This window comes from Hippichthys cyanospilos, chromosome 5 (assembly GCF_059441005.1).
Source record: "Hippichthys cyanospilos isolate Australia breed blue-spotted pipefish chromosome 5, RoL_Hcya_1.0, whole genome shotgun sequence".
Lineage (NCBI taxonomy): Eukaryota > Metazoa > Chordata > Actinopteri > Syngnathiformes > Syngnathidae > Hippichthys > Hippichthys cyanospilos.
The window spans coordinates 17,522,170-18,057,803 of NC_142373.1; the positions used below are offsets into that span (position 1 = coordinate 17,522,170).

Sequence of the window (535,634 nt, forward strand, 5' to 3'; positions counted from 1 at the left end):
AATGACAAGGGAAGTGCAGCGTTTAGTCACGACTGCGTTGGTCACTTTCCCGAGGAAGGACAGGGACGCCTGACATTCGTCAACTGCATTTTTGAAATTAGAGCTATTTCTTTGCTTATGCTTATTTCAGAAATGTAATAATTTGATCCACACTTATGAAATAAAAATACCAGGGGAGACACGGAGCAGCAGTTCAATAATTTTATTAATATATTATAAGGATTTATTATAAGGATATTCTTTGTCACAGTTATTGGCGTCATTTTCTTCCAGAGCTTCTTTTTTTTTTTTTTTTTTTGCAAGCTTGGAACTCATCTGCACGCTAATAAGAATAAATGGGCACATGCTCATTTTATATGTGTCATAAATATTTTGTCCAACAGAGGAAATCATTGTGTTTTGGTGATTAGCATTTATTCTGGCTTTATTTTTCATATCCTAAATGCACATTAGGTTTACTGAAAACCCTAAACTTTCCAAAAAGTAGGAGTACCATATAGTATAGACCATAGCCAAATGATTTAAATACAGTATTTGAATTATGGGGGCTTTACAAAATCTTTTTCTTTTTATTTTGTATGTACGTAAATATATATTTTTTGTCTTAAATCTTTGAGTTATCCTTAGTTGCCGCTAGATGGCGACAGCGACCTCTACATCAGTTCACTACTGCAATACAGCATTATACAGCACTTTGTGTATTATTATGGCATTGTTTTGTGGCATAACAAAAGTCAACTATAAAAAAAAGATTCTAGATTTCACTTAGTTATGATGTATATTGACTTTTCATATTTTCTTTGAGGACTTCAGCTTAATCAGAAATCGTTGTTTCGCATTTGAATGTTACGTAAATTATTCCTGGCAGTATTTTCTATACAAATATTTGTTCTTGACAATAGCTTTACTGCGTAAATGTAAATTAGTGACAGACAGCAAGGCGTCCCGAGAAGGATCGCCTGCGTGAGTTTTGCTCTGCGCATGCGCGGAAGGACCCACCTTCTTCCTTGCTGAGCCAGCTCAGCTGACGCCAGGCAGGCAGTCGCGGCGCATCAGCAACATCTCTCGGCGGAAGATGATGGCAGACTCTGGAAATCATGAAGAAAAAGTGGCGGTGATTTGCAATACCGACATCACGCCCACGGAATCCGAGAACAATATCATCAACACGGTAGTGCCGTTATTTGCTTCCATTACGTTCACGTTGAATTCTAAATAGTCGTTAGCATTTTTAGCTAACAGGCTGTTGTGGAGTTCATTCAAACGTCAATACTGACTTATTTTGGAGTAGATTCAACGCTTTCGGTGTGTTCCGAGACTTTTATTTCAATTACATGTCAACGCAATGGTAAAACTTCAACGAATATGTTGCTTTCGGAAAGTTGCGCTACTACAAACTTTCCTTCTGATGCTAGCTTGCTAACTTAGCTTGCACGCTTGCATTTGATGGTGTTGAATGGAATATGAAAAGCCCTTCTGTAAATTCAGTGTTTTGTTGTCTCGGTTTTGGTTCAATTGATACTTATACGAATTGGACAAAAAGAGGAAGTCGTCGGTCCCGTGACAAGCTAACCTCTGTCACGGTTACACCTTGGGGGGGTAGGGAGAAAGGTGAGCACGTCTGCCTCACAGTCTGAAGTTCTGGGTTCGAATACCGTCAGATGTTGGGTTTCTTCAGGTACCCCGACTCCTTCGCGCTTTCTATGAACGTTAGGTTGATTGAGGACTCAAAATTGAACGTTTTTTTTTCTGAATCCGCTCCATGCGATTGGCAAACGACTGTAATGAGGATAAGTGGTCATGATGGACTTGCACCTCTGTGCGTTTTATCTGTCCATCTTAACTGTTGCACCTTACGTTATTGTTTTATGGTTCAGCACATTTGATTCAGAATATATCCTCTTATGCAGATGGTTGAAAAAGGGACACCACTGTTGAAGAAGCTGGAGATCAATGTGGCAGAAGCTGAGAAGAGAACGGGCAAGAACACGGTCAACATGCAGGAAACCTACACCGTCTACCTCGTAGAAACAAGGTGGGGTTCTGCTAAATGGAAGTACATGCATACCATAACCCCGTGCAAAAATATCACAGGCAAAAATTCCCCATTCCTCAGATAATACATTCCACAAATCGTCTTTATTCTTCATTTCTAATTGTCTATGAATAAAGTTTGACTGACATATCTGATTGTTTTGTTGACGTTCTCTTTAGCGCAGCTCCATCAAGTGGATGCATAAGGCAACCCTGGCCACTATATGTAGTAGCTTCTATTGTTCCAGTCTTATAATGCGGTGCGCTCTATATATGAAAACCTTTTTTAAAATGGGCACTTCATTGAAGATACACCTTATAATTTGATTTGCTTTTTAGTGGGGAAAATACAGTAATAATAACCCTAATAATGATACAGAAAGCAAATTCGTTTGACTAGCATGAGCATAAATATGTGTTTTTGACAAAAAATGAGCACTTATGTTTACTTTTTTGAAGTTTCGTTGTTCTTGTAAGACCCAAAACAGACATGGAGGGCGTAAGCATCATAATTTGATTTTGATTGGTTAATGCCGTCTTTGTTAGATAAAGCAAAAAAAAGAAAAGCGCTCATTAATGGTTATAGACAGTATTAGCGGTTATTGATACCTTGACTTTTTAACGTCTTGGTAAATCGTCAACCCGGTTATCAATCCATGCCAAATTGTCACATTGTGTTCCCGTTGTCGTGTATGCAGACCCTCTGAATCAGTCCCGAGCGTTTCTCCAGCTGTCACGCCTGACACGCTGTGGAGACGCTACAGTGAGTTTGAGCTACTTCGAACGTACCTGTTGGTCACCTACCCTTACATCATCATCCCTCCACTGCCTGAGAAAAGGGTGAGTGGAAATAGACACATGTGTTCGTTCATTCGCAATCATTTATGTGTGGGTTGTTTCAACATCAGGCGGAGTTTGTGTGGCACAAGCTTTCTGCTGACAACCTGGACCCTGACTTTGTCGAGCGGAGAAGGGTAGGCCTGGAAAACTTCCTGCTTCGTGTGATGTCACATCCTGTCCTCTGCAAAGACAAGATCGTTTTCCTTTTCCTGACAGAGGTTTGGACCGGTTTTAAAAACCTGCTGACTTTTTATTTTTGAATACAGTAGAACCTTGCTGGCGAATCAACTTTTTTTTTTTTTTTTTTTTTTTAGAATAGAATGCAATATAGAATGCCTTTTGTCATTGTATAGCAGGTATACAATTTCAACTCCAATTGGTGCATTTTATACAAACATGATCAGTAGTTAAAATAAATATCATAAAATAAAAATCATGGTTTCACAGAGTGTAACCAGGCCTCCAATTATCTGGGTGTGGTCATGTGACGATCGCAAGCTGAGCTTTTATTGGTTGCTAACTGAACTCTGAAATCTGATGTCATTTTCAATCAATAGTCATTGTCAAAATGCATTTTCAAGTGTATTAATTGTACATTAACAATTATATAGCTATCAAGTCAATTACAGACAAAAAAATGGATTTCTAAAAATTGGTAAATGTAGTACAACAGTATTTCTTTAAATAAATGATTTATTGACTCTTTGTATTTGTTATTAAATTGGTCACTGCTACAATATTATGATTAATATTGCAGCATCCAAGCAAGAGCACCTGTAGAAATAACTGGTCTTAAAATGCATTGCATCTTGTTCATGCTGGGTAACCCCTTGGTTCTTTTGTCGTACTGTAAATGTCAACTGAAAGGCTTCTGTATTGACCTGTCAATCATTTTTCTTCAGGAGAAAGGGTGGAGGGATGCAGTTTTGGAGACCGGTTTCCAGGATAAGGTATTGAATTTTTCTTCAGTAGTTTTTGTATACAGAGCTGCATCCTGATAAATTAGAGAAACACTTAAAAGTTCTTTCTTATGCTTGCAATTGCCGTGTATTTGTTTTAAAATAAATATTTGTTCTGATTTTTTCAGTGCACGATACTATATAAGTTTAAGCTGTAGTAAGATTTCCACTATACTCTAATTCATTTTGATGCTCCCGTTTTACTAAATCATATCTTGAAAACAATATGATATCAAAAGCAGATTGACAATAATCTTTCTCATTAGGCAGATTCCAGACTAAAGTCCCTGAGTGCCATGTTCAGAGTTAAGAACCCTGATAAGTAAGTGTCCATTTCCTCAACCTTTTTTTTTTGTCTCACTCACAGATTGAGCTAATATTTTTACTTCAACACAAAAGATGCTGAGCTGTTCTTCTGCTACATTTCCCAGGCGCTTCACAGCAATGAAACAGTATAGCGATGAACTGAACACCGCCATTTCTCAACTTCTCAGGGTGAGAGCGGTGAGTATCAACACGTGTATGCAAAACGCAAATTGTTGTCATTATACTTTGAGGTGACTATGACTGTGCGATAAATACAATTATTTCAATTAACGTGGCATTTTAAGAAACAAAGATTGGAAAATTAGATAGATTGTAAAATCACAATGGGTGGTCCAAAAACATGTACACAAAAGGTACTTACAACTTAATTGTGGCATTTGAAGGTATACTACATTGATTTAACCATTTTATTATAATAATAATATTAATATACAATATTTGGACTCTTATAAAAATGGAAAATTGTGTATTTCGGATTAAATGAGTTAACATGACAACTAAATTATTTGCACGTGCAATTAATACTTTTAATAAACACATTTTTTCACTTGCTCTCGATCGAAAATGACATCACACGTATTGAAGGCTCAATTGCGGTTCTGCTTATGAATGTCACATGACCAACAGGTAAGCCGTGATTTGTCATTACTTGAGCCTTGAGCACAGACCTCTTTTTAGAGGTCACAAGTTTAAAAAAAAAAAAAAGAGTTTCTTTTCGGTATGTATTAATTATATATTATATATGAAATAATGTAGTTTTAAAATTTATTATAGACAAAATATTAATTCTTGTACAAATCGAAAAATAAATAGACTATCCTTTTCAGGGGTTATGCACTAGCTAAGTTTACATGATAACTTATTTTAAATCGGTTTTCATTTTTTTTGGTAAAATATTTTCCATAGGATTTTAAAAAATGAATCAAACCTTTAGATATAAGTTTGTAGGGTTTATTTTGTCCATTAAAATTGTAATCTTTCTGCGTGATTGAAGAAATCGAGGAGACATAATTTGTGCTTACCTCTCATCAAGCTACCGAAAGATATTTTATAGATTTTTAATTTCATCTCTTCATGAAAGTTGTCTGTGTTTATCGCAGAGAGTAGCAGACAGACTGTACGGCGTTTACAAAGTCCATGGTAATTATGGACGAGTCTTCAGGTGAGTGCTTCATGTTCTTGTCTTATTTTTACCACTAGGGGGTGTGTGTTTGACATCTTATAAATATACGGCAGTGATGATATGCTCCACAAGATGTCATCTAGCTGTCATTTGACTTGACACCTAACAGGATGCATATGACAGGCACTCTTGTCTCTCTTGTTTCTCCAGTGAATGGAGTGCTATAGAGAAAGAGATGGGAGATGGACTACAGAGTGCCGGGCACCACATGGACACGTAAGTTCAAATTGCCGTTTGGCCATCAATTCGCTGTAGCACTTTGCTTATGAGGTACGCTCGTGTAATTGCAAAACAAAGAGGCATACAACATCAGTAAAACATTATTTCATTACATGAATGTTTCAACGAAAGACAATTGAGTTTAATTACACCATTGAAAACAATGTTTCTGTGTGCCTTATATAATTTTGGTTGATAATATTTGACATGTGTGGCCAGGTATGCAGCATCGATAGATGATATTTTGGAGGAGGAAGAGCACTACGCTGACCAACTGAAAGAATATCTCTTTTACACCGAGGCTGTGCGGTATGTTTTTTACGATTTTGAAAAAATTGATTACCTTTTTCCAGAGTGACCATGCCTGCATGTTTACAAATCAGAGCTGTACCAACAAACCGTCAACACAGATGGAACGTTTAGAAATAAGTACAGCACCAACAAATTTAACATAACAGCAACACATTCAGATTGTTAGACTACTGTACCGACACAACAGTAAAATGCCTGGGTGTGTTACTAGCAAAGTGTGCCCCCTGGTGACACGCAAAACTGCTGTTCTATCCATCCATTTTCTGTAGCTGCTTTTCCTCACTAGGGTTGCAGGCTTGCTGGTGTCCATCTCAGCTGGCTGTGGGCAGTAGGCGTGAGACACTCTGGACTGGTTGCCAGTCAATGACTTTGCCTATCTAAGGACAATTTTGAGTGTCCAATGCATCTGCCATGTATGTTTTTGGAGTGTGGGAGGAAACTGGAGCGCCGGGATAAAGCCCACGCAGGCTTGGGGAGAAGATGCACAGTCCACATAGGAAGAGCTGGATTTGAACCTGGGTCTCTGAATTGGGAGGCAGACATGCTAACCACTCTTCCACTGAGCCGCCCCGAAATAGCAGTTCAAACTCAAAATCAATGCTTTTGTTAGCATCCTTTTCTGTCTCCCTTTGTTTACATGGAGTTTGCCCCCTGGTGGCTGGTGGAAAAAAAATGCAGATAAGCCACACTGGACCATAAGACACAGGGTTCAAAGCATGAGAAAGATAGTAGCGGTTTATTATCTAAAATTTAGTGTATATAACATGTTTGTTGTATTTTTTTTTCCTATGTCATTCAATGGTGGTCAAAGATTTATGTACACGTTTTGTCTGTGCTCAGATCTGTGTGTCGGAAACATGAGCTGATCCAGTACGAGTTGGAAGTGGCAGCTCAAGATTTGTCCTACAAGAAGCAGCAGCGAGAAGAACTCGCCACTGGGGTAACCCACTGGGGGACTTTAGAATGAGACCTCTTTAGCACTGTCTACTTATATTTTTTTCCTCCTCATGCTTCACTTACATCTTGCATGTGATTTTTGTGTAGCTGGTGCGCGTCTTCTCCCTGAAGGGGATGACCAGTAAACTATTTGGTCAGGAGAGCCAGGAGCAAAGGGAGAGCAGGCTGGCGGCCTTGGAACAGACCATCCAGGAAGGAGAGGAAACGCTCAAGGAGAAGAACGCAGAGTGCCAGTCAGCTCATTTCTTCAACCTTGTTTGCTTGTTTTTTATCTCTTTCTTTTTTTTTTGCCAGTGGATAAAGATAAGTTGGTCTTCTTCTTTTGAAAGTCGTCATCTGTTTTTCTTCACAGAGAGTTTGTGCAAACAGCCTGGGAGGACATTGAGCGTTTTAAGGAACAGAAGGATCGAGATCTACGCGAGGCACTCATCAGCTATGCCATTATGCAAATTAGCATGTGCAAGAAGGTAGGTTTGGTGATACAACATCTTGTACACCAGCGTAATCTAGAAGTAGTGAAGAAAAAACAGTTTTGTTTGAGTTTTTTTTTTTTTTTTTTTAATCTTTATTTTTTTTTTGGGTGTTCAAAATTTCAATTCAGTGAATAATTTTAAGATTCATCTTTTCAGTAAGCTATGTCTTGTACAGAGAGCACAAAGAGCAGATTTTGGGGATGGTATATGGGGCCTCATGAAGCACTTTTTATATTTATCCTCTAGATAAAGGGTGCCGAACTCATTTTTATATTGGCCACGTTGTAGTTTTTTTTTTTTTGGACGGCCATTGTAACTTTGAAGTCAAATATTAAGAATGAGCGTCACACATTTACACGTTTTGAAATCAGAGGCAGCTAAAAACTGTTCAAAAGGGGTATTGGTAAGAAAAAAATGTGTAAAGGTTGAACATAACTTGCAAATTTGGTATTTTAGCCAGAAACTTTTAAGTCATAATTAGCATTTTGCAGCCACATAAAATGATGCGGCGGGCCAGATCTGGAGTTGTTAGGAGTTGGCCATATGAAAAAAGATTTTCTGTTTTTATGAAAATGGAGATGACCACTACTGTCAGCCTGACCGGTTGCTTTTTTTTTTTTTTTTTTTTTCTCTTGAGGGTAAAACGAGAGTATGTTTGGGGAAGAAGCACCTGTCATATCTTGTTTATTATTTTTTATGTTTATTATTTAGACACAGCATCAATTGAAGCTAGGTCACTATTTGAGTAAATGTTGTGCTATTTAAAAAAAAATCTGCCTTTATGAAATGAATATGGATCAGATAGCTTATGAAAGAATGAGAAACACTACAGTTAACATTTTTTTGTTGATTCTTTTGCTTGGTTTTGTTTTTTTGCCTGAGGGGGGTTAAAAGGCGTATATTTGAAGTGGATGATTATTCGTCTCAAATTGTTGTCATTTTGATGTATTCTGTTGTTGCCTTAGGGAATCCAGGTGTGGTCCAATGCCAAGGAGTGTTTCAACAAGATGTGAGCCACCTTGCAGCCAGTCATCTGAAATATATTATTCCACTTCAAATACTCAACCCGGTACCACACTGTTCAGTTGGTATCTGGATAGTCTTTTGGAGATAAGCTCTCGTTTTGAACCATTTGGACCAGTCCTACATGTTCCAAATTCCAGGTTTGTTCACAGCTTCTCTCAGCATGTTGGGAGCTCATTTCATCCAGAGAGCAGGTACTAGTAAGGGATTCGTCGCAGATAATTAATTCTGGCATGATCTTATGCCTCGAATGTTTCGTTTGTTTTTCTCTTTTCCCCAGTTTAAATCAGGGGTGGGGAACCGACAACTCGTGGGCCATATATAACCTGCGGGATAGCATTTGATCTGCTGCCCCAGTATAAACGTCTTACATCAAATAAAACCTCGGCATAAATAACGTTTCCCACCCCGATCTAAATAAACTGCAATTCATTGTCAAATAAATAACCGTGATTTTAAAAAATGTCATGACTCAGCCAAAGCCTTTAACTTTTTTGACATGTGTTCTTGATAAGAGGCACTTAACCTCAGTAATTTATTACGACATGTTCTAATGTGCAAATAAACCGCAGTGTGTGAGAGCCACTCGAGGTCGCCATTTTGGTGTGTAATGTATTTTTTTTTCAATGACTGAAACGTGCCACTCCCACCGACTGTCCCATTAAACAGCTTACCAAAGCATGCATGTATATATCGTACATGTTGGCCCATAATCACTTTAACACAAGCACATTACAAAAAAGTGGTAATAGCCAAATAATATCTGATCAACTTGTGCATCAGAAGCAATGTTAAAGCTTTCAGATTTTGTCCAAATGATTTGTTTCATGGGAGATCATTTTGTATGTGATTGTAATCATTGTGCACTAATAATAAACATTTCTGTAAAAAAAAAAAAAAAAGGAAAAAAGACTGTTCTATTCAAGTAATGCACCAGAATGTTGTTTTCTGTAATAACAGATTGTTAAAATGACTTCCTGTCAAATTTCATCAATGTTCAAATCCACCATTGTGTGGCAACCGTTAGAACGCACACACACACACACACACACACACACACACACACACACACACACACACACACTGATTACACAATTTACACTCATGGCAGAATGGGTTCACCCATTAAGTGAGACAGACAGATGCTAAGAGTGCAGGACACTAGGGGGCGTCAGACCTCAAACATTTACGATATGATTTTACTCGAACGGATTCTAGAATGTGAATTGAATTTCAAGTCGAAAGAAAAATTCAAATTTAAAATGAATACAGTCGCACAGGAGAAAGGTGAATTTATTTGATAATCAGCCTTCCTGCCCATGCAGTCGCACAGGAGAAAGGTGAATTTATTTGATAATCAGCCTTCCTGCCCATGCAGAGCCGCAGTTGACACTAAATTCACGCTCAAGTGTCTGGGATAGTTGCAGTACGTTTTAATTGCGAATTCTCCTTAAAACTAATATTAATTATTTATGAGTAACACCTGAAATATTTTTTGTGTGTACAAAAAATCATTAGTAAAATGAGGATGGAACTCCGATTTATTGTTAAACTAAGAAGTTTAAATGACCAAGACAACCTACTTTCGTGAAAGAACAGTTAAACGAGGAAAATTGAGCATTTCCGGGAGTTAAAAATGTATGTTTCTCTCACTATGTTTACCTATCTCCATGAAAGCATAGCCTATGTGAAATATCGATGGAAGGGGGTACTGAATAAAATCTCTCATTGAGCGCCACAGGGGTAGACCGACCCTGGATAATAGCACTGAGCATGAAGTTGTGCAAATATTTCCATTTTCCAATCTGTCAATTGTACGTAAAGCCAAGGTACAAAACCGTAACATGGGAAAATACAATGAAAACAGGACCAATAATCTATTTGATGTTTAATAATTCTACATTATCGTAAATTACTGAAAGACTACAGCGAGTTCCGCTTTACTGTACATAGAACAAGTGTTACGCCTCTGTCGTACGTAAATCCGTCGTAAACCGAGGACCAATTTGTTCCATTGAGTCAGTTAAAAGGTGGATGACATTTTTTTGTCTCCGTGTACATTCTCCTGAAAGCGTAGTTTGTGAGAGACAAAAGAACCAGGGTTGTTGGGATTCAAGAAAATCAAAAAACGAGTGGAGGAAAAAAAAAAAGCCGGCTCGTGCCTTGTCTGCTCTGCCAGTGTGTCAGATTTTAGAAGTGAAAATCTAGCCCCGCCCACCTTAATAAAGCCCGGAACCGTCTCTCTTCCAATCCAGACAAAAGAAGGAGAAAGACGACGGAGAACCTCAACCCAGCACCTTAAACACGGCTAGAAGGGCGCACGCACACCCTTCCGAACCTTAGGCACCTTCCTTATTCATCAAAGCCCGGTCCATTCGAACCGCTGAACGTCGTACGTGTTTCAGTGATGTCATACCTGTGGATCCTGCTGCTCTTTGGAGCCTTGCTCTCTGGACGTGCTAACACACAAGGTATTTGGGATTTTTAAGGTCTTTGGGATTTGTCCTATCTGTCTGTCTGTCTGTCTGTCTGTCTGTCTGTCTGTCTGTCTGTCTCTGTCTGTCTGTCTCTCTGTGAATCTATCTGTCTATCTATCTATCTATCTATCTATCTATCTATCTATCTATCTATCTATCTATCTATCTATCTATCTATCTATCTATCTATCTATCTATCTATCTTTTCAATGTGTCCACTTAAATGTCCATTTATTGGTGTGTGTGTGTATCCAGACACAGACCAGACAAGATCAATTAAAATAATGATGAGGATGATGAGTAAATGGAAGAAGCATCAAGGCATGTGTTGGCCCCTCAGCCATTTATCCAATTTACTGCATCGCAATTATTTTTTGCAAAGCCACCCCGCTAAGAAAGCAAAAACATTCCCCCCCACACTCGTCGAAGTTACTATTAATAACATCGTTTAAAAAAATGTGTAAGTTTACCTAATATTGGATCGTTTTTAACATTGGCCAAAAAAAAAAGATGTTAACTTTACTTTTAAAGGGTCTACACCGGTTAGTCTGAATTTTAAAAATACAAACCTTAGAGCATCAACGTATCTGAAATTAAAAAAAAGTAAATCCTAAACTAATTTATGCTGAAAAAAAACATATCAATTAATAATCATGAATGTAAATTGAATCGGGACACAGGAGCACCACTATGTAAAAGATTTTAAACTGGAAAAAAAGGTATAAATCATTCAGATTTTTTTTAAATCACATTAATCATTAATGTGATTTAGAAAATAATGTTATTGTCAGCAATTTAAAATGTGACTCCCAGACTCGGACAATGAGAGTGCCACTGCACCACCTGGTGCCATGGATGAGCAATTACACTTAACACAAAAATCCGATTGTCATACACAATCCCCCAAGGCGCCCCCCCCCCCCCCCCCCCCCTCCACGATTTGAGGACTGACCGAATTGCAGTCTGTCCAAAAGTATTCGTACAATAGCACCATTTGTATTGCAATTTTTGCACATCAAGAAATGTAACATCTTTATGGGCCAATTTTCAGGGGCGCATGCATTAAGTTGACAAAGAAATATATTCGCAAATGTAAGCATAATTAATAAGTGTAGCTGCAAAGGCTAAAATCTGGAGCCTGCTGGCTTCAGCAAATTGCCAGACGTTCATCTATTCTTGCTGTATTTCATTTCTTTCCACTTTGTTAAGCACATCCAATGGGCTAGGTTACACCCTTACAATATAATCAGATCCAGTACTACTGTGGTAATCACTTCTGCCTTTATAAATATGACTAACATTAGTCTCTGCTGACAAATAAAGTTTCAAGATTGATGCTTAAAACAAAAAAAAATAAAATAAAACAAGCTTCCTTTAAAAGACAAATCCTTTTTTATTCGCTTCAAAATTTTAAAACAGTTATCAGCTGTTCCAATGACATCCCTGACAAAAGTACAAGTTTCAGATTTCAGTCAATTGAAAATGGCTCTGAATCTTCAACTTGCCAAGCTGTCCAGTCATGGAAGGAGAATGTTTATCTTGAGGGATTTAGTTGAACAGAAACAGGCATATATTAATAATATATGGATTGCTTGGGTGATTTATTTGACACTTCAAATGTGGCAAAAACTCCAGAGACCCTTTATATACAAGCCATTAAAAATGACTTTTAAAAACGTTAGTTTCCCACTAAAAAAAAATAATTAGTTGAACCGCTCATCAAGTTTCGCTGGCACCCTCTAGTGGAGCATATTCTCACGTTAAAGAAATCTGCATGAATACCGGTTCCTTTGGGCTTTTACGACAAACAGCCAGGCATCTCTCTCTCTCTCTCTCTCTCGCTCTCTCTCTCTCTCTCTCTCTCTCTCTCTCTCTCTCTCTCTCTCTCTCTCTCTCTCTCTCACGCACACACACACACACACACACACACAGTTTTCTCAACCGTCACTATGTGTTGTTGACACCGAAACAAGAGAAATGCTTGCTTGCCTTTTTGTGCGTATTAGTTTTTATGTTAAGTTTTACAAGTGGCGTATGTGCAGGGAGTGTCAATGTAATCAGAGTGGACCTCCAGCTGGAGAAAACACCCCATAACTTCACTTCCTCTCCCCTCGGGGTCCTCATTGTATGTCTGTGTGTTATATATGCAGGAGCACAGAACATAAAGTCTTAAAAGTGTCTCAAAAAGGAAAATGGAAGGTTCCCCACTACTAAATGAATGTTTGCATAATGTTTGCCAGGTGTGTGTGTGTTTACACATTCAACTGCCCTATGGTGCTCGTTTGCGTGATTGGGAAAAACTGCACTTTGTGTTCCATAAACACACAATAGAGAGATATACCTGAGATAACAATGCGCATGGTGGTTTCGCCTGACAAGACACCCAGATCAACACACGTTGAGGTGTGATATTACTAAGAGAAAAAAGGTTAAGTTTCTGGTTCAAGTACACATATCTCATAATAAGTCTACATAGCTTATACGTATAATGTCCGTGACTCACATATGGAATGTATATACATAAATAAATATGTTATGATGGTAGCAGTTTGATGCTGAGATTATATGTATATATATATATATATATATATATATATATATATATATATATATATATATATATATATATATATATATATATATATATATATATATATATATATATATATATATATATACATACATACATACATTTTTCTTTTAACAACGATTGATCACTTTGAAAGAGGTTGAGTTGACCTTGTGTGTGGGGCATGTGTGTGTGTAAGCCACATGAGAGGTTTTCTGTGTTGATTAAGAGATCCCAAACAATTTAAATGAAATGGTATGTTTAGTTATTATTAACTCATTTTGACTCACCTTTCAAGGCCAACATAATATTGTGTGCCATGTCTGTCGAGATATGGGCGCTGCCATATGAAAGATTGACTTCCATTCTTCAGTTAGAATTGATGTAGGTAATATCTGTGTTGTAAGTGTGGCAACAAAGCCATCCAATGCTCACAGTTAGCACTACAGTGCTCAATTGACATATTAGGTAAGCATTAGTCAAGGGTGTCAGCTCTTCTCCACAAGAAAAACACATTTGACCAGAATTTTATTATTTATTATTATTACAATTTTAGAAGATGAAAATTCTCATTCATGCCACTGTGCGAGTTGAAAAAAAAAACTTTCACTGCAATGAATATGTCTTGAAATGAAAATCTAGCGATAATCAGTATCAGCCCAGAAAAAATCAAATTGGTTCATCATTAACTCTTTTAGTGAGTTTCCTATTTTTACTATACATATGTATTAAAGGTGTCGTGGGTCAACACCTCAAGTCTTCACCTTAGTACTTTGAGTGGAGGGTTAACGTCCAGGTTTGTTAGCTTTGGTTTGCCGCTACTAGCATGTGGTTTGGACTCGGAGGATCGCGTGCGACCACTCCAAAACGCAGATGAGTCAGAAGCCTCCAGGGAAAGCTGTGGCCAGGAAACAACGAGCGCGAGAGACAAAAGGAAAGACGAGGAAGCGGTGAGAAACCTTCAGATGCAAAACAGGCTCAACCTTAAAGGGACGGCGAAAATGTTCTTCTTGAAACAACCTCCTCTTTAAGGCTCGTCTTGTACTTTGTATATGTTGGCAGCATTGACTGGGATGGAGGGCTGGTTTTTTTGTTGTTGTTTTTTTTTTACAGAGGGCGATGGTAGTTAGCAAAGGAAATGATAAATGGGAACACAATGTTCTATAAAGTGCTGCTACAAGCAGATGGCTTGTTTTTTCTTTCATGAGGGATTGTTACATCATCAATTCTCTCATCATTCTCTTAATTAGACCTCTTTATGTGTAATTGTATGGAAGTTTACCGCAGAACAGTAACCTTAAGTTGGATTTCTAAACCAATATTCTCATGGGACATCCTGAGAATTGAATTCACCATTGCCAGTTTAGGAAGATAATCCTTGTGTAGTATTTTAATCATTTTTGCATCATTTTCTTCCAAATCATTCTCGCAGTATTTTAGCCAAGGTATTGCACACTACTTGTAGTGTGATAACTACCGTAAGTCCCCAAATATAAAATGCACCTCTGTATTGGATGCACCCTCAATTTTAGGGCAAAATGCTGACTTTTTCCAAGTTACTGTGTATAGGATGCACCAGTCTTCATTTGGTCTTCATTTTGGGGAACTAAAAGTGTGTCTTATATTTGGGGAACTCAGTAAGTGGTCATTCCATGTTGAACTTTGAAATGTTGTCATCATATGGGTGTAATTTCATCTTTTCTTATCTCAACCTTTTGAGAAATTCCCAATATATCTTGCAAATGCTAAAAAGTAAGCATGTTAAGTGAATCATATTGGAATATATATATATATGAGCTTAAGCAGCCTTGTGATCTAAAGCATACTACTGTTTATTCAGTTCCTCTCAAAACAGAGCTGAGAATAACCCCTGGCATGAGCCGCATGCTGCTTCACCAAGTCTAAAGACACACAATTTGTCTCTGTAGCAACCTGTTCTGGTAAAGTTCCGTTACAAGCTCGCACACATCTGCCGCCTCATGACTCTTCAAATAAATGATTGAGCCCTTGTGTTTGCATTACACTCACCGCCATCAGGTTGGGAGGAAAAAAAATTAAACCTCGCTCTTATCACATTTATTCAGCGTGCATGCAGGGAGTGTGTGTGTGTGTGTGTTTATGACACATGATCACACAGTCGCAATGTGTTTGCGCACGTTAAGTAGGTTTGTTTATGCATAACTTTTTTTTTTTTTTTTGGTGATCCTTGAAGGTGTGTTTGTGCTTGAAGCGTGCCAGGCTGTCTCAATCGGAGAATTTATGAGGCGACGTGTCCGCCTTCGGCTCCAACTGATACACTTGGCAAACAGAGATGTTCTGTTACAAAGCTCGCATATTTAATAACAAGATGAAAAATCAGTCTTTTTTATTATGTCATTTTTAGGAGGTTATTCATCCTAATTTGATTAAAAAGTAGATTTCAATTACACATTTTGGGCGTTTCTGAACCATCCAGCGCTTGAGGCATTGCAGCTGTAGGTACTCTTTCCACCGCTAGGCATGATTCGGCCTGCACCTAAACCTTTTGTAATAAAAATTATGCCTTATAAAGAGGTGCTTGAGATCTCCCCCAAAAATTTCAGTCTTCTGCCCCTGACCTTTTGCAGTATTTTGCCCAATCCTTGGAGCTTTACATCAAAGGCATTTCACATTCAAGGGAAATGCATTGAAGGAAGACACAAGGGAGCTGAAATTTCACCCAGATGATGACGTGTCAAATTTCAACACGGTACAACAATTTAGTAATCGCACGACCAGGAATGTACGCAATCCCTTGGATAAAATCCTGCAAGAATGATGTGGAAAAAAATGACCCGCTCGCCATTAGTCCGCTCGCTTTGCTGTCTCAGCTCCTCACATGCATCAGGGGAATGTCACAGTGCCGTCTCAAAGACGCACAGGCGCACGCCAAACAAAAGCGGGCTCTTCTTATTTTCTCATTAGTGCACACTCGCAATGCCAGCATGGATGCAGGCTTTTTTTTTTCTTCTTTATTGTGTGTGGAGGCAGGTTGGATACTATGATTGATGTCATCCCATTGTGGCTGCAGCAGGAACACATTAGTGCAGGGTGGGGCTCCCTGTGTATGTGTGTGTGTCATTGAGGTTACGCGTGTTGTAATATGTGGTGAAACAGTTTTTACCTTTCAGGCAAAAGTTAGCGGTAACAGATGGACAACAAATGCAACGCTTATACAAATCCCAAGCACGGTCTTGTTTTCTTTCTTTGTGACGTATTCAAATGCGCAGTGGAAACATTAACGTTGAACATTAGGAAGTATTTTTCCTTTTGGAAATAATCTCTGTCAGCATCAAACTGCCACCATCATAAAATGTTTATTTAGTGTACCAAGAAATAAGAGTAAATTTTTTAAAACATTTCGAAATGTTGTGGTAATTTTAGAAACAGGTTAACCATCAGATAAATTCTTTTTTTTTTTTATATATAGGCACTCCTGAGTCCCTTTTATTTTTATAGATGCATGGAAAAAAAAAAGCTCTGATGGCAGCAGCGAGCCAAGTCTGTGGTTTGGTGTTTGCCAGGCGGCACTGTAATTTGTCTTATTTTCTTCTCCATTTCCTTTTATTAGATGAGGTGGCCCCCACAGAAGATGCTGCCTTCCATACGACCTTGGAGCCTGAAATTATAGAACTTGCAGACTTGGAGAATATTGCTGTAGCAGAGGTGAAAACATGTGGATTCATTGCAACCAGTCAACCAGACACATACTGTACTGAAGACAGCAACATTTTATTTTCAGCATTATTTTTACAATACATTATTTATTTTAATAATATATTATCATTCAACACAGGAAACTGACCCTGAGCCAACTGAAGAAGCCCATGAAGAAGTAACTCCAGCTGAAGGGGAAGCAGAAGCGACAGTTCCGTCAGACGCGCACCCAGAACCAGAGGATCCCGCAGAAGAGGAATCACAACCAGATGCTCCTGCGGATGAAGAACCAGAGGCTACTACTGAAGGAGAAGCAGAGGCGGCTCCAGATGGAGCAGAAGAAGCAGGTACAGAAGCCGAACAAGAAGCTACAGCTGAACCAGAACAAGAGGCCGCAGCAGAAGAAGAACCAGTGGATACAGTGGAACCAGAACCCGCAGCCGTGCCAGAGCCAGAGGCTGCAGTCGAACCAGCAGCCGAGCCAGAACCAGCAACCGGACCAGAATCAGCTGCAGAACCACAGCCAGATGCTACTGCGGAAGAAGAAGCAGAAACAGAGGCTCCTGAGTCAGAAGCCACTCCATCAAGTCAAGGTGATATGGAATGTTTTTTCTTAATGTGACAACTAGCGATGCAGCCATCAAAAATGTTCGTTTTCAGAAAACTACTGAACACTCGAGCATTCTGAGAAAAATATAAAATGTGTAGTTTTACTTGGTTTAAAGAACAATTATGAATACAGAAAGCGATAAAATATTTTCCACTGAACAACTTTAAAACGTTCATTTTTAGATCATCAGCTTTGTTTCAATTAAATTTAAACTAACATAGCAACAAACTATTTTAGTCTCTAAGAATTTTATGGAGAGTTGAGTTCAAATCTACCCTTTTGGCAGGGATGTCCTAACTTTTCCCTCTGAGGGCCTCAAACAAAAATATCGAAAGATGTAAGGCCCACTTTTTTTCTTAAATTTATTGATAAAAATCAATCAAGCAAGCAAATACAGACTGTCGATATAAAGTAGTAATTAAAAAAATAAACTTCGTCAAAGGTTTTGTTTAAACGTGGTAGTTTTTTTTTTTAACTCCTCATGCTATCATAAAACCATTTTATGAGTATTTTTTAAATAACATTGTGATCCATGTCAAAAGTATTTTGGATAAATGCTCGGGGCCACAAACATGTGCCCCCGGGCCATAGTTTGGACATCAGTTATTTAGTGCCTTTGAAAAATCAATTATGCTGCTAGCTGCTAACTGCGCTATCATCTAGCGCTTCTCAACTCTGCTAGCTGCTAACGTTGGACACGCCGCTGATCTGTGACAACAGGCACTGTATTTTACAATAAAGTTTGTTTTTAAGCACCCTTAATTAGCATATTTAGCAGCTCAACTGGATTTCAGGACACTGTATTGTTGGTGACATCACAGATGAGTTAATTTAGCCATCATGTGGCGACACACTGCCCAGATCTACCAGGTCTTCTCTCCCTCAGATGTCTTTGTAAATTCTTTTAAATCAAGACTATTTAAATGTATCCTTCCTGCCATTCTCTCTTTCAGGTCCTGCAGCTGGTGCGGAAGATCCAGAATCGGCAGGAGACATTCCCGATGTAGATGAGCAACCCAGCGCCGGCACCGATGCGTCTCATGCCCACGAAGAGGTCAGTCAGTGTCAAGTTTTCTGGAAAGAGACCAATACCTTCTCTTCTATGGAAATGTCCTTGATTCTGCTTCCATCACTTAATTTAAATGACGAGTGTTTAAGGGGGAACTTAACCCAACTGACTTAATAGTTTTTTTTTCAGTCAAATTTATGATGTGAATGATGCATTATGACCTGGAATGACCTTCAGTTGACAGTTGTGCATTTTCAGGAGTTAATAGCCTGACTTTATCGTCTTCTTAACTTATTCAATGCCAAGGATGTATTTTCAGGTTTTTATAGCGTCCAGTCATTCAATCCCAGATACTTAAGTCTTAAATTGATGCTTAAGTATATTAAGGACATTAATTTCCAGATACTTCAGTATTAAATTGAAACTTAAATATCTATGACTGAATGTCTGAACTCTTAAAAGAACGTGAAAATACGTCCCTGGCATGGAATGAGTTAAGAAGGCAATAAAGTCAAGCTATTCACTCCTGAAAATGCACAACTGTCTACTGATGGTCATTCCAGGTCACAATGCATCATACACATCATAAATTTGACTTTAAAAAAATACTCTCAAGTCATTTTGGCTAATGGTGGCTGCCTGCTTAGAAGAATCCAAATTGTATTTTGGTTTCAATGTTAACTACTGAATGGATCTGATTCTTTAACGACCATAGCCGTCAGTAGTAGTGAATGAGTTAATTATTCTTTGTTTTGTCCTCAAAGGCAATATGAGTCTACCACATTTTGAGTAGCGCTGATACAGACTATCCAATGTGTTCTTGCAAAAAAGAAATTGGGCGGATTTAGTTCCGCTCTAATGCCCCTGCAAGAGTCCTTATGTTAAATAAAAGATTTTCACAGCACGGCTCTGAAGATGAAGGCACAGCAGGAGCAGATGCAGTTGTGCCACATGACGAGTCAGCTCACGCCGGCGTGGAGGTGGACGTTAGCCCAGACACAAATGCCCAAGTCCCTTCAGGTGAGGAAATACACGTGTGTTCAAAATCAATACACATTTCGTTTTGCTACAAACATAAATTTGTGTAAAGTGGGATTCCTGACGTTATGGGAACCGCCTCCATTGGGCCGTTAAGTAAGAAACTGTAAGTCCGAGCCCCCCCGTGAATTTGATTCAGTTAGCTGCTCGGTGGAAAATGTAATCTTGAATGAATCTAACATGCATGTTTTTGGAATGCGGGAGGAAGCCGGAGTACTTGGGGAGAGAACACGCAAAGTCCGCACAGGAAGGCCGCAGCCCGAACTTGAAACCAGAACCTTAGAACTTTGAGGTAGCCGTGCTAAACACTTTATCAGGGATGTCCTCTGAGGGACGTATATGAATAAACAGAAAGATGTAGGGCTTCTTAAACATATCAAACATGGTTCAAATAAATTACATAAGCGATGACCCAATATTAATATAATTATTGAAAAAGTCATACATCAAAGACTTTCAGTTAAAGATGAGGCAAATTAGGACCTTTTTTTTCATACTTCCAATACTGTCCTCCATCAAACTGTTGTGGACTTTTCAATATTTAGGGAAGATGTCATTTTAGAATATGCCACGGGCCGCAAAAACATGGATGACAAGCCGCAAATGGCCGCCGTGCCGTAGTTTGGTCAACTTTGCACTATATCATAGCTTAAAACTAATGAATGTTGTGCTTATTGTCTGTGTGTCTTTCTTTTCAAAAAAGTATTGCTTTTTTTCCAGTGCATCATACCCTGAAGTGATCCTATGAACATCCATGGAATAAGTTAAAAATGTTGCATAATCGTTCATTTCAACACATGTCCAGTTCTCATGCGATCTCCTGTTTCAAATTGGACGGCAACTCCCTGTTTTCTCGGCACATTAATACGAAACATAATTCTGGGAGTTTCTCTTTGCAGCACGAATTACCTCGACAGGTTATGAGCCGGGTGGCTTGTGGTTAATTTACCTTGAATTCGGAGCAAGAAATCTCACAAATAACCTCAGCGTGACTTGATCACACTGGAGGTATCGGCCTTCATTTGTCTCTGCGTGTTTTTTTCCTGCCCATTTTTGATTTGCTGCTTGTTTTGTTGGTTTAATTCCACGCCTTGTTCTCTTCTCACCAATTATTCATCTGTTAAATATTAGAACTGTGCTTTGTCAATGTCTCCCTGAGTGGAAATCCACCTGCTTTTTTTCAGTCATGGTTAACAGTACAGAAGATTCTTGAAAGTCCAAAGCAGTGCTGAGATTATTTTTTTTAATCATCTCAATCACAGCAGAAGGAAGACATGAAAATGCAGTTGTCGCACCAATTAAATCTAATGTTATAATAAATAGCCTGCAAAAGTGGAGGGATATACATTCTTTTTGAGAAGGAGCTTGCTTTCCATATAAGCAGGTCAAGTTTAGCCTAGCACATAAATGCAACGCATTCAGCTGAAACTTCAGCCACAGCTAATGATAGTAAAAAGGCCGCGAATGTAGTGAGCCATAGCCAAGTTCTTTGCCTAAGCTAACCGGAGAACACCTCACATTTGAGTGAGTTTGCGATGGACAGGATGGACGATGCTTTAAGTTAATGTTGCTTTGTAATGATTTGGTGTTTGAAAAAAAAATAGCTTGTTCAAATGGCTCTCCATTTAAAGACATTTTTTTTATCAGAAATGTTTTGCCGACGCCCACACAAATTCTCTAAAATATCAATATGAGACCCAGCCAATTCATTTATGTCCACTGTAGCGGACATTCGATTTTGGTTGACATCTTTTGACTCTTTGGAGCTACCCTACTAAGTCCTAGTGTGTTGGATACAGGACATTCTAGTTTTTCCAATTGTGTCTCATATGTTAATGTGACTGTAATTAACATTGCTGTATTGCTAAGCCAGAAAAGGCCCAACAGTGGACACAAATGAGGTGAACGCGCATATAATTACGTGTCGTGGCAGACAGCTTGTCCGTCTATTGTGTCTTTAAAATGTCTCCAACCTCCCATTATCGTGTGATTATAGATATAATTTATGCTGTATTACCGGATGGACCTTAATTCATGAGATGGAGAGTGTCTGGTTTAGCACTCATCTAAAAAGCAAGATGTTTTTCTTTCAAGACCGATTCACTGTACCGAAAGTAAATCATCACAAAGTGTAAATAATAGAGCGATGCTACCTTGACCCATTCTGCGTTCCACTGAACATTCTTGTATAAATCTTCCATGGTTTTCCCCAAAGAGCACACGGCGAGGCTGTAATGTATTGTTGCTGTCAAATAATATCCTAAAATCCATGTCATCACCACTTCACACAATCACGGTCAACGCCCTTTGCCGCTATTGTTACCGTCACGGGCTTTTCATTATAGCCGTGGGGGGAATGACATGATGACGGACGGGCGAGGTTGCTATGGCGACGGTGGGAAGAGACGCCGTCGGGGTCGGGGGGAACATCTGGATAATATCCCACTTGGGTGGAGATGTATGAAAAGTGACCTACGGGGATTAAGTTTGACTTTTGCTCGTCGGTATTTGTGTTTTATCAGATGGAGGCTTTAACTTGGAAGATGCTCTGTCGCAAGACGACACGCATGACAAGCCGGCGCATTCGGGGAGGAGCAAGAGTGCCGGATCAGTTGGTTAGTGGCTTCAAATGTTGAGAATGTGGGTAGAGGGAGTTAACATCATGCTGATTTTCATGTTTTATATTCAGTTTGAGTATCACACATTATTTTTGCTGTACCTGATGGCTGAATTCTTGTCTGGGTTTTTTGTCGTTAAATTGTGTCACTCATGACAATGCGCTTCCACATGAAACCTAACAAAATAAAACAGCTTTTTGTAAAAAGCCAATGCAACAATACGTTGCCACATGTTCCAATTAATTTGCTCTTAATTTGAAAAGTAAAATTTACTGTTCCTTTCACGACTTTGCAAAGCATTCAATTAGATATTTTAATACCTGCAGAAACCCTCCTAAAATCTAGTACGTTTTTTATGTTTACCGTCGAAGCAACAAAATAAATCGTTGCATGTTGTTTGCTCTCATTATTTTACGCAACTAAATGTCAAATACAACACAAATATTCATAGATAGGTTACATTTTACAGCAGCTAATCATAATGATCACCGATTAGCTTAGTGCTAACGTTACTTGAAAACGCCATTAACAAGCTACTTCATTGGCATCATACAATCGCCATGGTTTTTCAACAAGATAAACAGTCGTCCTCCCTTAAAGGGGCAACACACCTTTTGGGGGGTTAGGGTCAACCGAAGGGAAGCGAATGCTGACATTTTTTTATTTTGTGTTTTTGTCAAAATGGGGTTCACAGTGCGAAGGACTTCGAAATTTAGTTTGTACAATTAGTACAATTAAATATGTAACAATTAAATGAACACCTCAAAATGTACCCAAAATGAATTTTGTTCATAAAGCATCATAAAACTGACAGTTGTGCTTCCACCCAAAATTTCACAATGGCCTTACGCGTGATTTACACATCTCTCCCCACGCAGTGCTTTTATGTTCCATTTCGACAGCAATGTGGGAACAAGATATTTTTCCCTTAAAGCCCTTTTATTCTGCACCTGAAAACTGAGTCATCCAGGTCAGTTTAATCATTATAATCGAGTGAAAGGCACTCCTCCCGTGTACTCTGTCATTAGTGGCTTTCTGGAACAAGTTGAAGCAGGACTAAGGCAGCCATGACAACACATGTACTGTACACACAAGGACAGAAAACGTTCTTGAATTTTTTTAGTCTGTATGCTTCCCTCACATGTTTTTTTTTTTTTCCCCTTCTCCATAGCACATGTTGCCGAAGCCACAGGTGAAGGTAAGCAGTCCCCCAAAGTTCTATAAACATTATTCTATAAATGTTTTATGCAACATATGACCTCTTGTGCAGTATTTTGATCAATTTTTGGTCATTTTCTTCCGCATTTTTCTCTGAGTATTTTAGCCAAGGGGTGGTACACTCTTGGTCGTGTGATAACTAAGTGGTTGTGCCGTGTTGAACTTTGACATGTTGTCACCATCTGGGTGAAATTTCAGCTCCCTGGTGTCTTCTTTCAAAGCTTTCCCTTTGATGTGAAAGGATCTGACAAAATACTGCATAAGGATTAAAAACATTAAGTGCCGTATCAGTGTAATAATTTGTTATCGCTTCTTTTTTTTTTCCATCAGATGCTGATGATGAAGGTGAGTTCTATTTTTTTTGCAATCATAAACCAGCTGTTGACTGTGTTGAACCTAGCGTCAATATATTCTTATTTTTTACTGCAGGATAACAGTGTTATGCAGTTTTCCAAGTGTGTCTCTCACAATAAGGGTCCAACAAAAACAGCATTCTTTTGATTGGTTTTAAAAGATAATTCCAATAATAAATCAGCAAGCTGCTTTTCACAGGTAGATCAGATTGCTGTGTGTGAATTGAGCAATCACAAATTTGGCTTATCACTTAAGTGCTTCAAGCCTACGCTTTTCCTTAAGCATGTTGCAGCAAGCGTGGACACCAGAGCTACCATAAACCGTTCTGCTTCGTTTGTCTCAGGAACTGGCTGAAAGACGAGAAGATGTGGTTTCATATATTTGTGTTCTACACTTTTGTCCCTTTTTTTTCAAATTTCTTTGAGCCCATTTAAAGGCATTCGTACATACAGTAAAGAGAATACATTAAATTCTTCTGTGAAAACGCGAGTGATTGACATCCACCTCAATTTATCTCATAATTACATCATAAATATACCTCAAACTAAATTAAGAAAGCAAAATATCTCGTCATGTGTCATTTTTTTTTTCAGGAAAAAAATGCTCGACGTTCATTTTTGCAATGAGCAACCAACTCAACAGATCAAAAACAGACACATTGACAAAACTAAAAGTCTCTTCTCTGACCTACAAAAAACATAAAGCAGCCAAGTTGTCAACATACTATCTTGTAATAATGTTTTAAAGTAATTATTTACTTCCGGCACAACTAGTCAATTAATAAAATAATTGATTAGTTGACTGATTAGTAGCAGCCATTTTAAGACATCCCGTTAGCCAAAATGGAAAAAAAAATTATGAATTGAAAAAAATGTAACTATACTGTAAAATGTGATTCACAAATCCTTCAGTTAGATTTGTTTTAAGTGTGTTGTACATACTAACAAACTTGAAGTTTCTAAAGCTAAATCTGCAAAAACATCACAAGTCCTTTTGCTGGTCTCTTGAAAAAAAAAATGACTGGCCAAGACTGGCCACAACATTAGGTACGCCTCCAACTTGAGAATCAAAGTATCACTCTGTATCAGAGATGTGTCATCATGATTCATTACTCGCCCACGTGCATTTTCAACTTCATTTCTTTTCTGACTCACCAAGTCAAGCTGTTTTGAATCCTTTGTTTCATTCCCTCACTCTCTCCCGCTCCAGCCCGACATCCTTCCTTGCCAGCCTTGTGTTACTATGGCGGCACGACATCCTGCCAATTCTATCGACATGGCAACTCAAATCACTTATAATAAACAATAAGGCAATTTGTGCAGATTTGATATTAACCCTTGTGCACACATTTTGCAAACGCTACACATTGCATTTTTTCCCCTAATTTACTTCATACTTAATTTACTAATGTCCCCTAAATACTTAATACTGAAGTCTGTGATTTGTCTTTGGGATTAAACGAATTGATTCACGGATGCGGTAAAATGATTCAGATCGGTGTTGCTATGGTAACCAGGTCACAGCTGTAGACTGAGCTGTGTCGCCGCCGTCAAGGTTTTAATGGGTGATAATTACAACATAAGCGAGGTAACAGGAATGTAACTGTGATAAGTATATGCATCTTTCTCTTTCACACTGACAAACACAGCAAGCATTTTCATTGAGAATTTACTTGCGGCGATACATCAAATTCCAACACATTAACGTGGCATTAAATCATTTTTGGATTTTTAAAAGCCATTACAAAATTACTGCAAACATACTGTACATGTCTGCAAACATGTTTCAATCCAGTTTATTACACATTACATTTAATAAATCAAACAAACATTGAATAAAAATATGTTAATGATTAATCAGTAATAAAAAAGTTGCTCATGCATCATCAAAGCATTTACAAACACATGTTAAATTCATGAAAGGAATAAAAATGCATGTAAAGGTCTATAAAAGTTCAAAATATCCTGTAGACAGCAGAAGATTGCACAAAAATATTCCATTCCATGCTGTATAATCATCTCTTTTAGTTTTGCATGAATGGGCGCACGGACACACCAGAGGCCGCACTGATTCGTTTTTGCATGTACTTATAACGATTGTGTTTGAATGAATTTGTTTGTGGCTTTTAGAATCCGGGTCGGGCTCCTTGGCGGCCATTTTGTGTGCAGTGGGCGTGGCCTTTGTGGGAGCAGGCGCTGCATATTTTAGCTACCAGAAGAAGAAACTCTGCTTCAAGAATTTACATGGTACGGACATCCTGTTCTCTTATATATATTATATATAAAGCTATATATATATAAAAAAAAATAAATATATATATATATATATATATATATATATATATATATATATATATATATATACATACACACACACTAATTAGTCTTCAAGAACTTATCTTCCAAAGAACTTCACTTGACTGTGAAACAAGACATTTTTCCGCCAAGTCAGGTGGAATAATTGTTATCACTGTCAATACAAACAAAGACATTGTCCAAAAACTGTCAATTCAGCGCCCCTTTTATTTACAGTACACCAAGAAAATCTACTGGTGAAACTGTGAAAGACAAGAAGATGCTTGTGATATTTGATTTGTTTGAATGGCGTGTAAAAATAACACACTAAATTGAGAAAAAGACCAATTGTGTGGATTTGCGATAACATAAGAAAACAACCATATTTGGACATACAGGATTGCAACATGCACGTTCGTGTGACTGATATGAATCATGGCAATTGTAAAAATGTTATCGGAGATATCAAAGATTCACAGCTGAGTGATGTGTCGCAATAATTGTTTTTCAAACTAACATGTGACTCTTTCAGAAGAAGACCCAGAAGCCGCACGCAAAGCCAATGCGGGCGAAGCTCAGTCGGACCCTCAAGGTACGCCAAGCCCCCCCACACACACACATCTGCATGCACACTTCCACCCGAATTTGCCACACAGCATTAAATTTTTTGACGGTGTCTTTTGGCAGTCCTTAGCAACCTGCTGAACTCCTCGTAGAGCGGAGATCACATGACTCGACTTGGACCAACCACAGTCAAGCAAAGTGGCAAGCTCATTGTGGAGCTGCATTACTGTGAGACCCTAACTGGGGGCTGTGCGTGTGTGTGTGTGTCGTTGTGTGCGTGTGTGTGCGCGCGCGTGTGTCAGAAAGATGCTCAAAAAGAGTATGTGTTTTCATTAGCACAGTACGTGTGTAAAGTAACAATGCGACTTGATTTGCAACGACAATTGGCCAGACATTTGTTTGTCCAAACTTGTTACGGCTTCATGACCTGAATACTTTTTAGAAATTTATCAAGTCATGCCCCTCCATTTATAGGAACAAAAAAAAACAAAAAAAAAACAATGTGACTGTTTTTAAATGACGATTTTATGATTGTATGTAGACAGGGTTAATCCTTTCAAACCAGCCACAATATATATATTGCCTCAATTGTATAAAAATTAATAATTATTGATATATAGTTAATGACAATAATTAATAATGATCTAATAATGCTGATAGCTTCTTTTGAGTAGTACAATCACAACAAAATTGGTCACAAAAAATACATGAAAACAGGGTACAACGATCATTGATTTATGATTAAATTCGCACAATTAGGGTGTAAAAAAATCACCGCTTTATAATAACTTATAATATTAAGTATATGTTTGCAGTTATTGTTGATAGGAGACATGAAATTTGAATTTTGGGAATTGGATTACATTAAGTCAATGAATATGTAATGTATTGCCTCAACGTTGAGATTCATTGTACATAAACTAATGATTAGAAAAAAAGACCTTTGTGTTTTATAACATGAATCCCTTTGCTGCCTCTATGAAATCAAAATTTTATCGGGGTTGCAATGAAAATGACTTTTTCGCTAAAACCTTGCCACAAAAAGCAAATTTATGAGTGTTTGAACCAAGATGGCTCTGATGTAAAACATTGTGGTTCCTTTTCTGATGATTGTAGACTGATGGACAATACTGTCTCCCCACCCTAAAAGGTAGCCGCCTGCAATACTTCCATTTTGTTGCCTTTCGTCCCAATACTTTCGCTCATTTAGGTGTTTTAAAAGAAGTAATAAAAAAAAAATCCATATAGCATTTTAGTGGCTTAAGCCAAGTGTCACTGTGAGGTTTGTACTTAGATGTCGTTAGTCTAGTTTTTCTAGAGTGCCTTTCACTGTCCCTGTCTGGCTTGTCCCATGTACAGATGCACCGAATGTCTCCTGAATGTCCACTTCTTAAAGAGACGCACGAGTTTGAAGCACGCTTAAGCCACATCTAAAGAGGTTCACCTCTTCAGTTAAATTGGACGTGTGCTGCTGCGAAGGAATCAAATATATGCACTCGAAAAACAGTTGGATTAAAAATAACCCAAATATGGGTCAGGACCGACCCAAAATTTGGTTCAGTTTGACACAACTATCTGGGTTTGTTTTACCCAAAAGAACTCCCAATTTTGGAGTTGTTTGGTGTAAAACAAGAGTGTCAATCATATGGCCCGCGGGATGGTTCTTACCCACAAACGTTTAATCCGGCCCGCAAGAAGATTTTGTCGCGTAAAGTATTAAAAACTAGCTGAATTCTTTTCAAAAAATGAAAAACTTGAAATGTTTTAAGATGGATAGAAAGGTTAATGTTTTATAATTGATAGTGATGTTGTGCTTGTACTATTTTGGACAGTGTTAAAAAAGAATAAGACATCCGAATTTATCGTTATAAAGTTATATATGCACCATGATTTTATCATCCGGCCCACTTGGAAATAGATTTTCCTCTATGCGGTCCGCAAGTTAAAACAAGTTTGACAGCCCTGGTGTAAAATAACCCAGAACATTGGCTAAAATTGACCAATTGGTTCTGTCCCTTCTTTTAATATATAATTGGATTATTTTTAACCCAACTGTTTTAGAGTGTGGTTTTATCAAGAAAAACTGCTGCATCTAAACACAGTTCTTTAAAATTAGCTTATAAAAGCTGACAAAACCTATTTGTCGGGACAACATGTGCACAGCCATACTTGCTAGCTAGGGGACCTGACACAGCATCGTAGACAGCTTGTCTTTCCTCACATTGTCTCCTATTCAATGCATGACATTTTTTTGGATCAGAGTCTGACCAATCAAGGTCCCTCAATCCATCAGTATTGACTGGAAATTTACAAGAATAAATCGAGTCATCAGAATCGGACTAAGAAAATGACACACATTGAATAAGAGACTATGGAAGGAAGGCCCGGCTGTCAACGGTGCTGCGTCGCATCTCTGCCCCCCTGCTGGCAAGTATGGTTGCGTGCATGTTGTTCGGACAAATAGCTTCCCTGAGCTATTATAAGTTAACCTTTAAGGAAGCTTAAGAACCGTCTTTTTAAGCAGGAATGACATTTTTCAAGTCAATTTCACCTGATACTTGAGTGCTTTGTATAATGTCTACTACCTATGACACATCAACCCTCATTAACGCGTGTCTTTATTCTGTTCAAGCCAGCTGTCTTTATCTGCCATAATCACTGTTTTTATGCTAACCATTGTCTATTGTAAGGTGCCTCAGACTGATTCTTTTTTTTAATAGCGTGTGGTTATTAGTGATTGTTATTGTAAAAAATTGCCTAGAAATGAGGGGCTGCATCGACAATGATTTTAGTATATACCTTAGCAACTGTAGCACAAATTACTAACAACTGAATGTTTTTTTTTTCTGTTGCCTTACGGTTGCTGTGTTCCCTTTAGACCTTGCTTGCTGCTTGACATGTAAAAAAAAAAAAAATGTCTGCAATACTGTACATGACAGAGGCTGTTACGAATAGTCTGGCCACAATTACTGTGATATTGAACATGAATTAATTACAATGCAATCGCAATAACGGGTTGGGCTAATTTGGTCACATTTTTCAAAAATAATCGATTTATAACAGGATGCTTAACCCATCTTATTTTGCACATTTATATTGTTTTCAAACTGGCCTGGTGCAAAGAAACATACCAATCAGACCTGAAGAAGGTATGAGCACTCAAAACAGTACTGTATGTCACCTTTTGTTTTGTTTAACTGCTTGTACCTTTAATATAATATATATCTTTAATTGGCGATCCTCAATCATCAACAAATCAGTTGTGCCCATCCCTAACTACCAAAAGTACAGTAAGTCTCATTTTTAGATTGTAGGCACGTCGAGCTTTACTTTTGTTACATCTTCAGCGTACCAGTCATGCCTTAGAAGCACATTTGAGAAGCAACAAGGCTATGAACACAAATCTCTTATTTCCTCTAATAATATGGAAACATATCATTTCTTTTCTATGACTATTCAGTGTGCTTTTTTTTAATGTAGGAACTGTAAACTTCATGTCTGTCATCAAAGCACTTGTGGTGTAAATAATGTTGAAGAGGTGAATTAAACAAGCAGTTTTGGTGGAAGTTGGCCTTTTGTTTTTATTCACGTGAGGACAAAATTGTTAGCATTCATGAGAGGTTATTGACGTCGTTAAATGCAGGAAGGAAGAGAATGACAAGCAGTAAGTAATGGTTGTGGTGTGAAATGTTTGACATGTCAGTTATTATAAACACTTGCATACCGATTGATTGATGATGCACAAAAGTCACATCCGCCGCCTTCTATTTTTTCACATAGTTTTCGTTGTATTCATCGACTTGGTTGCTTTTATATTTGTGTAGGGTTAGCGCACGAGGTGTTCCAAACACTCTTCGTTAGACGGGAAGGAAACACCGAAACTTGTACTTTTTCCGAACGCAACAGCCAACACCTATTTAATCCACAATTCACTTTTCGTCGCCCCTTTTACGTCATCATCCTGGGACGCCTCCGATTCAGTTTATTTAATGACAATTCTGTTATACAAGAAAATATGTTTAAAAATCTTAAACCCATAAATAGGAATATTCTTAAATAATTAAATATAAGCTAAACAGAATAATAGGTTAACGCACCGCCCGAAGGTAATCAATCAGCCTATCGGTAATGCTGCGCTTCATTTTCATGTTTTTGCGATGACACCCAACCAGACGAAAAAGTCGCTCGTCAGATTGTGTAGTCGTGACGACAGATGTTTGTGTTTTACGGCAATTAAAGGTTTAGGTAATTCTACCGCACAATACTTCTGCCGAACCTTTGCATCAATGTGGTAAGTCCATACTTAAAAAATAAAAATATAAGAGAACATGCATTGACTGTGTACAACACCCAAATTCGTATGCGCTCGTCTTTGAAATGAATGCATAAAAGTTGAGAAGAATCACACGCCGGAAGTGTAACCAGGTAAACGACTGAAGTCCACCTTTTCGTGTAGTTAGTGTTTAACGTTTCTTCACAGAATTTTGCTTCTGTATCGCTTCGTGGAGCATGAAATAATGCAGTCATAGCTCATATAAATACAGTGCTGCTTCCTAAAAGTAGTGAAATCTGTCTATATTAAATCATGTGTATAATATATATGCACAATACTACTACTAATAATAATAATCTGAAGTTCTAGTTAGTTACAGTGTTACTGTGAGAGAAAACACCAACGTCTTGTATCAAATAGAAGTCGTTAGGAGCCTCCACCTAACCAAACTTGGGTGTGAGCACTTGGCAACCACTTCTGCAAAAAGTATGCATATATTTCAGACGAGTTATTTGTCACACCCAGCTATTGTTTCATGTAAAACTGGCATGTAGGTTGATTAAACAATATATATAAATGCAATTGTACTGCCAAAAGCTGACATTTCCGTTTATTCAAAATTGTAAATGTATTTACTGTATGTATTTATCACTAGAATAAATATAAAATAATCTACTGCATTGTGTGGCACTGTTGTTTTTCTGTCAGTGTGGGCAAGGGAACTACACTTTAAACGTATAAAGTGTAGTTCAGCAGAAGTCAAGTGAATTAACTTTTCTTTTTATGCACCCCTACTAGTCTTTACGTAGCGTTAGCAGCTGACATTAGCAGTTATATTTATTATTACTGAAAATGTTTACGTACTCGTACTTACTATTATTATTAAATATTAATACATATTTTCAACGGCCCCAACATAGTTTCAAAATAACAGCAAATTGTTAGAATTACGTATACTGTACCAACGTGACAGTAACATACCTGATTGTGTTTACTAGTGTAGAGTGCCCTCTGGTGGCGAGTAAAATAGCCATTCAAACTCCAAATGAATACTTTGATTGTGTCTTCTGTCTCTTTTTGTTGTGCCTGAGATTGCTACTTGACGGCTAGAAAGAAGAAAAAGTGTTCAAAGTGTGAGGGGTAAAAAAACAGCTTTTTATTAGACATTCATGCTGCACGTTTGCGATTTCCAACGAAGGCCCTCGGTGCACGCACCCCTCCTCTTGTTCCTGGTGCTGGTGAGCAACGCCATGGGGGAGGAGAGCATCAGGAAGCCCAACATGGTTCTGGTAATGGTGGACGACTTGGGGATTGGGGATGTGGGTTGCTACGGTAACAACACCATCAGGTCAGTCCAAATTAGTGATGCACCTGTGGAAAAGCACACAGTACCAGCCTACCCGTTGTCATCACTTGCAGGACCCCCAATATCGACAGGCTGGCTTCGGAGGGGGTGAAGCTGACTCAGCACATCGCCGCCGCCCCGCTGTGCACCCCGAGCCGCGCAGCTTTCGTGACGGGGCGCTACGCTGTCCGCTCAGGTCTCTCCATGAAGATTTGGGACTTCACTTGTTTGTACTTTGTTTGTTTACATGCGGCTCTTTTCAGGGATGGCGGGGGAAGGCAGAGTGCGGGTTAACCTATTCCTTGGAGGTTCGGGCGGGCTGCTACCGAACGAGACCACCTTTGCCAAGAGACTGCAGCAGCAAGGATATACCACTGGCATAGTGGGTGAGGGCTTGGTCATTTCTTGTACCTTCTTCCTCCTCGCTCAAACTGTGGCACATGAGCAGCCCCTAGTGGTGGATGAGCATATTGTGGATGTGCATATTGCTCTAAATTACACATTTTTATTTGTTTATTTATTTTCTCCACTAGCATCAATTACGCCAATACAGTGATTCTCATTTTGTCCTGGGCCGTGGCACATGTTTTACATGTAAATATTTCACGGCACACGACTACATAAAAACTAAATACAGTACTTTTTTTAGATAACTCAAATTTTTGTTATATTAACACAAAACCTTTTCGTTGTATGACTGTTGGATACCCAGGTAAACTATGTACTTTTCGCCACATATATAAAAACAAATTAGATTTGTTGTTTTTGTTGTTGCTGTATGTCTTTTAGCTGGCAAAGTTAGCTGAAAAAAGATAGCACAGTGCTTGTTTAAGGCATTCTCCAAGTATATTCTCTCTCTCTCTCTCTCTCTCTCTCTCCCCACATATATATATATATATATATATATATATATATATATATATATATATATATATATATATATATATATATATTATATATGTATATGTATATGTATATTGCACTCAATCACTATTGCGCAATCTCGATGCAGGTAAATGGCACCTCGGCGTGAGCTGTGAGCAAAGAGGGGATCACTGTCACCACCCCAATCAACATGGCTTCGACTTCTTCTACGGACTGCCTTTCACGCTCCTCAACGCTTGCGAGTCCAAAATGAGGTCGCACATTTTGGCTGACCTTCAGCGCACTCTCCGAAAAATATCAGGGCTGCTCCTGGTTGCTGTTTTCACACTGGTAAGACCCATTTGGAACATTGTTTTTTGTTTGTTTGTTTGTTTGTTTTTTTCAATGCATGCTACCAATTTGATTTGTCTGTGCACTTCAAGTGATTCTACTGTATTAAGGGAGAGGTGTCCAAACTATGGCTGAGGACCATTTGCAGCCCTCCCCCATCCGCATTTATGTAGTCTATTATTTTTGAGTCCACCTTTTTTTAAAGTTGATGTTCCTGGCTTGGTCGACTTTTTTTTCCCAGCCCTAATTTGGGCTTCAGAAATTCTTCTAAAATGAATCATTTTACGGATTTACCCTCACATATCAATATTAAGTAATGAACTATCAAATACTTATTTAGTTTGTTTTACAGATCTATGGTGCAGTTTTTAATTACATATTAATACTTGGTGCAATCCTGGCCCTCTAATAACAGTAACAGGATCACAAATCTGGACTAATTTTAGCTGTCTCTAAGGATTTGAGGCTCCCTAGGACAAACTTACTTATTAAAATAAAAAGCAACTAAGTAAAGAAAAAAGGTCATTCTTTTGAAAAATTGAGGATGTCAAATCCAGCGTATCATGGTATATATGGTATTTCTCCCCTAACTGAATGATGAAGCACCCGAACCCGTGTCTGTATACAGGTGTTTGTTCGTGCTTTCGGCCTCATGGACATCAGCCGCCGACTCGTGATGGCGCTCCTCTTGCTGAGCTTCCTGGCGATCGCCTTGTGGTATCTTCCCTTTGGACTACTGGCCAGGTTGAACTGCATCATCATGAGGGACCAGGAGGTGGTGGAGCAGCCCATGAGGCGGGAAACGCTCCCACACAGGATGTTAACTGAAGCGCAACGTTTCCTCCAGAGGTTTTTTATTTATATATTTGTGTGTATTTGTGTGTCTAAGTGACATTGTATCTGCTCTTCTTCTCAGGAATGCTCATCAGCCGTTCCTTCTATTTTTCTCCTTTGCTCACGTCCACACGCCGCTCTTCAACACGTCAGCTTTTGCGGGCAAAAGTCGCCACGGTGACTACGGCGATAATGTGGAAGAGATGGACTGGATTGTGGGTAAGAAAGCCTCAATACACACACACACACACACACACACACACACACATATATATATATATATATATATATATATATATATATATATATATATATATATATATATATATATATATATATATATATATATATATATATATATATATATACATACACACACACACACACACTCACACACATGCACACAGTGATTGGCTTTAGTTGATTTAATGCTTGTATATTTTTAACTCAGGAATGGATTGTTTTCATTTCCATCATTTCCTGCAGGAGAAATTGTTGTGAAATCAAAACGAGAACCGTCAAAGTCATCCAGGTTTTCACAGTCCTGTATAGTCATGGTAAATAGTGACATCAGCCGTTTGTGGTTTTTAGGTGAGCTAACAAAGACTGTGGATTCATTAGGCTTAGCCGAAAACACTCTGATATACTTTACTTCGGACCACGGAGGACACCTCGAGAGTTCCGATCCTCTGATTGGCCCAACGGGTGGATGGAACGGCATTTATCGAGGTATGTGGCATCTTACCCCTTCATAGCTACTGTAATTGTAAGGTATCGGCCCTAGGACCAGATTTGATCATTTTTATATTTTTTACCATACAGTACATACGTGCGAAAAATTACCGCAAATTTCAGACTATTAGCTGCTACTTTTTTCCCACTTTTTGAACACTGTGGCTAATAATCCAGTGAGACCCAGCTGCAGTTTTTTTCACAAGCTTCCAGAGGGCAATCTCCCGGCAAACAAAGGGAGACAAAAGAAAATGCTCTAAAAGTGTTGATTTTAAGTCTGAACTACTATTTTTTGTGCCACTAGGGGGCACTCTCCACTAATAATTGCAACCAGGCACATTAGTGTTGTGTTGGTGCAGTGTTCTTACAGTGATGTTGCTCTTAACAGTTTAAAACAAAAAAATCCACCCTTTATAGTTGGGTGCGGTTTATACATGAGAGAAATCAATTTTCAGTTCGATTTTTGCTGCTGCGTCTTATTCTCTGGTGATAAAATACTCTTATGTATTTTACAGTTATGGTACAAACAAAGTAATCAGTTTAATCGATGAAAATCCAAGTGAAGCTTATTTTGTCCCGTTCAAGGTGGCAAAGGAATGGGGGGATGGGAAGGCGGCATCAGGGTCCCCGGTATCTTCCGCTGGCCTGGCAGACTGCCAGCTGGGCAGGTGGTGGACGAGCCCACCAGCCTCATGGATCTCTACCCCACATTGAAACACCTGGCTGGAGACAACAAGGCAGATAGGTCTCGCTGAATTTTGTAACCTCATATTTTACATGGTGCACGAAAAAACAAATTGTACTCATGCGAATTTCAATGAAAGACACTTGGATGGTCACAACCTCATGCCGCTTTTGGAGGGGAAGGTGGATCGATCGGAGCATGAGTTTATGTTCCATTATTGTGGCGCTCACCTCCACGCAGCACGCTGGCACCCACCAAACAGTAAGTTAACACCAGGTCTCCAAACTATGATTCTGTTTTTCTTCCCGTGCAGCTACTAAATCTCTTACACTTGTAGTCTACTTTTTTTTTTTTTTACTGTATTTCCTAATATAGTTTTTTTTTTTTTTTTTTGACTGTATTTCCTAATATAGTTTGTCGTATGGTAATTTTAACACTTTCAGTGCCATGGATGAGGATTTCCATCTCTTAAAATACTTACATTGTGTGCCAATGACGAGAAATCTCATCATTTTTTTTTTGAAAGGGTAGCTGACACCCTTGACTCATGCTTATTTTAATAGTTAGTCAAGTGAGCACTGTAGTGATGAACTGAGACCAGTGGATGGTGGTGTGGCTCACATTGTGGAAGAAGGACATTCATATTCCACATATTACATTACATACTTGTAATTCAAAGAAAGGAATGGAGATCAATCTTTCATATACTACCCTTTACAGAGACATAGCAAAAAAAATTCTGTTGGCCTTGAAACATAATTGAAAATGCTAAAAATCTGCAGGCACTCGAGGGGTTGCCTTTTCCGATAACGCTCGGCACTGAAAGAGTTAATACGTGATCATCTTGTGCGAGTGTGTTGTGTTTTGAAATCATAAGTCAAGCATAACAATTTGATTCATTCTTGATGTTACAAACCCCAAAATATCACAAAATCTCAACTTTATCATTTTTTTTCATACAAGTTGACAACTTTTGCAACTGGGTTTAGCAAGGGTCATGGAAATTAACATAATTTGCATTCGCGGGCCACATCCAATAACGCGGTGGGCCGGATTTGGCCCCCGGGCCTTGAGTTTGACACATGCGATCAACATTGTAATCCTACCATTAGTTGGGATCAGGATAATAAACGTTATGGAAATCCTACATTTAGACACAGCATCGATATCAGATGATAGTGTATTAATACAACAAAACGCTGGATTGTAATTTTACCCAGGTGACTCCATCTTCAAGGTGCACTTCACCACCCCCAATTTTTCGCCGCCGGGCGCCGTGGGATGCTACGACGACAAGATCTGCCCATGTCACGGAAATCACGTGACGCAGCACGACCCGCCGCTGCTCTACGACCTTTTCCGAGACCCGTCCGAGTCGAGCCCGCTGGGCCCCGACACGGAGCCGCGCTACCGGGAAGTCCTCCGTCGGGTAGACCAAGCCGCGCAGGAGCATCGGCGCTCGCTGGCGGACAGTCAACCCAATCAACTTACCTGGGAGAAGGTTCTGTGGAAACCCTGGCTTCAGCCCTGTTGCGGAACGTTCCCCTTCTGTGCCTGCAAAGAACAAACCAGGTAGTAGGAAAAAAAAAAAAGTTTTTTCAACTACACAAAACAAGTTCCGGAGACATTGCGGGTGAATGCTGAAAGCTAAGTGAGAAATCTTACAAAACGTGTGGAATGATGTGGAATGCTTTGGAATCATGGAACGCTCAGGAATTGAATGATTTTTGTGTATTTGAATGCTGAAAGCTAAGTGAGAAATCTTGCAAAGCGCGTAGAATGGTGTGGGATGCTTTGGAATCATGGATTGCACAGGAATTGAATGATTTTTTTAATTAGACGGGATGATATTGTTCTATATGGGATCATGTGGAAAAATATAGAATTGTTTTGCTTTCATTTTTAGGTTGAGGGAAACAATTGTTGTACGGATGAGCTGAACATTTTAAAGTTTACCTTTTTATTGCAAAGGAGGAGTAAAAATACAAAAATGTTTTTTTTACGTCGTTTGAATATTGGAAAACAATGCAGTGGTAAATCTGAGGTGAGCAGTTTAAATTTGGAATGGTCAAGAATATTGAAATTACAAGTGAAAGCTAGAATAATTGATTTTTTTTTTGCTTTAATTTATAGATTTGAGGGAAACAATTGTGGTGGCGATAAACTCAACATTTTAAAGTTTACCTCTTTGTTCAATCAGAAGAGAAAACGCTTTTCTTTGATTTTTTTTTTAATTTGAAAACAGAAGTAAATCTGAAATGAGCAGTTTAAATTTGGAAAGTGAGAATCGCTCGAGAATATTACATTTAGAGGTAAGAGCAAGAAAAATCTGTTTTGTTTTTACTTTTATAAATTTGATGGACAAAATTGTGGCAGGGATAAGCTCAACAGTTTAAAATTTACTTTTTTATTTAAACGGAAAAAAAATCTTTACTTTTTTGAAAATTTGAAAACGTAGTCGTAAATCTGAGATTAGCATTTAAATTTGGAACGTATAAAAGCAAGTAAAATCCGTGTTTTGTGTGCTTTATAAACAATTGTACTGGGTATCAACTGAACTGTTTGACGTTGAAACGGTTTGCGTCGGTGAAATAACGTGGAAATAGTGAGGGCAAAACAAAGATTACGACATTTTGACCTTAAAAAAAAAGAATGTCAAAATATGGCGAAATAAAAAGCCGTAATGATAATAAAAACAAAGGCAGGAATACTCGCACAATTCTAGCAATTTGAAGGCTGTAATTACCACTGTTTGCCTTTAGAGGGCAGCGTTAGACAATTAGTCCAGTTGTGTTCGCAGGAAGGGAGAGTTTATCACTACACTACATGCCACCACTGATTTCATTAAAATATGCATGGTTAGTTATTAAGTTTCCGCCTTATTCCGCCCAAGTGTCACCCCTCACTCCATTGAATTGATTGATTTTGAGTTTATATTTGGCACACCTATTGCAGAAGGTCATTTCAGGCTCTGTGAAATCTCTCTTAAGTTTGCCGGCAATCAACCCCAGCATGAAAGGTCACATATGTACATTTAAGGTTGTCTGCTGTCCTCGTCAGGGCTCTCCCAGGCACACAGTGCATGACTGGCATTATTCTCTCAAAGGCAAGAACGCCACTTATTTTTCAAGGGCAGTCCGCACAAGGTCGCCTTAGTAACTGACATCTGTTTATTGTCCTGCTTATCTACCACTTGCCCTTTTAAAGGTTTTTTTTTTTTGCTATGCAGTGGTTGCAAGAGCATAATGTTCTATTTCTCTGTTTCCAATTTATTTTGTGCACATTGATTGATTGAAATACAACTGAATTGTAGTTTTAAAACGTTACTGTATACTTGAAGTAAAAATGATACTGCACTGGATTAAAAATGGGCATAAACAAGTTATGTATGGCGCCAAACTTTGTCCTCATGTATTTCATTGTATTACCTGCTTTAAATGGTGTAAATGTTATTTTCTTTTACATACCACTAGCAGTACTCATGCCAGTAATCATACTACTGATCAATGGAACTCAAGTTAACTGCCCCCATGAATTCTGCCTAGCAACAAAGGAACAGTGTCCAGGAAAAGAATTATACTTATTTTCAATGTTTACAAAGTTGTGCTTTGATAATAAATAATAATAAAATTTCCCTCCTGGGGGAAATTTTGAGTCATCTCGAGCTTTTCAATGTTTTTTTTTTATGTGTGATATCCAAGGAAAAGCATACAAAAAAAAACATTAGGAGGCTAAAATATTGCATGGCTTGCCAAAACTTCTCGACTTTCAATATGCCACGCTGCCATCCCTTCTAAATGCTTGCAAACGGGAGGTCGAAAGGTACACCATATAGGTGTCAAATTTAGCCCATGTCAACCTCATTTGCTGCCAGTCCAAACTGCAAATATTGTCAATTTTGGTCAATTTTGCTGGTTTTGGCGTCATCACAATATCCGTTTTAAGATGTGTCATTTCGTTTTTAATTATCTTCTGGCTGAAAACCAAAAATGCATTTTTGGAGGACGAAGAATCGCCATGTAAATTCTTCAATTTTTACTTCCATATTCAGTTAAAATTGATTTTTTTTATAGTTACAATTTTTACTACACCCTGTTTGAAATTTTGAATTGCTTAATATGTTCTAATTTTGAAGCAATTCATATGAGGACAAGGCACAAAACCGTTTTTGTAAATGCCATTCTTCAGATATGACTTCTCACGTATCATATTCTTATTTCTGATTGCAAAGTTTGACCGACTTATTTGTTTTGTTGCCATTCCCTTTAGCGCAGCTCCATCTAGTGGATGCATAACGCAACCCCAGCCACCACTGTACCTTCTATTCTACGCGCCTTATAATACGGCGCGCCTTCTATATGAAAACAGTTTTAAAATAGGCCATTCAATGAAAGTGCGCCTGATAATCCGGCGCACCGGATAGTGCAGAAAATACGTTAACTCGCTCCCGCTGCTCTTTTGACCTTGTTTTCAGCTTATATCAGCACCGAAATTTGCTTTGGGTTCAGACTCTTTGACGAAGTCAAAAGCCGGTCTGGATATGGTCCCAGCGGGCCTGCGAGGATACCCGGCGGTTCTCCATCCTTACTGTATCTTCCCCAATAAAAGACTGTAAAGACTGTGTGAACCTCTCCAGCCTCGGTGTCATCATTCATCATCATCAGCACTTGGCCCGTCTCCCTCCAGCAGTGGCTGACTGTCAAAACATCAGAGCCGGCTGCGGCAGAAGCCAATAATTGCTCTCCTTCCCATCCCCTTCGTCTCTTTCTCCTCCGTCTCCTCAAACTGCTCTTCATCCCCTCCTCCTCTTCCTCCTCCGTCGCGCCCGCGGATGTTGGGCTCGCATCTGCAAGTGAGGGAGGAAGCATCACGTACATCATTACAGTAATCGTCGCGGTTCCAGCGCGGTATTTACTCCTGGGCCCCCACGGCGGAGAGACGTGCCTCCGATCCACTCGAAGTTCATTACGCCAGCTCCTCTGTTCTATCCGCGATAAGTAAATCAAGCAGCCGGGCGTACCTAATAACATTCGCCCGTGCATCAAAGTTAATGATGGCTGGTGGGATGGAATCCCGGCCGCGGACGTTCATCATGCCACCGTCACATGGAAGCCAAAACACGGACGCACGCGCCGTATATCACGTTAAGAGCGGGTGAGGCCGCTTTCTGCAAAGGTCAATGTTGCGGGAGAAGCCATAAAGCATTTCTGCGACACCCGCTTTGACGCACACAAACACAGATCTGGAGAGAAAAGCGGAATATTAAAGGGCGGCTTGAAATAGCTGCTCTGCATCGGAGATGTGGCCGGAGGGAAACAACGGCCCACGTAAGCCACACTTATTGTGCACCTATCCAGTCTTACCTTGTGTGCTTACTTCAAGTGCGGTACAATCAAAAAAATGTGATATGAATACTTAATCAGCCGTATCTGGCTTAGTGTATGATTAATGAGGTGCTTGCCAGAATCACACTATTGAATTTGCTTGGGTTATATTTATAATGCTTTAAATAATGTATTTCTTTTTTATCTTGAAGCGTATTTTGGATAGTCAGTTATTTCATAAAATCAATACAGCACTGTTCAAATGCCAGTTTTCTGTAATGTGTAAAAATAAAATGAACATAAATATTTTATCACTGATTTGAACTATAACTTGTATAACCCAACAGAATTAACCCCTTTTCTTCCCCCATTTTCTTCATTAGTCTCACAGTACTTTACCTAAGGGATGACATGTATGAACTTTGAGACGTTGTCACCACCTGGGTGAAATTTCAGCTTCCTGGTGTCTTCTTTCAATGCTTTGGCTTGGATGTGCAATGACTTTCAAGTAAATTTCAAAGGATTGGACACAAAATATCACGCAAGGGTTGAAAATATAACTGAGGAGATTTAGCTAACTCGTTAAATGCCAAAAACAACTTGCCGTTAATTGGAATGAAACTATTTTGCGTCAAGGACGCTTTATCTCATTTAATTTTTTTTTTCCCCATTGTCAACAATTGATACGGGCAAGCAAATACTGTAACGCGATTAAACAAATGAGCTTCCACTTTTTTTCCTGGCCAGCAAAAAAAAAATACCAAGGAAGACAATCAAAATCACATTTCACCTCTCGTTTATTTTGGAGTTAGCCTTCGTAACGCCTTTAGTGGAGTGGCTAGCTTGACTCCTTGTGACTTTTTTATTGCTGTTATATCACAGAGTGCGTCATCACCACTAAATTCATCATATTTAATCGCTGATTAAGGATCCTAAGAAAGTGATAGTCAATAACGCTGTCATATGATACAGCGCAAGTTCAGTATTAGTGCTAGCCGCTAATCAGGTGGTGCATTCAATGGCGTCAGACAATTCAAATTCAAATTGCCAATGTATGAAAAATGTGGGCTTCGTATCAATTTAGTAAAGCTGACATACAACTAAAAGAATGATAGTTTACTTAATTACAATAAATGGTTCGTCAAGTCACTTATGTTTATAATATGTAACTTTTTCTAACGCGCTCCGCCTATGTCTCCAGCACGCCTGCGACCCTCTGCGAAGTAAAGAGATATTTAGTTGTAAATGGATACACTGTAGATTTGGTAATTTGGCAATGTTAAATGGGATTCATCATACACCTGCCACCATTTAAAGTGCGTCTGATTAACCGCTAATAAACGTTTTCTGCTCTCGGATGCTTTTCCTGACATCTTTGTAGTCACATCTTACAACTCAAATCCACAGAGAGCTTCCACAGCATCAGACGGATCTCAGCGTTCAAAGCCATCAGTCAGAACAAATAACATTAACATGGAACAGAGTGAAGATAAGGTTGAGAAAATATGGCACAGTGGCAAGAACCCAACATCCCTCCAAAATTAATGCAAAATGAAAAAAAAAAAGTGGCGTTGGAAGGCTGCCAGGAGACTGAAAGCAACTGAAGAATTTTCTGGCAAATGAGGTTTACTACACGTGACACACAGTAAAACGTAATATTTATACAGTATTATAGGTCAGTTTGGTTATTTATATTATAATTGTTTACGTTTTTGTCCTAATCTAATTTTATTTGATGTACTTCATTTTAAATTTGATCACGTTTGTTCAACTTTGTATTTTTGTTTGAATTCTCTCTTTATCTTCTTTTAATATATTTTTGAAGTTTCATTTTGTTCGTTTCATGTTATTTTATTTGAATCGGTCTTGTCCCTCATTTGTGTGTGAAGAATACAAATCCCAGCATGCAATACGAAGCAACCTGTGGCTCCTCAGAACCATTTCCGGTTTGGTGGAAAATTCAAAAGGTAAGGTAATTATCTGAACGGACACTGTGCATCTTCCATGATGAAAACACAAGATCGTCATTGTGTTTTCGAGAATGATAGCTTTAATAATCTAAAGCTACACGTTACGATCTCAAGGTGGCGTTGCAAGCATGAGGACTAAAAACATGGTAAGTGTGCGCCAGCTGTGTTTAATTGCAACTTAAGCCTCAGTCGTCTTCAACTCAATACAGAGAAAAAGGTGTGCCTAAAATATTCAGATATTCCTAAAATATATTTTTTCAACACGTTTAGCAGTTTCTTTAACCTATCAGTCAATGCAAACGTCAAAAAAAAAAACTTTGCTCAGTTATTTGATTTATGCTGAATTCGCAGCTTTAGGCTTCACATGTAAAATGTCGACTGTAAATGTACTTTAAAAGTTTAATGCCTCCCACGATTACATTTTCATAGGGCCTTTTAAAAAAAATAAGCCACATGTTGCCTTTTAAAACATAAAATGAGCTTCTGACATTTAATGGCAACTGCATTAATAATCAAAAACAAATATGTAAATAATAAAACGTCATCTATAAAATAGTAATATGATTTTACATAAGCCTTGGAAGGGGTACAATCTTCATGTGTGTTTACCTAGTGTGCGTGCTCGTGTGCTTTAAGTGCTAACCCTATGACATGTTGACTGGTCTTCTTATTGATTCAAATATTGACTTTGCATTGCAGGCCCTGAATTATTTTTTTTCCATCTGTGTATGTAGATTTTAACCTGATTGAGTCTTCGTTCTTGCAATCCGCATGAAACACCCCTCCATGCAGCCAAATTGCTCGTAAGTAACTCCACAAGCAGTGACACGGAAGTAAACATTAATACATAAATAATACAAATATTATGTTCCATAACATTGAGTTGCCCCGGCATTCACATCACCCGCAATTTATTTTCCTTTTTAACCGTTGTGTTGACACATCTCTACTGAAGCATATTTATATCATCTCATGTGCTTTCACTTTAATTGAGCTTTATCGCAAGTCATTTTTGTGTTTTAAATTGATGTATTGGTGGGATATATATATATATATATATATATATATATATATATATATATATATATATATATATATTTGTATTTCAGTTTTGACCTCATTTGAAATTGGCCTAATTTCTGGTCCGATTGTTTTCCGTGCATTTTTTTCATACCTCATTTGTGCCACTTGAAATTTAAAAATAAAACAACACATACTACTGCATGTATCATTTATTGTTGCACACATGTACTGAACAGTATTTACTACAATCACATATGCACATTATTTTTTTATCATACTCACTTGCACACGCTATTTTAGTTGCTATGAACATGTTTTTTTTGTTGTTGATTACAGGAAATGTTTAGAGAGGTGGGGTTTGATGAGAAACGGATAGCTTAATAAGCAAGCTAATGGGACAATTACTTTTCAACCCCGACACACACACACACACACACACACACACACATCCTCACATGCGCTGGCTTAGCTTATCTCCCGGCCCTTTTTATCTGACAGAATTTGGCTGGGAGCGTGAGCTCATAAAGCTCTTCTGGGTGTACTACTTCTGCACGTTAGCAAAAAGAGTCCACTGCTGCAGAAATGATGAATGACTCCCGCTTATTGAGAAGGGGTCAGAGCAGCCATTTTAATTTGGGAAAATTGCGGGTTTTCATCAAAACAAACCACCTCCTATATTGGACACCTGATCCCAGGCATAAACACACACAAGCTGCCTCAGTCTGTATTACATCTCAGGTCGCAGATGTTCCGGTCATGTCAGTCTTTTTTTTTTTTACGATAGGCCGTTTAATGCGTGATGTACGAACCGCATCTGTTCCCCGCTATTGATGGAAAACTCATGAGTCAACGATTTCGACAGGTCCCATTTTATTGTCCCAGACTTCCTTTTGTTAAGGCAAAACACATCTTTTTGTCCCGAATAAAGTAGGTCAGCTTGTACTGCAGCACATGCTTGGTGGGACACTATGGAATTGAAGTGTCGTATTTAGCCCTTCAACTCAACACTTTTATACCGTAGTTCTTTGCTTGGGATAGACACTTGACTAAATTTCCTGGAACTACAATCGATCAAAAATTACAGTCAAGTTTGAATTCATGCATTTTTTTTTAACTGTTATTTTCACGCCTTTCTCGAAGCCACAATCATACAGTGTGCAAATCAAACTTCCCGTAATTGATGACTTATTTATTCTTCTTTAAGCAGCGACTCTATTTGAGACTGTAGCAACAGCATCCGAGTGCGGTAAAGTCCTGCTGCTATAGTGACAACATAACCAGAATGTTTACGTGAGTCGAAAAGTGCTGTTGTCTGTCGCAAATCAATTGAGTAGTTACCATAATTACAGTGGTTAAAGGTGACTGCAATTCCTTTTTTTTTTTTTAATTCATATTTCAGGTATCATTGTACAGAAGTGTGAAACTGTGTGGAGTCAACTTTTTTGAATGACAAATTCACAACAAACATATCTACAAATACGTCGGAAATTATTTGCAAATACGTCCAAAACTACTTGTAGGCGAAATGCTAAAAACATCGCATCTGTTCCTATAATACCGAAGGTTGTTGACGAGTACACTCTGTAGCTTTATGGGAACAAATGTTATATTTTTATCATTTAGTTCACTAGTACATTGCAAGTGCATTCGAACATATTCACAAGTACTACTGAACATATTTGCAAGTACCATTGAACATATTTGCATTTACATTTGCACATATTTCCAAGTATATTTGAAAATTACGTTTGAACATATTCACAATTACAATACAATTACAAAATAACATACACGCAAGGACGTATGAACATATTTACAAGTACGCTTGAACGTATTAGCAAGTATGTTCAAACATTTTGACATGTATGTTGGAACATACAGTATCTGCAAGTGTTATCACATATTTGTAAGCATGTTTGTATGTGCTTGCAAGTCACTTTGCTCCTGACTTGCCAATTGATGTGAGCACGGCTTTGAAAGAGATTTTTTCTCAATAAGGGGTATAGAAGATGGATTTATGGATAGATTTTCAGTAGTCAGACTCCTTCATAAATCCATTTACTTATCTTCACATTTGTCCTATTTTTAAAGGGGACTTACCCGACTTGGGTGACTTTTTCCCCCCCCTCAGCCCTATGTAGATCCATCCATCCATTTTTTTAAGCCGCTTGTCGTCACAAGGCTCGCTAGCTTGCTGGAGCCTAACGCAGCTGTCTTCGGGCTGTCCTTCGATAGGGTACACCCAACACTGGTTTTCAGCCAATCACAGGGCACACAACCAGACAAACAACCATTCACACTCACAACCACAGCGAATGTGCTATTTGGTGTCTCCAATCTACCTACTATGCATGTTTTCGGGGATGTGGGCGGAGACAACCCATGTGTTAACAGAGAATCCCCATGCGGGCACAGGGAGAACATGCAAACTCCACACAGGAGCCAGTTCAGTGAAAACGCGATTTGTTTTGCCAATTATCTTCTCGTAACATTTTGTACATTTATCCAAGGTTGTCCGCAATTGGCATATTAACACTAAGTGGTTGTCATTCCTCTTCAACGTGTTTTCACTTCTTTTTCAGCAAAGTATGGTCTGAAGTGGAGTATTTTTTTTTTTTTTTTAAGTTTAGTTCTGGTGGCAAATTGAGATTAAGAGGTATAAAGCATGTTTTCATTACCCCTCAAGTAGTTGTTGTAGAATCTCACCAAAAATCGGTGGAAATATGAGGATTTAGCAAACCTCATGATTATAAGGCACGTGTGGCGTAATGTGTTCTCTGTGGAAGTCTAAAGTAAAATTACTTTCAAAGAGTGATAGAAGCTGATTTAATTTACACGAGAGGTTGAACCAGTAAGCCAGGGAGAGCAAGTGGGCAAAGGAATCATCAGAGATAATAGTCAAGTACAGGGAGTTGCAATCGTTGCAAGACTAATCAAAACTTGAGGGCGACATTCATGCAACCAAGAACGGCACACAAAGCCTCATGACGGGCAAAGGGACGCCAGACATCGGAAATGTCCTTGACAAGGAGAAATTGAAGTGCTTTTATACCATAAAAGAAGAATGAAGTACGTGAGGAAGCATAGAAAAGGTCTCAATCCTTTAATTAAAACATTCATGATGAGGTACTTGGGGGTTTGGACTGTTATTTGCGCATGAATTTTCATTTTGGATGATGAGAACTGTAAAACCAAGCAACGCCTGTTTATCGTTAGAACCGCGACATAAACTCTTGAGTTTGGTTTTTGTGCCTTCAAAACTTGACAGACGGTAAATGCATTTCCCGAGAAAATTATAGCTGAACTACTACTAAAATAAAAGGTATATCACACTTATCTCTACTTGTGAGACTGCTGCTACTTTATCTTCCTTTGGATGACACAAATTGTCCATGAAACATTTTTAGTACGTTCCTTAAAAAAAATTGTTCAAGTTATTGTGATAATCTGCATTCAGATGCTGGAATGAACTACACTTTATCTTCACTTATCACACCGCCACTAGCAGAATCAATAATTCCTAATCTTTAATGCATTATCCATGGAGATGTTAACTAAATAAATTAAAAAAGGAACAGGTTCTTCATCAGGATTAACACTTTAGTATAAACACAAATGCACAAAAGTGTGCGTTATTCCTATTAATCCTATTAAAATTACAGGTGTTGAATCTGCATTTTGATGTGGTAGCTCTCAAATATTGATAACTAAACTTCTGGCAGATTTAATATAGCAGTTAGAAAGTGACAACACTGCAGTCATAAAAAGGCTTGAGGCCTTATGACTAATATTGTGGCATGAATCTTACTATTAACATCAGAACTGTTTTGTTTTTTCAAGGTAAGACATAGGCCTAAGGAAAAATGTCGACCAAGTAGGGTAAGTTACCTTTAAAAACAAGTTCACTAAAAATACCCACTTTGAAGCGCCCACAAAACTGTGTGTGCATCTGATATTTTTGTGCTTAGAAACACATATTGATTGTTTTCATATCTTACTAACTCATGTTCAACGCGATTAAAATATTTCAAAAATATTTAAAAAATGGGGGTGTTTGGCTTGTGCATTCAATTGTTCGATGGAATACGCCAGAGGATAATCAATTTGAAAAAGATCCAATAATGAGAAAGGAGACCAATGTTGAGTAAAGGGAAAAAGGACTAATTTTGTTTCTGTCATGTGATGTACCATATTCTTACAACCATAATCATAAATGCCCGGCCTAAAACGTTATGTCCTGTGCTTGACCAGAACTGACCTGCGAGAGGCAGCATGACGACAGGTTAACGACTCAGGATCATTTTTTTTTAGAGACGCCCAACAATTGGGTCTTTACTGACTTTAATTGGAAAAGGGTCAGAATGCTTAAGATGAGATAACATTTTTGTGCGCCTCTTTAGATTGGAATTTCCTGACGCGTTACAGAACGCATTTTGACAAAGGTCACAATGAGCTCCGCATTCCCGGCCGCCATTATTGAAACGTACTATGACAGTGAAGCGAGTGGCCACCGGCCAGTGTCCCGTTTGACGTAATTGCGGCGCAAAGCAGCGGCGCCAACATAACGCATAATTGCTCGTTACAACCCTTGTGTCATTAATGGCGCTGCGCCTTCCACGTCCGAGTATAAATAAGCCCACGGTGTCTGGGGGCGCATGAGCATCCAATCCGAAGGTCTGATTCGCTGAATGTCAAGCAAAATATTTATGCGGCGTTAAGTGAAATGAGAGATGTTTCTGGGCGGACATCTTATCTTGAAGCAGAAAGACCGATGACACTAAACAGCGAAGGGGCAGGAAGGAGGCATCCTGGTCCGCTCGACTGATGGAAGTGTTTGTCACGGCGGGATGGGATAGCGGGACGGAGGAGAGTTCAGGGAGGGCATAATAATGACAAAATGCCAGGAGGGTAATCGAAGCGCGGGTCATGTTTACCCACAGGTGTGGGAGTGAGTCGGCAGCGAAGAGTCTGAAGGCGGAGGGGGCTGACAGAGGACTGAAGGGTCACTCTGTTTGCTGGGGGAAAGGAAGAGATTGAGAGCTGGGTCTTGAGGCAGAGGTTTTGCCGATGAGTGATGTCGCTGGCGCACGGCCGGCTCTATCGATTCCTCGGCGGAGTCATCTCTAACTTCCCTCTCGGAGTGCGATCTCCCTTTGCAGAGAACGGATAAATCATTCGGCCTCTTCTGGCACTTGTCCCCGAAGAATAACTCTTCTCAATAAGGCCGGCCTTATTGAGAAGAGTTATTCTTCGGGGACAAGTGCCAGAAGAGGCCGAATGATTTATCCGTTCTCTGCAAAGGGAGATGCACTCCGAGAGGGAAGTTAGAGATGACTCCGCGAGGAATCGATAGAGCCGGAGTGCGCCAGAGACATATCATCGGCAAAACCTCTGTCAAGACCGAACCTGTCTATTGCTGACGTATGGACTTCAGCCGTAGTGACTCGCGCCCCTCTTCTAACGGCCTGCGACTTCAGCTGAGCAACACAAATAAGGGCCTTGGTATTCACTGTTGAAGTTTGGTTGTGGAAAGTGGATCCGCTTGATTTGTTTGTGCGTTTTAACGGGAGGGCGTTTTCCTATTCCCGTTTTCGCCTTGCGTGCGGTCAATAACTCGTTCAATTCCAGACGTTTTTCAAAAGAAGCCCTTTTCTGTAACAGCCTTTTAGAAGATTTTGACTACTTTGCTGGCACACGTAACATTGTCTTCTACGACTATGCAAACAAAACAGCCACCGACAGAAAGATTAGTCTTCAATCTTTTATCAGAAAAAGTTCAAATCCAATCAAGTCTCAAAGGGCTTCACAGGTGAAAAGAAGTCATATCGAGACTTATTTTGCAAAAAAGAAGTGGTACAGGGACTTCTTTTCATCATAAGTCCACAACAGCATCCCCTGTCAAAGCTCCCAGAAGGGGAAGCAAAAACTCATAAAATCCCAATTGGAGAAAATCAGAAACCTTCACAAGGGACCACAGGTGGGAGGATCCCCTTCCGGGCTCAACAGGTTGAAGTGGATGCTGCGTGTACCAAATACAGACCAATGCCGATACAGATAAAGTTCATTTCTACCTTTTTCCATTCTTGGGTAATAAGTACTAGAACCTAATAAGTCGTCACCATCTTCTCCACCGTAATTTTCAGACTATAAGCTGCAACTTTTTTCTCATGTATCGAGCCCTGCGGCTTATCTGCAGGTTTTTATGCTAGCCACCCGAAGACAATCCACCCGTGAAGCAAATGTGCGTATCTGTTCAATGTGTCAATACATGGAAAAACAATGAAATAGAACCGAAAAGATGTAAATCAATGGCTGTACGCCAAAAAAGTTATATGGTACAGCTTATCCATGATATCGTTTTCGATTTTACAGGTGCTCAGTGAGCTTACACTTTATGTATCTATTAACCTAGTGCATCATGTACCCTTATTAACGATTTGTTCGCTTCCTTTCAGGTTTCATGCTGATGGCCGTGTCCGAGGGGTGACATCCGGGTGAGAATGTGATGAGCTAACCGAGAAGCGGATGAGCTGGAAACAGTGGAGAAGAAATTGCTGAGTCACTTAAGTTGAAGGCAACGTGGAAGGTGAGAGGTGGGTGAATGCAACCATCAAAGGCTGGGGTGAAGGTTGGAGGAGAGTCATGGATTAAGCCTGAAGAAGGAGGAGGGACTTTTGTACAAAATGTACTGAATGTGCAACAGTGAGGCACAGCGGTGTTGACTTTCAAAAGATTCTATTCAACTAGATAAAGAAAGCGGTTGGCTTTTGCAAGATTGGCGATAATTGTTAGCAGGCCGCATTCATCGTCGGTGTTCCTCTTTTAAAGATTTGTTGACAATAGTCAAGGTATTTGCGCATTTATTTGCATTGTGCAACCATCCAAAGTTATAAAACAGAAGAACAAAAGCAGACGCTCAATAAACAGGAACGCCGGCTCACCGAAGAGAAATGATGAAGACATCAAAAAGCTTCACAAGGCAACGGAAAATTACGAAAAAAAACCAAACACTTTTTACAATGACTCATTTCATCAATTGACATGAGTTACTGTATTTTCCGCACTATAAGGCACGCCGGATTATAAGGCGCACCCTCAATTAATTACATATTTTAAAACGTTTTTAATCACAATATAGTAATACTCAAAGTAATAACAATAATAACTCTAAACTGTCAATAGCATAATAACTCACTGTCAATATGAGCAACCTTCTTCAACTGTAAACACACAAAAGAAACAGGTAAAGCTTACTTTATCACTTCATTCCCCATCTACGAATCTCAATATTGATCCATATATAAGGCGCACCTGATTATAAGGCGCACCATCAGCTTTTTAAAAAAAAATTAAGGCTAAGTGCAGAAAATACAGTAATTATTAAATAAACTCAACCAAGCAGAATAATATAAAGATATCCCAATATGGGTTGTCATAATGTTTTTACGTGACAAATTGAGACTCATATACTGTAAGACCCAGCTCTTATTATCATGCAAGAAGACAAACTTCTTTTTATATTAGTTCCTCTTATACATTTGCCTGTTTTTTGTTTTTTTTTTGCGCTCCAGAATACACTCCAAAGGATTTGCGCTTAGGTCCATTCACATGGGTCACTGAGCTTGTTTGCTGCAATTAATGGAAATTGAGCATCTGTCCACAGTCACAAAGTTGACATTGGTTTTCTCACTTTGGGTTTCATAAAATGACTGGACCACCAACAGATGATGGCAAACACCTGCTGCCTTGCTTCCCCAGTGTGCACTCAATTTGTTGGAGAGCACAGGAAACACAAATGGATGGTGATTTATCAAAAACACTTCACAGCTATAATGCTGGCTGTGAGAAATTAAAAAAACTGTAATTCATCAAAAAAATGACAGAGTAACTTACTTTCATTCATTTTCAATTGAGTTGCATCTGTGATTTCCATTATGTTGTATACCCTCTCAATTTGCAATTTAAAATGGTCAAATGTTTACTAGGCTACATATTTTTAAATCATTTCCCACAAAGAAAAAGCAAATTGCAAATCGAGCTTTACATCACAAATATTGGTAATCATATTGATGATTTTCAAAAAGCCATGTTGTCCCTATTTTAGGGACACCATGTACAACAGAAACGATTTAGACAGGTTTATTGTAGCTGCTCTGGAGCATAAAAAAAAAAAAAAAAAAAAAAAAAGCAGAAATCAGAGTTTTTACTGAACATGACCTAAATGTTTTTGGAATATTTCATGAGGATGCCTTTTATTTAATATCTTAAAATGCCAACAATATAAATACCGTGGGTGAGTCAGCTCAGGAAGGAGCCCTTTTTTTTTTTTTTAAATCTGCCCACCTAAATGGCACGTTTTGATTTAAAAACCTTTCATTTTGAGCCAAGAATAAAGTGGTGATTATGCGAGGTAACTTTTCAACGTCTGCCAACAGGCATTTTTGCCTTTCAACTCTCTCAGCCCCAAAGCGGCACTTAACAAAGTTAACAGAGCATTCATTCTTGTCACTTTATCTCGTAGATTTACACTCTCGATGAAGGAAATCGCCACTTGTAATTTGCCAGACTTTGGATAGTGACGATGGTCTTTGTCTACACAATATTTAAGCGGGTGAAATTTGAATTGGAACAGCTGATATATGAATCGGAGTATGGTTTTCAAATGTTTTGGTTGTTTTGTGTGAAGAGCCTGGACGTGACTTGTCTTTGTTTTCTCGTCTCATCATTTAGGACATTCCCACGTTGTGGGGGAAATGCCTAATGGCAAAACCAGGTTGTCTCTTTTTCAAGATGAAGTAAACACATGGCATAGCTATGCGCGTAGGCCATTTCAACACATCCATCCATCCATTATTCTTCCAAGTGTGAGGGTTAGCTAATTGATGGTCTAAAATGTTTACTTTTTGATGAGTTCAGACATTTAACCCCAGGTACTAAAGTTATTCATTACTTCCGTCCTTATTTCTCTAAAATATTGTATTACTTTAGTGGGTATTTATCGTTTAAAATGATTCATTTAAAACTACCTCAATCTTTCAATGATTTAGTACTTGATTGACTTAGTACCAGCCATTTTTTGACCCAGCTTTTGACCAAAATTAATCAAGCACCTGCCAGTGCAGGCCGGCGGATCTGTGCAAGAGGGGCTCCGTCGCTGTGGAAGTGGTCACTGTTTATGTCAATAATAGCTTATCTAAAGGGCTCCTTATGCATACATCAAATCATTTAAGTATTGGAATAGCCAACAGAAAATTGTAATCGAATGTTACAAATACAATATTTGATTTCAAGAAAATTATATATTTCAATTGCTAAAAAACAACCATAAACACAGAAAAACGAGTAACATGTTTCCAATTGTTAAATTGTGATGAGTAGGAACGGCGATTGTCAGTATTAAAGTGTGAAGCCGCTAATGTATGCGAGACGCAGATATAACGAAGCCCAAGCAACAGGTAAACACTGGCAACAGGTGTTGTATGCCAATGTCAGCATTTCAATCATTTTCAGCACTCTGAATTGTTGACTGAATGTAATTTCAAAACAATGTTGTGTAGTTCGATAGTCGGCAGCAACAGTTGGAGGAGAATGAGTCGTCAAGCAATTGTTTCTGAGATTTGTCTTTATCTATCTTCTGACATGTACACTAAAAAACAGGTCCCCGGGCCAATAAAAAATTCCTTAAACTTTTCTTTTCTAATCTGAGGTACTCGGATTACTCGACGTCTCATTTCAGCATCAGCTACACGGCGATCATGCTGAAAATGCGAGAATGACAGAGTCATATTAAAACCGACAGCAAGCAAAATCCCTTAACATGTTTTGAGACCCTGTATGTTCTGTGTGTAGCATATTGAAATAGGCTTCAGTCACTCGAGGCCGACAGAGTTTGGTCAGCGGAGTTGGCGGGCAAATGCCTCTGTTTGTCTGTCCAAATATGTACCAAGGGCTTCAGGGGATAATTCCTCTCCTTGCTCTTCTGACTCTGTTTACATTTAGGGGTCACGTTCCCTCCACCCCTCACTCTCAAACTAGCTAATCCACTTGGGCTATAGAGAGCGCGATAGACAGTCCATATCGATAAATGCCACTCTTCTTTTCATTCATTTCCCTTTTTTTTTTTTTGCTTTGCTTTCATCTTTCATGACTGCTAAAACTCACAAGCTGTATTTAACCCTTATAACCTACAACAACTGTATTTGCTAACAAAAGTTGATTGCCCAAATGAAGCCAATCTTAAAAGAGTAAGTATAGGGGACTGTTGATCATAAGTATCAGTAAAATAATAATAAGTATTTCAAGGTATCAGTATTCTTTACGGCACTCAATACGTGTGTTGGTTGCTCCTCTTGTAGTATGATACAATAAAATATTTAATTCTGACTTTAATTCTACAAAAATACTAATGTGATGTTTAATGTTTTACATATTAAGGCATTTTAATCAGTAAAAATTATATTTGCATCATATGTTTTATGATATTATACAATATTTTGGCCACTATCTATTCCACAACTTTATTTTTTATGTACAATTACAACTTTTAAAACACATCTTGCCGCTTGCGCTGGACCAAAAATGACATCACAGTGCCTCAGAGCTCGGGTAACGACCAATCGAGGCTCACATGTAGTCTGGGTTTGGTCATGTGACATTTGCAAGCTAAGCTGTGATTGGCAAGTGGCAAAATGTGATTTTAAAGGTATTGATTATACAGGAGTAATTATTTATGGAATCGATTGCTGTAAAGGCAAAATAATAACCATTTATCGTATATGAAAAAGGTCTCCCTTTAACATTGAGCCTGTAGCACACCCCCTAGCGGTGGGTCCTGATTCTGACACGAAATAAACTCAGGTGACCATTTAACACATCCTCTTGCACATCATCGTCATCCTCACCGTCACCCTTTGCCATTTCACATGTTCACATGTCCGACGCGGAACCCGCGGCCCCTCTCGCACACACGCCATCACTTGGCTCTCGCACAGCCGCACGGACAACGCACACAAGCGCACAAGCGACACCGAGCACCAGTCGCGAGTTGACTCAGATCCCCTCCGGTTTGCTGACTCACAACGCCATCTTGTTAAATTTCTGATGGTGTTGCCTGCGCCGCCGGCAGCCTGTCATCCACGTACAAGTACACACACTTGCGTTGATTTGCCCAGATGAATCTCCTTGTGCACCGCATCACGCTGACATGCGCACAGATCATTAAGGACGCATGACTACGTCCACACCGCCGTGTCTCTTTAGCGCTTGTAAATTCATGCAAGAGCGGAGGCAAATTCTAAACATACAAAGGCCCCACTTTTCAATCACTGTTGACTTCTCAGCAAAATGCTGGACAAAAGAAGCATGCGGTGGTTTGGATCCATGACTTGGTTACCATGGATACAGCACAGCCATCCTGTTGCAGAGTTTTACAAAATTGTAACTGCATGAAGGCTGCTGGAATGTTATTAACATCTTATTATGCCATTAGCTTCATTATGATTCCTCGCAATTGTTTTGTTCGTTTTTTCGTTCCTAACTCTTTATTTTATGTTATTTCAATGGCCTTCAGCATTACACGTTTCATCCTTCCAATTTTGAATTGAAAACAGTCAGCTCGTTCCATTCATCAAAGAACAATTTTACATGAGCCAACATTTTGCGCATCCAAAAATTCACTATTTTTCACCCCCCAAATTATTCACTCCTCCTTCAACATGACTTAACAATTAAAAAATGTTCTAAATTGATTATGTTCGGATTAATCAATCCTTTTCATTTGTTAATTAGAGCCCTCCCAAAATCGTTTTTTCTTTTCAAAATTCAAAACTTTTCACCCAATATGACCAAAAATCTAATTTAATTTTTTTAAACCATTCATTTTAATGACACGTGCAACATTCAACATGTATGCATTGTTCCAATTGGAAATTCAAAACATTCAATTCATTCCATTCAGCTTGGCAACAATTTTGAACAATTATATTTTGCGCATGAAAAATTCCCAATTTATCACCTCAAAAAATATTCACTCCTTTAACATTACATGATAGATTCAAACGTTTCCAACCTCACCATATCAGAATAATTAAATCCATTTTCTATCATTCAGATCCATAAAATTCGCGGGTTTCTCAAAAATGTCACCCAAAAACTCTCCATTCATCCTCAATGAAGTCCTCACTTTTCTCATTCAATTCTTGTCGAATCTTGATTGAATTTCCCAACTTTTCAGCACCAAAATTATTCACTCCTCCTTCAACATTGTTCGATGCAATCAAACTGTCAGGACTTGATTATGTCTAAATATCTTCTTTTACTATTAAAATCCACACATTTCAGAAATTTCCTAAAGCCTCAATAAAAAAAGTACACATTCAGCAAATTCAAGGTCATTCAATGTTATTCACTATCATTCCACATCATGCCATAGAATTCTATCCTTCTGAATTCTGCAAAATTACAAGCATGAGAGTAAAATGTCATATTTCTAAGCAGTGTCAAAATTGAGCTTTATCCTTGCAAAAACCGAATTGTTTATACATCTCAATTATTCAACCTCAAAAGCAAGTGTACCTAATATTGTGACCATTTGAACGAAACCTTTCTGTCTCTGCAACCAGATACATATTTAATGAAGTGCCGGAAATATTTCCACTCTTGAGGCCACTTTCAATACTTGTTTAATTTAATAACTCTCTGCAGAGTAAAGTTCTACCTAAACAGAAAATGGTAATCCCACTTATACATAAGCTTTCTCAGCAAAATGGAGCTCAGAGCTAAGCGTATAAATATGATGCAGTCAAAAGTGTTCGCAGGCCAGGGAACCACTGCAAAATGAAGTGATTCGTTTTGTTTTTACAGGATCAGACGGATGAGCTAAAATCGATATTTTAAAACAATACTGATGGCTAAACCACTAGCTGATGTCATTGATCAATATATTCAATATAGACACATTGTAAGGGAATCTTTTCATTTAGGATAAACAAACGGAACTGTATTGATGTTTTTTCCTCGGGCAATAAATAATCCAAATGGTTTTCTTTCCTCTCCGCCGTGCCGCTAAGAAGGGCGACAAAGGATTTAGGATTTGAAGCAAAGTCTTATGAGTCGGGGTCAGGACTTTGGAGTTAGGATTTAGGCTTGAAACTGGTGTTATGGTTTAGGATCCAGGGTTGGGATTAGGTTTTGGGGTTGGATTTAGGTCAAACCCGAAGCTCGATTCCCTCAATCTTGAGCACCACAGGTGTTCCAAATGGTTCGATTAACTCATAAAAACATCGGCCGCGTGAAAAGACCTACGACCGCGTAGTGGAAAACCTTTCTCCTCCTCCTCCTCCTCCTCCTTTGTTTCCCCCGCTCGGCACCTTTTGTGCTGTCTCAAACCTTTTAGCGATCGCACGAAACCTAATTTTCACCGCGATAAAGAATTAAGACGGCGCAGCTGTGCTGTCAGAGTCCTACAAATTTAATCTTCTGGAGAAATCATAGGGAAACAAGCGACTGACTTGTGTTTAATCAGGAAGGGGATTCAACGTTACTCGAGTCCTCACTTAAGCAGCTCATATTACACAACAAAATGGAATGTGCGCTGATTTGAGTGTTTGCCAGACCCCTAGGTGTGATAAATTAGCTTCCACACTTTTTTTCTGCCTGTTTCAGCATCGAGAGATAGAGTCACGTGCTTTTATGTAATATTCAAAGCAGAGATTCATTTAAAAGAATTGAGGAATGTTTATTGCAGGAAATGGGAGAAAATTATGAATATTGCTCTGAGATATTGCTCAACTGTTTTTTTTTTAGTTGTTTTTTTCATCCAACAATAGCAAAAAATAAAAATACAGGCAGTACTCAAGGATTTTATTTTTTGTAATGTGATCGAATGTAAAAAGTTTGTCTGGTTATTTGATTAAATTTTGGTATTTTCCATGTTACCGCTATGGTAAAAAAAAAAAAAATACGGCAGGTATAAAATGCATATCTGTGTGTCAAGACTCTGCTGAAGTGGCAGATTGATCAATCTTCCTCCAGTGGTGTAGGGGAAAAAAAAAAAAAAAATATATATATATATATATATATATATGTATATATATGTGTATATGTATATGTATATATGTATATGTATATGTATATATATGTGTGTGAGGTGTGTGTTACCGTTTAATGGTTGCACCCATACTTTTGGCCTTAATTTTTTTTTTTTTGTAAAAAGAAAGATGGTGTAATTTATTTAAGGAATCACTGTAACTGATAGAATAATATTTCCATCCATCCTGTAGGTAGCAGGTGTGCTGGTACCTATCCCAGCTGACTTTGAGCACTAGGCGAGAGACACCCTGAACTTGTTGCCAGCCAATTGAGGGGGATAGAATAATCAATTCTAAAAATATTTCATAGTGACAGCACATTTTCGACTTTCATACCGAATACCGTCTCAGTTATATCTTGCAAAGAGAGAAAACATTTCGCACCACCCCCCCCCCCACACACACACACACACACACACTTTCCACGCCAACCATAAATGAGTATACCTAAAACTGAAATCTTTTTTTTAACGTTTACACAAGGAAAAAGCAATATAAAAAAAACATTCAACCGTTAACTACTTTTTTACAGCCTTTATCCAGGTTAAAGGTTTGGCTAAGCAGAAAAAACGCAGCATCGCCTCATGCCTCCCCCACTATTCAGGCAGTCATTTTTTGGGATTCATTTTTAAAATCTTCCCCTTCTTTTTTAAATGCGAGTGCCATCGGCGTATCTACAAGCCACACAAATGACCCTGAGTGTAGGTTCAGCATTAATCGTGTCTAAGAGCAACTCCATGATATTTACTTCCAAAAGTTTGTGCTTGTAGACAAATGGAAGTTTGCTCGTAGTCGGACAGATTTGGGTCGGTAAAAGCGCAAGGACGTCTATATAAAAGAAAAGGCCGCGTCACAGCTTCATATGCTGAGTACTCCTGGTGGTTAATCGTTTTGGAGTCTTTAGCTTATCTGTGTGTGCGGCGTAGCCTCTGTCTGATCTGAGACGCAAACTTTACAAGACACCATTACCTTTTTGCAGCCCATAATGCCCGTCTCCTCTAATTAGGCGCTTCTATCTATGTAATGTTTTCCACACTGCCTCAGCTGCCTTCCTCTTTTGTGGGCTTCGTTTTCCCCCTTCAAAAGTCTCCAGGTCCTGCTATCAGCCTTTAACCTGTCTCTGACGTGAAACAGATGTGTGCGGATCCCTCACTTTAGCTTGTGCAGCTTCTGGTCTGCCGCCGTGCTCTTACTCTGTCATCGCCCCTGTTCAATTCGCAACACTGCTATGAACCTCCGGGATCGAATTCCTTTCGAAAAAAATACCGTCATAATGCGAGACTTTAGTTCAGGAAGAATCTGACATCAAATTCTCGGCGTTAGACGTTACTGTGACGTAAGCGGACTCTCGTTCAAAACTGTTAGACTCCATGGAACGTTTTCTATTGTTGCTCTGAGTAAGGCTTATCTTTTATCAGAGCAACTTTGATTACCGTGTTTTCCGCACTATAAGGCGCACCTAAAAGCCTTAATTTTTGTAAAAAGCTGATGGTGTGCCTTATAAACAGGCGCGCCTTATATATGGATCAAAAGTGAGATTGGGATTGGTAGATGGGGAATGAAGTGGTAAAGTAAGCTTTACCAGTTTCTTTAGTGTGTTTACAGTTGAGCAAGGTTGCTCATATTGACATTGAGTTATTATGTTATTGAGAGTTTAGAGTTATTTGAGTTATTATTGTTACTACTTTGAGTATTGCTACATTGTGATTGAAAAAGTTTTAAAATATGTCATTATTTGAGGGTGCGCCTCATAATCCGGTGCACCTTAAATATGGAAAAAGTTTTAAAATATGTCATTAATTGGGGGTGCGCCTTAATCCAGTGCGCCTTACGGTAAAATACGGAAAAATACGGTATTCTGGTTTTCTTTGTTCCCTTCTTGGTCTGCATCATGATTGTTTGGGCCGGGATCGATCAGCTTTTTGTGATTAAACAGCTTTAGTTTGGATCTTCTTGTGTGCAAGTGAGTCCCATTTGGTTCTGAGGTGGGACAATTAAGCGGCGATACAACAACTGATGCCATCTTTGTGGAATTTGCAAAACAAAAAAAAATTGGAACGAGCACTTCAAACAACCCTAAATCCCCCATGACAAATAAAATCAAGGAAAAAAATGGATCATTTTTGGAAAAAATGATGTTCAGATTGCTGGTATCAATCTATCTATCTAGCCATCTATCTATCCATCTATCTATCCATCTATCCATCTATCCATCCATCCATCTATCCATCTATCTATCCATCCATCCATCCATCTAAAGCTAATCTTCCCCATTTTTGTTATACTGTCTCAGTCCTGTCTTTTGTTTTCATCCTCATCCCAAAGGTTAACTTAATTGGCTGGAGAGCCTTGACAATTTTTAATATTATACTCCTCCTTTCTCTGCTCTGAGGTCATCGCACTATCCAGTTGTCTACATCCATCACCGTTCCATTCACATTGCTCCAACAAGATTTTTTTTATTCAACTCTCCAGAGGAGTCCCATAAATCAGCCGCCATTGTTTCACATATAGCACTCTTGCATCTGCCGATTTATTGCTTTTTTTCTTTTCCCTGCTATCCTCCTTCATACTTGTCTATCTCGTCATGCATTCCTTTATGCACTCCTCAAATCCTGTTATCCACTCCTAATCTTTCCCATCCTAATTCACTTCTGGCAAGCTCACCTGCTGCAGGATTGTTGTCATGAGTCATTATCTCCGCCACCTGTAGCGTGTGCATCTGTGTCAATACCTTGGGACGCGCTTTCGATGTATTTGAGGCGGAGCAAACGCGCAACACGCGCGTGCATATGTTTTTTTCGTCTTTTATTCCCATTAAGACTTGACATTATAAGATGGATTGATGTGTCATTCCCCTAATACGTTTCACTGGACTGTAGTTCCAGGAAACTAATCATTTTAAAAAGTCAATGTTTTTTTTCCAATCACATAAATTGACAAATCCACTTCAGCACCAGCAGCAGCTAAATAACTACCACTTTGGACTTTAAGATTATATAAACAGCAGAATTTTCTCATGAAAACATCTGTGCAAAGCGTCAATCCAAGATGCCGTCTACATATTTAATCCAGCACTCTGCCTCATAGTTGGCAAGATGTTAGTCATGGTCGCGGGTGCATCTTTCGTGCTTCTGTATTTTATAAGGGACGCAAAGCCCGGCCTTACACGTACGCATGGTCTCCATCATCAGAATGACCTTCAACTTTTTGCTCGCAGGCATTTCCTGATGATTTCTTTGAGTCAGATGTGGCAATCAACTATGATTAATTATTGCTGGACCTAGAGGTTGTGTTACTGTCTCTTAACAGAAGCTCGACTATATTTCACGATGGTAAACTAGAATTCTTGTTCATTATGGTTCGGGGCTGTCGTTGTTTCCACTATACTTATATCTTGAGTTACTCCGCAATTTCCACCCCCAGGAAACGGACAGCTACAAATTAGAAGGTTGCAGATTGGATTTCCCACAGCCCCAGAGGCAGATGGTGCTGTGGTGAAAAGGCATGTTAACTTTTTCGAAAAATGCACCGCTTTAACCCAAATGTGAAGTGCTCTCGTGAATACATTAATTATTTTAGTCAGAATTTTCCATGCAAACTTCACGACATCCATTTTGTATGGTGCTTGTCCTCAAGGTGAGGTGGAGACTATCTCGGCTGACTGGGGCTGAGAGGCAAGGTAGATTTTGCATTAGGCAATTGTTGGTCCCTTTGATCGTGGTCATCAGCGTGTGATGTTTGCCCTCGTTCCCAATTAGCAATAACTATGTTTATATGCTGTCAATAACCATTTTAAAACTTGAATATTGGCAATAAGGTGGAAGAGTGGTTAGCAGGTCCGCCTCACAGTTCAAAGTTCCCAAGTTCCCATGCAGTCCAGAGGTTCAATTCCAGCTCGGGCCTTCCTGTGCAGTGTTTGCATGTTCTCCCTGTGCCCGCGTGGGCAATCTGGCTTCCTCATACATTCCAAAAAACAAGCACGGAAGGTTTTGTGGACACTGTAAATTGTCCTTTGGTGTGATTTTGATTGGTTATTTGTCTTTGTGTGCCCTGCGACTGGCTGGCAACCATTTCAGGGAAGACAGCTGGCACGTTAGATGCCATGTAAGGCGTGATTACCAGAATAAGGTGGTATTCAGGTTTTTAAAAGCCAGAATAAGACAACGGAGTTACCCCTTTTCTAACCCAAATATGTGTCCATAGAAACATATTTGGGTTATCCCCTTTGAATGGGTCATTGGTTCATGTTCTGTGCATGCGCTAACTAACCCAAGATTGCGGCAAACCCGCAACTTGAAAGCCTATAACCCAGAATTTTGACATGACCCGACCGTAACCCGAATATTGACTGCATTAAACGTAGCCGTTGTGTGAAGAGATAATAATATCAGTGATTTCTTCTTCTTTCATGCTTTCTTTTAAAAGAGATAGCTCGCATTAGCCGTAGTGTCCTCAGCTCTCACGGGACATATCACATGGTGGTGAACTTAAGAGAGGAAGTCTCCGGGAATACAAATCCCATCATTGTGAATGGTCCCTCGTTTTGTGATAAAGGGGTTCATGCTTGGTGCTATCTTTGCAGCAGCTCCGCTCTTGCGGAAATCTTTGTCCTCCGTGAGCACCACTTGAATGGTTAATCCACGCTAGCTTTGTCGTCCGGAAAGGCTCTTTTGTTGCTCCCTATCTCAGCAGTCATAGTATATTTCAAATTTTAAAAGAATGTCAATTCTCACAGCTCAAGCTAGCCACTTCTAAATCTTCCCGTCAATTTCTCATCCCTCCGTGGAATGCTGTAAATTTGTATTTTTTTATGATTGCACATCTTTGGATCGCATGCCTGCGTGTTGTCTTCCGGCCTAGTGGTCCAGGTTCCACTTAATGTAGGCCATCCACTAATGTAGCCCATGAGTCATTTTTTTTTCCTCCTCCTGAGAGCGGTGACTGCCCTGACATTAGAGCATCACTCACCATCTGTCCGACACTCCCTGCACAGTAGACACTCAATAAATCTTAGCAATACCTAAAACCAGCGAAACACGGCAACAAATTGCGCTGACGTTTTCTGTGTAAAATATTCAACACGTCGAATTCGGGCAAACCAAATGTAACCCCATTCCATGTAAATGCATGCATGAAAGGATAGCTGCGCACGCTACCATTTATTTGTTATCTGTTTATGTGTTTGAATAGAAATTGTTTTTACATTGTCCAAATAATTAGACACACTGCATTAGTTAAGTTCCACCACATGGCACATTATTTGCAAGTTTTTGACATTTAGAATAATTTAATTTACTCCTTTTTAATGAAAAGCAGTCTAAATCGTACACAGTGTCCCTTTAAAGCCCATGTCTTCATATCTTCCACCTTTTTTCGCTTATAAAAAAAACCCACATTCATCTGCTCCTGGGCCAGCCCTATTGTCAAATTTTAGAACCCTTTGTGGCCATCGAGTCAAAAAGTGTGCCCATGCTTGATCTAGACCAGTGGTCCAAAGATTGTCAAAACAGGTAGATGTTCTAAACGGCATCATGTTTTCATTCGTAAATGCTTGCAAATAGAAGTTATTTGACGGATATAGATAGATGTATGGATAGATATCTTATTGGATCTTTGAGGAAGATATTTTTATTGAACCTATTTATACGTGGATTTACCTAACTTGGTTGACTTTTTTTCCAGTCCAGTTTTGAACAGAACCTCTGAAATCCTAGCTCCCTGATTTTTTTATAAGCTAGAGAAGATGTTCCAACATGCCGCCCCGTAGATGAAACGTTGCAAAAACGTCTAGGTTCGTTGCTCTAAGCCTCTTTATTATGTTAATTTGAAGGTCTGATGTCAGCGAGAGTAGTCATCGAATTGGCTTGACAGCAAAGAATGCAAGTTGTGCCTGAGGTTTGTTAATCAGACTGAGGCCCTTTGCCGTGACTGCTGTCACTTTTAACTTTGTCTCGGGGCAATCATTTTGCATGAATACCAGAGACATTAGCATCCAGACTGGGCTGATGCATTTATTTGCTCCCTTCCACATTGGCACTGACTGATAAGATTTATAATCTTTTAGTCTAATGACGTGATCTAGCGGCGAATCAACGGAGGAGCATCGTGATGTTGTGACTGATTGAACGCCTCGGTTGGAGCTTAAACTTCACAGGCAGGTACTTCTCGGTCTCCGTGGCAACGCCGTAACACACACACAGCTGACCCTCTCCATGCGCCATAACACACCCATCTGAGTGTGCTCTCAGCAGTGACCGGTTGTCTCCCCGGTGTAAAATATGATGCGCGGTGGTGAGGTCACTGACTCTCTGCTGAATTCATTTTAAGACAGTCGTGAACCATGTTGAACTCCTAAGTTTGTTTTTTTTTTTCCTTATTATTGGTCCTGCAGAAAAAAATTAGCCCCAAAATAAGTTATAAGGGGTTTTGAGATTTTTCAATTTAAATAATGCCTCATTGTCAATATTGGACAAATAACAATTTTTGTATCGCTATCCGGTGAGTCTCCAAACATTTAGCATTCTGGAAAAGTGTATGTGAGTATTTTGTATTTTACATGCATTGCACGCAAACTAGCTGTTGCATGAATGAAAAATTGAGTGCTGGATTGGGGCCTATTATGGGCTGCTAGATGAAATCATCTATTATAATTTTTAGGGGGTATTATCGTGTCACATTCAAGAATACCAACAAGGCATGCGTAACTGGTTTAAATATCAATTCAGTCGCTGAAAAGCAAGTTACTCTGTAAAACTGGGTCAAATAACCAAATGAGGCCAGAACAGACTTTTTTTTTTCTCTCTCCTTTTAATCTTCCTGTAGAGTACAGTCCTCTTCATTCTATGAGTTTGATGTAGCGAGACTGTGGACTGATGCATATCACACTAACAGGCATTGATGATGGGTTTAAGCGTGAGTGTAAACACAGCCGGTTTGAGAGGGGTGATATCACTGTGTGAAGTATGTGCGTTGAAAGGGCGAGCTGCTGACAGGGCAGCCTTGAATCCAAGCTTTCTTCTTTTGCACAGATGGGGAAACCATATCACTTGGAGCTGAATAAAAAAAAAAAAAAAAAGGATGAATGACAGAATTAATGGCTTTGTTTAATCGTGGCAAGCATGTTATCTTTTGAAATTATAAAACACTATGTTAATCAGTAGCATCCATGCAAAATCCTTTAAAATGTTATATGGTCGAAAAATAATTTTAATAATAATTTTATACTGAATTTTGTTCAAATTTGGTTCAACCCAAGCTGTCATTTGCCTCCTATCTGTCAATCTCTAGAATCCCTTATTATAAATGAAGGTAATGATTTGTTTTGATCAAATATTGGGTCGGTCCTTTTTTTTTATTTTAACCCATAATTGGGTTATTTCTAATCCAACCATTTTAAGGGGTGTATAATCCAAAGGACACATTCCAGTCTGAAAATCAGTTGGTCAAAAATAAGTACAGACCCGATATTTGGCTCACTTTGGCCCAATTTTCTTTCGTTTTTTAGTATAAAGCAAGCAGTTTTTAATATTGTCCAAACATTTAGTCAGTCCTTTTTCGACCCACCATTTGAGTACTTGTAACCCAACCTTTTTTAAAGTAAGTGATCCCAAAGGAGGACACTTTACATTCGAAAATCAGTCAAATATAACCCAATTCAGGGCCAAAAGAAGATTCCACCAATTATCGGGTCAATTTGACCTTCTTTTCTAGGTTGTTTTAGATATATATATTTATGCAAAACAACCCAGAAAGTCGAGCCAAACTGACCTAAATATTGTTGCAACTGCCTTTTGACCCTAAATTGGGTTATTTTCAATTCAGGTGTATTTCGAATGTTGATCAATTTGATGTATTTGAAAGAGACAGGATTGATTGATATTTTATAATTGTATAATATTGTCTTTTCCTTTTATCTACTGAGAGATTGCTGTCATTTTTTTCCCATCTGCTAAATAATTTGCTTGCGATAATTGGGATTTCTTTATGCGTTAACTACATTTGCATGCTCCTATATCTTTTTACAAGGCTTTCATCCAGTACAGCTTTTATCAAACCTTGTCCTTTTACATGGAGCATTAGGCCTTCAAAACAAGCTGACAAAATCTATAATTCTGGAACAGTTCTTTTATTATCAGTTTTTTTTTTTTTTTTTTTTTACCAGATAACTGGTGACATACATGAATGATACTCAAAGCACTTTGTTGCAGCTATCTTCATTCTTTGCATTTTACCGAACTCCTTGAACAAACCTTGCAAACTTAAATTGAATATAGTCGATACTGGAAGGAAGAATAGGGAAAGGCTGGCTGGTGTTGTCCTTTTTTGCCACTTTGAGGCATTTCTTTTTGTCTAATACTAAAGGTTCAAGTTCGAGCCAGTTGAAATTTAATGAATGCTCCTTGTATCATTAAAGCACAAGCAAATTGAATGTTTGATCGTTCTGATTCTGCTCCATTTCAGACGCCGCACGGCGAATGAATGGTTCCTTTCAAATGAGACTTTTTGAAGGGCAGGCAGAAATCGATTGGTTGAATATGGTAAGGGCCACCGTCGGTCAAGGATGGCCACGGAGTTCATCCTCCCATCTGCTCCGCTGGAATAGGCGACGACCTGTGGCTGAACAGGCCAACGCACGTTTGGCACTCTGTGTCACACAGGTCACATCTGTGGAATGTGTGTTGTGTGAACATTCTATTCAGCGGGCCCCGTGTCTTTTTTGCTACGTTGATTTGACATTAGCTGTTTAGCTAGGGTGCTTTACCCTTATTTGTCATTTGTAAAATTGTCACAGTAGTTTCTGTGTAGCTATTTAGAGGTCATCCATCTTGATGAATGCTTTTTTTAATCAATACTATACATGGTTGTTGATGGGCACGTGCATTTCTGTAAATTCAATAGTATTTTATTTATTTTTTTTCCCATTGGAAGATAGCCCTTTTTATTATGGTCAATTTCTTGTCGACACATGAGAAAATGAAGTGGAAAACCCCCGGCAAGCGCTCATTTCTGCTGGTGTGAGTTAATGAGACGTTAAGGAAAATGTATCGGTTTGCAAATGAACATTAAAAGAATCGGAGACATCTCAATGGGAAATGCGCTCATTATGACCACTGATAGCAATTATAGCAGGAGATCAGTAGTAAAATGTATTTGGAAACAATTCATCCACGGTTATGAGCTTGTTTCAATGCAATCGGAAATAACATTGCTTGTCGGAGCAGCAAAGCTCAGTTAAAAAAAAAAAAAAAAACACTAGCAGGATAGCCTGGTTTCCATTTAAATACACAAATGTTAGTTCTCCTAGAAACATGAGATGATCGGTCATTTGTGTTTCTTTGGAAACCGTCTTTGAAATAGTTGGAATGGTGAAGCTGTCATTAATGTACGGGGTAAAATGTGAACAGATGTGGCTGTAAAGTATGACAACATGCTTTACGTCGGTGTAAATGTTGCTCTTGAGTATAATCATTTTTGCAAGTGTGTTATTTTTATTATTATTAAAGAATAACATAAGCCAAGCGTTTGCATGTTATGGCCTATGGTCAATTTTGCTTGATGTGGCAGGTCCGTACATTTTCTGTAATACTGTGAGATCAAATTCATTCCTTAAGTCTAAGGTAAAATCTCAAGTCCGAGTATGTTTGAACACCAAAATAATAAACAGTTCCTCCACCCATCATTCCGGTAGAATTCTTGTTTGGGCTTACATACTGTAGTTGGTGTCTGCACTCGCAATTCGATCAACCGATAGGGGAATAGTTCACCACACTTAGAACCGCCCCGTATTTGACGAACATTTCTTGCTGACATCTTTGTCCTCAGAATAAAATAAGAATGAGATCATATTTTTTTTTTTTCTTTAAATCTTTTTTGTTATGGCAGTTTGGACCTCTGTAGCAGGACAACAAAAAAGTAGAGAATATTTATTAATGCGAATGTGGAATTCCAAGTATTGGGGGATTTTTTAAAATAAAAAAAAAAAATCTAAATAATGAATCAACTATCAATAAATATCAATTAATTTGATAATCGATTAGATTTGATTCATCATTGCTCTAAAATGTTTGAATATCAGTAGTCAACAGTTTGATTTTCTGATTTCGGTCTTAAATAATAATTAAATTGAATCGGCGTTGAGTATCCTGTATACAGTGGCTGAAACAAGAACTTAAATGAAAGAAAGTTATTTCCCAAGCTGTGAGGTCTCAAATAATACTCACACACACTTTAATGGATTGACACACTCGCTTGTCATGACTGTCAATAACAAGTTTGTACCAACTGTCATTGTGTTGTGATGTGTCCCTCTGAAGGCAATGATTTGTTCACCGACTTCGAGCATAGGCAGGAGCCATTACGTTGGTGGGCCACGGTGAAAGCGATTAGGAAACCATGAGGAATTCATTTAAAATATGAAAAAAAAGTGAAATATGCTTACAACTGGGTGGTAGATGCTAATGCTTTCAATTAACAGACTCGCTGTTGCGCCAACAGACATGTTGTTTACATGACTCATCTCAATAACATCGATGATGTTATTGTTAAAATGGTGTTTATGTGTGTTTAGTAATCTCGTTAAAATCGGTTGATCATTAATTGGGTCATCTTGGTGTAATTTGAATTGGAGATAGTTGGTGGGGATGTGAGGACAGACAAAGAGGCGTTGCGCGGCTTGCCGTTGGCACAGCAAGCTCATGAGAGTTTTATTGCAGTTTCCAGTCCAAAGGTATGATGTCATCATCATGTGTTGCGCTCCTGCTTCGACAGCTGACTTGGAAATGAACAAGATATCTTCCTAAGATTAACTCAAAGGAAACAACAAGACATATATTTGTTTTCTTTTTATTCATAAATTGACACTGTAAAACATATAAGACTTTTTTGTTTGACAGAATCAACATGTTTTCTTTTTCTCAGAAGCGAGGATGCTTTTGGCCTTCACACAAAAAAAACTTTATCCAACAGCCATACAAAATGTATTAAAGGATATGATACAATACTATTTTTTTCATTAGAAATGTAGCGTTTCATTTGATAATAGCATGGCGAGCAAGATGAAATCTTCCAGTGGGCCATAGCACATGTTTGTGTTTGTGTGTGTGTGCGTGCATGTGTGTGCATGTCTGTGTGCGTGCGTGCGTGTTGTACAGCATCGTCAAACTCAAAGCGTTCACAAGATCAATAACTTAAAACGAAAGCAATAAAAAGAAGATTGCTATGAGCTGCTATCCTTGCAATAACGTCATTTTTATCATCAATAATTACAAAGATACACTTTGTCTGGCACATCTTTTAAAAATGTCTTTAAACCTTATCACACTTCATCATTAATTCTAAGACGAAGGAAAGCATTATATTTTAAGATCAAATTGAGAAGATGAGCTATCCTTGACAAAAGAAAAGTTTTAGATCATCTACATGAAGTTTATTTGAATTACAAATGAAAAACTAATACAAAGTATGTGTCCAACGCGTTCAGAATTTTGGACCAGCAGAGCATCATGTTTGTGCTTTTTGCATTGTTAAATTTGGCAGTTACTGAGTTAGAAAGTGTGCAAAATGTAATTAATCCCGCGGTGGCTGGATTCCAAATGGAAGCCGATTGATTTATATGTAATCACCAAGAAGGATCCACAGTGTTGCACATCATAAAATCGGAAATATTGTAACTTGAGCACCATTTTGAAATGAGTTTCAGTCATATCATAAAGACAAGGCACATTTAGTACTTTGTAAAAGGTTCTGTGTGTATAAACAAACCTTGAAACCGACTGAAATGAAACACGCATAGACTGTATTGTACAGGAGTCTTCAACATCAACAATATCTCAACAAATCTTTGCAGTTCCTTTGGGCATGAGGGACACATTGAATAAAGTCAGTCAGAGAGGTCCCTCATTAAATAACATGCAGGTATGTGGTCTTGGTGTCCACCCCGATTACATTTTTGGCTGTGCACCTGTAAAATCCCGTGTCCCGACTCGAGGGCTTCTGTATGACCAGGGAACCTCGGGGACTGAGATAACGGTTACCATAGATACGAGCCTGGCCCAGCACCCTCAGCTGTGTCATGTCTGGTGTTTCCCAGGTAACCATCGCCCGGGGAGTTGCTATGGTGAGGCAGGGCAACTCCACTGCCACGCCGGGACGTGTGTAGGTCACGGGAGAGGGTCCCGTTGTTATCCGCGGGGGATAGGCGATGATGATGACGGGAACCGTGACAACCGAAACCGAGGAAGTGTCGGGGAGTGTAGATTTACAGGTGTAAGTGCCCCGGTCAAACACGGATGCCCGCTGGATCACCAGCGTACCATCCTCCTGGACCAAGTACCGGCCAGAGTCCCCGCTTTCCCCCCTGGAAATGACCTTGCCACTGGGAAAAGTCCAAGAAAGGGAACCCAGGGTGTGTTTTGGGGCTTCAGAAGCAGAGCAGGGAAGGCGAAGAGTCTCTCCATTTGTAATGCTCATCAAAGAAGCAGTTTGAGTGCTTACCGCCGGTGCTGAGATGGCAGCGGGTGACGGAGGACCGACCGGATCGGGGGCTGCGAGCGAGGATGGGCCACGTGGCAGCACTTTTTGAGAAACAGCAAACGGGGGATGAGGCGCCTCCGGCACTCTCCGGCCTAAATGCGAGGCTGGTTGCGCTGCTTCTGATCGAGGCGCCGCAGACGAAAGAGAACGGGATGCTTCTTGCGGATCGGAGACTTCCAGCTCTATCCGAATCCTCGTCTCTCCTTTGTCGGCGCTCGCCACGCACACCAGCGTTCCGCTGTCGCTCACCCGAGCGTCTCGCAGCTCCAGGGAGCCGTTTCGATGCACCGTGAGCCGGCTGCCATAGTAAGGGGCCGGTAGCACACCGTTACCAGGCAAATACCAGGTTAAGCGTGAAGATCCATGAGAAGGACACGGCAAAAGAATACTTTGTCCTTTCATTATGTGCTGCTTGCCTGATGTTGCCGCGCTTGCATGTTTGCTCGCGGTGCTACTAGCAGCACTGTTCCTGTTTTTGTCATTGCTCACTCCTGAGCTGCCTGTGACCCAACTTGCTCTACCGTCACCATTGTTTGTTGGACTGCTTGCAAACACACCATTCCTAGAAATGCCGCTCTTTGCCTTTTCCGTAACGACTTCATTGCTCCTTGCCCCGAGATTGTTTGTGTCACTTGCTTCTCGAACTGAAGTGGGACCGTTTCTCATCATGCTAGTCAAAGTTCCGTGTGCATTTCTATTAAAGATTCCACCGTTACGAGATTTTAAATCCATATTTCCACCCCTGTTTACACCGATGCTAACAACATGGCCGAGCTGGGTTGTAATTCCACTAGCAGGCATTTTGAATCCATTTTCAATATCGCTCCTGGTTAAAGGACTAAGACTAATTGTCGCTTTGTTCATTCCATTGATTGGTCTTATCCGACCATTGTTATCACTGTAGCCATTGTTTGCACGATTTGGAGCGTCCACCTCGAGGCCTACTACCATGCTCCGTTCCCCAGCTGAGTTGCTGGCTCGGCATGTATAGTTTCCCGCGTCAGTCTTCTGGGCTTGACGCACTTGCAGAGTTCCAGGAGAAGCCACTGCAACTCGGCCAGAGTAAAAACCAGAAATGGATGGAATGACACGATGTACCGGGGAGAACCAGGTCACTCTTGGTGGGGGATCCCCACTGGCCTGGCAGCGAATGACCGCTGTAGCCCCCTGACGTACTTTAATAACTTGGTAACTGTTGTCGTCACTGAAGATAGGTGGAGACATCATGACCTTGACATGAACCTGAAATATTTTAAACAAGAAAAGCTTCAAATGTAAAAATGTACTTCTGAAAATGTGAGTTTTTTTTTGTTTTTTTTTAAATTCAGCATTAACTTTACCTTCATGGTATCTTGACCTCCTTGATTCTCAGCATAACAAGTGTACTCGCCTTCCTCTCCTCTGCCCACAGCTGGAACCAGCAATGTTCCATTATTGAAAACGATAAGCCTGCGTCCCCGCCCAGCTCTTGCTTCCCCTTGTAACACACTGTTCACCATGCTTCCATCTGGTAGACTCCAACTGACTGCTGGGTTTGGTAATCCTGATGCCAAACAGTCCACCTGCATCGATCAAAATTATATTTGTAAAAGTTCTAAAATGTAATCAATTCCTTGGAAAAGGTAATCAGTTTCATAGGCATGTGGCACATCTTTTGTGAAACACTGCCACTTGACTCACAGGTCATACAAGTCAATGCATATATTCATATAAACAGAATTTTAAAAAAAGGATAGAAAAATTTGTTCCATTAATTTGGTGTCATTGATCTTACGTCACCTAATTTTTAGTAGGTCGCTAAATAGCTGTTAAATATTCATCGTCACTCATGAAGGCTGACTGATGAAGCAATGCGGCATACTGCCAGGCTGAGGAACTCAGCAGGAGCACAAAATGAAGTATGCTTCAAATCATAATGTACTAGAAAATAAACATTTCTCTGTACACTCACAGGACCGGGCTATCAGTCGGCCTCACACTTCTGACTTCAACCAAATATATTTTAAGCATCCTAAATCTGATAATCTGACTCTAATTGTATAAAGTTCTTGTTTCTCAATCCATGGAAGTTTGTAAATTGGTTTTAAGACTAGACTGATTGGATTACTGACCTCATTCACCTGGGACATTTTATGTCATTAATCGAATCACTGGATTTTTTTGCTTTGACACTAATATATCATCCCTTGCAATTTGTGGAAACTAATTTGGGTGTAGATTTCATCAACTTTGTACTGGTTAGGGGATACTTGTCTGAAAAAAATATTTCATTGGGGCTACATCATTGAAAAAGATTGAGAACCACGATGCTAAGGTACCTTCAGCGCCTTTCCAAATGACACCATCTGATTGAAAGGTTGCTTGGGCTCAATCTTTGCAGGCTTGATAACCACGGACACGCGCAGGAGGCGATAATCATCAGCGACTTTGTTGCGCGCAATGCAAAGGTAGTCTCCAACATCCCGCTCCGTCACAGACTGCACAGACAGCGTGCCATTTTGGTGCACCTTCAGACGTCGATCAAAACTTCAGTTTGAACAGACATGAAAAATATCGTGAGAAAGAATAACAATGCAATACTATTTCCATCATGTCATGCCCATCCTCTGCCTTCCTACCTGAAATGCATATCCACCAGTTTTCTGCTGGGTGTCCTCCAAATGATAATGGGGGTTGGGTTGCCCGTTACAGAGCAGTGGAGCTGCAGATTCTCCCCATAGGACGCAGATGTGACAGGGGGCGAGGTTGAGACGATTCGGGCTTTGCTGAATGGAGACACTGGCAAGGAGTGTAAAATAACAGAGGCTCTGTCTTTGTCAGATGTGTGTGAGGTGAGTGTGTTGTTCTGTGTGGACATGGACGTTTTTGTCAAGTTAGTAGGCTGTGAGGGAGAGGTGATGGCTGTTCTATTGATTTTAGAGGCTGAGTCAGCATAAGCGGACTGATGAGGGGAAGATGGGGGATCGGGACTGAGAGGGGTCAATCTGGCAGAGTCAAACGGCTTTGACCATAGGCCAGGATGGGGCGAAGATCTGTTTTTCAGAGGAGGGGATGAAAGTGGCCTGTTTTTTGTATCACTTGGCACTTCAGCTCTTCGGGCCTCCTCTTTAATTTGCACTCTCAAAATCCTCTTATCAGTTCCAACTGCATTAGAAGAGGTGCACTCGTAACTCCCGACATCCTTGGGCCCGATCTTTTGTATATGCAGGGTCCCGTTCGGCAGGACAAAAAGGTTCCCGTGGAGGAACTGGGACGGACGAATTAGAGCCCCGTCGGGGATACGCCATCTCATGGTTGGCAATGGGGCCCCTCTGGCAGTGCAGTCCGCATAAAGATGTCCTCCCGGAGCCAAAAGCATGTGTTCCTCTCTTGGTTGCTGAATCACCGGAGGCAACGACGACACATGCAAGCGCACAGAAGCGCTGGCCGCACCGGCTGAGTTGGAGGCCACACAGCGGTATGCCCCTCTTTCACTTGGCAAAATTGACGAAATATGGAGGGTTCCATTTGGATCCATGCTGATTCTATTGCTGGAGTTAGCCTCGGAGGTCAGGACAGAGCGGTCCGGAAGGACCCAAGAGAGCAGAGGAGTTGGAACCCCGCTGGCCTGACACGCCAGCTGGACCTCCCCACCTTGATTGATTGTGGTTTCTCGATAGCTTGCCATCTGCATTCGGGGCGGGCGCGTCCACACGTCCAGCGTGGTTAGCAGCCTTGTCAGGACGAAACATTTTCCTTTTAGAAAACAAACTCACTTTCTCTCGTGCGTTGATATTAAAAAATGTTCACCTGTCGCGACCCAAGAAGCTCTGGGCACTGCAAACGTATGTGCCCCTGTCTTGTAGCTGTACATTTTGGATAACAAGGGTACCGTTTGACAGAACCTCAAAGCGTTGAGCCCTGGAATTCACAGACATCACCGCTCCTGAGAAAACGAGACCCAAATAAACTATCAGAAAGGGCAACAGTTGGCAAAAATTGAGCAGAGTACATTTAGAAACATTTAGGATTTCTGGATATTTCTTTCTGTATTTTTGATACCTTAAGGTTGACGTGTTTCCGGGCAGTTTAATTGTTATTCTGTGGGGGAAAACCATTCCACTGATAATACACAGAGGAGCTGCACCCATTTTCAGTGACAATTCTGATCCTGATAAGACTGACCTATCATCGGTCTTCTGATAAACTCTCTTACATTTATCAACATGTGAGCCTAGACTAGATAATTAATTTGCACAGTACTGTTCATGTATGTCCTTTGCACAAGGTCAACAATAGTATGTTAGATACAGGCCCGGTCTGTGACATTTGGTTGTATTAAGTATATTCATTTAAAAGGGTGAGCACACTACAGAAAGTCTTCATTTTGTTCTGCTTCCATGACAAAATCTGCATTTGTGTACATGACATTTAAATTACTTGTTTGCTTCTGGAAATGGGAAATATACAAGCTTTTTTCTTCCAAGGAGGTCCACACTATTTGCCGAGGTTATAAATCAGCACACAAATCAGATTCAACCATTCTGCAGAGAGATGTTCGACATGAATGTAATGTGAAGATAAGATTTGCCTCATTTCCATTTAAATTCATTGTGTATTTTGTCTATACATGTATGCCGGGCCAAATGTGTGTGCATATCTGTTACACAATTCGCACCTGTGGCGACCTTGGTCCATGTGATGGAGGGCTTCGGCTCTCCCTGAGCCTCACAAGTCAACCTGGCCATGTTTCCTGCAGGGAATGACACCGTTCTGATATGCGGGTCTGCAATCCTTGGCCTGGATCTTAAAGATGGAACCTGCAGGGATTGTTTGGGCGGGAGGGGACAAAAAGATCGCAAAACTAAATTACATTTACAAACACACATATACATTGGTAAACTCCACAATAGAATATTATTTCAATCATTTCACTGAAATATTACAAAAACGTTTTCTCAGATTGGTAGTTCACATCACATTGGATTTCACAGATTTGTAAATGAATTAATGTCTGATTGCTATAAATCCAGTGGAATTAAACACCCAAACACATAATGCTGTTGTAATAGAGCATGTGTTTTTCATCTCTGCTTTCGAAATGACTCTGGCAGAGCTCAGAAAAATCCTTAAAATTGGAGAAATGCCATAAACATCCCTCAGGTTTAACAACAGGCCATGTGATCACAGATTAGACTATTTTCAGATATATTATGCATTTTTTTGCTAAGCTTTTTGCCCAAGGGTTTACACATTTGGGCGGGTGTGAATGCAAATAGCAGTTTGATGGCAATGCACCAACGCTGTAAATTACATTTTAAGAATACCCTTAAAGAAATATCTAACTTTCTAAATGGCTGAGAATGAAGACTAAAAAGGTTTGTGAATAAATTAGCATTTGAATAAGACAAAAGTGGTGAAGCGATTTAAGCTTTGTCCCCAGTCTTATTGTGGTGTGTGATGGCTTTAAAACACGTTTGGTTTTAAGCCTTTTTGTAATCTATTAAGACTCACCCGTGGGGCAGCAGGAAGAGGAGATGGAGACCACTGTGGCCTGCTGCTGTGTGAATCTGGAATGAAATTCGCTCCAGGGTTTCTCCAGTCAGTTGGGGGTCGACTGTGGGGTGGAGCACCAGACACAGGCCTCCCTTTGGGGCTGACCTGGCCCGTGTTTGGCCTTTCTGCGGGTGATGCAGCAGCACTTGATGCTGTTGTGGTTATGGCGGTAGAAATAGAAGATGCACTAGGTTCATTCTTAGGAATTTTAGCCGGGGTGAAACTTCTTTTGTAAGTAGGCGTGTCAGTTGCTAAAGTAGAAAGCTCAGGGATACTAGTTTTGGGAATTGCTTTGAATCGATCCGTCTTAATTGAAAGGGTGGTCGGTGAATACGTAACAGTTGTATAAGCGGTAGATGTAAGAGTCGAATCTGTCGTGGCACTTTCAGTGGTTTGATACGTGGGCGGGAAGGTCAGTGGGATCGACTTAACGGTCGTAGAAGCAAATGTCGTGGATGTTGGAAATGTGTCGTCAAAAGTCGCGACAGATACATCACTAGTAGAAGCGCTGACAGGATTAGTCGTAAGACTGATTGAAGGGGTTATTGTCAAGGAAACAGTGGAGGAGAGGGTGTCCAGGAGAGGGGTGGAGAATTGAGATACATTCAGGACGTCCGACAAATTATTTTCCAGCACTTCATCCTTATCGCCTGAGGGTCCATCATCATTGAAGCTCAAGGTTGTTTGTGTGCTTGTGTAGGCGTCATAGGAGTCTGTGGTGGCCGATGTTTGTGAGTTAAAGACGGCCGACTCGGCACTGTCTCCTATGTTGCCTGAATGAGTCATCACATCTGTATTTGTGTCCGTGTCGTAAGGGGATAATAAAGTGCGGGAGGAAGGAGTCGATGCAGGGAAGTTAGATGTTGAAGTTGTGAAACCAACACTGGCAGGAACAGAAGGAGGGGGAGAATTTTCTCTCTCGACATGTAGCGTTGAAAAAGTTTTTATATTATCAGTCTTTCCAGATATAGTTGGTGGAGATGTGGTTGTTGTCACTATCTGAATGGTGGCAGTGTAAGGCATCACCGTTTTTGGCACTGGGTTGAGAGGATCAGCTAAAGGTCGACGTGGTGTCATTGGTCGCCCCCTTGTCCTGCCGTTGACCCTTCTTCGCTGACCAATTCTTCTACGAGAGTTCCAAGGGCTTTGTGGCCTTGTATTTGGGACTAAATTTGGCACTTGTCCCTTCTGCGGTTTTGAAGGTCTGACTCTTGAGGAAGTGGGCTTTGCGTCCTGCTCATCTTTGCTTTCTAAATCTGGGTCAATTTCATTAGTTCCAAATGTTGGCTTTGAGATTACTAGTTCCGTCTCCGTTGTTGTTTGGAGTGGCGTCACATTCTCATTCATTAGTGTGTTTGAGGACTTTTCATTCTCAGTGTCTTTGTTTGACTCAGTTGTGACTGCTGCTGTGTGAGTGGGGTATATGGGCTGTAGATTTTCCTCACGCAGGAGAGCATCATCAACTGATGAGCCCTCCATTTCTGATCCATCCGCTTCTTCTATGTCTGCGTTATCACCACTGTCATGTCGTTCTCTGTCTTCATCGCTTCTCGATGATTTTGCTGTGGGATTTTCTGTGCTCATGTCCTCGGTGTTGTTTGTGGTTGTCGTCTTTTGGCGTATCTTTGCCAATAGGTCAGCCCATTTTAGTGGGTCAATTTTTTGTTTGTTTGTGTTATAACGATTCCTTCTCTGTTCAGGTGAGAGAGGTCTTCCTCCTCTCCGCAAGGGACCTTCTCGCAAAGGCCCTCGTCTTAGGGGCTTCTTGACTTTTCTGTTTGGAGATTGTTGAACACGACTTTGGTGTTTCTTGTGGACTACAATGGTTCTCTCTTCTTCTTCTTCTTCATCCCCTGATCCTTCCCCGATTTGACGTAGTAATGGAGCTCGAATTTTTGTAGATCTCCCAAAAACTGATTGTGGCCCCCCCGGAGCATCCCGGAGTGACAGAGTGTTCCTTGGGTTTATTTCTAGGCTCATAGACACTGAGGAACTACCATACTGGTTGACAGCGACACAACGATAATGACCAGCATCTCTCAGTGAGGGATTAGGAAAAAAGAGACTTCCGTTTGATTGCACAGTAAATCCGCCTAAAACCGCTAATCCCTTCTTAACTACATTTCCGTCTGGTAACACCCAAAATGTGTGCGGTTCTGGTGAACCAGAAGCCTTGCAGGACAGGCTGACAGGCTGTCCAACTCCCCCTGTGACGGGAGTCCCAACCTGCTCACCTGTTGATGGGGCAGAGGAGCCCTCTACTACCAGACGCAACGGTAGAACATCTGAGTCCTTGCCAGTCTGAGCTACACAGTAGTAAACCCCTGCATTTGAGAGTTCAACATTGTGTAACAGTAACCCAGAGTCAGAGACTCGAATATTACCATCTTGACTAGTAGATGGGGAGTTAAGTTTAGATCCATCTGGCAGAATCCATTGTACTTTGCGATGACTTGAACTTAAAATAGGGCAGGGGAGCTCCAGCCTCGTGCCTGAGGGTGCTGTTATTGCTGTGGTGGTATGATTAGTCAAAATGAGCACCCATGGGTGAGCAGTGGTAGATGTTACAGATTCTGTAGTAGGGTCAGGTTGAGCAGAAACCCGTGTTGAATATATGAGGTTGACTGTGTCTCGGCTCGAGTGTGCTCTGTTAAGTTGAATGCCGATAGCTGGCTGCATTAGCCAATGTGGTCTTGTTGAAATAGAGGCTTTGACGCCGGTATTATAATACTCCTCTGTCTCTCCCGCCTGCCTGTAACGGTAGGTCAACTTTGGAGGTTTCTTCATCATGATTTCCCTCTCGAGGTGCACTGCAGTCTCACTATAGTAAGCCAGGAGCCTCCAAAGACCGTCATAGCTTTCTCTGTCCACAGGGCACTCTAGAGAGAATGACAGAGCCATGGCAACAGGTGAAGTGGACGGAAGGGAGAGATCCGGAACAGGAGACGCATCCTGAGAGTTCGACGAATGAGTGATGTTGCAGCGCAGTTCAACACTGTTCCCCTGTTGATCCGACAGGCCGAGGGAAGCAGCGCCTAAAGGCTCTCTGAAGGATTCGCTCGGTTGGATTTCACCGAGTTCCGTCTCGGGATGTGTTTCGTCTCCCCGCAGAGTAATGACAGGGGAGCTGCAGGTCAGGTCTTTCTGATCAAGCAGGCTTTGACCTTGAAGGGCACTCGGCGACTCGCATATTGGACACTGAGGACCTCCGGAACATTTCATTAAATCTGTTTGGAAAGACAGACAAAGAAAGATGAGAGGAAGTGATTCCCTATCCCTTAACGCTGTCTGTGTGTGTTGCTAATGCCAAATTTAGCATGCACACTCTTCTGTACTATTAATTACACTTCATATCACTTACTAATTTGATACGGTTACTTAATCTGCTCATAAATCGTAAATATGCAAAACCTAATTATTCCATGGCAAGCATTAGCCTTTGTTTCAACTGCCTGCACACAATGCTGCCAATATGTATTAGTCATGGGAGGTTAAGTCTAGCATGTCAATGAGAGGCATTTGAAATTCCTGCATTCTTTAGTGTCTTTGTGAAAATATTTAAATAGTCTAGGAGATTCTTAGTATGAGAGGTTAAGGGGCGCATGTGATTAAAAATAGGCGGGATGGGAGATGTCAAAGGTACACAATACACAGCCAGATATATTTAAATGCAAATGTAACCCATATATCAACCATTAAGCGTTAGTTGACATTTAAAAAGAAAAAAAAGAGTTACAAGACACATTAAAGGCTCATCAATCAGTCCGAAATTGTGCCTTGGTTTTTGCTTCTACTGCTAACCCTTACATTCTTTCTTTGCCCTCTCTGGTCGATGTAATATTGAAGGCCAAAATCAGAGACAAACCTGTGTGAGCAAAACGCCAAGCAGGAAACCAACTCATCCGGCAGTCGCAGCTCCAGGGATTAGACTGAAGCGCTAGTGTTTCCAGCATCGGTGCAGTCTGCAAGGTGGCCCTGGGCAGGCTGCTTAAACTGTTGTTGGACACATCAAGGTGTCTACAGAGAGGGGAAGTTTTTAGAAGGCTGTCAGCGCAGAGGATGAAATACAGCAAAGCTACATCTGAGGCCAACACATGTTGCAGCCAATTTTCACTCGGTGAAATCTTTCCTTCCATCCTTCGATACTGACGAAAATTAGGTCTACTGAGGTGTGAGCTTTCCTGTGATATGTGGGTCACTTAAGATGGTGGTTCAAACTTTGAGGCATATTTTCTATCAATATTTGATGGCTTTTGGGGGATTCAAACATTTGCTTACTATATTTTGTTTGAATCGTGGTGTCAGGGATGATTTTGGCCATCAAAAATGTTTGTACAAAAATGACAAAAGAATGCATTTTTAGTTTAAAGTAAAGACAAAACTGAAACAATATGTCTGACAATGTGATTTGATGACGCAAAACTCGTCAATTTGCTTAGTGGCCAACAACAGTGTGTCAGTGCTTTGAGAAAAGAAATCACAACCCAGTGTCCATTTTCTTCCTGGTACTACGGGCAAACCAAAAAAAAAAAAAAAAAATACCTCCCAAGGCAAACAGCCCACGTCACATGCTAATGCCGTGTTGTCTAGGCCAAACTCAAAATAAACACTCGAAATGATACATGGAAGACACTGCAATAGTCGTAGTATGCTTTAATTTTGAAGTCGTCGTTGAAATCTTTGTGTGTTAGCAGAGTGGCTAGCTTGGGTCCTCATAACTCCGTTTTTATTGCCCTCACATCACATCAACACGCAGCCATTTAAAAAAAAAAAGAAGTCATATTCAGTGGCTGATTAAGGATGCTAAGAAAACGCCAATCAATTATGCTGTCGTTATATGATTTCTACAGTTACTACTAGCCGCTAACTCTGTATGCAGCGCACGTGGTGCACTGAAATGCAGTCAGACATTTCAACCACGGAAAAAAGTATGTCAATGCAAGAAATTTTAGTAATTGCAAATATCTAAATAATTTAGGCTTCCTTTCAATCTATAAAACCTTACATATTTGGTGCATCCCCTAATTTAAATGCTTGGTCTTAGACGCTCCACCTACCGCAGAGTTGAAAAGTAGTACGTGTTGAGTAGGGAAAGTGTGCAGAGAGCGTGGGGATGCAGCTGATGCAGCCGGTTTCCTTGTAAACGAAGCAGACGGAGGCTTGGTAACTGGAGCAAGGCCCTCGGGTGGATGTACTGGAGGTGGTTGTGATCCAAGTAAAGGCGCAATAGCGAGGTCAGACCCGAGAAAGTCCTGGATGAAGGGATCTCTGTCATCTTGTTGTAGCTCAGCTTCAATATCTGCGGCGGGGGGAAATTGAACAATAAATATTCACATTTAAAATGTAGATCGAAAATATGAATCCACACTATTGGTATGAACTTAAAAGTAGGTTCTTTCTTCCATCTTGTGTGATCTGAGGGCTCTTCCAGTCATGGAGAAAGAAGAGTCGACTGTAATTCAAGTTTGCGCATGATGAAAACCACGTTGTGGAATTTTTGTAAGGCTTATGATAAATCTTCTCTCCGGGGAGATCACTTCCACAAGTGGAAAAGATCCAGCTGCTGACAGTTCAGACACAGGGAAATATGGATCCTATTACCACAGTATGGCAAATAGAGTACTGTATATACCCTCAATTGGCTAATAGATGAAAGAGACATCGATTCGGGTTCCTGTTAAAATGTCCAAAAACAAAGCGGATGATGCAGTTATTATACAGGATGGAGTCATCCATTAAAACCTCACACATGACTCAAATAGTAAAAAATAAACGATTGCATGATCTGCACCTTTTATTTCCATCTTCATTCAAGTTTCACGAGTGCTTACAGTAACATGCGTGGTCAGCACCTGGAGTGAGTTTTACACTATAATTGTGTGCAGTTGTCTAACAATTCATGTTATGTCTTTTTCTTAAACACCTTTTACATTCACGCAATTAGAAAATGTCAGTCAGTTACGGAAAAACCAGACCGCAGCTGCCGCCGCGACAGACTGGGACTCTTGAACGGATTAGCAGTCAGGCAGATGATGCTATTGTGTAATGCTGACATTGACAGCAAGTGTTCGTAAGATGCCGTATTTTTCGGACTATAAGTCGCAGCAGGACTCAAATCATGAGAAAAAAGTTACGCTTCAGAGTCTTAAAAATACAGCATATAACAGGGGTCCCCCAAATTTTTCCATTCGAGGACCACATTACTATTTTCAGATAGGGGGCCGGGTCACTTTGTAGCAAAAGGTGTGATGATCGCAGAGATGTCTGAATATGAATGTTTATTATTTTCCATAATACCACATATAATCAAATACTGTATTAATACAGTAAATTCTTTCTGGGATCTTGACTGGGGAAAAAAAATAAATAAACAATCAAATATTGATACCCCAGAAAACACAACACAACAATCTTTGTCTAGCATTAATTCCGGGCGCTATGCAAAATGTGGAAACGGGCCGGATCCAGCCCTTGGGCCGTAGTTTGGGCACCGCTGGTTTATAACATGATTTTACCAGTCCGGCCTACAAGAGAATAGATTTGACTCAATATGGCCCCTGAGCTAAAATGAGTTTAATACCCCTGGATTAGACTAAAATTAAAACAGGCCATGGAAAACAACGCCAATTCAAAATGTTACAACTGGTACTATTTTTTATTTTGTCGCCTTTAAACTACAACAGTCACCCACAGCTAATGGCCATGCCCCCTTTTAAATGAAAATGCTTTTCTTTATTTTCACACCCATTCCAAAAATGGTCATTTGCTCAGCGAAAACCCCGTTTTCCCATTTGAGTTTACCTGCAGTGATTTCAGGTCTCGAAACAGTGCATCCGGCAGCTGCTGAATGTCATTGCTGTGCAGCATCAATAGCTCTAACCTCAGTAGCCCGGCGAGTGAACTGTCATGGATCCTGCTGATGCTGTTGAACCTGTAGTTGAAGTGAAAAAAAAAAAGTCATTATTAAACCCAACCAACCTTTTACTTTTCAGTAGAACCCCCAGAATCAAACGCAATGCATTTTGTGACATTGCCTGTCTTCTAAATTGGCTTACAAATAGGAAATAATCCAACATTTATTTATTTGTGCTGGTTTACTATCAACACCTCCCCAAAAAAAAAATAAAAAAGCAAGTTGTGTTTTTTACCAAATGGGTACTGAGGATTTTTGTGTAGTCTGCACTTTGCCACCGACTCTCAAACTCAGCATGTGTATTGGCGCAGTCAACAAAAGCACCATCCGACAATTAGCTTGTGTACATGTGAAGCGTGCGAACTTTGTTACCCCAAGTTGATGCGGCGCGTGTGCGCCGGCAATCCAGGAGGGACGGTGAGGAGGGAGCGGAAAGTGCAGTGGACTTCACTGGCTTGGTAGCAGTTACAGCTCCTGGGGCAAGCTTGGCCCCCGGGAACCAGCAGGGCCCACAGAGTTAGCAGCAAACCCACACTTAGATACATATTCATCTTCAAGTGCTGGCAGGGAGACAGATTCCAAAAAAAAAAGGAATACTTTTGTTATTTTTTATTTAAAAAATCAAGGTCATATTTTTTCATGTATTAAAAAATGGCGTCGTGAATTATAATCAGCGATATTTAACACAGACGCTCCTCTACATGCACGACTAGTGTTTCGTTTGAGGAATTTGTTCCTCAGTTGTTAGTAGTAAAAATCAGCCAAAAAAAGAATGTCACTCAGAAAAAAAAAAAAAAGAAAAAAAAACAGTGTTGTTCAGTACTTCGAAAGCTACTCTGGGAAGCAAAGATCAAGTTTGACCGTTACCATGCATCAAGGAGGAACTTCAAAATAAAATCTTACAATGGTGCAGTTTATTTTGAAACAAAGACTGGCATATCACAATATTTCCTGCTGGCCTCTGAGAACATTTCCTGCTTAAGTAAAATGGAGAGCATTGACAGGAAGTGCATTCTCCCCGTATACCTGTACTGTATTTCATAGCACTTCTGGCCCAACCCTTTTACTTACTACCCGGTAAATGTATCTAACCTGCCTGGGTCATTTGACTTTTTTTTTTTTTACATGATATAACAAAAGCACAGAGCATTATTTGTCTACTCGTTCACTACATTATCATTAGGGTAAAGGCATACCGGACGATAGTTTTGTTTATTATAGCAGCCCCGGCATTTGTATCACAGAAAAAACTCTAAATACAAAATCTGACTTACAGGCAACTCTGCTCTCTTGCAGCGTCTGTAATGGAGTAGAATTAGCAGCTCTGAATGAATATCATTATTAAAATAAACTGTTGCACATACTTCACTCTCAACCACATTTTATGATTGGCTAATAAATGTGTCCCTCCAGCCCAAAGGTTTTTACATCAATGTTTTAGACGCGGACGTTTACATAATTTTCCAGTCAATACCACCTCCAATCTGCACTCAAATATTCCTGCATCGTGCACCAAAAGTAATGAAAATCTTACCTTACGGTCCTTTAGTCTGATGGGAATGACCTACTCAGCACAAGATGGTTCATTTTCCAGTTGAAATGCGTATTTCCCACAAATCTGCTTGCCTCCTGATTCTTTTTTTTTTTCTTTCTTTTCAATGACTTTGGCGATCCATTCACACCGTGAATCAAAAGTCCAAGCAAAGTTGTGGCAGTAATAAAAGATATAGAAAAAACACAGTAAAAGTTTAAATTAGAAACATCCCCAACTGCTTTTAAGTAGCATCCAAGCGGCTTCCGTGTGCGTGCGCGTCCCGGGATCAACTGGAAGCCACTGCGTGTGTGCGTGCGCGCGTGTGTGTGTGCGTGCGTGCGTGGGCGAGTGTGAATGACAGTTGGGTGTGTGTGGATGTTTGAGTGCAAGAATGGAGAGTGGGCTAAAGTAAACTTGCAGAGAGGTTCTCACTGGCAGAGGAGGGGCTTCCTGCACTTCTTTACTGTATCACGTCAATGGGAGTCCCTCTCTGTTGGAAAAGGGATGGGAGGGATCGGTAGAGCAAGGAATGCCTTGTTGCTCTCTCGGTTTTTGCGCTTTGCATTCATTCTTTTTCCTGCTGCATTATAGCAATTCGATAGCGATTCATGCAGGACTTGAACAGTAAACTCGTATTAACCATCTGTCGTTAAAAAAAAACAACAACTATATTTTAATGGCAGATATTTTGCTTTAATACATGTAAAATACCGTGAATGTAGATACAAATGAATAAATAAAACAAATAATTTTCGAATATATTGGTAATAATCATTTATGCTGTTAGAATGTATTAAATAGATTATTAAAAAATTCTAAGTTTTATACTACTGTATATTATTTGTATTAAAATAATTTTGAAATATACACTAAATTAAAAATGATTGTCTTTTGAAAATAACTGTTAGTAAATTATTTACATATTTACATTACATTTAAACTAGTGCTATTAAAAGTAATACACTTCTAATAACTAATTCTAACTAATTCTAATAGAAACTTTTTAGTAAATTATTAAAATTAAAACGAAATGATAAAGATCTACACCAGTACACTCAAAAGTAATAAACTTTTGTAAATTAATATCTATCATATTTATTAATAGAAACAAGCAGATAATGTCCACGTGAGCTTTAAAAAGACAGTCATTCTAAAAGAAACTTTAGTGAATTCTTAAAATTAAATCAATATGAATCATTATAAGTTATAAACTGTCACGTTAATAAATACACATAATCTTTATTAATAGAAACAAGCAAATAATGTCCACGTGAGCTTAAAAAAACTGTCATTCTAAAAAACTTTTTTGTGAATTCTTAAAATTAAATCAATATGAATCATTATAAGTTCTAAACTGTTCTGTTAATAAATGCACATCTTTAGTCATAGAAACAAGTAAATAATGTACACATGAGCTTGAAAAATAAAAAGAACAAGTATTAATGGGACTAATGGCAAATACATTGCATGTAAATATGCAGAGGATATAACATGTCTATTTACCCATTTTTTGTCATATATATATATATATATATATATATATATATATATGTCATTTAAAGTATCTCTGATCCAATTCATATGATCTAGTAGGTTTTTCCTGACATTCCCTAAAATAGTTTGCGCATTCCTTTTTGCTGAATTTGGCAAATAAACTTTCTGGTGAGACACAAGTCATTAGTGGAATGCAGTGTCGCTCCACAAGTCGAATTTGAAGTAGAGTACAGTACAGTATAGCGGATGATCCATTTGTCTTCAATTCCCAAATAGTGAGTGAGCGCATAAAGATCCTTGTGAGACACTGCAGGGGAGAACCAAAATAGCCTGATGTGGCTCAGCTGTTGTCTCCTGTCCAGGCACCCCAAAAGCCCACTCTGCCGGTGGACACATTTTATACACAGGAGGGCTTTTTAGTCACGCTTGGTCAAACGTTATAGCAAAAGTGTAATTGAGATCTAAGCCGTGCTAGGAAGCAGATGTAAGCGGAAGGTCAGAGCTGCGCTGAACTTTTTTGATTGTGGTTATAAAAGTGGGAGGCTCCGTCACATCCGCAAACATCTTTAAACATGAGATAGAATGTTTTGCCTTTACCAGATGATTACTCCCAGATGAATCCGTTTTTATTTTCATGCTTCTCCCTGTTGCGCTCGTGTCTCAGCAGGCGAGCTTGTTGCATGATGACTTGACTGTTATCTTGCTGCACTGCAGCTGTGTGATATACGGTAGGCCACTGTATTGGTGCGTTGGTTGTTGTTTTTTTTTTTTTTCTTTGGAGGTGTAGCTGGCTTTCTTCTTATGTGACTGTGCCCCAGTGCAAACATTGTATATTACCGTAAATTTCTGACGACAACCTGCTACATTTTTCTGACACTTTGAACCCTGTGGCTTATGGTCCTTCGCGTCTTAGATGCGAGCAGCCGCCACCAGGGGGCAATCTTTCAGTGAACAAAGGGAGACAGAAGAAGATGCTGTCAAAGTATAGCTTTTGGGTTTGAATTGCTTTTTTACTCCACTAGGCAACAATCAGGTGTGTCACTGTTGTGTTGGTGCAGTATTCTAACAATCAGAGTGCATCGTTGTTAAGATAATGCTTGTGACCCTCTTATTTCTGAATGTGCTGTTGTATTTAGTCTGCATTGAAGCTTTGATGTTGCTATCACCAGGCAAATTAAAATTTTATTACGTGACAAAAATAGATTTTAATGGCGTGACTGATCGTATTCCAACTGAATTCCTGCAGCAATCACGAAATTTCATTTTTATGCTTTGCAGTGTTGTGAAAGGAACAGTGCTTGTTTTCTTTTCAAAATAAAAGCAAATCAATTGGAACCTGAAGCAACTTTACTTGAAATTGTGTAACAATGTGACTCCTTTGCAAAACGTTGGCCCTTATTTTGCTAACTAACTAGTACCTGAATAAAATACACATGGAGATACCATTACAAATAGAGTTTTGAAATATACTAAATAAGACACGGCTGAGCCCTTGCATCTTTCAGCATACTTGTCTGAAAAAAAATGATTCACAGGGCATACATAATTGAAAAAAGGTTAAGAACATCTGATGTAGGTCATTAGAAATAACTCCTGGCTCAGAACATACCAAACGGCTTCTTAGTATCCAAAAATCCTCTCTTCAAGCTTCATCAAAATCTGTTAAACTGTGGTGCGTAACACTCGTCATATTATTTAATGACCTTTTGGGGGCTCTTTTTTTGTAATAGCACGTTTTACATCTGCTCTCATTCTGTCACTTAAGCTGCGAGCAATAAAGAAGTTGGCGAGAGAGGTGCTGATGGCGCTATGTCATCCCTGGCTGTATGAAAATACGCGAGCGCCATAAAACATGACGATTGTGTCATCAATTATCACGCGTGTGTGTTGTTCCATGCGAAAGCGCCATTTGATAGCAGAATGCATGACGAAACACACGCATACACACACACGCTCTTTATGTCAAGGTCATTTCAAAAAAAAAAGTGAAAACAAGAATAGAAGGAGCACACAGCCGGATGCCAACAGCTATCCTTAGAAAAAGCCAGACCCGGAATTACTCATGACCTCCAGGGTGAAGCAGTTTGAGGATGTGTGCTCATAAATGCTTCTCAAAACATTTTTAACCGTTGAATATGATAATATCTGTCAGAAACCCAGAACATACTGCACTTAAATTACATGACTAAAATCTCCCATTTATAGTATTTATTTGGAGATAACTATGTAAGGTAGGCCGAGCTGAATAAGAGTCCTAACATTTCCGAGATTTACAGCCTTAATGACAGGCATCCCTCTTGAAGTCGAAAGGGCTTCCCGCTGAGCCTCAGGGCCGAATAATTGATTCGACGCGCCAGCCCTCTGCGGGTGTCAAAGGTCATGGCCTCAAATTTTGTCAGAGATCCTTTGGGAAGAGTTTGTGGACCACTTGAAAGACATTTACTTCATCTGTCCTTTAGAACCACCCATGTACTGCACTCGGGATGAATGAATAAATAAATAAAAAAGTAAACAGTACGTCTAGGGTTGAACACAATCTCCTTCCGTAGCCGCAAACTAAAGTGATCGTTACTTTAGACATTAATCAATACTTAAAGTGCCTAATTAAATCAATTATATTAATACTTTAAAGGGACAATGTGTCAGATTTAGACCGTTTTTCATTACGGACAGCAGGAGGTGGTGCATTTATCATTGTCCGTTGCTATAACAGACATGGCAGCGCTCAGAGGGGTGCCACCCCCCAAGTAATATTTCATGTTAACTAGACTTACAATTATATTTCAAACATAATGGTGGTCATTGAGAACACATTTATTTCCAAGTTTTTGATTTATTTAATAAATCAAAAACTTGTAAATAATCATTTAATGTATTTGTTTTTAAAGAAACACAAAATCTTAAACTGTGCCTTTAATACCTAATGTAGTTTGGATTACTTTAGTATACCGTGTATTACCTAAAGTCATGCTTTATTTTAGTACTTAATTATCTAAAGGAATGGCTTACTTTGCTACCTAAATTTGTCACTTTAGTAGTTTTAGTGCATCAAGTAATTGGTTACCTAAGCACCTTTGTACCTGAATTAATTAATTTTTGTTGTTTTTTTTTATGTATATACCGTATTTTCCGCACTATAAGGCACACCTAAAAGCCTTTTTAAAAAAAAAAAAAAAAACTGATGGTGCGTCTTATAAGCAGGTGCACTTTATTTGGATCAATATTGAGATTGGGATTCGTCGGTGGGGAATGAACTAATAAAGTAAGCTTCACCTGTTTCTTTTGAGTTATTATGCTATTGAGAGTTTAGAGTTACTATGTGAGTTATTTTTGTTATTACTTTGAGTATTACGATATTGTGATTGAAAAAGTTTTAAAATATGTCATTAATTGAGGGTGAGCCTAATAATTCGGTGTGCCTTATAGTGCGGAAAATACGGTATGTGTAAACAGTATATATATATATATATATATATATATATATATATATATATATATATATATATATATATATATATATATATTGAGCCACCCATGCGTGTTTTGATAATCTGGCAGTGTGGTGTGCCGTTCTCTTGCCTTACGTCAAGCATGCTGGAGAACTCTTGATGTTTTGTGCCACTTTTGAGACCTATTTTCCCTTAAAAAGGAGACATCATTTGAATTATGAATGAGAAAAGCCCAGGAGTGTTGTCTTGTACACCTGTTTTGTACCTTTTTGTACTTTTCCTTGGCTCTTCTCTAGGGTAATATCTTCAAAGATACACATTTTGTGTCCTTGCGTTTTACAGTTTGGAAAGAAGCCTTGTTCATATTAGGCCTTGGAAAAGGTACGAGAGAGACCTTGGAGTATAGTAAAAGCGCGCCGCCATTCCTGACGGTGTCGTGTGATTTACACATGATGACATTTCAAGCTTTAAAATTTCAAATACATACAGTATTCGAACACAACCTGGAAATGGGCCGATTCAATCCCCGCCATCTAGTTTTTTTGTCATCTGCCAAACACATCGGGGCAAACTGCAAATTTGGATGTTGCCGGGCGGTTGAAGCGGCGCCTTACGAGGACTTACAGTAGATCTGTGGTCACGCCTTGCCGGATCGACTCGCACTACACGCTCGGATGATTTGCACAAGATTCGAAGAGGATTTGTCGGGGTTTTGGAGACATCCCATCGTGGAGAGATCAAAACTACTTGTATTAAAACTCTCGGCCTGTCTGCATAATTGAATAAACATAACCTGACAGTGTTCCGCAGATGATGTAATCCACACAGACACCGCGAGGAAATAGTTGTCATCTTATTTGACAACTGGCCGACCAATAAACCCAACGTTATTTTCCAGCCACAAAACTTTTGGCTTACAGTTTCTGGACAGTTAGATGCCCCAAAGTGCTGTTTTCCTCCTCTATTAAGCAAACTGGCCTTTAGGTGTGAACACACCCTTAAGTAAAATTATGTTCTCTTTATGGCCATCTAATAGCAAAACAAATGTCTTTTTGGCCAACATGGAAGCCCAAGACACCTGAGATGTGATGACATTAGCATTTCACCTTATTTTTTTGACTGCCATTCAGTCATTAACTTTCCAGGAATGACCGTGATGTAGACCTCAGTTTTATGTTACATTGCTCTCTTTTTCTCTGTATACTGTACTGTAACATTTATATTATCTGGAGGTGTCAATCTGTGAGTGTCTTTAATGTTTGGCAAATGTTATTTTAGAGGTTAGTGTTGTGGAAAGAATTTGGGTAGCGAGAGTATTAAGTTAGAGATATTCAAAGTTAATGTTAGGGAATCGTTTTGGATTTTTTATTATGTGTTTGGGCTAAACATAAGTCCACATTGGAATGCAGTAGGATGCCATTTTTAAATCTTAAAAGCTACAGTTTGCAATATACATATATATATATATATATATATATATATATATATATGCACTTAAATTATTTTTCCTCATAACTAATTGTAATTAATTACATTTTCATTTTCTATGAAGCTTGTAACATACAATTACTCAACTAAAAATCTTGGAATGAATGTAAAATCTTGAAATAAATATACAGTTAGATGTCATAGTGAATGTTTCAAAGAATGCAAGTCAAAGTGTGTGTGATGTTAGCAGGTCTAATTGAGCAGAAGATATTTCATGCTTCATTTGCCTGATATTGTTTGTGGTAAGGCAGATTATTTTATTGCTTGTGTGTACTGACGTAAAAATTGTAATAGAAGTCAAATTATCCACTGATATATATATATATATTTTTAAACTCCTTCATCCCTACCGAGTGCGGCTTCATTGTTAGGTTATGTTTAAGGTTTAGCAGTAGAGTATGGCTAATATATTAGCGTATTGCAAGTGTATAGATATGGTGGTCATGATTGAATATGCTTCATATGTGGGTAGTGTTAGGAATAACCGTACTATTAATCCTAAGAGTATTGAGTTTAGGGTTAAACGGTATGCCTTAAAGCTGTGTCTGTTTCTTGAATTCTTGCACAGCCTGCACTCATTAGATTATGTCAATTATGATACCTTGAAACACAAACTAGTTGGGATTCCATTCAGTGTGTGTACAATAATTTCATGCAGCTCAGCTCCAGTAAACAAATGCATATTGTATCATTTTCAATAATAAAATAGTTACTGTTTGAGGCAATGAAAAACTACTTGACCCAGATTCTAGGCAAGGACCTTCTGTTTTTTGTGAGGCAGTTATGTGAAGCACTCAACCACCATGTCTGCTTTGCTAAATAACTTAGAAGGCACATCTTGAAATGCAGCGTCAAAGGTAAACATCAGCAGCTGATTAAAGCCAACAAGTCTTGTAAAATCAGAGGAAATGATTTGCAGGGTTGCTGGTCAATGACATCAAAGCTCAAGCTTGAATATTTTGGCGGTTTGCGAAGTTGAGAGATGTACCCACAACATAAAACCATACAAAACAAATTCCACACACGCCACTTCTGACCTCAATGAGACCCTTAATTCCCATTGGGATTTCTTTTCTTTTGGACCAAACAACTCCTCAGTAAAGAAATAAAATTGAGTAATAAATTATTATCGTCGTGTTTTCAACGTGGGAAATAGTCTATTTTTTTTTCTTCAAAGAGAAGGATTTTATATGTTACTCAAATGTTTTTAATCTTGTATAAAACTTGATATTCTGTAGAAAATTGGGAATTAAGAGGTGTGTCTTTCACTTTTGTTTTATTTATGACATATTACATTATTATAGACTATAACTTACCTAGTATTTATCTATTATGTAACAAATTAGTAAAAACAAAGGGTAGGACCCGACAAATTCTTGAATTTCTTCCTACTCCCTTTGAACATGTAAACTATTTTTTTTAACATACATTTTTCTTTTCAAATTGAGAACAAGTTAATTGGAAGATGAAGCAAAGCATTGCCACATAGTGTTTTAGTTGATCTTTTGCAAAATGCTGTATGCCTTTATTTTGTTCAATCTTATACAGTCGTTATTCGTGACCCAATTTTCTGGCAGATGAGCCAACATAAAAAAAAAAAAAAAATGACGCATCACAATCCTTTAGAGTTGCTGAATAAAATACTCCTATGGACACCAGTGCAAATCCATTTCTGAAGATATCTGAAGATTTAGACAATCTTAACATAATACTTTTAAATGACAGAAAAAGTAGTTTTCGTTTTAAATTAAGAACAAATTAATTGGAACATGAAGCAACTTACTGCCAAATAGTGCCATAGCTGCTCTTTTTCGAATTGTTGTATGCCTTTATTTTGTTACATTCTTATTGCAGGCACTCACTGTCATTAAGACATAAAAAAATGATGCTGCACAATCTTCTCGTGTTGCTGAATTAAATGCATTCCTTTTTTTTTGGTGGCAATTCGCATCCAACCAAACCCTCCCTTCCCCCACCCCCTCTGTGGTTCCTCTTGGTCCTCTCCTTCATGACTATTTCAGCAGCAACAACTCATTAGCAATGTTACGTATGATATCGTTCGGCGACAGACACAAACAACATCAATAATTGAAAACTGCGCCCGCTTGCTGCGTAGCTACAATAAATCCACTTTAATTCCACGCTATATTTTGCCAGTCCGCAGCGAAAATTGATATTCATGAACGTGTGTCGTTGACTCATTTGGTTCCACTCAGCACAAGCACATGTTCCAGTAGTCCGACTAAATACAGCGGAACCTCCAAAGGCAAAAACATTTCCTTCAGAGACTATTCAATTCCAAAACATTTTTTATGATGGGAAATAACGCCTCCTGTTTCTTTCCTCTTTTTCCTTATTCTGGCTGCTAATTTGAATGGGGTTTCTGCACTTTGAATGTGCAGTTTTTTTTCCACTTCTGTTATTAACTGTAATGCCCTCAGTACAAGATGTAAAGACTAAAGACGCTCATACAGAAGCTGCTGTCGACCACAGCTAACACCCAGGCACTCGCGCGGACTTCCTATCGTCATGTATATTAGAAGTAATAAACAGAACCTTAAAATCACATTCCGGATGTATCGGAGTAATGTGATCGAACTTTATACAGACCTTTGATGCTTGACATGGGAAAACCGGAGAATAATACTTACGATATTCGATAAGTTCCTTTTGCTGGCTCTTTTTTATTTCATTAGTGTGGAGGAGAGTTTGAACCCAGGAGAGGACACAGGACAAGGAAAAGTAGAAAGTAAAACATATGGTAAAAAATGCAAAAATCCAACGTAACTGTGATTCAGAAAACTAGACTCGGAAAGTGAACTCAGAAACTAGGAAGAAAGATTGAGATTTTGATAGTGTGGCACAGAATTCAGAGCTTTGATACAGTCCGATATCAATCCTACATGACATAATAAAGCACACTACTAAGACCAATAGCAAATGTATGGCAACAGGTCTATCGCGAAACAAAACAGTCACATCAGTAAATAAATGACTAAGGTGGTAAAAAAAAAAAAACATGCTGCAACTGATAACACCAATACTTTGTCTTGAGATGCTGACTTAAGATTTGACAATCAATAACTATTGAGCGTGAGTAAATTTTGGACTATAAGCCGTTATCTTTTTCTCATGCTTTGAACCCTGCAGTTTTTGTACATGCCACAAGGGGGCAGTCCCCCAGCAAACAGAAGACAGAAGAAGACGTGTTGATTTGGAGTTTCAACTGCTTTTACTCACCACCAAGGAGAATTCTCCACTAGTGAACACAATCAGGTGTGTTACTGTTGTGTCGGTGCAGTATTCTACCCATCAGAGTGTGTTGAAAATATGTCGGTACTGCTCGAACAAAACGTTACACTACGTTTATAATCCAATGCGGTATGCGGTCCAAAGAATACTGTACAGTACTGTATATAATTTCAGATTCAATAAGTTTTACATTTAAGACTCCAGCCCCGCTTTCTGTCAATTTTGCTTCTTTTGAGACTGCTTCTTTTGAATCGTCAAAGTGGAACTCCTGCAAACGTTAATCACGCTGCATTTCCCCACTTTAACTTTTACGCCCTATTCATTGAAGTCCCAGCAGTGTTTGCTTAATAAGGACCTTGAACGCCGCGGGGCTCCGGTTCTCCTGCATCCGCCGTGGCCCCTCACAGCCAATACTTTAAGAGTTTTTATTAAATGCGGCTCCCGGAGTGAGGCAACAATCCTCCCCAGTTTGCCTTATAACTAGTCGGGGAACACCCGGCCGAAACGAACGGCGCCTGGTACTCGCCAGCCATTGCCTCAAATGTAGCAACTTAGCCATCCACTTACTTCAATTGGTCTGGCTCAGCACATAAAGTCCTTCACTTGGAGTTGTGCTAAGCAGTTGAAACACTTGGGCAGTTTCGAAGGTTTTCCTGTCTCCCCCCGGGTCCCGCAGGCGTTGTTTTGGATGCCGCGCATGGCCCAAAACCAGACGACAAACGCCACGTTCACTTTTCAGCTAATTTAATTTGAGGGTTGACATTCAAGACTTGGGGAAAACATCTGAGGAAAATGCTCAGAGAAATGTCACGCTGACTGTAATTGGCGCTGGCATGTCTTAATTGGGACTCCTTAAAACTCGGAAGGTGAGATAACGTCACGTTTTGCCGACTTCCCGGCCCAGTGTAATATTTATTTATGAATCCCTTCGGAAGAGATTTTTGGCAACAGCGGTGGAGACCGTTTTTTTTTTTTCAACAAAATTGGATTTAACGTATGATTTTTACAAGGTTTTCTATTGTTTCTTAATTTTACAATTTTTTTTTTAGTCTTTAGAACTGAGGGTGTCCTAACTGTCCCACCTGCAGCCCGCCATTCACTTTATAGTAGCCCACAGCATTAACCTAAAAAAAAGAATAAAAAATTAAAAAGTTAAAAATAAATAAATTGGTTTCTGAAAAATACAGCAACCGTAATTCCCCAAATGTAATACGCGCTTTATACACAGTTTCTCTTACTACTTTGCAAACAGAAAATGTTTCGTCCACTTTGTGTTAAAGGGACAATGTGTAATATTTAAACAGTTTTTCATTACGAACACCGGGAGGTGCTGCATTTACCATTGTCCGTGGCGATAACAGACATGGCAGCCTCCGGAGGAGTGCCACCCCCCATATAATATCATTTCATGATAACTAGACCTACGATTATATTTAAAACGTACTGTTGGTCGTTAAGAGCACATTTATTTGCAAGTTTTTGAAAATTTAATCATTTAATTCTTTCCTCTTTCATGAGAAATTGTCTAAATCTTATACATTGTCCCTTTAAGGACTCGCACTGATCGACCTGTGCGGGATTTGAGATGCCCCCCCTCCTCTGAGGCGCTTTTGTTGGGATGGGATTATGAGGAGCATCCTACCCGATGGCATCTCCTGCCATCATGGTTTTTTCACGCTGGACATTTACTTGTAAATATGTCACAGCGTGTTAATTTAGACACTCGGCATCTAGTGCAACCTGTTGGGCCTGGAAGGACGGTCCTCCCACTTGCGGTCCCTTCTGAAGGTTTGTTATTTTCCCCAGACTTGACTTGAAGGTCCACCTGATTGTTCCTCAAGTATCTTTTAAACTGGATAATTTCTTATAGGTTGTTCTGAAAGGGCAGATGGGATTGGACCGGAGTTCAGCGCTGGTGCAGATCCGGTCTAGTGGGTTATTGAGAAATTCATCACTATTTTCCTTCTAATATGACAGAAATCTGTTATGTTATTTTTCTGTATGTGGCCCTCAAACAAAAAAAGTTTGGATACACATGGATGGAAATTTAGATACAGCTCTATGCTTTTCCCTTCCACCATGAAGAAAATTTGAGCTTCCTCCATCCGGTTTGGAATTGGCTCTTTTTTTTCCGAACCTGTTCCGTTCGTCAGCTTAAGCCTGGGACACATACTGATTTTTAACATCTTCACCATTTTTTATTATGCATGAGAGACACCACACTCGACAAGGAAAATAAATTGCCAAGTGCGTGCTTACTGTTCTAACATGCTCTAAAATTGGAATGCCATGCGGTAGTACATGGAGACTGATGGAGGAAAACAAAACGACAGAATACAAAAACGGCAGCAATTACACCTGTTGGACAAGGTTGGAGAACCTGGAAATTGACAGAAAATGTACAGAAGCTGACATTGTGTTGCAAATGCGCAACTTTTTTGCATCCCTCCGAAAATAGCACGCGCGTGAGATAATGGCTTTTCCGGGAAAAGGAGAATGTAACTCCAGTGATGCAAAAAAAAAAAAAAAAAAACTTGAATTGGATCAAAATTCATTGCTTGCAAGGCACCCCATTCCTCAATAATTTAACAGCTTTTCCAGTGACTCCAGAAAGCACGGACTTGCCGACCAATCAGAAACCCCCTACCATTGCTATTTGTAGGTATAGTACATTGTAACATAATAGGAAATATAATAAGTCAGGCTAGGCTGTTTGAACAAAAGAAATTAGAGATAAATATAGATATCCATGTGTCTTTATAGTCCCTGTAAAAAAAAAAAAATATATATATATATATATATATATATATTCAATTTTAAAACAAAATTTGTAGTGATAGCTCGAGGCACAACTCCGAAAGCTAGATCTGTTTTCGTTTTGGCTAGTTAGCCGGAATATTGTGTCACTAATGACATTGCACATTTGTAAAAAAAAAATATATATATAATAATAATAGTAATAACAAATTAAAAACACTATTTGGGGGGAAAAAAGCCACTATAACACAATTCAGCCACAAGATGCTTCATGTTCCAATTAATTTGCTTTTAATTTGAAAACAAAACTGTTCCTGCTATGGCATGAAAAAAACATTAAATTAGATTTGCTAACACCTGCAGAAACCCTGTTAAGATCTCACATACCCCTGAAGGGCCTTCACGAACCATTGATCTATTAAAATCTGAATGATGTTTTTCCCTCTCTTGGTCTTGACTGTTATCAGCGGTTTGCAGCTTTTTGTAAACCTAACTTGTATTCATAAACAACCCTCGGTTCTCGATTTTAGCAATGATAATGTACCTCTCACCTTCCCCACAGTAACTTGCGTTGATATTGTTTTCTCAAGTTTTTTTTTTTTTTTTTTTTTTTTTTTTTTAAATTCACCAAGCGGGATGATTCTAATTCCAGACCAACAGCTGCTGCGAGCCTCCCGAGTCTCGATACGTGATGGCAACTCCAGACTTTCATCAGTTTCATTTCTGTTGAGGTAATACGAGAATCGGCCGCTCCCAATTAACCTCTTGTCACTCTTAACACTCTTAAATTAAAATATAAGTATACAGTGTACTCGGTCACTTGTAAATTATTTAAGTTTAAATGTACAGTAGTCTATTTGAAGGTGATTGAAAAGTAACTCCCCATTATCCAAGTAGTTGCAAATTATTTATGAACTATAATTCCTACAATGAATGTGTAAGAAAGTGTGTTGCGTGCAGTTTTATTGAAAGTTCTATTTGCGCGCCAGCCATCGTCACCAACTTCATAAGCCGCTCGGGAACTGCATCAACTCATTTTACAAGGAACTCTTGTGGGATGGAAGGCATAACTTCTCATATTCACCCTTCAAGATAGTTATTGCTTTGGAAGAGTACACTTCCCATACATCACAGGAGATACGCACACAAAAAAAATGAAAAAACAAATCCAATAACAAGCAAATCACAAGTATTTTAAATGATGTATAATGAGGCAGATTGGAATGGTCAAGTTATGTCTTGTTTCTTGCCAGCACAAGTAAAAACATGCACTCAAATGTATTTTGTCTCAATTCTTAAAATTACCGTCTTTTCCGCACTATAAGGTGCACCGGATTATAAGGCGCACCCTCAATTAATGACATATTTCAAAACCTTTTCCATATATAAGGTGCACCGGATTATAAGGCACACCCTCAAATAATGACATATTTTAAAACGTTTTCAATAACTATATAGTGATACTCAAAGTAATAACAATAATAACTCAAATAATAACCCTAAACCCTCAATGTCAATATGAGCAACTTTGTTCAACTGTAAACACACAAAACAAAACAGGTAAAGCTTTTAATTTATCAGTTCATTCCCTATATACGAATCTCAATCTCAATACTGATCCATATATAAGGCGCACCATCAGCTTTTTAAAAAAAAATTAAGGCTTTTAGGTGCGCCTTATAGTGCGGAAAATACAGCATGTTGGTAATTGGTTTATTATAAAAAAAATTAAATTAGAAAATTGCTGAAATCTTAAATAATTGGTAGATTACAGTCTAACTTTGTATGTTTTTTTTAGCTTACATATTTGACATAGCATAATGTTTTCCTTTCACATTTACAGATTACAAGCAATATTATTCAATCAAATTAAAAAAAGACCCTGCCTATCTTAAAAAAAGGATTCAATTTATGCCTAAACAAAAACATAGAGTTCATATGAAAAATATAAACCTTTTAAATATGCGAATTATATTAATGAAATTACCCATATAAAAACAAATTCACAATTTATTCATTCCCTTTTGTTTTCTTTTGAAAGAGGATTATTATTTCATTCATTAAAATGAAAAATATTGTGTGTCATCTGTTGCCTCGTTTTATGGATAGCGCCTTATGAGTTTGCGGTTATTTACAACTAGGTCACATTTGCCAGCCATGAAAACAAGCTTTCATTGAAACGCACCGATTGAGTTCTCACTGTCATAAATAGTTAATGGTCAAAAAACTGCTCTTACCACCAGCTGACATTTACACTAAAACGGGCGCTGACACCCAGCTCGCAAGCACAAACACACACACACACACACACACACACACACGTGGATCTGCAGATGGACTCACAATGACATTCTTTCCAGCACCCGCAGCACCAAGGCACCAGGAAAAAAAACACACTCGCCATTGCGCACGTCACACAGACAGAACGTGTTATTATCTCCGCTCAGCACTCTGACTTTTGCGTTGACCCCTCACACAAGATCTCGACCTTCTTATGTAATAGCTAGCTTCGCTCGGAAATAAGAGCGGGGGAGATGCTAATTAAATACATTTCTGAGTGTCACGCGGATGTAGCTCGCCCATTAGCCTCCTGAGCCGCTTTATTGCTTAATAAAGGCTTAGCACGAGAGTCACCACACCGTTTAGCTGGTACTTATCAAGAGGCAAATAAGATGTCGTGCTGATTAACAACATATCTTGACTCGATGGTTCTGTCTACATCCTGCTTCGTGTTAAGGGGACAAGGCAGTAGATTTGCGGCATACTTTCTGCAGTCTTGTATTTCGCTTACTAAATATGCGGCAGACAGGGAGGTGGGAGCGCAGAAGGGAGGACGCTTTGCCGACAGCTTACGATAACTTTCGTGACGCGAGTGGGAAAATATAGACAAATAGAATGTGAGGGTACGCCCTTAGTCACATTTGCATCCATATATCCAGCCATCGTGTGTTTGCATCCACTGAATCATCCGTCAGTCCATGCGATAATTGTACCACCCGTCTATCCTGCAGCCATTGTATACCTAATTTTTCGGACTATAAGCCGCGACTTTTTACTCATGATTTGAGCCCTGCGGTTTATAGTCCAGTGCGGCTTATCTGTTTTGTTTTGTTGTTTTGTTTTTTTTGCTAGACACCAGCAAGCAAATGTGTGTAACTGTTTGAGGTTTTAATTTATGGAACAACTATGATAGATAATAGAACTGAAAAGATGTTAATCAAAGATATTATTAAAAATATATATATATTTCTAAATTGAATAAGAGAATGTATAAAATTTGGGGTAAATTTTTGATGTGTAAATTGTATATACAGTACACAGTATATATGATTTTATTAATGTATTTATGATTGTGTCTATTAATTATGTGCAATGTGTTTATATGTTCACTAATTCTAATTCTAATTAACTCATTTCTATAAATATGCTGGGACTAAACATGCAGGCATGTTCAATCTGTTAAAGAGAGGATGTTACTGTTGGCAGACAAAAAAATTAACAAAAAAAAAATATATATATATAAACTTCCATGTACCATCTTTTTGCATAAATATCTCTTGTTCCACTTGCGGTTTATAATCCAGTGCGGTTTATCCGTGACAAAAATCATATTTTTGCTCATATTCAGCTGCTGCGGTTTATATACCGGTTCGGCTTATAGTCCGGAAAATACGGTATATGCTTTGATTATATGCTAATATTCTTATATACTGTATGCATATGCCTCACTCAACAACCCATCCATCCATCCATCAATAGACATTACACGGATCTGATTGGCTATATCAGCAGATGTTTAGCATTTTTTTATGGTGGTAATTTCATTATTTGTCGCCAAATCATTGACATCATTCATTTGATTTACAAAATAAAATATCAGAGCAAACAGCCTCGTTCATTTCAGGTACATTCTGTGCTCAGATTTTTTCATTTAAATTCTTCTCATTTTTTTAAACTCCCACCACCTCCCAATATTTTATGTCTTGAATGTTTATTGGGCCTTTTGGTTCGCACTTTTAAGGTTAAATGTCATTATTTTTCTCAATGCATTTCAATGGGCTTCGATTACATGCAAATGTTTTGTTGTTTTTTGGCCAAGTCCTATTCCAATCCCCTGCAAATAGCAAAGTTTACAGTGTAATAAATAAACACATTCAAATAGATATCATTTTTTTAACTCACTGATTAATACTCAGCTCCAAATTCCGAAAGTTTTCATCGCTCAGCCAGTGTATTTCTTAGCTAACTTTGGGTTCCAATCGTGACGAGTCAACAGTCAATCGCATGTCAATTTTGTGTCGTCAATAAACATAACCCGAATTTTTTGGGAGCGCGGCGAGGCTTTGCAAACTCGGTACAGGAAGAACAGAATTGAGATTCAATTTATTTGCATCAGCTTTTCCATTTAGCTCGCCGATAAATACAAATAACATGCAAATCAAAGTAATAAGAAAGCCTATTTGACGGATATGAGCGTTTGCATGGATGAGCGCATGGCCGTCATTACTGTAAAACGTGCTCAGTCTGCTTAATAACTCCTCATAAATCTCCATCCTCAGGAGATAGGATTGGTAATAATGGCAGGCGGATGATTTCTTCCTGCGCTGTTGTCTCCTCGTCTCTTTGGGCGTTCTCCACCCTCGACGCTTATCTCGCGTCTCCGTCTCACCGCTCGGTGTCCAAATGGGTCCAGATGTTAAGGGGGCTCCAGATGCTTGTCGTTCCCCTTTAAGAGAGCCGGCGAGATACTGTAGAGCGAGCGAGAGCGTCGCCGTCGTCCCAACAGTGGTGACGCTTGGTTCACGGCGCCCGAGGGGACGTTTATGGAAATGACAGCGTGTCAACTTATCTTTACCCTCGTAGGCATACCGCAGAAAAAAAAGTGCATTTGCTAAGCTTGCGAGCGACTGACTTATGTTGACGGTGAAACCTTGAAACCTTCAGTGAATGTTATGAGCTGTTTGTCTCCAAGTCTTTTCTTTGGGAGCTACCTGGATGTCACAACAGTTTATTTGAGCCTTTTTGGGCAAAAAGGCGGACTTCTTTGACCCCTGGCCCAAAAACACTACTCGTTGTCTTGCTTCGGTTCCGCTCCCACACTACTGTGCCAGTGGGTCAGCGGTAACTACATCCTCTGTTTATGACACATTATCCGTTTTCTTTACCGCTTGTCCTCATTAGGGATGGGAGGGAGGTAGAGGCTATCCCAGCTGACTTTGGGCGGGGTACGCTCCGGACTGGACGTCAATTAGTTGCAGGGCGAGTACAGACAAACACCCTTTCACACAAGTTAGACTTTTAAATTAACTCTTGTGCGGTATTTCGACCATTTTTGGGTCATTTTCTTCCACGTTCTCGCTGTAATTGGGCCAAGGGATGGCACACTCCCGGTATTATAACCAAGTGGTCATGCCATGTTGAACTTTGACATGTTGTCACCATCTGAAGAAATTTCAGCTCCCTGGCATCTTCATTCAATGCTTTCCCTTTGATGTGAAATGCCTGTGAGGCAAATATCAAAGGACTGGACACATTTTGTCCATTTTTAGACAATTTCCTCCCACATCATTTTCCCAGTATTTTAGCCAAGGGATGGCACACTCCTGTTAGTGTGATAACTAAGTGGTTGTGCCATGTGTAACTTTAACATTTTTTCACCATCTGGGTGAAATTTCAGCTTCCTGGTGTCTTCGAGCAATGCTTTCCCCTTGTTGTGAAATACCTTGATGTAAAGATCCAAGGATTGGACACATTTTGTCAATTTTTTTTTTAACATTTTCTTGCACATCATTCTAGCAGTATTTTAGCTAGCTTGATAACCAAGTGGTCATACCATGTTGAACTTTGACGTGTAAAATTTCAGCTTCATAATGTCTTCTTTTAATGCTCTACCTTTTGTATTAAATGAATTAAATGAATTTGATGTAAATATCACAGGATTGAACAAAATACCGCACAAGCACTGGGAGACCATGCAAACTCTTAATAGGAAGTCCAGAGGTAAGACCTCAAAAGTACTTTGCTGCCATTTTTTGGGGGAAAAAAAACAAAAATGAAACCCCCATTTTTTTTTTCTTTTTGCCTCCTCCTGCCACAGATTCAAGTCATCTTACATCATCCTCCATGCGCCCACCATGTCATTTGTGTTATTGAGTTAGGCTTGTCGTTGATGTTGTGTTTCAAGCATGCGATTTTGAGATACTGCATCATAAAGTAGGGCCTTCGCTGTCATCTGCTGTCTGTTTTTTCAAGGCGTACACTAATGAATGCAGAAACTGACATGTTTTCTTTTTTTATCATCCCAAATTAGTTTACATGTTAGGATTGAGCATTTTAAGGCTATGCTCTAATATGTAGGATTGTAGAGCAGTCAAAGTGCATCAAACATTTTTGACTGAAACAAATTTCAAAACTCTTCTGAACATTTTTAAATCATTGAAAAATACACTCAAATGTACTTGCAAATATTTTAGAAGTTTAGAAGTAGTTTTGAGCCAAATACTAAGAACATAGCATATGCTCCAGTTATGCACGCGCGCGCTCTCTCTCTCTCTCTCTCTCTCTCTCTCTCTCTCTCTCTCTCTCTCTCTCTCTCTCTCTCTCTCTCTCTCTCTCTATATATATATATATATATATATATATATATATATACATATATATATATACATATATATATATATACATATATGTATATATGCTATGTTATTAGCATTGAGCTAACAAATGATTTGGTTAACGAACGTATTTGCTCGTGCATATGAACATATATGCAATTAACTTTGAATGTATTTAAAAATGTGATGCAAAGTGCTCTCTTGTTTTTTGCTAGGGTTACTGTATGTTCCAAAAATTATTTGTGAAATCTCGGAAGGTTTTTTTTTTTTTCCTTTTATCATACTTTTTTTTTGGTTTTGTATGTTTTGTCACTTATGTTTATTTTACTGTATGTTTTTTTTTTCATGTTTTTTTTCCTTAGTTTTGGATGTATTACAATGTATGGCTTTTCTTTTATTATGTTTTTTTTTTGTCATAGATTTTCATTTGTTTATGATACTGTGTGTTATTTTTAATTTATTGTGTTTTTTTCCCTTATTTGGGATTTATAATAATGTATGGCTTTTCATGTATTTATTTTTTTCATTAGTTGTTTCTCATTTGTTTTTGTTTAGGTTTTAAGTCCATATAACCCTTCACCACTCATTTATTTTACGCTTATTAGGCAGACTTGAACATTTTGCCAGGTTTCTCTTTGTTTAAACACTCAGTTTAAGCCTCAGTAGGTGGGCCGAAAATTGAACACCAAAAAAATAATGTAATAGTGAGGCTGCAAAAAATGTAGTCAAAAATAAAAGACTTGATAGGTCAGTTTTATAGTCGGTCTACAGAATGATTCTTGCAATAATTGCATTTGTTCCAACATAATCATACGTCTGAGAGCCTGGTGGCAGAATGGCTGTAAACATTCCTTAACTCTGAGGAATGTCCTCTTTGTTACTTCTTGCCAAAGATGGCAACGGCTCAAAATTATTCCCTCTGTTTCTTGTATACGCTTTAATCATATCAGTCATTTTCAATCAGCCTGATCTCTCGCTCCAAGCGCCACGTGTAGCGTATTAAGCTTACAAGGCAACTTTAAAACGCTGCCAATGAAATTTATTGAATGTGAGGGAATGCATGAGGAGTGTCCCGTTTTCAATGCCAAGTTTCACAACTTTCACCTCATGACATCACAAGACAGGTGCTCCCATATGACTGGAAACAACACCTGAGCCTTACATAAATATTTTAGACGACTTTTATTTTTAAGTTCAAGACAAATCTTCTTACTACTTACAGGGAATTACTGTAGATGGTACAAGGAATTTTGTTATTTTTAATTTAAAGAATTGTTTTCAAAGTGCCTGGTTACAGCAACGTCATACTTTTAATGCAGACTCAATGTGTTTTCGAAATAAGCACAAAACTCAGATTAAGATGATGCACCAACACTACAGTAACATGCCTCAGTACGTAGATAACATCTTCTTCTGTCTCCCTTTGTTTACCAGGAGATTGCCCCCTGGTGGCTAGGAGAAAAAACTTAGATAAGCCGCATTGGACTATAAGAAACAAGGGTCAAACCATGAGGAAAAAAATTGCGAATTTTAGTCCAAAATTTAAGGTAGCTCATTGATTGTCAAATAGTAAGTCAGCATCTGAAGACAAAGTGTTTCTGTTGTGATATCAGTTGCTGTGTGGTTATTTTGTCATTTTATGTATTTATCACCTTTGTCATGTATTTACCATTGTGACCGGTTTGTTCCTTGATATATCTGTTGCCATACATTTGATATTATTCTTTATTACGTCATGCAGGATTGATGTCAAACAGTGTCTAAGATCTAAATTCTGTTATCAGAAAGTCAAGTAAAGCATTCAAGCTGTCCTAGTTTCAGAGTTTAGTTTCCGAGTCTAGTTTTCTGAGTCATGATTAGGTTGGATTTTTGCATATGAATACTTTCTGCTTTTCTTTGTCTGTGTCCGGTCCTCTCCTGTGTCCAAACTCTCCTCCTCACCTAGCATTTTCCTGATTTCGTTGGGTTTTAATGAGTTTTGAAATGCCACCAAAAAACTCAATTCAATTCGAAATCGAACGAGATCCCTTTGTTATTTTTTAGGATGAAGAAAACCTTGCACAAAAACCTGAAGTCTGCTGCCCCAGGGAAGCTTTGCCCGTCTCCAGACACACACGCCGTCGCACTTAAACACACGCAATAAAAAGTGTCAGCCTACATCTTAGCTTATCAACACGCCGCAACACAGGAAGGCTGCGTCATTAACACGCTTAAATATACACACAAGTCACTAAAAAGACAACAAGTACTTGTGTAAGATGAAAACAGGCCAACAAATAAAGTTTACAAGGCAGCTCTGTTGAACATCAAACCAACGATTCCCAAGAGTCGAGCATAGAAAAAGATTTTGAAGTGCCATTAATACATCTGGTTTTAGTGCACTGTACCTATTCCGCTGCGGTAAGAAATATGAGCTTTTATATTAACTCTTTGCTCTAATGTGTGGTATCAAAGGGAGTCGGCAGTTAATGAGCTAAAACTGTTATTATGCAAATTGGGTTGCACAAAATAACTATGAATTGTCGGCAACCACTTCAGCAAAGCAATAGTAAACCTATAATATTGCTCTTTTTTTTAATTAAAAAAAGAATTATACCACACATCGAAGCAAAAATGTTTCTGAGTGGAAAAATTGATAGTAAATGTTTAGAGTATGCACAGTCAATTACTGTGTTCAATTTTTTCTAAATCAATCCAAAGGTTTTCTTTCCAATAATTTGTTTTCTGTGCCCCTACTAGGCTAAACATTCTGATCAATATAATAAAATCCACCCGTTTTAAGTTATCTCTGTTATCAACTGTGATGTTGGAGGTGGGGGGGGGGGGGGTGAAAACAGGTTGGAAGCAAGTCTATTTACTCAGAAAATAGGTTATACACATCTGAGTTGGACTGTTTTGCTAATGCTTTATTACAGTAGGAACATGTGTGTTGCAATGCTAAGTTTTCTTTCTCTGTAATTTTATATTTCTTCCGCTTTGGATTTTATGGTAGTATGGATGCCTTCTGGCACCTGACTGCCTCTCACAGGCCAGACCTGTTACTGCACCATATTTGTCGATCTTTTCCTTACCTCAAAAAAAAAAGTGTAAGTTGTTAAAAAAATGTTTGTAGCCTACTTTTTGTCCATTTTTTGTAGTGTTAAAGCACTTTTTGAAGCATAACAAGGCCCTTTTGGCTTCTATTTGATCTCGGCTTCTCAAGTACTCGCTGCGGTTCTCACACTTGACTGTTGGATGCAATTGCAATTTTTCGAGAGACTATTATGGCCACACTGGAAAGATTTTTTTTTTTTTGTCATCGAATAAGCCTGTACAGCTCTTCCTAATTGACTTCATCCTACCTGACTGTCAGAGCTCTCCTGCAATCGTATTATAAAGAGCGCGGACTATCGTCGCTTTGTAGTGAAGCGATGAGAATTGAATTTTCCGCATATGCTGCAAATGTCCTCCAGGCTCTCTGGGACCTTTGATCAGTGCTGATTGTCTCCACCTTTCTGTCATCAGCTTGCGAGCAGCTATTAATGATTTCACCCGTCTGCGAGCAACATTCACTCATACCAAGTGTGTGTGTGTGCCCTTGATTTTTGCTTCATGGCAGGAACCCAAACACAGATTTTAATGTCTTTGTGGGGGCTTCTTGAACTTGTAGGGAGCATTTTGGTGGTTGAAGGTAAAGGTTATTGGCTAGGTATGCATTATGTCAATGACATGTCCCCACTATAATAGAAAAATGGTGTGTCTGTGTGTGTGTGTGTGTGTGTGTAGTGCTTCAGCACAGCACTGTGAAGCCACACACAAGCTTTCTTTCTCTTTCTCTCACATGCACACACATAATCAAGTCACTTGTTAGTTTGCGCTAGTTAGCAATATACAAAATACAAAACTGTATGGTTGAAAATAGACATTCGAAAAGATCTACACCATAGTTTTTGGTACTGTCGTTTTTTTTCCACTTGTGCTGCACGTATTTTTCACTCTTGTGAATTACGTTTTGAATAATACATGGATGATCATGTGCAATTGAGTTCAGATTCAAATTGGGGTTGTTAAACCTTGGTAAAGGTCATTTTAGTTGGTTCTCATTTGAAAAATATGCAAATTAAAAAGGTTATGCATGTTAATATATATAAATCACCACTGTGTTTTGCCTCTGTTTAATAATTTAAAATTAGGTCGTTTTATTTATATATATATATATATATATATATATACATATATATATATATATATATATATATATATATATATATATATATTATCCACAGCTGTTGCACTCGAACATGTAGTTAGCATCTGAGTGAAATTTCAGCCCCCTACAGTAGTGTCTTCTTTCAGAGGTGTCCCTTCCATGTGAAATGCCTTTGATGTAAAATTCAAAGGATTGGGCAAAATATTGCACAAGGGTTAACGCAACAACAGAAAACGATGACTCATGGGAGAAAAACGAAATGTTCAAATCACAAAGTAATTAAAGGAAAATAAAGCTGTCTATTGGGATTACATGGGAAATAAATAATCAACGTAGATGACGTCATAATTCTTGTTGCACAACATTCCCGGACAATCTCACAAGAGTTTTTCTGTCATATGTATTGCCTTTCTATTTAAAACTGCACCTCTTTGCATATTATTTTTCCTCACCAGTTGAACGTAGTGTGGCCCCAGATGGCTCTATTAAAGAAGCCTAATTTTTCCTCAAAAAACTCACTTTTTCGCAATGCTAGTTGCTGTAATAATTGGTATTCATTGTCATCATGAGCACATTGGAGTCTTTTTTCCCCCCATGGCTTGCTGTTATGATATTGTGTGCCGAATCATCAAATGTCAGGATTTGGCAGAGCCTAAAGAGATCCTGGGATTGCGAAATCTTGTCATGTCGGAGGGGAAGCAGTGCAGGGCGATGGAAATGACCAAGGACACAGCGTGGTGGTCAGACAGGCAAATGGAGAAAGTTGAAAGGATTAGAAGGATGAAAATGAAGTCCTGTGTAATTCATTGGAGGGATTAGTGTTATATTTGTTATGTTTCATGATGTCATGCGCTTCAACATGATCATTCGTGTGTGTGTGCGAGCATGCACACACACTCACAAAAGACAGGATTATCCCGTAATAATCACCTCATCTGATGCTCTGTTCCTGTGTGCATGTGCCGGTATTCGTGCGTCGATGGGGATAAAAGTCTGTTTACACAGTTGGGAAACAATCGGGAAAATACGTAATATGAATGAAAGAACTGTTGTGTGTTGGTTTGTTTACGGGATTCATAAATCATTTGGGTTTTCTTTATTAGGAGTGGTATACCGAAAGGTTGCTTTTGTCAGTGTTAGTGGTTAAACGACAAAATATTTTTATAACCGTAGCGTCGACGTTTGAGTGCCTTAGGCGAGAATTCATACCTTTTAACATAGTAATAATAATAAATAATCAAATTCTGGTCAAACACGAATATGAATTCAGGACTTATTTAATGCGTGTGCGCTTGTCCATGTTTATGCCCATTTGTTTTCCTTTGTGTGTCTGTATGTGTGTTTTTGTGATGTGGGGACCACAGATCTGCGCAAGTCGTTAGCCCTGGCCCAATAGGCATGTTTTAATGTCCACGTGTGTGTTCCGTGATTCATATTTTATTGGATACATCACAGTCTGTTTATGCAGTCATGTCACGGCAGCCAAAATCAGGCAATCCCACGATAGAAAAATGGGGACTTAAGTCAGTTTACACTTTTGTTACGAAGACATTTTTCTGTGTAAATGAAGAAATCCCATCATAAGAAGGCAGGAGCTATTCTCAACTTTTTAGCTTTGGCCCAACAGGCATGTTTTGCTGTGAGTGTGTGTGTGAGGGATGATACTAATCCTAACAGAATGGAACATCTTTTATGTTTCATCGTCTCGCCCTTCTTTCTTTCTTCTGTTCTTTGCAGACTTAAGGAGCACATAAAGCTCCATCAGGAAGAGGAAATAGAGGAGATGGAACAAAATGGGGCAATAAAAGGTGACAAAGATGAAGAGATTAAGAACTAAAGCGAGACGAGATTTAGCAGAGAAGAATGTCACTTCCAAGTAGCCCTTCCCTCTCTTTTCGGAGACTTCTCTCAAGCGTGCAGAAATAGAAAAATTAAATGGTAATGCATCATACATATAGAAAAAGACTGCCATGTTTGACTATGAGAAAAGAAAGACGGTGGTTAACAGAGTGTCATTTGTATAAAATACACCACAATCGCCAAGGTTGAAGCCTCGACAAAAGCCACAAGTGATCCTTTGTTTGTTATTCCATGTAGTAAGTGAGCTACTTTCCCGTTCATGGTGGAACACAATTTTATTGTTGTGTTGGAGGCCACATTTCAATAGCAAAAGCCTCATCTACACATAACCGGCTAATTTAAACCCAGATATTTCTCCCCTGTACGCGTTTAAAAAAATGGCCATATAGCTCTGTTTATTCAAAAAAAAATGCTGCTAAAGGAGTCTGCATAGTGCTTTTTAGGTTTTATTCATTTACAAGCATGCCAAGCCACTAGGTGGCAGTAGTTTCATCAAAGAAGTCAGAAACAACTTCAGTCTGTAATGTCACCGGAGCAATGACGTAAAACTCCAGTTTATGATCGCTGCATGCAAACATATAGTAGGTTCAGAGAATTTGGCAAATCTCCACTTTGGTCGGACTTTTTGTGACCTTCGATTTTAATTAAAAAAAAAAAAAAAAAAATATGCTTAGCTAGACTTTGCCGTAGTTTGTCCATCACTACCTTATAGTTCACTTCACGGCTGGAATGACTGTGAAGTCCAAAAAAATGTTGTGTTCGTCAGTAAAACTGTTCAAACAAGATTGGGAGCAAAATGTATTTATTTTTTCCTCCCAAAAACAACTTGCAAGTTAATTATTTTAGCCAGAAACTTGAGTCATATCAGCATTTCACCGGCCACATAAAATGATGTGTCAGGCAGGCCGGATCTGACCCCCGGGCCTTGAGTTTGGCACATGTGGACAAAGATAATGAATTTGAAAAAAAAACACATAAAACAATATCACCAATATACACAAACATTCACAGTATAAACGTACACAGCAAAAATGTGCATCAGGGACACATGTCAAGATGCCATTACACATGGTGTACACGAAGTGCTATTAAAAAAAAAAAAAAAAAGACGGCCAGTATTTTAAGGTCTCTGGTTTAAAAAAAAAATGCATACCACATACTGGAAATCCAACAAGACTTCCCACAGATTCCCTCTGTGTCATGTGGTAGATGCTTGGTCGTTATGGCTTGGCCACAAACATCTAAACACAGGCTTTTTAGTTGCAACAAGAAATACATGGACACAAGAACTTCAACAAATATAGAGCAAGAAAAAAAAAACGGTTGCAGAAGATCGCTAGGTTCCTCAGAGTAGAAAAATTACGAGTGTAAATGTAAATAATTAATCAGGTTGTCTCATAAAAACAAAAATATTATCTTGCCGTTTGTCAGCAAAATCCTCCGTAAAATAGCCCCAACCAGCTTCTAAACAACAAAACAAGCAACTGAAATAAAGTGAAAGAAACAGCGAAAGGCTTTTCTTCGTATCCCCTGATGAGACTGGCACTGTTGCTGTTAATTTAACTTTAACTTTTCCTCATCTGCGATGCAGACATCCTCCATTAAAAGCTTCCAAGTGGAACCTCCGACTTTGAATTCAAATGAAAGTATTTTTCCAATAGGAAATCCATCCGTTCATTTGATTTTTTTTTTGGACATCTTCTTGTCGTTATAGTGACAAGTGAGCTCAAGCTGGTCCCGGCCCTGGACCAGTCGAGTCCACAATGAACATATAGACCAGCATACGTTGCTGCTCACATTCACCCGTAGGGTTGCACAATTAATCGAATTTCAATCGCGATCACGATATTGGCTGCCACGATTAATTAAGCTGATTTCCGGCGCTATTAACATTTAAAGAGCCGGCTACACTGCAATTCAAATTAAGCACTTGTCATCCTAACACCAGGTGGCAATGTTCCCCACATGGCTGCATGACCAAAGCCTCTGCTTTTCTCACCCAAATATATTATTTACCAGTGTGAAATGGTGTTTAGTTTCTCACCTTGGTTTTAAGTAGGCTTAATTTTATTTCAATAGTTTGCACTCAGCAAGTGCTAGCTGTGATGCCCTGTGGGCCAAGTATTTGCCATGTCTTCGGTGAATTTGTTTTCATTATTATTCACTTAATTTATTTTAGTTTATTCTTTTTATTTGTAAGTATCAGTCCTTGAAGCCTTGTTTATAAACTGCTTTAAAAAGGGGCATTAAATAGACGTTTGACCAAACATGATGAATGATTGTGATTTCAATATCGACCAAACTAATTATTATTTTGGACATAATCATCCAGCTCTATTTACCCCTAGAAGACTTTAAGCAATTTGGGAGGGAGGCCAGAATTCAATCCACAAACTCTTGATTAAGGCAGATGTGCTAAGCACTCTTTCACTCAGAAACACAAGTGTAAAAATAGATTAAACACAATTAATATTGCAATAAGAAAACATTCAAACAGCCGGTCTTACTTAAAATTACGATGATGTATTGTGAAGGTAATTCTCATGGGTGGACCCGCACATCATTGAAAAAAAAAAAAGCACTAGATCGTAATCTAAGTGTCAAAAGAGGTTACCCACTAAAATGGGCGGGGGGGACTGCCAAAGTCTTTACAAAAATTTAATTAACCCTCTAAGATTTGTGTGACAGATGCCACCGGGTTGCCCTATACATTTACTAGCTAGGCCAATGGCTAGTATCGATTTATACTTTGTTTTTGTATAGTACTTTTCCCCACAATAAATCTATATATTCTGGCCTCCTAACAAGTTTCTTTTGCGTTTCTCAGGTTACAGTAGCTTTATTTTGTATCTCTTTCGCTATTTTATTGTGAAAAGTAAAGTGGATGTTGTTGTTGTTGTGTTTTGTGTGACATTTAGTTGCCGGTATAAAATGGGGCTTTAAAATTGTCAATATGTGTCAGAGATGCTTTACATCACACTAGTATTTAAGATAACTAGCTGTTAGCATCGAGATAGCAATTTGCATTTAAAATACTGATTGGCACATTAGCTCATAAACATTAGCATGCTAGATTGGTCTATTATTTATCATGTAATAGACAAGTAGGGCACATCATTTTGTTGTTTTCATTTTACATAGGCATTTCAATTATGTTTTTTTGTTGTTGTTAGTTTTACACATTTGAATAAAAATCATCGCCAGGTGTTATCATTGTCCGTCTAACAACTGCAGTATTGTAGCAAGTAAAAATAATACACTTTATGCCTCATAAAAACTCAAAATATGAAATGTACTAATTGGTCTGTGCGCATTAGATTAGTAACATTAAATATCAGAATAAACCAAAGTATATCAATAGGCATTTCTTGAAGTCTTTCAGGTAGTTTTCTACTGGCCGGTTTTTCACAACAGTATAATGATATCCTGAAATTACGACTTTTAGTTTTGCTATGCCACCCCAAAGATTTTAAGTGGCACCCCTCTGGCCAACCCTGTGAAAAGAATGTTACTGTCGCCACTAGGCTTGAACTCTTGGTTTTATATAAGTCTTATGAGTCTTCTATTGCCTATTTTTTCCAGCCATATTCCAGATTTTACAAGCTAAGCATTTAACTTTAGAGCTTGTTTCCAAATGTGTTTGTTTTCTCCATGTTGACAGCCTTTGCCCCCGCTGCTCTATGGACAAGATGCCCCACTGCCTCCATGCATCACGCAGACCCGATATTAGCCTCGTGTTTGTGCCAATTCCAAGATGTGCAACCCAAAACACATTAATTAAAGCCCACGCATTAATCTTGCGCAGATTTGGCTCTTGGTTTTATGAGCTCATCAAAGCGTTCCGTCCACTGAGTCACCGTCTCCTGCCCCCCCCCCCCCCCTCCCCCCCCACCCCCTTTGATAAAGAGCACACTTCCCTCCAATCTCTTCTCAAAGAATGACCTTTGAGGAGGCGGCGGAAAAGTCCCTGTAGCAAAAGTGTGTTTATATCCCGCCGTAGCCTCCCGTCGCTGTCAGCTCGGACAAACAAGCAGGAGATTCACAACGATACACTCAAAGCTCACATTTTGATCCCGTATGGAATCATGGCAATGTGTCATTATCATAAAACCTTTATTAAATTATTCAATCCTAAAGACAAGTCAATACTAGGTACTTATCCATCGTCCATTCATCCATCTTAACGCAGATCTGATTTGCTGTAACAGCAGATATTTAGCATTTTTCATGAGGATAACTTCATAATTTTTCTTTTATTTTTCAAAGTTTTAGGGTTAGCTCTTGGATGGTCTAAAATGGCTAGTGAATTATATATATTTTTTTCATGATTCCAGACATTCAATCCCAGGTACTTAGGTACTAAATTTATCCATTATTTCAGTACTTATTCCCCTAAAATATTGTATCTTTAGTATTTAATTAACTATCACATTGATTTTTTTGGATTGTATTTAACTAAAGTGTTCAATTTAGTACAGTGGACCCCGGGTTACGACGTTCCTGCCTTACGTCTTTTTCCACGTTATGAACTGGAATATGTTTATTTCATTCCATATTTGCAGCATTTTTCCCGCTTAACGGCATCATCAACTGTCATGACCGGTGGGCTTGGCTGTGTTTATGTTGTTTTGCCTCCCTCTTCAGGTGAAACTGATTAATTTCCTATGGTACTGTACTTGAATGACGAGACATTTTTTTGTCCCACATTTGGCCAAAACTTGAACAAATTGTGAAAAAAAATGACATATACCTGGGTTTGAATGTCTGGCCTATTAAAAAAAAAATTAAAAATATGTCTTTGGGATTCAAGGACTGAATAATTGAAATTGACTTAATGTTTCATTTAGTAACTATCTTATATTTTTCCAAATGTTAGAGTAAGCTAATGTATGGTCTACAATGGCTGGTGAATTAAAGAGAATTAAATAATTAATGAATAAAATAATAAAGCAATCAATTAATTTAGATAATTAAGGACTGAAATAATTAGTTTACGTATTTAAAAATACTAAATTATCGGTTTTTTGCTTACTTGTATGTATACTGTAATTGATTACTTAACTATTTGAATAACTAAAGTAATCAATTACTTTAGTATTTCATTGCCTTTGATAAAGGTGTAGCAGGACTAAGATTTGTAAAAGCAGTCTAACTTTAGTTCTTCTTGCATCACGCTCGAATAGTTTTGAATGTCACACAAAAGTGAAATGACTTTGAATGTTATAGTCAAAAATTTGATAGCACGTAAAGGACGTGCAGAGGGAGATTACTGTTAGTCCTTCAAAGGTGACCCACTTCACGTCAAGACTCTCGACAATCCTTTTTTATTTTCATTCAAGTCCTACTGGGACGGCGCGGTGACAGAGTGGTTAGCACGTACGCCTCACACTTCTGAGGTCACAGGTTTGATTCTGGCTCCGGCCTTCCTGTGTGGAGTTTGCGTGTTCTCCCCGTGCCTGTGTAGGTACTCCGGTTTTTAGCCTCGATGGAAACGGCACTCCTAATTAGCTGAAGGTAACTTTGTTCTGGCTAACCAATTAGAGGTCAGAAACATTCTGATGTCATTGATGGGCAGCCATGTGAGGATGAGTTTGAAATGTGATCGATTAGCTCTTGTGCACAATATTGTCCAATCCATTGATCTTCACATCAAAAGCATTTCGCATCAAAGGGAAAATATTGAAAGAAGACAGCTGGGAACTGAAATTTCACCCAGATGGTGAAAACATGTCAAAGTTTAACATGACATGACGACTTATTGTAATACCCCAAATATAAGACGCTCTAAAAATGTGGTACTTTCTAAGTTATAGTCTATAAGACGCACCAACATGTTTGCAACAATGCAAAAATTATAGCAAAGCACAATAAATCTAATCTTCCTAAACCCTTCATATTTTCTTGTGTTCATATCCATAAATTATACATTTGTTGCGTGTTAAGTATGTTTGAAATTTCCCACATTGTGAGCAGTCAGTGAACGTTTCGCCAGTGTAACGCTAAATCCACTCGAATCAGTTGTTTTTCCTTTTCTTCGCGACGCAGCTCTAAACGGAGGACTCGGCAGCATACCGTACTACCCTTTATTGACTCAGATAGAGTCATCGTTACATTTACATGATCCTCTCGGTTTTAGTAATATTACTGTGTGTGAACAAGGATGGTCTCGGACGTTGGTTCAGTCCGCTCGCTTCTTTTAGTGAAAATAATGCCGCAACAACCTCAGCTAAGCTAACATGAGCTGCTGTTAGCTGCAACAGGCACCGGCTGCTAACAACCAAATGATGTCCGCGTGTTCTGTAATTATTGTAAGAATACGAACAATATAAAAATGCACATCTGTGCGTCAAACTCTGCTTATTTGGCTGACAGATCAATCTTCCTTTGGGGAATTCTGTTAGTTATCACACTAACAGGAGTGTGCCATCCCTTGACTAAAATACTGCATGTAGAATGTGGAAGAATTCATCCAAAAAATGGACACAATACTGCCCAATAGTTAAAGACACCCTCCAATTGCTACTAAAGTTTCAATTAAATCGATTAGCATTATAGATTTTGAGCGGATTCTATTTTGTCCGTCGTCCACATATAACAAAGCAATGCAACCAAAGGAAACATTTCAACGGAGAATAATAGAGAACGAATATAACTCCGAAATGTAGGTCATTGCTTTTGATGAGCGTCCACCAGTGTCCTAACCATAACCTTGTGCGCAATTCCTAGTACAATGCTGATCACATTTCTTTTATTTGACACCATTTTAACACGCAAACAAATCCAAAGACAAAACACTTGTGAAGTTAATCCCTTAGGCCGTTCAACAGAAAATCAATGCACATATGGACATTCATGAAGTAATAGAAAGTGTCCGTTTCCAGCTGGAGAAAAGATTGCAGCTGCTCTCCAGCTGTACATCATCAATCCCACACTCAAGCGTAGGCTCAGGTCTCCGGATGGCAACAGTGGTTAAGACGTAGGGGCCTTGCCATCGTTAATAGCGTGTTGCCAGGGCGACCGCCAAGGAGCTGATGTGGACTGTGGGCACGCTTATGTAATCGCCGCAAGGCAGACCAGCTCACATCTGCCAGGCACAACGGATCAGCTGATGGGGCCCGACTCCCGTTCGAACCGGATCGCTCCTGGCGCACTTCTGCTGATCGCTTGATTGACACTTTTGCGTCTGAAAATCCATTTACAGTAATCCGACTCCATTATTTAATGGAGATTGAAAAACCTTGAGTTAGTGAAATACTGCCAAAAACATTCAACGTTGATAATTATATCTATTAATGCATTCACTCCCAAAGACATATTTTTACATTATACATATATATATATATATATATATATATATATATATATATATATATATATATATATATTATATATATTATATATATATATTAGGCTTTAATGGGTTTCTAAGGTGGTTGGTACTAAATTAAGTACATCTATTATATTAATTACAGTAGTTAAGTACTAAAGTAATCAATTACTTTATGTAATTCCATACTAAAATATTCAGTTACTTTATGTAGTAGGGAAGGTAATCAATTACATGCAGTTGAATGTGCAGTAACTTTAGGTATCCATTACTTCAGTACTTAACCAAAATAACGTATTACTTTAGTAGTTACTTATGAAATGAAATGGATTACTTTAGTACTTGGTTACCTGTATTAATTGATTACTTCACTACGTGATTCACTCTGCCATTTTTTGAAACTGTGACTTACCTCAAGCCAAATTCCCAAGATATTTGAGTATAATTTCAAATTCATAATACATTAAGATGAACCCTTGGTTTGTATGGATGTAATATCAACATATGGAGGAATTTATGCCACGGTTGAAGTCAAACTTCCTCTCACTTAGGCCGGCGCTAGTGCATGAATGAGCTCAGTGTGCTCTTGTGGGTCCACGGCTGCTGGTAGCAATAACCCCCGCTCCCCAGGCAGCTGAATAACATTGGAAACACATACAATATACAAGACTCATAACACACTGTATTAAAAAAAGAAAAAAAAAAAGTGCAAAAGCGCACAGATGGGATTGTGTGTCTGGACTAAAACAAAAGTGCAGCAGAGAAACAAGTTGAATTTCAGAAACAGTCAATATTTCACTTTCCATTTCACTTTCTTTCATTTCTTCTTCCCCACATCCTTCCTTTCTTTCTTTCTTTCCTCCTTCCTTTGGTTCTTCTTTGCCTTCCTTCTTCCTTCCCTACCGCCGTCCGTCTTTCCCTCCTTCCTTTGTTTTTTTTTTACCTAGCTTTCTCTTTCTTTCTTTCTTGCTTTCATTTTTCCTTCCCCCTTCTTCTCTCCATACCTTCCTTCTGTCATTCCTTCCTTCCATCCTTTCTTCCCTCCCTCCCCATCTTTGCTTCCTTCCTCCCTTTTTTCCTTCCTTTCTTCCTTGCTTCCCTACCTCCCTCCATCCTTCCTTCCTTCCGTCCCTCCATTTTGCTTCCTTCCTTCCCTACCTCACTCCCTCCCTCTTTTCTTCCTTCCTTCCCTTCCACCTCCTTATTTTGTTTCTCCATTCCTTCCACTCCCTCCCTCCCTCCTTCCATTCTTTCTTTCATTCGTTCTTTCTTTCTTTCTTCCATAATTTCATCCTTCCCTCCCTCACTTCTTCCCCCATTCCTTCTTTCCATCATTCATTCCTTCCCTCCTTCCTTTCTTCCATTCCTACCCCCAGCCTTCCTCCCTTTCCTCCCTTCTCTTCCTCCTCCTTTCCCTCCTTAACAACCACCTTCCTTTCTTTCTTCCTTCCTTACCTCTCCCCCTCCCTTTTTGTTTCATTGCTCCTTCCCCCTCCCTCCATCTTTCCATCCATCTTTCCGTCCACCCCTCTCTCCCTTCCTTCCTTGATTTGCAGTGGGCCAATCCTAGCTGATTTACAGCAAAAGGGAGCTCACGCCTTGGATTCCTTGCTTGAATTGTAACTCCATTTTGAGAGGGCTAACCATTGACATTCACACCTCTCTAGTCAGAAGTGAACTACTACACGATCAGTGACACCTACTGGTGCTCCATCCAAATAATTGGGAAACAGTTCTTCAAAGGAAGTAGGCAAAGATCGAATTTAAGTTCTATTTTGCGCAAAACCACACGCCTCCAACGAGTTTGAATGGTTCCTGTTGCTTATTGTCCGCGTAAACAAATGGACAAAGACCAGACGCCGGGTCCTCGGTGGAGGAAGCAAATTTACAAGGGACTTACTGTACTCCGACTAACAAACACACACGCTCATGCAAGGAGATAAACAGAAAAGCAAATAGGTATTAATCATTCCACTTGAGTCTCGTGTAGCAATAATTGCTGTCAGATGGAAGCACTTCTTGGACAGGAGCATCCAGGGACTGGATAAACACGCACTCAAGCAAATGTATAAATGCACATATGCAAACACTTACTCATCGGTACGTACTAATATGCTGCGTTTCCATGCACAAACGCTACTCATTCTGTTTACTGTCTCCGGGTATTGCTCGAGTGGATATGATTAGATGCCATGAGACACGTCAAGGTACGAACACTTGGTTATACGATTCCTTTTTTGTTTTCTTCCTCGTTGGACTTTCTCACGTAAAACCAAGACGAAAAAAAGAGCTGAGTTTCCAAGGGAGACGACACACCCGTCGCCATGTGAATTAAATTGGAGTTTAAATTTGTTGGCCTCGCTGTCGGTATGACGCGTGAGCCGCAGAGCCAAGCGTTCGACACATATACAGGCTCCTTTTTCCTTGGCTTCTTTTCTGAAGCTTGAGAATGAGGTCAAAGATTTCATGCTCTTTGAGTCATCTCTTGAAAATGGGGCCTGTGAGGTTATGGGCAGGGTGAATTTGGGGCCAACTTTTTGTAAAATCCCTCAGGAACGAGATGAAGACAATCCTTCTGCTATGACTGTTGGAAAATATAGGACACTGCACTGTTCTTTTCTTCCCCATACTTTTATCATTTCAAGTCTTAAAATCTATGGCTACGTTTACGGCCATGTCACATGTCAGTTTGGACCCCCTAAAAATAGAGGTGCACTCTGAGATTGATCAAACAAACACTCGCACATTCAAACTTATTGATATTTTAGACTATAATCATCAATCAATCTAGTGCTTCTCAATTATATTTTGCAAAGAGAAAAAAAGAAGAGAAAGCCTTTCACACTCCCAATCGCAAAATAAAAAAAGCAATGGGAATCAACTTTCAACAACTGTTAACTACTTTTTTACAGCATTTATAAAGGTTACAGGTTAGTCTAAAACTGACAAAAAAAGAAATAGATCATAAGTTGATGTATTTCATAGCAATTCCACTTCACATGTCAAATACAAAGTCTTTTCCCCTGAAGTCGCCCGGGCCACCAAAATGCGCAAAAGTGTCATCGCCAGGAAGGATTGATTTAATCGAATATGCAAGTAAACCAAAGTACCTGAAGAAATCCCACAAAACGAAAATCACACATGAAATTCAAATATCAACTGATTAACTGCTATTGTCATCTCTACTTGTCAATGGCAGTGAATGAGGTAATAATTCTACTTGTCGCTACACATCGGTGGCGTACAGTGTTTTCTGCACTATAAGGCGCTCTTTCAACAAATGGCCCACATTAAAACTGTTTTTGTATATAAGGTGCACCGCATTATAAGGCGCATAGAATAGAAGCTACAGTAGTGTCTGAGATTGCGTCATGCATCCACTAGATGGAACTGTACCAAAGGGAGTGTCAACAAAAACAATTAGATACGTCAGTCAAACATTATTATTAGACAATCAGAAATTAAAATAAAGATTTGTAGAAAGGACTATATGAAGGATGGGAAAAAACACTTCTAGATTACTGTAAAAGACTGTTTGGATAAATGCAAAGAGGAATTGAGTTTAAAAAAATATAAATGTGATTCATTTAAATATTAAACAATTTTTAAATCAAATTTCAACCAAAAACCTTAAAATATATTGTTTTGCTGATTTAAAAACAGTAAAATCGCGCTTTGTTTTACAAAAAAAATCGCTTTTTTGCACCTTGTCCCCATATAAATGGACCAAATATAGCATGTCAAAATTTCATTCCACCAATAATCTGTTTTGGTGTCCATCTAATATTAGACGTGAGTGCAACAGTGTCCAAATGATAATTTATGTATGTCTGACTGCTTGGCTGAGTCTGTGAGTTAAATCCAATGTGCAAACCCTCAATCTTGCTGTCAGCAGTGTTTGATATGCTTCCTGTGTTCCTCTAGGGCCGTTCCACGGAGAAGGCCACCTGCAGGGAAATTGACAGGGAACAGTCTGAGCGGGCCAAGGTAACCGGCAGTTATTCCATAAATCGCCACTCAAAGAGGTGACATCGGAATAAAATGGGACGTGGCTCAGCGATGCCAGAGGTGCTAAAGTCAAGAAAGCCATATGAGCACATTCACACTTCGGTATATCTGCATTATAAAACTCCGGAGTATGCACTATGTAACTTGTAGGAATAAGTGCCTCCTTAAAAGCTATCGCTAGTTTCCATTACTTGTTGCGAGGTTCATTTACAAGTTTTTCTCTATACGTTTCACCTACAGTCAAATGATTAAAAAAAATGGGAATGACTTTAGTGATAGAGTGTTAAATGTGTCTCACACAAAATGTCAAGAGGCTTTAGACTTAGAATTTATGTGTTGCAGCTGTAAGGAGATATTTAGTTTCTCTGAAAGGGATGGTTACCATATAGTTTAGCAGAGTGGCTCTGTAGGGCAAATCACACAGAGAACTAAGCAAATTAAAAAAAGGTAATCAGAAAACAAAAGAAAACACTTTAAAAAAAAGAAGTACACCAAAAAGTGTGTTTCTTTTTCTTTTGTGCTTTTTTTGCATGCTCTTTTGTGTGCTTCTTATTTCTTATGTGCTCTTTTTTGAGCGTCCTTTTTCTTGCTTTCTCTTTTTTATTGTTTGCTTCTTTGTTCTTGCATGCTCTTTTTTATTGTGTGCTTTTTTTTCTTGCATGCTCTTTTTTCTTGTGTGCTTTTTTCTTATGTGCTTGTTGTGTATCGTTGTTTTGCTAGCTTTTTTTATTGTGTAGTCTTTTCATTGTGTGTTTTTCTTTTGTGCTTCCTTTTTCTAGCATGCTCTTTTTGTTGTGTGCTTCCTTTGCCTTGTTTTCTTTTTCCCTGTGTCATTCTCGCTTGTGTTTTTGATTGCAATTATCTTTTTTCTTTTTGCTTCGTTTTTCGTTTGTGTAATTTGCACTTTGGGACCACCGTGGTATTTTTTGGTATTCAGATATCCTACAGAATTTTTTCAATTGAATATTGTGTATTCCGGAAAAAAAAATTCTGAAAAATAAATATAAACACATAAAACCAAGTCACATATTGCCAATAAATTACCACTATTGTTTTTTTTTTAAATCATGATTTGTTAAATTTAAAATATGCTTAGCACCACGTTGCTTTCTTCTCTATAGACTTTCAATTTTAGGCATATCCCTCCCCATATATTTTGATCTTTGAGAAATATTTGCTGCTGAAGCAACACATTTGAGTCAGCATGATTTGTTAAAAAGTGATCAGTAGGAAAGGCAACCGTGTCAGGCTGTCAGCATCCAATTGTGCTGTCATTTAGGCCTATCACACCAGTCTATATGGAGCCCACAAACACTGCTAACTAGCAATAGAATTCTTGTTTGTTTTTTGTTTTTTATTTCAGTTGTAATGAATCCTAACCAGGACAAATTAGATCAGGAAAGATTATGATTGTTTTTTGTAGGTTCCACTGGATTCTATCTTGTACATTTGTGATCCTCCCCCAAAAGTAATTTTTGATCTTTTTGACCTGAAATATTGCAACTGCATTTTTCCTGACAGAGCGTAGCGCGCGATTAAACTGCATCAGTGAAGATGAAACTCAGACCCAGGGAACATTCGGATGAGTTTGGGAAGCAGCAAATATGTTTGTTTGCTTCCCCAGCCAGTGGGCATGAAACAACAACAAAAAAAAAAGCCAAAAAAAAAAAAAAACTATGCAAAAATCACACACAATAAGAGCCAAATGTCACAATTACGTGATGCTTCATGGCTGAAATAAGATGCACATTCCCCGGCTCCGTGACTTGCTTGAATGTTAGCACGCACATGCACACTCTTAAAACAAAAATAGAACTTGCAAAGGGAGGTTATCTGTTGCCAGTATATAGAAAATTGCGTAATACACAGTACATTAAAAAACACACACGGGGATTTGAGCAGAGCTGTTTTGACCCATGGGAGATAGTTGGGGTTTTACTGGCTGCAAAAGTGCTATTTTTTACTTTGAGGGGAGCTTTGAGTGCCACTACTGTCAGAGCTGGAAAGAAAACACAGCCTTTAGTCAAAACATTATGTCTTGACTGAAACTGAAACACTCGCGCTGTCACTTTTTGGGTCCACCACACGCACACCCGTTTGAGACTGCTTTATGTGGGAAACAATCAGGACATAATCAGGATTTAATTGAAATTATTTCAATGCAGGGTGAGAAATGTATGGACAACAACTGTTAACAGTAAGCGAAGAAGAGTTGAACATGTATAGCATAGTGTAGAGACAAATAATCCAAAAGAATACGTATAAAAGATAGAAGAAAAATAAATATACCAGGGGTACAAGAATGTATATAAATACTTTTAATCTCTATTGTTTTTTTAACCTTTTTAACGTTGAAATATCTCATAGAAATAATGTATTGTATAATCTCATTATATTAACATGATTTTCTTCCAATAAATTTGGAGCAATAAAGGTGATTTTTGCCACAAATATTCATAAATATTAAGAGCACAAAGATTCACCTTTTCTCTATTATTTTTGACAAAGCCAAACAATACTTTCTTCCGGGCTATCATGACCTCCTTTTCAATAATCATCATTTCTGCCATAATAAACTTACAATGCCAAAATAAATGAACGACAGTTTCAGGGCATTTATGGCAAAAACTATATACCGATAAAACTATATAACAATTTTTTTTTTTTTAATCTTCTACTGTATTTATATAAGTTTTAGCTGGATGGACTTATTCTTCAATATATTTGTGCCTTAATTATCAATGCCTCTATTGCCCGATTACAGTATTTATTGCCTACTTAGTCTACTTTATTGTTTGCTCTATTGTGTGGAATGCCTGGGGAGGTAAACAGAATAAGAATTTAATTGTGTAGTCTTATTATGCATATGTCAAAAAAAATCTTGAATCTCATTCACGAACATATTCCAAGATGTATAATAATAACATTGGACACATATCCATTTTCTTTCATCTCGTGGGGCAGCCATTTTACCGTTTGAGCTCAAAAGAAAGACATTACTGTTGCCAAGGTTAACAAACCAATCACAGCTCAGCTTGTGAATGTAATGTTGAATATCCATTCAACTGTTACTATTTCCTCGCATGTACAATTTCTCATATAATTTTCATTTTCCCCCTCAAATACAACTGAATATGCTCCACAGAATCCTTTAGAATCCTGTTTGAAAAAGAAAATTGCACTTTTTCTTCCCCACCCCTTTGCAGCTAAAAGATAAACGTTCAACACATGCAAAAACCTTATTTACCTCAAAATTTGCCCAGAATATAATTCATGTTGAACTCAACCCCGCACACATTTGGCCCCCTTTTGAAAATCCACGCACATCCTCCCCCATCCCCCAAATTTCATTTCAAGCAAGCCTCAACTTTTGAGCCGAGCAGGATGGAGGAAATAAAGCAGGCATGCGCGGAAGAGTCGCAGTCATGAGGGGCCATGAGGGCAGCGCGGACGGGAGATGAGAAAATTAGGCATTCTCCCGGCGTGCCGCGGGAGGGGGAGGACACCTAAAGCATCCTAACATCAAAGAGGAGCGGGATATGGCTTTAACCTTTGCACAAGAGGCCAGATGCTTTTGACACATGACCTCAATAAAGATACTATTTCTCTGGCGGAACACACACAATCCCGTGGAGGGTTTACGCTAAAACTATAGCTTTGTTGAATTATTTCTCCTGGAGTGGTTTCTTGAACTGAATCGAGGTGCTTGGATCGTTGCGATAAAGCCCGCAGATCATTCATAAAGGCTTTCCCATGTTAAAAAAAAAGGAGGCAGCGAGGGCCTGTTTAATTATGAATGATTATTATCCCGTATATGATGAACTCTCAAGTGCCTCACTTGAATCAATAATGTCCTCACGGCAAACATGAAGACTGTTAGGATCTTGGGGTAAGATTTCAACAAGACTGGGTGGATCTCTCAGGTCGAGGCAAATGTATGCAGATGCATGCGCTCGCGAGCATGCTGGCGCGGGGTCGGAAGGCTGCAGGGTGACTACTTAATCGTGTCAAAATATTTTTAATGCTTTTCATTATTTGCATATATCCAAGGGTGGCCCATATGCTCGGAGAGGCAATTACAAGACGAAGCCTGCATGATGTAGTCTCAAGCCTTTTGCATTTTTCTTGAGATGTCATGTCATGCACTAAAGCAGGAAACAGAGCGAATCTTTTAGGCGATTTACATTGTCATATTTAACGCTTTAACTCTTTCAGTGCCAAGTGTTTTCCGAAAATAGCGCTGGCCAATTTTGAGCTTTTTTGCTCATCTTTTGATGCAGACTGAATTTTGTCTGAATTGGCTTTTTTTTTTTTTTTCCCAGGCACTTTGATGCCCTTTTTTCAGTTTTAGACTAACCTGTAATCCGTGTAAATGCTGTCAAAAGAAGTTGTTGAAAGTTGATTTATATTGCCTTTCTCCTTTGTTAATGTTGTAAGGGATACACTTTGTGCTTATCCATCACATAACGTGATGGATGATATGCACCTCCATCACAGTCTGGAACGGCAACTGTACAGCACAAGACAGGAAGGCTCTCCAGGGTCTGATCAAGACCCCACAGCGCATCTGTGGAGCAGCCTTCCCCTCACTGCAGGACATTAACCACACCAGGGTTCTGCGAAAGACGCCCAACCTCATCAGGGACAATACTCACCCACAACACAATTTGTTTTAACTGCTGCCATCAGGCAGACTCTACAAGAGCCTGAGGGCCAGGACTGCCAGGCTGGCAAACAGCTTTTACACACAGGCCATCCGGATCATGAACAAATCCCTCACGCACTAATCTGCCCCATACCGCATGCACATATGCACCTTATAAGTATACTAAACTCATATGTATACAGTATATATATATATACAGTCTTTTCAGTCATTCTACTCCATAATGTACTTCGAATGTAAGTCTGCTCATTTATTAGTGGTTCATTATTACTGTCTTAATTGCTCCATTACTATTTTTTTGTTTTCGTTTTATTGCCTACCTGATTATCTGCTCATCCACCATAAGCGATACTTTGCTCGTTAGCTTTCGAGTGGATTTAAACTTGATCGTTTGCATTTTTCCTCTACCCCTCCTCCACCTTAGTCCTTCCCCCGCTCCTCCCCACTGCATGGCTCACATTTTTCTTCTTAGTCTGGCTGATCACGTGTTTTGTGGCGATCGGGAGCAACGCTGCCACCAAATGGTCACAGTTAATCACTGCAGTGCTCAATTGGTTTAATATTAAGAGGAGCGCTGGCCATGAGTGTCATCTATCGATTCATGAATGAACAATGAAAACGCAGTTGACAAGAATTCACAACTTAAGTATTTTATATGATGCAAATTATTGTCAATGGCAAGGAAAGAGTTAAGGCTTGAAAGCAACAAACTCCAGTCCTTGAGGGCCTGCATGTTTTCCAAGTTTCTCTTTGCCACACACCTGATTTAAATTGCCTCCCTGATAGCTTTGTGTTTAGCTGGCCCATCTTTGATTTCGAGTTAATACAGAACATTTGCCATCATGACATTGACGTAAAATGAGGAATTGTGGTCTTGAACATGGATCTCACTACTGCTGAGAGTTCTTTCTACCTAAGCTGCTTCTCAGTATGGGGTGCGGGATTTTGCTTGAACGCAACCATTTGTCCCGTGCGCAACGACAACGCCGCTCAATCATCTTATTAGGAGCACAGTGAGAGGCGCTGGTTATCTAACAGCGGGTCTGCTACCCCGCGTTACATCACCGCTTGGAGAGACACCTGGACATACTTTATGTAACACAACGGCTTTTGCACATCTCTTATATGCACACGTTCACCGTAGGAGAAGGTTCGGGATTCACGAACACAGAAATGCAGATGTTCAAAGGTCTGCATGGGCGTAGATAAAACGGGGAGTCTCGGTGGAACGCAACCTTGTATCTGTCAAGTGAGTCGGCGTACACAAAGTGCACACTGGCTGGATAAGTGCTTCTGTTTGTCTCATTTTTGCGCCTGTGTAGTCAGACGGCTTTCAGCCATTTGTCCCAAAATAGAGAAGCATGACTTTGGACGTACACTCAAAGTTGCGAGGGTAGAGCTCTTGTCAAAGATTTCGTACTTGCGTGTGAAAGGGAATAAAATGTTCCCTCGACGCTTTGCATTTCACTTTTTGCGTTCATGTTTTTTTCTTTCTTTTTTTTTTTTAAACGCCCACTGGTTGTACCGCTATAATACTCAGTCCTAACGCAGAGTTTGAAGCTGTCTAAGGTGTCCTATTTTTATATTTTGGCAGATTTTCAAAACCGGGTGACTCAAATTCAGATTGTGATTGGGACATCCCTACAAGATATAAAAATATCTTCATACAACACGCATGGGTGCTGCTGTTTTGGTTAGCTACGTCGTTCAAATTTGCGAGCAGCTTTTTTCCCCCCTAAAAAAATCCCATTGACCAATTTCTCAAAAAAATGGACGCAATACTGCACAAGCTTCAAATAACAATGTGAAGCCATGCATTGGCCGCAGGCCATGATTTGCACACCATCTAGCAAAACACAAATATGGTCTCTAATACAAGGGTTGTCTTAAAAATACATCCTTACAAAGTCATAAAAATAACAAATGAGAGCAGCGCCAAAACTTTCCGCACTATAAGGCGCACCTAAAAGCTTCCAATTTTTTCTAAATAATAAGTTTTTTTGCTTTGTTTTGTTGACATTCCCTTAAGCGCAGCTCCATCTAGTCAAAGCATAATACAACCCCAGCCACTACCATAGCTTCTATTCTATGCGCCTTATAATACAGTGCGCCCTATATATGAAAACAGTTTTAAAATTGGCCAATCGTTGAAGGTGTGCACCTCATAGCGCTGAAAATATGCTAGTTGCACAACACTGTGTGATTTTACCACCTCATTAATAAACATTGTAAGTTTAAAAGGAGCAATAGTATCTTAGGACACATTTTTGCAGACAACCCGAAAAGATAGTCAGCAAGCCACTACCATAGCTTCTATTCTATGTGCCTTATAATACAGCGCCCCCTATATATGACAATAGTTTTAAAATAGGCCAATTGTTGAAGGTGTGCACCTCGTAGTGCTGAAAATATGCTAGTTGCAAAACACTGTGTGATTTTACCACCTCATTAATAAACATTGTAAGTTTAAAAGGAGCAATATTATCTTAGGACACATTTTTGCAGACAACCCGAAAAGATCATGAGTCAGCAAACCACGGCAGGATGCAATAAAATCAACGGGCAGGTTTAGATGCGCTCTGCATGAAAATGCTCCACCCGGTGGGTCTTCCTCATCTTAACTTTGCTCGCATACTGCAAAATATCGAAACAAGGTCCACCGAGGATACGGAGACGTGCTGAATTCCAAAATAAAGGCCGGAAGCCAGAAGAAGTACAGTGTAGTGGTGCTACCAAGACATGGGTGACAGCTCAGCACCTGCTCGACGGCTTTCGGGGCTATTTGGGGACACGGGGCTGTAAATGAGCAGAGTGAGAACCGCTGTGAGTAATTGGTCTGACTCGTATGTAAATACAAACAGGCCGTGAGGCTGCAGGCTGTCACGTTATCTCATTTTAGCTTCACACAATCGCAGACTGTTCACACCCGAGTAATGGGCTCACTTTGCACTCGTGTGCACGCGTGTGTGTGCACGTGTGTGTGTGTGTGTCTGCGTTTTACCACAGGTGTTGGGAATGTGATCCACCCGTGCTTTAAGAATCCCGCAAATGAGGCCGTTTTGACACTTGACTCATCTTGTGTGTTACACAGATCTATGCAGCCAGTTAGTTTTGGACTTTTTCGCATGGTTATTCTCCAGTTTTCAATGTTTGTGTTAGTTAAAAACAGTGGTTTGCAAACTGGGGGGCGTGAACCCTAGGGGTTCGCCGGTGTCAAAGCAGTGATTATTGCGGTTGGGTTTGTTATTAATATTTTGTTGATTCCCAAAGAAAAATCTTATTGGCATTGTAATGAGGGTCAGAGTTTTTGTTTCATTTTCTTTATCATGGGGTTTATTTAGTTCACGAGTTTGGGTATAGTTAGATGTGTGTTTGTCCTTTGTCCTGTGTTTATCATGAAACAGTTGTTTTTTTAACGCTTTTTTAATGCAATTTTATCATGTGATCACATTTCACTTTGTGTTTTTTGGTTATGTTTTGTTTTGTTTTTTAAGACTATGTATAGTAAGATTTGACCATCTGAAGTAGCACCTTTTTTCTTGAAAAAATATATATGATAGGACTATAAAAAAAGAAAAGAAAAACAAGCATCTCTAGTAAGGCATTTAAAAACATATATACATATATACTAAGTTGTTTTTGAAAAACACATTGTATATTAGCCCCCCAAGCAAAAAACATATATATAAACAACATATAAAACACACACACACACACACACAAATATATATATATATATATATATATATATATATATATATATATATATATATATATATATATATGTATATATATATATATATATATATATATATATATATATATATATATATATATATATATATATATATATATGTATGTATGTTATGGTGTGTTTTCAAGATCCTTATCTGCTGGTACTGTTGCAGTTGCAGAAGACGGAGGTCGCAGCTGCAGAAGAAAGTCTGCCCCTAGCGGTCGGAGGAGAGATTGTCTTTCAGCAGGTAAATACTTGAGAGTTGTGTATGTGAACATCTAAAATACAGCGTGATTTTTGTCTCAAAAAATAATCATGAATGAACAGAATTGAATCACTTCCGTGACAACAAGTCCAAAAGCAAACAAAGCAAGTCAAAGCAAAGCACAAGTCTCCAGTTGTGGAGAGCATCACAGCTTAGCAACAGTCACACATTGGAATCAGAGAGCATTTGCAAAAAAAAAAAAAAAAAAAGTCTCCCCTTGGAGCGATCCTGCCCCTTTAGGATTATTAAAAACAATGCTGACCTCAGCTGGACCGGCGGAGTTACTGCTTTAATGATGAGACGCAGAACGGACGCCCCAGAGGACATGTTAGCCCATTTGTTAGTTGTCCAAACGAACAGGTGGACGGCCATAGAAACAAAAGAAATAATGCACCGAGGAGAACTAATGAGGCAGCTGCTTTCTTTGCGGGAAGACTTTGTGTCTGCGACGAGCCCACGCCGCTGCTGAAAACCAGCACGCATATAAAGATAACCTTGCATAACCTCTTCTGGAGGAAAAACACAGAAGGATAGAAAAATAGTAGGCTTGAGCGTAAATGAGATTGTGGGGGAGGGGCGCCACGGGAGGACTGTGTGTGTGTGTGTGTGTGTGTGTGGGGGGGGGGCACAAGGTTACAGGGGGCAGGGAAACGACGAGGAGCGAATTTTGAAAAGCAGCGGAGTGGAGAGAGGAGCGTGGAGGCCTGATGAGAATGTGAACACGCGCGCGGCGCCGCCGTCAAGATCAGCTCAAGGTTGTCAGGGAAGAGGGGACGCGTGGCCACCGTGGGGGGGGGGGGGGGGGGGATGCCGGACAAATAAGAGCAAGAGTGAAGGACAGGGAGTGACACAGGCCACTGGAAATCATTCAAGCACCTCTGCCGCTCTAAGGCGTGTGTGTGTGTGTTTCTGCACTTGTGAAAAACGTTTTGAGTTTTCTACAGACTTGGTGAGGATGTCAGGCCGGTCCTCACTTGTTCAGAGCTTTTTTGAGGTTCAAGAGTTGCTTTTAGAGCAAAGGTGTCAAACGTAAGGCCCGCGGGCCAGATCCGGTATGTTATTTTGGTTTTAAAATGATAATGTTCATATTGGAGTAAATAAATGTGTTCTATCCAACCAACATATTTATTATATATATGTAGGTCTAGTTATTGCTATTCATACTGTTGTTTTTATTTTTCATATTTTAATATATTTTTTTATCATTGAGAGATTTTTATTTGGGTTTTCATTATGTTATTTTATAATAATAAAAGCATATTTAGTCTCAAATTAAGATGTCTAGATTAACAAAAAAAAAATAAGTGATTATGACAGAAACTGAAATGAGGTTTTTGTTGGGATTGATTAAAGGTATGACTTGAAAGGGCATTTATTTCTATGATTAGAAAAAAATTGTTACATTTAGAAATAATATTAGGCTTCGGGACTAGGAAATTCAAAGAACGTCCATAGAAACGTTTGTGTGCTCCTGTATGGCTGTACTTGTGAGAACCGATGAGATTCTAACAGGGCATTTTGAAGATGTGAGGACATTTCGGTTGGTCCTAATTATTCACACTTCTCTTTTGAGGGTGAAGACGTGCTTTTCGAGTCGAGGTTTGAATTGCGTTTAGTCCTCGCAAGTATACCTGTACAAATGTGTGTGTGCGGGGTGCTTTTGGTTTTTGCTGAATGGTGGGGACCATATTCCAGGTTCTCATGTCTTTGTCATCTTCCATTTGTGGTGGACCCCAAAAGTTCAGACCATTTTTAGAGGGTCAAGGCTTGCTTGGTTTGAATTGGATGTCGGGGTTTAGGGTAGGCTGTCTGCTGTGATGGTTAGGGGTTAGTAAATGCATTATGTCAACGGGATGTCCCCACTACAATAGAAAAACGTGTTCGCCTCGGTACCCTTGGTTTTGGTTACATGGTAGGGACCAAATCCAGAGTTGTCAGTGGATCCCCCAGTTCAGACCTCATTTTGAGGGCGAAGGCTTGCTTTTAGGTGATGGGTTTGAATTGGATATTTGTCGTGATGCTTAATGTTAGTGTTAGGGACTAGGACATGGATTCAGTCCCCACTATGATAGAAAACCCTCCGTGTGTGCGCGTGAAAAGAAGAGAGAGAGAAACTCGGACATGAGTGATTAAGTACAAGGAGGCGGGCGGCCAATAAACAAGCAGGCCGCGTTCCATTCCATAATGAGTTCCCTATCCCGTCCTCGCATGCATCCTTTACATGATGGCGTCCGCACCCCCTTCCCACGGCCCATTATCATTCATCTGGCATTTTCCACCTTCCTCCTCCCTTTTCAATATTTTCTGCCTCGATTCCTTTTTATTTGTCGCTTTGCAGTCCCACCTCTTTTGTTTCCGTCTCTTTACCCCCCCTGGCGAGTTGGAAGGCAGGAGAGGACACAGTGTCACACTTTGTTATGTGGAACACGAGCGTGGCTCTTTTTCGCACCTTTACAAGTCTCATCTTCACGCATTTTCTTATTTTCTCTCAAGCTAAAGGGAGTTAAAAAGAAAAACCTTCAAGGCACGGCTGTCAAACTCAAGGCCGGGGGGCCTTGCTTCGTTTCGTGCGCCCTTTCGTTAGTTCATTTTACATCTTTGAGTACGGATAATATTTGAGGAAAGAAAAGTAAACACTGTCAAGCAGAATTTACATGATCATAACCCTAAACCCTTTAAAACAACAACCCTAATTTACCATTATTTGAAACCCTAAATTTAGAACCATCATTTAAAACCCATTTATGAAACTCTCATTCTTCTTTTAAATCCTAGTGCTAGGTGAAAACCCTAACCCTAGTTTACAACCATATATTTAAAACCAAATTTGAAACCCTAATTCTTCTTTTAAACCCCAACTTTAGTTGAAAATCCCACTTTAAAACCCTAACCCTAGTTTAGAACCATATTTTTAAAACCAATTTTGAAACTCAACTTCATCTTTTAAACTCTAGCTCTAATTACAAACCCTACTTTGAAACCCTAACCCGAGTTTAGAACCATACATTTAAAACCAATTTTGAAACCCCAATTCTTCTTTTAAACCCTAACTCTAGTTGAAAACCCTACTTTGAAACCCTAGCCCTAGTTTGGAACCACTAAACCTAATTTTGAGACTCTTGTTCTTCTTTTAAACGCTAGCTCTAATTACAAGCCCTAGTTTAGAACCATATATTTAACAGCAATTTTGAAACCCTAATTCTTCTTTTAAACCCTAACTCTAGTTTGAAACCCTAGCCCTAGTTTAGAACCACTAAACCTAATTTTGAGACTCCTGTCCTTTTAAACCCTAGCCCTAATTACAAACCCTACTTTGAAACTCTAACCCTAGTTTAGAACCATATATTTAAAACCAATTTTGAAACCCTAATTCTTCTTTTAAACCCTAACTCTAGTTGAAAGCCCTACCTTGAAACCCTAACCCTAGTTTAGAACCACTAACAGTAAACTTAGTTTTGAGACTTGTTTTTCTTTTAAACCCTAGCGCTAGGTGAAAACCCGACTTTGAAAACCAGATTCTAGTTTTGAACCACAATTTTAAACCCAATTTCGAAACTCTAAGTCATAATTACAAACCCTAACTCTAATTTAGAACCAAAATTTCGAACCCAATTTTGAACCCCTACGTTAAAATCCAAAAATGGGTTTAAAACCTCAACTGTTGGAATGCGGCCGAAGACCGAAAGATACTAACACCTTTAAAATATTATGTGAAGTGAATTCAGGAATAGTTTTCTACGTCATACTGCACACGTTGGAAAAGGACCACTGCAAACGAGCGTTATCTCCATTCGCTCGACGTTTTGTTTTGTCAGTCTGACCTTCGTCGGATAATATTGACCATGCAACAACGCGGCGCTTATTTACTACAAACCGCCGACGCCGACCGTAAAACATTTCATGAGAAACAAGCCGTCACGCTTTGAAGGTCTGCTCTCTCGCCGCTTTAAAAAAGTTTTCACTCCTTCATTTTCCTATTATGGCGTTCTGACAGAAAAAGAAACATCTATCATTTCCAACCAAAAGACTTTTTTTTTTTTTCCCCTCCGGTCCGCAAGCGTTGATGTGAAATGATATCACCTGCACTTGACTTGAAGTGAGCCGTCGACTTGTGTAAATCAAATTAACGGCGGTTTGATGGACCTAATGGGATTAGAGTCAGCGGCACAATACTTGAGACGTCGGTCCGGTCTGGAAGTGGGCCACCGATTCGGTTCTTTCCACAAGCCAGCTGGCAGCTTCTCCTCGACTTGCATTATTTCCAGTCATCGCTCCCTTATTTTATTTGTGTTTTTATATGAGTGGAACTTATGTGAGAGCGATGAGACCTTTTTATTTAATTAGTCTCATTTAGAGTGAATGATAAGCTGAATAATTTACTACTTTCTTTTTTTTTTTTTTCTCCAAGTCTTATGATGTTGATACTGTTGACATCCTTTGCAAATTTTGCAGGACAAACAGCATTTTTTTTAATATTAATTGTTGACGGATAAATAAAAATACTAGTAAGCAAATTATCTTAGTTTTTAATCTCTTGTAACACACTAGTTTGGTGGTTCGATTCGATATTTAATTGCGTACAATGGCTGAATATTATTCTGTGTTTCAACACCTGTGCCTTGTGGCATTATGTTTCAAATTATATAAATTCCTTCAATGTTTTTACATCATAAAAGAATGAATGAGATAAAACTATGGAGCAAAAATTTCCAGCAGATAATTAAAACATAATTTCAAAATGCAACGATTCTGACATTTCTATGTGATCGCAGCTAGATCTGTGAGATTTTGTGTACAAAAAAAAAATTTGGACCATATAAAACCATTATAATTACATTTTTTGAGAAGCATTTGAATAGGATTTATGACATTGATTTTCCTGCGGTTTTTGCAACGTTCCGCTGAGCGGCGGTCAAACTATGTCACCAAACAGAAAATTCTTCATTTGTAAATGAAAAGTTTGACTTATCTGTTTTGTTGACATTTCCTTTAGCACAACTCCATCCAGTGGGATAGTGCAATCCCCAGCCACTACTGTAGCTTCTATTCTGTGCGCTTCATAATACAGTGCGCTCTATATACGAAAAGGTATGGTATGGATGTGTATATATATATATATATATATAATATATATATATATATCTCACACACACACGTATATTTGTGATATACGGTATCATAAAAGGCATTAAAAAACACATTCCAAAGCAAGAAATAAGACATTTGAATTGCTCATAAATTGTAAAATATTGATATTTTTTATTTTTCAAAAATGCAGCAGAAATGTTTTATGCTTTGACACAATCCAGCCATCCACCGTCCAAGTCAATATGAAAAAGAATCTTCCTCAACCACCTGTTTCACTACTTCTTTGTTTTTTTTCTTCAAAAGCTCTTTTGCCATTCATAATTTTACAGTGTTTTTTTTTTTTCCCCCCCAGGCGTTCGGCTGACAACTAAACTCTCTCATGGGTTTAGGATTAAATAGCGGCTTGATTGGGAGAATAGTGAACGTTTATGTAAGGGTATGGAAACACAACAGAAGTTGAGACATTGAAGTTCAAACTTTTAGGTTTGTAACACGAATGTCGACTTTGTGGATTTTAGCGGCAGCGATGAGCGGCGTCACTTGTGCGACAGATGACTTCATATGAACGGACTGCTATTTATCCTCCAAATGCTTTCAAACGCAAAGTGACAAAAGAGCCCTTAAGCATTCTGTAACAAGCCAGCTGGATAACGGCCAAAATCTTTCCAAATTGGAGCGCGTCATGATTTACGCAAGAAGCTGAAGCGCTGCGGAAAAAAAAAAAAAAAGACAAATTGATTCAAAAACATCCCCGTTGAAAATGCCAAATGAGATCAGTTTACAAAGACTTTAGCAATAAGCAACTTCATGGTTTTTTTGGTTGGTTTTTCAGAATGAAAGTAAAAATAATTGTACACTTTTATAGAGCGCTTGTTGAAAAATGTGGAAGTTCCAAAATTCAAACCCAGGAAATTATTCTGGGACATTAAAAAATACTTTTCATTAGCATTGTATTAAAAATAATTAAATAGCAGTATAATATACATTTGCAACATTAAATTCAATTATAATTCACTATCATCATTTGATTGGCTGATTGGCCATATGGCACACATCACAATTATCATCATTATTCTACTTGCTGGCATATATTCACAGACTAAAAATGCATTACTTGCTGGAAATACCTAAATCCGCCATTTTACGAAAGTCCGCCTAACTCGTTCACTGCCGATGACGGCTATAGACGTCAAAGGTAAATATTTTCCCAACTGGCAATGAATGAGTTATTATCCTTGCTGCTTTCATATGATCGCAGACTAATGCATTACTTGCCGGAAATAACTAAATCTGCCATTTTTCGAAAGCCTGCCAAACTTGTTCACTGCCAATGACGGCTATAGACATCGAAAATCAATTTTTACTTAGCTGGCAATGAATGTGTTAGTCTAATTGTTACTGGCATATAAACACAGACTAAAAATGCATTTCTTGCTGTAAATAACTGAATTCGCCATTTTATGGAAGTACGTCTAACTCGTTCCCTGCCAATGACGGCTATAGACGTCAAATAGCAATTTTTACTGAGCTGGCAATGAAAGAGTTATTCTACTTGTTGCAGGCATAAAAATCACAGACTAAAAATGCATTACTTGCTTTAAATATTTGAATCTGCCATTTGACAGAAGAACACCTAACTCGTTCGCTGCCAATAGCGGCTATAGACGTCAGAGTCATTTTTAATGTAAAGTAAATGAGTTAATAACGAGGAATAAAAAACATGGCTTTCATTATTTTATGTTTATTTTTTCTTCTTTGCAAAGAATAAACATTTTGTTAGTATGGGTTAAAATAATTTCATGTAACAAACTACAATTGTGTGGAAGTGATTGGTTCAATAATTATTAAAAATGTCGCATTCAACACTTCTTTTTTACAGTACTGATGATTCCTATTTTAGGGATTATTTTTGAATAGTATGATGCTGAATGGAGGTAGAATCTGAATTTGCTCAGCTTTTTTTTACCTCTAAATCAAAACAATCAGCTCTGAAAGAAATAGCTATTTTTAGCGAATTTGCGGGCAGACGGCGAGGAAGGCGGGCAGGGCTTGTTTTTCTGGTTAATGGCGGTTGGCTGGCGCTCAATCATTTTAGCAAAGTTACATTATCTACACGATACCATCTCGTCACTCGGCGGTCCAACAACTCGACGGGACGGCGTCCCGTCATTTTGACGAGGAAACAAGTATACGGAGACTATTACAATGAGAGCTTCTGAAAATGATGGCAAACGAAGCCTTGGGTGAGCCGGAGAGACATACAACCAGCCTTGCGTCAGGACATCTATACAATAATCGAGTAATATCGCAAATGAAAGCAATAACGTGGTTAAATAAGTCAATGCAAGATCAAGTAAATGCTATAAATCATAATATATCATCATCTCTCCGTTCTATTTACAGCAGTTGACCTCATAGCTGGTTAGATTGATGCCGGAGCGGGACATCGTACATCCCCCTCGGTAAAGTCAGAATCCTTCCTTTCAGCTAAGGTTGTTTCCTTTGAAATAGATCTTCCCTCTTGCGATGTTCTCCTCAGCTCTCAACGTGTTCCCGGGCAGATCTCTTTTTGTCGAAAAACAGAAAAAGAATGCTACATTCACATTTCACAGGTTGCTCAGGTGGACAGCCACGTTTTTTTTTTTCTTTCTTCCTGTCTCCTTCCTGTCTCTTCTCCGACGCTCCCGTTCAAAAAAAGTCAGAAAACGAGGAGGCGGGGTCATATCCGAAGCTATGCCGGATACGCGCGTTGTTCAAGCGTTAGATTGAAATCTGGCCGCTATCGTCATCTGTAGAAGTGCGTTTGGACTTCTTCATCAGCTGCCGCGCAGCTGTTGTCTCCTCCCACTGCTATGTCTTTCCATCTGGAACAATCCTGCAGGGTCATTAGTAGAGGTATTTGTGTCCTATCGCTTCATGTGTGTGTTGTGTGTGTGTGTAAGCGTGTGTGTTGTAATTACGTCCCACCGGGGGCGGGATCCTTGCTGCGGTTATACACGCGTGGTGGAGTGTGTGTGCGTGGAGATGTGCGTGTGCGGTAAGTGCGTGTTGCTATACGGGCTGTGGTGCGCGTACGCCTGGTGGGGGTGGCCCATCCTCATGCCCGCCACCGACCCGGGCGTCATGGGGGTCATGGGCGTGGCGGGGGTGACGGGGTGCGAGCCCGGCGTGACGGGCAGCGAGCCCGGGGTGAGCGAGGTCATGAGGGGGACGTCGTCGGGCGAGCGGCGTAGGGTCAGGGTGTAGTCGGGCGGGCAGGTGAGGCGCACCGTGTCCAGGGTGCTGTAGATGTCCTGCGTGTCCAAGCCGTCCAGGGCGTCCAGAGTGTCCAGGGTGTGATGGTGGTGCGTGTTGTTCCTCTCGTCGGCTGACGCCGCGTCCGACTCCAGTTGCTTCACCTGAAACCGGCGAGAAAACGCCGTTAATCCATCCCGCCCGGAAAAACAATGTGTTGTATGCCGTGCGTCGGACATGCTCACTCGTCTAAGAGCTCATCGGTACGACGCTAATACGCAGAGGAGAAATAAGATATGACTGAATGCTGTTGTCTGTCTACGTGAGTTGCTACATAGTTTGCGTTCAGTCCATTCATTTGTTATTGAAACATGAAGTGAAATCAACATTTCGCAGGCCCCGTAAAATGATGTGGCTTGAGGTTGACGCCTGTGTTTTAAAAGCATACTAAATCAATGTAGCCTTTTTTTTAGCAGTAAAAAGTTTATATTTTGTGATCATAATTTTTCATTTGCAATGAATACTTTTAAAAACACGTTTTGGTCCTTGCTGTCGACTAGACATCACATGTGCTCAGTGATCATGATAACCAATCAAAGCTCAGCTTGCGAACGTCACATGAGCAAACCTGGAAAACAGGTGAGCCGTGATTGGTTGTTACCTGAGCTTTGAGCACATGAAATCATTTTCAGTTGAAAATAAGTATGTAAACGCCTAAATGTGTTATAAAGGTCAAATTATTTATAGTCAAACATTCAATTTTATTGCGGAAATTAGATAAAAGAAGTATCCTTTTAAACTTTGATGCTATTTAGCATTAAGCTAGTGGGCAGGAAGGCTAAGCTATGCTGTTGTTTTACATTTAGCATTCTGCTAGCTATTAGGCTAAGCAATTTGCGTTTTATGTGCAAATTCTCTGTTTAGTTTGACGGTAAACTTCAACTCAATGGGGCCTCGTGTTTAATAACTCATTTGATCTGCATGTTTTAAGTTAGTCCAACTAGGTTCAATGTCTGTGAGAAACAAGTCTGTGCTCACAAGTCAAAGCAGAAAATTAGTCATCTGATTTTGTATCTTAAAAATCATCTGAGTCGACTATATTTCAAGGCACACACTGTAATTTTACATAAAATCCACACATGCCCACTATTCCATTCATGACAAATTTTCCATATTATGGTAATGGATACAGTTTCAACTAAACGAACATTTTATTCAGTCATCCTTTAATCCATTTTCCATAGCTTTTGTCCTCATTCAAGTTACAGGATCACCAGCCACATATAAACAAACATTCACACTCACATTTACACCTATGCACAATTTAGAGCCTTCTATAAACCAAAAAACAATCAGAGAAGAGAAAAAAAAACTATGCAGGAAGATCTACTGTTAGCTTACTGCCATTTTCCTTCTGAATTCAAAATTAGGAATAAGGCAAAACACATCAATAATGTGCTCACGGGAAAAAAATGAGACTGTTAGATTTTAATTTGTCACACTAGATGTACCCGAGGGGACAATAATAGACGCGGAATAAGAGCGGATACTCCGAATAAAGAGTACACAAAAGCGGTTGAGCGGCAATCGGTAGAGCATGTCAATTGGAAAGCAAATCTGGCATTTAGCACTCACTGACACCACGTGTGAGCCAACAAACAGAGCAAACAACAGACTAAATAATCCACAGATGACTTTAAATGGGAACCGAGTGAGGCACCTGGACGCAACCCACATGTGCACATGCGCCCACACGCGCGCACACACACGCACGCAAACACGTACACACAAACAGATATTCTCGCTCCAATGGCAAGCTATGTTTTGCAGATGTGTTCCAATGGCAGCTGAGTCACTTGCAAACACAAACACAAGACTTGGATTTAGCGCTAATGAAATTGTCTGATTAAATGCATTTCTGAAAATTACATTATTACAAAGGGATACTAAACTTCATATAGCGATTTTCCTCATACAATGGATGGATAAAACAATGTAACCATTGAAAAAAATTATAGACAAAGTATTGCTAGCTAGTAGGGCTCAAGCGCTTAAGGCTGGTGTGATAGATGTTACGACACACTTTGACGCTGAGAGTCTGACAGTTGCCGTTCCTACTGATCACATTTTAACAAACCATACTGGCTCAAATGCGTCTTTTTCAGAAGTCTGTCTTTAACACCCTACATCATAAGAGATCATCTGGAGGGACAGATTTGAGATTTGCTGACTTTGGTCATAAAATCAGCCTTATTGTTTATGAGTTTCACCTTGTGATTATGGCTACAAAGTGATCAAAGCCCACCTGATTGATTTATCAGTACTCAAAATTGATTTGGTACACTTTTGGTGGCACTCGCACTGTCCAAGTCTGGGAGTTTTAAACCTAATATAGGCTGTCAGTGTTTTTTTTCTAAAGCACATTAATAATGAATTTAGAAAAAAATCAGCGCAAATATATTGTTGCTTCTGTTGTTCCAGATCATAGGTCTCAAACACACTCTGATAGATATTAATCTTATTTATAGTCACAGCGGTGACGCAAAATATTTTCTCTTTCCAAGGGTGGGCTTTGCAAAAAAAAAATAATTGAGAAGCACCGGGTTAAAATTCGGAGCTAAACTCGCTGCAGTCATATGATTGATAGAAATTTCTCAGTTCAATGGAAAAAGAGTCGAAAAAAACCAAACAAATCAAACCAAAAGTGACATAGCTCGTCTCCTCGTAATAAACAGCCACGAGCCGAGACCAATGATAACGGAAACGCAAGATCAAGGTTAAAGCGTACCCATGCACGCAGACATGAAGATGTCACGCTGCATCAAAAAGCGCCCACTCACCTGTAGTGACATGAGTCCTTCACCTTGAAGGTGAGCGGCAACATCCGCGGCCGTGATATCTCGCCGAGGGGGCGGGAGCGGACGTGGCCGGCGATGCTCCAGCCGCCTCTTGTCTTTCTTGTAGAGCAGAGCGGCGAAGGCCAAGATGTTGAGAAACAAGAGCGAAGCTCCCACCGCGATGGTCACCGAGAGTTCCGTCGAATAGTCCTCACTGGCCACGTGGACTCCGTTCTCACCTCCGCCCTGCCCGAGAGCAGACTCGGGGGGTTGTTGCGTACCTCCTTGAGACCCCGGGTGGCGGGTGCTGCTGGGGGGCCATCCCTTGGACAGACGCTTGGTGTAGGAAAAAGGGGTGTCGTCCTGCGGGGAGGGGCTATGCGAGGTAAAGGAGGACACCGACTGAAGCAGCTCGTTGACGTGATGAAGGTGAGGAACCAGTTGGAGCCAGAAGGAGATCTTGGTGGCTCGATAGTGGTCCCTCACACGGGGTTTCAGACCAATGTGGAGGTAGAGCTGCTCTTTAGGGGTGTACTTAGACCAGGCCACCTCTTCAAAACGGTTCGGTTTGGTGTGGATGAACTTGGTGTCTTGGGGAACAGGCTGGTTGGGGTCCCTGCGAAGGGAGACAATCAAATTCAAGACAACTAAAGTAGACTAAAGCTTTGTCTACACATAACCAGGGCTTCGATTCCTGCATATTCTCCTTCCCGTGTATAAAAAAAAAAAATCCCAACCACATGGCTTGGTTCATTGATAAAAATCGCTGCTACATGAATCCGCATGGTGCGATTTTCATTTATTCATTTACAAGCATGCCAATACGCTATCGGCAGGAAATTGGTCCAAAGTCAACAATTCTTATTCATAAAAAACACGTTGGATTTTGCTAATTCATATCGCACATGTGAACATGTCGATCAGAATGCAGTGTTAGACTAATGGGGGCACATAAAACATTTTTTGCGAAGAAAATGTTCCTCTTGAAGACAACTCGAATTCCACCTAATGAAAAATGTGAGCAACCTTCCCAACGATTGCTGGGCAAATAAAATCCAAGCATGCATGCATCTTTAATACTTCAATAAGTACCACTTTAAATGCGAACACCCTCAATTAATATTCATCCAAGGCTTGGCAAATATCCTTTTCACATTCCAGTCCGACAATACGGGCGCAATCACATGACTGAAGAATTCATTCGTGTTTTCACATTAGGAAATGTCAGGAGAGCCGCCCAAGACTTTTTCCGCCCGAGCTTGCGCACACCCTCTCAGGACTTTCTCTCATCATGTACAATCAATAGAGCAGCTGCACATCTTTTCAATCAATAATCAAGTAACACAAGCCAAGACAATGATCTTACGCTTAAGGGGGAAAAAAAAAAACAAATGTTTCCCACAGAATCTATGGAATTCTGCTAGCATGCAATTGATTTTGTGGTTGTTTGTACACTTTGAGGCTTTCTAGCATTCCAGACAACCTGTTTTAAGGCCCTGAACACTGCTGTCCATCCAAGCAGCAGCATGTGGTACAAATACAAACATAACATAATGTGTGATTCTTATTATCCCCGTCAATTTTTCCACAAGCCATCTTGCATTATTTCTCCCAAGCGGAAAGTAACGTAAATTTCGCACTACGAGCTGCGACTTTTTTCTCATGATTTGAGCCCTACGGTTTATAGTCCAATGTGGCTTATCTGTAGTTCTTTTTACTGGCCGCTAGGGGGCAATCCACTGGTAAAACAAATGTGTAGCATACTGTATATTTTCAAGGTGTCGATTTATGGAACAACTATGAAATACAACTGGATGGATAGATAGATAGGTGTGTTATATGTATGTTCAATAAAATCAACTGAAGTAAGGGAGACAGAAGACGACACTATAGATAGAAGTATTGATTTGGAGTTTGAACTGCTATTTTACTCTGCAGTACTCTGTCTGTGTTATGTTGAAAATGTGTTGGTACTAAACATGTAGGCGTGTTCAGTCAGTTACAAATAGGAAGTTGATGTAAGCAGGCGTTTCAAAAAACGTTTCAAAACAAAACAAACTTCAAAACATTACATCTTTCTGTGTAATTTATAAAATATAGTCCACTTAGCTGTCTCATATATATATATATATATATATATATATATATATATATATATATATATATATATATATATATATATATATATATATATATATATATATATATATATATTATATTTCTCAGTTTTAGCTGCTGTAGTGTACCTTATAGTTCTAAGTTTGCGTTATATTTTTCGCAACAGGGTTTATACTGTGAATTGTTTTGTCTGCCATGACAACAGTGTTCTAATTCTGTACATCCTAACTTAGCAGCATAGCGCTGTGATTTAGATAAAGACCCCCTCTGCAATGCTGTGTGTAAAGTGTGCAAGGGTCTCAGTGGAGCGGGCCTCCGATGGATTAATTACCGGGAACGACTCAGTTGGAGCAACAACAAATGCTTTTATCTCATTTGTGGTGTCAGAGCAAAGAGATAAAAGGTCCTCTCATCACGCACTTTTGTCACGTTTTTAACATTTTCATGCAGAGTCTTTTTGTATTTTTCTCGCCTGTTAATATACTTCTACTTTGAGTTTATTAAATTGGATCGGCAGAAGCATTTTTCAGCAAGTGGCAGTTCATTTTCACATGATATTGTAAAAAAAAAGGGCGGGAATGACAGCATCCCTTTCTTCTTTTATTACATCGCTTTGGGGGAAATCTTTAAGGGGTTTGAAAAGGCGTCTCGGTTTCTCGGGCCAAAGGAAAAATTGGAGATGCTGTCGTGACAGCAGATTTAAATCACTGCGCACTTTTGCAGAGTCGTTTGTTTGCTTTCCCGATGACGTTAGGTTCAAGTTGACGAGGCCTGACGAGAGAAAGGACACGGCGATAACGGAGGTACGAGGTGGCGTTCAAGCTAAAAGTCCTTGGGAAAAACATGCCTGAATGAGTAAACTAAACTTCAAACATCAATCATTCGGAAAGTAAAAAACACCTAAGCTTAGCAAGCGCCTCTTTTTTGTGTGTGTGTCTGTTTTCTTTTTTAATTAATAATGCCAAAACAGCAAGGTACTTGTGATGGCAACAACCATCCATCGATCTTCTAAAGCGGGTTCTCAAACTTTCAGGGACCGCTTTAGAAAGCAAATTTTCAAAGAACCCCCATTGCAAGTGTTTGCGGAAACAAAAACCATTTAAGACAAACATAAGCGCCCTTTTTATTCAGCATTATATTATATTTGACAAGTTTGGGTTTTTTTACTTTTCGGCTATAATATTTAGAAAATAAAAATTGCAAATTGCATGCCTTCTTCAAACCGAGTCAATTTCCCCAAAAAAGGTTTGTTACCAATCATTTAGTCAAAAACAGCATTATAAAATAAAAAGCCGCTTTAGCTTTGCTGCCTTCATCGACTCAATAGCAAGCAATTGTAGACACAAAATGCATTTTGATAGTTTTAAAAATTATTACATTTTTAAAAATATAAGAGCAATATATGACTATATGAATATATGAATATATGAAGCAATATATGAATTGCTTTATTGAAGTCATGAATACTTTTTACAATACAAAATTAAATAAAATGAACACTAATAGATATATTTTTATTAATAACCCGATGTTCTATCAAGGTAGACAGCAAATGAGTGTTTTTTTTTTAATCTAGTTGTGCCAGTAACACAGCCCTCACTCATTTATATTTCAATCTGTAAAGAAAAGAAAACACTTCAAACATAACTCAGGTATGTCCATACGAAAAAATTATATATCTTACTAAATGTACACAAATTGCAGAGATTAAGCATATAACTGAATTGCAGCTTCTCCATGACAAAATGCATTATCAACAGCGGCCAGAAGCGGCGCCAAAAAACAAAGACAAAGCTAAACAAGACACAAATCTTTAACTGTTAAAAGATAAACTACATCAGTTCTAGAACACCCAAATTATTCCACGGACCCCTGCAGTCAGGCCACAGACCCCTGGGGGTCCGCGGACCCCACTTTGAGAACCGCTAAACCGGTCTAAACAGCATTGCTAACAACAAGTGCAAAAGTAATTAAACGAGTCAATTGCTTCCAATGTGGATGATGGGGGGTAAAGAAGCAGCCCCTTGTGTGTTGCTATTCGATAGCGCACAGTTAATTAGGTGTAAATTACTCACATTGTGTTTACCAAGGACGTACTTGTTATGTGCATTAAAATATGAATTAAAGAATAAGCGTCCTTGTAATATTTGCTCTTTCTATGACTTCCGCTGCAGAGGAGCATCTAAGTAAAATTAAGTCAATGCAAACGATCGTAGGCTAATTGAAAACATTCATTGTCGTTACTTTTAAATAAACTCTCATGTTACCGCAAGGATTTTTTTCAGCAAACTGTCGCGGTGTAAACAAATGTCATTCGACTGCAGGTTATGTTCTCAACAATAAAAGAAAGAAAAAATTGGAAGGAGTGGCACAGAACTGAACAATTTTAGGGAAAAAATAATTGGGATTTTTCTGACATGCAGTATTACAACTTTAATACTACTTGCAATTAGTTTATACAAATCAAGCTTCAGTGCAATTCAAAACAGCATTTTAAAAATGTCCTTTTTTCTTTTTAAAGTTTAAGTGCTTGACTAAGGTTTTAACAAAATGGCAAATTATTTTATTATTGTTAAGACCAAAAGGTTTACGGGGAGCGTTAGTGGCCACCTGCCATGCTCTGGTGCTCAGTATGTTGTAGAAGAAATAAAATTTGCACCCAAAAAGATACACATGACTGTTCAGGTTCCGTAGTACTACAGTTAGTAGATCATTAGGCATCAGAAAAAAAGATAGACAAGGTTCATGTGCCTTCAAAATCCGTCTGGGACTTCAAGGTCTTTGCGAAATTTACGTATCGCAAAGTGTTTCCGGTCCTCATTAACCACAACAAACTAGCTAACACTACACTCTTACAACTAATTTCAGTCAGTTGACAGAAAACATTTCAGTTCCAGCATTATTCCTGTGTGTGATCAAGGATGGACTCAGACGTTGGTTCAGTCTACTCGCTTCTTTTATTGAAAATAATAACGTGACTGGCTCGGTTAACACAAACTGCTTAGCTGCAACTCAGGCACTGGCTGCAAACAGTCAACTGACTTCCACCCTCTTTCTTTTTCCGTTACGGTAATTATTGTCAGTAAGAATACGGCTGGTATAAAAACGTACATCTCAGCGTCAAAACTCGGCTTATGTGGCTGACAGATCAATCTTCCATGAATGGTGTTGATTTTTTTTTTAAAAAGGTGTTTTGTGAGGACAGGCTGTTCATTGAACAAAGGCAGCCAGTGCGTCACAGTGCGGCGTCTCGCGTCTAAATCATCCCTGACGTGCATCCCTGCGTGTTTATGGTTGACCTTGTCCAGACCGGAGAGTGTGTCATTTTGTTTGTGTTTAGCTTTGTGGCCTGTGAAGTGTGCAGACACACTTTGGATGTGCGGCACAATAAGGCTAAGCCAACATTGTTACGTACTGTACAACGACAAAAGATACGGTGGTATATTGTGTGGTAAATGCGCAGATCGCGCCCTAGTCTGCTCCTATGTGCGCCTTATAACAATCGCTTGCTATCGACGGGGCTGCGATTGCAACAAAGAAAGAAATGTGATTTCATGTGAGGAGGTGTTTGGTTTTATGAGCAAAGGCAGCAGGAGTCTTGGCTCTTTATTTCGCTCATGGAAGAAATTTGCTCTTGCGCTGCCCACACAGGCGGCGTGTTCACCACTCCGAATCTTTTCATCTTGATGAATATGCATGTTTTCTCTATCTTTATGAACAAGGCATATTTTCAATTCAGTGGGAGGAATTTTAGGGCTGCTCGCGCCCTAATCTGACTGTCATATCGGGACGGCAGAATTAGCATCGAGTCTGACATGTTCTAAATTGCCCACAGCTGTGAGTACGAGGAGTCATTTTTCTTTACCGTGTCCTGCAACGAACTGGCAACGAGTCCACGAGCCCCGATGTTAGCTTGGAAATACACTTTGACAGAATACTCTTAAGATCATACGACATGAAAATAATAAACGTGAAAATACGTCCCTGGCATAAGAAGGAGTTAACAAAATCATATTAAATCGCTGATTAAGCAAACTATATATATATGTATTTGAATCGAATTAGAGACCCCCCCCCCCCCAAAATTAGAATTGTGAGACAGTCAAAAGTTCTCCTCCTACTAATGTAAATTTCGCTGAAATGCAGATTCACAGGTATTTATATTACAAACAACTCATATTTTTATGGGTGCCATGCTAAGATGGGAAAATGAAATCAATCCACCCCTGCATGGGAATAACAACAGTCTGGCCTAAGGGGGGGCCGGCAAAGTTCCGCACTGCAGCTTTAAAAACAAAACAAAACAAAAAACAACAATTACAAATGGATGTGTGTGTCTTATAGGGCTGGTATAAATAGGCGTAAATAACGCTGAAGCTGTACTTTTGTCTTGTGGCTTCTTGCTGGAGTCAGTTAAAAAACAAAATCGGCTCAAAGGGCAAATCGATGCGTGCTTTTCTAACCACTCACCCCGTCTTGGCAAAGTTGGTCCAGTAGGTCATCACCACGGCGCTGAGCATCACGTCGTTCTTGGAGAAGTTGCAGTTGAACAAATCGGTGGGACCCACCATGGGCACGCCGAAAACGTACGGCACCTACACACACACACACACACGCAGAAAGACGCGGGGAAGGAAGCGGCAGTTTAGTGCGACAGGTTACATGGGTTCTCTTGACAGGAAACCTAAGCTTAAATGACTCATGGCAAAATGTGATGTCACAGTGTCAGCCGAGGCAGCCGCGACTTCATGCTTCAGGGAGCCGAAAGTCATTTCGCTAAACTCATCTACAGCTTGACAGGTCGCCTCCAATCATTTTGGGACCGAGATCCAGTGCCACCGTGCGCAACCATTCGCAGAGCCGCGCACACACCGTGTGCTGCCGTACAGAGAGTTTTTCAGTGCCTAACGCGGCCAGGATAGTTGAGGGTTCTCCGTTGGAGTTAGTTTTCATTTCGTTTTAGACATCATTTAGTGGTAATTAGTTCTGAGAGGAAACCTAAGTCCGTGGTTATCTCAGGCGGCCATTTTGTCACTTTCTGACATCACAGTTTTTACCGGCTCAGGCGGTTCAGCAGTTTTCTGAAATGTGACAATTGTTAGCTGAGTTATGACTGGTCAGAACTGTTGTCATTTTCAATCGACAACAAGAGGCAAAATGGCTGCCCCTAGTTGGAAAAAACAAGCGGGTTTTGCCTCTTAATTCATATTCCACAAACGCAATAGTAATCTGAATGCCTTGTTTAAACTAATGGGACTAGATAGAAACTATTATTGTAAAACAATATTTGTAGGTTCGCTTCCCCTTTAAAGGTTAATGTACAGAAATGGAAGAAAAGGCTATATTAAAAGCCGTGTGAGTGTTAAAGTCATTATGCAGGTTAAGTATAATAAGTAACTCTTAAGTCCCCGATAGTTCTCAGAATCTTTTAAATCTCTTTAACCGTTAATTTTTTACACATCCTCAGTCTGCCGGCGACAATAAAAAAATCCAATCTCCACGTTGTGGGTTGAGCGTGTATGACAGTGTGCTACTGCTCACAGGAGATTTGCGGTTTGCCAGTTTTATTACCACTGTAATATATAAAATTTTCCACAAGCGTGATTATTGCCAGAGGCAAGCATCAGCAGCACCTCTCCTCTCTGTAGCTAGATTTATGTTGATCAACCACAAGAAGCAGCCGGGCACGTCACCCTGTTAGCTGCGGCTATGCTAACATTAGCATGTCGGCCCCGTGAAGCGCGGCCCTGTTTAATGGGGTCGTAAAAGAGAGGCGAAACAAAAGAGCTACAATTTTATGAAGCCGATGAGGAGAAAGCTGTGTGCGCAGCGTTGGCCCTATCGCCACGTTTTCAGGATTGCGCCGTGCAGGTGGGCGGGAGGAGACGCTGCCGCAGTCCGTCTCCATTAGCGGCTAACGTTCTGCCTTTTTACTACCAACACCTTGAGTTTGCATGTTCTCTCTCCTCTGAACATGAAGTGCGTGTGCATGTATAAATATATATATATATATATATATATATATATATATATATATATATATATATATATATATATATATATATATATATGTGTGTGTGTGTGTGTGTGTGTGTTTTTATATGTGTATTGATATAGATAGATAGAGATAGAGAGATGAGAGAGAGAGAGAGAGAGATACAGAGATACAGAGATAGATAGATAGATAGATAGATAGATAGATAGATAGATAGATAGATAGATAGATAGATAGATAGATAGATAGATAGATAGATAGATAGATAGATATGGTAGATCTCTAAATTGTAGAACATTTGTGTTTTCCATGATCATTTTTTTCCATTTTTATTCATCATGACATTGAGGCAAAATGCAAATTTGTGGCCACAAAAAACCTATAACTAGAAATGCAGATTTTGGGTTTACTACCATTGCCAAGTTGGGGACCTGGGTAAACAAATGGAACATACTTTTGCCTGAGATAAATAGTAATTAATAATATCATGTAAGTCAGGCTGCCACCTCGCTACGAATGAATGTTGCGCTCGTTATTTCTACAATTTTCAAGTGACCACAATTATTTTTTTCCCACCATCATCCCACCACCAAAAAAGAATACAGTAATTCCCCAAATATAAGACGTACTGTTTTTTTTCCACAAATGAAGGGCAAAAGTATGGGTGTGGGTTTTTATTCAACACCATTCGAGGAAGATTGATTTGTCAGCCACATAAGCCGAGTTTTGACGTTAGAACACAGATGCTGCTCAACTTCAAATATCTAAGGCAAAATGAACTCGAACCACATCAAGACGAAAAGGAAAAACAACTGCTTTGAGCACATTCAACATTATAATCGCAAGGCGTTCACTGACTGCTCACAATGTTGGAAATTTAAAACAAGCTTAATTTAACCAGCCACAAATATATAACTGATGGATATGAACACAAGAAAATATGAAGAGTTTACAAAAGGTGATATTTATTCTGTTTTACTATAGTTTTTACATTGTTGCCAAATTTTTGGCGCATCTTATACACGGTAACTACCTGAATTTGACCTCAAAATTAAGGGTGCGTCTAATACACAGGTGCATCTTATATTTGGGGAATTACGGTAAATTGCAGATATACAAAGACGGAAATTTTAACGATTATCTTACTTCATCACCGTGTGCAGAATCTGCCCAGGGAGGCGTGGCTTCACTCTGGCAGTGATGGTAAAAGGAGTAGAAGTAGGTAGGTGAGCCGTATTGAGCGTGGAGGTCCGCCGTGGCGATAGCCGGAGCCACCCACTGGTGGTCGGTGAACAGCGCCACCAGAGTCTTCCGTCGGGTCTCCGCGTTGTCGCGGTCGGCCCAGTCCGTGTACATGAACCTCGGGATTAGAAACACGAAAGGCGTGCCAGGTTAACCAATCAATTCAGGATATCATCAATCAAATATTTACCAATAAGTACATGACAAGATGGATTTTTATGTCGGCTCATTGACGTATGGCGGCTTCAAGTCATCACAAATGTGCCAGAATGTCAATTAGTTGCAATGCCACATGTTGCAGGAAACAGAAGGACCAAGCAACGTTTCTGTGTCATTATCCAACAGTTGCCTGGCAACGTGACTGTAACAAACTAGCGTTCAAAAAGTCCATTACTGCCAGTGTAAAAAACATGACATGCTCATGTATTACAAAGCTACTTCCCTTTTAAGCGTCTGTGCTAAGATAATGAAATATATGTCAAGAAAACATTGTCAAAATTGGAAAAGGACACACACTTGTGCACACACTTCACAAATTATACACATTGCAGTTGTGTCCTAATTTTGTAAATGCTTTGAAAGGCGAATTAGTTCAAGTTATTTATGAATATTTTTTCCCTCAACCACTCAAATTGTTCAGTGGCATCAGTTCTAGCCATACATATGTAGGTTAAATGTAATAACAGCCACAAAAAATTGAAAAATGGCCTGGTCTGTCTTGGCCTGTGAGGTGACGATGACGCTTTAAAACATAGCCATTAACTGGTCTCTGCTGCCACCAACTGTCTTGAGGTGAAACACAAGTCATCAAAGAATTTTCTATTTTCTGACATGGTTTGACCACCACTCAACAGAATGTCGCAAAAACCGCAGCAAAATCAATGTCATAAATGCTATTAAAATGCATCTCAAAAAGTGTGATTATAATGGTTTTATATGGTCCAAAAATTGGACAATGATTATTTTTGCACATAAAATCTCGCGCACCCAGCTGCAATCACATAGAAATGTAAGAATGGTTGCATTTTGAAATTTTACATGGTTTAATCCCTAGTGTTTTTAATTTGTAGCATAATGTCACAAAGGTTAAATGACTTTGACTTTGATAACTTGTTACAATTGTAACTCTGAACATGACGATTAAGGGCTCCGCAAAGACTTTTTTTTAATGAGCAATGCATAAATTACCACTTTACAGCAAAATCCTATATTTACAGTAATTGCATCGTAGTGCGCTGCTTTCGAAACGGATCTAATCGGGGTTAGAATCGCGAGCCGCATGTCCGCAAGAACTGCCGTTGGGAAAATCGGGATTTTTTTTTTTTTTTTAATGAATTTTAAATGTCTCCTGTCATTGGAAATCCATGGCCCTTTTCTCACTGGCTTGGCTCTAACTTGGCAAAATAGATGTATAACAGTGTTCGGAATGCGTTCAAACCCCCAAAACTGTTACACTAATGTCACGTCAAAAATGTTCACCTTATGCTCTCTCTGAGAGTGTCGCGGCCCTCCGGGTATCCATACAGACTATCCACAAAATCCGACACGGCAAAGTCAAAGTCCTCGGCCGTAACGCCGTCTTCGGAGTCCACGATGCCCTCCACGAACTTTACCCCCTCGCCCTGATTCACCCCCAGCATCACGTCGTAATTTAGGAACTCCCCCTGTTCCATCAGGATCTGCGGGTCGTCCGGAATCACGTCGCCGTCGATCACCGGGGCGAAAGCCGTGTGGTACTTGGCCGGCGTGACGTGCTGTTCCACCAGCTCTCGGTAGCTGCGGCCCTGGAGGCAGGCCACCAGTTGGGTGCTGTCGTCGATGCCGCAGCCCACCCGCTCCCCCAGCTGTCGCGCGTACTTGCTGGGCTGGTAGTTGACGGCCCAACTGGCTAACGCGCTGCCGCTCTGGATGATGGCCCTGTGGAACAAATCTGAGGCGGACAGGAACACAAATTAGAATGGGCTTCTTAGGGGAATGCGTCTGCTTATTATCGGGAAAACTAGCGGGCGTGAAGCTTCAGAATATGAATACTGGCTCGGGCTTTCATGTATAGAGTTTGCAATCCTAACCCTAATTTGGAATCCAGGGGTGAAACTACTTTAGAACCCTTAACTCCGACTTAAAACCCAGGATCTAGTTTGAAACGCAGAACCAGACTTCAAAAGACTAGCCTAGACTACAAACGTATCTTAAAACGTTTATCCTAACTCCCTACAAACCCTAATTTGAAACGAAAACCCTAATTTGAAACACTAGTCGTGGATCACAGTCATTTGGAAACCTAAACCTTACTTGAACTCATTGTTTGAAACTGATAGCCCAACTTCAGCGACTAATTATGAACCCGATTTGAAACCTTAACCTAAATTCAAAAACAATCCATAATCTCTAACCCTGATTTGCAACCCTAATTTAAAAATATAATCCTAATATATAGACATACTGTTAGAATAAATGTACGTAAGTATCCCATATTTACTCTTGTTCAGCAGTGTCAACTTGTTTGAATCATGAAAGAGAAAGTTGTCTGTGAAAGGAACGAGCACGAGATGGCACAAGGCTCTTCCAGCTTCAAGAGGAAAGGAGGCACCGTGACCTATCTACAGGACAGGATGATCTATGGTTGGCCGTTATGTTGAAACCCTAATTTGAAATCACCCGAGTTTGAAACACTAACACTTGATTCATTCGAAATCCTAACCCTACTTTAAAACTCAAATAAAGAAATCCATCGTTGCTTAATAGCCCTTGTATGAAACCTGTTAACGCCGCATACACTTATATTTTTCTTTCTCAACAGTGTTTTCTTTTGCTGTATGTCTGAGATAAATAATGTGGTACTATTGACTTGCACAGTTGCGCTCATAAGTCCACATCCCCAAGCATACAGAAACTTATGAGCACAACTGTACTAAGGTGTGTTTATTCCTTGCTCCATAAGAGTGAAGGATACCGTTTTATACAGGAAGTATAAAGATTACACACAAAAAGCCCTCCTGTAGTAAGTAAATACAGAACGCTCACGGACAATGCAGCGCTGGCGAAGCAGGTTAATAATTAAACGGGTAGAATAATGGCGCTCTTCGGACTGTGAGCCACTGGAAGGGTTTGTGATTCAAACTCAAGCTGCAGTAGTTCTCTCCTTCCGTAGCGCTTTCACAGCACCCACTTGTCAGTCGCCATAAACAGTACTGTATATACAGTATAGAGTGTATACTAGGCCATTCTTCCACAAGGTGCGTTGGTTGGGTATACGGAGACTTGTCGCCATGCCGACACTAATGATAGAGAGCGACCACTGACTCATTCAATTCCGTAGAAACATTTTCATGTTTTTAAAGAGTCCAGACGTTCATTCGCAGGTACTTACATTTTTAGTATCTTTTTCAATTTAGTTTTACAAGTGTTTGGCGAAAGGAGGGTCAAGAATGGTTGGTGAAATTAGAAGACTTGGATCATTAATGAATGAAGTACTAAAGTAGGCAATAATTTTAGATAAATAAGTACTAAAATGGTCGATTACTTTATGTAATTATCAATTACCTTAGGTACAAAAAATACTTTGATCACTTCTGTACTTCATTACTAAGGTATAAAAAAAAAAAAATAGATTACCCTTGTGCGGTATTTTGACCATTTTTGGGTAATTTTCTTCCACATCGTTCTTGCAGTATTTTAGCCAAGGGATGGCACACTCCTGGAGTGGATAACTAAGTGGTTGTGCCATGTTGAACTTTAACATGTTGTCACCATCTGGGTGAAATTTCAGCTCCCTAGTGTTTTCTTTCAACGCTTTCCCTTTGATTCGAAATGTCTTCATTGTAAAGATCAAAGGATTGGACAAAATACAGCGCAAGAGTTAAATTGAGAACTGAAGTCCGAAAGTAATTAAGTACTTCAGGTACTCTGGTAATCACTTACTTTAGGTACCAGAGTGTTTGATTACTCTAGGTACTAAAGTACTATTAAAAATTATGTACCTCAGGAACTAAAGTCATTGATTACTTTATTCATAGTAATGAAGTACTAGTCGATTACAATCGGTAATTAAGTATTGGAGTGAACTTTACTTTAGGTAACAAAGTACTAAAATAATCAATTACTTTAGGAACTAAAGTTATCAATTGAGGAACTAAAGTTATTGACTACTTAAGTACATTAGTACCCAAAGGAATAAGCGATTACTTTAAACTAAATTACTTTAGGAACTAAATTTATTGAATACTTAAGTACTTAATTAGCTAAAGCAATTGATTACATTGTCAGAAATCACCCATGATAATTGATTAGTACTTAATAGTTGATTAGCTAGTAAAGTGTGGTACTTAATTAGCTAGCAATTACCTGTATTTTTTAATCCCTCATTTAGACAAACATGTTTTTTTTGTTGTTGTTTTTTTTCAAATCTAAATATTAGTACCTGGGAATGAATGTCAGGACTCTTATTTAAAAAATTTAAAGGAGTTAAAACCCCCTAAGGAACAAAAAAAAAAAAAAAATCTGAATTTGAATACTTTCAAAACCAGAGATTGTAGGTTTTTGTTGTTTTCTTACCCTCAGAGTAGTGAGACAAAGTGAGGAGACTGACGCAGGAAGCTCCAGCTCCAGACCCAAACACGGTCACCCTGTTTGGATCGCCTCCGAAGGCCGCAATGTTCTCCTTGACCCAGCGCAGAGCTTGGATCTGGTCCAGTAAGCCATAGTTCCCCTTGGCCGCCTGATCCCCTGTACTCAGAAAACCTGCAGAGGCACACACCGCGTAGACACACAACAATAAAAACACTGAAACTTTCATTTAAATAACAAAGCTGACTTGAAACCTTACCTTTGTGTAAAACCCCAATTTGAAATCGAAAACCCTATTTGAAACCCTTATGAATCATCGTTACAAATCAATAAAAACTTGAAGCCCGATATTAAAGCACTGATTAAAAAAAACAACATTTGCTTGACACCATACCCTTTCTTAAAAGGCCGGTTTAAAACCATAATTAGACAGCATAATTTCCAACTAACTAGTGCACTTTTCTTGAAAGCCTACTTTGAAGACCAATTTCAAACCCATAGCCTGGCTCAAAAGCCCGATTATGAACCTGAACTTGAAATGCGAAACCAGGCTTGAAGTCTTGATTTGAAACACAATACCCCGGCTTGAAACCCTACCTTAAAAACCTGATTTGAAAACCTTACCTTTGCTTGACACGATTTTTGGGTTGGTCTTGAAAGACCAATTTCAACCACATAGCCAAATTATGAATCATAATTTGCAACTCAAAACCAGCCTTGGAGCCTTGTTTCAAAACCTTCACCAAATCAACCAATTTGAAACCCTAATCTTTGTTTGACGCCAAACCCCGTCTTGAAAGACCCATAGCCTTGCTTGAAATCCTAATTATGAACTTTAATCTCCAACTCCAAAGCAGGCTTGAAGTCCGGATTTGAAACCCTTACCAAACCCTAACCGAAGACTCCAATGGGAATACCTAGGCTTGAAACCCTAGTTTAAAAACCTAACCTTTGCCCGGGTCCTAAAAAAAAGCAATTTGAAAGCCAAAGTTGAAGCTTGTGATTTAAAGCCCAAATTAGAAAGCGGAGTGAGCTCGAAACCTTAATTTGGAAGCCTCGCCAGAAACCTACCACTGTCTTGAAAATATTTTGCAACTCTAACCTTACTCCTCCAAAGAGCGCCCTGCATATCACGCCAGTGCAGAAGCTCACTGAGTCAAATGCGAGAGGAATGAAAGGAAAAACAAAAAATGTAAAACTCATTTATTTTCAAACCCGCCAGTAATCCTCTCAAACAAGAAGCATATTAATGACCAATTAAAGCCCGTTTCCAATTTTAGGTCACTTTGAATATTCTTTATGTTTTCATGGTAAAATCTAGGTCAGCGCTGAAATTTAGTGAGACTCGAGCCATGCTGGAGTTCCGTCTGAATATGATTAGGAAAAAGAAAGTGCGTGCCTCGCATCCGCCGGCTCACCTCACAAGTACGACGAAGAACGGGTGAAGACGCCGTCACCCGTCGTGATGGATGATGATGATGACGATGAACGTGATCTTAATGGAGTTGATGTCAACACAGAAGATGGAGATGATTAAAAAACAAACACGCCACTCTCCTGCGCTCCCTGAACAGTCATTCAAATTCAAGCTGTTCTCTTTTTGTTACAACATGAAGAAGCCGTAGCTTTGTGACGTTTGTTTAAAAAAAAAAAAAAAAAAAGCGCAAATCATTAGGGCCAAAGCAAGCACCGGAAAGCGGAAAGGAAGCTTTACAATGTTTCATTTCTGTCAAAAGCTTCAAAAAAGAATGAGATTAATCAACATCCATAATTAATTGGTCTAATTAGTCTCATTTTAATCGCACCGATTCATTTCTGAGCAGATTCCTCCTGCACAGTGTTTTTGAATTTTATTTATTTATTTATTTATTTATTTCCAATCGAATGTGTTGACTGCAATCGATCGGTCAAACAAAGAGCTTTTGTTGGTGGACCGCGTAGCGTTGCACAACTTGGGAAAAATACTCAGCTGAAAAATCGAGAGGAAAAATCAATAGGAAAAAAATGGAGCTTGTGAGTTTTGGCTTGATTTTGGTGTTTTTTAACACCCTAAATTGACAGTTGTACTTGATTTAGAACAACACCGTTTTGTTTACGTGATTTCAGAATACCATCATGTTGTGAACGTGATTTAAAAACAACACGATATAGTTTACCCGTTTTCGGAACTTGTTCACATGATTTCAGAAAAGCAACGTTTTGTGAACATGGTTTCAGAACAACGGCGTGATTTCAGAGCAACACTGTGTTGTGAGCGTGATTTCAGAACAACACGATGATGTATATGTTTGATTTCAGGAAAAGCACTGTTTACGTGATTTCCGAACATCGTTTACAGAACAACGCTATGCTGAATATATGATTTCAGTACGACACCATGTTGTTTCCGTGATTTCAGAAAAAAACACCATGTTGTTTACGCGTTCATGTGAGTGACTTCCGAACAACACTGTGTTTACGTGATTTCAAAACAAAACTGTGCTGTGTACGTGATTTTAGAACAACACCATGGTGTTAATGTAATTTCAGAACAACACCGTGTTGTTAACATTGCGAGCTGCTTACGCTCAGGGAGCAAAAGACTATCAATCGCGATCATGCGTCCGGGAGGAATTTCAAAATAAAAATAGAACAGTTTATTTCGAAGCATTGGCTTCCAAAGTTTGGCTGTTTCACTATAATATGGTAGCTTGACATTCCCGTTTATTTCGATCTGGCTCAACAAGCTAAAAACAAATATCTCGCTTGGGTCATTACTAGTCAGCGATATCACCAAACACTTCAAAAGAGGAGCTATTATTTTGTTATAATGGTGCTGAGCTGTATTGAACCGACAACTCTCACATGCTCTTCCATTTTCATGTCTTCCTGAACTTGCCCTCCCTCTCATATCAGGAGCCTATCAGGTTATGATAAACACAATGACAGCCAATCAGCGACCACTTCAGGGTGTGACTGACCTTTGTTTGCAAACAACTCAAGCACAGGAAGCCTGATGCATAAAAACGATCAAATTAGCATGTAGAAAGCATAACGTTAGTGTTTAAAATGAGATTAACGCCGGTAAAAAAAACATCATGCTTTAACTACCGTATTTTCCGCACTATAAGGCGCACCGGATTATAAGGTGCACCCGCAATTAATGACATATTTCAAAACCCTTTCCATATATAAGGTGCACCGGATTATAAGGCGCACCCTCAATTAATGACATATTTTAAAACCTTTTCAATCACAATGTAGTAATACTCAAAGTAATAACAACAATAACTCAAATAATAACTCTAAACTCTCAATAGCATAATAACTCAGTCAATATGAGCAACCTTGTTCAACTGTAAACACACAAAAGAAACAGGTAAAGCTTACTTAATCGGTCCGTTCCCCATCTACCAATCCCAATCTCAATATTGATCCATATATAAGGTGCACCTGATTATAAGGCGCACCATCAGATTTTTAAAAAAATCAAGGCTTTTAGGTGCGGCTTATAGTGCATTTATCACTCTTCTTTGGAGTCTAGACAATCCCAAAAGTCATCCATTTTCGCACGTGTAAAAATAAAGGGAAAATGAAGGGAAGAAGTAAAAATGTATCTATTCAAGGGATTCACAAATCAACATAATACTTAATTAAGAGTGGAAAAGGAAGGACGAATTTGACCACACTTTCATGTCAGGGTGCGCAAAAAAAAAAGTCTAATGAACAGAAAGTTCAATCATCCAACCACTTCACACTTGGCCGCGAACCGCTCCAGCGAGAGTTGCCGATCGCGGCTTAATGAAGCCGACGGTACCACATCATCTGCAAAATGCAGAGATGTCATGCCCGAGCCAAATCGGACGCCCGCAACAAAATTCGCTCCTTTGACGAACTCGTTTTTTTATTGTTGAATATTTTAATTGAAGAAAACTTGTGCACACGCATTGGCCTTGCGCATCTTAGCAAAGATAAGCGCCCACACTGGAGAAAATTATCTTCATGATTTGCATGCGGAACTGCACTCAAAGCTAGAATATAAAATATGTGTTTAATTATTTAAAAGAACTCAGCCCGTAAATGCCTCTCGCATACATTTTTTTAATTACATTTTTAATACCACTTTGGGAGAATATGATTCGAAATCACTAATGACAAAAAATGCCGTTTCAGCGCATGTTAACCTTGTGAACACATTGTAGGAGTAGTGGGGCGAAATTGTGTAATAATTATTCATGTGAGTAAAGGTGTGATGCATCAGCTCTTTTTTTAAATATGCAATGTAAATATCCGCTGATGCCCTCAGTGCCACACGTTAAAATGATATCATTAGAGATTTGGAGATGATGATTATTATTATTAGTAGTAGTAGTAGTAGTAGTAGTATTAAGTATTGGTATTATTCAATATTATTGTTATTATTTTATGATAATTATTATTGTTAATTCTTTTTAATCTAATCTCATCATTATAATATTATTATTTTGTTTGTATTTACATTACCTTGGAGTATTTCATTATCATGTTATTCCCTTTATTGTTTATTTTATTGTTTAATGTTTTATTATTAATAATAATATTATCAGGATTATTGTATTGATGATCCCAGGAAAAAGGCTTTGTTTTTGTCATGTGGGATGTAATTGCAGTAAAGTAATCTTTTTCATCATTTTCTTTTAGTTTCAGGCACTTTGGTGCACTTGCTTCTTTTTTTCCGTTTTAGACTAAGCTGTAAACGCGATAAAAATAATTAACAGTTGTTGAAAGTTGACTTATACTGCGTTTTTCTGTTAATGTTAAAAAGGATACATGTGTAGGTACACTTAAACAATTTTCATCAATAATAATCTTATTTATAGTCAGTGCATCGACTGGGGGGGGGGGGGGGGGGCAAAAAGTACTCATTTCTAGGGGGGCCTGGCAAAATATAGTTGAGAAACACTGCATTAAGGTAATTTTATTGTTATTATTGTATTATTAATAACATTATTATTCATTATCATTATTATTATTATTGTAGTAGTAGTAGTAGTAGTAGTTTATTTAAATTACATTAGAGTCATGAGCAACCTAGAGCCAAGATCAGTTCACATTAGGCTTACGTCGATATACACTCGGGACTAATTTTTTTGTATTTGAATACAAGATATGCTTTGGTCATCTTTTTTTTAATCACTTCAACCGTGCGTATGATGTTGGCGGGTAAAGGATACATGCCAACCTTTCAGCTTGTCTGCAAATATTTCAGTAGAAATTGCACAGCCAAAAATGAGCTCCCCTCATCCTGTTAATTCTCATTCAGCAAGTGTACAATGTTATTAGCAGGCCAAAAATAGCATCATCGGTAATTACACTGTTGTTGCTCCTGCCTCTAAAGGGCAGAGTGGTAAATAAGGGGGAAAAATGGTAAAGTTCAATGTGCATTGTTTGCATACAAACAAATGTATTACACTGATCCAGCACACTCATTTAGAACAGTAAAAAATAAACCCGTGGTGTGGGTGAAGATCTGCTGCATTCCCTTAAACGGTTTCTGCTGTAAAAAATGCCGGACCCAAACTAATCAATACACAAGTAAAAAAAAATATGATAATAATAAAGCCACACTTTGCTGGGCACAAGGAAACGAACGAGCATTCAGAATTGCCTTCACAGCAAAGGCATAGAAGCAATAGGGGACCCAGTCAAGCATGGGGAGAACATGCAAAATTATCCTTGCGCCACATTAATTAGTGTGCTGATGATATATTTTTAAAATTTGACACATTGATTAAGACTTGTTGTGAATCAATCTGTTAAATCTCTTTTTGTGTTATTGTGGCAGATCAAAAGAAATGAGTTAGATACAGTGAGATTAGTTTGGCTATGGCTATGGCTTACTACGTACATTAGCTTCCTTGTTGCTATCGCTAGCCGTTCCCGCAGTCACAACTGGATGCTTTGCATTGATGCGGTAGGCTAAACTGGAGCTGCTTATGTGATGAGCAAAGCTCCTTTTGGCAAAGAAAGCTATCACTTCCTTTTTGTAAAGTTGCCGTTATTTTTGAAAGATAAGTTTACCAACTTTCACATGCTTTTTCATTTTCACGCGGCGTACCCGTGACAAAAATTGTGTGGGTTTTTTTCTCAATATTTGCTGCTTGTTGTGGCTTATACCGTAGGTTGAAAAATACGATTCTCAAAAACTGAATATCGGTATCCATCTGACAGTGGTGATATTAAACGAATCGTTGAAATCGGTTGAAACGTCAAATTTCACGCTCAATCCAAACTCACACAGTTTCACTCTTGGTTTATGAGTACAGAATAACTTACCGAGCACTCCCAAGCGGTAGTTGAGCGTAACGACGATGACGTTGCCGTAGCTGGCCAGAACGCTGCCGTCCATCATGTTGCCCGTGCCTTCCGTGTACGAGCCGCCGTGAACGTACACCATCACGGGCCTCTGCCCGCCCTCCTCGTGGATGTCTGCCAGAAGACGGCAGAGAATGAAGCGCGTGTGTGTGTAATAGCAAGTGAAGGCCTGATTGGCCTCCCATCCGTTTTCATGCGTGGAATCAATCCGCCTCTTTTCCATGCTTATTCCTTACCCCGCGACCCGCTTACCTTAATCTACCTGCGAGGGAAAATAAATTGAGGCATGTGAGGGTGTTCGTGCTGGTTACGGAGCAAAACAAATATGTGTGTGCGCGGCTCACATCCGCTCGTATGAAGCGCTATGCATGCATGAGTGAGTCTTTGTCCTTCTCACTCGCCTCCACAAGTAAAAGAGGCGCAAAGCCCACAGCAACTGGCGCAGGTGTCTGCATTTTAAGCTCCGGCCCGTGCACGCGGAGGGAAGAATTATAGTGGAAGCACTAAAGTCGAACGCAATCTGAGCCAGCACGCTCGCTGCCAAAATTTTATTTTGATCATTTATTTTAAATGTCCACAAGGAATGAAGCCTTTCCAACCCTCATTGGATTTGATGATTATTAGGGATGAAATTATAAAGGAAAGAACATGCCATTTTAAAGGAAATACCCCCCCAAAAATGTTTGATCCTTGTACAGTATTTCGAAAATTTGGGGGTCATTTACTTCATCATTCTGGCAGTAGTGTGATAGATAAGTGGTCGTGCGATTTGGAAATTTGACATGTTGGCGCCATCTGGGTGAAATTTCAGCTCCCTAGTGTCTTCTTTCAATGTGAAAAGCCTTTGATGTAAAGCTCAAACGATTTGACAAATGTTTTGGACCATTTTCTTCCACATCTTTCTCGCAGTATTTTAGCCAAGGGATGCCACGCTCCTGCTCGTGTGGTGACTAAATGTTTGTGCCTTGTTGACATTTGAAATGTTGTCAGCATCTGAGTGAAATTTCACCTCCCTACTGTCTTCTTTCAATGGTTTCCTTTTGATGTGAAATGCCTTTGATGTAAAGATCAAAGATTTGGACAAAATATCGCACACGGGTTAATTTGAATACTTAAGTTCTGAAGCTATTCATTAATTAAAGTATTGAGGTTATCGATTACTTAAGATACTAAAGTATTTGATTTCTTTAGGTGCTAAAGTACTGTAAAAATAAATTACCTTAAGAACTACTGCACAACGATTAACACTAGAATTTCTACCTATGTAATCCAATGGTAATGAGCACATTTACATGTGTGTTTCTCTCCCAGCAAGATACAGTTGTTTTGCAACTCCAGTTCAACCATGGGTGTGCCTTATTTACATAACTAAGTTAGCCACTGATTTAGCAATTTAGGGTGCGAGCTAAAATCCTTCCTGCAAGGGGACTTCATAGTTAGAACTGCAATTTAGAATATCTCTGGGCATTCTAGTGTTAAAAACATGAACAATAACCTGAACCTTTATTTTATTTTATTATTCAGTTTTCCTGATCATGTTCAGACATCCACTATAAACAACATTTAACGAAACTAACCAATAATATGTTATAAGCAAGGGGTGGTTTTAGAAAAAAAAGTGTATTATTCTGGGAGACCTTAGATAATCCCCCAAATAAAAAAGTCTTTGGATATGGTGACCATCAACTGGTTAAAATAATCCATTTCAAGGTTAATTTGAATTTGTTGGGGCTGTTAACACTCGCCTTCATGGGTGTCTCACATTTAGAATGCATATGTATTTTCATTTTACAAGGATTTTCTTTAAAATGATTCTACTAGACTGTCAATGCGTTGTGACAATATCTCTTCACATCAAATAGGAGAGATTGTGTCCAATTGATTTTTAGTGTGAAAATAACTCAAAAGCAACCCCAGTTAAAATTGATTTTTTTTTTTCACTTGTATAGCTGTCAATAGCAGTAAAATTGATCTTTGACGTCAATAGCCACAAATGGCACTGAATGAGATAAGATTAAGAGGTAAGATTTTTGTGGTGTTCTGCAGTAAAAAAAACTACAAAAACAAAGAAAAGAAAGTGTCGGCTACACAAAATTGAGTCAGAAATGATTCAAATGTGTCCCTGTGTACTGAGCCAGAGACACAAGACAGATGACATGTCAGGGCATGCAAAAAAAAAAAAAAATTGCTGAGGCATTAAATTGACCTGGAAGTTGTAAATATATGTGATTTTATCTTTAAAATAAAAATGTCATCTTAACTGTTATCCCTCCTCATCCTCAATAGTCAGGACCTCCCATTGTCACAGTGACAAACGCATATCAGCATTTGCTGTACTTTAAATCTAAATCAGCAGAAAAGGTCACCAGGCTACTACCTGTTTGGTTGCTTAGAAACCTGAACTTAAAAGAGTGTAGAAAAAGAAACCCGCAGCTCCGTCTAGTGGATGCATAACGCAACCCAGCCACTACTGTAATTTCTATTCTATGTGCCTTATAATGCGGTGCGCCTTATATATGAACACAGTTTGGGGTTGCACCTTATAATCCGGTGCACCTCATAGTGCGGAAAAAGCGGTACGGCTGAATTTCGGAAAGGGCATGGATGGAAACATTTCGGAATAGTTACGACGCACTTTTTTACGTGAGGATTCCGATTCTATGCATGCTCGCTCACCTTCCTCAGTGGGCACGTAGATGTTGAGGTAGAGACAATCCTCACTCTGGTGGGTCAGGTAGCTAGCGGCTATGTCCAAGTTGGCCGTGAGCCACGAGGGCATCATATCTCCCAGCATGCTCCTCTCGTCCAGAGACTGCGGGCAAACGGGCGCGAACTGGGTCACGTTCCGGATTCCGGGCCAGGGTAAGGGCGGCTCGGGCGCTTGGAAACGCCGATCCCCTGTCGGGGGCCTGGCGTAGGGAACCCCCAGGTACTGGATGACGGGGCCCAGGAGGTCCGAAGGCAGCGGGGTCAGGACGCCGCGGATGCGCCCCTGCGCGGTGGACACCACGGGCACCGTCTGCTGGGCGGCGCACAGGCTGAGGTGGAGGAGGCAGACGGCGGGCAGCGACGGGACCGGACACGGGGATGGTCTTCTCCTCTTGGGCTCGGGCATGGCGGGCGGCGGGGGATGGCGTCTAATGCGGGTTTGCGAACCTTGGATGGTTTCCGCCACTCTCATGCGGCTTGGCCCCATAAACACATGGCACACACACACAGCCTGACCCTTGCGAATAACTTTTCCCTCTTATATGCGTGTCATTCAGCGCCTCTGAGTGTGCGGTGAGTCACTTGGCGTCATTCCCTCTGCGTCTGCGTGTGTGTTTAAGTGATCGTGTGTCTTGTACTGGCGATTCCAGTGTGTGCTCGTGCGAGTGTGTGTGTGTGAATGTCTTGTTATGTAAACAGTAGCATCACTGTTCCTCTGTCACTCTCTCCTTCCGCTCAGCCCCATGACAAGCCCAAACTGCCTCCTGGAACAGAAGAAGAGGAGGAGGAGGAAGCAGCGACGGGGAAAGGAAAGGACAGAATGACATCATTAGTCTTCGTCAATGGAATCGAGGTGCAAATCGAGCCAAAATGTCTCGCGCACAGCAAAAGACGACCGCGAAATTGGCACTTTCTTGAATTTTGCTAGTTAGAACTTAGAGGAAAACTCGTCTTTTGTTTGATTGTATAATCTACGGCTGCCATAAATGTCAAATTCCAATACAGTACAGTTGTGCCTTTAGATACAAGTAGTATTTGTTCCTTACTCTGGCTTGTAACTTAACTAATATATGTATCTCAAAAACGTCTTTCCCAATGGAAATGAATGGAAATGCCATCTATCTATCTGTGTGATACAGCTCCTCTTTATGTTCTCAGTACGGCAGTAATACAATGAGTCATTCTTTACAGAACAATGATTTTATGCCTGCGAGTACAGCGTTCCCTTGCAGATAAACACTGATGAATGCAGCTTATAAGTTGCAGTGGTCTATATTTTGCATTTTAAAAGTTACATTTATTCAGAGTAACAAGTGTTTAGAAGAGTGGGAACTGGCTGTGGGGGACTCGAGGGGCTTATAACTGCTTAACAGAGGTCCCTCCAAAAAATGATAATATTTCACCTACTGTGTGAGAGCTGGGAACATATCAATAAAGCGTGAGGGAACACCGTATTGTTAGAATCTTCCTTCCAACACCACTGCAACATGCTAATGCTAAGTCTGCACAAGCTATGTGGATGTGAATGTGCTTTTCACTCTTTTGTTTACCCTGTGTTTAGTTTGAAAGGTACCTTTTGTAATTTAGAGATAGATAGAGATAGATAGATAGATAGATAGATAGATAGATAGATAGATAGATAGATAGATAGATAGATAGATAGATAGATAGATAGATAGATAGATAGATAGATAGATAGATAGATAGATAGATAGATAGATAGCAAAAGCGGCCATCTTGCTTTTAACCCTTTACCCCAGGAAGTAGTGCACGGCTCAAAGTGCAGTAGCCATACCTGGCCAATAGGGGGGCGTAATGCACTAAAATGACCACTTAAGGTCCAGGCAGAACCAAAGATAACCACAGTAAGCTTTCTGACATGATTTATGTCATTCATAACCCGAGTGAGGATAAGCGGCTACAGAAATTAGAGGGATGGGATTCTAACGAAAGAAAATAGAAGCGATTCCTGCAAAATTCCCTTCAGTGATAATGACACAGACAATAAATAGACTTACATATGCAAAAAGGCATGGCGACTGCCCGGCCTCAACTGGTGTGTCAGCGTGTCAGGGCTGATGTGTGCGAGTGTGAGCTGCAGACATATGTCACTCCCCTGCTACGCGGCTGCACGCATCCCAAGACCCTGTGGAGGGCAAAGTGGTGGAGGGGGAGCCGGGTTAGTGTTGAGAGGGTGGAGAGTCACGTCACACGCTTAATTAAACCATGAACACACATGAGCTGCTGACCCCTGCGCTGCACACACACATTGTTCTCTATCTCAGTCCCACACATGCACACTGTATCCCCAGCATAGTACACTTCTAATTACAGATACACTGACTTAATTTTATCGTAAACAGACACGCACGTGTACAGTTGAAGGTCGAACAAAAGGTCGGGATTTCAAAACATCTCCCCGTAGGAAATATTACAATTTGAATGACTCTCCACAATGGTGGATAAAAGTGCACGGGCAATGTTTTCAGTCATGATACAGGTTAAATGAACGCAGGTTTAAAAAAAAAAAAAAAAAAAAACTTTAAACGTTTACCCCTTTATTTCAATTGAAGACATATTTCGACATTATTTAATAGTCCAGCTATACAACAGCAGATGCTTAGTCACATTTTTTTCAATTTTCATTTTTTGGCTAAAGGACTCTAAAAATGTCTGGTACTAAATTAATCAAGTACAAATGTAATGTATTATGTTAATCAATTAGGTAATTAAGTACTAAATGAATTAATTATCTTAGGTAATTCAATACTAATGTAATGATTTGCTTTAGGTACTAAATTTGAAAGTAATTGATTACTATAGTACCTGAAGTACTAAAGTACTAATATAACATATTAGTACTCCATTATGCTAAAGTAATCAATTACTTTACTACATAATTCATTTAGTATCAGAATTGTTTTTACCCTGCTTTAGCCAAATGCTTGAAAAAAAGACATTGAAAATATATACACACAAAAAAATATATAAATACCTGTCTGGAATTGAATGTTTGGAAAAAAAACGTGAATATATGTTTTTTTTTTTTTAAATGTTTTTGGATAGTTGTTTATAAATGATTTGAAATGTTGAATTTTAATCATGTAAAGCGAATTGAGTGCACCTGTGCACAAGCTGTGCTATGTAACTTTTGTCCAAAACAAGTGAACCCATAAAATAGTAGAAATTGGTTTAAAAAAAAAAAAAAAACTCCTTGGAGAGTTTCTTTAAAAAAGTGGAAAGGGATGAAGACAAGAGCCTACAATTTCCAGGAGGCAGAAAGCTGCATTAAAAAAAAAAAAAAAAAATCAGTATCAGCAGTCTACTTAAAAAATGGTTTTATCACTGCAGGTGTTTCTTGCCAAGTCTGCTCTGCATATGTGAGTTTTGCAAATGAGGCATTGAAGCCTTTTAAACTGCCACCAAAAAAAATGACAAAATCTTTGTCAAGAGGGGTTTTCTGTAATCATAATGCCCAAACCAAATTATAAGCTATCTTTTTATTTTTCTTCTCGTCAACATATTGCTTTACGATCAACAAGTTCACACCCCCAAAAAAAACGTTAAAAAAATTGTGATTCTGCTTATTTTAGGTAACATTCTGAAGGCCAACCCTGACATAGTCACAAAGTAGTTCCAAATTTTCATCAAAAACAGGAAGAAAATGTATTCCTAGAGTATATCAAGTCAATGTGTTCTCCACATTTTTTTTGATAAAAAGTCCCTAGCTGCCATCCCGTCAACAGCTAGCTCATTAGCAGCTAATGTTAGCGTTTAGCCAAACTGCTGTGCCCCCAAATCTTTACTATCTGCTCAATCGCATTTGTGGTGACTGGCAATCGATACGGATCAACGTTGCATCATCTCCAGCAGGAACCTTGTTTAAATGCCGAACTGTGCTACACCAGGCAAAAGTATTGGGACACGCCGCTATCAGGGCTAGTGAGATACACGGGTGAGATTTGTTGACGTTTGCATGATGTCAGAGGTATTGGATTTTCAAGTTTGGATGGTTTGATTTAAAAAAGCGGTTTCAAAATTATTCTCCCTTTACACTTATTGGAATGGCCAATCAGAGGTCACATATGGACAAACAACCACTTCGATGTAGAACTATGGCTAATTTAGAGGATTCGGTGAGCATAACATGTTTTTGGTTAGCGGGAAAAATTGAGGATACACTTCACACAGAAAAAGAAGATTTCAATCACAACAACTACAATGTGGGGCAGATATGCAAACCACTAGTCCACCATGTTGCTTTATTTAAAAAATGTACTGGACATCAGTGTGGGAAGCTTACGCTATGCCTAAGGCCAATTGCAATTTTTATGTCCCAAGGGAGGCTTTGAGGCTGCCCCCTCCCCCTTAGTTGGATGTGGGGATGTACTACCCTTGTGCCCCCCCCCCCCCCATACTGTACATATTTTTTCCCTGATATCTTTGAATGATACCCCCTGTTGTCTAGTTTTTGTTCAGTACCGACACACAACGTTTACACAGCCATCTAAAATATATTCAGTCACGTTTCCCCAATGTAAATCTGACTCAAAACATGCAATGATAACAAGATGAAAAAGATCATTGAAATATTTGCTCAGCGCTTAAAAATAAAACACTTCCTGTGCATTCTTAATACTTTGTTAAAATCCATTTGGCTTTAATATCGGCATATTTTTTCATTGTTTAGCACAAAATCCCCCAAAATGTTTGCGTTTGCGTGTCTTTTTTTGCGTAGAATTTTGCATGAAAAACTCATTTTAACAAACGTGCAAAACGTTTCGACTACTTTCTGCATGCACTGTGCCTCTATAACAAGCATACCGCGCACTTTGTTTTAATCAGCAATGCGCACATCTTAATTTCAATACACACTAGCTCGCTTTCTCACACACACACGTACTTTGCTCTTCATTTCTGTCCCACACACACACAAGGGCTGTTTATAAGTGCAGGTTTTCCTCTCTTCCAATGGCAATAATAAAGTCCTTCTCCATTTCGTTACACACACACATGCATACAGCTGCTATCACTCCCTACAGACCTTAGGGCAGAATTATAACACACGCAGACGCCCAGACAGTGCAACATCAATTCAGTCTAATCACACACGCGCACGCACAGATATGACAGTGGTGGAGGTGATCAGCGGCTTCGCTCCTCCCACCAGCACACCGCACGGCCGAGGGAGTGTGTGTGTGTGTGTGTGCGCGTGCGCGCGTATGCGGGCGTGCGCTGTCCAAGGTGCTAGTTAACATTCCAGTGGTGATCACACGCACGCACGCACGCCGCCGCTGCTGCTGAATAACGCTCCATTTATCAGGACAAACCCCTGCAGCCCGCCACCGTGCAACCACCCCCGCGGGGCGTCCTCGCGCGCCGCATTCCCGACACAATAATACTCATAACATTCAAGCAATTCACGGGACAAAAAAAGACAATAACAACAAAAAAAGCTGGGAATAAGGTTTAAAATTGGATCAAATAAGAAGCACAAACCTGCGTCCGAAGTGTGTCCGCGCGTCCGCGTTGGTGCACCGCGTGGCCGGGGATGGGATATTTGAAAGATTTGACTCCTGGTGCTGATGCTGCTTGCTGGCTCGTCGTCTTCTCTGAGTGCAAACCTGCCTCCCCCCCCCCACCACCACCACCACCAGCACCACACACACACACACACACACACACGCACACACACGCGCGCCAACAGCAAATAATGAAAAACAACACAAAAGAGACCCCCCCCAAAAAACACCGCAATCCTCGTAACCTGTAATCCAAACGGAAAAGGAATTGAAAGTGCTTCTCCGATGGGATGTGAGAGGCCCAGGACGAACGATCAATCTCCCCCTTCTCACACTCTCTCTCTCTCTCCTCGCCGACTCCCCCCTCCCCATCTATCCCTCTCTCTCTCCCGCTCTCTGGTGCTCCCCCTAAATGCGATTGGACAGTGATGCAGCGTGCAGCCACAGATCCAATGATGCTCACCTATGAAGGAGCGAATGTGCATGCCATTACATGAACGCTACATATGCTTACACAAACGCACACTTGTTGTGGGCCATGAGTGGATACAAGTAAGTACAGTTAAAAAAAAAAATACAGTAGCTCCTGATCACTTTGACTAATGATGCCAAGGTGCACAGTGACCTCTTCAGGAATAGAACAGGAGAGTCTGTCCTTTTTTTATTCAGCCCTTTTCCCCCTTCAGGCCAACTGTGTGTGTGTGTGTGTGTGTGTGTGTGTGTGTGTGTGTGTGTGTGTGTGTGTGTGTGTGTGTGTGTGTGTGGTAAAGCAGCCCGCAGTCGCTTCCAACCGTGTTTGGGAACACTCGTCACGTCAGCACAGCCTGCCGCAGCAGCGTTCACGACTTTCTGCTTCTCGTCTCTACGATCCGTCTGTCTGTTTTGTTGTTTGTTTTAATGTATGTGTGCATGTGTGCCGTTGGGTTTTTGCTGCATGGTCGGGACCAATTTCTGAGTTTCACAGTCTTTGTGAGGAACTCTTGTACTTATGGGGGACCATTTGGCTGGACGTTTGGCTTGGAAGTTTTAGAACTCTTTTTGAGGGCCAGGACTTGCTTTTAGAGTATAGGTTTAAAATGGAATTTGGTTGAAGTGCTTCTCAAGGGGGAGGGGGGGGGGGGGGGGGGGGGGGGGTCAAAGATGACCTTTTTTTTTTTTTTTTTTTTTAGTTTCAGGCACATTGGTGCGCTTGGTTATTTTTTTTCATAGACTAAACTGTAACCCGTGTTAATGCTGTAAAAATAATTAACAGTTGATGAAATTTGATTTATATTGATTTCTTTTGTTAATATTAAAAAGGATACAGTTTTAGGTATACTTATATATTTTTTATAGGTAATAATCGTATTTACAGTATAGTCAGCACATCTAGTGAGGTAGCTCGAAAACCTCTCTCTTTTCCTAGGGGAGGACTTGGCAAAATATAGTTGAGAAGCACTGGGTTAGGGTTAAGGGCTAGGAAATGCATAATGTCAACGGGATGCCCCCACTAGGATACAAAAACCTCCTTGTGTATGTGTGTACCTCCCAGCTTCCGTATGCACCCCCTTGTTGCAGGTGTGTTCCTAAAATTCTTAATTTCTGATTGAAATGTTTGACCCATTTAACTGATTGTTTTGTTGCCTTTCCCTTTAGCGCAGCTCCATCTAGTGGATGCATAACGCAACCACAGGCACAACTGTAGCTTTTATTCTATGCGCCTTATAATGCAGTGAGCATTATACATGAAAACAATTTTAAAATAAGCCGGTCGTTGAAGGTGCACCTTATAGTGTGGAAAATGCGGTAATGTAAATAAAGCACCCGATATGAGACTTTCAGGTTTAAGGGTTTTCACCAAAATAGGGCAATCATCATTAAGAAATGATTATTAGTTTATATTTATCAAAGCTTTCAATTTCAAAGGACTAAAAAAGATCAAAGTGAGCACTCAGGATTTTTAAATACTTTGATAATAGTCCAGAGCAAACAATAAGGAAAAAAACACACAGGTCAGATCCAGTTAGAAGGAGAAACAAATAATTATTGATTGGACGCTTGTGTGTATGCGACATTCATTTGGCAAGAAGTCCAGGGTGTTCACCGTGTCTCAGCTCACCCGCCAAACTAATGACGACAAGCACTATAGAAAATTGACGAATATTATCCCGATCCCATTATGAATTCAAACGACGACAATAAGAAGGAGACAACTTTCTTTTCTTGTCCCCTTCCCCTCATTTGATGGCCATATTGAAGGCAGGAAAAAAAAAAGCCTCCCTCCAGGGTCTCTCAATTTCCTGCAAACCCTCCTGACATGAGATCTTATTTAAGTCATGAGCAGGCCAATTAAAATTCAGTCAACCTGCAACAGGGATGTCTGGGAGCTTCTCCTCCTCTTGCCCATTTGCCGGCCCAGTGACACTTTTGGAGGATTTTCATCCCTCTTATCATATGATATGGCTGAGCGCTCACATCCATTCACTTTTATTTGCGACTAACTTGTCACAAAATGATTTGTCAAGGGGGGGGAAAAAACAGACAACACGGCAGATGAGCTTAAGTGCCAATCAAAAATGAAGTGCAAAGATTTTGCTTTGAACACGTATAAAAAAAAGGAATGAGTATATGGGACAGCAATACTTATGGAACTGATGAATCACATGCAGAAAACGTGGAAAAAGAAGCATCAAAATGATCATAGCAACTTACATGTAAGCTAGCAGATATCTTGCGCGAAAAAACATTTATCACACAATGCACACTCAGGGTTTCATGAAATAAAATAAAACGTTCGGCATAACAGCTAGCCTGATATCTCACTAAAGCAAACGCTTTAGAACATGGGCAAAAACAAGGACAAGTAAAGAGGAAAAAAAGCAAAGATACCGGCATGTGATTTAGAGCAATTGTCTAGTGCAGGGGTGTCAAACTCATTTTAGCTTGCGGAGGAAAATCTATTCCCAAGTGGACCGGTCCAATAAAACTATGGTACAAATTTATATAACTTTAACACAACAACTTTTATTTTTAATTACTACAAGCACAACATCACCATTAATCATAAAACATAAACATTACGATTAAGACATTAGAAGTTTTTTATTTTTTTGAAAAAATTCATTATACTTTACATTACAAAATCAACCCACGGGCCGGATTAAACCCGTTTGCGGGCCAGAACCGGCCCCCGGGCCATGTGTTTGACACCCCTGGTCTAGCCGGAGTTGTTAAAGTATGAGGCCTGGACTTTCGCTGATGCCCAAAAAATTAAAAAATAAAGAAAAACTTGGTCTCAGGAAGATATACTCAACTGCCATCTACTGGCCTGGCATGCAAACTGCACCATTTTCCATTCCATGTCAGCGTTCCTCCCGCGCACACCAGTTGCAGTGTCTCTCTCTCCCTGTAGGGGCACTGTTTGGCTTGCTCGACATCATATCTGATGGATTTGCGCAATTATAAAAACCTGCATCGCTGCAAATGCATCTTCTTTGCAAGATTATGAAATAAAGTGCACAAGCGTAGATTCTGCGCGTAAAGTGTTTGGAACTGATGGATTTTGTATTAATAGTAAGTGGTACCTCAACGATACAGAAACATTAAATCAGGCCTAATTGTTATTGAATGCTCTGTAATGAAAACAAAACAAAGAGGACACAAATGTGCTCTGGGCTTGTGAGTTGTGGCTTCTTAGGCGTCTGTTGAGATTGCCTGGGAAGATTCTGCCATATCAGCTTTAATTAGTCATTGCGGATATACCGACTGCTATCACTAAGCGTAACATCGAGCTTTTTTTTTTCTCACATTTAGTCGAACTCCAAAGATGACTTTTCATTTTTCACATTTTCCCCAAAGAATGATAAAAACGGTTCCAAGGTCTAACAAATAATTAAGTATTGATTTACTGTGTGGCTAATGTTTAAACTAACACTGCAATATTATTTGACATCATAGAAGTGTAAACCCATGTTAATCACTGTTTAGCCCCTTGGTATCTGGGGATTTTTCACTAGCCTGGCTTTATGATTCACCCAACTTGGGCTAAATTTGAAAGGGTCATAACATCGTCGAATATAAATAGTATACATTTACGTTCAACGCCTCAAAAAGTTCAGTGGCACCAGTCCTATCCATATTTATATGATAGAAATGTTTTTTGGACGTCAGGCCTACACCCCCTTTATGTATAAAAGTTGTAAAAATGCGATCATAGCTCAAGTAACTATGCTGCATATATGTATATATTTATGAAATTAGAGTATTGTAACTTTCAAAGACGTTTCCATTATGGGAGTCCAGGCTAAGCCAATCATCAAAGTAATTGAAAGGCTTGCAAATGTCATAAGTTGACCGTTGACGCCACCTATTGGTTTTGGGGTAACAACACAAAATTGTCGTTAAAAGGATTCATGCAAAAATTGCATGACAAAACATCAGGTTTTCAATATTTCCAAAATTGACAATACAGTAATTTCAATTTTGAATGGCAGTAAATGAGCCTGACATGGGCTAAATTTGACACCTATAGGGAATACCTCTCAACCCCTCCTTTGCAAGCATTTAGAAGGGACGGCAGCATGGCATATTGAACGTCATTATGTTTTGACAATCTATGCAATATTTTAGCCTCCAAGTGTTTTTTTTTTTTTTTTATGCTTTCCCTTTGATATCACACATCAGAAATCTCAAATATCCCTAGTTTGGTCAAAATTTCTCCCAGGAGTTAATAAAGAAATTCAAGTTAAAATAAAACTACTCAATCTTATAGGATGTCGGGAAGACATAATAGAGAGCTAAACAAAACATCTCATCGAATATTCACTGTTAAAATGGATTAACAAAAAAAGCAAAAAGATCACGTAAAAATAGTAATTCCCTTACCATAATGAGATAAAAATGCATAGCGCGTTTGTAGATTTTATTTTTTTGCTCACCTGTCTATAAAACTGCTAGCTTTTCTGTTAAATCATTTTTTAAAATTTGTATCATTTTTTCACACCTCTAACATTACCATCAAACCTTATCCTTACTTTTTAGAGAGCATTGAGGGCCACGTACAAATATAATTTTGGTATAAGCCGCGGGCCGCTAATATGTGAATGGTGGTCTGCAAATGGCCCCCAGGCCGTAGTTTGGACATCCATGTGTATATGATGCAAGTGAGGCTTTTTTTTTTTTTTTAAGAAATGACGACAAAGATTACATTTAAAATTTAACTAGCATGTGCTCTTTTCCAAAAAAAAAAAAAACGCTGTAAATTCGCATTTATTATTCAGAAGGGGGGAATAAAATGACAAATTTATTCAGCCAGACTTGCACATTTTTCAAACATTAATTTAATCTTGTTAGAACCATTCATCGTCTCCATCGGAACATGTTCAACAAATTAATGGCTTGGGTCGAGATCGTTTTCAAAACGGGCTTTTGACTCATCAAAGTCACGTATTTTGAAAATGCGGGCGAGAACTCCCGCGAGCGCGGCGAGAAAATGCAAAACGTTTTTCACCGAGGAGACAACGAACGGCGGAACCTGTGGCTGCGGTCGAACGCAACTTGTGAGAGAGGCAATTATTCTTGCTGCCAGTGTCCTTAATAGCAGCAGGGCGTAGCTTGCAAATGCATGAGTCTTGTCCAAATTGCCTTCTACCTTGAAAAATACAAAATAGAGCCAAATGCTGGACTTAATCTACTTCTGCACTGCAAACTTTACATCATCTTACATGTGCATACACCGTTTATAAAGCGAAGGAGAATAGCCGTAGCAAATTTTTCAGGAAGCAAGTCATTTGCGTTCACACCCACGACGGCGCAAACACTTTCTTAACTGGGCCCCGAGCTTCGAAAACACCACCGTATTGCGAAAATGTTATTTACATTTACGGCCTGTAGATCACGGCATGCAAACGAAGAGGAACGGGAATGACCGTGGAAGAGAGAGTGAAATATATTCGAATAAGTGAAGCGGGATAAAAAAAATAAATAAAGCGGGATTAAAAAAAAAAAATTCTTTCGCGTGTACAAAAATCAGCAGACATCAGTGATGATCAACGGGACAATTAAATTGCAACAAGCAACAAAGCGGGAAACATTTTCATATAGCAAAGAAAGAAGCCAAAAGAGCAACTCAAACTAGACTTCCCGTAGAGAAAAACCAACATTAAAATACAGTACGATATACAGTACTGAATTGGTGTTATTTTATAAACAGTATTTGGACCATGTTTTTGCATTTTCTTGCTAGTCTTGTTATACTTTTGTTCATCTACCTGTACTGTAGATGGAGTAGTGGTGCTGCTGCTCTAAAACCCACGTCATCCTTTTCACTATGTATGTAATATCAACAGCAGCCAGAAGGGGCGCCAAAAACAAAGATCAAGCACAAACATATGAACTGTTAAACTAAATCATTTCCAAAACATTATTTCGGGTGCAGCCCACGCGGCCCGGTACCGGTGGTTGGGGACCACTGCTGTTAACCACAGTTTTTCTTTATATACTTTTTTTGGACATTATATTTTTGCATGTTATTGTGTTACTCATGTACGATATTTTGTTAACATACTTGCACGTTCACACAGGACATGTACCTTTGTTTCCCACATTAGGAAATTCTGTTATAAGGACAGATCGGACAACACAAATATGATTTCTTATTACATATTATATATGTGTGTGTCTGTGTGTGTGTGTGTGTGTGTGTGTGTGTGTGAATCACAAATGTGTCTTTTCCAGTAACATCTTATCCTGTTTATTCATATTGCTGAAAAGAGCATTAACAATTTGGTAGTGTGTGCGCATGCTGTGTTCACACACACACACAGGCAAAGCTCCAAGCTCATTTCTCCTGCAGTTCAGCATGGCTTGTAGTCGCTGCAGCTATGCAGGTTGCACGAGCCTATGAGGCTGCGGCGCACACAGCCTTCACACATAGAGCTTGGTGCTTTGGGAGCACGTACACACTCACAAACACACACACACACACACACACCCTCCCGTAAACAGCAGCGGTGCTTATTGGTATTTCTTACAACATCGGCGGGGGAGGAGCGGACAACGAGATTGGAAAGTAAAGGACAGGCAAATAGGAGGGCAATAGAATGGAGGGATGCGCAAGATGGAAACAAGGGAGGCGAATATTCCAAAATGAGCGCAGATAAGTATGGAAAGCGTGAGATAGTTGTAAAAGATGATGAATGAGTCATATGGGAGCAGAGGGAGGCACAACCAGTTAACACATTCACTTCTAAAAATGTATACCTCCAACTCAATGTTTGAACTCTTAAAAAAAAAAAAAAAAAAAAAAGCGTAAAAATGTGTCTTTGGGAGCGAATGAGTTAAAATAGTCAAATGTAAAATTTCTTCAAGTGTTTGGCTAAAGGTGGGTTTACAAATGGTTGGTGTACTAAAGTAATTGAGTTCCCAAAGAAATCAATTCGTTTAGGTACTAAAAGGTATGAAAGCAGCTGATTATATTAGATACAAAAACACCAAAGTACCTCAAGTACTAAAGTACCGAACTAATCAATTACCTTTTGAACCAAAGTTCAACAGTATTCAATTACTTTCGGTAATGTAATGGAATACAGTGCTGTTAAAATAATCAATTAGTGTAGGTACTTAAGTACTTCAGTAGCAATTAGTACTAAAGTAATCAATTACTTTGAGTACTTCAATTCATCAAATAGTTTTTGAGGACTAAAGTATTTGATTACTTACCTGATACATATTTATTTTACTACCAGCAGTTTTCAGACAATGTTTTGGCCTCCCCCCAGAAAAGAAAAAGTTATAAAATACTTTGGATTAAATGTCTGTACTGTTAAAAATTAAAAAAACGTAAAAGTACATCTTTGGGAGTGAATGAGTTAAAATAGGCAAAACAGTCTAAGTCTTCTTCCAGTATTTGGCTAAAGGAGGCTTGAAAAATGACTGGTGTACTAAGGTAATCGACTATCAATTCAGGGACTAAAAGTATGAAAGCAATTGATTATATTCGGTACAAAAAAACCAAAGTACCTAAGTAATCAATGACATTATGTAGCCAAGTTCTAAAATATTCAATTACTTTGGGTCGGGGGGGGGGTGTCAAACCTTTTCCACTTTGGGCCGCATAAAGAAAAATAGAAGGAAGATCATGCCACAAAGGTTAAGACTTATTTATTTTGACACTGTTATGGTCAAACACTTGAAAAAAAAAACTGAAAAAAATGATAAAGTACCTAGGGATGAATGAAAAAACGAAAAAATCCGTCTTTGGCATTGAATGAGAAAAGCAATTTAGGAGAGGTGAGCGAGGCCCGGTAATAGGAAACAAGTTGTTTTGTGGCAATACTTTGATGGCTTTTTGGACATAGTTGGGGCGCACACGCTGCCATGACGCTTGAAGCTAAATGGACATTAAGGCCAGAGAAGAAGAATATCGATCGGCGGCACCCAGAGGCTGCGAGAACAACGAGGCGCTGGAACCTGACTAGGGAAAATCAAAAGGCTGTAATCAGAGCTTCTCTGGAGGCTTGTTGAAGCAAATAAAGATGACATCACAACAAGGCTCCAATGGATTTGCCTCCACATCCAAAATGAAACGAGATAAGCGTTTGACTTGAAATGACGCTTCTGGGGTTGTTTTTTTTTTCCTTTTAAGTGTATGACTGCGTATGAATGTTTTGAATCATGTTTTTGCTTTTTTTGTTTGCCATTTTTTATTTGCGGTTGTGTTTTGTCTTTGGTAATGTGCTTTTGCTCATTCACGGTTATGTTTCATCTGTTTTAAGATGGTTGAGGTTTTTGTTAGTCGTTTTAGTTTGCGATTTTTAATATTTTAATACTGTAGTTGCTCATCTTTTGTAATGTGTACTTGCTTTTTTGTTTACCATTTTTCATTTGCAATTGTATTTTTTCTTATGTAATGTGTTTTTGTTTTCTGTTTGTGATATTTAATTTGCAGTTGTTTCATCTTTTGTGAGGCGTTTTAGCTATTTTTGCAATTGGTAATTTGCGTTTTTTAAATATGTGTTTCATCTTTTGTCATTTGTACTTGCTTTTTTGTTTGTGATTTGTAATTTGCAATTTGCTTTTTTGTCTGTCATAGTTTGTTTGTGGTTGCGTCTCATCTATAAGGTGGTTTTGTTTTTTTGTTTGCGGCTTTTAATTTGCGAATGTGTTTCATTTTTTGTCATGTGTTGTTGCTTTTTTGCAGTTTAATTTACTGTTGTGATTCTTTTTTTTAGTTTTTTGTGCACTGATTTTTTACTGTTAACATATATTTTGTCATGTGTTTTTCTTTTTCAAGGTGGTTTAGATTTTTTGTTTGCAGTTTTTAATTTACTGTTGTGTTGTGTGTTTATAATGTGTTTGATTATTAATTTGCGGCTTTCTTTATCTCTTGTAACTTGTTTTTGTTTTTTTATGCATGGTTTTAAGTGGTTATTATAATGACATAGTTAATATATTACTTGAGTCAAAATCAAGCATTCAAAGCAACTAGTGTTAAAAATAAAAGAGCACCCTTCAAGAACAGACTTCAGTCAATGATAGTAAACTCACTCAATGCCATTGACGGCTATAGACGTAGATCCATTTTTACTTTACTAACTCATGTGTAACTAATTCACTGCCATTTTCACTTTCAGCTGTGTCCCCTCAAAGCCTCCACGTTTTCAAAGGCAACAGTTTTGTTTTGTTTTTTTTTTTGGTCTGAAGTTCCCCGACATTGCAAGACATCCAAGAAATGGACGTTTTTGCCCGCTGTGACATGCATTAGTAATGGCCGCCATGCAAAATAGATCAGATGTGCAACTTCACTGAGTGGCAGAGCAGGTTGTGGCCCATAATATTAGATTTGTATATGGCACACGTGCCTCTGAGTTGACACTATTGAACGCTTCAAGCGTTAGCGTTTGCAATACTCATTCCTGTCCCTTTGGCGCGCGCGCACACACACACACACACACACACACACACACACACACACACACAGGACAGAACAAGTGGTGTAGCATCGATGTGTTTACCTTTCCTTTTTTCCTGTAGGGAATGTTTGACTTTGATAAGACAAAAACTGTCTGTTAGCTCGTCTCTTACAGTATGGGTCTTCTTCTGTATCTGTGGGTTTGACAGACAGACAGAAAGATGGATAGATGAAGTCAGACAGGCGGGTGGAGAACTAGAAAAACACATACATAGGTGGAGGATGTATAAACAAGTAGATGCTCTCAGATGGGGAAAAAGAAGCAGAATGATGGATGGATGCACAGATGGATAGATGGACAAACGGATGGATGGATGAATGGAAAACAGATAGATGCACAGACAGACAGACAGATAGACAGATAGGCTGTGATGAATTCCTCTGCCTCCCGTCCTCTTCATCGCAGCACTCAGAGTGCGCATGCATAACAAAGTGCGGCCTGTATATCAGGACCGTGAGGTCGTTTGTGACTTAATCCATACGGGGAATAATTGAATGGCCGCCGCAGCCTCTCACTTGGCTGGGAGTCAGTCTTGCTTTAGTTGCCAAAGTTCACTTCGCGTAGGGCTTCTATTTCCCATTACATTCACGATTGAGACCGCATCAGCGAATGATGCTGAGAACCGAGCAAATGAGTCTTGTATGCGAGGTGGTATCGGAGGGCCAAAGGAGAAGCCAGTCCTGGGTCCATGGTGCAAAAAAAAAGGCTTGGGACTGCTGTGGAAGAAGATTTTTGAAAAAAACTTGTGGCAATGAATGCCTCGACCTTCGAACAGTGAATCAATTCAAGAGGACGGAACATATTGCTGTTGAAAATTGACGTCGCCGTGTGGCGTCACGCATGAATTTTGAAACTGGTTTTGTTTGTTTAGATCTATACTTGTCCTAAAAATAACCATCCAAGCATCTTTGCGTGTCTTTAAGCACAAACTATCCCCCACACACACACACACCCCATGCGTCAACCGAAGAACACACAACATGCAGAGAGCTACTTAATCTCCATGCATTTTGCATATGTGCAAACGTGCTTAAAATGTGCACACAAGAGGAAGCGGGCGTGCTTGAGATGACAATTATCACCTGCCATTGAAGGGAGGGCTTTAATACATGCAAACCTCGTCCTTTGATTGGCAGATGTCCTTTGAGAGGAACAGTTGATGGCGCTAGGTGGTAACAAAAAAAATAAAAGATTGATGCTTTTAGTTGTTTTATTGTCTACTTTTTTTTTTAACTTTCAAACTGGGTATAAACATTTGAACTGAAACGCAGAGGTACAAATGTATTAAGTCATTTTATCTTTTCATGCCTCAAAAAATGAAAAGCCGCGGTTTATGCACTGTATGAGCCGCACGGAATTATTTGGTGCACTGTCAGCTTTTGAGAAAATTTAAAGCTTTTCGGTGCGCTGTGTACATGTGGAAAAGACGGTAGGGTTTCACTCTTGGGTTAGGGTTTCAAAGCAGGCTTTGATATAACATGATGATTGTACATGAAAAAAAAAAAAAAGAATATTCACAATTCTAATATGGAAGGGAATCAATAGAAGAGTTTTGAAAATTGTTCAACTCTACACAATAGAGATAAAAGGTCAATTGGTAAAGCAAAAGTAAAATGTAGAACACTTAATGAAAAGCAATAACTTCAACAATAATTACAAGAACGCTCACAGTGTTAAATCTTCTGTCTTCATCATTTATCAAGTTGGAGTGGCCTCACGAAGGCGCTGGAGATGATTTTCCTTAAACTCATAGGAGATACTCATAGGAGACAGTTGAAATCGCAAGTAAACAGCTAATTCTTGATCTTGTTTTGACTAAAATCATCCTTGTAAACAATAACGCTGACATTTTCATTTTCCATTAATTACAGTTTGGACGTGTGTTGCATTATTCATTACAGGCACATTATGAAAAAGAGACTTTTTAATTGCCTGTATAGACATATTTTGGTCTGCCTGCCTACCCATCAAGTTCGACATCACACAAGCAATAAATCTTGTTATCTGGCTATTTCTGAACATGCTTGTGTGCATGCATTAGGCCGTGATAAATGGCACATACTCGAATGTTTGGCAAAGATGTCAAAGTGGGAGGGTATTTATGTTGGGTGATGTGTGCAAAGAAAGCACTTACAGTAGCAAGTGTTCATTATTTTTCAAATGTGTGCTGCAGTAGGGTTGAAACTAGACCTCGACTAATGTGTCAAAAAATGCTTTTTTTTTTTTTCTTGCTATGGATGTCCGCTTATTATATAAAACACATATATACACATATATATACATACATATAGGCGGGGCAGGAGGCAGCCTGGGCTGGTTGCCAGCCAATCGCAGAGCGCACAGTGAAAAACAACCATCCACGCACCCAAACACACTAAAGGACAATTTAAAGTGTCCAATACACCTGCCGTGCATGTTTCTGGAATGTGGAAGGAATTGGGAGTGCCCAGAAAGAACCCCCGGGCTAGGGGAGAACATGCAAACTCCACATAATGAGGCCCGAGCAAGATAGTAAGATAGTTTGGAGGTTAGAACTCTGAACTATGAGGCAGACATAATAAAAGCTGCTTATATACATACTGTGTGTATATTATATATATATATATATATATATATATATATATATATATATATATATATATATATATATATATATATATATATATATATATATTGTGTATATATATATATATATATATTGTATATATATATATATATATATATATATATATATATATATATATATATATATATATATTGTATATATATATACAATATATATATATATATATATATATATATATATACATATATATATATATATATATACTGTATATATTTCTGAATACTGGATATTGAGTTTGAAATTTCTGTAATGCAAAAAAAGCAACAACAAAAAATGTGATAGCTGCAGCTTTACTCTGTGGAATGCATGTATGATCTTGCTATGTTGTGTCATCGCGAGGGTCATAGCATGAGTAATTACGCGCATTATATAATCAGACCTTGACTACAGATGAACGTACAAGCAAAACGCTGCCGACTCTCCTAACCCTTTACAAGAAAACTATGGAAGCTGGCGACAAATAGCGCACACATTGTGAGTGATCTGACAAACTGGAATGGATTGAAAGCCTTCCTGGAGCAGCAGCTCATGCACAGTCACAACACAGGGCGGGCTGACAAGTGAAACAGACAGGATGAAGAGCGCGCAGGGATTTTCCAGCTGGGGGCAAGATATTTTGCTGCAACTGGGAGAGGCATTGTGCCTAAGATGTGTGCCTCCAGTTGATTTACCAGCTGCCATATCCATTCAGGAAAAGAAAAAAAAACAGCAGAGCCTGTTTTGTTGCTGGGTGCTAGCTACCTTTGGCCATAAATCTCCTGAAACGGATAACGAGGGAGACGTGCCACGCTCATGTCCGCACTCAGCTAAACTCCCTTGTTATATTCATGCACACACACACTGTACTAATGTGCTGTATACTGGACATATTCAAATTGAGAAGTCGGCATCGCTAAGCAACAAGCAATTGTAAATGTGCTGAATTTATTGGCCAAGTGCAATTGTTAATTCGAGGCTCAAAATGGTTGTATAAAATCTTTAAACCGTTCCTACCTCCCTCAAAAATATACAGTATAATGTTTTTTTTTCCATGAGAAAAACAGCACTAAATGATTATACATGAAAAGAAAAAAAATATCAGGATGGTGGATACCACTTGCCAGTACCAGTATTCAACTCTTTAGTTGCCGATACCATGTCACCGATACCAATACTACTTGTTCAAGTGCACTAGTACAAGTTTGTTAAATTAATATAATATAATCTCAAACAAAGCATCCTGTTTTGGGTTTACAGTAGACATCGCTCCACAAAAATAAACCATTAACTTCATTTTTAATAAATATTTGGCCCCCCAAAAATAATCAACATCAAGTGTCAGACCTGTTCTCATAAATAAATCATTATGAATAAATATTTGTCCACATAAAAATATTCAACTTGAAGTGTCCTCTTTTGGGATGTTTTCACAAAACAAAATTTTGAATGAACTTGACAAATAACGAGAGGTGGCACATCAAGTTGGGGGAGAATCTGAAATTTATAATGAACATAGAATTGGTTTTGTGAACGATTTTCCTGAAACAATTACTTCAATTATTCTTTTAAAAGGATTTTTGCATGTTTGTTACATTTAAAATCTCGAGTACCCCCTGAAGTTCCTTCAAGTACCCCCATTCGAGAATCGTTGGACTATAAGAATTTCATTCATCTGAGCCATAAGTAAATCAGGGAGGGAAAAAACGAAGACGCACTCGTGTATATTCTCGAGAGAGTCATGGCCGCTCTCCAACTGGTTGAATTCTTGCCTTGACCACCCTGAACCAGCCTCCGGGCTTGTTGGGAGTACGCTGACCTCGTCATTGTGAATGTTCACACTGAGAGCATACGGGATTAAAATGTATGCTACTCACAAACAGGCCGTGGAAACAGGAGTCAGTGAGTACATCATGGCCATGGTGGAGTGAATTTAGAATGAAAACCAGCGGTTCTCAATGTTGCTATGTGAAGGCACTACAGGGCATATGTCTAACTTTGACAGAGTTTCTGGAGGTATCAGCATTTCTAATTTAATGTTTTTAATGCCATGACAGAAGCTTGCATTCTTTTCAAATTAAGAGTGAATTAATTGGAACATTAACTCACTGGTAAAGTGCATTATATAGTGAGTCATTTGCACATGCCTTTATTTTCATTGTATATTTTTCTGTCTACATTTTTTTTTTTTGGTGCTGGTGTACTTTGCGGAAGGTTACAAACCACCGGTAAAGCCAAAGCCCACGCATTATTCCAATTGATAATCTGTGGCCTGCTTTCCAAACTACTTGTTTCTGAACACTTTTCAAAAGCACACGTGCGTCCTATATTTGGGGAATTACGGTAACACATTTGTTGAGCAAATGCTCACTTACACAGAAGTCATCTTTAAACTTTAATCAACAGCAACAACTTTAAAGGAGTCGGCAACAAGGATTGGAGTTGAAATGAAAATGCCTCTAGTGTTTTGTGCCAGGAATAGAAGCCGTCTCGGTAAGAGGGCCGCTCGGCTAACCCACGTGAGCACCTTGATGCCTTGTGGCAAGTATGAATGTTTCATTAGCGCATTGCAGCTCTCAATATTTGATTACACCTTCACAGGTGGGACGGAGGACACGACGCTGTCGAGTACTTTTGTTGATGTCCGACAATGACAAACGCCGTTCGGGGCCGGGAAGGCCTTAAGAGCGCGTTTTGAGCAAATGGAGTCACGAGCAACACGTCTTGGCGGGATCTTTCGATGCGCTTGAGTAAAGAGCCCCGAGCGGAATCCGAAGTGGCAAGCGTACGCGCTCGCACAGCCGCAAACATCTTGCTGTGTCATGACCTTACGAGTTGGGTCACTGCGACCTATTCTTCATTGCGAGTCGGCGCGGGGAGAAGAGAGCGGAACATCTGGGCCTCAATCGTACAAACTCCTCAGGGCTCCGTTTTGGGGGCTTGGATATGGGTGAGACGTGCCGCCGCATCCGGGAAAATTATTTTTAACCCCTGTGCACACTTCGCAAACTATTCACATTGCATTTTTTTTTCTAATTTTGGAAATGCTTTTAAAAGTGTAATAATTCAAGTGATTTCGGAATATTTTTTTCCTTCAACCACTCAAATTGTTCAGCGGCATTTGTCTTTGTAGTCTGTGACGTGATGACGCTTTAAGACATAGCCACGAACTGGACTATACCGCCACCTACTGTCTTGAGGTGAAAGAAGTCAACAAATAATTCTCTTTGCTGACAGTTTGACCGACGATCAACAGAATGTTGCAATGTTGTGTTCTGAGGGTTAGCATCGAGGTTCACTGTTTTTTTTCTCAATGTGGCTGCGCCACCACATCTGGGTGAAATTTCAGCTCCCTAGCATCTTCTTTCAAGGCTTTACCCTTTCATGTAAAATGCCATTAATGTAAATAGTGCACAAGGGTTCAGTTACCGTATTTTCTGCACTATATGGTGCACCACATTATAAGGTTATAACAGAAGCTACATTAGTGGCTGATGTTGCGTTATGCATCCACTAGATGGAGCTGCGCTAAAGGGAATGTCAACAAAACAATCATATGTCAGTCAACATTTTCAATCAGAAGTTAATTGATTAAGTTAAGATATTTCCGGCCCCCAAAAATGAAAACTCACAATTTATGCACTGTATAAGGCGCACGGTATTATTAGACGCACTGTCAGCTTTTGAGAAAATCAACGGCGTTTACGTTCGCCTTATCAGGGATCTATTTGAAATTGTGGAAATGCACTAAATGTAATAAGTACAGCACATTATTCCATTGGCTGCCAGTCACTCTTAGTAGTAGTGTGTGTGGCCTCTGGAGCTCACCAAATGATTGGCCCCAAAGGGGGGAGGGGCATTCCTTACAACCTTGATCTTCTTTGCTTGGACAGTATGATGACTTCTATTCTTGTGAAATATAGCGTGCACACACACACACACACACACACCCACACTAGCACTGTGGCCTACCTTAACTCTCATTCTCATGCAATGGGGTGGAACTAACTTGGACATTCCTGCGGCTGTCTCTCTCTCTCGCTCACTCACTCACTCGAGAATAAAGCGGCAAAACACACAATGTCTCCACATGGGCGCGATCATATCTGACCCACAAAATTTCTTTTAGCCTCACAAATGAATCAATTGGGGTGCTTTGGTGCAGCCGGGCCCACCCTACAGTGAGTAAGTCACGCTGCTCAAGCGGCAACACTGCATGTCCTGTTATTATTACAGATATTCAATCAAATATAGAATAATTTCACCCCATTATTTTTCTCGATATGTTAGCTTTTGTAGATTGATAGAAGGCCCACATTGTTAACATTTTAGATGGACCTTTTTTCTGAGTTGGAAATTACAGTGTAATTGAGCAGCGTTTTTTTAGCCTGCTTAATCAGTGTGAATTTTTTTTTTTTTTTTTTTTCCCCAATGGTAGTGTGTTGATGTTTGTAGGGACATGATGTTGTTCTCTGAACTGTGAAAGATGTCTGTGAACTGTGAAAGAAGCAAGCACAAGATGGCACATGACTCATGCAGCTTTAAGAAGATGGGAGGCATCATGACCTAACTACAGGATAGAACGATCTGTGAAGGATCATGATTGAAAAAGAAGAAAACAGCAATTGTATGAACTGAGTAATGATATCACATACCCCAACACAGACACACACACACCACTATTATTTGATGATTGTCATGTTGCTGAACCTTCAACGTTTGTCGCTGAGGACTATTCTAATCTATAAAAAAAAGGACGGCGAGATGTGCGGCAGAAGGCAAGAGACTGTATGCACATCTCTGTCCATTCTCCTCGTGACCAAAAGAATCTAAAGACGCTTGTCTTCCTTCCGTGTTTGTTGTTTATTAAATGTTCTAGGTTGACTGAAACTGACATGTACTATTTTGGACAGTATTAAAAAATAATAATACATATGAAGTTGTTGTTTTGAAGTTATATAAATATGCCATGATTTTATTGGTCTGGCTTAAATACATTTTCCTCTATGCAGCCCGCAAGCTAAAACGGGTTTGACACCACTGAGCTAGCTGGTAGCAAAGCCCAACTTCAAAATAAAAGCACTTTATGACCATTGCATTGTCGTTCCTGTATTATTTGGTGAGTTTATTTTGAAGATGGCCTTCGTAGAACGCCATGGGTGTTTATCGTGGCGTAGTTGTCCTTTCCTTCAAAGTGTGTGTTCAGTGTAGTTAAACGGAGGGTGACAGGAAGTGGGTTTGTTTACATGTTTTTAATTTATATCATTGCTTTCGAGACATTTGATATTGTTTCCAAATCATTGTAAACAAGAACCTTGTTTTCTTTTGTGAAACAATTTGAAGGCTATCCGTTCCAGAGTGTCGTTCAATCTCCCACTTGGATTTGGCATTAAAATTTCCCATTGGAAAAAAAATGGATGTCAAGTCAAAATAAAGCAAAACTACTTACTCGATGATGCAAGGCTCAGGTGTATTATTTTTCAGGGAGGCTCGCTGTAGGAGTCCACATCACACATTTAACGTTTTCCTGTAATAAAGCGAAAACGCTAAATGCTGTGCAGCACATTTTAAAACCATAAAAATGCCGACTCACCATTTTCTGTGATGTCATGACGAGCAGGAAAAGCTTTGGAATCTTCGTATTGACAAACATTTGTGTTGCTACAACTCGTCTGAAATGAAGCCCCTCCCCCTCGGTTGGATTTGTTCATTTCCGTCACCGCTGAAAAATATTGCCCTGCCTTTCAACAGTTTTCTCTGGGAATGATATGGTCTCATGGAGGACGCCGCAACACACAAATTGTGTCGTTTCAAAAACACACAAACACTTTTGACGCTCCAGTGAAGTGACAGCCCAAGCCCTGCGCTTCTTTCCCCGACTATTAGATGGATGAACACATCACGCACTTTTATCTTTTTCGGCCCAGTCTCTCACAGTGAAATCTTCTCTCATCTGGGGACTCGATTTCCTTTTTCCTGTGCTGAGTTCTTATCGGTGAGAGGAGCTCATTTTCCCACAAATCCTTGTGTTCCTCCTCTCTTCGCTGCCTCCGTTGTCTTCATTAGCCTCAGATTGTGGAGAAAGAAGCGCCAGTGTGTGTGTGTATGTGTGTTGGGGGGGGGCAGTTGATGGGGAAGCAAAATGGGACGTGCAAGGAGGACTGAGGAGAAATTAGTGCGCGTGACCTCCTTTTAGTGGCTGCACAACAGAGTGGTCGTTGCAAAGCACTCAGGCGTCCATCGACCGGCAGCCATTGATCCGACCGATGCCAATGACTCACTCCGTGCTCAGTATGCAAGTTACGCTCCACATATGTATGCATGCAAACGCCGCAAAAATGGGACGCGGTCTTTGCTGTACTGCTGGAAGTGAACCAGAAAGCAGCACAGAAATGAACCCCTAAAAGCTTCTTTCAATGGCCGGATAAGCCTACAATTAGCTGATTTCAACATGACAAAACAAAGGGTGTGTTAAGTTGTATCATACTCAACCCCTGAGGGAAATTTTGACCCAACTCGGGTTTTTTGATGTTTTTGATGTGTGATATCAAAGGATAATTGTCTTAGCCTGTACCGCCATAATGTAAAAGTCTTCAAAAGTCATAATACTCTAGTAATGACATTATAAATATTCCTACTATTAATAGACAGCGTATTTACTTTTGCTATTATCGCATTTTTACAAGTTTTGTATTTAAAGGTAGGTAGGTTCCCTCTACCTAACCCTAACCTAACCTAAAAATCAGTCCAAGTTGGGTGATAAACCCAGTCGAGAATAATCCCTCGTCACACAGGGGTTAATTTTTTGTCTATTTTGACCAATGGATGTCATAGACATATGAAGACCATTTTAAAGTGCACTAAAATACATGATGCATCCTGTAACTGTTACAGATTACAGTTTTATAGGATGAAAAGGAACGTGGTATATCTGAAACTACCTGTAAATATCAAACACACCTGTGTATAGGACACTGTCACGGCGGGGCATGGCGAGTTGACTGCGGGTGTGCGGGAGGATGGACCGGGGGGTGCGAGGGGCAAGGAAGCCAGGAGGGGATGTGCTCAAAAATACCGTTTTAATGAACAAAAGATGGCAGGAACAAAAACAGACAAAAACCCGGCAAAGTACAAAAGGAACGAGAGAACGCAAAACTAAACTTACGGGGAAGGGCAATCGATGAACCGAGGCTACTTACAAGACAACGCGAAACAGCTGGGAGAGACAAGAGGCAGGGGAACCTGATTGGGTGACACGCAAGGGCGAGGAACGCACAGGCGACAGGTGGACAAGATCAAACTAATGGACAGAGAGGCGAGGCAGACGAGGGGAAGAAACTATACAAACTAAATGGCTAAACAAACAACCCGAAATCTCTACAACAAAACCCATAGCAGAACGTAACTCAGGCAGAACGTGACAGGACACACCCTTAATTTTGGGGTCAAATTATGTTATTTTCTAAGTTACCATTTATAAGACACACCAACACTTTGGTAAGTATGCAAAAATTGTAGCAAAACAGAATAAATCTCATCTTCCTAAATTCTTCATATTTTCTTGTCTTCATATCCGTAAATTATATATTTGTTGCGGGTTAAGTGTGTTTCAGATTTCCCACATTGTGAGCGGCCAGTGAATACCTCGCCAATGTAAGGTTGAATGCATTCGTAGCGGTTGTTTTTTTTTTCTTTTACATAAAGATACATACATTTATGATTGCGTGTATATGCCAAAAAACTGCAATTAATAAACGAGTCAAATGGAATATCCTTCCGTGTTCTCTATCTGGTGCACACGGCCTTGTCACTCTTGATTGAACCAGCTGGAGATACCATAACCTTTACATGATCCTCTCTGTTCTAGTAGTATTCCTGTGTGTGAACGAGGATGGACTCGGACGGTGGTTCGGCCTGCTCGCTTCTTTCATTGAAAATAATGCCGTAACAATATCAGGCCTTAATTTTTGGGAGGAACCAAAAAAGTGTGTCTTACATTTTATTGCTTTAACTACTCGCTCGTCTGTTTTTATCCACTTTGAGTGAAAGCCATTCTGTTTCTCGCATTACCTCTCCAAAGATGAATTCATTCACTGACCTGTTTGGTTGAAAATAGTAATTTTTTAAGCCTATGTTTCTGTAATGCCGGCTATTTTTAGAAGAGCACCGAACGATTCCAGCGATTCAAAAAGCAACGAGGCATGCGGCCACTCCATAGCACACCAGACACCGCTCCCCAAACCCAAAGTATTCCACCGTTTATCTTTTTGCGGCACACACCGACAATAAGGTGGTCGTGACAGCTGTTAAATCTTGCCGCCAGGTTCTACTTATGGGCTTCAATCGCAGCAGAGGTTTCCATCAAGGGAGCTGCAGCTGGGCGCTCAAGGCTGCACAAGATCTCAGCGTCACTTTGGGTTTTAGGTGACATATATGATGCCAGACCCATTTATACCTGCTGGGGCCTGATTGTCACATTGAACAAAAGAAATCTGCACCTCTTGGCTCCGAATGCGGAGGCCCGCTTGTTCCTGTCTGATGAAAGCTGGCATCCCGTTAATTGCGATGTGTCAGTGCGGTGCACTGAAGAATGCAAATAGTAAAGGGCTTTCCAGACAAGTGACACTTACAATTAGTTAAGGAGATAATCGAAAGAAATGCGGGGTTTATACTGTGGCTGCAAGGGGTAGAGACGATGCTTTTATTTCATTATGAAAAAAAATTAAATCACCTTGGTTACAAAGGACATTTTCCAATGTCTTCAGATATTTATTAAATGGTTTTGACTTTCTACTTTTCTAGTTTGCTACAATAGAGGAAAAGGCACTTGTGTAGTAGTAACACATTCGAAATGACACAATCACATACTGATACACACAAACACACTTTGCTTTTTGGATATACTACAGAAATTTCAAATTGAAGATCGAGTAAAGTATTCGGGAAAAGTATATATAAAGCACAAATTATAACGTCTTGCAGCTTTTCAATTTGACCACAAGATGGCAGTATTTAGACGTTCCAGCCCAATGGTTTCTGGCATAAGAGGCTCTCGGCGAGGATAAGAAATATGGTATACAGTACTGTACAGTAATTCAAATGTCACATTAAGATAACGGACCACATTATGAAATAGTCGGAAATAGAAATACAATAGGAAAACATGTCTAAAAGCCTCGTAGCTAAATGCAATAATGGTTTTAGTTTAACAGATTGCTGCAACACAAAAACATTTTTGCTGGAAGTCAAAAACATGTTTTCAAGTCGTATTTTTTAACTGTATTGCTTTTGATAGTCTATCATTGTGGAGCAAATACTACAGTATAGCATTTCTAGTTTATACAACTGTTGTGGCTCATTAATGACTAGGAATAGGCTGAACATAGGTACCAATATTTGGCATTTTGATATCAGCATCTGCCTTTTAAAAAAATCTGCGGGCAAAAATACTGTTAACTTAAGGGAACTATTTATTCAAATTTATGGTTAACACTATAAGCGATTCTGTTGAGCATGGGAATATTCTGCACCTTTTTTTTCTTTGAAATTGTACTAAAAAATTAACACTTATGTATAAATTTTGGAGGACTTGATTTCTAGTGGAATACTAGCATGAGCTAAGTTGAAATATTTGTTCCAACTTTTTAAGGTATGATGACTGAACTTCTGTTGAAACAGAACAAATATATCAAAGTTGCTAAATCTTATTTAAAATCAACAATTTGCAAATCTAAAAAGACATTTTATCTAAGCGATGTCTTTTTTTTTTTGACAAATCACACCAATGATTTTCCTTTCATTGAAAATGTATATCAGCTCCAAATTTCAATTATCGGCCTCCTTGACGACTAATCATCATACATTTAAAAAGATGTGCCATGTAAGGTGACAAAAAAATATGATTGCGATTGCGTGAACACAAAACACACGGACATGAAAATGTACAGATCAACGAGGTTTTAATAATCATTATCACATTTATATACAGAGCAAGCAGACTTATTCAAATGACTCCCCGCCCCCTCAAAAAAAATCTTAAAATGCTCGTTCCTCCTTTTTTTTTCTTTTTTAACCTGCTGTGGTTGAAATAGCAATAACGATCACGTTCAAGGAATTTGCGTTGCTAAAGAAGCAAATACAATTAAAAAAAAAAGGCTTTACCTTCCAGTTAAGACAGCCGCTGTCATTAGAGGCTGGCGGCTTTCTCATTCTCCAATTTCCACTGCAGTGAATTGACATGGGTGTTGAGTAGTATAATTATGAACATTAATGAGTCACGGAAAACAAGACGTGATTGTCTGATCGATCCACTGTTGAAAATCACAGCTAGCGATGTCTCAAGCTTCTCAAATCCACTCTCTCTCCAAACAAGCTGTCCAACACTGTAAAATGATGAATTATTTCCTCTGTGCGTGCGTCTCCGAGTTAAATTTAGCTGCCACTTTAAAAGAAATATAATCACAAACAAGGCAGAACTAATTGAATTTTGATGTGTTTTGTGACAGGAGTGGATGTTACCGCCGTTTAATCTGCATCTCTTGGTTATCTGAAAATTTTTGCAACTGAACGTTAACCCAGGCGTGTCAACAAATCGCGCGTGAAAATCAACTGAAACAATGTTTACAAAAAAAACCCGCCAAAACTAGGGAATACAGCAGAATAAAGAAGCAGTGTCCACTTTATAGGGTCCTTTAAGAAAGCGTAAGAACTAAAATCACTTTAGACAAACTAAACTTTTACAAAAACGGCGCAACTATTAAGTTTGGTTTCAGTCTTTACAACAGTGACTGCTTGAGCAAGCAGCAACACTGAGGGGATGTTGGTGAAAATCACTATTTACACTCTCACACACACACACACTCGCATTCGCACTAGTTTTACAATCATGCACACGAGAAGTGTCCAGTTTCTTTAGTGGTATCACATGAACCAGTCACGCACAAAGAAGCAATCGTGTGGGAGAGTTCTAAGCAACGAGGATGCCCTTCCTCCACGCGACTTCCCACAGGAACTACGGTGAGCATTTTGTTCCAGAGGGAAGGGGAAAAAAAAAAAAAAAACGTGTTTATTTTGTGAGGATTTCCTTTGTAGATCCTAAGAAGGAAAAAAAAAAAAGTATCTTCACAAGGTTTGTCTAACCTCTAGTCTGTGAGCGCCTGCAGAAAGAGATATTACTTTCAATCATTCTGACAGGTGAGATGGCTAACATTGCACAAACTGGCATGATCTCAATGCCCAACGTTCTCTTGTTCTCGCGGAAGAGCATTTTCACCATAAATTTCTGGCATGGAAAGTTGACCAAGTAAACAATTTGTATTGAATAAATCATATTTGAATGAAGGAAGAAAGATTTTCCACAGATCTCACCTGACACGGTACATAACTAAGTTACAGCATTAGAACCCATTTATGGACTCAAGAAGTAAGGAATTTGTCTTAAAGGTCAAATCTGCTGTCTTTACCTTGAAGACTTTAGAATTCATCATCCGAGACGTGAGGTTTAGCTACGGCCATCTCCTCCTTACTGTTGGCGATCATCTTACATTTCTAGAGAGAAAGAGAAAGAAAAAGGAAAAATAAGTTCACGGCCGCCTGAAAGCATGGCGCATCAAACAGAAGCATCCTCTACCTCGGTCAGCTCCTTGATGGTGTGGATGTTTGCTTGCTGGGTGACCTTCCTTTTGGCTTCCTCAATGTGGTCCAGGTTCACAGATGGGGTCGGCGGCGCCAGACACGGAGGCGGCTTGTTTGTGATGGTGGGAAGAGGCGCGAGGGGGGGCATGGCCGCCAAGGCCCCCATGTTGGTCAAGGCGGCCGTCATGGTGGCCGCTGTCATACTTGCCATGGCGGCGCTCATTGTGATATTAGACATGTTGGGCATTCCTGGAATAGTGGGCAAGCCCATTGGACCCATGTTGGGCATATTGGGCATGCCCATGCCCATGGGGAGGGGTAACGGCAGCGGCAGGGAGAGCGGGCCGGGGGAGGGGGTGGGAAGGGGAAGCTGGAGGATGGCTTTCGGCCGCAGACACTCGGGGACGGGCACCCCCGCTTTGGCACACATGGCAGCTGCGTTGGCCTTGGCGATCTCCAGTAACTGGTCCTTATCTGGGAAATCATGAGAACAAATCACAAGCGCTCTTCTGTGTCGGTGGTTTTCAACCTTTTTTTCAATGGTGATATCAAACATTTTTTCAGCCGAGTAAACTCTAACGCAAACCGTTTATGAATGCCAAAAAAAAAAAAGTGCTGTGTTGCTCAGTTTTATTAAAATTTGGGATTATATTTGTAGTGGTATCTCTAGGAGCAATCCACACAATACATCATGCAACATTGCCTGTTTTATTTCTGGCTGGAAAATTATGTCACTAGTGACATTGCGCATCCATACAAAAATGAAACGTTTTGCAAAGTAGTCATTGTAATGAAAACTGTGCTGTTCCTGTCATGGCTTCAAAAAGCTTAAAAGAACATTTCCAGATACCTGCAAAAACTCTACTAGGAGAGCTCACGTAAGCCCTTAAGTGAAGCACTGTTCTACGTTGTCGCGAATGCGGTGTAAGCGTGTGAAATGTTTTACCCAGGTCAGTGAGCCTTGGAGGGGACTTGCTGGCGCTGCGGCGTGTCCGCGAGCCGGAACGGCGCTGCTTGCGGAGAATCAGAACAGGAGAGTGGCTGGGCTCTCTTTTCCACCTATCCCTTCTATCGAACGAGCGACTGCGAAACACCGGACGCTTCCCCCGACCTCTGGATCTTGACCTGCGCCTTCGGTCAGATGAACGAGACCTGGATCTCCGACCCCTATCTCCTGACCTAGACCTTCTCTTGCGACCGGCAGATCGGCTCCGAGACCGCTTGTTTCTGTCGGCTGACTTGGATCTTTTCCTCCCCCTGGTGTTGGGCGAGCGGGAGCGTCTCTTGCGGGCCGGAGAGCGGGACTTGGATCGGCGTGCCCTGGTACGAGATTTGGAACGAGATCGCTTGCGCCGCGTGGAGGAACGTGAAGGGCTGGATCTTCTGCGCCGGCCAGGACTCCGAGATTTTGAGCGCCGCCTCTTTTTCTCGACTGGCGAGACAGATTCTCTCTTACGCACAGGAGACTTTGACCTGAAGACAACGATGAGGACGATTTCAGTGATTGGGATCTATTCTGAAACATTATAGTGCAATACACTTTAATATAACTTCAAACCCACTTAACATTACCCTGAAAAATAAATGGCTAACAGATGCATGGTATGTTTTTTTCCCCCAGTCAGTAGAGCAAAAACATACGAGGATGGTCCTTGAGCTTTAACATAACCACCTAATTTAGCTCCTCACCTGCATGCCAAAATCTTCACATCTTTACATATGTATAATTATAAACAATTTACTAGAGAACTGTAAACAGGCACGGTTCACGAGTCACCAAAAATTTTTTGGTGTTGCTTGCGTTCACAAAGCACAAACCTCTTTCGGGGTGAAGCTGAACGGGACGGCCCCCTGTGATGCGCGGGTGAAGGGGAACACTCTTTGCTCTGCCTTCCTGGAGATGCTAAATGCAAGGGGCTTTCCAGGGACTTTTCTGTTGTGTTTACTTGGGGTGAAGAAGCTTCTGTTTTTTCATCCAAGCCATCAGGACATCCAGATTCCTCTGGTCCAGCGACAGGAGCCAGTGGTCCAGCGACAGGGGCCACCGGTCCGGCCACAGGGGCCACCGGTCCGGCCACAGGGGCCACCGGTCCGGTCAGAGGGGCCACCGGTCCGGCCACAGGGGTCACCGGTCCGGCCAGAGGGGCCACCGGTCCGGCCACAGGGGTCACCGGTCCGGCCAGAGGGGCCACCGGTCCGGCCACAGGGGCCACCGGTCCGGCCAGAGGGGCCACCGGTCCGGCCAGAGGGGCCACCGGTCCGGCCACAGGGGCCACCGGTCCGGCCACAGGGGCCACCGGTCCGGCCACAGGGGCCACCGGTCCGGCCACAGGGGCCACCGGTCCGGCGAAAGGGGCAACGGGTCCGGCGACAGGGGCAACGGGTCCGGCGACAGGGGCAACGGGTCCGGCGACAGGGGCAACGGGTCCGGCGACAGGGGCCACCGGTCCGGCGACAGGGGCCGCCGGTCCGGCAACAGGGACCGCCGGTCCGGCGACAGGGACCGCCGGTCCGACGACAGGGACCGCCGGTTGCACGACAGGGACCACTGGTTGTGCGACAGGGACCGCTGGTTGCGCGACAGGGATCGCTGGTTGCGTGACAGGGACCGCTGGTTCAGCAACAAGGACCGCTGGTTCAGGGACCGCTGGTTCAGCGACAGGGACCACTGGTTCAGCGACAGGGATCACTGGTTCAGCGACAGGTTTCTCTGGTCCAGTGACAAGGTCCTCTGGCCCAGCAAAAGGTTGCTCTGGTACGATGACGGGTTCCTCTGGTCCAGCGATGGGTTGCTCTGGTCCAGCGACGGGTTGCTCTGGTCCAGCGACGGGTCGCTCTGGTCCAGCGACAGGTCGCTCTGGTCCAGCGACAAGTCGCTCTGGTCCAGCGACAAGTCGCTCTGGTCCAGCGACAAGTCGCTCTGGTCCAGCGACAAGTTGCTCTGGTCCAGCGACAAGTTGCTCTGGACCAGCGACAAGTTGCTCTGGACCAGCGACAAGTTGCTCTGGACCAGCGACAAGTTGCTCTGGACCAGAGACAAGTTGCTCTGGACCAGCGACAAGTTGCTCTGGTCCAGCGACATGTTCTTGGGGAACAGACGCGGTCTCTGAAACATACTGTTGGAGGCAGATGCTAGTCTCCTCTGTTGGTTCTTTTTGTTCTACTTCATGGATGGCATCAAGCGTTTCAGGCTGCTCCTGAACTTCATCCACAGAGGCAACAGCTGGAAAACTGGAAGCAACCAGCGAGGTCACAGGCTTCCAGCCACCTGTAATATAGAAAAGGCATTTAAAAATAAGTCACCTAAAACATATAAATCTCCAAAGTAGGGCTGAACAATTAGTCAAAATCAACATTGCAATGTTGTTGAATTCAATTTTCAACTCACATGGGCTGCAATAATTGTGTGAGCACATATTAGTTGTGCATAAATCGGGGGTGACTCGCATAAAGATGCAAACTGCTGGAGAATTTAAAGGTTTGCATGAGAACAGCTAGCTCGAAAGCAGCTACACTAACCAGGGCTAGTTTACAGTTTTATTTCTCCCTTCACTCACCCTCATCCTCTCTCATTACCTTACCGCCAATATCCACCTTGAAGCTTGTTGGGGGCAGGGGTTTCAAACAATTATTCAATAGCATAGTCGAGACATTTCCAAAACTTGATAGCGATAGCCCTATTCGACATGTTTGCTTGTCATTATTTTTCACGCAACATGAAAAATTAGTATGAAAACTGATGGACTCAAATAAATAAAGGACTCGTCTCACCTGCTGTGGGAACTGTTTCAGCTTCTGCTGTCGCAGCTTCCGGGGAGGCCATCTTTTCTTTGGATGCTTGCTCCTCCGCCTGGGGAGAAGAGGTCGTCTTCTCCTCAAGAGGGGGTGAGGCGGATCTGGCATGGGATGACCTATCAGACGGCCTATCACTTGACTCAGATCTGGATCTGGACTTGGATCTGCGCAAGCCAACAGAGACAGATTTTGACTTTGACCTTCTGACGGAGATCCTCGGCGATTTGGACTTCTTTCTGCTCGGCAACGATGACCGTGACTTAGACCTGGGCCTTCTAGGCAACGAGCGGGATTTTGAGCGTTTGCTAGACCGCGGCGGGGACCGCTTTCTCCTGGCGGGCGAACGAGAACGCCTTCTGACCGGAGACCTGGATTTGGAGCGCCAGCGAGAAACAGGAGTTCGGGATTTGGTCCGTTTGCGGGGGCTTCTTGTTCGAGAGCGCCGCAGACGTTTGTAGGTGATGGAGCGTGATCGGGTCCGCCTGCTCCTACGGGCGGATCTGGAGCGTGAGCGGCGTGCCCTGGGAGGAGGCGACCTCCTACGCCGTGACAAAGAACGGCTCCTTGAGCGCCTGCCGCCCATACGTCTAGCTAAGGAACGTGACCTGGAGCGGCGGTAAGGGCGCCTGGATCTGGAACGCCTGGCCCTGGCCAAAGAGCGGGACCGTGAGCGTCGACTGTGAGCGCCGCCACGTCTGGGCGACCGTGTCCGGGAGCGCCTTAAGCGCCCTCGTGAGCGGGACTTTGATCTTCGGCTTCTTCTTGGAGACCGAGTTAAAGAGCGTGATCTTCGCCTGCTGCGCCGCGGCGATCTCGAAGGTCTTCTTTTTGATGACAGTGGGGTTCGGCGTCGCCTCGGGGACAAAGACGGACTTCGGCGGCGTTTCGGGGACTTGGACCTCCGCGGAGACCGTAACGACTTCCTCCTGGGCGTTCGTGAGCGAGAAGTGGACCATGACCGACGGCGGGCTCTCTTGGGAGACTTGGCGCGTGGGGACGCCGACTTCTTCCGAGGTTTAGGAGACCGAGAGCGAGAGATGGACCGCGAGAGCTGCCGATTTTTTAGCCGAGTGGGAGATTGCTTGTCCTTAGAGGCTGATCTTGAATGAATTTCTGGTGTTTCTTCCACTGCCGCTACGGGTTGATCATCATTCTGCTGCTTCGGGGGACTCTGTGATGGCGACCGACTTCGCGTCGGCTCAAACTGCTTAGGCTCTGGGCCCATAATAGGGAGAGGAGATGCTGTTCTGGGTGAATCAGACTCTTTGACGGTTGCTTGCTGCATTAAATTGGATTCCTCTTTCTGTATTGGCTCCTCTCGAGTTGCACTACCTTCTTGTTTAGGAATAATATCAGGAAGTTCATTGGCATGGCTCAAAGAACCATCTCCAAGACTGGCTTCTTCCTTAACCTGAACTTTTTCTGTCTGTGTAACCTCATCCAAGCTAGGCAATGGGGACTTTATATCCTGATCGGTTCCATTGGTTTGACTATCGTTGGTGGTCTTCTCTTCCCCTTGTGAGACATCCATTTCTGATATGCCCTCTTTTTTCTCTTCAAGTGGTTCAGGACTCAGTAGACTGGGAACATCTTTGTCATCCCCTTTGTTGTTTTGTGTTGACATTAGAGACACTGGCTCATGCTCGCTCGGTGCCACCGCCAAAGAAGATTTTCCATCACCTGCCCCTGTACGCCCATCCATTTCAGATTCAGAACCTGAGCCGGAGCTGCTATCAGATGAGGAGCGAGATTGAGATTTCTTTTCATCCTTCTTCTTCTTCTTTTTCTTCTTCTTAGCAGCATGTCTTTTGTGTTTTTTAGATTTTGCATCTCCCTCCTTGTCCACACAATCTGACAAGACAATTAATGAGCTTTTTTTTATTCTATTTTTCGTGTATTGTTTATTTTGCATTTGAAAAAAAAAACAACAAAAAAGTTAAAAAAAAAATCTATCCTCCTCACAAGTGCCCTACCTGATTTGCTCTCTTCCTTCTTGTCAGAATGATCCCCTACTTTTGCAGCCAACCTTGCACTGCAAAAACAAAGGTGAAGACGGTGAAGAGTTGATCCCCGCATACTTGCAGTTTTGCACCGGTGGACTATATATACATACATTAACAGTTCCTTTGAGTCAACAATTTTAATTCATCTTTTACTGGGTGCCAGATGAAGATTTGTCGGATTTAGCTATAATTGTAGTTTCAAATGTATTATAAACTTGAACTGCACATTAACTTTGCAACAGCACATCAATTGCACCCCCCCCCCCCCCCCCCCCCCCCCCCATCCTTGTTTGTTTAAGCAGACGCCACAACCAGCATTTAATTGATGCAGGGCAAACTGGTGGCATCCACAATGGGACTAGAAATACAACACATTCTGACCTGGCTCTAGTAGTCCGAACAGGTTTTCGAGGAGTTGTCTCTGCCTCAGAGTCAGCACCAGAATCTGAGCTGCTTTCCTTGTCACCCTTCCTCTTCTTTTTCTTCTTCTTATTCTTGTGCTTTTTGTGCTTCTTGTTTTTCTTATGGGGCTGCTCAGTCCCGTCCGTGCAATTCACTTCATCTTTTTCCGTTGTCTCATTCTCACCTGAACGTGACAACCACATTTTGACATTATGTGAAGCATATTTACACTGCGTCATTTTATGACCAACGGTGGAACAGGTCATGGGGTAATTTTAATACCCTTATCATCACTCACCAGCTGGGACTTCCACTGCACACTCCATTTGATCTGTTGCAGGTGCCGTTGTAAAGGGTTCGTTTATAACAGGAGGGTATGGTCACTGGTAAAGAATCAACATATTAATCACTGAGGGTTTTGTCAAATACTTTCAGCCTTATAAACAAATGAAAAAGGTAATTCCTTTGCAGGACCCAACTTTCCATCTATAGATCTACACATATTTCAAGGGATGAATCAAAGCATAGTCGGTTTTAAGCATTTTATAACTGAAAATCCACTATCATCAAAGAAGAGTGTATAGCCTTGAATCAACTTTTGCAAATATTCACATTTAGTTTAAATAAGTTAAAAATAAAATTAAACAACGTGGAATTAACCACAATAATTAATGCCAATCTGACATTCGCCACTTTAAGATGAGGGCAACCCTGCTATTGCTCCAAGACGTAGGCTATACAAAATGTATCTGTCATGTCACAGTGGTAATGCCTGGATAGTACTTAAGATGTTAGTATAATTTAAATCACTTAAGAAAAAAACCTACAAAATTATGCAACTCCAGAAAATCCCTGTGGTCGAAGTAGTACTCCAACATTGGGATGTTATAAAACATACTTATGAATATTACCCACCAATTTTCTGAGCCGCTTATCCGGTTTATGCAAAACACGACTTTTACCATAAGAAGACCTCGTAATTATACTCTTGCAATATTGCATTTTCGACTTAAGAAACATAGATTTTGTCTCATACAAGATCCATTACAAAAACGAAACGACATCGGTTTCCCTCAGACGAACGCGACAAGTTAACGTAGCCGCGCTGCCAGCCGACTACGACGTGTTGTTTGCACGCTCATTTTTTGACATTCACCAGTCATATCTGAACAAATTTGATTATTTAGGAGTGATAACATTTGTACATTCCGTGAAACGTTTCTTAGGAAAATGAGAGAATCAAACAAAGTTCACGAAAGCAACTCAGTTCGCAAGTTACTAATCGCCAGCGGGCCTGCGTGTCTGTAAGCTAGCTTTAACATCCATTCAAAATAAATGGGGGTCACGCGACTACCTTAAAAAATAAATATATGTAGAAACATTTCATTCCGAATAAAACAGGGATGTTTTGCTTTAATGCCTTATAACGCAGAAGTGACAATAAAATAAACACGATGCTAAAGGACTGCGGCCTCCAATGGCCATTCACAACCTCATCGTCTTGCTAATAGAGCTAGCATGGTTAGCATGCTAGTAGTTATTTAACAACCAAGCGCTGTCCGTTTTCGCTGATAGCTACTGCTCGTTTCAACAAAGCAAGTTGTTTAACTCATCTCATTTCCCGATATTTTGTGGCGCATAATTACCCCGTGTAAGTTCAGAGGCACTAGCGGGACAGTAGACTGTTTTTCAAGCACTGCGGTCGTAGTTTCCAAAACGTGCGAAGCAGAACAATCGCGCACCGACAACGTTGGTTAGCTAACCCTTCCACCATGACAGGATGGTATCCCGGCATGCAATGCTGCGCGCGTTGAGTTTGCAGCGTCACAGTTACCAGGGTAACTTCCTGGTGGGATGGATGGATGGATGGATGGATGGATGGATGGATGGATGGATGGATAGATAGATAGATAGATAGATAGATAGATAGATAGATAGATAGATAGATAGATAGATAGATAGATAGATAGATAGATAGATAGATAGATAGATAGATAGATTTGTTACACATTACAGTTCCAAAAATGCATAGTAATAGTTCAGAGAAAGTCCGGGCGCATATTGCTTCAAAACAAGAAAGTGATTGAGGTGATGAGCGGTTACGGATTTGGGTCTGAGGGGAAAAACACTACATTACCCATAAGCCCGGTGGAGGAGGGGCTAACTTGAACTAGGAAGTGCGTTTGTTTTTGTCTGAGATGAGAAGTAAGAACCATTTAAATCGCAACACTTTTCCGTATATATTTTTTTTCGTCCCCGAAACTCTACAACGCAAAACCTAATGGACGCTTCTAAACGACCAAACCGTACATATTGTCAGCTAAATCACATGTAATTCCCTCTGTCCACTAAACGGCGCTCAAAGTTAAAAACGTTAACTGTTGGATGGTAGTTTCTGATACATCGGACGTTTCAGAAACATTTTTTTCATCGCGCAGTGCTCCAAACATTCACTCGTTGCTGAAGCATGAAGCGGTTTCATATCAATTTGGACGATTCTGCCTTTACCAAAGAGAGAACACCGGTAAGCGATTACATCAGCATGTTCGTCTATATTTATGTTAACAATCATTTTAGTCACTCGTGTGTTTGTTTGTTTTTAGCCCAAAAAACTATTTCAACCATCAGCAACTGCGGGACAGAGCAAAACAATTTCAAGTGCATCCCCAGCAAAGGAGGGCCAGTCTTTGTCCTACGCACAATATATCATCAAAGCTCAAGTTTCTGCACCCCCTCAAGATGATGGATCCTCTGAAAACCCCAAATCTGAAAGTGGTGGCGCTCCCTCTGTTGTCAGTGTGAGACAAAGCGAGCTTGGCGCAGCAGCACCCAGGGAAGGAACGACTGGAGGTGATGAGAAGACAAAGAGCGAGGACTCTCATGGGTCTGGTCGTGACCACAGAGACATAAAGTGCCCGAATCTCGTTGTGAAACCCGCCGGGTCCGGCAGCAGCATCATTGTCAGTCCCAGACAGGTATGCATAAAGGGAAATCACACCCACATCTGCAAAACCTTTTTTCATATTAAAAGTAGTTTCCTGATGTGTGTCAAGTTTTCATCAACATACTCAAAAACAATGAATCCCGTACACTTAACTGTATGTATGTGCCAAACATGAACAAACATAAATTCCCTCTTACAGTCAAAGTATTACCGCTTATAAGAAGCTAATGCAATTCAGTGCAGAAAACAAAACACAATGCAGGTCTGCTTACCTTTTGGCTTTGATATGACAGCAAAGGTGTCACACCTGATGGGGATTATCTTCATGAGCTTCAGGTAGCCGATATTCCAAAGTAAAAAAAAATGTGCAGGTGGTTATTTTGTAGATTAGCTGTGTGTAGTGCAAAACAACAAAAATGACTTGATTATTCACTTGAATTCTCACTACACACATTTATCTAAAAGTATTGTAATTAATGTTTTTTTATGATTACAGAGGGGAAATCCCATTTTGAAGTTTGTGAGGAGTGTCCCATGGGAGTTTGGAGAAGTCGTGCCAGATTATGTTTTGGGCCAGACAACTTGTGCGCTTTTTCTCAGGTAGATGTTTGCACAATGTAGATAGTATTGTAAAATACCCACGATATAGTTGATTGTCACTTTTTTTTTTTACATCAACTAGTCTGAGATATCACAATCTGAATCCAAACTATATCCATGACCGACTTAAGCAGCTTGGACAGAGTTTCACCCTTCGTGTTTTACTCGTTCAAGTGGATGTGGTGAGTATGAAATATCTGGTGATATTTAGCTTGTCAAATTTGAAAAAACTGTAAATAAGGACCTGAGATTGAATGTATGGAGTCTGGAAATGTGTAAAAATATGTCGTTGAGATTGAATGAGTTCATCTTGAACCAATTCTCAAATTGGAATGAATAGGACAAAATACACAGTGGAACTATCGGTGAAAACAAATTGAAATTATGCCTTAATCACTTTTTTGGGGGGGACGGGGGGCTGAGTAGATTTTATATTCACTCTAATTGTGACACGCCATATATTATTGGGGTATTCCTTACAGAAAGACCCCCATCATGCTTTGAAGGAGCTGGCTCGCATCTGCATCATGGCGGACTGCACTCTTATTTTGGCATGGAGGCAAGTCATGTGACTGATATAAGCAATACTCTGCTAACGTGAATGATGCAAACATTTCTCTGCTAACGTTATTGCAACATAACCTCAACACTGAACATCAGAATTAGGTAGATAAAACAAATCACTTTCTTAATAAAAGCTACGATGAAAAATAAACATTAGCTTGCATCATTTTTAAAAGTGCCCAAATGAAACTTCACATTTTATTATTATATGCAATTCAATATTATTTAATTTATTCATTTATTTATTGATGAACTGGCAGCCCAGAGGAGGCGGGACGTTATCTGGAAACTTACAAGTCATATGAGAAGAAACCAGTAGATCTTCTGAAGGAGCAAGTCGAAAGAAACTATTTATCAAAGGTAATGTTGGAATTAAGCTTTAGTAGAGTGTCACAAAAAATACAATTTTTTAAGGTGACAGACTGCCTGACCACTGTCAAGTCCATAAACAAGACGGATGCTATGACGTTATTGTCAACCTTCTCTGTGAGTGCCTCTTATTCTTTGTCACTGTAATTGAAGTCTTCACTTTTGCCCACGAGTAATTATTTTGATTTCTTTTGTCATATTGCAGTCTTTGGAAGGGATCACCAATGCATCGAAAGAAGACCTAGTTCTCTGTCCAGGACTTGGGCCACAAAAAGTGAGGGGAAATTACACATCTGTAAAGTAAACCAAAATACAATGTGTATTTGAATAGCGTGTCGACATTTTGTGTTTGCAGGCAAGACGTCTTTATGATGTGCTTCATAAACCTTTCTTAAAATCCAGGACAAAGTGAGACAATCGAGGATGCAGAATCTCCAGTGTGTGGGATCACAAGATTGCATGAACATTTTTAAAGTTTTACCAGTCAATATGTGTAATACTTGGCCACATGGTGCTGTTCATGAATTAATAAATAATTCCATGTGATAAAAATTAATGGTGCGTTTTGTTAAAGAGGATGCATAATTATTTTAAAATGTATCTGAAGCTATGACTCTAAGTACAAAGGTATCCGAGTAAGAGAACTTCATTTACTTAGTTACATACTTATCTGCACTGTACATGCAGATCTGGTACATAAACATCCACTTTTACAAAGACAAGGAAGACAAAAATATGTGCTATTAATAAAATTGGGTAAAATATAATTAAATGTTGACAAGGGGTAACGTTGTGATAATGTTTAGTTTCCATCATTTTGAACGAGGCATGCATACACGGTTCAACTTGTAACGTCACATCACCAAACCCAGAAAACAGGAAGTGACAAAATGGCGGCCACAGAAATGAATAAAGTTTTTTTTTCTGAATTGATATTTCGCAAATGTAATATTAATCAAAATACCGGGTGCTGCCAGAAGTCCATTTGTCATTACCAGTAAATATTTGGTGTAAATTCATAGAGTAAAATTGGTTAAACATTTCAGAAAATCGTATGGATGGGAGTAAATCAAGACGGTCATTGAACGCATCAAGCATGACGTCAAAGCAGGAAGTGCTTGCAAAAGTTGTGCTTTCTTTCCAGTCTGTAGTGATAACCAAGTCCCAGCTTACTTGAACCACATACGTGTTATAACAAAATGTGTTTTAAAATGTATGAGGATATTTTTTGGAAGCAGAATTAGCCACGCGTATTCGCGATTGTAAATATGGAGGATCAGTTGGAGGATCTGGTACCACCTGAGGAGTATGTTGTGCTTTGGAGCTTTACTGGGCAGAGCAGTGAAGAGGTTATCTGTCTGTCTGTCCCAAAGTGCGAATGTAAAATGAATTGTATAGTGTATCAAGTTGTAAACTAGGGGAATGAGAGCTCAAAATCGAGTTAAATTTGGCCAAACTACGCGTGGTAAGGCATACCGCTTAACTATGTGATAGCGTGATGACGTTCATAAGCAGAATGTCGTAAACAGATGATGGAATATTTAATAAGATGCTCCGTAGCATTGTCGGCTCCAGGATTGGTCTCTGTCTCTTGACCGATAGATTGAGGGGGAGCTGAGAAAATCAGCTTTAAATCTCTTTTAAAATGATGGAGCTGGGTCTGCACATATTTCCGATTTGCTAGTGATGATGTATTATTTTGACAGCCACGTTTAAATTTGTTTTTTGTTCAGCAGCTTAGTATCAGTAAAGGAGACCGACTGATGGTCCATGCCAAGATGACCCCAGAGTGGTGGTGGGCGGAGATGCAAGGAGTCTTTGGTTATGTCCCTGCCAGCTATCTCCACCAGGGAGCCACTGAGGACGAACTGGAGGAGGAGGACACGTGGCAGGATGAGGAATACTATCTCTCTTACGGAACACTGGTTGGTATTTTTCAAGCGCTGTAGTGATGACATCCATTTCTATGAAAAACCTAAAGAATATTTCTATTCCAGAATCTTCACCTGGAGATGTTGTCAGACAAGAGCCGCACAGAGGCGTACAGGCGGGTCATCGTCAACAACAGTGCTTCCCTGCACAGGAAGGTGGTGATGGACCTCGGATGCGGGACGGGCATCATGAGTCTGTTCTGCGCTCGGCTGGCAAAACCGGCAGCGGTGAGGAGGAAATGGCATGCTTTTAACAAAGCACACTTGACAAATAGAAGAAGGGATTTTTCTTAAGGTTAAAAAAAAGTAATTGTTGGAAAAAGAACCTGAAAAAAAATCACCGTCCACATAATGTTAATAGGACTTTTCCACCACCAAGGGTTTAATGTGGTCAAGCTTTGCAGGTGTATGCAGTGGAGGCGAGCTCGATGGTGGAGCACACCAGGGAGCTTGTCAAGCAAAACGCATGCCAGGAGGTGGTCACGGTGCTGCAGGGGCGAGCCGAGGAGGTCCAACTGCCTGAGCAGGTGGACGTCCTGGTGTCCGAGTGGATGGGCAACTGCTTGCTGGTAAGAATCTAATGCCCCGCATGATTTACAGTATTTAAACTGAGCTGAATTGTTGCAGTAATAATCAAAAGTTTGAAAACACCTTTACATTCAAATACACATTAGGAAGTCCAAAAATCAAGCTATTAATGCTTTTAAATGTACCGCTGTGAAGTGAGTCATTCCAGGTCATACAGCATCATCCACATCATAAAGCTGAAAATATCAAGATGTGCAAAGTTGTTAACTCATCCAATGCCAGGGACGTATTTTCACGTTTTTTTAAAGTCTAGAGTCTAACACAGGTGTCGAACTCCAGTCCTCGAGGGCCAGTATCCTACATGTTTTCAAACCCTTTCCCTCAAAAACACCTGATTCAAATGATTGGGATCATTTTGAAGCTCCTGCAGAGCTTGCTAATGAGCTAATCTTTTGAATCAGGTGTGTTGGGGAAAGAAAACCGGAAAACATGCAGGATGCCGGCCCTCGAGGACTGGAGTTTGACACCTATGGTAGACATTCAATCCTAAATACTCAAGAATGGATTTAATACTTCATTATCTGGAAATTAATGTACTTAAGTATCGATTTAATACTTAATAATACTAATAAAATATCTGTGATTTAATGTCCGGAAAACGTGAAAAAACATCCCTGGCATTGAATGAGTTCAATTATAAAACATTCTAATTTATTTTGATTTACATTGTTGTTTACCTAATAGTCCCTTCGGTAATGAGAAAATTAAGTGGGTGTTTCCAAACCTTTGACTCAAACTGCTTGTGTTCCTCTTTATATTATTGATTTTTGCTCATTTTTTTGACCGTCAAGTTTTACTACAGTACTATTGTTTTGTGTCCTTGATTTTATGGAAAGGGGTCTAAAAGAAAACTTTGCATATTATTATTTGGAAGACAGAAAGATTTCTCTTGGTTTAAAGTAGGGATCGAGATTAATTCAGGAAAAAAAAAACGTAACTTCTACTTCCTGTGGCAATTGAATTCTGCCCCTAACTTTGCAACCAAAATTATGGAGAGTCACCGACACAAAGACAAAGATGTGAGTTTATGTATTTCATTCTTAAAAGCTACAATTTGACATTAATTCCAATAGTTTACTTAAATATCTATCACAAGCTTCATAGAAAATAGTTGTTAAAAAATTAGTGTGCTGTATTTTTATTCCTCCTTATGTGCAGGGGTCCGTCCCATTTCCCAAATTAGATGTTCAAAATTTCGATGCCTGCAACTGGGAATTTGAATCGATCTTGTCCCCTTCCTTTTGGGTCCAGTTTGAGTTCATGGTGGAGTCGGTCCTGCTGGCTCGGGACCGCTGGCTAAAAGAAGGTGGCACGATGTGGCCCTCGTCCGCAGCCCTCACCCTGGTGCCGTGTCAAGCCCACAAATATTACGCCGAGAAAATGGCCTTCTGGGAGAAGCCCTACGGCCTGGACTTCACCCCGCTTCAGTAAGACACAGCAGTTAAAAACGATGCTAAGAGTGTCCATCAAGGACGACACACATTCACTCTCACATTTACTGGAAATTTTTTAGACTTATTCAAATCTCGAATGACATGTTTTTGGGTTGTGAAAAGACGCCACAGTGGTGCACAAAACCCACATAAGGAAAGGGAGGACATGTCAATTCTGAACAGGTAAATTGGTGCCCAGATTTGAATCCAGAACCTCAAATTCAAGATCTTACCAATTCAGGGTTATTCAATTCAGATAGATTGATTTTTTTTTTTATATATATATTGAAAGTCATCATGTTTTGAGAATCTATGCAAGATTGCTGTAGGCTTTTCCTACTTTTCCACATCGAAAACATCAAAAAACCCAAATTGGGTCAAACCTTTCGCCAGGGGTTCAATATAAAAACGGTGAACAAAGTGTTGTACTAATACTAGCAAAATACTTACTTCCCATTACACAATCTTCATTTGCCTTGTAGGACATCATGCCGTCTTTCTGCAGGCCCCTCGCACTGCAGGAGTTCTTCGGCAAGCCCAAGTTCAGCCACTTGATGGAGCCAGGCGACCGGCTAGCCTCTCCTGTCGACGTCATCAGCTTGGACATGCACACGCTGCAGGTGGCCGACCTGGAGGTATTAAGTCCAATCATCTGACTTCCAGTAGTTCCGAGTAAAATGTATTTTGTAATCAGGACCTCTGTACGTGTCATTTTGAAGGAAATGAAGGGCGAGTTTCAGTTTCACCTGGAAATGTCTGGCGTCTTCCACGGCTTCACCGCCTGGTTCAGTGTTTGCTTCAAGAGCTTGGAGGAGGGCGGAGCGCCAGTGGAGCTCGATACCGGACCAGATTCCGAGTAAAAACCGTTTGCAGTAGCATTTTAAAAAACACTTGTGCAGTATTTTGACTGTTTTTGGGTGATTTTCTTCCATATCAGTCTGGCATTATTTTGGTGCGATAATGAAGTGGTTGTGCCACGTTGAACTTCGACATGTTGTCACCACCAGGATGAAATTTCAGCTTCTTTCACAGGAAAATTGTGATGTGAAACACTTTTGATGTAAAGATCAAAGGATTGCACAAAAGAATGCACAAGGGTTATGTTCATAGGCAAACGCACTAAAATTTCAAGGGATAATTTGGTGGAAATCAAACTAAGCTTGTCACAGCTCAGTGAGCATTTTAACTCATTCAGTGCCAGCGACGTATGTTCACGTTATTTGAGAGTGCGGGCATTCGATCCCATATACTTAGGTATGGATTTAATACTTAAGTATCTGGATATTAATATCCTTAATGCAGGGGTTCTCAAAGTGGGGTTCGCGGACCCCCAGGGGTCCATGGCCTGACTGCAGGGGGTTCGTGAAATAATTTGGGTAATTGATTTAAATTAAACAACATTTGTGTTAATTTCATTCTATTTTATATTAATTGTAAATGTATTCATGACAGTAAACAGTATAGCACATTTGCCTGCTCAGAGCAACACTTTATTAACACTCCCAATATTGCACTATATGACTTTATCAAGTCGCCATGTTGAACATACAATTCAAACATTTAAGTACTTATGAAGAACCGCAAAACAACATGAACAGACAATTCTTATGAATTCCAATAATGTCTCGTTTCCAGGCCGACACACTGGAAGCAGACTCTGTTCATGCTGGACGAGCCCGTCTGCGTGCACGCCGCAGACTGCGTTAGAGGAAGCATTACTCTGCGAAGGAACCCCATCTGGAGACGCCACCTAACTGTGACCCTCCACTGGGACATCAGCGGCCGCACGCAGGAGGTATCGAAAGTTGAAATGTTTTGACTATGTAATATTTTAGCCTCCTAGTGTTTTTTTATGCTTTTGCTTTGATATAACACATCAAAAACATCTAAAAGCCCGAGTTGGGTCAAGATTTCCCCCAAGAATTATCATTGTCAAGTGTTGAACAATCCGTGGTGATAAAAAGGTTGGAGACCACTGATCTACAATGTATTAGTATCATAATTTGGTAATGTATGTAATGTAATGAGCTATTCTGAAATGTTCCCTTTTCTGATCTTTAGGCCGGTACTAAGAGCTTCCCAATGTGGCGCTGACAGCTCGACACCAACTGGCACAAGGCTTGCCTGCTGTTTCTCGGTCTTCACTTGTGGACAAGATTCACACCACAGAGTGGAAGGTTCTTTTTTTTTTTTTTCAGTGACAAAGTTTGTACTACAGTCACAGATCATACAAGTTACATCAGAAGAGTCTTAGAAACACTTACCAATATTAGGATGGAACCTGCAACAGAACTTCTGTTTTGTCAACCTCTGAATTGCTAGTTACAGTAAATCTCAGCAGTTCCAAAGTGGAACAATTCAGTTCTGTATGATTCTGATTCAATGCAACTCAGTCAGAGAGGATATGATACAAAAGTAACAAAAGTTACTTTTTGACATTTTACAATATTAATAAACCACAGTAGTGGTCAAAATTTGGAAATACCTTCAAATTGTCTCATGCGTCAATCGAGAAATTCAAGCTACTAACTTTTGACAATGCAACCTGTGAACCGGAAGTCATTACAAATCAAAGCATCCTCCATATCATAAAGTTGACTAAGGAAATACTATAAAATGTGCATAGAAAATGTGTTATCTGGGAAAAAGGGACCATTTTTGAATTATCTAAATGATAAAACATTCTGTTTTGATAAACATTTTTTGATACCCAAACAATTCTCTCGATATTTCCTCATGTCAATGACATACATTAACCAACAATTCAGGATTTTTTTTAAATAATAAAAATGATAAATAGACACTCAGACACACAAACCACAATTGCCATGTAAACATCTGGAACCTCATTACAAAATACCTCAGAATGAAACAAATTTCAAAATTGCCATCATTAGTTTGAGCTTATGCTCATTTGTGTTTTTTCATGAACTCACGTCTTGGAAGTCCCATGGCGGGCTCACTCTTCTGGGTTCCAGCTTCGAATGGCAGGTCAGCTTTTCCTGGGGTTTTCACGCCCCCCCCGTGCAAACCACACCGAAGACATGACCTCCTCAGATCACGATTTGACCCCAGAGCCTGTGGTGACCTCAAAGGACGGCGGAGGCGCCACCTCCATGGGTCGCGTGGGCTTTGACAGCGGGATGAACAACGGAGGTTTCACCACACTGTCATCCTGGCTTTTTTCCCCCTTCTGCCTTAAATGTTTATCGCAGTGATTGATAAACGTATCTAGTTTAGCAAAGGTCTTGTTGCACACTTTGCAGTGATACGGCCGCAGCCCCTTTTCCAGGCGGACATGCAGTCGGATGTAGGAGGACCTTATGAAGGTACGGCAGCAGACGCCGCACTTGAGCTCGCTCGCTTGGGAGTCGGGCTGATTGGCGGGCGCCGATTCAAGCCCGGGCGGCGCTTTCCCCTGCCGAGCCGCCTCCTCGGCTTTGTGAGACAGCAGCGGCGGCAGAGAGCTGAAAGTCTCGCCGCACTCGTCGCACTTGTAGGCCCGCTCGCCCGAGTGCATGCGCACGTGCGAGAGCAGGCCCGACTTCTGCGTGAAAGCCTTGTCGCAGTGGGAACACTTGTAGGGCTTCTCGCCGGTGTGGATTCGCCGATGGGTCTTGAGATGCGCGGCGCGCCCGAATGTCTTGCCGCACTCGGGGCATTTAAAAGGCCTGTCGCCGCTGTGGATGGCCTGGTGGGCGATCAGGTGGGAGTTCTGGTGGAAGTACTTGCCGCAGGTGACGCACTGGAATCTTTTCTCCTTGTTGTGTGAGGCCAAGTGTAAGGACAAGTGCGCCGGGGAGATGAAGGTCTTGCCGCACAGTAAGCAGCTATGCGGCTCCAGGCGCACGGCTTCCTGGGCCTCACCTTCGCCGACATCTTGTCGGCAAGACAAACATCCCGACGCATCGTCGGGTTTGCGCTGGTCTAATTGGAGGCCGACGCCGCGTCCGCATTGAGAGCACTGCCGAGGCTGACCTTCTGGGTTGCTTTTATCCTGCATGGTTCTTTCGGGTCATCGCACACAAAAAAATTTAAATTCATTCATTTCACCCAGCCAAGTTTTTGATGAATGATCGCGGTGAGCTCAAAGTTCTGAGTTTTAAATGGGAGGTCAAGTTTAAGTTATATGCGCCCCCATAAGTCTAAACACAGTATTCGGTTTAATATTGTATTAGTGAACTATGAATTTAGCAGCAAAACCCATCTGTTTATATCCAATTCAGAGGGGTGTCATTTTATCAGCTGTTGTCAACTGCTTGCGAATTTCACATAAACTAGCAATGGTGTTGTCGTTTTCAGTCGGCAGTGTAAAAATGGATGGCCTCGGAGCTGGATAAAAACGTATGGATTTTCATAGGTGTAAATGTAAATGTGCTTTGTTTATATAGCGCTTTACAACCACCTAGTGGTGGACCAAAGTGCTTCACAGTAGAAGATACAGAATAACACATACAATTTAAGACACAGAATATACAATAAAAAACACAGAATAAAAGATTTTAAAAAAGAGAGTCACCACAGTACTGATAAAAGGGTCAGGCGATCATACACCAGCAGCGGTGAGACATTATGAACAAAAAAACGGTATAAACAGGACAATACCGGCCACACACAACTGCGCCATTTCTTCTTATATAGAAGTTACGTTTTACAAATTCCGTATTAATCAGATTACTGTGTTCAGACTAGTGATGATTAATAAAAGTCATTATAGTCTAAAACTTGACTTGACCGTTTAATGATCTGCAGAAACTCCGTTCTTGTTTAAACTGAAATTGATGTTTTCATTTTGACAAAACGTTTAAACAAAAATACATATTTGTATTGACTAACGGATTTTTTTTTCCACCAATCCAAATATTTTAACTACAGTGCTTATGGTTGGCTGTCACAATTGTCCATGACTTGAGTTCAAACTGAATTGTTTATGAATATGGAATATATAGTCAGTCAACGTAACACTCAGAATTTTACATTTAAATATACACATAAAAAATCTGACGAATGAGTCGGACACCCCTATCTAAATTGTCTGCAGGAGTGAATGATTCAACCTTGTCTTAGAAACGATGTCCTTTGTCTTACCGAGAAGGTCGACAACTAACTAGCACAAAAAACAGTCAAGATGACCACCCTGTGTTAAAAGCGGTGGTAACTTGACATCAATAAATATTCCAAACAGCTTTCGAATTATTTTTTTACATACCAGAATGAAGAGGGCGGTGGAAGTGTCAGTCTGCCCTGCTGCATGTCACGTCGCTCCAGAACTGCAGCACTCACCGAGGAGAGAGCACCATCTACAGGCCGGAGGTATACATAAATGAGCTCATTAAAAAGACAATCATCAAGAGGAAAGTCCTGAGCTATCGGTTTTGATCAAACGTTGCAGGTTTAACCAGCATTCCTTGACATGTTTGTAAATTGCGGTGCAACTTAAATTGGAGACGATACTGTGATATTGGCATTCCAAGCTAAATGTTAATGGATCAAAAACACCTTCAGATTATACACATCTGCACTCTAAATAAATAATATGACGCTATGAATCTTTAATACAAAAAAATGTTTTTAAAAATCATAGATTTTGAACCAAGCTTTAAAACTAGATGAAAGAGAAATAAGATCAGTACAATTAGGTAAGAGTACTGTACCATGCTAAAGGAAAGTGCTAGTGCAACAGAAACGGACAATAAACACTTGTGGTGTGTTTATTTATCGTTTTTTTAACTTTATCTAATTGTATTCCTTTATTCTTTTATCCCTATCATTTTTATTCGCTGTTTTATTCTTTTTATCCTTCATTTTAGTCTATTTTTTTACCCTTACTTCATTTGTCTTATCAGATTTAGCGTTTTATGTCCTGGAGCTGTTGTGTCTGTTTTTGCGATGTTTTTTATTTCTCTGTACATCACTTTGGTCAGCTGTGATTGTTTTAAATTGCTTAACAAATAAAGTTGGATTGGATGTTTTTTTTTTTGTTGGTTTGTTTTTTTTCATCTAACCTTCATTTATGTAATTTTGAATTTTTTTTTAATCTATCAATTGATCCTGACTGATAGGCCTTATGGTCATCTTTCTGATTAAACCGACACTGTCAAGTCAGGTTTTGATTTTGCAGAAAACGAAACATCTTTTCCAGCGAAAAAAAGCTTGTGACCAAAAAAAAAAAAAGCGTGGCGTCACACAACATAATGATCCCTTAAATACAAGAGCAGCGAGAGAAGAATCAGAATCTTTTCCTGTGGAAGAAAGTTTAACAAATAAAGTTGGATTGGATTGGATTGGATGTTTTTTTTAATCTAACCTTCATTTATGTAATCTTGATTTTTTTTTTCTTTTTTTTTTTATCTATCGATCAATCCTGACTGATAGGCCTTATGGTCATCTTTCTGCTTACACCGACACTGTCAAGTTGGGTTTTTATTTTGCAGAAAACGAAACATCTTTTCCAGTGAAAGAAAGCTTGTGCCCCCCCCCCCCCCCCCCCTCCCCAAATAGTGTGACGTCACACCGCATCCTGATCCCTTAAATACAAGAGCAGCGAGAGAAGAATCAGAATGAGAATCAGACAAGTTCCACGGCAGAGGTAATGTACATTTTGTTCTTCTGATGATCATTATTCAATTATTGGCTATTCAATTTCAAGACTTATTTCACTAGTATTTATCTATTATGTTACGTTTATCTACCGTGGAAATTCGTTATAAACCTTGAACTGGTCAATCTCAATTTTAGCTATTAGATAAGCGGGTCTACATGAATACTACTAAATAGGACGAAATAATGTTTAAAAAAAAATACATACATTCTGTGACTCAGTGATTGAGCAAATTGTTAACAGTGGTATGCAACGACAGGGACACTAAATGTGGCAGTAGTAGTAGTAGTAGTAGTAGTACTAGTAGTAGTAGCAGTGATAAAAAACGACCAACTATTTATATGAACAAACCCGTTATTCAGTGATGAAAGTCTACACACCCAATCCGCCTGGTCTGGTAATATGAGTGAAAAAAAAACAAAAACAAAAAACGCACATATCGCAAGTCAAATGTCTATCTCTATTCGAATACTTTCGACGTATGTTTATTAAATGTTTTAGTGAATGCTCAAAGGTTTTTGTCTATTTTCAAAGTTTCAGTTTCGGTTCTCTTAAAATGGAAACCTTAATTATGGTGTAACAGCGTCACTTGTGGATGTTTTGAGTACTACAAGCGTTCTCGTGTTAATGAGTTTTGAGTCGTTTCGAGTGTATCAAAAAAATCAAATGAATAACATATAAGAAGATGACATGAAATTCTAATAATCAGCCCTGCAAGACCATCTAAGTGTTTTTGTTTCTTTCAATGTTAAAAATGATGAATTTCTGATACGAAGGAATTATAAGTATGGTAAAAATAATACCAACAGTGAAATGGATGTGTAATCAAACTGAATACCTGTTTGTTTTTTGTTTTGTTTTTTTTAATTTCTAAGGAGAATGAAATTACTCTGTTTTGAATAATCTCTCCCTGGAAATGAATCAGTGTTTTTCGAGGTGAATATTTAATTTAAAATGCCATTAAAAAATGGCAGTCTGGATGGCATGAATTTTCCGAATATGCTAAAATAAATGAAGTAAATGGTCAGAAACATGTGGAAAGTGACGCAAGACCCCCAAAAAGTGGTCAGAATGAACAGAATATGTATAAAGGTTGGATCAACACAATTACAAGAGTAAAATGTTTAATACATGGAAATTTTGAGCATACTCATCTCCTTAAATTTGATTTTTCAGACATCTTCCTCATCGTCCTTCACCTCATGATATCCCGCAAAGTTTTTGCTCGATAACACTGGAGTGAATAGCGTGATTCTGTGGTGAGTCAACAACTAATATATTTAACTGTAAGCTTTTATGCCAAGCATTCCATTTCCTGTTCTATTGTTATAATTTTTTGCCAACTCTGCTCCCCCCCTCACATTAGGCCTAATCTCATCTTATCTAGTCCAAAACTCCGCCCAAAATAGCTTGCAATTTCTCCAACACGATACTCTGACTTTCTTACTGAAACAAGACCACGAAAGATGAGCACCAAGAAAAAAACACGGTAAGAGCTCCATGTTTGAACTCTTCTTTTACAAGCGATGGAAATGTCATGACATTGTTGCAAAGCACTTTTTACACATGAATTAGGGCAGTGCTATTCAAACCTTTTTTGAGTGATGTACACCCTATAAAATAAGTTTCCAGTCAAGTACCACTCAACTAGTGCAAAGTGTTTGGATTAAAAAAAAATGCTTAAAATATGGCATAAGAAATAATTATAAGTACTTGTCCACAGAAAAATATTAAACATAAATCATCCTTTTTGGCGGTTACAGTAGAGATCTGTTCACAAAATTAAGTCATCAACTTAATTATTAATATTCAACCACAAAAAATAATCAACATCAAGTTTCAGACCTGTTCTCGAAAAGAAATGATTATAAAGAAATATTTGCCCACAGGAAAATATTCAACGTTTGGGATCGTAGTAGAGATATGTTCATAAATAATAAACCCTTAACTTGACAGGTAACGAGAGGTGGCGTGTGACAAGTTGGGTCCAAACATTCTAGTATGGGGGAGACGCTGGGCTTTTAAAATTCAATCTACCGAACATTAAATTTGTTTTATGAATTTATATTTTCCTGAAGCATTTAATATATTCAGTAATTATTTTTAAAGGATTTTTTGCATTATTGTTTGTTTGATTTAAAATCTCAAGTACACTCTGGAGTTCCTTGAAGTACTCCCATTTGAGAAGCAGTGACTTAGGGGACAAATCAGACATTTTCAGTGCTTGTGAATTCGGAAAAAAAAAAAACAAAACATTTTCTTTATTTCCAGGAAGTCACGTGCTGTTAACACAAAAACTGGAGGGATTAGTTTAGTGTACAAATATGGTTATTGACAGATCTACATTAATGTGTCTCTAAAGGTAACTTATATACTACACGTACTTTTAACCCCCCCCCCCCCAATGAAGTGCTTTAATTGTTTGTAAAGAAAATGCTCTAATAGGTCTCAATTTGATTTTATTTTGTTTGGTAAAGAACTTCCTTCGGGGCCACAGCGCCACCATTCATTGATTATTTGAAAGACATCCTACGTCGCTATCCAGATGGTGGTCAAATCTTGAAGGTGGGTATTGTGTTTCTCTTATCACGTCACACGATTAGAAACACTCATTAGCTTTGACTTCAGATCCATTGTGTCAAATTCTAGAGTTTCATCATTTGGAACAAAGTGTATTTATTTTTTATTTTTTTCCAAATCAGGAGCTGATTCAAAATGCAGATGACGCTCAAGCCACCAAAGTGACATTCATTCATGACGAGAGAAGCTACGGAACTAAAAGTCTTTGGACGGATGCTTTGGGACAGTTCCAAGGTAACCACGATGAAAACCAGGGCCGACTCACCCATTAGGCCAGTGGTTCTCAAAGTGGGGTTTGCGGACCCTGGAGGGTCTGTGAAATAATTTGGGTTATTAACTTATTCACTGCCAGGCATTAACTGTAATTCATACAGGTGAATTATACAATGCTTCACAAACAAAATTTGGAGTGTCCAATTTACATTCCATGCATATTTTTGGGCAAGTGGGAGGAAACCAGAGCACCGTACCGATACCGCGCCGATACCGTATCGATATCGTACTGTGCCGATATTTGTCAACATCGGTACGGTATGACACAATATCGATAAGGCATCAGTACGGCACAGTATTGGTATTGGCGTGGTGTCGATACGATATTGTATTGGCGCGCCAATACCGTATCGATACTGTACTTTGCCGATACGTAACGATATCAGTAATGTGATATCAGCAGGGTATGACACGGTATCGGTAAATTATCAGCGCAGTATCGATACGGTATTGGCGTGACATCGGTACAGTATCGATATGGCACGGTTTCGGCACAGTGTCGATACGATATAGGCATGATAGCTGTACGGTATCAACACGGTATTGGCGAGATATCGGCACGGGTGCAGCATCAGCGCCATATCGGTACTGTATCGGCGCGGTGTCGATATAGCATCGATACGGTGCAGTATCGATATGTTACCAATATGGTGTCGGTGCGGTATCGGTATTGGTTTATCACTGTACTGATCCTGTACAGATAGTGCTGATAAACCAGTGCAGATATAAAAATTCACATCTCCGCTTCAAAACTCAGTTTCCTGTATGTGACTGATGAGGAGACAATATTTAGAGGCCTTCATTTTTGGGGAAAAAGTGTCTTATAATTGGAAAATTACGGTAAAGGTAAGCCATTTTTCTTCGTTTTACCTTGTCGCTGTTTAATTAACTCAAAACGGCTCAAGAGTTTGCAAACAAACTTTCAGGTCTCATTTTGTACTCATGCAATCTTCACCAAAGCCTGTCATTAAAGTCACAGATAAATCCCCTGTTGTCGAATAGGACCTGCTCTGTACAGCTACAACAACGCACCATTTACCGATGAAGACTGGGAGGGAATTCAGGCTGTCGGGAGGAGCGTTAAGCGCAATGACCCCACCACAGTTGGGAGATTCGGGATTGGTTTCAACTCGGTTTACCACATAACAGGTAAAAAGTCTTCTCAGATGTTTTGCACACCTCTGTGGTGATTTCTGTGGCGAGGGTATTGATAAAGGCAATGCATTTTTCTTGGCACGAACAGATGTTCCCAGTATATTCAGCTCTGGCCACCTCGGCTTTTTTGATCCCCAAGAAAAAATATTTGGAGAAAGGCAAGGCGGCTTCCGTTGGTCGCTGGATGACGACGAGCACCAAGAAGCTTTGACGACAATTGAAGATCAGTTCCGACCGTTTCGGGACGTTGTTACGCTCGTAAGCGGACAAGAGTGGAGCAAAGTCATTACAGAAGATCAGCACTTTGACGGAACCATTTTCAGATTCCCTTTGCGAGCGGAGGCCTCGGAAATTTCAGATAATTTATACGACGCGGATAAGGTGGTGAAGCTTTTTGATAGCTTCATTGCGGATGCGGACTTGAGCCTGCTGTTTTTGAAAAATGTGACCACGGTGACCTTGATGCACATTGACGCCCATGGCTACGCGAGCGCAAGACTCGAAGTCAAGTCCTCGTCCTCCGCCGATATCGTTTTGGAGCCTCAAGACAAGACCGTCATCGAGGGTTCGACCAGAATCAAGGTACTGACAACCGATTCCGGCGGACATAAAGAAACAAAGTGGCTTGTGACAACGTGTACCATGAAGGAAGGACACGTAGCGGAGTTGGATACCCTCGCGCAAAAGTTGAGCTTTTTTCCGGAGGTTGACTTAGCATTCCCTTGCGGTGAGATGAGAGGAGGCCGACTGAGCTGCTTTCTCCCGCTGCCCAACAACGAAAGCAACCAGACCGGACTCCCAGTCCACGTCAACGCCTGCTTTGGCCTCACAGATAACAGGAGACACATCAAGTGGCAGGAGGAAGATCAGCAACATGACGAACACGCAGTATGGAACGAGCTGCTGATGAAGACGGTGCTGCCGCTGGCGTACAAAATGATCATTCAAGACGCCATCAGACTCGCTCAAGATGCTCTTCTCCCCGTTTCTTCTGTGTATGATTTGTGGCCAGGTCTTCACCAAATTCAACACAAGGAGAAATGGCGCGCCATCGCCGTAGATGTCCTTCTTCAGTTGTTCCGGGAGAATGCGCCTGTGCTCTCCCTCGCCAGACATGAAAGAGCTTTCATCAGTCCGTTGGATTCCGTTCTCCCCTCTGATGGCCCAACGAACCCTGAAGCACTGGCTGCCATTAGGAGAACTCTGCTTTTTTGCGGAGAGAACCTTGTGACTTTTCCGTGCAATGTTGCACAAGCCATAAAAACAGTTCACCCGCGCGCCAGCAGCCTAACATATGCTACTCCAGGATTCCTCAGGAAGGTCCTTCAGAGGGCTACCCTGCCTGACCTGTCCAGAGATGATAAACTCTGTCTTCTGGAGTTCATTCTGAGTGATGGGAAATACAAGGAGCTCCAGAATCTTGAGCTTATCCCGCTCAGCGATGGCTCTTTTAGAGCTTTCACGGACAAAGAAGAGGACACTGCCTTGATTGACGGCGAGAAATTTCCAAGGTAATGGGCCTCTACAACACAGGTGTCGAATTTCAGTCCTCGAGGGCCGGTATCCCACATGTTTTCAAACCCTTTCCCTCAAAAACACCCGATTCAAATGATTGGGATCATTTTGAAGCTCCTGCAGCGCGTGCTAATAAGCTAATCATTTGAATCAGTTGTGTTGGGGAGAGAAAACCGGAAAACATGCAGGATGCCAGCCCTCGAGGACTGGAGTTTGACACCTATGCTCTACAAAGATGTATGGGTTAGTACTATAGTTCTTCTCGGTCTATTCTCAATACTTGGATGGGTGGGACCAGCAGAGGCACTGTTGATTTGGTTCCAACTATTTTATGGATAACAACATTACGGTGCTTAAATGGCATACAAATGGGAGATTCTCATATCTGAATTAAAATTTGAAAAATATATCTTAATAGATATTTTCCATCCTTGAAGGAGGATAGTTAAGAAATTCCTGTATGAAAGCAGCAAAAAAATAAGAATAATAATAATTCACTGCTGAGTTTTTATTACTGCTATTGTACAATGATGATGAGTCAATTTATTCTTCACTAATAATGAACAACAGTTTTATATTATTTGCAGAATCTTGCTCCCATTTTGCAAACACCTCTTCATCTCGGATGATTTAAGCCCAGACTGCGCTGCCCACTTCAAGCAACTGGCTAATGAAAGTAAGAAATGATTATTGATTTTCTTCACAACGTACATATTTATATTTTTGTTGTCTTCCCACAGAATTATTCAAGATAAAGAACATCGATGCAGATGAGGTGGCGCAGTATTCCAGGAGGTATCTGCCCGAGGATTGGAAGTTGAAGACAGCGCTCGTTAGCTGGGACGTCAACAATGGTCTGCATCCACCTTTGGATTGGCTCCAAGAATTCTGGAGGTTCCTCAACACTCACTTTGCCAAGCTAAGCCATTTCATTGACATTCCACTGATACCAGTGGCTCCACTCTCTTCCAGTCAGTCCTTATTACTTGCTAAACTGAACCCAAACACAACTCTTGTTTTCCACCAAAGGAGGCAGAGCACATTGCCGGGAAAAATAGCCGAGTTTGTAGAAAAAGTCGGGGGTACGGTGGTGAGGGGAAATGAATGGCTGAAGCACGACGACCTCCATTCCTTTGTACTGTCTCCATCTCCAAGAAGCGTTGTGACTATCATGATGAACGTTGACTTTGGGCATCTCGTCAGAGAACTCCAGATCATGTGTGTCGGCACTCGAGAAGAATTGAAGGAATACCTCTCCTGTCTGGATTCTCTCTCAAGCGGCGAGAAGGATTTCCTCTCGACGGTGCCTCTGTTTCAAAATATAAAAGGCGCGCCTCTCCCAACGCAATCAAACAAGGCTTTGCTTTTAGGCTGCGCTCCAAAAGTACCAACGGATCTACCGATGCCTGAGTCAATACTGCAATGTAAAACCGATGCTGATCGCAGACTCTTGCAGTTTCTCAACGTGAACATTTTGGACGTAGCTCAAGCAGCTCACCTCCTGATAGACAACATTGAAGGCAGTGCATGCAGCAAAGAGGACACTGAAAAGATCATGACTTGGATTCTGCAGCACGGAAGTATCCTATTCTCCCAAAATAAGACCTTAAAACACCGCTGTCTGGAGCTAAGCTTTATGGAAGCAAACGGAGCACTAAAAAAGACCTCACACTTCCTTCATCCAGGGGTTCCAAACTTCAAAGTCATTTTCGCCTCTGACTTCTTCCCTCCGTCTCTATACTTGCAAACAGAGCAGATGCTCGAAACTCTCACAGATCTGGGTATGCTAAACAGAGAAGCGGATGTGTCCCCTGAGCACTTGCTGCACGCCGCCGGGGTAATCGACAAGCTGCAAGTTAACTCACGGACTCTGGGTAGAGCTCAGGCACTCTTAAACCTGCTCGATGCAAACAATCTCCTGGCCAAGTTTTCAGACTCACAGATTCGCAGGCTCAAAATGCTGAAATGGGTTCCATGTGCTGACCCCGGTAGTAACACAGGGGAGATTTCCCTCTTCTGTCCGCACGAAATAAGACACAGTCAGTATGAGGATATTGTTGGGCACGTAATGCCTCTAATTGGAAACCTGAGTGACAGGGTGAGCCAAAAACTTGGTTTCAAATGCCTACCCCCACCAGAAAACGTCCAAGATAATTTGTTTGTCTTGATTGCAAACACAGACAAAATGCATGATCCTGACACAAACGGAGATTTCAAAAGGAGGCTGCATAGTATCTACAAACACATGCAAGACCAAATGGCTGACTTTGCAACTTCAATGGATCGGAATGCACGTTGGCTGTGGTGCGGCGACCAGTTTCTTTCTCCTATGGATTTGGTTCTCGACTACCCGCATAATCTCGATCTGAGCTCGTGGGTGAGGAAATTACCAAAGGAATTTCTGCCTTACAAGAAGCTCCTGGAGGAGTTTGGTCTGAGATCATCGCTTTCCCAGCGGGACATTGTCGACATTCTCTATTCCATCATGAAAACCGCTGAAGGAAGACAGCCGCCAACCGCAACTCTTTCCGAAATTCAAGTCTCCATTGAAATCATCAAATGGATATGGAAGGAAAAGATGATCGTTCAGGAGGACATCCCGGTGCCAGTCGTCACACGAGAGGGTCAGTATACCCTCACATCACAGACGAAGGCTGTTTTCTGTGATTTGAGCAAAACGAGTTTAAAGGGGCTTCAATACGGCAAGGATCAAGTGCATGTCCTACACGAGGAGATTCCAAAAGCTGCTGCTGAATGGTTCAACATCCAGTTTTTTAGTACGCACATCCTCGATCCGGAGCTTGTGGGGATTGAGCAATGCGGACAATCGGAACCCATAACAACGAGGATTAAAAACATTCTCAAAGAGTACGATGAAGAAAGTGATCTTTTCAAAGAGCTCATCCAAAATGCAGAAGATGCTGGTGCAGACACTTGCAAATTCTTGGTGGATTTAAGAATACACAAGTATCCCCCCGAAAATCTCATTGACCCCGGCATGGTCGTTTGTCAGGGCCCTTGCCTTTGGACATTCAATAATGAGAGGTTCGCAGATGAGGACTGGGAAAATATTGTCCGAGTGGGCTCTGCCTCAAAAGAAGTCAAGGTGGGGAAAATTGGAAAGTTTGGACTTGGATTCAACACTGTATATCACGTGACAGACATTCCTTCAGTCCTAAGTGGAAACAAACTCCTTATACTTGATCCAAATGTGACTCACCTTAAAAAGATCATCAAAAACAAATCAAATCCTGGAATCAAGTTAGACCTCTCCAAAGATCAATGCTTTCATTTTTTCCCAGGTCAGTTTGGACCATACGAAAACATTTTTGAATGTAATTTCACCACACAGAATCCTCCACACCCTTACCAGGGTACTCTGATCAAACTTCCTTTCCGAACCAGGGAGGAGGCGCTCGAGTCAGAGATAAGCACCAAGGTTTATGATAAGGACAGTATCATCTGCTTTCAGCAATCGTTTACAAACGATTGTCAAATGCATATCCTGTTCCTGAAGAACATCAACACATTGTCTTTGCAAAATATCTCAAGCCATGCAACAACTCCTCCAAGGGATGAGGAAATAAAAACCGTGCTCACCGTTGTCAAAACTAATCTGATCTCCATCAAGATTCCAAGTTGGCAAACGGCGCAGATTGAACCCGAAGAGTTATTGGTGAAATGTGATGAAAATTTCAAAGAAGCGATTGACTGTTGTAGCGCAGACATTGTCCAAATAAGCAGAGAACAATCTGGCAGCAGGCAAAGTCAGATCTGGCTCGTGCACAACTGTTTTGGGACAAATCAGTCTTTAAAAATGGCCCTGCAGCAGGACAAGCAAGTCAGGTTCTCCTTGCCAATTGGGGGAATAGCTGTGCCTTTGCAAAAAGACCCAACAAGTGGAAAATTATCCGCACCGGAAAGCAAGATTACCGGTCAGGCATTTTGTTTCCTCCCGCTTGCCATTCACACAGGTCTACCAGTCAATGTCAATGGAACGTTTGCTGTCACAAGTAATCGTAAAGCTCTCTGGGAAAGCGGGGTGAAGCACGAATGGAACAAAGCTCTTCTTCGGGATCCTCTTGTGACAGCATACATTACAGCACTTTTGGTACTAAAGGACATGTCGGAAAAAGGCCAATTAAAAAGTTACACTTACCACACCTTTTGGCCTCATCGGGAAAAAGTCAGTGACGCCTTCAAACCTTTGGTTGATGGGTTTTACCACACCATTACCCAGCACAACATTGCCCCAGAGGTCTTCTATGATGGCAAAAAATGGTGTTCAGTGAAAAACGCCATATTTTTACATGAAAGCATTGAAGAAGATAAAACGATCCACACACTTGTAATGCGAGTCTGTCGGAAACATATCGAAAAACCGAACCGTGTTGTTTCTCTTCCGTTGTGGTTGAGAAATAGCTTCAAGCAGAGTGGCCTTGAGAAGGTTTTGCAGGAGAAAACATGGAGTTGGGAGAGGTTTTATCGCGACGTGGTGTTTGAAAACCTTCCAGCCTTGGACACTAAGAGCAGATATACTCTATTGTTACATGCCATTGACCGAAACTCAAAGGAAATTGATCGACTGTTGGTCAAGTATCCATGCATCCCCGCATTGGACGGACGTCTCCAGCATATCAATAAACTTGTGAATCCATTTGGCAAACTGGCTTTTCTTTTTGGAGACGACAAGGGGAGATTGCTTGGGGGTACAGAAAATGACTTTCGCTCCCCAAAGAGGATTCAACGTCTGCTGGATCTTGGAATGGCGAATGGGCAGCTTGCACTGGAGGCTATTGTTCAGAAAGCAGAAACGATCCAAAGGTTTTTTAAGGATGATCCCATAAAAGCATATGGGTATTTGAAGTGCCTCCTCGAACTCATGAAGGATCACATTAATGACAAAGACTCATCCCACTGGCAAACTTTAAGAACGATCCCATTTCTGCCAGCGTTTCACTGCTGCGATACAAAGTCAGTTCTGAGAAGACCAGTTGAGATTTTCAGTGAAAAATGCTCACAGCTTGTGGACAAAACACAACCTGTGCTGGATCATTCTGGCCTGAGCATACATGTTACTGATCCTATCCTACAGATACTAGGGATTCGCGCCACTCCAGACCCTGACATGGTGCTCCAGCAGCTGCAAAAAACACAGGAGCAATCAAAATCCATGGACAAATCAAAGCTTTACGCTATTGCCTCTGAATGTTACAGTTTTTTGGATAGACACATCTGTGACTCAGACACGCCGACGTGGATTTCTCAGAGGGCTAATTCATTTCCATTCGTTTTTGACGGTAGTATATTTGTCAACGTGAACCGCGTGGCTGTCAAAGAGCAGTTTAACGCAAAGCCCTATCTCCATGTAGTTCCGCCCGCTTTTGCTCGTTTCCGGAATCTCTGGGAGACTGTCGGTGTTGAGGAGACGTTCACTCTACACCAGTTTCTCACCGCCCTTAAAGAAGTTCATTCAAAACACGGCGACAAGCCCCTACCAAAGAACGATCTCAAAATGTGTCTAACAATTTTAAACAGAGGCATATATTCTGCCAACGAGAACGCCACAAGCGACTGCCTCATACCCAATGAGCACGGCGTCTTGGAACCTGCCTGCCAGCTTTTCTTTAATGACAGCCCATGGATGCCGGTTACTGAGGATATCACTCTCTGCCACAAGGATATCCCACGTGATATGGCACTCCATTTTGGAATCAAAACAACCAGACATCATACTCTGGACAGCCATGAAGTTGAGGACTTCTTTCCAAATTCTTTCCAGTTTGAACAAAAAGAGCACCTAACTGTCAGGATTAAAAACATCATTTCCGCTTATCCGTCAAAGAAAGATATCCTCAAAGAGCTCATCCAAAACGCAGACGATGCGGAGGCTACCGAAATTCATTTTGTTCTGGACAGACGACAGCACGGCACTGAAAAAACCTTTGGGGAGAAATGGAACAGGCTACAGGGCCCGGCGCTCTGTGTCTTCAACAACAATGTGTTTTCAGACGCAGACCTGGCTGGGATTCAGCAGCTGGGGACTGGAGGAAAGCGCCATGATCCAGGGAAGAGTGGGAAATATGGACTTGGATTCACTTCTGTTTACCATCTGACCGACTGCCCCTCAATTCTCACTGGAGATGACTTACTTTGCATTTCAGATCCCAATCAAAATTACATTGAAAGCCATAACGAGCAAGGGCGTGCCGGCATCGGCTATAAACTAGATGACAGCTTCAAGGAGATGTACAAAGACGTGTACAAATCCTACCTCCCAGACAAATTTACCCTCAGAGATGGAACCATGATTAGATTGCCTCTAAGGACCGCTACAATGGCAGAGATCTCTAAAATTTCCAAATGGGAAGTGACAGAGCTTGACTTGAAAGAATTGTGTGCTGCTCTATCTGAAGACCCCGATGGGCTCATCCTGTTTCTGAAAAATATCTGCAAAGTTGCAGTCCATGAAATCAACGATCGCTCGGATAAAATCAAAACAGTCTTTGCAGTGGAAAAGAAAACGTCCCAAACGGAACAAAAAGCAGAGGCTGGGATGAAGACAAATCTTCAAAATGCCATTGTAACGAAAGACTCGGCCCCATGTAAGGTGATTTATGAAACCGAGGTTTTGACCTCAGACAAAAGACAAAGTAAATGGATCATCGCAGAGCATTTTATCACGTCACAGCCCACTGATGGAGAAACAAAACATTCCCGAGCAACAGTAGCAGCTCGTGTGAGCTCAACAAGACTACCTGGCGTTTTTAGAGGCGGAGCCTTTTGTCTACTTCCTCTACCGGGCACCACCGGTCTACCTGTACACATCAATGGAGACTTTGAGGTCGATTCCGCCAGGAGAGGCCTTTGGAGGGAAGATGGCCTGAGTCCGAAAGCAGAGTGGAACCAATCTTTGAAAAACAATGTCATTGCGCCATTGTATGCGGATCTTCTTCAATACATCGGCCAAACCAGCTTGGTGAAGACAGCGAGTCTTGAAAAAATGATGTTGTGTATGTCTCAATCATTTTTGCGTTTCTGGCCCGCAGTGTCTGAAGATGTTGGTCAGGAATGGCATGAAATGATACATGAGGTGTACAGATCAATTAGCAAAAGAGGCCTTGATATTATTCCAATTATAAGGCGCACAAAGCGACAGAGTACTCAACAGCCACCGACTACTCGCTCTGAATATTCTATTGAGTGGCGGGATGCAACAGGAACCGGTCCAACGACCGCACCCTACTTGGAATCATCAAGTGGAGAAGTAGAACACATTTTGAGGGACCTTGGCATGGATTTAGTTCCCTTTTCCAGTGAAATGGAGAGGATATGGGACAGCTTCAAAACCGCTGGCATTGCAGTAAATCATGTCAATCCTTCAAGTGTGCGGACCTTCTTGAGAGCAAAGAGTGTCCACAATCCAAAGCAAACAAGCAATATCTTACCGCTGCCTATAAATGACACACTAATTCAAAATCCAGAAAGATGCTCAAAGCTCCTGTGTTTCTGCCTAAAGGACATCCCTAAAGAGATCACAAGTGAGCATTGTACTCTACTCGACGGGCTTCCTCTTCTTCTCACGGCAGATGGGGTGTTGAGGGTGTTTGACAACAAATCACCAAAGCTGATATCCCAGTTCAGCAGCTTGTTTTCTGGTTATGAACACAATTTTGTCCATTACAAGACAAACAAGGACTTTTTGAAAGTGCTACGAGCCTTGAGCCTGGCCAGAAAGTTGACTCTGGATGGTGCATCTGACTGGTTGAAGCCCTTGATTGAACAGAATCTTCTCAAGTGTGAACTTGATCCACAGCGTGGTCTGTATGTTCATAATGAGGAAATGCTGGCCTGGCTTAAGTTGCTGTGGCAGTTCTTATTAAGCCATGTGAAAACCCAAAGTTCCAAGGACGATCAAAATGTGCCCTTAGCTGACGTGAAGCAGCTCTACGGTGACTTCTGCATTTTACCTGTTGTGTGCCCAAGGTCAAATAAGCGCCTCCTTGAAAAACTGAAAGCGATCCCCAGTGTAATTATCGACAGATTGGACAATAATTTAATTAAAATCCTGTTCAAACTCGGTTTCTTGAGGTTTGACTTTGGCTTTTTCCTCAATGCCGATTTTCAAAAACGTTCACTTCTGCTATCCGAGCTGATGAATGTGAACGACCAAAGTTCTGTGCTGAACCACCTCGTTGATGTAAATCACTCAGAATTTTCCCACCTTTCTCCGGATGAGATGAGACAACTTCAAAAATTCCTGCAGTCCGAACAGTCAATAAACCGTCCGGAGTACCAGAGCAAGCTCCGGTCGCTGCCGCTGTTTGAAAAAATAGACGGCAATCGAGTGAGGATTGACCGCCAAGTGGTTTACATCCTTCACATGAGTGCACAGTCACTGAGTAAATTCCCAGACTTGTTCAAACTTCCCGAGAACAACATCATTTTTCTCAAAAATAATCTTGAGAACCTTAGTGTGTGTCAAACTCTCAACATTGAGATCCTGAATGATCTGCAGTATTTCATGAAGATCATTTTGCCTGTTGTGCACAGCCTCTCAGAGCGTCAGAGACTTCAGTGCCTCAAACTCTTACTCTCACTGCAACATGATGAAAGTTATCTTCAGCACAGGTCTGGCATAATTTCCAAACTTGAGACGGTACCAATGATTGGCAACGCTGAGGGCCGGATGGTGCCGGTCTCATTCTATTTTGATGACGAAGTTGTCTTGTATCAGGCAATGTTGGCCCAAGAAAAATTTGTGCCTGAGAGTGTTTGGGCTGAGTTGTGCGAAGGAAAAGAACACAAAAAACAAGCAGCACGCCAGTTACTCCAGGAACTTGGAATGAAGCATGTCGTATCCAAAGACGATATCACACGCTTTGCGACGCAGGTAGAAGCGGAAGCTGAGGCAGTGGGTCACTCTCAAGACCTGCAACAGAAATCCAACCTAGTTCTCAAAGAAGCATTGACAGTTGCAGATAACGAGAAGCATGTCTTGGAAAGTATAAGCAACATCAAGTTCATTTTTCCTGTCAAAGTAAAAAAAGAACTGTGCGATTACCTTTTGCCATTCGCGCCAGACACCATCGCCGTTCAAATCAACGGCTCAATAATAGAAAGCATTTACACGGCTCAAGAATTAATCTGGTCTTCAATGCCAATCATACCTTTACCATGGCGTACAGAGGAAGATCTAAAAAGGATTATGCAGGCGGGAGCTCATAATCGACCGCCGTTAAAGTGCGTAATCACAAACATAATAAATGTCGGCAAGTCGCCTTGTGAAACGGACGCACGGATCAAAACCCGCGCAAATGTGTTTCGTTGCACTTACCGTCACTTTCAAGTGACTGATTTCGACAGCCGACCGCTGAAAGGTATCCCCCTCGTGTTGGTTGAAAACGACAAAAAATTGGTCAGAACGGAAAATGTTGCACTTTCACTCCCCTATGAAAATGACTTACGGCCATACTTGTACAAAATTCCAAACTCGTACATTGATTTTTGGTCATTCTTCAAGACAGTTGGTGTCAAGGAGGCGCCAACTGCAGTGCAGTACTGTAATGTTCTGGCGGCGGTCAATGCTGATTCCAGTGCCAAATCCCGACTAAACCAAAACCAGAAAAAGACTGTTGAACGTGCTGTGGAACAGTTGTTTCCGTTACTTCTACAGAAACGCAAACAATCCCTCTTGGACACTGTAAATACTTTATACCTGCCTGCTCTAGATGGAAAACTCCACCCATCATGTGAACTGTACTTCAACAACACAGCGTTTGACCCCCAACGGTTGGAAGCGTCACTGGACAAAGAGTTCCTGTTGCTCGAGAACCTCAGGACATGTCATTTGGGCACAGATGTCTACAAGCATCAACGGCTGCTGGAATTGCTGCCCCGTAGACTTCAACCTAAAATGCTGTCGCAAGTCACAGAAGAAAAAGTTGTGACGTCGGAAATGCAACTTTGCGAACTGAATCAGGCCTGTGATTTTCGCAGCTGGGTTGACAATCACCTAACTTCGAGTGCATTCACACACGGACTGATTTGTCTTTTGAGAGAGAAGTCAAAAGGTGAAATAAGTCAAGAGCAGGCTGCGCAAACATGTAAAGAAATATTTGGCAGCATAGAGATTGTGTGTTGCGAGACGCTCATGACGGAACTGTGGCTGAAGGACCGAGCTCTGGACAACACTGCCTGCGAGACCGACGTTTTTGTCCAACAAGTAGAGAAAGGTTGCGTCTTCTACATGAAACACAATGACATCAGTCTCTCAAAGGTTCAATTAGACGTAGCCATGGATCTGACAAAGGTGATGAACTCTTTGTTAGGGACCAGAATTTTGTCGGAACATCGCGAGGTACTGGGCAAGCTCCTCATGTGTGACGATCTGGATGATGTTCGTAGAACTCTGTTCAAGAATGGGATCCACGACAGTGTTGATGTTGGTTTTGTCTCCAGCCCTCTGGCCATGAAAGGAGAAATTCCAGAGGAGTGGCACGATTCCTTAGACATGAATGTCCTCAACAACTATGAAGAAGGAGAATATGTAGCCTACTGCATTGACGACAAGTACTTCTACGCACTCATAGAGGAGGTACTACCTCCGGAATCTGGGCCTTACTCACAGCGGTACAAGATAAGAATCGGTGATGACGAGATCATTGAAGTCGGTATCGCAGACTTGTATCAGATCAAATCTGAGGGCATGCTACAACCAGAGTTCGACGAACCCATAGAAGCCGCCGGTACAAATATGCAAGTAGCAAAATACCGACACTGTTCAGCATCCTCATCCACAAGAATCTTACCGGAAACCTTCGAAGAAGCAGTGGAGGAAATTGAGCAAACTTTGGTCGAGATTTGGACCCTTCCACACGAGGAGAGAATAAAACACCACAAGCGGATGTACCTCAAATGGCATTATGACAAAAACCCTCAGTGTCACTACGTCACAAAGGTAGTCAAATATGTGCAGAGCAGAAATTGCGTGTCACTGGAAAACTACCGGCAATGGGACGAGGAAGCTTCGCACCACAGAAGTGGCCGGCAACGGATTTTCGTCCGGTACCATTCCTACAACTTCTGGGACCACAACAAAAATCTCCCGAGGCCCAAACGAGAGGAGGCCCAACGGTGGTTTCGGCAGGCCCGCTGTGACCTCGATGCCGCGCGCAGCGAAAGCAGCGCAGAGTGGTGTCTTTTCAAAGTCCACCAGGCGGTGGAAAAGGCCCTCGTCGCCGTCGAGTACAGAAGAAACGGCCGATGTCCCGGCGGCACAATCTCAGCCATGGTCGAAAAGGTCTCACGCTACGACTCCTTGCTTGGAGACCTTGCTTGGAGCGTGGCACAGCTGCAAGGCTTGGGCGTGAATGCTAAAAAGACACAATACCCAAACTTCCATCCTTTCCCCCTTATCCCAAACGAATGTTTCAGTATGGCCGATGTGAGCGCGGCATTGAACACAGCGACTGAGATTCTAGAGAGTGTAGAAACATATGTGAGTTAAAGCTCTATAAGCAACATACACATAGTGTACACCTTTAACCCTCCTGCAGTATTTTGTCCAATCCTGTGATCGAAAAATTTGAAAGAAGACACTAGGGAGTCATCCAGATGGTGACAAAAGGTCAAAGTTCAACATGACCACTACCACGAGTGCGCATCCTTTGGCTAATTTATGGCAAGTAGCACGTGGAACAATTTGTCAAAAAACGGACGCAATACTGCACAACGTTTGCTTGCACTTTTTAGTGGACCAATCCTATTTACTCATGTCAACCCAGTTGACTTTACATTTCTTTGGAATAAGACAGCTATGTTTTTCTTAACGCTTTGGCACATCTTCAACTTACACTTTTCTTGCTTGTAATTTGTGTAGTTATTCACTACTCTAATAAATGGAAAACCTGTGAATGTGTTCTGGAGTCTGACTGAGTCTTTGTACGTACGTTATCAAGATCACGATAAAAATCCACACTCCACTTTTGAAAATGGTTTCCAGCACATCAGCTGTTCTGATAATTGGACTTCTTCATAATTCCCTCCACTTTTATTAACCCTTTCAGTGGAGCACTTTTTGTGCTGCCTGGACAAAAGAGACAAAATGGTCAAATCTCAAAACAGCTCATTCGCAATACTGCCTTCACGATTCAAAATTGTATCTTCACGGGTGCTCGCTTGACAATTTTTAATTTAAAAAAAAAGGTGTCCTGACCACAACAATCTTAAGTTAAATTTTTTTTATTCATTAAGAAAGTGTGTTATGAAAATAATGACACCTTACCGTATATTGAACAAAATGTATTTCCACAGTATACAACACGTGTGATACCTGGGCAGTCTCCTGAGCAGATCGGTCCGTCCTCTGCTATTTTGATTTTGTTTGCTTCCAAGTCACTTGTCCCATAAAAAAAAGAAAAAAAAAAAAGATACGTTTCCTCGTTGCGAGGGACAATTTTCACATATTTAGCAGATTCCTTCAGTCTGTGTTACGTCTCCCCGCGTCGATTAGTCGTTCACATCAAACATTGGTACGTACTTGCAGCATGCTCCAGGCCCGTTTTCTGAGGCAAACAAAGTAAAAGTGATGGGGGATGCACATGCAATGTCTCCATCACCGACCAAGGCGCTGGAAACTGTCGACATTGTGCATCCACTGCCTTTTGCGCAGTGACACACACGTGGGAAAAAAAAAAAAAACATTCAGGAAGAACCCAAAAAGCGCTATTATCTTTACAGCTGAAATTTGATGCTTTCGTGTCCATGATGTAAAATTTTGCACAAAAAAAAAAATACAAGCTTGTTAGCCGTGAATGGATCAATACATTATCCGGTTCAATGAGAATTAGTATTGAAATTGTATCTTTCGGTTCACATTTCGCCCCGACTGAAAATGCATTTTTTTCTAGGCCGATGCAGATTTTTGGCATAAAAATATACTGAATAATTAGACGATTGTTTTTAACAATTGTAAAAAAACAAAAACGCATATTTCCTCTCGAGCCAATTATTTGCAGATTTTCACTTTCACGGGCTGGCCTGGTTGTACTCATTCTCCATGAATAGGTAAAGAGTAAAAATACATTGTTAAAAAAAAAAAATCCTTTTTCATTCACAGAATGCATTGCATGGCACCATTAATGAAGTTATAAATTAGCACATTAATATTTGTCACTCTTTTTCATTTCAATCTCAGGTAGGTGGATAAAGAAGTGTCAAAAATGTTTGGTCAATCAAGGAAAAATTAAGTATTTCACAAATTAAAGGTAATTAGGTATTAATGTCAATTACTTTAAGCACAAAAAGTACTAAAGTAACAGTCGCAGTAGTAGTCACTTTTGTACTTTTAGGGACTATAAGTATGATACTTATTTACATTTAGAGTAAGCCAATTTGATTTACTCTCTTAGCCAAATAAACAATTTTGAAAAATACATAAATATCTGAGATTTAATGTCTGGATTTTTGGGTTGTGTCTGCTGTCCAGGGTTAAGAAAAAAAATAAAACATTGTAATAGTGAAACATAACGGCGTCAATTTTACTTGTATACTACTGGTGTAAAAGGTTAAAACACAAAAAGGCATGAGGTTCAAATAATTAATGTTTGGTCGATGTTTGAAGGGCTATACCTGGCCTTCCGACAAATGGGTCGGGCCCCAATTTTGACATCACGAATGGAGCGTTCGTCAGCCGGTTGCAGCAGAAAGAGCGGAAAGGTCACGGAAAGACATACAAGTTGTGTACAAAATATGTGCATTGTAAAGATTATAGGTCAACCCAAATGAATCTAAGGTCATAAAGGGCATTTTGGGTTCATCCTGAAATTTTACCCAAAAGCACTTTTTGTGTGCTGTTTGTAATGGCTGACCGAGGATAAAAAAAAGTAATTTTCAGGGGGTCCTCAATTTGCGACTATCCCAACATAAGACGTTTGGAGCCACATGGGAGGTCCGCGCAGTTACCTCTTAGCGTTTTCCATTCATTAGCACATCTGCCTCACAGAACGGCGACTGTTGCACATGCTCAATATTTACAATGGCACATCCTCACAGGTGATCTCAGCACAGCCTCAGACTTTGTGACGAAAAGCGAAGACCCCCAATACTCCCTCTCAAAACGACAGCTGCCGAAGAGGACCTAATCAAATTTGAGAAAAGCTGGGATAGAACAACAAAAACGCTTAAGGCATGGTCCTCGCCATCTGGACACCGCGTCATTCCAAAGCCACTTACTTTACATGAGTCATATTGCATTGAGTTTACATACAAAAGTTTATCACAAGATTTGAGTGGAAGCAGAACATCTGGATGGATGGCCAGAACAATCCATGAGTAGATTCCTCAAAATGGGTTTGTCCTGAAGTGAGACAGGCAAATATGGAGTGCACTGAAAAAAAGGGCACAGACCTCCACAATGGCACAACTCTTCACCTTGCAGCTAAAAAAAAAAAAAAAAAAGTCATGGGAAGTCTAATGCCCTTCCATACTTTTAAACAATGCTAATAGAACCTACGGTGGCTATAAAGTCGACATACCAATGTTCAAATGCCAGGTTTTTTTTTTGTATAATACAATAATCTTATCAACATACTGCAAATGTGACATAACTTGTACAACTCAAGTTTTAAAGAGCTCATCTGTTCAAGTAGGCTTTTCTTGACACATCTTACTGCTTCCTTAGCATCAGCCGGGTCTAATCGCAAAAAAATATTTGTGGGGAAAAAGCTACAAAAACATTTCCAAGGCATTAAATATAGTATGCCCTAGAAAACGTAGAACTACAGTGGCACTAGCACATCCCTTCCAAACTGATGAAAAGAGGCCGAAAGCAACATTGAATGAGCTACAGCAATTTCTGGAAACACCAACAGTCGGCGAAAATACCCCCCCAAACTGAAACCTGGCACATAACAGAGGTGTGTAGACTTTTACTATCCATTGAACATGATGGATAGAGCTACAAATGGCCCCCTTCCATTTGCCGCATCATCTCGTCACCTGTCGCGAACGGCAGAGCTACACTCCCGGTCCACGGGAGACAAAAACACTCCGAATGGGGAAAAATCAGCGGGACGTCCCAGGGCTCGGCCCTCACATGTTGTACGCCACGTATATGGGGTCCAGTTGGTCGGCCAGGAAGCCGTCCCGCAGGTGCATGCGTTGCTTCTCGCCTCTGGAGTTGATGGGGATGACGCTGGGGTCCACCACCACCACCACGCCCACGATGAGGTAATGCTCCTCCAGCACCACGTTGGTGACCAGGGCCACCAGGTCCAGGGCCTCTTGCTCCGAACCCTCCAGCTCCACCACCACCACGAGCAGGTTGGTCCAAGTGAACACGGCGCTTCACAAAATAACAAATGGGTGAGACAAAACTATACTGTGTTCATATCGCACACACACAGATTGAATCACTCACCACTCAGCTATGCTCTTATGGGAGCGGATGACGGAAGTTTCAATGTCAATCGGGTGGTACCTCATCCCCCTCAGTTCGAGGGTCTCGTCCACAGAACCCACCACGTAGAGGGCGTCATGGCGCTCTAAGACATGTGCAGGCACATACACCAATATATCAATTTCCTAACCAATCGCGGTAAATGATACTGTATAAATTCCAAGTGCACAGTGGTTGGGAATAGCACAGGTTGGGGCAGCAAAGATATTGGGCGGGGCGCTGATTCTCACCTCCGCTGGCATCAGTCAGTTCGGTGCGCCGCAGGAAGCCCAGGTAACCCGTCCTGGCCCACACGGTGTGCGTGTCCCCGAAGCTGAGCTTCGTACTGAAGTGGTCTGCGTGCAACGCTTCCTCGCCGTAGACGGTATAGTAGCCCGTTGCGTTGTGAGGACTGCTCACCCAGATCTAACACACACACACACACACGTTTGTATAGCACTATTTCACAGCCACTAATTGAAATGATTGCCTAACCTTAACCCTAATCTAGTTCAAAGTAATCACAACAAACGATAACAGTTCACTTAGATAGCTTTTTCTTTTTCTTGTTTGGGTACGACTCTATTCTACAACTTGTACTTCAGTCTAGATGCCTTGCACCATGCTGCCACTCACAGGTCGTTTTTGGTATTACAACAGTCATTTGGTTTGATTGAGGACGCTACATCAGAAAAAATAATTCGTTTCTTGTAAGGGTTTTACAGTTTTAACATGGGGTATGTGTGTGCCCCGCCATGGTGAGGTTGTAGCTCACCTCTCCGAGATGAGAATCTCCCAAGGGCCCTTTCGTCTCCGTGTTGGCAATAATCACCTTGACCCCAGGAAGAATCTGCAATCACAGCAGGATGACGAGGTTTTTTTTTTGTTTTAAGTTATGGGTTTAGCTTTTTGTTTTTTGGGGTGAGCTATACCTTGCCGGACTCCATCAGGGGCAAACTGTGCGGGGACCCTCTTTCAACCAGACGAACCCTGAAATTAAAAAACAAAACAGAAATGACACATCGGCATTTGCGTGACACATTTGTAATAGCACACCTGTGTCTGATTTATTAAACTTTGGAACTAAGTTTGGGTCACATATGACAACGCGCACACAATTTACAAGTAAGTTGCTTCAAGTTCCAATTAATTCACTCTTAATTTGAAAACTACGTTGTTCCCGTCATTGAAGAGCATTAAATGTTCTCGTACCTGGAGAAACCTTACTAAAATCTCAAACAACCCCTAAAGTACCTTCACATACCCCTATTTACAACTGGTGTGGATCATTCCATACATATTTTACAAGTCGAACTTGGCTTACTCTGACCCGCCAATCAACCACAAAAAATGAGGTGAATTTCATATCTGATCGTTTAAATAAACAGTCCTATTAATAATATTTTAGAGTGACATGGGCCAACACTCTTGATGCTGAGGTCCGAGGAAAATTAAGCTAAGTGAAACGCTTTGAAATGAAGAGCGTAGACTGTTGGAAATACATATCTACAAATTTATAGTCAGTGATTATGATGGCATTTAGACGAGCCTTACTGGCCGTGACTCTCCAACGCCATCTTACCTGTCATGTCGCAGAGCCCTCATGTCCACGTAAACCGTTGTGGGGTCCGGTCCAGCTGTGCCCTGAGAAAAAGTAAAGATGCACAAATAAGCTACATTCAAGTTGACGAGGACACATTTTACTTGTTTGCGATTAACACTTTAAAGTAGATGCATTGAAATTGTTATACAGGAACATTTAACCCCAGAAAAGACTAGACTCAAACACTTATTCGTGAGACTCAAAATGAAGTTTCTGGAGATATGTTGCTCTAAAATGTGAGCTATTATTATCATTAACAAACACAAAAAGGCCTTGGAATGCAAGTATAGTACACATTTATTAATTATTAACCCTTTAAGAGCAAAAGTTATAAAATTGCACCAAATAAAATTTAAAGTATGCTTTTATTTGTAGACATTTATAAGCAACAACCCTTTTTTTAAATCCTGATGAAAATGCAATGTTTTATTGAGAGAGAAAATTCTGAAGCGTAATTTTTTATTTAATAATGCGACGAATAATTTAAAGATTTCTGCCATTTTTACGTCCACGCACTGTTTTTAGACCCCACGGCACCTACCTGCTGTTTACACTAACTGTTTCCAAATTTAGGTCCTAAAATTATCATAATTCCCCAAATATTGGCTGGAAGAATTTGATTCCACTGCATTAAGGTATACGTATGATATATGCTGCTTCCAGGGAATATAGTTCTTTGGCCTGATCAAGGGCTACATAGGAGCTCCATAAAACAAACATTAACAACCAAGAAGAACAATATCCAAGACATTTCATGTTGAACAATTGCTTAAAGTAATTGCAGAAATGGGAGTCCTCCACTCACACCCAAATTCAATTATCGTGATATTGAATTGTGTTTGCTTTGGATATGTCATCATTCTCACGCTTCTGCCAAGAATTAATGCAAAGCGCTAGCTCGCTTGGAGTGTGAGTGACGGCCACCTGCAGGCTAAGAGCCAACGCACGCATACACAAGGAGCGCTTAGCACAAAGCTGAGCATTCATTCCGCATGGCATAACCTACCTAAAGATAATATTATGTCAAACAATTAGATTGTGATATTGGACAAACAAGCTGTGTGCAATGTGCTAATGAAGAATTTCTTAGTGGGTAAAATTTAGAATTTAAAATTATGGTTTTAAGAAAATAAGTAACTACAGGTGCATCTCATATGACTAATGATACACATACTCCCTCTAGTGGTATGTGAAAGAATCACTGCATCAGTTGTATTTAACTTTTTAGAACAGTATCTTCTTGGTATATTTTCTCTAAAAAAGAACTACTAAATTAGCCTGAGTGTATGCTTGTGATCGCCACACACTTTCCAAAAGAAAGGTGCATGGCATTCTAATTTCAAGCAGCGCAGGCGGCATGAAGGCAATCCGAGAGGCACCCAAATAGCAGTCCAGCTTTATGGCAAGATGGAGCGGAATTTGCGTCACGATAAACAAAAACCATGAAGGCAGAAACAAACACACACACATGGAAAAAAACAGCCACAGCTCCCCCAAAAGAGCAAGCAACCACTCTTGTCTGACAGTTACCTGCTCCACCAGTTTGCCTAACCTGTTGGGCTGACGGGACACATAAATAAAAGACATTTTTATGTGTTTATGAATACACGTGGGCGCACTCTAACACTACACATGCACACACCTCAAACTCAAACAAACAAAGCATTCTGAGAGGAAAAGCTCAAAATAAAAACACTACACCAAAAATTTAAACACTGGCACAAGGAAGACAGCCACAACATTAGGTACACCTAAGGAATTTCTTCAGATGGCTTCTCCTTTTCTTGTATTTTTTTTTCTTTTTTTAAAATTTTATTTTGTTGAAATGACAATGAGATTTTCTCCCTTGTTTTAATTATTTGGGACTTTTTTTTCTACTTATTTACCTATACGTGATGATTAATTACTAAGTGAACGATCAATTTTTTTGAGGGGGAAAAAAATTGGAAACCAGTATTTTTTTTCATAAAACACAATTGGGGGAAATTAAAGTCAATACAGTGTAAATTCCCAGACACATTTTCAAAAAGTAAATGCAAAAGCATCCTTCAAAAATAAACGATTAGAAACAACATAGCATAGTAGCCTAGTAATAAACAAGTCAGTGTGTTTATTTTTTATATTTTAACCCCAAATTTGATATGTATTCTATGCGCCCCCACTAGTCTTAACAATATTGACTGTACGGAATATAATTTAAGCAGCAAATTCCACACATCTCAGGGAAGAGCCATTTTGCCACTTGCTGGCGATTGAAAATGACATCACAGTTGGCTCACCTATTTTCTGAGTTCAGCCATGTGACATTTGCAAGCTGAGCTGTGATTGGTCATTGTTATTTTCAGCTGCCAGTCAGTAGTAAAATTTCAACACAAGAATAATCAGAATGCCGTGTTTAGACCAGTTAGGTTAATAGAGGTTAAGAAAAAAAAATCTCATGTACTTTAATCCTAAAGCAAAGATGAGCATCATCATCATCATACTGATCTTTTCAGCCAAGTGTACCTATTGTCAAGGTGAGTGCATCCTTTAAAACGAGTAGGCTGTGGAGAAGACAGCTTATTTTCTGTCTCCCCCATGCACCCCGCGTCCTGCTTGATGGAGGCTAACCTGCAAACAGATGGCCACGTTGACCCTGCAGCCGAAAGTGGTGCTGACGGCACGCGCTGAAAGGCCCAGGTCCTTGAAGATCTTGGAGAAGGACTGCGCGAGCGCTATGCGAGGCCTCTCCTCCGCTACCACCATGCACGTGCGCACGCACGACAGGTTGACGTTCCGAAGCTGTACACAGGAGAGCGCCAGCCATTTATCTACATTCTCTTTGACATTTTTTTCATACTCAATTTTAGGTTTTTCTTTATTTTCCTAAAGGAACCTTTCAGAGTCCTACTCACCCGCAGCGCTTCCGTCTGCGAGCCCAGACCTTTGGTGCACATTTCCATGACTGAGTAGGAGCAGAAGGTGACGCGCACTTTGTACTGGCTGACGGCGGCCAGCCAAACAGACACGTTGCTTTCCAGCTCCAGAGGCGGAACCAGAATAGACTGGTGGCCAGAATACACACTACAACAAACACATACACAATCATTAAAGACAAGGTAAGTAAAAAGACACTTTTTTTGGGATGAAAAAAAGTCATTCATCAAGAATGGGTCACCGAAGACTCATCCAGCAATTGTTTGTGTTAAAATATGCTTAGAACGCCTTGTAAAAGTTTGTAATGATATAATCTACGCAATCTTTTTTTTTTTAACTCTTTCAGTGCATAAAAGAAATCTCTAGAGGAGCAGTATTTTTTGCATTTTCACTCACCTTTCCAGGCCAACAGATTATTGTGTGCTATGTCTATGTAAATATAGGTGGTATTCCTTACTTTGAATTGTATGTAGATAATAGTCGTGCTATAACTGTGGAAACACTGCCATTCAATGGTCACAATTATCACTAAAGTGCTCAATTGGCTTATATTAGGTAAGCATTAGTCTTACAGTATGGTGATACAGTATGTTGTAGCTCAATGGCTCACCTGCACAGGCACCAGAGAGCGAAGCCCAGACCACAGTACGGGTCAAGACAGATGGCTATCTGGCGAGAAGGGTAGAGTTCACACTGCAGCTTGATGGAGCGGCACAAAGCACCGGTGGCCGCGTGGGACATCTATGACAGACCAAACGACACAGGAAATTTCAAAGACAATTTGTCAAAAGCAAACAACCCCTTACAATCTAGGCTACACACCTTGACTCCCGCTAGGATGCCCGTGGTGGAAACGCTAAAGTCAAGGTAGGCTAACATCTCCGGGGTTGGAGGCTTGTATATCTGAGGGCTTTTCTTCCTGGGGAGGTCATCTGAATCGCCAAATTTGACAAAATCTTCAGGATCAGAACGTACGGTGAAGATGTCGGCGTAAATCTGAGCTCACCTGTGTCCAGTACCATCGGCCAGCTCTTGATATCCACTGCAGCGGCGGCCTCCTTGGATTTCAGCAGCTTCATTATTGCTTGAGTGGTCAGGATGCAAACTGACTTACTGACCTGTAACACAAAGATAATGCACCGACTGCACAACTCCATGTACCGTATTTTCCGCTATACAAGGCACACCCAATTACGAGGTGCACCCACAATGAATGACCTATTTAAAAAGATTTTTCATATACAAGACGCACTGTATTATAAGGCGCACAGAATAGAAACCTGAAGGCTTTTAGGTGTGCCTTATAGTGCGGAAAATACATACAGTTACAGTATGTGTTAACGCTTACAAATGAGAAATATCAGCAGCAGCTTGTTACCTCAACAATCATCTTGACGGTGGGAAGGGTGGTGGCTAGGTTCTGTGGGTGCGGAGGCCGGACTGTCACCGGGACACAACCAGCATACAAGCAGCCATAGAATGTGGCGATCAGATCGATTCCTACACGTAAACAAAAACACTTAGTGCTCTTTTTTCACTTGCGGGCTGTTGGAACAACTAATTGCACGGGGCTCTGTTGTGGGTACCTGGCATGTAGACAAGCGCGACGTGATCCCCAGTATTGAGGCGTCCCATCAGAGCTGCAGCGACGCGTTCGGCTCGCTTGTGGAGCTGGAGACAGGATGCCGAACTTGCCACTGCGCCCTAAGAAATCACGTGGCAAAAGTTAGCGCTTTCATACATACTTATTCCTCGTAAGTAATTGACAACTCGGTTGACAAGTCCAGTGCATCTCAGATCACAAGTCCAATGATTGTCAATCTGGAGTAATTGTAGTGATTGTGTGTAGTAATTGGTATGAGTAATTAAATTAAATAAGTAAAGCCTCTGAACATTTAAAGGCAAAGTTGACCAAACAGGGTATACAGTAGTCATACAAGACATACAGCGCGAGTGCAATGCCTACACTCTGAATTTAAAATGCGTAATTTAATCAATAATAACATGTACTTTTCAGTTCAGAGCAGAGATAATAGGTGGATGTTCTGAGTTACCTTGGCGTTGAGAACAAGGAAGAGCTGATGGTCTGGAGTGGCCTGCGCTCTCCACTGTAGCACATCTTGAATGTAGAGAAACTAACAGTGCCAAAAACCACAGACACAAATAGAAACGATTACCATGAAAGATAATGAATGGGGTACAAGAAGATTTTTTTATGCCCTTTTATGCTACTTATAAATATTGAATTATATTTTGCCACAGTTATTTTACGGAGGAGATGATATAGATTCACTCTATATTTTTTTCTCCCCCTCATGGGTACCTGCTCATTGTCCTCCAACTGGGTCACATCTCTCCCACAGGCCTGCGCTATCCTCTTGCCTGCCACCAGGTTGCCTACTATCATAGAAGCAGGGCCAACTTCTGTACAGCACACACACACACATCCATCACTTGGTTAAAATGGAGGAAATAAGACAAAGTAACTTCCTCCACGGAGCCATACCTGGCTGCTTTTGCCTCGGTTTGGGTAGGTTGGTGACGCAGGTGTGAGGGCACATGAGGACATTGCAGGGATGCAAGGCACCTTCCAGGAAGCGCTGTTTTGTTTCTGATATGTGGATGCCACCGAGGGGAGCCTTGGGAAGCGTGTTGGCAGGCACCAGAGCCAAGCAGTACACACCCACTTGGTGGATGCTGTCAATGGCCTGGTAGAAAAACAGGAGAGCTGTTTTTGCAAACCTGCGCTATGTTGTGTCAAAAATGGAAAAGGAGATGAGTCAGCACCTGAAGGACGCGGCTCATCCACTGAAAGCTGTCATCCTCAGAGGCATCCGGTCTCTGCTCGGCCACCACGACAATCCTCTCATCGTGCAGCACCGACACAGAAAAAACGGCTATCCTGCAATGCGCCATGCAAAACAAACCCCATAAAAACACTCTTGAGATTTTAAAACTAATATGAAACTGTAATAATGCCTGCAAAATCTAATAAAATCTCCTCGGATAAAGTCATTCAATATTTTGTCTTATTCTGCTCCATAAGTGGAAGGAAGTATTCCTGAGAAAATGTACAGACTGGGGTTTCATGTCAGTTAAAATATGTACTGTATAAAGGTCTACCTATACTCAATTGTTAAAACACACCTTTTAAAAACATCCCAACCATATTGACACAGTACAACATTTTTATTTTACTTGGCGATATCTAATAAATTGAAATGAATAGCTTATTGTTTGTCTCTGTGTGCCCTGCGATTGGCCAGCGGTGTCCCCCGCCGACTGACCGAAGACGGTTGGGATAAGCCTTGCTGCCTCAAGCTATTGTGACCCTAGTGAGGATAAGAGGCTAAAGAAAATGAATGGATGAATTGCTTTTGATATAAAAAAAAAATAATCTGGAGATTCATTGCCCAAGGCGGGAAGAGCTATATCATTACTTACATAAAAGTACAGTTACTCCTTGTGAAATATTACTCCAATACAAGTAAATGTAGCTTAGTCAAATATTACTTGAGTAAATGCAAAATCATTTGCTTAAAAATGACTTAAGCAAAAGTACTTGAAAATATTTCAAACACCGTTTCACCATTGCAAATGCAATTAAACCACTGATACAATTCGGTGAATTTTGTGGGACCGAGTGAGGTTGTGTAGTACATTCTTACCTCCCCCTGTAAACAAACTTCATCGGCTCCACCGCGAGGGCTGTGGCGACCACGTCGTCGGCATTGTGCCTTCGCCCACTGACCACCATCAATCCATCCATCTTCCCTACGACGAACACCAGGCTGTCCTGGTGCCACAACACAAAGCACACGTTTGGAAACAAATTGCAGTCTTGGAGTTGCTCTCACTGTCGATAATTGCCTCATGGTTGCATAGACAGAAACATGAAAAAAATACCAAAAGATCTAGAATGCATATGATTAGTGTGTAAACTCATGACCGCAACTATTTTAGACTTTAGGCTGTCATATTACACGTACATCTGAGACACACAGAGGCCTGGCCCCAAATCAATGCGCCAGATGTCAGGGAGCTGTACAAATTCCGATTTCTGGCTTCACTGATTCAGAAAAAGCTAAATGGCTCATTCGTTCTCCTGAGCTATTTGCATATTCCAACTCCAATTTTCAGCGGCACAACCAAGTGATGAGTATGCTGTCAGTGCTGCCCACCTCAATTTGAGGTGTTATTTAGGTCAGCGCAGCCATTAAAGATGCTTTCAGAATGTAAGACTTCATTAATACGATCAAAGAAATTTGAGTGTCAAACACAATTATTAGAGAACCGATATTACAGAAAAGCCATAGTATATTTACAATGCAATTGTGGCTTTAGTTGAATTGAGATCAAAACATAGCATACGTTTACAAAAGCTTTGAGGAAGAAAACGAAGGTTTAAAAGCTTTGGATTAATTTGATAAAAGGGTTAACTTACTGGTCCCACAAAACCCAGCAGAGAAGTCCTGGTGAAGGTTCGGTCACTAACTGGATGTCCAGTCGACGTGACTGGTGTGGTCTGCGACAAAAGGAGACGATGAGCAGTGAGACTTGCAGGTCTAATCACAAAATCTTGCATGGATAATACACAGTTTTAATCAAATATACATCCAGTACAAATGCTTTGACACACCTTATTTTTTTATTTTCATGACTATTTACATTGTAGATTCTCACTGAAGATAATGTATGAGCATATGCGTAGTGGCATACAGTTGACTCCCGCTATATTAAAAAAAAATGTTTATAGGGCTAAAGCTGACACAATGAGTAGTTTGCGACTTCTATCAATGAAATGCACTGCTATTTAGTTCTGTTTTGAGAGAAACTCATAAAAGTATTTCATGAGAATGCATTTTGCGGGAATACTTAGAAACACTAACCTCAAATATGTTCTTGGTCATTCCCTGGAGGCCGTAATAAGCCGCACCTGTGCACTTTGAACTCACGCAGATTTCGCCCACCTCGTCCGTCTGACAGAGGTACGGTGTCCCCTCAGCTCGCACCACACATACCAAAGCTGTGAAATGCCATTAAATCAAAAGTTAAGACATTTTGCATGCACACATAGATGGTGTAAAAAGCAACTGTGTAACGGCACCTCCAGGCATGACCTGTCCCACGTCCTGTACGGTGAGGACCGAGAGTTTCTCTTCAGTGTCCACGCGGATCACGCTGTGGCTTAGCCCGCCCATAGACAGCACGGCCTTTCCCGGTGAAGGGACACTCATCTCTGGAGGTCTATATGACAGTTATATACTCTCAGTTACCAAAGAATCAGTGCCAATTATGTGTTCCAATAGCTGCACCAACAAAAATATAACATAAAATCTATTTTTGTTATATACTGCAGAGGCTGCATTGTGGTGGTGAGTTAAATAGCAGTTCAAACTCAAAATCAATATATTAATAGCATTTTCTTCTGTTTCTTTTTGTTTACTAGATTTCTAGGCCTAATAGAGATTAGCACATCCGTCTCACGGTTCAGGGACCGGAGTTCAAATCCACCAGGCCCCGCCCACATGGGTTCTCTCCGGGCACTCCGGCACTCCGAAAACATGCATGGCACCTGTATTGGACATACTAAATTGTCCTTAGGTGTGATTGGGTGCGTTAATGGTTGTTTGTCTCTGTGTGCCCTACGATTGGCTGGCAGCCAGTTCAGGGTGTCCCCCGTCTACTGCCTAAAGTCAGCTGGGATAGGCACCAGCAAGCCTGCGACCCTTGTGAGGATAAGCGGCTCTAGAAAATGTGTGTATGTATAACAATGTGTTCTAGCTTATTAAAATGTATTGAAATATATAACATACATGTACAGTATACTGAATTAAGGATGTGTCTTGAAGTGTTTAATAAAGAAGTGCTGCGGTTACATCATCTCACCTGCGGATGGCGACAGTCATGGCTTCTGAAGAGCTGGCACATGGACAGATCACCTCAGGTCGCAGCCCACGTGCCTGGAACACGTTGAGAAAGGCGTCGCAGGAAGATATGGACCCTGCAGCACGGCATCATTTGAAACAGATACCAAGTAGAGGGACACACAAATTAATTGATTTGGCATGTACAGTATCAGCATGATGACAAATGAGTGCGATCTTGTGCGCGGTTTAGTTTTTTGCTCCCGGACTCACATGGGTTGGCTCCATCGGCCACAATCAACATCCGGAGAGAGCTCAAGCTGATGTCTCGTTGGTCCCTTTGAGCCAACAGAGACCAGTGCATGTCCCTCGACTTCACCACGGCCACCCGCGCTGGGCAGACGACACGCAATCACGTTGGACACGTCTCAAAAAATAATTAATCGTAGCTGACATACGGTGAGGCGTTTTAATCAGCATCATGTACTTTTACAGCTGCTTCAAATTTTGTACAGCACATTGCGGATTCTACTATTCACAGACAACCATTTCAAAATTTGAAAATGAGCGTTAAAAATTGGTACCCTCACCATTTTAAGCGATCTATCTGGTTGTCATGATAAGAAAATCAAGTCACACACCGGCACAGGCTGGTCCTCACCTTTGTAGGCGTGAACCTTCTGTATCCACGAGAGGGGGTTGACTTTCATTAAGGAGTAAGGAATGCTGATCACATGCATCCGATTCATGACACTCTGCAGTGAGAAGATTAGGCAAGGGAATAATCAAGTTTCACGTGCATCATGTCGCTGTAAATAAGCTTAGTCTACAGTGCTCTCACTACATAGATTTTTCAAAAACATTTTACAAGTATGCATTTTTATGCTTGCACTTTTTCTTGTTTTTAAATGTTTGTTTAACATGCATTTCAATGTGAGCACTGATCACAATGATTCTCTACATATACTTAATATGTATTAACATATTAAGTATTCTCTATACTTAACTCATTCAATGCCAGGGATGTATTTTCACATTTTCTAAGAGTCCGGACATTTAATTCCTGATACTTAAGTATTAAATCTATTCTTAAATACATTAGGGACAATAATTCGATGATACTATCTGGGATTGAAAGTCTAGACTCTTAAAAATCGTGAAAATACGACAGTGAATGAGTTGGTATATTGAAAATGTGTTTAAATAGTTTTTTTTTAATTGAGATGAGAATCACTGAATATATGTTAATTCTTTATCACACAAGTAGGCTGGTTTTAAAGCACTCACAGTGAGAACCCCATGCCACAAACCCGCTTCTCTTTTGAAGTCCAGCACGTTGGTTATGGTCTCCGCTGTCAACAGAGACACCTTTTTTAATAAAAACTGCAGAGGTGATGTAAAGATTTCTTACGCGCCAAAAAACGGGATAGGGAGGCACGAGAACAGGCCTTGTCTTCTAACTTGTTAAAAGACATTATCTGTGATAAGTGCTTGACCCAACAACCCCAAAAGGACCTATGGGGTGATGCGACTATTCACCTTCGGTGTAGCCGCAGGCTTGTGTGAGAGCGTGACAGTGAGCGAGCATGGCTGAATGGCTCACTGTGATACCCATGGTGCTTCCCTCCTTGCTGGTTTTATACTGTACCAAGAAAAAAAAAGAAACACAAAAATTAAATTTGTATTGAATCCAATCCAATTCATTCAATACACCATTTAACTGTTCAAGGTCTCAGGGAGCTGGGGCCCAACCAACAGGTGACTTTTCTGAAAACGTCTATTTTGGCTAACACGTACAAAAATGAAAATGTTTTCTAAAGGTTAATCTTATTTTTGCTCATTGCAACTTTTCGGTCCGTAACTCCGGCTCACCCTATTGCCAAATAACATTAACAATCAACTGCTAATTATGCTACTAATTAATCGCTTGTTGTCAGCAATTAGCGCTGGCTTCGATGTTAGTGCCGAGCAGCGCTATATGCTAGCAATTCTAGCAATGTTAGCGGCTAACAACATTCAACAACCCCATCTCGGCTGGTGAAAGCCATCAGGTTACTTTTCAAAAGCTTTTTAATAGCCGTAAAAGACACAATTTACACAATTGCCGTTCCTACTGATCACTATTTAACAAACTTGTGCTGTTTAGTAAAAATCACTCAGGTGTGTTTGATGTTACTTTGTTTCCTAAATCAAAATGAGTATATATTCGTCTAAAACAGGGGTATCCAAACTTTTGGCCCGCGTGGTGCAGTTTGAACACCCATGGTCTAAAATCTCACCGGAAAACAGTCTGCTGGTACTGAATTAATGAATAGAATTTTCAGTAGGTTATTCAAAATATCTGATGGCTCCAGTCTTAATAAACATGTGAAATATGGGAACACAAGTTGCAAATTCAACACACAAAAAAAAAAAAAAATCCTCACTTCGATGTAGGCTATGTCATTGCTTGCTTCACGTATTGGAGGATGCCAGTCTTTTGGAGGTTTCACAACATTTTTTCCATCAGTCACAAACCACAGCAACCGAGGCCAGCCTAAAGAAGCAGACATGTGAAATCGGTTGAGAATCCAAATGCAGTCACAGTCAAATTTAAAGAAAAATTAATTTAATAAAAAAAAAAAGCACACTTTACCTTTAAATGTGGCTACTTCGCCAGTTTGTGCTTTGGGTAAACCTTTCTGACAAGCGTCAGTAGTGAGAGCCAACGTCACCCCACAGCTGCCAAGCAGGAAGCCAATTTGTTGACTTCCAGCATCCTATAGAAGCACCCCCCCCAAAAAAAGGTTGACACACATACTCAAATGTACTTTACAGTAACAGGAGGATTGTAATTTAAGTAATGTCTTTCTGATTTCAGTACTTCTTTTTATAGTGCAAACCAAGCTAATACATCATTCCTTCTACATGACTACATGCTGAGAACAGTCCTCATTTGACATATGGCCGTTAATAAATTAGTCTCAAGAACAGTGGGCGTCTGATGTAATAATTGGGCTGGAATAACAATCTCTTCACTTGACTCCAATCTCATTTGTTAGCGAACAGCTTCCGCAAACAGCATGCTTAGAAAGGGCAATCAAGTACATGCATTAATATTCAGCGAATACAACTCATGGTGGTGAATTTGTTTGCGATGGATGCGCTTGCAGGTTCCAGATGAATAATAATGCTCTTGAAATAGAACGCGAAACATGAGGTTGCTGCGACAATAACAGCCATGTGGCCACTAAAGACAAGATGTTCTTAGCAACAAATACAGTAAATGTGAACGGATATTGGAATGGACCACTGAATAAGAAAAACAAGAGCAGTATTTGTAACCTGCAAAACATATGAACAACAATACAGGGTCTTAACTCTTTCACTGCCAGCCCAACTAACATATTTTACTCTTTCGCCGTTTAAACCCCAAATTGGGGTCCCCACTGCTCCTCGAACGTCATGTAGAAGAGAAAAAAAGGCATCGGTAAGCACATTTTTGTGGCTTTTGGCTTTTACCTTTCTGGTCAGCGGCACTTCAATGGGTACAGGCACAAGCTCTGCCAGCAGACAGCCATAGAAAGCCACCATGAACATTACGGGGTCATTGTTGGGGAACACAAGTGCAACCTGTGGAAGAACATCTGCACTATTACATTCTTTCCTTTTTTTTAAATAGCAAAATAAATATTTAGAGAAGTGCAGAAGTTGAGCAACATTGTGTTTGTTTCCAAGTATTAGATCTGTGGCTATGAATCTGACTCATTGGTTTGATCCGTGAATTATACAGATTGCATGGGTTGTTTAGCCGCAACATTATGTTAAATGCTAATACGATTCTCTGTTGATTTGAAATGATAGATGAAAAGACAAATAGATTATGTTTATGCCGCATCTGCAAATTCAAGGGGACAGTGTGTGGAATTTTGCGCCACCTAGTGGTGACCTTCATTTTGAAAATTCACTTAAAATTCCAGTGATATACCAAAAAAAAAAGATCACATCAGCATTTATATTTTTTAATATATTCATAGCTCTAGTTTGCCAATTACAGGAGGCTGACAAGTTTCATCGCCATCTTTCTGCAACAGATGGAGATGAACTTTACTAACATAAAGCAGGGGTATGTTTGTGATGTATTGTCTGAAACGCAACGTTTCAACACTGTTGCTTTCTCTTACTTCACCACTAGATGGCAGTAAATTCCCCACATGTCCCTTAACATTTTTTTTTTGGTAGTTGATGAATAGTTGCCACAAAATACATCTCAAGACTTACCCGATCTCCAGGCATAAGCAAAGGTTCATTCCTCATGCTTAACTTGTTGAGAAGTGTGTAGGCCAGTTTCTGACTGCGGGTCCATAGTTTACCTGCAATAGTTCACCATATTACAGGACAGTGGTTAAATTATTTATTCACAGGTTTCTTGCAAATTCATGCTCTCAATGTCAAATGCACAAAAAGTAATTAAACCCAGACCTACCATAGGTGAGAGTGTAGACAGGTTTGCCGGCGTTATCAAGCGCCGTCAGGCAAGGGCTCTTGGCCTGGGTGGTCCCCCATCGTTGTAACGCTGCTGTCAGTGAGGGCGGCCAGTTAGTGACCACTCCAAGAGGATCTCCTTCTAGGGGGCACATCTGTTGGCCCTCTGGTTTTGGCTGGTTTGGGTTGGGTTGCTGGACTAAATAAACACAAAAAAAAGAGACATTAACCAGCAAATCTTTGTTGCAAGCATTGGTTGTATAAAGCAGTTCACAAGAATGTTTGCGCCACACTTCAGGAGTTTGGGTTTGAAAATCTGACTGCTGATGGAGCAATTTAAAACCGTGTTGACTTCAGGGAACTTTTTGTTGAAATTTTCTGTTAAGTTTATAAAAAGATTCTGCAAAACACTGCACTTCTTGATTTTTTTTTTTCTCGGAGCTCAGAATACCGAGTTCAATTCCAGCTTGCGCCGGCCTTGCTGTGCGGAGTTTGCAAGTTCTCCCCTAGCCTGCGAGGATTCCCTTCAGGCACTCCAGCTTCCTCTCACGTTCCAAAAACATGTGTGATAGATGTAGTGGACATTCCAAATTGCAGATAGGCAACAGAAATATAAAGAAAATGGAAAATGGGTGGATGGAAAATACAGTGCTGCAATGCCCTCATCACGCTTATTTCTTGCATAACTGATCACCCTGTGAAGCTATTCAGCTGGAGTGTTTAACAAGGGAGTGGTAATTCTGATTTACACATCTCTCGCAGAGGGAGGCTCACAAGTAATACAAGGGGAATTGTTTGATGGCAAGATAGTGGGGATTGAGGAACGGGTAGAGGATTAAAGTCGTATATTGTGTCCAACGGTTTTTGTTTTTTGCGTGCTTAACTTCTGCTTTCGAATTCCATCTAATTTGTGCTTTCCAGATATAACGCTTCAATCAGGAAAGGTCTTCCCAATTCGTGCACACCACAAAGTCTGCAGACGCTTGCTCCTCTCTGCAAAAGCTAGGAGCCCTTTACAATTACCTGCTGGTGTGTTACTAATCCTGTTTTCATTTGCACAGTGTTTATTCAGCCTGGTAGAGTACCACCCAAAAGCCACCATGGGCTGGTAAGGAATGAAGGAATTCTAAAAGGAAAAAAGACTAGTCCACAATGTGCGTCTGTGTTTCTGTGGCCCAGTTCTGCCTTACCACTCCCAGAGCACACCTGGTGGTCTCTCATGCACAGTGGGAGGTGAGGCGGGGGATGCAGAATAACAATCACTTGTGTAAAGGAGTATTTGGAGGAGTGTTTGTGAGGTGTGGCAACAACAAGAATGGCACATAGAGGAGCACAAATGATGAAGGTTGAAGCCACCGTTTCCCGTGCACCTCTTTTCTACTGCAAGGTGTTCAAAGGCAAGAACGAAACAGCATTACCATAGCGACTATGGAACCTGAGAGGAAAACATGGTTGCTAGAATAAGTGGTGCATGTGAGTCAGCAACAAGATTATAGTGACTACTTTGGGATTACTTAGTGACCTTTTTTTAATCTTGCACTAAACTAATACTTCATACTAATCTTATATTAAAACTATTACAACCAAACTAAAATGACGCATTTATGAAAAAACTAGAAAGAATGAGAAACACACACACACACACGTATGAATTTGGGGGGGGGTTGCACTATTGGACTTTTAGGAGTATTTTACGCAATGAGTTTGATTTCAGGGGTGCTCACCGTCCATGAGCTCCTCAAAGTCGTCCACAAAAAACTCACGCAACGGAGGTCGCTTCGGTCTTTTCAGTGTGTTGAGCAGCTGCTGGATTTTGGAGGAGACACGGCTGTTGACAGGAACACCTATACAATGACAAGGTGGAAAAGATGGGATATGAGAAATGGGGTTCAAGAAAATAATGCAGGCAAAACAAACTGACAGAGGTGTTGGTACGAAGGAAATATAGGATATTAGAGGATATACATATATATTTATATATAGATATAAAATATAAAGGATAAGTATGAGGTCAGATCCATTAATGAGAATGGATAAATGACGGGAGAACACACACAAGGTCAGTCCACAATCTCGAAATTAAAACAACAAAACCACAGTAGGCAGAGGTGCTCCTTAGCTAAAATCTTTAATAACCCTTGCAGGTTTTTGACTCAGGTTGTGCGGATTCGCCTGCTGCCTAGCAACAACACGTTTCCTTAACAGCGTCTGAGACATGAGGCTTCTCATTAGGCGTGTGTGCTCAGCAAGTGGCAAGAACTAAAGTTGATTATACGCCAGCCAAGACCTCACATATAACATACTAGCTACTGTTTATTTCACATTGTAGATATTGGGCGAAAGAATTCTTCCATGCCATTAGTTTAGAGCGTATCAATACAGGATGCAACTTAGTTATGTGTGGATAGGCGTCTGAATAACTGGCGGGAAATATTTCAAGCAGACTTAGTTGCAGAGCGCGGTTCAAGGTAAGGCTCAATGAGTGGGTGAAGACCACTCCACCCATAGACAAATTCACTCCGCCCACCAAGAAGTGGTCAAAATGGCCCATTTTCACATCCATTCTACAAAGGAGTATGCAATAAACTACCAATTAAAAAAAAAAAAAAAACATAATCTATATATATATATATATATATATATATATATATATATATATATATATATATATATATATATATATATATATATATATATATATATATATATATATATCAGATTATCCGATTAATCCAATTGATAGAATAATCTTGGCTCAACGTATAGTGCAATGACGGGTTACACCAGGACATGCTATTTACAGAATGTTGCAGTAGCAGCCTCGACCCACAAACTCCACACAAATTGTTTCTGAAACAGACTGAACAAAACCGGACTGCCTACATGGTAGAAATAGGGATTTCTTAGTTGTTAAAGACACGGTTTAGTCTATGTGAATCCATTCTATGTTTTGGGGGGACAAGTGTCAGACATTCCAGCCACAAGAGACAGAGGCCACAGCTGCACACAGCTTGCCTGATGCGTTTTTGTTCTATAATAAGGGCGGCTCAGACAGCCTCAGTCTGCTCATATAAAGACACAACACACACACACTCAAACACACACTGGGATGGCGCATTTGAGGGGCAGTGCGACACCTGATGGGCCAATTAGACACAGACGACAACATCTGATGGCCTGAGTCCCATCCATTCAAAACCTTTGATATATTAATGTTCTGTAGCAGCAGATGAGGACTTGCCAAGGATGGTAATTAACTTATTAGTGTTCTCAAATAGAAGTCACCTTTTTCAACATCCCACACATCAGACGGCATTGCAATGTATCAGTTTGGGGTTGGATGAAAGCCTATCAGTACAGACCACTACTCAGCATTTTTAAAAAGGCTTTTCTGTGACCACTTTCTGTAATAATTACTGTTTATACAATGGAACCTACATTTTTGAAGTTTTGAAAGAGGACATTCAATGGGGAAAACAATCTATGCATTAGTATGCAGCTAGTTGGGTCCACGTGACAGCGTGTCTAATTTAAACATGAATAAAGAATGGATGAAGATGCAGAGCCCCTTTCAAGTGACTACCAGGCTATATAATGTCCGACACAATTTCATGTAGAAGCACTAACATGTAAAATCACTTATACCCTCTTACCGACGCCCTCTTCTATTATCCAAAAAGTAAGCAGAGCTTCATTAGAACGTTTTGCATGACAATTGTTGATACATTTATACATGAAAAAAAAACTGCATTTATCCATGCTAATATAGACACAAAGTCAAAGAAAGTCCTTTTCACACCAACCGCCAACAATGTATAGCATGTGTTAAGTAGGAATTAATCACATCACCACAAATGCATTTTGTGCAAATTGCCAGCAAGATTACTAACGACACAAACAACATCAAAACAAATGGACCGTGACTTCACTTTTTTGTGCGAGGAACAACATGGTTGGTGGAGGGGCGCAAGACCTCACAGTAGTCACATGCACAAAATACGCACGAGCTGACAAAGAACTGAAGCAACCGTAGCAATAATAAATACCATTCAAACTGAGGGTTCCCTCAACTCTCCATTCACAGCCTGGAGGAGAAACAAATGAGGACATCATTGAACATAAGCTTTCACAAGTGCAGGTGTTTCTCAGAGGTGCCAAAGACACTGAGACTGCATACCATTTTCACTCAATTAATTCAACAAGCCCTTAATCAAAATCAACCCCACACATATTGCAGAATTGTTGGATGATTTGAGTGATCTGTGAGATGATATTGGTTAGTGCTTCGCTGTGATTTCAGAATTTTTTTCCTGGTTCACATTGTTGTATCAAAATCAATTGATGAATTAGGGAAAAGAAACACCTAAATGAGAATTTCCCAAAGTTAATAATCCAAGATTCCACCGCAACTACAGTAAATGAACAAAGTTGTTTAAATAGCTACATTTTCTGATTGGATTGGTCTTTTTTGTTGTTGTTGTTTTCTTGCTGTTTGGCCCCCAAATTCTGATCCTGTGAAGTGGAATGCAGAGCTAACACTGGTGCATTGCTTACAGTTTAGTGCTTCACCTGTTACACAATTTAAAATAACATTTAAGACTGATTCTTTCACTGGTAAAACAAATTTACTAAGGAAGTAACAAAAAATGATCAACATTTGTTTTTAGCAAGATAATTGAAATTCCCTGGAAGAGGGAAAACAATCGTGTTTAAATGTGACATTTTAAAGACTTAAAATGGGCTAAAATGAAACCCTGTTTTGGACTCAGAAACAACTTTATAATTTTCTTTGGCATTGCACAAATTGGATGTTAATGTCATCAGCATGTCCTCAAAGGCCTCAAAAGTAGGTGAAATATATTGATATAAAGAGCAAGTTTGCATTTAACACTTTATAAGCAGTGAAAAATGACTCACTACATATCATGTCACGATATGTATGACACAATATATCATGTCATACAGTAGAACTGCATAAAACTAATCAAATCCAAATCAATGTGGAAATGGTTGCATTATAAGTTCTATCTAAAAATGGTTGTGGAAAACACATTCAGCCAGATCGCATTTTTGTCGGATTAGCTCCAATGTACCTGAAGTTATCACAAAAGTAGTGTTACATATAATGACAGAACAAACCTACATGATATTTCTTGGAGGTATTATAATAGTCCTTGTAATTAAAGAGCTTTATAAAGTGTCTTTACTTTAATATGACATGCAAACTCAACGCACTGTGTAATGTTTTAGACACGAGCCTAAAACAGGAGTCATGCTCAACTATTAAGATATATTATTGGAGAGGTTTTTTTCCAGGGGCATAGGAGGAGAGGTGTTACCATAGCAACACAAAGAGGGTCAGTCGGCAGCTTGCGACAGTCTGAAGGGAAGACTGACTAAAGAGGGAAAACAGAGGGACAAACAGCAGGGGAGAAAGGCGAACCGGAGGATAACGTGTAGCGGCGCTCGTACGGGACACTCACCATCTGCTGTCTCCATGATGCTGGTGTGGTGGTTGTAGCCACGGGACACGCCTCGCACCGAGGCAACGTGGGGCTGTTCTGCATGAAGTGAGGAGCGCTCTGAGAGGCCAGTCACGTCTGGGGGAGCTATGTGGTTATCTGTGACAGAAGAAGATTGAAAGGTCAACTATTGATTCATCCATCCATATACTCCTTTTTATAATGCTTGTCCTCATTAGACTCATGGGTGAGCTGGAGGTGCATTTCTGGAACATCCGCAGAAGACAACCCAATCCAAAAGAACCCAGAACCATAAAACAGTGCGACAGACATGCAACCACCACACTGACCAATGACAGGTCACTATTTTTTTTTTTTAATTCTAATACATTGGTTTTAATGGTGTTAGTTATCACTTGTAATGCATTAATAAGAGTTATTCATCATAAAGTGTTACTCTGTATGTATCAAGATAGTAATGTGGAATGTTGTAGAACCTTAAAATGAATGGCCATGTGAATAAGTGAGCCCTCAGCTGCTAGCTCATAATTTGTTAGCCAACAACAAGCTAGCCACATTATCCCTATTTACTCTACACGAGCCATTTGTGTGTGTCTTTTTCTAAATGCATTAAAAGTGTTTGAAGGTAAGCGCTGAAGATGTACAAAGGTAGAACAACTTCTTACTGAACTGCTGAGATATAGCGCTAAACTCTTTTTTACCTTCTTAGTTGTGGCATGGCTAAAATATCATCTGTGGCGATCAGCCACAATTGCGAAATACTCTCTTAATAACCTAACCAAATTCGACTGTACTTACTTGCACATGCAGTTTGCTAGGAAGCAAAACTATTATTTGAGCTGCGTTGTCACAGTCATCGAATCAAAACAAATACATGGATCTGTGTTTGACCTTAAAAGTTCCATTAGATTGCTGTGTCATATTGTAACAAAGCCAAATCCAGACCTGTATGCAGTACTGTGGCACCTAAAGAAATGATTCAGCTGTTTTAGTTAAGCATTTCATGTCACACTGAGCATTACCAGACTACATGAATGGAGTCGCTTTGACAGCAAAGTAGCCCAAAGCCTTTTTACATGACTAAATGACAGTAAGATTTCAGACAAAGATTACTTAGTCTAGAGACATAAATTAAAACTCTTGACGTTCTTTGTCTTTTTTCATTAAGTGTGTAATGTGTGTATCTTGAGCAGTGACAAAAGCGGTCCTCTGGGACATTGCTTTCTGTTAGAGATACAGACAAGAAATCTGATTGGCCGGAGGTAATTGAATGCTTCAATCCTCTGCTGATTTCAGCAACTCCAGACAATACTTATGAAGCATGCAAACGAACATATCACATACACTTAACGGAGACATATTGTGCTTTTTTTATGTACTGTATATTAAAAACAGAAGTCTTTCGTCAACATACCCCAGACATTAAGATTACAACACTCTATTTCTTGTCTTGCTGACATCAGCCCATTAGTTTTCAGTTCCAGCTTTCATTTTTTGTGCAAATAAGCCATAAAACAGCATTCATCCCACGCAAGAGCAAATCCGGCATTTGCTATTATGCCAACCAGAGATGAAGTCCATTAAGTACCGGTTAAAAAGTTTAAAAAAATGACAGAAGAAGCCCTCACCTAGGTGTGTGTGTGACATTAGATCGGCCAGCGCAGTAGCTTTGGTGTTGGCGTTGAGAGCGGAGCTGTTTGCGTTTGTGCTGCTGGTGACAGACCTCCCTCCCGGGTGGGACGAAGTGGACGAAGCGGAAGATGAGGTGGAAGAACCCTGGATGACCCGGTTGAACCAGTGCTCTACGGCCGGGTGGCCGTGGCCCTGGTTGGGAGTGGAGTTGACCAGTCGTCCCTTGCGCCGCAGCGAGCCCTCGTCTTCCGACGCAGACGAGGTGTCTGTGTTAGACAGGTCAGAGTAGCGTATCATGACAGAGTAGTCATGATAAGAGGACAGCAACACAGGACGCGGGCTGGTGGGGGAAAATATTTGCGCACGACTTATGTGGTTGACAAGTGTTCTATCTACTAACACAGTTGACCGCTTTACGCTAGTTCATTTTATTTGACATTTGATTAAAAAAAAAAAAAAAATTGCTAGGGAGATTTATCAGACTGGTGGACAAGTGGTTCGCACTTTTCCTCACAATCAAATGGTTTTCTGGATTTTAACTTCAACTAAAATCTTCCTCTATGGAGCTTAGAGGTGCAAAGATTAAACAATAACTTTGGAATCAATTATCAGATGAACTTGTAATATTTTCTAATGATTGATGAAACATTTGGATACGTTTTTGTGATTTAAAGTTCAAATTAACATTAAAATAAATAAATAAATAAAACTCGTCCCTTTTCACTGAGATGTAATAAATCCCACAAGAAAATTAGTCCAATTATGTTATTACACAATCAATTTGATATATCCTGCTTTTGAACAAGTATCATCACTAGTAGCAGCCCTAAAATACAGCGTTACCCCACTATAAATCCCTTGGTTATTAACACACTGCCAAAAAGGTCTATAAACGCCAAAAAATAACACACAATGAAATCACAACATTTTTTAATAAGACAAAACTAGTCTTTAATATTTAAACATTTTGACTTTCACAAGAGTATTACATAAAATCACACTATAAATCCCTTAGTTATTAACACACAGCCAAAAAGGTCTATAAACGCCAAATAATAACACACAATGAAATCAAAACATTTTTAATAAGACAGAACTAGTCTTTAATATTTAAACATTTTAACTTTCGCAAGAGTATTACATCAAATCAAACTAATGCGATGTAAAAACAAACACGCACATACAAAAATGCAAACAGCCAACTAGTCAGCCACAAGCTGAGAAGCTAATGGCACAGTCGACACCATCACGCAGCGCTCCTTCTTGTCAACCATTAATGTGATGTAACTTTGCAAGCTAAAAGCATTGCAATTTCTCAATCCATCAATTCAGTAGAGCACAAAGTCAGACATGGCCTTGAAAAAGTTGCCTTGCAAAGCCGTAGGCTCGATTCTAACGAGCCCATATTTTTATGTGTGTGCCCAGTGGCCTCAAAGGGACTGCTTCACAGTGAATAATCTGTTTGTTATTCCAATGCTCATCTCTTCTATATCTCTGGTGTCTCAGTAACCATGGCAAAGTGAAGCAGAAGAACATAGTGAGGGTCAGACTACCGGCGTAAAGTCGAGAGTTGGCATTCATCGCATATAAAAAGCCAAGAAGCGAGCGAAGAGACTGATTAATCTCAGAGTCGCTGGTATTTAACAGACAAAAACAGCAGGATAGAATTGCGAGGCACCGTTTAATGAGCAACACATAAATGACTTGGTGAGCGTGCTAATTACTGCAATGTACCATGTAACAGTAATCAAGTGAAAGCAAAACAAACGTATGCAGTCACAGTAATTATATACACTATTCACAACAAATTAGGGATATTTGGTTTCCGAGTGAAATTTTATGACCAACTTAAACTTATCAAGGCACATTTCTAACTGGTCAACGTTTTAATACTTTATGCACAAATTCTATCAAGGCATAGAGGTACTGTTTGTTCCATGGATAAACTAATACATGTGAAATGTCAATTAGAATTGCTATTTAAATAATCCTCTTCGTCACGCTGTTTACATTTTGACATCAGCCGAAAAGCGAAACACAGAAAAAAATAGATCTAATATTTTCTAACATAGCCTCGAGGAAGCCAATTGGTGTGTTGATGTTGTTAGCTTTGTGATGTGACAGCAAAAACGTTGAATCGCGAGGGATCAAGCTAGCCACTTTGCTACCACAGCTACAGAGGCTGAATACATAATAAAAGCCTTCTACGGGTATCACATTGTTGTCCATGTGCTATTTGGTGTGTTAGACGTTGGCCTGGCATGTGACATGATGTATTTTGTCTTCCTTCTTTTTAGTTACCCAGAAAAGAAGTGGAAGTTCAGCAGTGCTCTTTTCTCAACCTGCTGCAATGCTTTACAATAGTGTTTTAAGCAAGGAGTTCTCCCATATGCTTGTGTGAAATTCAGACATACGCTTGCTGGCTTTTGCGTAATCACAAAATCTGTTTTCGCACGCCAAAAACCCAAAATGCTTTTTTGCCATTATCGGCCGAAGATTTTCAGTGTCTGAAAATTTGGTGTCTCCCTAATGTTAATCCAAAAACGTTTTTTGGTTGACTTGCCCTTGGAAGTGCTTTTTTGAGCCTTGGTATTTTGAATGCAAATATGGCTGGCATCAACACAAACTGTTACAGAAAGCGGTACAATGTTGACATTCTGAGTCAATGCTAACAATCTCATCGTGTATGCAACGTGGGAAGGCCTGTTGGGAACACACTTGTAACAACTGAGTCCTTTGTGATCTCAAACAATAGATACATTCATCACACAGGGTGTTTCTTTTTCTTGTGGAATATTTTGCAACACAATCTTGAATTACGGGAATGTTAGCATCCTACGCTAGTATGGTGCTTAGTGAGCAGTTAGGGAATCGGAAGGGTACGTGTGTGAATAGTTAATTATACATCCAAGGTTGGCAAATCACAAGCACGCCAAAAATAGATTCAAAAATTTCACCTGGCGGAGTGCATGCCTCAACTGAAGACTGGACTAGTACGGATCGTCTCTTGGACGGCATGGGCATCTTCCTTTCTTTGTATTTGGCCAAAGCTGCTTGGACGGCTTCAGTGTGGAGATCTAGGCCACGCAAAAAGAGTAAACGTCTTAGCTGCAACATTAAAAAGCAAAAGCAGGAATTCAAAACTCACACACAAATTATGAAGATGTGATTACCAGAGCGGAAGCGTTCATCCCTAGTGTTGGCTGCCCGACATTTGTTGTGTTTGGACAGAACAGCCTGGGAGGAGGCCTGTATCCGACTGTCAATCTGTAGAGCCGGATCTACACCTGTGAAAAAAAGATGAGGGAATCGTTCATTCATGGATATAAAAAGTCTGCATCCCCCATTCAAATGCTAGGTTTCTTAGAACTATATTTATTTAAATTACGCTTTGATTTAAACCATGTTATTATGAAGAGAATAATCTCATACAAAGTTCCTGAACGTTTAGGAAAATAGTTTCCTGAAGGTAACAGTTTTAAATTGCTTTATTTGCGTCTGTCAGATTTAAAAAAAAAGCCGATGCTGCTGTCAAAATGCCAAATAACAGCGCCGATAATCTACCAAAAATGTATTCATCTTCTTTTAATCCAGCCACACTTTCAGATGAACAGCCACTTTTCATATTTCAAGGGAAAGCAAATCTGAAATGCCCAGCTCAAAGGAGGCAATTAAGGAGAAAATGTCAAAACGACAAACTACTATGTATGCGCAGCTCTGTTTTCAGCAGTCAGTTCTTTATCCAACAACTAACGTAACTATCATTCGCCTTTCAAAAGTACGATGGAACCCCTAAATTCAAACATCTTTCAGTGTAAATATCCCTTGTTACAACAGCGATCCCGAAAAACAAAATCCTCTTTAAATGTAGTGGGTGTGGCTTACATTCACTTGCCTTCAGTAGTCTAGAAATCACGATAATAAAATGAAGTTATTAAGCGCATCCAGTACATAATAGCTAGCCTGGTGCGGGATACGGTTAACGGGCAGCCGTCCGCCTGCCTGGCCTTTCAATGGTAGCATCTTAGTAGGGATCATTGAGCTCCATGCTGTCAGCAACTCTTAGACAGCAATATAACTCACATGCTGCAACGCTGAGCAAAGCTCTCACACACTTTATCTACTAAACAACACAAGTGGCATTTAGCGCATCAAGTTCAATATGGTCTGAGGACATTCCAGGACACTGCGAAGAATAAGCGTGACTCGCATCCTGTGAGCAAAGACAGGCACCTCAATCGTATGCCGGTCTGTTGTACTGCTTTAATGGCCACTAACACAAATTAAAGGAAAGGCTTTTTTTCAGTTCTTAAAGGGAACACTTTATCCCCACGCCAGGATCTTAGATTGGGTTGCCGGGCAGAAGGCACTTTAAGTCAAGCAGTTGTGTGGCCTGCCACAGGAGAGACTTTTATTGGTCCATGTTTTTTTTCTTTTCAAAACATGTATTTTAATAGATGAAAAAGATCTGAGGTGGGTGTAAATGCCTCGTTTCTACTGCACTGCACCAACAGCACTTGCTATTGACATTTTGCTTTCTTTAAAGCAAGGAAAAATATGCAATTTTTGAAGATTAAAAATATAATTACTTTTGGAGCATGCTAGATATTGCCATAATATTGGTATCGCGATGTTGCAACACCTGTATTTTAAGAGCATATTTTTCCAATATGGGGTAGGCCTTTGATATATCTTGACAGGGAGAAATGTTGTATGCTATGAACGTTATGGAAAGTCATCACCATATGTGCATTTGAGTACATTGGATGTATTTCCATTAAAGCAAATCATCTGTTAGTATTTTCTTTTTTAAGTGGAAGACGAGGTTGACGTCACATGACAAACTGTTATGTCATTAAAACTTGTGCTACTGATCTTTTTTTTTCTTTTTTCACTATTTGCTCACTGCACCACCAAATATTGTTATAGCTGCTCAGCCAGAGAGCATAGCTGGATACGGAAAACCAATGCAGGTCACTCACTAGTCAAGCACATTAATCAATGACAAATGATGAAAATAAACACACATTCAAAAGTTTTCCATTTTTTTTCTTACTATCTTTATAGGAATCATCATGGCCCAATGTCCACATTGATCTTAAGGGGTTAACTTTTAAGATTGATAAAGGTGTATTTTATCTCATTTATCACCAATGGAGACTGAACCACTGCAGCAAAGTGGAGTTTGTGGAGTAAAATGCTAGTCACCTCCTCACTGTTGACAAAAGCCACATCGACAACTACATCACCTTGAGAGATTTCTGTCCTCCTCCATTGTTGTGATTTGTTAGCGTCCCATTTTGAGTAATGTGTTCAACGCTATTTGGTTTTTCACAATCTAGTTTTCAAATGAATATTACATATGCAATAAAAACGTCATTTACAGTCTTTTTTCATATTTGGTGAGCATTTCTTGCAGATTTTGGGGGATGAAATATGCGGTCATTAAAACATCAATAAATATCCTTACCTTGTATCTGCGGGATGTACGGTGCCAACAGTTTGCTTCTTTTCTTCTCATAGCCCTTCTGAGTGATGTCCCCTGCACAGCAACGAAAAACAGAGGGGTGGGGAGGGTAGAGGGGCAGAGAGATGAGTCATTAGCTTAGATGAGCTCTTATGTGTATGCGTATGTATGTGTGTTGCTGTTGTTTTTGATGTTCGGACTGGGACCACTTGAATCTTAAGGTGATCTTGTTTTAAAATTGGTGTGAAGACTACATGTGTGTGTGTGTGTGTATATATATATATATATATATATATATATATATATATATATATATATATATATATATATATATATATATATATATATACAAACACAAACACACACCATGTTGCATTTGGCATTCTGCACAGGAAACCTTTCTTTTCCATCCCATTCTATCCAAGGGAGATGACGTAAAAATACTTGTGCCTCTATGCAAATTTTACCCTTTAACATAGTTTACATCACATCAATTTTTATGAAATGATTTTGTTAATCATAACCTCTAACGGCAGTGATATTTAAAGCACCCGGCCACCAATAATGCTTGGTGTCTTTACTAGACCTATACACAAGAGTAAGATACCCTTATGCTATAAACACAAACTACCACTGTTGGATTTAAAAAAAAATAATAATAATTATTATTTCCTTTGCCTAAAAATTACCCAATAGTAAAATAGAATGCCAACTTCACAGGAAAAATTAAAAAAAATTAACGCTAACAAAGAATGGTGACAACCTAGATTGAATTTGGCAAGTGGCAGTCAATGCAGGCTGTTGAGGAACATACAGAAAGAGAGGAGAAAAAAAATCTGTCAACAAATAATGCTATGTATGATAAAATTGTTAACCGATACGACATATTCATTGCATCAGCAGGAGGCAAGAAACACAATACAAGCAGAGCAGCAGACACATCTTTGCTCATGTACCGTGAATGGAGATCATTGGATCATGCCTCTAAATGTATATCTGCTCAAAACGGGGTCGAGTGCGGTCCGAGGTCAAGTGAACAGGCAAAGTTCAACAGAGCTGTGTAAATGGAACAAATGGCTCAAACTGTTAAGCCCTGATTATTCAGCATTGTGCCCCCATTAGCACCATTGAGTGCAGTTAAGAGGATACAGATGGCAATAATTATCATTGGGAGGAAAATTGTTGCAATATATTTGAAACACAACAAATTAATGAAATATTTTTTTTAATTTTAAAAATGCTTTTCAAAGACTGTATGAATATAATATGCACACTGTGATGTATGATTAATCTTTGTATTAACACAATACTTATTATTTTTTTATGACTGCGGTACCTAGTGCACCAAACAAAAATTGCAATTACTAATATTTATCTATGTATATATTTTCTCCAAATGTTTTATATATATATGTTTTCCATTTGTTTGGACATATGTTTTACGTCGTTTTACGTTTTGACTCATTCGAGCTTCCCAACTACATAAGTCCTATTGTGCACAGTAGAGGACATCCTGCCCTTTCTATTGGTTTGTCTCATGTTTGGTTGGGACGCAAGTAAGGGTTAGGTCGATGTCTTTCTGAGACAAAATTGAGAAGGCAATGAAAAATGAATAGGCTGGGTATCAGGAGAATAAACAAAAGTTATCATCTAGGTATACCTTTATCAAAAGAAAAAAAGAATACAATTTTGAATGAGACTTTGAATGTGGTCTTCATTTTCTTCGCTACAATGGATTGGTTGGATCAGGGCTTGGTATTGTACGATACTCAGAATCAAATTGACTTCAACTTCACACATCGTAGGGCGAATAAATCGACTGTAATCTAGCGGGGTAAAACTGTTTGTGAAAAATAATAGGGCACCCAAGTATTCTGCTTTTCAGTGTAATATGACCAAAACACTACGAAATAATAAGTATATACCCAATATATGTGCTTCAACAATAGGTTTTGCAGCACTGTACATAAAATGTTTCACTGCTGTTGTGGTAATATCGTTGCCATAGCTCTGCCACTCTAGCATGAAGCGCAACAATGCAGTAGTGTGAAGGCAGGTGTTGTTGTTGTCACACTTCTCCTGAGTCACCCCTGACAGCTGAATGGCTGCACTGTTTAATGTCTAACAATACCCAACTCTCCATAGGCAGCGCCTCCTGACCCAACACTGACTCTTCTGTCGTGACGCGTCTCTATCAGTGTGTGTCCGTGCACTTTTGGCGTTATGTCTATGTGCATACCAGGGCGTTAGCGTGCATGCACCGCAGCATTACGCCTGGACAAGCACACAATGGGAGTGCTTTTCCCCTAAATTGTAGCTTGAGGAGCTTCGGTAGGCGAGCAGGGCCCGAGTGCATCTTGAGCCATGAAGTTATGTCTCAGTGGAAGCTAATCTTTTGAGCCGGCAACAAACAGCTAAGTCTTTCAATGACCCTTTACCTGAATATTACAGTGCAAAGTGCCGCATAAGGTCCAGAGGGAAGCGTGACGATTTTTTTATTTTTATTTTATTAATAACCAAAATTATTTGTATAGTCAGGCCACGGAGCCTGGGAGATCCGCTGACCCCACTTTGAGAACCAATGTTTTAAAAAATGTGAACATTCGCACTCCCTATTTGCCATCAATGTTAAGGGTGAATGACACTCGTTTAGAGGGGTCGAATTCAATTGATTGATCGACAACTACCGTATTTTCCGCACTATATGGCGCACCTAAAAGCCTAAAATGTTTTTAAAAAGCTGATGGTGCGCCTTATAATCAGTGCGCCTTATATATGGATCAATATTGAGATTTGGATTCGTAGATGAGGAATGAAGTGATAAAGTAAGCTTTACCTGTTTCTTTTGTGTGCTTACAGTTGAACAAGGTTGGTCATATTGACATTGAGTTATTATGCTATTGAGAGTTTAGAGTTATTATTTGAGTTATTATTTTTATTACTTTGAGTATTACTATATTGTTTTAAATGATGTCATTAATTGGGGGTGCGCCTTATAATCTGGTGCGCCTTATATATATGGAAAATGTTTTAAAATACGTCATTAATTGAGGGTGCACCTTATAATCCGGTGAGCCTTACAGTGCGGAAAATACCGTAGTTGGCAAATTAATCCACAACAATTTTAATAATCACATCATGGATTAGAACCTTTTTTTAACCTAAAATTGTTCAAATCCTCTCAACAGCCTCTCATCAGTATTTGTTGATTTTTGTTGCTCTTCATGAAAACAGACCGATTATCTTTTATGTTTAATCAAAACAAGACAATATGGGCTTTTATTTTGTAAACAATGACCGAACCAGTAACTGATCCAAAAGTTTGTTGAGTACAAGAATCAGTCCCTCTTGTTTCATACTGTAATTGTTGTTTAGTGTTTTTTTTTTAATCACTACACACCAATGCTCGGCAAATAAACAGTGACAGAGGAATAATAACGAGTTAACTCGTAGGTGGCACTGAAGAGTTGGATTCCAAAACAGTTAACATGTGGCAGGCATAGAATGAGAAAATAATGGTTGTATGGCTGCAACAGCTACACACACAGCTTTGTTTCATATAATGTTATTTCCTACAGTAAAAATTCTAAAAGTTGAGTTTTTTTTGTGTTTTTTGTAAAGAATTTCTAGAGAAATAATGCATCAGGGGATGGTTTCACTGAAGGAATATTGGATGGTTAAAAGGTCAATATGTGGCTTAATGCCTGGGGAATAACGGAGGGTGTTATCTAAGGATGCAGTTTAGAAATAGAAGGGCAGATAGAGGAAGGAGTGAGGGGAGTGCTAAACACCTCCATCAAATTACACAGTCTCGAGGGACACTGCAGCTCATGGTGAGTCGACACAGGATAGGAGAAAAACCTTTGCCTGACCTCCTTCCTCCCTCGTGCTGACTGTAGGCTTTATGATGTAAGTGAGCTGTGAGAAATTGGTGCAGCAGGACTTGTAGAAAATCATGAAGGGGTTGGGGTTCCGATGGAAGGTGTCTTTTGTGTTCCCTGTCCTAATCAAAAACCTGCTCATTTGACCTTCCCCTGTACCCGTAATCTAACCTTTCCACTCTCCTGTCCAATTTTGAGAGCTGCATGTCCACACATACTAAGTGTAATGGTCTTAGTCTGACCTCCAGACGGTCTTTATTTCAGAACATTCAAAGGGACATTCAAAGAGGAAGAAAAATAGCAGCCTGGGTCCACATTTTTGGCTTATGTACAATTGAACACTGTCTGAAGAGACAATTCATTTTCATTCGAGACACTTTTCTGAAGTTGTTACCGTAAACATCCTGCTGCGCCGGCATTCAATCCCAATTTCCCCAAGTGCTTTCTAGAGAGTGACGGGAAGAGAGTCACTATCCTCTGCTTTGTGGTATTGATTTTAACGGACAGATGGGTATTGAGTAAAAGTGGCTGATGACTTTTTGGGCAAAGTAGTGCCTTCAGCGCAAATTACACTGCATCAGCACAGTACAGTTTCAGGACCGCTTTCCAACCCCGTCATTGGCATGGACAACCATATCTCATTTACAGATTTATTCGAGAGTGACAGGAAAAAGTTAGCCAGCACATGATTGTTAATTGTTCAAATTGTCAAACTGGAGCAAAATTATAATCTAGTTCATTCCAAAGCTGTTGCGTTGAGGTCAAGGCTAAGGTCAAGACTTTGGAGGTCTCCCAAAGAGTTGTTCATATTATATTTATTTTCAATGGCCTTATTGTGTTCTAAGGGTGCATTCAACAATTTTAACAATTGATTAGTCAATAAATCTCAATCAATATGTCTATTATAAATCAAAATGTTCGAAAACAAAGAAAAATCCAAACTCTTTATTCATAAATAGAACATTTTCTCGAGTTAACAATACAGAATTTTATAAATAAAGATGTTGTTTCCCCACTCGATTACTTCAATGCATAATGGCTTTATTATCCTGCATTAGGGTCACATTCGACAATTATTTTAATAATCTACTAACTTATTGATCATTTTGTTTGTTAATTGATCAATTGAGAAAGGTGTTTATTTATGTATTTATCAAAAATAGAATGTTTTCTTAATAAGCCTGCTTTAATTGACAAATCAATTTAAAGAATATCTTCAGGTTGAAATTTCAGCATTTGGAAAATTGCAGGTCTCCAAACCAATAATCGATTATTAAAAATGATTAGATGTCGATTAATTGTTGCACCTCTAATCTGCTCAATAGAACACAGAATGTTTAGAACTCCTTCTATTGTCTCCTGTACTTCTATGAATATCAATAATATCAATAAATACACCTCTAATCTACTCAATATAACACGGAATGTTTAGAACGCCTTCTGTAGAGTCTCCCGTACTTTTATGAATATCAATCAATAATATCAATAAATAATCAACTTATCAGGTTCTAATGACATCATACTTAAATTGCAAATATCACTCTTTAGAAACACCAGCTATATTGAGGTACAAATGTTGTTGTTAAACACTTAATTACTTTAACTTGAGATGATATGTTTTCATAAAGTCGGTTCCTGTGCCAGGCCGACCCAATCTACCAACACAGCCGCTCTCTTTTGCCAGAGAAATTTCATTGTTTCAAATTTAAGCACAACAGTGAACGGGCACATGGGCCAACAAAGGCAGATGTGTCCAGCTGTCATCGCATGAACCCTCCCAAAAAAATTCAAATGTTGATTTTATGCTTCGATGCTCATCCCCAGAGCAAACATGCATCTGACAGATTTTTTAAACACTGTATTTGACCTATTTCGTGCGTGCATGGCAAGAAAAGATAAACGTTCTTCTCACAATCGGACCGCTCTGTGCTCTCGGAACAAAATTGCTGAGCTGTCAGTAAAAGACTGACAGAAGGGAGCTCCAAACCAAAAGAGGTGACCACATGTCAAGATTATAAAATAAATAACTAGGCAGCTGACGGGTAAGTCATTGACGAATATACACATGCACAGGCTGAATGACTCACGTGTTAAGGAGGAAGCAGAGGATGTGTCTCCAATCCAGACGGAAGAGGAGGAGAAAAAAAGTGCAAACTGGCACAGTCTAAGGAGGTGCTCCTGTCATAAGTCAGACCCTTCAGCATCTCTTTGTTTCGACTGAATGAACTCCATCTGCCTCACCCTCCCTCCCAATAACTCCCCTCCCTCGCTTGTAATACCCCCCTTTCTTTTACCCACACTATTTCCATCCCTCCCTCTCCAATACAAAGCTTGGCTAGGCTTCAGGATTAGGGTGTCAAAGCAGACTTCCACCCCCCCCCCCCATCCAACCTTCCCACATACCGATTCAAAACACACATGCACAGAAACACCGGAAAGCATTTATGCCTGTTACAACATGCTTGTAGAGGTGAACTTACACATGATGAACTTGTTTGACTGTCAAGAGAAAGCTGGGGTGACAGGCAACCTATGAGCATTATAGGGTCAGGTGACCACACATGTACAGTGTGGTACAACCTGTACAGTGCCAGTGTTGAGCCTATTGTCCCTGTCCCAAGCCCCAACAGATTTCGCATTGTTAAACCCATGGTTAAGGGAAGTTCAGCTACGATACATTAGGGCTGTCAAATCTTTTTACACTGAGTGTCCTATCGATTATTCTATTGAATAACCCAGTAATCGACATACTTCACTGTAGGTATGGTAGGCAGATGTGTGAATGTGTCTGCAATTCATCGGCTGACAAACAACAAATCACGCACCCAATCGCACCTCAGGACAATTTAGAGTGTCCAATGCACCTGCCATGCATGTTTTTGGAATGTGGGAGGAAGCCAGGAACCCACATGGGCTCTGGGAAAACATGCACACTCCATACGGGAAGGCCAGACCAAGCTTGATTTGAACTCGGGAATCTGAACTAATATATATAATACACTTTTTTTTTATTGGAATCAGGAAAAGTCTAAGGATAAATGATTGTCCGGTCATGAGGTTTCAATGCTGTATGAGGTGGGGAGGCATGCGGAAGCCCCAGCTGGTATGCCACCCTTTGTGTGTATGTGTGAGTGAGCACATGTGGTTGTTTTATGGCTGAAATCATTGGCATAGTCACCCTTTGGCATTACGTTCCTATGAAGAGCTTGATATAATTGGGTTCAATTATTGCTATAGTAAGCGGAATAATGAGCCTGAGTGTGCACACAGCGGATATCCTCTGGTGTGTTCCTGCTCATTGAGGCTATAATATCATGTCATGTCAAGACTTGTGTGTTAGTTCAAATCCCAACACGATTGCATGCTAACACACAACCGCTGCAAAATGTGTTCAGTGTCACTTGATTCAAAAAGACTCCGAAAGGGAAAACACCAGTAACATTTATGACCCATTATGATGATAATGTCATAAGTGACTTCCTATGTTTGATATGAAGTGTTGACTATAGGTATGCAAAACAAGTAGACCGGAAATCAGCATCACGTTGTATTGTTAGTAAGCTAATTCTAACCGAAGCCTAAGTCATAATTACAGTAAAACAAGGTATGAAAAACCCGACCATAAAATGAAAATAATCCAAGTCTGGCAACAATTCACCATATTTTTTGTAAAGCGTATTTCTATGCAAATTAACTGATGACATTTTGTTCGTATTTTGTATGTTGACATGGGTGAAATGAGGACTCGGTGTATGTGGTAGGGTACAATCTTTTTTACAGCCCAAAGTGGAACATAATTTTACAAAATCCATTTAAATCCACCAGATGTTTTTTAACCTTAAGAGCAACTCCAAGATGTGACTATTGAGATTTTTTAAATACCACAAGTCATTTTGAATGGCAGAAATGCGATGTAGTGTCTTCCTTGTGACAAGTGAAATACCGAAAGGTTTAGGAGAGGTAAAGTGGGGGGAATGGCTGCGGGAAAAATGAGTTGACTGACGATGACAACCAACATGACACCAGCTGATGAAACCAGAAGGGGAGGGGAGGGGAGAGGAGGTAGGAAAAATGAGTTGACATGATTATAACGCCATGTACTACATTACTTTTCGATTTTGTCACATACTAGCACAAACAATGTCTTCCAAATTCACCATCCGTCATCGGTTGAAACCCTCTGTGGCATTTCTTATAATTAAGTAGTCCCAATGAATAAGGGGACTTAACGAACCCTTCGTTTGCACTTTGCTAATTCATAACCTGCTCATCACATTATGCACATATGCACACACACACATACAAAATGAGTCCAGAAATCCGCTCGTCTCTACCCCACAGGCTTGTGAGCAGACAGACAGTGTGAATAATGAGTCATTAGATGCAGTGCTGCCTGGGAGGCGGTTGCAGCTGTGTGCTGATTTGCAAAGAAGACGAAAAAAAAAGGGGGGGGGGGGTGTTATAATTAAGAGCTAGCGATGCACAGACTTGATACTGTACACACGTGACACTAAAAGACACCCTTCTATGCATGTCTGCTGTTTGCATTGATGCAAGATTAAATCATTTCATCAATTATTACACTTAAGTCAATACCTATCCCAAAATATATCATGAAATTTGGTTGACGGTAAATGGACTTTCACTTATATAGCGCTTTTCTACCTTGGGTACTCAAAGCGCTTTACACTAACTTGTTATTTACCTACTGATGACGCGGCATCAGGAGCAATTAGGGGGTTCAGCGTCTTGCTCAAGGACACTTCAACATGGTCATGATGGTCGGGGGATCGAACCCACAGCCTCTCGGCTGGGACACGACCACGCTACCACCGAGCCATGTCGCCCCCATGCAGAATGATGAGATCATTCTACAGACCTGTCATTTAAAACAAAACAAATCAATGTTTACAAGCAATCATTAGGTAAGCAATACAAGTAAGTTGTACATACAACTTAAAAAAACAACACACAAAACACACAAATTAAGCATACAGTAAATGTGTTAAATGACACCCATTCAACTACTAGTAACACAAAAACATGACAAGAATTGCTGCACCACAAGACATAAAAAAAGGTCTCAATGTTGATATAATTTTGTTTAAAAAAACAATTTGGTAGCATTTTTTTAAATTCCTCAACACATTGCTGTTTAATACTATATTCACATGCAATGTATTAAAAAAATAATTCTAATTAATAAGATGCAGATCAATGCAACACTTTTGACTGATAACTTGTGGTAATGAATGTAACCAACCTCTACTTGGGGGAGTAAGCTGCTGCATTTTATTCAACTTCATGGCAAGCTACACACAGTTCCTGCTATATGAGATATGGGCGGCCCTGTGGGCACTCCTCAATGCTCTGTCGGGTCTTAGAGGCCACAGCCAGATTTATTGTCTTCGTTGCAAGGTATTTACCATATGAATGAGCATGTTTTCAACTGGCCTAATACAGGCATAGCCATTAAGCGCCTAGCATATACACATGCATACTGTATAAATACCTTGGCTCTTACGAGGGATCGGGTAAGGGGATTCCGGATTTTTTATTTTGCATGAAACACACAAAAAGCTCACCATACACACATGGACAGCGTGGTGAATCCAATTAAGGGTGTTCGAACACATATTCACTCACATGAAAGTGAGCCAATCACTCACCACAAACGTGGTTGTGTGAGTAGGGAAGAGTAACATGCCTTTTGTTTCTCGTACAGACTTGGACTTTGGAAGGAAATTCAAAATCAGTGTTTGGTTACATGAGTGTGACGTGTGTTTAACCTTAAAAAGGGAAATGGAAAATTGACTTTGTATACAAGTAGCTTGGTCTTTCGAATGCCAGGTCAACAACGCAAAGGAGAAATGAATAACAGCAAAAGATAAAATTTTCAGAGGCATAAGAAATGATCCAGTTATACTCAGTATAAAATGAGAAAATTAATTACATATCATGTAAATACCAAAAAAAATTAAATAAAATTTGTAACCTGTCACAGTGACTGATATTCATTCACAAATTCACCAAAGTTTAATAGACAAGATCGATAGGTTCAACATTAGAAATGGTCGACATTTTGTCTTTGTGTTTCCTCCTGAGTGGGATCTTAATGAGGCTCAGCTTCTACAGGTCTCTTAACAAAAGGTCAGGCAATTAAAAATAATTTAAGTTAAATGATTCCCAGCCTACCGAGACAACTCCAACATCTTTCTTTTAGTTGAACATTCTCACATCTGTTTTTTTCTAATAGAAAGAAACACAACACACAATCAATCTATGTCAGGCTGGCATTTGGAATCACTCGCAAACTGCACAATCTCTAGAATATATTACTGCAATACAAGTGAATTTCCATCCCGAGCCAATTTCTCACCAATGTTATTGCTGTGTAAAAGCCAGAACATCCTGGTTAATTATACAGTTACTCATGTTATGTCAACTCCAGCTAAATAAATGACACTACATTGCTGCATTTCTCACTAGGATGAATGTCTCTGAATTGTATACATATTTCCAACTTTCCATTACACATTACCTGCCAGCTCGCCTCTTGTTTGGGAAGGCCGGGTTTTCACTCAGAGGTAACGACCCTTTGAGTCCGAGCAGAGAAATCCGATAATGGAAACATGTAATTGTATGGTGAGATTTGCGACTGCGGGGAGATAATACACAACCCGGTCCTTACAAAGCATTTCTGTGTTGCCTGCCTTTCACATAGTTTGCTATTTGTAGCAGAAAGTTTTCGAGAGTTTCTTCAAAAGTATGAGGCTGCTCTAAAAATAGGATGAATGAAGATCACATAACTACAAAAAAAGACAAGTATATAGTCATTCTAAGATTATAGCCTCTCACATACTATTTACTTCATCCCAACCAAACAAGGCAGAGTATGCATTCCGCAAAGTATGACCTCAACTATTTAAAAAAAAAAAGACTTTTTCCACTCTTATTCTTGTGAGATAAGACATAGAGTAGTTCCACACGACTCGGCATTCCTCCTGAGGGTACCTGGCCTTGGCGTGGAACCTAACTGCAGCAAGCCTTTGAAGTGCAGTGAGACGGGATGGTGGTGGGGATGGGGGAGTGTGAAGGGCAAGAGCAGGAAACGGGGCGCAGAAAGCTCGCTGGAGGTGAGATATATTGATTGAGCAATGGGAAACAAAACAGACAGTACAAAAAAAGGAAGAGATCAGAGACAGGAAAATAAGGGCGAGGCAATGCACTTTGAAGTAAATCAGCCTGCCCACATGCTATGTCTGCAAACGGTTAGGGAGGGAAGCTAAGACCATGAATCTTACATGAAGCTATAGACGGCTTCTTAGCTATCATATACAGTGAATCCTCTGAAGATTCAAAACAAGCTTTTGGTTGACATGATCTGCCAACTTAGTGCAGAGCAGGCTAAACCGGGACATGTGCTAAAACGACGGGGCACCATTGTCTGGAATGACCAGACGTTCCAGTTTAACTGAAAAAGTCACGGTTTTGAGCCTTATTGTCTCCCGAATCACAGCCGATTTCGCCAGATTTCGTCAATACTGGCAAAAGGACCCACAAATTATCAATACTGATTTTGGAAATTTGCGAATGATCAGAATCCTATCCAGAAAATGCTGCACATCGAATGGGGGACGATGGAAGAAAAAACAACAAGAAATAGTTTCTTCAAGGTATCATAAGCTTGATTTCATAAAAGCAGCAAAACCAAAAACATTTTTGGATGCCGTTTTTCTTTATACACCATTTATGGGGTATATGTAGTTTGCCCTCTGAGCACCACAGATACACTTTAAAATGAAAACAGACATTTCAATTTAACTATCACTATAAGTTTTGTGCTCTTACCTGTATGTATGTTTCCACTGAGTATGTGTGTGAATATTCAGTATTTGATGGAATATCAGTCACAAAAACGGTGCTAATTTCCAGTTAGCATATATTTTGAACGGTACCCTCTAATGACTATAGAATTAGTGCTAGCATTTTTTTTAATGAGACATGTTTTGTATTTAAACATACAATATGTGTATGTCATAAGTCTTAAGTCGTTGTGCATTTAGTTTAAACGTCAACTCAACGAGGGTGTCATTTAACAGCTTAAAAAATGTTTAGGGATGGAAGAATCACATAGGCTACTTGCTTGCAACGCTAGCAACATGGTACATTCAGGGTACGTTCACAACATCCGGAATTTGAAAACGCAACACGCTGTTCTAGACTCTAGATCATTTTTCTTTGGTTAAAACATTTTAAAGAACAGGAGAAGCCAAAATAAAAATCACAATTTCAATTTCAATCTATGAAAGGCAGTAATTTTTCTCCTTGATCATTTAACATGTGGACAACTGGTTCGGCAAAGCTCCTGGTGGAAAGTCATCTACGCGTCATCATCAAAAAGCTTCAAAGCAAACAACTTTCTCACCAGAACCATGAGAAAGCTGTTAATGTACTGAGCAACTACACCAGGATCACACGTTTTTACACCAGGAAAAAATGACTCCACTTAAGATGTAACAAAAATAATTGCGATTTTAAAATGAATGCTTTCATAGTAGGGACAAGAGATCCAAGTTATCTTTCCTACACTTGCTACTGTAGGTTGCCATGCATTCCCTGCTCTATTGTTTTGAACTGCTTGCTAAAAGTACAGGAAGTGGCCTTTTTGTTTCCCCTTTGTCTTTCCTGTTAAGATAGGAAGGAATGTGAGAAGATATGGGGGGGTGGTGGAACACACATGCAAAATGTTTTGGAGTTATTATTATTATTAAATGCATTCATGTTTTTGGAATGTATAGGCGAAATGTCTATCACTGTCAATACGGTAAGGCTAGAACTAAGATTCAAGCCCCTAATCTCATAACGGTGAGATGGATGTGTGAACCAGTCGTCCACTATGCTGCCCCTGCCAGTTCAGTTGATTCAATTTCAAGATTCATCAGAGAGGAGTTATATTGACGGCTGACTCTCATCTGATGTCAGGCCAGGGCAGCCACTCAGTATTGATTCAGGTCTTCACCATCTCCACTGAGTGTTTTTTTTTTTTTTTCCTCAGTAAAAACACCTCGACCATTCATTTGTCGACAGAAAAACTTTGCTAGTTCAACACTAGACGCGATCAAAAGGATTAAATTAAGCAAGTTATACATTTATGAAAACAGTTGTATTTTAAAAGCCAAAATGAGCCAAATGGAAGCGCACACCGCTACCAACACCCACAGACAAGTTCCACCTGACTGACGGGTTTTTAGTCAACGAGATGACGAAAACAAAAGGTGGTGAGGAGATGCCAGAGCTGAAAAGATTAATTTACACAAAAGAGTGTGGCGAATTCTTTGCGTAAGGAGGAAAGTTATCAGTTATTATTTTAAAAGATCAGCATGAATAGGACACAATGAACCAAATATTATATGCTATGAACTTTTAGGCCATTTGTTGTTGTTGTTGTTGTCCACCTTTCCTGGTTACTTCAACTTGTCTAATTAATATTTTAAATTCCAATTCATTGTGAGTTTTGGACAACAGTGATAGCTAAGCGGAATCCAAAAGTCTGATTACCTAGACATCATACACTTTTGGAGACTGAAAGAAGTTAAGAGATGCAACGATTAATAGACAAAAAAAAAATGATATTTGATTGTTAAAAAACCTCAAATTTAATTAATTAAATTTAATTTGAGCTTCTCAATAGGAAATATTTCAGACGTCTTTAGTACTCATAAAAGCAGACTCAATAGAATTGTGTTGAATCAAAATAAGACATTTGCATCTACTTTAACTCTTAAAAATACTGACCAACAGTTTTGCCGATTTTCTGGCATATTACAAACCAAACCACTAACCAAGTAATCAAAGATGGTAGTTTATTTTCTGAAGGGTTTTTTTCCCTTTCTTTAAATAAAGGAATGGAACTTAAATCCGTGATTTAAAAAAATAATGAATAAATCAATAAATTAATACAGTCATTAGCTATTTAAAAAAGTGTTGGTTGCAGCCTTAGTTTATGTGTAACGTATTACAAAAATTACATTCAAATATCGCGTTGTTGAAATGAGTAAAATAATTTGACTGCCACCTAATAAAAGCAATGTGTTTATGTGCAACTCCTAAAAATAAACAAAGCAAACTAAACAAACAACACCGCTCCACCCCTCAAAAGCTTAGTGCAGGAATCACTTAAAACACCCAATCTCATTGGAAAACCATGCGCTTGTGTTGTTCTAAAAGGCGTGTACCTGGTCATCAAGCACGTTTGACCTGAGGCATGAGTAAAACAAGTAGCTACCCGGGAATTACAATGCTAAAGACAGCTGAGGTCCTGACTTCTCGCCACCTCAGCTGTTCATGGACCTTTAATGGAGTGTGACGATAACTAATAAGCAATGCATTAAAGCAGAGGCACGGCAGGTCAAGTGTCACTGAATGAGGAGGGTGAGGATGGAAGACGCAAATACAAGGAAGAGTGTGTGACCTCGGAAGGAAAAAAGCAGAAGAGATTCCATTTTCAATGGCTGCAGAGCATTTCCTGTATATGCTTTGTTTATAAGTCCTGTGTGGCCAATCCCCTCCTACATGACGAATGTGGAAAACAAACAGATCTATTGCCTTCCCCTCATCCTCATTCCTCTGGCTCTCCTTTATGCTTATCTCACAACTCCATGTGACATATAGAGTCATTCATAATGAAAAAGAAATTAATTTGCTAGATGAAGAGGGAACTGATAGCTTAGAGTATCAAATATAATGTGTTGCCTTTGGATCAAGAAATGTTAGATAACCCACCACAAAAAAAGGGCCCCCAAACAAGGGCCAGATGCGTAAATTAAAGTAGTTTAACATCTGAATGAAGGCACATTTCCTTTATCTGTGGAATGGATATTTTAAAGTCATAAGTCAGCCTTGACATGCATTCAAGAAACCAGCTGAGCCCACCTATAAACCACACCAGATCAATTCCATACAAACCGTTATGCTTAGTTAATGCCCATTATTTTCTTTTCAGGCTGTGAAAGAGCTGTAAAAGGATTCCAGGTTTTCATTTCATGTGAATCATTTGAAAAAGCTCTGAAAATATGACAGTACTCTAGTTTGCAGATTATCATTTAGGTCTTTCTGGCAGTCAAGGAAACCAAGTCATAGTTACGTATTCTGTAGACGGCATGGAAATAAATGATTTAACTTGAAGACAAATGGAGTAACACGGTGGTCTAGAAGCATTTTCTGTTGGGGGGGGGGCTCAGCTCTTTCGGTGTGGTTTCCTTTCCCTGTGCTATTTTTTTTTTTTACCTATGGCTTCCACCCAGGTTTCATCATTGCAGTGGAAAGAGGAAATAATGTAAGAACACCTTTATTTGAGTTTTTATTTCTGTTTGGCACGCTCAGCAAGTGGCAACACAACATGGCCGCCAGTGTCTTCAGTTCTGGCCACAGAGAATAAGCACCATTTACAAGTCCAGAGATTTTTTGGGGCCATCTTAGTTAGCATCAAGCTAGCCAAGTTATCAAGTCAGTATCTGAAGAGCCTTACCGTGTGTCAATATTTAAACAATGTTAATTGTTGAAATAAAAAAGTTTGTGAAAAAAAAAAAAAATATATATATATATATATATATATATATATATATATATATATATATATATATATATAAACATATTTAACATACAAACAAAGTCCAATTAGGCACAAATGTCTGGCCACCCCTGATTGCACACACACCCAGCCTCTGCGTACGTGTTCCACGCAGGAAACAGCTGTCCTGGTAGTTGTTCTTTTCAATGTGTTTAAAACATGCATGTGTCGCATCTGCCCTGAGCTGATGGATGGGTTGCTGCAGATCACGTGATCCTCAGGAAGAAAGGAAACCGTTTGCCCAATGTTTGTTTGCGCGTTAGTTGTGGGATGTGTTTTTCATGCAGTGCGTGCACAGCTGCTGCCCTCGTGTCTCAACTAGGCGCAGTCACAACAACTTGCAACATTCACATGGCGCCCATTGGTGTTTTTAAATTCAAACTATCCCTTCCTGGCTTCAGCTGCGTGAAGGAGCGGCAAGAAGTGGAATATCTTGCCCATTTCTCAACTGCCAGCTGTCACTCAAGTCGACAACTGCTCACAATCATACACTATAAAAACCTTCAGGAATACAAAGCGAGGTCATGGCAAAAAAAAAAAAAGTACAATGTACACACTGTTATACCAAAATACTTCTAACAGTGCATGCTATGATAGTGATATAAGTATTTTACACATGACTCTATGGCAGTGTTTTGTCTTTCTTTTGGATTTTGGCAACAATCACTCCAACATTATAGGGTAAAAAAGTGATCTGTATGTTTAATTCCAAGCTTATAGTTCGTGCAAAATTTCAGTTCAACGATCACCAAAGGATTAACCCTGGGTTTCGGTGTTTTTGGGATTGATTCCGATAAAACACAAACCTAAAAGGGTAAGAATGATGTAAAGCACAAGTTTAAGTAGATTCATATACAGTAAAGCAGTTGTAATTTGACATTGCGAGCAGACAGCATGCAATTATTTTTTACAGTTTAAAGGGATAGTAAAATTACTTATTTTCAGCAGTAAAAAAAATATTTCATACGTTTAATTTGTTGTTTAAAGTACGATTAATACACTCAAAATATATTTTTGCACTTGCGGGTGACTGAAAATGATACTACATGCTCTAGACTCCGGTAATGACTAATCATGGCTCACCTGTTTTCAGGGTATATTCATGTGACTTTCGCAAGTGTAACTGTGATTGGATATTACACGAGACTTGAGCACATGATGTATTTTTCAGATGACAGAAAAAAGACAATTTTTTTTTCAAGGCCGATACTGATTATTAATGGTCATTATTCTAGAAGGCCAATAACTGATATTCAAAGCCAATATTTACTTTGTTAAATACTAGCATAAAAAAAAAAAAACAACTAAACAATACAAACTTAAACTCTTAATTATTGAAATGTTTCAGCATGTTTGTTGATCAACTTTTCAGATTTGGAAAATATTTAAGCTATTTATTTTTTCAAATCATACACAACAGACAGCCTTGTTTTGAAATTGTAAAGTTTAATGATGGGGACATTAAGGGATTTCTAACGGAAAACTGGTTCTGCTGCATTTGAAGAAACTGCTTCCCTTTTTGATTTGCTCACACATGCACGTACAGTATCGGAGTATGGTGCTCTAGGGGAGGCGGCCTGTTTGCCCAGAACCCTCACCCAGAAGGCAAGCATGGAGTCCAGATAACAATATAGGTTGTGTTTGTTTTGTGAACCTGCAAAGCCGGTTGCGTGTTTGTTCTGGAGCCCGTGTCTCCCCTTAATGAGTAAATTGGGAGTGCAGGCTTTTGCTTTGGAATCATAATACAAATCCATACACTTTTGTTGGTTCACAATGTAAATGTAAATAATACCAAAGCAGATATGAGTGTTCTAATCTCAATCACAATGACGGATTGAACGTACGATATCTTCTAATCCAAACCCCCCTAATCTACCCTGATTCTCTTGATAATATACATAACCTAAATAGCATGCATCTTACAGTACAAATCCCTTTCAAACCTGAGTTGCTGACATTATCTCCTTCCTAAAACATCATTAATGTCTAATGACAAACATGGATGATATAGCTAGCGTACGAAAAGGATTACTATTATCATCATAGTGCTCAGTATCTTTGCTCGTTTTATTCTTCCATCCCAGGCGGCCCATTAAAAAAAAAAAAAAAAAAGAATGGATTGTACTGAAAAATGAGGCTGTACGTTTTTCATACTTCCATTAATCTATCCATCCATTTAGTGGCGCTTATGGTCGTTGGGGGTGGTCACCAGCAAATGGCAGGCCACATATAGAAGTTCCAGACTTCTTGTGAAAATGCTTGTCACACAAAATGCCAAATCACAAGCCCCTTTCACACATCACTGCTTTGTATCAACCACATTGACAAATAAAGGGGAATCCATTTAACCAGAATTTTCCACTTTGGTAAATACGAACCGTATCCACGTCAAAACTGAGTTGGGATGACACCTGGGTGCAAGGAAATTCCGTAATCCTGGGGTAGTGGTGTGAAATTTAACACCTGACACTCACTTCTCCTGTCTTGTGTTGAAAGCAATTGAAAGAAATATTGAATGTAGCTGAATATTCAACGTTATAAAAAAAATGGCAACAGAAGATCTGACGTTTGCTTACATCTTATCTACACAGAAATCACCAAAGCATGATCTTGAGTTTTTAGGGCTGCAGTCCAACATATGGTATTAGTAAATGTATTTTTTGATGGACACTTAAGCAAGTACAGATAGCATTATAAAACCATTAAATGGCCAGCAACAGTATTTCCAAGCGAACTATTGTAGTGTCATTTGTTCAACACAACAGGAAATGTGAATGGAACAGAGCCGTACAGAAGGCAGGAAGAGTGACGGGAGTGGGGGGTGGCAATGGAAGGAAAAGAGTCAAGGGAAGCCAGAAGTGCTGGGACACAATGCTATAGCAACAAACACTCAGTTTGCATCTACTTTGCAAACAACCAGCCAAGGCATAAAATCAATTGAAAAATAACACATATAATTCCTTGTAGGGTGACTACGCACAGTGAAGTTGCAGTTTAAAAAAAAATGTTCATCTGGTGGCCATATCGTTGGCTGTCGAACAGGATGCTAGTTGAGGTCAGAGACATGTTAGATGACATCAGGGCAAAAGCAGGCTGGAGATCTGCCATGTTTGACTACAAACTACACAGGAAAAGCACTGTTTTCTTTCTTGATGTTCCATATATCCATATTTTGCTGCGTTTAACTGTAAATTAAACTTAGTTCAATGTGTCTTGAAGGAAGTTTCATGCTTATACCTAGAGGTGTGACGATTAATCGAAAGCTGATCTACTATCAAATTAATCACTAAACATCAGGTACTTTTTAAATTGAATATGTCCAAACGCTTGGGAGTTTCAGCTTCTCAACATTAAATAATTTCCAATTTTTTTCATCCTCCACGAAAGCAGACTGATTCCTTGTGTAATTTAAAAAAATATGTATATATTTATTTATTTTTTTTAAATCCTGGACCAAATAAGCAACTCGATCATAATTTGTGTGCAATTTCTACACTGTCAATATAAGAAAAAGGCCAGGGAATTAAAACACATTTTTTTGGGGTCAGACTTAGTAACAGACAAAACAAATTAATCTATTATTAAAATAATCAGTTGCAGAGTTGTAGCTCTGCTTATACCAATGTTTTTTTTTCTTTGCTTATTGGGATTTTTTTTTTTTCCCCAAAAATCAAACATCTAGCTTTTACACTGTAGCAGCTTGTTTCATAATTATGGCATCCAAATGCATTTCTGGCAAATAATGACCGTAAATGTGACCACAACTGTGATAGTATAGATCAGTGTTATACTATGATGTGTGACAATTTGGGGACAAATTCCTAATTAGAGGGTGTAATCACAGTCATATTAACAGTAATACAGTACAATTCAGACAGCTACCATTCATTCCAGCAAAGCATGATTTTCCCACTGTGAGCTTTTACAACATTCCACACTCCAAGTGCGGTGATGTCAGTCCCAGCATCTGGAGTGACGGATAAATAAGATTGCTTTTAAGAAGATTGCTTTGTCAGAACAAGTGAGTTTTCATGTGTCAAAATTCACACCCGTGTCCTGGCATTGTGGAATTCCTGAGCACGCAGTCTCACGACTTTTACAGATCTGATACTACTTACGGTGGCAAAAAGGCGTTAGCTTTAACAGGCAGTTGTAAAGGGGCTATACATTCCCATAACGTTGATCCTAATGGTAACAATGTTCCGTTAATCTTTCCCTTCAAACTTATTCATAGGCTCATCTACCTCATACACGTGCTGCTAATGGATATCACAAAGCCAGTCGGCTTTTAATGTGCGACCTTGTGGACCTTTGTTTTATTATTGGTGGCACTGCAGCTATAGACATTCATTGCGTATGATTGTGAATCCCTAATGGCCTTGAGTTCACCCGCTACGAGGTAGCATCCAGCTTGAATGTATAATTGTGTGGGCGACCCATAAAAGGTCAGCCTTAGGCCAGAAGCTTGTTTGAGGCTTGTGGCCCCTGACTGATGTTAAATAGGCCTGTGGCTCCATTTGGGTCACATCTGACCTTAGCATGTAGACGCAGGCGGCAAGCCACAAAGTGTATATCTGAAGTCAAGGTGGCCATCTGAACTAAGTAACACGTGACTGAAAATGGCATAGGAGATTGATAAATCCACACCACTGGCAAAAGGGCCTAACAAAGGGCTCAGAATATGTACTGTATACAAAATCATTGTAAAATCTGTGCAAATATTCACATATCACAATATCCACATCTCAAAAGGGTCATTCAGTATTCGGAAATAGTAGCGCACAAAAAGCTAAGGTTTGACCGTTCAGTAGTGGAGTGACACTTCCTCCTGCAGCGGGCCTGATAACACTGTTTACTGTACTATGGTAACCGTGCAGCAATCCCCACCTATAATATGACTTTCCTGCTCCGCCAATCAACGTCACAGACACCTGGGACATGTTTCGTGTAGGCCTGCAGGCATTTTTTTTTAATATAATCCAGGTTCTTGACTCGCTCGAGTAGTGTTTTGGCCCTAGATTAGTGCGACATGTAACACAAGACAAGAACTGCTGATATGCCAAAGTCATTAAAATAATTGTCATGAAAATGATTTACAAACATTAACTTTTCACTGATAAAAATTGTTATGTTTAGTATCCTTTTAAGGATTCACAGAAAGGCAAAATTATGTGAGGGAAAGATAAAGCCTTTATGATGCCTTTATCTAGGAGCAGATTACATACAAATCTCCTGAATGATTAGTTAGTGATTAGTTAATGATCAGTGAATGATCCTTTTTTTTTTTTTCAAGACCAGATGAATCCGTTAAACATCTGTCTCTATGATGTTGACAACATCAAACACAACTCCTGAATTAACGTGCATGAAGCCGAGAAGTTCTCATTCACTTAGTGATTTGTAGCTTGCCAGCATTACTTAGGGATCAACTTTCTTGTCTTTTCACCTTTCCCACCGTACCTGAGCAGACACTGAGACTTTACCAGGCCTATCCCATAGCAGTCATAGCCTGAAGGCAGCTTCTCAGCTGCGAAGGTATGTTGAAGATAAAATTAAGATTCTGTTTATGTGACAAAGACCTAATAAAAACAGGAATGTAACATACATCTATTTACTCTTATTGTGACTTCACAAACTTGTTAGCATTGGTTAGTAATCAACTATGGCACATTTCAACTTGCATTGTGAACCGAAGAGCCCCCGTACATGGGATTTAGCAACATCACATGCCATATTCTGTCAATGAGGTTAGAGATTATCATTGCACCCAATGCATACAGTTCAGCTGAATCTAATGCCAGCATTTTTTTCAGGAAAACACCACAAGCAAAAAAGTGTTTCCACACCATATATTACTGAGAATAATTACAGTGCATCCCAGGCTCAGACACATATTGAGCTATAAAGCTTGGCTATCAGCATTAAAACAATCGAAACATTATTCAAGTACAACATCTGCAGTGCAAAACTAAGCAGGAATGTTCCTCCGGGGCAGCCTACATTTCTTGCAGCCCAATAATTCTTGACGGAGTACCTCACAACCTTGAGACTTGTATGAGCACTTACTTTACACTGTTGTGGGGAGTTATTACCACATGCAAATACACCAGTCATAGCTGTCAAACGGATAATAACCTGCCAACCAGAAGCGTTGCAGAAGCCTCGAGATAGTCAAAGCTCCACAATGGTTATCATTTGAATAATAATGTGGAGTCAACAAACATTCCCAGGCCAATTCCACATGTAGACATGAACTTGAAAGACTCATATGAATGTTTTACTAACTTAAAATACTAGCTTAAAAAATACTTTAAAAAAGTATATTAAACTATTAGTGGTACTGTGGAAGCTCACGGTCAAGTGATGACGCAGATGTGCACAGTTGAGCTGGGGGAATAAAGTCGACCAAGTTCGGTAAGTTGACTTTTAAAATACAGTCTTCGACTAAAAATATCTGCCTCAAAGCTCTGCCGTGCACAAATGTTTTCTATCCGGACCTCTATTGCAGATGTACGCAGTATTGCAAATTTGCTGGAAAGGAAGAAATACGAGAATAAAGAAATATGAAATAAGAGTATTAGTTAGTTTTATATTTGCAAATAATGACTTTGTGTGTCTGCAGACCTAATTATCCCATGGACTTTAAAGATATTCCTCTTTGGTAGAATTTGATTTCTTTTTGTTTCTTTAGAGCTGCTGACAATCTCTCACGGTCTGCTCGTGTGCCACGGTAGCCTGGCTGGGAATTACCACAAAACCAATCACCATTCTATATTGGAAAAAAAGCTGCAAACGTGATCAAATGGTCAGTTGCAAGGACTGCACAAGGTCTGCTTTTGCACTTATGCTGTCACACATGAGCCAAGAGCCAAAGCCACAGTTTCAATTCAATTAACAGGCTTGAACCTGGAAGGAGTGTGCTCTGTGCGTGTTTGTGCATGGGCGGTCAGTGTGTATATGATCACACGCACTCATATGTGCAGCTCAGCAGTGCCAAAGAACACAAAGCTGAGTCAGGGGTCTTGATGATGGTTTAAGCAGACAGAGGAAGCTATACACGACATACACAAAAATATTGACATACGTTCATTAAGTCATTAATCACAGGTATTGGGCTGGACTTCCTGAATTCTAATTATTCAACTTGTTCAACAACTACCAGGACATTTTGAAAAATATAGAATCATACTATTCTTGGATCACAATTTGTTCAGGGTGGGGGCTTAGATTAGTCCAGGGTCTTAAAAAATGAAAAAATATAATCTAAAACCTGTAGTAACTCTACAGGAACTGGAGCTGCTCAACTAATACACGACATCTTCTGTTTTTATTTCCATTCCTCAAGCAGAAAAAAAACCTGTTTTTTTACGCAAGTGAAATAATATTAGTCTGGCTAACCTAAAACATAATGCAATCTAATGGAAAGTGCGTGCTGTTTGTAACCATTGAAGACTGTGTGTTTCTACCATGTTCAACCAAAAAACCCCGGTCCAGATACTGTAGATCAAATCATTTGAAAAACAGCCTTTGATGAATTTTGAGAAAAAATAGTTTGATCACAGAAGAGAATTTGGGAGTTGTATGAGTGTTGTCTGGCCTGCTGTGGAACGACATCAAATAATAAATGTCTTTAATCACTATAATTGGGTTAGACTTCCATAAATGCCCCCCATTGCATCATTTAGCACATGTCACATGCCTTCCCAATGACAGCAGATCCAAATGTTGGTTAAAAGTTTGGGGCCAGGGCAAAGAGTGGACAACAGCTGAAGAGAAAGCCAAGGAATGACTCACAAACATGTTATGGGACTGGAGCCATGAATATCAACCACATGTGAGTAAGAGCTGACACATCTATGTCAAGAATTTTGGCAGTCGGAACATGAAGGTGTTGTCGCACGTGTTTGTTTTAGACATGACCCTTTCACATTGTGTCACGGTTCCTTAAAAGGGGCTCCCTGAAGATTCCAGAGTTGAAGCACAGTGCACACAAAAAGATTGCTGAAGCTAATAAATTCCCCCTTTCTGGACGAAACCAGAAATGTATCTAACGTCGCTTTCGATTATCCTGAAAGATTGGTCTAGGGTGTGAGGTAAGATTGGTTTTACCTAGCCTAATCTGTTCCAAAAACTTCCAGAGCCAACCAAAGTGTCTATATTCAGGATTAGAGAGGTTTGTGGTCAACACTGCGGACTTCCCAAAGCCCGCTTTGTGACTTGAACCACAATAACAATAGGGTGTGAATCTTAAGAAGACTTCAAAAATAGAGGGCCAAATCATCCCCCAAGCCTCAACAAGTCCACCACACGTGAAAACAAATTTTTTTTGCCGCTCTCCATACAGTTTTTATCAAGTGTACGTTCAGCAAGGGCATATGCAGTACATTAAGAGATTATCAGTGTCTAGATAGCACGCGTGATCTTTGCCACATGGCTATGATGATCTCACCATGTATGAAGAGCATCCAGCATGCGAGCAGGATTTGTTAACATTCTAATGTTGTTAGATGCCATTTTAGGAAAAGTTCACCTGTTGTCAGTTTCAAAAAGCGTGACAACCACTTACCTCTCTCTGAACTCCTTATCAGTAAAACATGTGTTCGGCTGGAAGCGCCAGAGAAAACATACTTGAGCAGGGGTTTGGAAAGACTGAGCTTTCATAGAACGAGCCAGGAAAAAGATTTGAGGAAATCTCTCTCTCAGCTCCAACTGATACTAGTTGTATCGTGTATTGAGTTGATCATAATTCAGACAACTAAACTACAATATGATCTCTAAAAATCATAACACATTAAGATCTAAAAAAAAAAAAAAAAAAAGAAAAAAAAATCAAGCAGGCTGTAAATAGGTAACAAACCGTCGCAAGTTAATCACATAGAAACACCAGGGTAGATAATTGCAGTGCAGGTTTATGGTTAACCAGGAAGCTGGACTGTGTATGGCAGAGTAGGCACTTTGATTACAACCTGCTGCACCTGTTTTTGACACATGCTTTTATTTCAATAACTGCAACTGACCAACATATTTGTGAAAGCAGCATAAATCACAGACCTTATTCTCCTCATCAACTTTTTTTTTTTTTTTTTTTTTTAAATCGGTAATACAGTAAACGGTCTTTTTTCCCACTGCACCAACAAAACATGCTAAATCACACTTCTTAATTCTCTATGGAGAAATTATATTTGAAGGCCATGAGACTGAATGGAAAATTGTGAAATGATTTGAAATGATTTGCAATCTTAACAAATGATATAAAATTTTAACAAAGGATACGCAAAGATCTGCAATATGCTGATACACATCTAAATGTGATTTGACCTCATTAGGTCCAAATTGCATTGCCTTGTACCTGTGCAGGTGCAAGTATAATAAAGGCGGTCTATAGATTATTTTTTTTTTTGTCAATCTTTGATTCAGGAATTGAATGAAAGATGAGAATCAGTAAACATTTAAATCTATTAAATTGGAGGAGGAGGTGAAAAAAAAATATATATTTTGATGTTTTGAAAATATTTTTCCGTGGTTATGTTGAACAGTTTAAAGTAGGAACAGTCTAATAGGCCCAAAAAAATAAACAAGGAAAAACAATTGCAATTCTTGGGGCATTTCAAAGGTCACTTCTTATTGATATGGGGGCACTTCCTGTTCATTTTGGGGCACTTCCACTTCAACATTTGCAACCAGCTACTAGAATTAGCATCCCTAACTGGTGAAATATAAACACTATTAGACATGCTACAGAAGCTAATAGTATGACTAACTAGCATGACAAACACCTTGTTTCAACTCTAAGATTACTTCACAAAGCAGAGAAATAATCACTAAGAAACAAACACTTTAAATGCTTCGTTTTGAAAAATTCAATTGTTACTTTGGACTAACTAGCATGGCTAATATCAGCATGTTTCAGCTCCAACGCTACTTAACAAAGTAAAAAGTAGCTACTGAGAAAAAACAAACAAACAAACAAAAACACTGTTACCATAGTAGGTTTGATACATTTTGATTTCATTTTGTATAATTATATTGTTTATTTAGAAAAACTTGCATGGCTACTATTAGCTTGTTACAATTTAAAGCTACTCCACATAGCGTGAAAGTAGCTTCTCAATCACTAAAAAAAAAAAAACAAACACAAAAGACATGTTGATATCACTTTGAAAATTTTAAATAGTATACTTATTTATGTTTAAGTTGTTTAAAAAAATAAAAAAGAATAATACAAATTAGGGCTATATTTGCTATGTAAGAGGTTAATCCTAATTTCAAACTTTTTTGTGGCTTCCTGGCCTGTCTTGGCGTGCAGCATGGAGGAAAAAAAAATCTCTGGAGACAAGTAGGAGGAGCTTAGATAAGCACACTTTTCCTACGATTTTATATCTATAAAAGGGCCGACAATCACATAGAAAAAAAATCCATTCTTTTCCTCCCACATTCCACTGAGAGACCTAAAATGATGAGCTAAGAAGAACTGGAAAAACTTGGCCATAATATTCTTAAAGATCTTGGGCTACTAGTTTGAAGTATTTTCCTGTGTGTGCCATGTGTCACATGGGATTTTTGGAAGCCCCTCTCCTCACGCTTTAGTTGACGGGTCCAATCACATTCCATACATTTTTTGCTCTGTTTGTTTTTCCGCCGCTTTGCTCACAAAATGGCTCGAGAGGCTTTCACTTGTCTTTGATCAGCACGTCACACCTGATTGACCTATTGTAGACTCAGCATCAGTAAGCGTGACAAAATGTTGTGTTTTGACAGATATACCACTTGATTACAAAAATACACGTACACTATAGTGGAACTCTCAAACAATCAAACTTTGCCGTGCGGAAGAAATCATGCATGCTACCTCGGGAGAACTTACAAGACAACAACAAATGCTGCAAAAAAGCTTACTACCGGTGTTATATTTCAATTCAAATGATTACTTCAATCTGCAAAATCCATTTGCGTACTCAATTAGTAAATGACATATGTGATAGGATAATTGAGTCTTAAAAAAAGCGACAACCCTAACACACAGATGTGTTTAGAAAACTTGACTTGAAGTGTAAATGCAGTTTCACGGAGGTTTTACTTCATCTTTTGTTAGGCTATTCACTGTTTAAGTCCTTCATAGCCTCAGGCATGACAAGAAACAATGTTTGACAAATTAATTTCCTCTTACTTTGAAAGGAAAAATGTTTGGTTCCTGTCATGGCATTAACTCATTCAATCCCAAAGACATGATTTGCAATTATTCAAATAGCAGGTACTGTACTTATTTTTTCAAGTGTTTGCTAAAGGAAGTTCTAAAATTGTATTTTATGTAATGAATTAAGCAAAAAGTAATCAATTACCTGAGCTAATTAGTACTTCAGTAATCCATTTATTCTAGTTAATAAATACAAAATAAATCGCTTTAGGTAATTAAATTCTAAAGTAATTGATGATTTTGTATAAGTAGAAATAAAAGTAGTAACTGATTACTGTAATTCCCCAAGTATAAGATGGACTTTTTTTTCCCAAAATTGATGACCAAAAGATGGGTGCATCCAGACACAGTTAACTTTATACGCAACAAATACAGATCTTACAGATATGACCACAAGAGAATATTAAGCGATTAGAAAGATGACATTTATTCTGTTTTGCTATAGTTTTTACATTGTTGCAAAAGTGCTGGTGCGTTTTATACACGGTAACATAGAAAGTACCAGAATTTGACCCGAAATTTAAGAGCGCCAAATACAAAAGTGTGGCTTATATTTGGGATATTATGGTATTAGGTATTGAAGTAATTGTAAAGTAATTGATTACTTTAGCATCACCCAGGTAATCGATAACTTTAGTGCTTAATTCCTGTAATACAAGCTACAGTATTTTACTACCTCCTTTAGCCAAACACAAAATTTGAAAAAATATGAGTACCTGGGTTTGAATGTCAGTGACATGAGCAGAGCCCAGATTGAGTTTTGATGCTGACAGAAAGGGCGGGGTGGTATGTTGACGCCGTCCAATTTCCATGCTCTCAACCAGATGGACACAGGCAGGGGTCAGAGATCAAAGACGTGGACTCAGCTGCGTAACGGGACAACGGGGAGTTCGTCGAGGCCAAACAGAAAGGCAAACCGGTGAGAAAAATGAGGAACACGGCGCATTGTTTTTTTGACGTCCTTGATGAGGTGAAATTGGGATGTTTAGTCAGCATCTCTCACAGCAAGGACACACACCGTGTCATCACTGGCACCAGATCAAGCACCGTACCTGGCAGGCACGTCAACTAAAAATACGACGAACCTGAGAGGTCGCTGCACATTTTCTCTGTTTTTAAAGCATCCCATGTGGAGCGTGACTAAAAACCCGGTGGTAGCTGGAAAGCTCCTGCCTGTGTGGCAGGAAGGACAGGATTACAGGATGGTGGCTTGGCTGGAGACTGGCAACAGTGTTCTACTGTTTTACCACTAAAGGTTCGTCTCAGTACTTTTGTTAACAGAATGCTGCAGTTTCCTTTGGTAAATTTAAATGCAAAAAGCTGTGCCTCTTAAGACTTAAGAACACTGTACCCATTGCATGTCTGATTTAGTAAACTTTGAAACTACATTTGAAGTGGAATCTGCCGGCATGTTTTAGTCAGCAACTCGAGAAGACCTTTTGAGGAACATCATCTGTTTTATGTCTGGCTCGATCGAATGATCTTTGCTGTAATAATATATGTAAAATACTGTTTTTTGTGTGTACCTGTATGTGACATTTTTTTATATTAATATATGTTATTTTTAACTGTTGCACTAGGACTACAGGTGGAAAAAAAGTGTTTTAGCTTTTTAAAACGGATGCATTTACAGAATGGTGGATTAACACACAGTATTCTTGTTTAAAAATAAACAATTAAAAAAACTAAAACGAATGAAACATTTTCACAGATTGTTTTTTCATCAACTGCAAACAGATGACTTTTTTTCCAGGAATATCTGAGGATAGGTCTTCTTTTTTGTACTCCACTCACAATGAAACAGGAAGAGAACATTCAGAGCTTCTCGTATGCCTTTAAATAGAATGTTTTTAAATACTAAATGCTTGTATTTTTTTTCCAACAATCGAATTTCATCATGCACAAATCAAATTTTCCCTAATAGACAGAGGAGTTTTAGATAGCAAAGAACCTACTCACTATTGTTTACCTTTGGTAACATTCATCCATCCATCCACTTTCTAAAGCCCAAGAGTCACAAGCTTGCTGGTGCCTATCCCAGCTGACTTTGGGCAGTAGGCGGGGGACACCCTGAACTGGTTGCCAGCCAATTGCAGGGCACACTGAGATGCATCCACACACCCAACGCGGGCTCGGGGAGACCATGCAAACTTAACACTGGAAGGCCGACGCGAGATGGATTTGGACCAGGGTCCCTTTAACTGTGAGGCGGACATGCTATTCAGTGTCCCTTTCATAACATCTCATTAAAAAAAAATCGAATCACAGTCAGTTGAGGTTGAAAATTTTCAGCCAGGGCTGAAATTATATACACTTCAGAATAATAGCGGTGTGTGTGTGGGGAATAAAGTGTCAAGTTGAAAACACTTATCATAGCTTTCATTTCCATAGAAGCCAAAACATTTGGAACTCTGCACAGCCTATTTCAAATCAAAACAAATTTGACGTGTAGTGTTTCAAGTGCATTTGCAAGTATGGAAATTAAGCTTTTTGTAAACACACTATCTTTATTCAAAACACAAATGCACCCTGATGACCACCTGCTTTTTGGTTCTGAATTCTGCAAGCAAAAAGAAAAGAAAATCTCAATGTTCAATTTGAAACAGAATTCCTAAAGCCGCACCTTTGACCAGAACTGTTATGGGTTCTCCCCTGGCCCATGAGCTATTCAATTAATGGAAAACATCAGAAAGTGAAACAAAGAGTGAAAATATGTATACATGTGAGAGGATAATAACGTGCGTCATCCTCTCAAGTGCAGTCCAAAAAGCAAAGCATAAAAGTGCAGGCCAAGAATTTGAAGTTCTGCAGAGGCACACCCTTGAAATATGCATGAGTCTCCAGTAACATTCACCACTGTTACAGACACAATGGCATCTGCCAACTGGACTTTAAGGCAGCAAATGGAGAACGCTCACTCCAGGGCTCAACATTCTTTTTTCTATTGGATTTTTTTTTTTTTATGTTATCCTGCTAATCAGTATCAGTGACAATCAAAAGGATTTTCTGCTCTTAAAATTCTGGATTACGATTTTTAAACTGAGTTTGTCAGATGTTTGATAAGGCTCATGAGTTGGCTGAATTATTGACTTGGCGTATTTTAGAGACCATGTCACGGCCATTCGAATAGGACACCTGTGAAATGTTTCAAATTGTATACTTTTACAGTCAGAGGTCTCCACAGTTAAAACAAGCTACAACTGTTATACCAATAGCAAAAAAAAAAAAAAAAAAACATTTGTAAATATTTGCCACTCAGCAGGCAAAGAAACTAACTGATGAGTCCGTCTGGTGTTTGCTGACTTTCCTGAAGAGGGGGAAAAAAATGCCATTACAAAATAGTTTGTGATCAGAGGGTGCGGCAAACTAACAGGGGAAGAAACCATTTGAGGTATGAGCGAGGGAGAAACTATGAATTTTCTCAGCAGACAAGACAAACCCTCCTCCTTCAACCCGGCAGGAGATAATGGGGTTCATCTGTCTTCTTGCCCTCCTTTCCACCCCATCTTTGGACCACTCATCCACATCAGCTGTGAAGTAACACACACCCAACCCTCTCAATTGGGATGTGTAGTGTTTGGGATGGAAGGGTTTGAATTAAGGAACATAACGCAAGGATTTGGTAATTATGGTGAAAAACTGCTTTTATCTGCGAGAAAGGTGCACATAGAAGACGGTGGGGCTGACATGGTTCCAGCAGAGCTGAGGCGATTTTTTATAGGCTATTATTGACCTATATTTAGTCGACCTATCTTTAAAAACGACATCCCGACTTGGTCGACTTTTTCTGCCAGACTTAAAGTGTATGCTTCCTTTTCAGCACCATGAGTACACTTTAATCAACTTACCTTGTTAAATTACTGGCAGCATTCCATTTCCCTAGGAAGCAAGTTACCTTACAAAACATAATTTTAACTAACACACTGTAATTTCAGACTATAGTGCGAGAAAAGTCTAAAACCATAAAGCCAGCCATTTACCCAGTTTCTCACACAATAGGAGTGTTTGTTTAACAGTTTTACCATAAAAGCTATAGTTTCCAGGAAGTACATGGTTCACCATAGTGAAAAGGTCTATTGTATGTATGTAGGCCATTAAAAAGTTCAATATTTTTTTGTCGCGATAGACGATAGACGTCATTTTGTGAATCACAGGCTAAAAAAATCCCGAACACAGGAAAATAACATTAAATGCCCACCACTGTATTTCATAACCCAGTTGAGAGTGCACAGATTGTTTATTTCACACATCGGCAGGTCTCGACTGCTGACGCGGAAATATCATCGAGCTAAGCTGCCGGAACGTTTCAGCCCCGCCGTTGCGGCTGCTTCTGTTGCTAGACTGCTTAGGAAAACATACGAGACACATTCATTCCGGCACATGAATAATACAGCATTGCTGCAATGTTACAAAGGTTAGCCACACACACCCAGGCATACTAAGCAGATGCGACGGTACTCGTCAAGCGTCCCTGTGAGAAGAGCTCATTGACAAGGGCGGGGAGATCAACGAGCTGCTTTCCGACACAACGCTCTGTTTATTCTATGCGACGGTGAAGCATGGAGGCCGTGGAGGTGGGGAGCGGTGGACCACAGAACCACAGCAAAAGGAGAATGGCCAGAAAGCAGAGGGAAGTGCTGCTATCGGAGCACAAGTAAGGCAGGATGTGTCATGCGGAGAGCAGGAAGGGGAAACTGGACAGATATAGATTTTCTCCACACTCATCTGTTCCATTTGAGAGGCCTTGGTGGAAGCTCTTGTATTTGGTGATTTGTTTTGATCATTAAGGGTTAATTTGTTTTCAAAATTGGGAATGACTGTAATGAATGCTAATGTTATTTTAAAACTGTCTTTAAAGTTAAAGGGGACATATGAAAAATTGTACACAATCCTGTTTATGCCAATTAGTAGTTTTGTTGTTGTCAAAGTACACGTGGGGGTAGGTGAAGGCAGGTTTTAACATAACAAAAGAGAAAAGCAATATAAATCAACTTTCAACAACTGTTTTTACTGTGCTTATACAGGTTAGTCAAAAACAGAGAAAAAAGTTACCAATGGTAGCAAATTGGTTTCTGCCAATTATTTAGTCGAAATCAGCATTATAAAATGAAGTGCCACTTTAGCTTTTTTTTTTTTTTTTTAATTAATAACCCAAATTATTTCACGGACACACTGGGGTCAGGCCACGGACCTCCGGGGGTCCGCGGACCCCACTTTGAGGACCACTGCCTTACAGTAATGTGGCTTGGGGTTTGAAGGTGAACATTGGGTGTTTTATGATTTTTTCGCGGTACAAAGGCTTCCTCCCACTTCTCCATAAACAAGCATGTTAGTTTTTACATGCTGAGAGTTTTAATGGTTGTATGTCTCAGTGCGGTGAACTAGTGGTTAGCATGTCTGCCTCACAGTTCCGGGGGTTCAAAGAGAATCTTGAAAAACTTACATCATAGTTTCAAAGCCTTTGTGACAAATCAAAATCCGAGCCAACCTTTGTTGCAGAGACGTTAGCTGTCATCTGCCCAACAAAGACCCACATGGACAGACAAGCACATACATGGGTGTGTCCACTCAGATGTTCCACAAAAACTTTACGGCAGGTACTTGTGAGGAACAGTCTATAGCTGTGATTCCCACCAACATTTATGATCTAGTACTGCAACATTTGGTAATAGAACAGGAAAATTATATTCCAAAAAATCAGTGATCATCATTTTTGTTTAGTGGTGTACGGTTAGTGTTTTATGATGTAAATGACACATGTTTTGCCACCATAAAACTTGGGGAAATACTCTTCAAAATGGCAAAACCACACACCAACTTAAAATAACTTTTATCCTATTTTTTTAAACCAATGAGCTGCAGGAAATGTTCAAATTTGATCTACTTTTGTCTACATAATTCCTATAAATGTATTTTCGTTCACCTATCTATGCCAGTAATGTACAGTGGCAAGCGGATCAATGCCCTTCCAATTTTGTTGTACATCAATGACAGAATGAAGGCATTCTATTCTATCCTATTTACCATGTTTCATTATTTAAGTCAATTCAAAACTGTATACTACGGGACATTTTGGTTATGGGGCTTTTTAGAACACATCACGAGGGAAATTTATCCTATATTTCTTTTGAGATAAAGAATGTGCAATACGTTCGTTCATCGATCTATGGCAGCGACGTATAGTGACTAATGTAAAATATTTTCTTTACAGTGTCTCAACGTGACATGAGGCACGTCTTATCTTTACACTTTGACATTTAAAAATAATAATAATAAAAAACACAACCATGTTCCGAGTTACCTTCGGACAGCTCCAACTCCAGTTCCGCCAACTTGGCCCGCACCTCCGCCGGTAGGGTCATCGCGACACCCGGCGTGGGCTCCAGAGTCATGGTCAGCAGCCCGGCAGAGGTTCTTTCGGCCATTCCGGTACAAATAGCACAAATTTATCCCACGGGCTTGCTTTCGAGTGTGATAAAAACAGAGCCAAGATCCTCCGATGGAAAAAAAAAATACCGTCTCGGTCACCGGTGCGGTGTGAAAAAAGGGTGCGTCTCGAAGTAGTAGCGGACAGATGTGGCGGAAATCTGCGGCGACGTCATGACATGGCACGGCTAGCCGTGACGCTAGCACACGCGTGGCGGCTACGTGTTGCCACGGAGCACGGGAGCGGCGTCTTGGGAGTGGCGGGGAGACTGCTGTCTTTCCCCCGCGGCGCCACGGGCTGCGTCCCGCGGTGACGGCTGCCTCACTTCAACTGTGGCTAGAACTCATTCAACTCAGCGGTCGGCTCGCCTGCCGCGCAGCCGCCGTTTGGACCTGAGCGACAGCGAACACCTGCTTCCACCTGGTGGCATGTTACTGCCCCCGTCAGGCGGTTTTAGGAACTACATAAACAACCTGACTTGGAACGCCCGACCAGCAAGGGTTCTTCGAAAGTACCAAGTCAATTTCCTGAGAAAAAAAAAATACAACCATCATGACCAACACTCACGCCAAAGTGTTCTAAAAAGGAAGAAAAAAAGACAGTTCATACCTGAAAAGTATATTTATCAATATTGTCAGCCTCCGTAACATAACAGTTTAACCCCTATGCAGTATTGTGACCGTTTTTGAGGTCGTTTTCTCTCAAATCATTCTTACAATATTTTAGCCAAGGGATGGCTATCTGCGTAAAATTTCAGTTCCTACTATCTTCTTTCAATGATTTCCCTTTGATGTGAAATGCTTTTGAAATAAAGAACAAAGAGTTGGGGGTGAAACGCACAAGGGGTAGATGGAAAGTCAAGTAAAAATAAATCTTATACAGAGAAGTCAAGTAAAACACAGTATTCTGATATTATGTTTGTGCATGATTAATTAAGCAGCAAAATCCACCCTGTTTTTAATCATCTCAGGTGGCGGCCATTTTGCTACTTGCTGTAAAAATGACATTCCAATTTTAAGGCCCATGCTGCATGCTGCATGCGTGTTTTGAGGATCACCTGTTCATTTATTTATTTAAATGTTTCTATAAATATTTATTGTGAGTTAAAATGTGTTGCAACAAAGCAAAACCAACAAACAGCAACTATAATAACATGCAGCATTGCTGTTATTAAGATTTGTTCTTTGACTGGTGTCTGATTCGTAAGACCCAAAACGATTGCACACCTGAGTGCAATTAAGAACCGCAGCTTCTGATTGGTCCAAGGAACACTACTTAAGTCGGCGAGTCGCAAACAGCTGCAGGACACAAGCTGAAGTTGTCAAGCCAAACAAGGGAGCAACCACATTCATCAATGACTTGGCAATTCTGTGTCAGGTAGTTTGTATGTGAACTGACTTTGTGTATATTGACGTTTTTGCTCTTTTTGTTCATGTTATTTTATTTCTCCAGGATGCTTGTGCTCTGGTTGATAGCCCTTGTGCACCATGCCAAAGGTAAGTAACTATCAATATACCCACCTCAAGAACTAGAACAACTTGTTTGCTCATTTTTAGGGGGTGGTTCTCACCATAGAAGCTTTGCAGCCCCAAGAAGCCAGGCAAATGTTTGGGGTCCACAGCAATTCAGTCAAAATAAGTTTGAACCCTGGTACTTGGCTGATTCCCAACCCCAGCAGCACAATTTAGGTATGATGGAGGAAGATGTGGATTTTGTTTCTCCTGACCGCTTTCTGCCTCCAGTGCAATCTATTTGTCCCATCTGTCCTCCTTGCCCTGAGCCACAACCTTGCCCTGGCTCTTGTCCTCCTCCTTACTGCAAACGTGGCTATCGTCCTTGCCCCTGCTGGCCGTCTTGCTGTAAGCTCAGTCGCAAATGTTTCCCGTGGAATCCCCATTGGTAGGCTCCTGCCACGTCTGAACAGGTGAGGTCAAATATACAAAATTGGTCAATTTTGTTCAAACTTCTCAAATCAAGTTGCGTTGTTTCCAGGTTATTGACGCTTGATGGTGTGCAAGTCTTTGGCAGTAATTATTAAATCTGTGAAAATTGATTTGGTCTCTTGTCTTCCTCTTCAATCACTACATGCATTTGCACGTTTCAAATGGCACGATATGAAGCCTAAGAACTGAGCTCACTGACATGGCCCTACAAAAGAGAATTACACTCTTTGTCGCTTGAAATTTGAACACATTTGATTTTAATTTTTAAAAAAAAGTCAAACCTTTCTAAAATTGAACAATCCAACTACAGTATTCACCTGTAGTGTAAAACCTAATGAGGTATAGGTACCCTTAAAAATCAGGGGCACCTTAGGCTATGTGAAATTTAATGCTTTTTTTGCAGGTATCAGAATGCTGCGATGACGGTACATGTCTTTTCAAATTAAGAGGAAACTAAAAAACATGAAGCTCCGAGTGTTACTTTGTAGTGACTCCTTTGGAAAGACTATGCCTAAAGTTATGTTTTCATGTTTATCAGTGCGGCAATTTTTAGGTTGGTGAGCCAAGAGTAAAACATGTGATCTGTTTTCTAAATGTGTTCAGAATTTGAATCACACACCAGCACATGTACTTTTTTCCCCTGAAGGGCATACTTAAAAAAAACAAACTCTTCAGATGTTGATCAGATTCAGGGGTTCTTACGTAACCCCCGAAATAGGCTAAAAATGGGAGTTCAACCCCTCAAACCTGGCCCACAGCGCCAGTTTATTTTAGAAATTAAATCTAAAAAATTCTCAATTATAAATGTTCAATACATTTAAAATGTAAAATGATCCTGTAAAACTGGTATATTTTTTGCTTGGTGAAGGTGATGACAATTACGAGACGTCTCATTTTACTCCGCTACTCCAGTATTGACATTTTTGTGTGTTGTGGTTGCTCAAGTGATTTTTTTTTTTTTTAATGTGACTTAAGAATTGAAAAATAATTACACTTTAAAAGGATGTACTTGATTTGTTTGCTCTAACATCACTATCTCAGTGGCATTAAAAACATATAAACTTTATGTTTTAGTTTCTGGAAAAAAATGTCATTTGAAAATAAACTTTTTGTTATAGGACTAAACATAACACACTTTTACTGCACAAAGAGTCTGACTTCTCGTAAAGTGTTATGACTTTTTTTTTTTTAATACATCAAGTCATTTCCATTCCCTGCGCACCTGATTGCAATGATGGAGCAGAATGCTGATTGCTGCAGGTGACAGTACATAAAAAACGGCAAAACGGTAACATGTCGCTATGCACAAAAATAATCCTTTTACGTAATATCAAGCTCTTGAGGAAAAAATGGCCTTCAGGTTCATTAGAAGTTGGATTGTCAAAATAGAGGAATTTGCAAAAATAAAAATTGAGGTTAAAGTCACAAGTTGATCATAAAAAAAATCAAGCAACTTCAAATGAACTTTTTTTTTGTTTTAACAAACTACGACACGACTCTCAATTTGCTGGCAAAGTGTTGATTTCTTTTTGTTTTTCCTTTTGTCAGGAGACATTTCTGGACAGGGTGGTTTTACTCCTCCTGGACGTTCACTTTTGAGCCAAACAAACAGTATGATTCGTGATGCATTCATCCCCAAGAGAAGCAGAATATATAGTACATATCTTAAAAAAATATTCAAAATGCAATAAGATTTACTAACATTTTTTCGGCGTTTGTTCAATGCTGGTTTCACTAAGCAATGGAATACAGGGAGTGCAATGACATATTCTCGCCTGCGAAAGGCAGTAACACTTTGTCTTCTACCGGAAGTAAAACCTTTCCACTTTCGCTTGTTTTTAATGAACACTACAAAAAAAAATAGCAAGAAGATACGCGCTCCTAGCTTGCGTTCATGATCACATTTCTTATTTATTTACTCATATTTGACGAGTACCAGAACAGATCAATTTATTATCAGCGCACCTTTTATTTTCTCGTAGGATTTAGCGACACGCTGCTCTGCAGAGATCAAGTGAGTGTGGAAGAGTGTGAAATTGTGTGCAAAAAGTATGAAAGAGGAGTATGAGGAGGATCTTTGTGGAGCAAAAAAGGAGGACGAGCAACAGCGTCAACGGTTGGAAGCTGTTCGCAAGAAGTCACAAGTAGTGCTTCACGGAGCAGGTGTGTTCACATCACGCTCATTGTGTGTGTGTATGTTTTTCCTGTCATCGTTATCCTTCTTCCAAAGCAGTGTGGTTGTTTACATAGCATTTTGCGCATGCACACATACAACCATACAGTTAGAACAGTGGTTCTCATAAAATAAAACAAAGTGCTGTGCGGTGTCTGATTTATTAAACTTTGGAACTACATTTGTTGCAATCTCGCTAGGCGTTTTATTTATTTATTTTTATTTTGCGTCTCCAGAAGATAGATTGTTTAATATGTGTTATATTTTTGGCTCGTCTACTTTTAATATTGCTTCTCTAATGACAATGCGCACCTGTGTAGAACTTAAAAAGTCAAAATGATTTGTTTCTGGTTTAAAAAGGCATAAATTCAATTTGTTCTTGTCATCAATTTAACTGGTTTGAAACTCGGTGCACAACTTCTGCTTTAAAACGTACAGAAATACAGATTAAAAAATATATAAGTACTGAAAGAATAAGCCTATTTTGCTTTGATTTGATCAATTAAATCCTGTTAATAAATGTACTGTAATTTTTGCGGTGTACAGTGTGATTTCACTGTCCATGTGTGTTTGTGTTCTTGTTTCCAGCAGATGTCAGTGAAGATCTTCATCCTGAGCAGCAGGAGTGGCGCTCTGGGGTGGAGTGGGAGGAACCAGACCTCCCCGACTTCAGAGAAGAAGTCAAGGAGTGGCCTCCTATTAAAAAGGAAGAGGAGGAACACAGCATCAGTCAGGAGGGAAAACAGATTGAAGAGCTGGACGAGGCCAATATAACCAAGTTGACACTGACCGGTGCCCATGTGAAGAGTGAAGATGATGGTGATGATGAATATGAGAAACGTGTTGGGGAATATTGTGGAGTATCTCAAGCAGACAACCTCTTTTCTCCTGACTGTGACGGCTCAAAGTCTGACACCGATGATGAACAACACCCTATCGGAGATATGACATTTCCCACTTACAAGAAATCCTATGACTGTTCTCAGTGTAACAAAACATTTTTCGACAAGTCATTTTTGAAAAGACATATGAGAACACGCTGTAGGGAGAAACCTCTTACCTGCTCAGTTTGTGGTAAAACATTCACACAGAATGTAGATTTAATAAGACACACAAGAAAACACAACGTGGAGAAAAATTTTCCTTGCACAATTTGTGGTAAAAGATTTTCCGTAAAGGGAAACTTAGTGAGGCATACAAAAACACACCATGTGGAGAAACCTTACGCCATTTCAATTGGTGATCAAACGTCAACTCAGGAGGGACACCCGGGAACACAAAAAACAACACACACTGTAGAAGATCCTTTGGCGTGCTCGATTTGTGGGCAAATATTCGCCAGAAAAACAAGTTTATTGAGACACATAAGAACGCACACTGGGGAAAGACCATTTGCCTGCTTGGTTTGTGGTAAAAGCTTCACTATGAATTCAGATTTAACAAGGCACACGAAAACCCACACTGGAACAAAACCATTTGCCTGCTCAGTTTGTGGTAAAAGATATACTTGGAATAAAGATTTAATAAGGCACACAAGGACACACACTGGGGAGAAACCTTTTGCCTGTACAATTTGTGGTAAGAGATTTTCGATGAAAATAGATTTAATACAGCATACAAAAACACACAGTGGTGAGAAACCTTTTGCTTGCTTGGTTTGTGGTAAAAGATTTATTATGAAATCAGATTTATTAAGGCACAAAAAAACACACTCTCGAAAAAAAAAATGGATGGTATCAGCCTGTACCGTTAATCCTGAATTGGAAGCTCTCTGTTCTGAGAAGCAGGAGCAAAGGTTCTTCCTTGTAAAGGGCGAAAAGGAGACAATGTCCATGGAGAAGCCTCCCCATGTCAAGGAAGAAGAAGAGGAGGAGGATATCACAAAGTTGCTAATTACTGATGTCACTTTGAAGAGCGAAATTGATAAAAGAAAAGGTCAACATGAGGATACCAAAGAGGCTGAGATTCCAGGCTGCAGCTCAGGTCAACGCATGACTAAAGAAGGTGTTGTGGACCACTGTGGAGGATCACAAGCAGAAAACAACTTAGCTCCACTATCAGACAGTGATGACATGACATCACGCTCTTCTGACACTGATGACGATAAACACTCCAAAGGTCACGCTGACGATAAACGCTCCAAATGTTCTCAATGTGACAAAACCTTTGCCACCAAGTCAACACTGAAAAGACACATGAGAACACACACTGGGGAGAAACCTTTCGCTTGCGCGTTTTGCGGTAAGAGATTCACTGGAAAAACAAATTTAATTACGCACACAAGTAAACACACAGGGGAGAAACCTTTTGCCTGCTCTGTCTGTGATGAACGATTCACATATAAGGAGCAATTAGGGAGACATGCAATAACACACACTGGAGAGAAACCCTTTGCCTGTTCCGTTTGTGGCAAAATATTCACCTGGAAGGTAGACTTCACTAGGCACACAAGAACGCATACTGGGGAGAGACCTTTTGCCTGCTCGGTTTGTGACAAAACCTTCTCGAGGAAGTCAAGTTTAATTCGGCACACAAGGACACATACTGGGGAAAGACCTTTTGCCTGTTCAGTTTGTGGTCAAAGGTTTACTCAGAAGGCACACTTAGTAACTCATGCAAGTACACATTCTGGTTCTGTAAAAAAAGTCAACTTTCGCTTTCACAGCATGCAACCTAATGGATCAAACAAGATTGGTTCTATAGATTGATAGCATGTGGTAAAAATATGCTTCAAAATCACACTTTGGCAACAAACACAAGAATACACCTCGATTAGAAACAGTGAAATATTTGCTGGTGAGAAGAGCAGTTTGAAATGTTCTTGAAATACTGAAAATAATATATGACTGATGGACAATGGAAAATTGTATGTTATCTTGAATAAAATAAAGTGTGATTCTTCAAACAGCGATATATATTTTATTTCTATCTTCTAATTCTGTTCATTCTTCATTCTTCCCTAAAATGAACTCATCCAAGGAGAAATTTTACTTTGACATGATATCTTTATTTAAGATTCTCTTTTGTCTTTACTTCTGTCATTGAAGACGTTTTTGCCTCTCATCAATCTGTTGTATTATTTATTTAAATCATTTTTGTAGTTGGTTGTGTCATGGATTTTTTTCTTAATTAATTGAATTAATCTGAATTAATTTGATTTGTTGCCATTAAAAACATTACTAAACTGGTACAATGTATACAAACGGTTGTATCCAGTATTTGCTTCATTGTTTTACATTGATTGCAAATGATAGTTTAATAACATAATTACTATTATGTTTTTATTTTTTAAATTTGCTTTTTATTTTTTTTATTTATTAAATACAGATGTGTGGTAAACCTAATAAGATATTTCTAAACAATTAGTTTATTTTATTATATTCGGTAATTAAAAAAAAAAAAAAAATATATATATATATATATATATATATATATATATATACGTATTAACTTAATACCTTTGTATACAAATAACGTAACCCCCTTCCAAAAAAACAAATTGAAATCTTATGTGTAACAGTACTCTTCGTTTAACTATTTACTTGAACGTCAATTAATGTGATTTCAATCCAAACGTATGCGTCTTCTCTGACCTCCTCACCTGCAGATGGCAGTACAGCACTAGAATGCCGTTTCCCGGAAGTACAGCAATCACTTTTCCGCTTGTCTGCCAGAAGTAAATAAAAATAAGATGGTAAGACTGCGCGTCTGTTAAGCGCTCATTCTGACAACATTTCTTTTTCCTTATACATACATGTATGTCGAGTTCTAGAACAATTTGACGATTGACATTTGATGAACTTCAGAGCTACTTTTTTTTTAGCGAACCTCGCTAACAGAGCTAGTGAGTCTCGAGCGTGAGTATCGTCTGAAAATGTGTGCAAAAAGCGTGAAAGAAGAGTACAGGGAAGAAATTTGTGAAACACACTACGAGAACGAGCGATATCAATCACTGGATGTTGTTTTAAAGAAAGAAAAAATGGTGCTGCGTGGAACAGGTTTGTTCTTAACGTATAATTTAACTTTTTGCCCGTATGTGTGGGTCCTTGTAGTTGCTGCTACCATAATGCGACTTTAATGAGCCTTGCTTGACTTTTCCAAAGCTTATGTTGGTCTTCTTATGTCCCGCAGACGTCTGTGAATTAGACCAAGAGTGGAGGAGCAGGAAAGAAGAGCTGGAACCATCCCATATAAAAGAAGAGGCGTCCTCAACCTTCATTAAAGATGAAGAGGAGGAACACAGTAAAAGTCAGGATGGAAAGAGGGTTCAATGGTGGGAGGAGGCCAGTATCACCAAGTTGCCCTTGAAGAGAGAAGAAGAAGATGACGTAGGTGAGGGAGACAGAGCAGACGACCTCTTAGCTCCACTTTCAGATAGTAACGACATCACCTCACATTCTTCCGACACTAATGATGAGCAACACCCCAAAGGCGAATTGACAAGTCAAACTGACAACAAGCAAGCGAAATGTTGCCAGTGTGACAAAACATTTCTCAACAAGTCAATGCTGAAAAGACACATGAGAACGCACACTGGGGAGAAACCTTTTGCCTGTTCAATTTGTGGTAAAAATTTTACTTGGAAAACAGGTTTGATTAGGCACACAAGAACACACACTGGCGAGAAACCTTTTGTCTGCTCCGTTTGCGGCGAAGGATTCGCTCATAAGGAGCAATTAGCAAGACACACGACAACACACACGGGAGAGACACAGTTTGCATGCTCGGTTTGTGGGAAAATATTTACGTGGAAGACCGGTTTAATGAGGCATGCAAGGTCACACACTGGAGAGAGACCTTTTGCTTGCTCGATTTGTGGTAAAACTTTTAATCAGAAGACAACTTTAATAAGGCATACAAGGACGCACACCGGGGAGAAACCTTTTGCCTGCTCAGTGTGTGGGCAAAGATTCACTCAGAAGGGAAATTTAGAAAAACATGCAAAAAGTCACACTTTGATTCTCCCCAGTGTCAACTTTTGCCTGCTCAATCTGCCACCTGACTTTCAGTAATCATACAACAACATTGTGGTAAAATGTATTTTTACGTTTATCAGCATATTATTTTGCTTTTGAGTAACAAAAATATGTTTTATGTTCATGCAGACTTAATATTGCACTTGAAACAATTTCTGGAATTAAGTAAAAGTCTACAGATGTATTTATGTATTTTATTGTTTCAATTGAGCAAAAATAGTTGGTATAAAACCATGTTTTGTAGTCCCAAAATAAGTGAATTACATATTTATGATGTAGTACTGAAAATGTGTTCCCTGCAAATAAAGATTAATGTATAAAAGGTTATGTATATTGAGTTACTGATTGATGGGATGACAGGGGAGATTAATATAAATTATGTAATGAATAAACATTTAGTTAACTCAGTTCTATTTACTTTCTGTAGCAGCTGAACTCTGCTAACTTTGCAACCAAACTTAGAGGAGAGGAGAATCAACTGCACACTTTAAACGTTTTAAAGTTGCTCGGCCGTTCATTAGAAAATAACGTTGAATATCAACTCAAATATCTGTTACAAGCTTCGTAGAAAATGTAGAAAGTTGTTGAAAATTGCAATTAATCTCAATCAACGTGCAATTAATTCGCAAAAAACAGCTATATGTATTTATAAACAGTGTATGTGGGTCCAGTCCAAGTACTGTACCCTATTCTTGAGTAGTCATATATACCAAGTGCCACTAGTGTTTTTGATGCAAATAATTTAATTCAGCAGACAAAACAAACAACGGCAGCTCATTTTAAAGACATAAATCATAACTATGTTTAAAGACAATATAGGAATTCTCCTTGTAACTGCAGGAAACTAATCTCAGTTTCCTATTCTCCCAAGTGCTAATTTCTATTTCCTTATCTTGAAACGGCCACGTATAAAAATGAAAAAAGCACAGCTAGTTATTGAGACCCCATAAAGTATATTTGAATACTAGAGCCAGCTTACTCCTAAACTAAGTCTTAAACTTTTATTTCTATCTTTTGAGTGTACCATAAAAGCGGAAGATATGAAATACTGTATAGGACTATTCAGACCCACTCCGTTTCAGAAGGTGGCGGTAAAGCACCAAATGTTGTTTGCTAGTCGTAGAAGAAGAAGTGCATTCACCTTGATTTGAATTCCTGTGCACCTGACTGCAATAATAAAGCAGCATGTTGAATGATGACAGTGCTTAAATGGGGGCACTACCTTAGAACGAGCTGCAGTTTCGAAACTAAGGATGTAGAAATAAGTGAACCTGTTCACCAATGGCCTGAAACGTGCTTGGGGTGAGTTTTAGCACCTTTCTATCCTGGCGTTTACCTTTTTGTTCAACATTAACTTTCTACACTGGTCTGTGTTTCAACTGCTTATCCTCACGTTCACTGGTATTAAATAGAGAAAAAGCAAATTCAATCTAGTTATAAAATAAGACAACAGTTTTAGCCTAGCCTCTATTATTTCTTCCGCAAGTACATTTTCTAATGGCTCTGTAGGAGCATACTGCCTCCCACAGGTGAGTCTTGGTACTACAGAAACAACTGATTGTCGTATGCCGTCACGTTAACTACAAATGTCAAGCTACTTAATCTTAAAACAAACAAACAAAAAAAAAAACAAAGCAAGCTTTGGCCGTAGTGAGCAATAATAAATTTGTTTTAGGGTAATGCTTATGTTGTCTGTTACACTAGGTGGGAAATTATCAATGTTATACAACTCACGTAATATACGAACTGGAAATGTTCCATGTGTTGTAAAGCACGCTGGAATAATTTCAAATCCAAGCAGAAATTTTCTTTTTCCTGTTACTTGGGACTTTTTAATGCTGATATTATTGTTCCTCTGAGTCTTAATATGAAGTAAATAATTTGTGCGCATGTTCTATGACGATTATCTCAAGTACACTGCTCACTGTTAGAGCGGTAAGAATAATCCATGATCAACACAGATAGGGAGACACTTTTTGCACTTTATTTGGTCCTGGCAAAATTTGTATTACAGTAGAAATTTAAAAGTTAATCACATGAACTGTGATACTTCATTTATAGAAAAAAAAATACAGTACTGGTATTAGTTAATAATTGAAACCCCCCTCCCCCAAATTGTTGACTTAATATTTCAAACTCATATTACCCTTATAAATAAACGCCATAAATTTGATTAAGAATAAAAGGCACACCAGTCATGCGTGTCTAAAACATACAAAATGTTAATCTGCCTCCCCCTTAAACTCTGTGTACTAACTTCAACTCCAGTTCTAAAAAGAACTGTCATCATGTTCATAGTCAATACAGGCAGATCATATCAGAATACGCTAAATGTATACAAGGCGTATGATGACATCAAATAATAAAGAATGAGGAAACTCAAAACAATCCAAGCAAAATACAAAAACCTTCAAATCTGATTTTTAGCTGAATTCCGTACGTGGCAAGAAAAGTGGCACAGAATAAATAGAACAAGACACATTAAGCTACATGCATACCTAGATGATATCAAGGTGTCTGATGTGCTGAAATTCTTAGCTTCATTGAAATATACAAATATACATTCATTATAAAACTGACATCATAAATGGTAAGCATATTTGCAATGTAAATGCACTTCAGCATTACAGTGGGATTGATTTGACGTCAGTTTTTTTTTCGCATTGTTAGTACAGTAAGTGTGCAATTTCTAAGGTAAAAGATGCTTCAATATGTATATTTCAAAGTAGAATAATTTGATGTACTCTTTAGTAAGAAAAAAAAATCACTCTTTCAAACTGTTTTTCTTTCACGCTTACAAAATAGCATTCAAAGTACAGAAAACTTATTAAGATTTAATATTGCCCTGTGGTTATTTATTGTCAGAAAAGAAGAAGAGAACAAATTCATCGGAAATAATTGTTCCCCTCATGAACTGTGCTTACGAACAAGCCTCTTTTGAAATCTATAAGTAAAGATCTTTTCTTAAAGTTGTTTTCAGGTCGATCTCGTATTCATCCTCGGGATGCCCCCTGTTGTGCTCGAAGATCGCTTTATTCACCTCCTTGTGAAGATCAAGCACATGTCTGTTCCTGTTGGAATAACACAAAACATTTTTTAGGACTACACAAAAAAAAAAAAAAAAAAAGCAAATGCTTGATGAGCGTATTACCGACAATAGGTTGGATTTTTTTTTTAAATAAAGAAAATTCACTGACTTGTGAATTTACTCTGTCACTTTAAAAAAAAAAAGGAAAAAAAAGACTGTTTTGGTGCTCAGGCTGAAGAGAAAAAGTCTTGCGTTGCTTTTTTTTTTTTTTTAAGGAACTACGTTGAAGTGAATTAACATTTTAAATTACCGTAGTGATTTGCCTCCATTTTGTGTCTTTTCATTTCAAGGAATTACTTTGGAGGGAGTTGAGATTCAAAAAAAGATCAGTGCTTTATTCCAAGGAACCAAATTGAAGTGAATTGAGTTGCGCTTCAACAAAAGTAGTGCTATGCCACCTTGCACTCCCGCCCTCGCAAGAACTAAGTTGAAGTGAGTTGAGATTTCAACAATACTGCTTCATTTTGTGATTTGTTTCTGAGGAATTATATTGAAGTGAGTTGAGATTTCAACAAAAGTAGTGCTTTGCCTCCATCTTGTGGCATCTTGATCCCAAGGAACCATATTGAAGTGAATTTAAATTGTAGACAAAGTAGTGATTTGTGTTTTGTTTGAGGTACTATAGTGGAGTTGAGCTTCAAGAAAACTAGTGCGTTCCCTCCATCTTGTAGGATTTCCCCCCCCCCAAGGAACTAGGTTTAATTGAGTTGAGATTTCAACAAAAGTAGTGCTTTAACTCCATCTTGATCCCAAGGAACCTTATTGAAGTAAATTTAAATTTTAGACTTAAGTAGTGATTTGCCTCTACTTTGTGATTTGTTTCCGGGGAAGTAGCTTGAAGTGAGTGAGTTTTATTTAAAAAAAGCTGGAATGTGTCCATACCTTCCCCGGCTTCTCGCAAGGGCGTCCGTCAAAGCCTTGAGGTACACGGAGTGGTGTTGACCTTGCCGTAGTTGATGTTCTCCGGTCCAGCAGTGACTCCAGAGCACGTCGGCTTCCGACGGGATACAATCGGCAACCAACCGTCCGCCGCCACCGTCTGACTCTAGGTCCTCGTCCCTGTGGTTCTCAACGGAAGAGGCTTGGACCGTCTCGATGTTGTAGCTCTGGATGAAAAATAGCTTCGGCTTGCCAACCAGCGCGGAACAGACGTCCCCGCTGAAAAGGCGGCGGACGTCTTTGAGCCGGAGCCCTTCGCAGTCTGTTTCTGTGGCCAGCAGGTGAGTGCCGGTACCGCGGCTGATGATGCAGCAAACGAAGCAGTCGCCGCTTTGCTGTTGACTTCCTTGGAAGACCCCTCGCAGCGCTGAAACCGTCTCGACCAAACCGAGCCATTTGTGCAGGGTCACGCTGAAGTGGAGTGACTGAAACGTTTGCGCCAGCATGCCTGAGGAAGAGAAAAACAGTGTCACGTGGTCCTAACCAGCAGTCACACATACGGACTTTTATTATTCCCAAAGCCACAACAATCCTTTCCCCTTAGGGATAGCAATGTCTGTATTATACTGCCCTCAGGTGGCCAAAGCGATTGAAGCAAAAAGTGACAAACTATTTAATTCAGCGTGTGTGTGTGTGTGTGTGTATATATATATATATATATATATATATATATATATATATATATATATATATATATATAAAATTCTTCATTAATTCCTTAAGTTATTTTCTTGCAAGAGGCTGAAATTATTATCCATTTATTTGAGGTACGAGTGGTCATGAATAAATTCAACGCTTATCTCAAGGCATTAAACCACAATGGGAATGAAGGGATGTTGGGTGGAAGAAAAAAAACAACATAATTTGTTGGTGCACACAGCGGTCTGCAGCTAAATTCAATTGTAGAGGGTGATATGATATAAATATATATATAAAATATAAATATATTTCAAAAAAGGTAAAATTTCCTATTTTTTTTATTGTATTAAGGTGTCAAAATGTGATATTTGTTTTATCTGTGGGAGAAGTTAGAGTATCAAATTGATGTGTGCCATGTCACAGGCAGATTGGATATTGGACAATAGTAAAATGTTATATATCATTTTATTTATACAATAGTGAGCGCATAATTTGTATGCGGATTGGCATTTCAAATGATCACATTTTATTAAACATAATGTACTTTAGTGCCACCTCCAAATTCTACTGTACACAAAACATAAGCATCCTCCTGTATATATAAAGCCTAATTGTGGGTTCAAAGTTTCTTACCTCCGTCATTACCCACGCAGTCTATGATGATGCACACTCCTCTGGGGTCACTGCTAAATGTGTACTGGTTGACTGGACTCTTGACACACAAATGCAAATGTAGACATTTAAAATTCAAAGTGAGTTAGAACCGAGCAACAAAAGCATTCTGGACACACTTCTTGATCAATTAATGAATATATTAGTTGGGAGTATACTATCCTTAGGTCACCCCGAATCCTAATTTGTCTCCTTAAAGCAGTGTTTCTCAACTATATTTTGCCAGGCCCCCCTGAGAAAAGAGAAAACTTTTTGCCCCCCCAGTCGATGCACTGAATATAAAAAAGATTATTATTGATGAAAATTGTTTAAGTATACCTACACATGTATCCTTTTTAACATTAACAACAGAAAAATGCAATATAAATCAAATTTCAACAACTTAATTATTTTTATCGTGTTTATACGGGTTATAGCTTAGTCTAAAACGAAAAAAAAAGTGCACCAAAGTGCCTGAAAATAAAAGAAGTTGGTGAAATTTATTACTTTATTGCAACTACATTTCACATGGCAAAAACAGAGCCTTTTTCCTGCGATCACCTCGCCCAACGATTTGAGAAGCACTGCCTTAAAGTAACGTACCTGCGATCAACCCCCCCAAGTTGAGTACTGTTTAATCAGTGAAACATTTTTTAATGTTTAAAGAAGAAAAAAAAGGCAAAACAGTTACATATATAAACTGTATCAGTTTTAAGCTTACTTGGCAGGCATAGTGAACCGGGGCAGAGTGAACTGGGACCACCTCTTCAGGAACTGGTAAGTTTACTAAAATCAGATGTGAAACACAAAGGATTTAAACACGGGGAAATGACTAATCCATTACCAGCATTGTGACTATTTTCATTCATATTGTGAACATTTCCCTACAATGTATGACACATTTTTACATAATCGTATTTTTTCAATGATGTGGATGATGCTTTATGACCTGGAATAGCTATTAGCTTGAATTTCTGGACATATGCATGTGTTGGGACTATTTGAAGTTGTTCTCAAATGTTAAAAAAAAAAATGGATTTTGGCACTTGGCTTTGATTTACTCAATAATGCATAATTTTTCAAGCATGGTAGCACATTGGGGAAATTACTGCATCACTCACCTGACATCTTGTACACCTTCAGTTTTTTGGCCAGGTCAACCCTGCCTACATTTATTAGGCATTCCTCCAGAAAGTCCACTCTTTGGGCGGAAACCTTATCAAGGTGTTCTAGCTCTATAATCAAGTCCAGGAAGTTCTGTAAGAGCAGGACATTTTCTGAATGAGAAGTGAAAGTGTTGACTCAATCATGTCTGTTGTGGCAACAGAATCCCCCCCCCCCCAAAGATGCGGGGAAATATCACTGACATCTTTCCTTACCGTGGTAGTTTCCATTTTCTCACGTGGTAGCATGTTACCCAGCAGAAATTTCACACTATTCACATCCTCACTGGCCATGTCTTCACTTATATGAGCCATCAGTACTCTGCGCAAGGGAGCAGGGATGAAATGAGAAAATTTTGTGATTCGCAATTACAGTACAGTACTTGAATAGTAAGTGGGACATAATAAGTAACTGAATTTTTAATGGCTTAGTTGTATCCAAAAACGTGACTCTATGATGCCTGCCTACTATGCCGATATAGTAATTATTCATCAACAAGAGCATTTTTCTGCAAATTAAAAATGTTAGAAACTCAGATAGCATGGCACTATTTAAAGTTCTAATTTGAAAATTTCTTAAAAATTCACACATTTAATGCACACACATTTTCATGTTAACACCACCTTGAGTGTAACGGACGCAAGCTTTGTAAAACTAGCACCAAATATTTGTTTTAAACAGTTTCATTTTTGTGATTTGTGGGTCATTTAAAATGTTCTTGGTGAAATACTGACATGTAAGATACTTTCTTGATGTTAAAATGGAAGGTAAGTAAAAATTATTGGCGTTAGATCATGAGACGTGTGATGTCACAACAATCACAACATTGTTTTTGTTGTTTTGTCGAGTTTTGTTAGCGTTATATGACAAAGCAAAGTAATGTAATTAAATGCAATTCTTCTATTTTAACTAGAGGGCAGCAGAGAAGTGTTTCGATTTGAGTTCCTCTTTTAACTGATCCAAGTTGAAGGACATCAAAGAGGAAAAAAAAAGGAAAAGGTTATTGTCTCACCGGAATCTGGGAAGAAACTGTCTCGATCTCAATTCTCTCTCCACCTCATTCCTGCTGTAGCCAAAAACCTGCCTCAGGATGTCATATCTTCTCAAATGCAGCAGGAGCTCAGCCAAAAACAGACGTCCAGTGTCGCAACTCATGACTTTGGACTTAAGCGTTTCCTTCATACGAGCTGCTGTATTCTCTGAGTCCAGAATCTCACACAAGTAGAACACCTTCAAGCGTTCGTTGCTGCAGAGAGACTCTGATATTTGATGAATAACACGAAGCATTTCTCCATCAGAACTACCCATCAATACAGGAAGTAGATTGCGATCGTTGCATTGGTTTGGAGGACAAACGTCCAAATGTCCTGGAAACTGATAAATAAAACATCAGCACGGTTGGTTTTAGTTCTCAACAACAACTCAAAACGTGTGAATATGAAACGGTCGGAAAACTTACTATAAAACTTGTAGCGTCAACGTGCGTCATGGGTCAGGAATTTCCGGACAGAAATTGTGAAACCAAACCTAAAAAAAAAAAGAAAAAAAAGCCTGCTGTGAGCAATAACTTCTCGTTACACATCTGCAAACTTTCCGTGAAGTTCTCTGTTAGTACAACTGGATTCCACACTACGCAGTATTATTAAAGGACAAAGCCAACGACGAGGTGGGGGCTTCCGTGGTAAAGCACAGAAGTAAAACAGTAAAACAGGACGACTATTTTAAAACAAATTTTTAAAATATTAAATAACGTTTATTAAGGACTGCACGGGTGTTTACGGAAACCACCCACTTTTAACGAACAAAACCTTTTTAATTCCCGTTCCTACAGCAACGACGCCTTTGCAAACCTTTTCACGATTTAGCAGATTATTTCGCATCTGGCGATACTTGCAAGGTCGCCTGAACTCAATGCCCCCCTTTCTTTCAATGCACTTTAGTCATACCGAAATTGTGGCGCAGCAAGTTACGAACTCCTCTTTGACGTTAGTGTTAATGGTGGACAACTCGTTAGTGCAACACCCCCACCCACAGTACATGAAAGGGATTGTCCACTTTCTATGACGTCACACCAACGGAACATGCTTCTCGGAGAATAAAAAAAATTTGCGTCGTTGTCAACACATTTATAGCGCAATAAACATGTATATATTGTGCTGTAACGTAAGCTAATGTGGACGTTATAAATTGTACTTCCTCCCATATAAGTCAAATCGAAACGCTGGCGCACCAGGAAGTGGCCACACGTTGTGACTTTCGGCTATGATCAAATTACCAGGCGGAAGTCAACATCCACCAATTGCATTCAAATGTTTGCAACGTATAATAATGAAAAAAGAACAAATAAATTATGCAAATGTTTAACGTTTCTTTCCCAAGAAACCAGCCGTAAAGCAAACATTTTAGCAAGTTCAAATAATCAGCGTAGTTGACACAGTACACACAGGAAATCCGCGAACTTGTTTCCCGGATTTGGTCACATGGCATTTTGGATAAACGGACTGTTTTCCGAGTGAGCAAATTGTATTTTATGTGTCTCTATAGAGTCGATACTTATTTTTTGAATAAATATCCAAAGCGCCTTTGATGTTTTAAGCATTTTACAAAATCCGTCGGGAACGCTGCAGCGTGCCGTCCGACAGTCTTTAAACGCCTCATCCTCCGCCCCCTTTTACTGAGCACGCGAGCGCGACTTCCGCTCAACTTGACCAATCGCGTGGCTAGCTTCTTGAATCGTCGTCGCAGTGCACACGCACGAACAAACACGGGACAGGAGGCGCTGCTCTCGGTCACAGGCTGCCGGAGCACCGCGCGAGGCGAGCCGCTCGATCCGGGTGACCGCCCTCGCCAAACATTACTGTTCTTCTCTGCCCTGCGGGCGAAGTCACCGTAACCCACACCGCTACAGGTGGGTGTCTCGCGAATCACGGGCGAGGAAGTGAAAAAAACGATACCAGGGCTTGAAGCGTTACCATCTTGCTTGTATGGCATTGAAGGCTACCTGAGGCTTTTTAATACGCGGCGCCCTAAGTGTTAAAACCGGGTGGAGCGGAGGGACGCAACGAACGGATAGGTTCGGGTGATCTCCGGCCTGGTCACGACAGAGGACGGAAGAACGTCCGTGCGGGCCAAGCTAAAGAGTCGCGCTAGGGTTAGCTAGCCGCGGCGGGGCGACTGTGGTTAGCGGCTGTGGTTTGGAAGTTTACGCACAAGCCGGGGGGTGAAACGCGCTTTAATGTTTAAACGCGAAATGTAACGACAGTGGTCACGGTAACACAAGGGTGGAAGTGTTCCGCGTTCTTAACGCGCGGGTTTTGTGCCACCGTGGCACGAGTCATTCGCTGGACATTTCGTTAGGTACCCCTGCACTGTATGTCAAGCAGATTATGCAAATATTCTGAAACCTGAAGAAGAACAGGTTAACATATTCTTAATCATACGTTTTCTTATGTCCAGTTTTATGCTTCGTCTGCAAATAAAGCATTTTAAGCAGGTGTACCTAATAATACGGTGGTTGAGAGTAATCTTATTGAATGGGAGCCCCTGAAAAGAAAAATATCGAAACAATTGAATAAGTAATAAATTTTATTTAAAGAAATGATAAGGACGTTGTTTTTATGAGAACTAAGTACTTGAAAGGAGAAATGTATTCATGTTTTTGCAAACAGCATTTTTTGATAATAATGCAATAGCGTAATTACAGCGCATAAGAGGAAATAAATTGTAGGTGAATGAGAAAAGTAATTTAAGAATTAAAGTCGTAAAAGGACAGTAGTAGAGGCTGTGTCGTTGCTAATAATGTGAACTGTTGCAATAGATGAATTATGTTATTGACATTTGTTATAAATATACTGTAGTACTTGTCGATCAAGAAGTTGTGATTTATCGAAGCAAAACTAAAATAATTCTTTGTACTGTCTTGTGGAAAATTTGTAATTTTACAAAAAAAGTGGTAGTAATTTGAGCACATGTACTTGCATAAATCTGCGCTATGTTGTCTATGAGCGAGGTGAATCATTTTCTTTGAGCTTTACTGTTTAATTTGTTTTGTTGGCTTGTAAACATTTAGGAAATAATTGGCGCATTATGATATTTCCCAGAGTTGCTCCGGTTGATTAATTCTAATCCATCTGGAGTGAAGGCGATCCAAACAGTTCATGCGCATGGTCACTTTAAGAGCTTTCATTCACCACATTTCACCTGTGGTTGTTTTAACACTGAAACACCATTGATTTGCATTTGAGTGGTTCGGTTGTAGTTCAAGCTAACAATGCTTGAAACAGTATTGGCTTTTATTAATTGAGCTCATCTTTGCATAGCCAGGTTCTTCAAATCATAACTGGCAAAAATGCTGAACTGAAGCCATGCCATCTGCTGCTTATCCTCAATTATCATCATCATCATCCCCTCGTCCTCCTCCCTTTCTCTTGTCTTTGTGGCTGTGTGTTTTGGGACTATCACTAGGACAGCGGGCTATTTTAGAACAGAAACTCCCAATTACCCATTTAATCTGTCTCTGCATCGTATCCTGTTCAGTGACGAATGGCACCTGTGCTTAGCATTTCTTTAGAAATGAATTGTGAGGTTATTCTGGTGTGCTTTCAAAAATAAATCGTCGACTTTGTTGATGGCGCGAGGCCTGCTGAAAGCGCTTCACATTAAACGTACACGCCGCATAAAACAAGATGACTGCAGTTTACTGATTGTTGTTTAGAACGCCATAAAAAGTAAAAGCTTTTTTTTTTCCACAAAGACATCCAGCAAAATTGTTGCATCAGAGTCAATGTTTATCCACTTTTGCCTTTTTTTGTTTTTTTTTTTTTTTTGCTGCTACTGTTTGCTGTCCCACAGCATTAAAGCATTCCCCAGTCTGATTACACACTTTAACAATGAGGTCATTATTTGCATAACAATTTGGTTTTAATAAGATGATACAGTTTTCGATATTTACCACAATAAAATTATGATTGCAGATTAACCCTCCCATGAGTTAATAGCATGTTTAAAAATAAAACAGGAATACATTTTAACATATGTGCCCCTTGTATTCTGGACCACTAAAACCATTTTTCTCCAAATATTGTCTCACCCTTTAAGGTGTGAGAATTAAGTCATTCATGAATATTTTTTTCCTTCAACACCTCAAAATATTCAGTTGCATAAGATCCATTCATACATATGCAGTTTTTACTTGTGCTTCCTCTGCTTTCACATATGCAAGTGGATTACAGTATTACTTATGCTGAAAAAGCCAAGTAAAAGAACAGTCACCGAAAAGTGCAGTTTTTTTTTTTAACTCATTCAATGCCAGGGATGTAGTTTCACGTTTTATTTTATTCAATCCCAGATACTTAAGTATCTGGAAATTAATTTACTGAAGTATCGATTTCATACTTAAGTATGATATTGATACTTAACTATCTGGGATTGAATGGCTGGACTCTTATATAAAACGTTAAAATACGTCCCTGGCATTGAATGCGTTCATGTAGTGAGTAGTTCTGACACAGAGTTGCATTCTTTTGAAAATGATGTAGCAAGGCTGTGGTAGGTTAACCGTGATATTGTGGGGTAACACTGTCATTAAAAGTATAAAATACTGCAATCGTTGAACTGCAACAATTGTGTTATCAACACAACAGGGCGGGAGTGTGATGTTAAATGTCACACCCGTCTCACCTTGCAGGCATTCCTTTGCACATTGCCGTCATCCCACCTCCTCGTGAGTAATTGTCTTTTTCTTTTTTTTTTTTTTGTACCCAAAGTTAACTGGAAAGAATTTGTGGAAAATTGACAGGTAAAGCTAGTTGAGACTAAATGAACAGAGCACAGCAGTGCCAATGTGCATCCCAGGTGTGATTGAAGTGTGACTGGTTTAACAAAAACAATGTCGGTGGCACTTGGGAGTGTTTCCTCCCTCCGATGGCGACACACTCGCCCAAAGGATCAAAGCTGTAATTAGCCCGGCATGGATTAGCAGCGGGGACTGTTTTCCACTGCGCTCGTCCTCACGGCCTCAGAGAATCACTCAGGATTCAAGCCCACCACTTTTCTCTAGTTCCCCATTGGAAGACATTTAAAAAAAAAAATTCTCTCTGAGAGCTTTAAGATAAAAGAGCTCAAGGCTTCATATGCATTTTGCCTGTTGAGCACTTCTGTCTTTGAATGTGTCAAAATTTGCATTTGTCTTTTTGTTCCTCCTTCGTCTGAATGTGTTTTTGGTGCTCTTAAAAGCCATGGTGGAATCATTTTAGGCAGGTTGCGTGCACAGGCTTGACAGTCGGCTGGATGTGACTCACTGCTTTGCCATGTATCATGTCTGCCTGCCTGCGTGCTGCCTGCCGCGGCAATCTGCACAAAAGGAGCTATTTCTTTGATGATCTCTTTGTCCAAAAAGGAACCATAAAAGAGTCGAGATTAAACAACAAAGTGCATAATTGATCGGTATCTGTGAATACATCAACCAGAGCATATCCGAGGCTAAGTGCAAACAATTAATCATCAGCGTCTGGTCCCAACGTTCTTGGTTACAGCCAGGACTGTTATTTTTTACTGTTTTTTTTTTTTATAACACCCTGTTTGAAATTTTGATATCCTGTATATACTCCAATTTTGAAGCAATTTATATGGGGACAAGGTGAAAAAAAAGGGATTTGTAAAAGAAAGCACAATTTTATTAAATAAATCCAGAAACTGTTTTTAAATCAACCAAACACAATATTTGAAGGTTTTTGGTTGCAATTAGATGAAAAATAGGTTTAACATTGAATGAAATCATAATTACACTCTTTTAAACTCTCGATTTGTCTTGGCATTGAGCCAAAGTCTTTTAATGTACTCGAAGGGTATTTTTTCCCCATACTTCTGATAGTACTTTTCACAAATCATGTTTATTCTTGATTTCTAATTGTCTATTAATCAAGTTTGACTGACTTATATGCTTGTAACGCAACCCCAACCACTAATGTAGCTTCTAATCTATGCGCCTTATAATGTGCCGTATGCATGAAAACAGTCTTAAAGTAGGCTGTTCATTGAGGGTGCGTCTTATCATCTGGCGCACCTTATAGTGCAGAAAGTACGGTACTAGTGGAACCTGGTAAAGACACTTTTTTTTTTTTTTTGTAAACTTCTGGAACTAATTAATTTTGTAAGTAGAGGTATTGTGATGTTATTCGTCCCGCACAGCACAGCACAGAACGGAAACCTGTTTTAATGTAACAGGGTGGTCAGTATTAGATAACATCAAACACCATCCTCTCCACTCAGCGCTCGTCGGCTCTCTTTGCTGGTCACGACTCGCTGTCAGTCCAAAGTTGAACAGTCGCCAAAGCCTGGGTGATCCATGGCGCCTTTGAATTAGCGCCAGCTATTTGATGTTGAGATGGGATTGGAAATACGTGGAAGGGAAGCGTAGGAGAGAACGCTGGGCAACACGACGCCTGTTTAAAAAAAAAAAAAAAAAAACGGGCTCTGGAACGCAAAATAGAGCATTAAAAGGATAATAGCATGGGGAGTTGTCTCACTAATGCTTCTTAGTTTAGCTAAAGTTAGCTGCTTTAGGCATTTTGTCTTTGCTATGCTAGTATTTACACCGGCACTTTACGCAGCCAAAATTCAAATCTCGTCATCATGGTTTTAATGCACATGCCGCACTCTCAGGATCACCTCTGAGTATTAATGCACCCACTTCTTTTGTGCCCTTTCCTCTCTGTCAGCTATTCCTTGTGGTTTAAAGCCTGTGGTCTGACTTGCTCAAGGTCAACCTTTGTTGAGGCATGCTTAGCACCCCCCCCCCCCCACACACACACACACACACACACACACACACACACACACACACACAATTTTTGTCTACTATGCATTTCAGTCCGTGATCAACTGCCCAGTTTTCACAGCCTTGATTGTTTCTGATGATCTTCTCTAAAGCTAGCCGATGGCTAAACGCTGGACTTAGACATGCTATGATTTATTTAGTAAGGGAAATGAGAGTCAATTGCATCTGTACAATACACATTACCATCGTGTTTTCATCAAGCCGGTCGCCATTATCTCAAGACATTCTTCAGAACCAAACAATCTGCCTGTTTGATTTGTTCTATCTGAAAATCATTATAAGGCCACATGCTTTCAGCTCTTTGTTATAGATTTTACTTTGCCTCAATGTGAGTGGACTGGGACACTAAACAAGGAACATTCTTTTTTTTTTTAAATTTAGTACAAGGGAAGGGAATTTACAAAATTTCCTTCCAACTGCGAACATTTATGATCATTTTGAAACATAGGAGAGATGCGTTCACAAAAATAAATCGATAACTTGACAGGTAACGAGAGGTGGCACAGGACAAGTTGGGTCCAACCATTCTAGTGTGGGGGAGAATCTGAGTTTTACTATAATGAAATTGAATATGAAATTTGTTTTAAAAACTTATATTTTCCTGAAACAATTAAGTAATTCAATAATTATTTCTAAATGATTTTTGCATGTTTGGTTATTTAAAATCTTGGGTACCCCCGTTTGAGAACCACTGCCTTAAGTAACTCCAAGACGTAAGTACTCAAAGTAATTTATTCCTTGGTATATCCTGTGTAGTACCAGCCATTTTTAGCTAAACTATTGAGAGAAAAAAAAAACTATAAGCACCTGTGGTTGAATGTCTTTAATTGCTAACCTTCATTCTTTAATAATTAAATTAATTGATTACTTTAGTACTTTTTACATGAAATAATCAATGTAGTACCGACTTACCTAAAGTAGTGCTATAAATCAACTGCTTTACGCTAGTACTTTGTTAATTAGGGTTAGGGTTATTTTTAGGACCTCCTTAAGCAAAACACTTGAAAAAAAGGAAAAATAACATAACCTAACATAACCTCGGTTTGAATACCTGAACCCATAAAAGAGTAAAAATACACATTTCAGCTCACAACAGGGTTTTGTGAAAATCAAATTTTTGCCTAACAAACCAATGAACGGCAATTAAAACAATTTACAGTAGTTAATACATGCATGCATGATCCACCACGCAGTTTCGCGTCGTCGTTCAAGTCCTCCGTGTGAGTCTACATGATGCTGGCGTTGACCTGCGCTCTTTTTTTCTGTTTGTTGTGGCTCGCCTTGTCTAATTGGAGGCGACCCTGAGCGAGTGTGTGAACGAGAGATGGTGTTTTGCAACACGGGCCCATGGCAGCACGTCTGGCCCTGCAGCTGCAGTTGCTAATTTTAGCCCTGCATGTGCGTACGCCTCAGTTCCCCTCGCCTGTCCTATGAGCGCCCAGAGAAGGATGATGCTGAGACTGCAGACAATTCTTCCCTCTCTGTCTGTATCGTACATCACCGTCATCTACAGTATTTTATAGCCATTTACTCACTCTTGCTGAAAAAGATCAGTGTATTGAGCCCGCCGTAATATGTCACTTTTTGTGTCCTAGGGGCGGAGTTATTGATTTGCCCATGAAATTATTGACTAGGATTGACTGTCTGACGATGACCTTTGCTCACCCGAACTTCAATGGCATGCGGTTCAAACTCTGTACCTGGCTTTTATTGTAATTCGTGGGCCTCTTAAAAATAAACTTCAGTTGTTCTAAACAGCTGAATTTGCTATTACTTCATTTATTCAAAAGACATATTTCTACTTCTACATTTACAAATACTGTAGTTTTTCTTTTTTTTGTCAATGTTTGGCATTAGGTAATTCAATTGTAAAGTAAAGTAAGCAATTACTTTTGGTAATTACACACTAAAAAATGTGGATGAATAATAACCTAATTATCTTCAAAACAACCAAGAAAGTTAGGTCAAATTGACCCAAGTATCGGGTCAGTCCTTTTTGACCCCTGGATCATTTTGGCCCAACTATTTTTAGTGTGTAACTACTAAAGTAAACAATTACTTTTGGTAATTACACACTTAAAAAAAAAAAAAACAAAAAAAAAAGGATTAATAATCACCTAATTATGTACAAAACAACCAAGAAAATTGGGTCAAATTGACCCAAATGTTGGGTCAGTCCATTTTGATCCATAACTGGAATATTTTGGATCCAACTATTTTTAGAGACTAAGTACTAAAGTAATCAGTTACTTTCGGGAAATAATCAAACAATTCAGGTAATTTGCTAAGGTAATTAATTACTTCATACACTTAAATATTAAAGTAATTACTTCGTAACTAAAGTGATTGATTCTTTAGTTACTAAAATAATTACTTTGGACAATAAAGTCATTGATGACTTTAGTACCTAAAAAAATCGATTTACCGGTAATGTAATTGTTTATGTTGGTACCTAATGAATCAATTATTTAAGTACCTAAAGTAATTATGATTGATATTTAAGGTAATAAGGTAAATAAGATTACTTTTAAATTACCTGATGTAATTCATTATTAAATACTTGATTCATTTATTTCCAGCCATTTTCGCAAAACGGGGGAAAAAAAACTAAGTACCTGGGATCCAATATCTGGACTCTAAAAAGTAAAAGCATGTCTTTGGGATTCGAATGAATTTATGAAGCTCTTTCTGTTCCCGAGGAGTCAGCCCGTTGCATCGCCGAGTGGCTTGTTATCGTAACGATTAAGAGAGGCCAACGGGGCGGGGATTACGGCCGTCAGTTTCGCCGTGGTCGCGTATTAGGAAGTTAATCCTTCTACCCAGGGAAAGTGTTTGGATGAACTGTTTGTGTGTGGGCGTTCCTCGAAGACCTCCTGCAAATAAACACACACCAAGAAAGGCTGAGAGATTTCCTCAGTTTCAGGAATCGCCCGTATGTTTGCCACATTCTTACTGTGATGTGATGATCTAATTTGGTTGGATACTCACGTGTAGAATACATGCGCAGTTTGAAGCGGCACAAACCGGCACGGGACTTGCTCATGCTCAATAATTCATGGTTGAGTGAGCTAAGATGACCTTGGGTTAAAAAAAAAATAAAAAAATGTTGGATTGCTCAGACTTGGCACTGCTCATTTGGGCTGCTTACCGAGTATTGAGAGTAAGCTCTTTCCAAGCAATTCAGTTCATTTGAGTACTTTATATATAGAGTTGTGGGTGTTATTTTATTAAACTACTTGCACTAAGTATCGGCTATTTTTTGTTAGGGGGGGACAGGTCTCTGGGCTACAGCTGTGTGTGTGTGTGTGTGTGTGTGTGTGTGTGTGTGTGTGTGTATGTATATATATATATAATATATATATATAATATATATATATATGATTGAGTACTCACTATAATAAATAGTAGCGTTTCAAATGCAAATCAGTGCAATTCCATCCATGTTCAGTTTATTAAATTTTCAAACTACATTTGTAGTGGTATCTCTAGCTGTATTTTATCGAGCAACTCCAGAAAATGGATTGTATTGATCATTTGTTAAATTTCTGTGTTTTATTGCTAAAACAATTTACCAATAATTTGCTTCATGTTACAATATACCTGCTCTTAATTTGACAAAAAAATGTATTGTTTGTTTTACATTATTAAAAAGTATTAATATGGTCCTACCTGCATGAATGTTAAAATCTGATGTACCCCCATTTTAGAACCATGGAATACATGTGTAATAAATAGACAATTAAGAGCAAACTTTCCCAGAGAAGACACATAAAGGGGGCTGGTTTTTGCTTTAGCAATCATTTCTGGAAAGTTCTATCCATGTAAATATTTAAAGCCTTCACCCGAACTGCAGCCGGGAATGACCATGTCTTTGCCTTGGCTTATCATGAGTGTCAACACCCAAGTGTAATGAGTTACCTGGTGTTAGAAACACATTATAAGCGTGTAATGTGTATTTTCAAAGGTGGCCTTACTTCTTCAGCACTCAAGCCATTAGCGACCAATGAATGCTAATTATGTTGGAATGTATAATTGGACCTAATTTTATGAATGGGCCAAAAATGCTGCACCGTTGAATGCAATTGGTCTTCTTACTATGTCTGGCCAACAAGAACATCCTGCAAATGGTTCACTTGAAATGCATCAAGAAGCTTATATTGCAGTAAATAGACTGAACTGAATAGGGCACTTAGACTTTTGGTCTAAGTGTTTGGTGAGGCATTTATTGTGCTTTTGCAACTGTGATGGATTCCTGATTTCTAATTGTATAACTATTCAAGACAGTTGTTGTTGGATGGGAAACTTTGCCTAAGTCAGAGAACAAATCAACAATGGAATAATAAATTTTGTCTCCCGAAGTCCATTAGTTGGCTTTGTTCCAACCATTTGCACTATTTAGCTGTGGTTTTTTTTTTATGCTATTGTAATATGGGTTTGAAGTGCAGTAAACAGGATGGGTTGGTGCTTTGCTAGTCCTTTGGAAACTTCGCTGGAGACAATGAACCAATCTTGTATATTTGAGGAATAGCCCAATGTAGGGAAGTTTGCTTATTGTTGTGACATATTGTCTATGTAATTTAACTGATACAGCTAGTTGGTGAGATAAATACTGCATTGGGATGGCCTGCCTCGGCGGGTGAAAAATACAATATTACTGTACATTTGGTACTGTTGTGAACACAACAGCGAAGCAAATGTTCTCACCACTGTAAGATGAATAATTTATTCCCACAGCGGTTTTGGATGCACTCGAGTCACTCTATGAGTAACAGAAACTGTTAAATTGCACTTAAGTGAACTCATCCACAACTTGAGGAGCCTCTAAAATGTTCTGCCTTGTCGCATCGGTTTCAAATAATGAATGCCACCTTTGTTTCGCTCACCTTTGACTTAATGTCCTTAGGCAGCTCTCGTGCTCTTTTTGTGTGTGTGTGTGTGTGTGTGTTACATGTATGTTACACAGTTTAATAAATGATCCACCATGGCATTGTCCAAATATGCACCTACTGTATAGTACAATTAAAATATGGAATTTTCATATTCCTTCTTTAGTTGCAGGTTAAATGACTTATTTTCCGATGCTTTGTCGACGCTTGTTGTTTTTGTCAGTCAGACAGTTGACAATATCAAGCAAACCATACGCAACCAGTGTTCTAAGAATTGTTTTAATTAAATTGGTGTTTTCATTCTATTAACTATTAATCTACAGCCAACTTGCATCAGGACCAAGTTAAGCACTGACTTTATCACAGCGTCAATTTATTGGTCGTAGGGCAACCTATTGATGAAGGATGACTTTTTCGTCTTCTGTTTAATATGTATTTCAATGTTCAGACACGGAAACGCCGATGTTTCGGTTAATTGTTGGTTTTGTCTGTTTATATCCTAGGTGACCTCTAAAAATGCGTGACATAATTGAAAACCAGTCGACTCTCCCTGAGGAGATCTGAGTTGTCGCTCGCCGAGGTAAGAAAACTAAAACCTTCTTTATGCATCTAAATAGGCTTGTAAATAGCCTCTCAGATGGACCAGTATGGAGTCCTGTACGCCCCTGCACTATTAACCCCTGTGCAATATTTTGACCTTTTTGGGTGATTTTCTTCCACATAATTGTGGCAGTATTTTAAGGATGACACACTCCTGGTAGTGTGGTAATTAAGCGGTTGTGCCATGTTGAATGAACTTTGACAAGTTTCCACCACCTGGGTGAAATTTCAGCTTCCTAATGTCTTTTTTCAATGCTTTCTCTTTGTTGTTATACAGTATGGTTTGATGTAGAGATCAAAGGTTTGGACAAAATACCAGACGAGGGGTTACGTCAATAAATATTAACTATCAAATATTAACTTGCATTATGTGGCGAGACCTTTTTTTTTTTTTAACAAAAGTTACACGAGCCATTGTACTTGCAGGGTGCACCTTCAGATTAATTTAATTTGCTGGCCATCCTGCCAAGGTTCTTGTTGTCTCTCAGCCTTTTGCCTAATTTTCCTCCAATTTTGTTTTAGCTCCACTGTAAGTTGATATATATATTGTAATAATATTGTTTAACATTCCAGTACACAAATGACAGTATTATGGATATAATAGACACCCTTGGATATTACATGGGCAAAACAGATTACATATGGTTTCAGTTGATGCATCCTAAAACATGCATGTTTTATTTGCTTGTGATGTCACGAGATTGAAAAATTGCCAAATCCAAGATTTATCATCAGGGGACGCCCCATATGGATGCTGTGCTGATGGTTTTTATTCAATGATGCATGGTGACAGGTGAGGTCAGCATAGTAGCGTGTTATGTAACTGTGGCCAGTGCCATGCAGTGACTCACTATCTCCTCTTGTATTTCATTATGAGTGTCATAAGAAATCAAATATGAGCGTCCCAGAAAGTTTTGTATATTCATCTCTTGTAGAAATGTGGCCAAAAGGCACACACAAATTTAAATACAGCCAAAAGTATTTGGAGTTTTCGTGTATACTTTGTGGTAAAGCAGTACGATCATGACCAAAATAATAATCACGATTATTTTGGTCAATTTTGAAATCATGATTATTCGTCATGTTTGCTCAAACATTTCTATTTATTGCCCTTTTTTTTAAACAAGCAATATATAAACAAGGCTTCAAGGCTTGATTCTTATAAATAATAATACTAATGAAGTAAAATAAATAAAGTAAGCAATAATTAAAACAAATTTACCCAACACATGGCAAAAACTTGGCACACAGGGAAACACAGCTAAATTACTTGCTGAGTTTTCAATTAGCAGTCAAAATGTAATTTTCGGTCATTTCAAACTGAATTTATTCCATTTTTTTTTGTCGGCTTTTTCAAAATGCGTCTCGATTGAGAACTAACATTGTTTATATTAGGAATCAGGTGATCAGGAAACTCAGCACCATTTCACACTGGTAAATAATATATTAGGGTGAGAAAAGTGCAAGCTTTTGTCATGCATACATGTGGGAAACATTGCCCCCTGGTGGTAGGGTGGCAAAGCGCTTGATTTGACATCTACGGTAGCCGGCTTTTTAAATGTTAATATCGCCCAGGATCAGCTTAATTAATCGTGGCAGCCTATATCCTGATCGTGATCAAAAGTTGTTTTTGCAGCCCTGCTTTTGTGGGAAGTTTACTGAGGTTTTGCCTGAAAGCAGAGTTTGAGCTCAGGCAATTATTTTACCTGGGTGTTTATTACTATTGATAGATGTTCCTCTATTTTCACCAGGCAGCTGCGTGGTGTCTCTGAGGAAGATGCTGGGTTCAGAGCGCGGTGTAGTTGAAGAATGGCTCTCGGAATTCAAGGTAATACAAATTTTTTGGTCTGTGATTCTTCTTAATTGATAAGTTACTTTAGAGACCTTTTGAATGTTTATTATTTTTTCATTCATCAAATCGTTGCTGCGCACATGCAAACGATCTTAAGGAAAAGATAGTAGTTTCATTGTTGTGTTTGTGGAACGTTATGAATATATACAATACATCCTTTAATGATAGATTTTTCTCGACTGAATACGTCCATGTACAGTTTAAAACAAATTCAATAATTCTGGCCATTATTAAAAGCAAGAAAATGCACAATTGAAGGCAAGACTCATTGAATGAGGAAGAACAGCACACTGCGCAAAAGGCTGCACGCTGACGTTCAATCTGCCTCCTCTAATTTGATGTCAAGAACGCCTCTTTTCAAGTGGATCCATTTTCCTCACCCTGTCCAATTATGGGATCCTGTCACTGATTTCTTCACGTTTCCCAGAACCTCTTTGACATTGCCTTCGATGAGAGGCAGTTTTTCACTGCCATCATTCAACCCTTTCTCACAAGGGGGAAAGAATATGAAGTGTTTGACCCATTTGATTTCACGGACCGGAACAGCTTCTTTGTTATTCTGCAGGATTCTTGATTTACTTAGAGGTAATGCTGCTTAAAATGTGTATAAATGATGAAATGCTGCAGTCTACTTGTGTCATAGTGCCAATTCGTATTTTAAGAAACGACCGTCTCATGTGTCATCGCTCAAGCAAATTGATGCCATTTTCCTCACTTTTATTCAGTCCTTATCAGAAACCCAGCTCTCAAGTTATGCCGGCAGCCTTCATTTGAAGAAGTCTTTGGTACCGGCACTGTACAGGGTCATCCAGGATCCCGGCAATGAGGTGACATACAACACAAAACGCATACAAAAAAACACAACTACCATTTACTTTCAATGATAATATGCTGTACTGAGCAGCCAGGACAGATGTGCTTGTATAGCTTTTCTATGTCTGAAGCAATAAATGAATTGCAATACCAATGTAGCCATCACATTTGTTTTCTTTGACATGACTGGTATACCTTTGTATTAGCATTACTAAAAAAACTCCAAGGAAAAGATCAAAAGTGTTGTGGAGGTCTCCTTTAGAGCCTCACTGAACTGAAGCATAACCGGAATTGGTATTCGTGTCAATTCAGTGGTGAATATTTAGGCTAATTGAGAGGGGTTTGAATGGAATTCATACCAAAAAAAAAAAATCTAGACACGTTTTTGGTGCTTTCTGTACGAGCAAATTCGCCGTCTACATTTTTTTGGGGTGTCTTGAAGACAATCCTTGATGAAAGACTAGAGACGGTGCAATGGAACTAATTTTACACCCGTGATTCAGTGGGAGAATCCAATTATCTCGGCAGCCTTTTTTTCTCTCTTCTCCTTCATGGTCAAATTTGATATCAACCAACCGCAGACTTAAATTAATTTCGAATCTCAACTCTGCCTGTGCAATCCCATTAGTGAGTCAATAAAGAGAGGATGTGTGTGCGTTTGTGTGAATTTAAGAAAATGGATAGCTGTCAATGACCTGTTGGGCTAAAGTTGTTGTGTCTATGGACAGAGGAATGCTCTTCAGTAGACACAAGCAGTGTGCGTTCAACCGCATCAGATCAGCGCCTCAGCCATAGGCACATGTTCTTACGCATGTTCCTTTTGATCCATCCAGCTATTGGAGCCCGTGTGCCACCAGCTGTTCGAGCACTATCGCAGTTCAGAGGAGCGCCTGCGGCGTTTCACAATGCAGTTTCTGCCCGAGCTGGTGTGGGTCTATCTTCGAGTCACGGCCAGCCGAGATCGTCAGAGCAACGGCTGCATTGAGGCACTGCTCCTGGGCATCTACAACCTGGTATGTATCGCTTTTCTCAAGCAGGGTCTGTGTGGATGCCTTAGCCTTATTTACACTGATGGACTACTGTACATGTTTTGTCAGGGTTTGTGTTGTCCTGTTCCACATTTCAGCACCTTGGTGTACCTGTCACAGTAGTTTGCTGGAAAATCATTTACAGTAATTCTCCAAATATAAGATGCACATGTGTATTGGATGCACCCTTAATTTCGGGGTCAAATTTTGGTATTTTCGACGCATCATGTTCATATCCGTAAGTTATGCATTTGTTCCACGTTGTGAGAGTTTCCGATTTCCCACATTGCGAGCGGTCAGTGAAGTCCTCGCCAGCGTAAGGTTGAATGCGCTTGTAGCAGTTGTTTTTCCTTTTTGATCGTGACGCAGGTCAAGTTCATTTTACCATAAATACCTGAAGTTATGAACCACCTGTGTTTCACCAAGTTTATGATTGTGTATCTGTCAGAAGACCGCAATTAATAAATGCGCTCTAACCAGTACGCACAGCTCTATACCTTGCCACTCTTAATTGAATCGGATGGAGACATCATAACTTTTACAAGATCCTCTCTGTTTTAGTGATATTCCTGTGCGTGAACAAGGATGGACTCTAGACAGTGGTTCAGTCTGTTCGCTTCTTTTATTAAAAATAATGGCGTAACAACCTCAGCTAACAGCCAACTCAGCCAAATGACATCTACCCTCTTGCTCGTCCCATTATTGTAATTATTGTTAGTAAGAATATGGATAAAATGAAGAATAAAATGCACATCTGTGCGTAAAAACTCTGCTTATGTGGCTCACAGATCAATCTTCCTCATGGTGTCGACTTAAAAAAAAAAAAAAAACTTGAATTTTTACGTTAATGTTTATAGGACACGCCCATACTTTTGGCCTTCATTTTTGAGTCTTATGTTTGGGGAATTACAGTAATTTTTCCGCCTGTCACGGTTATGTCACTGGCATAAACAAAGATACTTTAGTACTAACAAATTTGCAATTAATCTTCTGGTTACGAGGAAATAGGTCATTACTAATGCACCATGATGCAATCTTTAGGAAATACTGGCTTAGGAACATGCAAATAAGCAACTGAAAAATGCAGAAATATTTCAATATTGCTTCATTAAAATGATGTTGCAATTGGTACGTGTATACTAATAATGTTTTTGCTAAAAACAAAACAAAACAAAAAAAAAAAAAACCACCAGTATTGATAGCGTTATCATACTAATGTCCTGATCCTGATTTTAAGCACTTTTTACATTGGAGAACTCTCCAAATTGTGAGCCAGGCTACACTGAGCAGTGGAATCAAGAGGGCTCTATTCTGGGGGTTGTTAACTGGTGGTAGCATTTGGATCAGATGACTTATTGAGCCCTTGCTTCGACCCAGACTTGACTGGCATTATTGATGAAGAATCATTATTTCACACTTTTCCAGGTGACGCCAAATGCGGAATGTCTCTCAACAATTATATTTGTCCATTAATATGGATAGAGGTTGAATGGATAGTGTGCTAATGTGGAAAATCATTAAATTCTCAGACAGGTGCACCATTTCGGCGGGCTGGAAGACAACCTACAGGGAAAACCCCAGCTAATGGCCCGCGGTTAGATTGCATCATAAGGAAAGCTCATCTTGACAATGTGCGAAGAGCGAGGGAGGAGAGAGACATGTCAATAGATAGCACTCCATTTCAGCCGATGCTGCTAAAAGTATATCCATGCATAATTTATTCCTCGCATTCTACACACATGCAGCGTGCTTCACGTGCACATACTGCTCTCTTTGCGCCTGGGCTGCGATAAGCAGCTTGCTTTCTAGAAATGCCACACATAAGCCAAACCAGTAAGGCAAGGCCTGGACTAAATGTGTCAAGAGGAAGGAATGATGCATTTAACCTGTTTGGCATCACATTCTACTACAGTAAATTATAGAGAATGAATCATCTAAAAAATCGGTGGTGGGTTTAATAAAAATACAGACATTTCTGTCTTGATATCAGCCCTTATTTACAAATTTAGATTACTTTCTGCTTGCTCCAGAATTCAGTCAAATGGATCAATTTTCTTTAACGGCATGGCCGAAATTTTATGAGCTTAGCTTTTTTGCATTCTGAAGAGGATTCATATTTAAAAAATGCATATCTGATGATGCAATTATAACGATGTTCTTATCAGTCTTCACATGCCAAGAGACAAGTGCTTTGATAACTCCTGTGAGACAGCATTTGTGATCCTCTTAAGCTGGTTTACAAGCAAAGGATGAACAGCAAATGTCTACGTGCGAAGAAATATGAAAAGCATGCTGCTGTACATATGTCCGGAGGCACTTCATAATCATAGTGATTGAGATTGTATCTCGGGGAGTTTCTCTTTGAACAATTACTGTATATCATCACTGACTGACGGGTCAGTTTCTTTCCTTGTTTTTTTTTTTTTTAAACAATATACATAAGAAAAGAATACGCAGGAGACAGGGAAGAGGGAAGGGAAACATTATTGGCCAGCCTCCACATGGCTTTGTAGTATTGACTTACAAATTATTGACAAATCGTATGTTTGTATATTGCATTGGGAAATACCAATACAATTTATTATGGCATTGATGCTAGGGTAGTAAGTCACTTATTCCTGTTTTGGTGATTGATTGACTCTGTGCAGGATGTAGCTCCACTTCAGCCCTGCAGCATTCGGATTACGCTGTGAAGACCTACTACTGTGACTAAACTTTAGGATCCAGATTGTTCAAAGAAATGCACCATTGCTTTCATGACATTTTTTTTTGGTCTTCGTTTTTGTTTACCAGGAGATTGTGGACAAAGACGGCAACAGCAAGCTCCTTTCCTTCACCATCCCCTCATTATCCAAACCATCCATTTATCACGAGGTGAGGAAAAAACATTTTAAACCCTGTTTGCATTTGCAATGAGACAACGCGATGATTCACCGCCAACCTTGACTTGCAGCTATATGTTAAGTCATTCATTAACGCAGGTTAGTAAAATGACACCCTGGAAAAGAGCACACACAGAGAGGAGTGTGTTTCAACCTACTCCAAGAGTTTATTAAATGCTTTCGATAAGACGGGAGCGTGCGGCTCAGGCTGAATGCGATTTCTAACCGTAACAGCATGCTAGAGAAGGTTGAGCATCCATGCTGAGAAAATAAAGCAAACTTCGCCGGTTTTAGCATAGCTTTGAGTCGCTCTATAAATTAATCCATCCTGTCTTCATTGCGTGCAACGTTCTTAAGAGAAAAAAAAAAAAGAAAACCATCAGTTTAACCCCTGGGTGTCTGGGGATTTTTCACTAGCCTGGCCTCATTAGCACCCAACTTGGGCTGACTTTGAAATGATCAAAACATCGTCAAATGTAAAAAAATATTTTCAACCCCTCAAAATGTTCGGTGGCATCAGCCCAATCCATACATATTTTACATTTTTGGAAAGGGGAACCTCTGCTCCCTTTATGTACAAAAATTGGAAAAATGCAATAATAGTAAATTAAGTATGCTATACATTTATGAAATTGAAATAGCAATATTTATTAGTTCATACAGTATTATTAGTTTTGAAGACTGGCATTATGGGAGTCCTGGCTAAGCCAAACATCGAAGTTAATGAAAGGCTTGCAAATGTCATAAATTTGCCGTCAGTACCACCTTTTGGTTTTCTGGTGTCGGTACAAACATTTTTATTGCACCCAATTTGCCAGTTGCCATTGAAAGGATTAATGCAAAAATCGGGGGAAATGCATGATAAAACATCATGTTTTCAATATCTTCAAAATTGACAATATTTCCAAATTTGAGTAGTAGTAAATGAGCCTGAAATGCGCTAAATTTGACACCAATTCTAAATACTTGCAAACAGGAGGTCGGAAAGTACACCCTGTACTTTCCGACCTCCTGTTTGCAAGTATTTAGAATGCATATCAAAAGTCATCATGTTTTGACAATCTATGCAATAGCATTTTTTAGATATATATGATAGTTTCCACTCTGTTATCAGAATGGGTTTGATTGGCATTGTCAGTGACAAGTATGTATAGGAATTATAACTTTATTAACTTGACTAAGTCTGTATTTACTATGGAATGTAACATTGCTATCACATTCTCATATATGGCAAATTTTGTTGTGCGTTTGTATTTTTAAGCCTTCAAGCTTAGGCTCCATAGCCTTGACAGAGGGGGCTCTGTGTCAACACGATCTGATCCGAGTGGTGTACAGCGGCCTCCACCCTCAGAGAGAGACCTTCACGGCTCAGAACAGGTACGTTGAAACGAGCTAAGTAATAGGCGGACTTCATCACGACTGGGCCTTCCTTTAAGCACATGTGAAAATCCATCTTCAGACTGAAATATCGTTTATGACAAGAGGATCCAAAAAGCTCCTCGGGGGTTGCCGCTCGGCTGCGATGATACACGGCCGGTCGTTTACCTCCACTGCACTCGGTCGATTATAGCTCTTTCCGCCGGAGGTCTTGAGAACCTCGTGCAATGATACTTGCGTGCACGCTCTCCAAGGTGTAAGAATGCTGACGTTTACAGGCAGTGTAAAACACTCCATTGATAGAGCATGTTAAGCCGGCGGAATATAAAAACCTGGCTGAGCCGTGCCGGAATACAAATTTGGCCATGTGATTTAAGCCTTTGTGACATTCATGTGCTTCTGCAGGTTTGAGGTGTTGTGTTTCCTCATGCTGTGCTACAACTCCGCTGTGGTTTACATGCCCCTGTCGTCCTATCAAGCAGTCTGCAGAATGAGTTCACGGTGAGCAATGCAAGCACGGACAGAAAATACATTAAGTAAATATCTTCAACATAAATATATGGGACCTTGGCTTAAATATCCTCTTCTTCCTCGTCTCTGAAGCGCGATGCTTTATTTTTCTATTGCACTCATTTGTACTGCACTTAATATTAGAATTGCAATGTCACCTTAATGTACAAAATGTACAGCCTCTTTGGGGCAGGTGGGCTATTACATTTCGCTGCTGGAACATTTATCGTTTGGGGTTTTTGCCCATTAATGATGTCATGGCAGATGATGCTCATAAACTCATTGTACTCATTGAACTGGGGTTGTCAAGCTTGGTTTCCCTAATCCATGGGTCCACGAGCCATTGTTTTGCCATATTTACATTGTTATATTAAAAAAAAACGAGGGCATATGTAGGCATTTTTTCATGAACAATGTTTCAATAAAACTAATATAATTGACCAAAAACTCTTCCCTGCCAAATTAAAAGATCCGATGTGATTTTCTTCACATCATTCTAACATTTGTAAGTGAAGTAGTTTAAAAACAATAAACAAAAACAAGATATCAAAGTTATTACAGGAACAAAGTCCTCGTTTTTAGTGAAAATGTTATTTTTTGCTTTTTCTCCATTGTTAAATGTCACAATATTATGACTATTCTTGTGAACATCAACTGATGTTTTCCTGTATCAGACAGTGAAAGAATGACACATTTTTAAAATTAAAAAATAAAAACTTAAAATCTTAAAATTTCTTATCTGTTTTACCTACCCCAAAAATAAAAGCTCTTTTAAAGTAAAACTTTTAAATCTTAAAATTTCCATCAAGTTTTACCTACCCCAAATGTGAAACCTCTTAGAAAATTTAAGATTTAAATTTTTTTTTAAGTCTTACTGTCTGATAAAGAGGAAAACAACAGTTGATTTTAACGAGACAGAATGAAGGTTGTTCACGTAGCTTGTGAAAATGCTCAAATGTTTTCCCTTGAGAAATTTTTCATTCTAACACAATTTTTCTAACAATATTGATTCAAATACAAAAATAAACATCTAAATGTCCACAGAATAGTTTGATTGGCATGAACATTTTGAGGGGTTCCTTTGCCCCATTAGCTTTGAGAACCCCGCGTAATTAACTGCACCTATCATCACACAATTTTTGTTTTCTGTTTTCTTCTTTTTGATTTTTACTACGATGTTTTGCGGTCTGTGAGAATCAATATGTGAGTCACAAGATGAGTCTTTGTTCTCCGAGGCTTTCGCTAGTAATGGCGCCGCTGCAGTGCGCACACTATTTTGGAATGAGTGAAGACTTCCACGCTGCGAGCAGGCAGACGAGGCCTGGAGCGAGCTCACATTAGACAGACGGCAAGGTTTCACTGTGGAGATTGCAGAGCGCTATAACAATGCTCGGCAGCCGAGTCAAGCCGCTTGGCGTCCACGAAGTGCTCACAACTGTTGTTGAATGTGTGTGTGTGCCACCCTCAGGTTGTGTGTGTGCGGTTTCCCGCGGCAGCAGCAGAAACTCTGGAGGGAGCCTTGCAACCGCGTACTCTTGGACCCTGAGTTCATGGTGCAAATGCTGACTGCCGTTTATCATGCCATGTAAGTCTCTCAGCCGATTGGTTGTCATTAATGCTCGGCGATCACTTCTTTGGGTACGGTTGCGCAATCAATTAAAGGAGCTCATGCACTGTAGTCTTCGTAGTAGTTTTTCTTCGCTACAATCACTATCATGAATGTATTGTTAACCCGTAACTCTTTTAGTGACAAGTGAAGGCCGACAGAATATTGTGTGCTAGGTCTATGTAAATATGTAAGATTGATTTCCATTCCCTACTTTGAATTGCATGTAGGTAATATCTGTGTTGTAAGTGTGGAAACACTGCCATCCAATGGTTGCAGTTATCACTACAGTACTCAATTGAGTTTAGATTAGGTAAGCATTAATCAAGGGTGTCAGCTATCCTCCATAAAAAATCATAATTAATGAGATTTAAATTAATTATTTATTATTGTTATTTCTATTTAAAAAAACGAGAATTCTCATTCATGGCACTGAAAGATTTAAAAGGACCTCTAGGACAGGGATTCGCAAAGGGTTGTATAAGTACCTCTCGGGTTAACAAAGACACTTCAGGGGATAACATGGGAGATTAATAGGGACTCTGCAGGTATCAGCAAATTTTATTTAATCCAATGCCATGTCAGGAAAAGTTTTCTTTTCAAATTAAGAACAAATCAATTGCAACATGAAACATCAAATTGACATGATTTATTGTGACTCCTATGTAAACAATGTATGCCTTTATTAAGTTTGTATACAGATGCATTATCATTATCATGGCACAATTTTTTTTTACTATTTATTTGACGTTAGTGTCAGGCACAACAATCATTTGTCATTTTGCGATTGTGTGCGTGCATTAGACAAGTGTAGACCAACTGCTCTCCAACGTGGCATGCAAACACTCAGAGTGCCAAGGACAGACACTCGCAGACTGATTACATCAGCAATGCGCCGGGGGAGCAGGTGATTTCATCCCTCATGATAACGGCCGATGCAAAGCTGATTACGGCCTACACGATGATATCTCGTCCTCAGTGGGGGGGGGGGGGGGGGCACCTCCCTCGATTTTGCAGTGACGCATATCATCACTATTTAGCGTGAAGCCCCAAACCGAGTGTGACCAATCCACTGTCGGCTTAATTTTTCATCCTAGGAGGCACAGAAGCAATCGGATTGGTCAGACGGAATACATGTGTATGAAGATAAAATAATGTTCTTTTTTTCTTTTATTTTTTAATCTTGGCCACCTCATTTCCATGCCCTGCTTTGAATATATCCTCATTCCTGGCTGAGCCTTCAGTGCCACAGTAAGAGAAGGTGGCAAGCACAACAAAAATGAACATCAATCAGCCATTCTGCTGTCACATTAGGCTTTTAAATGCATTTTCCTCAAAATGTTCCCTGCCCTTTTCAAACTGAAATTCATTCATTATCCTCTCTCTTGAGGACAAAGGGAACACAGCGCCTTTGCTCCTGAGGCAGGATCAAACATTCTTTTGTTCACTCATTTCTCCAATGCGGTCATGTAATCTCACATATTAGGTTTGATGACATTCATGTAGGGTGGCGCGGTGGAACAGTGGTTAGCACGTCCGCCTCACAGTTCCGAGTTCAAAATCCATCCCGCTCGTGGAGTTTGCATGTTCTCCCCGAGCCTGCGTGGGTTCTCTCCGGCTCTCCAAAAACATCCATGACAGGTGTATTGGACACACTAAATTTTTCTTAGGTGTGACTGGGTGCGTGAATGGTTCTTCGCCTGTGTGTGCCCTGAAATTGTCTGGCAACCATTTCGTGGTGTCCTCTGCCTACTGCCCGATGGCAGCTGGGATAGGTACCAGCAAGCCTGCGACATATGTGAGGATAAGCAGCTATAGAAAATGGATGGATGGGTATTTGTGTAGCAGGGATAAGCATATCACAGAAATGACCTGATAGTTTTGTTTTTTGTTTTTTTTTTGCAACCAGCAAGAGACGCTGATGATTCAGGCTATTTCACTTTTATGCCTACATAACAAATTGATCCCAGCTCTACGATGAGCCTCTTTTTCTTCTCTGAGCCACTGACAATTGTTTGCAGTGACAGGTCATATTTTGGGGGAGCTACAATGAAAGCCTCCTAACTAATTATAAGCAAGCGTTTTAAAAAAAACACCAATAGCATGAGTCATTTGGCCACTAGATGGTTTGCGTTTTCCCCTCTGCATTAATTGAGCCAATTGGAAATGATCCCAAACTTGTGATATCTTGCTTCTTGATGGCATCTATCTCTCTTGCTGCCATTGTGTCTGCAAGAAAAGTCGGTGTCGAAAATGGTTTCAGCAGAGCTTCTTTTTGTCAAACTAATTTTAGTCGACTTACCAGACCTGGTTGACTTTTTTCCCCCCAGTCCTAATCATATCCTTGACACTGTTGTGTATCTTTGTTTTGCCCAGATACAATGGAGAGTGGGAAATGGGTCGGGAAGCTTTGGAGGATGTTCTGTACAGAGCCCAGCTGGAGCTTTACTCTCAACCTCTCTTGGTAAACAACAGGTTGCACGCCCATAGATTTCAAAGTCCAGTCCTCGAGGGTTGGTGTCTTGCATGTTTTCGATGCATTCCGCCCAAACACACCTGGTTCAAATGATTAGGATAGTTTTCAAGCTCCTGCCGAACTTGCTGATAATCTAATCATTTGAATCAGGTGTTCTTGGGAGAGGAACCTGGAAAACACAAAGGACCCCGGCCCTTGAGAACCGGAGCTTGACACTTGTGGGTTACACAATGTGTCAGTCCGTTCAACCGTTCTTATCAGGCTTCCACGTTAATGTCCCTTATACGTTATATCACCTCACAGCTGGGCAACGCCATGAAGAACTCGCTGCCAGAAAGTGCTCCCAATGAACCGCAGGGGCGTAAAGTTCTACAGGTGGAAGTGACACCCACCATTAGCCGCATCTCCATCTCAGCCATCACCACTGCCTCCATCCGACGCCACCGCTGGAAGAGAGAGGGTGAGGCTACGCAAATTGACAGCACGCTCGTCAAGTACCATTTCTGTCCTCACCATTTTATCACCATATGAAAGTAATGCAAATATTTATTATAACGTGATGTTTTCCAACGTGTGAAAGGTCGCAAGAAGGAGCTTTTAGGTGAGAAAATGATTTGAATCATATTTTAGTCTTCTGAGCAGTGTGAAAGAATCCTGCCACACCATTAGCACTGCGCAAAATGGTGTCTCCTGTCACTTTCTGTACTAGTTGTCTTGTAGTTTGTGTCTCACTGCCGCATATTCTTTCGTCACCCACCTCTTTCGCAAAAAGTCATGACAAAATGGTGCTCATCACTCTCGTAGGTTGCTTTTAGGATTGTAGCGTTTATTTTTGTTTTGTGGCTGTCGAGACCAGAGGTGGTCGCAGTAGCGAGGCTCGTTGCCACTAAAGAACCATATTTCCCCGTCTGTCTCGTTGACTCCCAGATTGTTTTGACTACTCGAGCGACGCGGAGTCGAGCGTCACCGTCGCTCGCCCTAGTCCCGCCCAACACCCTTCGGCCAATGGGCAGAGAGAAGGGGGTACTCACCGCCACCACCATCACAGCAGCAGCATCATTCCCCCCATCACACTTGAGGGTAGGGCACAGGGGCGGACACCCTGAGAAACAACCACCCAAAACTCACCCTCCTCCTCCTCCTCCTCCACTTCATGAGCTTTGCGGGATTTCGCTTTGCTGCCTCTGCATTCCCTTATAGTAACCCGTCAGCCCCATTTTCACCAAGCGAGTACTTTTTGGTTCGGTCCAACACCTGTTATTTAAATATATAATTTAAAATCTCTCAAAATGACAGAACATTTTGGCTTATGTAGAATTTGACTTCAGTTAGATGTAATTCAAAGTAAAAAGTGTGGATTAATATAGCTGATGTTAGCACGTCTGTTTTTTTTTTAGCAGACATCATCAGATGCCATAAAATAATGGCAATAACAAATATTTTCAACCACTGAATGACCACCTTTTCTTATTAGATTCGGGGGCGAGTTTTTGACAAATAGCTCTCGACAAGGGATGGGATAGTCTGATGATCATAGACAAACCATTATATTTGTCAGTGTTTTTATTCTTGATACAACCTTTGAACCTCCAATAAAATGACAATATTGCAGCCGAAAGTTGCCCTGTGATTGGCTGGCAACTTGTTCAGGGTGTACCCCACCCACTGCCCAAAGACAGCTGGAATAGGCTCCAGTATGCCGGTGACCCCGGTGAGGATAAGCAGCGAAGAAAATGGATGCATATTGCAGCCAAAAGTATTGTTGGATACCGATATTAATCAGATACAATATCAGCAGGAGTGCTTTTTAAAAAAAAATTCTCATCCAGTCAAACTATTCAGTAGTGGTGCTACGGATCAGAAAACCCAAGTTTTGGATGACAGATTTGACTTGCGATTATGATTTTGTAGAATAAGTTATGTCATTAAAAATAAATTGTCCTGCAAGGTCCAGATACTACTGGATTGAAGAGCAGGAATGGAGTTTGGAATGGACTGCCTGTGGCGTAATAAAATCAGTCATGTCGAATGTAACCGATGAGATCCAATACGTTTATGTTTTTATTTTTTTAGGGGGCAACTGATATTGGACCAAAAGCTGATACTAAACTGTACTACTTGGTGGAAACATGGCTTTAACCTGTCCACATCCTTAGCTAACAGCTCGCTGCTCTTTGCCCGACGAGAATGGAAGAAATGCCAATTTTGGCTTGGAAGTGAGGCCAGCGGCCTTTTTGCATGGGCCTGCCGAAAACCTCTCGGTCTCCCTCCCACACGCGCATTCTTACTTTGGCCCTTGTCACTCACTGAGTCATAGAGGCTGTCCTTTCTCGTCCTTATAAGAAGATCAAGTAGATCCGTTTTAGATGACTGGCAGAGCACCTGACACCTTGTTTCCACGCTGCGCTTCACTAGACGGCTTCTTCGTTGGCCCCCCTTTCATATGGGCGGCTCTCGTTCTCTTTTGCAGTCCAGCAGCGTTAGTGATTGCCATGTCACATTTCTTCCTCGGCTCAGTGAGTGGGAACGAGCCCTCTGTCATGCATGCCCAAGCTTCGCCAAGCTTTCCAGAGTCCCTCCAGACGCCTAACAATATACGTGACAAGGTCGAGTCAATGGCTCTGATTTGTATTCGGAAAATGTTAAGCGGTGCCATAGAGATCCATTAATTGCCAAGGTCCAACCATTCAGCCCATTTTGTCTTATAGGAAGTCTCTATTTCTGTGTGTGCTTTTTGGAAATTTAACCTATGACGCGAAAGAAAGCACTCCTCAGTTGTCTGCATGTTTTTTTTTTCCCCTTGAAAGTTCGTTCTGCAGCTCTTCCAATGGAGAGGACTGCAAAGGAGGCTCTTGTGTGTGCTAACTGGATTGCATGTTCGTTTCATGCTCGTCCTTGTGTTGACCAGGAGCTTGAAAATCTATACACTGGCCAAAATTACACAGTGTCAAGCCATTTCATACAGAGTGTATAGGAAATCGATTGTAAGCTTCTGTTGTGACAAAGGATATCACAAATAATTCACTCTGTATGACACATGCATCAATTTATCTCTGTAGAAGACGTTTGGTCAATGCGCGGCAGGGTTTTTATTTATGCTGCTTTTCTCACTCCTGTTAGATGTCACTAATTTATTTACTTATGTGTCTTAGACACGTTTGAAGCTCTCTGTTGAATGTGTGAACGCGCTAGTCTGGCCCAGTTGCCTTGCGGACTTGTCAGCACAAAGCGCCGCGTCATCAATCTCTTGAGACGTTTGGAGCGGCCTCGGCACTCTCCGCAGATTAGCGACCTGGACTTGGCCGGCCAGTCATGTGACCAAGTGCTGCCGCAGGAGAAATAAATGATGGAGAGCATGCGTCTTCCCCCGCCCTCGTGTTCTTTTGCATGTGAAAACGGATCCTTTTCTGCTCCGTCCGTTTAGCTTGCTCGTCCCGACTGTGCATGATGGAGACCGACTGCTGTCTCTCTCGACTGTCCTTTTTTTTTTCCTAACTGTCTTCATCCCTTCTAACCAGTGAATGAGGATGTTCTTTAATTCACACCAATGCAGAGCCTGATAGGAAAACTGTCGTCTCCTGGGTTAAACACTGTATCATGCTAAAGTCTTCAGCCTCTCCAATTTTTTTTAAATGACTTTATTCAATGCTAGCAATTTGCACTGATAATAACATTAGAGTGCTAGCTCATTTTTAAGCATGGAATTAAAGTAACCTTCCCCCCATTGTAAATCCTTGGCAGACAGAAGGGATTTTCAATCCAAAATTATGCACCACTACCCTCTGCTGGCGTTTGGCTCATTACCATGCCTAAAATGCTTGCAAAGGGGAAAAACATCAGACCCTTATTATACATATTAAACAGCATAACTAATTCTTGGCACTGACAATTTGGATTCTAATGAAAGATGTACATTCTTATCTTTTCAAGAGCTAAAGGTGGTCTTACAGTATAGGTTAGCAAATGTTGTTTGTCAGTGAGCCTTCAATGTTCATCATCAACATCAACATCTAAGAATAAAAGGATCCGGTTCACTGTGAATAGTAGTGATGGGAAAATGAAGCTTCATGATCCACTTCTGACATATTTTTACTCCTCTGGATGGTGCGGTTGGTGAAAAGATAATGGCTTGTGAAAGATAGATGTATTATATTTCCACTGCAACTTTAACCTCTGGAAGTCCGGGGACTTTTCACTAGCCCGGCTGTATTATCACTCAACTTGGGCCGAAAAATTTTGAAACTGAGTCAGAGTCATTTTGAAAGGGTCATCATCCAATATATAAATTTATTAAATGAATTTTGAATTTTGCATTATGGGAGTCCAGGCTAAGCCAACCATCGAAGTCATTGAAAGGCCTGCAAATGTCAAGTTGGCCAATAGTGCCACTCGGAGGTTTTGGAGTGTCAACACAAAACTTGTTATTGTGCCCCGTTCTCAAGTTGCCGTTGAAAGCATTAATGCAAAAATAGCGGGAAATGCATGATAAAACATCAGGTTTTCAATATGTTCAAAATTGACAATATTGACAATATTTCCAATATTGAATGTCAGTAAATGAGCCTGACATCTTTTCAGTGTAAGGTACACAACAGCTGTTGTGTACCTTACACTGAAAAGATGTCTCTGTACGACTTCTTTTTTCGAAAGAGGTCTCCACATGACCTCTTTTCATCTGTGAAGCCCTTTGAGACTTCGGTGATTTAGGGCTATACAAATAACATTTGATTGATTGATTGATTGATTGATTGATTGATTGACGTGAGCTAAATTTGACACCTATAGGGTGTACTGCTTGACCTCCCATTTGCAAGCATTTAGAAGGAATGACAGCATGGCATAATGAAAGTCGTCATGTTATGACAATCTATGCATTTTGCCCTCCGTGTTTGTTTGTTTTGTTTTATTTTAAACAAACTTTCCTTTGCTATCACACATCAGAAACATCAAAAAGCCCGAGGTGGGTCAAGATTTCCCGGTCAAGATTTCCCCCAGGGTTTAAACCAACAGTGCCATCTAGGGGAGCAGAAAATATCAAAAGTGTTTGATGAGGCTCCATTTTCTCTTCACTCATGAATAGCACTTTAGCCTTACATGTGTGTGATAATCATAGCTAAAAACAAAAAAGTTTGGCCTAAGACTTTAGCACAACATTCATTCACAGGTCTTGGCTCAAGGTCAGTATGTTCGATCTTGAATTATTCTTGTTTTTTGCACAGCTCATGATGCTGTATGGACTGAGCTGTACTTGAAAATGATTTTTTATCCTGTTCTCATATTTAATTTTAAAACAACAAATGTGATCAACCTAGACGCAGACGGTATGAGCGGCGGCGAGGATTCCTTCAACGCAAACGACCCAGATGAGGGTTTCTCCTCCGGGGCGTCCAACAGCAGCCAGCCTTGCGGCACCAAGGCGGGTGGCGTCAGCGGTGGTCTGAAGGCCGGCGGCGGCGGCAGCAGCATCAAGAAAGCCATCACGGCCCGACTGTCGCGGGACAAGGAGCGCGACAGGCCCGAGGCGGCCAAACAGGCCGAGGCGTCGGCGGAGGTCAAGCGGCAGCACCAGAGGAAGCAGTCGCCCCCGGCCAGCATCCGTCTCGACGCCATCCAGCTAAGTCCCATCAAGAAGCACCTGAGCTTCCCTTCCGGGCCACCGCTGGTACGAACTGGCAGCACCTCTTCCAGTAAGTCTTTTGACTGCATGGCCTTCAGCCAGAACGGCGGCAGACAAGAACAGGAGGGCGGCGGCGGAGGCCCGGGCCAAGGCGACGGGCATCTCGCCGCCGGCTCCCACCGCCATTCCACCGCCAGCCTGCAGGAGGGTCACCTGATCAGGCCGGACGACCCTCTTCTGTCCCCGGGGGCGCCCCTCACCAAGCAGTCCCGTTCCCCCAGCTTCAACATGCAGATCATATCGCAGGTTTAACATGTGCAGTAGATATAACAAATGTATGCGCACCCCTGTTCACGTCATCTTTTTGTGATATGAAACTTTTTACATCTGTTGACCACAAAACAAAAGATGTAAAAACAAACAGTTGAGATCTTGTAGATGCACAAGTACGCACGCCGTCCTGTCACCGAGGGGTGTGGCTGTCTTCAGAATTGACCAATCGTATTCATACTTTTTACCTGGACCGTTTAAAGTGCCTCTGACACCCTGTTTAAAGTTTAGATGTTCTACTTGGCTTTTCCTGACATTTTCTCCTTTCAAGCAGAAGGCAGAGGAGGTTGTGCTAACACTCACTGCTAATTGGAACTGTTCGTAATTCCCCCCACCTTGATTGACGCAGGCCTCAAATGCCATTGAAGAAAATCAGTCCTTGAACATAGATACAGCCAGCACCATATTTGACTGCAGGTATGTTGATGTTCTAAGACTCATTACTGTTGTTTGCACCAAACGGCTTTTTGAAATATGGCCGATAAGTTCAACCTTGGTTTCATCTTTCTTTAAAGATAAGACTTTTTAAAAGGCAGCTATTTTTAAGACCCTTCTTTATCTTAATTTAAAACAATACTGAAACAAGTCCCTGGGATTGAATACGCCTTTGGCATTAGATGATTTAAACGACTATTAATGGCCAGAAATTCCTGCATCCTTTCTTGTATGGCTGCTCTCCTCTTGGTAGCCTCCCTGACCATTTTTTTAACATAAGTTTATTCATTTTACAGGGGTCTCCAGTTAACGGCAATGTTTGTTTGGTGCCATATTTTTCGATTGAATGACAATTGCCTTTATCATGGTAGCTGGAGTTTGTTTTGTCATTTGAAATTATTACAGTGAAAATGTCAAGAGAAGACTACAAGAAGAACTGAACTTATTTTGTGGTAAATCTGTAGCACTTAAAATTGTGGTAGGCGTGTACACTTTTGCAATGAGATGATTTTTGCTCATCTTCTGGAAAATATGTTATAAAATTCAATTGTGGTCGAAGGTGCAATTAATTGTGTAAAATGCTCCAAATTTATTTATATTCCGATCTGTTTAGAGATCACAAAACCTTTGCATTTGAACAGGGGTGTGTAGACTTTCTATATCCACTGCATGTGTGTGGATGTGTGTGTTTGTGTGTACACCTTTTAATCATGGAAAAGAGGTGATTCCTCAGGCTGCTTTGAGGGGACTGTCTCGGTAGTGGTTCAATGGCATTTCACCTTTAGTTTGAGTCGACATTCACTCAGCAATAAGTCCTCCGCAGAAGGCGTCTTTGCGCTTTGTCCTCCCTATTTCCGCCCCTGTCATTCCTGGGCTCATGTGCAATCGCTCTGACAAGCTAAATATTTCCCATGAATTCATTCACCGCCGTTGACGCGTATAGACGTCAAAGGTCCCTTTCTACTGGGCTGGCAGTGAATACGATAATTGCTGTTTCTCAATGTTAGTTTGAGGAGATTTCGGTTATTTTTTAAGTGACAATCCAAAGAAAGAAGTTAGGATGTTTAATATGTTTATTTATGTTAAATGATATACAGAGTTCAATCTGTGCTGTCTAACCAAACAGGAATTAATTAGCCTGCCCAAATCTGTTAACTGGACTTGAGGAAATCACTACTGAAGTCATTATTACTAAATGTAAGGAAAAAAAAAGTGCATATATCCTTCTGAGACATTGACTTTTTATTTGTGTCAAAACTGTGGTGGACATTATTTGTTCTTGGTCAATATCTTTTTCTAATGGTGATAATTTTGTTGTATCACTGAGACAAAACTGACACAGTGGACACAAATAAATAGGCTGGATCTCGGGAGAAATATATATTATAGAAAAATATATATGTGGGTGTGTTTGTGTGCGTAAGCGTAAAGCATTATAGACGGATTTATGCATTTAAATCACTGGATGACTGAGCATTGGCTCTTTATGCTGGCCTTTTCCGCCCTCTAGTGGCGAGTGGCTTTCACAGCATCCTAGTTCGTTTATGCAGCGAGTTGTGGAACATTTTTGCTCTACCTCATTACGGTTTATTTAAGCGCCCGCCATCAATTAGAGGTCATTAGAAATAACTGGATTCATTCAACTGCTACTTTTAAGATGTCTTACTTTTTTTTTTTTTTTTGTAAGTGCAATTGTTGGAATGGGCTCCTCACCTTGTCCGCTCGCCTTACGTCAACTCGCTCGCATGCTCGTCGTACCCCGCCATCTTTTTTTTTTCCACCACACGTGCCAACACTTGTCCTTAAACAAATTATTTGCTCGCCTGTCTTAAGTTGAACACAGTTGTGATTCGTTTTTGTCCCAGTAGTGTACATAACTGCACTTTTTGGCCCTTGTCGTCATACTGTGTCTTTGAAGCGAGGTTACATGGTGATTGTACATACTCGTTTGCTGTAAATGACCCGAGATGACCTACGGGGACCGGCTGGAAAGTTTGTGATTTCTATTTCTCTGTGTCCGCTGTCGTAAAATATGCATGTGGCATTGCCGGAAATGAACACTCGCCATTACGTAACTTGCGTCTCTCACTTTCACCCCGTGCCCAAGTCGTCATAGCGCTGTGGAACCTCCAAAGTCCGACTCATATTCTTGATTTTTTTTTTTTTTTTTTTTTAACTTTATGGGTCGTAAGGCACTAAGAGAAACGCATCTACTTGGTTGCAAATTCTTTAAAAAGTTATTTTTACACAATCCGATTGATGGAGTATTTAAAAATGTTTAGCAAATGCAACCACTATAAATTACATAAGGCCTAGGTTTTTGAACGCACCCAATTAAAAAAAAAAAAAAAGATTTTGCTCTGCAACGCTGACACCAAGTGGTATTTTATAGGTACTGCTGTGTGTGTTTTTTTTTTTTAAAGATCAACTTGAACCGTTACTAGATGTACAGTTGAAGATTAAAATGAATACAATAAAATAATAGGCTTTACAGTCGAACTTAAAAAACAGTTTTCTTTAGTTTTTGTTTTTTTTAGTAAGTCAAATTTACCACTTAACTGTCACAGTATCGTACACAGATATAACTACTCAACCTTTTACACTACCTAATCTATGTGATTTAGGAGGTTTCATTGTTGTCAGGTCCAAATGATTTCAAAGTTCATTTCCAGCTCTGCATGTGTGACAAACATTGTTTTCAATCATTGTGATGCACTTTAAATCCCTTTTACAAGAAAATAATAAAATATAAATATATATCTATATGGAGTATATGATATATGTATACTGTATGTCAATGTGTATACACTCAGTGCAGGGTTTTTAAGTCTCTTCTAAAGAGGTATTTTTCTGTGACGTCGCACCCGCCACACAATGCTGTTTGTGTTCTATCTCTACAGTTAAAAGCTATTTATTGAGTTTTATTTTTTTGAATGCCAAAAGGTCGATTTAGTTCCAGGGGGTCTCAGGAGTTTATTTTACCAAACAAACACAAAAAAAAGACATTTTGAACACTTGGCAGCACCAAACTTTGTGTTCTCGTCATCTGAATGGAATTCTATGCAACATGTATTCCCAGTGTTTCCAAATGCGGAAAATGCTCTCCTTCAACGTGGTGCGTGACCATCTCAGCATTTGTTACCTGAACGCCCCACCAAAAGCACGAGAGAGAAGCAGGCCTGTCGGATGAAAAAGATGCAAGTGTGAGCAACACTTAGGCCGTACACATGGGGAGGGACTTATTTTCAATTGTGTAAATACAAAGAGTATGAAATGGAAACAAATCTGAAATGTAGAGAGAAACGGAGCTGTATATTGTTGAATAAATATTGTGACGTAAGAACGTTTGTTGTCTTATTTTTCTACACAGGTGCAGCTGTTCATTTGATTTAGTCGTTGAATTTAAAAACTTTTTCTCACGTGCAGACAGGAAGATGGATGCCTTTCATGATGCGGACTTTTCTGTATCAAAATTATTTTGCTATGTCATTTTATTCTCAGGCTTTTGACTCCATCCCATTTGGTTAGCCTGCACTGTTTGTATTAGAGACGTTTAAAGACTGCTTCATCTGAGCAGTTCTTGCAAAATGTTTGGATTTCTCTCTCAGGCAAATTGAAACTACTGATAGAAATGACATTTTCTACACACATAGAAATTCATAAATCTGTGGCGCAACAATGCGTTCATTGCCTCATAGGTGCATGACAACATAAAAATAATGACTCATTTTTAATTAATTGTGGGAAAAAGCGACAAAAAAGTAAAATGACCAATTACCAACGTCCTATTTAGGTTTAAATTTGGGTTATACTGTAACAACCCAGGGTGTAAAAAATCTCTGCTTGGACACTCAGTGGGCATTGCCTGGCAACACACGCTGTGATGCCTGGAGATGAAAATGAAACATTGCACCTGCATGTGGCAACACTGTATGAATGTTGTGTTAGGTGTTGTTGTGTTTTCCAAGCCGATCATGACTTCATGTTGGTTGCCGAGCTCATTGGAAGACAAGAAAGGCACTGAAGGTAAGGAGAAAAGTAAAAAAAATGTTGCAGCACAAATCTTGTATCGGGTCGCTAATTTTATTGTTGCGCAGGTGTGCCTGATGAAGTGGCTCAATCCTGTCTCGTTTTTCGCTAAAGCAAAGAAGGGGAAAAGGGTTTATGTTATGGAGCGTCAGATGAGATGTCGACTCAACCAAGTGATCGAGTCCTTCAAAAAGGCAAGAGACACTTCGGCAACACCTGCATTTTGTCTATTTCTTTGATCTTTACTTCAAAGGTATTTCACATCAAATACACAAAGAGGACACTGGGAGCTGAAATTTCACCCAACATGTCTCAAAGTTCAACATGGCACAACCATTTACAGTAATCCCCCAAATATAAGAGGCACCCATATGTGAGACACACCTTTCATTTTGAGGTCAAATTCTGGTGTTTTCTATGCTGACGCGTATAAGACGCAGCAACACTTTGGCACCAATGAAAAAGCTAAAGCAAAACAGAATAAACCTCATCCTCCTGAACCCTTCATATTTTCTTGTGTTCATATCCCTAAGTTGTATGGTTGTTGTACATTACATGTGTTTGAGATTTCCCACATTGTGAGTGGTCAGTGAACGTCACCAGTGTAACGTTGAACGGACTTGAAGCAGTTATTTGTGTTTTTCCTCACAATGCTACTCAAGTTCATTTTTACATAAATACTTGAAGGATGGACTCAGACATTGGTTCAGTCTGCTTGCTTCTTTTATTGAAAATAATGCAGTAACAACCTCAGATAACATGAGTGGCTGTTTGCTGCAACAGCCACTAGCTGCTAACAGCCAAATGACATACTAGCTAGCTCGTCCCGTTACGGTAGTTATTGTAGGTAAGAATATGGCCAAAATAAAAATATGCATCTGTGCACCAACACTCTGCTCATGTGGCTTACGGAACAATCTTCCTCGAAAGGTGTAGAAAAAAAATCTAATTTTTAAGTTACAATTTATGGGACGCACCCATACTTTTGCCCTTAATTTTGGGGAATAAAACTAGTGTGTCAAATTTGGGGGATTATGGTAGTTATCGCAATATAAAATGATGAAAAATGAGAACGATGTGGAAGAGAATGACCCAAAAATGATCAAAATGCTGCACAAGGGTTAAAAGACAGGCTTGGCTTTCAAAAACATAACCGCAACTACAATTGTCACCCCTAAATGCTATAAGAAGGAAAAAGTTGCTTACTTTTTTGCAAAAACAGATTTCATTGGACAACATAAAAATTTTAGTATAGAGCTTGCTAAACCGAAGACAAGAGTACTAAATACATCCCACTGGATTTTCATTTGTGTATAAACTGTTATGAATTCCAAGTGATGCATTTTTAATATTCTTTTATCAGTAATTAATTCGCCAGCGGTGATGTAATGTATCGATCTAGGCCTAGCGTCCGTCTTTCAGTAAATGGAAGGCTTGGCAGCCTGCTCGCCTCCGACTGACATCACAGTATATGAGAGGGATGAGACAGCACAAACAGGCTGGTCTCAAGGAACTGTTCCAGTGTTATTGCTATCACTCCTAGCCAAGCTCGCCTCCACCATCATGGCGGAGACGGGAGGGTCTCAGCTCATGCAGAATTTGACTTTGAGTGCCAGCGCAGCCTTGAAGGTGGTTTCTTTGACTCCTACTTTCCAGCACGTCACCTGGATCCGACAGAACATCCGCAAGAAAGAGTGCTGCTTCTTCGAAAAAGGTGCCAGGTAGGGGGTCTTTTGCTTTGTTTATAAAGTTGCAGGAATGATCTTGTCCAGTGCCGACTCGAGATGCAAGCTTAATCTGTTCAGCGTACGCACTCATGTCTCAAATCGTCTTTCTCCGTTGAAATGAATGGAAATGCCGTTAATCCGTTCTAGGCTCCAAAAAACAATTTTAACATTTTTATTTTAAATTACTGGTAAGTAAAAGTACCACTTATAGTCCTTAGTAAAATACTGTAAAATATTTGTCAAAGTCTGGGCAGGAGTTATAAACTTTAGAAAAACTTTCAGCATTTTTTTTCTAAATCACATTCAGTCTTAATGTGTTTTAGAAAAAGATTAGTACAATGTTTTACACCTTTTTCTATATAGGTGCATCTATCTTAAGTTTCACATCAATTTATATTTATTATTATTATTAACTCTTGCAGTGCCAAACAATATTGGAAAAGGAAAGCTCGAGAGGCCCAGCATTTCTTGCATTTTCACTCACCTTTCAAGGCCAACAGAATATTGTGTGCTATGTCTATGTAAATATGAGTGCTGCCATATGAAAGACTGACTTCCATTCTTCAGTTTGCAAATCAAAGCAAAAACATGGCAAAATGACAGCTTGCATATGGAAAAACTCACAAGTCATGTCACTTGTAAGTCAAAGTAGCGCCGCAGTTAAATATGTTGTTCCTTGCCTCACCACAGAGAGGATGTGTGCATGTGCGGCTACACCAAGAGCGAGCATGTGCCCGATGCCCTTCAGACGGAAGGCATGGGCGGCGGTACCTGGGACCCACATACGCACGTTCGTGAAGTACCCACTGATGCTTTCGGGGAAATCAACTTTGGTGGTTTGAGACAGACAACGACCAAGGTGAAAAGAAAATTCAGTATACAAGTAAAGTTAATGCTCCTCCATTCATTAATGTCAGTCCCAAAAGGACATTATTTTGAGATAAATACAAATAAGACAATTAAATCAAACTAAACTGTGACAATTTTATAAGTCTTGTTATTTGTACAATTCTCAACAAAGCCTAATATGTATGCTCTAAAATCTGTCTTTTTCTCATTCTTCATGATAGTATGCTCGAGTGTCCACAGACACAAGTCCTGAGGTGCTTTACCAGTTAATGACTGAACAGTGGAAAGCGTCCCCACCCAACTTGCTCATCTCCGTCACCGGGGGAGCCAAGAACTTCTACCTGAAGACCCGGCTGAAGAACGTCTTCCAAAGAGGTCTCATCAAAGTAGCCCAGACAACAGGTACTGACAAACATCTTTTCAACCAATAACAGATTAGTGGCATCCAAAAAGAAGAGAACATGGTTCAAGTAACGCCAATACTGATTTTTCTTCTCTGCTTGGAGCCGGATGTCATCAGATCCCAATCTGACCTTGATCTTACGAGGATAAAAATAAAATCAGACTCAGATATTTGCTCTTGTGACTGCGGTGTAAGATGAGATACGGGTTACAAGTTCCTCTCATTTAGAGCAAGATATCATCACAGGACACCGATCAATGGGTGTATCTACTCTCCGGTGTGCATCTCTACCACTGAGGTCGAAAAGTGATATCATCTTAATGCAACACCAAACATGCTATAGATTTAAGATGCGTAAAAAGGCAAATTCTGCTGCCAAATCTGCATTGCACAAATCCAGGTAAACAGCGCATGTTAAGAAATTAATTAGAGTAAGTAGTGCTCTATGAAACATTGCCACAACAACATTGAGCTACGTACCTTTTGACCGTGAATACTCCTAAAGTTATATTACAAAATTCCAACTACTACAGATATGCAACTAATGTTGTGAGAGCAAAGTTAGGTGGTTATGCGACTCTAATTACAGTATGTGGCTCAAGTTATGCGACTAAAGTTACACGGCTAAAATTCTGTGACTATTTATGCGACCAGTGGTTAAATTTACATGACTAAAGATACTACAAATCTCTGAAATGGTGCATAACTCATTTATATTGCCTCCCACGAAACTATAGATGACGGTTTCATTAACACGTGTCTAAATTTTATCCGTCACATACACTACAAGTGAAACAAAGTATATCTGAGGGAGAATCGACAAAAATATGTCTTTAATTAGGGAATTACAAAACTTCTATCTTGCATTTCCTGGCCAAGAGCCAATCATAGAAAATATGCAAATTTGGTCTGCAATCATTGGTCTCTTGAAACACATGCCAGAATGCACTTACCGGCAAGCAATGAAATCAGGACTAAGAAAGGGAGCAACAAAAAAAAAAAAAAAAACTGGTAAAGTCAGCTGTGTTATAGGCGTGAATGACAAGTAGTGAAGACAATGGCGCTTTTGCACAGGCGCATGGATCATCACGGGGGGAACTAACACTGGGGTCATGAAGCATGTTGGTCAAGCTGTGAGGGATTACTCCCTCAGCAGCTCCATGAAGGGCCAGATCGTCACCATTGGACTGGCAACATGGGGAGTCATTCACAACAAAGAAGTGTTAGTACATACACAGGTACGCTGGGCACAATTTGGCGTATTTCAGTCAATATCTATCATGTCTTATAACCCGTGTTCTCCTCAGGGTTGCTTCCCCGCTCATTACCCGATGGACGTCAAGGGTCGACTACCTTGCCTCGACAACAACCACACCCACTTCCTGTTGGTGGACGACGGCACCTACGGCCGCTACGGTGTCGAGATCGATCTGAGAAGTCGTCTAGAGAAGTTTATCTCTGGAAAGACTCTTGGAAATAAAGGTTTGAGAATCGGACATTGCTGGTCACTTTACATGTGGGCGGCCATGAACCACCGCAACTTCTGGTCGAAATGAACCAAGAAAGGATTGCTCTTTCTGAGGGGGAAAATACATTTTGGGATAATTACACATCACCTCGGGTCAAATTGACCCAGGATGTTCCAGCATTGCTATTCGAGAGAGACAAAATGCAATCGTTCCTTTGTAAATGGGTTTACAATCAAAATACTGAGTTTTTGACACTTCCGGATGAAGATTTACATCTTTGAGTCATTTTGACCCGGAGATATTATTGCTATCGAAATCCCTTGTTTTGAGAAAAATTCATATAACCTTTTGGTGCATTCATTGCATTGTCTACCAATCGCTTATTTTCATACACTTCGATTACAATCTGAACATTTTGGTTGTTTTTACAGAAAGCCCAAAATGGACATCTCTGTCGAAAATTCGGGTTTTCGTCCATTACTCAAAAATAATCCCTGTGACATAAGCCTGTTTTTTTGAAAACGTGTCACACATACTTGTATACATGTTTACGTATGTGTGTGTATATATATATATATATATATATATATATATATATATATATATATATATATATATATATATATATATATATATATATATATATATATATATATATATATATACGTATATATATATATATGTATATATATATATATATATATATATATATATATATATATATATATATATATATATATATATATATTGTACATGTAAACATGTACTTTGCATATGTATTTGTATGTATATATTTATATATTTAAAAATGAACATAAATCACAGGCTAAAATATATATATATATATATTTGGATTTGACACATTTCTGCCAAGTTTGGGTGATTAAATACGTTCCGGGTCAAAGTGACAATATTGCTTTTCCTTCCAATCAAACATAACAAGGGGCTTGAAATATGGGTGAAGTTCTGCAAATATTGTTTCACAAGTCTTTTAAAAAAAACACTCTACATGGTTCTGCATTCATAAATCAATATTTGTAATACAGTATTGTTGTTTCTTTAACATTGGCAGCTGTTGGTGTGAACATCCCTGTGGTGTGCGTCGTTTTGGACGGAGGAGCAGGAACGCTCAACGTGAGTCCAGTCCCATGTTCTCATCTTCAGCTCCTCCTGACTTTTGACCTTGTAACGTTGTCCCCCTTGCAGACCATCTACACGGCCATGCTCAACGACACACCCTGCGTGGTGTTGGAGGGTTCCGGAAGAATGGCCGACGTGATCGCCCATGCGGCGGGGCTTCCCGTGAGCCAGGTCACCATCAGCCTCATCCACCGCCTGCTCAAGAAGTTCCTCAGCCTGGAGTACGACAACTTCACCGACCTCAAGATCATCGAGTGGACCAAAAAAGTCAGTTGAACTCACTCACCTTTTATCCGCTTTCTTTATTTGATCTGTTTATACTTCTTCACCCTGTGCCAGATTCAGGACATAATCAGGATGTCTCACCTGCTGACGGTGTTCAGAGGAGGTGGAGACAGTCACGGAGATGTGGATGTGGCCATCCTCCAAGCACTTTTTAAAGGTAATTTTGAATGCTTTTAAATAATTCCACATCCCTCTCCACTCCAGAGGCTTTCCATTTCTGACCTCCATTGATATCACTAAAAGAATTTCCTGGAAGATTTCCTGCTGACTAAGCTAGAGAGCATTCTTCTGCCATCGTGTACTCTCGGGAGCCACTTCTGAGCAATTGACTGCCAACGAAATCTCATTATCAAAAGCTCAAGAGCCCATCCACTATGTTGCACCAATTAGACCGTTAATGGCGCTGAGATACAAATAGCTAGCTGAGTAAGAACATGTCTATCACATTCATTAGCAATTTACTGTCATAAGTTGACGATAAATACATTTTAAATAGAATATACAGTACACACAGTACACAGCTCTTTCCGGTTGAATCCCTGCTCTATTTTTAATATGAAATACAAATTCCAAACAAACTGCCAGTCGCAGTTTCTAGTGAGGAACTTGCCTTATTTCTGCACTGACTGTATTCTCAGCTTCGAGAACCAGCGCATCACAAGCAGTGGAGGGATGGCGGAGTCAACTGGAACTGGCTATAGTCTGGAACAGAGTAGACATAGCTGCCACCGAGATCTTCACCGATGAGAGTCAGTGGAAGGTGAAGTTGCTATACACATATATATACATATATATATACAGTATATATTTAGTTTTCGTTTTTCCTCCGGCCCTCCAGTCCAGTGATCTCCACTGGGCCATGTTCTCAGCCCTGGCCAGCAACAAGCCTCAGTTTGTGAGCCTCCTGCTGGAGAACGGCGTGAGTCTGAGGGAGTTCCTGCAGAGCGAAGACACTTTGTGCGAGCTCTACAAACACCTACCCAACTGCTTCTTCCTACGCAAGTTGGCCAAACGTGTCCACACCTACAGGAGGCGGAAAGTGTTCGCTGTCAGGAACCGTGTGCGCTCATCGCAAAGCGATGGCATCGCCTTGAGTTACGTGTCGGATGAGGTGCGCCACTTGCTGGGCAGCTTTACCCAGCCAATCTACCCGCCGCCCACCATGATGTACCACTTTAACATGGAGGACGCCACATCGGTGAGACACTCAGTCCATTATCTACTGCAGGGGTGTCCGAACCTTTTCCTCCGAGGGCCACAATCAGAAAAATAGAAGGGTACACGGGCCAGTTTTGAGGCGGTCATAGATCCTGTAACCCACCAGAAAATATCTGCACCGACGCTGAACATCAGCCAAAGCCCATCTCCATCCGCTGTCTGTCTTAAGATTACTATTTCAAAAGCAGTTACCTGTTAGTAATTTATGGGATATATTTAATATTTCTACCGTAATGAAGAAAGTGAAGAAAACCAATTTTTGGAAAAGGAAACCTCTAAATATGGGTGGTATCATATAAAAAATTGATTTCCATTCATTGCTTTGATTTGCATGTTGATAACAGCTGTGTTATAAGTGTGGAAACACTGCCATCCAATGGTCACAGTTATCACAACAGTGCTCAATTGGCTTATACTGTATGAGGTAAGTACAGTATTAGTCAAGGGTGACAGCTCCTCGCCATAAAAAAAACGTATTTGCCCAGAATTGTATTACTGTATTTATTATCGTTATCATAATTTTAAAAGATAAGAATTCTCGTCCATGGCCCTGAATGAGTCAAGGGAGTGTTATGGTTAAACCTTAAATGTTATTTTATGCATTTTTATATATATATATATATATATATATATATATATATATATATATATATATATATATATATATATATATATATATATATATATATATATATATATATATATATATATATACATATATACTGTATATATATATTTATACATATATATACATATATCTATCTATCTATCTATATATATATATATATATATATATATATATACAACATATGTATTATCAGGTTATCATTTTTAATCTATGCCAAGGGCCACAAAAGGCCCTCGGGCTATAGTTTGCACACCCCTGCTCTTCTGTTCATTTGAATTGCCCTCCAAAACGAATTTCCTACCAGTCCCATCTTTACATTTCAGAAGCCACTACAATTGAAATAACAAAAACAAAGCCAAGTTACTATTAATATCGGATCATACTGTCGCAGTTTGCCCGTATATTCATTACTGCTATACTTGCTGATCGGGCACAGTTTGCTGTAATGGAACTAAAATATCTTTACACCAAGGCATTGCAACAATGAGTGTTTGATAAGCCCTTCCTCCATTCTTCTAGCTGTCAAGAAGCCTTTCAGGTTCTCAAGCACCCCTCAGGGTGGACCTCGCTGAGGCCCAGAGAGACCCAGCCAGGGACCTTTTTCTTTGGGCCGTCGTCCAGAAAAATAGGGAGCTGTCTGAAATCGCTTGGGAACAGGTACATTTGAAAAATACTTGATATAACAGCGATTCCAACCACTCAGCCCAAGTACGTTAGTTTAAATTGGATGAAAAATGACTTTTTGTACTTTCAACTACTTACATTGTCTAAATAGGCCCATTCTGTGAAAAAATCTACATCGTAAATTTCGGACTATAAATTGTGAGTTTTTTTCTCACTCTTTGAACCCGACGCGCTGATTATAAATATAATTATCTACAAAAATGACATAACTACTCCTAAACCTGTGTCCTTTCTGACAGTACCAAAAGAAAAAGCAATACAAATCAACCTTGCACAACTGTTATTATTTTTTACAGCTAGTCTAAAACTGAAAAAAATGACCAAGTGCATCAAAGCGCCTGAAACGGAAAAAATGAAAATTCTTATTTTATTGCAATTACACTTCACATGATAAAAACAAAGCTTTTCCCTGGGGTCATCTGCACCCCCCACTAGCGTTATACATTGTGCACCCCAGGGGGGCCCACTCCTCTATTTGAGAAGCACTGCAATAAACAAAGGGATACAGAAGAAGACGAAGAATAGATTTTGAAGTTGAATTGATATTTTGAATGCCATCAGGTGTGTTACTGTTGTATTGATGTAGTATTCTAACAATATGAGTGTGCCGGTGTTAGGTTGAAAATATATTGGTGCTGCTCTTATTTTTAAACCATGTTGCTTAACCAGGCAGTTTGGAAAAAAGTTTTAAAGTAAAACAAAAATTAAAAATGTCTTCAATATATCATCTTTATGCCTCAAATATCTGACCCTGCAACTTTTAGTCAAGTGCGACTTATAAATGACAAAAATAGGATTTCTGTTGAATTTGTATTGACGCGTTTTATACTCCGAAAAAAAGATAATAAATCTCGTGTGTATGCTGTTTGGCACAGTGTACCGACTGTATCTCCGCTGCTCTGGCCGCCTGCAAGATCCTGAGGAAAATGGCCGAGGAGGGCAGCGATGCGGACGAGGCCGCCGATATGCGAGAACTGGCCGATCACTTTGAAATGCACGCTATTGGTACGACTGTACGTCACATACAGTACTGTGGAGAACAAAGTCCCAAAAAACTCCAGATCTTATTTACTTGTGTGTTTATGCGATATATTGTAGGTGTGTTCACCCAGTGTTACAACGGTGGTGAGGAGCGAGCTAAGAGGTTGCTGGTTCGCGTGTCGCCACTTTGGGGGAAGACTACGTGCCTGAGGCTAGCATTGGAGGCTAACTGTAAAAGCTTTGTGGCGCTGTCTGGAGTCCAGGTAGAGCCTACTCGCCTTGTATAAAGGACCTGAATCTAATATTTGAGTACCACTGTGTGAAAGTACAATAGAAAAGAATATACAATAGAATATTTAATAAAAGTTTTATTTTTAATTTATTCCCTGTGTTGTAGATTAAGATTTGGATGTTGACTAATGAGCTAGCGCTGGAGGCTAACTGCAAAAGCTTGGACAAAGGACCTCAGAGTAATATTTGTGAAAAACTGTGTATTTTCTTTTTTGTGTACAATTATTATAATAGAAAAACAACTTTAGTAGAAACTTTGAATTGAATGTATTTCTGGGGTAGAGTTTTATAGCTGCATGTTGGCTAATTAGCAAAGTTAGAGACTTCTATAACACTTTAGCCTAGCCTCCACATTAACTATTTACCTTAAAAACTTATAGCAAATGAAAGAATGCTTTAGTTTTTCAGTTTTTAGTTTTTAAAGTCAATTACTTAAGAACAGTAACAACAGTAAGTATTCATTATTGTTGTAATTTTTTGGACAATAAGACACACTTAAAATGCTTTTTCAAAAATCCTCATTATTCAACTTTATTCACCTTCAAATTGAATTGAATAAAGTTTGACTCATTAGTGCGCTTTTTATATGGAAATTTCCAAAAATATACCTTTTCATAGTGACCACACCTTCTAATCCAGTGCGCCTTATAGTCAGAAAATATACGATAAAATTTGAGATTTCAGGCAATACAAGCATGGACACACAAAACCTCCAAGCAGATACTTCATCTGAAAAGCTGATGATTAAAAATTGATTGGAAAAATTGGTTTGGAAAAATAACAAGAAAAATATACGTAATGTATACATACTTTTGTGAGTGTGCGTCTATGTCCGTTCTCTACCAGGCCCTCCTCACTGAGATCTGGTGTGGGGAACTTTCAGTGGACAATCCTGTTTGGAGAGTGACAATCTGCATGATTTTCTTCCCGCTTATCTACACGAGCTTCCTGACTTATAGGTGACCTTCACATTACTGACAATTGCATTGATTTGGTTGGACATTTTTGTGCAAGTGCATGTAATTTATTGTATTGGTATTATGCAAATTAGAAATCTAGGGACTGCCTGTAATCTGATTAGTATACAGTACTCTTTTCATACTCAACTTTACCAGCAGATGTCAGCGGTAGCTGTTGTTGCAAGTACAAAGATATTTTCATAATAAATGTCATTATTCTCTGATATGGAGCAGTTCTAAAACGGGGACGTTTGAGAGATTTTTACAGGGTTTCTGCAGTCATCAGCAAATCTTACATGTTGCTTTTTTAATGCTATTGTAGGAACAGTATGTCTTTTTAAATTAAGAGCAACTGAATTGTAAGCAACTCATTGCTAAATTGTATGATATTGGCTCCGTTGCAAAGCATCAATGTAAACGCCCACTGGACTAATGGACGTACAAATTGTAATAAGAACGACTCCTACAGAAAATGGACAGTAATTGTCTTCAATGGATTTTGATGTGGACCAAATCCATTATGTTCATTGACGTGTCTTCATTTTGAATAGACCCGACGAGCTCATCCAGAGGCAAAACGAGAAATGTGAGGATATCAAGACGGTGGCAAGCGTCACGGGTAGTGTGCTCCGAACTAAGTCTAAAAGCTCGTGAGTAAACATTTATGCCTAAATTCCATAACCACATCCCATTAAAATCCATAATGATGATGGCCCCTTTTATAACTCCAGTAGTGACCTGACAACCATGAAGTCTCTGAACTGCTGGTCCAGACTGGCTTGTCTATACCGCTCGCCTCAGGTCAAGTTCTACTGGAATATAGTGTCCTACTTTGCCTTCCTTTTTCTCTTTGCGGTGGTGCTGATGATGGACTTCCAGACCACGCCCTCACCGGCGGAGATTCTGCTGTATGTGTGGCTCTTCTCTGTGGTGAGCGAGGAAGTACGACAGGTGAGAAGCGCAATGCGTGTTAATTACCTGTACAGCATAGTATAGATTCTATTCTATTATATTCTTTTTTATTCTATTAAATCAGGGGAGTATTTAAATCTACAATATTGTACTTTTTTGTATTTTTTACCTCAGTTGTTTTATGACCCCGACGGCTTTGGGTTCCATAAGAAAGCCAGGATGTACATCCGAGAGCTTTGGAATATTTTGGATGTTCTGTCCATCATTCTTTTCATCATCGGCCTTGTGTTCAGGTGAGCCAATGTGTTCTTCAGGACAAACAAACGTCTCACGGCTCAACACAAAATCGCATCATCATTTGTTTTCTCAAGGTTAACAACCAAGCTGTTCTACGCCGGGAAGATCATCCTCTGCATCGATTTTGTGGTCTTCTGCTTGCGCCTCATGGCCATCTTCAGTATCAGTCGGACGCTTGGACCCAAGATCATCATCGTTAGAAGAATGGTAGGAGGATCCAGATTGGGAAATTTCAAAGTAGCAATTCTCCAATGTCATGTATCTTTCTAGATGATGGACATGTTCTTCTTCATGTTCCTGCTGAGTATCTGGGTGGTGGCGTATGGCGTAGCCAAACAGGGCATCTTGATCCACAACGACAATCGGCTTGAGTGGATTTTCCGAGGGGCTGTCTACGAACCTTACCTCATCATTTTCGGCAACGTCCCCACCAATGTCGATTGTGAGTTTAAAAACGTTTTCAGTCCACAGAACTTCATCGGTTGAATTCAGTTCTGTCTGTCCAAAATCTGTTTGAATTTGTGTACAGAGTGCATAGTGCAAGGTCTTTAAACGTCTGCTTGGATGAGTTTCATGTGGAAAAACCGGTTCCACCAGTGAACCACGAGATTTCCTCATTTCAGATTCCGAATTTGACTTGGACTCGTGCAGCATGAATGGCAGCGACCCTTTGAAGCCCAAATGTCCAGTGCTGAATGAAAACCAAACCCCGGCCTTCCCCGAGTGGCTCACTATCATCATGCTGTGCGTTTACCTCCTCTTCGCCAACATCCTTCTGCTCAACCTGCTGATCGCCATCTTCAAGTAAATCCTCCCACATTGTCACATGCTCACCTGCGTACGTGAATTTCACACATACTCTGTCTCTTGCCACTGCAGCTTCACGTTCCAGGAAGTACAGGACAACACCGACCGTATATGGAAGTTCCAAAGATACGAGCTCATTAAGGAGTACCACAGCCGCCCCGCTGCTCCACCTCCTTTCATCATCCTCAGCCACCTTTACATCTTCATCCGGAACGTGCTTCTTTGCAGGCCGCCAGTTAAATCACAAAAATTTAGTGAGAACAGTGCCTTTTTTTTGCCTATATATATATATATATATATATATATATATATATATATATATATATACTTTTTTTAGGCGTGTTGATATTTTTCCTGTTTTTTTTTTTTTTTTTTAAGGAACTGAACTTCCTCACATCGAAGAAGAGGAGCTGCTGTCATGGGAGGCCTTGATGAAGGACAGATACCTGCTGTCCACCCAGCAGCAGCAGAGCCAGACCATGGAACGATGCATCGTGGACACAGCGCAAAAGTATGAACTTCAGCAATGGTGAAGTCCAGCCATCCGTGTTCTATAGCACCAAGTTCTCCAAACATTATTTTTGCTATATGTAAATCAGTTTATTTGAAAATAAAATAAAAATAAAAAAATAATTTTATAAGTTAGTATTATAATTAGGTCTGTGAAAATTAAAACATAATTTTTGGAGATTCATTTATATTATATAAAACAGGTGCATGGTCGACCCGTCGCCCTCTGAGGTATTGTTGGTCGCCTGCATGACACACTACATGGGGAAAAAAAGTGATCAGATTAAAAAAAAAAGGGGGGGTGGGGAAACTGTTGTTTGGATGCCTTGGGAGGAAAACATGATCAAGTTGACCTGTTGTCACTATCCAATGTTTATGGGAGGAAATTCAAAATAAAACTGTAGCAAGGCCGTTCGTGTCATCCATTACTCATGATACTTACAGCATAGTTTATTTTGAAGCAATGACTAGCTTTCTCACAACATTTGGCTGCTTTACTCCAATGGAGAAGACTGCCAAGTGGCACATTCTCACAAAGAACATATTTCAGTGTACTTCTGCACCCTGACCTTCCAGCCAAAAAATTTTGGGCACCCCTGGTTTAAAGCATTTAAACAATTTACCTCAATCAACTTTCCGTGGCAGCTGAACTCTGTTAACATTGCAACCAAACTCCGAGAAGAATCGCCAGGACAAGCACAAACAAAGATGGACCTTTCTGTAGTTTTACTTGCAATCTATCACGTCATTTATGTTTTGCGGCAGAACTAAAACTATAAGGGAGAACGTTTGATCAATTGTAACGATGAGACAAATGTGGTGCTTCTTTTGAAAATATTTTGGCTTTACACCATTGGCACGCCCACTGTGTGTGTGATTTCACGGCGTCCTCAATGCGAGACAGTTTTGGTCCATTTAACGTTCACACATAGGTCACATGCAGCTCACATTTATTTGGAAATGTGAACGACCTCATGCAAAAACAAACACCCAAAAAATCACAACTGAGCATCAAGCCCCGCTATGCAAATCTAGTCCAAGTGAGTCATGCTGTCAACAATTTTTTCCAGGGTCAACGCCATGTCCGATAGGCTGGAGCGGGAAGAGGAGATAAGCTCCGCCATCATGATGAAGCGTCTGGTCCGACTGGAGGAGCAGGTCGTGACCCAATTGTTGCACAAGAGCAAGATACATCATGTCCCATTCCATACCATACACTAAATAATACCTACAGGTTGTGCAGTCAGCCAAAGGCCTTCAGTGGATCATGGAGAGTCTCAAGTCCAAGGGTCTTGCCGGGAAAGAAGAGCAACCACTCCGTCTGCAATTTCTTTCCTTTCACTACATGTCATCATCGATTTCCACTCATTCGTTTTCTCTTTTGCTTCAGCGACAATTTCAACAGGAAAGGACTATTCCGAAACGCTGGAAAATGTGGAAGAGCCAGACGGCTTCCACGTCAAAGCCCGGCAGTTCCATTACCCCAATAGCAAAGTCACTCGCTTTCCCGTACCCGAGGAGAAGGTGCCGTGGGAGGTGCGCGAGCTTGACTTTTCAACCTCTGATCCACATGGTTCTGCGTGCAATATTACTCACTTTTTTTTTCTTTTTTTTAAGGTCAGCTTCAGCTCATACGTGCCTTCATATTATAGTTCAGTGGGCAATGTGGATGGGTATGTTTTGTGGGTTTTGTGACCCATATGAACAAACGGTGCATCTGAAATCCATTACCAATATTTGCTTAATTCCATTTGTTGTCTTCTAAACAGATCAGATACTGAAGTCTTAGAAAATTACAGGTATGAAGTTTAGATCAATTAAAGCTGATTGATGATGCAATACAGTCCACTTGATATCAACTTTTGACACTAGAAACCCCGGAGGAAGGACAGGCATCAGAGGTCTGGGTTCACTTAGTCATCTAGGTCCGAATCTGCATGTAGAACTGGTGATCACACGGTGGGTCCTTTTCAAGTAAAATAACAGGACGGAATCTCGATTTTTGCGTATCAAAAGGCATGTATCTTTTTTTTTTTTTAGCTTGCGGGACAGTGGACGCTCAGTCTTGGAATTTCTGGCAGTTGAAGATGAGCACCAAAATATGGTTCTGCCAGGGGTGTGTGCCACTTTGCGTTGCTTTTTAACCTCAGTGTAGGTCACATGACATTTAGGTGACAACCCACTTTTGATCAACCCCTCACAGGGACCGGTTGAATCTGCGGAACGGTTACCTTCGGCATTGATGAAAACCATGGGCCAGAGCTTGTATGAAAAATTACATGAAAAAATAGCAGAGGGAATACTGGTAGGTCTACTTCAGCATTTTGTTGACTAAATGCGAATGTATCTCGATGTTTCTGAATTCATTCAATGCCAGGGACATTTATACATTTTTTAAGAGTCTGCTGTGGTTATTTATATATTTTACAGATTTTTATCAAGTGTTTAGTCCGACTAAAGTAATAGTAATTGAATAATAAGGTAATTGGCAGAAACCGTGTTCAGTGACGGCCTAAATAACCTGCTTTAAAAAAAAATGCAAAATTTGCTCTTACTACAATTACTTAGATTTTGAAAGCTATCTCCAACATATTGTATATGGTTTGACATTTTTTTTATACATTTTGACTTTGATCCCAGAGACGTAAATTTTTTTTCTCCAAAACGCAACTTTTTTTCCATCTGTCTGAGTTCTTCTTTACGGTTACCTCAGGTATTTGAAGGCTACGTGGACGACGTGAGGAACACAGATAACGCCTGGGTGGAAACCACGGTCTTCAACCTTCACCTGGATTCAAGTGAGGATTCGGAGGATATCGTCAACATGGTGAGAGCCACCGTAAATATTTTTATTTGGTAAGGTTTTAAGTGGTTTTCTGTTTTGAATTTAATTTCCCCCTCCAAGGTGGCGTGCAGTCGTGGCTCTCTGCAGTGGCTGGAGGTGAGCTGCAAAAACGGACTTTGCCCAGACCAAAGCGACACATTATGGCGGGTCGCCTTACTCCATCACAGGAATTCATAACTCTCCTGGCGCTTAAAGTTATGCAGAAGTCATATCATTACATGCTGCTCAAATGTCATGCAACCTCACTCAAAGCATGCACAAACCTTCCGGTGCTCAGCGTTACGGCTACTGTATGTGTTGCTGTTATACTTGTAAATGCTCACAGCTGGCTCCATAACATGCATCTTTCCATAATCCATAGACAGATGTCCGACAAATAGTCATTATGTTAGACCACAATACGCCACATGAAAACCTGAAAATGTACACCAATGCAGTAGCTACACAGTACAGTACTATAGAAGGAAAACACAAATCTGTCCTTGTTTACCTTTGCAAAGACCACTTGAATGTTTACATTTGTATGTGACTGAAGTTAATCTGATCCTGCTGCCATTGCATTTCAATGTGGGTTCATTGAGAACATTTTTCTTACTCAAATAAATGCATACTGCATAAATAAATAAAAAAGCTTTATGTGCCACTATTTTGTCACCTTCTTTTGTATACCCTGGAGCCCATATATGCAACACTTAACATGTCAAAATAATTTGGCAGGTTTTTTTGTGTGAAAAAGTAATACAAATCCCCCACAAAGTTGGTATTGAAATAAAAAAGTTGCAAAAAATAATCCATATATCACATTCTATTTCCATAGCTACAAAAACACTATACTGTTATACAAAATAACAGTTTCAGCCTTTTTTTGAAAAAAAAAAAAAAAAAAAAAAAAATCCAATCCACTCCAGGATTGTATTCTGACTTTCTTTTGCGGTGTAAAATTCTGCCATCCTAGCACTTTTGCCATTGTTTGTGTGCGCTGCACCTGTCACGTAGCGTTGAAATAGTTTCGTGTAAGCATGCAGTGGTGCTGCTGGAAGAGGCCAGTATCGGTTTCCACACCTTCCTCATTCCTCATCTTTATGCCTCCTGCCTACGAACAAATCACGTGTTCTTCTGTCAAAATATTTTGAAGCTTGTGGGTTCGATTGCCCCATGTGACCCTGTTTTTGCAAACCTAGTGTGTGATCTGTAACTGCACCTTATTTTCATACAATCATCCTTGCCATAGAATATAATATTAAAATAAAATTATGTATAAAAACAAAAGCAACAACCATAACAGTCGCGTTGAATTGTTGACGTTTGTGATTTCTGCTTGTAAAACGTATTTTAATTAGATGTTTTGCAAACACTAAATAATATTGAAAAATAAAAAGATTCAACCTGAACATTTTCTTTGATGGAACAGTACTTTTTTATTTCTTTTCCTGCGCTGTTTTTTTTTTTGTTTGTTTTTTTTTTACAGGTGCACAGTGTGGGGAGTCCGGAAGTGACGAAAGCAACTCACGCGCCCCAGCTGATTGGCCAGTAATTCCGTGGCCTGAGAACCACACACAGGGAGCCGACTGAAATCCCGAGACCCGTCGACGGAGCTTGTACGGCAGAAAACGGTAACGTGAAGCAATTTTTATTCATATAATTTGAAAAATAAAGATTGACGGTGTTGATTTGGTTGTCGAGCGTTCGGTTGTCATGTCGGGTTCGAGGAAGCTAAAGTCCTCCGAGAGGGCAGCTGTCAATTAGCCGCTGTTGCCTTCAGGGACCTGACAGCTGACTGTTTATTACACTCCGAAGTATTGTTTTTCTTCCCATATAAACGCCATTTCGTCTTTCTATTATTTTGAGTCAGCCGATAAAACGTCGTTGGTGAACGGAGAGAGCATTAAAGGGTTAGAGTTCATATTCGCCATCATTATGTAACCGAGTGTGGCCACGTTAAAACCGCATAATAATGTGGCATTTCAGGGCTTTTTTTTCACGAACAGCAAAAGGTAAGGAGTGCTTGTTGCACCACTGCTGTAATTTTATTTCTCTTCTCGAGGCAGTGTTGTGGTGTTTTCACAGGTAAAACACTGTACATGCTGATCTAGTTTTTTTTTACAGTGCAAATCCAGGATATTCACGTTTATTCCCGTGGTTGTAGTTTGCATGAGAGGTTGGTCTAAACGAATGCATTGTAGATCTACACCACTGCAAACTAAATATATACATTATTGGAAAGTTTCCCTTTATTTTTTTTGATAAAAAAACTTGCTTGTTTGATATTTTTTGTGCTCAGGGAGCAGACGTAATATTTTTGCGCCATCTCATGGCATTTTGTTGCCACTAAACTATGTTGACGTGAGTTGAGAAGTTTCATGTAGTGTTTTGGCATACATATGTAACAGCTGTTGGTGTAGGGTAGAGGAAGAGACTCAAAATTGTTTTCCAGGGTTTATATTCCGTCTGCAGAAGACACGTACAGGACAAATTGTCTCTGTGACGTATTCTGAGGAAGAATGAGCAGATTATCAGAGAAGAAAAAATAATTGAAATTTTCTTTACAATAACATGTTCTGTGCTCCATTACTAGTCAAAAGGCGGTATTCAGAATAAAATTGTGTTTTGTAGAATATGAATTTAGCAGCAAAATCCACCCTTTATTATCTATCTCTGTGGGCGGGCATTTACCCTCTTGCTGTTCACCAAACATGACTTCAACAATAATGTAAACAAATCAGTGGCTTTATCACTTCAACTTGTTACATGTATCCAATCTTAGCAAGCGATGACACCAGCCTAGCTGGAACAGCAATGAAACATATTCATTTGTGATGGGCGGCCTGCCATCCGCTTATCCCCCTTTTCATGACGGCGTAGTGTCATAACCACTTCCTGTGTTGGCTGTTTGCCATCTCCACCGTATGTTGGCAGTCAGCAGCAAATGTGTCCCCTGTGTGCATGACTGCCGGATGCTGTGCTCTGTCAGAATTGCTTTGCTGCACGTGTGTCACCAAAAGCTTTGGCTTGTCAGTGGTCGGTGCAGTTACAGGTCAGCAGCCGCAATTAGCCAAATGGAGTCGTCGCCCCCTCTCCCGCTGGCCTTGCATCGACTCCAGTCATGGCTCTGTGTGGTCTTAACTATGGCAGAAAGTCACCTGACAACCACTTGACGACTCACCTGCAACTATGCATGTAAAATTCCAGTGACTTGCTTGCAAGTGTCTTTTTGCGTCAGTAAACTGTATTGTAGCATAGCAGTGCATTGACATTTAGTTGGCATTTTCACTCCAGTGACAGTACATTAAAAGGTAAGTAAGTAAAAGATTTAAGGTTTTTGTGCTCAGCTTTGATCCGATTTTAGGTTATTTTATGAATTTGAGGAGTTTAGATGCCCTATCACCTTGAACTCAACTCACCCCACAACAATTAGAATTTTGGCAGACAGTGAACAATTCTTAATGGGGGAAAAGGTTCAAGCTGTTTATTGCCACTCCCAGTTGAACGTTACTGCCAAACAACAAAAATGGCTCAAAGGTAATTATACCTTGTATATTTAGAACACGCACATGACTTTGCCTTAGGGAAGTGTCTTCGCATAATGGTAGCGCACATAAATAGTACCTATTTCACTGGATTTGAACCTTATAAATTTCCCATGCCAAAACTTTTTTTTTAAATTATTTTTTATCATCTTTGATGTTATATTTATTTATTTATTTATTTATTTTGGTGTTAAAAGATCATTCCGGCTAGCAATGCTAATATTTTTAGGTTTGTAGTTGGTCCAAAACACCTGACAGGTGAGAAGGCTGCATTTCTTTTGAATATTTGATATGTAAATGAACTTTGCTTTGATTGAATCGCTTTTCTTCTTAGTTTGAGATCCACCCTAAATCTGGCCAGACTGAGGTAGCGACTACATTTTCTCTAGGTATATCATTATTGTTGTGCTAGTGATGCAGTGTAGTTATATAATAATTTTAGAATATAAGTAAATGAGGTGGACAACCTGTGTGAGGTTTATAAAGTCACTTTCCAGAAAATGTGGCAATGTGTGTACAATTCTGATTCCTCTTGAGAATATTTCCAAGCATAAATTCAAACAATTTATTCCTCCACTCCTCTGAGGTTGGCAGGTGATGCAAAGTTGTTGCTACATTGTCGGGCAGCCATTTTTGTGGAATTGATGGACTGCATACTAGCCACTAAGCAAGCATCTACTTGAAAAATGAATAGTGTTTCTACGCCAAAATGACACCCACATTTGATGGTTATTATTATTTTTACTTTTTCAAATATTTATTCTCTACAACCGACAAACTCTGTCAATGTTAAACTTCAACCAGGTCAGACTCTTTTTGACCTCTGTTCTGGGGAAAAAAATAATTGCCGTGGAATGGTACCTTAAAGAAATTTATTTTTAATCACATAGGGTGCAGCAGCACAGACAGACAGAATACTCACAAAATACTCACGTATTTTCTTGATCATCAGCTAAAATTACGAATGCTGCCAAAGCCTACTAAGTAAATAAAAAGGCATTTTGAGATGCTCATGTTCTGAGTCACAGAAACACTGTATTCTACATTGCATTCATTTTAATCGGGTGCATTTGTAAAGAACATTCTGATCATCAATTGAGACTTCTTTTATGCAACATTCAAGCAAGCGTCTCGGCTTGCTTTGTTTTTTATATGCACGGGTTAACATTAGATGCCGTTGGAAATGGAGCTCAGCTCAGTATAGCATTTGTGCTCAATGTTCAGCCAGTGAAGGTCAGTTAAGTGGAAAAGGCCAAACAAACGTTGGACTGGAGGTAGCGACAGCAGCGTGTTTGGCCCATACGGCAGATCATCTTGTTACGTCCAAATCAGGCCACAAAAACACCAATAGTAACAAGTCAGCATGATGGAGAAAGTAAGCAAATTCCATCCCCCACTCCTCCATTGGCTTTACTGGACACAATCCCAGACGCTGGGCGGCCAGTGCCAGGAGTGGGATTTTGTTGAGAAGTGGGTTAAGCCCGACAGGGGCTTTACAGTGGCGAGCTAGAGGGACTTAGCTTAACTCCACATTGTTGAACCCAAGTGTGCTAATATCAAACAGATTTTTTTTTATCAATGTAAATAGAGAAAGTAACAATACGTTTATGATACGGTAAGATGGTTATGCATTCAGTGGAACGGCTAAAGTAGCATAGTTTGACCCAAATTAAAAAAAAAAAAAAATCTCTAAACTCCTCTTCAGTCAATTTTTCCATAATAGATCCTAGGCATAATGCATGCATGCATTCATGTGCTGTATTCACGCAAGGGCACGCTACTCTGAATGTACTGCGCTCTTGTGATGTGTCTGTTAGCCCAGCTTCTATAATTACCACAGCCTGCAGCGCCTCATGGGGAGCATATTAATACACACGAGTGGAGAATGGGAGCGCATCAACTCGTCATACAGGCCACTCCAGCCTCTTGGCAGGAGTGTTGACATTTGGTGTTTGTTGTCTGTGAACTCGTGCGCACTTGATCACAAAGGATAATACAGCGCTTTTGATGTGTTCAGGTACAGTTGTTAAATAGAATGCGCAAACAAGAGACAAGGTAATCGACAGATTAATAGATTATTAAAAGGACGCTGATTTACAGCCCTAATCTTGATTGATTCAATTATTATTTCATTATTAGTTTTAACACATCACTAAAATTTGACATTTTTAGAGCAAGAAGTGTTTTTAACTCTTAAATTTTGAATAGTTTACCTCATTGGATTATTTCTATTTCTGTTACAATTCTACCCTTGCCTTTGCACTGCACATGTTTGTCTAACCTCTCACACACCTTTGCAGCTATCAGGAGCACCTTAGACAAACAATTACGCAGCTGTAAGATGACCACTGTCTTCTCTAAAATCAGAAGCCTTCATAATGTTAATCTTTCACTGAGCCATCCATGCAGTCCCACACACACTCTTGAGATAGTAAGCAGTGTATGGCGATCATACAATTTGATTATGCAACAATTCACTATGACTTTGTTCTCAGTTTTTGTCATTTTTAACCATCCAAACCTATGTAGTTTATTTAGAAGTTACGCAAAAACGAATTTCACTGAGCTAAACTAACTAACTAAACATGAAGACTACACGATAGATGGATAGAATTCACCTTGTAGGATAACAACTCCTTGTTACGTAATTTCCTCTCAATGCAAATTGGTCAAGCTGTGGTTTGTCGGTGTGCTCAGCGGGATAATCTCACAAAGCATTATCATCCTCTCCGACTTGCGGGATGCTTTGTGCAGAATCCACTCAGCTGAACCCAACAGCCAGGCATGCGGGCCGAGTTTCATCCACCCATCCAAAATACAAGGTCAACGATCTCATAGGGGTCTAGTTACTTGAGTTGCAACTCAAATGTGCTTGAGTGTATGTTTGATGACTCTTTGTAACACAGCCTAACTTCTAAGGTTGAACACATGACATTTCAAGATTATTATTTGCCTTTGTACACAGATTTTTAGCTTCAAATGTAATGGAATTAGAAATACAGGTTGACTATCAAAATCACATCAAATCTTCATAATAACATGATAAATACTGTTTCGCTTTTCTCCAGATTAGGAGCAAAGAAAGTAATGAGTAATTTGAGCAGTTTGGCTCTAGAGAATTCTTGAAACATTTCTTTTACTTATGTTTACATTCCTTTCAAGCTAACCACAGCAACAAGCGTTTATGCAAATGCAAACGTGGTGAGAAGGCTACTTCAAAATATATCGTACCAAAGAACATCCACGCGTCAATTCCTTGGTAGACTTTTATTTTGAAGTAGGCCAAACCAGTTTGTCAGCTGACTTGACACATGATAATGATAATTAAAAGATAATAAAAGATGCTTGAAAAAGACTTATTTAATATGACATTGTACTCTTTAGTGCGTGTTGCCAGCAAATAGTGCTCCAGTGTTAGTGGTTAGCAGCGGTTAGCAGCACTAGATGCTAGCGGAGTTAACAGCTAGCAGCACTCAAATGCCACATACAGTATAGGCTGGCGAGAGCCATCGGATTAATTTTCAAATTCAGTTTAATGGATGCCAAAAGACGGTTGCCATTCCTGATCAATTCTCAACAAACCAAGCTTGCTAAATTGCTGTTTTACTACTATAGTTTTCCCATCACTTAGTTTGTCGGGAGACATTCCAGTAGGATATCCGAATACCAACATTGTTGTAGGTATCTAGTACTGGGATCTGATTAGTTCAAAAACCAAGCCTAATGGCCAACATGTCAGTGAGCGTCTGCTTTCTGATAGCAGTTGGAAATATAACCCTGCGTGCTGGGTGGGTTTTTTCTTATTGATGTTGAAGACACAGGAGCTGTCAGTGCCGCTGTTCCGCTGCTGGTGAAATAGTAATGAGTGTGTATAACGGGCCAGCGCCAGTGTGGTTTACAGCTCGTTTGCACTCGAAGCCGGGCCCCTGTGTTGTAACTGCGTGTCGAGCTGTGTTGTCTTCATTCTCAGTGTCCTGCATTGTTGGCAAAAGGGACGTAACGAGGTAAAAGTCATAAATCTGACCTAGCGATTGAGGTTGGACTTGTAATTTTTGTTTAGCAAACTGCCAGAAGAACATTTGACCATCAAAGTTTCATAAATGTAAAAAAGATAAAAAATTTGTTTTACTTCTCAAAATGTTAAACTAACCAGTAATAAACAGCTAGAGCAGGGTTGTCATATATAGGAAACTATTCCTGAGTGGGCCGGGCCAATAAAATCACAATAAAAGAAAGTGTTAAAATCACGTTTGTAGTGATATTTCCTGGGATATTCTATTCAGCGCCTCTGGAAGATGGATAATACATCATCTGTTTTATTTCTGGTTCGTCGGCTGGAAAATTGGATCGCTAATGACGATGCACTTCGGTATGAAACTCAACAAAATAAAGGCATACTGCATTTGGCAAAGGAGTCACTATAACACGGTTAACCAATCAGGCACCTCATGTTCCAATTAATTTGCTCTTACTTTGAAAAGAAAGCCCGAATCACTAGAAGCAAGAATCGACAACCTGCAGACACCCTGAATCTCACGTACCCGCTGAAGTTCCTTCACATACCCCCTGGGGTACTTGTACCTCCTTTTCAGAACAACTGCAATAGTCTACGTATTCAGTATACAGTATTTGCAGTTCGGCATGATGTAGAATAATTACTGGGCATGGGACCAAAGAGGCCTTTATGAAAAGTATTTATGTCGGTGTTGTATTGGTGGTTTTGTTTGTGTTCCACATGAGCTGGTGATCAGATGACCTTTGGACCCTTGGAATTTGGGCTTGTCAGTATCGCTTGCAGTTCACTGCTCAGCTGTTTGAATTCCATGCTTACTTTCCTTTTTATGTTTGATATTTTGTCTGGCTACCCACCCCACTTTGTTAATGTTTGACTAACACTCTTACATTGAAAAAAGATGTTGAAAAAGCGGTACGCATAAACCCCGCTTTAGTCCGATTTGAGATTGGAGTAAATTTTGGTCATGGTAGAGTAAGGATGACATTTTTTTTTAAAGTGTGTCCCATTCGGACAGCGCCCTTAGCCATCTGTGCGTAAATTCCTCTTGGCCGCCATTTCACACTATTTAGAGGCTGTCTTTATCCTCACCGCAGGATATCAGAGCTCTGCCTGCAGGGTCCCCTGCTGGGGTGGATTTTGATGCCAGAGATTGGATGGACACACATCTCCACGCACACACATACACACGTATGCATAAACACACTTTCTCCATGCATCAATACACTCAAAGGTTTTTGCCTGTAACAAGACTACAAGGTGGAGCATCTGTTCCCTGATCCATTCCTTTCACCAGAAGACCCTCCCATCTCAGTCTGTCTCCTTTGATTCGGTCGCACACACACACTCTCACAATTTACCACAAGCACACGCACTGAATTTTGCCATCTCTGCTCTGCAGTTTTACCGGTGACTCAACCTTTGAGCTCATGCCACTCTTTCACAAACAGCAAACTCCTCCGCAGCTGCTCTGACTTTGTGTACTCTCACGTATCCGCTGTATCCATGCTGGGTTTATATGAACTTTAAATGTCACTTCCCCCGTGTGAACCTTTTCCCTTTGCTTTGTGTGTGCATTCAGGTGAGAGCCAAAGTGAGACCCAGACTGTAGTGTACAACATTTGAGATGTCCAGCAATGCTCTTACGGGTCAGTACAGGCACAGAAATACACAGTGTGTGTGGGTGAGTGAGTGAAATGTAGAGGTGGACTTTAGGAGGATTTTTGAGAGCTGTTTAATTATCTTAGTAAAAGAAAAGTCTTCTGATAATCCGGCTCTATCAGTCCTGATTCCTTGTTCTTACTCATGTCATATGTCATCTAGTTGGCCCACAGGGGACTTTTAATTCAACTAATAACTGTTTAAAAACATTTTCTTGCATGTTTCTGATGCACATGTACGCATAGTAAAGACAAATACATAACTGTCATAGTACAAATAAATACAATGGAACCACTATAGTCATATATGTAACGTTTCATTAACAATCGTTTTTGAGGAGTCACAAACAATATTCAGTAATACACATTTTTTTTTAAAAATTGAATCACAAAAACATAAGGGGATTGTCAAGGACAAAGCAGATGGATTATAGAGCGTGGAAATTTTAAGAGGCTGTCAAATTTGCAGCTTTGCAAAATGGCCATAGAGCTTTTACAATCTTTTGTTTTCTAAACAGGTACACATATAATTCATTTTAAACATAGAATTAGTGTAAAACACAAAATATAAATACTGTATGAATTGTTCATGTCTTGGCCACAAGCCATTAAAACTATTTTTGGGGTGAAAGCTCAAGTTCATTTGTATTTGGCTGTTACAACTGCATTGTTGCTTTGGACTGGTGATATGAGTATGCTGGGGAAAAAAAACAAATAACAATCTGTTTGCTAAAAAAAATGTTTTTACTCTGTGGATTCTCAGTCATCCAGTTCATGGTAATTTGCAAATGTTGAAGCAAGGCTCTTGTAAGCTAGCACTGTATTTGCTATGCGTCATCTGATGAATAAGCACTGCAAGCTGAATTGATTTGTGATTTGATTTACAAAAGGATTTTCTCATGTAGAAAAAAAGACAAAAAATCCCCGTCTCTGTCCTACTTAGAGAGACACCACCACAGCCCAACCTGCTCTTTGCAGCTGGTGCTGCTCCCAATTTCACCCCCCCCCCCCCCCCCCCCCCTTCGTCCCCGTTCCCCTTCATCTCTCTTTGCTCCTCCTCTTCGAGTCAGTGCAAGAAAGCTCCCCCTTCCTCCTCCTCCTTCCTCCTCCGCAGGTTTGTGAACCTCGTGCTCTCTGCGTCAGACGACTCCATTCATGAAAAGTGTGACGTGAGCGGGGTTGGTAACGCTACCGACCGCCCACTCATAGCCCGTGCGCTGCCAGAGCAACCGGAATGCCTGTCATTCTCCAGCCTGTGACTCGCCCTCTTCTGGCTTTTTTTGTGCTGCCTTTTCTCAACCCTGACCGGTCATTTCTGCATCCCCTCGTTTTCATTTTTGCCAACCCTGCGTCAATGGCTGATGAAGAAGTATGAATTTGAGCTCTGTCCTACGTGAGTAGTCGTTCATTGGGCCAGTCATCCTTGATCGTGTTTATGCGTCGTTGCTGTTTGTGAGCGAATCAGCTGCTAATTGTGTGCTTGGCGGCTACACTGCGGAAGCGTGTTGTGCAGTGGTGCGCCGGTGCATGTGTGCAGGAGCTATTTTAGGCTCTGTGGTGGTGGTGATGCTGCTGATGCAGTACGTCTCTGCGTCCTCTGAAGGACGGGTGAAGATGGAGACGAATGAAAACACTCCTGTCTCTTGAAGAGATTAGACCGCTGTGCTAACACGTGCCTGAAATCGGTTTATGTTCGAAAGGATCCACAATCCCACTTGACTGGTGTGTCAACTTTTGCACCCCCCACCTCCTGTGACTTAATCCATCTCTTTTATTTACTCTGCTTGGTAACAGGAACAGTGGCGCCCACCCTTGTCCTCCGCTATTAAGCGTGTTTATGTAACTGCGCTGGATGAGTAGCCGGCAGCCGGCTTTTAGAGGGGAAAGAAGAGGAATCGTTGTCATCCTTTCTCGACAAAACATTCACGACATGCCTAATCACGCTCCAGGCCATTTTCAATGCTTTTTCTTCGATTTGGTGTAGGGTAATTTTACATGGGATAGGACCATAGTTTTTCGGGGTATCAAAATGGTCCGGCCGAGAGCACAGCAGTGTCGTGGTTAACACTGCTGCCTCCCACTTTTGAGACTCGAGGCTCAAATCTAGCACTGTCATGAGATTAAACGTTTGAGAGAATAATTCATTAAGATCTGTAATTACCGGGTAATTGATCCAATTAATCACTTTGTAATCCAACCTAAAGATTTTTTTAACTAAATCCCTTAACCAGAGTTTTTTTGTTTCATTCTCAAGTGCTGCAACCTTTAGTTTCAATCATCAGGAGGAATGCTGCGGTTTTCTTTTGTCAATCATGAAATAATTAGAAAATATCATTGAGATAAAACATCGTCCGTCCTATCCTTTGCCGAATGCTCAAACGCCTTCTTGAGTTTAGTTTGGCAAAGAACTTTGCCATGGCAAGCTGCAATAGTTTCTGTAATTGTCGCTCTTCTTAGCTGTAGCTACAGTCACAGCTGAGTACTTTGCATTTATGTGGTAGACTAAACCTGGGCTACTTCTGTGGTAAGTAATCGCCTGCTTACAAAGAATGCAAGTTAAATTCATCATTCACTGGAACGACAGTTCTCACATGGACTTCCATTTTAACGTCTTTCTTCTGCTCCTGCACTTGTTTTTCCACCCACAAAATGACAGCCAATCGGTGTCCACTTCAGATTGACTTTTGTTTTCAAACCTCCAATTCGATTAACATGATTAAAAAAAACAACATTTTAACTATGACCATGACTTCTATGACATCTTCTTAACTATCCTCATCATGTAAACGAATGACCTAAACCACACTTTTCCAAACGTTTCTTTTTTTATGTAATCTTTTATCCTGGAGTGACTATTTTTTCATAACCAATAGTAAACCCAGTATCTAATAGAGGCACTAATGCATATTGATTTTCTAGTTTCCTGCTGTGGTCGTCTCAGTCTTCTGGGTGCAGCTCCCACTCAAAACATGACAGCCATTCCAAGATTGCATATTCCCTTGAAATGGTGTCAGCCGCAGAAGCGCGTTTGCCTCTTGTGCTGTCTTGTTTCTCTTTGCTCTCAGTCCTTGTTGTTAGCGGGCCAAGCAAGGCCGCCCCTAGTAAGAGAGCACAAGGGGAATTGTTGTGGCAGCAGCTGCTCCGCTCGCAGTGTCGAATGTGTGTCCCCTGGCCGTGCAGGGCAGACAGTTCACGTGGAGCCGGCTCCTCTTGTGTCCTTTGTTGTCCCTCCCGGTAGCCTTTTCCAACAGTGCAGGGCTGCTGCTGGATGTCCGCAAGCAGCCGTCGCAGTTCCTGGCCGTCCTCTGACTCTTTGTTTATATTTTCTTTTCCACATGCTCTGTTCTTCTTCCAAGCCACAAATTGCCTCCCCGTATCTTTCTCTGTCTGCCTAATCTGCTTTTTCCTCCTCTACTTTTCCTCTGAGACCCACTCTCCTCCATGTCTGTCTCTTTGTACTGTATTCTGCACTTACTATCAATGTGTTTCTGATCTGATGCCTGAACATTGCTAATTCACTGTGTGTTTATAACTTTAACCCACCTAAAGTGGGCTATCATATTCACTTCAGTTGGACTTGTGCCCAAAGTGGAGGAGTAAAGCAAAACCAGCCTTGGGAGCGCTCACGTTGTTGGAGTTGTTCCGATGGTAAATGCACCGACAAGTATAAAGAAACGCAGCTGTCATTTTTCTCACTCGCTCGTTTTGTAACCTTTGTTTACCAACATGAGATGACTTTAATTCAGTGTTCCTGATCATGAGTCTGATCTGACATGTGCCAAATATGCATGCCTTGTTTAGATTTCATTTTTGGTGTCATGTTTCCAAATACAATACATATTTTGATGACCCTTGTGGTGGAACGTTGGTGTATGTGGCAAGCATGACTTAGTGAACTGATTCCGGTTTGTTTTTTTGACTCAGACCATTCTGTGTAGAGTTGGAATGTTCTCCTAACTTTTACATTTTTAAATATCATCTGAATCTCGGGATGAGTGGCTGATTATTTATATCATAAGTAGGGCCTGACTGATATGGATTTTTTTAGTTTGATGCTGATTTTCGGCAGAAAGAAATACAGATTTCTGATTAATCTGCTGATCAATTTGAAAAATTATAATGATTAAAATAGCATTTGTTTAATAGGTGTGAATAATATGTGAATTGTCACTATTCACAGGATGCTATTTTACAATTTTTTTTGTTTAAGCAGCAGTAAAAAGTCAAAGTACAAATGCCCTTAGACATTCACCATTGCTCGTAAAAATTGAGATTTGCTTTGTTTTGAATGACAGGTCTGCAGAATGAGCTTATCAACAAATTTCAAGATATATAATTAAGGATACACGGTTTTGGTATGTATTTATGTGTCATAAAAATGACTCTAGCGCTGCTTGTATTCAACTGCTATAAATGTTTTGAGTGTCTTCCCCCTGTGAATTCTAAGAGTAGTCGGATTACTGGGTCCTGTCAGACACGCCCCTGGCTTTTGTGCTCCTCCGTCTAATCCCAAAACACATCAACAGCACAAGGTTTGCTTCACCCAAAATGAAATTATACATTTGTGTAAAATAAAAACAGTGGAGTGAATTGGGTCTGTATTCTGGATACGTACAAACCTGTCCCCCAAGCAAAGTAAGGATTACAGGATCATAGTTTTTTTTTTTCTCTCTCTCTCTCCCCTCCCTTTTTTGTATTTGTTACGTCACAAGGACAATCGGTTTGTCCTTTCAGAAAGTACATTAAAAAGAACATGTAAATGAAACCTTGAAAAACGGGTAAAGACATTATTGATGGAATTCTATGCCAAAAGAGATCTCCCATTAGAGATTAATGGGTGAGGTCCGTTTCCTGTTCTTCTTCGTGTCAGATGTACAGTAGGTTCTGATTCCAGATGAAGATTGAATGCAAGAAATTGAAACTCTCAAAGCCCCTATTTAAGACATTAGATTTAAATTGGGTCATAGCACTAACATGTATAACAGCTTCAGTCTGCCGTGCACTCCTCTCCAAGTGACCGCAGCTAGCGACTGTGTCCCGCATCTGCATGGCTCAGCTTTAAAAATTATTGGTGGCGTGGAATTACAGCTCGGTCCTCTACTCGCACGGCTCGATTGTCTTAGCATTGGAATGGACGGATTTATTGGATACCCGAGAGAGCGTGCTCTTGTTCCCCCTGCACTCTCAGCAACCTGCTTGGAGTCAAGTTTGCATTATAGATGAGCTTTTGGCAGGTGCTACACTCTCACAGCACTCGGGTTACCCTCCAGGAGATAAATGCACACAGATACAGTACATTGTTCACATAAACATTCAAACACATCTCTGCAGATCCGCAAATGAGCAGCTTCACTTTTGAGATCTGACCTTCTTCTTTTTTTTTTTTTGAAGACTTGATGCTTTTGTTTGACCCACTTATCAAGACCAAATAAATACTGTACTGTCTGGCTTTTGTTAGCTTTGGTTAGCTTGAACTTAAGTCAGCTCAAGTGGCGTGCTTCATACATGGTTTTATTGACAAATAAATGTACATTTCGGACCACATTATCGTTACAAATGTGCATAAACCTTCTATGTAGTCAGCACTCTCCCTAGATCTTGATTTATTGTGCCCAGTTTTAATACGTTTTGAATACCTGTGATTGTGAAGGCATAAAAAAATAATCAAATGTCATGTCAAAAAGTTGTTTTTCCAATAATATGTGGCTAACAATCACAGTTACACCATAAACACAAAACAGTTAGCACAACAATGACCAATAAGATTTCTGATTTAAGAAAATACAGAGCACATTTGACTAAAACAGATGGAAATATTGGATCAAAGCAGTGGCAGAGCTACATGGTTGCCAGTCGAGGCCATGGCCACCCTTGTCACTCTGTGGCCAAAGGGAACATTTACATCATTGATATTTTTATGCCATTTTTTCATACATGCAGTAATCTTAGACCACAATTATACCAGCCAATTATTGTTATTACCTGTATATTTCATTTTGAATTTATATCAGAAATTTACCTTGACTCGAATTCTGATTTCTCCCCTGGATCCAAGAACATTGAAAGGCCATTCCCATGAGACAGTTTTAACATTGAAAACTCATTTCATCACTGCATAACGTGCCATCTGTTTAGACTTTGAATTGTTGTGTCCCCTTCTTGACCTTCTCCTTGTGTAACACTTGCAGGTAGTAATATATGGAGTCTCCTCTTAGGGATGATTGATTGCAGCAAAGCTAACAGAGTGGCTGCTGCGGCTAACAACGTGTGGCTGCGCTTGCTCAGACATTGGTCTGTGCTTACCAGATGTTTGGCCCTGAGCTTCCCTAATACAGAGCAACAGTTTTAATCCCCGCTCTCCTGATATAACGCTCCGCCGGCAGCGCCGCAAAGCCCCAACTGTTTGTGTGCACCGTCGGTTTAGTCTTGTTTGCCAGAATTTTCCCAGAAATGAGGCTATTTCAATCCAGTGTGATTTATTCATCGCAAAGCCTGCTTGATGTTTGTTTGTAGACTGACCACTTCCGCCATGGAACGCTTGCACTCTGTCGTTAAAAATAAAAGTCATTAATGTAAGCTCATCCCATCGCAAATCTATGAGAGGATTTGTATTGGCTGAAGTAACGAGAGATCAGTGTTGTGTTCTTTTTTTTTTTTGTGAAACCTGTGAAATTAGCTTCATCATCAACATGTTTTTTGTTGTTGTTGTTTTCAGGTGATTCAAATACTGGGAGGCCAATGTGTTAGGACCGCTCCTTACTAGGTGTACATAGCCCATGTTCATGCATGACATCATGGGAAGTTCCCCCGAGGTGCTCTCATGGACTTCGTGTCCCAGCATGCTGGTGGGCAAGCTGAAGGAAGAGCTCAAACTCAGCGTAGTTGGGGACTCCATGAAGAAATCAAACGCACCCAACTCTCAAACACATCCTCCTACGTCCCCGGCCCCTCAGATAATCACGGACCTGGCCCCGCCCACGCACCTGCCCGCACCCCTGCAGCTTCTGCAGCCGCCCAACCAGGATGATGAGACGGCGCTCGGGGGTTTGAGCCCTCCGAACATGGCCTTAAGCGTAGACTCCACGCGGAGCGAGGGCGGCCACTTTGACAACAGCGTCCTTCAGCTGCAGGAGCACGACCACGAGGAACCGATCTCGCCGGCCTCATGCGAGCACGGGGGCTGCGGTAGCGGAATGGAGGAGCAGACGGGAGACGGGGACTGTCATCTGGACCACAGTGGAGAGGGCGGACAAGGTCACCCGCAACACCCCGACGACATCAAGCTGCACTTCCACAGAGCCGGGCCCGGCTCGGGTGGCTTCCTGGAGGGGCTTTTTGGCTGTCTCCGACCGGTCTGGAACATTATAGGAAAGACGTACTCCACGGAATACAAGCTACAACAACAAGGTGAGCTTATGGTTGCTCGGCATGAAGCAATGCGGTTTGTCACTCTGAATTTAGGTCAGGAAGAAGGTAGACTCACCATGCTGCAGGCTAAAAGGTTCGAGCGCGGTCAGGAAAAATTGGGCTGAACCTCCTGATTGTTCTTCCAAATGATCTCTGTAGTTTACATACCATATTTTTAAGGGCAGTTTTTTAGCTACATGGCTTTATTGTGGCAAGTATAATTGGTAGTAATGTAATTTTTACAGCGTGAGATGTAGCTTGCCTATACCAAGTCCCGATTTGGTACCTCAGCAATGCGTTTGTTTGTTTCAGGTGACAGAATATTGAGTTCTGTAATCTATAACGTAATGGATTAGTACAAAAGTAATAGAGATCGATTTCTTTAATGTACAAAGTAATTGATGACTTTAGTACCTAATTAATTTAAGTACAGTCATTTTTAGACGCTTGTTTAGGCAAGCAATTTAAAATTTGGAGAGATAAGCAGTAGATATTTGGGATTGAATGTCTGCACTCTTGAAAGACAAAAAACTATGTCTATGGGATTGAATAAGTTATTGTATGATTGTATCTTTTTAAGTTTCCTGTGACAACTACCAGAATAATCACATAAATGCTGTGTTTACTTCCCTTCTTTCCGGCTGTGCTGTGATGGTTCATATAATATAAAATAGGGGCGTTCAGATCTGAAATCAGATGTCGGTCCGATATCAGCCCCAGAATTGGATTATAACGATCTGCATTGAAAATCTCTGCTATTTTCACTCACACACAAGCAGTTAATTCCAGACTAACTAAAAGAGCTGGATCTAAGTGCTAATTGCTGTTAATTGCTGTCATTATAGTACTAAATCCGACAATTAGGCCTTGTGGCGCCTATATGTGCTTTCAACCTTTTCTTTTCTTTGTGCTTAACCCAACAAAGTACTGCATCAAAGTTTCCATTTGCGTATTTCCAGACATGTGGGAGGTTCCGTTTGAGGAAATCTCCGAGTTGCAGTGGCTGGGTAGCGGTGCTCAGGGAGCCGTCTTCCTTGGCAAATTCCGCTCTGAGGAGGTAGCTATCAAGAAAGTACGCGAACAGAAAGAGACGGACATTAAACACCTGCGAAAACTCAAGCACCCCAACATCATCAGCTTCAAGTGAGTCATACCTTTGCTTTGCACCATGTCGCACACACCGCTGCCCTGCTCACCCCGTTGCCGTTTTCTATAAGGGGGGTGTGCACTCAGGCGCCTTGTTACTGCATCATCATGGAGTACTGCGCTCAAGGCCAGCTTTATGAGGTGCTGAGGGCAGGACGCAAAGTCACCCCCAGGCTGCTGGTGGACTGGGCCTCAGGCATTGCCAGTGGCATGAACTACCTGCACCTCCACAAGATCATCCACAGAGATCTCAAATCTCCCAAGTGAGTTTCCTGACTGTGCTTGTGCCGTAGTTGCCGTTTGCAAGACTTTGTTCAGAAATGATTTCTCAAATGAACATTTTAACATACCCAAAGACATATTTTCATGTTTTTTTTTTAAGAGACCAGATATTCAATCCCAGATACAGGTGATTAAGTCTGAAAATAATTGATATCTTTTAATAGTTAAGTGTTAAAATAGAAAATTACTTTAGGTATAAAGTGCCACATTACTTGTTTTTTAAAGTAATTAAGTACTAAAGTAAATGATTACTTAAGGTACTAAAGTAAATGATTACCCGTATACTTAAAGTACTAAACTAATTGATTACTTGAGGACTTAAGGTACTAACGGAATTGATTGTTTGAGTGTTTAATTCACATAGTACCAGCCACTTTTAGACCCCACTTGGGAAAAAAAAATCATAGACATACCTAGGATTGAATGTGTGGAATTAAATTTAAAAAAAAAACAAACAACCAAAGTAAACGTAAAAGTACCTCTTTGGGATTGAATGAGTTTATAATACTCTACTGTCTGGTTCTATAGACAGTTTTAACATCGACGACAAAGTATCTCTTTCTCTACATCTTCATATGACCTATGAAGCGTTTATATTTATCATAATTACTATTGCCCACAGCTTTTAGACTATGCAGTAAAATGTTGAAAGCAAACAGATTAGCTTTTCACGTTTCAGTAGTGTGACATTAACCCTCAGGGTGTTAATAATCAAGTGGCCTTTATGCGAGTCAAGTGGCTTACCCTGAACATCCTGCACACAGCATCCGCATCCCCCCTCATCTTTAATCAATATTGGCGTGCTGCAGTGCTGCCAAACACTGTATTAGTCAGCAGAATCATTTCAAACTGAGTCTCCTGGAAAGGTCATCCTCATTGGATTAATTGGATGAATCACCTGCTGCAAGAATTTCAAAATAATGCAATTAAAGTCATGTTTTGATGCTCCCCGATTGTCACTTAAATATATCATAATAATATATTATCATTTTCTTTCCTATAAAGTGAGGTGCCTATGTTTTTGTTTTTGTACGATCCCAACTTGTGACATTTCATGGTTTCAAATGGCCTAACAACACGAGATCTCGCAGCACAAGGAGACACATTCAATCAATGCCCTTTTGTTTGATTTTTGCTTTAGAAGTGCTTTTCATACAAACATTTATTACTTTGGTTACCGCTTGTTCTGACCTGTTCTGATCATTTCATCGTTTCCAGATCAAGTACTGAAGTGATTAAGTGATTACTATACTGTAGGTACTAAAACTACAACTAAAAAAAAGACTACTACTGAAAACAAAATATTACTTCAGGTAATCGGTTACTTTAGCACGTAAGTAGATGAGTGGTCTTTTACTTTAGTGCTTAAAGTAATTGATAGCTTTAATACTGAATAAAGTATATATTTATATATGTCATCACTTACTTAACTGCTTAATTTATTAAGTACCAGTCATTTTTTTCAAAAAAGGAATAAATAAGACAAATTTTTAGGTTTATGAGACTAGACAGTCAATTTCAGTACTTAGTTATAATTATATACAGTATATGTATATGTACTGAAATTGACTAGTCAATTTCAGTACTTAGTTATAATTATATACAGTATATATATATATATATATATATATATATATATATATATATATATATATATATATATATATATATATATACACATATGTATATATATATATATAATTATAATTATATATAATTATAACTATGTACTGAAATTGACTGTCTAGTCTCATAAACCTAAAAATATGTCTTTTGGATTAGATGAGTTAAAGTAGGATATGATGTCAACTTTTTTTTTGGAACACCCTGCCTGCAAATTAAATCTTTTCTTCTCTCTGTATTTTTAAATAGTGTTTTGGTCACCCACAATGACTCTGTGAAGATCTCTGACTTTGGAACGTCCAAAGAGCTCAGTGACAAAAGTACCAAGATGTCATTTGCTGGTACGGTGGCCTGGATGGCTCCAGAAGTCATTCGAAATGAGCCTGTGTCAGAAAAAGTGGACATTTGGTGAGTTGAGCATAGCCCAAAAGGCGTTTTTAAATTTTTGGACATTTTTGATTGTGAGGCTCTCACTGTTAACTTGCAGGTCATTTGGAGTTGTTTTATGGGAACTGCTGACTGGAGAGATCCCCTACAAAGACGTCGACTCTTCCGCTATCATCTGGGGCGTTGGTAGCAACAGTCTTCACCTCCCCGTGCCCTCCACGTGCCCAGATGGCTTCAAAATCCTCATGAAACAAACGTGGTGTGTTTAATGCTTCTTCATTAAATGCTAAAACATACGTATGAGCGTCAACTTGAGCTTTTTGATGCAAAAGCTCACACAATGACTCACTTATTCATTCTTTACCAGGCAAGGCAAGCCCAGAAACAGACCGTCGTTCCGTCAGATCCTCCTACACCTAGACATCGCCTCGGCCGATGTTCTGGGAGCTCCTCAGGAGACCTACTTCAAGTCTCAGGTCTGCACTACATCTGAAGACTATCAGCTTTAAAGGAGAACACTTCACTGTACAAGCCTAGGGGTTTTCACTGTCTTTTTTCATTCATGTTCCAGGCCGAATGGCGGGAGGAAGTGAAGAAACATTTTGAGAAGATCAAAAGCGAAGGCACGTGCATTCACAGGCTGGATGAAGAGCTGATCAGACGCAGGCGGGATGAACTCAGGTGTGATTAATCAGTCCCAGGATTATGTGAGCAATAGGATTTAATTACGCAAAATAGCTGTTTATAAGAGAAGGGCGCTGCACATTTGCGGTGGCCATAATGCTTTCAGGTCAAAAACATTAAGGGGCGGATTCAGGTTACAACAAAACTGCTGTTTTGGTGGTTGCCGGAGTGCCTCGCAATAAAAAAACAAAAAACAAAACAAAACAAAAAAAAAAAACGGCACCTCATTACAAGAAAAACTTGTCACAAGACTAGCTATACTTGATCAGTTAAATTGCGACAACATATTGTGACTGTTGTGAAAACATGTATTTCTAGTCACGGAAAGGTTAGAGCGGGTCCAAAGAGGTTTTTGTCAAATGGCTCAATACCACAATAATAAAGCGGGTGAAGTCTTAACTCGTTCAGTGCCAGCTATTTTCCAACACTAGCATATTATTTGAAAAATAAAACATAAATACATCTTTGGTATTTGAGGAGTTAATTGTCTTTCACTGGTTATAGTTGTAATAGCTTCAGAAAATAATTATGTGATTTGGTGCTGCATATGGGTGCAGATCAGGGATTTGTTGAACTTTTTTTGCGGATGTTTTCGACGGTCTCAGGCATGCGCTGGACATCCGGGAACACTATGAGAGAAAGCTGGAGAGAGCCAACAACCTCTACATGGAGCTCAGTGCCATCATGCTGCAGCTGGAAGTCCGGGAGAAAGATCTCATGAAGTGAGTGAATGAGCTCCTATTGCAACGGGCCGCATCTTTCTTTACTACTGTCATCGGTCTGTGCACTTTAGCCGAGCTTATGTCTTTCTCTCCTTAAATTTGTTCTCTCATTATTTAAATTGTATGTACTCACAAAGTAATTATTTTGCGCATTTTAGTGAGATCCAGATCAGCTTTTAATTTGAATTTAATTTTCTTTCCATTCCATTTTATTCAACTGTCCTAACTATTTGAGGGCAAATGTATTTACATGACTAATTTCGAAGGGTTAGTATGCTTGAACCAGAATAACTCCAGCAATAAACTTACATGCCAAGCTAGCTTCAGGCCTTTATTTACATTGCAGGCTGAGCTTCCCAGCTGTGTGTTTATGTGTCTCCTTGACATCCACAAGTGGAAATATGCATATATGTCCACTTTTTTTTTTTAGCCAAGCAATAGGCAGTGTGCATATTTTAAGTACCGTAATGTAATCCTGACAGGAGAGAGCAAGCTGTGGAGAAGAAGTACCCCGGGACATACAAGCGCCACCTGGTCAGACCCATCGTCCGATCCAATGCTGTGGAAAAGCTCATAAAGAAGAAAGGGAGCATTTCCCACAAACCTGGGATGCCCACTGCCAAAAGGTGTGACTCTTACCTTAAAAGGGAACTCAACTCAAAAATGTCTTCACAATAACATGTTCTATGCTGCCTCACTAGTCTAAAATATGAATTACATGGCAAAATCCATCTATTTTTATCTATTTGGGCGACTGTTTTGCCTCTTGCTTTTGACTGTTGCTCAGTGCTCAGCCAATTGCGGCTCAGCTTGTGAATGTCACATGGCCTAACCCAGAAAGCAGGTGAGCCGTGATTGGTTCTTACCTAAGCTAGGAGTAGCTGTGATGTCATTCAACAAAACGACTGCCCACTGAGAGGGGAAAAAAAAAATAATCTTGCTTTGCCACTTAATTCATATTCAACATAGAACAAGAGCAGATAGAACAAATTATTATAAAGAAGTTTTTTTGATTGACACACATAACGATATTTTTATAAAAATAGGTTAAAAATACGCTGTATAGCAGTGGTGTCCAAACTACGGCACAGGGGTCAATTGCGGCCCGCCATACACATTTTAGTGGCCTGTGGGATATACTGTAAATATATTTTGACATGGTGAAAAATGCTAATTTAAAAAGTAATAAAAATGTCTGATGGTAGGCAGCGTACATGTGAAAATAAAATCTCAATTTGCCTCATCATCTAGATGGGAAAGCCTTGACAAAGCAGTTTTTTGTTTTAATACCGGTAACCACAGTACCTTATATAGAAAGTATGCATGCTTGATTTTTACTGTTTAATATATCAAAGTAAAAAAAACGTATATATATTAATAAAAAAATTTCAGTTTGCAACAATCTGAGGAAAATATTTGGACACACCTGCTTTATATTATGATGAATACTAAACACATGGGACATTGTTTCTCCTTGCGCCCCCTCTAGGCCAGACTTGCTTCGTTCTGATGGCATCTCCAGCGTGGACCCCCTTCCCTCCCCTTCACCGCTGTCCGCCAGCCCAAAGGTGTCCACGCCACCTGGAAAAGCCCGCTACCGAAGCAAGCCCCGACATCGCCGCGCCAACAGTAAAGGAAGCCATAGCGAGTTCCCCGGGGTGCTAAAACCTACCTCCGGAGTGCCGGATGATGTCCGGTCACTCCAGGAGCCACCTCACCACCTCCATCACCACCTCCCGCTGCCTACCTCCGGATCCCCGCTCCCATTGAAAGGCCGCGAAGAGGCCGTTGTAAACTGTGCCAATAACCTGCGTTACTTTGGCCCCGCCGCCGCCTTGCGTAGCCCTCAGACCGATCACCTGCAGAGGCGCGTTTCCGGATCCAGCCCTGACCTCATCTCTACGGCGATGGATGCAGACACGCGTCAGCGGACCTCGTCCGCCGGCTCCAATCCCCTCCCGGGTGCCGGCCCCGGCTGTCCCTGCTGCCAGGCTCACCCGTTGCCCGGATGCCTTCACTGTCAGGAGTTTACTCCTGCATCCAGCCAGCCGGACTTGCCCAACTTTTCATCGCTCAGTACTCAAGAGTCGACTTTGAGAGCTCCCAGTAAAGATCCCGCTTCTAATGGCCAGATCTTGAAGAATCCAGAGCCTCAGGAACAGGAGAGTTTCCAGAACAAACACACATTTCCTAATGCACTTCCTCGTACACTCAGACCGCTGAGGAAGGTAAGCAGCCATTGGTCTAATGATGATTTGTATCAAGCCTGAGATGCAAAGTAAGGACGAATAAAATTAATGCTTTTCTTCCAGGGTGGAGATGAGTCATCTGAAGAGGAGGAGGGAGAGGTGGACAGCGAAGTGGAGTTTCCTAGGAGACAGAGGTACCTTTGGTCATTTCAATGAATGATTTCAGGTATCGAGGATACTCCCATCCATCCATCCATGAGTTGTGTTCCAGTGGTGACACGCATTTCTGTTTGTCGGAACACACAGTCATCTGTCACGAAGGCAGTTGTAAAGTTACAAGTACAGCCAATATTTGTATGAAAAACACCCCAAAGACAAATATAAAACATCAGTTACTGAGCATACCTTCTTGTAACACCTCTGTTGGAACCAACAAATCTCTTGTGGCATTTTCCCTCACAGTAAGTTAGTCTGTCCGAGCTGACATTAAGCAAAAGGCTAAGCATGCTTTGGGCAGGTCAGCAACATAACTTGAAGCCACAAAGACAAAAACGCATTCACGTTGACATTCTCATGTGAGGGCAATTTAGTCTTGTCTGTGGTTAGAGCGAGAAGCTAACATTTACAGTACACTCCCTGAATGCTGTTGTCAAACGGCCCAAACGGATGGAGTAAAATAAACGACGATGGTCCAATCAATGTTCCTTGTGCACAAGATTTTCAAGAAAGTCTTATTATGACAACCGAAATGAAACCAGTAGCAACGCTAAATCTTTGCCAACAGAACGAATGACATTCTGGCTTGCAGGCCTCATCGCTGCATGAGCAGCTTCCAGTCGTACTCCACGTTCAGCTCGGAGAACCTCTCCGTTTCCGACGGAGAGGAGGGGAACACCAGCGACCACTCCCACAGCGGGCCCTTGGAGAGGCTGAGCGCTAGCCAGGAGGAGCACCTGGACGAGCTGCTGTCGCACACGCCGGACATCCCCATCGACATCTCCACTCAGTCGGACGGCTTGTCTGACAAGGAGTGTGCCGTCCGCAGGGTCAAGACCCAGATCTCCTTGGGAAAACTCTGCTCGGATGAGCACAGTTACGAGGTTAGTAGTTTTCAATCCAATGGATCCTGTAATTGGGATGGGCAAATCCTGTGAGGCACGTACCAAATCCATTCATCTATTTTCTATCGCGCTTGTCCTCATTTTTGGTGAGCAGGAGCTTTTGCCAGCTGTGTCAGGGTCCTTAGACGTTCCAAACTCAATGACGAGCTGCTCTCTCCGCTCTTTCTCATCCCCTTGAGTCCCCCCCTTATTATTTTCTTTCTCATATAGACCATTTGATCTACCACAAGATGTCAAATTTTGGGTGCTTAGATTATCTTGAGAGGTGCTCCGTCACCCCTAAAAATGAGCTGGCTACACAGTAGCGGCGTCACTTTGTATTAAAAATCATTTTGAATCAAATCAATTCTGAATCAATTTGTTGACCCAAAAATCTAGGTGTACCTAATGATGTGACGGGTGAAAATACATAATGTACCATAACTGTCTTCCCCACCAGAATCCTCTCCAGTACGGTGACTCAGATTGCGACTCATCAGAAGCCGAATGCTCAGATGCCACCATCCGAAACAACAAAGCGGCCCCGTCCTCATGGTGAAAGCACCCTCAGGCACTTTTTTTTTTTTGCCTGGAATCAATAGCGTCCCACTGGGTCCTGCAGGGACTACAGCAATAAGAGGACAAGGATGTCAAAAAATATAGCAATCTCTCCCAGAACTCCCCGTTTACCATGCCTTCATTCCCTCATATTCAGCACAGCATCCAGGCAACCCGTGGCAGGGATTCCCTTTTAGAAAGAACATGTACATGATATAGAATAACATTCATAATTTATTTTTGAAATCTGAAGGACTATTCAGGACATCAGCGAAGAAAAAAAATACTTTTAACGGGACATATTTTGCAGTTTACGCACGTGCTAACCGGTTGAGAGCGATAGTGGGATGAAGACACAAAGTGGTAGGAGTGAAGAGGAAACCTGATTGGTTTTAATGCCGACAGCCAGCGGTGGCCAGTTACATCATCGTTAATCTCTCAGGTGGCCCAGATGTGGAGCTTCATGCCTTCATCTGGCTGCACTCACTGTCTTCATTTTATTGAGCTTTGTGGTCAAATCCAAAAATCAGCAGTGTGTCCCTACAAAGGCACATTTTAAAAACAGCACACCACTAAACAAAAATCATGGCAAACCACTTGTACTTTCTTAGCATTGTATTGACCTGTCACTATATGGTAAAAAAAAAAAAAAAAGAAGAAGAAAGAGGGCTTTCTTGAGGTTCTCTTAAGTCAGTTATTATTTCTTTTATTCTCCATATTTGGACATGTATGGCTTCCCACTCCTGCCCTCGTACCAAAATATCATCAACTGGCTTTAGTCCCTCATCCTGGCCGACAGAACCGGTGGCTTTCCCATTACAAACACCAGCATGAGCACCCGCCTCATCAGGCTGTGAGCGCGCCCAGCATGCATGTGACCGCATTAGGCCGAGCAAAACAAAGACGATATCTGGCTTCTCCTCTCATCGCGAATCGAATGAAGCTATGGATTTGTGAGGACACACAAAGTACCGCATCTCCGTTTCAAGTCTCATCTCAGGATTGTTCGCAAAGGACCGGAACAAAACTGGACTGGACCAACTACTGTATGTTAGAAAGTTGTTTGGACATCTGTTGTTGCTTTTTTGGGGGGCGGGGCGATATTTCCTCAAACAGTGGCCTCTGCTCCAATAATACCCTGCAGCTAAAAAAATATATATGTATATATATATATATATATATATATATATATATATATATATATATATATATATATATATATATATATATATATATATATATATATATATATATATATATATATATATATATATATATATATATATAAACAACACTTTAAAAGCTGCCATGGCAGCTCTGTTAACTCTTTCAGTGCCACGGACGAGAAATTGTGTTTTTTTCCTGGTGTCTAGGGGATTAAAAAAAAAACAAAAAACAAAACTGCAGAGGAGCTAAAAGGCTCAAATCATGAGAAAAAAGTTGCGGCTTATAGTCCGAAAAATACGGTAGCTGTTTTCAAACAATGATTCCTAAAAAACAGAATAAGGTAGCAACTTATTTTTTTGTAATGATTGAAGAATAGAATCTAATATTTCGTATGGTACCAGGCAAGTTTGCATAGACATAGCACCCAATATTTTGTCGGCCTAGAAAGATAAATTAAAATTCTCAAAATTGGCTGGCACTCTAGGGTTTGCCTTATCCAAAAACAGTTGGCACTGAAAGAGTTAATTCCACTAATTATCCTAGGCTAATGTTAGCTCTTTTCCAAACAAACAAAGCTTGTCTCTCAGTCAAGATTAACAATTCACCATCCTCTACACTGATAACTACTGCTTTCCTGTTTAGACCGGAATTTGGCGCCATCTTGTGGCGCATTTCCTTCATAAAGGCCAATTACAATAGACTGCACGTCTAAACAATTCACTGTTAATCATCCAACATCAAAACGGACGCTCCTTCAAACAAACAGCCAGGCCACCATTTAAGGAAATCATTTAAAGGTACAGTATGCCATTTTTCTTCAAGCGCATGGTCTCACATGTTTCTAGCAGGGTACTTTTTACTGAAGTTACACTAATTGTGTGTGTGTAATGGCACTAGCGCAAGTCGTAAAAGAGCAAATCATTCCTCCTGCGGCTTGTTTATAAAAGAAGAATGGAGGTTGCTCGCTTAGGTTTAAGAGCGTCTAGCTGGCTAGACGCAATGACCGCTGGCTAGTGAGGCTTTTATTTTAATTATAGCTATTTATGTTTTGAAGTTTCCTTTTTTAAAAGAAGCTAGGTGGTGACAAATTCAATGACTTGTATATAACAGGCTCGGCTGCTTTTTTTTTTCTTGCTGACCAAATCAATATTGTTTTGCTCTATTGTTTTTTCTTCTTTTTAAAAAGGATTCTGCATCTATCGGAGCTTAATTTACCCCCCCCCCCCCCCTTCTTTTTTGCATGCTTGTCATTCCTTTGTACAGAATTTGGGATGAAGGAAGATCTGATTTTTTTTGTCGTCAGCACCAGTGTGTGTACGCAGGCTAGTACTAGGAATACATAAGCCAGAGATCAATAAGGCCACAAGGCCATTTTTTTTTTCTCTTCATTTCAGTGTTACTTTCCTCTGTGAATATACTGTAGGTGTAAACATCAGCAAACTTGGCCTGTCGTCGGCGAGCTGCTCAAACGGGCTGAAAAGAATGTCGGTGATGTGTTTGACATCATTATTGAACTGAATGGATTGAACCGCTTCATTATCTGTTTAATGAGCGTCTCCTTTGTGTTTACGTTGCTGTAAATGAGTTAAACCTCATGCGTTGTCATGATCAAACTGTCCATGCCTGGCATACATCCTGTGAAGTACGATTGTGTGTGTGTGTGTGTGTGTTTTCCCTTCGTAGCTGGCCTACATGATTATTGAATTAATTTATTACAAATGACAAGTGTTCTTTTTTTTTTAATTTCGGGCAGCTTTGGCGGGAGTGTTATTTCAAGGAAGCACAATGAACAGGTTATGCGGGGGCAGTATTAGTTTTGTGTTCGGTGGATCAAATCGTCATATCTTCTAGTCATCATTACAGATGATGTATGGATGTGGCGGCACTTAACGTCAAAAACAAACATGATTCCAAATGTTTACTCCGAGTCAACATATCATCTCTTCTGTTTTCACCAAAAGCCAATCAGGGGGCAGAGAGACCGCAGGTCTTTAAGCATCTGTGATGCCGATTCCTCCCCCGTCTTTTCCTGTCATTTCTCTCTCATGTTAAATACCAATTTGTGTCTGTGAAATCGTTTTTGATCGTGGACATCAACTCATGTATCCGGCAAACTCTTTTCTTTACCGCGCTCATTTTCCAACTCCTCTTCCTGTCAAGTGGCATTACGATCAAACCAATCTTGTCAGATTCCTGTATTTTCCAGAATACGGTACGGTGGACGTCTGGGGGAATATAATCCAAGCAAGCAACTGCATGGAATAAATGCTGATCTACTGTACCCAACATCTCGTGATGGTCTCATTCATTATTACTGTATTTTCAGCATTATAAGGTTCATAGAATAGAAGCTACAATAGTGGCTGGGGTTGCGTTATGCATCCACTAGTTAAAGCCGTACTAAAGGGAATGTCAACAAAACAATCAGAGAATTCAGTCAAATTTTATGAGTAGATAATCAAAATTTAAGAATAAAGATGATTCGTGGAAAGTATGAGGGGATAAAAATACCTGTTACATTCAAAGACTGTTTGGATCAATGCCAAGTTGAAACAAGAGTTTAAAAGAATGTAATGATTCGTTTAAATATTACAATTACATTTTTTTCATAAAATTTGAAAACCTTAAAATATATTGTGTTATTGATTTAAAAATAGTTTCTGGATTTATTTAATATCACACTTTCTTTTCCAAAAACTCACGTTTTTGTGTATTGCACCTTGTCCACGTTTAATTTATTTTTTCAGCCACTAAAAATTAAAACTTGTGGTTTATGCGCCGTATAAGGCACAACAGATTATAAGGCGAGCTATCAGCTTTTTAAAAATTTGAAGGCTTTTGAAGAAGTAGAAAATATGGTAGTTACATTTATCTCTTTTCACATTGGGGTCACACTAGCAAGCATCAGATCATAGGGTAAGGCAGAGCTTTTCAATTAGATTTCGCCAAGCCCACCCTAGGAAAGAGACCCCCCCCCCCCCCCCCCACACACACACACACACACACACACACACTTGATGCACTGACGATAAATAAGAATATTATCTGTATGAATTATATGTTAAAATTAAAAGTATAAGGTTACCTCAACCTGCATCTTTTTAAACATTAACACAAGAAAAAGCAATGTAAATCAACGTTTAACAAATGTTAAATATTTTTAATAGTGTTTATACGGGTTACAGCTCAGTCTAAAAGAGAAAAAAATAACTGCCTGAAAAAAGAAGAAAATTCTTTTTTTTATTGCAACTTAACTTCACATGACAAAAACAAAGCCTTTTCCTTACTTACGCATCCTACCGTCTCGTTTTTTTTTTAGTCCACAGTTACACTGTTGTCCCAGTGATTTATACAATGAATCAAATAAAAATGAATTCAGACAGTTTACTACACATTCACACGTCACTAAAACTACTTCCTGCTTTTGTGCCGACAATTTATGGGAAATGTAGTCGGATCATGCTAAATTGAACGTGACTTTTTTTTTATGAAACTTGCGTGCGTGTTGTACGTGCTAAACGTTTTTCCTTCGTCTTGAAGTCAGGTTATCGCGGGCGGGCGGGGCTTATGTTTTTTTTTTTTTTTTTTCCCCACCACATGCGACAGCTGCGTAACGTGTATTTCCGGGATGCGTCGGTGTGCAAAACAACGCCCCTTCGCTTTCCACTCGGGCGAAGTCAAGAGTCCAACTTCTGGAAAGACATCAGGTTAAGATCAGGTAAACATACCCCGCCAGTCTTAAGGAAAGCGACCACCATCTCGGACCACCTGGAGATTGAAACGAACGTCCACGGGGCATCCTCGCAAGGATCACTTTGACTGACCGGAATAGGGACAAATAACAAACATGGCATCCATGGATCTGGAAAAGTTGAAGATGACCGGGGCCGGGCGGACAATAGCGGTGCTCACTAGCGGCGGGGACGCACAAGGTGACTCCAAACACACCACGACTGTCTAGCAGTTCCGATCTCAAATGCAATACTGTACGATACGGGGCAATCCATGAAGCTAGCTTATGCTAACACGGCTAATGCATGTCAAGTTTCTTTTTAACACCCCCCCGACCTTGTAGGACTAGATTGTGTCATGCACATACTGGTAAAATAGTACACATTATTTACGTAAATAGTGGTGTACTGGTGGATTGGAAACCGTGCATACCTATTAATGGAGGATTCAAAGACGCTAGTAAAAGTGGGAAATTTTGCAATTGTTGATTGTTATATACATAATTTTAATAAATGTCAACAAAGCAACACGTCTTTTGAAAAATCGCCCTAAAACATGTTCAGTAATAACCTTTGACCGACATAAAATTATGTAGTCATAAATTCACCACCGATTTGCTCACTTGGTAGATGTAACAACACTAAAGTGCGACTAGCACGCGCGTCTTCACTGGTTTATTTCGGTACTGCATTCGAAAAAGTCATGCCTTGAGATACGAATTCATTTCGTTTCGTGACCTTGCTAATAACTCGATTAAATATTATCATCCTTCGCAAGATAATTAAATATATGCCATAGCGTATTTTAAGTGGCTTGATTAACATGAGTGTATTGATCGTTTTTTTAAGGGGATAAGAAATATATCTCTATACTTTAGCTAAATATGTTGATGCACCATTTGTCGTATCACGAATTTTTGCTTACAAGTAAAAAGTAAAAAAAAAAAAAAAAAAAAGCTCTTCTCACTGAAACAAATTTGTGATGGAAGAGCACACCTTTGTGCGTTAATTAGACTTCAATAAAATAAAACCTTTTTCAATTTCCAGTCATGAATACTCCATTCATTTGCCTCCTAAAAGTCAATTTGATTTTGCACCATAACGGAGGCGTGTCTCTCAACTTTATTGAACAAAAAATAATGTGCAGCATTTTTCAGAATTCATCTTCGTTACACATCACACGGGCCTGTTTTATTAGCAGTCGTACATGCCCATGTATGAGACTTGATGTGGTATGCTTTGGATCACCAACCAATCCCGTCATGATGATGGTATTCGCTTGTGAAAATTTTCATGCAGATTTTGTATTTTCCTCGATTCAGGGATGAATGCTGCTGTACGAGCTGTGACCCGAATGGGCATCTATGTCGGTGCCAAGGTCTACTTGATATATGAGGTGACAATAATAATCATAATAAAATATGCATTGCACGAATCCGTCCAATAGTTTTGACTCATGGCAGTATGGCTTTATTGCAGTTGACATCCCTATTTTGTTATATTGTAGGGCTACCAGGGCCTGGTGGAGGGGGGCGATCACATCAAAGTGGCAAACTGGCAAAGTGTCACCAACATCATTCAGCTGGTAGGTTGACGATGTTAATTCAGTCGCCATAAACCGATTCTCAAAATGCAATACATCACACATGATGAGGAGATGGGCATTTTTTATTCTATTCATTTCAGTTACTCAAAGTGCAGTATCTTGAGTGACCTGTGAGCGGCAGTATTGTGTCACAGGCGCAGCCAGTCGCTGCAAAATAGGATAAACTGGTAGCAACAGTCAAAGTAGTCATAGTAGTAGCTTGACCCAGAATGGTGTTGCTCACTCACCAAGATTTGTAATTTGATATGTTGAATTTAATTTTCACAGTTGTCCACGACTGTTCTCTAACAAAAAAAAAAAACACTCCCTCACTACAGAATATTTATTCATCCTTCCATCCATTTTCTGTCACCGCTTATCCTCGCTAAGGTCGCAGAAAAATATTTCATAGACATCCAATATTCTAGCCTTGGTTTATTTTGATTGATAGGAATGAAAAAATAATCACATTTGCAACTCCTATCGATAAATGTGTACCCGACTTTCAATGAAAGTATTTTTCCGTTAATGCCAGGTTTATAGAAGTGTTCTCCCCACCTCCTGTGAAATGTAATGTTAACTGTGTTCTCAAGTTCTCTTTTTCCTTTTTGATGATAGGAATTTTATTGTTTCATCCATCTTCCGACCTGTCTAGTGCAGGTTGTAATCTGGTAAGGGGCCTTGCTGCATGTTTGTTAGCCGCCCTCACGTAGCGTGAAATCCTGGTGTCCGCTTGGAGGAACTGTAGCATTTGAAAAGCATGTGCTTCTCATGGAAAGCAAGCACATTTTTGTATTGTGCCCCCCCCCCCCCCCCCCCCCCCCCACATGCACACACACCTTTTCTTTTTTAAAATGATCTCCAAACTAAATGTTAAGAGTTTTCAAAATGTTCTTCTGATTACTGAAAGAAAATTAACATTTTAGCATGCATATGTAAACTTATAACAGGCCCGTTATACCACTGCAGATGAGATTACTTGACACTAGGGAGCTGAAATTTCCAGCAGATGATTAAAACATGTAAAATTTCCAAATGCAATGATTCTGACATTTCCATGTGATTGCAGCTGGGCCTGCGAGATTTTGTGTACAAAAATAACCATTGTCCAAATTTTGGTCCATATAAAACCATTATAATTACAATTTTTGAGATGCATTTTAATAGGATCTATTACATAGATTTTCCTGGGATTTTTGCAACATTCTGTTGAGCGGCGGTCAAACTATGTCAGCAAACAGATAATTCTTTGTTGACTTGTGTTTCACCGCAAGACAGTAGGTGGCAGTAGAGGTGGCAGTTTTCTATTTGGTTAAAAATACAAAATAATTTCTTTTTTGGGGGTTGGGTTGGTAAACAATTATACATAATTGTTTACAATTATGCAAACAATTATACATAATTGTTTATAATTGTTTATAATACCACTTAAAATTTGATCATTTTTGATCGATGACAAGTGATGTCACATTTTCAAAAGACGCATCTGACAGCCTAATATGTTCAAAAGTGATCAGTAGCAACTGCAACTCTGTCAGGATGTCACTCGAATAAACGCATCTGAAACTTGGCAATGGCTACTTTTGAGTATCTTGGTATTTGAATAAAAACAAAAAAATTGATTGTCCCATCCCTCGTAGCCCCTACAATTGAATACAATACAGGGTGTTTGTTGTATTGTATTGGTTTTAAGTCTCCTTTAGCTGAAGTCTCTTCAGATACTTTTCAAACGTAATGATTTAGGGGCGTTGGAATATAGAGGTCCATTTTATTTAGCTGTATCATCACAAACTGTAATGTGTGTGACTGCTGAGAGACAAGCCTGCCGTTGGATGAAAACGTTTCATTCTTTTGATTGCACTTTGCAAGGTGGATTAGAACTCACTCAGGATCAAAGAAATGTTATAGCATGGATTTCATGTCATCACCAGTAAGCACTTACAAAGCACCAAGTGGCTTATTTGCATGATATTTTGGGATTGATAAATTTGTTTGGATGTCAGGCTTGCAACTGCACCTCTCTTCATTGATGTAATTTCTAGTTTTGTGTGTTTGTCACAATGATGAAAAACAAACTTCTATCTGAGATTTAGTTTTAGTAATTCAAGTATATTGCTCTAGTGCAGGGTTTCTCAATTGTATTCTGCAAAGCCCCCCCAGAAAAGAGAAAACCTTTAGCGCCTTCCCACACACCACGCCAATAAATAAAATCATTATCTATAAAGTTTGTATATGTCTACCTAAAACTGTATCCTTTTCAACATAAACAAAAGAAAACACATTATAAATCAACTTTCAACAACCGTTAACCACTTTTTAGAGTGTTTATACAGGTCACAGATTAGTCTAAAGCTGAAAAAAAAACGTGCATCAAAGTGTCTGAAAAAAACATTTAAATTCTACCTACGCCATTAAATAAGATAATTTTTTATAAAATTTGTGTAAGTGTACCTAAAACGGAATCATTTTCAACATTAACAAAAGAAAAGCGCAATATAAAAAAACTTCAACATTTGTTAACCACATTTTACAATGTTTATACAAGGTACAGGTTAGTCTAAAGCTGGAAAAAAAAACAAGTGCATCAAAGTGCCTGGAAAAATAAAATGCCAATCCTTCCCACACATCACGCCGATAAATAAGATCACTATCAATAAAATTTGTATAGGTCTACCTCAAACTGTATCCTTTTCAACATAAACAAAAGAAAAACACAATATAAACAACCTTCAACAACTGCTGACCGCTTTTTACAGTGTTTATACAAGTTACAGGTAAGTCTAAAGCTGAAAAAAATAATTGCCTGAAGAAAAAAAAAAAGTACATTTATTTTATGACAATTACATTTCATTAGAGTCCATCGTTGAAATCTTTTTGGCCTCTTAATGTGTTTGTGACCATTGAAAACTGGAGGTGTTTCTAAACTTTTCACGGTTACATCGTGTGCCAAAATGTGATAAATAAGCATCACGATGCCTCGTGCTACTCGTTAATCCTGACTTAATGGTGTGCAGGGCGGGACTATAATTGGCAGCGCGCGATGCAAGGAGTTCATGACTCGCCAAGGTAGACTGGCGGCCGCCTTCAACTTAGTGAAACGGGGCATCACCAACCTGTGCGTGTGCGGCGGCGACGGCAGCCTCACCGGCGCCAACATCTTTCGCGACGAGTGGAGCGGCCTGCTGGATGAGCTCGTCCAGAGCGGTGAGCCCGAGTGTCCGATGTCCAACGGGGAGGAATTTTTGTATGACCCCCGATGCGGGTTCCAGGGAAGATCACGGATTCGCTGGCGAAGCAGCACAGCCATCTTAACATCGTGGGCCTGGTGGGCTCCATAGACAACGACTTCTGCGGCACTGACATGACCATCGGAGCCGACTCGGCTCTGCACCGCATCATGGAGACCATCGATGCGATCATGACGACTGCGCAGAGGTGAACTAAGCGCTACGTTTACATGCGTTGATACGAAAAGCCAGATTTGTTTTCGATTACCGTTTCAGCTCAGAGGACTTTAAATATGTGTTAACAAGAGAGTGTGGAATTTGAAGGATCACAGTGAATGACAATGAGTAGAAATTATAAGCTACCATCCAACAGGGGAATTTGTTGCAGCGTGCTGGTTCTTGCCCAGACAGGAACTATATGAATCTCTTTGCTGCATTGTCTACAAACATTGTCTGTAAACAGAAGGTCTTGAAAAAACAGCTCATGTGCTTTTTGTTGTTCTCTCGACAGCCACCAACGCACGTTTGTCTTAGAGGTCATGGGGCGTCACTGTGGGTGAGCAGAAGCAATTTATTTATTTTATTATTTGGAGTACTTAACTGTATTTTATTTCGGCCTATAAACCACACCAGTGTGTAAGCTGCACCAATGAAAATTTAACAGGAAATGGATTTTTGTCTTGTGTAAGCTGCAGATTGTAACATCAGATTTTTATGGAGGAATATAGTCCATAGAATGTCTTCAATTATTGTTTTTTTTTTTTCCAAACTGCCTGTTAATGCCAGCATCATGCCGTCAACACAGACTGAGCATACCTGCATGTTTAGAAATTAGAGCAGCATCGACATATTTTCAACATAACGCCAACACGCTCGGATTGTTAAATAACAGCTCCAACCCAACAGTAACCTGCCTGGTTATTTTTACTAGTGGAGAGTGCCCTCTGTCTCTAGTAAAATAACAGTTCTAATTCAAAATCAATACTTCGATAGCGTCTTTTTCTGTCTTCCTTTTGTTAACAGAAGATTGCCCTCTGGTGGCTATTAAAAAAATGCAGATAAGCCTCATTGAAATACAAGTCACAGGATTCAAAGCGTGAGAAAAAAGTAGTGGCTTATAGTCCAAAATTGACAGTATTTATATATTTTTTGTCGTCTCTAAACTGGAGTATCTGGCCTTTTTTTTCAGCTATCTAGCTCTGGTGTCTGCGCTGGCATCTGGCGCCGATTGGCTTTTCATCCCCGAGGCTCCCCCAAAAGATGACTGGGAAGATCGCATGTGTGATCGTCTTGAGGCGGTGAGAGGTCTAGGCTTTGTTCAATGTAGGAGTGAGCATCACAATAATAATAATAATAATAATAGAGGAATTGTTCAGATAGAATTGAGTCCAATTGTCTGATAAATACCATCATGAAACCGATCAAAACTGTAATTGTTATTTTAATGATTACTGTTACTCTATGTTAATTATGATTAGCAGTATTTTTATGAACACTTTTCTATTATTTTTCATTTTATTATTTATTGTTTTTTTTAATTATTATTTTAATCAGCAAATTCCAATTCAAAGAAAGCTCAAAATGATGCTATAAGCTTTCTCATATTCAAATGTTATGGTTTGAAATACTTAAAGTATAACGAGTTAGAGTGTACGTTTTTAAACTAATTAATTGCAGAGAAATGTGTAATTAATCTTGATTATTCATATTTCAACAATTATTTTTTTGTAAAGATTGTAATCAAGTATAGTCTTGGAATTTAACGAAAAATAATGTTTCAAAGACTGTTGCTTTTTAGAATTTCTTTGGTACGGATTCTCCTGTAAAATACTGAACTAAATCTGACTTCTCCTATTTCATGCATCATAGAGAGAGCACTTTTAGTAAAATGCCCATCCTCAGTTCACTTTCTTTCCACTTTAAATGAATCTTATCACGTATTGATATCATTTGCGTATGTGGACGCTTCCAGAGTCGTCTGAAAGGGTCCAGACTCAACATTATAATTGTTGCAGAAGGAGCTATCGACATGCACGGCAAGCCCATCTCCTCCACTTATCTGAAAGATGTAAGTTTGCTTTGACGAAGACTTGATTGAGGGTGCCGCGTGTAACTATCTCTTTATATCCGCGAAGCTGGTGGTGAAGCGCTTAAACTACGACACCAGAGTCACCGTTCTCGGACACGTCCAGCGAGGAGGAACGCCTTCGGCTTTCGACAGGATACTGGTTAGTTGTTTTCCAAATGGGCCTGGCGCATTGACGTGTATAATTCGATTGCCGGTCCATACGCGGAGGGTCAAATTTGATCAGGCTCTCCCATCTGTTCCCCGTATGCCCTCAGAGCAGCAAGTCAGGCGTGGAGGCTGTGGTGGCCCTATTGGAGGCATCTCCTGACACCCCGCCCTGCGTCATCGGCCTGTCCGGCAACCGGGCCGTCCGTTTGCCTCTCATGGAGTGCGTGGAGATGGTGAGGGCGTCTTCTGGTAGCCGCAAATAGGTGCTGTGCCGCTTGACTTTAAGTGCCATCTCTCGCAGACAAAATTGGTGCAGACGGCCATGAATGAGAAGAGGTTCGATGAGGCTGTTAAACTGCGCGGGGGGTAGGCAATATCATTTCTGTACTATCTACCCTAATTCCACAAACGTAAGGCACACTTTTTCCCAAAAATGAACGCCAAAAGTACGGGTGCATCATATAAACAGTAATTTTTTTATTTTTTTTTTACTAATTGAGTAAGATTGATCCCTCGGCCACATATGACACACAGATGTGCATTTTTTTAATCGGCCGTATTCTTACTTAAAATGATTACCATAACAGTACAAACTAGGGGTGGACGTCAGTTGGTTGTTAGCAGCTAGCGCCAGTTGCAGCTAACAGCAGCTTGTATTGGCAGAGGTTCTTTCTGCATTATTTTCAATAAAAGAGGCAAGCAGACTGAACTAACGTCCGAGTCCATACTTGTTCACACGCAGGAATATTGCTGAAATGGAGAGGATCTTGTAAAAGTTATGATGTCTCCAGTTTGTTCAATTAAGAGTGCACGGAAAGGTAGTCCATTATACCGGTTCATTAATTATGTTCTTTTGGCACGCACACACAATCATAACCTTGATGAAGCACGTATGCTGCGTAACCGAGTATTTATCTGAAAATGAACTCGAGCTGCGCCACAAGGAGAAAAAAAACAATTGCTTTTAGCCATTCAATGTTACACTGGTGACGCGTTTACTGACCACTCACAATGTGGGAAACCTGAAACACACTTAACTTAATGCGCAACAAATGTATAACTTCCGGAAAGTAGAAGATGAGATTTAGTCTGTTTTGTTTAAGTTTTTACATTGTTGCCAAAGTGTTGATGCATCTTATATACGGGAAGAGAAAATACCAGAATTTGATACCAAGATTAAGGGTGTGTCTTGTACACAGATGCATCTTATATTTGGGGAATTAAGATACCTATTTTTGAATTAGCTTTTCCTTAGTTGGGTTAAAGGCAATTCAGAGTCTTAAATGAGCCTAACATGCAAACCTTTGCAAGCAACGATAACGTGTGGCAATCGGAATTGTCATTGAGTATATGCTCCATGTTGTTGCCAATTAAATGAAAAAATAAAAAAAACAACTGAGCTAAAATGTCCTTGCAGGAGCTTTGAGAACAACTGGAACATCTATAAGCTTCTTGCCTTCCAGAAGCCTGCGCAATCCAAGGTGAGTCTCTGACTCCATTGGAACCTTAATTTATCCTTACGACGGAAAGCTCCGTGGTGTTTACTTGATTAATGTAGGTCGTTTTAACGTCTGTAAAGCGGCCATGTTGTGAAAAATCACTTTAATTGCCTTCACACATAGTTGTGTCCCTTGAGTTCCTGTTCAACAATCAACCGTGAAATATAACAACCAAGCAAGTGTTTAGTTTTCTGCTTATTTCTGAAATTGTGTGTAGGAATAACAATTTAAGTACTCCAAATTAATAGTGGCTCTAAGCGACAAAATTAACTGTCATCTGTAACGGATTTTTTAAATTAGCCAAAAAACAACTGAGCGAAAACGTCCTCTTCCCCCATAGAGCAACTTTTCCCTCGCCATCCTGAACGTGGGCGCCCCGGCGGCGGGCATGAACGCGGCCGTGAGGTCCGCCGTCCGATTGGCCATCGCTCACGGACACAAGGTCTACGCCGTGCACAACGGCTTCCAGGGTTTCGCCGATGGAGATGTGAGGCCTTCCACTTTGCCGTCCTTCACCAATGGCCAACATCCTGGTATCCTGCTAACATGGCGAACGTGGCTTTCTGCAGGTGTTTGAGATGGAGTGGCACAGCGTGGCGGGATGGACGGGACAAGGGGGCTCTCTGTTGGGGACCAAAAGGTGAGATCCGCATGGTTTGGGCTAATCTTCCGTGACTCATGACGCTCTTCCCGATTCTTGTTTAGAACCCTTCCGAGCAAACACATGGAGAAGATTGTGGAGAACATTGCCAAGTTCAACATCTCAGCTCTGCTCGTCATCGGAGGCTTTGAGGTACGGGGCATAAAGTTGCGAGCGGAACCGAATCAGGAGTTATGGTGATTTGAAAAACATCTCGCGGGCCGGGTTTAACCTCTTAGCGGACCGTATCCGGTCCACGGGCCATAGGTTTGACACACGTCTTTTTTTTTCTTTTTTTTTGCTGAGTTTTACTAATGCTACATGCTTTGAACAAATATACACCTATTAACTCATTCGCTACCAAACTCCAAACTAAAAATTGGCAACTCCCTCCCAAACTCGTGTAAGTATGTTTTTTAGATTAAATATGTTTTTTAGATTATTTTGCATGAGAGGGATCTCTGTGTTGTGATGAAACTCCCCTGCAAGGCGCAAATGACATTTTAATGTTTTAAGAACGGCCTCTAGGTGGCAGAAGTGATCAGCGAGGGATCATGACAGGAAATAAAGGGAAAGCCGATTAGTAAAGAACTGAAAACGATAGAAGCGTAGACTCTAATTAAAGATTTCAGATTTTTTTTTTTTTTAACAGCAGTCTTTACATTTTGTCTTTGCCGTTTTCAAAGGCCTACAGAGGCATGCTGGAGTTGTTCGAGGCCCGAGCCCACTACGACGAGTTGTGCATCCCCATGTGTGTGATTCCCGCTACCATCAGCAACAACGTCCCAGGAACGGACTTCAGTCTGGGGGCCGACACCGCCGTCAACGCCGCCATGGCGGTAACAGCTCATACTGTCATTAATTGATGATTATCGTGTGATGGAACGACCCTTTTAGATTTTGTACTTAATTATATAGTGATGTAAGTCCACCTTCTCCCACCCAAGTCCGTGTGACGCGATCTTGTTTTCGTTTTTCTGACACAATAATCCAATTGGAGACAAAACATGTACGTGTACTTAAGCTAGTTGTGATTGGCTGGCTTTTTGGCACATTTGCAAGCTGATAATTTTGATCAATATTGAAATCATGATTATTCATCATGTTTGGCCAAACATGTCTATTTATTGCCCTTTTTTCATTTTTCAAACAAGCAGTATACAAACAAGGTTTCAAGGCTTGATACGTACAAATAATAATAATAAACCCAAATTAAAAAAAAAGTAATAATAAATGGGAAAAACACAGGGCAACACAGCTAACTTACTTGCTGAGTGCAAACCAATGAAAAAAAATAATCCTACTTAAAACCAAGCACATTATTTACTTTGAAGCAAATTTGAATCAATTAGCAGTCAAAATGTAATTTTCTGTCTTTTTCAAACCGAATTTATTTCAATTTCCATTTTCCAATCTGGACTTTGCTCAATTGACAGCTAGCACTGTAAATATTAGGAATCGGGTGAGAAACTTAATGCCATTTCACACTGGTAAATACTGTGATATATTAGTGTGAGAAAATAAGAGACTTTTGTCGTGTCATGTCATGCTTCATTTGACTTTAGATGAGCTTAATTAATCGTGGCATCCAGTATCGTGATCGCGATTAATACTCGATTAATTGAGCAGCCCTAGCTGAATAGTATGAAAACTTCAGTATGTCTGTAAAATAAAATAAAGCAAGATAAAATACAAAACAATGTATGCAAACTCCAAATTAATTCACAAAAGCTTTTTGCTCACATACATGTAAATGAATGAAAATACCGTCTGTCGATTCCGAATTGAACATTGCTCATTCATTTTTAGTCTTTATTTAAATATTTGAAAAAAAACGAATCTTTAAAAATCGACTTCAGTAGTCCTCCTGCTGCGCATTCAAATGAGTTAAAACTTTCAGATTCTTGCCGCAGCCTTGAGTTATCGCTTCTTGACGCCTATTCGTTAATCCCCCCCTTTTAGGGGTGCGACAAGATAAAGCAGTCTGCTTCGGGGACAAAGAGACGCGTCTTTGTGGTGGAAACAATGGGGGGCTACTGCGGTTACCTAGCGACCAGCACCGGCATCGCCGTGGGCGCCGACGCGGCCTACATCTTCGAGGACCCCTTTAACATCCACGACTTGAAAGTAACGGCCGCCAATTCTCTGCGCACTTTATTTATTTTTTCTTCCATATTTAAGTCCGCTTTATGTCGTCTCACAGACCAATGTGGAGCATCTCACAGAGAAAATGAAGAAGGACATCCAGCGGGGGCTTGTATTGAGGTCAGACGAGTTCGCTTGGATTCAAAAGCATAAAAGCCTGTCTGGCTGACTTCTTTTATGCATTCAATATGCTGTGTGTTAGTCTGTGTGGTGTACTGTATATCGGGAGCTTGGAAAACATTTGAGGTAATTTCAGCAGTCAAAATAATGAAATTGGACAGATTGGCCACGTCATCCGTAGGTGTGGAGAAGAAATGAATAATTAAGCAACATCCATCAAGCAGACTATTATGACATAAATGAAGAAGGCCACATAGGTGACTGGCATATTATCGTACTAAAACCAGACAAGAAAGAAATGTGAAGCACATGTGATGAAACATATTGTACTTTACCTAACCAAATTTTAGGGGCAAAAAAATGTACTACTTTGCCCACGTAATTTAATTTAAAGAAAGAAAAAGACATAATCCAGAGTTATGTTGGTTTGGATTCCTGGAAAATAAATGCAATTACGGTGTACGGCATGGAACTATGTTGATATAGCGAGAGGAACTTCATTTACACAGGCCATGATAGAAAATTAAAGTAGACCTGTGCCAATTCCAAACTTTTTTTCAAATCATCACTTCAAATATCAGGAAACACTCAACACTTTTCTAATTGACTTTTCCTATTTACCAGGAATGAAAAATGCCACGAGCACTACACTACAGATTTCCTCCACAGGCTGTATTCCGCCGAGGGGAAAGGCATTTTTGACTGTCGGGTCAACGTGTTGGGACACCTGCAACAGGTACGACGCCACCCTGTGGTCAGACAAAAGAAAAAAAGTGAATACATATATTTCTTTCACCAGGGAGGGGCACCGACTCCCTTTGACAGGAATTATGGCACCAAGCTAGGAGTGAAAGCCATCCAGTGGATAAGTGAGAAGCTGACGGAAAACTACCGACAAGGTATGACAACATGCAATGAAAAACGCCTTGGGCTAATAAACCAAACATTGATGTGGCAATGTTATAACACTGTAAGATAGGGGTGTCAAACATACGGCCCGCGGGCCGGTTCTGGCACACAAACGGGTTTAATCCGGCCCGCGAGATGATTTTTTTTTTTTTTCAAGAAACGAAAAATTTGAAATGTTTTATGATTAATTGTATTGTTGTTTTATGATTAATAGTAATGTATTGTTATTGTTTTATGATTAAGGGTAATGTTGTCCTTGCGCTATTTTGGACAAAACCATACATTTGAAGTTTTTTTTTAAAACAATATGTTAATAATTTTGGGCGGCTCGGTGACACAGTGGTTAGCATGTCCGCCCCACAGTTCAGGGACCCGAGTTCAAATCCATCTAGTTCCAGCTTTCCTGCGTGGAGTTTGCATGTTCTCCGCGAGTCTGCGTGGATTCTCTTTGGACACCTACAAAACAATGAATGGATACACACTAAATTGTCCTTAGGTGTGATTGGATGCGTGAATGGTTGCTCGTCTCTCTGTGCCCTGCTATTGGCTGGCAACCAGTTCAGCGTGTACCCCGCCCATTGCCCAAAGCCATCTTGGATAGGCACCAGCACGCCTGCGACCCTTGTGAGGATAAGCGGCTATAAAAAATGGATGGATGGATTTTATTGGTCCGGCCCGCTTCAACACAGATGGTGCAGCATCTCATGCAGACTTACAATATGACAATACTCATTTGCATATATTTGTTAGTGTAATCAGAACGGCTTCGATATATATATGATTGCATTACTTCAGCAGTTAGGAACGTCTACCTTGTTTAAGTATATATGTAAATATTATAGGGATCAGACGAGACACAAATCCTACAGACGAGATGCCTCACGGGGTATGTTCAAAAGTGATGAGTAGCATTGGTAATCGAGTCATGATGTCAGCATCAAGCCAAAAAATAAAATCCATCTCATGCTTTGCAGGGACGAGGCGTTTACTCTCGCGAGATCTCGTCATATGGGATGTCCTTTGCATGATTGCGGTTTTTGTTCTCCTCAGGGCGCGTGTTCTGCAACTCTACGGAAACCGCATGCGTGCTGGGCCTCCAGAGGAAGGTGGTCTCGTTCAGCCCCCTCACCGAACTCAAGGAAGTCACCGACTTTGAGTACGTTGAGACGCGTCTCCCGTATTTAAAAAAAAAAAAAAGTCATTTGATCATCCTTTTTGACATGACGCCATATTTCTTTGTCAGGCACCGCATGCCTAAAGTCCAGTGGTGGATGAACCTGCGGCCCATGCTAAAAATGTTGGCCAAGTACCAGACCAGCTTCTGCGAGTACATCCCGGGAGAGATCGAACACGTGACCCGCCGCTCACTCAGCATCGACTCGGGCTTCTAGGTGCTCCCCGACTGCACTCGGCACTTTTTTAAATTTTCGATTGGAGGTGGTCGGGGTTGTTTTCAAATCAAATCGGGTTTTAGCAATCAGCTAACTTCCGTAAATTTTTTGAATGGGGCATTCAGTACAAAACAAGTTGCATCACACTGGAACCTCCAAGGTTCAACCCGTTTCTTTTTTTAACATTTCTTTAGGTAGTTCCCATGGATCCTTAAAAAAATAAATTTCATGAGTCTAAAAATCACAGCCTTGAATGCTAACACAATTAGAACTTTGATTGTAAATAGTCTCTTCTAAAAAAATATTTTACAAATGTGGGTCAAATACACAATCACAACAGTGGAACTAACAAAGCAGTTATGTCAGGGATGTCCAAACTATGGCCTGAGGGCCATTTGCGGGCTGCCATCCACATTTTTGCGGCCCACGGCATCTTTTAAGACATAATAATGTTGGATGGTGGACTGTTTGAAGTGTGAAAAAAAATCCTCACTAACTTTACCCAAAAGAACTGATGGAGCAGTTTTCTTTTAATAACTGCTTTGTATAGACAATCTAGAATTGCTTGCTACGATGATTTTTGGCCCCTGAAATTTGGCCCTTATGTCTTGCTGTTTTACTGTATGTGGTCCTCGAAACAAAAATGTTTGGACACACCTGAGTTATGTAGTCAGGACTTATAAGAGACTATCATTTATGTACTGTAATAACTCTGGGCAACATGGCACGATGATAAATTGCCCTTAACTCTCTCAGTGCCAGCCCAGTTAAAATGGATATTCCATAACTGTGAGTGGAGCACAGTAAAAATGGATCTTCGACGTCTATAGACGTCAACGGCACTGAATGAGTCCAATTGAATTTCAAATGGACTTCATAAATTTGAATTGAACTTGCCTTAACCGTTACTAAACCTCATAGCCTTTATTATTAGTTGTCATAAAACTACTCAAAATATCCATTTCCTTTAGAGCTTTTCCTTAATTTTAATCCACAGACATTTAAACACGCTAGTAGATGAATGAATGTCATGTTCTTTATTCCAAACTGCAAGTAAAGCTTTACCTTGCCATGAGTTGGGCGCTGCTTTGGATTACAGTACTACTGAATCAATCATGAACCAAAAAATAATAGATAGTCCTATGCACATTGTTGCCTTCTCCTGTCATTTTACACTCAAATGTTGTGACCTTGAATAAATATTTGCGTACAGTAAGACAGAACTGCATTGATTTGTGAGTCATTCAAAGAATAGTTTAGTCTTGTAAATAATAGATGTGGTCAGCTGAGGGGAAACCAAGGCGTTGAGGGGAGACTGTCTTTAATGTTTTATGTTTATTGAAAATTTTAAATTAGTTAATGTTACAATGTTAATATAGTAACAAAGTCATATTTAAAAAAAAATTGCAATTCTATAGATACTCCCAGAAGTCACAATGAAGGGCTGTATAATTATAATTATTAAAATTATTATTTATTGTAAATATAATGTATTAATTAAATCACTATTTTAAAAAGGTTTTGGGGAGAAAAATAACATATGAAAAGTAAGGTTTTCTTTTTTTTGCAGACCAAAAAAAGACAATAAGAAAACATGCAATATTTACATAACCAAAAATGAATGCATTTTAAGGAAAACATTTTGAATAAATAATTACAAATAGGGATGGCAGAATGCCATTATAATGGGAGATAATGGTTTTTAGGGCTTTAAAATGTATCAAAAGTATTGTTATCACTACTTGGTATTGGTGACAACTCAAGAATTGACTACTACTCCTGCTATCGATCTGAAAAAAACAGTATCAAACATCCATAATTAATACTAGAGAGTTGTAAAATCATATAATATTCAGGTGAATAAATTAAGATGCTGTAAATTCAAAGAAAAATAATCAATGTTACACAGTCGTTTTGGGAAAAATGTTTTGAGATTATGGTTCCAATTTTTCAGAAAATAAATTGCCTCGATACAAGGGTAAAGTGTTAAGATATATCTTTATTGATTTTTGTTGTTGTAAATTAGAAGAACGGCATGCGCTGAAGAATGAAGTTTGTTATCACTACTTGGTATTGGTGACAACTCAAGAATTGACTACTACTCCTGCTATCGATCTGAAAAAAACAGTATCAAACATCCATAATTAATACTAGAGAGTTGTAAAATCATATAATATTCAGGTGAATAAATTAAGATGCTGTAAATTCAAAGAAAAATAATCAATGTTACACAGTCGTTTTGGGAAAAATGTTTTGAGATTATGGTTCCAATTTTTCAGAAAATAAATTGCCTCGATACAAGGGTAAAGTGTTAAGATATATCTTTATTGATTTTTGTTGTTGTAAATTAGAAGAACGGCATGCGCTGAAGAATGAAGTTTGTTATCACTACTTGGTATTGGTGACAACTCAAGAATTGACTACTACTCCTGCTATCGATCTGAAAAAAACAGTATCAAACATCCATAATTAATACTAGAGAGTTGTAAAATCATATAATATTCAGGTGAATAAATTAAGATGCTGTAAATTCAAAGAAAAATAATCAATGTTACACAGTCGTTTTGGGAAAAATGTTTTGAGATTATGGTTCCAATTTTTCAGAAAATAAATTGCCTCGATACAAGGGTAAAGTGTTAAGATATATCTTTATTGATTTTTGTTGTTGTAAATTAGAAGAACGGCATGCGCTGAAGAATGAAGTAGGGCAACAATTATATATGGTAATATTAGTTTAAGTTCTAAACGACCAGAGAGAAATGTTTTTCAACTATTTAAAACATGCAAGCAGATATCACTGCGCAGAACACACATTTGGGCATTTTACACACTCACACACACCAAAAAAAAAAAAAAAAAACATTTGTCTGAACACTTTTCTCAACTTGGTAACAAGAAGCAAAAGCATAACGCGAATGTCTGTCAAAAGTTAAATGAAAAGGGAAAGTCTGTGCTGGTGTTTTGCTTGTTATCCGTGGAGCTTTGGGCGGTGAAGGGGAACTGAAAGTCCTCGCTTTGCTCCGGCTGGTTGAACAGGAAATCCAGATCTACAGAATCATCACTTAGTGAAAAATGAACCCAAAAAAAAAAAAAAAAATCATGCGTGTTTGCGATATCCAATACTTACCGCCTGATTTTGTATCCTGGTTTTCCTGAAAGCAGAACGCAGAGTTTGGTGTGTTATTTTTTCCCCCCCTTTTCTTTGAATTGCTAATTGACAAAAGACAAACACAAGAGACTCTCCTACCTTATTGAAAAAGGAACCGCTGAACGGAAACGACAGACCCTGCAAATAAAATGAGGCGATCCGCTACAAATTTGGTCGGGTTTTCGGTCGTTTTTCTCCATGTTTACCTCGTCGTGGGAGGAGACGGGATCGAAGCCGAAACCGGAGAAGCCCGGGGTGCTGGGATTAGAGCTGAACGAGAAGGAGAAGACTGGAGATTTGCTTCCGGACGGGCCCTCACTTGGGGAGCAAGTTGGGTTGAAGCTGCGATCAACACACAAACACATTCATCAACATTCGTCATCTAAGCTTCGGCTCTTTACGGGGATTTGACATCTAAAAACCTACTTAAAGTGGAACGTTGGCGTTCCGGGCGCAGCGGGGAACTGAGGTTGTGTTTGTTGACTTTGTCGGCCATGTTCCCATGGTGCCCGCCCGCCTTCCTCCATTTCCACCGGTGCGGGCGCCTCTTCCTCCGACTGCATCGCCTGTCAACACCAAACCGGGAAACAAAGTCAAATGTGCAAAATCTTAAAATCTTATTTCCTCTCTCCATCGCTATTCAAGACAGACAGGTGGATTTTGTTGTCATTACTTGGCTTATATCTTCCACCTCCTGGTCATCCCCTTGCTCATCCGGTCCACGATGATCTGAAGAAATATCAAGCAAGCAGTTTGGACTGTGCTTGCAAAGCGGAGTAATTCTAAAGCCGCGTACTTACCTTGTGCCCTCACATGTTGCTCATTGCTTCTAGTTTCATCAGCGCCGCGGGAAGATGATTCCCTGGCCTCGCTTTGCACCTCCATTTCCTCTGCGTTTCCGACGCAAGGACTTTCTGGACTGCTTGGACATCTCTGTCGCAGGGAATTAAAACTTGGCCATGAAGACAGGGGCGTAATCTATGATGACTTCTTCGCAAATGCACCTCAGTCTCATTGACGTTCACGGCGAAGACGACAGGCATGGAATCCTTCACGGGTGAACACTTCATTTCCATGTTGGGTTCTAAAGTGGGCTGGATGTGAAGGTCACTAAAGGGTGGAGAAATTAAATGAATCAAGTTAGAAAGCAAAAAAAAAAAGGCACGAGGTCAGAAATTTTGCGTTTCTAATAAATGACATGTTGACTCAGTTTGTGTTCTTTTTTACAGTCTCTCTCACTGATAACACTGACATTTGAAAACATCTCCAGCTTTAAGGTATGCAGACTTGTGCAACCAGTTGTTTATCTTTGTTTCCCCCTCTCCGTTTTTTTTTTCTTCAGTTGAGTTGCTCAAGTTATGTCATATTCATTGTGGAAAAGGTTTTGAGATTCATCTTGATTTCTTCTTTTATCACAAAAAAGATAAGGCATTTGAAAAAGGATGTGAAGACTTTTTCTATCCTAGTTTTTTTTTTTAAGTGCACGGTGAAAATACCTGTCTGGTCCTTTCTCTGATGAGGAATGAGGAGCATCAGAATCTGCAAAATCAAACATTTAAATGTTTAATATCAGTTCATACAATGGACGACTTGGTAGCCCAATGAAAGAAGTAAAAAGATCACAAGGACACAGTTCTTGACTCTAACATCATAATATTCCAATTAAAATAATGCAATAATTTCTTGATATAAAGACACAATTTAAATGAATACACATTCTTTTTAAGTTGATCACTATTCTACACAAAAAACCCTACCAGGATTCAGATGCTTTTATTTCATGCAATAACTTGACAAAATACAATTAAATTAAATGCAACAAGTTGTTTTTTTCAATTTACCAATACCGAAAAGTCGAACATTTATTAGGCTTTTTTTAAAGCTAGATACAATTTTTATATTATAAGGAAAGTTATTTTATGAGACCAAATATTAATAAAAGATTACAGATGTACTTTTACATGGAGAGTTGTAAGTGTGAAGTTTTCATGTGAATTTATGAGTACAACTGTGAGAAACAAAAGTTGCCATTTTGTAAGAATAAAGTCGTGACATTAAGAGTCCAAATAAATGCTCACAAACATTCCAATTTCATTTTTGTAACGCTGACAGTTTATTCTGCAACACATTGGTATTGGCTGCATATGGTAATTACCGGTGACATAGGCTCCGCCCACTTCTTTGGCTTTGCCTTGCACATCATCCTGAGAGAGTTTGACCGAATTCTCCGAAATGGAATATTGGGCCTGCAGCTCTTGTGCAAATGGCTTCTGATGAGCCTTTAACACCTTCCTGTAGCTTGCAATTTTGTCTTCGAAGGCTTCTCTAGGTAGGACAAAGAGAAAAGAGGGCAACTATGTAAAATAATTTCCAAATATCGTGTGCTAAACAATCAATCGGCGGACCCACTTGTCATTGCTGTAACTGAGTTTGACGCTTTCCAGTTCTCCATTCAAAGTTCGCTCATATTGAAGGAGCAAACTTTGAGTCACCTTCATGCTAGGAAAAAAAAAAAAAGCAGTTACTTACCGTATGAAAAATATCACAGCGATCATGGATCACAAAAATCGGACTCCCTATTTTAAATCCAAACTCACACAGTTGGCTTATTGAATATGCAAAAGACATAGTTCAAAACAAATTTAGCACATGTCCATTGGTTTTCAACTTTTGCCTTAATATTTTGGTGAGAATTAAAGGATGAGTTGCTCAATTAATTGGACTAATTTAATCCATCAATACCTTTTTGCAACTGCTCTGTTGTGATTCAAATTGTTGTGTTTCAAATCAGCATCCTCTTCCAGGGTCTTAATATTCATGCGAGTTGTTTCAATGTAGGTCCTCTTTTCTGCAATGTAAGCTTTAAGAACTGCGGGAACACAAATCAAATTTAAAGACAAGAAGAAGCATATGGGCACTTTTTAGTTCCAATCAGAATGTCTGAATTGCATTTTAAAATAAACACATTTCAAGTAATTACCTTCAACTTCTTGTTCAATCTCATTCTTCTTCTGAGAAAGCTCACGAACTTCCATGACTGTAAATGTAAGATAAAAAAAGATATTTTCATGCAAGGATATTTCATTAATCCCGTATGCTATTTACTTCAATCATTTGATCTTTACATCGCAGAAATTTTACATCAAACGAAAACCATTGAGACACTAAGGAGCTGAAATTTCATCCAGATGGTGTCAAAATTCAATATGGCACAACCATTTAAGTATCTCAATACCAGGAGTATACTGGCTAAAATTGCACAAGAATTATTTGGAAGGAAATTACCAAAAATGTTTCAAAATTCTGCACTTGGGTTAAGCACAATATTGGTTTTCCATTTGGGCCAAGAACAAATAAAGCTATTAGCATTAGCCTAGGGTGCTTTTAAAACGGACAAAATATGTCATTAACAGTTTATTTTGATTAAGGATGTAATAAAATAACTTTACCTAATCGAAAGAGGAGGCTATCAATTGCATTGGGCGTGTTTTCATACGCCATTTTAGCAACAGTCTTTAGCCTTCACGTTAGCTAATTAGCATAAATTCTAGCTTCGGTTTTCCAACGACGTTTTGCTTCGCTAGCATAAGTTAGAAAACATAACATTAACTTAGAAGAAAACTAACTGGGTAATAAATAATCGAATTTAATTAACATTTGTAAACCAAAAAAAATGTTTTAACGTTGCAATTGAAACGTTTTTCTTAATTAAAGATTTGTCGTTTAACTGATAACTTTCCTTCACGTTTAACGGAAGTGAAGACGGGTTTACTGTATTCCAGAAACATTTTACGTAGCGCATCTGTGCAGTCGGCCGCTATGGCAATTCCGGAAATAACTTTACGCAAAGCGTCAGTGGGAGTCATTTTTGCGTAACCCATCTGTACGGTGTGGATGAGTTGCTGGTGCCAAGTCACAAATATCGGATTTTATCTTCAAAAAATATACAATTCGACCCAATACTAATGCAGCTCCGTTAAGGTAAGTGTTAGTGCCGGTTGTTGTCGTCCGAGAAGGAACAAGTCGTTTGCCGGTTGTCAGACGACAAAAGAGCGGATATGGGTGGGATTTAAATGGGAGGAGAATGGCTTACATTGTCTATTTAAATTCTCCATTTCTCGTTAAAATGCTTCAAGAACAGGCGCACCTTAACGAAAACGTGTCCCTTGCGTAAATGCGCAGCTGGGTTATGATACATTCGCTTGCTGAAGCACAAACATTTTTGTCAAATTAATGAGACCGTTTGCTACTACAGTATATATATATATATATATATATATATATATATATATATATATATATATATATATATATTGCATTTGATGTCATTTTAAGCCATCAGCAGCACATGCATGAACACTCACAAATGTAGGTCACCGTCATTGTGCATGTGATTCATTTTGTGGCTTGAAATAAAAGGGAAAAAAGTTGTATTTATTTTTTAATGCCTCTTCCTGTATGTGTCTGTCATCCATCCAGTCGCTTACTACCCTGAATGCAATGTGTGGACAATAGTTCTTATTCAGAATAGTCTTGACACCATTCGGCCAGCTGACAGGATGACCAATGTGGAGGAGTCTCAGACCGAAGGAGAAGGCAGCCCCCAGATCCTCTCCCTCAGGTCTGAATCGTTGGCGAACCACGTAGATGATGGGGATGTTGGACCTTCCGTGAGGAGAAAGAGGAGGAGAAAGCGGGAGCAGCGTCCAGAATCTATCATCGTCTATCGCTCTGACGTGGAGCAAGGGCCCGATGGGGACCAAGGATGCGAAGAGGACGGAGTGGAGAGGAGTGCCGAGGAGGGAGCCAAGTTCCTCTGTACACCTACAAATGAAGGTGACTCATCTTTTAGTGCACCATCAACTATTTTATGGACACATACCAAATATGAAAGAGGCGTTTTAAAATTATTATTAAGACATTACTCAATTTTGCTTCTTCATTCATATTGCAGAAACACAATATTAATCAGAATGCGATGTTTAGAGTCTAAACTTTGCATGGGGGGGGGGGGGCACATTTAAGATACTGTATTACTGTATAGTTGAAAAATTGACTTGACTTTCCCTTGGATCTTTAAAACTGTTTCAAAATTTTTTAAGGGAAAGTCAACTCAAGAGTTTTCTTTACAAAACTAAGTTCTGCAGTCCCGCTGGTTTAAAATTGGCAATCTGATGAAAATTATATTTTTGGAATCTGAACTAAGCAGTAAACATTTAAGCATACATTTTGTTTTACATCACTGTGCCAGAAATTTACAATCGCATTTTTTGCACAGTGTTAATGGTGAGTCTGTAATCACGTTATATATTATAATTTTGCATGTTCCGGAGTAGGAATAAAACCACTGTCTCATTTTTCTGATGAAAACACATATTCTCTCACCAGTATTTTAATATTTATCATCAAGGAGGAATTTTAGTGTAAAATGTTTAGCAGATCCCTCATCCCCCGATTTCTTCCTATGTCTAATCAACAGATGGAGGTTGGAGCCTTCCCCCAGACAGCCGCTATGTAACTTTAACAGGCACCATTACACGGGGCAAAAAGAAAGGCCAGGTGGTGGACATCCACGTGACCATGACAGAGAAAGAACTCAGAGAGCTGGCCAAGTCCAGGGAACGTCTCGACGCCGAGTGCGAGGCCGGGGAGGACTCCAAACGGGACTGCAGTCTGGGCGTGTGCCGGGGGCCTCACGTTGTTCTGTGGAGCATCTCCTGCGCCCCCGTGGTCTTCCTGCTCTCCTTCATCACTTCCTTCTACTACGGCACGCTGACCTGGTACAACGTCTTCCTGGTGTACAACGAGGAGAGGACGTTCTGGCACAAGATCACCATCTGCCCTTTCCTCATTATCTTCTACCCCGTGCTCATCATGCCCGTGGCGCTATCCCTGGCGCTGTACTCCGCTGTGGTGCAGGTGTCCTGGGCCTTCAGCGGGTGGTGGCATGCCGTGAGGGACCTGGAGAAGGGGTTCTGCGGCTGGGCCTGCGGGAAAATGGGCCTGGAGGACTGCTCCCCTTACAGCATCATAGAGCTGCTTGACTCCGATACTGTCCCCAGTACGCTGCAGAGCAAAGCGCCCCGGGAACTCGCCCAGACGTCATCGGTGTGAAACTGGATGGAAGCGGTTCACGTGCCACTTTGCTAATACACGTAAACAAGTGCAATGAAGACGCCGTGCTACCTTTGATAACTTCATGAGCCAGAAAAACTGACTGCATTCACTACTGCGGAAATGTCCAAATATCATTAGATTTATTGTATGAATGAGCTATGGTCTATCTCAACTGAATTTGGGCATAAGGCCCAATGTACCCTAGACAGGTGAAAATATTACACATTACTACTGACAGGTTTATGGCATCCCAATGACCTAGTGGTGGCCCAGGACTTTTGCACAATATTGTATATTTCTGCTGTCCACACACTGGTCTATGTTTCACAATTTTTGTAAAAACCATGAGGTTACTTAAGGTGTATTATTAGTCACTTTTCTCAAGACTACCACAACATTTTTCCCTTTTTGCTCTCCCCTAAAATGTATTCCAGCCCCTTGTAGTGTTTTTTTTTTCTACTCAACCATATTTTTTTAATCAGTTCAATTTGGATTGCTATCCTCTGTTTTCCTTTTGCATTTTCAAAGTCCACGTGATGTGTCTTACAGTATCTCAGTGTTCACTGAAAACAATCACTGTGCAGGGAGTTTGTCATGTTCAACTGATTCTTGTTTATTGTGAGTGAAATTCTCCCTGCGAAATTCCTTGTTACATTTTTCACTATTGTATTTTTGAATGTGTAATTTATTGTGGTATACTGTGTGTATTTAACTGCTGTTATAAAATGTCAAATATATTTATTTATACTAACATTTTTGGAGATTTTGACATTACACCAATGTATGATAAATATGGCTTCTTGAAAAAAGATGGTCTGGATGGAATTGATCACATTCCAAGTTGTATAAGGTTAACCAGGTTGTAAATAGTTTCAAATAAAAAGCTGAACATGTTGCATGACAATGCTAAATACGACACATTTGTTTGTGTTTCTTTTTGTTCAAATTCTCACTACATTCAATTTTTGTCCTGATCTTGTCTGAAATCAACCTAACTGGATGTATTTGGAATGTGGGAGGGAAACCCGGCCACTTTAAACTGGGATTTACCAACAAACACTCACAAGCAGAAGTGATAACCAATAAAGAATGGATTTGCGCATTATGTTCCAAATAAATCTACTACTCATGCCAAAATCAAGCACATTAATAATACAGTATTATTACAATAATATTAATACCAAAAAAATCCTTTTGAAACAAGAACCTGATTTGATATTGGCAACAGTAAGAAGAATACCTTTACTGTCCAAACTACATGAAATGTGAAAAAGTATTTTAAAAATATTATATACATGCTAACAAATACACATTTGAATTGTATTGCGCATTCGTTTGAGGCACTTAACCCGGAATTTTGCTTTGGTTTCATTTTCACCCGGACCTTTTATCAAGTTGCGCACCGTTTCTGAAGGAGGGAAATAAACAATAATACCAACATGTCTAGGTCGAAAGTAAGTACATTTATATTGCATGATTCCTATTCGTTTTCAAACGTTAGATTCCAACCATTTTGCACTATCCTGCATCAAATATTGTTACGTTTGTATCTGAAATACACTTTGTCGTTGAAGAAGTGAAAGGGCATGTTGGGACATGTCTTAAGTGGCAAGCTGACGAGCCGTCGTGGTAATTCAATGAACTGTAACAACTCTCCAACACAACAAATATGATTTTTTTGTGTGTGTACTGCAGTCGTTTCATGTGTTGTGCATGGATGTTGGGCTTTCCATGTCCAATTCAGCACCGGGTGAAGACTCTCCATTTGATTTAGCCAAACAAGTCATTCAAAAGTTTGTACAACGTCAGGTAAATATGATGCAATTAACAACACACTGATTTGCTTATTATGTACTCTAAACAATATGTGTTCCTGTAAAATTATGACTTTAAAACACATTTTAATTCTCAGAAGAATAATATTTCTTCTCATAGTACTTTTTTTTTAATGTTTTCAGAGTAACCATATCTGTTTATCCTACACAGCAGGTCATTGTTATTTGTTTTCACAGGTTTTTGCAGAGGTCAAGGATGAATTGGCTTTAGTTCTGTTTGGCACAGACTCCACCAAGAACCCGCTGGCTCAAGATGGCCAGTACCAGAACATCACAGTTCATCGTAACCTGATGATACCTGACTTTGAGCTCTTGGAGGAGATTGAGAATCAAGTCCACCCAGAGGATCAACAGGCTGACTGTATCTTTTGCTAGCGCTTAATGTTTGCGGAAAAGTTTATGATGATGACATGAAAAGAGATGTGTCTCCTTTAACTGTTGTAAAAAGGGTTAGATGCTCTTGTGGTCTGCATGGATCTTCTTCAAACAGCAATAAAGTAGGATTTTATTTTGTTTTAAATCTGACATAACTTGTTTTCTTTTAAGGCATGAAATGCAGTTTTTTTTTTGTTTGTTTTGTTTTATTTAGGGGAAAACGTTATGATCGACTCAACATTTACTTCTTGAGTGACCTAAGTGTTGAAGCAGATGCGGAACAGCTGGACATCATTGTTGAAAACTTGAAACAAGCTGACATTACGCTGCAGTTCTTGTAAGTTCCAATAATGTGTTTCTTCAGATAGGGGGGTCAGGCCCAGCAGATCCTGCTTGAATAATTACATTGAGTACCTCAGACTTTTTATATGATAATATATCTTTGCCACTTATATCTATACAAATTCCTATCGCTCTCTTTATATTTTTTTTTCTCATATGTTAACATTATTACTTTAGTCTTAAAAATACAGTATGTCTTTTTATTGTACATTTCTTTTTCCACATAAATATGCATTTTTCTGCAGTTAATTATGTCTTCATGATAAATACCTAGCTGATACCTTCAACTCATTTGATATTGAGAGTAACATATATTGTGAATGTAGACTGTTCTAAGAGTGTGTTAAAAAGGTATAACTTATGCAGTACTTATCGTATTTAAAAGAAATGTCTCAATTGTTTGCATTTTGTAGTTTACCTTTCTCAGCCGAAGAGGAATCAATGGATGAAGGAGGAGATACTGGAAGAGGAGGTCCCAGTGCTAGAGGCTCAGGCAAAGGCTTGTCCATGGAGCAGAAGAGGGGACTCGACATGGTCAAGCACATCATGCTCAGCCTGGATGAGCAGGATGGTCTCGATCAGATTTACACGCTCAGGTGAAAGGACCTTTCGGCATAATAGTGCATAATATAACTCACACAACATTTTATGGCAGATCACATAAAAGTAGCACCCAAACTATCCTACGCTGATATTCAGAGAAACCCCGTGTAGCAATAAATGTTTCCAAGCATATAAAAATCAAACTTTATATGTCACCTTTGCATGCAAAGAACCTGATCAATTAGGTATGATTTACAATTTACAGGAATGCTATCGAAGGACTGTGTATGTTCAAGCACATTGAGAGAAGACCCATGGGGTGGCCCTGTCAGCTGACCATTGGCAGTGCCCTGACCATTCGCATTGTTGGCTACAAAGCTGTATGTGATTTGGCAACCATTTTACACACTATAGCGATAATTATAACAATCTGGCACACTACAGTTGAGAAGAAAGTTTGTGTATGTAAGAACAACTGAAAAGAACTCAGTGTTTAGGCTGAATTAAGTGCTTATACAGGTTTCGGGCTAGAAAAGAAAATCTATCCCATTTATGAGTCTTACTTGTGTTCACCAGGTCACAGAGGAAAAGTTAAAGAAAACGTGGCTCACAGTGGACGCCCAGAGTAACAAGCGGGACCATGTAAAGAGAGAGACTGTCTTCTGTCTGGACGATGACAATGAGACCGAGGTGCAGAAGGACGACATAATCCAGGGTAACTACAGTACAGTACAGTGCAGAAGGAAGACATTAAAACGAAAGAGCATGTGATAGTTGTCGGTTCGATGAATCATTGACGGAATTACTTAAATGTTCTTTTTAAATTGTTGATGGTCAAAACTAAAGGTTGCAGCCAGCACTTGGGAGACATCTCAAATACAGCAGAAGCTAAATTGTTACAACTGCAGCTGTAAAAGGGAAAAAAAAATGACTGAAGCCACTTTTTTTGTTGGTGCATTTACAATCTTTTGATCTGCCACAATAACATTACTTATTTAAAGGAAAATAAAACAAAGTTGAGGGTTTTTTGCAGAATTTTGTAGGTGAGATAAAACTGAGGAATTAGATCAATTAGTTACAGTTACAGATCTAAATTAATTACACTAGTTTGAGTCTTTTGTCTCACACCAGGTCTTTGTATTTGTATCACCAGGTTTTTGCTATGGAAGTGATATAGTCCCCTTCTCCAAAGTGGATCAAGAGCAGATGAAATACAAACACGACGGGAAATGTTTTGCCGTTTTAGGGTTTACCCACCAAAAGCAGGTACTACATCATTTAAATTTATTCATACATTTTTTAAATTGTGATTTCTCTCCACATTCAGCGTTGCTCAGTTTGTTTCTGGCCTGCATGCAGGTTCCCCGTCACTCCTTCATGGGAACTCAAGCCATCAAGATTTTTGCTCCAGGCGACGATGAGGTTAGATCCACCAGTAGATTTTGTAAAACGAACGCTGGCTCTGTGTCAGTACTGATGGCTCCTTTTGGGGGGTCAGCATGCAGGAGTAGCGCTGTCCGCTCTGGTGCGGGCGCTGGACGAGCTCAAAATGGTGGCCATTGTTCGCTACGCCTACGACCGGCGGTGCAACCCTCAAATAGGAGCAGCTTTCCCTTGCATCAAGCTGAACTATGAGGTGATGTCTCTGCAGCCTAATTCTAGTCATTGTAATAACCTATACATTCAATCGGTTTTAAGACTGTTTAGGGGCAGGATTGAAATGGAGCTGATCCCAGCTGACTTTGGTTTGCTTTGTGTTAAGCTTATATCTTATTTATGATGTTTACTATAAAAAAGGTAATTAAGAGTGACAGATTTCATAAAAAATGTGTTTTGTCAAATGGCTGCCACAGGATGATTGTCAGAATATACAGTATATAAAAAAAGTTTGAACCGACAAAAAGTGTAAACTTATATACATGTAGACTGGATAATAATTTTACATTCACATTAAAATGAATATGATATAGTAAAACACGTTATTATACTGATGAATCTTCCATTTTTTATATTTAAATTTTATTTTCTGTGCAGTTTAGATCTGTTTGAATTTGGACTGTAATTAACAATATTTTCATAATCGATCTGCCAATTATTTTGTTAATCGGTTTAAAACATGTTTTAATTTATATTCCTTTATTCAAAATTAGGACATCTTAAATTGCCAGTAAATGAAAATATAAACGTTTTTTTTTTTTCAATTTACCATTTTTAATACAATGTTGCCAATCATTGGCAATACTCAAAAACACACGTGTTGCTCTCCAGTGTCTCATATACGTCCAGTTGCCCTTCATGGAAGACCTTCGACACTTTACCTACGCTTCTCTGAACAGCAAGAAATTCAGCCCCTCAGGTATTCATTTATTTATTTATTTTTGATAATGTCACTTAACTAGAGAGTATACAATGTTGCAATATTTTTACAAAAATAAAGGTTTTGGAGTATTTTTTACAAAGATAAAAAAAAAAAAATATTCCATTTGGTTTCATGTTAGGCTATCTGAGCTTGTAAACATTTTTAAATGAAACACACCTTGCCATTCAAATGTGAGATTTCTTTTTTTACACAGACACGCAGCTGCAGGCTGTCGACTCTCTGATTGACTCCATGATGTTGGTGGACAAGGATGAAGATGGAGACCTAAAGGACCTGTTCAAAGTCCACCACATTCCCAATCCAGCATTCCAAAGGCTTTTTCAGGTAATTTTTGTTCATTCCAGCTGTTTATTTCCCTTGCCAGTATTAAAAGAAATGTGTATTACAATGATGATATGAATAGATTTACATGAACAGTATTTTAAAGTTTCATTTGGATAGTTTCTGTAATGTGATTTAAATATCTCTCTCCAATCCAATGTCTTTCAGTGCCTGCATCATCGAGCCGTCAACCCCGGCACAGCCCTCCCCCCAATGGAGCCGTGGCTGGCCGCTGTACTGGACCAGCCAGATGTCATCAAGGAGCGTTGTCAAGCGCCACTTGAGGAGGTGAAGAAGAAGTTTCCTCTCAAAGTGGTCGAGAAGAAGAAGCAACTGAAGACTAGTGCTCAGATCTTTGGAAATGAGTAAGTCTGGTCTGTACGGAACATCAGGTAGACTTCAGTGAAAACTCCAAAATAAGAAATCTCTTTGTCAACCAAACTATGCATCCAAAGTCACAAGATTCAACTGGAAATCAAACCAGAGCCACATTCGCATGTGACACACATTTCAGTGTAGTCTACTTCACCCCCCAATCCTTCCCCTCCTGGATTTCCTGTGATGCTTTTCGAGTTGGGTATCAGTCATGATCAAAAGGAAAGTGAGTAGCACCAGCATTTGCTTAATAGCAAAGTGCAACACAAATTTTACTTGACTGCTAAGTAGAATATGAATTATGAAACGTTTTTTCTCCCCAACCAACAGTTTCCTGATTTCCTGTGTCAGTTTCTCAAGCAGTGCATATGCAGTATTGCTAAAACTAAATCATAAATTAGTATTAGTGTTCCCCTACAGGATTATTAATCTGTTCTGCCCACCTAACCAACCAATCACAGCGAAGAAGGAATGTGGCCAGCAATACATATAAAATGACTTTGCCTATGGCAGTATCAGTGATTTTTTTTTTTAACCCCCATTTCATTTGAATGCAGTGGTGACCTTTCCACTCGTATCAAATATGAATGTTATTTGCTATTGCTTATTTCTATTTTACGTTCATCTTTTATATGGATGATTACCCATTTATGATTTGGTTCAAACTGAAGTGGTTCCACTAGAGTATCAACATTGTCTACCTCTGTGTTGAGGATGCATGCGTGGCCATGGTTCTTCAATGTACTTTTTGCTGTCTTCTACTTGACCTCTCTTACTGTCAGCTCTGAGCAGCCGGATGCCAAGAAGGCAAAGGGAGATGCAGCAGAGGACGGGGAGGAGGAGGAGGAGGAGTATAATCTGGCTGACATTTCTGAAGGCTCTGTTACTTCGGTAAGAAGCTGGGTGGGAGATAGAAGGGTGTGGGGTGGTGGAGGTGTACTCTACGGTTCACCATTTTCAAACTCATTCCTCCTTTCATCCAGGTGGGAAGCGTTAATCCCGCCCGTGACTTCCACATATTGATCAAGCAAAAAACATTTCCATTCCAAGGGGGTGAGGTCCACTTTTTTTTCTTCTTCGCATTGTGCAATAATGATTTATTTTGGGGAAGATTATTTTTAACACAAGTTAGTTCAAAGTTCAGCTCACAAATTGTACTTCAGTTTATAGGTCGTAATTCAACATTTTAAACTACGTTCACTAATCCAAAAACAAAATATTTGATAAAGGCTAGCGCAAAAGTAAGGTTACTTTTGCTTCATTATCTGCTTCACCATAAGACTTACATTTTACACATAAATTAAAGAATACTGAACCTTTATTCTATGCTACTTACTCATGACACATGAATATAATACATGTAAAAAGTGTAAATAAATGTCGATAGCTCATGTAAAATGTGTCTGTGGTAACTGTAACCCTAATTTTGGCCTTTGATCCTAATCTCATGAGGAAAATGCCTACCTGGGACTAACAAACGGTAACCTACTTTGTCACCACTCCGTACATATTTCCACAGTGAGTTAACCACCGTGGGCTCTTTTTTTTCCCCCTCTCAAAGATTACAGCATATATTTTACTTTGCTATAACATGTGGCTGTGTGAGGCTTCATGGCTTGGTTTAGAGGGAAAAAAAACCTTTATTCTTCTTGAAGGCTTGTTTGCCCTGCGTTTAACAAGAGATTAAAAAAAAAAAAAAATGCTGCGATACCATGAGCAATTTCACAAAAATGATCATCGAGCAGAAATACGCCATTCAGTTCCCGTTCACCCAGCATTGAAAGGAGTTATTAAACTTTTGTTTTTTGAACTCGTTCCGGTACAAATTACGATACGATCATGATAATTACGAATGGGCATCTATAATAAATTCTCTTCTTTGTTTGCATGTGATGACCAAACCCCCCTCCACCACTACCTCCCCAGCCTGCGAGCAGCTGACTCACAGGATAGAGCAGTTGCTTGGCAACAAGAACACACAGTACTTTATGAAAAGCATCACCTGTATCCAGGCCTTCAGAGAACAGTCTGTAAAGGTAAATAAACAAGGATTCTTTCCGTTAGTCACTACTTGCTTCAATGCCAGTTTTTGCCCAAATGTGCTATCAGTAGTCAATGCGCGCTTGTTCTTTGAGGGGTTTTAGAATGTTTCATATCTTTGGATGCACAGCTGGGGAAACCCGATCTGTACAATAGCTACCTCCAGTCGCTGAAAGCAAGCATCCCAAACAGAGGGCTGGAAATCTTTTGGGACCTGCTGGTTCAAGGTACGCAAAGCCTACCCATTCATTCCACTCTGGTGATGTCACAAAAAAATTCACCCACTTTTTGCAGAAGGGAAATATAAAACTGTAGCTACGGAACAGTCCCTGTTTAATCCTTTAATCTGTTGCCGTGACAGCCTCCATAACTCTCATCGGCCAGGACGAGGTGGAAGGAAGCTCTGTGTCCAAAAATGAGGCCGTGCAGGTGACTCAGGCTAACAGTTTCCAAGTGACCCTTATATTGTCCTCATTCCTGACAAAACTCTACTCAATCGTCAGTTTCTGCTTGCTGATGAGAAAACTGAAGAGCCAGTTGCGATGATGGAAGAGGACACAGGCGATGTTGACGACTTGGTAATTTTTTTTCCCCACTTATTGCAAGGAAACATTAGGTCACTGCTATGAGTCAAACTCATTTAAAAACAATTTCCTGCGTATTTTACATCAAGTGTCCCTCATGGACCAGACCTATTGCAATCTATGATTATAAACTCTTCAATCACACGTGTGCCCCCCCCCCCCCCTCCAATTCCCTCTTCCTGTGCAGCTGGACAACATGTAAGAGAGAAAACGATGGGAGCGTCTACGAGAAGAATGCAAAGTATTCATGCATGGGTCCAACTGTCCATTGTTCCGCCTCCCACATGGAGAACGATGGGTACTTGGGAGGAATACTGCACAGAACTTGACCTTGACCTGACTGTTATCTTTTGTGGATGTCTTAAAAACCGCAGCTGGGACTTGACAAAAAACAGGATACTTGATGTTTACAGTATCTAGAACGGGATTTATTGTGTGTGTCTAGCACTTAGGGTTGCTTCAGATACAAATTGAACAGTGCATCAGGAGAAGGTGGTATGGTTGAATGCCAAACAAATGAAAAGAAATAACACCAAAACTAGCTCTCTATAGTGTGCTTTCTATTTAACATATCCACCTGATGAAATGGTCAAGAAAGCCTGACCTCCACTGGGACCAGTGTCTTGCCTTGAATATAGCGTTCTCGTCTCCCATGGCCAACTTGGTTAAAACTTCTTGGTCCACATCGTTTCCCACGGCGATCACCGTGGGGACGACCTGTTCCCTGCGCATGGCGTGCACCGCCACATCCAGGTTTTTCCTGTCTGTCACACCATCTGTGATGAAAACGAAGGCGATCTCGGCGAGGCGTCTCGTCTGGCGAGTCGTTCCTTTGCCAAGCACTCGGTCAATAGCGTGGGTGATGGCTGGCCCAACGCTGGACGAAGAGTCCAGATAGCGCAGACGAGCCACACCGTCAGAGACGAGGACGGGATCGTGCGTGAGAGGGAAAGCCACATAGTTTTCCCCGTCCATGCCGTATTGCAGAAGAGCCAATCGAGCTCGCAGGCGGTCGGTTCTAGTCCGAGCCAGTACCAATCTGTTTGCCACCGTTTGTAAGAATTCACGGACGTGACGAAAGTTGTCCACTCCGAGGCGCTCTGAGCCGTCGAGCAGGAATACCACATCCACTGGTCGCTGGGCACACGGGGCCACGTCGGGCTCTGTAGACAGCCAACAAATTACTGAAGAGCCTCACATTCTCTTTTTTGGACTTTAGTTTCTCTATCTGAACAGTTAGTACATTATTGTACCTTCTAAACAGAATCCCCAACTAAACCTAACTAATGCTTCATGATTTGTAATTTGAAAATTCAAGCCGCGTTGCAAACAGAACCACGTTCCACACAAAATCCTGTACGTTCAAGCAGTGATGGGAAAATGAAGCTTCATGAAGCACTGTGATATTTTAGACTCCTCTAGATGTAGTAAATTTCCACTGCATCTTTAAAGCAAGAGGGCCGTCTAGAGGAGACAAAAATATCACAAGCGCTTCATGAAGCTTCATTTGTTCACTACATTCAAAGAGACCTACCACTCTTGCAGGGAAGATCGGGACACACAACGACTGGATCTTGAAGGGAAAACAAATAGACATTGTTAAAACACTATTTTGAGACCATTCAACTCATTCACTGTCAACCATTTCAAAACCGACAATTAAGACCGACAAAATATTGTATTCAATGATTATATCTACACCAAATATGCCGAACGAAAGCTGGCGATTGTGCATCAGGATCACTTTAGAATGGACAATGGCGTAGCAGCAAGCACTCCCCCCTCCCATTCCCGTTGGGAAAAGTACCATTGACAAGTATACAGTACTTGTCAGTGACCGTGAATGTTAAACCTGTTCCCCTGAACTTACCAGGACAAAGCACAGACTCCATTTTGTCTATGAAGTCCTCCGAGACCAAGTCAACAAAATTCTTCATCCCAGTGACCCGATCCTTTTTGTCGCACGCTATGGATCCCAGGATCTCGTCGTCCTGTGCTTTTCTAAACATGTCTCCAACCCCGATAGCGTTCACCACCACGTTGCCGTCAAGACAGAGGTATTTAAGAAGATCCTCATCATCACGCGGGTCGAAGCGTCCGTCGGTGATCACCACCACGGACACCTTGGCGCGTGCTCGCTTGCTGTCCCTGATGAGGTGGTCGTAGGCGAACTTGAGAGCCGAGGGAGTGAAAGTGCCCCCGGCGATCCACTGAAGGTTCTTCACTGCCGTTTTGAAAGCAGACATAGAGTTGATGTCGGGGTCATCGAGACGGATGGCTTCAAAGGTCCCGTTGTGGCTGTACTGAACAACTCCAACTCTTGTTCCTGAAATAGGTGCTTGTAAGAATTATGTTTGTTGCTAGATAAACTAATTCAGTCTTTTATGGCTTGTCTCTTGGAACATTTGCCTTTATCATTCACAGGGTGACGACGGTGAGATAGATACTTTACCGGTCGGGGATGTAGGGTCGCTGGCCATAGATCCCAGACGATTAATAGTGTTGATTACAAAGTTCTTTTCCAAAGTGAAGTTAGTCAGACCAACACTCTCGGAGCTGTCTATGACAAATACGATGTCCAGAGCACCGCATCGCTTCTCACAGTCTAAGACAAAAGGTAAAAACTGCTTTAGTATGTTGATAAATGGAATGCTAGCTAAATGCACATTTGTAATATGGGGTTAAATTTATGTTTTGCTCACCACAACAACCACAAGTCTCCCTGATGTAAGTCATCACATCACAGTCCTGCAATGATAACAAGGCAATTTGAAGAGATCGTTTTGACAAGTCTTTGTTTTTTTTTTTTTCCCCCTGAGGATGTACTCACAGTAAGTGCAGGATCACCCATTGGTCCTGGGTAACCCTGCACACAAGCAGTACAAGCACTTAGCAACACACTTAAACGTTTCACATATTAAAGTGTTTGCTGTTGCTCACATCAGGCCCAGGGTCTCCTCCTATTCCCCGGGCTCCAGGCTCCCCTGCATGACCTGGCTCCCCCTGGACAGAAAAATATGCCCAAGTAACCACAAGTATATTAATCTGCTCACACGAAAATTACTAAGAATATGGTGACTGAATTTTCTAAATTAAAAATAGGGACGCCACAATTTTGCTGAAAATGTGACATGCAATTATTCTCACCAGGAACTATTTATAACACATTTGATCATTAATCAATCTGGTGTTAGTACTTCAGCTAATGCTAAATGCTATTAGTTCAACGGCCCTAAACATCTCAAAGCACTAACGTTTTTTGCTTGGTCCTGGTGTTTTGCCAATGCAAAACAATTTGTATTTCCCGCCTCAACAACTTGAATCGGCATGCAAAACTTTGTTCCTAAAACTGATACTCAATTAGCACAACATACCTAGTGGTACCACATTGGAGACGTGCCACGAGAAACGCTGACCTTGCAACGAGACACTAACCCTAAGCAGGAAGTAATTCCTACACTCTGGTATGCTGTCAATGTGAACACAAACACTTTAAATTCCTTGTTTTAATTGGTTCAGTCATATAAGTCGATTTGACAATTGTGATTGATGTACACTTGGGGGCATTGTGGGATGTAAACTATGAAAAATTGGGACAAAAAATGGGGAATATGAGCTCCGTCGCAACTCTGTAAACGATGGTCACTGACCATCACAAACTTCTATTTAGTAGTTCCAACCTGTTGGAAATGCGCCAAGTTTAAAGTAATCGTCCTACTGGTGGACACCAAAAAAGATGGTGACTCAAAGCACCATAATCATTTATAGCCCGGTGGATATCGTTTAGAAAGTACAAATTTCGTCACGCATTGCCTCAAAGACGCCCACTGACCGGGTTACAAATTCTTCCATATTTTTATTGTGCAAACTTTGGTCTGGTGATGAAAATACCATTGTAAATGATGGATTGCATGTGATTCAAAAAATGTCAAGTAGTTGTGCAAATTAAATCAAACCACATTTCGATGAATCTTACCGACTCTCCATGAGGACCCTTGTCTCCTGGCTCTCCCTTGGCTCCACATTCTCCTCGAGCCCCCCTTGGTCCTTTCCTCCCTTGATCGCCTCGGTCACCCTGAAAAATACACTTCCTTTAGAACTGAAATTTTTGAAACCTCTTTCAAGGGACAGTGTGTAAGATTTTAGACCATTTTTCATCAAAAAGGAATAAGGAAAGAAAACATTACAGTAGGTCCTCTTGGTCCAGGATAGCTGAATCCTTCTCTTCCTTTATCGCCCTAAGATTAGAAAAAAAAATTAGCTGGAGTAGCAGCAGTGTACTTAATGGTTTGATATAAAACACCTTGGGGAGGATAGCCCAGAAATAATGAGAGCCAATATATTTGGCTCCATTAAAAAAAAAAAAAAAAAAAAAAAAAAAAGACAGAAAATGTTTCTCCCGCCTTTGGTCCTTGGGGACCCGGATCTCCTCTCGCTCCAGGATCTCCTGGATTTCCTAAGGTGCCCTACAAAGCATCCAAATGTGTTGATATCCAATGTTACCACTTATGTTTAGTGGGAACACTCTCCATTATTACTGTTTGACGTTTTCCATAACCCACATGTTCTCCAGGACTTCCCGGTTCTCCAGCCTGGCCCCTTGGGCCTGGAAGCCCAGGATCACCCTAAATAACCAAAAGAGCTGTGTCATTTTTCATGAATTTACTTTTCAGACACATCATAATTTGGCTAAATCAATGTATTGGTGCAACAACTCCAGCTTTACCTTTGCACCCTTAAGTCCATCTTCCCCAGATCGCCCTCTGCTTCCCTGTGGCCCTCGTTCTCCCTTTGAACGACACAAATCCGTCAATCAGAAACTGGTATGTTAGATTAGACATTTTTGGCAGATGAACAGATTGTATGACTTAAATTGATTGTTTACTGCTTATCCAGTTCCACTGCACCCCTTTGGCGCACTTAAAGTAAACCAGTTAGAACCATTTAAAACCAAGCTTGGTACACTTAAACATTGTTTAGACTTCTTTTTTACACTTGTTTTGGTCGAGAGGCTTGTTCGCCTCACACTAATGGGTAATTTTATGGAAAGAAGCTATAATACTTAGGGGGGAACAAAAAAACCCAACTAAACGCAGAGAACATAAACACTCCACAAAGGAAGGAGCCACTTGGTGGCTCTATTGTAACTAGTGCTTTCTACTGTACTGTAGATATTTAAAAAAAAAAAAAAAAAGTTAACTTTTGTCAATGGCCAAATAATTGGAAATTAACATAATAAAAAAACATGATCCATCTTCAAATGCAGGGTTTTTCGAGTTTAGTTTGACATAATGCTTTGGTATGGCTTGTTAAATTAGTGTCTTTTTTTGCTATTAACGCTTGCTGGTGTAGCAAATGAGTGCTTTCCATTTATGTAGTAAGCTGAACTTGAAATTATTCTGTGATAAGTTCCGTCTTACAAAGAATACAAATGACTCTCGCTTGACTCTCGGGGCAGTAGGGTGCTTTTTTTTTAAGTTAATTTTACCATTTATCAAACCGAACACTCTCACATGCTCTCAATGAATCTCTTACTTCGACAGCCCTAATTGTAATGTGGTTACGACGTGCTTAAATGTAGTTTTTACCTTTTCTCCCTTTTTGCCAACAGCTCCCTGAGCTCCCTTTTGTCCTTCTTCTCCTCTTCTTCCCTGTGGACTTTCATTTCTAAACAAACTGCAGCAAAGCCCCGAGAAGAAAATCATGAAAATAAAATATACCAATTCGCCTCTTGGTCCAGGTAAGCCTCGCAGTCCCTGAAAGAGTTCATTTTATTGTTTGACCGTCGATAACTAAGATAATCAACCGGAAATCAATATGATGTACCGCTGGTCCCTTTTCCCCCGGGGCTCCTGGATTTCCCGGATTTCCTTTTTCTCCCTGTAGACATTCAGTCCAGGTGTTAAGGCTGTGACGTAAATGTAGTTTTCCAGGCGGCGTTTAATTAGATTTGCACCTTTGCTCCTCGCTCACCCTCAGGGCCAAGAGCACCTGACTTGCCGGGACGTCCAAGGTCTCCCTGAACGACAGGAAAAACAAACAGTATGGACAAGACTCCGCTTAAAAAAGAAAAAAAAAAGTCCATAGCGGACCCTTTAAAACAAATCAGTTGAGAAGATGGAAGAGCCTGACAGCTAGCCTTGTTAACTACTTATTACCTTATTTTATAAACCTGGCACCTTACTTAGAAAATAAAATCTTAGCAGGTTTTTAAAACGACACATTCCATTTTAACGTTACCGTACTCTGCTTGTGAAACGTTTAACAGCTCAAATTGAGTGTCAGTCTCACTTAGGTCTGTTGCCTCATAACATTACACTCGCAAGCAGCCAGGCGGGGGAAAAAACACTCAAGAACCTCGGTCCAGCTGAGAGATGTGAGGCTCTGCCATACAATTTTAACTCCTGAATAAATCCTTATTATAACATTCTTCATAATAAAACGAAAATACCTTTTCTCCTTTTTTGCCCATTGGGCCAACATCCCCAACATCGCCGGGATAGCCGTCATGTCCCTAGTAAGAAGGGGGAAAAAAAAGTGAAGTTCACCGAGATTCATCATGGAAATAGAGGAATAACTAACTCACTTTGTCCCCTGCTTCTCCCTTGCAGCCAGGAGCTCCAATACGGCCAGTCTTACCCTAAAGATACAACATATATCGTTTACGGTCTCTAACTGCTCTCAAGATTAGATACAGCACAATTTGACTAAAAATCACCTTTTGTCCATCAGTTCCGTTTTGGCCGGCTACTCCAGTCAAACCCTGAATATTTAAGGATCAGTGAAGAAGGGATGAAGTGCTTTTTCCTCTGGACCTTATTATACCAACACAAATAGAACTACCTTTGCTCCACTTGCTCCTCTGTCACCCTGTTGGAGATGAAGAAAATTGTCATTTGTAAACCTTCCCATCTTAAACGGATCATCAGAGGACGGCAAATTAAAGTCAATTTCACCTTGTCGCCCTTTAACCCGACTTCACCCTATGTCAAAGCACAAAGTAGGACTTGTGAATTACTGAAATGAAAGCAGTGTCAATACATTATTTGATCATCTGTAAGGCTCAGAAAACCTTAGGTCCAGGACGTCCAATTGGACCCTCGATGCCAGGATCACCCTGTCATAATAAGATAACATTCAGAATCCATTAAGTATTTTAAAAGAGAGCATTAATTTCCAACATAATCTTCCTACCTGTCCTCCTTTTTCACCTTTCGGTCCACGATAGCCACTGTCTCCTTTTGTACCCTGTAGAATATTCAAATTATCAACATAATTAACATTTGGTGGTTAAACTGAAAGTCATATCAGTTGAGTTTGGTGATGGATAAATATTGAGAATGATGTGGTGGTCATTGCTACTCTAATATCATGCAAAAATCTCATAATAAATATCCATCCATCTGTCCTTCCTTTCTTCCTTCCTGATATCATTCCACCCTTCCTTCCCGCCATCCTTTCTTCCTGAGATCCTTCCTCCCTCCCTCCGTCACATCCCTCAATACCAAATGATCCCAATACTTAAGAATGAAGTCACTCTTTGCATCACAACCATTCCTTCCATCCTGTTTAAAACGATGCCATCCATCCCAGAACAGTTTAAGCAATCTCAACCATACCAGTGCAATAATTGCAACCTGTCATTCTAACAATATCATACTAAACATTCCAACAATCCCAACTATCCCATTGCCCCCTACTAAAGTTCTAGAATCCCAATGCATCATCACATCCCAGCCAAACTCCAGTAATTCATCCATCCAAACCAAACTCTCCATCCTTAAATCTAAATTACAACATCAAATCAAAATAACCACACTATTCACACATCCACATCACCATTCCTCATCCTAAACTTACCTTGGGCCCTCGAGGCCCTCTTGGTCCAGGAATCCCTGGGGTCTGGAAGCATTGCTGTTGGTAGCACTAAATCAGTGACCAAAAAAAGAAAGCTTCATCATACATCCGCAGATACATTAGAGTTGAGAACAGGCCACATTGCCATAACGCTTACCTCTAAATAGGCTTGATATTTCTGCAAACAAAAGACTCACGTGAATAAAAGGTGTCTGCTAGTGAGATGTTATCATAAGATTAGAGCGAGGAGATCACCATGGCTTGTATGATTCGATCTATAGATTCCCTTTTTATTTTCGATCCGCCATCAACGACCTCCACGGCTAAATAATCATCGCGGTAAACTCCGGCAGGCGAACTGGCGATCTCCCTCATTCCCGTTTCGTCGATGGACTTGGACGCCGCCACTGAGAAAATACGAATTCCCTGCTCACGGGCCCTCTCCGCTGTCGCCTTTATCCCGCCGCAGGGACTTCCAGTTACATGGCCGTCGGTGATAACCACGGAGAAGAGGACCGCCTTTGTTCCCGAATAGTGTTGACTCATCTGGTGCGTCATGTTTTTGAGGGCGCAGTCGATGTAAGTGCCCTTGCCCAGGTAGCGAATCCCGTCGAGGTTTCTGATGAAGCTCTCCCTGCTTGCAAATTGACTGAAGACCACCTGCTTCTGGGAGAAGTGCAGGCCTCCAATGGACCAGGTGATGCGGACCAGACCTCTGTACTCCTCATCCACCAGCTTCTTGGCAAAAATCCGTGTGAACTCCTTGATCTTTTCCACCAATATTCCAGGCGGGGACTCCTGTAGGGCAATGGTCTCGGAGGTGTCGATGGTGAAGAACAATTGGATTGGGCAGTTGACTGTCCTGGCTGGGAAACACAAACATAGGAACATTCACCACTTGAGATGAATTTCAAAACGCGGCAAGTCCTCAAATCTATCAAATGATGCCAAACTCACTCTCACAACCTTCTGGTTTTGGCGGACTTTCATCTTGTCGATCTCTGGGTACTGGCACTGGCCTTGGTCCATGAGGGGTCAGTTGGGGGATGGCGGAATGGACCGTGCACAAGATGATGAACGCCAAAAGATGAATTTCTGCCATTTTCTTGGATCCCCCTATTCCCTGTGATAAGCAAGACAGAGAAGCTCTGTAGGACTTGACTTTAAATACAGGAACCAGATGTCAAACAAATAGAGCTTCACAAAAGACACCACCGTAGCAACCATGAATGTTTATTATTATTTTAAACAGTGTCTGTGGACAACCTCGCTGAGTGAAGAAAGAGCAGAATTTTTTAAAATATGGATAAAGTGAAGGTAAACATTGCTCATTTAAATTATCAGGAGTGTGAGATGTTAAACAAACATTGAAGTGTTCATTTTCTAAAAGTAGAATTTGCACAATTTCCCATGTGACTGAATTTTATCCTTCTTATCTTCCAAGATCATTCAAATAGACATTGTGAAATTGGGTAGAGAAAAAAAGAGTTCTGGATTTTTGCCCTTAGCCCATCTTCCAACTCTCAGTTGTGCAATACAGCTTAAATAAATAAACAACTTAATGAAAATATAAAAGAGAAATATGTTACTGGCAATGCTTAAAATGTTTTGATCAGACAAAACAAGAGCGATATCTCCTGGAAGCTGTAATCCTCAAACGATAACTTTAAAGCCAATTCCAGAGTAATAGGCACACTTTGTCATTGATTTAAAGAAAAATGTCCTTCATCATCCACCAAGCGTTATCTCTGTAATTTATACAACTAGAAGGCATGTTTTCCTAATGTGTTAATTGGTTCACTACAAACAGCCTAAACATTAAAAAAAAAAATCAAACTAATTATTTAGATTCTATTAGTGTGACGGTTGCCGGATTTTACTTTCACTTTTTTACTCATCACATTATTAGATACACATCGTCAATCCGATATGAGAGCTGAAATATTCTGTGTTTATAAAGACAATGATTGCTGGTCTTGATTGAAACTGTCAAAGCTTTAATGATAATAATCCAAGTTTACTTTTCTGGTTGTAACGTAAAGCAGTTCAAATACTTTTGGTTACTTTTTTTGTCAAATGCTTTTAAAATATCAGAAACACTCCTCTGAGTATATATTTATAAAGTTAAATACTTAGTTCATGCAATAATAAATCTTTTTCAACACGTATGGTTATCAAAAGATGAATTATTTGCCAAGAAAGAATGTTTTATACTGTACAGTTGGACTACATTTTAAGTTATGCATATGTACCCAATAAAGTGTACATATACTACAGTATAGAAAAACAATCATAATACAACATTTCAAGGAATTTTACATCATTAACTTATGATGGATTTTTTTTCCTTTAAAATCCACTATCAAACTAATACAGAGGCAATAACCGCAAACATTTAAAGAGAGCAAAATGGATGGAATATTAAAGTATTTACTTACCCAAATCAGTCCACTCAACTCTGCAAAATCTTGCAATTTCTTTAAAGTATACAGATAAGCATCTTATTCGTCGGTCTCCGCTTGTCGGTTGAGGGGAGCTGCCCAATTTAGTCTGTAGCAGAATGCGCCCCCGCTCTTGCATGCGCACGCCTGACAAATAGAGGCAGAGTGAGATGGCTCAGCTTCATCCACAAAAAATGTAATGGTATAAAAGAAGGCGTCTATAAAGTAAATAGTCCTGCTGAAATGATGTATTTATGTTGCTGTGTGGACACAAGAAGTGTTTCAGAGACACACAGCGGCTGCTCTTTTTTCTTCTCCTTACATGGAGAACACTCCCTGTGTGTTTATACCGCATAGACATCAGGCCTGGATACAATGCATTTGTTAAGGCTGAGGACATGAATGCTGTCAAAGTATTGCATTACATCACTGAAGTATTAATATACTAATAATGGATGCAGGTTGAAATTAAGAATTGATTGAATTTAGAAGAAAAAAAACATCTGTATTAAAACCCTTGGGTGACAATGGTCATATGGGTCCCTGATGTAAACTTTCTCATTAAAGAAATTCCGTTTGCAAGCATTTTGGGTGCCGTTTTGAACCTCGTCCTGCTTTGACAATCAATAGTCATTTTCAGCCTCCTTGTGTATTTTTAATGCTTTTTGTTAGATGTGTCTACTCTAGATCAATGGCCCGAATCGGGTCGAAATTGACACCAAGGTTTTAAATAATGTAATACAATGGACTACAATTGTAACCTTTTAGCTGCTGGAAAATACAGTTAGAGAACTTAAGGAGAGTATTTTGGGAGAAATCTCAAACTCAATATTTTGTTTTCTGCCTGATCTGTTTTTGTCATTTACGCAATTTTTTTTTTTTGCCAGAACACGACTCCAATATTAACTCTTTCAGTGCCAAGCGTTATCTTATAAGACAACCCTTAGAGTCCTAGCGATTTCGAGCATTCTGACACATCTTTCAATGCCGGCAGAATGTTGTATTGTATGTAGACATTGGTGGTACCGTATGAAAGATTGGAATTCCATTCTTTACCCCAGAAAAAGAAAGTAAGATTTTATCATTTTCTGTTCTTTAGTAGCATCTAAAACATCTCAACGGTCCCTCGCTTCGATAACACATAAACAAAAACAGTAAAAATGTGTCTATTAAAAATCAAAACCATAGGTGATTCTTGACACAAAAATTCTCATCCATGGCACTGAAAGAGTTCGTTTGACCTCGTGCAACACCGGGCCACAGTAAAACACTTTTGCTAATCAAAACAATTGATCAATAATAACGCACTTAATGGTTTTATAGCCATTGCTGAAATGCGGCCTCTCACCAGCAGTGCATTAACGTCATTCTTTGCAGTCCCACACAGACAGGCACAATCTACAATAATAACCTCTGCTATGGCCTCTAGTCTAATTTATAGACTCTTGCTAGTTTGCAACTGTCATGTATCACATGGAAATGCCCTTGAGAGACACAGTAAACGTCCCGTGGTTATCAATTACAGCAGCAGCAGTTTAAAAAAAAAAAGGAAAAAGAAAAAAGCATAAACAATGATTTAAAGTGCTGTCACAGAACTGCCTGCTCTCACACCTTTAAATCTCGCTTGCATTTCATCAACATCAATGCCGACATGTGAGCAGTGACCCTCCGGCGACCTGCCTCTCATTCTGGCCAATATAACTACCAACATCGGGGAGTGGGGGGATTTCTCCAAAAAGATGATTGAAAATCATGCAAGATGAATTATGGAGCCAGAGCAAATGCCTGTAAATTTGGATTGAGAAAGTAAGAAATGCTGCATTGTATTTCTATGTTTGTTTTGCTGTTTTAAAAGAGCAGCAAGGTGTAGCAGTACAGCTCAGCCACTGTATAGTGGATATCACTGCTAGCTTTTTTATTTTATTTTTTTGGTATGTGTTATTTGGTATTATTATGTTTTCGGTGGCTTCTTTTAAACACGACACAATTATCTTGTTCTATAGTTTATGTTCTGGTTGATGTGTGGTGTTTTGGTTGGTGTCTGGATTTTCGATTCTTTTTTACATTCTGGATTGTTGGTCTTTTGTTCATGTTAGTTCATGTTACTGTTTCACTTAGTGTGATTGCGCCCACCTGTCTGCATTAACCCGCTTCCCTTGTGTTGGCCAATCAGCTCCCTGTTCCAATTGTTTCGTGTCCAGGTGATCCTTGTTGAGTGTTTTTTTTTTCCTGTTTCCTTTCCGTTCTTGTCAGGTCATTGTCGACGTTTTGCTGTTGATAATTTTGTTGTCCTGTTAGTCTCCGTGCATTTTATTCCAGAGTCAGTTCAAGTGGTTCTGTATTGAGGTTATTTATGTGTTTTTTGTTAGTTACTTTGTATACCTTTTTGACCTTTTTTATTTTGCACCCATTTCTTCTTAAAATATCATTTTGAACTCTGCCTTCCTGCAGTTGGGTCCACATCCTCCTCTTCTCTCCCCATGGGAGGGGACAAAACACTGGAGAATTAAAACTATCAGTCGAAGGAAAAAAAATCTTTTTTTTTTTTTTTATGCAAATAGTTGTTTCGCAGTCAATACCTTGCTTCTACAAACCTTGGCAGCATACTAAGTCCATTACTGGTGGTCATCCAGATAATTTGTTGCATTTGCTGGGTTCCGGTGCTACTCTTTGTCTCCATTCCCTCACGGTTTATGAATGTTTGGACATAATGCACCAATTTATCACAACAGACATGCTCAGCTTGTCTAAATGATAACGTTCCTTTGTAGAAGCAAGAGAAATGCCAGAGGAGTTATGATATTTATGTTAATGTATCACTTTTATCCCGGAGTGTTTTGGAATTCAAATAACACCCGCTAAAAGCAGTTCATTCACTTTCAACAATTCACTAAGCCCATTTTGGACCATTTTCTGTGCCTTAAAGCTCATCGTTGTTTTTAATCACACTGTGTATGGACTAAAAGAAGAACAATTTGTGAAATAACTCCACACACTGTGTGAGCGTCTATCACACTTGCAAGCTTAGAGAATGACATCACCGGAAAAGCTTTTAAAAGAATTACACTACCATTGATTTGTTGTGGGTTTAAATGTTGTTCAAATCTTACCCAAAAACATTGCCTTCATTGTATATTAGAACATTTTTGGAGAAAATAATACATATTTTATATTTATTGTTTATGCGTTTAAAAAAAGCTGTTTTATTTTTGACAAAAACAGCAATAGTACAAAAATGTGATCTTTATATCTATCGTAACACCGAAAGTAGGTAATTGAAAACATGTTTTAAAAAAAAGTTATTATTACTGTCAACTCTTTTTGTAACAGTGACCATTTATGGCCCTTAAGGATTTTAACCCGTGGTGTCCAAACTATGGCTTGGGGGTCATTTACAGACCCCTATTTGTTTTTAAACTCATATTTGATAAGAAATTAAATCGCCAATGTGCCCGATGTCATTTCTATGCATATATTTAACTGTGGAAAGTGTAAAAAAAAATACCATGACCTCGGCCTTTCAAAACATTAACAGTGCAGTTCGGTTACTGTTGGTTGGTTTGGTCGTGGCGTGTCCTCCTTTAGTTTCAAAAGTGTCACGAGAAGCGAGGCGGGCAGATCGAAAATGAACTCTCGACAACCTCCATGCGGCTCGCTGGATGGCGCTTCAATAATTCAGCAGTCAAATCGTGCTCCGCTACCTGATTCTAGCTTTATACTGGACCGGCATCAACTTGTCAAAAAGCAGTGATGAATTCAAACATTTAAAATAAAAAAGGCATCTATAGCAGAGTGCGGTGGCGATAATGAAGTTGATTTCATATTTTGCAGTTAATTTCAAACGTTCACAAAGTTATACAGTGATCGTTCCGCATTCAATTAAATGCTGAAATTAAATGGGGTGGTGGTGGCTTGTTGAATGATTTATGTTGCTCTGATCCCTCCATCAGTTCACTAGTCCACAAGTTTTATTTTATCAGCTTAGTACTATTTACCGACTTTGTGTCATCACTAGTTTTAGGTTGCTTGAAGTTCAAAACTTGGCTACTGATTAAATGTTTATCATAAAGATTTGGTAAGTACAGGGGTTGGGCAATTAATCAAATTAATTTAATTACCGTACTTTCCCCACTACAAGGCGCACCAAAAAGCTTTAATTTTTTTAAAACCTGATGGTGCGCCTTATAATCAGGTGCACCTTATATGTGGATCAATATTGTGACTGTTTCTTTTGTGTGTTTACAGTTGGTCATATTGAGATCATATTGACATTAACTTAATATGCTATTGAGAGTTTAGAGTTATTATTTGAGTTATTATTGTTATTACTTTGAGTATTACTATATTCTGATTTAAAACGTTTTCAAATTCCACTAATTGATGGTGCGCCTTATAATCCGGTGCGCCTTATATATGGAAAAAGTTTTAAAATCTGTCATTGATTGAGGATGCGCCTTATAATCCGGTGCGCCTTATAGTGCGAAAAATACGGTAATACGTTTGAAAACACATTTTACTTGCTGTCAACAGAAAATGTCACATGACCAACAGATGAGCCATAATTGGTTGTTACCCGGGACTTGAGTACAGCTGATAACATTTTCAGTTGACAGCAAGTTGAAAAATATATTTTCAAATATAATTGAACAATTGAAGAAAATCAAGATTTAATTTTGTAATCATATTGCCCAGCCCTCAGAATTACTTCTGTCAGAAAATCACACCATGTTTAAAATACTAAGAATGTTTTGAGGTAACGTCGGCTGTTCCTTTGTATTACCAAAGCATATAAGTTATATTTTTCTCGATTTTAGTGCAGTGACCGATAGCAGACACCCTCTTCAAACTGACATTCCCGGGACATAAAACAAGAGCAATGAAAGAGCATATTTGAATGCAAGAGCTTGAAAGGCTGCGAGATCACTGGTGGTGTGAACTGAATGTGAGCCATGAATACTGTATGGAGGCAATAGACTGCAAGTGACACCCATGCCTTGGCGCAGTCACTGCCCCCCCGCTCTATCCTTTGCATGCATACTGTGAAATATTCCTGTTTTTAGAAAAGGTGTCAAACGCATGGATCGGAATGACCAAAATGTACGTTTTTTTTTTGTTTTTTTTTGCTTGTTGTGTGCTTTGGTGTACAATACAATGCGAGTGAGTTAAATGTTCTGCAAAATGTCAATTATCTACTGCAAATAATGTTTTTGTTTTGTTTTGTTTTTTCAAATTAGGGATGTTCAGTATTATTTCTTTTTCAGAAAGATACCAGTATGGGGACTCTATTCCAAATACTGATACCACAAGTAGTTTTGCAACACAAAAATTCTCGCCAAAATCATTGAAAAATAATTTTAATGGAATACCTACATATTCCACTATAGTATTTTCTTTTAATTTTGTCATGAAATTAATAGCAAATGTATTTTTTGTATTATTGTGTATTATTTATGTTTGTGTTTGTTAAACTGCCATCACAAGTACCTACTTCTCTGATACCTTGAAAAAAAAAAAGACCAGGTATTTGCCTGATACTGCCTGTCATTTAATTAATGAGTGTTCGATCTATACCAGTAAGCTATTGTGACAAGTAGAATAATTTAATGGCTGCCCAGTAAAACTGGATCTTTGACGTCTACAGACGTCAATGGCAGTGAATGAGTTTAATATAAACTCATTTAAATCAACTCAAAATCCTGATACAGAAAGACATCATCTTACGGTAATGGATGCCTCCCTGTCTTTTTGTTGTTTTACAGTAAAGTGAAACCTGTATTCAAGCAGTTCTACAGCAATAATTCAATGATAAATGCTCCACCTTTTTCTCCCTCTAATGTTTTTTTTTTCTTTTCCTTCCGATCGCTGCAGGCGCGGTGCTGATGCAATGCTGACACAAAAAGCTGCTTCCAGTTCTTTTAATGACGCTCACACGTTTGGACAGTAAGTCACGCTTTCCTCTCAATGTTTTTACCTTTTGAAGTCTGAAACGTAGGTTCTTTCTTACATTAAAATAGAACAAACTATTAAGACTAATTCAAGGAGACAAGACAAACGGGGATTGCACAAGCCTGTTTCAATAAGGTGGTTCTATTTTTCTGAAGCATTAAGTCGACTTTTTAGTGTGCCTTATTTTATGCCATCATATGATAGAGATTTTTTTAAAGCATAAATATTTTATGAGTACATTCTCACTTGAATATCTAGATTTATGCGCTGACAAGCCAAGCAAGAACATTGATCTACAGTGGATATAAAAATGTCAACACAACCCTGTAAAAGGCCATTTTTTAAAATGCATAAAAAAAGAAAAATAAATTTGATATAAAATGTGAAAAATAATGAAGAAGATGGGAATCTTACCACAGTGATCACACAACATTTTTTCACTCCCTTCTATATTTTTTAATTTATAACCTTTGATGCATGGGTCTCAGTTTAAATCCCCAATGTCTTAATTAATACATATCATGATTTCACATGCAATTTTTATAATGCTGTTTTGAGGTTCATTTTCCTTGTTATGTTTTGGATGATTTTTTTCAGTTATCAATTGTAACGTGAAATAGGACCATTTTTTTTGGACTACGAGGAGGAATTATGATACAACCCTATAAATATTACCAAGCAACTAGTACAGCAAACGCTTGAAGTGGTGAGGAACAATCCAAACTTTAATGTTGTGCGACCTGATAGGGGAAAAGCACTCATTAAGAGAGCTTATTGCATTGAGCATTTGTATATATTTTTTTGAAACACAAATACAGTGGTCATATTGGAGATAAGCTTGCTTAAGAACTCATTTCCGATTAAGTTCTGTTACTACAGACATAACTCAAATGAGTAAACTCAACCCCTCCCCCCTTTTCCTTTTTTGTATGAAGCAACTTCAAAAATTGTGTATTTATATATCAAATAACCCAGCGGGTTAGGTCACACTGACCCAAATAGTTACATCAATCCTTTTCTAACCCTTTTTAAAAAAATTTTTTAGTGTGTATTAGTTGTTTTAGCAGTAAATATTCATCTGTGACTGATAATTTAGACATACAGTAAATTTAGTGGTCATCATGAAGATAAGCTTTCGTAAGGGGGTTATTTTATATAGTAAAATCTAAACCCAAGTTCGTACTCTAAAAAAACAGCGGGTTTAAAAAATAACCCAAATTTGAGTCAAAAAGAACCAACCCAATATATTGGTCAACATGACTTAACTTTCTGGGTTGTTAAGCACAAACCTAAAACATCCCAGAAACATTGGTTGTTATTTATAAAACCAAGGGATTGGGTCATTTTTTTTTAACCTGTTTTTAATGTACTAGTTAGGAATTTAAAGGCCTTAAATATAAATGTACATGTCCGTGTTACTAAAAAAGTGTTGGGTGATTACGCATATGAAACTGGTGGGGTTCGGTACCCTCAACAAGGTTAAGAACCACTGAACCAATCTGAAAAAAAAAATCACCCGAGGATCATCGTGAACTAAATAATGGATTACGAACCCCATAAGAATGAATTTTCCAGGCATTTCTGCAAATGAACCAATTTGTATTTTATTCAATCCATGGAAGGACAGCGATGATGCAAACAAGACGGAAATAGTTTTAGTGCAGTTCATCTGCTTGGCTGGCGAGCATCCTCCCACCCCCTCCACGTGAGAGATAAGGCCTCATCTGACTCCTCAGACTGTAGTGACTCTCATGACCAGCTCTCGCGCGTTACTGCTGGCTTGGCTGCGAGCCTCCGACGGCCTCAGGTGGCTGAGCAAGTGCAGGAGGTTGTAGGGGCAATGCGGGTCGGCTACCGCGCCGCCATCGGGGTTCCCGTTGGTCGCCGGCGCCACCACGGTGGTCGACGCGGCGCCGGCGGCCGTGGAGGCGACCACCATCAGCGAGGAGGTGGAAGTGGACACTCCGAGCCCAGTCTGGTAAGCCTGGCCGGGCTGATGAGTTCTGTCCACCGTCACGTCCTTCAGGTCAACGTTGTCCATAGATTTGTCATAGTTGAGGACCTTCCACTGCTGGTTGACAGCCTGCCAGCGGTGGAAGATGCGGAACACGGAAGGCCCCTCGTGGACAATTAGCGCTGCGGAGGCATCGATCAGAAAGGGCAACTTCCATTAGGTTCGAGTTAGTTAAGCACAAGCCCAGATTCATTTGACCCGGAAAAACTGTCAATATAGCATTTTCTTTGTTTTAAATTCAGGTTAGCAAAAGTAAAGCGTTTCTTTTCTGGTGTCGTTCAATAATCTCTAAAGCGCGGTTTGAAATTACTTATTGATTTTTGTGTTGGTTGAACTCACGTAGGAGAGACTAATCTTTTTGTAACGCAAAAAGCAGTCCAGCGTAAATAATCGTTTCAACTTGCATCCTACTGCCGACAAAATTAAGGTTCTGGACTTATGAAATAATCACGTGAACAAAAGCAAATACATATTTGATGCTGTGTTGGGTAAATTCGAATGATGTGACGTTCAGGACTGAGTTTTTATTTAAGGGTTTTAAAATTACAATGAAGCAGCTCGTTTCTTTTTAAAATTAAAAGCAAGTCGCTTTTTACTTGTATCCTTTGAGTTCTAATTTTTTCCTGAACTGAATTAATTTCCAAAGTAATCAATTACTGTAGGTAATCCAATACTTTAGAACCTCAAGGAATGACTTCAACAATTGCCTAAAGTAACTGATTATTTCAGTGCTTAATGTCCTGAAGTAATTAATTACTGTGCTTATTTTGGTACTTCATCACCTAAATAAACTAAATAAACAAATTAGTATCAGCCATTTTTAAACCCTACTTTAGGCAAACATTTGAAGAGTAGAAAAAAATTATGTACCTTGCATTGAGTGTCTGTAGTTGTAAAAAATTAAAAAAAAAAATAATGACTTACCTAATTATCTTTTTTGACTGTCAATGACAGCTGAGCATTGTTATGTTTAAAAAGGCAGAATGAATGTAATAATCTTACAAGGTGACCCCCCCCCCAACCGTCCTCTGAAATTAGACTGCAGCTATCACATTTATTTTCACGTTGTTTAAGTGATAGACAAGAAATCATCTGTTCATCTTTTTAACACGCCCACACTCACTTTAAATAACAGTCTGCTGGATGACAAGTTCATCTCTTAAATGACTTGCTGTCAATCCTGACCGCACAGGAGATAATTAGTCCTCACCTCCTTCATATCCTGCTTATTCCTGCAGTGACGCTCAAAGAGTTTTCCTAATGCCGGATGCCATCCAATGGTCTATCTCGGGAGGACGTCGATCTTAAACCGGATTGATGCTACAAATGTCACTTTCATCATCACATGCCCCCCCCCCCTCCCCCCCTTTCAGCGAGGGACTCTCAAAGTGTCACTTTGTTAGAAATCTATTCAAATGTATGCAGTGAAAGCTACTTCAAAGATGATCACGTTCTTGTTGGGTGGATCAAAAAAACTGTGACCTAGCAGTTGCAATTTTAATGCATTTCATTTGTTTTATGATCTCTTCTGAGACAATATGCGTTTAGACAGACGTTACGACTAGTTGCACAAGCTAATGATATTTTAATATGGGAGCTGTATCAACAATTGTGCCTTTACAAAGCTATTGCTCAGGAAGTAATTTCATATTATTGTGCAGGACAGTATGGCAGAAAAGAAATGATCATTTTTCAAAATTGTTCAGCCCTGTCCTCAACTCACTTTTTTCTCAGCACAATACGACAGTGGAAGACATTAGTGTAATCAACACTTCTGACATGTTATTTTCTTGGTTCTCGTGAATCCATCATCGGCAGCTCACCTATGCAGACGACGTCCATGAAGCCGTACATGCCGTAGCAGATCTGGAAGAGCAGGTCTTGCCGCTGCCAGCGTGCTGACGGGCTGAACGAGGACCACACTAGCCAGGAGATACTGGCCATTAGGAAGAGAGAGCCCAGGATGGCCGCGGCAATCTGCACTTTCTCGATCACCGTGAGTGAGATGGCTTGCCACTGCGGGACCACACACAAGTAAGGTTAGTCATGATTCGAGTAAGGTACCACTGTGCTGTATTTCAGACGATTTTTTTTTATTTTTATTTTATCGCAGTACTGTAATCCCTCGTTTTTCGCGGTTAATGGGGACGACGAAAGAGTTTGGAAAGCTGTTGCCTAGACTGCTTTTTAATAAATTGAAAATTCAAGTGCAAACTCTGCCTGTTATCATGTTTGGTCATCTATAGGATTTACTTTAGATCGTCAACTGCGGACCTCTGTGATCCTCACTACAGCCAAGAGATGGAAACGGGAAGGGATAACAGTACAGTTATTGTATACAGTTAACTCGTCTGTCATGCATGGAGTGAAACCTGAACGCACGTCTCTCTGCAGCATTTTTTTCCCCATGAGAAAAATGTGTGATGCACTGAGGGCGCAATAGGTGAGGCACGATGTAGTGAAGGATCATTGTCTTCCTTGAGATATTGGTTGTCTTTGTGCACCGTCTAGTGGTCGAATGTCTGATTCTTTTTGTGGGTTTAAAAACGTGATTTTTCAGTTTTTGAGTGGGTTTTTATTGAATACCAGATTAGCACATGGAGCTGACCAAAATAATGGAAAGCATTTCTCTAAAAGCATAGGTATAAAACAGAACTCAAATTCCCTTTTAACTGGGCTGGGTTAATAGATCAACGAGATGGAAGCAAAACATGCTTGAATTTCCATCTCTTTATGAAAAAATTGAATTGACAGTGCAGAAAATGCACAAACATTATAAATCATTTACAGATTGCAAAAAGGTTGAACATTGTTTTCCAAAGTAAAAGCAGGGTTTTGCATTTGTTTTTAATGAATTTTTCATTCAAAACAAGTATGTTTAATCAGTATTCATGAAAGCCCACAGAAATCTGAGAAAATTTACTATGCTGAAATGATCAAGGACGTGGACAGTTTAAAAATTAAGGCCACCAACAAATAATTACAGGGTATATTATTTTGATCATTAGTGAATTGTCAATTAAGCGCTGCACATCAACTGTGATGTTTTCACCAAGTGCTCAGTTGGGTTCTTTCCGTCTTTGTCACTGCAATCCACACACAAAGTTTGAGGGGATTTGCCATTCCTAGTTTGCACATCACTTTGGGCAAGTGCTTGGAAATTGAGTACATGATGTAAATAGACCGCAATGCCACCAAAGCACTTTATACTGTGAGTTATTCACCCGTTTTACCTCCCACTCATATGGCAGAGTTGCAGTTTAAGGTACTTTGAGTTCTGCATTATGCTCACAAATGCGTGTAGCTGGCTGGGAGGGAAAAATCTGTCATCCTTTTCAAGTGTAAATTGAATCTGTCCAACACTGTCAGCATTTAGGGCAACTCGGCAAATCTCGACAGAAACATCAAAACAGACTTTTGAATTGACGAGGTGAGGCCTCACCTGCAGTGGGTTCTTTGTGCTTATGGCGATGACCTGGTACTTGTAATAGCAGAGCTCACAGGCCCAGGAACCTCGCTCGCTGATCCACTTGATGAGGCAGGGTTGGTGCGTGCAGCGGACCGAGCCGCTGCACCGACATGGGCTCAGGAGCTCCCCCTGCATCCAAACAAGAAGAATTACCTCGCGCTTCTTTGGGATCAAAATGGTGCACACACAGGGATTTTTAACATTTTTATACGGGGAAAAAAAAACAGCATGTGTGCCTACTGCAGTCAGTTGTAGTACCGAGAATAAACTGTTACATGTGGCAGGGTGCCACAGGACATCCAAATTCACAAAAAATACAAAGAGGAACAAAGCATACGTGCTAGGTTAACTGTTAGCTTGTCTACATCTGTGACAAAATATTGTCATTTTTATCGCAGTGATCAATGACTTGGTTGTTCTCAAACATTTTACACCAAATATGAGCTGAAAAAAAACAACACTAAGTGCCTCAAATACCAATACAATGATCAACATTGAAATCACAGCAGTGTAGTAGGTCTAAAGTTTTAATGAAATTAATTATTTGCTTGTGTTGGACAGAATATATAACGCAGCTCCATCTAATGGATGCACAACACAACCCCAAACACAACCCCAGCCACTACCCTAGCTTCTATTCTATGCCTCTTATAATGCGGTGCATCTTATATATGAAAACAGATTTAAAATAGGCCATTCACATTCAGGGTGCGGTTTATTATCCGGTGCGCCTTATGGTGCGGAAAATACGATAATATTTTTATATTACAAGACTGTGGCTTGAGCACATAAACATCACATTTATAGGTTTTCTGCAAATAACAAATAACCATGTAGCCCAGATTGTTTAATGACACATGGAAATATACCTACACATTATTAGCATACTGAAATTAAGAGAGAAGGAAAGTAGTGGGGGGTAGGTGGAGGAGAAAAATGTCCGTCCACAGATGGTCCGAGTGGGCGTGTATTGGCAGGGCCATCAGAACACTTGTGACGTGTCCGGCGGGACTCGACACGCTTGCTGTGACTGTCCCGATCGCCGCCAAGAGCTGAAAAGCCGGGCTGGAGAGCGAATGGGAGCATCTGATAACAAATGTGGCATTCCAGCCCACACGCACAGGAAGTGACAACTAAATGTCCTTTTGTTGATCAAACAACAAAAAAAAATAGAAAAAAAAATAGAACAACGTACCCGTCTGTATTCCGATGACACAGCTTTTGCATTGTTTTGCAATGCATTATCACTAAAACAGTCCCGTGCTATGCATTTTCTCCCCGATGCCCTCAGTGCGGAGGTAAATAATGACATGATGCTGAATTAGCGATAGCTTCTGGTATTACTCAAAAAGCCTGGCCTCCATCCAAGTGCACTCCATTAACTTTAGGAGAAGGAAAATTGCAGCATAATAAACTGCGACAGAAAGAGCATGATTTTTTTTTTTTTTTTTAATTGGCAACAGCACTCGGGCAACAAGCATTTCTTTTTATGAGCGCCGGCAAAACGGTGGACATCTGGAAAAACAGGAAAATAAATAAAATGGTTTTAATGTGGTCGCATTAAAGTTCAAACGAGGATATGTGGTGTAGCCACTTTCTTGCTTTTAGAGGTCAATTAAGGTCAACCATCTTGCTTGACACAACATTCATTTTTTTCTTCATATTGAACAGAGTTTTCTAACTGCAGTGCTTCAAATTTGAGATCCATATACAAATAAATATATATGTATACGTAATTTAATAGATGTCATGTTTTGAGCACTTCTCAATGTAGTCATTTCATGCAACGTTTTCTAGTGATCACATAACACGTCTGTGACAAATGAGCGGTCCTTGACAGAGTGACAAGTCCACTTTATACTGTATTAAATGGCATGACTATAAAACCTAATACGGACATTGTTAACCTTAAAGATGAAAAGCTCATCCTACCCTTGTCCCATAATGCAAGCAACACAATTAAATTGTTGTCACAGGCCACACCAAATGGCAAATCATCATTTGAAACACAGTTCTTAGATCGAAATTTCCATGAAAACCTTACAAGTAGTGAGGAGGGGATGATATTTAAGCTCAATAAGATCTTCAAAGTTGTTTGGGGTAGAGACCGAATCGTCATGTTTGCCCTATTTCATCTGCTGAGAAATACTACAGCTTTAAAAGGCCCAAAAACTCAAATGATGTCCTTAACTTCCTTTGAAATAGTCAGTATCTTTTTCCTAAGGTATTGTTATGGAGGTTTGAAAGATGTACAAATAAGTAGAGCTTTTTAGCTAGCAACATTCAAATTGCTGTAACTGTCAGTTTTCAAGGCATCTCCATGTTTTATGTCATTAGAAAGGGGAATTAGAATCAAAGAATAACACAATTTTCTTTTTTGATAAATGAAAACCCTTTTGTCAGAGCCAGTCACAATTTTCTAAAATCTGCGGGAATTTTTGCAGCACGTTGAGATAGTTAGATATGATCACGGAACAAAATATGCAATATTATGCAGAGTCTGCTTTGCATTTTACTGGTGTCTCAAGTGATGATTGCTAGAGGAATAAATTGGAACGTTTTAACTGAGCCGAGACACGAGGAAGCCCACTTCCCAGGAGATTAATTTAAGAGGTACGACGAGGGTAAAAAAAAAAAAAAAAAAAAAAAAAATTCTATTGGCGTTCAAATGAGTTCTGTTATGTCTGAGATAAAATGGAGGAGAGAGGCCTGGATCAAGATGAGCGTCGTCGTCTTTTTATTTTTTTATTTGCGTTTCCTCTGGGCCATTTCCAACAAAATGGCAGAGCGTCTGTCCTCCGTAAAATGCAGGAAGCATCACGCCGAGCCATACAGGAAGAATGACACTATGCCGCTCCCCTCGAGTCTTCTTATTGTGTCCAAGTGCATTAGCTGTGTTGCCATTTAGCAAGCAAACTCAGATCTAAAATGAAGACATGATAGAAGCAATCGTTCCGAAAACGGCACCTTTACATCCCCCTGCAGGATTCATTTTCTATAAAATTGGACATAATTTCTCAAACACCTGGCTATTTGCTAGCAATTATAGCAAAGATAGAACTGAATATGACTTTGAGGCCAGTAAGGTGTAGAAACGAGTGAAGGCGCTTCGGAGTAACCCCGAGCTAAATTACTGATGGTGTCGTGATGGGACGAGAGCAGCTGCCATGCTGCTTCACACACTCGATGATCCATTCAAGTTATTAAGACAAAAAAAATGAAAATGAGGGGCTGCAACTCGTGCATCATGTAAAATCACCACAAATGCAGCTGTCGTTTTAGCGTTTCAGCTCAAAAAAGATCCAAGTTGTGAGTTTCAGTTGTTGGGTTTTTTTTGCAATGATCCTGCAAACCTCATGAAAGGAACAAAAAATAAAGCTTTTTTTAAAAAAAATTGTTAACATGGTATGGGAACTTTCAAACAATTAGTACATCTGTATTTTATCGTGTTTTTTTAACATTTTTTTAGGTGTAGTTCGGGGTTTTGATTTCTTTTGGGGAATTTTCACTATCATTTTTTTAAATAATTTAAAAGTCTTAAGAATGGAAATTTTGACTTCACTTCCCCTTTAAATGAATTGACGAATATGAAAACGAAAGACCCTTTTCCTGCAGTTTATGTTAGTTCTGCAAATGTAAAATTAGTCTAGCGGTTTTTTAAGGGAGGGCAAGTAAAAAATCGAAAAACAAACATGTTTTCTGGGTGTAGTTGTGACGGTAAGCTGAGCAGTGAGCAACTGTGATGTCATTTTCAGTCACCAGCATTGGCAAAATGGCCGCCCTGTGATGAATAAAAACAGGAGGGTTTTTGTTTATTCATATTTAACAAACACAATAATCAGAAAATAGGTTTATGCTAGATGGGGTGCATAGAAAATAATTGTAGAGAAAATGTTCATGTATTTTTTTATTTCGTTGACAAAAATATTTTTGGTAGTTTCTATTGAAACTTTTGTGTGCAATGCAAAAAAACAATGCTGGTTTAAGATTTCAAAATATTTGTGTGTGCTTTACACGCGCGCTGTCAGGGCGCTCGTGTAAACATATTGGAGTTATGCATGGAACGAAAGCCTGAAATTGTTCATTGGCAATTTCGCTCCCCCAGGGGACGTCTGTCTTGTCAAGGGAAGAATGAGGAAATTGTAACGTGAACAAAAAGACAGTGTTGCGGCTGTGATCATTGCGCCTATCCAACCTGGCAGCGAGGCGGTCCCATTGTTGTGGGATTCTTACGTAACAGCGATCATCCTCATTATCTCATTCTGTGCAAACAAGACGGTTATATTCGGAATTAGTCTTTTTGTACGTCGAGATATCGTAAGACAAAGGGAGAATTAGGTTGTAAAACATTCGATCTGGTTGGGAGCGGCCGCAGGCGCCAGGTTTTTCGCTATGTATTTTTAGACATAGTGGCAAGGACGCTTGGATTGGCTCCCTCGTTTGTTGTAGCGGGACGCTGCTCCGTGGTTTGGAGGAAAGAGAAGGAGGGAGGATGACTCTCACGGCTCCTGTGCGAGCACGGAGGCTGAGAGGGCTAACGATGCCTACAAAACAAAAGTATCTTTACTGTGTGCCATCATTCTAGTGTGCTTTTTGGAGCAGACAGGAAGGACCAGGGCTCGTTTTACCTCTGGAAACTGTCCCCGTGACTCACAACACTAAAAAGCTTTGGGTCCCAAAATTTACGCAGTAAAAGGGACAAAGTAAGTCTAAGGTTCAAACTGCAAGACGTGAGCAAAGAACATATTAAGAAATGTCACAGTATCATTTATTAAACTAATAGAATGAAGTTACATGTTGCATCCGTCATCATCTTCATATCGCAACCACTGATTTAACTTGGTCCATTTTGGTAGAAAAATCTAATTTGACTGTTCGTTTGTTTAGGTTCAACATGCTTGTTTTGTTGTTCTTCTCGACCTTCCAAAGTATTTTGTTTTCGCTTTTTAATTTCTAGCTCAATGTTACCTCATTGTGTGTTCCTTAAATGTCACTGACACTAAAAAAAAAATTGTGTTGAAAAAGCAGTGTTGATGTTGTTTCGGACCTAATGATATAGCACTTTTTCAGAGGCATTTTTTTCCCCTAACGTGATCCTGCAGACAAAAGGTCACTAGAAGAACTCAGATAAAAACGATACGTGATCAACGATATCAAAGCAAACATTGCAGACAAAGTTGGTAAAAATGTTCGTAAGTGTTCAAGTTTTGCTAAATAAAAGAATAAATGAGTAAATGGAGATTCATTTTTTTATTTAAAAAAGAAAAAACTAGGGGTGGAAATCTTTGGCTCACTATTGGTGTCTGGGTTTCAGAATCTATTTTCAATTCATAACTGTTTTCAATTCAAAACAATTTGATTCATGTTTTGAATTCAAAACAATTTGATTCAATTAAAAAGGAATTTTGCCTCAATCGATAGATGTGCAAAGAATTTCGTGCTATACATGTGACGATAATTCTCTACCATATAATCATTATACTACTTCAGTCTGCAGAGAAACAAAGTGTCATTTTTTTTTTTTTTACATTTATTAAGTTTTGATTTTCAAGGAGCAGGCCTTTTCCCACAAAAATAGACATGGACAACTACTACTCTTTGAAACTTGCTATAAATTGCATAGCTTTTATAGTATAAAATAAGATTAAGAAAAAAAGATAGCTTATACACTGTCATTTCACAGGGAATTGCAGTACTAAAATATGTGAAAAACTATTGCCCTAATGAAAAATACTTTGAATTTTCAGTACATTTATGACAATCTAGATATGAAAATGTTTTTTCTAGTGAGCAGCTAAATTGAGAGCACATGAAATGTCAAAACTACTGTACATGAATTAGTAAGCTACATTATTATTAGTCAATTAAAATATGTAAATATTGTTTGTTTGTGTTGCTGCGCCATTTCTGTTCAAATATCCATGGCTTCAAATGTTACGTCATGTAATGGTGTTTCAGATTATGTGGTAGCTTTGAGCTAATTCAGAAGTCAAAGCAAAACAATTGTGCAAAGGATAACTTGTTTCTGAAAAGAGGCACCACTGTATTTTAGGATGTCATTATCGTTGTACATCCAATTCAGATGTTCACATTTTGGCAGTCATCCAAAACTGTCAAAGCTTTTAAGGAAGGCATCTCATTGAGCATTTGTTCCAAGAGTCACCATTCACGTCACAATTAAGGCTTTTATGTCACTTAGCCTTGATAGTGAATGTGATTTAGGAACGCATGTGACAATTGCTCATTAAGCCCAATATTTTGTCTAATATATCAACTGAATTATTCTGTGAAATCTTGTTAAGATTATAACTGATTTTTAACAAGTACTCTCCTCGACATGGCTGCTAAGGATGTTTGAGCACCAATCTTGCTTTGTTTTTGTGATGAATAATAGGAATTAACTGCATGTCGAACGTTGCTTCTGGATCCTACTACGCTACCGTGACAGAAACACATTCACATTTGGATTAGGTTTTGATCTGAAGCGATCAGAGTTCATGTTTTTGTTTTTTTTTGACAGTCATTGACATTGTGCCACTTGTGATTGTGGTTTGTATAATCATTTTGCTTGAATCACCAATCTAAAGACTTTTGCAAAGCACTTTTGTATCTCACGCCATTTTTTCTTTTTTGTGTCTCGCAGCCTTGGGGATGGAAGTGTTGTTTGGAGAAGGATTGTCACATCAGATACGAGCCGCCTCGGTCTATGTGACAACCTTAAAAGCGAAGGCAGAAGAGAGGAACGACTAACATCCCCGCCGGCTCTATCACTCAGAGGCATGCAGACCTTCCACTTATCTCCCCTTTCAGAAACGTGCACGCTTCACACCTCAGCAGATCCATATCTGGGTTTGGCGGAGAGACAACAACCCCAACACAAGGCAGGCGGGCGAGGGACAAGGACTAGCGTTAAGAGATAAGATGGCGTTCAATCAAGCTTTATTGACCAGCCGTGACGTATCAAGGAGACGTCGATAATGTGGCGAGAGGAGGCCATGGGAAAGGCGTTGGGTTCTCTGCTGTTTTGTATGCGCTGCCAAATGTGCTGACTGTGCGATGAGATGGTGTGGGAAAGAAAAGAAAAAAATTCGCAAAGCAGCCTGTGGGCTCTGTGTTGGTAATAATTAAAAAGTGGGAGCTCAGAGGTGAAACGATGCAGAGAGATGCAGAAAGGGTAATTAGTTGAGATTGTAGGCCATTGAAAAGGCAATGACCATGAAATGATACAGTAAGTTGCATGTTTTACATTAAGGCAAGGGGACACGTTAATTGCGTTCCATCACATTTGATGCAGCCATTACCGCTTGGGGTTCAAGTTTTTAATTGATTGAGTCATTTCTATTTTATGCAGCTCTCGTTTTGGGTCGCTAAGCTACATGGGGGTCACTATATTACTGCATGTGATCTTTAAAAAAAAAAAAAAAAACTGTTGTCAGTACTGAACAACACTTTTTGGGTGGTAAAGAACAATTCCATCTTGTGATGGACAACCACTGGTAAAAATCTTTTTAAGATTTAGTAATCATTGGAATATCTGAAGCTAGCATAGCTACAGCTAGCTTATGTTTGTACTCTTGGACACATGCAGACATGACTGTGTCCTTTGTTGGTTGCACTTTCTGCTAATACGTCGACCAATATATTCTGGCTTCGGCAGTAGTTGAAAGTCCTTTGTAAACTTAGTGCAATTGGAAAAGATGCCCTAAAATATGATGGGCAGCATCAAGAATTAAACATTGACACAAATTATAAATCAAGTGGTCAACTCATTTCCTTCCATTTAGTGAGGCGATCTTAATTTTTCTGGACCAGCTTCTCATTTAAATACATTCGTTATGTGCTCCTTTCTGGGGAGCAATAAGGTCTGGTATTCATTTTTATTTATGAATGATTATTTTATTGGATTTAAAAAAAAAATGTTGGTCAAACTACAATTTCATCTTGATGCTATTTTCTTAGCAGCCTCTATAGCCAGCTTAAGGTCAAACCTTCCTTCTTTGCAGCAGCTATAACAGCCTTTCTTTTTTTTTTTTTTTTTTTTTTAAGATTAGGTTCTCTCCAGCAAGACGTTGGGAGTGCACGCAAGTTTTCTGACTTGTATTCATTTGATGTCCACTATAGAGCAGTATTCCCAATCACTCTGCTGTGACGATGTGTTGAGAAAGACAAGCAGGTATGATGCCAAAAACTATCTTGTTTTAATTCCCGCTTCCGGAAATCATTCATTATTACAAATATGATAGATTTTTCACTTTTGCTTGTGACATATAGTGACAGGTACAATGAATTTATGTATCGCCACCTGTTGCCATCCATACAGCAGAATCCCAACAGCATTGCCCTCAACTAAACGGGCTCAAACATACATTTGTGAGCAAAAGAAGAAGTGCTAGTCTTCAGTTCCCTGGAAAGGAAAAATAAGTGTCTTTTAAATTTGACAAAGCAGAAAGGACTACTGCAACAATCCTGCAAAATCAGGATATAAAAAGAAATCTCATAAATAAAATGAGCCTTCGAAATAGTGACAAATCAAGCCCCTCTCCCTGCTCTCAAATGTTGCAGGCGTGTCCGAAATGAGGCTCTGCTCAGCTGTTAACTCAAAGGATGCCAATTCATATGCTCCTGAGACCCAGCCTTTTTTATGTGTTTTGTTGCATTCTCCATTTTGGCTCAGCAAGACAAGTTAATTGCATCCCACTCAAATACATGAGACGCAGTTGGAAAGGCCAGGATGTCCTCGACTGAGCACTTGACTTAGGAGGGTTGCTGGAATGAGTCAAAATATATAGATGAAAACCAAATGTTTGCTAGTCTGGGTCTCAGAGAATATTGCAACATTCATAGGTCTACCCAGCCCAACATGTTTGTCAAAAGCCAGAATCCATTTCTGAGCAAGAAGCCACTGGCCTGCCCCAGAATCAACCTTATTCGCCTTAGTGTGAAGAAGAATATTAATGCTTTCCCCCATTTATAAGTTATCAAAATATATTAGTCCATCATAAATTATTGTTCGCCCCTTAAAAACGGGCTATTGCAAACAAATTTTGTCGATTAGATTGCAGTACTGTAGTGCACTACTTGTAACACCTAAAAAAAAATGAACAGAAAAGATGAAAAATCATTTAACCACTTAACCGCCAGTTCAGTCGTGTGGACTTCTGAGTTTGCACCTTTTTTTTTCAATTTAGTTTTCTCTTCAAACATGTATGATGTATTCAGAAACAATTCCAAGAATGTACTTGATGCTTCAAAAGCGAGCCAAACATTTGTGGTGATTTTGCAGTCATTTCTGTGGGCTAAATTGATTTGATTTACAGCATAGTCAACAAAGCAGTCCTGTGAATAGTAAAAATAGCTTGCAAAAATTCACAAGTAGCAAATGACACCCCCTCAAAAAGGGGGAATTACAATTACCTAGGCAAGCCACAAGATGGCAGCAAAGGCTACATTAAGTGTAAATGAAGCGCCTCAATTCACTTCAATTGGTAACCAGATGGTGCCAAGATGTTAAAAAAATGCAAAAGGAAAATTTGTGAATATGTAAGTTTGACCGCACAAAAACTGATAGAATTGTAAATGTAGGTGCCACTTTAGTACTTTTTTTTTTCTTTTTTGTTGGGCGTGGGGGGTGCCGTGAATTGTAAGCTGTGCCTGGTTCAAGGTTGGCAAACACCGCAGTATTGCACATAATGTACGTAGCCTATAGGTTGTATGCGGCTGTGTTTGTCAGTCAAACGTGCATCAAATGAAGCGTGTGAAGGAAGTTGAAGCATTGCACTCACATGCTCCGGTCCTTGGAAGCAGATCCTGCACACGGGCGTCCTGAAGCCGCTTTCCGTGTAGCTGGTGAGGGAGAACCTCTCCTCCAGTTTGCCCTTCGAGCAGTCGTCCGTGGAGCTGCCGCATCCGCGCAGCGCCGCCGACAGCTCCGCGGCGTCCACCCAGCCCGGCACCGCCGGTCCTCGCTCAGTGCCGGTGGAGGCGGCGGCTGCTGCTGCCGCGGGCGGGGTGCCTCGCTCGGCGACGCCCGGCTCGCGGCTCTGAGTGGCTTGTCCGCTCATGGGGCTGAGCGGAGGCGGAGGCGCCGGCGCCGGCGGCCCGAGCAGGAGCAGCCTCAGGTCACCAAGCAGGACGCAGCAGCGGCTCTTCAGCATGCCCTGGCCGCGCAGCATCGGCCCTGCGGGTCCTTGTGTACCCAGCCGGCCACCGAGTCACAGCAGTACCGCGGCGCAGGGGCGCACTGCGCGTCCCCTCATGTGGCGCTTGAATGGGATGACCTGACGGGATATTTACGACCTAGTATTCCGAATGAACGGCTTTTACCGTCCGGCCAAGACCAAGTAAATCCAAAAGGCGAACAAATCCCACGGATGTAAACAAGTGTCCGAAGCCATTGGGCGGAGTGAATGGGGATGCTGGAGGAGGAAAGTCAAACGTTAGATTGATGGGCTTGTGCATTTGACTAACAAGGATGTGGCCCATCGGTGACCACTGTCGTCGTCTTCTACTCACGGCCTTATTGGCACATTGCGAACTACAATCTGCCTTGAAATAATAAAGCAACGTCACTGTGATCGCCTTAATGTGGGAGGCAGACGAGTCCGACGTGTCTTACCTGGCCAGCTACGCCGATTTCTGCACGGTTTTTTTGAACCCGCTACCCAGCCCCTCCACGCATGCTGTCAGTGTCGCCTCCGTGGGAAGGAAGCTACGTGGACGTGGCCGGTGATGATGGGGGGGTTCATCCAGGCGTCCTGCCGTGGGCGAAGAAAGCATCCGGTAAGCGTGGTGCTGTGTGAGCACTGGCTGTTGCTGTCGAGTGGATGGATGCTGCCGAGCATGCAGCCTGGGACAGAGCCCAGACCAGACGCCCTGCACACGTCATACATGTAGCTGCACATCACAGGCAGAGGAGAACATTTAAAAAGTCCGCTGCTTTCTCGGCTAAAACACAATGTCACCTCAGCATTCCTCTATAGGTAAATAAACAAATGCAAATAAAACGCGAAAACCAAAACGGTTTTTAATAATACTAACTGTGGAACAGGCTCTGGCATTTTTACATTTTACATTTTCTCCCGTTTGTTATTGCTGGTGTGTATCTAGTGAATGCCCTTTTTTTTTTTTTTAAATGAAATCACACAACCCAGAATCTCAAAACTGCGAAGGAGGTATGGGTAACCACGCTCCCTTGCAATGTACAATAGAGGTACAATGATTAATCAACATTTTTTTTTTTGATCATTGATCATTTGTTTGGAGTACAACATCCTCAGAATTACAGCCTCGTCAGCATATCTTTTCAGTATCTTCTATGACTTGTGTTTCTCAAAGTTTTTTCAATGATGAATCCCTGTGATTTCTTTTTACATCCAACTATACCCCCGAAACAGTACAAAAATAAAGGAAAAAGAGAAAACGGTGCAGTGCCATCCGTGTGTGATTTATCAAACTTTGGAACCAAGTTAGTTGTATTTATCGCATAATTTATTTAGCAACTCCACAAAATTGCGTAACATCAGTCTTACTTCTGGCTATTATTCTCTTATGACGATGCTCAATAACACAACAAAACAAAGGCAAAACTTTTCAAACTAGCAATATGTTGCACCATGTTCCAGTTAATTTGAAAAAAGTACTCTCACAACAGTAAAAAGCATTAAACTATAGATTTACTTCATACATGCAGAAACACAGTTAAAGTCTCATCTGGCTATCTGAAGGTGTACTCGCACCTCCATTTGAGAACTACTACTCTATGAAAGCAGATATGTTGAATGAAAACAAGACACTGTATTTGCACATGGTTTTATTTCGGAAATAATGATCAACATTCGTGGACCAAACAGTGCCTGAATCATGACAAAAAAAAAGATTGTACATTTTCTGTACACTCAATTTGGCGAAGAGCACAGCCCTGTTTGGAAAATCAAACAATCAGATGAATAGATCATTTGTCACTGTTTTTTTATTGTTTTTTTTTTTAATATACGGCATTTAAAATACGTGAAACATCTGCACAAATAACAGCAATTACTCAAAATAAGCGCCTTTACTCATGAGCATTGTATCCATATGTTTGACAGCTGTCTGTATACGGAAGTAAGATTTGGGACACGCCTTCTTCACGTGCCAACCTTGTTATGTTACGTCACTTCCTGCGCGCCAGATACGTACTACAAGAGATCCTCCTCAAAGACTTAACCTACTGCACCAAAAGTTACTTTCCACGCTGCCAAAACAATGTCCTTATAACCTTACTGCCTTTTTTGATTCCTGGCTTTCCAAATGAACACTCGCGTGAACCCAGGTAACGCCATTTCATATTTCGAGCCATTTTTTTTCACATGTCTAGCGTCGTTTAGCCGCTAACGCTAGCTCGTCTGCTACCTTGAAAGTCCACATGTTGTTGCCACTATCGCTGCTAAGTTAAGTTGGGACGGTGGCAGTTATGTCTACGCCGCTGACCGCCGAACAGCGGCAGAAGATTGAAGAGAACAGAAGGAAAGCGTTGGAGAGGAGAGCACAGAGGCTCGGCCAGAACGCGACGTGTCCAGCGGACCGAAACGCTACATCCGCACCGAATAGCTTCGTTCCGCCCATCAGGCAAGGAGCACACAGCGGCAACCACAAGGACGCAGATTTTGGAAAAGGTGTCTCTTCGTCAACACTGGTGAGGTTATCAACATCAAGTGTAGAATGATATTTTACTCCTAATTTTACTGAATTTACATTTTAACCTAAAAAGTGAATCAATAGATTACCAAGAAGACACATATAGTCATTTGTGTTGGAGGATATAGTTGTCTATTTTGTGCAAATTAAAATAAATACAAATTTGTGTTTCACAGAAGAAGTTATTTTACTAAGTAAAGTTGTGTTTTGTTCTCAGATGAAATCATGTCAAGGAAAAAATGTACTATATATCTATGTGTCCACTGATGGTATCTACTCAGCTGTACTCTGATCATCGCAACTTTACTCAGCTCTACGCCAAAAGAACATAGTGTCTCCACCGCCACTACCTCGGAGCACCTCGTGATGGCCAAATGAAGCTTCATGAAGCTTATTAGCCAGTTGGTTTGCACATGGATCAAACCTTCATGGTTTTTCATTTGCTCTGTAGTAGCATCAAGTGGTCTCGAAGGCCAAGGCCCTTGAGAATTCCATTCATTTTCGTTTCAGAAAATGACATGAATGTTCTTTTACCACTATATGAACAAAACACAACTCCAAAATATTTACTTCACATTTTTTACGTATCAGAAAAAGCAGGCAAGTCGATCTGAGTAGATTTCTTAGTGGAAACTAGATTATGCTAACATGAAAGTTAGCATAATTTTTGAAGGTGCCACACTTGTACCCATACTCATATTTAAAAATGCATATACCATATATATATATATATATATATATATATATATATATATATATATATATATATATATATATACGTATGTGTGTGTGTGTGTGTGTGTGTGTGTGTATATGTGTGTGTATGTACTGTATGTATGTATGTGTATATATATACTGTATACATATGTGTGTGTATATGTGTGTGTGTGTACTGTATGTATGTATGTATATATATATAAATTTAATATAAATTTGCGTAGTGAAGCACCCAATGTTACGCATCAGTGATTTCTGTCTCAAATGCGTATCACATATGTGCATGCCTGTGTGTATGTGTGTATGTGTGTGTGTGTGTGTGTGTGTGTGTGTGTGTGTGTGTGTGTGTGTGTGTGTGTGTGTGTGTGTGTGTAGATAGATAGAATGAAACTGTTTTCACGATAAAGTCAAAGACCGGCCACCTGTTTTTTGGTCATGTCACGTTTGCAAGTTTGCAACTTTGATGTTTTCCATTGGCAGTATTTTGCCTTTAGAGATGGATGGAAACTGGGGGATTTTTGCTGCTTTATTCATATTACCTCAAGTGCAATATTAATCACAATTGTTTTTTCACTAGTAGGGCTACATAGAACTTAATATTGCATTGTATTTTTGTCTTCACTTTCATTTTATATTCTTGACTTTTAAACGTTTATTTTGCATAATTGTTGGGTAAAAGGCAACCCAAAAAAAAAACAAAAACGTTATGTACAGTAGTTGGTGCAAAATGTCATTTTTGATCTTTTTCTCTTCAATGTGGCTCTGATCCTTGATGTCACATCATTAGCGAGTTGGCTTGTGAGCCGTGAGTGCAAATGCTGTCTTTCCTTGTAGACGTCGGCCAGAGATGCACCTCCTCCAGCCAAGCGCCAACACGTCAACCATCCCGTGATGAGCACTGACAGCAGCAGCAGCAGTAGTACAAAGCCTGTTCAGCTCAGTTTTAAGCAGCCCTCTCCCAGTGGTGCACCGTTGGGATCATTCTACAAACAAATAAACAAACCCACCTCAGACTCTCCAACATTAAAGACCTTGCCGGCTAAGAAGCCTGCGATATCCACCTGGGGGAAATGTGTGCCTCATACTGACGGACGCTTCCGGGTGGAGGTGGGCTACCATGCAGAGCTCATAGCTATTTTTAAATCACTCCCATCCAAAACTTATGGTAAGTATGCTGGTAAGTAATGCATTACAGTAATTACATTACTTTGTAACGCATTACAGTTATAGCATTACTTTTGTAATGCATTACTCCCAACTCTGTATTTATTTAAGATAGATAGATGGATATTAATCAAATCCACACGATCAAAAAATGAGTGGATCAATAGCTTCATAATCCATTTGAAATATAAATATACATTAAACTCAACTATGTTAATACAACCTGTAAGGATTAGGTTTCAATGATTTGCAACTAAGTTCAAAACTGGCTTTTTGTAAAATGCAAATAAGTGTTCACAATTTATGAGGGTTGTGTCAACCTTGTGCTCAGTTGTGTTTTTTAAACCAAAATAAAACAGTTGCTTACTGTAGATTGATCAGTATGGCCGTCCAAGTATGGCACACAAATAAAAATTTAATATCGCTCGCTCTGTTGGACATTATGACCGCTCGTATATATTTTTTTATACGCAAGCCGACTGCTAGCAACACCGGGCCAAAAGATGACATATGTTGGCTAATGTAATCCTTGGCTCTGAGCTGAAGCCCAAATACTTTTTGTAGCCACATAAATTCATCTTATAATGCCTGCACTCAGCAATATGGACATCTGTCCCGCGTAACCTTTATATACCAAAATAATTAGGATTGCACCATACCACAATGGTAATCTCATTTACTGTTTCTAGTGTTTTAAAATGTTTCACATTTATATTGCTCATTTTTCTTTTTAGGTTTCTGTCACACTGTTGCCTTTTGTCTGTACCGAATTATCTAAGCAAGAAAATGATAGAATACATGTTATTACAGTAGTCGTTGTGTCATGAAATTCTGATGAATTTTTTTTTTTGTGTTTCAACAAAACTTTGTTGAAAATTTAAAACAAGTTTTTCTTGAACATGAATTGAGCTAACAGCCTTGTCACATATTTTTCTTATTAAAGATAGTCCACTTATCTATTTTCATAGGTTTATTATTTTCTCTATTAGGAATTTGATCACTACGTTCATTTTCATGTGCAGATAATACTTAAAAAACATTGTGACAAATTTGGTCAACTGAAAATAACACATTCTGAATATATGCTCAGACTCAGCTCGTGAAAGTCACGTGACCAGCAGATAAACTGTGATTGGTTGTTTCTTGAGCCTTGAGCACAGGTGATGACATTTTTGTTCAACACCAGATGGAAAATAAGTATTTTTAGAGGCATTGTATAGGAAAAATAATCTGTCTAGTTTCAGAGCAAATTAACTTTTTACTGCTGTGAATGGCTAAATAAGTGGATTGCTGTGTTCACAAAGATACATTCAGACTTCCGTACGAATCTGGCTAACCAAAGAAGTTTATTTTTGCTTCAGACCCTGCCAACAAGATGTGGAACTTCGGCATGGAGGACTACCAGCAGCTAAGTGTGTTTTAACACTGTGCAATATTCCATGCATACTGCTCCTGTCTAACATGTGCTTTCTCTACTTCACTGCAGTGATCCAAGCGGCGTCCATCCCCTCGGTGTCTTTAAAGCCCCTGGAGGGCGCGGAGGCACTGGACATGGCGGCGATGACCAGCCGAGCTCAAGACGGCTCTGCGTTGACGGCTGTGTTGAAGCTGTGCAACGGTTGGCAGAAACCAGGCGCCGACGTCCAGGGCCATTGCGTCCTGGTGTCGCCCTCCAGATTTGAGGTCGATATCGGTTACCATGTCGACGTGATTGCAGTATTCAAACAAATGCAGACAAAGTCTTACGGTACCATTTTGATTTTAATGTCAATTACAGTAAAAACAGTACTATTAAAAAATGAAATTATTGGACCCAGGCGTTAAGTCAGAATTGGACCTGTGGTCTAATCACGGTACATTCTCTGCAGACATGAAAACGAGGAAGTGGAGCTTTTCACTGGAGGACTACAAGAAACTGAGTGAGTTTTACCCATTGGATCTATTCCCCTGTTGTCTTTTGCCATTTGTGTCATCGCACCACCTTCCATTCTCAGTGGAGCGCCTTGGCGGAATAGCAGCCGTGGAGGTGGAGCCTCTTCCCCGGGCGGTGGTCCAGGCCTTCTCTGCCAGCTTCCAGGGACCTCGAGCCAGGAACTTAGACGTCCCCGAGGCCGACCTATCCTGCGTTGACTCTGTGATCACTAGCAGCCTCATGCCCTTCCAGATGGAAGGAGTCAAGTAGGTGCTTGTGACCGTCCTTTAGCGCTCCTTAACATTATGGAGGGCTCAAAGTGCCAAAATAAAATAAATATTCCATTAAATAATTGAATTAATTCAGTGCCTCATTAATTAATTAAGTTTAATCAACTCATTAAATAATTATTTCCTTAAATGTGTCATTAATTAATTACATTACTACTTACATAAAAAAAAATATTATTATTATTATTATTATTATTATTATTATTATTATTGACATATAGTCAAGACAGAACAGGGTAACTCATGTGGAGTACTTCTTCGGTCAATCTTGGGTCAATGTGTTGATAGGAAAGTGCGGAAATAACTTCAACAACTTCAATACATTCCTCCACTTTCCATTGTATAAAATCTTTTTCTGCAGGCCCTGCAATGTCTATCTAACTCTTGCAAGCTCTCTCTTTGTACTCATAATTATTGGTCATTTAATTAACAAAACATTTAATGAAACATTGAATTTTTTAAATTTATATTTACTTAATAAAACATTTAATTAATGAATGGCAAATTGATTGAAATTGAAACAATTCTTTATTAAACGTTTAATAAATTCAACATTTAATTAATGACACTTTCAATAATTAAATGAAACATACATTCAATTTTGGCACGTTCATATATTAACACTATGTAAGAGAGTTCTAATTATACTGCTTTGTTTATAAATGATTTCAAAACTTTGAAATACATTGAAATGTGTGTTTTCCATAGAAAATAGAGGGGGGAAGAAATCCCTCAACCTTTTTCCTCATTTGAGATCTCAACTGTCTCCTCAGTTATGCGATATCCAAACAAGGCCGCCTACTCCTTGCTGACGACATGGGCTTGGGTAAGACCATCCAGGCCATCTGCATCGCTGCCTACTACAGGAAGGAGTGGCCTGTGCTGGTGGTGGCGCCGTCTTCTGTGCGCTTCACCTGGGCTGAGGTAAAAAAAACAACCAAAAAAAAAAACCATCTATGTCTGTCAGTTCCTGTAGTATATATATATATATATATATATATATATATATATATATATATATATATATATATATATATATATATATATATATATATATATATATAAACATACATACATGCACATTGGTCATGTTTAAAGAAAAAAAATTGCTCACAGACATTACAATTTTTTCACTCTTCTGCGCTTATCTCCAAGCAGCAATAACAGGTCACTGGCAGAGTATTTTTTTGATGAGAAAGGCTTCAGGCAGTAGACAAGACCCCCCCCCCCCCCCCCCCCCCCCCCCCCCCAGCCTGTCCCCTAAATGACTATCAAGCACATTCCCAATCAGGGGTTGGAACTGCTGTGGGTTGAAGTCAGATGCCGTGGTAAAGATTGACTTGGGTCTTATCTTAGCTGTTAGCCGTGCCCCTTGGGCCAAATCAGCCACCATGCACAACAACAACAACATCGTGACTTGAGGAGGGGAAAAAGTCATCTAAGGGTCAGGAAGATTTGGCCGCAATCTGCAAAAAATGATACCAAGTTCCCTCAAATAGACTCTAAATAAACTGTATAATAGAGCAGTGGATCTCAACTTTTTTTTTTTAAATGTGAAATATTAGTTCTACAAACAACTTCCTAAACACCTCAAAGCTTTTTGCACTTGGAAAACAAGAATAAAAGACTTAAAACACCATGCCACCTGGTGCTGTTTTTATAAATTTTGGAAGGTAGGTTGTGTAACACCGTCTGATATATAAAATCTGTTTTTTTACATACATTATTTTTTTTCATATTCCAATGAATTTGCTCTTAATTTGAAAAGAAAAAATTCTGTACCCGTCACAGCTTAAAATTAGGTTTGGTGATTAGATTTGCTGAACTCCTGTCTAAATCTCGTATACTCCTGGGGTACTTGTACCCCTGTTTGAGAAACACTGGCTTAAAATGTGGTGTCTTATCACCTAATGTTGTCAGTAAGTGTAAAAATGCCCTCAGCCACTAATCAAAAAATATGGTACATATTTTATATATATATGTAGGTGACTTTGTTTTGGTTGGCAAATGGGCTATGCACTTCACTTTTTAATGCTCCTGTCTTTTGATACTGCACGCACATATTTGAGGAAATACTGTACGGTTTTTGTCCAACAGGCTTTCCGTCGCTGGCTTCCATCATTGAGCCCCGACAGCGTCAACGTGGTGGTGAAGGCCAAGGACAACTTGCGGGCGGGGCTCGTCAACATCATCAGCTACGACCTCCTAAGCAAGATGGACAAACAATTGCCAGGGAATCCCTTTGACGTCCTCATTATGGTGAGAATGATCAGTGAGAGTCGTACAGGTGATTTTTGTATTAAAAACAAATATTTAATCTGAGGGAAAATTTGTTTCCTCCTGTCTAGGATGAGTCCCACTTTCTCAAGAACATAAAGACGGCTCGCTGCAAAGCTGCTTTGCTATTATTGAAGGTGCGTGTCTTATTGTTTCATTAATTACGTGGAACATTTTAGCTTTATATACTTCATTCTTTACACCTGCATTATTTACCATAAATTCTCAAAATATAAAACGTACTTTATTTTCGCAAAAATGAAGGCCCAAAGTATGGATGAGTCCTACAAAGATTTAAAAACTTGATTTTTTTTTTTTTTTTTTTTTTTTTTTTTTACATTTTTTTTTACATTTTTATTTTTTCAACATAATTCGAGGAAGATTGATCTGTCAGCCACTTAAGCCGAGTGCAAATATGTGCATTTTTACGGAGGCCGTGTTCTTACTTACAATAATTACTGTAACGGTACGAGCTAGAGGGCTGACATCAGTTGACTATTAGCAGCCAACAGCAGGTCGTGTTGGCTGAGGTTGTTACGGCATTATTTTCAATTAAAGACGCAAGCAGACTGCTAAACAACTGCTTCGAGCACATTCACCGTTACACTGGCAAGGCCTTCACTGTCCGCTCCCAATGTGGGAAATCTGAAACACACTTAACCCTCAGCAAATATTTATTTTATTTTGCTATAGTTTTTACATTCTAGCCAAAGTTTTGGTCCGTCTTGTACACAGTAACATAGAAAATACCAACATTTGATCCCAAAATTAAGAGTGCGTATTACGGTGGTTTTTAGTTTGTAATCTATCTTAATGTTGTTTTTCTCTAAATGTCTTCCATGAGGAATTTGTTAACACACAGCCTGCATGTCACATATTTAAAAAAAAAAAGATTTTTATTTTTTTTATTTTTTTTCCCTCAGCCAGCCAAGAGGGTCATTCTCCTGTCTGGGACTCCTGCAATGTCCAGACCCGCTGAGCTCTACACACAGATCCTGGCAGTCAGACCCACGTTATTCCCACGCTTCCACGAGTTTGGGCTGCGCTACTGTGATGCCAAACAGGTGAGGGAAAAAAAATCTTCTTACAGCCACCGGATAATATTTGATAAACATCTTAACATTGGATATTTTGCCAACTTTTTGATCAGAATGGATGTTCAAATTTCGTCATATGGTGTCCTTCACTCCACTTTCTCCAATGTCATCCAGGCCAACTGGGGTTGGGACTACTCGGGCTCCTCCCACCTGGGCGAGTTAAAGCTGCTGCTGTCAGAGTGCCTGATGCTGCGCCGCCTCAAGTCCGACGTCCTCTCCCAGCTTCCCTCCAAACAGCGCAAGGTCGTCACGGTGACCATCGATGGGGTCAGCAACCGACTCAAAGCGGCTCTGTCGGCCGCTGCCAAGGAGTTATATAGGGAACATCAAAATGTGAGTTAGTACTCCGTGCCTGGGTATTCCTTCTCCTCAGTGATTTGAAATGCGATCCCAAATTTTTCTTGCCACACCTCATCACCTGTTGGTTTTGTTTTTTTTTTTTGGTACCATTTCAGAAAAGAGATGAAAAAGAAGCCCTCCTCATTTTTTACAATCACACAGCTGAAGCCAAGCTGCAAGCTATTACGTGCGTATATTCTTCCTTTACAAATGAAATCAAACCCGGTTTGATTTGATGTTTTAAAATATGTACTAATTAAACACATTCAAATGCTAAGTTAAATAAGAGAGATAATTATGAAGCAGAATGTTTTGGTATCAGTGTGAATCAAAATATTGAGACGGCCTGGCATATTAACTCATTCACTACCAACCCAGTCAAATTGTATCTTTGACACCTATAACCGTCAATAGCAGCGAATGAGTTTAATGTTCTTCCACGCAGATAATGTCATGGCAGTATTTATTTTTTTTATTTTTTACTAGTAAGTAGTACTTACATTTCTTTACATTTTTAACTGAAATGTAAAGAAAATAATTACTTATAATAAATGCTTTTCCACCACTGACAGAGAGTACATCATAGACATGCTGGAGTGTGGGAGAGAGAAGTTCCTGGTGTTTGCCCATCACAAGTTAGTCCTGGATCACATCACAAGTGAACTCCTTAAAAAGGTGAGTGATAAAAGTAAAGGCAAAAAGGATGGGGGGAAAAAAAAGGGGGGCAGAAAATACTGACACTCTTCAAGGAGTGTCTGATTGCACTTTATTCAATTCACGTAACAGCCCCCCCAACTCTCCTTAAAGCAATAGCACAGTGAACAAGATGAGGGAAAACTATGCATGATTGTCTTCGCTCCAGCAAAGAGCACTTAAGACCATGCCATTAACTTACACTCCTAGCGGAATTTTCCAAAGCTGTCTGAACCATCATCACATTAAATATTTAAGAGCAGGACAGTAAAAACACCCTCCAAATGTCTTTTTTTTTTTACCCTCTTAGAAGAGTTTTCGGGCCATTTTGATTGAGATCCAATCATCCGTCCAAGTGATGGGAAAAAATATTAAATAATATCGTGAATTTTCATGGGCAATGAACTAGTGCATATATACGGAAGTAAGTAGGAATGGGCAACTGTGGGTTCCCTTTAAATGCTGAATATACCAGCCACTGATACTTTGGACAAAAAATATCTGAGGTCAATGAGTCAATGTTGCCAGTTGCTGGCGCTATACTGCTGGGGTGTTGACCCATTGCTGACTCATCGTGTGTCATCAAGAAAGCTTATTGTCGCCGTTGTGTACCTTACACCGAAAAGATGTCTCTTTATGACTTCTTTTTTCGAAAGAAGTCTCGACATGACCTCTTTTCATCTGTGAAGCCCTTTGAGACTTCAGTGATTCAGGGCTATACAAATAAAATTTGATTGATTGATATTGTTCAGTATCACCTGTATTTTAATTGAAACGTTATGTATCAAAAGTAATCGTAATATCGATACTCATACTGGTGAGTACTCAGGAGTTGTGCTGGGTGATAATATTGATATACAGTGGACCCCTGGGCTACGGCGTCCCTGCCTTACTTTTTTTTTTATGTTACTAAGTGGAATACTTCGTTTTCTTCATTCCGTCTTTGCGGCATTTTTCCCGCTTTACAGCATCAATGACTGTCATGACCTGTGGGGTTGGCTGTGTTTATGTTGTTTTGCCACCCTCTTCAGGCATTTTTAGGTAATTGCGCTTATTTGCTGTTCGCATCAAACTACCTGCGCTGCACTGGGTCACTAAGATTGTGGTCTTCTATTGGTTGGCGTCACGGTTTCACTCAGATGCCGATACGCTAAAGACGATCTCGTGTGAGTGCTTACAGTATTGTATTTATTGTGTATTTTAATGCTTAGTTCAAACTTTACTTGGGTAGGCATGGATCCCAAGATGGTAAAGACAGAGGTAAAAGATGATTAGTATGGAAACGAATCTGGAGATAATCCAGAAATACAACGAAGGCTAAATTAGGCTAGGCTACCCTCGCTCGGGATTATGGGCGTGAGTAGCTCCAGTCAACATTACTCAAAGGTAAATGAAAAGTAATTTTTCTTATATATATTTTTTATCTTATTTAATTGTATAAATGTATATTATATGTAAATTATATATAAGTAGCGCTTACTCTATTTTGTTACCAATTAATAATACATATATCCAGTTTTGATGTTTTTACATGGGGTTTTATACGCATTAGCTAATTAGCGTGGGTTTCTATTTCTATTCATACGATCCCAACCCCGGAACGGATTAATTTCGTATAGCGGGGTCCACGGTACTGGTATCAGTATGGTTGAAAACAAAAGCATTATGGAACATCCCTTCTAGCAAGCAATTATTGAATACTATTGAGTGAAAAGGACAATAAAAATCATTTAAAATGACACGTGAATGAAATTGTCGTGCTTCAAGACAAGATTATCACATGAAATGTATTTTTTTCGGCATGTGCTTGACATTCTCAACAGGGTGTGTCGTTCATTCGCATCGACGGCTCCACGCCCTCGAGTGAGCGCCAGCGTCTGTGTGACAAGTTTCAGTATTCTGGCAAGACGTGCGTGGCCGTGCTATCCATCACCGCCGCCAACATGGGCCTCACGTTGCATGCCGCTGATCTGGTCATCTTCGCGGAACTCTTCTGGAACCCTGGAGTAAGGACTGTTTTTTGGAGGGGGGAGCTGTCAAGCGATTAGGTTTTAATCACAAAATTTTCCCAAGTTACTTGTTTAATCTTTTCTCAAATTTAACGTTTAATGAGCATTTGGCAGGGTGCTTTTTTTCCCCCCCATCCATCATCTGTTTCAGTCGCTCCAAAAGTCTGACTTTTGCTCAATTAATGTTTTTAAACTCATCAATAGCACTGTATTGTATCATGTAACTTGTTTGACCCAGTTTGTTATAAAGGCGGCGTAGAATTTGCCAATTTTTATTTTCTAAACTTCACTATAGCTGAAAAGTAACTAATATACTTGTCAAATTGAAGAAAGGAAAAAAAAACAGGCAAAGACTTGAAAGTAGCTATGTGTGCGTGACAGGTTCTTATCCAGGCTGAAGACCGGGTCCACCGCATCGGTCAAACGAATAACGTGAACATCCATTACTTGGTGGCCACAGGGACAGCTGATGACCACTTGTGGTATGTATGACGGCCATCAGCACTTACTATGGATAGTGTGGGAATCCAGGATTGTTCCTTTTTTTTTATCCCCTCTCAGGCCAATGATCCAAGGGAAAATGAAAGTGTTGGAGCAGGTCGGCCTGTCGGAGTCAAACCTCTCAGTCAATGCAGTGACAGCGCAATTCCACTCCAAGGTAGCAAGATGCAAAGAGTGATGACTAGACACTCACACCCCATTTCTTCGTACTCGTCCTCAAAAGGAATAATTAAACAGAAAAACCTAAAATAGTGAATAATCTTGTTCTAATATGAAAGTTCAGTGTATAACATTGTATTTTGAAATTTTGTAGGATCATAATCAGAGGAGCATCGCTGAAATGTTCGAGAGGTCTTTCAACGAGGACGACGACGTGGATGCAGGAGGCCAGTAAGATAATTCACCCTCAATGTGGGGGAGGAAAAAAACAATTTTCAGCACAAACCATCATGACTGAAAAAGTTACAAAATAAATCTTAAAAAAAAAACATGCTTAGTAAGTAAAGACTGGATCAGAACTAAGTCGTACAAGTCAGCAGGTTTTTGTGGACATTAAATGGAAGCGCGTTGAAAGCAGTCCCATTCAAGAGTCGCGTTCCAATGATGATCATTCTTACAAGTTTGGTCCTTCTTTTACTTCTGTGCTTGGGCTGTGAAGATCTGCGTCCTGTGTGTCACCTAAGCATTAAGGAGAAAACAAGTGAGTCATTTTAGCTTGATTTTATCTGCATTCACATGGCCGGACTTCAACGTGTAAATGTCTGTACAAGGAGAATAAAAATAGATTGTTCAATAAATGACCCCATGACTGTAAAACTAACCCTAATTAGTGTTTGCTTTCAAAGTTCACTATTCAGAATTTCCTGTCAAAAAAAAAAAAACAACTTAAAAAACAAAAAAACAAATTTGGTTCACTTTGTTATGAAAGTAGTGTTGGTAAATGTCATATGGTAAATAGTGCTTTTATCGGTATTTATGTTTTTTTTCTAAAATGTATCAGTATTTCCTCAGTCAACGCAATTAAAATGTAAATTAATGTCATGAATAAATATAAACAAATTATATTTAGTTGTTTTGAATTGAATTGTTTAAAAATTAAATTACATTTGACATGAAATGTTAAATATCTCATTAATATATAAAATCGTCATATAAGATAATACAGTTAGAAATGACTTCTAAAATATTAGTATTAATTACACAACTATAAAAATGTTTTGTTAGTATAGGCTGTTTAACTCAGTGCCATGGATGAGAATTCTCATCTTTTAAATTAGTAGTAATAAAATTCTTGTCGGATAAGTTTTTTTTATGGAGGGTAGCTGACACCCTTGACTAATAATGCTTACCTAATATAAGCCATTTGAGCTCTGTAGTGATAACTGTGACCATTAGATGGCAGTGTTTGCACACATATAACAAAGCATGCAATTTTAAGTAGGAAATTGAAAGCATTCTTTCAGATGATACCACCCATAATAAATAGACAAGCACACATCATTGTCAGCCTTGAAAGATGAGTGAAGATGCTAAATATCGTGGCCTTCTCAAAATTTCCTTTTCCGATAGTGCTTGGCACAAAGAGTTCAATCAAGTAAATAGCAAATGTATACCGCTACATTGTTGCTGGTGTTTATCTGGAGTGGCTTCATTGACATTTTTATCTGCAAAAGAAGAAGAAACAAATTCCAAAATTATATTTAAAAAAAAAAAGCATTTGAGACATATGTCATGTTCCTATATCAACCAAAGTATCACCGAGCTCAGTTTGTTCGCCAAAGATGAACTCGATCTCGTCCCTGGCGTGCTTCTGGCTCGAGGAGCCGTGCACGGCGTTGCGGAGGATGTCGGAGGCCAAACGGGCCCTCAGAGAGTCGGGGAACTCCGCCTTTGCCCGCTCAGGATCTGTGGGACCCATGGCGGCCCTCCACTCCTCCACTGCGTTTTCCTTTTCCAGGACCATTATCACACTGGGACCACTGACGCATGAGAAGACAAGGTGGTCACATGGGCATCTTTCATTTTGAGGCTGTAGTATTGCTCTTATGAATTACAGTTTGCCTTGCGCTTGGTTGGCAGAGCTGTATTTGGACTCGCCATTGCTTGCAGGATGAGGATGAAACGGGGCCAAACTTAAAACGGGCTACTTTGAAAAAGTGGCGTAAATTGTCACTTGTGCTGTGGTGCCTTGAAATAAAAGTTAAATTCATTCCATAACTATGCTCGTAACTTAAAACACTTTTATCTCAAATTGACGCGGATCACCCCAGGGAAAAAGGATTTGTTTGGGCCATGTGAAGTGTAACTGCAATAATAGAAGGATTAGTATCATTTTGCTGCTTCAATTCACTTGCCTTTGTGTTGCTCCTTCTGCTGTACTTGCCCTGGCAGTATAATTCTGACATAAGCATATCTAGAAGTATCAAACCGCAGCAATATTAGTCGTTCTTTGCAGAGGATAAAGCATATATATAATTGTCTTGATCTCTTAGTACTGTCATGGATATTTTATTAAAACAACAAAAAACCCTGCAAGTTTTACATTTTAATTTTCTTTTGAGTGAATAGTTTAAAAAAAAAAGTCTCCTGAATGATGCACTACACCAACTTGAAATGATGTTGAGGGGAAGTGACGCCAAAGTCCCGAGCGCTCTGCACTGACATCCCTCAGTCCGTTCTATTAAGTCCGTTGTGTAATAGCTAAGCGAAGGAGCGCGCGCCGGTCATTGAAGCAGAAGATGATTCCACAACTTAAATGTGCTGTTTAAAAAAAAAAATGGATAGACTTCCTGGCAGTTGGCCTGAGGCTATCTGCTTCTTCTAAAAGAGCTTCAAAATGTGTTGTGACAGTGGCAAGTGCCCCCTTTGGGGGTGTTTCTCAGAGGTGGGGGTGGTGATCAACTAACCTACACACGAACTCTACCAGCTGGCTGAAAAATGGCCGCTCCCTGCACTCCTTGTAAAGTCCTTCGGCCATTTCCCTGGAGAGAAGCTTCTCCTCCATTCTCTCGACGGAGAACCCTCTGTTGCGGATCTCCTCCAAAATCTCGTCTGTAGTGGAGACACCATCGGAAAATAGTCAGCTTCTGTAAACACGCCAGCAATGCTCCCAATTCTGAACCTTTGTGGTGGTCCGCGGCATGGGGTTTGATGACAGCCAGCGTTTGCTGCACGGGAAAGAAGAACCTGATTTCCCTGAAGGCATCCTCAGTGGACTGACTTCCATGCAGCTGGTTGACCGTATTGCCTTCTACGGCAAAACGGGCCCTCAAACTGCGAGTCGCACAGAAGGCAGCGTCATAATTAACTTTACAAAATGTTGGCCTAAAAATAACACAATTATGAGTCCAAAAAAAAACTGAGCCAATATTTGGGTCGATTTGGTCCACACAAACAACCTTAAAATGGTCTTTTCTTGGATAAAACAAAGTTTGAACAAAATTGAATCAAACGGACCCAATTGAGTCGATCCTTTTATGACCCGTAATTTGGTCCTTTACTGACTGCTTTTACAGTGATCAATACTTTTCAGCTTAGGTAAGATATTTAAGCACTTCATTGTTATGTAGACAAAATGCAAAAAGTTTGATCATTTCGTCCACCTTTTCTATGGCTAAATATACAGCTGGGAAAAAAATTTAACCTCGGTTTAATCAAGCCATAACACACTGGAGGTTTCGTTTTTTATCACTATTATGGCCAATATTCAGAATGTAATCATAACGCTTAACACATTGGTGGTATTTGTCCATTTTTTGGACTTTTATTGTTGGGGGATGTATGGAAGCATGATGCCACTGAACATCGTGAACTAAAAGCTCAATTGAAATAATCCTCAAGAGTTCTCAGTTTAACAAACGTCAAAGAATGGAGAATGAGTCAATTTTCATTTTTTTTTTATTTTTTTGTTGCATTTTCTTTGATATACTTTTTTCTCTGGATTTGCAACTATTTCCAATGGTTCGTATTGGAGAATTGTTGTGAAATCACCTCACCTCTTTTTTAACACTATATTTGACAACAAAGCAAAGTTTCAGCAAAAGTAATGCATAAATACACACACACAAACATATAATGTCACCATTACCACTCAGGGTCCTCCTCTTTGGCTCTTTTAAGATCAGAAGGACCGAGCATGCTCTTCCAGTGTTGTACTGCATCTTTTCTGGCAAGCGCCATGGCGAGCAGCGGCCCTCTATACGGACAAGCCCACGGTGGGTCAACATCTTATCACTAATGGTCACCTTCATGTTCCACTTACCTCGTCATGCATTGCAGCAGTGCAGGCAAGTAGTCTTCTTCGTTGCAGTGAATGTAAAACTCTCTGGCTCGCTCTTCTGTCAGCGTCACCTCTCTTTGGAGAGACACTTGGAAGCCTGACTTGCTTATATGTCTCAGAATCTCCTCTTAAGAAACCACACGAATGAAATATGACCACAAAAAATGAGATCTACTGTACATGTTCTGGAAAGTGAAAAGCTGCAGTTTTACTTGAAACCATTCAGCACTTTGAGTATTTTGTTCTACTTTGAATCGATGTAACGTGAACCCTGCTTATTGCCGATTTGTATAGGGCTGCTTTTTGCCTGGTTTGTTAACTAATAGCGAGTACTGTGTGTTAATATCACATTTTACACTGTGACTTTGGATGCTTATGGCTTTAATAAGCCGGTGAGTGACGTGGGTGTCTGTGAATGAACGTATTGACTGTTAAGTGTGGCTTAGCCAGTCAAGTGTCAGTTATCGCCATTGTGCACAAATATTTACTATGTTACCATGTGGGAAAGCTATCATCGCAATGCTTCAAAGCAGATATTTTCTGGAAGGTTTTTTGGGGTGATTGTATTATTTGTTTTATTCGATTAATGGTTTCAGCCGTAACATTGGGGTGCATTCTTCCAAAATCAAATCGACTGCCGGCCCTTTATTTTTAATTTGAGGTCTGAAATATTATGTAGGTGTTTTTGGATCACAGTTTGTGGCATAATTACAGTTTGAACATTTTCAGAGGGGGCGTCAACCAATCTCCTTTTTTCTCATGAGGGCTTCACTCGATTGCAGATGAGCAAGTAGGTGTTATTCACTCTGCGGATTATTGTGATGTACGGTTTCAATTCCATTTTATATAACAAGCACCTTAGGGTGTGTACGATTGCAAGCACATGCCCAGACATGTGCTTGTGCGTTTGGCCCGGTCCCCACCTCTGTTTTCCCTGGCAACGTCAGGCCGGATGAGAGCCAGCGTCCTCTCCACACGCTCTTCCTCCGCATCCCGCGCCCTTGCCGGGGCCGAGCCGAAGTCGGGGAAGAAGAAGGCGAGCTCCCTGCCGGCCTGATCCCCGTCCTCGCTGCCGTGCACGGCGTTGAACAGCGTCCGCGTTCCGTATTGCGCCCGCAAGCTGCCGACACCCGGGATCGGGGGGGAGGGGGAAGAAGAGAAGAGCAGATGGCTGCTCGGCTGGTGTTGGGGCCCGTGGAGGAGCCTTGTGTATGGGTGTGTCTTATAGAGCAGACGGCGCCTTTTGCTTTGCGGAAAGCTGACACTCTTCGACACCGACCGGTGCATCTACAGTACTTTCTAGTTCTAGTCTAAACATTCTACGCTTGGATTTGTCAAACAAGTTACGTTACTATTTCACGATTCATTAATAAACCTATTCTCGCTGTCTTGAGATTATAAGGGGCCCTATTGTGAAAAGTCAACTTTTTGGAGCTTTTAACCATGTTGCAGTGTTGATTTCTCACACTTTTGTGTGCCATTTGTGACCATTTAGGGTCAATTTATTGGAAAATGGCATCATTTTGGGAAGCTTCTGTGACGACGCGTGACCTCAGAAAAAAAACACTGCAGTTGACTTGGAAAACAACCTTTTCTTTGAATTGCACGCAGACCTTGACCACGTCATTTAGAACTTGTCTACACATAGCTGGTGAGAGGTGCGGCTTCAGTAAACAAGACGTTTCCCTTTTTGTTTAGAACAGTCACTACCACGCAATTACACAATCACCAAATGTAATTTAAATGCACATATTTAAGTGTGGAAAGTGGAAGAATACCATGACCTAGGCCACAAGTGTCAAAGTCAAGGCCCGGGGGCCAGATCCGGCCCGCCACCTCACTTTTTGTGGCCCTTGAAATGCTGGTTTGACTTCAGGTTTCTGACTAAAATACCAAAATTGCAAGTTGTCTTTAACTTATAAAAATATGGGGGAAGAAAAAAAAATTCTTACTCTCACTTTTTGCCGGCTTCAAAACCTTGTAAATTTGTGATCAGCACACTTAAAATCTATTTTAATTTACAGTCATTCCGGCCCTCTGATGGAAACTATCACTACAATGCGGCCCAAAATAAAAATTAGTTTGACACTACTGATCTAGGCCATTTAAATATTATACCAGTCACTGTATGTTGCTGGAATTGATTTTTTTTTTTTGAAGCAGATTTTTAAAATAATAATAATGCTCTCTGCACCGTGGTTGGGATGGTTCAACGCAATTTTCGCCATCTCACCTCTCTGGCTTTTCTAGTTTGGCTTCTTCGATGTTTGCGGGGCCAATGAAGTGAAGCCAGTCTTGCACCACGTCGGACGAGTCCTCCAGTCGAGAGAGCACCAAAATATGCGAGGGCCCGCTGGACATAAACTGCACAAGATCTTCGAAATAATCCTATAGGTCAAATATATGCACAAAAACGAGGCATGACACTGCTCAATTATTGTAACTTCAGATTTAGTGCAGGTGCGTATTGTTGGGAATTCAACTAATTATTTCACACACAGTAGAATATTTTGCAATATGCTTATGTTTGTATCTTACAATTCATAAAAACCACAAATTTATCATAGAAGTCTTCAAGCAAGTCAAGCAAATGATTCATATTTACCAATCAATATTTCAAGAAAATGATGCTGAGACCCTTTCTGGAATATTAAGCAATTCTCAATTCCCTACGGATTTCATCTACTTACAAATTGCCCACAAAGCAAAACGATTCTGCTGAACCAGCAGCTAGATTTAAGCCCCTTACTGAAAACATGTACACTAGTACAGACTGTAGTTGCAGAGTGTCGTGCAGACAAATTGAAGGATTTAAGATTTCTATCCCATGTTAATATTTAGGAATGAATATCAACCGATATCACACTTGGTTGCTTTCTGTTGACGAGAATTAGCTGAGAGGGCCACAACATGAGTGGCTCTTCAACTCAATTCACTAGAACTACCTTAATTATGTTCAGTTGGATTATAATGCTAAGCACTGCAATGTTTTTTCATCTTATGTCATTAAGAATGTGTTAAGTGCCCTTTTTGGATCTTACAAGATGGCTCTCAAAACACAACTTCAAAAAAGGCAAATGTGCTTGTTTTTGTTCAAAAACACTAATGTATGCTCATGCTAGTCAAACTAACTTGCGGCCTGTAAAATTTCAAAGTTGACAAGTAATAAGATTTAAAATGATTTGGAAAATATACCACATCATTTTAGAAGATTTTTTCAGTCTAGTGTACCTCACAGTGGACATTCATGGAATTGCGGTGCAGGATACGTTATCACTGGTCCTTGCAGAGTTGACACAAAAAAACGTTTCATAATTAGGTGCCAATCACAGTTTATTTTTTTTATTTTTCGGCATGAATGAACAATAATGAGGACATCTTCTAAATTTTTAATAATCCTACCAGTGGTGGGACATTGTGACTCTCTAAGAAAAATTAAAAAACAAGAATGTTAATGTATTTATTTATTTTTTGCACTAAACAGGGTACACATTACTTAATGTACCAAATATGCAATATTTTGTTTAAAAATAGATTGTGTTCAATTAAAAAAAGAAAGCTATAATTTTAATACCATGATATTTTTGCTAGAGGTTATCACACCATCTCAAGCTGATATCGGCCCATGCCTAGCTGAGAACTTTGAACGACTGAATTACGGTAAAGAATTTACCGATTTCAGTTTTCCTGCTGTTTTCTCTCCCATACCTCTGCGCCTTTGTGCTGGTAAAAATTTCTCGCCTGGGTCTCAGTCAACGTCCGTTCGTCTTGGGCCAGTATCTCAAACCCTGCGTCCTGTATCTAGTGGGTGACGTGACGCAGCAAAAAGAATTTACCATGAGAGCGTGGCAAAATACGGCCTCAGGTTGGGGATCAGAATCCCTGTGTACCTTCATAATGATTTCATTAGCCTTGCCGTGGGCAACAGCATCCGGTTTAATGAGGGCCACCGTGTAGGACTTACTGGCAGGAACTGCGGGGAGACCAGTTGGCGAGATGAACATTAAGTTGTCAGCGGCATTCATGTTGGTGCAAGCATGAAAAAAAAAACAGGCGTATCATTTCCACAATACCTATTATGTCTTCTCCATCCTCTGGATGATGATTGGCTCCCTCCTCATCTGCCTTCTCGTCATTTGCGAGCTCTTTATCTACAACCTGGAAGGCACACTCAACATGTTTTTTGGAATATGTGGTGTCTTTTTGTTGGTGCATGAGCGAGGATTGTTTTCTCAGGCTTGTGCTATGCCCTCGTTTGGGGCAAGACTTTCTTTCTTTCTCTTATCTATCTATCTATCTATCTATCTATCTATCTATCTATCTATCTATCTATCTATCTATCTATCTATCTATCTATCGGAAATGATAGTGAATATATTTCTCATTCATCTCTTACAAGTGAAAAAAAAAAAGATTTGGAATCCAAACAAACGCTGGGTTGAGCAGTGTCTGACTAAGTGTGCACGTTGCAGCTCACATTACCACTTTACGCTCGCCGCCGTGCTCCAGCACGAACTTCTCCTTGGCCAGTTGGTCTACGATCATCCTCTGAAGGAGAGGCGCGTTGGCTCCTCGTAGCACAGCCACAAGCTCACCACCCTAGCACACTCAATACAAGTTAAAGTGGTCCTCGTTCATCAGTAAGGTTATGTTTCACAATATTCTTCGACGATAAACAAAGATCTGTGGACTAACATCCATATATACAGTGTTGTTTATTATCCATACACTGTATATCTTAAAACTTTATGACTAATATTTTTGGCCTCTTGGCATCACTAGCATCACATTCTACAGCAGTGGTTCTCAGCCTTTTTTTCTATTGTGTAAACTTTTAAGCCAAGTACCCCCCCTCCCAAAAAAAAAAGCATAATCCTTTGCTTTCCATCTCAAATTTTTTTAACTTTGGATCTACATTTTAGTAGTATTCATCTGTGTATTTTATTTAGAAACTCCAGAACCTGTCGGATGATTACAAATAAAGGAACATAAGCAGGCAAAGAACACGCAAAAACACCCACATTTAAAACCTAAATCTATGAATTATGAGGCAGACGTCAAATAGTCATAAGATTATGATTGTCTTTCTTGCTCTCTGTCACCACACACACACAAACACACGCACACGCGCGCACACACACACACTAATAACATTAGAAATGGCTTTAAAGTAACACTGACTCTGTCTCACCCCATAGAACAAGAAGGTGGGCTCACATTTCCCTCGATACTTCTCCAGTGCATCAATGCTGTCTGCCTCGGCCTGTATACACATGCACACAAAGACACACAATTTTAGGGATTCCAGCCTGAATTTCTATTTTAAAACCAAGCCAACGATGTGTAAAGCATTGCCGCTCCATTCTTTATCCCGACACACACCCGTTTATTTTTGTGTCACTTAGAAATTTCTCTTAGATTTTCTATTAAGATTGAATATATTATGTTTTAAGCTTGCGTCAAGGATTGCTTCAACAAGACCCTTGTCAATTTGTTAATTGATTTATAGTAAAAAAGGTAACCTTTTCAAATGTTTGAATTGCTAATCCACTCATTCCCTGCCAGCCTAAGTTTCAACTTAAATACAACAATAGGATAGCCTTCAATAACACTTCATGATTAATAACTTTTATGTAATTAACTAAATTAACATTAGTGAGCATAAATGGTTTAATTATATATGTAAATATATAAAATACAATATATAAAACCAACATATGTGTGTGCGCGGGTGTGCTTTACATATTTTAAATACTTTTTCATCTACAATTTTTTTTATCCCCTCAACTATGAATGAGCGAAGCCATCTGTTATTAAAAAAAGGTCAACATTGAGCATAAAAATTTGCCCATTCCTCGCTTGAAGTGCTTACTGTAGCAAAATGCAACAGGTCGTCACCGAGTTCGTTGTTAATTTTTCTTAGGAGGCTGATGACAGCTCGACAGGGACCACACCATTGCTGGTAGACGTCCACCACTGAAAAAACAAGTTAACGGGGGGATGCGGTTCCCTCAATCACCACTCGAGGTCGCTGCGGTACATTAAATTGTAGTTCGAATCAGCAGCCAGGCGCTACTTATCTACTTGCTCAACGATGTCAACTCGCTTTAAAAATGAATTGATTTAATGGAGTAAAGTATGCTGTTTTACCCGTCAAACCTTTTGTTGCAAGAATCTCCTCCCATTGCTCTTGGTTTGTGGCGGAAGCCTGAAGTGGGGAAAAAAAAGGCGAAATGTCAGAAGAATGGAATTACGGTAAGAACTCCTGTCTGCACGTGAAAACTTTTTTTTTTAATCAATTGAAATAATGTGCTTGTCATACCTGCAAAGGAGTTTCTTTCTTCTTGCCTGCCATTTTACTAAATACGGGGAAATATACCCTATAATATATTTGTGCGTGCGTGTGTGAAAACGACAAAACGTACACTGAAATTACGTAAAATATGTGCGTCGAAGCTAATGCATGTTACAACGGCGCTTGTTGGCATTTGGTTGCTAGGCAACGACCCTTCGAATCCCCATTTCCGGTCCCTTTACCGAAGTCTTAGAAAATGAGAGAAAAATACATTATTAAATGCGTGTCATTATCCTGCCCGTTATTTTAAATTGAGTATCTAGTGGGAGAATAAACGAATAAGTAAATCGAATAGCGTGTTCAAAATACACGCTCAATACTTTTAAAATCCACCAGGGGGCTCACTTGTTCAAGAAATGTCATGTTGAACAATCAAAAAAACTAACGACAGATCATATGTGAGTATTTAATCTTATGAGGTGTGGTGTAGGGGGTAAAAAGTGACTGGAAGACTGCGTTAAACATGTGGAAGCAAGCACTGGATAAACTAACTGGATGCTCGTTTGTTTTTTTTTTCCCCAAGTGAATTCAAACTCATGTAAAGTAACTTTCCTGATTAACCAGTAATGGTAAAGTGATCAAGGAACATTCTTTTCAGGACTTTGTCTAGCAATGATGTACATCAAATATCATCAAACTGACAGCTCTTGATACATCTTTTTGATTACTATGAAGAAGCTAATTGACTTCGAGACCTGAGCAACGGTCTCGGTTGGTTACTCAAGGTCGTACTCAAGCCATCATTTCAATCAGCGGCGACTTCGTGGGGAAGGAAAGAGAGTAGTTTGAAGTGCAATTCATAATTTATCACCAAGAGGCGGGAATAGGCCCTGACAGGAAGTGGGTCACCTCAGGAAACGGAGCATAAGAATGAGGTGCTTGTGATGTGGGGCTTTTAGACACTGGAGTTGGTGCTGTTGCGTAGAACTGTGTTGTCTTTTTGACTGATGGATTGGAGGCGGGTCAGGCTGGGGTGCCACTTGACTGACAACTGATGAAGAGACAACTCGTTGAAACTCATGCAAGTGATGGACGGGAAAGGCCCAGCTTGTCAGCTGCGAGGGAGCTGCCGGAGCGTGTCCAATGTAGTCATACGGCGACTTCGTGTGCAGGAAAATCATCAGATTTGTTTATTTTTTATGCGTGAAGCTTCACAACGCTCATCCTCTTTATCCCAGCAGCGTATTTAGGTCACTTGTTGTACAAGCAAAACCTACAAAGCCTAATTAGTGCTTGTGTTGTATCTTTCGAGTTGACACTTAGATTTTCTTGAATAAAGTCTTATTGGGACGCCTCAGGCGCAGTTAGCTCATTTTACTAAATAGCGCATGAGCAATAGTGTGAAATACTAAAAAAAGAGCAACGTGGAGTAAAATTGAGGGTTGTTCAGGGTATGCCAAAATACTATACATATTATATCTATCTATCTATCTATCTATCTATCTATCTATCTATCTATCTATCTATCTATCTATCTATCTATCTATCTATCTATCTATCTATCTATCTATCTATCTATCTATCTATCTATCTATCTATCTATCTATCTATCTTTCTGTCTATCTGTCTGTCTGTCTGTCTGTCTGTCTATATATATATATATATATATATATATATATATATATATATATATATATATATATATATATATATATATATATATATATATATATATATATATATATATATATATATATATATATATATATATATATATATATATATATATATATATATATATATATATATATATATATATATATATATATATATATATATATATATATATATATATATATATATATATATACACACAGTATATGCCTTATTAATATGTTTTAAGCAATTGTCACAACCAGTCCGGGATGGAGTTTCTCCTCTTGCCTGAAGTCAGCTGGGTTACTCCAGCTTCCTTAACGCTAATGAAGACAAGCGCAATAGAAAACGAACGTTTTAATATACTTATTTTTGCATTTGTATGGGAATTTATAGTAGTAAAATGTCTCTTACAACTGTTGTCTGCACAATTCTACTTTTACGAGGTTGACGTTGTCAAGGTTCATTATTTCTTTCATTCAGCCCGAAGCACTCAGAGGTAGACCGATTTCTCGGAACGTAACATGTTTGATTTCTGAGGTTCTGTTGTGGCTTCTCATCATTTCAAAGCAGTTACTGTTTCAAGATTTATACAAGAGACAATCACTCAAATTCCCTCGTTTTTCCCCTCCCTACTGATGAGTTTCCAACATTTCGTTAGACATCCAACTATTTTATCCTGGCCAAAGAGCTGAGATATGGGCTTACTTTTCGCGCTCAAGTCACATGAATTTCAATGACCTGCTGCACTTAAAATGTTCAGCTCTACCGCCTCACCCTCCGGGGGGGAAAAAGTCACACTGAAGTATCTTTTGAACACGCACAATTAGAAGTGTTCCGTAAGGGCTACATTCTTGTGTAAAGTGACAATTAAAAAAAACATGGTATGACACTCTCTTGGCAATATATTGCCTTTATAGGCGTGCCAACGAAAAGGGCATGGCTGTCTCTTGGATGGAACAGCGGCTGAGCGGCACTAATTGTCTTCAATCGTGTAAACAAATAGGAAAATGGGTTCTTTTAAATAGCTGTTGTGGTCCAGATCCATATCTAATTAGTCAAACGTAATGCTAGAGTGGAGCCCAGCTCAATGAGCTTTTGAACCAGGATGAACTTCTTTTTTGTTGCCTTTTTTCTGACTTTTTAAACCTACAAAGACTAAGGCACAGGTTATTTCGAAACGGAAAAGTGTGACCATAGAAGTGATAATCTTGCAACAAGATTTTTTTCTCATGCTTTGTAAATAATGATTTTGAGTTTGAATTATTTACTCACCAGCAGGTGGCACACTCCACTAATAAACACAATTTGGCATGTTACTGTTATTTTGGTGCAGTATTCTAACTATCAGTGTGTTATGTTGAAAATATTTTGGTGCTGCTCATATTTCTAAACGCAAGAGTGTTCACTTTGTGTTGAAGGCATGATGTTGCTGTATCCAGGCAGTTATGAAAAAAAATAAGTTAACTTTTTGTCGGTGTGTTTTACAATACAAAATATGATATATCAAAATTGTGACTTTTGACAGTTAACTCATTCAATCCCCAAAACATATTTTTACGTAAATTTCAAGGGTCTGAGAATTCATCCAGGCACTTCATTTATTATAAATAAAGAAAACTCATTTGAGACCTCCCTCTACACTAATTTTTGAAAAAAAAAATCTTAATTTCTGCCTGTTATTGAATATTTGATCATTGGACAAGAGTATAGGTATGGCTTTGGGATTAAACGAGTTAAGAAAATGCTATGCACAGTAACTTGTTCACCATACAGAGTATTCTTACTTTATACGTAGTTAACTAGTCTTTATGCAAATACTTGTCTGACATCATAGCTGATCATGTCATGGGCAGACTGTCATTGGGGATTTTTTTTTAAATGCACTTTTTGCTAACGGTTCACTGACGGAGAGATTTACCAGAAAAAGTTAAATGTCCAGAACCATGCCCCATTTGAAGAGTCCAGTGTTACATTTTCAACGTCATACATGTAGTGAAAAGCCGCTGAGAATATGTCAAGTGTAACTATGCCTCAAAGAAGCCGCACTTCAAATGAAAGACGTGTGAGTCCGACAGGACTTCACTACTGAGTCTGACCTTAGCTGAAAGCAGAGTCAGTCTTTGCCCAAGGCCTTATAGCCGGCTTTGAAGTTCTGCGCTTGAAGTCGCCTTCCATTGCTAACGCTAAAGCTTTCCGGGCTCCATCGCAAGTCATCTCAAAGTCTCTCAAAGGACCTCTGGTCGCCGTGTGGACGTCCAATAATCACTTAGCATCTCCCCGGGTGGATTGCTTTAATCTAAGGGGAAGAGGAAGTGGGTTTGACGCTCGCTGCCGAAGATTAGCTTCCATTTGCACATCTGAGCTAGACAAGTCAAATGTAAAGCTCGCTCTGAAAATCATTTTTATTGCGTTTAGCCTCACAGGGAACCTTGTTATTGTCCACTAGTACACGTTGGACAGAAAAACCAGATGACATTCAAGGATTAACTTCTTCTGCTTTCCTTTGTCCACCATCAAGGGAAATGTCACACTGACCATTAAAAGCGGCGCTAATTAAGATAAAAGGGCATCCAGTTAAATGCAAGGCACATCCATTGCTCATCTTTGACTGGCAAGTAATCTATTTTATAAATCATGATGTTTCTTCCCAGTCAGCTCTTGCATAGCGAACATAATCATACATTTAATGCAGAAATACCAAATGACCGTTTATTCATTGTGGACTTTTGGCATAAATACACAATCATAAACTTGGTGAAACATGGATGCTGCTCAAATTCGGGTGTTTGTGGTAAAATGAACTCGAGCTGAGTCGTGAGGAAAAGAAAAAACAACTGCTTCAAGCACATTCAACACTAGACCGGCGAGGCGTTCACTGACCGCTCACAATGTGGAACATCTGAAACACGCTTAATGCGCAAAAAAAACATCTAACTTACTGCTATGAACACAAGAAAATATGAATGGTTTACAAAAGATGAGATTTATTCTGTTTTGCTATAGTTTTTACATTGTTGCCAAAGTGTTGGTGCATCTTATACACCGTAACATAGAAAATACCAGGATTTTACCCCAAAATTAAGGGTGCGTCTTATACACAGATGCGTCTTATATTTCAGGAATTACAGCATTTACAATAAATGGTCCATCTAGTCAATTATGTTTCAAATAATTTGGATATGTGTGAAGGGAATCATATATTAGGTTGTTATCATTATGTTCTTAGTTCATTGTTACCCATTTATGCAATCCTAGTTCATCTTGACCCTGTCCTTAGATAGAACTGTTGACGCACGAAAGTGTGAGCCGGGACCTTGGCCCAGCTGCCGGTGGCGCCCGGCTGGCTCTTTTGTTGTGTCTTGTAATCTGCTATGCTTCTATTCAATAAAAGCCGGGGGGAACGGCTGGGCAAGTGGAAAAACTGGCGTTGGAAGACCCACGAGTTACATTTGCCCAAGCGGTTTTTCCCTATGTCCGGCATAGAAAAGTCAATCTTGGCTGGTCTGAGTTACTCTTTTTGCTGTTTAAGCAGCTAGGCTTGTCCTAGTCTTCTTTTCTGAGATTTCTCTGACAATATGAAATCAGTTTCAATCGATAATCAATTCTGAATCGAATCACGAGACAAGCCAAGATCACAATTCCTAGAAATTGTTTAAAAAAAAAAAAAAGACTAGGGAAAGTAGGATATTCTGAACAGTGTTGGAGTTTAGCCTCTACGAACGAAAAGCAATCATTTCCTGAGGAGAAAACCGTGGATACATCAGTGGGAAAATTTAATTTTGGCAAGTGTGACAGTCTGTAAGATGGGAGTCGGGGGTAAAAAGCTGTGTTTGCTGGAGATGTGTTATCTGTGCAGCCATAAAAATGAATGTTATATTTGTAGACCATATTGCAGATGGGAATGAGATATGTGATACAGTGGACCCAGGACAGAACCCTGGGGCACGCGGGTGGTGAATAGGGATGGGTGTCAGGTGAATTATTTAAGATGAATGTCCTGAGTGCGTACAGAAATATTGGATTTAAACATGCTCAGAGAAATGCGGCCAATGCTGCCGTAGGTAAACTTGTTAAAAGGGAGGGTGTTACATATGACACCAATGGCTGCAATAGTGTTCGTAAATGGGAGTTCAACCTTTGGGAGATTTTAACCATGTTACAATGTTGAATTCTCAGCGCCGGCCCCGCACGAGGAAAGAAAATAACTTGATAGTAACCACCTGTGCAAGAGTAAATACACACCAACATTATTCACACAATTTAGTTTTGGTTCCGGAGTTAAGGAGGAGAGATTATGCGCATGAGTTGCATTTTAACCCTTTAATGTACATAGCGGCTGCTTTCGGACGATAGTCTAATCAGGCAAAAAAGGCCTTTATTAGGCATGCATTTTTATTTTTTTTTGTCTTACACTGGAAAGAATTTTTAGGATGTTAGAGAAATTTCCGGGTGTGTTAGAATTCAAGCAATGGATGTCATGGATGCTTTCAGACGTTTTGCCAGATGAAGAGGGCGAGGCAGCCATACTGAAAGGTGCGGCTTCAGTAAACAAGACGTTTCACTTCCCGGTTAGAAATATCATCCCATAAAACTCCTATTTAATAGGAAATTAAATCGCCCATGTTCCAAACGTAATTCATATGCATATATTGCAGAAAGTTGAAAAATACCATGATCTGTATGATGATCTTAGGTCCTTTAATATATGTCTTTTAATTCGGGCGATTCCTTCTACTCATTGAATACTTGGATGAGATTTTACTTTGATTTAGGATGTTTAGTACTGCCAAACCATTTTTCCCCTATTGCAATTCTACGTGACTGAAAACTACAGTATATTTTGCAATGCAATCATTTGAACAGTTTGCTCTTAAACTGGGACTGATAGTGTGCAGCTTATTGTTTCTTCCAAGAGGGCACTGTTGCCTCAATGTTAAAACCCCCATAGAAACACACACACCCCACACAGGCCCAAAAAAAGGGGAAACCCTGCACTTTCACGATGCCACTCGCATACTTATTAGCTCTACATCTTCTGGATAGAATACAGAACAGTTGATTTCCTCTGGCATACTGTATGACACCCGTCTCACTGTATTGTGTTGCCGCTCTGAAAACAAAGGATTTGTCGTCTGAATTTTCTCTTGCGTTGTCTCTCAATAGTGGCAGGCACCTATGGCTTTGCATGATGTTTGCTTGTTGAGAAAGTTCTAAACTTGTCACAATCCCCTTTAGCCTTTACCTGCCAGCATTCTATAAATATCATGACAGGCGGGGAAGAGTAGGTGAGTGTTCCTGAAGAGAGAGGGTGGGGGAGAGAGGGAGAGAGGGAGAGAGGGCTGCTTTGCTCCCTTAATGCTGCATTGATGGATAACTGAAAGCGTGAAAGTGTTAGCCAAAGGCGCTTGAGATGGAGCTAGGAGAGGCACTGACAGGCGGCCATGTTGACTATCAGTGAAGAGGGAGCTCCAAGCCCCCCCCCCCCCCCCCCCCTCGCTGACAGGCAACTCTGGCGGTGACAGAGGAAGCCAGTGTGGAGGAAGTCATCTGCATCTAAATAAAGGCCGCCAATGGCTTTGTCAGAGTCCATTAAGCAAAGTGCCGGGTTTGAAAAATGTCTTCCACCCTTTCATACAAATGAGCCTGAACCAAATTTTTCTCTCTCTGTCTCTTCAAATGAAGAATTTGGGGTGGGCGGGGGAGGATAAAGCAGGATTCCTTTGAAGTATAATTTCCATTTCTTTGAAAAGTAACCCCCTCTTTTAAAATACTCTTTGACCATTTAATACTTTTCTCTTCCCTGTATCTGTTCCTTGATGTATCATAGTTCAACCTATTGTCTTTGTGTGTGTGTGTGTGTGTGTGTGTGTGTGTGGGGGGGGGGGGGGTGATTAATGTGTTTGAAATTTGAAATCCTACAAAAGTAACCAGACGTCTGACCCTACAGCACAGGGATCAAACTCCAGTCCTCGAGATCCTACATGTTTTCGAAACTTCTTTCTCAAACACACCTGATTTGAATGATAAGGATCTATTTCAAGCTCCTGTAGAGCTTGCTAATAAGCTAATCATTTGAATGATTTGTTTTGGGGGGGAGAAAAACAGAAAACATGCAGGATACCGACCCTCGAGGACTGGAATCAAACACCTATGCCCCACAGGAACATGCCCAACTTCTTTGAATATCGACCACAGATCCTGTTGTGATGACAATTCTTGATCATATTAGGGTAAACTTCAGTATGTATTCTTTTAGAGGTCCGCCGCTGTTTTAGAACGGATCTCCGAACTTCGGAATGTGCCACTGGCTGGGCACGTTCCCATAGGTTCAGCCATCCATCCACTTTTGTAGGCTTTCAAATTTCAAACAAAGATATCCAGGTAAAATACCCCCCCCCCCCTCAAAAAAAACAAAAAAACAAAAAAAACATTCCAGTACATCATGGAAAATGCTCGGACTGGCCAATAAATTGAATAAATTAGATTTATTCATCTTTTTAAAAATCAAAGATTTAAAAAATTGGAATCTTGAACTTTTTCTTTGCATAAGCTTTGAATAACTTTACTTTAAAAGGGATTTAAAATCAATACACACAATTGTTGTCTGATGAGGAAAATATTCAAACTGTCCACATTATCACCTGACTCTCCTCAGAATTAACCAGTCACATTCAAGCCCATGTTCAGCGGGAGTCTGTTTACACCTGCCGTCATTTGAAGTGTTAAACCCCAAATACATTTCAGACGTTCTAGTAGGCTTTTCCTGAATTTTCCTCATCAGAAGCCTGACAGTTTCTACCTCAAACTGATTGCACCATTTGTACCTCTCGAAATTCTATCTAAAAAGTTCAACTTTATGATTTATTGAACCATAAAACACATTTTACCATATGCGTTTTGAGATTATGCGATTTTTTTTTTTTTTTCCTGGTCCAGTGCTACAGCTTCTTTTTTCGCTCCCTTATTGAAGGCGTTGGACCATAACTGCGAGGCATCATTAGAGGCAGGCTTCTGTCAGTGTTGACGAAGCTCCAGGTTAATTGGTTCAGTCACCTTCTCTGGCTTTTCAGCTCAACTACCTGCACCAAATCTCATTTCACAGATGTAAAACTCTCTCTCCTTCTCCAGCTGCAAGGAGGCTTTACATCTTAATAGCTGACTTTGCATGAAACAATTTCCACAATGTATTAATAAAACCGGGTATCGTCTCATGTAATGTCAAAAATGCATAATTTCACATCAAATTGCCAGATTCCTAACACAATGGACGGTTTTACATAAAAGTAATAATAATTAAAAAAAACACACACACACATTGCCTCGTTGTTGCTAGCACACTACAACTTATCAAAGGACTAAAAGTAGTTGCAATTTGGAGTGTTCATTGGACCTGAACCACCTGGAGCACTATTGACAAAACCCGAGGGAGGCAGACCAAAGATGCAGCATGACAGTTCAAAGTGATTCGTTCAAATAATATGAAAAAGCCCGGTGGCAGCAACTGATGGGGAAATGAGACCTAATAAGTGCATGATAAGTGATCCTCAGCGCCGTGTCTAATTGCTTTTGTGTCAGGCTTGTGAGGAAAAATAGGCATGATTGAAAAGTCAGTTTATTAGCGGCTATGTGGTCTTCAGGGCATTCTGCTGTAAAGATCCTTTGGACAGCCTCCACTAATTCTTACAGATTACAAGAGGCTTCCTCAGCCATTTTTCTGCTCAGTGCAGCCTAGCGTTACTGCGGAATAGTCAGCTAAACATATCAGCTAAACATGCCCGTGCTTTTTTTTTTTTTCCCCATTAAAACTGAAGCTCTCAAAAAGTCCAACCAGAGTGGACTTTTGCCAAATTCTTTGTATCGGAATGAAAAAACGAGATTTTCGTCATCGCTCTACTAGATTTGCCACCAACGATGCAGACACCAGTGACATTAGAGGCGGAAGTTCATGATTGGGCAGAAATAGGTGAAACTACTACCATCTAGGGCATTGGCATGTTTGTGCACTATGCAGATTCATGTAGCAGCATTTTTTTTTTTTTAAATAAACAGAGCTATATGGATGGATTTATTTTTTTTTAACACACAAAGAGATGAGAATAATCAGGTTTATATAGCAGTGGTTATATGTGGAATAGGCCTCCATATCCTGTGACAGTAAAATCAAATGTGTACCATATAACATTAACACTATGTACATTAAGATATAACAGTTTTGTTTGAGTTGCCAAAAATTGTAGTCAATAAGTATACCGATACTTTCGAACCGTATGACTCCAGTAAAAGCGAGACTTTGCTGTTTGCGATGTCAATTTTGGACCTTGCACCTCATGTAAATCGATCTGAGTGCCCACCGACGGTCCCAAATGGTTTTGCAAGATCACTTGTGAGTGATACAGTCAGACTTGGTCCATGATCCGTACGGAGCAGTCGCCACGGTTCGGACCGCAGATGGTTCATGAATTGCTTGGTGAAAAAAAAAAAAAACAAAACAAAATGAGTCCTTGGAGTAATGCTGGTTTATACTTGCTCGTTAGTCAAGCTGGCATTGTATAATTCGACAAGTCTCTGCTAGTTGCTAATGTGATAAATGGTGCGTTCAAATGCATTCAGGCATTTCAAATTCAGGTAGAAAAAAGGCTATTGATACATTACATATTATTAACTGAAATAATAATAGCAATCATTGTTAATGTCATTGTATTTGCTTTTTATTTTTTAATGAAAATGTTTCTACAGTTCACAAAAATGAAGACGCACAAATAAAGCTCCAAAGAATTATAACATTGCCCCTTAAATTAAGTCAATGATTTCCAAATCTGCCCTACAAAATAACCACAACTTTTTCAAGCTAGTGTAAGTGTGCTGCATCAAAACTACACTTACAAGTGCAATTTCTCCCAAAGTTTTCTCACCTATAACAGAGAAAATGAATGTAGCAAGTACTCTTTTTGTGTTTGAGTAGTTAGTTGAGTTTTATCAACAACTTTTGTGTGCGTGTTTATTTCATCTTTTGTCCCCATTTGTTGTCCAACTCTCAGCAAGGACTCCTGTATCTTTTTCTTTTGATTTATGACTACGAAGCTTAGATGGCCATGACCGGTACACATGAATTCAATTTGAATAAAGCCACTTTCTTTCTGTCGCTTTTCTTGTCCAAGGTCTCTGTATGTGGGAAAAAAAATACCTTTGAACGTTTAATACATCTTACTCTGTTTCTTTTTTTTTCCCATTAGTTTTGCTGTGTTGAGTTTCACAAAAGGATTCATGTTCTGCTTTGTGGTTTCTTATTGTGTCAACTATTAAAAATGTAGCTGCACATTCAAAATGACTTTGCTTTGGTACAAGTCAAAAAAAGAGTCCACAAAAAATTCTAATGTAAATATAGGGTTACTAAACGTTGTCCGATCAACAATTATGCATTGAAATCAATAATGCTTTGACTTTCGTTTAGATTTTCATACATTTTTTTTGTAATGTGTATTATTTGTTGCTTTATGCAGATGCAAGCAATTGGTATATTCCAGTGGCCTCCATTGTGCGCTTTTCTAATCATGGGAGCCTAGCATAGTGATGCTAATTATGTAATGGATTCATACTCATGCAATGTTGATCACATGATGCTAGAAAATAGACATTATTTGTCTCCACTTGAATTCAGGAAAGTGAAAGAGCAATAGTCTTCATCTTTCTGTTATTTGGTCTTGACTAAAGATATAGGCGCTAATAGTCGAAAGCTGGGGTGTCAACCTCATTTTTATCGTGGGCCACACTTTGCTAGTTTCGAAATCAGAAATCAGCAAAAACTGTTCAAAATAAAGAATGGAAACAAAAAATGGTTGTTTTATCTCAAAGACAACTTGCAAGTTTGATATTTTAGTCAGAAACCTTAAGTCAACTTTTGCGGGCCGCGTAAAATGATCTAGCGGGCTCGATCTGGCCCTGGGCCTTGAGTTTGACACCTGTGTTCCAAAGAAAAGAAGAAAAAAGACTAAGGGTCAGTCCTTCTCAAATAGTGGTGCGAGGTGATCCCAGGGGGCCCCGATGACCCCAGGGAAAAGGCTTTGTTTTTGTTATCTGGTGTAATTGCAGTAAAACAAGGATTGACATCATTATTTATTTATTTTTATTTCAGGCACTTCGATGCACCTGTATAGATTCTTGAAAAACAGTCGTTGAAAGTTCATTTTGCTTTTTTCTATAATTAATTACTGTATGTTCCACACTATAAGGCACACCGGATTATAAGGCGCACCCTCAATTAATGACATATTTTAAAACTTTTTCCATATATAAAACACACCGGATTATAAGGCGCACCCTTAATTAATGACATATTTTAAACTTTTTCAATCACAATTAGTAATAGTCCAAGTAATAACAATAATAACTCTTAATAGCATAATAACTCAATGTCAATATGAGCAACATTGTTCAACTGTAAACACACAAAAGAAACAGGTAAGGCTTACTTTATCAGTTCATTCCCCATTTACGAATCCCAATCTCAATATTGATCCATATTTAAGGCGCACCTGATTATAAGGCGCACCATCAGCTTTTAAAAAAAAAAAATTAAGGCTTTTAGGTGCGCCTTATAGTGCGGAAAATATGGTAGTTAAAAACCATACCATATCAGGTATACCTATGTAATCTTTTATAGCTAATACTCTTGTTTATAGGCGGTGTGATGGGGGGAGGGGCTTTGAAAGGTTTTTTCATTCCTTGGGGCGGCTTGGCAAAAAACAATTGAGAAGCACTACTACAAAGAAGCAAAAAGTCCTTAACCAGCCTTAGACCACACCCCAGCCTTATGGCATGTCAGAGAAATATTAGACTGCCAGATGTAATTGTTCAGTTCGGTGGAGATACGCAATCCCCGTGTGTCATTCTCATTTTGCGAAGTTCGGTGTGCAGGATTGGTGTGTGTTCCCTCGGGTGGTTTACTCAATGACTATCATGTTGTCCAAAAGTAATCCCGTTAAAATGTGATATCGAATAGTTTTGCTGGGCTGGTGGCAGAAGCAAGGAGCTGTCACTCGGAACTGTGAATGAAATGAACCGTGAAAGTGATGTCGTTGCTATTCAAATGCACAGCGGGATGAGCTGCGAATCCCCGCGACTCCCATCCTGCCCTAACACGCACTAAGTGAAGGGCGTCCAGCACGGGTGCGCTATTCAGATCAACACTATTCTTGGCTTGGTGGCTGGCCAGCGTTGTGATGGCTGCAGATGGGTTGGCAGCAGTTTGCGACTGTGAGCGGAGCAGACTCCGCTGAGGCTCGGGCATCTGCCGCTGATGCATGCAGCTAGCTTGCATGCATTATTCAACATTTGAATGCAGTAAAAATCATGTGCCTGACTCACATTTTTAAGGATGGGCTGCCACCACAGACCTTCGCTGTCAGCCTGTTCCCTCAACAAGGCTGCCCTTCATCACAACAAGGGATGCTTCAAATTTCCATTTGCAAGATACAGTAAACTCTGCTCCATCGCGAGGGATTGGGGTCCAACCAGCACTACAATAAGGGAAATCCACAATTTAGAAGCATTATATTTAATAAAGCTCCCGGCATGTTTTAATAGTAGCGTATTTTCCGTACTATAAGGCGCACCTAAAAGCCTTGACTGTTTTCAAAAAGCTATTTATGGATCAATATTGAGATTGGGATTGGTAGATGGGGAATGAACTGATAAAGTAAGGTTAACTTGTTTCTTTTGTGTGTTTACAGTTGAACAAGGTTGCTCATATTGACACTGAGTTATTATGCTATTGAGCGTTATTATTGTTATGACTTTGAGTATTACTATTTTGTGATTGAAAAAGTTTTAAAATATGTCATTAATTGAGGGTGTGCGTTATAAACCGGTGCACCTTATATATGGAAAAAGTTTTAAAATATGTCATTAATTGAGGGTGCGCCTTATATTCCGGTGCACCTTATAGTGCGGAAAATATGGTACTTAAAGGTCAGCAAGAAAATCCTTCAAATCTGTAAAAATTCATATTTTATCGCTAATATTACACAAACATGATGTCAAAGAAGTTGTCAACCTTCATTTGATGGAACAACTAATATTTAATGATGCATTTCAAGTCTTTATCCACCGCTAGGGCTAAGTGGTATTATGTTAGCCAAATGTGCCCAGAAATTTTTGCCCCAAGATTTATTTTCCGGCTGCCAACCTCCCATGGAGGCTGATGGGGCTTGGAGAGGATCCCTGCCCTAGCGGTGAACTAAAATGAAAACATGCGTATAAAAATCCCATGTAAAAACATCCAAATTTTATATACATATTCAAAATTAGTCACAACATAGTACAGTAAGTGCTACTTATATAAAATATAGCTGTATATAATTAAATAACATCATAAATAAAAAATATAATGAAAAATGAAATTTGATTTACCTTTGGAGTAACATGACTTGAGCTAGTTATGGCCATTCTCCCGAGCGAGGGTGGTCTAGCCTATCCTAGCCTTCTATGTATTTCTTGATTATCTTCAGCTTCGTTTTCATACCGATCATCTTCTTACTTCTCCCTTTAACATCACTAGCAATCTTTTCACCCCTGCCTAACCGAATCTTAATTTTGGGTCGAACGAAAAAATAAAAGAACTTAATTGTGATGTAAATTCTTCCATTTTTACCTCTGCGTTTCAGTTACAAATGTATTTTTTGATTAAAATTTTGAGGACACCCTGTTTGAAATTTTAACATGCTATCTATGCACCGATTTTGAAACAACATAAACTATGGGGACAAGGTGCAAAAGCCACGTATTTATGTAAAAGAAAGTGCGATTATGAAGGTGCGTCTTATAATCCGGTGCGGTAAATACAGTACACGAATTAGAGCTGATTGTACAATCAACAAATATTAAACGTGATTCGGCGAATCAAAGGCAAGCTAATGAGTGTGACACTCCTGGGATTGGGAAAATCAACAGAGCCGTGGAGGTTGAAGATGGGGGCGGGATGGTGGGCCTTTACTGTACATCCATTATGACTACTTGGGGTTGTAATTTGCATACTGACGCATACTGTGAGAGCCCTTTCTAATATTTCGGTGCTCGTGAAGCTAACCAAAGTAATGATAACAGTACCGGAATAATAGGCATACTAACCGCAACATCCCAACCCCGCAGGGGTTAATAAAATGTTCTGACGATCAGTTATTCTCTGAAATATAGTTGCTTGTAGGCGTATAATGTTATTCTACCACATCACACTTCTACCCCAGGTAGCCCCCCCCCCCCCGCCCCCCAGATAAACAATGCAGCAAAACAATTGCGCTGCTCTTATTCCCAGAGCAACATCTCGGAAGTAAGAGTGGAGATTGCTTTCTGTTGCTTTCATCAAATAGAGAGGCTTCTCACAAAGTCGGCAGTCTTTATTTTCTAGCATGAGGTGTAAATGTAGAAAATGGAGGTTAAATGAATATGCCGCTTCTTTAAAGTGCATCGAAATTGATTGTCGGGTTCACTTTAATTCGGATGAGTGGGATGCTTTTACTGCCGTAGCGGCTCACAGCAACACTTTGTAGCCTCCGTAGATCTTAATCTTCTTTGCCTCTGCGCCCAAAGGCATCGACCAGTGAGTTGGTGTTAGCATTTGTCACAATGGGAATTCCCATGGTGATGCTCCAATTTGAAGTATTTGAACATTTGCATTCGAATTGATTTCGTTTTTTTCTAAAAGTGTTTCTTATGTGGGTTTAAATGTGCTATACAGTTGCTCGAATATGATATGTGTGTAGAAATGTATTAAGTGGCCACATCAAATTATTATTATTAAAAGTGTCATATTAACAGAATATTTGTGATGAATTGTGATAAACAGTCATAGTTCATTTGTAGTCTTGAACTTCATGCTTTCTGTAAACTCATTAGAACCAATTTTGCACATCGTGCTTCTTGTGCTTGACTTGTTATTGTTCTTTTTCAGATCATTTCAGGTGGGATAAAAATGTATTAATTTATTAATATTTTTTCATTTTTAAATTAGATTAATTAAATGTAGATCTTAATCTATATTTATCTATTAACACACTAACACAAATGTATTATTATTATTATTATTATTATTATTATTATTATCACTTCTTGTGCTTGAGTTGTTCTTTCTCAGATTTTAGGTGGGATAAAAAAAACTGTAATTAATTAATTTCCTAATAATAACCTTTTTTTAATCTATTGACAGCACTTATAGAAATATATCAGTTTTATTATTGTTATTATTGTTGCTTCAGAGATTATCAGAAATTAAAAACACTAATTAATTTCAGACCGGAATTAATCTTCTTCTTTTTTTTATCTTGACAGCGCCACTAGAAATGTATTATTATTATTATTATTATTATTATTATTACTATGCCCGCTTTACCTGTTGTCAAAAATGTATAGTGATAATAATTTGCTTTTCGGGTTTATATACCGTAATCCCTAAGACTCCCTTGTAATTTATTCGCATGAGTTCAACACCACTGATGGTGACATGGACTGACCACATACGGATGAACCACAAACGCCCACTGAGTCCGAGAGCAGCAGGCCACTTGTTTGCTTCGCTAAAAAGCTGCACTTCAGTGTCATCAAGCAAAAGTGCGAGATGTGCTCGCTGGTGCTTGTCATAGCAACCAAGGTCACAGCACGGGTCCGTGTTTGCAAAGAGATATGAATAGAATGGCTGGCAAATGAAGTGCTCTGAATGGAGCGCCTTTGTGGGGAATGTAATCAGTTGCGGGACAATCGGGACACAAATTAGGGGACAACTGCTTATGGTTGCCATTGCAAAGATAAGGTATTGATTTCAAATGTTTATTATTAGGGTTGCTGTTTGCGCCGTCGGGCAGAGATGCTATTTTTGCGGACTACAAGCCGCAGGTTGTAACATCAGATACTCAGAAAGCTGATACATCATTTAGGAACGAGATAAAGCACCAGCATATTTTTGACATAAAACTGTCACACTGGTTATGGGAGATTGCCCCCTGGTGGCTGGTAAAAAAAAAAAAAAAAAGCTGCAGATATGCCTCACTGTACTCTAAGCTGCAGGGTTCAAAGCATGAGAAAAAAGTAGCGGCTTGTAGTCCAAAATTTATGATAAACTGCTTATTTATTTATTTATTTATTTATTTATTTACCATTTTCAAGCCTCTTTTTTTTTTTTTTTTACAATTTTCAAGCCCCAGTTCATGGAAACTGAAATTTAGCGACATGCTTTTCTATAATGTGTCTGAATTTTAGAAGACAGTTATTTTCACTTTGCAGAGGCTTTAATTACTAATGACTGAATGAAACTGCATAGCTGGCGGTGTGCTTTGCTCTACTGCGCTACAAACAGTATTTATTAATTGCCTCGTTAAATGCAACCCGTCGGGAACAACATTGCCGATCACAATATAATTCACGCTCGTTTGACTTCAAGGGACGTCTTGGAAATGTGTCACGTTACCCTTTGAATTTGTGATGAAGTTGAGGAAGTAAACGCAGAAAAAAAAAAGAATAAATCTAGTAGTTATACATTACTTATAGACTTTAAATGTAGAAAGTTTATACATTTATCGTAATCAAATACTTTTCCTACTTTAGTACGTTTAGTATTTAATGAATTACGTTCTAAAGTAATTCAATAAGGTAAAGTAATCAATTACTTTAATAATTACCGGCAAATGCGTATGGTAGGCCGCAAATGGCCCCCGGGCCGTAGTTTGGACACACCTGACGTAGAGACATTTATCGATTTTTCAGTGAATTCAGTGTGATCCACGAGGAGGTTTTTTTTTTTTTAACTCTAATCATCTGTCACTGTGACACGCCAGCTTGTCTCCTCAAACCAAACAACATGTGCCTGAATAATAAATAGCAGGAATGTAAATATTGATGTAAATCTAGAGCAGTGGTACACATTGACGCGCACAAATGGGTTTGATCAATGTGCGGAACAAGCTGCGGTGGCAAACCTGAAATGTTGTCACTATTAAGCGGCCTCGACAAACATCTGCACTTGAGACAGACAGCAGTCATAAAAATAGACTTCATATCACTCAGGGAAGCTTTAAAGCTGCCGTCTTTGCTTTCTCATTAAACTCCACACGCTGTTTGTATTTTTCCACCTGTTGCATGATATATTCGACAAATATGCCCATATATGACAGTATGCCAAGTTTTAACCCTTGCGACCTGTATGCATTCTATTTTTGTAAATGCTTTTAAAGGTGAAATACCTTATGGATATATATTTTTTTTAACCACTCAAACTTTTCATTGGCATCGGTTCTGTTCATACATCCGTAGGTTTGTATTCATTGTATTCATTATATTTTTTCCTTTTTCAACCACACAAAATGTTCAGTGGCATCAGATCTAATCATTTATATGTAGTTTTTACCAATGTATTTATCCCCTGCCACACCCCAGGACAACATCAGGGCAAGAAGTGACTTTGAAAAAAAATTGTAGCGGCATTATCAAAAATAAATAAATAAATATCACATACAACACTTTAGAGCTTTGAGTTAAGTCAATAACACAGCATTTTTTTATGCATACGTTTTTGGGGCAATTGCACTTACAGTGAAAAACTCCCACTTGGTAATTTTTAAAAAATTTGCAAATTATTTTTATTTAATTATTAAATTACTAAAAGAGCTTGGCTAAAAACATTTTTTTTAATATAAATGAGTTCATGATATTGAATGTCTGGGCCCTTAAAAAAACCTTTAAATATGCTTTGAATTTGATGAGCGAAGAGTGATAGGCCACATCCAAAGCAATTTAGCATGAAATTTGTCCAACTCAAAGCACATCAGGACAACATTAAGCCCACAGAGGAGTAATTCACATGAAAAGGCCTTTTCAATTGGAAAAAGCACAGAGGGAGCATTGATTGAAAGTAGCACCAATCATGTATGGGCACTGATTAAAAGTAATCACGACAGTCACAATGCAGCGGCGCATTTAAAGAGATAGCATCCGAGCCTCGAATAAATTAAAACACTCTGTGAACAAATGCCCAATTATTTGGCTGTAGATGCTTGAATAAATATTCAGTACACAGTTGGGAGCGACAACGTGCTGTGATCTATCATGGAAATGCGCTTTTTTTAAATTGGTGCAAGGCTTATAGGTGCAAGATTGTGCTCCTAATATTACACTGAGAACAAAACGGTAAGCCCTTAAGAGCTTTAAAAATATAAATAGAAGAACGCTTCCAAATTCAAATTCATAACAAGTTTGTCACCTTTGTGTCTTTTCCTTGACTGGGAATTAGCAATGAGCGTTATATAACAATAATTACCATTATATTAGCATGATCTCCTGGTATTAGATTTTGCGTTACAATGAAAAACAATGGTGCTTTTGTAGAAAAGAATGAAATGAGTCTTGTTAGTCTTGTTGTTTTTATACGAAATACAGGGGGCATCTCAGTAAATAAAACTTCATTCATTTTCTGTAGTCCAAGGCAAGTATATGCTTTATATTTCTTGGATTTTTACAGCACACGGTATGAAATAGCTGGCAGCAAGGGAAAAGCAACAAATCCACAATGTAAAGACATTTAAATTTTACGTCATGTAATTGTACGTAAAAAATACACAAAGACTTGGTCTTTTAAAATAATTGTACATAGTATACAACATAAAATGTTCTCTTTTGTAATCGAACATAATCAATATTTTTAGATGTGTCTGTACTGGATATGCTATTTCAAACATGTAATCAATTTAAAATATATATTATTATGCTATTATACAAAAAAAAACATTTGAAACGGTCAAAGCCCGACTGGAATGCGGACTTGAAGTGATGTCATCGATTAAATGCACAGTTTTTAAGATAAATGTTGAAAATGTGGGGGAAAAAATGGGGAAACTGGCTTGTGAGCTTCTTTGATGATTTTAGTTTTGAAGGACAGCCTCATAATGTGATTTTGCATTGTGTAAGACAGCATTGTTTTCTCAAGAAAAAAAAAAAAAAACATTTACATTTTGATTACATACGCTGAGCTTTGCCATTGTCAAAGGAAAACAAATCCCCTATCACAAATCCATAACACAGGTGCTGGGGATAAAGAGCTCTTCTGGAGCAGCATCAATTAGCCTGTTGAAAATCACGCATGAACACTACAACAACAACAAAAACCTGAAGGCAACATGTCTTCCATTTATGAAAAAGAGCCTTTTGTGTGTGCTGCTTAGTCATCTAAAAAGGGATCATACGTACCAAACACACTTAAAGTGCTTTAAGACTTACACTAAGTGTCTGTGTGAAATTAGTGTATCGCTGTACTGTAAATCAATCATATATTGCACATCCTCTCTAGTCCTTTTCAATTCCCCTTGCGTGTGTAGGCCAGGCAAGTAGTTTCTCGCCAGCACATGCTGTCCGAAAGTGCCGCTGTTGTCTTTTTTTAGTCCATTCAGTGGGTTGCTTCGAGGGTGGAAAGCTCTCAACGCAAGGAGTAGATAAGATGGCGCCATTAGCCAAAAAGGTTGTATTTGTACTTGCCAGTAAGCGCAAGTCGTAAATAGAGGCCATTCATGCTCAGGAAACGTTTACATGATGAAAGAAACCTGTTTTGTCCGTTGCAATTGTAAATATTTCTTTTGAAATGGATTTTGTGTTCATTTTGGGTTTATGGACTACTTTTAAATTCCGTATTTTTCAAATTATGAGCCACAACTTTTTTCTCATGATTTGCGGCTTATAGTCCAGTGCGGTTTTTCTGCTGTTTGGTTTACTAGCCGCAAGGGGGCAGTTCATCAGTAAAGCAAAACTGTATCGGTTCAAGATGTCAATTCATGGAACGTCTATGAAATGGAAATGAAGAAGTGTGAATTAATCGCTGTGCTCAAAAAGAGTTTATAGTAATATTTTATCATAATTCTATTATATTAATCCTAATCAATTATTATAATTATATTTATGATAATTACATTTATATGGTATTAAAAATAAAAAAAAAATATATGTATAATTTTTTTGTAAAAATTCTGTATTTTAAATTGTATTTTTATTTTAAATCGAATAGCATATTGTATCAAACTTTTTTTTTATATAAACAATCTTGTTCTTTTGCTCAATTTTTGCTGAGTTCATAGGGTGGTCTGGCTTGTAGTCCATGAAATACGGTAATGTTATAAGAAACAATTTTACATTTTCATTTGAAAATATTTTACTGTACTGAGTTGTGTTTTTCTAATGATCCAAGTGTTGCCTACAGTAAATGGGTCAAACTGACAACTTAAACTAAATAGTGAATGTAGTTTTTCAGTACACAACATCAGCTTGGCTTTGTATAATAAATATATCGATTTAAAATAGCATTTGCCTGCATTTTTTTTTAAATTCTTTATATAGTTAGTTACTATTATATTAGTGCGACTGGTCAGTAACCCTAAGAGGGGTTGCAATAGTATAAGTAAATGGAGGCTACATTCAGATCGTGCTAGCGCGGCACTCCAAAATTAGACGCACATGTTTGCACTTTCCTCTGTCAGGGGTATATTAAGATATTTATTAAGATATATATTATTTTTGCATTTTTTTTAAAATTTATTTTCAACAATATATTTGTATTGGCGCAAATAGCAAAGATAGATTTTCCTCAATGAGCTTGACACCCCTGGTCTAGACCATTCTTAGTGCATGGAAAGAAAAAAATGTGATTTATTCCGAATTTTGTTGTATTTCCAACAACTGCCTTGGCCTGGCCTGGTGGGCAGAGGCTTTTATTTTTTCGTTACGCTTGATGGTGTAGTGCGTAACACTGAAAACTAACTAGGGGCCAGTCTCGGTCTCCCCTAATAGGACTTCAAGATGGAAAGTAAGTGAAGCATGAAGGAGCAGTAGCTTCACTCTTGTCTCCTCCAGTGCTTTCGGCTCCTTACTGTGACTCCAAGTCAAAGCTCAGCCTCAGGCCATTATTCGTGCTGTGCAAGGACAACAAAACATCCAAAACATGAGACGGCCAAGCTAGCTGAGGATTTATTCTATATCCGTGTTTCTCTTCATCTCTTTAATAGTGATTGCTTAAAAAAAAAAAAAAAATTAAAAATTAATTTAAAAAATTGCTTAATGAATGATCAGTTTTTGCCACTTTTTTCTTATTTTGCTTCAATTCACTGAGCATTGTGCTGCTCCGTCAACTGTTTTGTCACACTTTTGCCAATTGGGGCAATGTAATGGACAGAGAGAGGCACGCACAAAGAAGAGTTTCACATCTGCCTCAGTAAGATGCATTTTTTGCAATGGGTGAAGAAATATGATTGAATATATGCCTGATCATAGCTGACTCTTAACACATGCTTCATCAACTGATGCTTAAAATATTATAACAGTGCAACGCCGATACTATTTATTAGCTTGTCAATGGCGTTTTGCATTGTTTGTTAGCATTGAGCTAAACAAACTTAATTCAGACAAAGATTTGCAGCGGTTTTAACCGCGGTTATCAATGTTCTTGTGCTAATATGAACTTTGCCATCAAATAACTTCAATTTTCGAGTATTTAAGAATGAACACATGCCGTTTTGAACCTCTACCTGTTTTGTTTTGATCAATGGCCCAAATCGGGTTGAAATTGAAACCCGGGGGGTTAAAAGCACAAAATGTGGACCTCACTTTGCTTTATGTTTAGTTTGACAGTCAAGCCTCTTATTTTGAAGGAATGGTCTCTCTCTGCTAAACTGCTTCTTATTGTGAACTCAGATGAGTTTAGTTCACTGTCACCACACAGCGCTTATTTCTCAAACCTTAGCTCACAAGTCAAAATCAACCAGTACTTTTTTTCGAAAGCAAAAACGTGTGATCTGGAATATAATGCTGACGTTAGACATCCAATCGTCACTACATGTTGGTTTTATTGACACTTTAGCCATTCCTTACTCAAGCGGCGCTAATGAGAAGCCGCACCCGCTGATTTCGGAGTTACCGCCCGATTGGAGCGCATCATCGGTTGTGCGTTTATAAAAAATTCAAAGACGCCCCCGCTGGACCCCACCTCTTGGTAATGAGTCGCACAAATATGAAAGATAGTATAAATGTTAGTCCGCGCTGTGGTGCCGAGTAATGAGGCCGCTTGCCATCTGGGCTTTCAATTAGCGTTGGCGTAGACAGTTGGATACTAAGCACTTGTGGATTCCTAGTCGATCGTGCGGGGACGCAGGAGGTACACCGTGTGAAACGGCCCTGATGTTAATGGCACGTGTCGGCGGGTTTGTTTGCAAAGAATTGGCTCCATTGGATTTCATTGTATTAGACATAGAAGGGAGCTGAAATATGAAGGTAGTTATCTGCTCAGAGGCTGCGTGGTGAATTGACATCCTATTCAGTAAGGGTGATACAACAGTGCTGGAGATGTCTTGCTTTTCGCCGTCTTGAAAGATAATCGATTGTCGCTTGACAATAACAGAAGTGGGAGGAAGAACAGGTTTTTTTTTTTAATGTCCTCCACAAATACATTGTTGTGTTTTTTGCCTCTGCCAAAGACAATGTGCTGTCAAAGCTATTTGATCGTTTATTAAACAAAATAAATACACAAATTGATCATTCAAAATGTCCCCATGGTGCTCAGAATAGAGGGGAAAAAAATGGTTTATCAAGTAAAATGGCATCCAAGTGTGTTTTTGTTTTTTGTTTGTGTCCTTCCATTGTCTCCCATTCAATGCGGGCCATTTTTTTTTGTCCAGTTCTGATAAGTCTGAGTCAGTCTCATAATTTTCCAGACTCAATACTGACGAGCTGAAGGCGCTTTCATCAGTCACCTGACCAATGAAATGCAACTATTTGAATGGGAGACAATGGAAGGAAAAACTGGCCGTCAACGAGGCGATGTCACATCAGTTTAGTTCCGCACATGTTGTCATAGGAAATAGTTTCCTCGAGCTACTAGCGAAGACAAAACACATTTGTTTGCCGTTTTTCTCAATAAACCATTTTTCCTTCCGAGCACCACTGACCTGTATCTGAAATCAGATTTGAACATTTTTCTTCCCTTCCTCAAAATAAACCTTACTTTAGCAAATAATATATGGACACGTGCATGTCATTTTCCATCTCCTTCAGCATGCTCTTGTTCCTTCTGGAACTAGAGGTATTCTCAATGCCCTCTGAATAAATGAATGAATATATTCACAGTCATAAAACTAATATAGTCATTACAATCTAATGTGGGTACAGCTATATTGTCTATCTGCTCACGCGCATTTATAAGCCTGATCTTGAGGTGCTGTTAAATGCGTAAGCACACGAAAGCAGCACAGCCTTAGCAGGGGGGGAAAAAAAGCTCCCGCGGTGATTTTCTTTTCCGCCTGCCAAAAGCCGTTATTGTCAGGAGGGGACAAAAATGAAGAAAATGACTTCCCTCCCACTTCGGATATGTTGACTTTGTTCCAACTATGACCGCTGAATCCCAATTAGCATGTCCAGACACTAGGCTGTCATCTTCCGGAGGCTACGGCTCTAATCAAACTATGTTGCCGCTGTCTTGATAACATAAAAGCGTGGGGCCATTTTGTAAATTGATGTCTAACGGATAACATTGCGCCTCACTGCCCAAACAAGCGATCGCATGGTAGAAGGGGACAGCATGTTATGTTTTACAGCCGTAGTGGCCCTTGCTAACCGACAAATAACGCCATTACCATCAGCATAATGCCAGTGCTTGAAGGTAATGAGCTCCCATTGTGTGAGGATGAAGTGCATCTCATTGTGCATACTAATGGGCCACATAAGCCTGTGACAGTGACGGATTGGTTGTGTTTTGGAGACAACAATTGCATATTAAAACCAGCGGCGGCTTATAGAAACGTCTTATTTTCTAATTACTGTGTTTATGAGTTCATATTGGTGAAATGGCTCATTGGCTCCGGGCTGCTTATAAAAATGCTTTTGCTGCAAAAGTGCTGTTTTGTTTCCACTGGTCGACTTCACTACTTCACAACGTTTAGAGCGTGACATCCACTGGTTGCTGATTACACGATTTGAACTCAGCTATTTTGAGACATTCCTTAACTTAGGCCCTCAACTTACTAAGCCGTGTAAGGGTCATCTTGGCCCTCTGCAGCGTCGGCCAATTATTCGGCTCCGAAACATCACTATGAAAACACAGCAGCGACGCCAACTACTGCACATGCACTTGCATGCGTTTGATGTAGTACTCCTCCGTGCCATAGGTGGCAATAGTCACTGTTCCTACCGCGCACAACGCATTGTGGTATGCCTGACGTAGCTTTAGTTAAACTGCTTACATTTTCACTCACATTGGATCTCTTTGTGCTCTTCTGTCCAGACGGGTAGCATTACGTCAAACACCATAGTTGGGATGAGAAAGATAATTTTAATTAATAAATTAAATGATGCCATTCTTGATGGTGTGCATTATAAAGGTTTCGACTTTTGTCCCGCTTGTTTTTTCCGCGTTTGTCACTTTTGGTTCTCGTCTCGTGCTTTAATTCACGAGCTAAACAGCCACTCATAGCGGGTGAAAGGCGTGGCTTCAGTTAACGAGATGACACGTCCTGTTTTGAAATCCAGTCACCAAAAATAAAACTAATTTCATGAGAAATTAAATCACAAATAGCAAGATTTCATAATGTTGACAAATTTAAAAAAAAATCTGCTCTGCAGTTTCCACCAAACATTCATTAAACATTTTATTACGTTATTGTTGTGTTTGCCGATTCAGTTAAGTGTAGGTGTCAAGTGTAATGAAGCCACCAAAACCTGAACCCTAATTAATCATCACAAAGAAGACATATTGACAGAAAGAGGCACTAGCATTGAGCCGTTTCCAAAGGACAGCAGCATGATTGTAAATAATTGCACCCCACAGTATGATGGCAACACTTTTCTCTGACCTTCTAAAATAATCATTGGTAACACAAAGAGGCGTTTTGGTGCATGTGTGCGTTTTCATTGATGGAGGCCCCGTGGTCCATTTAATCGCTGTCAGTGGATAGAACAAAGTTTACTTTTTGAACAGTGATCGCAGTGTGTTGTATTTTTATATGAATGGACGCATTTTGAGGTTCCTTATGATATGAATAGATTACACTATGTTCCATTGGACTGGACAAATGTTTACATTTGTGAAGAGAAATGAAAAATGTGATCGATACCACTGTACATACATTTGTATCCATATGAATGGATGGATACATTTAGATACATGTTTACTTTTTCCTCCCCAAGTATTACAGTAAAGCAGGATCTGAAAATAGCTCTCCACATATGAGTTAAAATCATAAAATTAGATTGTAGAGCTCGAATTGCGTCAGTTTTGCTGATACCAGCGAAAACCATGTTTAAATCTCACCGGCTCCCAAAGGTACCTTCACATACTCGCATTTGAGAACCATTACTGTATGATGATGCGTATACAGTACATCTATGCCTGCATACATCAAGTACATGTGAAAAAATGGACAGCTAGCTTTTATGCGTGCTTTTAATATTCCGAACGTGTGGGTGTGCACACATATAAATAGTGTTTACATGCTGTGTGAATAAATGTGAATTTACTGTACCAGGCCATGTGCAGCTCTGTATCATCATTGTCAGTGTATCGCACAGGAGCATCCAGTTCCCGGGAGCACAATGTAATCTGTTCAATCATTCACTTATTGGGGAACAATGCGCAATCTCGCTGACCTCTTTTCTCCGGCGACCCTACTGTTTGTGGCTCATTTATCACCGCAGCTGGAGAAAGGTCATATCAACAGGGCTGATGGCAGGACTCATGTGAGGTGGAAGACACTGATTTGATAACATTCCCATTAGCTGCTTGCCGCCTGGCACATGCCGTCGCCCGGAGCAAGAGGTACAATTTAGCCAAGTGATGGCCGGTTAGGTAAGCCTTGAGGAAGAGGATTTTTTTTCAAGCGCTTTGATGCACTTGGTTTTACAAAAAAATTTTACCCCCAAAATGAAGGCCAAAAGTAATGATGCATCATATGAACGATAACTTTAAAATTGTATTTAACTTTTTTATTCATCATTATTCGACGGCATTATTTTCGATAAAAGAAGCAAGCAGGCTGTCGGCCATTTTATGCAAGATCAAATCAGATCTCGATTTCAAATTAAATTACCGTAATTCTAACCTGTAACCTGAATAGACACTGTAAAAAAAAAGTACTTACACTATTCTTATAGATAATAATCTTATTCATAGTCGTTGCGGTTAATGGGGGGGCGAAAAAGGTTTTCTCATCTAAAACGGAGAGGATCATAAATCGTGGGGTTCAGGTTTGACTATGATGTCTCCAGCTAGTTCTTTTTCGAGTGGCAAATATGGATGTGTATGCTCCAGTTAAAGAACATGTATCGTTGCTCCATTTAGCACATTTATTAACTGTGGTCTGCAATAATACAGACAAAGAACAATGTTAACATACATACATACATACAGTACATACACCATTCAATCCACTACTCAACAAGCAGCATAACATTATTAACTTTTAATCTCACTGCATTCAGCCCTAGCCACACACAAATAAATGCTTCCTCATAGGAACGAAACGCTATTAGCATAGTTAGCATGCTAGCCGAACACAACAATTTAAGCGCAGTAATGGACGTCACACACAAGCATACACCTGCTCTATAACACACAGCTAATGTCCAAATTGAACGTTACAAGGAAATAAACTCACCTTTCGTCACATACACACAATCACAAATGTGCTGGAATGAGCGTTATAAGCAACTTTATCAAACTACGTCACGGACTGAACGATGTCGCGGACGAGGAAACAAAAAAACTACGGTGGGTCATTCACGTTAAACTAGTGGTGCGTTCACGAAATGCTCACAGCATGGGAATCTACAACATCGCACACAAACAGCACATCGAACGAAAGTACAAACATACAAACAATGTGGGCTTTCTAACACAGCCGCCCCCGACAATTCGTATGAATTGTCGAATCTAAGGTGGAAAGTCCAGTCAAACAGAGGGATCTTCGGCCTCATCTTCAAGTTTTGGTAGCTTGATCAAGCGAGCTACTGGGCGAACATAAATTCGGTCCTTGACTTTCACAGTAGCAGTCCGAATACGTCCATCAACTCCAGGGTGAGTAGCAGTCACTGTCCCAACTGGCCATAAGGCTCGCGGAAGCTGTGGATCAACAATAAGAACCACTTGGTTTGGTGTGAGATCTTTCCCTTCTTTCTGCCACTTATGTCTTTCCTGTAAACTGGGTAGGTAGAAGCTGATGAACCGAGACCAGAAGTGATCGACAAGAACTTGACTGTGTCGCCATCTTCGATTTCCAAGGGTGTTACTGGAGTCATAAATAGCTTGAGGGAGTGATGCATCGTAGCGGCCCATTAACAGGATACTAGGCGTGATGGGATCTGGATCTGCTATGTCAGATGACACATAGCCAAGAGGCTTAGCGTTCAGGATGCCCTCAACTTCTACAAGGACAGTCCTAAACACAGACTCAGGAACTGACTGTTCCTTAAGAACAACTTTAAGAGCATTCTTCACTGACCTCACTTCTCTTTCCCATATGCCGCCGAAGTGAGGAGCACTTGGGGGATTGAAACGAAAGTCAATCTGTTGTTCGGCCAATTGTGCTTTCAAGGAAGGAGCCATTGACTCGAATGCCTCTCGTAGCTCCCGATCTCCACCGACAAAATTGGTTCCATTGTCGGATAAGATCTCAAATGGTTTACCTCGTCTAGCGATGAAACGTCGCAAAGACATCAGGAAAGCATCGGTGTCAAGGCTCTCTAGGATGTCTAAGTGCACACAACGGGTAGTCATGCACTTAAAGACTATGCCCCAACGCTTCTCTGTCCGACGTCCAAACTTAACAGAATAGGGGCCAAAACAATCGACACCTGTTGAGAAAAATGGAGGTTTACACAAGCGTAAGCGAGCTGCTGGTAAATCGGCCATTTTGGGGACAGAAGGGTTGCCACGCCATGCCTGGCATTGCAAGCATTGGCTCTGGTGTCTCTTAACAGCCTCCCTTCCTCGCAGAATCCAAAACCGACGACGCAGTTCAGCTAACACTCTTTCGGGTCCAGGATGTAAGAGTGTCTCATCGAAATCCTGGATGATGAGCTTCGTCAGTGGATGCTTTGGATCAAGCACAATTGGATGGATATTGTCTGATTCTAGCTGCTCAGCTCTTCGCAACCTCCCTCCAACTCTCAGAAGGCCGGTATCCTTGTCATACTCAGGAGATAAGGAACTCAAATGGCTGTTATTTGGTAGTGATCTTTCGGCAACAAGTGCCTTGACCTCTTCAGGAAAGGTCTCAGATTGCGCCTGCCTCAGGAGGAGATTCTCAGCTTGAATGTACTTGGCAGCATCGTTAGGCATGCAAGAATCTCGGACAGCCGCCCCATGTAGGGATGTAGCGGTAGCCTTCAGCAAGTCCTTCCAGGTGGGAAAGGCGTTGACATCAGGGAGTTGAATATCAGAGTTTATAGTCACATGGCCACAAAATGCGGATTTCCTCAACTCGCTATCTTGTGGCTCGAGGTGGACTGTTGGACTGATTGGCCAATAGTCCTCAGCATGACGGAGGAAATCAGGTCCTTGGTGCCAACGATGTGGTTGGGACAGCTCCTTCACAGTCTTGCCCCGAGTGATATCGTCAGCTGGGTTATTTGCACTATCCACATATCTCCAATTGCTTACTTCCGTAAGGTTTTGAATTTCTGCCACACGGGTGCCCACAAACACTTTGTAGTGGCAAGATTCGGATTTTATCCAATGGAGGACAGTTGTGGAGTCCGACCAGAGAATGACATTACTAATGGGTAAAGTAAGCTCGGTCTGGAGGACACCAGCTAATTGAGCGCCAGTGAGTGCAGCACTCAACTCTAACCGTGGCATGGATAATTGCTTCTTTGGTGCCACGCGAGATCTCGCCAAAACAAAGGAAACATGAACTTGGCCTTGTACATCTTCTGTCCGTAAATAGGCAACGGACCCATACGCTCTTTCGGAAGCATCACAGAAGATGTGAAGATCTCTACGTGAACCAGGAATGTCTGTCGATGCTGGTGCATAACATCTAGGAATTTCTATTTGGATTAGGTCTGGAATCTCTTGCTCCCAAGCAAGCCACCTGTCCCGTAGACTCTGTGGCTGGATAAAATCATCCCAGCCTAGCTGCTGTTTCCATAGATCCTGAACCAAAATCTTGGCTATCGTGGTGAAAGGTAGGATAAAACCGAGTGGATCATACTGACAGGCTAATACCTTGTAGACCTTCCTCAGTGTTGCTTCAGATGTCTCAACAGTTCTGTGTTTGTACTTCAGGGAGTCGTGGAGGCAATCCCAGCGTAAGCCAAGAGTGGGTTCCTGAAGGTCCAAACTTGCTTTGGACAGCCACAGCTCACTGCTCTCAGATCTGATTTCAGGTGGAAGGTGCTTAATGACTGCGGGCTCGTTGCTAGCCCACTGGCGTATTTCGAAACCGCCAGCATGGAGCACTTGACGCAGATCATCAACAAGGATTTTTGCTTCCTGCTTTGAATGTGTGCTGCTCAGACAATTGTCCACGTAAAATGACTGTTCTACACAATCAACAAGATTGCTGTTGGACTTACTTGTGTCCTGGACATGTCGCTGCAGAGCATAAATGGCGCAGCATGGGCTACATGTGGTTCCAAATGGTAGAACTTGCCATTCATAGATTTTGGGTTTGTCGTCCCTTTTCATGTCCCTCCAGATGAAACGCAGCACTGATTTATCATGTGGCAAAAGGCGAATTTGGTGGAACATACTTTTAATGTCACCGCTCACTGCTACAGGATACTGCCTGAATCGAAGAAGGACGCCTAGCAATGAAGGTCCTAGAACAGGTCCAGGTAGAAGATGATCATTCAGGGACTTCCCTTTGTACTGGAAGGAACAGTTAAAGACAATCCTGTCTTTGTTGTTGTGCCGCACCATATGATGAGGTATAAACCAAGATTCTGGTGTGGAGCTAGCGACCTCAGGTGGTATCTCTGCCACATATCCCAACGATTCCAACCTCTGGATTTCTTGGCAGTAGGCCTGGGCACGGTCCATGTCTTTGGCGAGTCTTCTTTCGGTGCTGCGGAGGCTTGGCATCACTGTCTCCATGGGAGCATGAAACGTGGTGGAGTTGACTCGGCGAAGTAGTGGTGTTGCATACCTTTCTATCCCGTCTACAGGAACTCTGATTGTGGATGTTTCGAGAAGTTCCAAGGCTTGTTGATCTTGCTTGGATCGGGTTACCTGCTTCTTGTTAGTGTACGGTAACACATCGATCTGCCAAAGACGTTCAATATTCTTGTGAAGCTCACTGGTTGGTGAGACCACGGAGGTGAACAGGCACTGTTGCTCGGAGATGGACACTTCATCTGTAGATGTGGGACCTTGAAGTGACCATCCAAGCTTCGTGTGGACTGCGATGGGCCCCCCTGGTGGACCAGAACGTACTGGCTCTGTGGGGGCCAGAAGGTGTGGCACGTCAGACCCAATAAGCAACAGCGGTTGAGCATGGTCAATAGGTGGCAGCGGTATATTGCGAAGATGTTTGAAACGCTGCTGAAGTGTGATCACTGGATAGGAATGCTCTGCTAGAGCAAGATTTTCAGAAGTGAATGCTTGACTTATCTGGTATTTCTCCTGAGGCTTGGATCGAGAAGAAATGTGGAAAGCAACAGATGCACCATGTAGTTGCACTACTTTCTGGTGAACTGTTCTGAGGGCGAGTGTCTCTGGCTCTGAGATGAGATTCAGATATTTAACAGCTTGTGGGAGGATGATACTTCGTTGTGAGCCATCATCCAGCACTGCGTAAGTCTCTAGTGCTCGGTCTCCGTTATGCAGTAGAACTTTCACCACCTTCAGCATTACTGTAGGAGATCTGTTTGGTCTGTCTAGATACACCTTTGTTGTGGGAGCAGTCATCATAAGCACAGTCTTTTGGATTTGCTGCACGGCATCATGTAGTACTGTCAGATGTTGCTCTTTACAAGTATTGCAAGGTCGTTTGAGAGTGCATAATTCTGGCTTGTGTGCTCGTCCACACTTGAAGCACCGCTGTCCTTCGGTTAACCATTCAACAATCTGGTCGGTATTCAATGTCTTGAAGTTGGTTCAAGCGTTGAGAAAATGCTCTTTATTATCGCAATGAGGACAGTATGGTTTAGGTTTGGAGATGGGCTTTGGTTTAGCAGACCGGTCTTTGGGATATTGACCTTCACTGGTGGCAAGGACAAGTGTGGTTGATCTCTCCTTTGGCTTATCACGCGAGCGATGTTCCTTCTTTGTAGCTTTTGGAGCTTCATGAGTGTAGAGAGAAGCGGCTCTTCCGGCAATGCGTTTTGCTTGGGATTTCATTTGCAGCCAAGAACTCAGATCATGTAATGTATAAGTCTGGTCAGTACCTGAACGAAGAATCCCTTGGGACAGGCAGTGTTCAACAAATCCGTCACGGTAGCTTGGTGGCATCTTACTGAGTAGTCGATCAACATGGGATCCACATTTTAGTTCATAGCCATTCTGTCCTTCCAGAGTCCTTAGCATGCCTACTAATGATTGTATTGATAAAGCAAAGTTGTCAAAAGCCTCGCAGTCTCCAAACTTGAAGGCCTGAGTGTTCAGGATGGCACCTAATTCACTTTGGACAAGCTGGCGTGGTTGTCCATACTTGTCTTGCAGAGCTTGCATGGCCATAGTGTAAGGTCTCGGGTCATGCATAAAGGCCTTGGCGAGCTGGAGCGCACTTGGTAGTTTCAGGTGTCCAAGAAGCACTTGATATTTGTACTGCTCGTTCAGGTGGAAATGATTCAGTGAGTTGTCAAGAGCCATCTTCAATAAAGCAAAGTCACTTTCCTTTCCACTATCGAAGGAGGGAATCATAGGTTTAGGAATACCATATGGTGGTCCAAAGGGTGGAGAAATGTGAGCCAACTGTGGTTGCAGTGGATCAGGTGGCGGCAGGATGGGAGAAGAGTACGATTCTGGTGCAACAGGATAGGTGAAGGCTGCATTGGAAGTATAGTAGTTCCCAGGTGCCACGCTCGAAGGTAAAATTGGTGGTGATGCGGTTGGCAACAGTGGCGGCACATTTCGGCATTGTGTAGGAGGTGGTACCATATGTCGCACTGGTGTATGGATTGCATGTAATGTTTGAGGTGGAGGAAGAGATATTTGAGGTAGGGATGGTAATATTTGCGGTGAAGCCGTGAGGACAACCGGAGGTGGAGTTGTTGGGCTTTGTGCATTAACATCTTCCGATAGGCATGGTGAGGGTCTAGCGTCGTCTGTTTCTCTGGCTTTCTCTTTAAGGAGAGAAGTGACCATCTTAGATATCTCTACCTCTCTCTCTAGCTTCTTGAGCTGTCGCCGTCTTTCCAGTTGTCTTGTTAGTGACTCCTGTGTCCTAATTGCTTCCTCCTGCATCCTTTGGGCCTCTCTGGCTTGAGTCTGAAGTTGCTGACATTCATATTCTACTTGCTGGTCCTCTGTTATGTGCTGCTGAAGCTCCTCAAGCTCCATTTGCTTTACTCTCTCATTCAGCTGTGCCTTTTCCACATCTGAGAGAATGTTGGTCGGTAATTTGCTAATGGAGGCACGAGATGACCAAGTGGACTTGGAATTTGTGCTTCTCCTGGAGGAGCGAGTTCTCCCACTTTCTGAAGATTGAATCTCCTCATGTGCCGATGAAGTGGCTTGGTTTTGTCCCATTGAAGGGAGAGTTGCAACCACATAGTCGGCCAGGTACGCTGGAGGGCGTCGCTCTCGCTGTGAAGCACGCTGGGGTGTGGATTCACTTTGGTCATTTGTTGGTTCCATACTTTGCATTAAACTCGATCCGGCTCGGAGGTCCATAAAACGGAGAGGATCATAAATCGTGGGGTTCAGGTTTGACTATGATGTCTCCAGCTAGTTCTTTTTCGAGTGGCAAATATGGATGTGTATGCTCCAGTTAAAGAACATGTATCGTTGCTCCATTTAGCACATTTATTAACTGTGGTCTGCAATAATACAGACAAAGAACAATGTTAACATACATACATACATACAGTACATACACCATTCAATCCACTACTCAACAAGCAGCATAACATTATTAACTTTTAATCTCACTGCATTCAGCCCTAGCCACACACAAATAAATGCTTCCTCATAGGAACGAAACGCTATTAGCATAGTTAGCATGCTAGCCGAACACAACAATTTAAGCGCAGTAATGGACGTCACACACAAGCATACACCTGCTCTATAACACACAGCTAATGTCCAAATTGAACGTTACAAGGAAATAAACTCACCTTTCGTCACATACACACAATCACAAATGTGCTGGAATGAGCGTTATAAGCAACTTTATCAAACTACGTCACGGACTGAACGATGTCGCGGACGAGGAAACAAAAAAACTACGGTGGGTCATTCACGTTAAACTAGTGGTGCGTTCACGAAATGCTCACAGCATGGGAATCTACAACATCACACACAAACAGCACATCGAACGAAAGTACAAACATACAAACAATGTGGGCTTTCTAACATCATCCCCTCGGGGGTGCTTTGCAAAATATAATTGCACTAGCTGCAGGTTGACTTGCTAGTAACCGAATACGGATTACTCTATGGGGGGAAAATGATTCATTTATTATTCAGAATATTTGCTTGATTAATGGGATGCTTTTAACAATGATGTGAAGATGGAAATGGAAGAAAATTTAGACGGAATAATCTTGGGGAAAAACAAGTTCCGCTATGGCAATAATGCAGCTCGTATATACTGTAGCCTGTTTGCTTTGTTCCCTATGTGCATCAGCTCTCTTTATAGCGGTGTGCTGTGGCATTGTGAAGGAAGCGTCAGGACTCCCGCTAACTCTCTGACTGATGGGACTCCTGATGTATATTTTTACTTGCAACAAAAGTCAGAAGGAGCAGGGGATCCCTACTGAATGTATAAACAAACATGACTGAAGAAAAAGTTTGAACAGACACTGAAAAAATCTTACATTTCCTTTTTTTACGCCACTCTTCAAAGATTGCAGTTGAATAAATGTTGCATTGGGTTGGTTGATTTACTCATTCTTGATTTAATATATTTTCTAGCCTTTTCAAACTTATCACTTAGAAAGATTAACAAATTTTAATACTCCTTTATTCTGATCCCAAAAATATCCATGCAAATGATGAAATCTTACCTTTAGCATATTGGGAACTTCATTACTTATGGAATTTGAGGGTTTTTTTTTTTTTTTTTTTTTGGTAGTGACGTTTTTAACCAGGAAGTGATGTCTGGTTGACTGAAACCGTGCTTCTTGTCAAGTGGCTGCCACGCCCCCTTCATGACCTTCTAACGCCAATCAGCTGCAAAACAATAACAAAAAAGGCAACGTAAACATATGCGCGCACACAAAAGTAAATGTAAACGACAACTTGCGTCAAGAAACTTAAGAAGAAAAACACCCCATCAAATGAGTATTTACACAGCATGAATGTTCTGTATAAATTCATTCAATGCACATGCCTCATTTCTATACAACAAAGCTAACATTACAGCAATGGCCTCTTCATTGTAGGAATTGTGCCAGCTTTCATTTGTAATCTTAAAAACACACTCACCACTTTCACACGCCTTACTGTAAAAACCTTGAACTAATAATTTGTTGCTTACTTGGCAGGCATTGTTTAAACTATTTTTGCCCAACTCCGGTGTACAACCAAAAGTAAAAGAGGGAACGACTGTTCAGATAATGTGGTGGTGTTTTTATGCTGCTTGGCCAATACGGGGGCGGTGTAAAGGTGGTGCGAGGGCCTTCCTGGCTGCTCTGATGTCATTTTAGCCCTCCCAGGCCATTTTTATCTGCTTGGGCAGGGCCAGTGCTCGGACTGCAAAATTAGCAAGGAATTCTTGGAAATACGCCCCAATGAAGGAAAACAACGCCTTCAAAATTATCTGTCATATGATTGAACATCTTGAACATGTTTTTTTTTTTTTACAGTTTTAATTGTAAAGCCTGGGTGCATCCTTTAATTAATAGATCAGCGAAAGAAAAAGATGATAATAAATCATTTAGTCACATCAATTGCAATGATCTGTTTTGCTGAATTAAAATGAAACAATTTGGTAATCATTTTTCATGATATGGTTCTTCTTCCTAAAGAGTTCGTTTTTGTTTTGATTTATACACCGGATTAAGCGGCACTGTCCATCCGCCCTGGGTGTTCATTTCAATCCCCGGCCCCCCCAAAAGAGACCAACTGCGTAAATCCTTGTAAGAAGACCCAAAGTAGGGTTTCGAACATCCATCTGTCACTTACATCTGCCGTCGGCCTAAAAATAGTCTTGACTTCACGCCTCAATTTTGTGACGTGTTCCCATGCTTGGAGTTTTGTGATGTCGTCTTCTCACTCAAGTAGTATGATGTGTTAAAAAAAAAAAAGAAGAAGAGCAGCTGAGAGGAAAACCATGTAGTGAGTCATGCAGCCCCCTCTGGGATTCACCCCGGCAGATTTGAAAGGCAACACGACATCCTCAGACGACTGAAAGAAATGTTATTTGTGTTTCTCTTCAAAAGCTGGAGATTGGTGTGTTTTATTCTTCTTTCATATATAGCTTTACTTTTTGGGTCATGGCACAGTTGCGTATGGGGAAGCAAATTGCACACTAATACAACACACACACACACGTATGTATATGAATGAATGTTTATCACCATTGCAGAGTTTAAAACTAACTGGTAAGCCAATATCAAGATATATATATATATATATATATATATATATATATATATATATATATATATATATATATATATATATATATATATATATATATATATATATATATATATATATATATATATATATATATATATATATATATATATATATATATATATATATGTGTGTGTGTGTGCACACATACATACAACTTTTGAAAATGAATGTGAGTTTTTGTAATACTGGTTCATTTATTGTTTGTTTGATTTTTTTTGAAAGGTTTACTAAATGTATGGGAAGATGACCTTGCCAAAATAATGACATGTTAAATTTCATTCACAATTTGATGAAAAAAAATCAACCCTGCACAAAGAGAACAAGGGGTAGAAAGACACTCAAATTCACTTGATGATCCGTGTGTACGCGGCACACATTCGTATGTCAGTGCGCTTACTTCACACAAGCTCTGATGTATCTCGTCTTTTCTTCTCACATTCTTCTTCCCTCAACACCACTTATGGAGTCTGCTCCAAGGCATTCCTCGACCCACTTAATTCTTCGCTTAGATTTTGTGAACTACAGATGTCTGCCAGTCTTTTTAACCCGCTTCATGAAATGTGCGCATGGCAGTCTATCGACCTTTGAACTTTGATGGGGCGTTTGCCCCAAAAGGTTCAACTGAATTCCGACTGAAGGAGCCAGGGAGGCCCGTCCACCTTATTGCCGCCCTTTAATTAAAGCTCGGCATACTCAAATGTCACTTCCCTTTTTCCCTGCCTTCTTGTGGCACACGACAAACTGCTGTCGCCTCCGATGCATTCCTGTCTGCTATGCAAATGGCGTCTTTCATATCCTCCACAGCCTTCTACAGGGATGACTCCTTTTGTTATATTTTAGCTCAGAAGAACAAAAAGGAGACGAGTGAAAACCATTTTGAGACAGCGCGACTAACACTGTTGTGTTGTCGAACAATGTGTCAGGCATACACTACAGTATTTGTTCATGTCTGTGCATTATGAGCAGGCACAGTGCCAGAGAGCATTCTTGTCGATTCATTCACGCACAGTCCACACTATCCCAGGGGTGCCAGAAATACAGTTTGTGCGGCCCGTTTCCGTTTATATTATCATGTACTGTCATATTTTTTGCTTTGAAGAAGTCTGACCAGCAATTCTAATTAATAAATACCCTCTATGAAGCCCCGCTGGTCTCAAAACGACGTATGAATATGAATGAAACTGCAAAAATGTGTGTCCGTTATAGAGGGCAACTGTTGTGCCACTTGCCCTCAACTGAAAATGACATTGCAGTTGCTCCCAACAGTAACAAATAATAAATACTTAGTAAAAAGCAAGGATAAGGAAATATCTTTCAAGTTATTGCACCAATTCTATCCAGCTAAAAGTTAGATCAGTAAAAGATGTAGTTTTTGCCATAAATGCCCAAAAACCATATTTCATTTATTTTGACATTGTCCATCTATAAGTTTAGCTTGGCAGAAATTATGTAATCTTGTTCATAATATGATTGAAAAGGATGTCATGATAACCTGGAAGAATGTATTGTCTGGCTTTGTTGAATATAATAGTGAACAAAGTGAATCTATATTTATTCATGTTTTTGTCAAAGTATCACATTCAATGCTCCAAATTTGTTGGACAAAAACCATGCTTTAAGTGTTTTATCACAAGATTATGCCATACATATTTTCAATTAGATATTTGGACAATGAAATTATTGCAATAAAAAAAAAAATGTCTCAGCTTGTGAACATCACATAAATGCTGATAATTATTCATAATGTATTTACTAATAATTACATCAGTCATAGGAAGACAAATACAGATTTTATTGCAGATAAAATGAGAGAATATACTGCGCAATTTTACATTTAATTTTTAAAATTCAAATTAATTCAATAATTGGTCAATTTATTGTAGTTGAATGAACTATTAACACATTTGAACCTAGACTGGACTATTATCAATGCATTTAAATGTTTTAAAATCTGTAAACGATATTGTATGTATTACTTATCAAATATTTCCAACAGTACTACAATGAAAAATTTAACATGTATAATGAGCATTTGTAATTATTTCCCTAAGCATAATTTTCATTAGCGTTAAATCATCTGTGAATAATAACCAAAAGTTTTGAATTATTTTAAATTTATATTTCAGATACCCACGTTAACACGTTTTTGTTTATTTTTTCTCTCATGTTTCCGATGTCAAATTTTATCAATTATCGATGAATCACCATTTATTTTGATAATTGATTAATCGTTTACATCTATTGTCCAATTTTTGTTTCAGCCTCTCTCTCTACTTTCTGTAGTTTTTTTATGAAAGCAAACTGTTAATATTTTGTGTCCAATCAAAATAAGACCTTTGCAAACATCTGTTTTTATTTTGAAAAATAATAACCAGACGCTAACCGAATCGATTCAAACAATTTTGGTGATCATCAATCCATCATGTGTGGCATTGCGTAACAATGTTGGATTTTTTTTTTTCCACTAAATAAACAACAGTAATTGGTTAATCCACAATAGAATGTTTTTTGAAATACATTTGAATGCAAAATAACATTTTACCCAATTAACTCATTTAATTAATGAAATAATCAACCGAATATATTTAAAAGTGACAGCCCTACTCATTTGACAAATAACCGGCATCATCCGTCCATTTTAAAAGTTAACAAAAACATTGACCTTTGCTCCGAAAACGACTCCCTCCAGCCTGTTTACTTGCCCCCTCATCACCCGCGCTGCATGTCATAGGTTGATCTCATATCTCGGCCTGTTCCCTAAGCAACAGATTAAATACTTAACATTATTCATTTTCTCCCCCCTCCCTGCCCCGGCATTAAAAATTCATCCACTGTGTGTTGTGTTAAAAGCACATTACGCAAGCCTGGGTCTAAATATACCCCCCCCCCCCCCTTCTATTGGAGCCTTCTCTAGGTGTTTCGCCCTATCTGTGTGCATCATGTCTGTAAATTCTCAGGAGGCAGGCCGAGCGCCGGCGTGGGGGAGTCTCCGGGTTGGCTACGCGGAGTCGCTGGCATGCTGACAAACAAGCTGGCTGAAGCGAGGACCCGCACGGTCGTCATAGTGAAGCAGAATTCGCGGCTCATCATCTACACCCTCGCGTGTGACCAATCACCGCCGAGGCCATTTATCGCAAAACGGGAATCTGTTCACCTTCAATGACCGAAAGCTTCATTTACGCCTCTGTAATTGGCTGCCTTTGAACAATAGTGGCGGAAGGGAAGAGATGGTCCGGTTGCCACTTTAAACCCCCGTAATTGGCCTCAGAAATACCCGCGCAAAAGGGAGAAATATTTGTACTATTATGTGGCCTGCCTGTGAAGAGTTTCCCACATTGTCCCTGTCCTTGCGTGGCTTTTCTCTGACCTCCAACTGCCGTGTTACAAAAACACGGATGTCGGGTTCAGTCAGTGTGTCTCAATTATTTTTTTTGCAAAGCCCCCCCCCCTCAGGAAAGAGAAGCCTCCAACCCCACTCGCCACGGTGACTATAAACAACCTCATTATCTATGAAAATTGTATATGCATCCCAAAAATGTAATTCTTTTTCAATATTAGCAAGAGAAAATCTCAAATGGTCTCGACAAATGAAATAATACACTTTGACTTTCTGCATTTTAGACTCCTGGCATATTGAATAAAAGCTGTGTCCTCTGTGAGCGGCACAGTTTTCTTTTGTTTCGCCGACCCTTAAATCTTTTCGGGTTATTGGCAAACTGCTTAGCTGCTTTTTCCTCAGCGTTACTCACACTGCATACAAAAATACTATTCCCTAAAACTGCGGAAACCTCAGTTTTACCAACGCTACATCAGATGTTAACTAATTGTATGGTGCTCTTTGTCACATTAAAGCAATGCTTCACGGTTATTTTTTGCAAAGCCCCCGCCCCCCCTAGAAAAATGAAAAGTGTGACTATGAATCAGATCATTATCTACAGAATAATAGTTGTGCAAGTATACCTAAAATGTTAACTTTTTAACATCAAAAAAAGAACAATGCAATATAAATCGATTGTACTTTTTACAGGGTTCAAACAGGTTACAGGTTAGTCTGAAACAGAAAAAAAATGTGCATCAAAGTGCCTGCAGTAAAAAAAAAATGTCAATCCTAATTTAAACTTAACATTTTTTGTCAACTGAATGGTTTGATGCTGAAAATATGTAGTCAATCAATAAATGATAATAAAATGTAAATACATTTGGATCATTGACAAATATCAAACATTTTAACCTGGAGAAAGAGGTATAAATCATTATGCTGACTTACTACATTAACCGCAATCATCATTAATGTGATTTAGGAAAAAACTGTTTGTTGACGGCAATTTAAAAAGATTGTAAGTCCAGCACCGATTTCGACAATAAGAGCCCCGGTGCACCACCTTTTGGCATGAATGTGCAATTACACTTCACACAGCAAAAGCAAAACCTGTTCCCAGGCTTCATACGTGCCTCCCCAGGTATTGATGGTCTGGCAACCACTTGTCTTACCCTTTCTTTCACCCAAACTCAAATCGCACAAATTGGATCAGATGGAATTTTCAAAATAAATGCAACTCTCACAGCCTCCACCTTTCATACTACTTCCCAGATGGAAGTAGGTTTAATTTAATTCTCTATTGGATCAAATGCAGCGTGTGACTAACAAGTGTGGAGGATCCACTTTCAGCAGTCACATGCTCAGGCGCACTACCACAAATATTCACACACACACCTTGCGCTGTCTGGGTGTTTGACCTATATATTCGGATTTGCATGATTTTAGTGGCTGTAGCTATGTTTTTGATATCAAATAATATTTTAAAAATAATACTATAAAATACAATTATTGTTCCCGCAATGGCAAAATCTGAATTCTAGTGAATAACAACAAAGGCGGCACTGAATTAAAGGCATTCTTGACTATTAATTCAGCTGTTTAATATAATATACTGTACAGGAATAGTCATGAACTGGCTAAATGCGCACTAACACTGCCTGCCTGACCACAATATGTGATGATGCATTTAAGTCAAATGGGAAAATTCTTCAGTGTTCGTCTAATTGAGTCAGCACTGATTTGTTCAATGTGCTTCGGTGGGTATTTTCAAACTACGGTCCAGTGGCTATTTGCGGCCTGGAGGTATATATTAAAATGACATTTTGACATGATTGGCAATGCTATCTAAAGTAATGAAAAGCTTTGGTGTTGAAAAAGAACTACCGTATGTATAGACAATGTGTAATTGCTTGTTTGAGTGATACAAGTGTTTAATTCGGTATAGTAATAAATAAAAAGGAGGCCCTTATGTCTTTCTATTTGTGGCACTCAGAGGAAAAAGTTTGCTCTACAGAATAAATATGTGTTTCTTTAAAATGATCCATCAATTTTGGGGGGGGGGGGATTTCCTATCAAAAGTACTGTATTATGAAACGAGCTCTAATAATAAGCGATGGAATGACTTTTTATGAATGCAAATTAGACATGAATGTGAATGGCAGCAAGAATAGTCAGCATAGCAATAAATTCTCTCAAAGTAGCTGATGAAGAAATAAACACAAACAATAAAACTGTCATGATTGCCGTTAGAGCCATACGCGAATAAATAATACATAAGCGGCTGTGCACATTCAAAGTAATTGCCATAACTGCCATTGCATTGTATGATCTTGAGTGCAGAAATCACATAACAGTATGATAATTGATAAGCCCGCAAAGCAAAAGCGGAGAAAGCTTATTCAACCAAATCTGCTCTCCGCCAAATAAGAGCAGCCACATGAATAAAGATGCGTGCACAGACAAGAGGTCGTCACAGTACGCCGGAGCACAATGCCAGAAGCGACTATTAGCGAGAAGAGTCTACTCGGTGCGGGAACATCTGCTCCCTCGTGGCCAATTCATGTGCTGGAGCACCTTGCGTATGCTCAGCTGCAGACTGGCAAGACATTTGCTGCGTGTTGGCCTCCTCTCTTTTGGCTTTTGTTTTTGTGTGAAGCTGTGTTCAACGCTTTTTGGAAATTTTAACCGCGTTACAGTATTGATTTTGCACCTTAAACTAACCAATAGTGTTATTTTCCTTGAGTGAAGCATTTTTTCCAACACACAACACACAGTGCATGGTGAGCAGCCACTAACTCTGTCTGCAGCCCTGAGCACCCCATTACCCAAAATTCAACCTTCCTTAACGGGCCAAGCTCAGCATGCGCTGTCATTCTTTCTCATTCTTTCTTATTCACTCATGCACACACCCCCCCCCCCCCCCCCCACCCCCACCCCCCATACACACACACACGCACACACACACACAGCTCTCTCATTCACAGCCACCAGTGCACCACCCTCATGTAATGGTATGACTCAGTCAATATAGGATGACGAGTAGTGGTTTAGTGTTAAGGTGACACTGTGTAAGTTTTAGGCTGTTTTTTTATGAAAAATTAATAAATTAATTATTATAAGTAAAAAAAAAACCTGCAAATAAATGTGATCTTAACGATCAACAGTATGTTTTAAATATAATCATAGGTCTAGTTATCATTGAATTATATTACATAAGAGGTGGCACTCATCCGGAGGTCGCCATGTTTGTTATAGCTAATGTGTGTTGCTGCATTTACCGTAATGCCCCTAAAGCTCCCACAGGCACATACGAAAAATTACACAATCTCCCTTTAAGCAGAATGCCCTCATTTGCTGCAGAACAAGATCGAGTATTAACAGGCTGTTGGACTGCTTCATTGGGTAGGCGGTGCTGTAAAGTGACTTTTTTTTTTGAAGAAAAAAAAGCAAAGCACTGAAGCTGCTAAAAGTGCCACATGAAGGGGCGAGGGAACTGTTTAAGTTCAGTTTGGTTATGAAGGAAAAATTGATAAATCTGATAAAAACCATACTGTCTCATAATGTGAATTGTGTGTAACACTCTGGATTCAAGTTGAGTAACTGAGGTGAACTTCAGGTGTACCGTTATGTCAAAACGCTCAGGGGATGAGTCATCACACAAAAAAAAAAAAAAATGAAATGAGAGTGAAAGAAATCAGCACCTTCAAAGACTCAACTATGAAATGAGGAAGATGAAAATGTGGTATGATGAAAATGATAAAAGGAGCAATTCCTGAGCTCAAGGACAGCTCGTTCCATTGGCTGGATTTTATTTGGCCGGAGGGGCAAACTCATAATTCTGACACCTCAGCTGGAATGACATGCATGTTTAAAAATTCCCCCGACACTGTGACTAATTATTCGAGCATCTGGAAGCACAACGCTGAACGAGTCAAACTGTACAGAAAAATATTGTTCTAAGTAATATAAACATGGAATTGTAATATGTGGAGAAAAAAGAAGGAAGAAAGGTCATAAGAGTAATAGGTTTTTATGAGATTAGTCATGCTAACAAAACAAGTTGTATTGTACTATAAAAAAATAGACACTCAACTTTTAATACCTCCAGGATTTGTTTTTTATGAGTCAAAGTCCTGCTGCTCCTGTAAAAACTAAATTTCATAGTCTTAATTCAAGTATAAAAAAAAGTTACGAGAATTAAGTTCTACTGTTAAGTGAGTAGTCATTATACGACTGGGAAAATTACAATTTTTAAGAGAATAGCGTTGTTGACTTAAAATTAAGAGCCTGAAGTTGAAGAACCAATAAATGATCTAATTTTTGACTTGTTTATTAATTGTGGTCCTTGTGGAAAAGGGAAAACAAAAGCTTTGAGCTCATGTAACGTTACACTGGCGAGACGTTCACTGAGCACTCACAATGTGTGAACTGAAACACAGCAAATATTACATTTACAGATATGAACACAAGAAAATATGAATAATTTACAAAGATGAGATTCTTTCTGTTTCACTATAGTTTTTACATTGTCACCAAATTGTTGGTGCGCCCTATGCGCAGAAACATGGGAAATAGTATCAGAATTTGACCCTAAAATTAAGGGCGCTATACACAGGTGTGTCCTATAGTTGGGGAATTATGGTATGTGAAATTAGGATTGGGAAGTATATTCACACTTTTATGTAAGTGGCAAGTAAAAGAATTGAAGGTAGTTTAATTTTATAGTTTTTGAGCAGTCAGCCTCAGACACAACTGTGTGTAAACAAGCCGTTAAAAGGCTTTTTTTCCATAATGTTCCCCCATCTCTAATGTATATCTGCTTCCCTTTTGCTGCTCTTTTAATAAATTAGTTTTGCTGTAACACATCACAAACTGCACAACAACATAAAGCATCTGCTATTGTTGTTGTTGGTGTTTGTTTGTTTGTTTTTTTTTTTTTTACAAGCAAGCTAGCAGGGGCTCCATCACGACACATGTAATGAAGCATGATGGCGCAGAATGGAGCTCCCATCAAAGGCATGTCGCCACTATAGACGGCGGGAGAGATTAAGGTGGCTAATGGAGTGTGGGCAATAAAGCACCTCCGATTTCGCCATTCAGGCATGATTGCAACACACAACAAAAACGCGTGTCCTGCTGTGAGACAAAAATGACATGTCTTAACACGGTTTTTTACATTTGCCTCATGTTGTACTTTCAAAAGAAAGGCTTCTCCTATGTAGCCAGTTTAAACAGTTAATGAGACTCTGCGCATGCATGTGGATAACAAGATGAGTTACAATTGGAAATTGTGTGCAATGTGATTATCGTGAGGAAAAAAAGGGGGATAAAGTCGGCGCCACCAATAGAAGTCACTTTTTAGTTTTTATTTGTATTGTATAACAACCTGGTTGTGTGAACACAGTCTAAATAGGTAGCAAGCATACATACATGCAGCCAGAAATAACTCGCTCAGTGCAAGAGGATTATTATTAAACAACTATCAAGAGAGAAAATGTCCCTTAATATAACGTACCGAGCAACATTTTCTCCTCATTGAAAATAGCTAACGTGGCTGGAAGTTTAATGTTTGCGCTGCATTTGAGTCATTGTTACACAAACTGAAATGCATACTGTACACATTATTGCTCAGCACATTCATTTTTAAGGCCTTAGGTCAAAAGCAATGCTTACAATTAACCATGGGCACGGTGGCCGCTTTCTGCTGATAGTCTTAAAGCGTCCGTAACAGTCATTGCTTAAATTCTAATGCACCCCTAAATTTCTCTACATTTAGCCATTGTGCCCAGGTAAAGGGTTAAATATCAAGAGATGTTTGTGTTTATTTTCCTTTTAAATATGATTTGAATGAATAAATCGCATGCACACAGTTGAGCAAAGCACCGTGGGATGCCTTTTCATTCTAATAACCAATGGCGCATTGCAAAATGATCTCGCGCTGATTGATTAATCAAGTAAGTCAATTATATAGTGAATTAAGCTCAGCAAAAATAATTTTAAGAGAAAAGAAATTTATGACCACTATATTTGGCTATTATGTGAAAAGAAGCGGGATTTAAGGTTATTCTGTTATTGTATAGATTTGGATTTCAGTTAAAAATGTGAATGCGAGACAAAAGTTCAGCAGTTCTGCTTTTGTTTTATGCTATTTACTTCTAAAACCTCTGGACACAGCACCTTTTGTTTGATTCTCATTTAATTAATACTTGCAATAACCGCATCAAGCCTGTAACCATTTTTATTTGAAATCTCTTTCCAAGCCATTTTCTGCAGCCATTTTCAGTTCTTCTTTGTTTCAACTTATTTCTTCCTTCAGTCTCTTCTTCTAGGTCTTAAATGCATGCTCTATTGAGTTAAGCTCTGGTGATCGACCTAACCAGTCTAACACCTTCCATTTCTTCCTCCCGATGTAGTCCTTTCGTTGTGTTGGATTTACAGCAAATTGCTGAAGCTGAAAAAAAATCATGAATATGTAAATAAACATGTAAATGGGAGAGAAGCCAAACCACAAATATGTAAGATTCACTGACTTAAGCTGTGTATCAAGATGTAGAATATAGGCAAATGTTCTGACTGCTTAACATAGACCGGTGATGACTATTTGGAAGTGAGAAGGAAGACAGCTGGCATCATTGACGCATTCATTGAAGACACCACACATTACAATTACGCTGCATGAATTAAAATTTGTGTACATCCCGCCTGTAGGAATAAATCGAGACTTCCGGATGAGTTGCTGCATTATGGATAAATCACCAACCTTTACGGTTTAATCTATTAATAATTTCATCAAGTCCAAAATTATTGTGGCGGCCTCGTGAGCAGATTGCAGGGGAGCATGCTGCTGGTTGCCACGACAACGGCTTTTTAGAGCCATAAGAGAGAAAATAAACAAGACTCAACAGTTTTGATAAAGACAGTAACATTAGGAAGTATCAAAATGTCTTGGAAAAAAAACACTTACAATAATAACTTCAAATAATAAAAATAGACAAATAAAAGTTATATTGAGAGAAAAAATTGCAAATAGTCAAAACATTACAATAGATGTGTAACATAAGAAATAATATGAGAATGGAAATGTATCATTATGGGGAAATAGTAGAATCAAAAGCATTTCATGGGATTGTAAATCCCCCTCCGAAAAGTCGGGATATTTCCAGACTAAAGTGGGGCAAAGCAGCAAAGGAACTGTCGAAGTGTCAGCAGCCCGGAGGCACAAATGAGCTATCTCCGTTCTGAGGCTGCCGTGAAATTGGAAAAGTCCTTTCAACATCTTCTGTCCTTTTGTGATGCTGGGAGACAGCCCACCTTTCTTGCTGCTTGACTTTGGCACATTTTGCCTTCCTTGTGAAGTCTCTGAGGCACGCAGCACGCCGCGGTGGCGCGCTCGGGCCGTGACCCGCACATCTCTGCGCCATGTTGTTTCCATCAGCAGAGCTCCATGCCTGCGCTCAGGGGACTTCAGAGAAGGAGGAGGAAAGTGTACTAGCTGGCTGCCTGCCTTGCTTGGCGTCATCAGAGAATGCTGTTCTCCTTTCAATTATTCAACGAATCCTGCGAGAGCAGTCAGCGCTGCCGGAACCTTATTTCAGCGCAAGCCCTTATTCCGGTTGATACGCTTGCTGTGCTAGCACCAAGCCAAAGATTTGCTTCACTTCGGTGTGGCCTGCCTGCCTAGCTACCTACCTACCTAGCTACCTAGCTACCTACCTACCTACCTACCTAGCTACCTAGCTACCTACCTACCTACCTACCTACCTACCTACCACATCAACATAACTTAACCTTTTTTACCAGTCTACCAGTGGATTTAGCTAACTTGTGTCACCAGGCCGTATGAAATCTGCCTGAGGCCTTCAGAATCGACAGTGCGGGCGTCTGTGCACTGTAAGCGAATGGGCACATTTACTTAATCGATAGTTGCGATAGCCAATCAGATCACGAGTTGGCGGCAGTAAGGCCAGCTAGAAGACCTCATGTTGAACGTGACATATGCGCGCCCTTTGATTGGATGGATTGGATGGAAGGCAGTGATATACAGATCAACCAAGCCACACAGTGTCGCCTGGTTGACTACCTGCAAACTTGCCTACCTACTTATCTACCCCCCCCCCCCACAGACCCCATAACTAGCCTGTAGCAAGCTACTTGCCAACCCGTCTATTCACCTAGCTACAAACCTACTCACCAGCTGAAGAAGCAACCTAGCTAACCTTAATTAGTGCGACCTTTTTATCCATTTCGCTAGTTACTTATCTACAGTACCTATTGACCCACCCATGAAACAATTCGGTGTCCTAGCTAACCTTACCTACCTATCTTGGACACTAAGGTGTTAGATACCAGCCCAGAAACACAAGTAAAATAATATTTGCCATTTTTTTCTTCGTAGTCCCTCTCCCATGTGACCTGTTCCTGTGTGTAATCCCTCAACACAGACAAATCATTGTAATTCACCAAGAAAATGGAGGTTTGGTGTAGCTAATCAGCTCTCGCTGGCCAAAGGGCTCAGCTGTCATTTACATGCTAATGCTGTTGTAGAGGAAGAGACCCTGGCACTGCGCATGTGGTGGAAGAAGGGGTCTTGGCTATTTTCATGCGAAGGGCTAAAAATGGCGAATTTGTTACACTACAGTTAGGTGCTCACAAAGCTGGAAAAATCACACTGATGAAAAACACATCTGCTGCTCCTCATCTTGGTGCAGCCAGCAGGTACATGTATACAAGTTTAATCAAACGAGTCCTCTGTGGTGCACACACACACGCGCACGCACACACTACTGCTGAGCTGTGTTCATCACTCTTCTTACCTCGTTGGAGTTTTTAATTTCTTCATGGCTGGTTTTATGCATTTTAATCCGAGCATTCATGAAGTCCACCTGGTGCATCACAGTTAAAAAAAAGTATCAGCACCATATGGGGTTTCTGAGACAAGTGTTAAATATAACAACACAACTGAGATGTACGTACCTAAAACTATTTCATCTTCCTGTACTGATTAGATCCTTATCTATGCATTGTTTTTTTTAGTGATTGAGTTTTTTGGGGAAAACAAAGTGGCCCTGAATTGGACACTGATTGGCTGTTTGGCATAACCTGATAGGCTCCTATTATGTGTGGCAGTACAAATTTAAAATTAGAAGGAAGATGTGAAAATGGAAGAACTCATGACAATTGATGGTCCGATTGTAAATTTAACTGTAGAAAATGCCCTGATGTCATCTTTGATTAAGGGAGATGGTGATACAAAGCAGCTTGACTTTAGTCTACCGTATAAATGCAAAGCATTGAGCTGCAACTGCAGCCACAGCTAACAATAGCAACAAAGGCGCTAATGTTGCAAAGTTCTTTACCAGACTAAACAATCCGTGTTCAAGCATGTCTGCGTCAGAGAGGATGGACATTTTTTTAAATTTTCATATTATTTTCTAATTATTTGGCAAAAGACAACAGCAGCATTCCTCAAGATGGCTGAAATTAAAGGTTGCAGCCAATGTTTTCATCTACTAGAATAACAATGTATGTATAAAAAAAAAAAAAACACTTGTTCAGGCTTTTTCTCTGAATATTTAGGTGATTAAAAAAAGATGAATAAGATAGATCTAAAATTATCTCAATTTTTTTAATCTCTTGACAGCGCTTGTTTGTCTCTTACGTTGGTCGTTCATGTTGATTTTCTCTTAAATTCCTGCGTCTATCCTTTCTATCTTCTAATTTAAAGTTAAACTTCCTCTCAGCAGACTCATTGCTAGAATATTGAAGTGAATTTCTTCATCAATAGATAATATATTCATTTAAAATTCTTACACCGTTTATAGGCTTCATGATTATTTAAAATCCAATGATTCTGTTGGGGAACTTTGCTTTGAAATTGAAACCATTTGGCGCTATAGACTTGCACCGATAAATGAATGATGCCTTACCTTCGACGGAGTTTTCCCAATTACTTGATGGGAATGTGCAAATTTCCACTTTACTGCTCTGCGGTTGGAGCGCGATGTGCTTTTCAGGGTACTTTTCTTCAAGAGCTCCAAACATGAATGGAAACACAAAGCTGGCCCTGGGGTGCCATCATAGCAAACATCTCATAATGCACCAATTCCCCTGAAATGTCTTTTTTTTATGGTTGACAGGCAGCAGTGTTTTGATTTAGACTGCTTACATTCTTAGCTTTTTTTTTTTCTTAAATTTTCCATCTGCTGGAAGCCATCTGTGTCCAGCTATGACTCCTCTATTTTCAGACAGGCAGGCTTTCAGGAAGTAACACAAAAAAAAGAACAATGTCATGTACTGCTGTACAAAATTGTCATCTGAAAACACACATGAGAAGAACACACGTTGTGAGTGTCATATTTGTAATTTGTTTTCCCACTTGCAAGTTTTTCTACAACTGGAGCTATTTTGGAGACAATTGGATTTGAAAGTGCTTTTTCTTTTTTTTGCATCCCTCTGTGGTGTGAGCATAGAAATAATAGAAAATTATATTATTAGATTTAACAATATGATAAATGAGAGCTGCCCTACCATTGTGTTGTGTTACAAAGAAATCAGTAAATACTTTACACGCCACTGGAAGGTTTTTTTTGGGGGGGTGTGGGGGGGGGGATTACCCGATTACCCTCAATTGTATCAATATCAAGTACTATATTATATCTGTATTTTACAGAATTGAATCAATCCATGTATTAGAAAATGTAGCAGTCATATTGTAGGCTAGCAAGACTGTAAACAGAAGCTGAAAATCATATTAAACTTGTTTAGCCATTTTCAGCAGTAGTAAGTTAAAAATTTTGTTTAAATTGATCAAGTACATTTTTGTATGCAAAAAATACCTTTAAAATTGTATTTTTATGGTTGCTGTCGACTGAAAATGACATATGCACGGCTCACCTGTTTTGCGACGTGATTGGTTGGTACGTCGGCACATGTGTTGTCAGGAAGTGGCAAAGTGTAAGAATTAGAGGACATTCAGGCTTTTTTTTTTTTTTTAATAAACCTTTTATCCTACTGATTTTCTGCTACATATTCATCAATAATTGTTGTTTCGGATTACAGATTACCGGTACAATAGTTCCTAGAATAATGATAATTATTTCAAAGTACATTTTTGTTAAAAAGTGTTCATAAAATTACATTAACAGCAATGAAACAAATAATAGCAACAAAAATACATTTCGATTTCATTTGAACCATTTTATTTGAGATTCTTTGGTTATGCATATGACAATAAAACTCTTGAATCTTGAATAGGGGGCAGCATTAATTAAAAGAGTTTTCCAAACTCACTTGAAGAACTTGAGACTTAAAAATCTCTTTTCAAGCATACTTTTTTCTCAGTCTTAGATTTATCAAGCCAAGTATATTTACTCAAACTGCATGTTTTAGTAGAGTATTTTGTTTGTGGGTTAACATTTGATTGATGTGACATAAAACATCATCCAATTTTGGAATGGCCCAGTTCTTAAATGAATTTATAGGTAAAATATAACTTTTACTGCCGAAAATGACTTCATAAATTGAATATATTTTGAATATCCATGCTGTGCGCAATCGTTGTGAAGAAAAATTTGTGAGCTTTGTAACAAGGCTTCCCTCTGTGTTCCTTCAAGCAGGAAACCTGTAAAAACTTTCTCTCTTTTCAAATTTCATTCACCATAATTCATCCGGCATAATCTGACAATGACTCAGAAGCAGCTCCGCGGTGAAGCACATCTCGTGTCCTATACAACAACCCGCTGTCCTCCAAAATGTGTTGGCACCACACACACAGTGGGGTAGTCAAAGGCATGCCAAAAGAGGCTGAAAATGCGGCCAGAATCTCGACTCTATTTTGGGTCAGACAGCGCAGCGGTGCTGGGAGCTAATGAATATTTGACTTGCCGGGAGCACGGCCCGCTCTGCACTCCGGGTGACAGCTTGATGTTTATTGAGCTTATCACAGTACCATCACTCACTCCACTCGTCCACTCACTGAATGCTTATCAAGTATTCGCAGGTGGGCCGCTTCCTTCACACCCTCAAGATAATAATCAGAATCTATTGTTTCACTTAAAAACATCCTCTTTGTGGTGTCTCATCAACTATAATGCATTCAATTGTAGCGGACAAGCTAGAGGGTGGAAAAGTCACTTTGCTGCTGCAGCTAACAGCGGCTCGTGTTAGCTGAGGTTCTCACGGCAGTATATTCAATAAAAGAAGCAGGCAGGCTGAACTTTTTTTAAAAAAGCTGAGTGTGCGCCTTATAATCAGGTGCGCCTTTTATATGGATCAATATTGAGATTGGGAGTCATAGATGAGGAATGAAGCGATAAAGTAAGCTTTACCTGTTTCTTTTGTGTGTTTACAGTTGAACAAGGTTGCTCATATTGACATTGATTTATTATGCTATTGAGAGTTTAGAGTTATTATTTGAGTTATTATTGTTATTACTTTGAGTATTATTATATTGTGATTGAAAAAGTTTTAAAATATGTCAGTAATTGAGGGTGCGCCTTATAATCTGATGAGCCTTATATATGGAAAACGTTTTAAAATATGTCATTAATTGAGGGTGCGCCTTATAATCCAATGTGCCTTATAGTGCGGAAAATACAGTATATAACACGCGGATGCAATAAAATGTATAGAATTTACAAAGACGAGATTTGTTCTGTTTTGCTATACAGTAGTTGTTGGTGCGTTTTATACACAGTAACATAGAAAATACCAGAATTTGTCACTAAAATTACGGGTGCATCATGATCATGCCGGGCCGATGTGGAGCAGTCCCGGAAGGACCGTTTCACATCTTCCCTCTCAAGGTGTCTGCCAGCGCAATCACTCCGCGACCGTAAAAGTATCCTTTGATCGTCGGTTCACTTTTGAAGATGGGAAATTAAAAAGAGTTGACACCCTGAAAAAAATATAAGCGCGTCGCCACTTCGTCCTCGGGCCTTACATGAGTTTGCATCATTGCGCTTTACCTAACTGGACCCTCTCATCTCCTCTCTGCGGTCATCCACTTCAGCACTTCAGCAAAGATCAGAGAAAAAAAAAAAACAACTTAATGGCCACTCCCCAGCCTACCAGCTGGGAATGTTTTTCTTTCTCTATAAGATGCATCTAACACAGAGCAGTGGTTCAATTGTGAAGATAATTTTCTCAGTATATATCGTGGGAGTTGAATCACCTCATTCTTTTTCCTGATGACAAAAAACTCTACATTGTTGCAGAGAGAATTATGATCCGGCTTTTTCCAAACTGCTTTGCTTGCAGGGGTAGAAAAAAAAAAAAAATCAAATCAATAGACATAATGCAGGTGGGAGAAGATAAATGGAGAAAATCGATGCCTTGGACTCAAGGTGAGAAGGTTCTCTCGACAAGGTGGACACGGCAGCTGATACGCAGCGTATTGTCTTTCCTCATCACTCTGAAAATAGACATGTATTATTCTCCTGCTATCGTTAACCGACCTTGCTTTCGTCTGTAGGTAGTTAGACGACACAGATGTGACTGGCTTGATCGTGATCGGCCAATATTTGCCAATTGATGCAAACTATTCATCAAAATCAACTGTCATAATTTGTGGAGCGATCAATGATGTCATTGATTGTTATGCAAATGAGGGTATGT

The 535,634-nt window shown here is 39.8% G+C and overlaps 26 protein-coding genes and 4 long non-coding RNA genes across 55 annotated transcripts; 17 read left to right on the forward strand and 13 right to left on the reverse strand.

Moving 5' to 3' along the window:
• The first annotated feature begins 1,015 nt into the window (after nucleotides 1-1,015).
• snx4 (sorting nexin 4) lies at nucleotides 1,016-9,218 on the forward strand. Its single transcript, XM_088416149.1, has 14 exons — nucleotides 1,016-1,171; nucleotides 1,911-2,035; nucleotides 2,733-2,874; nucleotides 2,943-3,092; nucleotides 3,777-3,824; nucleotides 4,100-4,155; nucleotides 4,265-4,337; nucleotides 5,261-5,322; nucleotides 5,494-5,559; nucleotides 5,782-5,871; nucleotides 6,715-6,814; nucleotides 6,919-7,064; nucleotides 7,184-7,298; nucleotides 8,270-9,218. Exons 1-14 carry the CDS (start codon nucleotides 1,076-1,078, stop codon nucleotides 8,315-8,317), a joined length of 1,317 nt encoding a protein of 438 aa, XP_088272275.1. The 5' UTR covers nucleotides 1,016-1,075; the 3' UTR covers nucleotides 8,318-9,218.
• Nucleotides 9,219-10,572: 1,354 nt separating this feature from the next.
• Nucleotides 10,573-30,319, forward strand: LOC148423819 (uncharacterized). 2 transcript variants are annotated; one of them, XM_088415210.1, is made up of 11 exons: nucleotides 10,573-10,798; nucleotides 16,963-17,057; nucleotides 17,188-17,641; nucleotides 18,612-18,712; nucleotides 19,570-19,687; nucleotides 22,228-22,320; nucleotides 23,495-23,521; nucleotides 23,872-23,886; nucleotides 26,025-26,141; nucleotides 26,722-26,781; nucleotides 26,877-30,319. In XM_088415210.1, exons 1-11 carry the CDS (start codon nucleotides 10,735-10,737, stop codon nucleotides 26,903-26,905), a joined length of 1,173 nt encoding a protein of 390 aa, XP_088271336.1. In that variant the 5' UTR covers nucleotides 10,573-10,734; the 3' UTR covers nucleotides 26,906-30,319. The 2 variants fall into 2 exon arrangements, with proteins under 2 accessions (XP_088271336.1, XP_088271337.1); XM_088415211.1 differs by having other exon boundaries at nucleotides 26,725-26,781.
• Nucleotides 30,320-30,449: 130 nt separating this feature from the next.
• arsh (arylsulfatase H) lies at nucleotides 30,450-39,501 on the forward strand. The gene is made up of 11 exons (XM_088415209.1): nucleotides 30,450-31,044; nucleotides 32,225-32,374; nucleotides 32,446-32,567; nucleotides 32,635-32,757; nucleotides 33,384-33,586; nucleotides 34,215-34,435; nucleotides 34,503-34,639; nucleotides 35,012-35,149; nucleotides 35,738-35,897; nucleotides 35,977-36,098; nucleotides 37,058-39,501. The coding sequence occupies exons 1-11, from the start codon at nucleotides 30,911-30,913 to the stop codon at nucleotides 37,411-37,413; spliced, it is 1,866 nt and encodes a 621-aa protein (XP_088271335.1). The 5' UTR covers nucleotides 30,450-30,910; the 3' UTR covers nucleotides 37,414-39,501.
• Nucleotides 39,502-43,161: 3,660 nt separating this feature from the next.
• LOC148423821 (uncharacterized) lies at nucleotides 43,162-121,255 on the forward strand. Its single transcript, XR_015865587.1, has 4 exons — nucleotides 43,162-43,277; nucleotides 43,866-43,934; nucleotides 50,610-50,740; nucleotides 121,112-121,255. It is a non-coding gene; the product is annotated as an uncharacterized LOC148423821 (long non-coding RNA).
• LOC148423822 (matrix-remodeling-associated protein 5-like) lies at nucleotides 69,075-85,135 on the reverse strand. 2 transcript variants are annotated; one of them, XM_088414619.1, is made up of 12 exons: nucleotides 84,758-85,135; nucleotides 83,596-83,783; nucleotides 83,112-83,241; nucleotides 81,368-81,609; nucleotides 80,176-80,327; nucleotides 76,269-79,537; nucleotides 75,433-75,574; nucleotides 74,565-74,700; nucleotides 73,394-74,488; nucleotides 73,094-73,301; nucleotides 72,116-72,337; nucleotides 69,075-72,017 (listed from the first exon to the last, which is right to left on the reverse strand). In XM_088414619.1, the coding sequence occupies exons 2-12, from the start codon at nucleotides 83,772-83,774 to the stop codon at nucleotides 70,143-70,145; spliced, it is 7,650 nt and encodes a 2,549-aa protein (XP_088270745.1). In that variant the 5' UTR covers nucleotides 83,775-83,783; nucleotides 84,758-85,135; the 3' UTR covers nucleotides 69,075-70,142. The 2 variants fall into 2 exon arrangements, with proteins under 2 accessions (XP_088270745.1, XP_088270746.1); XM_088414620.1 differs by lacking the exon at nucleotides 84,758-85,135 and adding an exon at nucleotides 84,498-84,717.
• A 13,835-nt stretch (nucleotides 121,256-135,090) lies between the features above and the next one.
• On the reverse strand, nucleotides 135,091-169,824 carry LOC148423823 (neuroligin-4, X-linked-like). Of its 2 annotated transcripts, XM_088414621.1 has the most exons (10): nucleotides 169,484-169,824; nucleotides 166,003-166,130; nucleotides 163,952-164,748; nucleotides 161,237-161,389; nucleotides 154,931-155,116; nucleotides 151,856-152,306; nucleotides 150,281-150,494; nucleotides 147,610-147,734; nucleotides 141,025-141,637; nucleotides 135,091-138,348 (listed from the first exon to the last, which is right to left on the reverse strand). In XM_088414621.1, the coding sequence occupies exons 3-10, from the start codon at nucleotides 164,469-164,471 to the stop codon at nucleotides 137,941-137,943; spliced, it is 2,670 nt and encodes an 889-aa protein (XP_088270747.1). In that variant the 5' UTR covers nucleotides 164,472-164,748; nucleotides 166,003-166,130; nucleotides 169,484-169,824; the 3' UTR covers nucleotides 135,091-137,940. The 2 variants fall into 2 exon arrangements, with proteins under 2 accessions (XP_088270747.1, XP_088270748.1); XM_088414622.1 differs by lacking the exons at nucleotides 166,003-166,130; nucleotides 169,484-169,824 and having other exon boundaries at nucleotides 163,952-164,856.
• A 22,176-nt stretch (nucleotides 169,825-192,000) lies between these two features.
• Nucleotides 192,001-201,672, reverse strand: sona (SON DNA and RNA binding protein a). 2 transcript variants are annotated; one of them, XM_088415698.1, is made up of 10 exons: nucleotides 201,539-201,672; nucleotides 200,191-200,275; nucleotides 199,872-200,076; nucleotides 199,461-199,519; nucleotides 197,464-199,338; nucleotides 195,511-196,960; nucleotides 194,639-195,165; nucleotides 193,688-194,166; nucleotides 193,521-193,605; nucleotides 192,001-193,152 (listed from the first exon to the last, which is right to left on the reverse strand). In XM_088415698.1, exons 2-9 carry the CDS (start codon nucleotides 200,216-200,218, stop codon nucleotides 193,531-193,533), a joined length of 4,698 nt encoding a protein of 1,565 aa, XP_088271824.1. In that variant the 5' UTR covers nucleotides 200,219-200,275; nucleotides 201,539-201,672; the 3' UTR covers nucleotides 192,001-193,152; nucleotides 193,521-193,530. The 2 variants fall into 2 exon arrangements, with proteins under 2 accessions (XP_088271824.1, XP_088271825.1); XM_088415699.1 differs by having other exon boundaries at nucleotides 192,001-193,214.
• A 369-nt stretch (nucleotides 201,673-202,041) lies between these two features.
• On the forward strand, nucleotides 202,042-204,922 carry ercc1 (excision repair cross-complementation group 1). Of its 2 annotated transcripts, XM_088415408.1 has the most exons (9): nucleotides 202,043-202,416; nucleotides 202,496-202,867; nucleotides 203,333-203,436; nucleotides 203,519-203,618; nucleotides 203,919-203,995; nucleotides 204,261-204,360; nucleotides 204,415-204,486; nucleotides 204,575-204,643; nucleotides 204,725-204,921. In XM_088415408.1, exons 1-9 carry the CDS (start codon nucleotides 202,360-202,362, stop codon nucleotides 204,779-204,781), a joined length of 1,008 nt encoding a protein of 335 aa, XP_088271534.1. In that variant the 5' UTR covers nucleotides 202,043-202,359; the 3' UTR covers nucleotides 204,782-204,921. The 2 variants fall into 2 exon arrangements, with proteins under 2 accessions (XP_088271533.1, XP_088271534.1); XM_088415407.1 differs by having other exon boundaries at nucleotides 202,042-202,416; nucleotides 204,261-204,486; nucleotides 204,725-204,922.
• Nucleotides 204,923-205,481: 559 nt separating this feature from the next.
• Nucleotides 205,482-214,293, forward strand: prmt2 (protein arginine methyltransferase 2). 7 transcript variants are annotated; one of them, XR_015865696.1, is made up of 10 exons: nucleotides 205,482-205,718; nucleotides 206,103-206,294; nucleotides 206,367-206,528; nucleotides 206,705-206,869; nucleotides 208,140-208,315; nucleotides 208,827-208,956; nucleotides 209,041-209,177; nucleotides 209,957-210,116; nucleotides 210,383-210,498; nucleotides 213,534-214,293. XR_015865696.1 is itself a non-coding variant. In XM_088415577.1 (9 exons), exons 2-9 carry the CDS (start codon nucleotides 206,133-206,135, stop codon nucleotides 210,413-210,415), a joined length of 1,125 nt encoding a protein of 374 aa, XP_088271703.1. In that variant the 5' UTR covers nucleotides 205,482-205,834; nucleotides 206,103-206,132; the 3' UTR covers nucleotides 210,416-213,527. The 7 variants fall into 7 exon arrangements, 6 of the variants coding, with proteins under 6 accessions (XP_088271703.1, XP_088271704.1, XP_088271699.1 ...); XM_088415577.1 differs by lacking the exon at nucleotides 213,534-214,293 and having other exon boundaries at nucleotides 205,482-205,834; nucleotides 210,383-213,527; XM_088415578.1 differs by lacking the exon at nucleotides 213,534-214,293 and having other exon boundaries at nucleotides 205,482-205,834; nucleotides 206,106-206,294; nucleotides 210,383-213,527.
• Nucleotides 209,783-232,863, reverse strand: LOC148423827 (uncharacterized). 2 transcript variants are annotated; one of them, XM_088415581.1, is made up of 4 exons: nucleotides 232,780-232,863; nucleotides 232,397-232,533; nucleotides 213,531-213,621; nucleotides 209,783-212,328 (listed from the first exon to the last, which is right to left on the reverse strand). In XM_088415581.1, exon 4 carries the CDS (start codon nucleotides 212,322-212,324, stop codon nucleotides 211,380-211,382), a length of 945 nt encoding a protein of 314 aa, XP_088271707.1. In that variant the 5' UTR covers nucleotides 212,325-212,328; nucleotides 213,531-213,621; nucleotides 232,397-232,533; nucleotides 232,780-232,863; the 3' UTR covers nucleotides 209,783-211,379. The 2 variants fall into 2 exon arrangements, with proteins under 2 accessions (XP_088271707.1, XP_088271708.1); XM_088415582.1 differs by lacking the exon at nucleotides 232,397-232,533 and having other exon boundaries at nucleotides 232,780-232,835.
• sacs2 (sacsin molecular chaperone 2) lies at nucleotides 214,863-232,365 on the forward strand. Its single transcript, XM_088415569.1, has 10 exons — nucleotides 214,863-214,910; nucleotides 216,099-216,181; nucleotides 216,289-216,411; nucleotides 217,400-217,487; nucleotides 217,625-217,736; nucleotides 218,778-218,924; nucleotides 219,019-220,441; nucleotides 221,033-221,121; nucleotides 221,186-231,084; nucleotides 231,706-232,365. Exons 3-10 carry the CDS (start codon nucleotides 216,389-216,391, stop codon nucleotides 231,952-231,954), a joined length of 12,030 nt encoding a protein of 4,009 aa, XP_088271695.1. The 5' UTR covers nucleotides 214,863-214,910; nucleotides 216,099-216,181; nucleotides 216,289-216,388; the 3' UTR covers nucleotides 231,955-232,365.
• On the reverse strand, nucleotides 232,673-296,799 carry LOC148423829 (disco-interacting protein 2 homolog A-like). Of its 3 annotated transcripts, XM_088415572.1 has the most exons (40): nucleotides 296,325-296,799; nucleotides 263,320-263,391; nucleotides 261,023-261,136; nucleotides 260,807-260,926; nucleotides 257,846-258,115; nucleotides 256,218-256,355; nucleotides 254,781-254,819; nucleotides 252,459-252,578; nucleotides 250,736-250,933; nucleotides 250,531-250,622; nucleotides 249,772-249,882; nucleotides 248,906-249,029; nucleotides 248,697-248,806; nucleotides 247,810-247,912; nucleotides 247,558-247,622; nucleotides 246,932-247,025; nucleotides 246,544-246,663; nucleotides 246,293-246,407; nucleotides 245,511-245,650; nucleotides 245,293-245,429; nucleotides 244,848-244,928; nucleotides 244,072-244,199; nucleotides 243,191-243,305; nucleotides 242,910-243,111; nucleotides 242,727-242,827; nucleotides 242,458-242,538; nucleotides 241,990-242,107; nucleotides 241,782-241,903; nucleotides 241,410-241,521; nucleotides 241,226-241,335; nucleotides 241,014-241,144; nucleotides 240,382-240,550; nucleotides 240,098-240,268; nucleotides 239,018-239,047; nucleotides 237,467-237,528; nucleotides 236,817-236,874; nucleotides 236,660-236,734; nucleotides 236,136-236,310; nucleotides 235,867-235,990; nucleotides 232,673-235,791 (listed from the first exon to the last, which is right to left on the reverse strand). In XM_088415572.1, the coding sequence occupies exons 1-40, from the start codon at nucleotides 296,446-296,448 to the stop codon at nucleotides 235,539-235,541; spliced, it is 4,824 nt and encodes a 1,607-aa protein (XP_088271698.1). In that variant the 5' UTR covers nucleotides 296,449-296,799; the 3' UTR covers nucleotides 232,673-235,538. The 3 variants fall into 3 exon arrangements, with proteins under 3 accessions (XP_088271698.1, XP_088271696.1, XP_088271697.1); XM_088415570.1 differs by lacking the exon at nucleotides 254,781-254,819; XM_088415571.1 differs by lacking the exons at nucleotides 239,018-239,047; nucleotides 254,781-254,819 and having other exon boundaries at nucleotides 296,325-296,798.
• Nucleotides 294,362-298,503, forward strand: LOC148423830 (uncharacterized). The gene is made up of 4 exons (XR_015865697.1): nucleotides 294,362-294,677; nucleotides 297,903-297,946; nucleotides 298,007-298,374; nucleotides 298,443-298,503. It is a non-coding gene; the product is annotated as an uncharacterized LOC148423830 (long non-coding RNA).
• Nucleotides 298,504-300,248: 1,745 nt separating this feature from the next.
• Nucleotides 300,249-303,450, forward strand: LOC148423831 (uncharacterized). Of its 2 annotated transcripts, none has more exons than XM_088415331.1 (2): nucleotides 300,249-300,556; nucleotides 301,155-303,450. In XM_088415331.1, exons 1-2 carry the CDS (start codon nucleotides 300,445-300,447, stop codon nucleotides 303,272-303,274), a joined length of 2,232 nt encoding a protein of 743 aa, XP_088271457.1. In that variant the 5' UTR covers nucleotides 300,249-300,444; the 3' UTR covers nucleotides 303,275-303,450. The 2 variants fall into 2 exon arrangements, with proteins under 2 accessions (XP_088271457.1, XP_088271458.1); XM_088415332.1 differs by having other exon boundaries at nucleotides 301,158-303,450.
• A 764-nt stretch (nucleotides 303,451-304,214) lies between these two features.
• Nucleotides 304,215-305,869, forward strand: LOC148423832 (uncharacterized). The gene is made up of 2 exons (XM_088415333.1): nucleotides 304,215-304,564; nucleotides 304,698-305,869. Exons 1-2 carry the CDS (start codon nucleotides 304,441-304,443, stop codon nucleotides 305,576-305,578), a joined length of 1,005 nt encoding a protein of 334 aa, XP_088271459.1. The 5' UTR covers nucleotides 304,215-304,440; the 3' UTR covers nucleotides 305,579-305,869.
• A 1,635-nt stretch (nucleotides 305,870-307,504) lies between these two features.
• Nucleotides 307,505-314,650, reverse strand: LOC148423833 (CASP8 and FADD-like apoptosis regulator). 2 transcript variants are annotated; one of them, XM_088416013.1, is made up of 9 exons: nucleotides 313,970-314,650; nucleotides 313,483-313,550; nucleotides 313,036-313,397; nucleotides 312,239-312,344; nucleotides 311,981-312,116; nucleotides 311,581-311,645; nucleotides 310,842-310,920; nucleotides 309,513-310,017; nucleotides 307,505-308,613 (listed from the first exon to the last, which is right to left on the reverse strand). In XM_088416013.1, exons 2-9 carry the CDS (start codon nucleotides 313,510-313,512, stop codon nucleotides 308,487-308,489), a joined length of 1,410 nt encoding a protein of 469 aa, XP_088272139.1. In that variant the 5' UTR covers nucleotides 313,513-313,550; nucleotides 313,970-314,650; the 3' UTR covers nucleotides 307,505-308,486. The 2 variants fall into 2 exon arrangements, with proteins under 2 accessions (XP_088272139.1, XP_088272140.1); XM_088416014.1 differs by having other exon boundaries at nucleotides 313,874-314,650.
• Nucleotides 314,651-314,789: 139 nt separating this feature from the next.
• hycc2 (hyccin PI4KA lipid kinase complex subunit 2) lies at nucleotides 314,790-347,615 on the forward strand. 4 transcript variants are annotated; one of them, XM_088415388.1, is made up of 14 exons: nucleotides 314,790-314,931; nucleotides 325,250-325,326; nucleotides 327,098-327,174; nucleotides 327,924-328,025; nucleotides 328,845-329,024; nucleotides 331,833-331,913; nucleotides 333,183-333,298; nucleotides 333,704-333,799; nucleotides 335,277-335,393; nucleotides 337,791-337,878; nucleotides 338,194-338,350; nucleotides 338,471-338,491; nucleotides 338,818-338,970; nucleotides 343,203-347,615. In XM_088415388.1, the coding sequence occupies exons 3-14, from the start codon at nucleotides 327,124-327,126 to the stop codon at nucleotides 343,817-343,819; spliced, it is 1,779 nt and encodes a 592-aa protein (XP_088271514.1). In that variant the 5' UTR covers nucleotides 314,790-314,931; nucleotides 325,250-325,326; nucleotides 327,098-327,123; the 3' UTR covers nucleotides 343,820-347,615. The 4 variants fall into 4 exon arrangements, with proteins under 4 accessions (XP_088271514.1, XP_088271516.1, XP_088271515.1 ...); XM_088415390.1 differs by lacking the exon at nucleotides 338,818-338,970; XM_088415389.1 differs by lacking the exon at nucleotides 338,471-338,491.
• A 2,180-nt stretch (nucleotides 347,616-349,795) lies between these two features.
• trpm2 (transient receptor potential cation channel, subfamily M, member 2) lies at nucleotides 349,796-364,952 on the forward strand. Its single transcript, XM_088415694.1, has 32 exons — nucleotides 349,796-350,022; nucleotides 350,719-350,887; nucleotides 351,099-351,279; nucleotides 352,355-352,518; nucleotides 352,588-352,762; nucleotides 353,822-353,883; nucleotides 353,956-354,156; nucleotides 354,229-354,331; nucleotides 354,813-354,934; nucleotides 355,013-355,372; nucleotides 356,540-356,677; nucleotides 357,580-357,709; nucleotides 357,803-357,948; nucleotides 358,823-358,935; nucleotides 359,487-359,585; nucleotides 359,667-359,886; nucleotides 360,022-360,140; nucleotides 360,219-360,351; nucleotides 360,415-360,586; nucleotides 360,768-360,948; nucleotides 361,024-361,205; nucleotides 361,330-361,462; nucleotides 362,532-362,619; nucleotides 362,696-362,780; nucleotides 362,852-362,997; nucleotides 363,079-363,134; nucleotides 363,231-363,260; nucleotides 363,334-363,420; nucleotides 363,502-363,577; nucleotides 363,665-363,766; nucleotides 364,175-364,288; nucleotides 364,367-364,952. Exons 1-32 carry the CDS (start codon nucleotides 349,865-349,867, stop codon nucleotides 364,481-364,483), a joined length of 4,362 nt encoding a protein of 1,453 aa, XP_088271820.1. The 5' UTR covers nucleotides 349,796-349,864; the 3' UTR covers nucleotides 364,484-364,952.
• LOC148423836 (uncharacterized) lies at nucleotides 353,698-360,648 on the reverse strand. Of its 2 annotated transcripts, XR_015865716.1 has the most exons (4): nucleotides 360,017-360,648; nucleotides 358,787-359,860; nucleotides 354,785-354,876; nucleotides 353,698-354,255 (listed from the first exon to the last, which is right to left on the reverse strand). It is a non-coding gene; the product is annotated as an uncharacterized LOC148423836 (long non-coding RNA). The 2 variants fall into 2 exon arrangements; XR_015865715.1 differs by having other exon boundaries at nucleotides 353,698-354,876.
• Nucleotides 364,953-365,844: 892 nt separating the features above from the next.
• map3k13 (mitogen-activated protein kinase kinase kinase 13) lies at nucleotides 365,845-390,342 on the forward strand. Of its 3 annotated transcripts, XM_088415936.1 has the most exons (15): nucleotides 365,856-365,919; nucleotides 373,428-373,494; nucleotides 380,222-380,913; nucleotides 381,873-382,056; nucleotides 382,131-382,322; nucleotides 384,214-384,372; nucleotides 384,452-384,610; nucleotides 384,719-384,827; nucleotides 384,923-385,032; nucleotides 385,641-385,757; nucleotides 386,240-386,383; nucleotides 387,247-387,985; nucleotides 388,070-388,140; nucleotides 388,755-389,046; nucleotides 389,507-390,342. In XM_088415936.1, exons 3-15 carry the CDS (start codon nucleotides 380,283-380,285, stop codon nucleotides 389,603-389,605), a joined length of 3,006 nt encoding a protein of 1,001 aa, XP_088272062.1. In that variant the 5' UTR covers nucleotides 365,856-365,919; nucleotides 373,428-373,494; nucleotides 380,222-380,282; the 3' UTR covers nucleotides 389,606-390,342. The 3 variants fall into 3 exon arrangements, with proteins under 3 accessions (XP_088272063.1, XP_088272062.1, XP_088272061.1); XM_088415937.1 differs by lacking the exon at nucleotides 373,428-373,494 and having other exon boundaries at nucleotides 365,845-365,919; XM_088415935.1 differs by lacking the exons at nucleotides 365,856-365,919; nucleotides 373,428-373,494 and adding an exon at nucleotides 374,617-374,899.
• Nucleotides 390,343-394,408: 4,066 nt separating this feature from the next.
• Nucleotides 394,409-409,477, forward strand: pfkla (phosphofructokinase, liver a). The gene is made up of 22 exons (XM_088414943.1): nucleotides 394,409-394,703; nucleotides 395,825-395,898; nucleotides 396,010-396,087; nucleotides 399,102-399,291; nucleotides 399,357-399,522; nucleotides 399,826-399,870; nucleotides 400,504-400,612; nucleotides 401,287-401,382; nucleotides 401,450-401,542; nucleotides 401,658-401,783; nucleotides 401,852-401,916; nucleotides 402,968-403,031; nucleotides 403,390-403,536; nucleotides 403,619-403,689; nucleotides 403,755-403,842; nucleotides 404,376-404,528; nucleotides 405,652-405,816; nucleotides 405,893-405,954; nucleotides 406,579-406,690; nucleotides 406,754-406,853; nucleotides 407,914-408,019; nucleotides 408,107-409,477. The coding sequence occupies exons 1-22, from the start codon at nucleotides 394,619-394,621 to the stop codon at nucleotides 408,252-408,254; spliced, it is 2,343 nt and encodes a 780-aa protein (XP_088271069.1). The 5' UTR covers nucleotides 394,409-394,618; the 3' UTR covers nucleotides 408,255-409,477.
• A 1,322-nt stretch (nucleotides 409,478-410,799) lies between these two features.
• LOC148423839 (uncharacterized) lies at nucleotides 410,800-415,176 on the reverse strand. The gene is made up of 14 exons (XM_088416152.1): nucleotides 414,852-415,176; nucleotides 414,383-414,439; nucleotides 414,145-414,271; nucleotides 413,812-413,901; nucleotides 413,558-413,727; nucleotides 412,899-412,941; nucleotides 412,407-412,512; nucleotides 412,203-412,335; nucleotides 412,076-412,131; nucleotides 411,829-411,968; nucleotides 411,609-411,744; nucleotides 411,502-411,540; nucleotides 411,382-411,406; nucleotides 410,800-411,301 (listed from the first exon to the last, which is right to left on the reverse strand). Exons 1-14 carry the CDS (start codon nucleotides 414,901-414,903, stop codon nucleotides 411,177-411,179), a joined length of 1,299 nt encoding a protein of 432 aa, XP_088272278.1. The 5' UTR covers nucleotides 414,904-415,176; the 3' UTR covers nucleotides 410,800-411,176.
• Nucleotides 415,177-415,232: 56 nt separating this feature from the next.
• On the forward strand, nucleotides 415,233-418,435 carry tmem169b (transmembrane protein 169b). The gene is made up of 3 exons (XM_088416154.1): nucleotides 415,233-415,383; nucleotides 415,882-416,238; nucleotides 416,882-418,435. The coding sequence occupies exons 2-3, from the start codon at nucleotides 415,962-415,964 to the stop codon at nucleotides 417,514-417,516; spliced, it is 912 nt and encodes a 303-aa protein (XP_088272280.1). The 5' UTR covers nucleotides 415,233-415,383; nucleotides 415,882-415,961; the 3' UTR covers nucleotides 417,517-418,435.
• A 463-nt stretch (nucleotides 418,436-418,898) lies between these two features.
• Nucleotides 418,899-426,852, forward strand: LOC148423841 (DNA repair protein Ku80-like). Of its 2 annotated transcripts, none has more exons than XM_088414897.1 (21): nucleotides 418,899-418,973; nucleotides 419,215-419,328; nucleotides 419,532-419,715; nucleotides 419,803-419,851; nucleotides 419,944-420,066; nucleotides 420,485-420,667; nucleotides 420,880-420,994; nucleotides 421,191-421,329; nucleotides 421,768-421,880; nucleotides 421,974-422,036; nucleotides 422,113-422,250; nucleotides 422,883-422,970; nucleotides 423,188-423,318; nucleotides 423,484-423,680; nucleotides 424,473-424,581; nucleotides 424,674-424,743; nucleotides 425,617-425,726; nucleotides 425,861-425,957; nucleotides 426,092-426,159; nucleotides 426,234-426,308; nucleotides 426,502-426,852. In XM_088414897.1, the coding sequence occupies exons 1-21, from the start codon at nucleotides 418,959-418,961 to the stop codon at nucleotides 426,514-426,516; spliced, it is 2,196 nt and encodes a 731-aa protein (XP_088271023.1). In that variant the 5' UTR covers nucleotides 418,899-418,958; the 3' UTR covers nucleotides 426,517-426,852. The 2 variants fall into 2 exon arrangements, with proteins under 2 accessions (XP_088271023.1, XP_088271024.1); XM_088414898.1 differs by having other exon boundaries at nucleotides 419,809-419,851.
• On the reverse strand, nucleotides 426,721-436,804 carry LOC148423842 (collagen alpha-2(VI) chain-like). Of its 2 annotated transcripts, none has more exons than XM_088414896.1 (28): nucleotides 436,610-436,804; nucleotides 435,138-435,294; nucleotides 434,427-435,037; nucleotides 434,329-434,349; nucleotides 434,175-434,240; nucleotides 433,509-433,562; nucleotides 433,387-433,431; nucleotides 433,271-433,297; nucleotides 433,158-433,184; nucleotides 433,033-433,077; nucleotides 432,901-432,954; nucleotides 432,766-432,828; nucleotides 432,271-432,333; nucleotides 432,141-432,194; nucleotides 432,035-432,070; nucleotides 431,903-431,965; nucleotides 431,041-431,103; nucleotides 430,877-430,939; nucleotides 430,718-430,780; nucleotides 430,502-430,552; nucleotides 430,291-430,389; nucleotides 429,255-429,317; nucleotides 429,145-429,180; nucleotides 429,017-429,062; nucleotides 428,767-428,919; nucleotides 428,185-428,640; nucleotides 427,849-427,887; nucleotides 426,721-427,477 (listed from the first exon to the last, which is right to left on the reverse strand). In XM_088414896.1, exons 2-28 carry the CDS (start codon nucleotides 435,271-435,273, stop codon nucleotides 426,879-426,881), a joined length of 3,096 nt encoding a protein of 1,031 aa, XP_088271022.1. In that variant the 5' UTR covers nucleotides 435,274-435,294; nucleotides 436,610-436,804; the 3' UTR covers nucleotides 426,721-426,878. The 2 variants fall into 2 exon arrangements, with proteins under 2 accessions (XP_088271022.1, XP_088271021.1); XM_088414895.1 differs by having other exon boundaries at nucleotides 435,129-435,294.
• Nucleotides 436,805-444,136: 7,332 nt separating this feature from the next.
• On the reverse strand, nucleotides 444,137-458,933 carry LOC148423843 (E3 ubiquitin-protein ligase MARCHF4-like). Its single transcript, XM_088415832.1, has 5 exons — nucleotides 458,657-458,933; nucleotides 457,824-458,456; nucleotides 448,015-448,170; nucleotides 446,396-446,588; nucleotides 444,137-444,694 (listed from the first exon to the last, which is right to left on the reverse strand). Exons 2-5 carry the CDS (start codon nucleotides 458,211-458,213, stop codon nucleotides 444,291-444,293), a joined length of 1,143 nt encoding a protein of 380 aa, XP_088271958.1. The 5' UTR covers nucleotides 458,214-458,456; nucleotides 458,657-458,933; the 3' UTR covers nucleotides 444,137-444,290.
• A 1,286-nt stretch (nucleotides 458,934-460,219) lies between these two features.
• smarcal1 (SWI/SNF related, matrix associated, actin dependent regulator of chromatin, subfamily a-like 1) lies at nucleotides 460,220-472,605 on the forward strand. Of its 2 annotated transcripts, none has more exons than XM_088416033.1 (18): nucleotides 460,220-460,351; nucleotides 460,440-460,714; nucleotides 462,268-462,598; nucleotides 463,959-464,009; nucleotides 464,084-464,344; nucleotides 464,466-464,516; nucleotides 464,592-464,775; nucleotides 465,573-465,723; nucleotides 466,897-467,058; nucleotides 467,148-467,213; nucleotides 468,000-468,140; nucleotides 468,288-468,506; nucleotides 468,629-468,699; nucleotides 469,085-469,187; nucleotides 471,029-471,211; nucleotides 471,596-471,696; nucleotides 471,776-471,872; nucleotides 472,029-472,605. In XM_088416033.1, the coding sequence occupies exons 2-18, from the start codon at nucleotides 460,493-460,495 to the stop codon at nucleotides 472,107-472,109; spliced, it is 2,475 nt and encodes an 824-aa protein (XP_088272159.1). In that variant the 5' UTR covers nucleotides 460,220-460,351; nucleotides 460,440-460,492; the 3' UTR covers nucleotides 472,110-472,605. The 2 variants fall into 2 exon arrangements, with proteins under 2 accessions (XP_088272159.1, XP_088272158.1); XM_088416032.1 differs by having other exon boundaries at nucleotides 460,307-460,351; nucleotides 460,491-460,714.
• nme9 (NME/NM23 family member 9) lies at nucleotides 470,967-482,443 on the reverse strand. Its single transcript, XM_088416034.1, has 17 exons — nucleotides 482,317-482,443; nucleotides 482,145-482,202; nucleotides 481,867-481,970; nucleotides 481,186-481,257; nucleotides 480,477-480,593; nucleotides 480,068-480,152; nucleotides 479,885-479,967; nucleotides 479,703-479,795; nucleotides 478,228-478,382; nucleotides 476,918-477,114; nucleotides 475,977-476,121; nucleotides 475,803-475,910; nucleotides 474,837-474,988; nucleotides 474,622-474,766; nucleotides 473,474-473,694; nucleotides 473,329-473,379; nucleotides 470,967-472,393 (listed from the first exon to the last, which is right to left on the reverse strand). The coding sequence occupies exons 1-17, from the start codon at nucleotides 482,347-482,349 to the stop codon at nucleotides 472,329-472,331; spliced, it is 1,884 nt and encodes a 627-aa protein (XP_088272160.1). The 5' UTR covers nucleotides 482,350-482,443; the 3' UTR covers nucleotides 470,967-472,328.
• A 26,834-nt stretch (nucleotides 482,444-509,277) lies between these two features.
• Nucleotides 509,278-511,974, reverse strand: LOC148423846 (uncharacterized). Its single transcript, XM_088415601.1, has 2 exons — nucleotides 509,610-511,974; nucleotides 509,278-509,312 (listed from the first exon to the last, which is right to left on the reverse strand). Exon 1 carries the CDS (start codon nucleotides 511,808-511,810, stop codon nucleotides 509,903-509,905), a length of 1,908 nt encoding a protein of 635 aa, XP_088271727.1. The 5' UTR covers nucleotides 511,811-511,974; the 3' UTR covers nucleotides 509,278-509,312; nucleotides 509,610-509,902.
• Nucleotides 511,975-515,899: 3,925 nt separating this feature from the next.
• LOC148423847 (uncharacterized) lies at nucleotides 515,900-516,394 on the reverse strand. Its single transcript, XR_015865718.1, has 2 exons — nucleotides 516,232-516,394; nucleotides 515,900-515,934 (listed from the first exon to the last, which is right to left on the reverse strand). It is a non-coding gene; the product is annotated as an uncharacterized LOC148423847 (long non-coding RNA).
• Between the last annotated feature and the right edge of the window lie 19,240 nt (nucleotides 516,395-535,634).

Bases quoted from the DNA above. Each gene is read 5' to 3' on its own strand.
- snx4 (XM_088416149.1), top strand. From the start codon at position 1,076: ATGATGGCAGACTCTGGAAATCATGAAGAAAAAGTGGCGGTGATTTGC. The intron at 5,560-5,781 runs GTAAGTTCAAAT...ATGTGTGGCCAG, and splicing joins GCCGGGCACCACATGGACAC to GTATGCAGCATCGATAGATG. The intron at 7,065-7,183 runs GTCAGCTCATTT...TTTTCTTCACAG, and splicing joins GAGAAGAACGCAGAGTGCCA to AGAGTTTGTGCAAACAGCCT.
- LOC148423819 (XM_088415210.1), top strand. From the start codon at position 10,735: ATGTCATACCTGTGGATCCTGCTGCTCTTTGGAGCCTTGCTCTCTGGA. The intron at 10,799-16,962 runs GTATTTGGGATT...TCCTTTTATTAG, and splicing joins TGGACGTGCTAACACACAAG to ATGAGGTGGCCCCCACAGAA. The intron at 26,782-26,876 runs GTACGCCAAGCC...GTCTTTTGGCAG, and splicing joins AGCTCAGTCGGACCCTCAAG to TCCTTAGCAACCTGCTGAAC.
- arsh (XM_088415209.1), top strand. From the start codon at position 30,911: ATGACACCCAACCAGACGAAAAAGTCGCTCGTCAGATTGTGTAGTCGT. The intron at 32,375-32,445 runs GTCAGTCCAAAT...CATCACTTGCAG, and splicing joins TACGGTAACAACACCATCAG to GACCCCCAATATCGACAGGC. The intron at 32,568-32,634 runs GTCTCTCCATGA...GGCTCTTTTCAG, and splicing joins GCGCTACGCTGTCCGCTCAG to GGATGGCGGGGGAAGGCAGA.
- LOC148423822 (XM_088414619.1), bottom strand. From the start codon at position 83,774: ATGAATATGTATCTAAGTGTGGGTTTGCTGCTAACTCTGTGGGCCCTG. The intron at 83,242-83,595 runs GTAACAAAGTTC...CTTCAACTACAG, and splicing joins ACGCGCCGCATCAACTTGGG to GTTCAACAGCATCAGCAGGA. The intron at 74,701-75,432 runs GTGCGAATTGTG...TCGTTTTCTCAG, and splicing joins ATGGACCAAGGTCGCCACAG to GAGCGGTGATGTCTGTGAAT.
- LOC148423823 (XM_088414621.1), bottom strand. From the start codon at position 164,471: ATGGGGCCAAGCCGCATGAGAGTGGCGGAAACCATCCAAGGTTCGCAA. The intron at 147,735-150,280 runs GTAAGATAATCG...GTGTGTGTGTAG, and splicing joins ATTCTGCACACGGTGATGAA to GTGCCGTACGTTTTCGGCGT. The intron at 141,638-147,609 runs GTGAGTGGTTAG...CTCCCTTCGCAG, and splicing joins ACCAACTTTGCCAAGACGGG to GGACCCCAACCAGCCTGTTC.
- sona (XM_088415698.1), bottom strand. From the start codon at position 200,218: ATGGAGTGTGCAGTGGAAGTCCCAGCTG. The intron at 199,339-199,460 runs GTAGGGCACTTG...TTGTCTTGTCAG, and splicing joins GAAGGAAGAGAGCAAATCAG to ATTGTGTGGACAAGGAGGGA. The intron at 196,961-197,463 runs GTGAGACGAGTC...TCTATATTACAG, and splicing joins TGAAACAGTTCCCACAGCAG to GTGGCTGGAAGCCTGTGACC.
- ercc1 (XM_088415407.1), top strand. From the start codon at position 202,360: ATGAAGCGGTTTCATATCAATTTGGACGATTCTGCCTTTACCAAAGAG. The intron at 202,417-202,495 runs GTAAGCGATTAC...GTTTGTTTTTAG, and splicing joins TTACCAAAGAGAGAACACCG to CCCAAAAAACTATTTCAACC. The intron at 204,487-204,574 runs GTGAGTGCCTCT...GTCATATTGCAG, and splicing joins CGTTATTGTCAACCTTCTCT to TCTTTGGAAGGGATCACCAA.
- prmt2 (XM_088415573.1), top strand. From the start codon at position 205,638: ATGGAGGATCAGTTGGAGGATCTGGTACCACCTGAGGAGTATGTTGTG. The intron at 205,719-206,102 runs GTTATCTGTCTG...TTTTTTGTTCAG, and splicing joins CTGGGCAGAGCAGTGAAGAG to CAGCTTAGTATCAGTAAAGG. The intron at 208,316-208,826 runs GTAAGACACAGC...GTCTTTCTGCAG, and splicing joins CTGGACTTCACCCCGCTTCA to GCCCCTCGCACTGCAGGAGT.
- LOC148423827 (XM_088415581.1), bottom strand. From the start codon at position 212,324: ATGCAGGATAAAAGCAACCCAGAAGGTCAGCCTCGGCAGTGCTCTCAA.
- sacs2 (XM_088415569.1), top strand. From the start codon at position 216,389: ATGAGCACCAAGAAAAAAACACG. The intron at 216,412-217,399 runs GTAAGAGCTCCA...TGTTTGGTAAAG, and splicing joins AGCACCAAGAAAAAAACACG to AACTTCCTTCGGGGCCACAG. The intron at 231,085-231,705 runs ATAAGAATCGGT...TACAGAAGAAAC, and splicing joins CTTACTCACAGCGGTACAAG to GGCCGATGTCCCGGCGGCAC.
- LOC148423829 (XM_088415572.1), bottom strand. From the start codon at position 296,448: ATGGCCGAAAGAACCTCTGCCGGGCTGCTGACCATGACTCTGGAGCCC. The intron at 263,392-296,324 runs GTAACTCGGAAC...GTTGCTGTGCAG, and splicing joins GGAGTTGGAGCTGTCCGAAG to GGGACATCACTCAGAAGGGC. The intron at 247,913-248,696 runs GTGAGGATTTTT...TTCTTGGTACAG, and splicing joins ATGACATAGCCTACATCGAA to TATAAAACCAGCAAGGAGGG.
- LOC148423831 (XM_088415331.1), top strand. From the start codon at position 300,445: ATGAAAGAGGAGTATGAGGAGGATCTTTGTGGAGCAAAAAAGGAGGAC. The intron at 300,557-301,154 runs GTGTGTTCACAT...TCTTGTTTCCAG, and splicing joins AGTAGTGCTTCACGGAGCAG to CAGATGTCAGTGAAGATCTT.
- LOC148423832 (XM_088415333.1), top strand. From the start codon at position 304,441: ATGTGTGCAAAAAGCGTGAAAGAAGAGTACAGGGAAGAAATTTGTGAA. The intron at 304,565-304,697 runs GTTTGTTCTTAA...TATGTCCCGCAG, and splicing joins AATGGTGCTGCGTGGAACAG to ACGTCTGTGAATTAGACCAA.
- LOC148423833 (XM_088416013.1), bottom strand. From the start codon at position 313,512: ATGACGCACGTTGACGCTACAAGTTTTATA. The intron at 312,345-313,035 runs GTGAGACAATAA...TCCCTTGCGCAG, and splicing joins CAGTTTCTTCCCAGATTCCG to AGTACTGATGGCTCATATAA. The intron at 308,614-309,512 runs GTATGGACACAT...TTATTCCAACAG, and splicing joins CTTGCGAGAAGCCGGGGAAG to GAACAGACATGTGCTTGATC.
- hycc2 (XM_088415388.1), top strand. From the start codon at position 327,124: ATGCTGGGTTCAGAGCGCGGTGTAGTTGAAGAATGGCTCTCGGAATTC. The intron at 337,879-338,193 runs GTAAACAACAGG...ATCACCTCACAG, and splicing joins TTTACTCTCAACCTCTCTTG to CTGGGCAACGCCATGAAGAA. The intron at 338,351-338,470 runs GTGAGGCTACGC...AACGTGTGAAAG, and splicing joins CCACCGCTGGAAGAGAGAGG to GTCGCAAGAAGGAGCTTTTA.
- trpm2 (XM_088415694.1), top strand. From the start codon at position 349,865: ATGGCGGAGACGGGAGGGTCTCAGCTCATGCAGAATTTGACTTTGAGT. The intron at 359,586-359,666 runs GTGAGTAAACAT...TTATAACTCCAG, and splicing joins CGAACTAAGTCTAAAAGCTC to TAGTGACCTGACAACCATGA. The intron at 362,620-362,695 runs GTCGTGACCCAA...TAATACCTACAG, and splicing joins TGGTCCGACTGGAGGAGCAG to GTTGTGCAGTCAGCCAAAGG.
- map3k13 (XM_088415937.1), top strand. From the start codon at position 380,283: ATGTTCATGCATGACATCATGGGAAGTTCCCCCGAGGTGCTCTCATGG. The intron at 386,384-387,246 runs GTGTGACTCTTA...CGCCCCCTCTAG, and splicing joins GGGATGCCCACTGCCAAAAG to GCCAGACTTGCTTCGTTCTG. The intron at 388,141-388,754 runs GTACCTTTGGTC...TCTGGCTTGCAG, and splicing joins GAGTTTCCTAGGAGACAGAG to GCCTCATCGCTGCATGAGCA.
- pfkla (XM_088414943.1), top strand. From the start codon at position 394,619: ATGGCATCCATGGATCTGGAAAAGTTGAAGATGACCGGGGCCGGGCGG. The intron at 399,871-400,503 runs GTGAGCAGAAGC...CTTTTTTTTCAG, and splicing joins GTCATGGGGCGTCACTGTGG to CTATCTAGCTCTGGTGTCTG. The intron at 403,032-403,389 runs GTGAGTCTCTGA...CTTCCCCCATAG, and splicing joins AGAAGCCTGCGCAATCCAAG to AGCAACTTTTCCCTCGCCAT.
- LOC148423839 (XM_088416152.1), bottom strand. From the start codon at position 414,903: ATGGCGTATGAAAACACGCCCAATGCAATTGATAGCCTCCTCTTTCGA. The intron at 414,272-414,382 runs GTAATTACTTGA...GTGTTCCCGCAG, and splicing joins GATTGAACAAGAAGTTGAAG to TTCTTAAAGCTTACATTGCA. The intron at 412,942-413,557 runs GTAATTACCATA...TTGATTTTGCAG, and splicing joins GGGCGGAGCCTATGTCACCG to ATTCTGATGCTCCTCATTCC.
- tmem169b (XM_088416154.1), top strand. From the start codon at position 415,962: ATGACCAATGTGGAGGAGTCTCAGACCGAAGGAGAAGGCAGCCCCCAG. The intron at 416,239-416,881 runs GTGACTCATCTT...TCTAATCAACAG, and splicing joins CTGTACACCTACAAATGAAG to ATGGAGGTTGGAGCCTTCCC.
- LOC148423841 (XM_088414897.1), top strand. The intron at 419,329-419,531 runs GTAAATATGATG...TTGTTTTCACAG, and splicing joins AAAAGTTTGTACAACGTCAG to GTTTTTGCAGAGGTCAAGGA. The intron at 421,881-421,973 runs GTACTACATCAT...GCCTGCATGCAG, and splicing joins GGTTTACCCACCAAAAGCAG to GTTCCCCGTCACTCCTTCAT.
- LOC148423842 (XM_088414895.1), bottom strand. From the start codon at position 435,273: ATGGCAGAAATTCATCTTTTGGCGTTCATCATCTTGTGCACGGTCCAT. The intron at 432,829-432,900 runs GTGAGTTAGTTA...CCTTCTTACTAG, and splicing joins AGGGAGAAGCAGGGGACAAA to GGACATGACGGCTATCCCGG. The intron at 430,553-430,717 runs GCGGGAGAAACA...TTCTAATCTTAG, and splicing joins CGGGTCCCCAAGGACCAAAG to GGCGATAAAGGAAGAGAAGG.
- LOC148423843 (XM_088415832.1), bottom strand. From the start codon at position 458,213: ATGCTGCGCGGCCAGGGCATGCTGAAGAGCCGCTGCTGCGTCCTGCTT. The intron at 448,171-457,823 runs GTGAGTGCAATG...GTTTGGATGCAG, and splicing joins GCTTCCAAGGACCGGAGCAT to GGGGAGCTCCTGAGCCCATG. The intron at 446,589-448,014 runs GTGAGGCCTCAC...GTGGTCCCGCAG, and splicing joins GCACAAAGAACCCACTGCAG to TGGCAAGCCATCTCACTCAC.
- smarcal1 (XM_088416032.1), top strand. From the start codon at position 460,330: ATGAACACTCGCGTGAACCCAG. The intron at 460,715-462,267 runs GTGAGGTTATCA...CTTTCCTTGTAG, and splicing joins GTGTCTCTTCGTCAACACTG to ACGTCGGCCAGAGATGCACC. The intron at 462,599-463,958 runs GTAAGTATGCTG...TTTTTGCTTCAG, and splicing joins ACTCCCATCCAAAACTTATG to ACCCTGCCAACAAGATGTGG.
- nme9 (XM_088416034.1), bottom strand. From the start codon at position 482,349: ATGGCAGGCAAGAAGAAAGAAACTCCTTTGCAG. The intron at 481,971-482,144 runs GTAAAACAGCAT...TTGTTTTTTCAG, and splicing joins TGCAACAAAAGGTTTGACGG to TGGTGGACGTCTACCAGCAA. The intron at 473,695-474,621 runs GTTAGTTGATCA...CTCATGCGTCAG, and splicing joins CTGGTAGAGTTCGTGTGTAG to TGGTCCCAGTGTGATAATGG.
- LOC148423846 (XM_088415601.1), bottom strand. From the start codon at position 511,810: ATGCCACGGTTAGAGTTGAGTGCTGCACTCACTGGCGCTCAATTAGCT.